Here is a 576716-nt window from a genome sequence, read left to right as displayed (position 1 = left end):
CGAGCGGGACCTCCCAAATCTGTGAAAAGTCTGTGGTCAGGAGACATCCTCATAGAGACCTCTAATGCTAAACATTCAGAGCGACATTTGAGCATTAAACTCTTTGAAGAACTACCAGTAACTGTGACACTCCACAGGTCACTGAATTCCTCCAAAGGAATGATCTCAGTCTGGGATTTACTAGATGTGTCTGAAGAGGAGATGCTAGAGGAATTTAAAGAACAAGGTGTTATTCAAGTGAAGAGGATCTCCACCAGAAAAGATGACAATCTGACCCCTACACGAAATCTGATATTGACATTTAACACCCCGCATCATCCAACATCCATTAAGACCAGATATCTGGTATGTAATATCAGACCATATATTCCAAACCTGCTACAGTTTTTCCGATGTCAGAAGCATGGACATTCCCAGACAGCTTGCTGGGGAACCCCTACTTGTGCAAAGTGCAGTTCAGTAGAACATGATTGCGAAGCCTGTACTGCCCCTCAACCAATATGCCCAAACTGTAAAAAGGACCACCCCTATGCTAAAACATATGAATGCTGGAGAAACGAAGAACTTATTCAGAAATATAAAACAAACAATAATGTTTCCTATCAAGAGGCAAAGTGGATCCACCACCAACCCATCCAAACAGACCTACGTACGCCCAAATTATAAAAAAATATCAGTCAGCAGCAATGTAAACTGAATTATCAGTACCTCCAAAAGAGTCTTTTTCAAATTATGTCAAAACCCTGTACAGTGCAACCCAAACTCAAGGAGTCAATACACCAATATCCATACCATGCGAAAAAATACTTTGTCCTGACCAAGAATGCAAAGAAAAACCAATCAAAACTCTGACATCAAGAAGAAATGGATATTAATGAAAAATTCTGCAGAAGATGTTGTCCTAGAAATTTTTGTCGAGGAAGACATGGACACATGTAAGCCTTACTTTCAAAAAAAAGATAAAAACAAGAACAAAAATCAGAGAACTTCAACAACATGAAGACATTCTGAAAGCCTAACAAGAACCAGATAATGAATAAAATAATTCAGTGGAATTGTCGTGGTTTCCGTGCCAATATTGATTATGTTTATGATCTTACCTCTAAATATATGCCAATATGTCTGTGCCTTCCAGAGATATTTAAAACTTCAAGATACACCAAAACTGTCTCAGTATAATATCTTTAGGAAAGACAGAACCCATCAAAACTGCACATGGTGGTGTAGCTGTTTTAGTCAACCCACACGTTCCTGCCAAGCATGTTTTACTAAACTCTCCTCTTGAAGCAGCAGCACCAGTCCGTGTAGCTGCTGATATCCACATTACAGTTTGCTCTTTGTACATTCCACCTAGCTATAGCTTCCATCAAAATAATCTCATAGCTCAACTCCCTACACCTTTCCTCATTCTAGAAGATTTAAATGGTCATCACACACTGTGGGGCAACAACAACAACATTGACCAAAGAGGAAAACAAATTGAAAAATGTTTAAACAATACCAACCTTCTCCTTCTAAATGATGGGTCACCTACATATGTTCACCTTCCTTCTGGAACTAATACTGCAATAGATTTGTCTATCTGTTCAGCAGCCCTATATCCTTCTCTAAAGTGGTGAATAAATAATGGTCCACTTCATAGTAATTTTCCCATACTAATTGAATTACTGAATAAGCCCTCTTATTATCCTACTAAAATTCTGCAGTGGCTCACTGATAAAGCAAATTGGTAGATGTATAAAAAACTAGCTAAATTTGACACAAAATAATCAAAGAATCCCCACCTGATGAAGCAGTTTAATATGTTACAAAAACAATATTACATGCAGCAGAAAAAAAACAATACCAAAATCCTCTTCAAAATTGCTGATACACCCAAAAATCTGGTGGAGTAATGAATGCTGGGCAGCTAAAAAAAGAACAAAATAAAGCGTGGAATTCCTTTTGTCACATTCCACTACGGAAAATCTTATCCAGTATAAACATGCAAGAGCAAGGTATGTTAGAGACTGTAATAAAAAGGCAACTTGGATCCACTTTACTTCAACCATCAACCAAGACACCCCTACAAATAAAATTTGGCAGATAATCAGAAAAATGAGTGGTAAACACCAGACAATTCCCATTCCTATCATGGACTGGGGGGAACAGAATATTTCTGATCCTGCCCTAATTGCCAACATCTTAGGGGAAACTTTTGCCAAAGCATCAGCAACAGAAAGTTACACACCAGCCTTCAGAAGATTTAAAACAAATACAGAAAAACAAAAATTAAACTTTTTGTCTAAAGCGAATGAACAATACAACCTACCATTTGCTCTCCACAAACTGCATAGAGCTCTATCAACATGTAGATGCAATGCTGTAGGACTACATAATATTCACTACTTGATGATACAGGAACTAAGTACTGAATCATTTCTGTCACTTGTTGATCTGTTTGATAGACTTTACCTAGAAGATACATTTCCTAAACAATGGCACCATGCTACAGTCCTTGCCTTCCTTAAACCAGGAAAAGACCTGACAAACCGTACTAGCTATAGACCCATTGCCTTGACCAGTTGTCTCTGCAAAATTCTTGAAAAGATGATAAACCGTCAACTGATATGGTCATCACACACACCTAGAAAACTTTAATCTCCTACATTCTGCACAATATGGTATCCAAAAAAACCGATCAACACTAGATATACTAGTAAAACTTGAGAACTCCATCGAAACACATTCCTTAGATCGGAACATATGTCATGGTGTGTTTTGATATAAGTAAAGCTTATGATTCCACGTGGAAGTATGGAATACTCCACGAATTATACCACCATGGACTTCAGGGTCATCTTCCGATTTTCATTCAGAACTTCCTGTACAAACGCACATTTCAGGTTTGTTTTAAGACTTCATTATCCCAGGGCTGACAGGGCCTAGCCGGGTGGGTAAAGTACCTGCTGGCAACCCAAAGGTTGAGGGTTCGAATCCCTCCTCGGGCTTGGATCAGAGTAGTGCAAACCCTTTGGAGGTGCATTATGGTCACAAAAGCTGATGCGCCAACAACTAACAAAAAAAAAAAAAAAAAAATCCCAGGTGTTCTTACAAGGAGTCCCCCAAGGCTCTGTACTCAGTTCTACACTTTTCATAATTGCAATAAACACCATTGCCAAACAGATTCCAAACACTATTGATATAGCACTGTCTGTAGATGACCTTAGCATTTCGTGTCATGCAAAAACATGAATACTGTTGAGAGACAGTTACATGTAGCAATAAATAAGATCAGTTCATGGACACAAACTGATGGATTTCAACTTGTCCACATAAAACTTTGTGCATCCATTTTTGCCACCAACATAAACTTCACCCACCCACATCGGAACTACAACCGAATGGCCAACCAATAGCAGTTCACCCCATCATACGGTTCTTAGGAATCACATTAGAGCATAAACTTACCTTTTTAGAGCATATTAAAAAAACTAAGAACATCCTGTCAACAAAAGCTAAATATCATCCGGGTTCTCTCAGCAACTAAGTGGAGAGCTGATCGAGTTACCACGTTGCGATTATATAGAGCCTTAATAAGATCAAAGCTTGACTATGGACACCAGTGTATAGCTCAGCTAGTGTCCTTCGCTGGCTTGACCCTATCCATCATAGTGCAATACGCATTGCCATAGGAGCATACTGCACGTCTCCAATACACAGCCTGTATGCTGAAGCACATGAACTCTCAATCAGGAGACAACTTATATTACGCTATGCATATAAAATTAGATCTATGCCTGAACACTCAAACTGGGAGATACTTTTCACCCACCAGCACAGCATGTTATACCGAAACTGCCCTTCTGCTAACCGACGATTAGGTATGCAAATAAAATACCTTTCAGATGAACTTAATTTGTCTTTTAATAATGTTGCAAATACACTTCCAATTTCCTGTGCTCCTTGGGACTTTACTTCACCTTCATCCGATTTATCCCTACATCAATGAGATAAATCTACATTGCATAAAGAAAATTTCTTACAACTGTATCATGCAGTAGCGGATAACCGCCCCAACTTCGTCGTAGTGCATACGGATAGACAAAGAATGAGGCCCATGTTGGAATTGCCACAGTTTTTCCGTACATGACATTGGCCTATGAATTGCCATAAGAGTTCAGTATATTTTCTGCCGAACTAATGGCTATTCAGATTGCACTGAAGCATATAGAGTCCTCCGATACTGAAATTAGTATAATTTTTACAGACTATAAGTGGAATGGCACTTATGGAACCTTTTATTTTTGAACTTGGGAAAAGCATACACCTGTGCTGGGTCCCTGGACATACGGGAATTCCAAGAAATGAATTAGCTAACAATGCTGCAAAATCAGCCGTCTTACCACCCAGTGACAATTGGAAAGTACCATATCAAGACTACAAATCAGTAATCCAGAGAAAATGCATGTACCAGTGGCAATTATCATGGAAAAATCAATGTATCAATAAACTTCGGAGTATCAAACAAAACTTGAGCAATGGCTTTCAAGTTTCAACTCAATTCAACAATAGGAGGTAATATTAGCACTCCTACAAATAGGTCACACAAATATCACTCATAGTTATCTATTAAGAGGGGAGACCCCCCCCGAGTGTCATCACTGCAATGCAGTGCTTTTGAGTAAACCATATCCTTGATGAATGTCTAAAAATATACAGTAGAACGCCAGAATCTTTTCACTCCAGCCACAACAGAAGACCCTCTTACACTTATTTCACTTTTAGACAATAGAGAATTTTTATCTTTCTAAAAATGATTAATGTATACCACCTCCTTTATTTAGTTAAAAACCTATTTGTTGGTACTATTTTTTGCAATTATCTCTATCTGACAGGAAATAAAACTTAATACTTACCATATGTATGGCGCACTATGGCCATAGTTGCTGATGCACCTAATAAATCCCTACAACAACAACTTAGTATTGCTTGGTAACATAGAGGGACAGCATTGCTCCATGTGATGTGGGCGGCCTCGACCCCCGCTTACTTTGGTTCACACCTGGGTGGTTACCCACCGTGTGCTTGTGCAATGAGGTTGTACCCAGGATTACTATCAGTCCCACCATCGTGAAGGTGCAAGCAGAGGATTTGGCTGTTGCAGACCATCTGGACTTTGCCGAAATTGGGTCCACTTGACTTGAATGTCCCCGAATATCAGTTCCATTAGTGTTTTAGACTCCCAGGTAGCAAGTACAGTTTGTCTGGCATATCTGAGAGAATGTCTGTGACAACCTCAAGGACCACTTGGCAGGTTGAAATGGTGTCTAATGGTTGGCAGCAATTTGCCTTCCAATGTAGCCAGGTATCCATTGGCATTTATGGAACCTTTTATAAACTGCAGGTGACCTACTCTGCGATACGAAATGCATCCCCATATCATCATTTGGCTGGTAGGGAATTTCACCCATACAGTCTGGATGGTATTCTTCAAACAATTCGCCATGACTACGGCGAATCGTTTGTCTCCTGTCAGTGCCATGCAGGTTGAATTTCTTCTCATCCGAGAAAATAACTGACTTCAACTGCTCAGGGGTCCATTTGACATGCTCCTTACACCAAATTAATCTGACCCTTTTCATTTTTTGTGTGAGGAGGATCTTCTTCTTCTTAGGATGACAGGCTACAAGTCCATTTTTGAAGACGCGTCTTACGACAGTTACTGCACTTGCTACCACTCCTGTTTGTTCTTCCCATTCTCTTTTCAGCTCAGATGAAGAAGCTTTATGGTTTTAAGGCATAAGTGCTTCAAAACGCAGTCGTGTTTTGGCGTAGAAGCTCATTTGCATCTGGTTCCTTTTTCCTTATCAGCAGAACCAGTATTCTTCAGTTTGGAAAGAAATCTACTCACTGTCGACTGATTACAAGACGCTCTATAAGCAATATGACGGGAAGAACATCCTTCCTCACTTAAAGCAACAATAGCACTCTTTCTTCATGGCGTCAACTGCACGTAACTCGCCATCCTGACACATGCAAGGAATGACTGCAACTCTTGCAGATCGGGCTTATATAGCTGAAAATAATAGCTGGTGCAATATTATGTCATCACCTACGCGTGTCAATCTTATTTGATGCAATCTCTAAGAAATATTACCATATACTTATGTTATTCGGACAACAATTACAATTTTAAGGGGTGATGCACTTTCTTTGAACACCAGTGTATATTGCCATGGCATGTACTTTATTTTGGAAATAGAGGACACTATGTCGTTGTCTTGTCGGGCAATTCTGGTGGTCGACACTTGAAAATGGCACTATAATTGTTCAATTAACAGGTGTACCTCACTTTAAGGCTCTTCATTTTAGAGTGCTTAGCTAATATTGCACTTTGCAATTATATTCATGTTTATTTTTTTTTTGGCGCCTGCTTTGCTCTTAAGGGGGTTTTTGGAAATGACGTGCACATCAGCTGGCTCCAAATAGAATCAAGCGAGTCGACCGTGCTATTTTGTTACCTGCACTCAGTCTGTTTACAGCATTTGTGCACTTCGTGTCTCAGTGTCGTATTCTGACAATTTTCAAACTTTTTACTTGTGTTATTGTTATTATTAATTACAGTACAATGGCCCCCTAAGTCTAGTGCTAGTGAAAAGAAGAGTCACAAGCCTCTTGTGACTCTTCTTTTTTGGAAGGTATGTCGAATGGCAAGATAGGCAGTAAGCTAGGTTTGGCACACCAAACAGTTAGCACAGTTGTAAACTCAAAGGAGAAGTCCTTGAAAGAAATTAAAAGTGCTAGTCCAGTGAACACGAAAGTGATTAGAAAGCAAGACAGCCTTATTGCTGATATGGAGAAAGTTTTAGTGGTCTGGATAGAAGATCAAATCAGCCACAACGTTCCTTTAAGCCAAGGCCTAATTCAGAGCAAGGCTCTAACTCTCTTCAATTATATGAAGGCTGAGAGAGCAGGACAGCTGCAGAAGAGAGGTTTGAAGCTAGCAGAGGCTGCTTCATGAGGTTTAAGGAAAAAAGCCATCTCCAGAACATAAAAAGTGCAAGGTGATGCAGCTAGTGCTAATGTAGAAGCTGCAGAAAGCTATCCAGGTGAGCTAGTTAGGGTAATTCATGAAGGTGGCTACACTCAGCACATTCTCAATGTCGACAAAACAACCTTATATTGGAAGAAGATGCCGCCTGGCTTTGAAGCTGCAAAGGATAGGCTGACTGTCCTGTTAGGGGCTAATGCAGCTGGTTACTGCAAGTTGAGACTTATGTTAAAGCTAGCCTGCCTGTGTATTTTAAATTGAACAACAAAGCCTGGATGACAGCAGATCTGTTTATTATGTGGTTTACTGTGTATTTTAAGCCCACTGTCAAGGCCTACTGCTTAGTAAAAAAAATTCCTTTCAAGATATTACTGATTAGTGACAATGTATCTGGTCACTCCAGAGCTCTGATGGAGATGCACAAGGAGATTAATGTTGTTTTCCTGCCTGCTAACACAACATCTATTCTGCAGCCCATGGATCAAGAAGTAATTGCTGCTTTCAAGTCCTATTATTTAAGACGGACATTTGTTAAGGCTATAATTACCTTAGATAGTGATACCTCTGATGAGCCTAGGAAAAATAAATTGAAATCCTTCTGGAAAGGATTTGCCATTCTAGATGCCATTAAGAACATTCATGATTTGTGGGAAGAGGTCAAAATATCAACATTAAAAGGAGTTTGGAAGAAGTTGATACCCACCCACATCAGTGGAGGAAGTGACTGCAAATGTGGTGGAAATGGCAAGAGAACTTGAAGTAGAAGTGGAGCCTGAAGATGTGGCTGAATTGCTGGCATCCCATGATCAGCCTTGCTTTTGGTAGATGAGTAAAGAAGGTTACTTCCTGAGATGGAATCTACTCCTGACAAAGATCCAGTGAGAATGGCTGAAATGACAACGAAGGATTTAGAACAGTACATTGGCTTATTTGATACAGTAGTTGGCAGGTTTTGGGAGGATTGATGCCAAATTTGAAAGAAGTTCTACAAAATTTGAAAGAAGGTAAACTTATTTGCTGTCTTATTTTAAGAAAGTGCTACAGTCACCCCAACCTTCAACAGCAAGTAGCTCTACCATTCAAAGCCATCAACATCAAGGCAAGACTCTCCACCAACAAAGAGAATAAGATTTGTTGAAGGCTCAGATGATGAGGTTCCACTATCTCCTTCAGCCTTCTTTCCATAATTACTTCTTCTAAACTGTTCATTCAGCAGTCGCAATAAGAAAAGAACGAAAATATTTTAAGGTTAGCATTTTATTTTTATTTATTATTTTTACTTTTGCATCATTTTTTTAGGGCTAGCACTATTGCACACTTATTAATTGATAGTTTAAATATGCTTTTAGACTTTTATATGCACTGGCAAGTGAAAAAAAGGCTGTGATTCGCTTTATGGCTGTGGTCTGGAACTTAAACCGTGGTATTAGTGAGGTATGCCTGTATGACAATATAATTACAGGTAGTTCTCGACTTTACGAGTTAATTCGTTCCTAGCGTGCACTCGTAAAGCTGGAATTTATTTCCCATAGACATGAGGTTAAAAATAGGGGTTACGTTATCAACAATGAAATTAGTTAGCTAATTAGTTTGTTTAAACAATGATTGATTTATCGAAAGAAATGAAAATGAAGCCTGTAAAATCAAGCAAATTATAATAATAGACAAATTATTTATGACTTACAAATGTTAAAGAATGTTTATTCTTCATCATCATCGACTAAATGCACACTCGTTGATCATTCATTATTGGCTCGGCACTCTTTGGTTTGATACACAAGGAGTCGTCGTCTTCAGAAATGTTTCAAGAGACGTTTGTTTCCAAGATAATCTTCTCTTTTCATTATAAATTTCACATTGCATGCATAAGCATTTTTTAACACAAATTGCAACTAACACAATTCGTGTGGAGTAACAAGTTTACGAAACTTAAAAAAAAGGAATGAAGAGAAGAATCTGAAAATTTATTTATGTTTTTTATACGATTGAAGATTTCAGTAAAGGGGAAACACATTTTACCATAATAACATAAAAAAACCACACAATTCCAGCTATCAGTATTTTCGCAAATGCAAGAAGATCGATTTTACTACCTGTTTATAATTGTTTGCAGTAACAGAAAAGCCCAATAAACCTTTCTGGAAAGTGCAAATTGTTTTGATTGTTCTGGACATCATGACCATAAGGTCATGATGTCCAGAAATGTGCTTTAGAAAAATATCACAAAGGCATTTAAAATTGTTTCTTATAACCGAACATATGATAACAATGAAAGTGCATTTTAATGATTTGAATTGGTAACTAATACAATTTACAAATCACACTCATGGCCTTTTATATGGCTTTAAAGGACACACTCGTGACCTTAAAAATGATATTTTAGAGAGATAAATAGCTTAGTTATATAGCGAAAATTTCAACTTCCGAGATCTTGAAATGAATTACCAAAAAACGTGTTATTGGGTTCACATTACGATATTTTAACGATATGACAGCGTCTCTGGAACTGATTAATATTGTAAAGCGGGGTACACTGTATTGTATAGTTACATACGTGGTTTGGAATGCAGTATTTATGAATGTTTAACATTCATTTTTTGCAATTAAGGTTCATATTTTCGATTTTGTTGATACTTTAGTAAAAAAAAAACTTGTAAAGCGAGAACCGCCTGTATATACAAAGGGTACTAGGAAAGTTTTGCAATATGACGCAACAATGAATCACAGGAAGCTGCTTGTTGCTGCATGTTGAGACATGTTCATACGTGGATAGTAGCCGCCGCGCCAAGTTGATGGGCTCAGTTATTCATTAGTAGTGAGAGTGTAAAGTGCTTGCGATGGCATCGTGGTCACGAAATGAGATAAGGACAGTTTTGCGGTATAATTTCGTGCGTGGTTTAACCATAGACCAGTGCTTAGAAGAAATGACTCTTGCACTAGATGATGATTGTCCACATCGTACAACGATATTCAGGTGGTATAGAGAATTCCAAAGGGGAAATTTCACTCTGGAGGATTCTGAGAGGCCGGGAAGGCCACGAACGTCAGTTACGGAGGAAAACGTTACTGCTGTGAGGAAAATGCTTGACGAAAACAGGCGAGTGACCTACCAACAGATAGAGGATACTTTGGGCCTAAATGCACCAGCAATTCGTTCGATTCTGCAAGATCATTTGCACGTGAAGAAACTTTGTTCTCTCTGGGTGCCGTATCAACTGACTGAAGAGCAGATGACACGACGTGTGACTTGGTGCCGGGAGATGTTAAAAAAGTTTGATAAGGGACAATCTCGTTATGTGAACATCGTGACAGGTGACGAGACTTGGCTGTACTATTACGATCTGCCGACCAAGGCTCAAAACAAAGTTTGGGTCTTTGATGATGACGACACACCCGTAATTGTCAGAAAATCCCGATCTTTTTTTTTTTTTTTTTTTTTTTTTTCGGTAGTTGTTGGCATAATCCCGATCTGTAAAGAAGAAAATGATAGCTGTATTTTTCAAATCGAGTGGAATTGTGGAACGTGTCGTTTTGGACACGCAGAAGACAGTCACAGCTAAGTGGTATACTGAACAATGCCTGCCTAAAGTCATTGGATCTATGAAGAACCTGCAGCCAAAGTCAAGAATGGACACCTGGTACCTCCATCACGATAATGCTGCAGCTCACAGTGCCAAAGCCTGCACCGAATATTTGACCACGACAGGACTGAAACTTCTCGAGCACCCTCCCTACAGTCCAGACCTTGCTCCCTGCGACTTTGCACTGTTCCCGCATGTGAAAATGAAGCCAAAAGGGAGGCGGTTTTCCAGTGACGAGGACCTTCTACGGGCTTGGGACAACGAGTGTGCTTTACTCCCTAGTGAAACTTGGCAGAACTGGTTTAAAGATTGGTTTCGGAGGATGGAGAGGTGTATTGAATGTAGAGGAAATTACTTTGAAAAAATTAAATAAACAAAGCTGTATTGCAAAACTTTCCTAGTACCCTTTGTATATTTTGTGTAATAATAATATTGACTTATTTCCTTATACATGTATTATTATTATTTTTCTTCTCTTCTCTTCTCTTCTTTTTCACTTTTTACTTACTTCTCTTATCTCTACAACTTTATTTACTTACTTTATATATATATATATAGTTCCCCATATTTTATTATATCCAGTCTGATGTAATGTTTTAATTGTTGGTTCACCGGCATTAATCAGTTATGTTAAATTTTACTTTACAGAATATTATTCTACATTTATATACCTTTACTTCATGTCTTGAACTGGTATTTTCAAATTTTTTTTAATCACATACACACAAGCACTATTCCTCAACTCATTTGACAGAAAAATTGAATAAAGTAATATAAATTAGAGATATAAATATAAAAGCATGTTACCAGGATGGGACTTTATTAATTAAATAAACTAAACTATTATTAAACTATAATAGTTTAATTATACTATAATGAACATTAAACTATAATTTATATTTTTGACCTATAAATTACTCACGTCTCTAATTTAGTAATAAAATATTTTTGAAAATTCTGTTATAGTTACAAGTTTAGCATTCTTTTCTAAAAAATCAATGTGCAAGGCAGTAGTTGAAATATTATTCGGAAGTGTGCTGAGTAGGTCAATTTGTAAATTTACATTGCAGTTTTCTAGCTACCCATTTTTATAAATGTAGCTGTTGCCTCTGGAAAGATCCTTAATAACTCTTCTCTAAGAATATCCTTTTCAGAATAGATAATCCTAAGAATATTGTTAATTTTGTGTTTTTCCATTTGCATGGGAAAATACAAAAAGAAGATAATTGTAGATTTTAAATGAAAATCTAATGGGAGCATTCAGTGGAATATTTAATGACATAAATAAATGAATAAACTCCACAAACCAAGGTAAGCTCTAGTGTTGTGGATAACTGAATCGCTGAGTTTTTAAAATTTTTATTTTGTCCATTATTTCTTATCCAGATGCTTGCAGTCAATTTTTTTCTTTTGCTCAGAACAATATTTGAAAATTATTTACTGTACTATTGCTATTTAAGCTGTATCATTGGATAAATTTCAAATAAATAAAAATAATTTTGTACTAAATTTTTATTATCTGTTAAGATTTATATATCAAAGTAACTTTCTTCAGATTTTTCAAACCATGCCATGGCTCCTTATTATAGAATCAAATGTGAGGTATCTTATCTTTATTTTAGTATATAGAAATCAAAATCTTATAATTCTTGATTTAAGGATATTTTGTGATTAGTTCTGAATTCTTCTGAGAATAAAGTGGAAAAATTATAACCTAAATAGAAATCTTATAATTTTTTTTTTTTCTTTTTTTTTTTTTTTCAGCACTCTTCATCCCATGGTTTAACTCCAGTCACTACTTCTAGTGGCGGAGTAATTGCAGAACTACTACAAAATCCTCATCTGCTTCAGCAACACAAAGACTATGTGGCAGCAGCTGTAGCTGTTGCAGCTTCTAACAATCAGTTACCTAGTCAAATAATGCGACCGTCAACTCCAGCTTCTGGAATGCATCCAGACATTGCTTCTCGACTTGGCAACCCAACTCCACCCCATACACCCACGCCTCCAGTTACATCTACAACTCATACAATTCAGCCTCCTGAGATTCATGCTACTCATGTCTCTACTGGACTACACTTGCGGCATCCAACTCAACCACCTTTAATTGTTCCACCACCTCCATCTCTGGGTATTCATCCTTCAGAACTGAATGCATATGTTCATCAACAAATGATGTATGCTGCAGCGCATCCCCATTATGCTGCTATTCACCCCGAACTTCGTGCTCAACAGGAAGCTCAGGCTAGAGCAGCTGCCATGAGCATAGCTCCACGATTTGCTTATCCTCCCATGCCACCAACTACTGCACCCCCTGGAGGCTTCCGTCAACCATTAGAACCCCGGTTACCCCATCCTCAGTGTGCCGATTCAAAAGTTGATATTAAGCCTGTGATAGATTCATCCAAGGCAGTTCATGAACATAGAGGCCAGGAAGAAAAATCTTCTCAAGCCATGATGAAAAGTATTCGTGTAAAGCAAGAGGTAGAAGTGGAAACAAAAACTGTTCTTTCAGATATAAAAAGATCAGAGGAACATGAATCGCGATCATTACTTCATGATAATAAACAAATTTCTACATCTTCTGTTCCACCTCAAGTAAGTAGCTTGAGGCCACCACCCATGCCATATCCTGCTTCCATTAGGCAACTTGGCCCACATATTTCAGTATCTCCCCATGAGCGAATTACAGATTCACCAGTTGTTGCTAACTTATATACACAGGGACAACTAAGGGCTCCTCTTCATCATCATCATGTAGAAACAGACGATCACAAAACCGATGTTTCTACTCGTTCCCAGCTAAGTCATACCGTTAAAACTGAGTCAATAGACAGAGACGTTAAACCCCCTGTAGCCCATCAAAATCTCCCAACGACTGTACCGTATCATGGTCTTGAGCCACGTAATCATTCCACTAGGCAGCCAGTAATGGGAATACCTCCTGTAGGTTCACCTGCTCCTGGTTATCTTGAAGGACGTTCCATTAGTCAACCAGCACATTCTCCTGGTGCTTTGGCATTAAAAAAAGATGCAGCATCCTCATCTCTTTGTACATCTATTTCTCAATCACATTCACTTCCCAGTGAACCACGAACTACCCCAGATCTTTCCAAAAAACTTGTTCATACAAGGACATTAGTACATCAAAGCGCTGCACCATCTCCTGGACCTATTGGTATAAATGCTGCACATTCTCCATTACCTTGGCCTGCAGGCATCCAACCTCATAGTCCTCATCCTTCAGCACCACCATCACACTCCATTGTACCACCATCAAATGAACCATCAGTACGAAGAGGAAGCATGCATCTGATTCCCCAAATGGGATCTGAAGCACCTATCCACGCACCACCACCAGCACATGCCATGTCCCAGCCTGGAACTGTGCCTCGGACACAGCCTCAGACACCACCCCATGCCAGTCAAGTCCCACCTCAGGGAGATTCTTTTCTACTACAGGTGAATTATTTTTTGTTATATAAAGCTAGAACAGGCCCATTCCATTGAATGGAGTGAACTTAATACTTTTGTGTTAAACATGTATAATGAATTTCTATATAAATCAGAATCTTAAGTTTTGAAATCTTTCATATTTACCTTCTAAAATTATTTTGATATGATATATATACAGAGTATAATGTAATCTGTAGTATTGTGCAGTATCCTTGCACGCATGTGAAAAACAAATGTTTTTCACACACATGTGCGTGCAAGTGAATCCTTACTTCAATCCCATTTCAAACCTGTAGGATGAGCTGGAATGTTAGTTTTAGCCTAGTGCAACATGCCTGCAATCAGTAACTGAATTGACCACTGCATTAAAAGAGGGGTACTCCCTGCTTTAATGCAGTGGACAATTCAGTTATGCCACATCAGTGCACACTGAACCAATTTTTTATACAGAAAGGTGGTAACAAAATACTGCCTTTCTGTTTAAAAAATTGGTTTAGGGTGTACTGATGAGGATACAGGGTGTAATTAAGGCCAGTGTTTGGTTGATGCAATTATTAAATATTCATCATCATCATCCAGTAATTCAGTCTTGTGACTGGTCACTTCCTCTGATGAGCTGTTGCTACTTTTGTCTTTTCCAGTTTGTTCAGTCTTCTCTTGCTTGCTCATCATTTGATTTCTTGGGATATGCTTACTTTCCAAGGTAGTTTCCTGTTGCTTTCCCTGCTGGTAGTAGCTTCCTCTAACTGAAGCTACATTTGCTGTTTCAATTAGAGGAATATTGTATTCATACAATTAAAATATAGAGGAATAATTAAAGAATATAGAGGAATATTTTATTCATACAATTAAATATTGTATGAATAAAATACTACTTGATACTGCTTTGAAGTATCCAGTTATGTTTGTCAGTATAAGTTATATGCAATACATACTTTAAAATATTAAATGTTCACAACTAAACTTTTTTTAAAATTTTATTTTCATTTTGTAATACAAAGGAATGTGTTGTCCTGTATTCTGTGCACTGCTTGTTTGATCCTGATATAAACAAATAATTTTTATTTTTATTTTTATTTAATTTTAATTTTTGGATAATCTGACTGAGATAATGCTGAATAAAATTGAATTAGATTTTCATTGTAAATATTGTCTTCAGTGCATCATTAGATTGAATATCTATCAACTCTAATTGTAAATTCTCATCAACATCGTTGACGGGTACATGAAACGGATTTTGTAAAAGTTCAAACACCTTTGAATTATTTTTAAAATCAGAAAATCTAGCTGCAAAATTTTTCTGCAACAAACTAACATTTTGAACAAAATTTTCAGTGGAAAAATTACAACTAGGCATATTTTTAGATAAATTATTGCAACATGGAAAATGTGAAAAATTATTCCGAAGTAGTTGACTTTTAAATAACTCCAGTTTTGTTTCAAATGCTTTGACATTATAATAGAATTCATTGACAAGTTTGTCTCGTTTTTGTAGTTTCATATTAAGAAAATTCAAGTGTTCACATATATCTGTTACAAAGGCAAGGTTCCACAACCATTTGAGATCTGTCAGTTCTGGAACAGATTTCAATTTTTTGTTCATAAATAGATCTATTTCAATCCTAAGTTCAAAAAAATCACCTCAACATGTTACCGCGACTCAACCATCGTACTTCAGTGTGGTACAACAAATCACCATATTCCGCCTAATTGTTTCAAGAAAATTTTTTAATTGCCGACGTTTCAGATCAGTCTTGCGAATAAAATTTACTGTTGATATTACAGTTGACATGACTGAATCTATGCCCAAAAATTTTCTGCACAAAGACCAAAGACTGCTGGTGAATTATACAATGAAATTTCATTGGTTTTTTAATATTTTTACTCCCAAGATATTTATGAAGCTGACCCAATGAACCCAATTTTAGTACTGACCATATTTTTAGTGCCATCTGTCATAACCACTGATAGCAAATCCCAATTCAATTTGAGGCCATCAATTGCTTCTGACACACTCTAAAATATATTTTCATCTGTTGTTGTATCTTTCAAGCTTTTAATCATCTAGCTCTTCAGTTACTGCAAAATTTTGATTTACACCTCAGATAGAAATTAGTAATTGAACTGTATGACTTGTATCTTCACTCTCATCAATTGCTATTGAAAAATATGTGAATTCACAAACTTTTTCTACGAGTTGATTTTGAACGTCAGCTCCTAAATCTTTCATTCTTCTCATTACAGTTGATGAAGATAAACTTACAGATGCAAAATTCTTTACTTTCTCAGGACATACTTCTTCTTCTGCAATTGCCAAACAAATTCGCTTTACAAATTCTCCATCCCTAAAGGCCCTTCCTTCTTTGACAATGATTTGGGAGGCTTTAAAACTAGCTCTAACTGCAGATAAATTTCTATGAGTAAAACTTCTGATCTTCTGTTGTTGACGTTAAAAAGTTTGGGTTAATTCTTGGAGTTTGTTCTGCCGTAAAGCTCCTTGAAATTTATTGTAATTTGAGGCATGTTTTGTGGTGTTGTGAAGTTTCACATTATATTCCTTGAACACTGACAAGGCTTCATTGCAAATAAGACACGTGCAAGTATCGTTGAGCAGTCCAAAAAAAGCAATTAATTGGCCACTGCTCATTAAAAACGTGACACTCAGCATCAACTTTTCTTTTTTTTTTTTATATCAAATTCGACATGATTTTTATGGGGTCGTTGGAATAAAAAAAATACTCGTGAATATTGATGTAAGCACTGACATGTCTTAAAATTTTATGAAATATATTAACAGAAAGGTTATTATTATATTCATATCAGTCGTATATCACATGGAATTAATAATATAGTTTATTAGGCTGTTTGCCTAATAAACTACATTACTATAATTTAATACTATATTATTAATTATAATATAGTTTAATAAGGTGAAGTTTCGGGTATCTTACCGATATCCATCATCAGACCACATAGACCACATCATGGTCATCAGACCCTGATGTGGTCTGATAAAGGGCTACAAATTTGGATATTTTAGGATATTACAGTTACAGTTACCAATAATACAATTGCAATTACCAATATTACAATTTACAAATTATGATTCTAAAGTATTGAGTTTTGAATTGCTGTTACAATGGAAAACAGGAAATGTAAGGAGATTTATGTAAGGAGAACAAAGAGATTAAATTCATACCTGCCGACAGCCTCCTCTTGCTGATGCTACCAGAAACTTTATGTGCATACAGGCTACCAGCAATTAATTTATAGCAAAGGGATTTAACTCCATTAACCAATAGGATAGTGTCATATTTTTATCCTGGATTTGGGGTTCTTATATGGTAGAAGCCAGGGGTAACCTTTGCTCCCATACACTGAACATTAGGGTTCATGTGCAGGCTGGTTCAGGATCTTACTGATACCAATCATCAGACCGTGCTGCTGGTGCCAGATTTTATCCTGGATCTAGGATTCTCGTGTAGTGGAAGCCTACGGTGACCTTTGCTCCCATACTTTGAACATAAGGGTTGGTGTGCAGGCTGGCAAGGGATTAGGAAATCCCTAATTACTATCTCTAATGCCTATTGCTATTTAATGACAGGGTCAAGATTAACCTATTATTTTAACTATGTTTCAAAGAATAGCTTTGAGTGGAAATAACAGAATTAATATCTAACAAGACTAAGCTATTCATCCCTGGACTAATATTAAAATAATCTGTAAAATGTGTTTTTCATAAAATTTATTGTGTTCTAATGTAAACATTAATTTTTACAGTCTAATTGAAATATCCGTGAGCTGGATAAAATTCTTTTGCAGGCTAGATCCAGCCTGTGGGCTGTAGTTTGATGGCCCCTGGCCTAATCCATGGTTTCTGGGCAAATTGAGATAGAACTAGCTAATTCATGGTTTCTGTGCAAGTTGAGATAGAACTAGCTAATCCATGGTTTCTGTGCAAGTTGAGATAGAACTAGCTCAGAACGCTAAGTAATCTGAGAGAAGATTGATTGGAGGATAATAATCTATGTGACTAACCACTTTTGCTGCAATTTCTGTTTCAAAATGTAGCATTCTTGTTCATGCAACTGTTTTATTTCAGTCTTGTTATTATTTCAATATCAGTTTTGATTCTAGAGTCCAACGTTCCTATTGAGTTATTTTGAGAGTTATTATAATAGCTCTTGTGAGTTATTTTATTTATGTGTAAGTAGATCTTGCCATTTTGCATTTTAAAAGAATTAGTGTAGGTGATTTAGTGCTAAGAGTGAAACATAACTGTTGGAGTAGATTAATGAATGTGTAGATTATGAAATAAATAAGGGCATTCAAGTAGTGAGGGTAGCAAGTGGGTCAGCTGTCTTCAGTCTGGAACACTGCCACGAGTTACAGAAAAGAGAAATTGGAGGGAAAAGATTGGTTCCAGAGGACAGCAATTCATTTACCGAATAAGTGGTACAGGAAGTTGCATAAAACATATGAAAATTATCTAATAACTTCAAGAAATTGCGGATCTCTCTTTCTCTCTCTCTCTCTCGCGCGCACACGCACACACACACACACACACTTGGAGTGCTTAGATTTTCACTATTTTCCATTTCAATTTGCCTGCACACCATAGTGATAGCCATCTTTATTTAGAAATAACAATACTAGAAACCAAAACCTTCATTTCTTGTTCAACATAAATGAAATACTAACATTTTGTATTGGTGTTGAGCATCAGATGATTCAGTATTTATAATAGTGCTTTTCTTCTCAGAAACTGTTAAGCTATATATCGTATCTCTAAATAAATTATCAAGAACACCTATTATGAGAATAAAATGAAAAAAGCAATCCGCAAGTGCAAAAATGAATTTTTAAGTTGGAGGACAATAGTCATTCATGTAACTGATGGTGTTACAAAATCGCTGCAACTACTGACATGTTAAAGCTGTCTTATAATTTAGTTTCCAGATATGCTGATAAATGGGTAAATCTAAGGCAGTATCATCTAGGAAAGAGTGTATTAAGAATGTTATTTACAACATTCTCCAAAGTTAATTATTTGTTACCACATTATTGTAGGTAGTTTGTGTGTTAGCTTATTTTTTGAAATTTTTTATTTAAGTTACCCAAGGGTCTCTGTTGCCAGTAGCATTAACAATTTTTGGCCATGTTTCCACTTTACTTTTAAAAATAGCTTTTTGCATATTCTTTTTTCAGTTTTTTTCTATAAAGCTTCAAGTCTATTAACTTCATTTTGTGACCATGTTTCTTTACTTCTGTTGTGGTTCCCATGTGCTAATGGACAGACATATAATTAGCTAGCAAGCATTAAATTCCTATTCCACCAGTAGGGGGAGTGAATAGGTTGCTTTTTTTATTTCCCCCTGGTCAAAATGCAGGCCACTTTAATAAGCAAATTTTTTACATTAGCAACAAACTGCTAGGGCTTTAAGTTATCATATATATGTGTGAACATTATTGTCTGTAAGTTCCATAAGGATTAGTAGAGTTGAATTTGCCTAGTTAATTTCTTTATTGAGTACTTAGTTAAATCATGTGGATATGACTGATAAAATGGAACCAGCATGGAGATTTTAAAATCTCCATGCTGGTTCGGATGTGTGTATACTGGCTGGACCACATCAGATCTGTGATCTGATGTGGTCCAGCCAGTATACACACATCCGAAGAACAAAAAGGGGTGATGAAGAAGCAATGGTAACAACTATACTGTTCTCAAAGATTAGAAAAAGTGAAAAGGTATATCAGGTGTATTGATGAGAGAGCGTCTGTGTTGAGATATAAGTTATGTGAGGGCATGACCATGAGAATCTGTGATAACAATGTTCCAAGAAGGTGATTTAGAGTTTAAATCTCCACAAATTATGAATCTGGTAGCAGAAAATAAACTAATAACATGTTCCAAATATTGAAGAAGTGGTTCTAGATACCATGATAGAGAATAATAAATTGAAATGATGCAAACATTTCAAAGTGGTCTGTATCAGAACACAAGTGTCATGTTGAACACATTCCCAAAATAACAGTCATATAGGTCTTTATTTAAGATAATAAAAGCATGAGATCATTATGATTAGGCTGTATAACCCTAGATGTAGTGTAATATCCAGTCACTATACCTTGTGAATAGCACTGTTGAACAAAGATCCTATCAACAGATTCTTCTTATATGATATGTAAGATTCCATCAGCTACTACATATAGTTTCATCTGTGATGAAACAAGTTGCCCTCGCAGGTAGTTGAGGCAGACAGTTTGATGAATTCAAAGGTCAACTGGGATAGTTATCTGTGTGAGGAGGGAAGCACAATTTGTATTTTCTTTATCTGCTTGGGTTTTTTATTTTTTTATTTTTTTGGCAACATTTTGATACTACAGTTTAATTTCAATAGAAGTAGAGGACTGTATAAGCTTGAACAGGTTGTAATTACTGATAAGATTCTAAGTTAGATTGCTGGGTGGCTGCTGGACAAAAGACAGAGGGTTGTGATTAATGAATATTCTTCCAATTGGTATAACGTCAGGAGTGAAGTCCCTCAAGGATCAGTTCTTGGACCTGTGTCGTTTCTCATTTTCATAAATGACGTCGATGAAGGGATAGAAGGCATGATGTTAAAATTTTCAGATGACATAAAGATTGGCAGAGCTGTTAATGATCAGTGCCAAGCAGCACTCCTTCAGGATGACTTGAACAGTCTTCAGAGAAGTGGCAGCTATGTTGTAATGCTGCTAAATGCATGCAAATGTTGCTACTTGGGGAATAAAAAAAAAAGAAAAAGTAAACTGCAGCCATTATCAATCCACTGCAGGATGGAAGCCTCCTCAAAAATTCATGTTGAGGGAAATGGACCATAATCTAATACGCTGGTCCAGTGCAGGTTGGCAGATTAACCATATTTAGCAGTCAAGGGCTTGAACCCCAGTCTACTCAAAGAGCATGTGCTTTTGCACTCCCGCTCCTTCAGAACTTGGGGAATAGCAACCCATAAATAAATTATACACTTGGTGGAGTTGAATTAAAAACAGTGGAGGAGGAAATGGATCTGGGAAAAGGGAGTTACAATATGGGCAGATTTGAAGTTTTCTGAACAGTGTAAACAGGAAGCCAGGAAAGCCCATGGTGTCTTATCGATGATTTATTGAAGGTTACCCCGTAGAGATAGGAATGTCATAGTCCCACTGTATAAGGCAATTGTAAGACCATATTTGGAATGCTGTATTCAAGTATGGAAACCTCATCTCAAAAAAAAAAAAACACCGAGCTTCTTGAAAGGGTAGAAAGACAGGCAACTTTAATGGTGAGATCGGCAGAAGGACAATCATATGAGGAAAGACTCCAATTTATGTGGGCTATAGAGCTTGGCAACCGAGCACCTCAGCGGTGACCTGATTGAGGTTTATAAGGCTCTGAGAGGGATTAGTAAAATAAATGAAGGTGAAATTCTCACTGTTCTAAAGAATTCCAGACCTAGGGGTCATAAATTCAAATTGCAGGGCTTGAGGTTTAGATTAGATTGTGGGAAGTTTTCTTTTAACCAGTGAGTCATTGATAGCTGGAACAAGTTATGTTTGTTATTTTGGTTTTTATGAGCATTAGCAACTAAGGCCATACTGTTCCAGGATATGCGGTGGTCATTCCCTGACCTTTCCGCATCCTCCGTATTTGGTGGTGATCAAGAAGCATGTGCTATGCACTGCTGCTCCTTCCCACCTGGCTACGGAGGCGCCCTGGAACAAGTTGCCCTCGCAGGTAGTTGAGGCAGACAGTTTGATGAATTCAAAGGTCAACTGGGATAGTTATCTGTGTGAGGAGGGAAGCACAATTTGTATTTTCTTTATCTGCTTGGGTTTTTTATTTTTTTATTTTTTTGCCAGTGTAGCAAAAGACTGTCTTTCTTGCACTATATGGCAAATACTATTACTATTATGATTCAGGTGTATAAACCATAGCTTGTAAAAGTTGGTACTATTTTCAATGCTCTTTTATATTCAGGACATGAATATCTTTGAATAAAACAAGTAACAGCATGAATACAAAACATTATGTTGTATTCATGCTTTTTCCTGTTTGCATTTGAATGTGAGGGCTATTCCATATTTGAGCAGTCTGTAAACAGGTGCCCCGTTCCAGTTATGGCCACAGGAAGGAGAGTGTAGTTACCCCACAAAATTGAGGGAATTTTTTGGGGTGTGACCAAACCCAAAGCACAAAAAATGTGTAGTAATTATAGCAAAATGGTTTGCACCTGTGTGTAGTCCATCCTAAATATATCCTGATAATGATATATAATCTCATTGAGAAGCCAAGAAACCAATTTACTGATTGTTTGGCATGAGAAGACATACTAAAACTAAATGCCACCTCATGTCTAAATTCCTCACAAGAGATATTAGTCTTGGAATTTTTGTAAAAGAGATCTTCAAGAGTGTAATATTTTGTTAAGCTTTTATCTGTATTATAAATAAACATTTTCAGAAGTACAGTGGATTCCGGTTATTTGGGCCACCGGTTAATCGGGGCAGCTGTTTATTTGGGGCAAATCTTAAGAAACAGAAACCAATCGAGAAAATAGCCAGTTTACTTCACTTAAGTGTAGCACTCTTGTTCACAGTGTAATCATGCAGTTATTTTATTCTAATCCCATTATTATTTTGCTCTCAGTTTTGATTGTAGAGTCCAAAGTTCTTGTTCACTATGTAATCATACAGTTATTTTATTTATGTATAGACATTGCCATGTTGCTTAGTTGAGGAATTAGTATTTTAGATTTTAGAGCTGAGATTGAAACAACTATTAAAGTGGGTTAATTAATGGATAGACTATTGCTCGCTATTTATTAAGCTCTCAAAAACCTGCACAAAAAACCTAGTCAGTTGCCACTCCAATATCAATACCTCCTAGCACTCCACCACCACCGAAATAAAGTGGGAAAGAAAAGCCACAAAAACCTAAAGTGCCACTGACAACACAAGATAAAATGAATGTGGAAGACAAGGAGGTATCTGACAATTCAGTTTTGGAACTCTTTGCGGAAGAAGAAGAAATGGATACAGGTCAACGCCCAGTCTTTCCAAAGAGAGAAAAATCCAGGACTGAGAAAATAAAGCCCTCAGCCCTTCAGAATCCACCAGACAGACCACCAAAATCTAAATAATGGCTATACAAAAATTTTTACAGTGTAATCACCATGTATTCCGTCAGAATTGTGATAACATCAAGGCCCTCCTCCTCCTCTTCTGTAAGCATGAGCCAACATGTTTTTGCTTACAGGAGACTTTTTAAAGGCAAAGGAGGACCGTCACTTGTGTAACTGCTCTATTATGCATAAAGACAGAGCCGGGATTGGACCTGCTCATGGAGGAGTCACCATCCTTGTGGGCAACCATACCACTTACGTTTTCCTTAGAGGCTGTAGCAGTTCTTATTACAGTAGGGTTCTGCCTAACTGTTTGTTCCATATATTTGCCGCCTAGGAATAACATATCCTAGGATGCCCTTGATGATCTCATTAAACAACTGCTACCCCCTTTTTTTTACTATTAGGGGATTTTAATGGACACAATACTCTGGGGTAGCTCTAAGGAGAGGTCAGATTATCAAGCATATGCTTGAAGACAATGATTTGATTCTCCTAAATGTGGGTTCTAACACCTTCTTCCACATGTCTACTTGTACATTTACTGCGATAGATCTATCTATATGCTCCTTGTCACTCCTTCCTCTTTGTATATGGGAAGTGGATGATAACATTTACGGTAGCGATCACTTCCCCATGTTATCCACCCTTTCTCATGGGAGACAATGCCACCCATCTAGGATACCATGGTGGAAACTTGATTATGCTGATTGGATTGCCTTCAGACATCTGGCAACGTTTAATACCACCACAGTCAACCAGAAGCCAATTAGTGTAGCAGTTATGTATATCACAGAAAGAATCGTCCAAGCAGTGGCAATTGCAATTCTTAAGACTTCAACACGGTTCCCACAATTTCTAAAACCATGGTGGAATGGAGATTGCACAGCAGTACGAAAGGCTCAAAACAAAGCATGGGGTATATTTTGCCATTACCCCACCACAAATAACCTAATAACCTTCAAACGTGCATGAGCCAATGCACGTTATGTTAGACGTGGTGAGGGGAATGAAGGGATCCTCTTACAAAGAGAGACTTAGGTTCTGCAAAGTGCAACGGCTGGAGACTAGGCACCTGCAAGGTAATCTGATTGAGGTGTATAAGGCCTTGAATGGGTTGAGCATGCTGAATTCTGATGGGATCCTTCCACTTGCTCAGATTACAAACCTAAGGGGGCATAAATTCAAATTGAGGAAAGACAGTTGTAGAATAGATGTACGGAAATTTGCCTTTAGCCAGCAGGTGGTTAATTGCTGGAACAAACTTCCATTTGTAGTTGTGGAAGTTGATAGCTTAAATAAATTCAAGGAGGAACTGGACAAACATTTAAAGAGAATGGTTGTGTGATTTTTTTTTTTTTTTTTTTTTTGGCTGATGCTACATAAGCTCATATACTTGCTTTCTTGCATCACATGCCTCTATTACTATTACATCAGAGTCAGAAGGAATCTTGGATCTGCTTCACTTCTATTCCCAGAAAACGTCACCAAAAGTCAGCTGGGATAAAGTCCGGAAAATGAAGGGCAGATACATGTTGTATGGTACATTGATCCTAGAACATAATGAATGCGCAATTGCAGATCCAACCGCAATTGCGAACACTCTAGGGGAGGCAGTTGCCAAAGTGTCTGCCAAAACATCATACACCCCTGAGTTCCTGGCCCTGAAACAAAAACTGAAAGGTTGCTGTTGAAGTTATCTTCAAAAAACTGTGAGGCCTACAACCAACCATTTACAGAACTTGAACTGAAAGTGGCACTATCTCAGTCCAAAGCGGGTGCCTTTGGGCCAGATGATATCCATTATGAGATGGTTAAACATCCTTCATCCCATTCTGTGGATCAGCTGCTCTTTCTTTACAACAGAATCTATCTTGAAGACCAATGTCCGGACTCCTGGCATAAGGCAATCGTTCTTTCCTGAGCCAGGAAAGGATCCAAAAATTCCAAACAACTATCGTCCTATTGCTCTGACAAGCTACCTGTGCAAGATCCTGGAAAGGATGGTAAATGCATGGCTCACGTGGTATTTAGAAGCAAATGATCTTCTTTCCAAAGTACAATGTTGTCGCTTCCGAAGGAACAAGTCAACACCCGACCATCTAATAAGATTGGAAACATCCATTTGAGATGCTTTCCTGAAACGTGAGCACTAGGTGTCAATTTTCTTTGATATATATATGGAAAAAGTATATGATACGGCTTGGAGATCTGGAATTTTGAAGGATATCTATAATCTTGGCTTTAGGGGTAATCTAGCACTCTTTATTAAAAACTTTTTATTAAACCGCTCATTCCAAGTTCGTGTTGGGTCCGTTCGCTCTCTCTCGCTCTTTTTGCCAAGAAGAGGGAGTCCCACAAGGGTCAGTTTTGAGTGTTATGCTTTTTGGTATCAAAGTTAATTTTATTGCTGAACAACTTCCTTGAACTGTAAACAGTGCCCTCTTCGTCGATGACTTTACCATCTTTCCACAGTCATGTAATATGAGGGTTATTGAAAGGCAATTGCAACACGCAGTTGACCACATCATCTCTTGGGCAGTGGCTAATAGTTTCAGATTCTCTTCTCAGTAGACTGTCTGGGTACTTTTGTCGCAAATGGAACCTTCACCCGGAACCTGAAATCAAGCTCAGACAAAATATCATTCCAGTAGCACCGCAGACAAAATTCTTGGGGCTCATATTTGATAATAAGTTGACATTTCTACCACATATCCGTCAGCTGCAGACAAAGTGCACAAGAGGATTGAATCTCCTACAAGCCATTTTGTCCAATAATTGGGGAGCAGAATGGTTGCACCTTACTGTGCCTATATCGTGCACTTGTCCCTTCTAAATTAGTTTATGGGTGCCAAGTATACCCATCAACAAGAAACAGTGCACTACGATGGCTAGACCCAGTCCATTATCAAGCCATCTGCGTTGCTACTGGAGCTTTTAGAACATTCCCAGTCCAGAGTTTATACGTCGAAGCAGGCAAACCGCCACTGTCCCTGCAACGAAAGCAATTGTCACTAACATATACTTTTAAACTGAAATCCCTTCCAGACAACCCTATGTGGACATCCATTTTCGAACCACTATGAGAAAATCTCTATAACACCCATTAGACTGCCAACCGTTCCTTTGGTATTCGCATCCAAGAGCTGCTCAGAGAACTTCACATTAAGGTAGACAGTGTTGCCCAGTCACCAAGGCAACATTTTCCACCACGGTATGTCCACTCTTCACCATGCAAGTTTTCCCTTAATATCAGGGGGAAGGCAAGCACTTCACTATCTGTCTACCTGCAACTCTATGCTGCTCATCAATCTACCATTCTGACTTCCTGTCTGTCTTTATTGATGGCTCGAAATCAGAGTCATCTGTAGGATCCCCTGCTGTCTTCCCAGATCGCACAGTCTCAGAAAATTCCTCTGGAGGGCAGTATATATACAGCAGAGTTGTATGCTACAGAGCTAGCCTTGGACCACATTAAAAGTAATAATTATCAAAGGTGTATGGTTTATACTGATTCATTAAGCACATTACAGGCCTTATCCATAATCAGATATAATTCCAATCCAGTCCTGTCCAGAGTTCGGCAGAAGTTGTTTACCCTTTGTGAATCTACATTTGATATTCGCTTCTACTGGATCCCAAGCCACATCGGTATCAGAGGATTTGATCTGGCAGACACTGCAGCCAGATCTGCACAATCCCACCAGTCACAGCCCACTAGTCCGATATACAGACTACGGGCAAGTGATAAGAAATGCATTGCACACCCAGTGGGAACAATTATGGCACGGACAGTCCACAAACAAATTGTATCAAATTGAGCCTGTAATCCAAAGATGGCAGTCTAGTCTGTGCAAGAGTCATAGAGAGGAAGTTGTTCTAGCTCACTTCCACATAGTACATAGTCATCTGACGCACTCTTTTCTGCTGAGGACTGATGACCCTCCTATGTGTGAGTACTGTGATATCATTTTAACTATTAGACACATTTTAACTGAATGTCCATGTTTTAGACATGAACGACGTATATCTTTTACTGGTTTTAACCATCTGACTGAGCCCTATACACTCAGTCAGATACTCTCTGACAATGACCATGTGTAAGCTGTTTTTAACTATTTAAAACTGATAAAGTTATTTGCATCATTTTAACATATACTTTTATTTCATTTTATATATCATTTATACCGTGTTGACTGCTCTTATACATATTTTTTTACAATTTTTTTTTTTGACATAGTGACCAATATTCCCGGGTAGCTGTAACATTTTAACCTTTGTTTCTGTATTTTTAATATGCCTACTCATTTATCGTGGTTGGCACATTATAACCTAGATTGCTGTTGTGGCACTAAACCCAAAACCAAACCAAACCAATGAATGGATAGAAGTAAATAGAGGTATTGGGGGAATGGGTATTGGGAACTCATGAATGTGGTCCAGGGGTTATAGAAAAAAAGAAACTGGAGGGGGAAAGGTGAGCTCAACAAAGTCGTTTTTTCTAGGGCATGCTTGGTTTTGATACGACCAGAATTAAATAATTCTGAAGACGGAAACAATGATAAAGCTGACAGTATTAGGGTCTGCTAAAAACAAAAGACACTGGAAAATTTTTCACTGAGAGGTTTTTATTGAATTTTCTTCACTCATGCTAATGATGTGTATATAAACTGTTTGAATAATCACAACTGAATAAAATCATTATATCTTCACTGATGGATAGATTCAGTTGAAAGATCCTTTATCTCATTCAATAGTCACATTTTTCTAAATCTTAGCTATTTTGAATGTGGTCTTTAATAATAATAGTATTTAATATTATAGTATTGAACAGAACTTAGTGGCCTCCTAAGTTTCCTCCTTAACTTAAATACTATTTCTATATTTTTACTGTAATAAAATGCAATACAGATATTATTTTAGAGAAATAATAACAATCTAAATACTGCAACCTGCATAAAATGAAATGTGTCTTTCATTTCTTAAAGGAATATGGATAATTCTCTGATGTTTCATAGTACTTCTTGTACAACTTCTTCATTAACTGTATTGCTGTCTTTATTAAAGGGAATGTGTGTAAAGTTGAATGAATTTGCATAAAGGTGAATTCCAAGGTATTAAATATCTACAGTTAGAAAATTTCTTCATTGCATAAAAGTTAGCATATGAGTGATTTTAAATTCTGTTGATTCATATCAAGCAAAGTAATATTTTAATGACCATGAAATTTATGTATTAAATTAATGTACTCTGAGTTATTAATATCTTCTCTGATAATTTTTATTTTATTACCTTTCCTCTTTCACTCTTGACATTCTCCAGATTCAGCCAGTATTGTTTTTTAAGAATGTCATTGAAATTTTAATCCTCTTAACACTTTTCTAAATATGCATTCAGTATATGTCCACTTTATTATAACAGCTACTTTCCATATTACAGAGGTACCCTGTGATGTGGCAAGGATTACTTGCCTTAAAAAATGATCAGGCAGCTGTGCAAATGCATTTTGTTTCTGGCAATCCTCGTATTGCCCGAGCATCTTTACCACCAATGACAGAAGGTGGTACTCCTCCTGTTAGGATAGCTCAAAGAATGAGGTTAGAACAGACACAATTAGAAGGTGTGGCAAGGAAGATGCAGGTGAGTCCTAAGGAAATTATACACATAAATATTCATATATATAGCAATTTAAGATATATATTTAGCTTCAACTCTAAAATATTATTATAAATAATAGTACAACTTTCATATTAAAAATTAAAATATGAATTAATTTTTATTTATATAATTTATAATAATAAACTTAGGGGGGAAAAGTGACATAACTTGTAGTATAGTAAAATTTTACAAGCTGTTGCTGTCTCCTACAGCTAGCCCTCTAGCTGGCACATCCTTAAAAGTCACACTGACTGGCACATCTGATTCCTCCACGATACCGTGGAAATGTTTGGAATAAAGTAATTTAAAATCGGACACTTCTTAATGTTTTCATTATCTTGACACTATAGTGGATATAAGAAAAAAATAATGTATAATTTTTAATTAGCAGTTTAATTAATTAACTTTTTTTATAAATTTATAAACCATTAAACTAGGATTAAAAATCATCACAACAGCTATTGGATATATTCATAAGCATATAAATGCACAGAGATATCCTGTGAAATATCTTTTAAGCCTATAAGGCAAAATATATTTTTAAAAGTTTTAAAATGAAAGCCTTATAATAAGTTTTTCATTATACACTTTGTTCTAAAAAAAAATTCTAAAAATTTACAGAATTTGAGAGTCAGATTTGCTCTTGCTATTTTTCTAAACTTCATTGAATTTCTGCAGTCAAGCACATAATATATGCGAATCAGATCTAAAATTTATCAGATCTTTTAATCAGATCTAAAATTAAAGTTGACAATTAAATGAAATCAATAATTTTGTATGCTGATGTGATTATAAATTTTATAATCTATAAAAATAAAACTATGCTTTATTTTTTAGTGTAACAATGATTTTTTAGGACAGTAATGATGTCCATATGCAGAATTAAGAGCAACGTATTCGGAAATTTCAAATCATATTAGTGGCTCATTAGTGATTGCTGTATTTGCATGCCAAGCTGTGCTAGCTGAACACAATCACTAAAAGATTGGCAAGAAGACATAAAAATTAAAATAAGAATTCAGCTTATTCATGATCAGCTAAGCAGAATGTCAAGTCCACTCACAACAGTAAAAAAAAACATTCAACCAGAAAATTATAATCCAACTAACAACACACTTCAAACACATGGATTTATTTTTGGTTTGTTTCATATCTAAAACCAAAACCAAAAATAAATTAATGTTAGACATCTACGTCCTCCCTCTAGGAGGACGTAGATGTCTAACATTAATTTACCAGTGTTCCTACTAGTGACATTAATTTTTATTAAAAATTCTGGTGTTAAGCGTGAATTCACGCTTACTCGGGACTCGAATAAAATCCAATTTAACATCTATCGAAAACCTACAAACACCGGTATGCTTCTACATTATAACAGATATCACCTGTTCGATATCACCCTACAAAAGATCGATTATCTTTAATCAATTTCTAAATGCCTATAAATATTCAACGACAGAATCTGCTTTGGGCTCAGAAATACAAATATTAACCAGCAGATTCTTAAACAGGGGTTATCCCCTTGCTACAATAAACAATTAACCACCAACTCTTAAAACTACCTAGAAACCGTCTGTCTGATCAACGATCGCCAGTATGGATTCCATCAGTGTCGATCCGCTGGTGATATTCTGGCTTATGTTACCCATTTATGGACAAATTCAGTGAAACACAAGCAGTTGCTCTTGACATCTCAAAGGCTTTCGATTGTGTTTGGCATAAAGGTCTTCTAAACAAGCTTCCATCTTATGATTTGCCAACTGTTTTTAGTAATTGGTTATCCAGTTTTTTTCTCTCTGATTGCCCACTGAGGATGATGGTAGATGGCTCTCTGTCTTCTAACTTCTCCACTAATGCTGGTGTCCCCCAAGGTTCAATTCTTTCCCCCACTCTTTTCCTCTTGTATATTAATGACCTTCTTCCATTGACTGGAAATCCTATCCATAGTTTTGCCGATGATAGCATATTGCATTCCACTTTCCATTTTGAGAAACCTTGCCCAGCTCAATCATCTTCAACTTCTCGAATATCTGCTACCAATTCCTTAAATGTCGATCCCCAGGTAAATCTCCAGTGGGGCCATAGACAACTTAGTTGATTTCAATCCTTCTAAAATTCAGTCTTGTCTTATCTCACAAAAAGGATTCATCTGCCACTCCAATTTCTTGGCAAGTTGATATATCTCTTTTGGGGATTACCCTGACTTCTAATCTCTCTTGGCACAAGCACATTACAAATATTGCTTCCTCTGCATCTTAAAAACTTGGTTTTCTCTTTCGCTCTTGGCATTACTTTTCTTCCAAACAGCTGTTCACTCTGTACAAATCCCAAATCCACCCTACTATGGAATATTGTTCTCACATCTGGGGTGGTGCCCCCAAAACCTCTCTCAGGCTTCTAGATTCCATTCAGAAGAGGGCAGTTAGGTTAATTAATGACTCATCTCTAACAGTCTCTCCACTCGCTGTCTCATAGACGTACTGTTTCTGCTGCATGCCTTTTCTACAGATACTTTCATGGGCACTGTTCTTCTGAATTGGCTTTTGTAATTCCCCCCCTCTCTCTCTTTCAAAGCAGTCCGAACACGTCCCACCACCAGCCAACATCCATTTACTCTTCAACTTCAAACTCACAGAACTAACTTTTCATCGTCCTCATTTATTCATTCAACTGCCCTTTTCTGGAACAACCTTCCTTCGTACGTATTTCCTGAAAAGTACAGTCTACAGAAGTTCAAGTCTAATATCAACAAATATCTTCTTCTCAACCTCCAACCCAAGCATGGTACCAAGTACTATAGGTTCTAATACCTCTCATGTTTGAGGTTTTCATTTAAAAAAAAAAAAAAAACCGAATTAGAGTACAAACTAGGGATAGGATGAAAAAATACTACATCAACCAACAATAGTAATATTAAAAAATACTTTATTTCTGTCCCATATGTTGAACAGTAGCATAAACAGCTTAACAGATTCCCTAAAGATTCTGAATTTAAAATTGTGGCCAGACCAATGTCGAAACTATACACCATACTGAAAAATCACTCATTCCTTTCCTCGTTCGCAACACAAATAAATGACCTGGTATACAACATTTCTTGCGGAGATTGCAACTCGTTGTGCCAAGGTTCTACGCGTTTTCCTCTGAATTTTCGTGTAAATCAACATGCGGCCTCAATTTGTGCTTCGTCAGCAGCTTCCAAATTAGTCTTTCGCATTGTTAACGAAAAACATACTTTTTTATTTAACGAGGCCAAAATACTTAGTGTCCAACGTAATTATATGCGACTATTAATTGCAAAAACCGTAGAAATTAAATTACACGAGAATTCTGTTAATATTCGATGGCCATATCTGATCTTTGATTTGTGGGCGCATACGCAAAGACAAATAATCCCTATTTAAGTTTCATGCTCACCCCTAACCGGTAATTTTCATTCCTGTGATTACGACATATGGTTGAAAAGCATTGTCAGCTTCAGGAAGGAAAATCATTTTGTAATTTTTTCATTAAATTCTTTTAATTAATTTTCTTATTTTTAATTGCATTAAATTGTTTTTTAATTGTGTTAAATTTATTTTTAATTATTTGTTACTCTAATGTAAGATTTTCGATTTTTTTCATTTTAATTTCTGGAGAGTATCATACGGAAGTGGTCTTTGTTCTATATTGAGGTTAACTTCTCTTATCATTTTACAAGTTTGGGGTTTTCATTAAAAAAAAAAAAAAAAAAAAAAAAAAAACTTCCAATTCACCTCTAGGTATTAATCGATCCTCACGCATGTTAATCCTTTGAGCAGTACTCATGTAAATCATGTTTTTCGTGCATGGACTCTGGGCTCTGTGGACTAAGTGGTTGTGCCAGAGTATGAAAGGACTTTTAACTTAATTTTAATTTAATACTCTGGTAAGTCCATGCATGGAAAGCATTATACAGGATGAGTCAGAATTATGTATAAATACTTTAAATAGCCATATTTTGTAGAAAAAATTTTTTTAGTACTGTACATGCTGCTACCTCTTATTTGTGTTTCCAACTTACTGTAAACAGTTTATGATAGATGGCAGTATGAAATTAGCTTTTGAAAATTGGAGTAGAAGATCACACCTCTCTATCTCAGTAGTTGACATTTGTTAAAAACTGAATCAACTAATACAGAAATAGATGTAGAGGATATTGTTGCAAAGGGTTGGCATAGATACATGCATTTTGAATCAGTCAGATTTTCAAAAATGAAACTGTTTATAACAGAAATATATTTTTACTAAATTTACAGTACAGATTCAAAATTTTTTTTTAATATTTTTATATGTGTTTTTTTTTTATATTCATAGCATACTTTCATTAATATTTTGTGTTTAATAAACTTTTGTAACAGCAGAAAAGCAAAAATTGTGGCTGGAATAATGCTAAGGACTATCTCAGTATGGCACGTGCATTTCTTTATTTAAAGAAATGTATTCATCAGATCTATGATTCTCTCCAGTAGAAATGGTTTCTACATTCATCCCATTATAAAGGTCTTTTTTACATATTAAGTGTTCCACAGTATGGGAGTGTGTCAGAAGCCTTTCTAAACTCTAAGTAAATTATATTCTTGCATCAAGTTTCTTTGCAACTACCTCATGATATCCTGCCAGATTATTCAGACAAATAAAAGCATATTGTGACTCTTATTATAATATTACTAAAAAGGTAACTCTTCATTGCATCCTTAATCATAGATTCCATAATTTTCCTCAGAAGTCAGACTTGGGGGAATGTAGTTGCCAAAGTCACTCCTTTGTGTATAAGAGATACATGTCCATTTTTTCCCAATCTTCTTTAATTTCAGTTGAGTCTAAGGATGCCATCAGTATTACCGATAAGGGTTTAGTAACTTCTTTAATTGCTTATTTTGCTGTACCAAGATAGATAACCAGCAGCATGCTCATGTGCTTTCTTCACCTTTAAACTTGCTAATCACAGATTCATTTAATGCGGAACTGTCAGTAGGTGCCTCCGTAGCCAGGGGGGAAGGAGCAGCAGTGCGTAGCACACGCTTCTTGATTAGACCAGGGTTTGAGCCCGTCACCACCAAATACGGAGGATGCGGAAAGGTCAGGGAATGACCACCGCATATCCCGGAGCAATATGGCCTTAGTTGCTAATGCTCCTAAAAACCAAATAACAACATAACAATAACAGCGGAACTGTCAGTCTTCTCCCCTTGAAAATATATTCTTCTGTGTGTATATAGATACAAAAATCCTGATCAATTCATCAGCCCTCTGCTTGGGGGTCATCTGTACTGAACCTGCTGCTCATGTGCATTGGGATTATGGTTGTTTTCCTTCTAGTGTTGATACACAAAAAGAATTGTTTACTATCTTCCTTGTAGCTCTTTGCCAAATCTTTTTCTAATCTTCTTTAGCCTGTCACAACTCTTGACTAATCTTATTACAAACCTATATCACATGTAATATCACAAGCATTCAAACATACGGTGTAAATTCCATATTTAACAGAATTTCTTGCTAATCTGAAAGATCGAAATTTTTTATTTTCTGATACCACTTTTATCAAATCATCCCTTTATAAAGGTCTTTTTTACATATTAATTGTTCCCCAGTATGGGAGTGTGTCAGAATCCTTTCTAAAATCTAAGTAAATTCGAAAATCTTTTATTTTCTGATACCACTTTTATCAAATCTCTGAGCTAGACGTCATACCAGAGTAAAAACAGAACTTTTAATGTAGTTTTAATTTAATGTTCTGGAAACTCCACACATGAAAATGTACAGGGTGAGTCAGAATTATATATAAACACTTTAATATAGCCGTATTTTATAAACAGAATAAACAGTTAGATTTTTGGGACCCATCTTTCATACATAATTGTTCTTTGAATATGAACTATATTGTTCCATAAACAATTCTTGTATTCTCAAAGCACTGGATTGATAACAAACATGCTGTATCTTAGATTAGTCACATTTGTGAAGTCACTTCAAGAACTTCTCAGTTAGTGTCATTTGTTTTGTGTTCTTTTACGATTGATCACCATATTTGCAAGACCAGGCATTTCAACACCATTTTCATATTTATAGCAGACTATTCTTCAAGAGGGAAAGCCTACTTAAGAAACAGTCCATCTGAGTATGTGTCTGTAATTGGCTATAGACAGTATGGCAGGTGCATATATTGCACGAATACTGCAATGTGTGCACACAACATAGTGGTAGAAAATGAAACTACACCTTTATGTAAATTTTAATAATTGAAATAAAGGGATATGTAGTTATGAGTGTGAGAAAATCAGTTATACTCATCTGGTACTTAGATTCATTAAATTCTGATTCATAGTGAGAAATATAATTTGATTAGTGTAGTGCATAAATTACAAAACTTATTTTTAAGTGTTTAAATCCTGGAATAAGAGTTTATCCTTTGATATTTTAGCAACACACACTTAAGAGTTTATATGTTTTTACAGATGGTGGATGAACACTGTATGTTGTTGGCATTGCCTTGTGGCCGAGATCACATGGATGTGTTACAACAATCAAATAACCTTAGAAATGGATTTATCAACTACCTCCAAATGAAACAAGCTGCTGGTATTGTTAATGCAGCAGCCCCTGGATCACAGCAAGTAAGTTGATTAAATATTACATGTTCATAGCAAGTTTAATTCTTTGTAAATGTGAAGTGAATAAAGTTTTAATTTTATTGTTTGCATAAAAGTCAAAAATGAAGCTTAGGTATACCTGGTAGTGTATTGCAAGATTAAATTACAATGCATGAGAGATCCTTTTACATGCGAAATTATTGATTAGGATAATTAAGTGTTGTAATCATATATTTATACACTTTTATACTTATAAGTTTGTCAAGTGGAAATCTGCTGTACGCCAATGGAAACAGTGAAAGGAGCGAAGGTGGAATTGATTTTCTGGTCCATAAAGATATAAAAAACAACATTTTGGAATTCAAAAGTACATCACCAAGGGTGTCAAGACAGGATTTCTAAGAGGTACAAGTTAAAGGTTATAATTATTTATGCACCAATGTTGAGCCATGATGATGAAGAGGTTCAAGAAATGCACACTGAAATTGAGAATCTTCTAGATGAGCAGAAAACCCACTACACTATCATTATGAGGGACTTCAATGCTAATTTTGGAAAGAGACAAAACAGCACAGAAAGGGGAACTATAGGAAATTTTGGAATTGTTGAAAGACTTGAATTGAATTTGCAGAATCTTGAGGAATGTCGGTAATGAACACTTTTTTTCAAGAAAAGAGTGAACAGCAAGTGGACATGGAAGAGCCCAAATGGATTAACAACTAATGAAATCAACTTCTTCCTCATTAACAGAAGATATATCGTGAACGATGTTACCGTCCTAAACAAGGTAAATGTTGGAAGTGATCACAGAATGGTAAGATGCACACTTTATATAGATGTAAGAAAAGAAAGGAAAAATCTGACTCGAATAAACAATACAAAGGTCTTTGAGATAACAGAAGAGGAGAAAAGGCAGTATGTACTAGAACTTAAGATATTGGGAATCAGACTGTTAGATCAGAAGAGAAACACATGGATTAGGCAGCAAACACAAGTAAAAGACATTCTTATCAAAACTAAAGAACTAAAATAGTCTTCGGCAGTACACATAGCTCGAAGACATGTTGACAGATTAACCAAGAAAATAACAGAATGGTAACAAAGAGGAGGAGCTAGAAGAAAACTTGGAAGACAACGACAGAGATGGACAGATGAAATTCAAGAGTTTGTGGGTAGTAAATGGATGGCCATTGCACAAAACAAAAGGAACTGGAAAGTTTCTGGAGAAGCCTTCATCCCGCAGTGGATTGAAAATGGCTGATGATGATGAATCATATATTGTAATGCATATTTTCCAGTGCAGTCCATTTAATGTGTATTTTATTTTTGCAAATGAGAAGTATGAAGTTCATACCAAAAGTAATGAGTATGTTTATATAAAAGTGAATTTACATGAAATGAAAAGGGGCAATAAGTATTTCGCACACCTGTCACTTTTCTATGTAATTATCAGAATGATCCATGTAAAATTATAAATACATTTTTGACAATTCGATAATTGTAGATTTCTTAAAATACCATTTATAATTGACTTAATATGATAGCATAGCTTAATTTATTATGGTACTCACCTTTTTTTATAATCTGCAATTGATGTTTGAATAGGGTGGATGATAATTTTAATTTAAATTAGGAGTAGATGATAATTTTAAATACATTTTTATTAAATATTCTGGGATGGAAACATACATTAGAGGAGTTTACAAGAAGGTGGTACAAGAACATTATTGCATTTTGTAATATGACATGCATTCAAAACACACTATCAGTAATTCAGTACTCTTACCTTACTATTTCTCTGTAGTCACACAAGATTTGTGTAAACTTCAAGAATCATATCGATTTCAAAATCCCTCTTTGGGATTTGAAATCTATACCATTTCCACACACTCTACAATCAGCTGCAACATCTTCATAATGCTTCAGTCCTGTATAGTTCTTCATTGGTATTACATAACTCCAAAAGAGAAAGCTTAAATTGCATCAAGAAAAGTAGAAGTGTGTGCCTCATGCCAACATCCACTGAAAAAGTTGTTGTTCAACATGACAGTATTAGTTGCACAGTGCTCACTTGACAGTAATGGACACACTGCCCACCCCCAAGTATTATCACTGTTTTTACTGTTGAGGTGATTATAATAGAGGCATGCATTATGAAGATGATGAGATGGTCAAAGAGGCAGTGGTGTGTGTGTAGATTATGAAATAGGGAAACTTTCCCACAAAGGAATTTTGGAAGCTCTTGCAGCATTGGATTTATGTAGATTCTTCTGGTGTAACAAGGTACTTATTTCCAATGTCCTTGTTTTTAAAATAAACCTGTTATTTTTGATACAGCCCTTGTATATTAAGAATTATATTATTCTCAGCTGCAGGAATGTAAAATAAGAAAAATTGATAAACCCTTTGGAGGAAAATTTCAGCATTTGATAAAACATAGGGTGTTTCAAATAGTTCATCCTTAAAAAAAAATTAGCAGAGGATGGGGTAGATAGCTATTTGAAAGAAGGGCACAACTGTAATAACTTTAATTAATATTAATGACTCTCCCCAAAATGTTTCTTTGAAATTCTCAAATAAAATTATAGCATAAAGATATCTGCAGTGTTCAGTATTCCAAGTTGTAACCATATTTACTTAAAATTAGAATGAGACTACCTCTCCCAAAAATTGTTCTTGTTTAACCTTTCGGCAAGCATATTCAGTTTTGAATATGCTTGCCGAAAGGATGTCAAGATTTTTACCACAACAGTTAAACATCTATACAGTTGAACCCCCCCAAATCTGGCAATCCATTATCTGACACAAGCTATTTTCTGGCTGTGTTGTTTCGGCATAACAGAAAATGGGCAAGTCTGGATGACCACCTGAAAATCAGCAAATTTAGTTCTCAGATTGACCATTCAGTATTATGCAGGGTTGCGATTTGACCTCAGCCATAAGGAAGAGAAGTATGTTTAAACACACTTTACAGTATGCCAGTGATATTGAGATATCTGCTAGGCCATAGAAGTATTGTGCTGCTACTCATGAACAAAATTAATGACTCGGTAGTGACAAGTGATGATTTATTGTATTTATGATTTTTTTTATTCTTTCTGAGTTTTGTACCTGAAGCATTAGATTGAGGTAATGATTCACTAAATGTTTACAATTTAGAATATTTTTAGCTCTAAGCTTTTTGTAAACATCGACACAGCAAATTTCATATTTGCAAATGCTGCCTAAGTGGAAAATTAAGTAGCCCAAAAGACTGGTTTTTCAAGGCATACACAAGTCATAATCAATTGCAGAAAAGGTTGTACAGCAATGCCCCGCATAGCACTAATAATTGGTACCAAAACTATTCTGTGTTATGTGAAACCATGCTGATTAAGTATACTTATAATGGGTTTTAATTGAATGCGTACCAGAGAAACAGTCTATAAACAAATTATAATAAACCTATAAACAATTTGTGCTTGATAGCCAATTAAAAGGATTCGAAAAAAAATATATACTGCAAAAATTTAATTAATGAAAAGGTAACAGCATGAGAGATGAGAAAAAAGCGTTATTGTTTATTTAGGTATTTCTATGAAGTCTGGTGAAGTCGTCTCTTCTTTTTCTCGGCATACAAGTCTTTGTAGCATCGAATCCCACCTTGTAAAATTTGCCATATCTTGATGCTATGTTCAACGTTTAGATCTCCATTCATAATCGCCTCGCAGGCCATGTAAATCTCCCGAAAATCTTTCTCCAATTCTTCTGTTGAAAATTCTTTGGCAGTTGTTCGAACTTGCGATTCACAACCAGTGGGATCATTTGCCAAATGGGGCAAAACATGTTTATACAGAAGGCATGTCGTGACAGTGATTTCTAGCCAAGATGCGGATATATTTTCAATCATATTTAAAGGGGTAAAAAATAAATTGTGAAATGAAAAGTTTGAAAAGCTATCACGTCTCGTCATAATGGAATTAAGAATACCGAACACTGTTGCATGTTGCCACTGACTGCCTGAGGGGAGCTATTGGCATATATGCACATGTGAGACAATATAGTTGGCACCACAGCATATATGTACGTTTAACTAGACTACGACAACACAGCATATATGTAGAGTATGTGTCTAGGCAATTGAATGAGTTTTAATGTGTATAGGAAAACCGTGTTATAGTGAAACCCATGGTGTTTGAAGCTGTGCTAAGCGAGGTATTGCTGTATTGCCAAAGGTGCTCAAACATTCGGACTTCAGTGAAGTGATGTATAACTTTTTGCTTTTTCCCCTTCCAAAATATACTGTACTGTGCAAAGTATAATTTTTGAGGGAAAATAATTTATTTTATTTTATTTTTTACAGTATTATTCAGTATTCACTGTACTATTTCATGTACTGTATGTTATCTTTCTCTTGAAAAAAGGCTACACATATAGTACTCTGCAGTAAGTTGCAATGCAGAAATTCAGTATTTGTTCATGGGTTCTTTTTTATAACGATAATATGCACCCCCCCCCCCCCAAATAATAATAATAATTGAAAATTTCCAAGATCCAACAAGTTACAAAATTGCTGGATTTGGGAGTTTTGAGTTTTGACTGTAGTTTAGCTGTTTTTGTTTGTTTGCATAATGCTAATAGATTTGTTAGATAGTTTTGAACTTAAAAGTGCATGCAACATTGGACTTGATGTATCATGGGCCGTAGTCACTCATGCACCATAAAAATCAAATCAAAGCGTGCAATGTATCAAGAACTCCCCCCCCACCCACACACACACCTTAAATGCACTGTAAATCTAAAATATAATTTTCATATCGGTAACAACTGTCAAAAAAAGCTGATAACACAAGTGATTTTTGCATAACGTTTAAAAGCTTATAATTTGGTTTGGTTTGATATTATATGCAATTAGATATTTGTAATTGATTTTTTTTTTTTTTTGCATAACAAACTATAAATATGAAATAGTCATAATTAACAGTAATTTTTATAAAATATGTTTGTAATGGTACCAAAAAAGTTTCATAACCTTCTTTTTTTCCATTTACAAGACTTCATTTGCTCCCTTATGGAAATTATCGTTGAAAATCATCGTAGAATAGGTTTTCAACATTTTTGAATAATCACTCTGCTCTCAATTTGTCCTGCTGCTGCTACACTTCCCTTATTCTTGTTTCAAAAATTATAAATGTAAAATGTGAAATACATGATGAGAAGTTCAGTTTTGAAAGACCTTGTTTAAAGTAACATTCTGTCCACTAAAACAACTCAAAAATAAACTGATGAAGCAAAAAAATTGACAAAGTGGGGGGGGGGGGGTATATACTTTGAAGTCTTCTCATTTCTCCAAGGGAAATAAGCCTTCCATCAAGAATCGTTGATATAAAATAATAATGGAAAAAAAAAACAAAAAACAAAAGGTAAAATGTTTCTCTCAGCGTTTTCCTTGTTTGGTTAGCCATGCTGTAAGCACAAGAAACACAGATTTGATGCTTGCCACATGGCTTGTAGAACAAGGTAAGAGGTTTTTTTAAAAATATGAATGGTAAAAAACACTCAGGAATTATACTCCACATATTCAGAGGGAAGTGGGAGTTGCCTCAGTTTTTCAGCATATTGTTGCATGTTTACTTGTATTTAAGACGCCTCCGTAGCCGGGTGGGCAGGAGCAGCAGTGCGTAGCACACGCTTCTTGATTAGACCGTAGACCGGGGTTCGAGCCTGTGACCACCACATACGGAGGATGCAGAAAGGTTAGGGAATGATCACCGCATATCCCGGAGCAATATGGCCTTAGTTGCTAATGCTCCTAAAAACCAAATAACAAACAACAAACTTGTATTTAAATACAAGTAAACATGCAACAATATGCTAAATGTTAAAAAAAAAAATTAATTATAAGAAATACATGCCTAACAAATGGAACATGAGGTCTGAAATAAAACAATATTGTGTGCGATATAGAAGGAAGCATTTTATTATGGTTATGACAGCATAAAATAATTGTCACCATCAAAGACAACAACATTTTTTTACTATGATAATTCTCACATTAAAAAAATAGGACTGTGTGTGTGTTCTTGTGCATGTAATAAACATATATACAAAGTCGGTATACCCTGGGGATTGAGAAGTGCTAGATTTCAAAGTTTTCCAGAATTTTGAGAGGCACAAGGGGTATTCCACATTTGAATTGTTTATTCCAATATGAAACAACACTGTAACCTGAAGTCTTCTCCATAAGTAGTTCACCCAGAAGTAGTTGCGATAGAAGGTTGACATAAACATTGTGTATTATGCATTTTCAACATAGTCACCAGAAAAATGACACATTTTGCCACCTCTCAGTATGCTTCCACAGGCTAGTTTTGTAGAAGTCCTCCAACTGTCCTTCGAACCATGACTTGGCAGCAAAAATCACCTCATTGTCAGCAGCAAAGTGTTTTCTACAAAGAAAGAGGAAGAAATCCAAGAGTGAAAGGTCAGGAGCATAAGCAAGGTGTGGCAATTTTTAAAAACCACATTTGTGTGCACACCTCACTACAACATCCGAGGAATGCACAAGGGCATTATCGTGGAGCAGGTGTGCACCTTTAAACAGCTTTCTCTATCTTTTTTCTTTTATAGTGGCACATAGCATTATGAGGAGGTTGGAATAATATTTCACTTTCACAATACAGAAGAACCTTTGATGGTAATCTGTTAGTATTGCACCGTGTTGATCCCAAAAAAACTGACAGCATTACCTTGCCAGCACTTTTTCCTTTTGGGGGGTGGGGGGGGTGATTCTGCATGTTTCCATTGTTTTGACATTTGTTTAGTTTTGGGATCATAGTGATTGATACAAGTTTCATCAGCCCCGGGTGCCAAGCGATTGTGACTGAGCGATTTCTCTGTGCTTTCACTGTGATTTTCTAAAAGGCGAATTATAGTTATCTTTTATGTTTCTCTCCTTAATATATCCTTTTATTTAATATATCCGATTGCAATGCTACCATTCCTCCTCATGGGGCACCTCCGTAGCCAGGTGGGCAGAAGCAGCAGTGTGTAGTACACGTTTCTTGATCAGACCGGGGTTCGAGACTGTGACTACCAAATACGGAGGATGCGGAAAGGTCAGGGAATGACCACTGCATATCCCCGGAGCAATATGGCCTTAGTTGCTATTGCTCCTAAAAACCAAATAACAATAACAAACCATTCCTCGTTGCCCAAATTGTAAAGATAATCACCCAGCTTTCTCCAAAGTATGCGAACTATGGAAGCAAGGGGAAAAAAATACAGAAATATAAAGTGGAGAACAAAGTCACTTATTCATTGGCGAGACGAGAAATAATCAGAATGGAGCCAAAGCATACATATGCCATTGCTGCTAAACAGGTCCAGTCAGTAAGTATTCAAACAAATGTTACAGTTCCTCCTAATACATCTATCGCCAATTTGGCACGATACATCGGGTGTATCCACCTACAACCCAGGCTTTCAGCAAATTAAAGAATCTTCAGAGCAGCATAAGATCAATTTCTCTACTAGAGTTTCACACCCATAGAAACCAGCCATTCACATTAACAGAAATTTTAGGGGTGCTCAATAAAACATCCAGTAGTGCTGCTAGTCCAGATGGGATCTACTACGTTATGATAAGCCAACTAAACAACAGAACAAAAAGAACATTGTTAAAATATTACAATTGAATATTTCTAGAAAATACTTATCCAAACTTCTGGCGTCACTCAATTATACTATTCTTCCCAAAGCCAGGAAAGGATCGCAGCTTTCCACATAACTACAGTCCGATTTCACTGACCAGCTGTTTAGGCAAAGTCCTGGAAAAAATGGTTCACAGGTGGCTAACGTGGTTCCTGGAAACTAACAACTTGCTAAATAGCAATCAGTACAGGTTTTGAAAGAACTGTTCCACATTAGATGTAATGATAAAAGCAGAAGCAAACATACAAAATGCCTTCATAAGGGGACAACATCTGGTCATGATCAATCTCGATATTGAGAAAGCCTTTGATACCACCTGGCGATATGGTGTACTTCAAGATCTTCATTCTTTGGCTTGAGAGGTCATTTACCCGACTTTATACAAAACTTCCTGTGCCACAGAACATTTCAGGTTAGATACATGAACAATTTATCCAAATCATTTGAACAAGAGGCGGGTGTACCTCAGGGGTCCATTCTTAGTTCGGCATTATTTGCAATAAAGAATTACAAACATGACACAGGATGCACCAAATACAATAGAATCGTACATGTTTGCTGATGGCCTCATTATTTCTTGCCAATCCCAAACCATGAACACCAGTAAAAGACAACTTCAAATTTCCATCGCTAAAATAGAATAACGGGCATTGCAGAATGGCTATTGCCTATCAGAAAAGAAATCTAGTGCAATTCATTTTTGTAAAAAAATGCAAACTCTACCCAGATCCAGAAATATTTTTAAAAAACAGCCTGATTCCTGTCACTAACAATTTTCATATGTTGGGGTTATATTTAGATAATTAAACTCAATTTTGCTTCCCATATTGCTTTCCTTCGAACTATATGTCTTAAAAAACTGAACATCCTAAGAGCAGTTTCTGCTGTGTCCTGGGATGCTGACAGACGCTCTCTCCTTCATCTCTATAGGGTTTTAATAAGATTACACTTAGATTATGGAACACCTGCCTATGACTCTTCTAGGAAACACTTGCTATTACGTCTGAACACCATACAGCATAGTGCCCTTAGGATAGCTGTAGGAGCCTTCAGAACGTCTCCAGTCCACAGCCTGTATATTAGGCAAATGAACCCCCTTTGCACCTCAGGAGAAAATCCTTATTGTGTAATTATGCAGCAAATATTAAAAGTATTCTATTCCGTCCCACCCTAGCTGGCAGTACCTGTTTGAACCTCTACATGCCATACTATATCACAATAAATCTAATGAAAACTGGCCCGCAGAGCTTCGACTTCAAGAGCTAATGCTCAGTGGGGACATCAACTTTCATAATATATTCCAAGAATTTGATATACTTGACCTTCCCTGGACTGAATTCTCACCTCTCTGCGACAATTTCTTTTTAAGATGGGGGAAAATCCTCCCTGGCAAACATCAACTTTCAGCAGCTACATAAAGTACATTCCTTGGAAAATTCAGAGAAAGTACAAATATATACTGATGGATCCAAAACAGATGCAGCCATAGATGCTGCAGCAGTTTCTTCCACCTTCTCAGTAGCTAGGTTGCTTCCTACTGAATGCAGTATCTATACTGCAGAATTATTTGCTATAAAACTAGTTCTAGATTACATAAACAACCACCACATCAAGCAATCTTTGATATATACTGACTCTCTAAGTACAGTCAATAACCTCGTATAGCACGATAGTTGTGTTCCTAGAAACCCTCGTGCAATACAAATAACAGACCCTATGGGAAAAATAGGGTTAGGTACCAATCACCCAAGATTGAACACACATTTGTAACCAAAATATTGCCAAACACAATAAATAATCGTAATAAAATACTTACGTATTTTTTACAACTATTACGTAATAAAATATTGCTAATGCTTTTGCTTCTATAGTAAGCAAACTTGTTCTTTGTTTGATTTTCTATCCAAAGAGATGACAGCCGTTCCATCTCTTCCAATTTTTTGTGACTTGATCTAGTGGATTTTATTACCTTCGAGTTGTTCGTGCTATGAAAGTTGTTTTTATTTTCTCTGCATTCTTTCTAATTCTCAGCGTTGCCTCATTTTGGCCTGTAGCACGTGCAATATCACATGGTCTTTCATTTCGCTCAAAGTGTTTCACAATTTCATATTTTTTCTCTATCGACAGAGGCGGACAAGCCATAAGCCTTACCAGGGGAAACCCTGGTGGGCCGGAGGCCAGCATGATTTTGGCCATAAACGCTAGTATGAGGCTGCTACAAATTTTCCCGGGTAAGAATTTTTGACCCAGTCCGCCTCTATCGATATTGCTTTTCTTTTTCTCTCTGAATCTGTAGTGTCTTCACCAGGTTGCTTCCTTTTCACACCTTTTAAGTATTTTACTCATTTTTAGGGAATAAAGCACAATTACAAAATGAGGTGGCACGCTTGATACACATAAACAAAGCTGCGTGCGTGTAGCAAATGAATAAACAATACACCATTGACACCTCACTAGCTCACATTTTACTAAAGCACATTTCTGGGGGTTACTACCATAAAACAATAAAAACAATTTCCAGTTGCATCCAATCTGTTATAAACGGGTAGTAAACTCTATCTAATTGCATTTGCGATTAAAAAAAAAAAAAAACCAATAGCTGGAATTGTGTGGGTTTTTATGTTATTATGGTGAAATGTGTTTCCCCTTCATTGATATAAAAAAAAAAAAAACATAAATACAATTTCAGAATATTCTTTTCATTCCTATGATGTTGCATTCAGTTGGGATGATTCTGTGTTCGACTGCCATTTCTTGTAAACACAAAGGCGAATCATGCATAAGCGAATTCGGTTCGTGTTATACACTATAATGTTCCCCTATTTATAAATCGTGTAGTGTAAACACGTGTTATTTGAGGACTGACTGTACAATCACTGCCATTCAATCTATCTTTTCCGCCTCTAATCCCATTCTTAAATTATTTTGCTGTCAAACAGCCAACCAGAAGGTTACATTTTCTACTGGGTCCCTGGTCATTTTGGCATCCCAGGAAATGAACGTGCAGATCAGGCTACTAAACATCCCAACTCTGGACCCTCCAGTCAACTAAAAGTGCCCTATACCCACTAAAAATCCATCATTAAAACAGCATGCAGGAAACAATGGTCTTACCTTTGGAAAATTCAAATCAATAATAAATTGCTGCAGATAAAAAGAGAGCCACAGTTGTGGACATCTAGTTTCAGGAGAAGCAGGCGACAAGAAGTGATTCTGGCAAGGCTCCGCATCAGTCATTTCATCCAACTTACCTGTATTTTAGGGGGGCTTAGAGGGGAACAGGTATCCTGTGTGTTATCAGACACTCAGCCTAAAACACTGATAGATCCAATGTCTCTCTATTACAGAAGATTTAGGAGAAGTCCAGTTGGCCTGCCTTCCTAAAATCCACTCATGCACACCTTCTCGATGGTAAGCCCTGTTACGTCACTTAGGTGGTAACGAATGTGTACAGTGGTTCTCTTCAAGACGCCTGGTCAGCGTGAAGAGGAAAAGACCAAACCCTCCAGCATATGACAGCATGACGAAACAAATGGCCCTCAGTCCCCAGCAGCTTTCACTCTCCCTCTTACGGCAGCGAGAGGATCAGAGTGGAAGCAGAGGGTGCTAAGAATCTCTGGGTACGACCAGGCTGCCATGCACGGAAACTGAACCTGGCCTGTTATAACATAAGATCACTCATCGGTGAAGACAGGATATTAGAGCTGGAAAAGGAATTAGAAAATGTTAATTGGAATATCATTGGTTTGGCTGAAACAAGAAGAAGAAATGAATCACTTATAAGTTTATCAAGTGGAAATCTGCTGTACACCAATGGAAACAGTGAAAGGAGTGAAGGTGGAGTTGGGTTTCTGGTTCATAAAGATTTTAAAAACAACATTTTGGAATTCAAAAGTGTGTCAAGGGTGTCAAGACTAATACTCAAGATTTCTAAGAGGTACAAGCTAAAGATTATAATGATTTATGCATCAACATCGAGCCATGATGATGAAGAGGTTGAAGAAATGTACACCGAAATTGAGAGTCTTCTAGATGAGCAGAAAACCCACTACACTATTATTATGGGAGACTTCAATGCTAAGGTTGGAAAAAGACAAAACAGCACAGAAAGGGGAACTATAGGAAATTTTGGAATTGGTGAAAGACTTGTGGAATTTGCAGAATCTCAAGGACTGTCAGTAATGAACACTTGTTTCAAGAAAAGGGTGAACAGAAAGTTGACATGGAAAAGTCCGAACGGATTAACTACTAATGAAATCGACTTCATCCTCACTAACAGAAGATATATTGTGAATGATGTTACCGTCCTGAATAAGGTAAATGTTGGAAGTGATCACAGAATGGTAAGAGGTACACTTGATATAGATGTAGGAAAGGAAAGGAAAAAACTGACTCGAGTAAATAATACAAAGGTCTTTGAGATAACAGAAGAAGAGAAAAAGCAGTATGTACTGGAACTTAAGAATCTGCAGAACCAGACTAACTTGGTTCTGCAGATTGCTCAGGACAAGATATCGATGAGGAATATTACACTTTTTGAAAGTGATAAAGCCTAAGAAACCTATAGGGAAAAAGAAATCCAAAGAAGAAAAAATTAGTCAAGAAACAGTTGTCATAATGAACTGAAGACGACAAATGAAAAGCAAGAAAAACACTGACAGGGAGAAAATTGAGTATACTGAGTTATGCAAAGCCATTAGAAAGAGACTCAGAGAGGACATAAGAAGATTCAACACAAGAAAAGTAGAACAAGCATTAAGGGAAAACAACGGATTTAAATCAGCAGCTACGAGCAGTAATACAGAAAGACAAATGATACTGAAACTGAAGAATAGCGATGCTGTACTTATAAACAGCAGAGAAGGCATAATTCAAATAGCAGAAGACTACTATAGAGAATTATACAAGGAGCATGGGAATGATGCCAGCAGTGGGGAAGATGGATTGCAAAGTAGCAACACATACAACATACCCGATATTCTTCCTGATGAGGTAGAACATGCATTGAAGAAAATGAAGAATCAGAAAGCCCCGAGGGAAGATGAAGTTACTGTAGAGTTGTTAAAATTGGGAGGAAGAGACATAACACAAAAACTGGCAAGGCTCTTCACAAAGTGCATTAGAAAAGGTGTGATGCCTAAGCAGTGGAATAATGCAAATATCTAAAAGTTGTTCACAAGGGTCATTACTAACAGATTAGAAAGAATACTTGATGAGAATCAACCGAAAGAGCAAGCTGGCTTTAGGACAGGATTCTCATCTATGGATCACCTTCACGTAATATCACAGCTAATGGAGAAAGCAAATGAATATAAAACACCATTATGCCTGGCATTTGTGGATTATGAAAAGGCATTTGACTCCATACAGCATAAGGCGATGTTTTGGGCACTGGAAAGACAAGGCATTGATACCCCATATATTATGATTTTGAAGAAAATATATGAGTGTGCTACCTCCTTTATTAGACTAGACAAAGACAGGAGGAAATTTAAAATTGAAAAAGGAGTTCAACAAGGAGACACAATATCTCCGAAGCTGTTTACTGCTGCTCTTGAGGAAGCTTTCAGAAGATTAGACTGGTCGCAGAAAGGAGTCAGTGTGAATGGAGAGTACCTAAACCATTTACGATTTGCAGATGACATTGTGGTCATAAGCCACGATCCCAAAGAATTAGAGGAAAATCTTAATCAGTTATGCACAGCTAGTAAGGATTTTGGACTAAAGATGAATATGGCTAAAACAAAAGTAATGATGAACAAGTATGCCACAGAAAGGGAAATAATGATTGAAGGAGCAGTAATTGAAAAGGTGGAGTCGTATACTTATTTGGGACAAGTTATTAGCTGTAATAATGATAAATGGCTGGAAGTCAAGAGAAGAATAAATTTTGGATGGATAGCATTCAGGAAATATAGTCACATACTGAAGAGCAATATCCCAGTTTGTCTGAAACGTAAAATAATGAACCAATGTATGCTCTCCACCATGACTTATGGTAGTGAAACTTGGGCACTCACCAAAAGAATGGAAGAGAAGCTGAGAACTACACAGCGAAGAATGGAACGAATCATATTGGGAATCAGACTGTTAGATAAGGAGAGAAACACATGGATTAGGCAGCAAACTCAAGTAAAGTACATTCTTATCAAAACTAAAGAATTAAATGGTCTTGGGCAGGACACATAGCTCGAAGACATGATGACAGATGGACTAAGAAAATAACAGAATGGTATCCAAGAGAAGCTAGAAGAAAACCTGGAAGACAAAGGCGGAGATGGATAGATGAAATTCACGAGTTTGTGGGTAGTAAATGGATGGCCAGTGCTCAAAACAGAAGGAACTGGAAAGTTGCTGGAGAGGCTTTCATCCTGCAGTGGATTGAAAATGGCTGATGATGATGATGATACCTGTATTTGCTTATGGGAGAGAACTCTCCTCGGTGTTTCTTTTGTCAGTCTCCGCTAACAAATTTCTCATAAAACACATTCTCATCGAATGTCTCCAACATTCAACAATCAGAAAATCAAGTTTTAGCTCTCTATCCAACTTACAGGAACCGTTAACCTTGTTACATGTTCTTGGCAATGAAGCAAATTTTGAGGAACTGTTCAATTATTTGAAACACAAATCTGTATAATAGACTGTGATCGTAATGACAAGCAAATCATGAACTGGCCCAAGAGGCCCTTGTACCAAAAAAACCTAAATACAACAACAACACCTCCAGATAAAAATCCTACTTCAACAACCAGTAGAACAAACAAGAAACTCTGAAGCAGATGAAAGTCATATTCTTAGTACTAATGTCATTGATACTGATGAAAATATATATCAAAATGATATAATTCTGGAAACTCATTCTGAGGATGAGATGGAACATTGGAAGAACATTCCAGAAAAAAGGAGGATAAAGTCAACAGGCACATGCAAGGCTCTTCTCGTAAACAGACAGATATACTTGGTAAGCCAAAACAATTCATTGGAATTGTCATGGACTTTGCGCTAACCTAGATGACATCTGTGACCTATTAGGTGAAGAAAAGTCAGTTTTCTTCGTTTCAAGAAACAAATCTGACCAATCCAATATAGTAATAGAGGCATGTGATGCAAGAAAGCAAGCGTATGAGCTTATGTAGCATCAGCCAAAAAAAAAAAAAAATTCACACAACCATTCCCTCTAAAGGTTTGTCCCGTTCCTCCTTGAATTTATTTATTTGATGAAGGTAAAGAAAGCCCACACGAGAAGCACGCAAAAATTCGGTAAATTTCCCAGTAAAAGTACTTTACCGTAACAGCATTTGTATTGTTGCTCGCTCAGTAAACATACAGTGGGTGCTATCGGTCAGGAGTAGAAATTGAATCCCATGGGAGATTGAAACCCTCCCGAAGAGGAGGGGTAGCCTGACCTTTTTTCTTTAGAATGACTGGTGTACTAGTGGATAAATTGTTTATTAACCTTTGCCCATACAAGAAGTACAGCAAACTTCAAAAAAGTTTACCGGTGAAACTACGTCACAAAACATTTTTTACGACGCCTGAACTACCAATATGACTCTGTTCGTGATTCTAAAAAAAAAAGAGGTCAGGTTACCCCCTCCACTTCGGGAGGCTTTCAAGCTCCTGTGAGATTGAACTTCTACTCCAGACCGATAATACCCACCGTCTGTTTACCGACTGAGCAACGATACAAATGCCGTTACGGCAAAGTACTTTTACCGATAAATTTCATCGAACTTTTGCATGCTTCTCATGTGCACTTTCTTTACCTTAGCCATTTATTTAAGCTATCAACTTCCACAATGACAGTTGGAAGTTTGTTCCAGCAATTAACCACCCACTGGCTAAAGGCAAATTTTCGCACATCTATTCTACAACTGTCTTTTCTCAATTTGAATTTATGCCCCCTTAGGTTTGTAATCTGAGCAAGCAGAAGAATCCCATCAGAATTCAGTGTGCTCAACCCATTCAAGGCCTTATACACCTCAGTTAGATCACATTGCAGGTGCCTAGTCTCCAGCTGCTGCAATTTGCAGAACTTAATCCACTCTTGGTAAGGGGATCCCTTCATTCCCCTCACCAGTCTTGTTGCCCTTCTCTGTACACACTCAAGCAAATCTACATCCTTCCTAAAATGAGACTGCCAGACCTGTACGCAGTACTCAAGGCGTGGTCTGACCATTGCCTTATACAATGGGATAACACCTCCTTTTCCCTGCTAGCAAAATTCCTGTATATTATTGACAAAACCCCATGACCTGCCCTGGCAGCCTGTCTGCATTGCTCAGAAAATTTCATATCTGAGTGCACAATCACTCCCAGGTCTTTTTCATTTTCTACCACCCTAAGTGTAGTACCACACAGTTGGTGTGGTTCTCTGGGGTTACTTCTACCCATATGCAGTACTCTGCATTTGTCAATGTTAAACTTCAGTTGCTACTTTTCAGCCCATCTGTCCAAATTTTCTGGATCCCATTGCAGTAGCACACTGCCATTACTGTCATTAACAACTCCTCATGTGTGAATGTAGATGCAAAATACTCATTCAGTTTGTTCGCTATCTGAGCAGGATCATCAACTGCCGAACCGAAATATCTGTCAATTAAACAATACATTCTATACTGCAATAAGGCCTCTAAGGTTGGGATTATTCATACCACAAATTTAAACAGATATGCCAGCCGTTTAAAACTGATTTAATAATAAAATAAAATAATACAAAAGGCTGTAAAATAATATTTACAAAAATTGATTATTTACAAAAAACTAGTTTAAAACAAAAAAAAATAAAATAAGTAAATACGTTTGTCTATATGTTAAAATGCATTAAAAATATAAATTTAAAAGCGATAAAAACACTATTGAAGCTTTCAGAGGTGTCTGCCTCCTTCCTCAGCAATAATGAAACTTAAGTGACACATCCTTAAATACCAGGTATTTACTTATTTTATTTTATTTTTGTTTTAAACTAGTTTTTTGTAAATAATCAGTTTTTGGAAATATTATTTTACAGCCTTTTGTATTATTTTGTTTTATTACTAAATCAGTTTTAAACATTTAGCATATCTGTTTAAATTTGTGGAATATGTTGTATACAGAAAAGACAGGAACTAGTTTAGACTACATGTGAATTCTGCAACATGTTCTAGACCTGTCCCAGTAACATTGGAGGCAGTTGTCATCCGTGTTTTTCAAGGCTTAGCAGTGACAATAGTTTCTCTGTATCTTTTGCCCAATCATGATTATACTATTGCTGAACTTGATTTAGTCAACCAATTACCTGGCTTTTTTTTATTATTATTATAATGGGTGACTGAAATAGACACCACCCACTACAGGGTTCAACACATATAGACAAAAGAGGACAGTTAATAGAAAAATTTTATAAATTTAACTTAACATTGCTAAAAAGTGGTGCTCACAAATTCATGCATATGTCATCTCGCTCTAGTGTGGCAATTGACCTTTAAATATGTTCTCCAACTTTATTTTCTCTCACAAAATGGAAATTGCACTCCTCCACATTGATCACTTCCTGTTAATTCTGTAAACTCTGGACAAACTCTCTACCCCTCAAACTGACATATGAACAGCTTGGAAATTTGACAAAGAAAATTGGATAAAATGTCAAAAAATGGCACATTTAGATATATCCATTATCTCCTCATCACACAAAGTTGATTCTGCAGTAGATTGTCACACAACAGATAATGGCAGCAGCAGAATCCACCATGCTTAATTTGTTCACTAAAGTCTGGCCTGTTCTGAAGTATGGTGAAATGGAGCTTGTAGTAATGCAAGAAAAGACAAGAATAATTATTGGAATGTATTTCAAAAACATCCAACCACTATTAAACTCATACATTTCAAGAAAGCGAGGGCTACAGCTCATTACATATGATGAATAAGTAAAAGAGAAGCATGGGCTTATTATGTTATAAATATACTATAAACAGATCCACAGATAAATCCTCAATCTGGAGCAAAATTAAAAGAATCAGTGGCAAATACCCTCCCAGGCGCCTCCGTAGCCAGGTGGGAAGGAGCAGCAGTGCGCAGCACACGCTTCTTGATTAGACCGGGGTTCGAGCCCGTCACCACCAAATAGGGGGGGATGCGGGAAGGTCAGGGAATGACCACCGCATATCCCGGAGCAATATGGCCTTAGTTGCTAATGCTCCTAAAATCCAAATAACAACAAAATAACAACAAATACCCTCCCATATGCACTCTGATACTGCAGATGAACAGAACAGAAACTTTGAGCTTCACGACATTGCTGAAGCTCTAGGTGCATCATTTGAATCACTTTCAGCTGTGACTGCATATGAACTGGTCATTCAACTGCATAAAACCTGGACAGTAAAGACCAAACTGAATTTTAATACTTCCTGCCAACTTCCATATAATCATCCTCTTATCTTTGCTGAACTGCATAAGGTGCTTACGCAATCAATACATAGTGCTGTAGGCCCTGATGGAATTTATTATTCCATGATTGTATATCTAAGTGTGGACTCCCTAACTGCACTTTTGCACCTTCAAACAGAATTTTTTCGGAGAACCATTAACCTACGAGCTAGTGACATTCTTATGTGTTGTGTGTGCCATTCTTATGTGTTAACCTTTCTGAAGCCAGATAAAGATCACACTGGCCCAAAAAATTATTGCTCTGTTGCCCTAAGTAGTTGTTTAGGGAAAACATTGGAAAATATATTCAGCACCAGACTAACTTGGTTCCTAGAGATGGAAAATATATTAATTCCAAATCAGTATGGCTTCCAAAAGAGTGGGTCAACACTTGATCTCATGATCAGAACTGAGGCAAATATTCAAGATGCCTTCCTCAGGAATGAACACTTAGTCATGATATATCTGGACATTGAAAAAGTTTTGATACAATGTGGTGATATAGGATCCTTCAAGATCTACACGAATCTAGCGTTTAAGGTAACCTCCCAAGCCTTATCTGTAACTTTTTAACTAATAGATCAATTTCAGGTACGTTTCCAGCCTGCCCTCATTCTACCTAAACAGAATTGAAATGTATTAGAAATGATCTTGAAAAATGTAGATCTCTGTACATGCTTGCAAAAAGGTTAATCAATGAAATATACATTGTATTTAAATTTTTTTTAAATATCCAGGAGGAAATAAGTGAAGTACCAGACATCGTATCTGGGTAGCTTGTTACCAGAGCCTGGACAGGTTTCTGGTCCTAGATATACTACAATCTTGAAACACAAGATAAAACAAAAATAAAATTGAAATAGTTTAGATATGAAATTATTTTTATTACTCGACAAATCATACATACATAATTCAATTTCCAAAGCAGGGCCTGTGCAATCTGCTTACAAATTAAATAGTATTTAAAGATTCGTCATCTGGGATTACAACTGGTGTAGAAGCACTGATTGTGGATGTTGAAGTTTGATTATATGGTGCAAATTCACTTGAAATTTTCCATTTCATCTTTATAAGCATTTTCTACAGTTTTGTTTCATGTATTTGGCTTTTGTTTAATAAAAACTTCATGTATTTTGTGCATCCATGTAACATGTTGCAAGCATCGGGGGCATTTTCCATAAAAAAAATCATTGATGTGCTACCTACACTTAAATGCATGAAGAATACTTTGTTCTAAACATTGGATTAAGGTGTAATTGAGAAATAAAGGGCAAATATATTGTCTTTGTTGAGAAGTTTTGCAGTTGCAAGGTAGTCTCGCAGACTAACAGTGAGCACTTGCTGCACAAAGTCCTTTTTGAACCATTCAGTGAAAACAGTGGTCATCCAAGTTCATTTATTAGCTTGGATGACTTATGAACCACAGGAAATACTTCAATCCCCTTAAATGGCTTAGGTAATTTGCACTTGAGGTGCCAATTGCCCATTATTGGAAAAAGTAAGATCCTCTAGGGCATTTAAGGGGAATTAACTGTTGGAATGGCAAGCCTCTCCTTTGTATGTATTTCCAGAATAAAGATGTTTAATCTTCAAGTCACAGGTACTTAATAACCTAACTTTGAACTATTCAGTGTGGTTTGAGAGTGTTTCATTACATTATTTAATATATGTTTCATCTGGTTCAATCTGTGATATGGATTTGTTCTGAGTTTTATCTTTAATCTAATTTTGCAAATTGATATAAATATGCTTCTAAAGCTTTATGGTCAGCAAAGGCCTTCTTCTCAGAAAATTTTAAGCAAACAAACATTGTTTGAATCTGTTGAACCACCCAGAAAGTTGAGTGAAAATTTTCACTTCAATCTTGCCTGATCCATGTTAGAGCAGTCTTTGCATGTTATAAAGTTTTTCACTTGTCCATTTATTTTGGTAGATCAGTGTAAAATCTAAGCAACTGTTCTTCCATTTCTTAAGATCATAAATTGTAGATATCATATCCCAAACTTTTCACTCATTCTAAATATTTTACAATATCTTTTTTCTAATTTCATACGTAACTCTACTTTCTTCTTTATATTCAGCAAAACATTTCTTTTTTTGGAATTCCTATTAGCTAGGGGCCTTTTAGACATGGCTAATTAAAAAAAAAAAAAAAATTACACTAATAAAGGTAACTTTGAACTAACAATATGAGCTCAAACAAAGCAGTGAGCCATGAAACTACTAACTGCATTCACTTAATTAGCCACTCACATAAATTGACCAATTTCAAAATACAGGAGATTCAAAATTAATTCAGCCCAAAATGAAAGAGCTAGTTTCTCTCATTTTGGTAACCACATGCAGTTTTGTTGCAGTGGAAACACTAGTAAGAGCAACCACTCTGTAAACAGTGTGGTCACACCTACACAAACTCATCCATACCAATTTGTTTGTGAGAAAGCCAATATGACATATTCTTGTTTGATGTGTGTTTATAGTCAAACAATACTTTTGTTCAAAATAGTATGTGAATGCCAAAGCCAAATTTTGAGAAAAATATTGTGTTCACCAGTACCAAATAAATTAACAATTTCACCTGTTTTCAGAAACAGGCAGAGTCTGTGATTAAAAAAAAAAAAAAAAAAAAAAAAAACCTGGGCACCCTTCATTGCTAAGCAAATAAAAATACAAAGATGTTAATCAGTATTTATTGCTGTTGGCCAAAAAATAACTGTGAAGGCTCACATTGCAGTCGGTATGTTTTATTCAATTTCACAAAGGGCTGTTAAAAATAAAACTGGCATCCCTATCGTATTCATATAGTACATGAATTTAAAGTAAAGAAATATCAATGTATCAGTGGCTTCATACCTTTTTTTTTTAATTTGAATGAAATTGGCATTTTGTATTGTGTTTTCTTTAGTAATGAAACTTGGTTCCACTAAGTGGTTACATCATTAGTCAAAACATAAAATAATGAAGATCATAATTTTTTATGAAATGCCCTTAAAGCTTCAATAAATTAGGTTTGATGTGCCATTTCACTTTACTGGGTGATTGGACAACTCTTCTTTGAGAATATGGTTGACAGAAATGTACACTAGGATTCAATACACCAGTTTATTATGCTACTTGACAATGATGAAAGTTGTTGGCTTCAGCAAGATGGCATGACTTGTCACACACCCTGTGAAACAGTGACAATGCTGAGTGCTTTTGTCAATCATCTTATTTGTAAAAATCTGTGACTCCCAAGATCACCAAATTATTATTTGTGAGGCTTGTTGAAAGGCAAAATACATGAACAACATTTGTACATTGGAGGAATTGAAAGCAGTACAGTATACAAAATGAATTTGTGAACACAGATGGTCACAGATTACAAAAGGGGTCATTGAATAATGATGAAAGGAGCTTGTGCATATATTCTAAAAAAAAAAAAGTTTACATTTTAAACATTTATAATATCTGTGCAATTAATTATTATCATTGTAGTTATTATAATTACTTGATTGCATAATTGCATAAATTTTTGTTACTGATGTTTGGGATGCATGAATTTTGAATTACTCTTAGTATTCAAGAATATCTGGAATTCAGGTCTTCTTGGATTTCTTGACTCCACATAAAAGGTCTTATAACTACATAAAAAATACACACATAACACAAACAACATATTATGATGAGGTACATGTAGCTGTTTGTTTATTTCATTAAATCACAAAGTACATATTACATTTCAATGTTTATTGAAATCTGGGAGGAAATAATTAAATTTTAATTATTGTGTACCAGTAACATAAATCGAGATATTCCAATAGGGTGGAAATATATGTATGCAGATGATCCTGCTGTTTCCTCTTAATCATTGAGCATGGCTACCGTTTAAAGACAACTGCAATGGCTATCAATTAATTGAGAGGAAAACTTTAGCAGTACACTTCTGTAAATTTGCCTCTCTTCATCAGAACTTGTCTTAAAACTGAAAGACACAGAAATAGCCATGAAAAATGCCATAAGACTATGGTTTAGTTTTATACACCAAACAAAATTTTCATAAACATATTATCCACCTGCGAACTGCATTCCTCCAGAAATTAAATATCCGTCTTGCAGCATCCTCAACGTCTTGGGGTGCTGACAAGCAGTCATTGCTGAATTTATATCATGCTCCAATCCAGACACGATTAGATTATGGAACTATAGTATATGCTTCAGCTGAGAGCATCATCTTACGATCTCTAAACACCATCCAAGTAGGCACCTAGTGCTCTTCTGTCTGCACTAGGTGCCTACAGAACCTTGCCAGTTCACGACTTGCACATAAAAGTGCATACCCCCCCCCCCACTTTATTTTGGAAGACAAAGCCTACTCTGCCAATATGCTGCAAAAATAAGAAGCCTTCCATCCCACCCTTGTTGAGTATATCTCAACCATCATCTTTGGCTTGCACTGTATGAAGTTAAGCTTAAGGAACCTAGGCTTGCTGGGATATATATCTTCAAGAAATAGTACATAAGTGGAAAATTGATCTCAACAAAATTGAGGAAAATACAAATATTCCTTTCCCTCTATGTGATAGACGTGAGCTAGACATTGATCTGTATTTTGCTCAGTGGTCAAAAAAGACTATTCTGCCAATTAATCATTCAATAGCTAATACTAATCATTCTTCAGAACACTCGGGAAAATTCATAATCTGTATTCCCATCACATGTAGTCTCAAAATCCCTTCCAGTTGAGTACAGCATACTTTCTGCAGTATTATATGCTATCCAGTTTGCATTAAATGATGTCAGTAATCTTCATTTTCTGCACTAATATATTTTTATTCACTCAGCCACACAGGGTAAACATCCTTTTACAGGAAAGTGGCATTCTAATCCATTTCTGTCAAAAAAATCAATCACTCTGAAATAACTGGTTGCTGTATCCCAGGACACTCCAGAATAGCAGATAACAACAAAGCTGATGATGTATCGTACTCCACATCACAACTACCAATCAAAACAACAATAGTCCCTTACACTAACTTTAGACCAATTATTAGAAGATCAGGCATGGAGAAACCAAACCAACAATAAATTTCATGAAATAAAACCTAATCCCCAAAATGGACTACATTATTAGAAAAAAAATCACTGAAAAGAAGTTATGCTTGCTAGACTGCATATTGGTGACACACATCATATGCATTATCATCTCTTAGCTAATGAAAATCTCCCTCTTTGTGCTCAACTCCAATTACAACTTTCAGTAAAGCACATTCTTTTGGTATGTCCTCAGCTCAGAAATTCCAGATTAGTTTGCTTCTGGAATTTCCTCTGCAGATTTAGAACTGTTTTTATTTCATTTAGTAAATCCGCTTTGATAAACAAATCTAACAAAACATGAGTTACATTAAGAAACTTATAAAGACACATCTTGGCCTTTGATGCCGTTGTTTCATAAAACCCTCAAGCAACAGCAACAAAAAGTTGAGCAAATATTACATTACAAGGTATATATAATGAAATGAAAAGAACTACTTTTATAAAATTAATTGGTAGCAAGTTAATTAATTACTTACTTTTCTCTTCTGTTAATCAAAGAAAATGGAAAAGTTCAATTAATATAAGGGGAAAAAAACTGAACATTCCTAAAATGTAACACACTGCATACATAACCTAATTTGTTTTTAATCCTTGTTTTTTTTCTTACATAGTCACAGATGTTTGGCTGTGATAAAATGAAGATCTAATTTGTCATTCCTTGCCTATCGGTATACAGTACTCAGCTTTCATTTTATCTGTTCTCAGGTTTGATGGATTGTTTTGTCTGTTTACATAAATTGTTCTACAGCGAGGATATAATTATTATAAGTGCATATATATGGAATGACCCATGTTCATTCTTTCTTTTCTCATTTTAATTCCTACTTTTGATGCATATCATTGTGTATTCATGGCAGCTTTGTGTCATTTGTACTATATCTGTGCCTTTTTTCTAAAGAGGTAATGGTATTGTGGAAAGATTTCCCTCTCAGCATAGCTACATCTTGAACATTAAAAGTTAAATGCAAATGACTGGGAATAAACAAAAATCTGCTTATTCCCATATTACCTGAGAAATATGAAATGGTATATAATTCATCTGTTTTCCAGTAATTGGAAGTTCAATGTTTATATAACTATATGAAATTATAGCCTGGGAATTGTTTTAAAACTCATATTTGTTATATTTTCACTTTCCTTATGTCTTACGTTTTTAATAAAAATAATCCTTCTGCATTATTATTAGTTTCTTTGATAATTTGTTATTAATGTTGTCATCAAATAAGAAATCCAATCAGTATTGTGCAGATTTTACTAGTGACAACATTTATTTTCCCATCAGATATAGAACAGCTTTCCAGTTACAAATCTGGGAGTTTGCAACTATCACTGCTGTCTTCATTTAGCAATTTTTCTGCTTCTTTATCCATAGGTAGCTTTTTTACCCCAGGATTTCATAGTATGTGAAGTTGAAGGATTTTTATCACAATATGTGAAACGAAAGGTGTTTTTGGAGAATAACAGAAACCTCGAGAATTCAGTGTAAAGGATGTCTTACATTGAATTTCTGATTAAAACATAGCGTCTGTGATGTGACGTGGAGACTACGGCTTTAAACTTGGGTTGAATATTTAATCCATTTTTTTAATAAATGCATTAAAATATAATTTAAAGAAATACATATATATCACCTTTTTTTTTTCTTTTTTTTTTTATTACTATGATTTGAAACAGCAACAATGCACAAAAGGAGAAGTAACCTTCTGCATGATCAAAAAATGGGTCTGCCTTGCACTTGAGTGTTATTTGATGTTCTTCGAGGTGTAGCAATAAAGTTCCCGGTTAGTGCAATAAAAAATAGCTCAAAAATGGTTTTATTTTTGCTAATGCTCCTAAAAACCAAATAACAAACAAACAAACAAACTTGTACATAGAACACAGAATTGACTTTCCCACTTTTGGGTAAATTCCTTGTGAATCACACCCTGTTTATCAAAAAGTATGATCAGCATTGTCTTGATCCTGGACTTCTGTAAACAAAATGTTTTGGGCCTTGGTGATGATTTGAAGTCCACTGAATGCTCTGATGTTTTTTTTCTCTGGGTTGTACTGAAACACCAAACACTCATCTCCAGTGACAATACAGTCAAAGAAATTAGGATTGTCTTGACAACTCTGAATGGAGTCTTTAATGATGACACTGCATTGCTTCTTTTCATCCATGAAGCTGCTGTGCGGCACAACTTTTGCACAGACCTTCCTTTTCCTACCATCTCCTTATTCATTTCCTCCGTTATCATTCTGAGGGTCAAATTATGGTCTCTCGCTACAATTTCCCAGGCTTTCCCAACTCTGTCCTCATTTAAAGAGGTTGATGGATGCACACTTCTTAGGTTTTTGCAAATATCCTCACATACATCTTTGAATTATACCATTCAAACACATTGGTATGACTTAACATTTCATACATTTCTGCTACATATTTTTCCCAGTTTAAAGCAAAATTTGATATTCGTTCATTGCTCCATTGAAAAGTCATGACAGAATATTAATGGTACTAACAGAATTGGTTGTTACTTGCAACCTGTCAGACTAGTGGACAATCTCTACCACTATCCGTTGGAGGACATTTGAACTACGGCATAACCCTCACAGTAACAGTACAGGAACGTTATTGTCACACCTTGTATATTGATGCATGCTAGCTTCTTTGATTGTGAGAAGAAAAAAGAAATATTCAGTGAATTGCTTCTTTATTGCTATTCAAATAGAGAAGAAACGGTGTTTCTGTTTTACAGTGAGTTGTCACAATTGAAGAAATATGGTTGCAGTGTTTTGAACATGAATTAAAATGGCAGCCTGCAGAATGGTGCCTGGTTATTATTTGCAACCTGACAATCTCTGTATCACCAGCTGTTGAAGGAATTTTGAACTACAGCATAGCTGCAACAGTGCCAGTCCAGAAACTTTATTGTCACACCTTGTATACTGATGCACACTAACTTTGATTGTGAGAAGAAAAAAGGAATCTTCAGTGAATTGCATCTTTATTGCTATCCAGATCGAGAACAGAGGGTATTTCTTTTATGCAGTGAGTTGTTGCAATTGAAGAAATATGGTTGCAGTGTTTTGAACATGAATTAAAGTGACAATCTGCAGAATGGTGCCATCTTTTATCACCCAAACTAGAAAGTTCAGCAGGAGCCAAGAAAAATGGAACAATTAGTTATTTCTGCTTACAGTTCCTCAGGTATTCTTTACATTTGTTAAATTCCACAAAGTTATACAGATAATAGAGAATATTATGTTTAATTCTGAAGGAGATTTTTGAGACCTTCATTGCAAAAGAAGTGACCAAACCTGTTAAAGCATGATCCATTAATTCTGCATGGTAGTGCATTCTGTCACAAAGCATGTATGATGATCAAGTTTTTGCCATCAGACATAAGATTTTATCCCATCCTGCCTACAGGCTACTAGAATTAGTTTCAGATTTAGATTTGTTTCCACAGTTAAAGGAGCTGTTGCGAGAGCGGGCAAACTACATAAGTAATTACTATGAAAAGATCGCTTGACAGTATTAACCATCTTCTCCCAACAATGGTAAATTGACAACATAACCGCCATTTTTCAGGTATTCATAAACAATACACATTCACAGGTATTCATAAATAACAGTTTATGAATACCTGTGAATGAATGACCTGTGAAAAAGTTATTGACCAGCCTTCCTATAATGTCATGTCCATGATGGCAGTAGTTTTTTAAATTTTATTTTTTAATATCATCCCATCTTTAGAAGTTCATAATGACAATAGATAGATAAATATTTGAATATATGAATAATGCTGCAATGGTGTTATTTTGACAATATAAAAGTACAATATTGTTGCCCTTTGTTCACATATTTTTCACAACATAAAGTGATAGTTTAAAAATTAGGAAAATTGACTGAACTTCATAAGAAGCAAGACAGCATCATAATGTAAAACCTTTTCAAATTACACTTCTTTGAAATATGAAACAGTGCTAATAGCTACAATAGCATTAACCCCAGCAATGTATATACAGTCAGTCCTCGAATAGCACGATAGTTGTGTTCCTAGAAACCTTCGTGCAATGCAAAATCATGCAATATAAACAACAGGCCCTGTGGGAAAATAGGGTTAGGTGCCGACCACCCAAGATTGAACACACATTTGTAACCAAAACATTACCAAACAATAAATAATCGTAATAAAATACTTGCATATTTTATTACGACTATTACATAATAAAATATTGCTAATGCTTTTGCTTCTATCGTAAGCAAACTTGTTTTTTGTTTGATTTTCTATCCAAACAGATGACAGCCGTTCCATCTTTTCCAATTCTTTGTGTCTTAATCTAATGGATTTTAATTACACTTTGAGTTGTTCCTGCTATGAAAGTTGTTTTTATTTTCTCTGCATTCTTTGTAATTCTCGGCATTGCCTCATTTAGGTCTGTAGCACGTGCAATATCACATGGTCTTTCATTTCGCTCAAAGCGTTTCACAATTTCATATTTTTTCTCTATTGACAGAGGCGGACTGGCCATAAGTCTTACCGGGGAAACCCCGGTCGGCTAGAGGCCGATCTGATTTTGGCCATAAATGCTAGTATGAGGCCACTATAAATTTTCCCGGGTAAGAATTTTTGATCCAGTCCGCCTCTGTTTATCGATATTGCTTTTCTTTTTCTCTCTGAATCTGTAGTGTCTTCACCAGGACGCTTCCTTTTCACACCTTTTAAGTATTTTACTCATTTTTAGGGAATAAAGCACAATTACAAATGAGGAGGCACGCTTGATACATATAAACAAAGCTGCACGGTGTAGCAACCGAATAAACAACACTGTAAAGGCAGAGATACACTATTAACACCTCACGTTTTACTAAATCACATTTCTAGGGGTTACTACCATAAAACAATAAAAAAATTTCCAGTTGCGTTTCTGCTAGTGGAATCTGTTATAAACTGGTAGTAAACTCGATCTAATTGCATTTGTGATTATACCGATATCTGGATTTGTGTTAGTTTTTATGTTATTATGGTGAAATGTGTTTCCCCTTCACTGATATAAAAAACATAAATACATTTTCAGAATCTTCTCTTCATTCCTATCGTGTTGCATTCGGTTGGGGTGATTCTGCGTTCGACTGCCATTTCTTGTAAACACAAAGGTGAATCGTGCATAAGCGAATTCGGTTCGTGTTATATAAGATATTGTTCCCCTATTTATAAATTGTGTATGATCAAATTCGTGTAGTGTAAACACGTGTTATACGAGGACTGACTGTAATCACTGCAAGTAAAAATATTTTACTTGTGATAACTAACAACATTAAGAAGATAACCATAACTCGAAAATGTTAACAGAATTGGAGTTTGTTTTTGCATGGTAAATTTTTAATCTCATCTTCACACAATGTAATATTCATTTTTGGTTTTAAAAAATTATAATTAATGCAATCAATATATATATATATATATATAAGTGCAGTTTTTCCACTCTGGTAGCTTACATTAGACTTAATTAATTTTTCTCATAAATATTGCTAATGCATAATACATCTTGTAACATTGTCTTGTGTATATATTTCTGTAGCTAATATTAAATTCGCCATTCATACATATTGGGGGTTTTTTTTAACTTTAATATTAGTATATCTTTATATTTTAATGAAACCATAGCTTATGTGTTTTGACTAATGACAAAGTTTAACATATAATTTAGGAAAGTAAATTCTTTCATTTTTTTCCCGAGTAATAGAATTTTTCTAAATACATTGTGGTTTTAATCATCATGAATTCTAATCAGTTTTATTCTTTTTTTTTTTTTTTTGTTTTTTGTAGCCTGCTTATGTGATTCACATCTTTCCTTCGTGCAGTTTTTCAAATGACAACTTGGCTCGTATTGCTCCAGACCTACTGCATAGTGTCAGTGACATTGCACACCTGCTAATCGTCATAGCAACAGTGTAATTACTTCAGCATTCCAGAGAAAGTGTTGGACAGTATATAGGAAAAAATTCCCACATGTTGTTCATATATATATATATATATATATATATATATATATATAGTATGAACACACACATATATATATATTTTTTTTTTTATTTTTTTTTTTTTATTTTTTTATTTTTTTTTTTTTTTTGCATGACTGACCAGACTTCTATCTTTTGCCATCCTCCAGACTACTAATCAAGGCCAGTAAATTGGTAAATTGACATAAAATTGTTGACATCTCAACCGCAAGAATTATTTCAAAAAAAAACTTGGAGATGTATGGGTGAAAAACATTTGTTTAGCAAAGGACATTTCTGTTGCCTGGAGGATCCGTGGCTACCATTATTTCAAGACAGGGTCAAGTATCAGTTGATGTCATGTTTGTGCATAGTTTTGCTTCGATGTGCAACATTTCCACTGCCATTTTAATTGTGAACCACTTCTCTTTAAGTTGGCTCTGCAGTTGAACTTTCGTGTTGGAAAATATGGTTATACCATAATGACTTTTAGCTGTGTGACAGACACATCCCAGCAGAGTTTTAAAATCTTCTAGCTTGTTGCACCATTTAGCATGTAATATCATCTTTCAAAGATGAACAGACTTATGAAGTTCTGAAATCTAAAGCTGAATATGTTGCTAGTTTAAAATGTCTCCCATAATGTTCAGCAAAAAAAAAAAAAAAAAAACTTTGTAAAGAAAAAATACTTCCATTTGAGTAGAGATTTTAACAAAACTTTCTCCCACATATTAAAAAAAAATTCTGTAAATTATCATAAATTTTAGGAAATACATAGTGTTTGCAGCCCATTTTATGTAAACTAGTAAATTAGGTTAGCCTGCTCATAACATCCATTTATGTGAAACAGTACAGACATAGAACAGCTCTGAAAGAAGCTATCTGTTCAGAAGTCTTTAGATTTTAACAAGTTATGAAAGTGAATGATGTACTTTTATTTAATGGTTGCACAAGACATGCTGCTCGTTTGTATTCTGTATGTGTGTGTGTGTGTGTGTGTGTGTGTGTGTGTGTGTGCGCGCGCGCGCGCGCATGTGTGTGAGTGCATGCGCCTGTGTATACTGTGTGTGTGTGTGTGTGTGTGTGTGTACATTCATTTGGTAGTGAGTGAAAGAATGATCTTGTTGCAGCTTCCGTTGTTGGGAAGGTATTTCTAAATAGCCATGTTACAGTAAGGAAACAAATTCAGATATAACTATGTTGGGATATGTCATACTGATTGTGTGGCCATTGAGTTGTACAAATTCAGCTAAGACAGCCAAGTTGCTGTTTTTGTATTTACCTCATTAGCCAGACATACAGTATTTTGTTGCACCATTGTATTACTTTAAGGGGCAGTTTGGCCTCAAGTTTATGTACAGAATCATTAGTCACAGTGTTTTTAGTGGTGCAAAAGCCAAGTTGTAAAGTTTCATTACTTATCTCACTCCTCATGTTTACTCATCAGACTGTGTGTTGGTCTGTGTAACTCTGATTTCATCTTGTTTGATCATGTATTTTGCAGATCAGTCACGTGAGTGTATATTTTGTAAATATGTGTATGGTATTTAGTAACTGTACATTCTTCAGTGAGAACAATGTTTTTCTGTAGATTGTTAGAAATCAGAACCGACTGATGCCCATGACATTATTGTCAAAGTATAAAATGTACATTGATTAGTGAGCCCAATTGTAAGAAATGTGGAGTGACTAAGAAACATGTTGTTCTTCACTGCTTTGCAGTCCGAGCTTACATTTGGGTAACTCACCTCTTGTTAAGTGCAGGCACTACTGGAACAGAGAGTGAAGGAAAGAAAACATGCCCAGTATTTTATTTTATTTTATTTTATTAATTTTTTTTTTATTTTTCATTTTTAATCTGTACAGGCACATCTCAATATACCAAGTCATCTACTGGCTATTGTAATTTACGTGTTTTCATTGCAACTGTTTCTCCATTTGCTCAAAGCCATCATTGCAAAGAGTAACAGCAGATATTTTCACTTCTTTCATTGTGATTTCCACCAAGTTCAGCTGCTCTATTTTTGATGTGAAAAATTTCAAGTGTCTATATTTTGTGTGTTTGCAGCCCAGTAAATTGTACATATTCTGAATAGGGCTGCTCTGGAATTAAAATTGTTTCTGTTCTCTGCTGCCACACTCAGAGCAGTGAGTTAAGTTATTCGTAAAGTCAATAAAACATTACCACAAATGAATGGTTGTTTATTATTAGCATATTTTAAAGACAAAATTGTGGAAGTAAAATCACAACCCATTTCTTGTGTGCCATAACTTATTATTCAAATATATAACTCATTTATATCAGATTCTTGTTTAAAATTTTAAGAATAATATCAGTGATTTAAAAGAAATTATTTTTTTTTCGATGAAATATTACTACAATTATTAGCATTAGCATTAGCATTAGTAGAGGCATTTGACGCAAGAAAGCAAGCTTATGCAGCATCAGCCAAAAAAAAAAAAAAGTAACATAAATAAATAAAAAATAACCACTTCCACTTCACCCCTCTGTTCGTTCGAAATACCTGTCCAGCTGAGCCTTAAACTTATTTAGGCTATCAACTTCCACGACAAGGGATGGAAGTCTGTTCCACCTACCAACCACCCGCTGGCTAAAGGCAAATTTCCGCACATCTATCCTACATCTGTCTTTCCTCAATTTGAATTTATGCCCTCTCAGGTGATTATTCTGAGCAAGAGGAAGAATCCCATCAGCATTGAGCATGCTCAAACCATTCAAGACTTTGTACACCTCTATAAGATCACCATTTATTTATATATTATATTTATATTTGGCTGCAAGTTGGAGATTGACTGGATAAAACTCCTTCAAAAATTTTTCTTTAATCTGGGACACACTGAAAGAAAGGTTTTAGCACTAAAGAGAGTTGATATAAATCCATAAAGTGAGTTTAACTTCTATCAGCAAACACAGCATATAAACTTAACAGATGCAATGAATTGGAAACAATAATTATAGAAGTTAAAGTATAACTAATACAGTGCAATTTATTACCTCGATTATTCACAATCACTGTGTGAAATATTTTATTCTCATTTATTTCAACATCATTGGATTCATATAGTTTTATATTTTTATGTACTATACAGATTATTTTAGAAAAATAATGGTTATTTTTAGAAAAATACGTGATTTTAAATAAACTAGTTTATTTCAGCCGTCAAATAACTTTTATATACTGTATGGAAAACTAAGATCTAGACCTGTAATATACAATAGTGTGATTACTAGTTATATATTTTACAGTTGGATTATTTTTATACTGATTGTCCTTCTATGGTACCTTAGCATCTTAGGCTGCATTGTGTTAGTCTGTTGTTTGCACAATTGTTCGCAGGCCGATATGCATATTATATGGGCTGAAAAGCTTGTAATCCACATTAGATTGGCTAATGTGGATTACGAGTCCCAAGATTACAAGCCAATCTCATGTCCCTCCACATGAGATTGGCTAATTGCAGCTCTAGTTGAGGAGACCTCTGAGAATTCCCCCCATCTTCAAATGGAATTTGAACCTTGACCTCTCCAAATGAGTGACAAATAACAAAACCACTCTACCATCACTAAGGACATTATACACTAAAATACAAATTAGCCGAATTTTATGAATGCATATGGATATGCCTTTTGCAAATTTCATACACCTAGATCTTATTTCATAAAAAATATCACAAAATTGGCACAGCAGTGGCCTAACTCAGATTTAACTGATCTATTGCATATGATGTAATTAGCAGTGAGACCGAGTTAAAAAATTGTAGCAATCATAACTGGTAGAGGGAACAAAACTTCTATTAATTTTTCCTCTGTGCTTTATATTTTTTCAGTAGTTATGCTAATAATAATATTTAACTAAAATTCAATTTCTTTTAAAATTATTTAAACTTGCTAAATACAATCAAATAAAATTTAATTGATATGTTGATTAAAATCTTAAAATGTCAAGCAAATTGGAAGTCATACCTTAAACAGATCTAGAAACTTATTAGGAAGTTGTTAGACTGGGCTTTCTCTGGTCATCATTATTCTGTCAGGATAAGACTCTTGACTATCAGTGTTACCTGAGATGCTATGTGCATTGCCTCGGCTACCGGGTGGGTTTGGTAATTAACACACTTTAATGAATGATGTTCCAGAAAATGCGTCTACCTGGGTGATTGTCTACTGGTACTGTAATTGGACATTTGACCTCGTATGTCCTAAAATTCCTCTCAACGTCATGTTAAGCAGAATCTGCAATTTGGATCATACATTGTGACTAACTCACTCCAAGATCCCCTTATATATTATAGTCAGATCTTGAAATACCACAAATAAATATTATGGTTCCTTTACTTGGATCTTTTACTAAGGATAACATGTAGCAAGAGAATAGGTCAGAGGCAAAGATACTTAAACAAAACATAATTTATTCGCTAGAGATAAACGGTAGAATATGCACTTAAGACTAATGGTACAGGTTTGAAAATATATTAAGTGTTCTTTGTGTAGTCCTCCTTTGAAATTGCTCGTACTCTAGGATTCATTTCCCATCTTACAAGATTATAGGTGTATATGTATATACAAGTACTGTACCGCATCAATGTTATAACAATCTGAGTTTGAGGAATCGCATTAATACAAATGGATCTACCTTTTATGTTACACTCTAATTAAAGTATTGTATCATGCAATATTACATCAGTAAATGTTCCTAACAAGGAAGGATGCTTCTGTACTGTGAAATTAGGGTAAGAAAGTGATGGACTTATCAGCTAGGAAATCTATGGATAAGTAATACTTCAGGGAAAACAGCAGGATTGACTTCATTTTTTTTATGGAAGATTCTTGTCATGAGCATGATTCTTAAATCTTGAGAGTGTGGAGTTGATTAAGGAAGAGGCAATCAATCAGGGAAAAAGGGTTCCGCTAAGTCTCTGTTAGTCTTCAACCAGTCAACAGCAGCTGTCCTTTGTTCTTGCCTGAATATATATAGGTCCCCCTCCCTATGCCTTCACCATGCTCTCATTGGCTAGGATGCTCATTTAGTGGGTGAACTAATTCCCAGGGACTGATATTTGAGGATAAAATACAACCAAAAAGGAACTTCACCGATGAGAATATGAATCTCATCTAGGCGGGGTAAAAGTACCAAATCCCAGCTGGGGGGGACCACTGGTCTTGGAAGTCCTATTTCATGCAAAAGGAACTGCTTGATGCAATCAACTTGCTGCCATGAGATTCAGATTACACCTTGAAGTTTGTTGTTTTGGAGTTACATTACTCATTCTTCTCCGAAGAAGACTAATTTCTCTTTGTCTTTCACCTATTCTATCTCCCAAGCTGATCAACAGCTGGTAGAATAACGTCAACTCACTGTGTTGTGACCCACTTAACAAAGATGGGACAGGGTTACAGATCCTGTCCTTCGCCTAGTGAACATCTTCAGTCACGGTATTGAGTTTCTCACTACATATTCAGTATGGTAGTGGAAAAAATATCGGGGAACAATAGCCTTCTAAGGCAAATGTAAGGTGAAAATACAGCCATTTTCACACTCCTCATCACCATCCCCAGAATTTTGGGCAGGGTCAAAAGTTGCAATCTCCAAAATTCTGTGCATCTACACTGGGTTCCAAAGGTTCTGCAAAGGGTAGCTTGATGGGGATAACCAAAAACATACCTCCTCTTACAATATTGAATTAACCTTAACTAGCAATAGGTAGTAATCCTAAAAAAACATAACTTGCAAACTCTACACTATTTTTACGTTTTTTTTTTTTTTTATTTGTTTCATTCCCAAGTTGTCGGAAAATTACAGGGCATATTTATATCACCGCCAGACCATACTGGCAAAAGAATGATATCAAATAATCTTCTAATTAATATCTTACATAACAACCTAATCTTTGTTGATCTACATACATTTACCTTTCAATCTTGGAAAATTTTTACAGTGTTCAAAAAAACATTCAATTCACGATCTTAGGGTGTAAAATTAAAACAAAAAGTTCAATTGTCCAGGTAATGTGTCTTCTCTTTTTATCACATTTAAGGAGTAGCACTGTTTCTGTTGTGAAAGTGTTAGGAGTAAGATCCTTGGTGTTCATTATGTATCTGGAAACTGTCACAAGATGATTCCTTTCTCTCCCCCCCCCCCTTTTTTTTAATGTGAGTGTAGGGTAACAACACGGTTCATTATCTTGGTAAGGTTCCATCTCCAATGCACCGAAGAAGCAATCTCCTATTGGTCTGGAGGATTCTACAAGAAGGCATAGAGTGGAAGAAGTATTGAAGGTCACGTCAGAATTTTGGATCCTTCGAAGGGATGGGATTCCTTCTCTCTCTCTCTCTCTTCATTCTTCCTTTTTTTTATGAAACAAAAGATATTATTATTTATGTATTATTATTATTTTTTTTAACAAAAGGAGAGGGGATACTTTTTTTCATTTCTCACTCTCTCTCTTTCTCTCTCTATCTCAAGTATAAATCTCTTGATCCCTTTCCTTTTCTTCCAATTATAAACATGATAGAAATTTATTTTTGGAAACATGTCATACATGAAGATATAAATTAATCCTAGTAGCGTTACTGAGAGGTGAATAATAGGTATTGATCAAGGTGAATCCTTCACCAATAAGTTGATGAAACCAGACTGTCCAAGGTGTTTGTCCCAGTGCAAAATTTGATTTTTGAGAAATCTGAAAAGTTTGGGTGGCCAATTTGTAACACCAGGTCTAGGCAAAATTCTCTATCCTTACATTCTGTAATACTTCTGGCAACTAGACACAGTTCTCATTATGGCATTTAATATCTGTCTTGAATTGGATAGTGTAGGCAGTTGGTTCCTTTGTTAGTTTAATTGACCTAGTGGCCACTAATATACCTTTAGATGTATATGGAAACAGTTCTAGTAAGGCATGTCGAAAACACTTGAAAGGTGAGGGTAGTAGTGTACTGCACGCAAAATATCCTACTGGTGTGATGTCCTCAATAACCAGAGGGCAACACCAAATCCCTTCCATAGATAAGAAAATTAGAGGATTCTTGTGTGCAACTGTGGGGCGCAGCATGGCATGCAGCGAAGCCAGGGGAACCACGACATCCCAATATGATGGATCATCATTGACTACATGCGACAATTGTTGCTAATATACAATTCAAATGTTCCACTTTTGCATTGCATTGAGTGAAAAGCAGACTTGTGAAGTTGATGGATATTAACTTTTTCACACCTGTTTCATCACCGAAGACAAAGTTAGTACCTTGATCTGAGAGTGCATATTTATGGATCCCATGTCTTGAGATTACATTGTTGGGGAAAGCTGTGGCAACTTCGTCGGCTCGTTGCATCTGGAGTGGATTACTTCGGCTCAACGTGTAAAATTATCCACTGCCATTAATAGATACTTATGACCTCTCACAGTCATTGGAGGCCCTAATATGTCCAGGGATACTCTTACTCAATGAGAATTTTCTGCAGGAACCCTCATCAGCGCCGCTTTGCCTTAGAATTATATCCTTTCTGCTTTATACATGATGGGCAAGATTCGATGTAGTTCTTGACATCACTATACATACCTCTCCAGAAGAAGTTTTTTCTAAGTTTTTGCAAAGTTTTCTGAAGTGCCATATGTCTTCCACTAAGAATGTTATCATGGGATGCCTTCAAAATCTCTGCTTTCAGGCCATCCGCTACTACAAACTACTCAAATGGCTCTTCATGTGTAGCTCCTGAGTCAGATAAAGTAAAATGATATAATATTCCATCTATGTTCAAATAAAATGAATTTGGGATCTCTCCAGTTCAATTAATTTCTTCAAGTTAGGATATTCTCTTTGTAGGGATTTAATCAAAATTTTGGTTTGCTGTTGTGGCAAAACTAATGTTTCCAAAGTCACAGTGGTTGATATGGGAGTGACTACTTTTGTAGTTTTTGATTTCTTTGGCTTTTTCTGTTTTTTGTCTTCATCTAACAGCAGTCTGGAAAGAAATTCTGTATTTGAATGGAACCTGCCAGAGCTGTATAGAACCTTAGTGTCAAATTCTTGTAGCAACATGCTCCAATGTGCTAAACAATGACGGATTTTTAAAATTGAGCAAGTAATTCAATGGCTGGTGACCCATTATTAGTGTGAAATTTGTAGAAACGAAGAAAGGTCTGAATTGTAAAACTGCGAATACTATTGCAAGAGGTGATACTATACATTCTCGCTGATTTCTTTAAAAGTCTAGAAGCATAAAGCGACAATCTGTCTTAAATTATCACCTACTTCCTGTTTGAGAACACCTGGGCCAGCATAACTACTTGCATCTATACTCACAAAGAATGGCTTTTTAAAATCTGGAGAAATCAACAGAGGTTATCAAAGCAGTTTTCAATTTATCAGAGGCTTGCTGGGTGGAACTGTCCCAAACAAAAAGATGTCTCCTTTTTAGTAAGCTGCATCAAAGGGCAAGCTATTTCAGAAAAATCTGGGATAAACTTTCTGTAAAATCCTGACATCCTAAGGAACAACCGGACCTGTTTGTCCATCCTTGGACGCCATCTTGTTAGTAGATGGTGTTGTAGACTTGTTAGTAGTAAATACTTCAATTGCTGTTTCAGAAATTCACATTTTTTTGGCTTCACTTTTATATCATTTTAAAAGATCTTCACTTTTAGATCATATTTTATGTTTTCAAAATCACGAGAAGCGACTCTGACATCATCCAAATATGCAAAGATGGAGTCTTTTAAAATCCTGTAGCACCAAAGATAGTGTGAACAAATGAGCTTCGAGCTTTTTTCAATCCAAATGGCATATTTTTGTATAGAAAGAGTGAATCACCTCTAGTAAATGTGGTCTTGTGTGTGTCAGCAGGATGTACTTATGGGAGCCATTCTCCAAGTCCAGTGAACTAAAATAGTGTGCATTGCCTAACATCCAAAATCTCAGATGTGTGGGATTGGATAGTTGTCTACAATTGGTTTTTGCAATCAATTTCCTGAAGTCTATATATAAACAATAAGTTCTGTCTTTCTTTTTCACTGACACAATTGGTGTTCATTACGCACAATTGCTCGGCTTGATGCCTGTCTCTAAAAGGTCATGTACTGCTTCTCAACCTCTCCCTTCAAGGAACCCTATAGGCTCTTTGCTTAACAGGAACATTGTCAGTAAACCTAATTCTGTGACAAAAGAACTTCGAGTTACCAAGCTGCGCTGGTGATTTGGCAAACACATCATCTTTATATTCACACAACAAGACAGTTACGTCGATGATCACCTGTTAGATGATCAAGTTCAAAGTCTTATAGACACAGGGGCGATTCCTTTTTCATCCCTTTTCTCACCTGAAAAGCTAACTCAATTGTTATTAAGTCTGAATGCTAGCAATACCCATGCCTTTGGAAGATGGAGTGGCTCGGTCATCAAATTCACAATAAGCACTGACACTTTCCCTATCTTAGCTACTGAGCATCTCACTGCCAAATCATCCCGACTCAAGTTAGAGTTGGGTTCTACTATTACTAGTTGCTCAGTGGGAACAGCAAGCTGGTCACAAAATACCATTACCACCCTCTGTGGATGCTGGTAGCAAATGCAGGTAAGTTTAGTTACAGTGGGTTTGGATCCCAAAAACTTCACAAATACCGTCCTCTCTTAAATCCTCAACAGAACTAAATGCAATATTTCCTTTGCCTAAGTCTAGTGAGAAAAAACTTTCTTAACACATTTAGTCCCAAAATTATACCAACTCTTAAACTTTCCAGAAGCCACAAACATTTTTGGGGAAAGTTTTGCTATCTAACTTAAGGTTCACTGTGATCTCAGTGTGTATGGGAACGACATTGCCTGAAATGCCAGTCACTGTTAGGTCTGGAGACCTTGGATTCAGTGATCTGTCGTGCTTAATTTTGTTAAACAAGTCCGTGCTCATTAAGGTGTCAGTAGCCCCAGTGTCTATAAGATCTGTCCTGAACATTTTGAATGAAACCTGCTATCAGGTAGTTTGGTATCATTCTCTAAAATACATACCCCATGGGCATTCAGTTCACCAATCCTTTTACCTTGTTGAAAACCCCTTCTATCTTGTTCAAAAACCCCTTCTATCTTGTTCAAAAACCATTCTTTGTCAGAAGTATCTATTCCTGACATGCCTATAATTCCCATTGTCTGCATGATTTATTTACCTGCCGAAAACTGATTTAGGCTATGTTTGTCTTTAATCAAACTCATTCCTAGCTGCTCCCCTTCTTGACCTAATGTAAGAGTTCATATTATCCCTATCTTGATTACGTGTTCTATCTGCATTTCTATTCCTGATCACAGCGAAATTGTAACCTTGCTTGTTAGCCTAAGACGCCCTAATTTTTGGTAGTGCCATGTGCTCTGCGGTTCCTACCTGGGTAAGTGAATGATGGCGGCATCGGTTGATAGTCACGCATTTTGCCGCCAACGTAGTGCCCTTCTCCCTCCCTGCTAGCATTCACAGAATTCCCACGAATATGCTGTCTGAAATGACATCTGTTGATGTGGTCCATGACCTTTACTCCCAAGGTCACGTCTAGCAACGTGCTTATTGCTCCATCCGACTGTGAGTGAGGTGTCATGAGTGAATCCTTGCAATCGCGAAAATTGGAAAGCTGTCGTATTGTATTTTCGGTCTGATATTGAAACTGATGATTGAGCACAGCAATTTGCATTTCTAAATTATTTAGGGTCTTGTTGTTTACTGTTAATGTATCTAACAATTGTTGTAGGTCTTGTATTTGGTCTTGCATAGGCTGTAGGATATGTTTTAAACTGTCTTTCCTGTTGATCCCAAACTTCATCCCTTGATGTTTGACCACTGACTACATTAATTGTATTAACTGATCATTAATTTCTTCCCTTCTAGCAATTTCGAGCCCTTCCGAAAAAGTTTTGCGAAAGCACCATTCTTCTGATCTTGCCTGAAACTCCTCTAAGAAAGTGCGCTAGCATCACTTGATGGCCAAATTATTTACGTGCACTGTAACTAACTATAGATTCTGTCGGTCCTTGGATTGAGGTTGCAAATTGGTGGAGACAAGTAACAATCGGTTCCCTCTTCTCAAATTGAGCTAAAAAGGCATTCTTAAAAGTCCTGTAATTCCTTTCTGCTCATAGCTCCGGGGAGTTCGCCAGGAAGTCATTTGTGGCTCCAAAAATTTTCTCTTTAACCCCTGCAACATATTCTTTATCTCCCCAAAATAAGAGTTCACCAACACTTTCCAAGATCTCAAACACAACTGCACATTTGGGCCCTCACTGTCTTTGCTGGCCCTGAGTGCCAAGAGTTTTCCAAGTGATATAGTGTGCTTCTCAATTATATTTAGTTTATTACATTTATAGTGATCCTTATTTTTCAGTACTTAATAAGTATGTTTGCTAAAAGGACCTCGTAAACTATCAGAAAGGAAAGTCACCTTTTTTGTTCTGAAACTAACTAACCCTACTCACACTAACCCTACTCGCACTAACCCTACTAATTTATAGCCACTGTTTGGTCACTTGGTGGCACCAGTCTTGCTCCTCCTGGCAGGGCCAGAAACCTGGGAGTTAGAAGCTACATTGCAGGGCTAAAAAGAGCAAAACATTAGTAGTAAAATTACTACTTCCCAAGGGACTTTATAAAAGATCCCACTAAATCAACCTGCTGAAGAATCAAAAAAAGATACTGCCAAAAGACAAAGGTTAGACAGTTCCAAACCATCACCAACACCCTTATTCCTAATTATTCGCTCCACTGGAGAGGAGACAGGAAAGAAATCCCTATTTTTTGTCCAAAAAAAAGTCAACTCCGATCTGGGGATTTATTAGTTGAAATGTCCAGTAACAGACATTCAGAAAAGTTACTGAATGTATCGAACTTTGCAGGTATACTAGTACGGGTCACCCCATAACACCTTAAACTCTTTGTGGGAATAATCTCCAAATGGGATCTCTTACACATTACTGAAGAGGAAATGAGCAACGAACTCTAAAATCAAAGTGACAAATGTGAGACAGATTTCTATTCCGAGAGACAGAAATATACCAACCAAAACCCCAATTCTCACGTTTAATACACCAAAAGTCCCACCAACTGTAAAAGCAGAATATTTGAACTGTCAAGTAAAAGCATACGTCTCAAATCCCTTGTGCTGTTTCAAATGTCAAAAATATGGACACTCGCAGACTGCATGTAGAAATACACTGACATGTGCAAAATGTGAATCCAAAGAACATCAGATTGAAGACTGCCAAGCTCCAACTCCAAAGTGTCCAAATTGTAAAGGAGGACATACTGTCTACTCCAGAACATGTGAAAGATGGAAAAAAATTAAAAAATACAAAACACACTACAATATTACATACCAAGAAGCAAGAAAAATGGTCCAGCCAACTATAGCCAGTAGACCAACATATGCACACAAGTAACAACTAGATTTAAATTAGTTGAATGTCAAACTGAAATCTCAGTTTCCTCCAGATGAATCTCTCACCACGTCAAACACTTACTCCAAGCAAAACAAGATGAACATGAGAAACGGTAAAAACACACCAACTTAATCCCCTCAGATTCTCCGACCTTACAACAGTGTAAGAGTAATGAAGGACCACATAATCACAAAGCTACTTCCGAATTTATGGAATTTGAGTAAAGAGAAAAGTTAGATGAAGTATTGGAAATCCATGCCAAAGAAGAAGGTATGGATACTGGAAAATCAGTCTTTTCCAAAAAAGATAGATTAAAGACTGAAAAATAAAAATCAACCACCCAACAAAAACATCTCAAGGGGCTGAGCAAATATAAATAATGGATAAAATTATTCAGTGGAACTGCCACAGATTACTCAATAATTTTTATGATGTCCAGTATCTGATCACACAGTACTCACCGATCTGTATGTCTCCAGGAAATGTACCTTAAGCAGCAAGATACTCTCAATATCAGGAACTATTCAATGCATAGAAGAGACTGAATAACCGAAGGTATAACCCATGGAGGAGTTGCTATTTTAGTAAATGACAGAATACCAACACAAAAAGTGTATGTAAATAGCCGATTAGAGGTGGTTGCAATTCGTATAGAAGCAGGATCTCTATTAACCATATGTTCAGTATATATTCCACCAAGATTCATCTTGGTGGAATATATACTGAACTATATATCTAAATGATGGTGGAATATCACCAATATTCCACCATCATTTAGACAAGACTTCAGTTATAGCTCGGACACAGCATGGTTTTGTTAAGGGGAAGTCTTGCCTGACCAATTTGATTGGATACTATGATGCAGTCACAAAGGAACTGGATGCAGGGAATAACTTTGATATTATATACTTGGATCTTAGAAAGGCTTTTGATACTGTTGCACATGGAAGACTGCTGCACAAATTGGAGCAGTGTAACATTGGAGGCAAATTGCTGCTGTGGGTAAAGGGGTGGCTGAGAGGGAGAAGACAGAGAGTGATAATCAATGGACACTGCTCGTCGTGGACTAATGTTATTAGTGGGGTCCCTCAGGGCTCAGTGTTGGGTCCATTATTGTTTTCTGTATTCATAAATGATATTGATGATGGTATATCAAGCTTAATGTCAAAGTTTGCAGACGATACAAAGGTAGGCAGGGTTGTCAAGGACACTACTGACACTATGCTGCTGCAACAGATGTGAGAGGTGGCAAATGAAGTTTAACATTGACAAATGTAAAGTACTACACATGGGAAACAGCAACCCCAGAGCAACGTATCAACTCTGTGGTACTACACTGACACTGGTAGAGAATGAAAGGGACCTGGGGGTGGTTGTGCAGGCAGATATGAAGTTCTCTGAGCAGTGCAGATGGGCTGCAAGAGTAGCTCATGGTGTATTGTCAATGATATATAGGAATTTTTCTAGCAGGGATAAGGAGGTGATTATTCCCTTGTATAAGGCAATGGTCAGGCCACACCTAGAGTACTGTATACAGGCCTGGAGGCCTCATTTCAAGAAGGATGTAGAGCTGCTGGAACGAGTACAGAGAAGGGCAACAAGATTAGTGAATGGAACAAAGGGGTGCTCTTACGAAGAAAGGCTTAAGATTTGCAAATTACAGTGTCTGGAGACTAGGCACCAGCGAGGTGATCTGATAGAGGTGTATAAAGCATTGAATGGTTTGAGCATGCTCAATGGTGATGGGATTCTTCCTCTCGCTCAGAATAATCACCTGAGAGGGCATAAATTCAAATTGAGGAAAGACAGATGTAGGATAGACGTGCGGAAATTTGCCTTTAGCCAGCGAGTGGTTGGTTGGTGGAAGTTGATAGCCTAAATAAGTTTAAGGCTCAGCTGGACAGGTATTTTGAACGAACAGAGGGGTGAAGTGGGAGTGGTTTTTTTTTTTTTTTGGCTGATGCTGCATAAGCTTGCTTCTTGCATCAAATGCCTCTACTAATGCTAATGCTAAAGAGAAGACGTCTCTTATAAAGACTTAGATGCATTATTACAACTACCTTCTCCTATCTGTTTGATGGGAGATATGAATGGTCACAGTACCCTGTGGGGATGTTCAGACTACAATAGAAGAGGATGCATCATTGAACAACTACGGGATATCCTCAACCTCTTGCTTCTCAACAGGGGCAACCACATTTACTTCCCCTTTCCAACTCGGGCCACTACAGCAATAGACCTCACAATAGGTATGCCTACACTTTACACAAAATTTAATTGGGAAGTATTTGAGGACCCTCTTGGTATTGATCGTTACCCAGTGATTTCTACTGGTCGGTGATTATCAAGATCATACCAGCAGGGCTTCGGCTAGAAAATAGATAAAGCTAATTGGGAAGAAAAATGACAGTTAAAGAAATAGGCCATCAGCAATACTAGTCTGCAATGGAATTAGACTGACCCTACCGCTATAGCAAATACATTAGTAGAAACTTTTGCAAAAATATCAGCAAAAGCCTCTTACCCTCCAGAATTTCTGATAAAAAAAGAAAAAGCAGAAAAAATAAGATCAATTTTCAATCAAAGGGAAATTATTCCTACAATCAACCTTTTACAAAAAATGAACTGCACAAAGTTTTGTCCCTAGCCAGACCGAGTGCAGTCGGACCAGACGATATACATTACGATATGATCAAGCAAGTTAACAAGAGTGAATTAGAAAATCTATTGAAACTGTATAGCAGGATATGGCAAGAAAATGTATTTCCAAACACATGGTGCAATAGTACTAACCTTCCCTAAACCTGACAAAGACCTAAAAATCCACGCAACTATTGATCGATAGCTCTTGCCAGTTGTCTAGGAAAATTATTGGAAAAATTCATAAATAAGAGATTGGTATGGTATTTAGAGGAAAATAGTCTACAAAAACATGCAACGTGGTTTTAGACATCACAGGTCTAATACCACCTGGTTAGGATAGAAGCCAACATCAGACAGGCATTCGTAAGATCACAACATATGGTAACCATATTTTTTGACCTCGAAAAAGCATATGATACCACATGGAGATATGGAATCCTATGAGACACGATGCTGGACTCAGGTAGTCTGCCTATGCTTATCCAGAATTTCCTTATGAACAAACCTTCCAAGTCAAAATGCAAACATCTTTCTCCAAAATCTACCAACAAGGAGGCATCCCACAGGGATCAGTCTTAAGTAAAACTTTGTTTACCATAAAGATTAATTCAATCAAAAACCAACTCCCTCCTTCAGTGTCACATGCACTCTATGTCAACGACTTTAGTATCTGTAGTCAGTCCCAGAACATGAGAACAATTGAGAGGCAGTTACAATGCGCAATCAACAATATAAGAAAGTGGGCACTAGATAACAGATTCAGACTGTCAACACGAAAAACAATATGTGTACATTTCTGCCGCAGAAGAAATCTCCATCCTGATCCAGAATTAAGACTAGAAGGCCAGAATATACCAACGCAGCCGAAAACAAAATTTCTTGGGCTAATCTTAAATAAGAAACTCACAGTTGTGGAACATATTTGGCAACTACAAAAAAGCTGTACAATACTTAACATACTTAAAATCTCATCAACAGCATGGGGAGAAGACAGATATTCTTTACTAAACCTATACAAAGCATTAATTAGATCAAAGTTGGACTACGAAGCCGCAGTGTATGATTCAGCACGGAAAACAACTCTGAAATGGCTGGATCCAGTTCTTCACAATGCACTATGTATAGCCACTGGTGCCTATCGCACCTCTTCCACATACAGTCTCTATGCTGAACCCATCCCTAACACTCAGGGGACAACTGGCATTGCATTATGCATTTAAAATAAAATCTATGCCCAGACATCCAGCTTGGGAGACACTCTTTGATCCACAATGCAGAAATATTTATAAGGATCGTCAACAGGAAAATCAATCCCTGGGGATCAGAATGCAAGAATTTTTAGCAGTGCATAACCTTAAAATTTACATGGTAGAACACGTGCGAGTTCACTCCGCTCCAGTGGCGTATTCAGGCCGGGAACACATCAGAACAACGCTACGGTACTTTTTTCTAAATGCCATAACAGAAAATCGTTAAATTTATACACCTAATATTATGAAACAATGGCATATGATATCAAAGGGGAGGGAGAAATATCTATTTTACCCATTGCTACTGAAAAGGCCCCGAGTGCCAAGCGATAGTGACAAGCGATTTTCTTCCAGTGATTATAGAGTGATCTCCAAAGTGATATAGTTTCTTTATTTTCCAGTGCGGCTGTTATTTCATTTACTTGAAGTGGTTCTGTGCTTTAAAAGTCAAAAGTAAGAACCCAGAAAGGCAATCCACCTTTCTTTTCTTATTCTTTATATATATCACTAACCAAATCCACTAACTTAAACAACCGCTTGGTCACTGGTGGCACCGCTCCTGCCTCCACGTGGCGGGGCCGGTAACCTGGGGGAAAAACCAACCCTCGGGGCAAAAAGGAGCAAAGATGGAAATAAGTGAATTTCCACGTTTAGAGCCGAAGTGCTCTCAACATGAACACGACAATGACACCAACAATGACTTCTCTCTTTCAAAGAGACAAAAAAAGGACACTAGGAAACAGGAATCTCCAGCTTTCCTCATAATACACTCTTTGTCATCCCAACCTGTCAGCAAGCTCTCACCTTTCATCATCCAGAGATGCCTAGAAAACGCTGCAGGTTCACCAAAAATGGTTAAACGTCTCCAATCAGGAGATCTACTAGTAGAGACATCGTACTCAAGACATTCTGAATTACTACTGCAACTTACTACTTTAAGCGGAATACCAATTCAGGTTACCCCACACAACACACTAAATTCTTCCAAAGGAGTGATCTCCGAATGGGATCTATTATATGTTTCTGAGGAAGAAATTGTCCAGGAGCTAAAAGATCAAAATGTGTCTCATGCAAAACGTATCATGATCAGAAAAGATGGCAACTTAACTCCCACGCGAAACATAATCTTGACTTTCAGTACTCCAAATCTACCGGGTTCTGTCAAAGCAGGTTACTTGAATTGCCGCATTAGGCCATATATCCCAAATCCGCTCAGATGCTTTAAATGCCAAAAGTTCGGCCATTTTCAGACAGCATGCCGTGGAGATGCTATATGTCCAAACTGCAGCTGCAAGAATCACACGCAAGCAGAATGCAAAGCTCCAACACCACAGTGTCCTAATTGTAGTGGCAAACATCCAGCCTACTCCAAAGAATGTGAACTATGGAAGATAGGAAAAAAAATACAAAAATATAAAATTGAAAATAAAGTCTCTTACCAAGAAGCGAAAAAACAGATCAACTTAAGTATGCCAAAACGCACTTATGCTTCAACGACTCTCAGACAAGAATCAGTGGCATGTCAGACGGAAGTATCCATCTCTCCAAAAATATCAATATCAGACTGGGCACGATCAGTACTCTTGATCCAACATCCATCTAAACCAAATTCAATAGACCAAAGCAATAACACGCCACTCACAATTCCAACGCAGAGACTTCCGCATCATCAGGCAGCAGAAAATTTGCAAAGATCTTATTCGGCTGAGAAGAAAGTATCAGGTTCAACAAACATGGATACAGATGATTCTATCGGTCAAGAAGAACTGCTTGAAATACACGCAGAAGATGATATGGACGATAGCAATGAATCGGGACGTCCCACCTTTCCCCGAAAAGAAAAACCAAAACCGGACCGTCATAAACAATCAACTTATAAAAAGCAGTCAGATACATCCACGAACAAAACAAAATAATGGAACACATCATTCAATGGAATTGTAGAGGCTTTCGCAGCAACATAGATGATATCAATGAACTAATTCAGTGCTTCAATCCTGTAGCTATGTGCCTACAGGAAACCAACTTGACACCCCAAATTTCCACTACAGTCAAAAATTACACCATCTACAGACAAGATAGATCTGACACTAATAGTGCTCATGGAGGAGTAGCCATCCTGTTGGACTCAAGAGTTCCTTCCAGATGCATTCCATTGCAAACCTCTTTAGAAGCTGTTGCCGCACGCATAGTAATTGGAATTACCGTTACATTGGTCTCAATTTATCTTCCACCTAATCGTCCATATTCTATTCAGGAAATCGAAGGTCTTGTGTTGCAACTACCAGTTCCCTTCTGTCTACTAGGTGACTTTAATGCTCACCACCCATTATGGGGTTCATCCAGCTTAGACAGGCGTGGAAAACTTGTTGAAACGTTAATAGATAGACAGGATCTAACGTTGTTAAACACTGGCGCTCCTACCTATGTTCATTTTCCTACCGGATCAACCTCTGCAATAGACCTTTCCATCTGCTCTCCAGTGCTCTATCCAAGTATCCAGTGGGCAACTATTAACGACCCTCACAACAGCGATCATTTTCCAATAATATGCATAGTTCAAACTTCCTGTTCATTACCAACAGACAATCCAGTAAAATGGAAATTTCCAAAGGCTGACTGGATAAAATATAGCACGCTTGTCTCGTTCGACAACCATATCATACAGTGCTCTTCTATCAACCAAGTTACTGAACATATTACAAACCAAATTCTAACAGCTGCAACCGCTGCAATTCCACAATACCAAGTCAGGAAAAGGCGAAAATTAAATTATTGGTGGAACGAAGAGTGTAACAATGCAAAAAAAGAGAAAAACAAAGCTTGGAATCAATTCCACAAACATCCAACCACTTCCAATCTTATTAATTATAAGCGACTTAGAGCAAGAGCCCGTTATATCAGACGGAAAGCAAAAAAAGAATCTTGGATTAAATTCGCTTCCTCAGTTAATAAAAATACAGACATCAGACTGATCTGGAATAAGATAAAATTGTTAAATGGCAAAATTCCTCCAACATCTACTCCACTAATTAACTGGAATGGACAGGAACTCTCTACTCCTGCAGAAATCTCAAATGCACTAGGATCTGTATTTTCCCAGTCGTCCTCCTCAACTTCTTATGACCAATCGTTCCAAAAAATTAAAGGTGTAACTGAAAAATCCAAACTGAATTTCACTGACAGATGTGCACTAAAATATAATCAACCATTTACCATGGTTGAACTTCAGCATGCTCTTACCAACACAAGGAATAGCGCTGCTGGCCCTGATGGGATATTTTATATAATGCTTAAAAATTTAAATACAAAGTCACAGTCATCACTGCTGTTCTTCCTCAATCGAATATTCACTGAACATACATACCCAAGCTCCTGGCGTCATTCCTACATTCTGGCAATCCCAAAACCTGGTAAAGACTATTCTGTTCCTCAAAACTACAGACCAATTTCACTTACCAGCTGTCTGAGCAAAACCCTCGAAAAAATGATTCACAGCCGCCTGACTTGGTATCTTGAGTCCCAAAAGTTAATCAATAACAATCAATTTGGATTCAGAAAAAATCGATCATCATTGGACCTTATGATTAAAGCCGAAGCAAATATCAGAAATGCATTCATCAAAAAGGAGCATCTCATTATGGTCTGTCTGGATATTGAGAAAGCTTTTGACACCACATGGCGTTTTGGCATTTTAAAGGATCTACATTCTCTTGGCCTGAGAGGAAATTTGCCATATTTCATCCAAAAGTTTTTAGAACAAAGATCCTTTCAAGTTCGTTACCGGGGAACTCTCTCTAAAAAGTTTGTTCAGGAAGAAGGAATCCCTCAAGGGTCCGTTCTCAGCGCCACTCTATTCGCAATTAGAATTAATCACTTAACTGAAATTATTCCGAAAACAGTGGACTCATATCTTTATGCCGATGATCTAACAATCTCCTGCCACTCTCAAAACATGAACTACATTGAGAGACAATTGCAGATATCAATAAATCAGATCCAGATTTGGATGACACAAAACGGTTACAGACTATCCAGCCAGAAATCTACTGCCATTCATTTCTGCACCATGCGTAAAATGCATCCTGATCCTGAACTCCGATTAGATAACCATCTTATTCCAATTGCAAATAGTATTCGTCTGCTTGGCTTAATTTTTGACAGTAAGTTAAACTATCATAAACACATTGAACATCTCCGGACAGACTGCCAAAAGAAAATGAACATACTCAGAGCCTTATCAGCAACAACCTGGGGAGCAGATCGTTACACCTTGCTACACTTATATAGATCCATAATTAGATCTCGTCTGGACTATGGCGCACCTGTCTTCGATTCTGCTAGGGAAAGTACATTATCTCGTCTGAACCCTATTCAACATTCAGCTCTAAGAATAGCTTTAGGTGCGTTCAGAACATCACCAGTGCAAAGTCTTTATGTGGAAGCCTACGAAGCTCCTCTAAACATCAGAAGAAAGATGTTATTACTGAACTACGCAACCAAGGTCCAAAGCCAATCTACCCATCCCAATTGGTCAATATTTAATGATCCGCCACTCAAGACCTTTTATAGAAACAAACCACAAGCAATTAGGCCTGCAGGTATTAGGTTAATGGAACTAGCAGAAAACTGGAACATACAACTCAAAGTCCACCAAGAACCTATAGATTACGTTCCTCCATGGTCTGTCATCATGCCGTGTTGTGATAATTATTTCCAGCAATGGGGGAAAGACTCTTTAACGAGTACTAACATCCAGCAACTCCACATTGCACATCTACAATGTTATCCCGACTTCACGAAAATATATACTGACGGTTCAAAGTCCGAGAATGGATCAGGTGCAGCAGTGGTATTCCATGACACTATCACTTCAGTGTCACTTCCAACAGAATGCAGTAGTTACACCACTGAATTATATGCCATAAAGCTTGCTCTGGAAATCATTTTCCATCTCTCAATCGAAAAGAGCATAATCTACACAGACTCGCAAAGTGCCCTATTAGCAATGCAAAAGATTTCCCCATCTAGTCATCCATTACTACAGCAAATCAGATCAGAGTTGATTCGTCTCCGAGATCATCGGCAAAGCATTGTCTTCTGCTGGATCCCAGGCCATACTGGAATACCAGGAAACGAAATTGCAGATGATGCTGCCAAGCATCCATCCAGCACATCCGCAATGAATTTTCTGATCCCGCTCAGTGACTACAAAATCCATATACGAAATATATGTAAGGAACGATGGACACTACAGTGGCAAACGCAGATGCATAACAAACTCCTTGAAATTAAACCTGTACCCCAATTATGGGCCTCCAATTTTCGCACAAACAGACAAGAAGAGGTTGTCCTGGCCAGAGCCCGAATAGGCCACACCCATTTGACCCATCTATTTCTGTTATCAGGTAATGACCCTCCACAGTGTTCACATTGCCACAGGCCACTCACAATAAAACACATACTCCTGGAATGCTCCTTGCATAACAACTCCCGTCTAATTTCATTCACTTCTCTGTCAAACTTACAAGAATTGTCACTTCGTCATATGATAGGCGAAAATTCAAACCTTACAGAATTTTTTTCCTTTCTTAAACGAATAGGTTTATATAACCGTTTCTAGCTGCTTCCATAGAAGCCAATAAAGTTAGTACTAACTACTATGATAGGTGCAATATGGCCTAAGTAGCCTTTGCACCAGAAAAATCCAAGCACAACAACAACAACAGCTACTGAAAATATATATTAATAGTAATCTTTAATATTAATAGATTTCTTTAAAAATTTATTTAAAGAAATTAAATTTCACAATGAATCTTGAAGGTTTATTACTAAAGTGCAATGTGTTAGATAAAGAGATCCAACGAATGAGATATACTGTGATGCATGCAAACGCTGCATTTTTATTTGCCATGAGTGAATGCTAGAACTGGTTCTATGAACCTTGAGTCTGAAGTCTGATTCAGTTACTGTAGAGTCGATGTGGCGTTATCATATAGGCTTTTGGAGAACGAGAGTTCCAGTACTATTCTTTTTAGCAATACACCTCTGCACCCCCACCATGGGATTTGCATATCCCAGTATGCAATTTCTCCTTTCAGAAATGGACTAAAAATTCAATGCCTGCAACAATCTTTCAACAGTTACATGCAGTGCACAGACTTCAATCTTCTTACCATATTCCAATATACACAGATGGTGCAGCAGCATTCTCCCAGATATTACATTAATGCAACAACTTCCGAAAGAGTGCAGTGTATACACAGCAGAATTATACGCACAAAAAATAGTCTTAACTCATATACAAAATATATGCTACAAAAGAAGTGTAATATATACAGATTCCTTCAGTTCATTACAAGCCATGCAGAGCAGAGGTACACCGAATCCACTGACACATACAACAAATACTGACTGCACCATAAATGAACAGGAGATACATTTTTATTGGATCCCAGGACATACAGGGGTTTACTGGAAATGAAGCAGTAGACAGATCAGATTGGACGTGTACTGCAGGCAGGAGAAGAGATCTCAGTCACATATTTCGATTACAAGCCCTTGATGCAGCGTATTTGTCTGAAGTGATGGCAACAAACTTGGAATTTACAAACTAAAAACAAACTGTACCAAATAAAGCAGAAAATTGAACATTGGGTTTCTAGCACACAAAAGTCAAGAAAAGAAGAAACCATACTGGCGAGACTAAGAATCGGGCATACCTATTTTATGCATTCTTTCTTATTGCGAGCAGAAGAACCACCACAAAATACCAGACATATGATAGTATACAGACAGAAGGAATACCCCATATTTCGCAACAGTTTGCAAAATCGCTACTCCCATATTTAACTACAAACTGTTGCTAAATATGGGTTATTCCGTGAGAAGTCAGTATTGTATTGATGTGAAAGAGAAATGCCTCTTTTCTCTGTAAATTCTCGGTAAACACGAGAACCAATATTACTCCAACACTGTTAATCTCTCTTTACTATTTCTAGTAGCTCCCTAGAAGCTAATTCTCTGTTAACACGAGAACCAATAATGCTCCAACACTGTTAATCTCTCTTTACTATTTCTAATAGCTCCCTCAATCGTTTTATGTTGTGATTTGTTATTATTTAACTTTTCCTTCAGCGCAACATCACAGCGAAAATGTCACAATTTTCCTTCATGAAAAAAAATTACATCCTGGTCATGGAACCAGTGTTAGACTGGGCTTTTTCTTGTCAGTTTTCTGCAGGGATAAGCTTCTTGACTATCAGTGTTACCTGAAATGCTATGTGCATTGCCTCGGCTACTGGGTGGGTGGGTTTGGTAATTCACACTTTAGTGAATGATGTTCCAGAAAATGCATCTACCTGGGTGATTGTCTAGTGGTACTGTAATTTGACATTCAACCTCGTGTGTCCTAAAATTCCTCTTAACGTTGTGATAAGTGGAATCTGCAACTTGGGTCATGCATTGTGAACAACTCACTTCAAGATCCCCTTATATATTATAGTCAGATCTTGGAATGCCACAAATAAATATTATCGTTCCTTTACTATGGATCTTTTACTAAGGATAACGTGTAGCAAGAGAATAGGCCCAAGGCAAAGATACTTAAACAAAATATTATTTATTCATAAATAAATTCTTTATTGCTAATAAGTACAGGACATGTACTAGAGACAATAATACTCAACACGGCGACATGGCCAGGAGTTTTACATTATAAATGAAATTAATTGGCATTATAAATGAAATTAATTGGCAAAAAGGATAAAAATTACCGTTACATGGAAATTAAGAGTTACAAACATGTAAATTGTAATAATGAAAAATGAGGACTAAACGTCATAGGGAGGAATTTATCCCAGTTCCACAGATGGAATCCACTCGAGGAGCATGTGACGGTATTTGTAGTCGGTAGCTAATTTCTGAAGGTCGACTCCAAGACGGAGCAGTGCCTGAATTTTGGGGAGTGCCTGGGCAGGTAGGAACCGACTACACAGTTTCAACCGGTTGTATTTGAGGATTAGTGTGGGCTCTGACCTCAAGGATGGCGTAGGATTGTGCCACTGACAGAAATCCCAGATGTTTGGGGCGTTTATTACTCCTGTGTACATTTTTACTGAAGTCATTAAACGCCTGCTGTCAATTAACCTCGGGATCCTGGGTACATTTAGCTGCTCAGCCATATCAGTTGTTCTCAATTGAGGGGGTCGGCGATGCTTATTTGTGGCCCATTTCCGGGTCCAGTATTCACACGAGAACACCGGTTTTTGAAGTGAAGGCGACGCAGATGCCCAAATTTCAGCAGCATATAAAATAGCCGGATAAACAGTGGCTTCAAGATATCTGGTAGTGGTTGCGGCATCGTTGGAATGAAGTAAGTGTTGTTTCGCGCTCCAGCGTAGGGTGTTAAAACGCTTCCGGAGGTATTCTGTGTGATCATTAAATTTCAGCTTCGGATCAAAATAGACCCCGAGATCTTTATGGCAGGTAACCACTGGAATTAGAGTACCTAAAACTGAAGGTTGAATTATTGTTGGTTGCTGTTTCAATGAGTAAGTCATTATTGCAGATTTTGACGGGTTAAGGTTTAATCCAAACATCTTCAAGTAAGTTGAAAGAGTGGTCAAGTTCTCTGTGATGGAAGACGTAATTTCCATTGGGTTTGCAGACGGTGGGATTAAGGTAAGAAACTTTATATCGTCGGCATATATTAGAGCATCATCACGATGACTCATGAATCAGAATCACTGAGACGAGAAGGCCAGACAGGACACCACCTTGAGGGACTCCTGCATTAATTTTTCTTGTAAAGTGGGTTTTCTTCAAAGTGAGGTGGACACTTCTATTTTTCAATAAGGCGGTGAGGAAAGCTAGTAGGTCTCCATTAATCCTGAAGAAGAATTGCAGGAGTCTGAGAAGGGCTGTGACGTCTAGGCTGTCAAAAGCAGCTTCAATGTCAGCGTACACTATAGCTAATTCAGATTTAGTTTCGAAGGCTTGAAGAATTGATGTCTGTGCGGCCATGAGGTTTGTTATGGTGAATCTATTTTCAACTGCGAAATGGAACTGTTTCGGCTTCTGTGGCATCAACTGTTTGTTTAATGCCGGAAGGAGTACCTTTTCTAGAAGTTTGAGGAGGGTGGAAGAAGTTGAGATTGGTCTGAAATCTTTTAGGCTTGTTGGTGCTTTAACCTTAGGCAGTGGCCTCACAGAGTATTCATTCCACTGAGCAGGGAAAACTCGTGTGGAAAGAATAGAGTTGTAGATTGAGAGTAATGCATCTAGAATATAGGGGCTAAGGCATTTAATTATGAAATGAGGTATCTTATCACGGCCTACGGTACTAGATGGTCGCAGGGAGTTAATAGCATATATCAGTTGCTGTCTTGTGATGGAAATTATGGAAAGGTCATCAGTAGGAGCAAATTGGAAGTTTGGGAGAGGAATTTCAGCAGAGGCGGAATTGGTATTGAATCTTGAAATGTAGTCCATCCAGTTATCTAGATCAAGATTTGAATTAATGCGACTGTGTCTTGATGAATATGGCGCTTTTCCTTTAGACAAGGTAGCATCAGTGTATCTCTTTAATGCTGATGCCTTGAGTCTGTTGAACATAGCTCTTGCTCTGGAGTATAGGATTCGATCTTGGGTTGTGCCAGAGATTTTCCACTGCCTGTGAAGATACTGTTTGTTGTGGAAACTGCACGCTAGATCTTTGGTCCACCAAGTTCTAGTTCTTGGAGAAATGTGTACGGTTTTAGCTGACGCGTAGAGGGTGACTGTATTTATCCATCTAGTGATTAGATCAACTGCGAGGATTGGGTCACATCCATCAAGCACATGCCATGGAATAGACTGCGCTGCCTCGAGGCACTTTTTTGGATCCAGAAAATTCGGAGAGAATATGATTTTCTTTTCAACAGTATTATGGCAATTGAAGTTGGGCATAGGCAGAACAAGAAGTAATGCAATTGGGTCGTGATCTGAATTGAAGGACGTTTCTGGTGGAATGTCAACTCTGCAAATTCCAGAACATAGAATCAAGTCAAGGCGATTGGTGCCTCTCGTTGGCTCCTCATTGATAATCGTCAACTTTAATGGAGAGAGATTGTTCATTAGTCGTTGAAAGAGAGGGCTCAGGTGGGGTGGAAGATTAAAATCGCCGCACAGTATGTGCGTAGCTGAAGGGTTAACTTACTCATTATCCAGCCGGTAGCATCGTCAACTGTTGCAGTATCTGGAGCTGGGGGTATGTAGATTGCCGTTAAATCGATTAAACAGGCATTAAGCTTCACAGTCACGATTATTGCTTCATAAAATAAGGAGTCGCTAGATGTGACGTGCACAAATTTCAGGTTGGAATCTTTGACGAAGATGGCAACACCGCCACCTCTAGATTGAGATCTTGACGTGAAGAACGATGAAAATCCAGCGGCCGGAGCATAGGCTATTGACTCCTGGTCAGGTTGAAGCCATGTTTCTGATAGACAGATTGCATCCATGCTGTTGGACAACAAAAGTTGTTCGAGGGTTTCAAGCTTATTTCGGAGATTCCGGACATTTTGGTAGAAAATTCTCAGGGTGAGTTGAAAGGGAATTTTTATAAGTGCTGATCTATTTGTAGATTGTTTTGAACACCTCAACAGATTAGGCTTTGTGGAAATTATCCTGTTAATTGAAAGTGATTGAAAAGCAGGGTTTTGTGGTGTCATATCGGTATGTTTATAAGCAGTAGCTGGGGCAAGAAAGTGATTGGAGCTGGACATGTGGTGCAGTGGTTTTCGACTGTCGAGAGACACTAGTGTAGTTTCACAATTTGTTAGTCATGCAGGGGGGAGCTGTGTCGTCTTTCGGTTTTGCTCATAAGATGAAGTGGAAATGGATGGTTTTGGGTCTTTCGGTTCATAAAAAGGTCTGATTAAAGTGCCAAGTGACTACTCGAGTAATTTTGCGTTTTCTTCAGTAAATTTGCAGATACTTTGGTATGCAGTTCTTTACTCATTGCAGCCTCAATTTCCTCAGCAGTTGTCAGTGGCCCCAGTCGGGAAATAAAAAGACTTCTGTGCTGGGAGGTGGAAGGCATGCTCATCGATTTCAGAATAGAGGACGTGGAGGTACCAATCCTAACCTGACACTTTTCCTTGATATTGGCAGGGTGGCTCTTAATTTGAAAGGGTGTCCTGGGGAAATGAGGGTTTTGATTAGCTGTTAATTGAGATGAAATAGAACGGGTAGCAGCGATTTTTGCCCAAGATTGTTTGTTCATGACAGGTGAGCAATGGCTGCTTTCAGACAGCAGCACAGATGGTGAAACTGATGTCAATTTTGGAGGTAGGATGCTAATTTGGTGGGCTTCCACTTGTGGATCGCACCTCTGTTCAGCTGCTTGACACGAATTCATGACCGGGACTTCGCTGCTTGCTACATTAGGGAATTGAGGTTCCTCCGAAAGGTGATTGTCTCCCTGAGTATTTGGGCAACATTCCAATTCGGCGGGATTGTGGGAGGTCAAAATATCTTTCTCTGCGGATTGGGCGGTGATTTGAGTATTGGTTCTGTTAGCTGGTTCATTTTGTTTGGAAAACTTATGAATTTTGAAACATCCGGTTTTGATTTGCATATTGGTATACAGATCATTAAGAGCAGACATCAGGTTATCTATTAGCACAGGTATGAAATTTCTTTGCAACTCATCTGCTACAGACTTGCTTATTGACTCGTTCTGGATTTCTGGCCTTGGGTTGTCCTTTATGGACAGTGCGGCCGTTGACACTGTTCCTGGCAAAGAGATATCGGTTTGTATTAATGCATTATTATTGCTCCGGGCCTGAGAAACAGTTAATTTGTCATTGGTGCACGACGGTTGCAACAAGCATTGCGACGAAAAACTTATCTCACCCCTGATACACCCCGGCGTTTTGCAACTGATTAACTTGGGTGCTTCGTTATGACAGTTATTGAGGGTATCCGCAGGGGGGATCGGTTTATCGGTATTACGATTCTTTGAAATTACATCAGATGGAACATCTCGCGACAAAAGTTGTATACTGACCATGTTATTCATATCAGAATTTTCATTCATGTTGTTATGTTCAGATGGTCTGCTCTTGACTGCATCTACCCCTTTTGATTTAAGTTCCATTCCATGCATATTGCAAAATGAAGCATGGTTGTTCCTTGACGTGCGCATCAATTATAGATCGTGGTAACTTGTTCGCCGAGTTTTTTGTTCCGTTCTTCTTTTTCAGAACTCATTATGAGTTCTTGTTGAGTTGTTAATATCGTGCGGATTTGCTGTTTTAAAAAGGTCCTGGTTGGTAATGACCGTATCTAGTCTGATTTTTAACTCATCTATATGGGATTTCAAGTCATGATGATTTGTGTTGCTTCGATTTATTGACGAGTTTTGCTCTGAACAAATTTGATTAATTAACTGTAGAGTGTCTGTACAATTGGTGTCTTGTAGAGTGAATTTGGATCCAAGGGTTTTTATCTCTGAATTCTCAAAAGAGACTTCATCATCTGATAATTCATCAATAATCTTAGAGAGCGCTTCTTTTCGGTTTTTATCAGATATTTTCCCGGTTCAGTTTATCTCTGTTGCAGTACAGCCAGCACAAATCCATTCATTTTTTTTTTTGCTTCATTTTCTTAAATGTCCTATGCGCCACTGAGGCACATTTGAGACAATATTCCATTCACTACTAAATTAACAAAGATGTACAATATACTAAGTACACAATAACTTCTCTCTCATATTAAACTAGAGGTAAACGGCAGAATATGCACTTAAAACTAATGGCACAGGTTTAAAAGTATGTTAGTGTTCTTCGTGATTTGAAATTGCTTGTACTATAGAATCCACTTTTCATCTTACAAGAGTATAGGTGTATATACAGGGTGATTCACTACCAGTGCGACAAACTTGCAGGAGGTGTTTAGGGCACAAAGACGAATCAGAATCACATAGCATTGCAGGGTCCGAAATGCCTTCGTCATGCAGTAGAGGACGTTGAACGGGAAGTCACGTCATCTGCGATCCTGCTGGAAGTCAGCATTTGCGAACCATTTCTGTTGAAGAAACCAAGTAGCAAAATCCTCAGGAGTGGATAATCCGCAGGCTCCAATGATTGGATGTGTTGCAGATGGTATGAACGCATTTGGTTTGTTGACAGTATCCTCCATACAGTGGATTGGTAAATACCCAATCGTTGGTCTATCGCTCGAGTACTCATACTCGGATTGCCTTCTGCAAGACGTAGGACATTCTCATCATTGTCTGGTGTCCTCGTCATTTGCTCTCGATTCATGGTACCTCTCGTGAAACAATCAGTCTCACGTAACCTTCTGTGCACACGTGCGAAAATCGTATGATGAGGAGCATGCCTGTGCGGGAAACGTTCCTGGTACAAGCACAGAGTGGCGTGCCATTACAGTCTGCAGCTCCATACGCGAGGTGCATGTCAGCCAGTTCAACGTTTGAATACTCATCCATCCTACTGCCTTGGGAACTGGTTTGCAAATGCTGACTTACAGTGGGATCGCTGTTCGTGGGACCTCCTGTTCAACGTCCTCTACCGCATGACGAAGGCATTTCGGACCCTGCAATGCTATGTGATTCTGATTCGTCTTTGTGCCCCTACACCTCCTGCAAGTTTGTCACACTGGTAGTGAATCACCCTGTACACGTTTACTGGTGTGCACAATGTAAGGACCAATGCTATTTCTAAAGGTACTCTTTACATAAGGTACTCTTTTACTAATGAGACTGGATTAAATCTCAGCAGCGATTCTGGATGTCAGCTAATCTGGCAAGAGATTGGCACACGGTATCACCCAGGAAACATCACTGAAAGGAATCGATATGGTGGTCGAGGTGTTCTTGTCTGGGGAGGCCTTATCTTGGATGGACATACACAGCTCCAGATACTGGAAGGTGGTACTGTAACCAGTGCAGACTACTGTACTGAGGTAATCCTTACCCATGTGATTCTGTTCAGAGGTGTCATTGGCCCAGAGTTCGTGTTTATGGATGATAATGCCACACCCCATCACACTGCAACTGTTGAGTGAAGGCATTGTTCGTATGGATTGGCCTGCCCATTCTGCTGATCTAAATCTCATGGAACACCTAGTGGCACGTCCACACTCACCAGAAAATGTTCACCAGCTGAAGATGGCACCGACAGAGGAATGGATGATGTTATGTTACCGCAAGGACTTATCAGCAACATTTTTCTAAGTATGGATAGGCAGTGCAAAGTCTGCATCGACATTTGGGATGGCCAAATCTCCTACTGAGGACCACCTTTTCCCTTTGTTTCATCTTTGGCAGTGATGCATCTGTATCATGGCAACCAGTGCTATCTTTCCATTTTTGAATAAAGCCCCTCTGTACACGGGGTTCCTTTCATATGCTTTTCCCATATCCAGGTGATACTTCGGGGAAACAGCAGGATCGGCTTCTTTAGTCCGTCGGAAAGGTTCTTTTCATGAGCATGATTCTTAAATCTTGGGCCAGGCGAAGAGTGGGCAGTTGATTAAGGAAGAGGCTGTCAATCAGGGAAAAAGAGTTCCCTTAAGTCTCTCTGTTAGTCTTCAACCAGTCAACAGCAAGTGTCCTTTGTTCTCGCCTGAAAATATATAGGTCCACCTCCCTACACCTTCACCATGCTCTCATTGGGTAGGACGCTCATTTAGTGGGGGAACTAATTCCCCGGGACTGATATTTGGGGACAAAATATAACCAAAAAGGAACTTCATCGATGAGAATATGAATCTCGTATCTAGGCGGGGTAAAAGTACCAAATATCCCAGCAGGTGACCACTGGGCTCAGAACTGTCATTTTGTGCAAAACGAACTGCTTCACGCAATAGGCTTGCTGCCATGAGATTCAGATTACACCTTGAAATTTGTTTGGAGTTACATTACTCATTCTTCTCCGAAGAAGACTATCTAATTTCTCTTTGTGTTGCACCTATTCTATCTCCCAAACTGATCAATAGCTGATAGAATAACTGCAACTCGCTGCGTTGTGACCCAATTAACAAAGATGGAACAGGGTCACAGATCCTGTCCTTAACCTAGTGAACATCGTCAGACATGGTGTTAAGTTTCGCACTACATATGTAATACGGTAGTTGAAAAGGTATGGGGAAGCAAAAGCCTTCTAAGACAAACGTAAGGTGAAAATATAGCCATTTTCCCAAAGTAAAATGTCACACAGATGTAGAAACTTATTGGGAAGAAAGAGAGAATCAAAGAATGAAAAAAGAATTTGTTTGACTTTTAAAGTAAAATGATTACAATTGATAAATTCACACACAAAAAAATCCTTGGCAGCTATGAAACAAAACACATAGCATAACTAAAAGATTAGCTTTCAATATCGTTTGGCCATGCTATTTCAATAATCACATCTCTAGAGTCCATGTTAAGAGATCAAATTGAACATTATATAAAATATAATGCGCAATTTCAGCCTTCTTTTTCTTTTTCATAGCTTGTCACATGTGGGTTACCAAACTGTTTTGGGTCCTTCAAAAACAAAAACGGTAATATTATGTATTATTGGAAAAGGATAATCTGAAGTTTAGAATGCTATTCCAAAAAATGATAAAAATAAATCATTCTAATTTACTTTTACAACATACAATTACAGAATGATGAAATGGTTAAAAAAATGGGGTTCATACATTCATGACCTGAGGAATTTAAATTTTTTGAAAGTATTTCTTCTCTCAACTGATGATAAGAAGCATGTTTACAAACAATAATCCCTTACAAATTGTTTGTAAACATAAAAATGGAGGACATATATTCAAATTTTACTATACATAATAAAATATTTTCTACCTGTTGCTTCAACTAAAGGAAATGGCTCCAAGTTAAAATGATCAAATTGAGCGCTCGGTAATTCTGATTGCATTCTAACAATTGTTTATTGTTTTCTCCTAATCTCTTATTTTCTATAGGACCACAGTTAGTCATGCTAGCCATAGTTCTGCTATTTTTTTTTTACTTTTCAGGATCATACCCTCAGACTTGTCATGGGATTCCTGTACGTTTATAGAACTGTGAAGAGAAATTGGTTTCTCAGTTGTCATAGAAAGTATGGTGCAAGAAAAGTTACTTGTTAAGTTTTATCTATATTTTTACTTGAAAATTTTAGTTATCTATTAATTAGAAATCTAAGTATGAGAAATGACTTAAGAGAACTAGGTATGGGAACAATGAATTGTATTTGTTCCTAAATTTATATTCATGATTTCTTTTCCCCTCTGTAAAGAGGGGAAAAGAAATCATGAAACTAAAAACACTGTAAATCAAAAAACGCAATTTTAGCGACTTCACCAGGTCAACGGGGTGTACAAGATAGAAAAACTATAAAAAAATATAAACAAGGGATATTTATTGTAAATAAAGACATAGTCATATTAAAAATTACAATTTTTATTATTATAATCACATTTGATATTACAGAAATAGCAAATCAATGAGATGTTTGTAGTTGTTTTGATTTAGCAATAATTGAAATGTTAGGTTTAATAGCAGAAGTTCGCAATCTTAAAAAGTCTTGCAAATGTTCATCTGTCATTCTTGATCGATGTTTGGATTTTATATATTTCATTTTTGAATATGTTTGTTCACGTAGGTTAAGTGCTACCAAAAATAGAAATTATTCTTCTTGCTAATTTTTTTAATTCTAGAAATTCATTTTCTGTGAAAGTTTTATAAAAGTTAATTAATGTTTCATTTTTCAATAATGTTTTCGGGTTATCGTTACTTTGAAGATCTATGATTTCTAATTGTAGATCTTTATCTATTTGTGAAACATTTACATCAAATGGATTCTGAAATAATGTAAATAATTTTCTATTGTTTTCAAAATCAACAAATCGATCAACAAATGCTTCCATCAATAATTCAACATTTGGGACAAAATTGTCGGAAGAAAAATCACAATTGGGCATATCATTATATAAACTTTCACAACATAAAAAATGGGAAAAATTATTTTGTTCAATTTGATTTTTAAATAATTCTAAATTTGATTGAAATGCTTTAATATTGTAGAACAAGTATTGACATCTTGATTCGCTAAAATTAAAATTAAAAGTTCAAAGTTAAATAAAATTAAAAACAATATGTATTTATACAAATAGCGCTAATAAATTGTTGAGCATGATAATCGGTGCAGCGGCCCGACGACTACGGTCTGAATGAGAATAGCTGACCAGGAGAAAGATTAATACGCGTACTCGTCTTTACATTGCAAACTGCAAAGAACGCATTGCATACAATTCTTTCACTAATACTTACGCGATTAATATTTAGATTAGTGTTTAGCAATTGTTTTAACAGTCGCTTATTTTAACTTTACTATTTCCCTTTTTGACAACTTGTGTTCGCCGGAAATACTCGAGGCTATAAACTTATAGCCTTGGGCACTCGCACTGTTGGGATTTCCGACATTGGAAGAAACACTGCTGCCAAGTGGAAGCGCACAGAGTTGCAACAATGTTACAAAATTATATTTGGAGGCATTTACATTATATTTTGATTAAAAATATCCTTATATACGATAAGGAAAAAGATTTCTATAGAATAAATTTCACGAGACGGATGAAATAGTCTTTCGGGTCGGATGAAATCATCTGGCGAGCCGGATTCGGCCCGCGGGCCGTTGGTTGGGGACCCCTGGTTTAGACAATGAAATGTGATATCTTATAGCATAGTCCATCCAATTTTTGTTAACATCACATAGTTGGCTGTTGAATCAGGCAGTTGTTCAATATAATATAGAGTTGTATCTAGGGTGGGTTTTTTTGCACGAAAATTATTGTCCCTGGATTTCATTCTCGCTTTTCTTCATATTTAGATGCATCTGTTTCCATCATAATATGTTAATCTACATATCATCCATAATTTTATATTCCAACAAATCATCGAGTTGTTAGAAAACATTTTTGAATACGTTGCTGTAAATCTTTGGGACTTCAGTTTGTCTGAAATCAGTTAATAAATTGTTCTGCATTATCTTGTAGATTCAGGACTTTCAGTAACCTGAAGTCAGGGTTTCCCCAAGACTTAGTAAATGTTGAATTTGGACTTTCATTCCACGTTAGTGCTGTATTACAAACACACTTTTGATGTTGAGGATTTTTTAATATTTCGAGAACATCTATGTGCATGTCTTATATTTTTTTTCCAAAATTGAAGTCAAACTTTTGCCTATGTTCTCTTAAAAATTCTAGACCTCTTTGATCCATAGGCTGGATCAAGGATGTTATATTCAGTGGTAAAAACAGCATTTTTCTCCCCTTCTTTGATTCCCCTCGACATGGGCACCTGTACATGGTGAAGGGATCTCCCATTGATGCTGCTGGCCTTCTAGATTAGCATCACTGGGATCTAACGCCCATACCTTGGTGCTAGGGTTGTGTCATTGGATTCCAGAGTTACATCATTGGAATCTGACGTGTGCAGCCGCGACCCGTGGAAACTCGGAAAGGGGAATCTTGGTGGTTGAGGGGGCCAAGCCTCAATACACCACTTCTGCCCCTGCTTCGACAAGACGGGAGGTCCCAGACCGGCCCGACTGGAATCAATCGGCAGGTGGTTCTTACTGCCAGGGTTAACTGCGTTCCAATAAGTGTCCTTCCCTTTGGTCCTGGGACCGGATCAAGGCCTATTGGAAACGTGAGTATGGTGCTCCTAAGGGAACTTGGCATTCCATTCGTGTACGCAGTACCTGCTAATTCACAAGTGGGCATCCCCTTGTAGGGCTTTATGGTGAGCGAGATACTTAGGGCATCTGAAGTTTTTTATGAGTAATATAAATCCTATTTCTTCAGGGGGCCCCAACAAGGCCACTACCTAATCGATCAGATGAGAATGGCACCAATTCTGTCAAAGAGCCAGAGCTGAAGATAAAACACCATCTGTGTCACCACTTTTCCTCATTCTCCATTCCACTGGAGAGCAGTCAATTGAGGAGATGTCACCCTTCTTCTTCCAGAAAGGATTAGAAGGGTTGGCAGGATCACTTAAATCTGTAAAAGGACTGCGTTCTGGCGACCTTTTACTCAAAGCTTCAAGCACAAATCATGTGGAAAAAATCCTGAAAGCTACATCCATAGAGGGAATACCGATCAGCATAACACCCCACAAAACTCTGAAATCTTCACGAGGTGTCATATCAGAGTGGGACCTTCTTCATATCTCTGAAGAAGAGATCTGCTCTGAATTTAAAGAACAAGGCGTGACGGCTGTCAAGAGAATATCGATGCGAAAGGATGGGAATCTCGTCCCTACCTGAGTTCTCATCCTAAAGTTTAACACCCCACGGCCTCCAAGTTTCATCAAGGCAGGATACTTAAACTGGCCAGTGAGGATTTACATTCCAAACCCACAAGTGTTTTAAATGTCAGAAATACAGACATCAAACAGCTTGTCGTGATAACGCTGCCTGGGCTCGATGTGTTACGAAAGACCCCAAGAGCAAGGTATGTTCAGCTTCCAAACCAATCTGCGTAAATTGCCTAGGAGAGCAACCTACCTACTCCAGAGCATGCCAGCGGTTGTAGGATAAAAAAATAAATTCAAAAATTAAAAACAGCTGAATATCTCCTATCCAGAGGCTGTAAATGCATCCAAACAATAAATAGCAGGAAGCCTTCATATGCTCAGAAGGTTTCTGCGAAGTCTGCTATCTGTACACAAACCGAAATGAATATACCACCATTCACTCTGATTGCAGGTGATTTATTGAGTTCACAAAAGCCCACCCAGTGGCATATTACCCATTAAGGCAATGAGGCACGTGCCTAGGGGCCCCAGGCTTTGGGTGCCCCCAAGCCAAGACATTTTCCTATAGTGTTCTAAAATAGATTAATGTTTTCAGTAAACATCATAAAAATCTTGATTAATTTAAGCGAAAATTTAAGCAAAACATTCAAAAGTACAAAATTTCATTTATTTGCCACCTAACTTTTATTTATTTTTTATTCTTTTTTTTATTATTTTTGGGGGGGGGGGAGGGGTCCAAATATAATTTGTCTAGGGGCCCCCCAACTGTCCTTAATCCGCACTGAGCCCACCCGTATAAAAAAATCACAAAAGCCCACCCTAAAAAAGGCGTCCATACTTGCCCAGTCAAGTGCACCTCCTAGTTCACCACTACCAAAATCAAGTGGTAAAGAAAAGTCAAAAAGATCGGAAGAGCCACCAGCAATACTAGAAACAACGGATGTACAGGATAAGGTGGTACAGAATGAATCAGACTTGGAAATCTTTGCGGAGGAAGAAATGGACATGGGAGGCGTCCATACTTCCCCAGAAAAGATAAATCTAAGACTGACAAAAGTAAGCTCTCAGCACCTTGGAAACTGTCCAGTGGACCCACCAAGCCAAAATAATGGCTAAATTCCTACAATGGAATTGTGGATTCCCCCGAAATACTGATGACATCAAGGCCCTCCTGCAGAAACACGAGCCAGTGCTTTTGTTTGCAGGAGACTTACTTAAAGGCAAATGATAACCCCACAATTCATAATGTCACAGTTTTTCGTAAGGATCGAATTATAGATGGTCCTGCTCATGAAGGAGTAGCTATCCTTATGGGCAACCAGACCCCAGTTCAGTCTGTGCTACTTACAACCAGCATAGAAGCTGTTGCAATTCACCTTACAGTGTTTTTTTTGTTAACCATTTGCTCTATATATTTTCCACCTGGGACTGACATCTCCCAGCAAGACTTGATGATTCTCGTAACACAGTTACCTCCCACTTTCTTACTTCTCAGGGATTTTAGTTGACATAACACCCTGTGGGGGTAGTGCTAAAAACAATGGAAGGGGACGAGTTATAGAGCATATGGTAAATGACAGTGACCTCTCCTTTCTAAATGTGGGAACAAACACTTTCTTCCACATGTCTACCCGTACGTTTTCTGCCATTGATCTTTCTATCTGCTCCCCTTCTCTACTCCCTTTAGTCATTTGGGAAGTGGAGGAGAACCCATATGGAAGTGATCACTTTCCTGTGATAACCTGCTTAGACAGCAGCAAAAAGTGTATTCCTTTTAGGTTAGCATGGTGGAAGAATGATCAGGCAAATTTTGACCTCAATACAGATAGTCAGGAGCCTATTAAAGAGGCAGTTAAGTACATCACAGAAAACATCGTCCAAGCAGCTACCAATGCCATTCCGAAAACATCCACCCTGTTTCCACCTTTTCCCAAACCATGGTGGAATTCCCAATGCACAGCACAAAAAAAAAAGGCTCAAAACAAAGCCTGGGAGATATTCCGACGATATCCTACCACGGCCAATCTAATAGCTTTTAAACCGGATCGAGCCAAAGCATGTTACAGTTTGCCATCAGAGCCAAAGGGAATCATGGATCCGTTTTATATTATCTTTTTACCAGTCCACCAGCACTAAGGTGGTGTGGGAAAAAATCCTGAAAATGAACATTTCTCCCGTCATCGATCCTAGAATATAATGGATGCACCATTCCAGAGCCAACTGCAATAGCCAATGCTCTTGGGGTAACATTTTCAAACATCTCTGTGACATCTTCCTGTTTTTCATAGTTTCTGGTCCTGAAACATGAAATCGAAAAACAGGCACTTAATTTCACATCCGAGGGTCTTTATCCCTACAACAGGCCATTTACTAAACAGGAACTGAAATGAGCTCTTATCGTTTCTAAGGCAAGTGCTGTTGGACCAGATGGCATCCATTATGAAATGATTAAGCATGTTTCACCGAAAGCTATGGATCACCTGCTCTTTCTGTATAACAGAATCTTTATTTGAAGAGCAGTTTCCGGATGCTTGGCGCAAGTCAATCGTTCTTGCCTTTGCCAATCCAGGAAATATCCCTACTAATTACCGTCCCATCACTCTGACTAGCTGTCTGCAAAATCCTGGAGAAAATGGTTAATTTTCGTTTGAAATCGTATTTAGAATCAATCGACCTTCTCTGTAGCATCCATTGCTACAGAGAAATTGGTCAACTCTTGATCACTTAATTAGATTGGAAACATCCGTCCGGGATGCTTTCCTAAATTGAGAACATTTGGTGTCAATATTCTTTGACATGGAGAAAGCGTATGACACAACTTGTAGATTCGGTATCTTAAAAGATTTGCATAGCCTCGGTCTTAGAGGGCAACTCTCTATTTTTATTAGAAACTTTTTTAGCTAACTAGTCTTTCCAAGTTCGTGTGGAATCCTCACTTTCTCGTTTCTTTTGCCAAGAAGAGAGAGTACCACAAGGATCAGTTTTAAGTGTCACGATTTTCGCCATCAAAATAAATTCCATCTCAGAACAAGTTTCTCCAATTGTAATCAGTGCCCTCTATGTCGATGACTTCAGCATATTTTGTCGGTCAGGCAACATGAGAGTTATTGAAAGAACAACTGCAACAAGCCATTGTTTGCCTTAATTCTTGGGCACTTGCTAATGGATTCAGGTTCTCGCCGCAAAAGACTGTTTGCGTACACTTTTGTGGGAAGTGTAATCTTCATCCCAAACCTGAATTAAGGTTCGGAAAAAACGCTATTCCAGTAGTGTCAGACACAAAATTCTTGGGACTCGTGACCTTTTCAGAACACATTCGTCAACTCAGTACAAAGTGCACGAGAGGACTAAATATTTTTCGTTCTGTCCTCTACGCGTTGGGGAATAGACCGGTACAACTTACTACATATCTATTATGCACTTGTACAATCCAAATTAGATTACGGCTCCCAGGTATATGCTTCGGCCAGAGACTGTGTCCTTCGATGGCTGACCCTGTCCACCATCAGGCTCTCCGTTTCGCTACTGGAGCATTTCAAACATCTCCTTTCCAGAGCTTATACGTCGAAGAAAATGAACTGTCACTCTCCCTTCGACGTAAGCAGTTGTCTTTAAAGTATGCTGTTAAACTAAAAAAAAAATCCCTGCCAGACCATCCTACGTGGAGATTCGTTTTTGAGCGATTGGGAAAATTTGTACAATGCCTGTCAGACTGCCAACCGACCTTTTGGTATTCATGTCCAAGAGCTACTCAGAGAGTTTGACATCACAGTAGACAAGGTTGCACAAACACCAAAGCAAACTCTTCCACCCTGGCATACTCTTTTTCCATTATGCGACTTTTCCCTTAAAAATTGGGTAAAATCTGAGACTCGATCATCTGTCTACCTGCAGCTCTATTCCACACACCAAGCTGAACACTCCGACTTCCTGCCAGTTTACACAGACTGGTTCGAATTCGGAATCGTGTGTAGGATCTGCAGCTTTCCAGACGCTATTATAACTCAGCAGATTCTTTCTGAGTTTAGCATATGCACTGCAGAACTGCGTGCTATAGAGTTAGCCTTGAATCAGATTAGAATTAGTCAATACCAAAGGTCAATAATATATTCCGATTTTTTGAATATATTACGGGCTTTATTATCTTTGAGACACAACTCCCATCCAGTTCTCTGTCGGGTTCAGCAGAAGATACATTCTCTTTATGTACACAAGTTTGATATTCCCTTCTGCTGAATTCCTAGCCACATTGGAATTAGTGGAAACGAATTGGCAGATACGGCAGCTAAATCAGCAACTCCCACTGATAATCTGTGCGTGTCAGTCTCCTATATAGACTACAGGCAAATAATACACAAGATATACTCCCAATGGCAAGAACTATGGCATATAGAGAGAGAGAGAGAACAAATAAATCATACCAGATAAAGCCTGTAATAGAAACATGGTAGTCCAATCTGCGCAGGAATCGTACTGAGGAAGTTGTTGTTGTTTCTTGACTTCGCATAGAACAGAGTCATCAAACATTTTCGTTGCTGCTGAGGGCAGATTACCCTTCTGTGAGGGCGCCTCCGTAGCCAGGTGGGAAGGAGCAGCAGTGCGTAGCACATGCTTCTTGATTAGACCGGGGTTCGAGCCCGTCACCACCAAATACGGAGTATGCGGAAAGGTCAAGGAATGACCACCGCATATCCCGGAGCAATATGGCCTTAGTTGCCAATGCTCCTAAAAAAAAAAAAAAAACCAACCCTTCTGTGTGGGAGTATTGTGACACCATTTTATCTATAAAGCATATTTTAATCCACTGCGTTAATTTTACCCGTATTCGCAATATATATTTTACCGCTTATATTCATCAGACTGGGCATTATACACTCAGTCAGATTTTATCAGACAACGACCATGTGTCAGCAGTTTTAATTTTTACAAGCCATTAACGTCTATTTGGCAGACTGCTTTTATCACATCGAATTTTAAAGCAAATGCCTTTATAGATTCTTTTTGTTTCTTAATATCTGACACTGTCTGTTGGCCAATAACAAATTCTTCAGCAATTTTTTTTCCAGGAACACCATTTTCAATTTGTTTTATCACTTTGAGCTTGTTAATGATAAGTAATGTGTTTTCTTTTTATTCCACTCTTCAATTCTTTAGAACCATAATTATATAAAATATTAACTTATGTACATACAGGGTGTTTCAGTTAAACGTTTCAGAACTTCTAAGAGGGGTAGGGTACATCCTGACAACTCGAAATCATATAGCAATGTGGGGTCGGAAATGCTTTCCTGAAGCGGTGTTGTACACAGAAGCACCATAAAGAAAAGAGACCGTAAGTGAGAAATCGTTTTAATAATACATGAAAAGAAGCAAAAGGCACATGGATTAAAGTAAGTGTTCGAAGTTTCTTCCACGGGCTACAATGCACGCCTCACATCTCCGACGCATGGACATCCGAACATTCTGGAATACTCCAGGCGAATTTCGAATTTCTTCGGCAGCTACTGCGATTCTTGCAACCAGCTCCTCAGCATTATCAACAGGGGTGTCATAAACTAGCGATTTCATATGACCCCAGAAATAAAAATCAAGACATGATAGGTCGGGTGACCGAGCAGGCCAACGCACGGGACCACCACGTCCGATCCACTGTTGACCAAATGTGACATCCAGGTAGTTACGAACATCTCCGCTATAATGGGCAGGGGCTCCATCGTGTTGGAACCACATTGTCTGTTGCGTCGATGCAGAAATCTGTTCATCTCTCAAAAGTTGTGGCAATACTTGCTGCAGAAAGATCAAGTAGATAGGTCCGGTTAGACGACACGGCAACAGGTAAGGTCCGATGAGGTGATCTCCCATAATACCGGCCCATACATTGACCGAAAATCGAATCTGTGCTGCACGACGTCGTATTGCATGCGGGTTCTCGACCGCCCAGATATGGTCGTTATGCGTGTTGAAAATTCCTTCCCTTTTGAAGGAATTTTCACGGTCAAATGAAATCGCTAGTTCATGACACCCCTGTTGACAATGCTGAGGAGCTGGTTGCAAGAATCGCTGTAGCTGCCGAAGAAATTCGAAATTCGCCTGGAATATTCCAGAATGTTCAGATGTCCATGCGTCGGAGATGTGAGGCGTGCATTGTAGCCCGTGGAAGAAACTTCGAACACTAACTTTAATCCATGTACCTTTTGCTTCTTTTCATGTATTATTAAAACGATTTCTCACTTACGGTCTCTTTTCTTTATGGTGCTTCTGTGTACAACACCGCTTCAGGAAAGCATTTCCGACCCCACATTGCTATATGATTTCGAGTTGTCAGGATGTACCCTACCCCTCTTAGAAGTTCTGAAACGTTTAACTGAAACACCCTGTATATGCGTATAGAGGTACGTAAATGAAGCGATAATGAAGCAATTACATCAGTCCGACTGAGTCAACAACGATACTGTACTAAAAAACATAGAGACAATGTAATGTACGTGTATTTTCCATCTCTCTCTCTCTCTCTCTCTCTCTCTCTCTCTCTCTCTCTCTCTCTCTCTCTCTCTCTCTCTCTGCAGTCAGAGTGACCCATCTGCCTTCCTAAATCCAACGTGTTCTTCCAAGTACTCAACTGTGAACAGAATTTTTCATATTTCTATCCAGATTAGCAAGGGTTTACCATATCTCTTATTATAATGATATTATTATTATATAGTACATATGGCTATATAAAGTAAGTGCTTCAGAATTAGGAATTGAATCGACATTAAAAATGAAATCTGCAATTTGTAGATTTCATTTTTTTTTTTTTTTTTTTCATTTTTGTTTCCTACAAATTGCAGCTTGAAAGAGCACTTTTAGATCTGCATTCATTACCGGAAATTCAAAATTACTGTAAAATTTAAGTACTTTGCGGTCTGGTCATATGTACATATTTTTTACTGTTTAAGTGTGTAATCATGTTCAGGTCCTTTCAAGGTAGTAAGGACAACAAAAGGTTATTAGTCAGTTAGTCTGGCTGAGTTAGTCAGTCTCAGGCAAGGGTAGCATAGTTTTTTTCTTCCAGAAACTGTTTTTCATCCAGCAAACAGAAAATCGACTACAGAACACATGCAATTTACAGACATTATGCATGAAGCATTATGGTGTTAGTCGCTGATGCTCCTAAACCACTAATACAGCAACGATAAAGATTTAACTTAATTTGATTTGAATTTTATGGCCCATGGGCAACTTAGGCCATATTGCGCAAAGTCAAAATATATATATATATATACAGGGTGATTCACTACCAGTGCGACAAACTTGCAGGAGGTGTAGGGGGCACAAAGACGAATCGGAATCACATAGCATTGCAGGGTCCGCTATGCCTTCGTCATGCGGGAGGTCACGTGAACAAAGAAAAAGAACAGAAACAGCAACTCGTTAGTGTAACAGAAATCATTTTAATGACGAGTTTTACATTGGCAAAAAGCCATGCTACAGAAGGTGTTTTAAAGTTCGACCAGAAGCAGTCACACAGGCTTCAAAGCGCCGCCGCATGGAATCCCTAACGTTCTGGAAGATTCCTGGCGTGTCTCGAATCTCCCCGGCAGCTACAGAGATGCGAGCGATGAGGTCTTCAACTGAATCAACGGGGGTCTCATACAGCAATGTCTTCATTTGACCCCAGCAGAAGAAGTCCAGGCATGATAGGTCCGGCGATCTAGCAGGCCAATGAACCGGACCACCACGACCTATCCAATGCTGTCCAAATGTAATGTTTATGTGTTGGCGGACGTCATTGGTGTAATGTGGGGGAGCCACATCATGCTGGAACCACATTGAGCAGCGCAACGACTGAAGAACATGTGCTTCTTCAATACGTGCAGGATTCAAATTCCATATGTACAGAACACCAAGTATTTGGGTTTAACTTTAGATGATCGTCTCAGGTTTCATGTACATGTCACTAAAATCAATGAAAAAATCAAAAAGTTCGTAGCTGCAGTTGTTAGAATTTCCCGCAAGGAATGGGGTTTATCCAAAAAAACTCTGGTATTGTACTACAAGACGATATTTCTTCCCATTGTTGATTATGGTGCTGGTATTTGGTTTGCGGCTGCTACCAAGGTTACAACTAAAGCCAAGCTTCTGTCCCTGCAACGTACAATGTTGCTTACAGTTATACGCGCTCCAAGGACAGTGTCGACAAATGCCTTACAGGTTATTGCAGGTACCATCCCCTTGTTGTTGTTGTTGTTTGGCTTTTAGGAGCATCAGCAACTAAGGCCATATTGCTCCAGGATATGCGGCGGTCATTCCTTAACCTTTCCGCATCCTCCGTATTTGGTGGTGACGGGCTCGAACCCCGGTCTAATCAAGAAGCGTGTGCTACGCACTGCTGCTCCTTCCCACCTGGCTACGGAGGCGCCTCCATCCCCTTGGATTTACACATTATTTTCCGAGGTATTGTATATAACTTAAAGAAGGGAAGGGCGTTACAAATATTGAATATCACGTCTAATCCAAATAACAACATAAAGGAGGAAAAACGTAGAATTTGGGACGAGCTTGTGAATTGCTGGCAGCAACGATGGGATTTGAGTGAGTATGGAACCATTACAAGAGGCTTCATTCCAGCCGTAAGCTTTGCAATGGACAGGAGGGTGTCGTCTTGGTTTGCTCCCACCATGACCACGAGTTACTTAAACACTGGACATGGCTTAAGGGCCAAACTATTTGAAAGAGGATTAGAACCTGACCCCTACTGTTCGTGCGGTGAGGTGGAATCTTGGAGACATGTCATCCTTGAATGCGGACTGTATACTTCAGACAGGCAGGAATTACTAAATAGGTTGCCAAACCTGACGGAGAATAATTTACCTCTATTGGTTCAGAGGTGGGACATCTTTGCTTTGCTTCAGGAATTCTCGGCCAAAGTTTTTAAAAGAAGACAGGAGTTAAGAAATCTATTGCAGGATACCAATTAAGGAAGTGCTGCACATTTGACGACGGAACACTTCGTGTAATGTCTTCTTTATAGGATGTTTCTTGTTTACAGCGAGATGATCTTCTACTCCTGGACACCCAATTGCAGGCTTGCATTTGTGGATGGACTCTAATGTGGAGATAATGTTAATGTTTCTACGTGTTAAGTTAATGTCATTCTAAGTGTATGTATTTGCTTTTAACATGTAAATAATTGTATAATGTTGCTTTTGTTCATCAAGTGTACATTGTTCTTAGTTGGAATTTTTTTTTTTTTTTTTTTTTTTTTCGCTGGCCTCCAAGTTTGGGCAGCCTTGGGGGCGGGATTGCTGGCACCTACCAGTATAGCACTACTTCCGGTAGGTGCAGGATTTGTGCATTACAGCACACATAGAGAATGGTAGATCCAGGTGTTAGTTAATCCCTGGTGGCGAAATGGCCTGACATAATGCTCTTTTTTTCAGGCCTGTTTTGCAGACGTTCTGAGCTTTCTTACGTGTAAAAGGTGGAGATGGGCTTGTGTCTAGGAGCCACCCTTCATATCAGGACACACACAATCAATGTACAGAAAGACTACAGTATATATAAGAGCATGTATATAAAATCTGTATATAAATATTGTATATAAATTGATTAATATTGTATATAAATTGATTAAGATCTTGAGAATGTATATACAGTTGTGTGTTAATAAATAAAAAATAAAAATAATAATACGTGCAGGATTTGTGCATTACAGCACACATAGAGAATGGTTGATCCAGGTGTTAGTTAATCCCTGGTGGCGAAATGGCCTAACATAATGCTCTTTTTTTTTCAGGCCTGTTTTGCAGACGTTCTGAGCTTTCTCAGGAGTAAAAGGTGGAGATGGGCTTGTGTCTAGGAGCCACCCTTCATATCAGGACACACAATCAATGTACAGAAATACTACAGTATATATAAGAGCATGTATATAAATATTGTATATAAATTGATTAATATTGTATATAAATTGATTAATATATCTTGAGAATGTATATACAGTTGTGTTAATAAATAAAAAAAAAAAAAAAAAAAAAACACGTTCGAGCAGCTATTTTCACATTGGGACCAGGCGCCTGCCAACAACTACTAAGGAAAGAGTGACAGAATTAGTAAGGTTTTCCCTAAGAACAGTCGACAACAACTTCCATGTGTTCAAATAAAATTAAAATTTTATTTGAACACATGGAACATGCACCAGGTGGGTATAAAATAAGTTTCTCTATTCAGGAGACCCTAGTGTTAAAACGGTTATGTATGTATGTATGTATGTATGTATTTAACTGTCGAAGGGTGGCACCCGGACATACATCCATCTCCACCAATTGAACACAAATTTAATGCATGAACTCTGAACACGAATTTAATGCATGGAAAGAATTGGTTTGTACTACTGGAAATAGTGAGCCATGGGGATTGTTGTTTAAGTTAACTAGAAACAAGTTCAATGTTAATAATTTAATTAATACTGTGTATTCAAATGATACTGAGTCTACTGATTGGTATTCTACAATTGCTACTATTACTAGCACTTTATTTTTGAATGACAATTGTGGGGAAGACAGTGTACAGCAGCAACAAATTAGACAGGGGAATGAACAATAGGTGGAGATGGATGTATGTCCGGGTGCCACCCTTCGACAGTTAAATACATACGTACATACAATACGTTCGAGCAGCTATTTTCACATTGGGACCAGGCGCCTGCCAACAACTACTAAGGAAAGAGTGACAGAATTAGTAAGGTTTTCCCTAAGAACAGTCGACTGGGATGCCTTCGACTTCTCCATCAATAGAGACTTTCCAACACATGACCCTCTCCAATATGAAGAAGCAACACCAGAAGAATACAGTGAAGTAATACAAACAGCAATTACCAGAGCTTCGTATAGAGCAACAAGGAAGAAAATCCCATGCAACAGACCTTGTGCATGGTGGAACACGGAACTTATGACACTAAGGAGGGAAGTCCACCGCGCACAAAAGCAGTATCAGAACCGACGAAACTGGCCAGCAGCAGACGTCGAAAGGCTATACAGGGAATAGTTGAATAAAAAGAATACATACACCAAGGCAATAGCAACTAGAAAGCGAGAAACCTGGGCTACATTCGTCCTAGAATCTGGAAATTCAAACCCCTGGGGGTTACTGTATAAAATCACACGGGGAAAAACCTTCACAACAGATATCTCTGGCACTGTCCAGGCTGATCAAAATGAAACCACCAACTGGACTGACTCTGTCAGTGCCATCATAAATAAGCTCTTCCCGGACGACAACCCTCAGAATGACTTGCCGGAACACAAAAGTATCCGGAAGAAGAATGCCGAATATATAACACAGACCCAAGCTGAACCCTTCGCCGGTCTGGAATTGAATCAAGTCCTCAAAAAAGTAAATACAAAAAAGTGCCTGGGACTGGATTTAATTGAATATGCCTTCATCATTAGATTTCACAAATTAAAGCCAGAACATCTTCTTTTATTGTACAATAAATGCCTCCAAAAATCAAAGTTCCCCCAGCCCTGGAAGGTTGCACTTCTCCGCCTAATACCAAAACCAAATAAACCAATAACAAATCCTCGTTTATACAGATCAACTGTCCTGTTGGCAAACCTGGGCAGGACCTTGGAAAGACTAATGGCCATCCGAATCACGAACCAAAGGTATGATTTCACCAGCCCAATATGGATTCACCCAGGGCAGATCATGTGAAGATGCCCTCTCTGATTTGATCCTGCATCCGGAAACTTCGCAATCCAAATATGAACTCGCTCTGTTTATTGACTTAGAGGGGGCCTTCGATAATGTATGGTGGGAAAGTGCACTGGAACGTCTTCGCACAGCAGAATGTCCAAACAATCTTTACTGGCTGTTCAGAAGCTACTTCTCACAACGTACAATAGTAGTTAAGTCAAAATATCGCCAAGTCCTTAAACCCATCCACCGTGGGTGTCCCCCAGTGCTCTGTCCTGGGGCCCTTGGTGTGGAACATGGTGCTTCAGAGCTGGCTCAGTAATAGTTTTGAAAAAACAAAAATCATAGCATTCGCCGACGACCTCACCATCGTGGTCGCTGGTCATTCCAGAGCAGCCCTCGAATCCACAGCACAGCGAGTACTCAACCATCTCTCTACCTGGACAACAATCAACAAATTGCAAATCAACCCTGCCAAAACTAAGATGATGGTGTTTAAAAACCGACTCGACTTACGAAGGCCTCCTCAGGTCAAAATAAAAGGAACCCAGCTAACCTTCGTAGAACAGACAAAAGTCCTGGGAGTAGTAATAGACAACCGCCTGTCTTTCTTCCCCCATCTACAGCATCTGAGTTCCAAGACCAAAAGGTTCTCCGCCGCAATTACACGGATTTCAAGAAGTGAGTGGGGACTATCAAAACGAACCCTTCTTCTTTATTATAAAGCTGTCTTTCTCCCAATAGTAACCTATGCTGCCGGGGTCTGGTTTCACAGAGTTTCCATCATTAAGATGATAAGAAAAGCTAAACTCTATACAAAGAGCTATGTTACTGGCGACCCATCGAATCTGCCGTACAGTCTCTACAGCAGTTCTCCAAGTTATAGCAGGCACCCTCCCTCTCGACCTTTACACAATCTACAAGGGACTCTGCTATCGAATTAAAAAAGGTATTCCGGCAACGATCCTGGATATAGAACTCTCACTAACTACGGATATAAAGCAGGAGAAATCTCGATGTCTCAATAAACTCTTCAATGTATGGCAGACCAGATGGGATTCTTCTACTGTAGGGGTTGTAACTCGGAGTTTTCTTCCGGAGGTAACCTTTGCAACCACTAAAAATAACGCCCGATGGTTCTCCCTCAGCCTCGAATCTTCCTTTCTCATTACCGGACACGGTTCTCTAAATGAGAAACTGCATACACTGGGACTCATCGACACTCCCTACTGCTTTTGCGGACAAAGTGAAAGTTGGAAACACTTGCTTCTGGAGTGTGTACATTACAACGACATCAGAAACCGTCTCCAGAATAAGATCCAGGACTTCTCACCAGCAGATCTGCATCAACTGATATGTACCCAAAACAACCTCGAAGCCTTCCAGACCTTTGCAGCTGATGTATTTGCCTGGAGGAGGACACTGATCGCCAATCACCGACGTGGAAATGCCGATCATTAACAATTCCACTGCCAACTGAAAGTCACCCCTTCTACTGACTATTTTTTTATTATTTTTTATTTTTTCTAACCTCTGTTCTGCATTGTTTCCGGGTTCTGCTCTGGAACTAGGAGCAGCTTTGGCTCACCTTTTCTTCTTTCTCACTCTGTGCAGGATAGATAACCACTCTCCCATTTTTTTTTTTTTTTTTCATTCTCTCTCTGCTGGCACCAGATTTACATCTTTCTCTTCACTGTAGCCAGGGTGTGGGATTAAAATTACTTATTTATTCTTTAATTATTTTTATTATTATTATTTTATTATTATTATTTTTTATTTATTTATTTATTATTATTATTTTTTTTTCCCCTCTAACCTGCGTTCTGCACTGGTTTCGGGTCCTGGAACTAGGAGCAGCCTTGGCTCACCTTTTCTTCTTTTCTCCCTCTGTGCAGGATAGATAACCACTCTCACTTTTTTTTTTTTTTTTTTTTACTCTCTCTCTGCTGGCACCCCGACTTACATCTTCCTCTTCACTGTGGGATTAAAATTATTTAATTATTCTGTAATTATTATTATTATTTTTTTTTCATTTACTTAGCTTCATTTTTTTTTTTTTTTTATTACTCGCGCTCTGTTCTGACATTGGAGATGTGGTCTATCATTGGTGCCATACAGCTCTCCCTTTTTTTTTTTTTTTTTTTTCATCACAGGGAATTTATTTTATTTTATTTATTTATTTTATTTTTATCATTATTATTTATTTATTTATTTATTTAATATATTTTCTTTTTCACCACGGGGAATTATTATAATTATTTATTTGTTTATCATTATTATTTTATTTTATTTTATTTATTTATTATTTTTTTTTATTTTGCACCACGGGAAATATATTTTGTTTTTATTTAATTTTTATTTATTATTTTTTATTTTATTTATTTATTTTTTTCCCCTCTCTGGAGTGGGCCCCCAGAGAAATCTGGCCCACCTTTTGGCAACATCAGGTGGTTCAGAGTCTCGCATCGAGACAGTACGTGCTCCATTGGGACTGGCCCACCTTCCCGTGGTGTGGACGAGTACCCAGAATCATCTGTATGGTGACTGATGCTTCTGGGTAGCCAAGAGGCCAGAACAGAACAACAGAACACACACACAATACACACACAAACCGACGTCACACACATCTGGCCTATTTGTAGTGATACTATCCTTCACAGAGATACGAGGCGGAGTTGAACTCACGTTCTAGGAGCCGCCCTTTACAAAAACACATGTCCACAATACGTTCGAGCAGGTAGGTGCAGGATTTGTGCCCTACAGCACACATAGAGAATGGTTGATCCAGGTGTTGGTTAATCCCTGGTGGCGAAATGGCCTGACATAACACTCTTTTTTCAGGCCTGTTTTGCAGACGTTCTGAGCTTTCAAAGGAGTAAAAGGTGGAGATGGGCTTATGTCTAGGAGCCGGTATCGTCCAGTGTGGCTCATGTGTAGTGAATGTGCTCCTGCTTTTTGAGATATTTAATGCGTTCATTGACAACCCTCTTATGTGTAAATATGTTTTCCTAGAAGTTAAAGTTGTGGTGAGTTCATAGGTGATTTTTTGGTTGTTGGGACCGTGGGGTTGTGGAATTATTTGCATGAGATTATATTACAAACTGAGTAATTGATTTCATAGTCGTACATTGCATTGCATAGTGCTTCTACATATATCACTGAAATCTCCCATAGAGATACCATTATCCCATAGACTTTGTATGGATGATAATGGCGACTTGAAATATTCCATTTTTTGAAATTAGTCATGGAGACGGAAAACATTTACTAGCGCCATCGCAGTATTTTGACTTAATATCGTTTGTTCATTAGTTTACTTAAGCCTTCTGTTAGATAACATTGTGGGCTTGTTTGGGCTATCATTTTTCAATCTTAAAGTTGATATTTCTCCTCATCTATTGGTCCTTGGGACCCCGTTATTGGTAGGTGAGGATCTTATAAAAATACTTAATTTCAAGAATTTTTCTGGCGCCCTCAGGCTATTAGGGACTGAGATCTAGACACTGCTTTTCGAAGATTTCAGAACTTCCCTTCCACTTTCCATCCAGCTGGATAAGTGAAATACATATTAAACATAGACATATTGATATAACTCTGTCTTTAGGGTACTAGTGAGTATCCTATTAGGATTGAGAAGACAAGTTTAGAACAAGAGGATAGACAATAGCGTGTGGTTTTTTTTTTTTTTTTTTTGCCTACACTTATCTGACATGGATACTGACTTGGACCATGACCAAGTTAGGATACTGACACAAGATAATGACATTGAGAATTCTTCTGGATCAGAGTCTACGGATTCATCTAAGAAAAAAAAGGGGTACAGGGGGAAGAAAACTCCCAAAACTCCTAGAATTACTCAAGCTCGAGGAGATAAAAACATTGTGGTGGAGGAGAGTCCCTCTGTTTCGTTGGCTTCTGAGCCGCCGATGGTCATTGTCGATAGTAACTTGATTCCAACAGAATCTTCTGAAGATCTTTCTCTAACAGAGGGATTGGACCTGGGTGGGTCTTTGAATGCTTCAATTGTATATGCGACGGTTGCCAAAATCAGGAAAGCTCTGGGAGAGTTTCTATCAAAGGATTCTAGCAAGATAACTAAGTCTGCCTCTAACCGCATTCATAGTCTATGGGCGGATCTAGAGGCAGTTACCACCGCAATCTTAATTGACAATGAACGACTTAAGACCAAAGCATCTGAATTGGAAATCAGAGCAGGTCTTTTGGACAAGATGACACAGATCCAACGTGATCTACATCCTCATAAGACTTTTACGGAAGTTGTTCGTGGTGGTACAAAGCGAAATAGACAGACTCCTGAAATAACAGAGATTCCACTGCTAACGTCTTCAGTGGAGGTGGCAGCTTCTTCGGGCAGACCAATTGCTGGTGAAGATAGGATGGATTCCGGAAGTGGGATCTCTGATTCCGAAAACATACTAATACTTAGGCCCTCAGCAGAATCTTCCCTGGCGTCTAGCCAGGATATCAGGAAGGCAGTTACTGAAGTGATTAAAAAAGATCACAAGGACATGAAAATCAAGGGTGTACGTCTTTTGAGAAATAAAGGTGTGTTGTTAGAGACAACAAATCCTGATGATGCCAAGAAGATCTCAAGTGCTTCTGCATTAAAAAAAGCAGGATTATCAATAGAAAAACCCAGATTGTCCGATCCTACAATTTTGATCTACGGTGTCCCGAAGGAATATTCAAAGGAGGATATTTTGGAGGATTTAATTAATAAAAATTTAAAAGACTTTGGTTTTAGCCAGGAGGAAGTTAAGAATGAAATTACATTCAGATTTAACTCTGGCACCGGAACCAGAGTGACCAATTGGGTTATTGGTTTTAGCCCACGCCTTATGGGACACGTGATTCAGAGTGACAAAATTTATCTAGGTTTTACGTCACATAAATTTCGTAAGTTTACACTTGTAAGCAAATGCTTCAGATGTCTGGGATATGGTCACAGTGCGCAGTTCTGTTCCCATAAAGCTGTATCTTGTGGCCACTGCGGGGGTGGAGGCCATGTTTTTTCTGACTGTATTCACAAGGAGGAACCACCTCAGTGTGTAAATTGTAAACGTAGAGGTAGGGATTGTAATCACTCGGTCAGGGATAATAAATGCCCTGAGTATCTTAAAGCTGTTGAATTGACAGACCGAAGAACCAGACATGAATAATACAACGGTAATTGATTCAACAAGTGTTAACCTGCAATACGGCGAAATAAAAATTCTTCAAATTAATGGGCAAAGATCTCGTGCAGCGGCGGACGAGATTAGGAAAGCTGCTGATGATCTGGGGTTTGATATTGTATGCTTGCAAGAACCGTATTACTCTTCTCAGGTAGGAGGGGGTTCAGCGTATAAAGTTATAGGATATCCAATTTCGGCAAGGATTATTGCCTCAAGTGACGATCGACCCAAGGCCGCCATAATTATCTTTAACAGTGAACTAGTAATAACAACTATCTCAAGTGAATGTTCTGCTACTACAGTTTGTATCCTGGTTTCCTCCAGGGATCAGTCGTTTTATCTGGTTTCCCAGTATTTTCCTCCCTCAGAAGATATTCAGCCAGCCTTACACAGACTTGACAGGGTATGTAGCAGATTTTCAGATAAAAACTTACTAATTACAGCAGATTTCAACGCTAAATCTACACTTTGGAACAGCGGCTTTTCTGATGCTCGAGGCGAGCAGTTGGTTGATCTGATCTTGGATCATAATCTCTGTGTAAAGAACTTGCCAAATAAACCATATACTTTCTCGACGACAAATGGTGAATCTAATATAGATGCTACTTTAACCTACATTAATCTGGTGGATAGAGTGCAAAATTGGGACGTCAATCCGTATCTAATTAATAGTGACCATCGAGCAATCACCTTCTCGATTTTATCGGAGGATAGGCAAGTGAATATAACAATAAGGGATTTAAGGCGTTTTCGGATGGACAGGGTGAACTGGACCAAGTTTCGTGAATATCTGAATACAGTTTTTAATGGAGATGACAAAGTAATCATTAACACCTTAACAGCAAAAGAATATGTTTTTCGGGTTCAATATCATTTATATCAAGCGATGGCCTACTCGACGAAAAGAAAACAGACAGGAAGAACTTCTGTCCCATGGTGGTCTTCGGCACTAGCTGAATTGAGACAACAAACTCAACAAGCACGAAAAACATACCAAAGGAATAGGCATCTATCGGACGCAGACACTCAGGCTTTGAAAAATGATTACAGAGACTTGAGGAAGAGGTACCATAAAGCAATTGCTGATAGCAGGCAAAATTGTTGGCAACGTCTGGTGAAGGAAACAGGAAATGCTGACCCTTGGGGTATAATCTATAAGCTTTCAAGAAATAAACTTTTGTGTGGTGAAATTTACAACACGATAATTAGAGAGAATCAAGAAACTTCGGACTGGGAATCTGTCGAAGGGATAGTGAGTAGCCTATTTCCGGAAGATTTGCCGTTTATGGACAGCCCTGATCAAGCGGAAATTAGACGCATTAATCGTGAATATAAGGGGACAACCGAAACTGCCATTTTTAATATGCTTGAGCTAGGTGCTGCAGTAGCTAAATTGAACCAAAAAAAATGTCCTGGCATTGACCTCATTGAGAATCAAGTAATTGAAAAATTTTATGAATTCCTCCCTCAGATTTTATTAAACTTATTTAATATATGCTTGCTAGAAGGGCTTTTCCCTCTCGAATGGAAGCTTGCGCTCTTAAAAATCTTACATAAACCGGGAAAGCCGAAAACAAACCCCAGAGCATACAGGCCAATCTCTTTATTGGCAAATCTTGGCAAATTATTTGAAAGGATGATTGCCCCAAGGATTTTTAAATTATTTACAGAACATAAACTCTCCTCTGATTGCCAGTTTGGATTCAAAAAAGGACGTTCCACTGAGGACGCAATCTCAACCCTGCTGACTTACATTCAGGAGGCAAACAGCAAATATGTTCTTGCTGTTTTTATTGACTTTGAGGGCGCTTTCGATTCCCTTTGGTGGGAGAGTGCTCTCAGGTCACTGCAACTGGCAAAGTGTGATGACTACCTGTTCAGAGTCCTCAGATCTTACTTTAAGGATCGAAAAATTAGAGTATGTGCAAAGCATTTATCATACACGACTACCGTTTCAAGAGGATTCCCTCAGGGTTCAGTCTTGGGACCTCTCTTTTGGAATGCAGTGCTAGACCAGTGGCTCACGAAGGATAGCGATGAGTTCATCAAAGTTGCATATGCAGATGACTTGGTGGTGGCGGTGCAGGGAGGATCAAGACAAATTCTCGAACAAAAAATTCAGTCAGTTTTGAATAATTTAGTGGCATGGGCGGGTTTGAATAAACTAAAGATTTCTGTCACCAAGACCAATTTCATGGTGTTTAAACACCACTTCGATTATGGAAGGCCGCCAAAGGTAACCCTATATGGTACTCAAATTCCATATGTACAGAACACCAAGTATTTGGGTTTAACTTTAGATGATCGTCTCAGGTTTCATGTACATGTCACTAAAATCAATGAAAAAATCAAAAAGTTCGTAGCTGCAGTTGTTAGAATTTCCCGCAAGGAATGGGGTTTATCCAAAAAAACTCTGGTATTGTACTACAAGACGATATTTCTTCCCATTGTTGATTATGGTGCTGGTATTTGGTTTGCGGCTGCTACCAAGGTTACAACTAAAGCCAAGCTTCTGTCCCTGCAACGTACAATGTTGCTTACAGTTATACGCGCTCCAAGGACAGTGTCGACAAATGCCTTACAGGTTATTGCAGGTACCATCCCCTTGGATTTACACATTATTTTCCGAGGTATTGTATATAACTTAAAGAAGGGAAGGGCGTTACAAATATTGAATATCACGTCTAATCCAAATAACAACATAAAGGAGGAAAAACGTAGAATTTGGGGCGAGCTTGTGAATTGCTGGCAGCAACGATGGGATTTGAGTGAGTATGGAACCATTACAACAGGCTTCATTCCAGCCGTAAGCTTTGCAATGGACAGGAGGGTGTCGTCTTGGTTTGCTCCCACCATGACCACGAGTTACTTAATCACTGGACATGGCTTAAGGGCCAAACTATTTGAAAGAGGATTAGAACCTGACCCCTACTGTTCGTGCGGTGAGGTGGAATCTTGGAGACATGTCATCCTTGAATGCGGACTGTATACTTCAGACAGGCAGGAATTACTAAATAGGTTGCCAAACCTGACGGAGAATAATTTACCTCTCTTGGTTCAGAGGTGGGACATCTTTGCTTTGCTTCAGGAATTCTCGGCCAAAGTTTTTAAAAGAAGACAGGAGTTAAGAAATCTATTGCAGGATACCAATTAAGGAAGTGCTGCACATTTGACGACGGAACACTTCGTGTAATGTCTTCTTTATAGGATGTTTCTTGTTTACAGCGAGATGATCTTCTACTCCTGGACACCCAATTGCAGGCTTGCATTTGTGGATGGACTCTAATGTGGAGATAATGTTAATGTTTCTACGTGTTAAGTTAATGTCATTCTAAGTGTATGTATTTGCTTTTAACCTGTAAATAATTGTATAATGTTGCTTTTGCTCATCAAGTGTACATTGTTCTTAGTTGGAATTTTTTTTTTTTTTTTTTTTTCGCTGGCCTCCAAGTTTGGGCAGCCTTGGGGGCGGGATTGCTGGCACCTACCAGTATAGCACTACTTCCGGTAGGTGCAGGATTTGTGCATTACAGCACACATAGAGAATGGTGGATCCAGGTGTTAGTTAATCCCTGGTGGCGAAATGGCCTGACATAATGCTCTTTTTTTCAGGCCTGTTTTGCAGACGTTCTGAGCTTTCTTACGTGTAAAAGGTGGAGATGGGCTTGTGTCTAGGAGCCACCCTTCATATCAGGACACACACAATCAATGTACAGAAAGACTACAGTATATATAAGAGCATGTATATAAAATATGTATATAAATATTGTATATAAATTGATTAATATTGTATATAAATTGATTAAGATCTTGAGAATGTATATACAGTTGTGTGTTAATAAATAAAAATAAAAATAAAATATGTCTAGGAGCCACCCTTCATATCAGGACACACACAATCAATGTACAGAAAAACTACAGTATATATAAGAGTATGTATATAAAATCTGTATATAAATTGATTAATATATCTTGAGAATGTATATAGAGTTGTGTGTTAATAAATAAAAAAAAATTACGTTCGAGCAGGACTTGCTGTAGAAAGATCAAGTATGCCGTACCGTCCAGACGAGAGGGCAGAAGGTACGGTCCAATGAGGTGGTCTCCAACAATGCCGGCCCAAACATTGACAGAGAAACGGCGTTGAGTTGCACGTGTTTGCGTACCATGGGGGGGGGTTCTCCAAAGCCCACAAATGTGCGTTGTGTTGATTGAAGGTTCCCTCTCTTGTGAAACTTGCCTCATCCGTAAACAATACGGACGCAGCAAATGCGCTGTCTGCCGCACTCTGTTGAAGAAACCAAGTAGCAAAAGTCTTCCGGAGTGGATAATCCGCAGGCTGCAATGATTGGACGAGTTGCAGATGATATGAACTCATTTGGTTTGTTGACAGTATCCTCCATACAGTGGATTGGGAAATACCCATTCGTTGGCCTATCGCTCGAGTACTCGTACTCGGATTGCCTTCTGTAAGACGTAGGACATTCTCATCATTGTCTGGCGTCCTCGTCGTTCGCTCTCGATTCGTGGTACCTCTCGTGAAACAACCAGTCTCACGTAACCTTCTCATCATACGATTAAAATCGTATGATGAGGAGCACGCCTGTGCGGGAAACGTTTCTGGTACAAGCGCAGAGCGGCACGCCCAATACAGTCCGCAGCTCCATACACGAGATGCTTGTTTGTTTGTTTGTTATTTGATTTTTTGGAGCATTAGCAACTAAGGCCATATTGCTCCGGGATATGCGGTGGTCATTCCCTGACCTTTCCGCATCCTCCGTATTTGGTGGTGACGGGCTCGAACCCCGGTCTAATCAAGAAGCGTGTGCTACGCATTACTGCTCCTTTCCACCTGGCTATGGAGACGCCACACGAGATGCATGTCGGCCAGTTCAACGTTTGAATACTCATCCATCCTACTGCCTCGGGAACCGGTTCGCAAATGCCGATACAGTATCATCCGAGTAGATATGGCTCTATAGAGGGGCGGAATGTAGTGTTGACAAACACTACATTCCTCCCTTCTGTCAGAACCTTAGGCGGATTGGACTTAATAGGCCGAACGTATATATTTATTTTTTTTATTGACTGGTGTTTGTCGTTGAGCCGCACACTTTTATCCATTGAATGTGGACGTGGTGTAGCAAAGACCTTAGATTTTAAAATTTTTAATCAGCAAATAATAAAAGAATCTGTAGAGAGAAAAGCAAGAAAGCTTAAACTTAAGTATAAATAGAAACTCTATAGCTATAAACTAAATGGACATTTGTGCAAGAATACATGAGCCAAGACTACATGCAGACCTATGTGCGTTTAACAGTAAAAATAGTCCTTTGTCATACCCATCGCATGAAAATGACATATATTGCACATATTTTCAATGTCCATACTAGGCGGTCCTGCAAATCAACCTAATAGGGCCTCACACTTCCTAAGCCCAATTTGCCCTCTTTTGCAGAATGGGAGGGGGGGGGGAGTTTTTCCAGCCTTGCCAACAGTGCAGCAAGCAAAACATTTTTTGCATCTGCATTTCTAATCAAGAAAGAATACAGCCAAACCTGAAAACTGTTGATATCCTGTTTCTGCACAGCGACTGAATAAAAACATTTTTTTAAATTCATTACATTATGAATATATACATATTTTTTGTTTTCAATTTAATTTTTTTATGTACCGTATATAAAAAAAAAAACAAAAAAAAAAACAGTATATTAATATTATTGATTGATTGCTTTTACTATTCCATTACTGATGTGTAGAAAATTTAATACGTCATTTACACTTTTGGTTAAAATTCAGATACAGTCAGGAAGAAGGCAGTGGTTGGCAGATGCCACTCACTGCTTCCCCCCCGCCCCCTGTCTTCCTAGTTTGATATGAGTAGGGTGTTTATTCTCCGACTTGCCGCTGTTTTAAAATTATTATTATTATTATTATTAATAGCCATATGGTGCAAGAAAGCCTGAGGCTTATGCTGCACCAGCCACACAAAAAAAATTCCCAAGTTACTCTGGGAGAGAGAGAGAGAGAGAGAGAGAGAGAGGAATCACCAAGAAAGAGAAGAATGATGATATCCAACTCAGAACCCTGGGTGTGCCAAGCCCATACTCACCAAATGTGAGCCCCTGGGGTTAATAGGGAACTTGTTTTCCATTTTTAAAACTGCGGGATGGGGGTGGGATAAACACCCTACCTAAGCTAAGTACCCCTCCCTGCCTCGACGACACAAAACAATCAGAAACAAAATTTTATTTATTTATTTTTTGCAGTTGTGGGTACAATAAATGTAGGTCGGGTTCGGGTACAGTTCCAGTTATTGCGGGTACGATTACAGTGAAACCGCACAGAACTCTAAACTAGGGTACGGCCGAATGCATATACTGTATTGTATATATGAGTTATTCCGAATATGTATTCGGAATAACTGAATTTATAACTTATTTTAAAAATATAGCAATCGCTATTAGCAATTATTATAAAAACTTGTCGCTTTTATATAAAAGTAACATCTTATGGATAATAATTTAACAGTAATTGTAATTATAATTTAATTATATTTAAGAAATAAAGGAGCATTTATGATATTGATCATAGGAGTCAAATATCCTAATTATGTTTCTGAATGCAGTGTAATGCATATTTACTCACTCAGTTTTCGAAAATATCCATCTGAAGTGAAATTAGGTTATAGTATACCGCGCCAATTCTTTACCAAACTGTAACTCACTACTGTACTTCTTCCGCATTCACGATTTCAGTCGTTGCTTTGCTAGCCATATTTCACTTCTCATTTATTTATTTACAACACGTGACCTCCCAGCGTACAAACGCGCAATCTCTGTTCGAATAACTGTGGGTATAGTCACAGGTTGGAGTTACTTTTCTCAGCTCAAAGGCTGCTGGGAAAATTGGCTTTTTCGCTTAACTAAAGGGTTACCGCTATCACAGTTCCTGAACGTGTTACGAATAGTGTAGAGTAGTAATGTATCTTACTTCTCTGTGATGAATAGGTAGTTTAACTGTCCAGTAGCAGACAAAGTAGTAAAAAATATGTGGTAACATTATGAACAAAGTCGCGTATTATAGCGGTTGCGATAGCATTGTCCGTCTCAAGTTTTTATTCTGGAGATATTTTTACTCAGTGTTATTGAGGTTATACATCAGTGTACCAAATTGGTTTCAGATATATTTCTCTTTTTAATTTGCAAATCACAGAATTTGTTTTTTATTTGCGCTTAACAAGCTCGATTTTATACGTATAGAACAAATTAGACAAAAATACAGAAAAAATATAATTTTAATATTTATTCTTTGGTTTATTAGTGCAATAGCCTTCTTTAGTTAAATTGTAAAAATTTCTGTATCGTTTATTGCGCTGTACTGCATTCCTATCATGACAAAAATTCGTAGTGCGAGCGTTTTAAAACTGCTTATGTATCGCGAATGGCTGATAACTGGTTCTCCTTACAAGTTTAGTCTAAGGATGCTTCGTAAACTTGTGTGTGATGTAAGTTATACTGTTACCTAAGCAACAAATAGTAGTAGTAGTGGCATGTGATGCAAGGAAGCAAGTGTATGTGCTTATGCAGCATCAGCCAAAAAAAAAAAAAAAAAAAAAGAAAAAAAGAATTATTAACTAAATAAATTTTTACCATGATATAGCTTCCAAAGGGGACGTTAATTTTCCCAACTGGAATTTGGGGATTTAAAATACAGTATACAGCCATTTTTATTATTATTTATGTTAACAGCCTGGCAGAGAAAACCCAGCAAAGACTTCTTTACTTATGTAAACACTAAAAGGAAGAGAATGAATTGCATTCATCCACTATATATATGAGTTAAACAACGTAGTAGTAGTAGTAGTAATGGCACATGATGCAAGAAAGCAAGTGTAGGAGCTTATGCAGCATCAGCCAAAAAAAAAAAAAAAAATCATCACGCCATTCCCTCCAAATGCCTGTCCAGTTCCTCCTTAAATTTATTTAACCTATCAACTTCCACAACGACAGATGGAAGTTTGTTCCAGCAATTAACCACCCGCTGGCTAAAGGCAAATTTCCGCACATCTATTCTACATCTGTCCTTTCTTAATTTGAACTTATGTCCCCGTAGGTTCGTAATCTGAACAAGTGGAAGGATCCCATCAGAATTCAGCGTGCTCAACCCATTCAAGGCCTTATAGACCTCAATCAGATCACCGCGCAGGTGCCTAGTCTCCAGCCACTGCAATTTGCAGAACTTAAGCCTCTCTTGGTAAGAGAATCCCTTCATTCCCCTCACCAATCGTGTTGCTCTTCTCTGTACACGCTCAAGCAAATCTACATCCTTCCTAAAATGAGGCCTCCAGACCTGTACGCAGTACTCAAGGCGTGGCCTGACCATTGCCTTATACAGAGGGACAATCACCTCCTTTTCCCTGCTAGCAAAATTCCTATATATCATTGACAAAACCCCATGACCTGCCCTAGCAGCCTGTCTGCATTGCTCAGAAAACTTCATATCTGACTGCACAATTACTCCCAGGTCTTTTTCATTTTCTACCACCTTAAGTGTAGTACCACACAGTTGGTACGTTTCTCTGGGGTTACTTCTACCCATATGCAGTACTTTGCATTTGTCAAGGTTGAACTTCAGTTGCCACTTCTTAGCCCATCTGCCCAAATTATCTAGATCCTGTTGCAGTAGCACACTGCCATTACTGTCATTAACAACCCTGCCAACCTTTGTGTCATCTGCAAACTTCGACATTAAGCCTGATATACCTTCATCAATATCATTGATAAATACACAAAACAACAGTGGACCCAACACCGAACCCTGTGGGACTCCACTAATAACATTAGTCCATGAAGAGCAGCACCCATTGATTACCACCCTCTGTCTTCTCCCACTTAACCATCCTTTTATCCATTGTAGCAACTTACCCTTAATACCATTCTGCTCCAATTTGTACAGTAGTCTTCCATGCGCAACAGTGTCAAAAGCTTTCCTGAAATCCAAGTATATGATATCAAAATTATTTTTCGCATCCAGTTCCTTTGTGACCACATCATAATAACCAATCAAATTTGTCAGACAAGACTTTCCCTTAACAAACCCATGCTGTGTTTGAATTATTGCTGCAGTCTTGTCTAGATGATCCTGCAATGCATCTTTAACCAGTGACTCCATTATTTTACCCGGAACAGAAGTTAAACTAACTGGTCTGTAATTACTCGTGTCACCCTTCGATCCACCTTTGTGAATTGGGGACACATTTGCACATCTCCAGTCCGTGGGAACCTCCCCTGAGTCCAAGGATGCTCTCATAATTATGGCTAAGGGTTTGCTTAGTTGCTTTGCCGCCTCCTTTAAAATAACTGGATAGATCCCATCCACCCCAGGTGCCTTTCTTATGTTTAACTTCAACAATTTCTCCTCCACTTTGCTCTCAGTTATTACAAAATCATTAAGCACACTGCTACAATTTGATAACCTTCTTCCATTTTCAAACTGTAATAATTCCTCACGTGTGAATGTAGATGCAAAATACTCATTCAGTTTGTTTGCTATCTGAGCAGGATCATCAACGTTTTTAATTGTTCATCAACAGTTAAAAATGGTTTTACTATTGAACCTGCCCAGGTAGCAGACAAACTGAACTGGTCTTTTGCATCTTTATTCACACCTGGAGAATTTTTTAGGGGTGGGGATGCAAAAAATTGTATTAAATCCTAACAGAGCCAAATGATTTTGCGATAACTGAGAGGAAAGTGAAAGAGAAATTTGTTGTAACTAAATGTAAAAAAGGCATATGGTGTGGATGGGGTTTATTCAATTATATTAAGGAAGAAAGCAAAGGAGGCAAGTAAATCTTTAGCCATAATTATGAGAACATCCTTGAATTTAGGGGAGGTCCCAAAGGACTGGAGATGTGCAAATGTATCCTCAGTTGAGAAAGGAGGATCAAAGGAGGGGATGAGTAATTACAATGACATATTAGCTTTACTTCTGTTCCAGGGAAAATAATAGAGTCACTGGCTAAAGAAGTAATGCAGGACCATCTAGACAGGAATGCAGGTATACTGCAGTCATAGTATGGATTTGTTAAGGGGCAGTCTTGTCTGCCAATCTGATTGGACACTATGAAACAGTAACAAAGGAACCGGATGTAAAAAAGTGATATTATATAATTAGATATCATAAAAGATTTTGATACTATTGCACATAAATGGCTGCTGTGCAAATTGGAGCAATGTGGCATTAAGTGCTTAGGTACTGCTATGGATAAAGGGATGGTTCAGTGAGAGAAGACAGCTATCAATGGGCACTGCCCTTCTTGGCCTAATGTTATTAGTGGAGTCCCACAGGGTTCAGTACTAGCCCATTGTTTTTTATATTTATAAATGATATTGATGAAGGCATATCAAGCTAAATGTCTAAGTTTGCAGATGATATGAAGGTTGTCAGGGTAGTTAATGATATGCTACAGTTTATGCTACTGCAACAAGATCTAGAAAAATTAAGTAGATGGGCTGAGAAGTGGCAGTTGAAATTTGACTTATGGGTAGTAGTAATCCCAGATTAATATACAAACTATATGGTACTATACTCATGGTAGTGGAAAATGAAATTGACCTTGGAAAAATTGCACAGTCAGATATGAAATTTTCTGAGCAGTGCAGACAGGTTGCCAGAATAGCCCATTTGGTTTTGTCTATGATATATAGGAATTTTGCTAGTAGGGATAAGGAGGTGATTATCCCATTGTATAAGGCAATGGTTAGGCTATATCTTGAGTATTGCATACAGGTCTGGAAGCCTCATTTTAGGAATTATGTGGATGTGGGTGTAGAGAAGAGCAATGAGATTATTGAGAACAAAAATGTGCTCTTACCAAGAAAGGCTTCAATTCTGCAGTTTCAGCATCTGGAGACTCTCAAGGTGCTCAAGGCTTTGAATGGATTGAGTAAGCTAAATGACAATGGCATCCTTCCTCTTGCTCAGACAACACAAAATGAGAGAACATAATTTTAATTGAGGAAGGATGGTTGCAGGATGTGTTAATTTGACTTCAACCAGCAGGTAGTTGATTGTTGAACAAAGTTAGATCTGGTGTTGTTGAAGTGAGTAGTTTGATTAAATTTAGCAAAGAACCAGACAAACTGTTAGAGAGGTTGAACAGGTGGTATGTAATGTGTTTTTTTGGCTAATGCCGTATAAACTCACTTTCTTCAATCATTTTCCACTGCTAATATTGAATGAAAATAAATGATGGAAACTGATAATAATAATAATAAAGTTTTTATCGTATTATCCACAGGTTTTATAAGGAATAAATATCTGTTTTATCTACAGCTTTTATCAGGGAAAGTACCTGTTTTATCTACAGGTACTTTCCCTGAATCTAAGGATACTTACATTATTATGACCAAAGGTTTAGCACTACCTCTTTTGCAGCTTGTTTTAATACAATTGGATAGATTCCATCAGCACTGGTGCTTGTGGAAGTTGATAGCCTAAATAAATTTAAGGCTGAGCTGGACAGGTATTTTGAACGAACGGAGGGGTGAAATGGGAACGGTTTTTTTGGCTGATGCTGCATAAGCTTGCTTTCTTGCATCATATGCCTCTACTAATGCCTAATGCTTTGTTCACTTTTACTGTAACAGTTTCTCTACATCTTACTTTTTGGTATTATGATATAATTTAACTCTAAGTCAGTATTTGATAGATTTCTGGCAACCACATCTCTAAAAACTTCATGTAGATGCAAAATATTAATTCAGTTTATTGGCAACTATAAAGGATCATCAGTAATCATGCTATTCATATCCAGCGTGCCATGTGAATCTTCTCTTTCCTTCTACTGTTAATATATGTAAAGAATTTTTTGTTGGTTTTTTTACAATCTTAGCCAAGGACAACTTGTAATCCGTCTTAGTCCACCTAACGTTCTGAGTAACTTGTTTACCTACTAGTTTTTACTTATTGTAGGACCATGTGTTCCATTGATGATCTATAATTATCCTGTGCATTTTTATTTCTACTGTGCTCATCAGTTCATCTTGCATCTGTTTTGGTTTAAATCTTTGAACAGTATCCTTTAATTGGTATAAAACTCAGTGGCCTCTAAAGTTACCTCTTTGAATACTTCCCATTTGGTTTTTATATTTTTTAAAAACATCAGTTGGTTCTAGTGATGTTAAAAAAATGTAAAAGTGATCAATATGCAATGATCACTACCACCTAAAGGTTCCTTAAACTGAAGATTCAAAATACATGATGAATCAATGCTGATTACCAGATCAAGAACATTGTTTTCCCTTTTTGCTTCGCTAACATATTGGTGTTGAAAGCAGTCATTCAAAAAATTGGGAAATGCTTTTCAAATGGATGAGCTGCCAACTCACAAGTTCAAATTGATATCTGTAAAGTTAAAATCCCCAATGATGAGACATTTTAATTTACTGGTTCACTCTGTTTGTTTATATAACTGTTCATTATACTCATCACAATCATTTGGTTCATAACAATGCAACTCTCTGTTTTGTTTTCCCATTGTTTGTGTCACACCAGACTGGCCCTGTATTACACTGGCAATCTGCATGTACTGCTCCCCCCCCAAATTTTGTTTGTTCTTTCCGTACACATATTTACCATATTCAAATTTAGCATTTTCAATATCAGAGTGATAATCATAGTTCTATTATTATGCTCACATTTTATGACTTAACCAATACTTCAAACTTACAGTAATAAAAATATAATGTAATAAAAATTACATTATATTTTACTGGCTGATAATTTAAATTGAACTGCATACTTCTGTTAATTTTGATTTTTTTAAAGTCTTCCCTGTATTATGTTTCAAATTAATAAATTTATTTGTGTTTATATTTTCAGAAGAATTCAACATTCACAAAGATATGGGAAATTGAATCAAAACAGCCAGTTTTTTGTGAAGAGTGAGTACTCTGTTTACTTAATTTAACAGATATGAAATGTATTAGTTATATTTAGTAAGCGAACAGCTCAGTTATCAGAAAAACTAGATTATCTAAGGTAATTTAATGCCATACCAATACAATTAAGTACTAACTGCCCCACTCAAAATATTTTTTGCATGTATAAAGAAAGTAGCAGTCTTGCTATTGATATTTGCTAATTTTTTATTGCCTGCCCTCACACAAATTGTGGAATATATTTTTATCAGATTTAAAGAGGTTATACCACTATTGAAAACCTTTCATGTGTAGCCATACAACTTAAAAACACTTTTAAAAATGTATGGCCATTTAACTAAATTGGTAACATTTTTTTCATTACTTTTAATGAATATTCTCTTATGTACCATTGGTGTTGATGTAGTATATTTGCAGTGCAGTCAGAGGTCTGTTGTGGGGTCCTTCTGTTAAATCTCTGTTGCAAACAGAGATGAAATATTAGCATTAGTTGAGGCATATGCTGCAAGAAAGCAAGCTCATACATCATTAGCCAAAAAAAAAAAAACCTTCCCATTTCACCCATCCAGTCACGTGTAGTTCAGCCTTAAATTTATTTAAGCTATCAACTTCTACACCAACAGATGGAAGTTTTTTCCAGCAATCAGCTGTGCACTGCCTAAAGGCAAACTTCTGCACATCTATTCTACAACTATCTTTCCTCAATTTGAATCTATGCTCCTTCGGGTTCTTAATCTGAGCAAGCGGAAGTATCCCATCATCATTGAGCCTTCTCAAACCATTCAAGGCCTTGTACATCTCAATCATCACCTTGCAGGTGCCTAGTCTCCAGATGCTGCAACTTGAAGAATTTAAGCCTCTCTTGGTAAGAGAACCCCTTTGTTCCTCTCACCCTGCACTCATTCTAGCGGCGAAGGTAAATAAAGCCAACACGAGAACGACGAGAAAAGTCGGATAACTTATGCGGAAAATTAGTTTCCCGATACGGCACTCTAGCGCTGCTCGCTCGGTAAACAGATGGTAGGTGTTATCGGTCTGGAGCAAAGTCGAGAGCGATAAATTGATTGACAGGTAGGCATGGCAAACGATGTGCTGATTGGTGTGTGTGCGAACACAACACATGATAACATCGGTTTAGTAGCACTCAGAAGCACTAATGGTAACTTACCCTAATCACATATGCCCTAATGAACGCTTTCCATAATGGTGAAAAAAGATCAGGTTACCTCCACTTGAATCCCTCCTGAAGTGGAGAGGTAACCTAACCTTCTTTCTTTAGAATCACAGTCATATTTAGAAATACATTCATAAAAAAATAAATTTTTTTATGACTGTTTTTATTTTCTTCAATAATATGCCCTAATGGTGAAAAAAGGTCAGGTTATGAATAATATGCCCTAATGGTAAAAAATAGGTCAGGTTATGAAATATAAAGAAATCTTTTCCTTTTTTCGTAACCAAACCTAAATCAACAATAATAAATAAATAAATTTTCTGTTTATACTCCGGGACAACCAAACGGTCAGAGGAGTTCACAAGATAAACAGAATACAAGAAACAGTACCATATTCAGCAGTTAATGGGCTTGAATCCTGGTCACTCAAGGCATGTGTACTTATGCACCCGCGTGCCTGACCACTAGGCTACGGCGGCCTATATAGTAAAAACACTCATGAACTCCAAAAATCTGCTTTTAATAATGAGAAAAAAACATAATGAAGAACATAAAAATGAACGGAAAGAAATTTTTATTTAGATTTTATCAAAAAATGAACCAACGTTTTATTTTCCTTACAAATTTCTCCCATCTTTAAAAGATTCATTACTGCTATTACCTGTTTATCGTTCATCACAAAACTGTTATGCACCATTCTTTACTCATAAATACACCACAATGCCAACCAATGACTACACAGTAGCTTGTCGTCTGTCGTGCCCACCACCAATCATTTCATCGTTTGCCATGCCTACCTGTCAATCAATATATCCTTCTCGATTTCAGCTCCAGACCGATAACACCTACTGTCTGTTTACCGAGCAAGCAGCGCTAGAGTCTGCTGTTGGGAAACTAATTTTCCGTATAAGTTATCCGACATTTCTCGTCGTTCTTGTGTTGGCTTTCTTTACCTTAGCCATTCTAGCAACTCCACATCCTTCCTAAAACGAGGCCTCCAGACCTGTACGCAGTACTCAAGTTGTGGCCTGAACATTGCTTTATACAAAGATATAATCACCTCCTTGTCTCTGCTAGAAAAATTCCTATATATCATTGACAAAACAACATGACCTGCTCTGGCAGTCAGTCTGCACTGCCAGACACTGTCATATTCAACTGCACAATTACCCCTAGGTCTTTTTTATTCTTAACCTCCCTGAGTGTAGTACCATACAGTTTGTACATTTCTCTTGGGTTACTGCTACCCATATGCAGTTGCATTTGTCAATACTAAACTACAGTTGTACTTCTCAGCATACCTGCCAAACATTTCTAGATCCTGTTACACTAGCATACTGACTTTACTATCATTAACAACCATGCTAACCTTTGTATGATTTTTGCAAACTTGGACATTAAGCCTGATATACCTTCATCGATATCATTAATAAATACACAAAACAACAATGGGACTGGCAACGAACCCTGGGGGGGGGGCTCCACTAATAATGTTAGTCCATGTAGAGCAGTGTCCATTTATTACCACCCTCTGTCATCTTGAACTCAAACATCAGTTTATCCATTGCAGAAACTTGCCCTTAATGCCACACTGCTCCAATTTGTACAGCAGTCTTCTATGTGCAACAGTATCAAAAGCTTTTATTAAATCCAAGTATATGATATCAAAAAATATTTGACCACATCGTAGTATCCAATCAAATTGTTCAGACAAGACTTCCCCTTAACAAACCCATGCTGCGGCTGAACTATTACTGCAGTTTTGTTTAGGTGATCCTGCATCAATTCTTTAATTATTTTCCCCAGAACAGAAGTTAAACTAACAGATCTATAATTATTTGCTTCACCCTTTGAACCTCCTTTGTGAATTGGGGATACACTTGCACATTTCCAGTCCATTGGGATCTACCCTGAATCTAAAGATGCTCGTATGATAATGGCTAAGGGTTTGCTTACTTCCTTTGCCGCCTCCTTCAATCTAACTGGATAGATTCCATCTGCCCCAGGTGCCTTTTTTATGTTAAACTTCAACAATTTCTCCTCCACTTTGCTCTCCGTTAATACCAAATCATTTAGCTCCCTTTTAGAGTTTAGTAAACTTCTGTCCTCCCCTTCCTTACAGAATTACTCATGTGTGAATGTAGATGCAAAATACTCATTCAGTTTGTCAGCTATCTAATGAGGATCATCAACAGTCGAACTACCAACATCAAGTGGACTGATCTGATTCACCCCCTTCCTTCTAGAGTTTACATAAGTAAAGAAGCCTTTGTTGTTTTTCTTTGCATCCTTTGCCAAGGATTTCTCGTAATCAGCCTTTGCTTGCCTAACCTCCTTTGTGTTTTAAATACAAACTAGCTGATATCTGCCCTAGGCTTCCACGTAAAATGGATAATTTATATCCATCCCATGCATTTTTCTTCTCTGCCACGAGCTTCATTAGTTCATCAGACATCCATTTAGGTCTTAATCTTAAACAGTATTTGTTGAACAGTCTAAATCTTGAACTGAAAAGCCTGGTAGCTTCCAAGATTAAATCCTTCAAGGCTTCTCATTTAGAATTTGCTCTTTTTAACATCATCAGTTGATCTCACTGTATAGAATTTAAAAACCGTCTGAGATCACTGAGATCACCTTTACGAAAAAAAACCCCTCCCCTTTACCCTTGATGGTAGTTGCATCTTTAAGTAAATCCCACATCAGTAGACTGTCACCTAGTGGTTCCTTTATATGCAAATTCCTAATGCATGCTTCGTCACTGCTGATAATCAGATCAATAGTATTACCTCTTCTGGTTTCCCCTCTAACATGTTGCTGTAGAAAATAGTGCTCCAATAAATCTACAAAAGTCTTGCTAGTGCATGTGAGTGACCAACCCACAAGTTCCAGTCAATATCTGGGAAGTTAAAATCCCCCATTACAAGACATTCTGATTTACTGGCTCACTCTATTTCTCTGCACAATTGTTCGTTGTATTCACCAGAGTCATTAGGCCTATAACACATTCCTACTCTCATTTTCCCTTTCCCAGTGTTTATGTCATACCAAAATGACTCAGTATTGCACTGCCATCCATGTTAACTGGATACACTTCTTTAGATTTTGTGTTTCTTAACTAACAGCATAACCCCTCCACCCTTCCTACCCTGTCGATCCTTTCTGTACACATTGTACTCCTCAAATTCCAATTCTGCACCGCTTATATCTGTGTGACACCATGTCTCTGATATTCCAAGAATATCTGCCTTTAATGTCTTGATCAGCACTTCAAATTCATCAAATTTATTTACTATACTTCTAGCATTGGTGTACATTCAAGTATACATGCACATTTTTACTCTTAGTTATCCTAACACAGCCCATGTATATATTTGTTCTAAGATGACTCCCAGAAACGTGCTCTCTAGGCTGCTGCTCATTACAATAGAAGGAGTGCAAGAATCACTTTTGCCTCTGCATGCGGCTACACTTAATATTTTAGTCTGTGAATCCCCCCAAGCTAGCAGTTTTCCGATCCACCTAACACTGCCTTGATAACATCAGCAAATATATTCTTGCACCCTTTCTATTTAAGTGTATCTCATCTCTGTAGAAGCAGTCTCTCCTGTTAGCAAGCACAGACCACGCTGAAAACAATTCTACCTCATGCACCTTGCACAGTCTCTTCAGGACCACATTAATTGACAAGGTTCTCATCATATTCTCCCCCCTATCGCGTCTGGGCAGAATTGCAGACACTTTCAAATTCAACCCTAGCTTGCAAATTTTTTTCAAAGTTGTCCTGTACTGTTAATTAAATCTGCAGATCTTTTAAGTTCATCAGGGCTGACGTGTACAACGATATCACCTTTTGTGCCCTTAAAAGATATCTGCTCTACAACATCATCAACTTTTGACCCTGGCAGAGACATACCTCGATCCTATTCCACCTATCCTTTTTTGCATAATATATTTCCTGTCTCTCTCACAGTAGAGTCACCAACAATAACTAGTTCCTGTGAGACCAGCACATTGTCTTGGAGATTGCTGCTGTGTTGCATGATGCATAGGAGAATTTAATTTTTAACTTATAACTTATAAAGATTTAACTTATAACAGATGCACATTTCACTTATAGAACATTTTAGCATTAGCATTAGAAAAGGCACATGATGCAAGAAAGCAAGCTTATATAGAATCAGCCAAAAAAAAAAAAAAACCCCCCTTATTTCAACCATTGACTAGCTCCAAATGTTTGTCAAGTTCTGCCTTGACTCTATTTAAGCTATCAACTTCTACAACAACAGATCGAAGTTTGTTCCAGCAATCAACCACCTGCTGGCTAAAGGCAAACTTTCGCACATCTAACCTACAACCGTCATTCCTCAATTTGAATTTATGCCCTCTCAGGTGATTATTCGGAGCAAGGGGAAGAATTCCATCAGCATTGAGCATGCTCAAACCATTCAAGGTTTTATACACATCAATCAGATCACCTCGCAGGTGCCTAGTCTCCAGACACTGTAATTTGCAAAACTTAAGCCTTTCTTCGTAAGAGCAACCCTTTGTTCCATTCACTAATCTTGTTGCCCTTCTCTGTACTCGTTCCAGCAGCTCTACTTCCTTCTTAAAATGAGGCATCCAGACCTGTATACAGTACTCAAGGTGTGGCGTAACCATTGCCTTATACAAGGGGATAATCACCTCCTTATCCCTGCTAGAAAAATTCCTGTATATCATTGACAGGACACCGTGAGCTACTCTTGCAGACCATCTGCACTGCTCAGAAAACTTCATATCTGCCTGCACAATTACCCCCAGATCCTTTTCATTCTCTACCACTGTCAGTGTAGTACCACAGAGTTGATACATTACTCTGGGGTTACTTCTTCCCATATGTAGTACTTTACATTTGCCAATGTTAAACTTCATTTTCCACCTCTCAGTACATCTGCTCAACTTTTCTAGATCCTGTTGCAGCAGTGTACTGCCATTAGTGTTATTAACAACCCTTCCAACCTTTTTATCATCTGGAAACTTGGACATTAAGCCTGATATACCATCATCAATATCATTTATAAATACAGAAAACAACAATGGACCCAACACTGAACCCTGAGGGACTCCACTAATAACATTAGTCCACGAAGAGCAGTGTCCATTGATTACCACTCTGTCTTCTCCCACTCAACCATAATTTTATCCATAGCAGCAGTTTGCCTCCACTGCCACACTGCTCCAATTTGTGCAGCAGTTTTCCATGTGCTGCAGTATAAAAGGCCTTTCTAAGATCCAAATATATGATATCAAAATTATTCTTTGCATCCAGTTCCTTTGTGACCACATCATATTATCCAATCAAATTAGTCAGACAAGACTTCCCTTTAACAAACCCATGCTGTGTCTGAGGTATAACTGAAGTCTTGTCTAGATGATCTTTCAATGCTGCTTTAACCAGTGCCTCCATTTATTTCCCTGTAACTGAAGTTAAACTAACAGGTCTCTAATTACCTGTGTCTCCCTTTGATCCTCCTTTGTGGTTTGGGAGTCACATTTGCACATCTGCAGTCCATGCGTACCTCCCCTGAGTCCAGGGAAGCTTTCGTAATTATGGCTAAGAGTTTGCTTACTTCCTTTGCTGCCTCCTTTAATATAACTGGATAGATTCCATCCACCCCAGGTGCCTTTCTTATGTTTACCTTCAACAATTTCTTCTCCACTTTACTCTCACTTATTACAAGATTATCTAGCTTACTGCCAGAGTTTAATACACCTCTGGCATTCCCCTCTCCCTGAATAACTCCTCATGTGTGAATGTAGATGCAAAATACTCATTCAGTTCCTTAGCTACCAGAGCAGGATCATAACAGTTGAACCATCAATATCAAGTGGACCAATCTGCTTCATCCACTTCCTTCTAGAATTTACATAAGTAAAGAACTCTTTGATGTTTTTCTTTTCATCCTTTGATAAAGATTTCTCGTAATCTGCCTTTGCCTGCCTAACCTTTGTGATTTGGTTACTGACCAGCTTATATCTATCATAGGCTTCTGTGTCACCTGTTATTTTATATGTATCCGATGCATTTTTCTTCTCTGTCACTTGTCTAATTAGTTCATCTGACATCCATTTAGGCCTAAATCTTGAACAATATTTCTTAGTTCATATGAAAAGCCTTCCTAGGATTTTGGAAGCTACTATGGTTCTTGAGGTTGTCACAGACATTCTCTCAGATATGCCAGACAAGCTGTACTTTCTACCTGGGAGTCTAAAACGCTGATGGAACGGATATTCGGGTGACACTCAAGTCAAGTGTACCCAATTTCGGCGAGGTCTGGACGGTCTATGACAGCCAAATCCTCTGCTTGCACCTTCATGATGGTGGGACTGTTAGTAATCCTGGGTATAACCTCCATACACAAGTACATGGTGGGTGACCACCCAGGTGTGAACCAATGTAAGCAGGTGTTGAGATGTGGCACCCACACCACATGGAGGAATGCCGCCCTCTATGTTACCAGGCAGTATTAGGTGATAGATGACTCTCATCAACTGGTGCAATACCACCACTTTGCTTATTGTAGGCTTGAAGTGGTGGAACCCATGTTTAGTCTCTAGAGCTAAGTTACGGTCAACCCTTCCCATGGTGACTTTTGAGGTTATGATGAACATTGTGACGAGATCCAATATTCCTTACATTTTGAGGGTATAGCTCTAAAACGGTGTTTGCAGGGCGGCCGCTAGTTAGTACACTGGACCGAACCTATTGGTAACTGTCTAGAAGGCTTCCGGATCGGCTAGTGTATAATCTTGCTACCTCTACTCTGCCAAATAATGACTGGTGGGAGTCTGAATAGTGTGTATGCGGGGGGCATTGTCGAGGCTGCTTTATTTCAAGGATCTGGGTATATTCTTACCATGTGTACGCCATATCCAAAAATTTCATTACTTCATACAGCATGTCCCACCCACCTTTTTTTTTGGCGCCTCCGTAGCCACGTGGGCAGAAGCATTATTGCGTAACATACGCTTCTTGATTAGACCGGGGTTCGAGCCCGTGACCACCAAATACGGTGGATGCGGAAAGGTTAGGGAATGACCACCGCATATCCCCAGAGCAATATGGCCTTAGTTGCTAATGCTCCTAAAAACACAACAACAGCACAACAACAACCACTTTTTTTTACTATTCAATACACCACGAATTGTCAAACTAATAGAGTAAGCTTATCTGTGAAAAGATCTAAACCTCGCAAACACTTCCTAATTCATTTCACAAATATATACGTGGTCTCAGTTCTAATCTCAATGATGTCCATTTCCACTTGCAGTCTGCCAAACCCCATATACTTTTTCTGACAGAATCTCAGTTATCGGTTGATTCAACTACTGCTCATCTCAGTTGCCCAAATTATTCGCTGTATGATTCCTTTCACCTCAAAGGTGGTACTTGTGCATATGTCTGTTCTGATATTCCATGTCATAGACTTGGTAATTTGGAATCTCCTCTTTTCGATCTTCTCTGGCTTAAAATCTGTCTACCTCATTGTGTCAAATTCATCTATTGTCTCTACTGTTCTCCCAACTTCACTAATCACTTGGAGCTCTTTGACTTCCTCTCTTTGCAACTTGACTTTCTCCAGTCCAACTTTCTTAACAGTGAGGTAATTTTCCTTGGTGATTTTAATGTTTACAACTCCAGCTGGCTTCCGTTTTCTAGTCACACCGACCCAGCTGGTCGAGATGCTGAGGTCTTTGCAATTACTAATGACCTTGCACAGATTTTTCATTTACCTGCAAGAATACAGGACAATCCTAACCATACAGCCAACACACTTGGTCTTTTTCTCACAAACAACCCTTCTAAGTACACTGTCGAAGTGAGTGGTCCTTTAGGCAGCTCAGATCACAAATTGGTGATTGTCTCTTCTCCAATGGAGTCTTTATCTCATGGCTATTCCCAACCTCGTATTTTTTGTCATTACAAGAATGCAAAATGGAATGACCTGCGAGATTTCTTTTCTTCTTTTCCTTGGTCGGATTACTGTTTCAAAACTTCTGATATCAACGTTTGCTCAGATCGTGTCAGTGAAATTATTCTTGCAGGAATGGAATCCTTTATCCCACACTCCACTTTAAAATCCTGTCCTTTATCTAAACCTTGGTTTTCCAATAAATGTGTTAGGGCTGTTCAAGAGACGAACGTTGCATATTGTAATCTGCTTGTTTCTAATTCTTCAGTGTCATTTTCTGCCTACACCAAAGCTTGCAACAATTATAAAGCAGTTATTAATCAGTCCAAACTAGAGTTTGAACAGGCTAAGAGTAGAAAAGGTGCTTCTTGCCCTAATGGTAGCTGAGCATTCTGGTCTCTTTTAGCCGCAACCTTTGCCCATCTCTGCTCCCACCTCTGTCCAAACCAGATGGTTCTGTTGTCACTTCAGCCAAGGATAAAGCTGACCTGCTAGCATCCCATTTTTCTTCCAAATCATGTATTAATGATCTTGGTAAAACACCTCCACCATTCCCAATGCTCTCCATTCAATGCCTCCTGTGGTCTTCCGTCAAAAGGGTATCAGAAGGATTTTGACGAATCTTGATGCTAAGAAAGCTTCAGGTCCCGATGGTATTTCTCCACTTGTTCTCAAAACCTGTGCTCCTGAACTTACTCCTATTCTTTGCCGGCTTTTTTCACTTTCTTATTCCAAAGGTGTTTTTCCTTCTGTTTGGAAATTTGCTTATATCCTGCCAGTTCCTAAAAAGGGTGACAAATCCCTCCCATCCAGTTATCGTCCCATTGCAATTACTTTTACTCTTTCTAAAGTAATGGAGAAATCAATTAACCACCAATTCTTAAACTACCTAAAAACCTTCCGTCTGCAATTTATAGAACTGAGGATGCTGCAATTTATACAACTGAGGTCACTCTCGGTAAGTGCTCCCTTATTTTGTTATTCATTTGTGCATCTCACTAATCTCAATGTGCTTCTTTACACTCATGCTAACAGATCCATATCCTAAAATGAAACTTCCCGACATATATGGCACATAGGTCTGGAAGTTTGTGCTGATATGTAGGTTAACCATTGCCTTATACATTGGAATAATTATTTTCTTATCTTTACTGGCAAAATTGTTGTATATCGTGGACTAAACCCCATGAATTGTCCCATTGGGGATTCAAATTTATAGCTAATTTTGCATATGACTGCAAAATTACCCCAGGTCTTTTTTATTCTCTGCAACCTTCAGTAGGCGCCTCCATAGCCAGGTGGGAAGGAGCAGCAGTGCATAGTACACGCTTCTTGATTAGACCGGGGTTCGAGCCCGTCACCACCAAATACGGAGGATGCGGAAAGGTCAGGAAATGACCACCGCACATCCCGGAGCAATATGGCCTTAGTTGCTAATGCTCCTAGAAACCAAAAAAACAAAAACAACAAGCAACCTTCAGTATAGCAAACAGTTGGTATGTTATCTTTTGTTCTCTCTTAGTGCCCTTAATTGCATCTTTCAAGTTAATTTAATTATTAGCATGCATTACAATATGACAGTGAACTTAATTAAAATGAGAGATGCATCATTTATTTGATTTCCTTTTACCAATCATTATATGTGCAAAAAATATGATAAATATGATTCAAGAGTAGTTTTTAATATACTGTACGGTAACGTTTGACCAATATAGTTATGGAAGGGTGTTACATGGTTGTTTTCCATTAATATTATTATTATGTTTAATACCACTCATATACCATATAAAATTAATAATATAGTTTATTAAGCAATTACCTAATCTACTATACATTAAAGTGATGTTTCAAGCATCTTGCTTATACCCATCATCAGACCATGCTATTGGGGGACAAAACAATAGAAAGGGTTACAAATTTGATTCTATTACAATAACAGTTACATTATTACAATTACAAAATTATTAATTAAATGTGAATTTTAAGTCTAAAGTATTAAGTTTAAATTACCATTACAATAGAAAACAGATATATTAACATAAGTAAATCCAGATATATTAACATAATTAACATAAAGCAGATATAAAAAAGAAAACAGATATATTAACATAATTAACATAAAGCTTAAAATTCTTACCTGCTGACAGACTCCTACTTGCTGATGCTGACAGAAACCTGATGTGCATTCAGGCAAGAGGTGCTGCCTGGATACATATCTGTTTTTGCTTTCACCCTTGTTTCCCTATGCTTCTCACCAAATCATCCATGCACTATAAATGATCTTGAAGACCCTTGTTACACAGTTACTGACCCCCCCCCCCCGGCGCCTCCGTAGCCAGGTGGGAAGGAGCAGCAGTGCGCAGCACACGCTTCTTGTTTAGACCGGGGTTCGAGCCCGTCACCACCAAATACGGAGGATGCGGAAAGGTCAAGGAATCACCACCGCATATCCCGGAGCAATATGGCCTTAGTTGCTAATGCTCCTAAAAAAAAAAAACCAACCAACCAAACAAACAAACCTGACCCCTCCCTTCCTCCTTTCAGGAGATTTTAATGTACATTATTCAGTGTGGAGATCACTTTAGACAGATAAATGTGGACAGTTAATTGAATCTCTCCTTGAAGGCATAACTGTTTATTACTAAATACTGGTCTCACACTTGTACAAACCTCTCCATAAAATTGACCGTAGCAATTGACTTATCTATCTGCTTGCCCTCACTGTTTTCAAGCAGTGAGTGGTTGGTATTAGACAACTCACTTTAATAGATACCACTACCCAGTATTTTGAAAATTTCAAACAGAATCAACTGGAAATTTTGTCAGTTCTTTCTTAAGTATTGTTTAAAATTTCAGTTCCCAGAAAATGGAGTTCATCCAATGTGTGCCTTTATTTTCACTGGTACCAGTAAAATAAATGGTAGTTTGTTACTGTCTCAGGCCAAAAATTCCAACAAATTTTTGGTCTATGTCAATTACTATTTAAGTAGTTTCTAAGTACCTTTTTTGCAAAAACTTATTTGTTCTTGTTGGTTCACTTTTATATTAAAACTCTTAATACATTGTCTGTTATTGAGATGACAGGGGATGGGGTGAGTGTAAACTAAAACTAATAAATGTTTTAAATTATTTTAATTTTTAAATTTTTTTATCATGAATTTAGCTTCATCAATAATTTAAGAATGCTGAAGATTTAACCTCTTTATTCTTTAATTAATGTTGAAAATTCTGTTGTCTGTACTGTGCCTGCTAACTAATATATAAATATATATTTTTTTAATAGTGGAAAATTATATTTTGACAATTACAGAACTTGTTTCACTATGTAAGTAATGTTTTTACTTGTGTAGTAATATATGTATATATATATATATATATATATATTTTTTTTTTTTTTTTTTGCAATTAAATATTCATTCATACTCCATAATTTGGTTTACATTAATTGGATTCTAAGAAAGTTAAGTTGTAACATTTCTTAAAAAGAAAGAGAATTTAATTAGCTATTTGAATATAGAAAATATCTCTTTTTTTTAAAACAGATATTGAAATGATAAATGGAATAGTATATACAATAGCAGGACTATTCCATAATTTTTTTTTTTTTATCTCAGGCAGATTTCTTATTTCTGGATATTTTTGTTCTTTACTTCCATCCCTGCAGATGGAAGTAAAGAACAAAAAGTTAATTTTCTCCCATTTGTCAACACCCTATAATGGGAATAAAAGAGAAGACAATGTCTAGAAGCTCTTGAAGCTAATTCAAGTGGTAGTGAAGCTCAAAGAAGCTCATATCTATCAAAAATTGGTGGGTTTAAGGAAGTTAGATCATTGTATTAGCATCTCAACTTTGCAGAGTTTGGCGTTGTAACACCAAACTCTGCAAAGAACAACAATATCAATACAAATGCCCAAAAGGGAAAAAAAAAATTATTTATTTTACTGAAAGTGACTCAGTAGCACATATAGCTCAAAGGAAAGCATAACAGCAATTCAGATAGTATTGTATTAGTAGTTCTGCCAGCAAAGAAATGAAGGATTCATCTGTTTGGACCTGTGTTGATGGAAAAAGCAAAGGTCTACCATGATGAAATTAAAAGTGAAGACAACTGTGATTGTTCTACTGAATGGTTGTAGAAATTCAAAACATGTCACTGCTTTGATATTTTAGATTGCCAGGGGGAAAACTTTCTGCCAGCCATGAAGCTGTAGAGAAATTTTTGCAAGGATTTCTTGAAATGGTGTAAATAATAATCTTAGTTTAGAGCTAAAATATAATGTTGATGAAACAGGTGTATTTTAACATTGTTTAGAAACTCAAGTATCCCTGTGTCATACTTTAATTTCTAATGATGAAAATCAGCATCAGATTTGGAGTCCAGAGTATTAACCTCTTTAACTTTAACCTCTTTAACTAACAGATTAACACGTGATGCAGGCACCCACAAGTTGTACTGAATGGTTGTAGAATTTAAAACATGTCACTGCTTTGATATCTTAGATTGCCTGGGTAAAAATTTCTGCCAGTCATGAAGCTGTAGAGAAATTTTTGCAAGGATTTCTTGAAATGGTGTAAATAATAATAATTAAAATAAATAATAATAATAATAATAAATAATAATTAATTAATTATTAAAAATAATAATTTAGAATTTAAAACATGTCACTGCTTTGATATCTTAGATTGCCTGGGTAAAAATTTCTGCCAGTCATGAAGCTGTAGAGAAATTTTTGCAAGGATTTCTTGAAATGGTGTAAATAATAATCTTAGTTTAGAGCTAATCTATAATGTTGATGAAACAGGTGTATTTTAACATTGTTTAGAAACTCAAGTATCCCTGTGTCATACTTTAATTTCTAATGATGAAAATCAGCATCAGATTTGGAGTCCAGAGTATTAACCTCTTTAACTTTAACCTCTTTAACTAACAGATTAACACGTGATGCAGGCACCCACAAGTTGTACTGAATGGTTGTAGAATTTAAAACATGTCACTGCTTTGATATCTTAGATTGCCTGGGTAAAAATTTCTGCCAGTCATGAAGCTGTAGAGAAATTTTTGCAAGGATTTCTTGAAATGGTGTAAATAATAATAATTAAAATAAATAATAATAATAATAATAAATAATAATTAATTAATTATTAAAAATAATAATTTAGAATTTAAAACATGTCACTGCTTTGATATCTTAGATTGCCTGGGTAAAAATTTCTGCCAGTCATGAAGCTGTAGAGAAATTTTTGCAAGGATTTCTTGAAATGGTGTAAATAATAATCTTAGTTTAGAGCTAATCTATAATGTTGATGAAACAGGTGTATTTTGACATTGTTTAGAAACTGAAGTATCCCTGTGTCATACTTTAATTTCTAATGATGAAAATCAGCATCAGATGTGGAGTCCAGATGTGGCGGGGGGGGGGGGAGATTACCACATGATGCAGACACCCACAAGCTTCTTGTGATTGGGAAGAATGTAAACTCCCCCACTATGCCTTTAAAGGTATTAAAATTGCCCATATAATTGTAAACTTTTCCATATGTTGCGTGATCCATGCAAACAAACCTGCATGGATCATTAGTGTAATCATCATTTTATAATGGAAGCTAGGCCCTTCCAGAACATTGGATTATCAGGTGATGTAAAAATCTTGGTTTTTGCTTGAAAACTGTGCAGCTCATCCACCAGCAGAAACTATTTCAGTTTCCAATGTTGTTGTTACATATTTGCTACAAAATCTTTGATATTCATCTCGTGGATCAGGGAATAATGAGAAATTTTAAGTTCGGTGTTGGCACGATATTTTTCCAGAAAAGATGTCCACTAGTGAGGATTGTGTTGTTACATTAATACCAAAATTCCATAGAAAACCATTCAAAATAATAAGATAGGAGTTATGACAGTTGTATCCTATGCTATATTTTATTGTTGCACATATTTTAATTCTGTTGCAGCATATAATCAGCATGATTGTACTGTACAGGTATATTATGTTTGTACATGTGTACAGTGAATATTTTGAAATTTTTGAAATTAACCCATTAGCTGTTGCCCCATTGTATTCTGTACAATAAAAACAGAAAAACATAAATATGTAAATATCTATAAGAATTACATTGGTGTGAATTTTAGTAGTCCTATGCTATTGTACTCATTTCCAATCTGCATGATTAATTGTTTTTAAATGAAAAAGTATAGCCATAAAAAAAAAAATTCTTTGTGATACCATTTTCATCAAAAAACCACCATTGCTATCTTAATTTTCCATAGAGTTTTAAAATTTTTTTTTTTTTAGGTCTACTTTGCTACCCCAAGATTTGGCCATGGATAATCAAGATTATTATTATTTTTTTTTTTATAGTAAGACTCTTGTTTCTAATGTTTTTTTTTTTATCTTGTTATGCAATATAATATCAGAATTAAGAATAAAATTTAAAATTTTCCTATTTTAAAATATTTCTTGTCTCCTACCTCCCAAAACAAGTGATTGCTGTATAAAATTCACTACATGCCGATGAATTCGCTGCACCAGCTAAATATTAACCCCTTCTACTGTCTAGAGTTAATACAAGGGGGGGGGGGGAGGTATCAAAAAGTTCGTACGTTGACCTAGATCATAAATTGGGTTCGAAGATGCTGTTTTTAATATAAGTTGTATACATATTCAATAACTGATATGTGAAATTTCATTCCTATAGGTGATCGTACACCAGAGGTGGAGCCCGGAATCTGAGGAAGGACACCGTGGGGTTGAAAAAGTGGAGTATCGAGCAGTGATCAAGTTTCTGCATTTGCAGAGCAAGAAAGCTCAGGAAATTGACGAAGAAATGAAAGCTGTGTATGGGCAGAATTGTCCAACCTATGACACCGTAAAAAAGTGGAAATGGGAGTTCCAGTGTAGTCGTACAAGTGTCTTTGACGAGCCAAGAGAAGGAAGACCATCAACATCCACTGACAGTGAGATGTTTGCAGAGGTTGAGCAGCTGGTGCCGAGTGACAGATGTGACAATTCATTTCATCACAAATGCAGTGGGAATTAGTTATGGATCTGCCCACAGCATTTTACATGACCATCTGCATATGTCTAAGGTTTCTGCACGATGGGTTTCAAGATTGCTGACACCTTTGCAGAAGCAATGTTGAATGCAATGTTCTCACCAACTGTTGGATTTGTGTGAAGCTTCGAATTACTGCACCACTATTCTCCTGACATAGTACCGTCAGACCTTTTGTTTCGAGAAATAAAGAAACCATTGTGGGGACGCCACTTTGAGTCATCTCAGGAAGTTATCAATGAAGCTGAATCATGGTTTCGGGCAAAAAAAGTGTGGACTTCTATTATCAAAGCATTAAACAACTGATCCGTATATGGGAGAAATGTGTTACTATACATGGAGAGTACATAGAAAAGAATTAAAGTTCCTGTGAAGTTTCATCTTTATAAGGCTATTATTTATAGGTAAGGGTATGAACTTTTGATACCCCTCATATAAGAAAGTAAAATTATGTACCTTTGGTGTTGAAAGTTTACTTATTTTTCAGTTTTAAAAAATATAGAGATTGCTATTTTGATTTATTACATTTTTCTTTATGATTTTAACAACTGAAACACAAGGCATTTTTCACACCTCGTGGTTAATACTCTTGGAACATCCTCTGAAGCCTTAAGGCCCCTTCTATTAGAGAAAAGGCTTTCTGCATTTCTTTGGTAGTCAGTATAGGGGAGTCAAATCTGTTGGGCTTTCTTCAGTAGAATTCACGTCATCTTCTCATAGCTCATCAAACTGGTCGAATTCTCATTGCTTAATATTTGGAAGGAAATTCACAATAGCATTCTCATCCATGTCTTTAAAAGTAGCTTCTTTTGGATGAGTAGTAATTTAATTTCCAAAAATGAAAACATCATCTGGTAGCCTCCTAGCAGTGCATGCAAGCTGGCTACTACTTTTTTTTTTTCCAGACATTGTTCATACTAGGGCTTACAATACTGGTCAAAATCTTAACACCGGTATTTCGGTATTTTTAATTTACGAAACTGGATACCGGTATTCCAAAAACAAACGTTTTTCTCAATAAATTTTGATGACAGTTAGGTGCAATAAAGTAAGGAAAAAAAAAAAGTACTGTAATTACTTGAATTCAAGTTTTAAATAAATATTTATTGCAATAATAAATATTCTGAAAAAAATCATTAAAATGCAGTTATTCTAAAAACAAAAAAATACATATTGTTACTGCAAAGTTTAGTTATGTTTAAGCATCCACACTACCTGTCTGAATAAAGTGAGCTCTTAAGCAACATAAGCAATCAGTAGTATGTGTTTAAAATGGATCTAATTTTGGTACATACAGTATTAGATTAGCAGCAGAAAATGGTCTTTTGGATTCTATTCTGGTACTGAGATAATCGGCATCTCTGTAGCCAGGTGGGTAGGAGCAGCAGTGCATAGCACACGCTTCTTGATTAGACCGGGGTTTGAGCCCATGACCACCAAATATGGAGGATGTGGAAAGGTCAGGGAATGACCACCACATATCCCTGGAGCAATATGGCCTTGGTTGCTAATGCTCCTAAAAACCAAATAACAAACAAACAAACAACTGAGATAATTGTAGACAATCTCAGTCCATATTTTCTGGGCTTTGAACTTTTTTAGCAAAAATAGTTAAAAAGTATTTCATTAATTTCCGACTCAAGTTCATCTTTTAAAATCTCATTGGAGTCAGACAATTTCTTATTTCGGAAAGAATTTGCAGAACACTGATGTTCTGTTCCATGTTGGTCTTCCATGGTTGAATTATGTTCATCATTTTCTGAAGGAGAAAGATGTTTTATTCAGCGAAGTATAATTTTCACCATAGTATCTTTACTGAGTCTGGGAGAGAGCAAAGAGTGGGGATAAGGAATAAAGAAGAGAGCAAAGATTGCAGTTAAAGATTTCTTCTCATATATAAATGCAAAGAACAGAAGGACAAATCAGATTGGACCCTTATGTAATGAACGTGGGACAGTATTAGATAATATAACTGAAGTTGCAGGTGAACTCAACTTTGCATTGATATTTACATTAAAAAAAAAAAAATCCTTTTGTGTCAATGAGATATTATGGAAGTGAGGTTGAAAAAAATGTAATTAATGATGTTGAAATTTCAAATGATTATTTAATGAGAAAACTTTCGCACCTATAGGTGAGTAAGACTCCTGTGGTTGATGGCATATATGCACCCTATAATCTTAAAGGAGGCGGCAAGTGAGTGCATTGAAACATTAAGGCTAGTTAGGAGAGCATCACTGGACTCAGCAGATTCCATTGGATTGGTGTAAATCGGAACATAAAGGTGGTTCTATGAGTGTAACAGGAAATTACCAACCAGCCAGTCTAACTTCAGTAGTACGGAAAATCATGGAGGCAATGATCAAGGGTGGAATTCAGGATCATTTAGATGAAAATGGAATTCAGGATCGTTTAGATGGAAATGGAATTCTGTAGGATACACAGCATGGTTTTGTAAAGGGAAAATCATGTTTGACAAATCTGGATAACCTTTTTGACAGGTCACTCGTGAGCTGGATTTAGGGAATAATTTCGACATTGTTTATTTGGATTTCAGCAAAGCATTTGACTCAGTCTCACTTGAGTGGTTACTTTATAAGTTGGAGCAGGCTGGAATCATAGGGAAAATCCTTAGATGGATAGCACGATGGCTTGAGGGCACCAGATAGGGTGTTGTGATAAATGATTATCCTCAAATTGGGTTAATGTAAGAAGCGGGGTTCCCCAAGGATCAGTATTGGGACCACTGCTGTTTCTTCATAGTGACATCTATGAAGAGATGGGGGGGCGTGAGGTATAAACTTGCAGATGATGTAAAGACCAATAGAATACTTAATGATTGCCGCCAAGCAGAGCTTCTTCAGAGTGACCTAGATAGACTTCCTGATGGTCAGACAAGTGGCAGCTATGCTTTAATTCAGCAAAATGCAAGGTCAACCTGGGCAATAGCAACCCTAAAATAACTTATACACTTGGTGGAGCCGAACTAAAAAGTCAGTAGGGGAGGAATGGGACTTGGGAGTTATGATAAGGTCAGACATGAAGTTGTCCGAGAATTGTGGACAGGTTGCAATGTTGCATGGTGTCCTATCGATGATTTATCGAACATTTGCTAGTAGAGATAACGTCATAATCACATAAAGGTGATTTTATAGCCTTTTATGTGATTAAATTATAAGCAATTATTTTTTTAAAATTAGTACTGAAAAACCAACATTTTTTTGTATCAATACCGGTATTTTAATACCGTCAAAAAATGACCGGGATCCCGGTATTGTAAGCCCTAGTTCACGCACTTAGACAATACTTTAGTCACGGCCCCACTGATAATGTCAGTTGCATTTTTAATGTTAAAATTACTTCAGAATAGTATTATTCATAGTTTATTTTCTTCATCTGTTTCTTTAATTTAATTTAGAAAATTTTCTGCGTTTATGATCAGCATTAAAAGTTACTATACAGTAATTCCTCCCCAACTGCAGATTTGAGAACATGTTTTTTTTTTTTTTTCTTTTTTGGTCAAAATCCTAAACCTGAGAAGTATTAGAATATATAGTACTTGGTACTCTCTATAGGTTAGAGGTTAAGAAGACAGAAGGTACTGGTTGACATTAAATTTAAGTTTTTGTAGATTGTAATTTTCAGCAAATATACATGAAGGAAGGTTGTTCCAGAAAACAGAAGTAGCAGAGATAAATGAGTAAAAAGAAAAGTTAGCTCTGTGAGTATGGAGTTGAACGACGAATGTATATTGACCAGTTTGAGGCATGTGTTCAGACTGGTTTGGAAGAGAGAGAGCAGTGGAATTATGGATGCCAGTTTAAAAGCACAGTGCTCATGAAAGTATCTTTAGAAAAGGGCATGCAGCAGATACTGAATGTCTACAAGGCAGAGAATGGTCATAAGAGATGGGCAATAATTATTATGACTGGCTCCTTCTGAATGGAGTCTAGGTGCTTGAAAAATATTGTTGCTGTTGGCTTTTATACACATCAGCAACTTAGGCTATATTGTGCCATTGTGCATTATAATTGTAGAAGTGTGTGAAACAGGACTGAGTTCACATGCTGATTTGCATGTTGTATGGGCTATAAAAGTTGGAATAACTTTCACAGGAAAATCCTGTGCGAGTTATTCTGTTAATTATAGATGGAATCAAAACTAGATATACTTTAATGAGAAACAAATTGAAACCACTCTAACACTGATAAGGGAGAAAAATTTTTGTGGTAGGAGGTTATTCCTCCAGCCATAGATGGGAATTGAACCCAGATCCCTCCAAATGAGTGACAAGTACTGAAATCAGACCGTCATGGAGAACACCCCAGATATGGAAACAATTTTCCACGATATGATGGATTTTAAATTTGTGAATATTAATGGTTAGAAGAAAAGTAATGCTGAGAGCAATGTTCTCTGCAAGCTGCACATCTGTATGGCAGATGTGCAGCTTTCAGTGGTTTTAGAAGTGCCATGCACTAAAGATTTTGAGCACACACTACATTCTCAAATTCAGCAGAACATGACTGCACCTGGTTCTCAGCCTCTTGAGGTCTCCTGAAATTTTTGTTGCTGGAATACAAATTATGATTTATATCTGTTAGAAACCATATGTGCAGGAAAATTTGGAAGAACCACACCACAGACAATTCATAAAAATTATTTTTTGGGCAAAATGTACCTCTTAACCCTCACCAGTAAGAGATCACATTGTCTTACTGTCATTTAAGGATGAATGGAAGGCATATAAAGATTATTTTCCAAATATTCACTCTGTAATTTATTAAAATTGGAATGGTTTTTATAAAGTTAATTTTATTTTTGTAAAATCAGTTTAATGTAATAATTATTACCTGATGTTAAATTGTTTATTTTCCAATTCATGTGTAAAAATCACATGCAGTAATAATCATTAATTTTTTTGTATGGAGACCAGCTGTGCAACAGTATAAGGTAAGCGAAAAGTGATATTCATTCTGCTTACCGAGGAAAAATTAGATGGAACTGAGAGTGAAAAAGGAAACTGTTTTTGATGCAGAGGAAGTGATATTCGTGATGTACTTATGCCAAAAGTGACAAAGTTTGGTAATAGAGAAATATGTGATTTTGTCCAGAAATTTGAGTGTCATTGCAGATTAGCATGGGAGTGGTAGACTCTTTTGCAAGAAATGAGAGAGGATGTAACATGAGTTTTAGGAGGATTGAATTTCACTAAGTTTTCTTTGCTCCATTGGAGAATTACTTGGAGGTTGATATTTAAGAAATTGGTGGTGGATATTTGACAGGTTGAAGCGGTTTAGTTTCAACTTTAGGAATGTTTTGCTGTTTTTTTCTTAATTAAAATATTAAATTGGGTTCAATAAATAGTATTAATAGTCCTAGTCATGTTCATTAGCTTATTTTAAAATTTAGCTACAGATTTTTTGTAAATTACAATTTAATATTCTTAGAGCCTTTGTATTGGTGATTTGGCGTGAATATACCTCATGACGTCTACAAAGGAATTGTAGTGTTTTAATTGTGGTAAATAGGTAGCTTGATAGTTCTAATAACAAGACTTGGCATATATATAAAATACCATAGCTTTCTTGCATAAAAATATTATTGTTACATAACCTGTGAATAGAATAGTGTTATCATTGCATTTAGGTGTCTATTAGTTAAGCATAGTATTCTCAAATTAAATTGAATTTAAACAGAAATCTTGCCTCAGACTAGGGCAGCAAAGCGAAGGGCTCACAGTAGTTTGAGTGCTGTGACTCAAGGGAGATTCACATCTATGACTGGTGGAATGAGAAATACAGGTGACCTCCGCTTAACGCTGATAATTCGTTCCATAAAAACAGAGTGCAAAGCGAGCGCCGCATTCCTATAAGGTAACATATGTATTTGTGAGTTGCGGTCGGTGCCATAGGATATTTCCTAATCAATAATAAACGGTAGTGAAAAGATGCACAAATGTCGGTCAGAATATTTACTATTCAAATATTTGTACATATGAAATATTCTGCATACATACGTATATAATTATGTGATAGCTACTTACGTATCAAAATTAAATTTAAAATTCCAATTAAAATCATGAATTTAATTGATCTAAATTGATTTAATTTAATTAATGAATTTAATCGTGAAAAATGTGTCGATTTTGGGTAGAACTTGGGCCCTCTTCCAAATAAACTAAAAGGGGTATTTTAAAAGGGGTATTAATTTTAAATCCCTGCAGCATTACCACCCTACAATAAAGTCAACCGATCCTTCGCCGCTTTGAAACCTGGCATGTTTTTTTCTTCTTTCAATATGAAACTTCTTTTAGGCATTTATTTCCACAAAAGTCCTGCTTCATCTATGTTAAAAACTTGTTGAGAAGTATAACACATAATATCCCTCTTCAATAATTTTAACAAGTTCTTTTTTGAAAGTTTCGGCGCCTTCTGCACTTGCAGCTTCTCCCTGGATTTTAAATCTATTCAACCAGCCCTTACTAGTTTTAAATGGTTCCACATTTTTTTTTTTTTTTCTTTTGATGAGTTTTCTTCAGATCATCATATTGGCTAATCTCTCTCTCTCTCTCTCTCTCTCTCTCTTTTTTTTTTTTTTTTTTAATAATATTTAACTTAACTGAATTCTGCATTGGATATTATCTTCAATAAAATTAGTTAATAAAGTCTTTCCATTTCAATCCTAATAGCTGGCCTAGCCCTGATTGCTTTCAGTGGAACAGCTATCTTTCCCGCTGCTAAAATTAATTCTTTTTATATTTTTTTATAATTGTTCTTACAGTTAAACAAGTCTTAAATTATGGCAGACATCCGCTTGTCTTTGACCGGAATCGATTCGCTTCAAAATGTCTAATTTAATTTTCAAATTCAGTCTTTTTCTTACATTTATAGTCTTCGTACTGTGCTGAGACGTTGTTGCTTTTTCATTCTTATCGGCCATTATTAACTCTTCGAAAATGTAACTGCGTTGGTTGCATTAATTAAGATACAATGTTCAAGTAAACTGTCCGTTTTGCACGATGTCTAATACGGAACTGAGTGTTATTTGTTTGTTATTGTTATTTGGTTTTTTAGGAGCATTAGCAACTAATGCCATATTGCTCCGGGATATGCGGTGGTCATTCCCTGACCTTTCCGCATCCTCCGTATTTGGTGGTGACGGTCTCGAACCCCGGTCTAATCAAGAAGCGTGTGCTATGCACTGCTACTCCTTCCCACCTGGCCGGTACTGAGTGATGACTAGACTTTGGATAAATGCATATAACGCAAATGTTACAAGCAATATATTTGATCATTTTATGAAATGTTGATTTCGGAACTACGTAACAAGTCACTGTACCGCAATTAAATTAGCATGCAAGGAAATTTCACTGAGCGTGGGAAACGTTTTATTTCTGTTTTGCTATTCATTTTCAAGCTATCGACTCCATCAAATGAAACAATTTCGTTAAATATGTCAAAAATGCAATCTGTAAAAGAGCGTTATAGTGATCTGTGACAGCGTTATGTCAGATATGGGTTATAATATAAGAACAGCGCTATAGTGAATCAGCGTAAAGCGAACCACATTATAACGGGGGCCTGCTGTATATTGCAGCAAAGTGAAGGGCTCAAAGTAGTTTGAGTGCTGTGGCTCAAGGGAGAACTGAAAGCTGTGGTTCTCCTACGAATCATGGATTTACAAAATGCGCTATTTGTTTGGCGTTTGCAGACTATCTGGAATGAGACATGATACAGCTAAGGAGGGATGCCTTTGTGTACTTTTATTGCAAAGAGAGATTTGGCATGAACTCAGTGTTCATGATGGACATTTATGAGAGCTTTTAGAATGGAGGTGGATGCTCTTGAAGCAGCTAACTTGGGGGTCCATCAACCTCTTAGCTGCCCACCTTGATGCCAGAGCTTATACTTGCACATTAGGCAACAAAGCAGCAATTCCCAAAGCAGAACGCACTGGTTCCATAGGAGGTAGTTATTGTCAGAGGCTCTGTTGTTAGGGAAATATATTGTGCAAAAAAGAATAGGTGGAATAGGACCAGGGTATATCCGCCGGAGGCAAAAATAGATGATGTTGTAGATATCCTCTATTAAGGCATGAAAAGTTATATTGTTGTACATGTTGGCACTAATGATATTAAGACTAAGAGATCTGAGGACTTACTTAATAGGCACTGCAATGCTGAGAAAAGGTTGCAAGTTGGGGTTAAATTTGAAAGTGTCTACAATTCTGCCCAGACATGATAAGAGGAAGTACTTGATGGAAGTCCTGTGAAACAATTCAGCCCTGCAGAGACTGTGTAGGGCTCATGAGATAGAATTTTTCTCACCATGGTCTTTGCTTGGTAACAGGAGAGATTGTTTTTACAGGGATCTGATACGCTTAAATAGAAGGGGTAAGTGGTTTTTTTTTTTTTTTGGTCTAACAGCACCAGGAGTTTCTCCTATCTCTGCACTGTGTACTCTGTGAAGGTCAGAGATTTTACTAAATAGTGTAAGTGTGTTGTTTTGTTGTGTAATGTCTTGTTTTTCTGTTTCTCTGACCTTTTAGCTGTTGACTAAAATCCCCCCCCCATTGCCCACACTTCTCCTGAGGAGGTAGGTCAGACATAGAGGGATCACAGTAGAAGTTCATACTTTGGCAGGCCCTGCCACCTAGTTTCCTAAGATTTCAGTGGCTAGGGCCTATATATATATATATAAAAAAAAATTAAGTGCTGGAAATTAGGTTACGGTCAGACTGGAGTCTCTCCCAACTCTGCATAATAAACTGTGTGACACAGTACAAACTCTGTAAAGGCCAGAGAATAGTGAAGTTTTAGTATAGTCTGTATAGTGTAGTGTTGAGTTGTGCTGGTCTGTTGTTCCTCTGGCCATTTAACTGCAGGGCCCCCTGATGCGAGGATTGACTTGCCCCATTATATAGCTTATGATGCTGATGTGCCATAAAACCACTAAACAATCAATCAGTCAATCAAGCCCCTAGTGGGACCCCACATTGCCTGTCCATTACCCCGTGGAGGTAGGCTGGTTGTAGTAGGGAATAAAGAAGTCTCTGGCTGGGGTGAACCCTGGACAGCTCTGGGGGGTCCTCCCTGAGCTTGCCAGGGAGGACCTCAGAGTAAAAAAAAACACGCTGGAAACTTTTGTTGGAAAGGGAGGGTGGGAATATAGTTCAGGTGTTGGAAAAAAGGGGATGAAGGTAAAAGGAGGTGGATGATAGGAAGACTTTCCACCTAGAAGTAGGAGTTTAAGGGACAAAGGGGTGCCCTAATGGGGGAGCCCACCTTCCATGGGGGTACTGTCAAAAACAGAAAAAGGTTGTGGTGGTAGAGTTCACCAGGCAAGATGTGTAGGTGGGAGGTGGGGAAGGGAAATAGGTAATAAAGGGGGAGTAAAGTCATAGGGCATGCTGTGAATGGACAACACTTCTCTGTTTGAAATCCCATACCAGCCAGGCCAGCTGCAGCTGGTCCTATGCCATGCTTCAAAGGAGGGTAGGCACAATGTCAGCATTTTTTTTGAAATATTTAGTGGCAGACTGGAAAAAAGCACAATTTGCACTCATACATTTGCCTTCTTACATTCATTATCAATGAATGTAAGAAGGCATTCATTACAATCACTTTTTTTTTTGTAATACTACTACTTGCAAACATTCAATAAGTCGCCGCATAGTTTCTCAGGAGACCTAGCATTCACCCACATCTATACTACTTAACCTGCAGAATGGTGCACTTTTTTTTTTATATACAAATTCAGGGTGCAGTTTAGATGGTCTTTTGTGCTCATCATTCTCACACACCAATTTAACTCAGTATAGTGTACAATCACATTTTTTTTTTTTTTTTTTCTGGATGTGTGAATATCTATTCAGTTACCTATTTTGGGTGTGTGAATAGGTATTCACACACCCAGACATACCCATTTACAGTCAAATATCTTTTACCGTTTTCACACATGCATACAGATATGAACTCTCAATCACATCTGAAACATGGACGCAATCGAGAGTGCCAATCAAGGCATAGACTGTCATGTATGCACATTATTCTTATAACTACTTGTGCGAGCCTTTTCCCACAGCAAAGACCACTAGGGCTCAGCTGTAGCCATTTCACACACTTGGATATTCACCTATGCATAGAATGGAGAGGCACATAAGGGGGTGGAGGAGTTTCACCTTTCCATCAGAGGTGCACACAGACACAAGCTCTCAATCACATCCAGCAACACAGACATGACAGAGAGTTCCAACCAAGGTTAGACTGACATTTTCCACCAAACGTGCACAGACACAATCTCTCAATCAGGCACGGCAATGTGGATGTGATAGAGCTACAACCAGGGTTAGATTGACATTTTCCACCAAATATGCATACAGACACAAGCTCTCAGCCATGTCCAGCAAAGTGGATGCAATGGAGAGCTCCTACCAGAGTTGACTGACATTCAGACATGGTGTCTTTACCTGATTATACTTGCAATATGCCCTTAGCCAAGACCATGAGAGCTCAGCCACAACAGGACAATCACACACATATAGCCAGAACACATACATTGACACAGATTATACCTACTTATACTCCAACTTTATCCATTCATTCAGTAACATATACTCATCCATAACAAATATAGGTATACATAAAATATAAAGGGACATAAATATAATACACATAAACATACATGCTACTAATAACATCAAAAATATTTCACATACATTCTGACTGTGTGGGAAATGCGTTCCGACAGGCCATTCTCATTTGGGGTTTTCTACTTAGGTAGGTATACAATCAGGTTGGTATTCTTGTCTAAGTGCAGGCGGTCACATCTGTGTTGGCATAGCATGGTTGCTTCACAGGTCTGAAAAATGTTCTGAGCAAACTCAGAGAAGACCATGTAATGCACTTCAGAGTTGAGTAACTGCTCATCTCTGCAATTTATTGGTCCAGTCTGGGAGATAAGTCTACATTTTTGGGGTTGGTAATTGGAGCAGTCATAAAGGACATGGACTCAACCCTCCACATTTCTTGGCATTTAGCCAAGAAATATTTTTTGATTAAACTGTGCACACTATCAAGCATCTCTCGTGTTGTGGATTTATACTTCATAACAGGGTTGTCATTATTGCAAAAACCTGCTCACTCACTGATGAGTAAGCCAACAAGCTTCGAAACTGTGCCATCTGGGTGGTGGTATCCGCCAAGAATAAGTAACATTACTCTTCTCCACTGGTGAAGCGTTACTTATTCCAGGCAGTGCCATACCTCGGCCACTTGTTGTGAAGGTATTCACAATATGAGATATAATTAAATGATGCATTCAATACTACCTTGGTAGTAGAAATGATGTATGTGCAGTAACCATGCATAAACCAACTCTTTCAATTCCTAAGATGTTAGTTGGGATTTGCTTCTTCAGGCATAATAGAGGCCTCTTCTAATTACTTCTAAGTCTAATGGCAGTATACCTGTCAGTACCTGTAAAGCAGGTATACTGACAGTGCAGCATGCTCTTGTGGTTGATAGTTAAAAGTATAATCCTCTGTGTGGACTTTAGCTTCTTTTTTTTTTCTGTCTGGAGTAACTCTGTGGTACCATGCTTGTGCCATAGGTAATAACTAGGAAGAATACATGTAGACAGAGCCGGCCCAAGGGCTTCATGCATCCTAGGCAAGACTTAAAATTTGCCCCTCAGTTGTACTCTGTTCATAATATCATAAATAATGTCATAAAGCCATCAAGGATTATGCTGTAAATCAATCTGTTTTTTAAATATATTCTTAATATTTGATAAAATATTTAGGTAATGTTTATTTCTTTATTTAGAAATAATTATTACCTTATTTAATTTAAATAATTATTTTTTTTTATCCACTAAAATAAATTACATTTTGTTGGAATGCACCCCTAGGACCTTTGCATCCTAGGCAACCGCCTAGGTTCGCCTATTGGACTGGCCGGCTCTGCTTGCAGATAAGTGCAAATGTCCTCCTTTTTAGTTCCCAGTCAGGACAGCTGATCCTATCAATCATACCATCACAGTTCCTAACTTTTTTAGTTATGTTTACAAGATATGGGTAGAAGGTTAACTTATTATCAAATATTATTTGATAATGAGCTTATATGCTGTTTTAATCTGGACATCTGTTCAAGTTACCTTCTAAAGAATTGATTTAGTTTTCCGGCTGGATATTGTTAGTGTGTGTATGTGTACCTGCCCACTGCCTGGGCAAGTATATACTGGGGGTATTGATTGCTAAATTGGCACGCCGTTCCAAAACAGCCTTGTTATTGGCCTTAACAAGCAAGACAAGGTCATCTGTCTGTTGGGCCTGTGTCCAGCACCAGGTTCCAGGAGCAGGGACTCAGCACTCAACCCTGGATTTAATCTCGTGTCAATTTTATAGTGATGCAGTGGTATTGACCGATACCACTCTGTCTCTGAGGTAATCTTAGCATTAGCATTAGTAGAGGCATATGATGCAAGAAAGCAAGCTTATGCAGCATCAGCCAAAAAAAAAAAAAAACACGCTCCCATTTCACCCCTCCGTTTGTTCCAGGTACCTGTCCAGGTCAGACTTAAATTTATTTAGGCTATCAACTTCCACAACAAAGGATGGAAGTCTGTTCCACCAACCAACCACTCGCTGGCTAAAGGCAAACTTCCGCACATCTTGTATTATCTTACAGATTTTGTGGTATTCCAGCATATTGCAATTTGCAAAGTATGCTGGGCCACATAGGACATCAAAGTCTACTGATATGGCAAGCACGTAAGTTTTTTTCTGCTGTAGTTACTGTTTTGACTATGTAATTCATTGTTTCCTCAGTGGAGTTTCCCTGTTTAAATCCACATTGTCTGTCTGATTGTAAGTTAGCATTCGAGTAGTGAGTTTCCAGCACTAATAACAGCTGTTACAATACCTTATTGAAAACTGCTATACAAACTGGAGCAATGTGGCATTAAGGGCAAAATTCTACTATGGATAAAGGGATGGTTAAGTAGAAGAAAAAAAGAGAGCAGTTATCAATGGGCACTGCTCTTCGTGGACTAATGTTATTAGTGGAATGCCCCAGGGTTCAGTGCTGGGTCCATTGTTGATTTCAATGTTTTTCAGTGATATTGATGAAGGTATATCAGACTTAATGTCTAAACTTTCAAATGATACAAAGGTTATAAGGATGGTTAACAACAGTCATCAAGATGAGCTATTGCAACAAGATCTAGGAAAATTTGGTTGATGGAGCTGAGAAATGGCAGTTGAAGTTTAATGTTGACAAATGCAAGGTACTGCACATGGGTAGCAGTAACCCAGAATAACTAATCAACTGTGAGATATACACTCAGAATAGTAGAGAATGAAAAAGACTGGGAGTAATTCAGTCAGGCATGAAATTCTCTGACAGTGCAGACATGTTGCCAGGACAGCTCATAGGGTTTTGTTATTGATATACAGAAACTTTGCTAGAAAGGATGAAGAGGTGATTATCCCATTGTATAAGGGCATGGTTAGACTGAATCTTGTGTACTGTATACAGGTCTGGAGGCCTCACTTTAGGAAGGATATAGATCTGCTGGAATGAATGCAGAGAAGAGCAGCCAGATTGGTGAATGGAACAAAAGGGTGCTCTTACCTAGAAAAGGCTTCAGTTCTGCCAATTGCAGCATCTCGAGACCAGGCACCTACGGGGAGATCTGATTGAAGTGTTTAAATCCTTGAATGGATTGAATAAGCTGAATGTTAATGGTATTCTTCCACTTGCAGAGACTACTCACATGAGGGGAAAAAAATTAATGTTGAGGAAGTTGAGGTTGCAGGATGGGTTTGTACCAGCAGGTGGTTAATTGTTGGAACAGGCTTCCATCTGTTGAATAAATTAAAGGGAGACCTAGACAAATTCTTGGAGGGTACTGATGGGTGAACTGTTTTTTTTATTTTTTTTGGCTGATACTATATAAACTTGCTTTCTTGCATCGTTTGCTATGACTACTACAACAACACAGCAAAAATGTACTGGTTCCTGATATTATGTGGTTTTGATAGTGCCTTCCACATACATACTATTGAAACTCCTTCTGGTCATTAGCAACTGGCCTGCAGGAACCATTTTAAAGTTATACCCTTGAAATGTAAGAAATATTGTATTTTGCCCTGATGGTACTGTATCCTTAAAACACGTTACTCATACCGCATGATAGAAAAGATGGCTGGTGGGGTGTTGGAACTTTGCTCCGGAGACTAAACATGGTTTTCACCATTTCAAGTCAGCAATAAGCAAAGTAGTGGAACACATTAGGTGCTGAGAGTCATCTACTACCTAGTATTGCGTAGTGACATGGATGGTCAACCAGTTCCCTGTGTGATGTGGGTGCCACACCTTGACTCCTGCTTATGTTGGTTCAAACCTGGATGGTCACCTCCTCCAGTATACTCTAGTGCAGTATTTCTGGCTTTGCATATACTCTGGGGTTACTGACAGTCCCACCAAGCAGACATTATATTTGTATATTAAAATTTTGCATTCTGAACATTTTCTGCCTTTAGCTATATGCAATTCAATCCAGTCTTTTTAAACAAAAGATCATAACAATTATTGCTCCTGTCTCAATAGATTGTGAGAAAAGATTCTGTGGGTAGTGCAGAGGGAAAAGATTTGTTTATGCCTCCTCCCCCCACCCACCACGGTGGTTCCTAAATTTTTGTTGCCTGAGTCAAACTTCGAGTTAAAAGATATTATTTTTGCAAAACTTGGAGTGATCACCATTGAACTCAGTGGAGTAATTTTTAATCTTCTGAAACACTGGAAGATGGTCATGGCACACCAAAGTGCTGGAATGCAGTTTAGGAACCACTGCAGTTTATCCGCAGCCGACCGGGCTAGCCGGGTGGGTAAAGTGCCTGCCTGGCAACCCAAAGGTCGCGGGTTCGATTCCCGTCTCAGGCTTGGATCAAAGTACTGCAAAAAAAAACCTTGGGAGGTGCATTATGGCCACAGAAGCCTATGCGCCAACAACTACCAAAAAAAAAAAAAAAAAAAGTTTATCCGCTCAGTGATGCACTTGTTAGTATATTCACTTTTGTGTGGGTATGTTTTTGGCTAACATTTACATTTTTCCTGGACGTAATTTGGACTTGTTTTTGTAAAGCTTTGGAATTACTATATTTTGTAGTATCAAATGAATGTGTGATTTGTAAGAGGATAGGCAATGTTTTGTGTGTGTATATATCATTCCTGCGTTTTTTTCCTTATTGTATTTTTTTTTTTTTTTTTATGAAAACCCCAAACACGAGAGATACTAGAACCCATAGTACTTAGTACAATGCTTTGGTTGGAGGTTGAGAAGACAAAGAAGATATTTCTTGACATTAGACTTGAATTTCTGTAGACTGTAATATGAAGGAAGGTTGTTCCAGAAAACAGCAGTTGAATGAATAAATGAGGAAGATGAAAAGTTGGTTCTGTGAGTTTGAAGTTGGACAGTAAATGGATGGTGGCTGGTGGTGGTGGTGGCACGTGTTCGGACTGTTTTGAAAGAGAGAGCTGGAATTATAGAAGCCAATTCAGAAGAACAGTGCCCATGGAAGTATCTGTAGAAAAGGCATGCAGCAGAAACAGTAAATCTATGAGACAAAGACTGGAGAGACTCTGTTAGAGATGAGTCATTAATTAACCTAACTGCCCTCTTCTGAATGGAATCTAGAAGCCTGAGAGAGGTTTTGGGGGCACCAGGGCACAACCCCAGATGTGAGAACAATATTTCATGGTAGGGTGGATTTGCGATTTGTACAGAGTGAACAGCTGTTTGGAAGAAAAGTAATGCTGAGAGCGAAAGAGAAAACCAAGTTTTTTAGATGCAGAGGAAGCAATATTTGTCCTGTGCTTGTGCCAAGAGAGATTAGAAGTCAGGGTAATCCCTAAAAGAGATATATCATTTTGCCTAGAAATTGGAGGGTCACCAAAGACAACATAGGAGCAAAAGAATCCTTTTTGCAAGATATCAAAACTTAGTTGATTTAAATCCTTTTAGAAGGATTTAAATCAACTAAGTTGTCTTTGCCCCACTGGAGAATTACCTATAGATCCGCATTTAAGGAATTGGTAGTGGATATTCAAGAAATTGAAGCTGATTGAGCAGGGTAAGGTTTTTCAAAATGGAATGTGGAATGCAATCTGCTATCATCGGCAAAACTATGGATAGGATTTCCAGTCAATGGAAGAAAGTCATTAATATATAAGAGGAAAAGATTGGGGGGGGGGGGGGGGGGTAAAGAACTGAACCTTGGAGGACACCAGCAAAGTTAGACGACAGAGAGCCATTTACCATCACCCTCAGTGAGCGATCAGAGAAAAGTGGATAACCAATTACAAAAAACAGTAGGCAAACCATAAGATGGAAGCTTGTTTAGAAGACCTTTATGCCAAACACGATCAAAAGCCTTTGAGATGTCAAGATCAACTACTTGTGTTTCACCAAACTTTTCCGTTGAATTTGTCCATAAATGAGTAACATAAGCCAGAATATCACCAGTGGATCGACACTGACGGAATCCATACTGGCGATCTTGATCAGATGGAAGATTTCTAGGTAGTTTAAGAGTTGACGGTTAATTGATTTTTCCATTACTTAGGAAGTGTAGAAGTAATTTCAATGGGACGATAATTGGATGGGAGAGACTTGTCACCCTTTTTAGAAACTGGCTGGATATGAGCAAATTTCCAAGCAGAAGGAAAAACACCTTTCAAATAAAAAAGTGAGAAAAGGCAGTAAAGAACAGGAGGAATTCAGGAGCACAGGTTTTGAGAACAAGTGGAGAAATACCATCAGGACCTGGAACTTTCTTGGCATCGAGATTTGTCATAATCCTTCTGACATCCTTTTGATGGAAGACTACAGAAGGCATTGAATGGAGCGTGTTGGGAATGGTGGGAGTATGTTTTACCAAGATCATTAATACATGAGTTGGAAGTAAAATGGGATGCTAGCAGGTCAGCTTTATTCTTGGCTTTATTCTCGTTTTGACAGAGGTGGGAGCAGAGATAGACAAAAGTTGCAGCCAATAGCTTTGGAAAGAGACCAGAATGCTTGGCTACCATTAGGGCAAGAAGCAAATTTTCTACTCTTAGCCTGTTCAAAATCTAGTTTGGACTGATTAATGACTGCATTCCAATAGTTGCGAGCTTTGGTGTAGGCAGAAAATGAAACTGAAGAATTGGAAACAAGCCAATTACGATATGCAACATTCTTCTCTTGAACAGCCTTAGCACATTTATTGAAAAACCAAGGTTTAAATAAAGGACGAGATTTTAAAGTGGAAAAAAAGGATTCCATTCCTACAAGAGTAATTTCACTGACATGATCAGCCAAACGTTGACATCAGAAATTTTGAAACAGTAGTCCGACTGAGGAAAAGAAGAAAAGAAATCTTGCAGGTCATCCCATTTTGCATTCTTGTAATGACAAACAATACAAGGTTGGGAATAGCCATGAGATAAAGACTCCATTGGAGAAGAGACAATCACTAATTTGTGATCTGAGGTGCCTAAAGGACCACTCACTTCGACCGTGTACTTAGAAGGGTTGTTTGTGAGAAAAAGACCAAGTGTGTTGGCTGTATGGTTAGGATTGTCTGGTATTCTTGTAGGTAAATGAACAATCTGTGCAAGTCATTATAAATTGCAAAAGCCTCAGCATCTCGACCAGCTGGGTCAGTATGACTGGAAAATGGAAGCCAGGTGGAGTTGTGAACATTAAAATCACCAAGGAAAATTACCTCACTTTAGGAATGTTGGACTGGAGAAAGTCAAGTTGCAAAGAGAGGAAGTCAAAGAGCTCCAAGTGATTAGTGGAGTTGTTAGAACAGTAGAGACAGCAGATGAATTTGGCAGTACAAGGTAGAGAGATTTTAAGCCAGAGAAGATCGAAGAGAGGAGATTCAAAATTATCAATTCTCTTACAGGGAATATCGGAACTGACATACGTACAAGTACCACCTTTGAGGCGAAAGAAATCATACAGTGAATAATTTGGGTAACTGAGATGAGCAGTATTTGAATTAACTGATAACTGAGATTCTGTCAGAAAAAGTACATGGGGTTTGACAGACTGCAAGTGGAAATGGATATCGTTGAAATTAGAATTGAGACCACGTATATTTGTGAAATGAACTAGGAAATGTTTGGGAGTTTTAGATCTTTTCGCAGGTAAGCTTACTCTATTAGTTTGACAATTCACAGTGTATTTTTTTTTTTTTTTTTTTGGTAGTTGTTGGCGCATCGGCTTCTGTGGCCATAGTGCACCTCCCAAAGTTTTTGCAGTACTTTGATCCAAGCCCGAGGCGGGATTCGAACCCACGACCTTGGGGTTGCCAGGCAGGCACTTTACCCACCTGGCTAGCCCGGTCAGCCACAGTGTATTGAATAGTAAGAAAAAGTGGGGGGACATGCTGTATGAAGTAATGAAATTTTTGGATATGGGTAAACATGGTAAGAATATATCCAGATTCCTTAAGATAACGTGGCCTCGACAATGCCCCCTGCATTCACACTACTCGGACTCCCTCCAGTCACTATCTGGCAGAGTAGAGGTAGCAAGATTATACACTAGCTGATCCGGAAGCCTCTTAAAGAATTACCAATAGGTTCGGTTCGGTTCGGTCTGGTCCGGTGTACTAACTTGCAGCCGGCCTGCAAACACCTTTGAAAGCTGTACCCTCAAAATGTAAGGAAGATTGAATCTTGCCGTGATGTTCATCCTAACCTCAAAAAGGTCATCTGTTGTACCGCATGATGGAAGAGATGGGGAAGAGTTAACCTGAACTGAGCTCTGGAGACTAAACATGGGTTCCACCACTTCAAGCCTCCAATAAGCAAAGTGGTGGTATTGCACTGGTTGATGAGAATCATATACTACCTAATATTGTCTGGTAACACAGGGGGGCAGCATTACTCCATGTGGTGTGGACACTACACCTCGACCCCTGCTTACGTTAGTTCATACCTTGGTGGTCACCCACAGTGTGCTCGTTCATGGAGGTTATACCCAGGATTACTAACAATCCCACCATTGTGAAGGTGCAAGCAGAGGATTTGGCTGTCACAGACCATCCGGACTTCGCTGAAATTGGGTCTACTTGACTTGTTTGTCACCGAATATCAGTTCCATCAGTGTTTTAGACTCACAGATAGCCAGTACAGCTTGTCTGGCATATCTGAGAGAATGTCTGTGACATCCTCAAGGACCACGTCAACTTTATTATTGTTTCTATGCTGTATAAATGGAAAATTAAATTGACTGTGTTTTTTATATATTTTATTGGAATATATTTTTCCCCCCCTAATCCCTTATTTGTTTATGGAATCTTAGTTTGTCAACTGTAGTATTTTTCAGGAATGTATCCCCTGAAGTTCGCAAGGTATAACTTTAATTCCTTGATCCATAGGTTGAATAATAGAGATTGTGTTGGGAAGTAGGAATATTGTTTTAATATTTTACAAAAGATCTATACTGTTAGGTGGATAATTTGGAGCATTATCAAGATTAACTAATTTTAAAATTGGTCAATCTTGATAATGCTCCAAATTATTTTTCCAATTCAAGATTATTTCTTGTAAAATATTCTTTTGTTTCTTTATTGAGATTATTGTATTGTTTCTTTGTTTCTATAGCATTTTTTTTATTATTGGATATTAATACTTTGTTAAATTAAATTTTGGTTTGTGTTATTTTATTCATTATGGCATTATTCATTACTGTGTTCAAAGACTATTTAAAAATACATAGGTTATGTTAGTGGATTCTGATATTGCATAACACTGCATTTTTCTTTTCTGCCCATGCAACAAATTAAGTTTTTTGTTGCTTATCATTTTTGGAAAGCTTATGCAGTACTGTAGTCTTGTGTGGGAAACATTTTCAAATGCAATTAAAGCATTCATTGAACAGAATGTTGAGATATTCTAAGTTCACAAGTTGCTCTTGTTGACTTTCCTGGACTGTGCTGCATTGTAACTCAGAAAGCTTCAGCATTTTCTATAGAACAAAGCTGGCAGTTTGAGGTCATATTTGCTAATTTATGCAGCCTTCTTCTTCCAAATGTTGCCAGGATGAACAAAGTATCCTGTTTTTTTGCAGGTGCCCAAAGTGGAAGGCACGTTTATCTCAGAATCTAGCCTTTTCTTGATTCTGAGATACAACCTCCCTTCCACTTTGCTTACTGATGGGTGTATGTGGGATTCATGAGCATGTAAAGTGCTTTGTCTTTTGCTACTCTTAAATTTTGTGTGTGAACTATACTTGATGATACAAATGTATCAACATTTCATGCACCATCCTATGATTTGGTTACAATTGTTTCAGTAACTGATGTGTATATTTTGTTTTAGATTTGGCAGAAATGGTTTACCTAGTGAGCTATACAGGATTCCGCCTCGTCTCAAAAGAAAAACTAAGGATGCTATTGTATATAGTGGCCCTGTAGTAAGTGCCATTAAGATACTGAATTTTAATATTTAATCAGTTATCATCGTGGGATAATTGTGGTGGCAATCTTTAAAATTATGTTAATTAGGTTATTATAAAATATTGGTGTAAATACACCATAATGAACTCATATGAAGAACTACATAAGTAGTGTAAAGGCATCAATTTAATTGTATTAAATTGATGCCTTTACACTACTTACCAAGGTAGTCACAATATCATATTGTGACTACCTTGGGAATTACCATGTATTGCACTACCTCGAATAAGTAACGCTTCACTAATAGAGAAGATTATTGTTACTTATTCTCAGTGGATACCACCACCACCCAGATGGTACCGTTATTGGCTTATCCTCGGTGGGTGGGCAGGCACCCTGGTGTTGCAGTCATGCCAACCCAGTTGTGTAGTTATTTCCACAATATGAGCATTTATATTTTATTTAAGTATTATCTTGCACACTTTTTGGCATTTTTCATATTGTGGAAATAACTTCACAACTGGGTTTGCATGATTGCAAAACCAGAGTACCTGCCCGCCCATCCACCGAGGAAAGGCAAATAAGTCTTGAAACGGTGCCATCTGGGTGGTGGTGTCCACTAAGAAAAGTAACAGTAGTCTTCTCTATTAGTGAACCGTTATTTATTCGAGTTAGTGTATTACGTGGTAACTCGTGAAGGTAGTCACAATATGAGATACAATTAAATCAATGCCTTTACACTGCTTATGTAGTTTTTCATTAAGAGTTCACTATGGTGTATTTACACCGATATTTTATAGTGTATTTTAAACCCATAATATATTGTCTTGAGCATTTAAATTTTACTTAAATATTACTTTGCACGCCTTTTGGCATCTCTCATATTTTGGAAATAACTTCACAGCTGGGTTGGCATGATTGCAAACCAGGGTACTTGCCCACCCCCTGAGGATAGGCCAGTAAGCTTTGATTAATTGGATTAAATGATATGAAGAAGCAAACTTATTCTGCATCAGCAAAAAACAAAACAAAAAAAAAAAAAACTTTCAGTTTATCGTAATTTGCCCATTACTACAAAGTAACAATCTAGTTCCAGCTTGGACTTGAATACTGGTGCAGATACTTACATTCGTTTTGCTACTAGAACAACTACAGCTATAGACTTAACAATTTACTCTCCAAAATGGTATCCACTCATTCACTGGTCAACTCTGGACAATCTGCTAAACAGTGACCATTATCCAATAATTTGTGAAATCCACACAACTAGAATCCCTCAGGCAAATAATACCTGCTTAAAATGGAAAATTTCCAAGGCTGACTGGAAGTTGTTTGCTTCTAATATTTCATTTGATGATGAAATTATCAAACATGAATCCATCAATGATGCCACACAACACATCACAACTCATATTCTAAATGCCGCAACCAAGGCCATACCAAACTCCGTACTGGTTCTTTTAAGTGAGGCAATCTGTGTTGGAGTGATGCATGCCAGCTTGCCAAAAAAAGAGAAAAACCGGGCATGGAATCTGTTTGTAAACACCCAACAATGGAGAACCTTATAAATTTCAAAGAACTTAAGGCAAAAGCACAATTTGTAAGGAAAAAGGCTAAAAAAGATTCTTGGATTCAGTTTGCTTCTACTATAATGAAGAATACCAATAGCAGAATAATCTGGAATAAAATAAAAAAACAATGTTAGATTTCTGCCAGCATCCTTTACAATACTGAGATGGAATGGGCAAGACTTATCATATCCATTTGAAATAGCTAATTCTCTGGCAGAAAATTTAGCACAAATTTCAGATATATCTGCATGCAAACCATCCTTTCAGCAACATAAAACAAGGGCTGAGCAATGCAAATTAAATTTCAGCACAAGAATATCACTCCCATATAATCAATCCTTTGCAATTTTGGAGCTACAGGATGCTCTAAACAAATAAAAAAAATGGGCATCAAGTCCTGATGGAATTTATTATCTCATGTTGTAACACCCAGACAAAAAGGCATTAAATTTCCTATTGCTGTTTCTGAATCGAATCTTCTCCCAAAGCTACTATCCTCGCTCGTGGTGTCATTCAACAGTGCTAGCTTTTCCTCAACCTGGAAAAGATCAGACGAATCCATGCAACTATAGACCATTATCTCTTACCTTCTGCTTGGGAAAGACATTTCAAAAGATGATACACAATAGACATGTATGGTATGTAAAGTCCCAAGACTTTACATACCATACATGTCTCTCAATATGGCTTCTGCAAAAACCGATCCACGTTAGACCTAATGGAGAAAGCTGAGTGTAATATATGGAAAGCATTTATCTGAAAAGAACATCTTGTCATGGTGTGCCTAGATATTGAAAAAGCATTTGGCACCACCTCGTGCTATGGCATTCTGCAAGACTTGTATGCCATAGGACTCAGAGGTCGACTCGCAATGATCATAGAAAGTTACCTTAAAAATAGAACCTTTCAACGTAATGGTTATCGTCTATCTGCAACCAAAACCCATCTACATCCAGAACCCAAATTCATCATCATCATCATCAGCATCAGCCATTTTCAATCCACTGCAGGATGAAGGCCTCTCCAGCAACTTTCCAGTTCCTTCTGTTTTGAGCACTGGCCATCCATTTACCACCTACAAACTCATTAATTTCATCTATCCATCTCTGCCTTTGTCTTCCACGTTTTCTTCTAGCTCCTCTTGGGTACCATTCTGTTATTTTCTTAGTCCATCTGTCATCATGTCTTCGAGCTATGTGTCCTGCCCAAGACCATTTAATTCTTTAGTTTTGATAAGAATGTCCTTTACTTGAGTTTGCTGCCTAATCCATGTGTTTCTCTTCTTATCTAACAGTCTGATTCCCAATATAATTCGTTCCATTCTTCGCTGTGTAGTTCTCAGCTTCTCTTCCATTCTTTTGGTGAGTGCCCAAGTTTCACTACCATAAGTCATGGTGAGGAGTATACATTGGTTCATTATTTTACGTTTCAGACAAACTGGGATATTGCTCTTCATTATGTGACTATATTTCCTGAATGCTATCCATCAAAAATTTATTCTTCTCTTGACTTCCAGCCATTTATCATTATTACAGCTAATAACTTGTCCCAGATAAGTATATGACTCCACCTTTTCAATTACTGCTCCTTCAGTCATTATTTCCCTTTCTGTGGCATACTTGTTCATCATTACTTTTGTTTTAGCCATATTCATCTTTAGTCCAAAATCCTTACTAGCTGTGCATAACTGATTAAGATTTTCCTCTAATTCTTTGGGATCATGGCTTATGACCACAATGTCATCTGCAAATCGTAAATGATTTAGGTACTCTCCGTTTACATTGACTCCTTTCTGCGACCAGTCTAATCTTCTGAAAGCTTCCTCAAGGGGAGCAGTAAACAGCTTCGGAGATATTGTGTCTCCTTGTCGAACTCCTTTCTCAATTTTAAATTTCCTACTATCTTTGTCTAGTCTAATAAAGGAGGTAGCACACTCATATATTTTCTTCAAAATCATAATATATGGGGTATCAATGCCTTGTCTTTCCAGTGCCCGAAACATTGCCTTATGCTGTATGGAGTCAAATGCCTTTTCATAATCTACAAATGCCAGGCATAATGGCGTTTTATATTCATTTGCTTTCTCCATTAGCTGTGATATTACGTGAAGGTGATCCATAGTTGAGAATCCTGTCCTAAAGCCAGCTTGCTCTTTCGGTTGATTCTCGTCAAGTATTCTTTCTAATCTGTTAGTAATGACTCTTGTGAACAACATGTAGATGTGGGATAACAAGCTAATTGGTCTATAATTTCCAATTTCTGATTTATCTCCTTTCTTATGCAGCAAAACTATGATTGCATTATTCCACTGCTTGGGCGTCACACCTTTTCTAATGCACTTTGTGAAGAGCCTTGCCAGTTTTTGTGTTATGTCTCTTCCTCCCAATTTTAACAATTCTACAGTAACTTCATCTTCCCCCGGGGCTTTCTGATTCTTCATTTTCTTAAATGCATGTTTTACCTCATCAGGAAGAATATCGGGTATGTCGTATGTGTTGTTACTTTGCAATCCATCTTCCCCACTGCTGGCATCATTCCCCTGCTCCTTGTATAATTCTGTATAGTAGTCTTCTGCTATTTGAATTATGCCTTCTCTGCTGTTTATAAGTACACCATCGCTGTTCTTCAGTTTCAGTATCATTTGTCTTTCTGTATTACTGCTCATGGCTGCTGATTTAAATCCTTTTTTTCCCTTAATGCTTGTTCTAATTTTCTTGTTTTAAATCTTCTTATGTCCTCTCTGAGTCTCTTTCTAATGGCTTTGCATAACTCAGTATACTCAATTTTCTCCCTGTCAGTGTTTTTCTTGCTTTTCATTTGTCGTCTTCGGTTCATCATGACAAGTGTTTCTTGACTAATTTTTTTTTCTTCTTTCGATTTCTTTTTCCCTATAGGTTTCTTGGGTTTTATCACTTTCAGAAAGTTGTAATATTCCTCATCGATATCTTGGTCCTGAGCAGTCTGCAGAAGCTCAAACTTGTTCTTATGTTCCAGTACATATTGCTTTTTCTCCTCTTCTGTTATCTCAAAGACCTTTGTATTATTTACTCTAGTCAGTTTTTTCCTTTCCTTTCCTACATCTATATCAAGTATACATCTTACCATTCTGTGATCACTTCCAACATTTACCTTATTCAGACGGTAACATCATTCACAATATATCTTCTGTTAGTGAGGATGAAGTCGATTTCATTAGTAGTTAATCCATTTGGACTCTTCCATGTCCACTTTCTGTTCACCCTTTTCTTGAAAAAAGTGTTCATTACTGACAGTCTGTGAGATTCTGCAAATTCCACAAGTCTTTCGCCTCTTTCATTTCTTTCACCAATTCCAAAATTTCCTATAGTTCCCCTTTCTGTGCTGTTTTGTCTTTTTCCAACCTTAGCATCGAAGTCTCCCATAATAATAGTGTAGTGGGTTTTCTGCTCATCTAGAAGACTCTGAATTTCGGTGTACATTTCTTCAACCTCTTCATCATCATGGCTCGATGTTGGTGCATAAATCATTATACTCTTTAGCTTGTATCTCTTAGAAATCTTGCGTATTAGTCTTGACACTCTTGGTGATGTACTTTTGAATTCCAAAATGTTGTTTTTAAAATCTTTATGGACCAGAAACCCAACTCCAACTTCACTCCTTTCACTGTTTCCATTGGTGTACACAGATTTCCACTTGATAAACTTATAAGTGATTCATTTCTTCCCAAATTATTATTGGGAAATCAGCCGATATCAATCACCAGCAGTATCTGATTCTTGGGCATGGTGTTTGACACCAAACTGACAAGCTGTGCCAGATATGCCAGACAAGCTGTACTTGCTACCAGGGAGTTGGTGTTTGGTTTTTAGGAGCATTAGCAACTAAGGCCATATTGCTCCAGGATATGCGGTGGTCATTCCTTAACCTTTCCGCATCCTCCGTATTTGGTGGTGACGGGCTCGAACCCCGGTCTAATCAAGAAGCATGTGCTACGCACTGCTGCTCCTTCCCACCTGGCTACGGAGGCGCCTACCAGGGAGTCTAAAACGCTGATGGAACTGATATTCTCGTCAGGTGACACTCAAGTCAAGTGGACCCAATTTCGGCGAAGCTGTGACAGATATGCCAGACAAGCTGTACTTGCTACCTGGGAGTCTAAAACGCTGCTGGAACTGATATTCGGGTGACACTCAAGTCAAGTGGACTAATTTTGACGAAGTCTAGACGGTCTGTGACAGCCAATCCTCTGCTTGCACCTTCACGATGGTGGTACTGTTAGTAATCCTGGGTATAACCTCCATGAACGAGCACACTGTGGGTGACCACCCAGGTGTGAAACAACGTAAGTAGGGGTCGAGATTTGGCCCCCACACCACATGGAGGAACGCCGCCCCTCTATGTTACCAGGCAGAACTAGGTGGTAGATGACTCTCATCAACTGGTGAAATACCACCACTTTGCTTATTGGAGGCTTGAAGTGGTGGAACCCATGTTTAGTCTCTAGAGCTAAGTTCTGGCCAACCCTTCCCTATCTCTTCCATCATGCAGTATGATTGATGACTTTTGAGGTTATGATGAACGTCGTGGCGAGATACAATATTCCTTACATTTCGAGGGTACAGCTCTAAAACGGTGTTCGCTGGCCAGCCGTTAGTTTGTACACTGGACTGAACCTATTGGTAACTCTCTAGGAGGCTTCCATATCAACTAGTGTATAATCTTGCTACCTCTACTCTGCCAGATAGTGACTGGAGGGAGTCCGAGTAGTGTGTATGCGGGGAGCATTGTCGAGGCCATGTTATGTCAAGGATCTGGGTATATTCTTACCATGTGTACGCCATATCCAAAAATTTCATTACTTCATACAGCATGTCCCACCCACTTTTTCTTACTATTGAATACACAAGAATTGTCAAACTAGTAGAGCAAGCTTATCTGCGAAAAGATCAAAACCTCCCAAGCACTTCCTAATTCATTTCACAAATATACGTGGCTCAATTCTAATCTCAACGATGTCCATTTCCACTTGCAGTCTGCCAAACCCCATGTACTTTTTCTGACAGAATCTCATTTATCGGTTGATTCAACTACTGCTCATCTCAGATGCCCAAATTATTCGCTGTATGATTCCTTCCGCCTCAAAGGTGGTACTTGTGCATATGTCCGTTATGATATTCCCTGTCAGAGACTTGGCAACTTGGAATCTCCTCTCTTTGATCTTCTCTGGCTTCAAATCTCTCTACCTCATCGTGTCAAATTCATCTGTTGTCTCTACCGTTCTCCCATCTCCAATAATCACTTGGAGCTCTTTTACTTCCTCTCTTTGCAACTTGACTTTCTCCAGTCCAACTTTCCTAACAGTGAGGTAATTTTCCCTGGCGGTTTTAATGTTCACAACTCCAGCTGGCTTCCGTTTTCTAGTCACACCGACCCAGCAGGTCGAGATGCTGAGGCCTTTGCAATTACTAATGACCTAGCACAGATTGTTCATTTACCTACAAGAATACCGTACAATCCTAATCGTACAGCCAATACGCTTGATCTTTTTTTCACAAACAACCCTTCTAAGTACATGGTCAAAGTGAGAGGTCCTTTAGACACTTCAGATCACAACTTGGTGATTGTCTCTTCTCCAATGGAATCTTTATCTCGTGGCTATTCCCAACCTCGTTTTGTTTGGCATTACAAGAATGCAAAATGGGATGACCTGCAAGACTTCTTTTCTTCTTTTCCATTGTCGGATCACTGTTTCAAAACTTCTGATGTCAACGTTTGGCTGATCATGTCAGTGAAATTACTCTTGTAGGAATGGAATCCTTTTTTTCCACACTCCACTTTAAAATCTCGTCCTTTATCTAAACCTTGGTTTTCCAATAAATGTGCTAAGGCTGTTCAAGAGAAGAATGTTGCATATCATAATTGGTTTGTTTCTAATTCTTCAGTTTCATTTTCTGCCTACACTAAGCCAAAGCTCGCAACAATTGTAAAGCAGTTATTAATCAGTCCAAAGTAGATTTTGAACAGGCTAAGAGTAGAAAACTTGCTTCTTGCAACCTGATGGTTCTGTTGTCACTTCAGCCAAGAATAAAGCTGACCTGCTAGCATCCCATTTTACTTCCAACTCATGTATTAATGATCTTGGTAAAACATACTGCCACCATTCCCAACACACTCCATTCAATGCCTTCTGTAGTCTTCCATCAAAAGGATGTCAGAAGGATTATGACAAAGCTCGATGCCAAGAAAGCTCCAGGTCCTGATGGTATTTCTCCACTTGTGCTCAAAACCTGTGCTCCTGAACTTACTCCTATTCTTTCCAAAGGTGTTTTTCCTTCTGCTTGGAAATTTGCTCATATCCGGCCATTTCCTACAAAAGGTTACAAATTCCTACCATCCAATTATCGTCCCATTGCAATTACTTCTACTCTTTCTAAAGTAATGGAGAAATTAATTAACTGCCAACTCTTAAACTACCTAGAAACCTTTTATCTGATCAACGATAGCCAGTATGGATTCCGTCAGTGTCGATCCACAGGTGATATTCTGGCTTATGTTACCCATTTATGAACTAATTCAATGGAAAGGTTCGGTGAAACACAAGTAGTTGTTCTTGACATCTCAAAGGCTTTTGGTCGTGTTTGGCATAAAGATCTTCTAAACAAGCTTCCATCTTATGGTTTGCCAACTGTTTTTAGTAATTGGTTATCCAGTTTTCTCTCTGATCGCTCACTGAGGGTGATGGTAGATGGCACTCTGTCTTCTAACTTCTCCACTAATGCCGGTGTCCCCCAAGGTTCAGTTCTTTCCCCCACTCCTTTCCTCTAGTATATTAATGACCTTCTTCCATTGACTGGAAATCCTATCCATAGTTTTGCCGATGATAGCACACTGCATTCCACTTTCCATTTTGAGAAACCTTGTCCTGCTCAATTAGCTTCAACTTCTCGAAAATTTGCTACCAATTCCTTAAATTCCGATCTTCAGGTATTTCTCCAGTGGGGTAAAGACAACTTAGTTGATTTCAAACCTTCTAAAACTCAGTCTTGTCTTATATCTCGCAAAAAGGTTTCTTCTGCTCCTATGCTTATCTTTAATGACACTCCGATTTCTATGCAAAATGATATATCTCTTTTGGGGATTACCCTGACTTCTAATCTCTCTTAGCACAAGCACATTACAAATATTGCTTCCTCTGCCTCTAAAAAACTTGGTTTTGTCTTTCGCTCTGGGTGTTTCTTTTCTTCCAAACAGCTGCTCACTCTGTAAAAATCGCAAATCCGCCCTGCCATGGAATATTGTTCCTACATCTGGGCTGGTGCCCCCCAAAACCTATCTCAGGCATCTTGATTCCATTCAGAAGGGATCACTTAGGTTAATTAATGATTCATCTCTAAGAGAGTTTCTCCACTTGCTGGAACAACCTTCCTTCATACGTATTTCCTGAAAATTACAATCTACAAAAGTTAGCATTAGCATTAGTAGAGGCATTTGATGCAAGAAAGCAAGCTTATGCAGCATCAGCCGAAAAAAAAAAAAAAAATAAATAAATAAAAAAATAACCACTTCCACTTCACCCCTCCGTTCGAAATACCTGTCCAGCTCAGCCTTAAACTTATTTAGGCTATCAACTTCCACGACAAGGTGATGGAAGTCTGTTCCACCAACCAACCAACCAACCACCCGCTGGCTAAAGGCAAATTTCCTCACGTCTATCCTACATCTGTCTTTCCTCAATTTGAATTTATGCCCTCTCAGGTGATTATTCTGAGCAAGAGGAAGAATCACATCAGCATTGAGCATGCTCAAACCATTCAAGGCTTTATACACTTCTATCAGATCACCTCGCTGGCGCCTAGTCTCCAGACACTGTAATTTGCAAAACTTAAGCCTTTCTTCATAAGCGCACCCCTTTGTTCCATTCACCAATCTTGTAGCCCTTCTCTGTACTCATTCCAGCCTCTCTACATCCTTCTTGAAATGAGGCCTCCAGACCTGAATACAGTACTCTAGGTGTGGCCTGACCATTGCCTTATACAAGTGCATAATCACCACCTTATCCCTGCTAGAAAAATTCCTATATATCATCGACAATACACCATGAGCTACTCTTGCAGCCCGTCTGCACTGCTCAGAAAACTTCATATCTGCCTGCACAACCACCCCCATGTCCCTTTCATTCTCTACCACTGTCAGTGTAGTACCACAGAGTTGATATGTTGCTCTGGGGTTGCTGTTTCCTATATGTAGTACTATACATTTGTGAATGTTAAACTTCATTTACCACCTCTCAGCCCATCTGCTCAACCTTTTCAGATCCTGTTGCAGTAGTATAGTGTCAGTAGTGTCCTTGACAACCCTGCCAACCTTCGTATCTTCTGCAAACTTGGACATTAAGCTTGATATACCATCATCAATATCATTAATAAATACAGAAAACAATAATGGATCCAATACTGAACCCTGAGGGACTCCACTAATAACATTAGTCCACGATGAGCAGTGTCCATTGATTACCACTCTCTGTCTTCTCCCCCTCAACCACCCCTTTATCCGTAGTAGCAATTTTCCTCCAATGCCACACTACTCCAATTTGTGCAGCAGTCTTCCATGTGCAACAGTATCAAAAGCCTTTTTAAGATCCAAGTATATAATATCAAAGTTATTCCCTGCATCCAGTTCTTTTGTGACTGCATCATAGTATCCAATCAAATTGGTCAGGCAAGACTTCCCTTTAACAAAACCATGCTGTGTCTGAACTATAACTGAAGTCTTATCTAGATGATCCTGCAGTGCTTCTTTAACCAGTGCCTCCATTAATTTTCTGGGAACAGAAGTTAAACTAACAGGTCTATAATTACTTGTGTTCCCCCTTTGATCCACCTTTGTGAATTGGGGTCACATTTGCACATCTCCAGTCCATGGGTACTTCCCCTGAGTCCAAGAAAGCTCTCATGATTATGGCTAAGGGTGTGCTTACTTCCTCTGCTGCCTCCTTTAATATAACTGGATAGATCCCATCCACCCCAGGTGCCTTTTTTGTATTTGTCTTCAACAATTTCTCCTCCACCTTACTCTCAGTTATTACAAGATTCTCTAGCTTACTGCCAGAGTTGAATACACCTCTGGCATTCCCCTCGCTGAATAATTCCTCGTGTGAATGTTGATGCAAAATATTCATTTAGTTTATTAGCTACCTGAGCAGGATCATCAACAGTTGACGCATCGATATCAATTGGACCAATCTGATCCATCCCCTTCCTTCTAGAGTTTACATAAGTAAAGAACGCTTTGCTGTTTTTCTTTGCATCCCTTGCCAAAGATTTCTCGTAATCTGCCTTCGCCTGCCTGTAACCTCCTTTATTCAACTTGTATCTATCATAGGCTTCTGTATCACGTGTTAATTTGTATGTATCCCGTGCATTTTTCTTCTCTGTCATATATCTCATTAGTTCATCTGACATCCACTTAGGCCTAAACCTTGAACAATATTTCTTAGTTGGTATGTAAAGCCTAGTAGTTCCAAGATAAGTTCTTTGAATGCTTCCCATTTTGAATTTGCTGTTGGTAACATCATCAGTTGGTCCCACTGTATAGAATTTAAATACTGTCTCAGTCCATCGTAGTCGCCTTTACGAAAACAATAACCCTTCCCTTTACCCCTAATGGTAGTTACCTCTTTGAGTAAATCCCACTTCAGCACACTGTGATCACTGCCACCTAATGGTTCATTTATCTGCAGATTCTTAATACATGAAGAATCACTACTGATAATCAAATCTAGAGTATTACTCCCTCTAGTTGCCTCCCGAACATGCTGATGTAGAAAACAATCATCCAATAAATCCACAAAAGAGTTGCTAGTGTGTGAGTGACCAGCCCCAAAATTCCAGTCAATATCTGGGAAATTAAAATCCCCCATCATAAGACTCTCTGATTTACTGGCCCACTCTATTTCCCTGTACAATTTCTTATTATAGTCATCAGAGTCATTAGGCCTATAGCACACTCCTACTCTCAATTTTGATCTCCCAATGCTTATGTCACACCGCACTGACTTGACACTGCACTGTCTAGCAATGTCGACTGACTTCACTTCCTTGGATTTTATGTATTTCTTAACTAATAGCATAACCCCTCCTCCCTTCCTATCCTGTCTATCTCTTCTGTAGACATTGTACTCCCCAAATTCCAGTTCTGCATTCCTTATATCTGTGTGACACCATGTCTCTGAAATCCCCACAATATCTGCCTTTGCTTAATACAGAGACCATTGCTTAATACAGAGGGATAATCACCTCTTTTCCCTTAACAAGACTTTCCCTTAACAAACCCATGCTGTGTCTGAATTATTGCTGCAGCCTTGTCTAGATGATCCTGCAATGCATCTTTAACCAGTGACTCCCTTATTTTACCCGGAACAGAAGTTAAACTAACTGGTCTGTAATTACTCGTGTCACCCTTCGATCCCCCTTTGTGAATTGGGGATACATTTGCACATCTCCAGTCCGTGGGAACCTCCCCTGAGTCCAAGGATGCTCTCATAATTATGGCTAAGGGTTTGCTTAGTTGTTTTGCCACCTCCTTTAATATAAGTGGATAGATCCCATCCACCCCAGGTGCTTTTCTTATGTTTAACATCAACAATTTCTCCTCCACTTTACTCTCAGTTATTACAAAATCATTAAGTATCCTGCTACAATTTGATAACATTCTGCCATTTTCAAACCTTAATAATTCCTCATGTGTCAATGTAGATATAAAATACTCATTCAGTTTGTTTGCTATCTGAGCAGGATCATCAACAGTTGAACCATCGATGTCAAGTGGACCAATCAGATTCATCCTCTTTCTTTTAGAGTTTATATAAGTAAAGAAATCCTTGCTGTTTTTATTAGCATCTTTTGCCAAGGATTTCTCGTAATCTGCCTTCGCCTGCCTAACCTCCTTTGTGACCTGATTACAGACTAGCTTATATTTGCCATAGGCTTCTGAGTCATCATATAGTATATAGTGCACTCAGGATTGCTCTTGGGGCATTCAGGACTTCACCAGTCCAAAGTCTATATGTAGAAGCCATTGAACCTCCACTCCACCTTCATAGAAAGATGCTCCTGAATTATGTGGTTAAAATAAATAGCCTTCCATCTCATCCTATCTGGTCACACCTCTATGATCCTCAATGGGTAAACCTTTTTAGAAATAAACCTCATGAAAACAAACCTACAGGAATCTGCCTACAAGCACTAATTCAGCAGTTGAATATGCATTTGACCAATTCTCATCAAGACAGAGAAATTGTGCAACCTCCATCGAAAGTGTGTATACCTTCATGTGACGATTACTTCCAATGTTGGGGGGGGGGAAACACTTCCTGAACAATTAAACCGTTCAGAAACTTCATGCAACCCACTTCTCAGCAAATGCACAAATTATGCAAATTTATACTGACGGCTCCAAAAGTGACATAGCTGTGGGAGCTGCTGTGGTTCTACCAACATTGACAGTCTCTGTCTCATTACCACAGGAATGCAGTGTTTTCACTGCAGAACTCCATGCAATTAAGATGGATTTGCCCTTTCTTGCTAATGACTTCACTCTGAAAACTATTATCTACACAGACTCTTTGAGTGCAGTGACAGCCATCCGTGGCAGTTCTCACTCTCCATATCCATTTGTAAATCAAATATCGAAACTTCATAACAATAGGTAGACTGTAACCTTTTATTGGATTCCAGGACACAACGGAATACCAGGAAATGAGTGTGCAGATAAAGCAGCAAGAAATCCCACTGAAAATGACCAAATCCAGATTCCTTACACAGACTATAAACTGATCATATGCCAAGTATGCAATGAAAAATGGACAGAAAGTTGGAATAATCAGTTAAATAACAAGTTACAACAAATAAAACAGAATCTGCTGCTATGGAACTCTAGCTTCTGCTCAAACAGACATGAAGAGGTTGTGCTTACTAGAGCACATGTTGGTCATATCCACCTTACGCATCTCTATCTATTGCAAGGAAATAATTCACCACTGTGCTTGCACTGTGATTCACCTCTAACCGTAAAGCATATTCTTATAGAGTGCAATCAATATCAGTATGCCAGAACCACATCATTCCAATCCCTGTCTAACTTAAATGAGTCTCTTAAACTTAGACATATTATTGGGGATAACCTAAATTTATCTGAGTTTTTCCACTATTTAAAGCAGATTAATATATATGTATGCTCTTATAAACTCTTTTTATTAATCTGTACATGGAGACATGGGAACAGGTGCATTTTGGCTAAAGTAGCCCTTGCACCAAAAATATCAACGACAACGACAACAACGTCCAACTTGGACTTTGCCAGTTCTTCTACCACAGCTACTTTGGGAGCAATTTGTTCTAGTTATCAACACTGTGTGAAGGTTACCTTTTGTGAGATCTAACCTATTGCTTTTCCCAAAATTTTATATTTATATCCTCTTGTTTTAGTTTCGCATAATGGTGATGAGCCTAATCAAATGAATAGTAATTGAGAGATTCCAGTTATTGAAATATTGTTTTATGTATATTGTGTAAGGAAGGGCATTTTACAAGTTAGGCAGGTAAATAAAAATAGAACATTAGACTGTGTAGACAAAGAAAGCATTTATTTGTGAATTAAAGTTACATATAAAGTAGTAATTGTGGTTGGGGGAATGACCTGGTTTGACATCACTCTGTGTTCATAAGTAGGACAGTAGTCTCTTTTTCAGAATTTCTTCAGCACTAAGTCATAACTTAAGTCTTTTTAAGCCTCAGAAGAGGGAAGCAAGAAGACAGTTCCTGAAATCTCTCCCATCCCCATTTACTATATATTTAACAGTTTTAATCCACAAGTAAATGCATTCATTAAAAATAATCATTAAATTCATTCAGAATTCAAATGATAAACTTCAGCCGGTCTAGTTTAGTAGGATATAAAATTTGTGTCAGTATATCTCAGTGATGTTAATCTTTTTTTTTGGCCAGGGGCCCAAAACAGACAAATTTCTGAAAGTTACAGGTTGCATAGGGGCAAAGGTGGTGATATTACAGAACATTTATCACTTTTTTAATGGCCAAAAAGTGATATTGTATGTGTTGGTACTAAATATACTAAGTATTAGCGGTCTGAGGCTTTACAAGTATTAGGCGATGTTGAGAAAAAGTTATGAGTAACAGCAGAATTTAAAAATGTATGGACTGCCACAACATGTTGGGAGGAAGTTTTTGATGAGAGTTTTCTCAGTCAGTTTGGTCCTGGAGAGATTATACTAAGCTCATGGGGTAGAATTTTTTTTTCAGCAATGCCATTATTTCTTAACAGAAGGGACTTTTTTGACAGAGAGAGGATATGTTTGAACAGAAGAGATGAAAAGATATTTGTTGGTGTTTTTGAGGTAGTGTTAGGTGTTAGAAAACTGTTAGTTTTGGGTGGGATATATGCAGGTTAATAGTTTAATGATAGTCATAAGCAGAGGTGGAATTGATCCTTGCATTGCTTCTATTGTATATAGTAGCCTCAAAAGCAGGTGGTGGTTACAAGCCTTGTTGAGATTCAAATGGAACTAGCAATTGCAAGAGCTGTCTAGGAGTTACTAAAAACATGGACAGGCAAGTATTACTTGATATACATTAATATTCACTAATATGCAAATATACACTAAAGTTAGGATTACAGTATATAAATTTTGAGTTTGAAGTTAAGTCATCAAACTGTGAATCAGCCAACATTGTAGGTATAGCAGAAACATGGTGTCACTCTGATATTAGGAGTGCAGAATTTGAATATGGCAATTATAATGTGTACAGAAAGAACACGTGTGTTACTGTCTAGACAGTTTCTTAGAATCTGCTGGCGACGTCATCTGTGTTGTAGCATCTCTGCATAGCCAGTTGTGTGTTTAGCATTTTGTTTTATTGTTTGCCTTGCGACTTAGTAACCCATTAGGAAAAATCAACTCTCTCCAATAATTGGAGAGAGCTGGAAAAATCTCTCCAATAATTTATTGAAATTCAATAAATTATTGGAGAGAATGGTTAGGTAATATGGAAATCGATTTTTTTTTTTTTTTTTATGCTGATGTCATATAAGCTTGCTTTCGTGGATCATTTGCTATCACTAATGTCCTGTCATGGAGTACTCACGAGTTGGCAGCTTACTCTAGTTGGGTTTAACAAGATCTCTCGGTTCTGTTCTGTCCCAACTAATAGATAAAGTGAATGTCAGGTGAATGGATAAGCTTAGTGTCGGAAAAGAAAACTGCACATGAGATGTTTGCAAACCATCACAGTGATACAGATTATTTCTACAGTAACTATTAACTTCGACTTTTACTTGTTCTTCTATTTTACATATACAATTTTTGTATTTATATCCTAAGTATATCCATTATGACTTGGCTGACAGCATTCCATAAAATGGCAAGACAGCCAACTGAGACAATAAGTATAAACTAGTCTGTAATCAGCTTGCAGTAGTTGGGGGTTAGGCAAACTAAGACAGTTTTTGAGAGGTCTCTAGTTATAAAAGCAAATAAATGTAACAAGGAATGTTAGGATTTGAAGGAATGGGGTGAATTGCATTGGTCCACTACATTTTGAATCTGTTTACATTTTAAGAAAATTTTAGCGATGGGTTTAGCAGAAGTGTATCAAATACTAACCGGGAGTTAAAATGATTTTATAATAACAAAAAGTAAAGTGGGAGAGAAATTGCTGAAGCTAAAAGTGAACAAAGCACTGAGGCTGATGGAATCTATCTGATTATATTAAAAGAAAATGTTCAATGTTCATCTTTATATCGGCGCCTCCGTAGCCAGGTGGGAAGGAGCAGCAGTGCGAACACACGCTTCTTGATTAGACTGGGGTTTGAGCCCATCACTACCAAATGTGGAGGATGCGGAAAGGTCAGGGAATGACCACCGCATATCCCGGAGCAATATGGCCTTAGTTGCTAATGCTCCTAAAAAAAAACCAAACCAAACCAAAATCATCTTTATATTCTGGCACAACCACCAGTTCAGAGACATTTACAATAAACCATGAACTCTATTGTTAATCATATTTAGCAGTCACACAGGTTGAATCCATGGCCCACTCAAAGAGCATGTACTACTGCACCCTCACTCCTGACCATTCGGCTATGCAGGCTTGCCGAAGAGGTAGTTTAACCTTTAGCCATAATACTGACAGCATCTTTAGATTCAGGAGACTTCCTTAGAGATTGGAGATGTGTAAATGTATCTCTTATTCACAAGGGTAGCTTAAAGGGTGAAGTGGGTAATTGCAAACCTGTAAGTTTGACGTCTATGCCAGTGAAAATGAAGGAGTTAATGGTTGCAGAAGTAATGGAAGTTCAACTTATTATGAGTGGAGCGATAAGGCAGTAACAAAATGGATTTGTTAAAGGTAGATCATTCTTGACCAATCTCATTAACTCATTAACATTAGTAGAGGCATATGATGCAAGAAAGCAAGCTTATTTAGCATCAGCGAAAAAAAAAAAAAAAAGATCTTTCCGTTTCGCCCATCCATTCAGTCCAAAAGTTTTTTCCTAATCCAGCCATTAATTTATTTAAGCTGTCAACTTCCACAACGACAGATGGAAGTTTGTTCCAGCAGTTAACCACCTGCTGGCTAAAGGAAAATTTCCGAACATCTATTCTACAACTGTCTTACCTCGATTTAAATTTATGCCCCCTCAGGTGCAGAATCTGAGCAAGAGGAAGAATCCCACCAGCATTGAGCTTGCTCAAACTATTCAAGGCCTTATACACCTCAATCAGATCATCTCGCAGGTGATCTGATTGAGCCTACCTAGTCTCCAGAGGCTGCAATTTGCAGAACTTAAGCCTATCTTTTTAACAGCAGCTCTTTGTTCCACTCACTAATCTCATTCCCCTTCTCTGTACTTGTTCTAGCAACTCTACATTCTTCCTAAAATGAGGCTTCCAGACCTGTACGCAATACTCAGTGTCGCCTGACCATTGCCTTATACAAGAGGATAATCACCTCCCTATCCCTGCTAGCAAAATTCCTGTATATCATTGACAAGGCTCCATGATCTACTCTTGCAACCTGTCTGCACTGCTCAGAAAACTACATATCTGACTGCACAATTACCCCTGGGGAACTCCACTAATAACATTAGTCCATGAAGAGCAGTGTCCATTGATTACCACTCTGTCCTCTCCCACTCAACCATCCTTTTTTCCATTGTAGCAACTTGCTCTTAATGCTATACTGCTCCAACTTGTACAGTAGTTTTCCACATTAAACAGTACAGAAGCTTTCCTAAAATCCAAGTATATGAAAAAAAAATTATTTTTTGCATCTAGTTCCTTTGTGACCACATCATAGTATCCGAACAGATTGGTCAGGCAAGATTTCCCCTTAACAAACCCATGCTGTGTCTGAACTATAACTGCAGCCCCCCTTGTCTAGAGTGTAGAGTGTGTTTAGTCTCAAATGGCACCAGGAGTTCCCCCCATATCCACGTAGTATACACTGTTGGTGTGAAACAGAACACTGGGCCCCGGGTGCCAAGCGTTTCTGTGACCAATTGATCTGTGACTTCCTAGAGTGATTTTTCCAGAGCAACTGTTATTTGTTATTTGGTTTTTAGGGGCATTAGCAACTAAGGCCATATTGCTCCGTGGATATGCAGTGGTCATTCCCTGACCTTTCCGCATCCTCCGTATTTGGTGGTGACGGGCTCGAACCCTGGTCTAATCAAGAAGCGTGTGCTGCGCACTGCTGCTCCTTCCCACCCGGCTACGGAGGCGCCTCTAGAGCAACTGAGTTTTTCCTTGTTTTACTTTGTTTTACAAGTCCTTCTGTTTATTAGCTCTACTTTTTAAAAGTATAAAATGAGGGCTAGGAAAAGGAAAGTACCTTTTTCTTTACTATTTATTAGTAAAATTATTAGTTTACTGACACTGCTTGGTCACAAGCGGCACTGCTCCTGCCTCCCTATGGCGGGGCTGGTAACCTGGGTGGAAAAGTTAATCCCCCAGGGCAAAAAGGAGCCAACATGGATAAAGAAAATTATCCAGCACTAGAGCCTCAGAGCTCAAATACCACAGATTGGTATAAAATGCAGGCTACTACATTTGGTTAAAAGTAACCCCAGTATAACATCATTTGGGTAGCACCAAACCCGAGGTAGTTGATAAGGGAAAAAAATGTAGGGATAATTGTACAGTTTGGCATGAAATTCTCTGAGCAGTGTAAACTGGCTGCTAGAACACCTTGAAGTTCTATCAGTGATATACAGGAACTTTGCCAGCAGGGTCAAAGAGGTGATCATCTCTTTGGCAGTGGTTAGGCCACATCTGGAATTCTGTATACAAGTTTGGAAACCCTCATTTTAGGAAGAACACAGATCTGTTAGAAAGGGTGCAGAAACAAGCAAAAAAGATTAGTTGGGCTCACTAAAGTACGCTCTTACCAAGAAAGACTGGGTGTCTATAAATATAAGACTTTCAAAGGGTTAAGAACACTAAATGCTCGTGGTCTTTTTATTCTCTCTCTCTCTCTCTCTCTCTCTCTCTCTCTCTCTCACTCACTCACTCACTCACTCACTCACTCACTCACTCACACACACACACAAGAAATATAAATTGTGAAAGGATGGTTGCAGAATAGATATGGAAATTCAAATTTAATGAAAGAATAATTGATTGTTGGAATAAACGTCCATTTAGTGTATATGAAAGTGGATAGTTTGAATAAATTTTAATATTTGGAGAAATGTTGCAATACTAATTCAACCTGTTTGATTAACATGCCATCAATCAAAATAGTTCTGAATGGGGTTTTATTCTAATCTATATAACTAAATTTTACACTGAAATTTGTGTAGTATAAATGTTATTAAAATAATAAGCATGCCTTTATCAACATATACCTTACTTATTGAAATACAGATTATAATTTTTTTGTCAATTTATCATTAAAAAAAAATGTATTGTTTTGTAGTCAAGAATGTCCTCTCAGCCTGAAACGTATCGTGGATTTTTCCTCTTGCTTTCTTCTGATAATTGGTTATGTTCATATGATAACTTCAGTGGAGACCTTCTGCAGGAAGTATATTTAGGACCACCTAGGCAGCACAATTTTCAACATTGTGATTGGGGAATGTATGGAGAACAAATCGTTTTAACTTCTGTCCTTAATCAGGGAAATCTTGCTGCTCAGGTAAATTTTGTGTTGTTTTTGATTATCATTTCTCTTTTCTCCCAAGGAAGTTAGTAGGTAGAATTTTATAATTCAGTTGTCCAGCCTAGTTGTAATATGCTACAGATCATGGGTTGGCAGCTACCGGCCAGGTCCAGCCCATAATGACCTGCCAAATAATTGTTATTTAGCCTTGTTTTATTGTTTCATATTTAAACCCTACAGCAGAAGTGCTGCACCTGAGAGGTTCCTCCCAAAAATACTGATATCACGGTTGAAGATTAAAATCTAAAACCTTTTCTACCTTCCTAAACACATACACACTTTTGCTTCAGTGTAGTTTTTGAAATATTCTTATGGGTCTTGATGAGAATCTCTTAGGTGCTGAGTTGTGAGAATGCTGAACCACAATTCTCACAACTATTTTTACTCAGTATTGGCATAGAACCCAACAGTTGCTGACAATACCAAGTATTGAATTATATGTTCAATTCTACTTCAAGTTTAATTTCTGTTACTCTCCCTCTATTTTTATAAATATTTAAACATTACACAAGTGTTTTTGAAGAATTTATTGTTTTTGCAGAATAAATGAAAAAAATTGACAATTCAGGCCCAAAGATTTGGTGCAGACCTGTTTATCAGAACATTGTGTTTGAAAAAAAGAAGTAGAAAGAAGAAACTTGAGAATTGAGAAGATAAATATAGATAAATTTCAGTGCATACCCCCCCCCCAGGCCATGTATTTTCCAGGACAGGTCACTCTTCCTTGTTAGTGTGCTTTCATTAATGATTGAATAATTAGTATTAGTAGTGGTAAATGTTGCAAGAAAGCAACTTTATACAGTATCAGCCACTTCTCAGCCAATATACCTAACTTTTCTAAATCCTGTGACATCTGTAAACTTGAACATTAAGCCTGATATACCTTCATCAATATGATTAATAAATACACAAAACAACAGTGGGCCCAACACCGAACCCTGGGGGGACTCCACTAGTAACATTTGTCCGTGTAGATCAGTGTCATTTATTACCACGCTCTGCCATCTCCCACTAAACCATCCCTTTATCCATTGCAGCAACTTGCCCTTAATGCCATACCGCTCAAATTTGTACAGCAGTCTTCCATGTGTAACAGTATCAAAAGCTTTCCTGAAATCCAGATATATGATATCAAAATTGTTTTTTGCATCCAGTTCCTTTGTTGACCACATTGCAGTATCCAATCATATTGATCAGACAAGACTTCCCCTTAACAAACCCATACTGTGTCTGAACTATTATTGCAGTCTTGTCTAGGTGATCCTGCATCACTTCTGTAACCAGTGACTCCATTATTTTCCCAAGAACAGAAGTTAAACTAACAGGTCTATAATTATTTCCTTCACCCATTGAACTCCCCTTTGTGAATTAGGGATACATTTGCATATTTCCAGTCCATGGGGACCTCCCCTGAATCTAAGGATACTCTCATAATTATAGCCAAGGGTTTGCTTACTTCCCTTGTTGCCTCCTTCAATATAACTGGATAGATTCCATCTGCCCCAGGTGCCTTTTTTATGTTTAGCTTCAAAAATTTCTCCTCCACTTTTCTCTCCATTATTACAAAATCATTTAGCTCCCTGTTAGAGTTTAGTAAACTTATGTCCTCCCCTTCCTTACAGAATTCCTCATGTGTGAATGTAGATGGAAAATACTCATTCAGTTTGTCAGCTATCTGAGCAAGATCATCAACAGTTGAATCACCAACATCAAGTGGACCAATTTGACTCATCCCCTTGCTTTTAGAGTTTACATAAGTAAAGAGTATTTCTTGTTTTTCTTTGCATCCTTTGCCAAGGATTTCTCATAATCAGCCTTCACTTGACTAACCTCTATTGTGACTTGATTTCAGACTAGTTTATATCTGCCATAGGCTTCTGTGTCACCTGCTAATTATATATGCATCCCACACATTTTTCTTCTCTGCCATGAGCCTCATTAGTTCATCTGACATCAATTTAGACTAATAAATCTTGAACAGTATTTCTTGGTATGAAAAGCCTAGTAGCTTATAAAATTAATCCCCCGAAGCCCTCGATTTTAGAATTTACTGTTTTAACATCATCAGTTGATCCCACTGTAGTCACCTTTACAAAAACTCTTCCCTTTACCCTTGATGGTAGTACATTTTTAAGTAAATCCCACTTCAGTAGACTGAGATCACTGTCACCAAGTGGTTCCTTTATTTGAAAATTCATAATGCGTGCTTCGTCACTGCTGATAATCAGATCAAGAGTATTACCCTCTCTGGTTGCCCCTCAAACATGTTGCTATAGAAAACAGTCCTCCAACAAATCTACAAAAGTCTTGCTAGCATGTGAGTGACCAACCCACAAGTTGCAGTCAATATCTGGAAAGTTAAAATCCCCCATTACAAGACATTGATTTACTGGCCACTCTATTTCTCTGCACAATTGTTCATTGTACTCATTCGAGTCATTAGGCCTATAACACACTCCTACTCTTATTTTTGCTTTCGCAGTGCCTATGTCACACCAAACTGACTCGACACTGCACTGTCCAGCGATTTCGACTAGCTTAACTTCCTTGGATTTTATGTGTTTCTTAACTAATAGCATAACCCCTCCTCCCTTCCTATCCTGTCTATCCTTCCTATACACATTGTACTCCCCAAATTCCAGTTCTGCATTCCTTATATCAGTATGACACCACATCTCTGATATCCCAATAATATCTGCCTTTGATGTTTTGGGCAATACCTCAAATTCATCAAATTTATTTACTATACTTCTATCATTGGTGTACATGCAAGTATACATGCACCATTTTTATTCTTAGTTACCCTAACACAGCTCATGTATTTTTTTGTTCCATGATGACTCCCAGCAGCTCTTGAAGTCCTTAGCAACTTGCTCTCTAGGCTACTGTCATTACAATAGAAGCAGTGCAAGAATCACTTTCACCCCTGCCTGTGGCTACCATTAATCTTTTATTCTGTGAATCCCCCCAAACTAGCAATTTTCCCACCCAACTAACGTTGCCTCAATAGCATCACTGAATATTCTTGCAACCTTTATATTTAAGTATATCCCATCCCTGTAGAAGCAGTCTCTCCTGTTAGCAAGCACAGACCATGCTGAAAAAAATTCTGCCTCGTGAGCCTTGCACAATCTCTCCAGGGCCGAACAAATTGACCAGGCTGTCATCATATACTCCCTCCTATCGTATCTGGGCAGAATTGAACTTTCAAATTTAACCCTAACTCGCGACTTTTTTTTTTTTTCAGCATTGACCTATACTTGTTAAGTAAATCTGTGGATCTCTTACTCTTAAGGTTATTAGTGCCACCGTGTACAACAATATCACCTTTTGTGCCCTTAAAAGATGATATCTGCTCTACAATGTCATCATCTTTTGCCCTTGGGAGATATACCTGGTCCTGTTCCACCTATCATTTTTGCATAATATATTCCCTGTCTCCCTGACAATAGAGTTACCAACAATAACTAGTTCCTGTGGGACCAGTGCATTCTGCTTTGGAGATTGCCACTGTGTTGCCTGATGCACAGGAGTTGAGTTGGGCAGCTGAGAGCTTTATGGGCCTTCTTATTTATTTCTTTGAGGGCATCTGCCCTACACCTCAAACTTTCTCATCAGAACGCTGAGTTGGTGCCTAATTCCCTCACAGTCTCTGCACCTAGCGCACACACAAAGAGATCCTCCTTGGCTAGATCATGTCCTGTTCTAGACAGGTCCGCAAACATTTCGTATTTCGCAAATTTTTGTAGACTGTGATGCATTGGAGAATCACCCCCCACTTCGATTCTTCCCCGAGCCACAGCACTCTGGCTAATCTGTGAACGTTGCTTAATACTTCTTAATACTTAATTATTTTTTTTATTATGCAACGCCACTTATACAGAGTGTCTCAAAAATATTGGTACAAACATTTTAGGGGAGGTAGGTAACATCTAAAGGAATGTGAATCCCATAGGAACCCATAACTGGAAACGTCACTGTAAGTCAGTAGATGGCACGGTAGTCGCCATACGAAGAGCATGCATCGATATACGAACTGTGAGCTGGCAGACAATCACCTAGTGTATGGATTAGCAGAGGGCAATGGACGAGCCTGCTCAACGAATTTATGGAGAATGCTTCCCAGACAGACATATACCAGACCACCGTTTGTTTGCGCGTGTGAATCAAAATTTGTGCGATTATGGGACATTTAGAGGTAACAGGAGTAGTGCGGGCAGACCACGTTCAACGTGAACTTCCGCCATGGAAGAAAGTGTGTTGAATGCTGTCCAGAATAATCCTACTACCACCACATGTGCCGTTGCCTCTGCCTTAGGAGTGTCTCGTTGCAATGTACAGTGTTTGTTTGTTTGTTTGTTTTTTTGGTTTTTAGGAGCATTAGCAACAAGGCCATATTGCTCCAGGATATGCATCCTCCGTATTTGGTGGTGACGGGCTCGAACCCCGGTCTAATCAAGAAGTGTGTGCTAGGCACTGCTGCTTCTTCCCACCTGGCCACGGAGGCGCCAATGTACAGCGTGTCTGGCACAATGATTCCTTACATCCATTTCATCTCCAAAGGGTTCAGTTACTGTTCCCCCAAGACCATCCTGCACGTGTTGCTTTTGTGCAGTGGTTTCTCCAAGAAAATGTTCAAGACTTGAATTTTCCAGCCTATGTTTTGTTCATGGATGAAGCTTATTTCACTCGGGAAGGCTTATTAAATCAGCACAATGCTCATATGTGGGCTCACGACAACCCATGTGGCACAACATCGCTTTGCAATAAATGTTTGGGCAGGTATGGTCGGTGACTGCTTAGTCGGCCCATACCTGTTACCATCCCGCATGAACTCCGCTAAATATCAGATCTTTCTTGAACAAGGTCTACCAGAGTTACTTGACGATGTTCCAGCAAATGTGAGACGCGACATTTGGTTTCAACATGATGGGGTGCCTACCCATTATGGAAGGTGTGTTTGTGACCATTTGAACAGACATTTTTGGCGTCGATGGATTGGCCATGGTGGACCCGTTGCCTGGCCTCCACGCTCACCTGATTTATCGAGCCTTGATTTCTTTCTGTGGGGGGCCCTCAAATCTATCGTGTATGAATTCCGCCTGCGGAGACGGAAATGGATCTCGTGGTGAGACTCTTCTGTGCTACTGTCAAAGAAACACCAGGTGTGTTCAACCGTGTCTGCCAATCCATGCTGCGTCGGTGTCACGCATGTATTGCGTCTCATGGTGGAACCTTCAAGCATCTGTTGTAACATCATGAAATGCATCCATCTCGTACTCTTATTGTTAATATTATGTCAAATAAATGTTTGTCACTAATTACTGTCTTGTGTCATTTCTACTACTACTTTTCCGTGACATTTCCGGTTATGGGTTCCTATGCGATTCACATTCCTTTAGATGTTAGCTACCTCCCCTAAACATTTGTACCAATATTTTTGAGATATTTTTGATGTTAGTGGTTTGCATTAAAAATGTTGTGTTGAAAGGGGTTTGAGAGTCAAAAAAAGGTTGGGAACTGCTGCTCTGGAGTGATGAATCATGATATATGAAGTCTGTCACAAAATTTATGAGATTAATTTTATAGAAAAATGTATTGTAAAAAAATTTTCTTCCGCTGAAGCTGTTCTCCTTGAAAGTAGCTTCCTTGGGAAGCTATACATTACCTCCAGCACTCATTCCATCCTTGCAAGTTGGCTTTCGTGAGGTCTGTTAGTGCATTGTGTAGTCTTTTTTTCTTTTTCCAAATATCAAGAATCACCTGAATATGGTGACAGATCCATGGAATATGGTGGCTGTGGAAGCACTGGAATGTTTTTGGAGGTCAAAATTCTGTAACAGACATAACATAGTGGTAGGTCACATTGTCACGATGTAAAATCGAGTTTTTGGCCCCTTCAGGTTGAATACACAGAATCCTTTTCCATGGCTGTTTGGGAACTCTTGGTAGAAAGTTTGGTTGACAATTTTATCTTGTGGCAAGAACCCTTTGTGCTTCACTCCATGCTGATCAAAAAAGCAGATGAATATCAATTTCATTCTGGATTTGCCCATTCGTTCTTCTCTGGACATGGTGAATTTGAGATGTGCCATTCTTTTGGGACACCAAAAGCTATTCAGTGATAATGTAGTTTATATCTTCATTGTGCGTAATAGTTCTGTATTCTTTTATTTTAATAACTAAAATGTTAGTGGAGTCTGTTTTATTAGTGAGAAACAAATGATTTTTAATTTATGTTTGTAGAAAAGGTTAAATTTTTTAACTATCACTGAAGCAGAGAACAATTTTATTCCAAATTTCTAAATGCCTTAAGTTTGGTCACCGTGATATGTTAAGGAGGTTACATATTCAAAGTTGGCCATTGCAAATTATTAGCACTCATGAAGAGAACCTTCTCAGAAAATGGAGTATGCTGTTGGTATCACAAATGAACCAGAAAACAAGGCTGATGATATCAAGAGCAAAAAATTGGATTCAGAATGATTGATGGTAGGTAGGTCATATAGATGTTTGCACTTTGCCCTATTGAAGAGTTCATATTATATGAAGAAGTGCACTCTGCCTGCATTATTATTACAGGATAGCTGCAGGTAAAGGTATAATGCTGTTTGTTATATTTTCATGTCATACTCTTGGTCTTTTTTGATCCCTCTAACCAGTGATATGGACAGTTTATTTGCACCCCATTGCAGATCATGCATGTCCAATAATATTGTAAATCTGCTCTGATGGAGATCAATATATGGAGACTGTGAATTTAATAATTGAACAATACAAAAATGGATTAAATGAAAACAATGCTGAACAAGGCAAAAATTTATATTAAATTTTTATAAGATTTTTTGAAGAAAATGTTTTAGAAAGTTGGAAAATACTGTATGTACATTTCATTAAAAGTGCCCACCACTTTTCTAAAAGTCTGAAGTTGCACCGAAGTCTGACCTTAAAGGATTAGCTGCTGTCATTAAAGTATCAATATTTATAAGTTAGAGTATCCAAAAGAGATTAGGAAGTTGCTGAGAAATATGCAGATGTTGTGTTAATCTTAAAAATGAATATTTGTGGAAAATTAGAAAAAAATTAAAATCATAATGTACAAAGAACTGTTATTTTAAATTTAATATAAAGTATAGTATATACATTGGTCTGATTAAGAAATTTAACTTAATATTACAGCATTTCTTTGTATAGGGTAGGTATCTATATGAATATGTTCACCCAACTGGCAAATCTATGATAATAGTAACCTCCCCCCCCCACGTTCCCACAAATGCTGAATAATTGGGTTTTTACTATATTTTGACTTTAATCATCAGATCACTCTTCAGATCAGAGTGCAGTAATATTGTTGAAAGGTGACCTGACATGATAATAGGAAATGGTCCTAATAAAGTGGCCAGCCAGTGTATTTGTTTAATCTGATTTACCTGAATAAGACTTTTGTTGATATTTTTCACTCTTTTTTATTAAATGATAAATAGATTCACATTTTATAGCTAGGAACAAAAACAAGAACTAGAGTCTTAGTTACCTTAGCGGTATTTACTGTATTGCCACTGGACTTTGTAGCACTCTTGGAGATTGACAGGGAGGTAAGGGAACAAAAAACCTTTACTAAGATTGTAATAATAAATGTTAATAATCCTTTACTACTAAGATTGTAATTTACAGTTATTATTATCAAATAATTTTAAAAAATCGATGACAAAAGGAAATAAATTATGGAAATTCAGTCATGATACTGTCTTAATTTGTTGGTTTAACATGTTTGCTGCCTTTACACGTAATGCATAAAATTACACTAGGAGTGATGTGCCACACTGCGCATCTGTGTTCAAAATGCACCCAAACACTGTGTGCCGTAATGCATATATGCAATCATTCTCAATGGTTTCAACTAACGAGTGCTGTAAACTTATTGGCACACTGATTGAATTCTCATTGAGTCAGTATTGGCACAGTGATTGAATGCTTTGCAGTAATGCTTAGCTTTTGTTTATACACTTGGCACACAGTTTTATTTGTGTTTTGCATGTATTGATGTTAGTAAATGTACATGAATAAACTTTTTATAAAATATAAAGATTTGTTCTGATTTATAGTTTAACACAAAAGTAGGTGTTCACTTTTAGCAGTGAATTCCAAACTTTTAATTTTCAACCATTATGTATAAATTTTCTGAATTCTGGTAATGCTGATTTTTTTTTTTAACATACCAAAAATTACAGCACATTGAACGAATTCTCTCACATTTAGGTGGCAGCAAATGTGTTGAACAGAAAGAATATTATGATAACTAGCAAACATATGCTGAATAGCATAAGTTTGCTAGTTATCATATTTAAATATATATTTGCTAGTTTATCATATCATTTTTAACTCACCAGTGGGTTAAAAACATTTTAACCCACTGGTGAGTTAAAAAACATTTTTAAATGGCAGGTTACCTGACAGGTGACCTCCTCTTTGAAGAGGACCTTCGAAAATAATATTCCTACATTAGCAGGAATCAATGATTAAAATTAATTAATTGGAATTATTTTGATTAATTAGAATTGAATAATTATTAAACATTGATTAATTATAATTAATCAATAATTTAAAATCTGAAAATTTTTTGCCTTCCTAAATATAGTAAAACTTCCACTGCAGTACTTTCTGAAGTGATTTTCAGTCAAGATCTTGTGCATAAATTGCACATGAGAACTTGTCAGGTAACTCACTACCATCTTTACAACTGTACTGTTTGGCTTTTTGCTTGATGAGCAATGTGGTACCAGTCAAATGCTGATGCTGTGTATGTTTGTTTATGGGTAGTAGTCTTCAGTAGTAGTCTTCTCTACTAGAGAAGCGTTATTCATTTGAAGTAGTGCAATACCGCTATCTCGTGAAGACAACCACAATATAAGATACAATTAAAACGATGCCTTCTGCACTACTTCTGTAGTTCAAATTTATGGGTTAACTATGGTATATTTACACTGATATTATATAGTTAAGATCCAAATATATAATATCAAAGTTATTCCCTGCATCCAGTTCCTTTGTGACCACATCATGGTATCCAATCAAATTGGTCAGACAAGACTTTCCCTTAACAAAACCATGCTGTGTCTGAGCTATAACTGAAGTCTTGTCTAGATGATCTTGCAGTGCTTCTTTAACCAGTGCCTCCATTAATTTTCCTGAAACAGAAGTTAAACTAATAAGTCTATGATTACTTGTGTCACCCTTTGATCCCCCTTTGTGAATTGGGGTCACATTTGCACATCTCCAGTCCATGGGTACCCCCCCCCCCCCGAGTCCAAGGAAGCTCTCATAATTATGGCTAAGGGTTTGCTTACTTCCTTTGCTGCCTCCTTTAATATAGATCCCATCCACCACAGGTGACTTTTTTATGTCTATCTTGAACAATTTATCATCAACTTTTCTCTCACTTATTACAAAATCATCTAGCTCACTGTCTGAGTTTAATTCACCTCTGCCATTACCCTCCCTGAATAACTCCTCATGTGTGAATGTAGATGCAAAATACTCATTTAGTTTGTTAGCCACCTGAGCAGGATCAACAACAGTTGAACCATCAGTATCCAGTGGACCAATCTGATTCATCCCTTTCCTTTTAGAGTTTACATAGGTAAAGAACTCTCTGCTGTTTTTGTTTTTGCATCCTTTGCCAAAGATTTCTCATAATCTGCTTTTGCTTGCCTAATTTCCTTTGTGACTTAGTTACAGACCAGCTTATATCTATTATAGGCTTCCATGTCACCCATTAATTTTTATGAATCCAATGCATTTTTCTTTTCTTCCACATGTCTCATTAGTTCATTCATCTGACATCTTAGGCCTAAATCTTGAACAATAGTATAAATTGTTTAAGTATAATCTGTTTATATTATACAGAGGCATTATTTATAACATTAAAAAAAATATATAGATAACCTTTATAAGAGTTAGTTCAAATTTGGAGAACAGTATTAAAATAGAGAAAAAGAGAATAATGAATGAATTGTATACCATGTGGCACGTTAGATGGAATAACAGTAGTAGTAGTAGTAGTAGTAGTAGTGGCATGTGATGCAAGAAAGCAAGTGTATGAGTTCATGCAGCATCAGCCAAAATAAAAAAAATAAAAAAAATCACACCATTCCCTCCAAATGCCTATCCAGTTCCTCCTTAAATTTATTTAACCTATCAACTACCACAATGACAGATGGAAGTTTATTCCAGCAATTAACTACCTGCTGGCTAAAGGCAAATTTCCACACATCTGTTCTACATCTGTCTTTTCTTAATTTGAATTTATGCCCCCTTAGGTTCGTAATCTGAACAAGTGGAAGGATCCCATCAGAATTCAGCGTACTCAACCCATTCAAGGCCTTGTACACCTCAATCAAATCATCCCGCAGGTGCCTAGTCTCCAGCCACTGCAATTTGCAGAACTTAAGCCTCTCTCTCTCTTGGTAAGAGGATCCCTTCATTCCCCTCACCAATCTTGTTGCCCTTCTCTGTACATGCTCAAGCAAATCTACATCCTTCCTAAAATGAGGTCTCCAGACCTGTACGCAGTACTCAAGGCATGGCCTGACCATTGCCTTATACAGAGGGACAATCACCTCCTTTTTCCCTGCTTGCAAAATTCCTATATATCATTGACAAAACCCCATGACCTGCCCTGGCAGCCTGTCTGCATTGCTCAGAAAATTTCATATCTGACTGCACAATTACTCCCAGATCTTTTTCATTTTCTACCACCTTAAGTGCAGTACCACACAGTTGGTACGTTTCTCTGGGGTTACTTCTACCCATATGCAGTGCTTTGCATTTGTCAAGGTTAAACTTCACTTGCCACTTCTTAGCCCATCTGCCCAAATTATCTAGATCCTGTTGCAGTAGCACACTGCCATTACTGTCATTAACAACCCTGCCAACCTTTGTGTTATCTGCAAACTTCGACACTAAGCCTGATATACTTTCATCAATATTATTGATAAATATACAAAACAACAGAGGACCCAACACCGAACCCTGTGGGACTCCACTAATAACATTAGTCCACGAAGAGTAGCACCCATTTATTACCACCCTCTGTCTTTTCCCACTCAACCATCCTTTTATCCATTGTAGCAACTTACCCTTAATACCATTCTACTCCAATTTGTACAATAGTCTTCCATGCACAATAGTGTCAAAAGCTTTCCTGAAATCCAAATATATGATATCAAAATTATTTTTTTGCATCCAGTTCCACATCATAATATCCTATCAAATTTGTCAGGCAAGACTTTCCCTCAACAAACCCATGCTGTGTCTGAATTATTGCTGCAGTCTTGTCTAGATGATCCTGCAATGCATCTTTAACCAGTGACTCCATTATTTTACCCGGAACAGATGTTACACTAACTGGTCTGTAATTACTCATCACCCTTCAATTCCCCTTTGTGAATTGGGGATACATTTGCACATCTCCAGTCCTTGGGGACCTCCCCCTGAGTCCAAGGATGCTCTCATAATTATGGCTAAGGGTTTGCTTAGTTGCTTTGCTGCCTCCTTTAATATAACTGGACAGATTCCATCCACCCCAGGTACCTTTCTTATGTTTAACTTCAACAACTTCTCCTCCACTTTGCTCTCAGTTATTACAAAATCATTAAGCACCCTGCTACAATTTGATAACCTTCTGCCATTTTCAAACCTTAACAACTTCTCATGTGTGAATGTAGATGCAAAATACTCATTCAGTTTGTTTGCTATCTGAGCAGGATCATCAACAGTCGAACCATCGATATCAATTGGACCAATCAGATTCATCCCCTTCCTTTTAGAGTTTATATAAGTAAAATAATCCTTCCTGTTTTTCTTAGCATCTTTTGCCAAAGATTTCTCATAATCTTCCTTCACCTGCCTAACCAGTCACTAGTCACTACAACTGGCGTAGTGACTAGGAAATTTATTTCTAATGTACAACAAATGTTACGATACAGTAGGACGGAATGGTTCTTTCCTACAATGTTTACTTCCTATATACTAATAGGGCATGGTTCTTTGAGATCTAAATTATTCCAGTCGGGATTAAAATAAAGTAATTTGTGTTTTTGGGATGGAGGAAGATTGGAATCATATATTACTGCATTGTCATTTGCATGAAGATTTTAGATTAGAATTATTCTGTTCTGTGTTCACAACTGGTGGACGACTTAATGATCTTGTATTTGACAGTGTTAAATTTAGTGCTTTTCAAAGATATTGCAATGAGGTTTTTTTTTTTTTTATATCCCATGGTTTGGTTTTTTTTTTTTTTTTTTTTTTTTTTTTTTTTGCCGCTACTCAGGATTCGGCACCTTGTGTACAGGATTGCCGGCATCCACTGGTATGGCATACCCCACCAGTGGAGCTGGGATATTGCACATGCAAGTGGACCGAGGTCAGGTTCCACATGCTGATGGACAGGCACCAGGTAACATACACTTGTTTATGTACGGCCTGTATTTCTTCAGAGAGATATTAGGAGATAAGCATGCAGTGGTATGCTTATTAGTGGGAGCCATAGACAGGGAAACATACTCAATGTCCAAAGTACTAAACTTGATATTAATTTTTTCACAACCTTCCAATATTCTCAAATTTTGAGTTTTCCCATTTTTTTCCCCTTGATGTTGTTCATTTGGCTAATCCTATTATTTTGAATCTGATATCATTGACTAATCCTAGGCACTCTCCTGGAATCACCTGATGTTTAGGAATTCCTTGTATGTATATCAGTTATGTGCCTGTCAGTGCTAACAGCAGGTGTTGAATTATAGACTGTAATCTTCTTGAATAACATACTCATTACAAAGCATCAACTATATGATTTTTTCCAAGATTTTTCCTGTTAACTATCTCCACCCAATTGTAGTAGTTCATTCATTCAGGGTCAAATTAAGTGAGCCCATTCTGTCATTGTACTTGCATATCCTTTAAGTCAGTAATGCATAACGTTTTTATAAGAAGTTAAACAATAAAATAAATACACTATTATTCAAATGAGTATTTTTTTTTTTTTTTTATATAAACCCCAAACACGAGAGGTATTAGAATCTATAGTACTTAGTACCGTGCTTGGGTTGGAAGTTGAGAAGACGAAAGAAGATATTTCTTGAAATCGGACTTGAACTTCTCTAGACTGTAATTTTCAGGATATATGTATGAAGGAAGGTTGTTCCAGAAAACGGCAGTTGAATGAATAAACGAGGAAGTTGAAAAGTTGGTTCTGTGAGTTTGGAGTTGGACAGTAAATGGATGTTGGCTGGTGGCGGCACGTGTTCGGACTGTTTTGAAAGAGAGCGGGAATTATAGAAGCCAATTCAGAAGAACAGTGTCCATGGAAGTATCTGTAGAAGAGGCATGCAGCAGAAACAGTACGTCTGTGAGACAGCGAGTGGAGAGACTTTGTTGAGAATCATTAATTAACCTAACTTCCCTCTTCGGAATGGAATCGAGAAGCCTGAGAGAGAGGTTTTGGGGACACTACCCAGATGTGGGAACAATATTCCATGGCAGGGCGGATTTGCGACTTATACAGAATAAGCAATTGTTTGGAAGAAAAGTAACGCTGAGAGCGAAAGAGAAAACCAAGTTTTTTAGATGCAGAGGAAGCAATATTTGTAATGTGCTTGTGCCAAGAGAGATTAGAAGTCAGGGTAATCCCCAAAAGAGATATATCATTTTGCCTAGAAATCGGAGTATCACTAAAGATAAGTATAGGAGCAGAAGAATCCTTTTTGCGAGATATAAGACAAGACTGAGTTTTAGAAGGGTTGAAATCAATTAAGTTGTCTTTGCCCCACTGGAGTATTACCTGAAGATCGGCATTTAAGAAATTGGTAGCAGATTTTCGAGAAGTTGAAGCTGATTGAGCAGGACAAAGTTTCTCAAAATGGAAAGTGGAATGCAATGTGCTATCATCGGTAAAACTATGGATAGGACAGTCAATGGAAGAAGGTCATTAATATACAAGAGGAAAAGAGTGGGGGAAAGAACTGAACCTTGGGGGACACTGGCATTAGTGGAGAAGTTAGAAGACAGAGAGCCATCTACCATTACCCTCAGTGAGCGATCAGAGAGAAAACTGGATAACCAATTACTAGTCTCCAGCTGCTGCAATTTGCAGAACTTAAGCCTTTCTTGGTAAGAGGATCCCTTCATTCACTTCACCAATCTTGTTGCCCTTCTCTGTACACACTCAAGCAACTCTGCATCCTTCCTAAAATGAGGCCTTCAGACCTGTACGGAGTACTCAAGGCGTGGCCTGACCATTGCCTTATACAAAGGGATAATCACCTTTTCTCTATTACCAAAATTCCTGTAATATCATTGACAATACCCCATGACCTGCTGTGGCAGCCTCTTTGCACTGCTCTGAAAATTTCATATCTGACTGCACAATTACTTCCAGGTTGTTTTCAATTTCTACCACCCTAATTGTACTACCGCAGAGTTGGTATATTTCTTGGGAGTTACTTCTACCCATATCTAATATAAATCTCTCTACATCATTCTGTCAAATTCATCTCTTGTCTCTACTGTTTTCCCAACTCCACAAATCATTTGGAGCTCTTTGATTTCCTCTTGTTGCAACTTTACTTTCTCCAGTCCAACTTTCCTAACAGTGAGGTAATTTTCCTTGGTGATTTTAATGTTCACAACTCCAACTAGCTTCCATTTTCTAGTCACACCAACCCAGCTCGCCAAGATGCTGAGAATTTTGCAATTACTAATGACTGTGCACAGATTGTTCATTTACCTATAAGAATACTAGACAATCTTAACCATACAGTCAGCATTCTTGATCTTTTTCTCACAACCCTTCTAAGTACATGGTCAAGGTGAGTGGTCTTCTAGACACCTCAGATCACAAATTGGTGATGGTTTCTTCTCCAATGGAGCCTTTATCTCATGGCTATTCCCAACATCGTGTTGTTTGGCATTACAAGAATGCAAAATTGGATGACCTGCGAGATTTCTTTACATCATTTCCTTGGTTGGATTACTGTTTCAAAACTTCTGATGTCAACGCTTCCTCAGATCGTGTCAGTGAAATTATTCTTGTAGGAATGGAATATTTTATTCCATGGTCCATGTTAAAATCTCACCCTTTATCTAAATCTTGGTTTTCCAATAAATGTGCTAAGGCTGTTCAAGAGAAGAATGTTACATATCACAGTTGATTTGTTTCCAATTCTTCAGTTTCATTTTCTGCCTACACGAAAGCTCGCAACAATTGTAAAGCAGTTATTAATCAGTCTAAACTGAAACATGCTTCTTGCCCTAATGGTATCCGAGCATTCTGATCTCTTGCCAAAGCTATTGGCCTTAACTTTTGCCCATCTCTGCTTCCACCTCTGTCCAAACCAGATGGTTCTGTTGTCACTTCAGCCAAGGATAAAGCTGACCTGCTAGCATCCCATTTTTCTTCCAACTCATGTATTAATGATCTTGGTAAAACACCTCCCACCATTTCCAACACGCTCCAATCAGTGCCTGCTGTGGTCTTCCGTCAAAATGAAGCTCCAGGTCCTGATGGTATTTCTCCACTTGGTCTCAAAACCTGTGCTCCTGAACTTACTCATGTCCTTTGCCGACTTTTTTCACTTTCTTATTTCAAAGTTGTTTTTCCTTCTACTTGGAAATTTGCTCACATCCAGCCAGTTCCTAAAAAGGGGTGACAAATCCCTCCCATCCATTAATTGAGACAAATCCCTCCCATCCATTAATTGAGAAATCAATTAATCGCCAACTCTTAAACTACCTATAAACCATCTGTCTGATCAACAATCGCAAGTATGGATTCCATCAGTATCGATCTACCGGTGATATTCTGGCTTATGTTATGCATTTATGGACAAATTCAATGGAAGAGTTCAGTGAAACTCAAGCAGTTGCTCTTGACATCTCAAAGGCTTTCGATCGTGTTTGGCATAAAGGTCTTCTAAACAAGCTTCCATCTTATGGTTTGCCAACTGTCTTTTGTGATTGATTATCCAGTTTTCTCTCTCTCTCTCTCTCTCTCTCTCTCTCTCTCTCTCTCTTGCCGGCCGGGCTAGCCGAGTGGGTAAAGTACCTGCCCGGCAACGCAAAGGTCGCGGGTTCGATTCCCGCCTCGGGCTTGGATCAAAGTACTGCAAAAACCTTGGGAGGTGCAATATGGCCACAGAAGCCGATGCGCCAACAATTACCAAATCAAAAAAAAAAAAATCTCTCTCTCTCTCTCTCACTGCTCACTGAGGGTGATGGTAGATGGCTCTCTGTCTTCTAACTTCTCCACTAATGCTGGTGTCCCCCCAAGTTTCGGTTCTTTCACCCACTATTTTCCTCTTGTTTATTAATGACCTGCTTCCATTGACCGGAAATCCTGTTCATAGTTTTGTTGATGATAGCACATTGCATTCCACTTTCAAGTTTGAGAAACCTCTCCCTGCTCAATCAGCTTCAACTTCTTGAATATCTGCTACCAATTCCTTAAATGCCAATCTCCAGGTAATTCTCCTGTGGGGCAAAGACAACTTAGTTGATTTCAATCCTTCTAAAACTCAGTCCTGTCTTATATCTCGCAAAAAAGGATTGTTCGGCTCCTATGCTTATCTTTGGTGACACTCCGATTTCTAGGCAAGATGATATATCTCTTTTGGGGATTACCCCGACTTCTAATCTCTCTTGACACAAGCACATTAGAAATATTGCTTCCTCTGCATCTAAAAAACTTGGTTTTCTCTTTCACTTTTGGCGTTTCTTTTCTTCCAAACAGCTGTTCACTCTGTACAAATCACAAATCTGCTCTACATTGGAATATTAAAATAAATAAATAAATAAATTTTCAGTTTATACTCCGGGATGACCAAATGGTCATAGGAGTTTACAAGATGCACAGAATACAAGAAACAGCACTGTATTCAGCAGTCACGGGCTTGTTCCCACATCTGGGGCGGTACCCTCAAAACCTCTCTCAGGCTTCTAGATTCCATTCAGAAGAGGGCAGTTAGGTTAATTAATGACTCACCTCTAACAGAGTCTCTCCACTGTCTGTCTCATAGACGTACTGTTCCTGCTGCATGCCTTTCCTACAGATATTTCCATGGGCACTGTTCTTCTGAATTGACTTCTATAATTCCCGCTGTCTCTTTCAAAACAGCCTGAACACGTGCCACGACCAGCCAACATCCATTTACTGTCCAACTTCAAACTCACAGGACCAACTTTTTATCTTACCTCATTTATTCATTCAACTGCCGTTTTCTGGAACAACCTTCCTTCAAGAAGTTCAAGTCTAATGTCAACAAATATCATCTTTTGTCTTCTCAACCTCCAACCCAAGCACGGTATTAAGTACTATAGGTTCTAATACCTCTCGTGTGTGGGGGTTTCAAAAAAAAAAAAATTGCAGTACTTTGCATTTGTCAGTATTATATACTTCAGTTGGCACTTCTCAGCTCATTTGTTAAAATTTTTTAGATCCTGTTGCAGTAGCACACTGCCATTACTGTCATTAACAACCCTGCCAACCTTTGGATCTTCTGCAAACTTCGATATTAAGTCTGATATACCTGATTTATCATTGATAAATATACAAAACAAGTGGGTCCAACACTGAACCCTGGGGGATTCTACTAATAACATTAGCCCACAAGCACAGCATCCATTGATTATCACTCTCTGTCTTCTCCCACTCAACCATCCTTTTATCCATTGTAGCAACTTACCATTAATACCATACTGCTCCAATTTATACAATAGTCTTCCATGTGCAACAGTGTCAAAAGCTTTCCCGAAATTCAAGTATATGATATCAAAATTATTTTTTGCTCCCAGTTCATTTGTAATCATATCATATCAGATTTTTCAGTATCCAATCAGATTTTTCAGACAAGACTTTCCCTTAACAACCCATGCTGTGTCTCTATTATTACCACAGTTTTGTGTAGATGATCCTGCAATGCATGTTTAACCAGTGACTCCATTATTTTCCCCAGAACAGAATTTAAACTAACTGGTCTGTAATTACTCGTGTCACCCTTAGATCCCCCTTTATGAATTGTAGTTGCATTTGCACATCTCCAGTCTGTGGGGACCCCCTGATTCCAAGGATGTTCTCATAATTATGGCTAAGGGTTTGCTTCCAATTTTTCCTTTGCTCTCAGTTATTACAAAATCATTAAACGCCTTGTTACATTTTGATAAGCTTCCAGCATTTTCCTCCCTTAATAACTCCTCATTTGGGAATGTAGATGCAAAGTACTAGTTCAGTTTATAAGCTATCTGAGCAAGATCATAAGCAGTTGAACCAAGTTATTAAGTGGACCAGTCTGATTCCTCACCTTCTAGAATTTATGTAAATAAAGAAACTTTTGCTGTTTTTTTCTTAATATCCTTTGCCAAATATTTCTCGCAATCTGCATTCGCTTGCCCAATCTCCTTTGTGAATTGATTAAACTAACTTATATCTGCCATAAGCTTCTGTGTCACCTGATAATTTATATGCATCCCATGCATTTTTCTTCTCTGCCACGAGACTACTAGGTCCTTGAGGTTGTCACAGACATTCTCTCAGATATGCCAGACAAGCTGTACTTGTTACCTGGGAGTCTAAAACGCTGATGGAACTGATATTTGGGTGACACTCAAGTCAAGTGGACCCAATTTCGGCGAAGTCCACACATCCAGATCCTCTGCTTGCACCTTCATGATGGTGGAACTATTAATAACCTCCATGCACAAGTACATGGTGGGTGACCACACAGGTGTGAACCAAAGTAAGCAGGGGTTGAGGTGTGGCGCCCACACCATATGGAGGAATGCCGCCCCTCTATGTTACTAGGCGGTAGATGACTCTCATCAACCGGTGCAATACCACCACTTTGCTTATTGGAGGCTTGAAGTGGCGGAACCCATGTTTAGTCTCTAGAGCTAAGTTCCGGTCAGCCCTTCCCTATCTCTTCCATCATGCAGTATGATTGATGACTTTTGAGGTTATGATGAACAGCGTGGCGAGATCCATTATTCCTTACATTTTGAGGTACAGCTCTAAAACGGTGTTCGCAGGCCGGCCGCTAGTCAGTACACCAGAATGAACCTATTGGTAACTCTCTAGGAGGCTTCTGGATCAGCTAGTGTATAATCTTGCTACCTGTACTCTGCTAGATAGTGACTGGAGGGAGTCCGAGTAGTGCGTATGTGGGGAGCATTGTCGAGGCCATGTTATGTCAAGGATCTGGGTATATTATTACCAAGTGTATGCCATATCCAAAAATTTCATTACTTCTTACAGCATGTCCCACCCACTTTTTCTTACTATTGAATACACCATGAATTGTCAAACTAATAGATCAAGCTTATCTACGAAAAGAACTAAACCTCCCAAGCACTTTCTAATTCATTTCACAAATATACGTGGTCTCAATTCTAATCTCAACGATGTCCATTTCCACTTGCAGTCTGCCAAACCCCATGTACTTTTTCTGACAGAATCTCAGTTATTGGTTGATTCAACTACTGCTCATTTTAGATGCCCAAATTATTTGCTGTATGATTCCTTTCGCCTCAAAGGTGGTACTTGTGTATATGTCTGTTCTGATATTCCCTGACAGAGACTTGGCAAATTGGAATCTCCTCTCTTTGATCTTCTCTGGCTCCAAATCTCTCTACCTCATTGTGTGAAATTCATCTGTTGTCTCTACCGTTCTCCCAACTCCACTAATCACTTGGCGCTCTTTGACTTCCTATCTTTGCAACTTGACTTTCTCCAGTCCAACTTTCCTAACAGTGAGGTAATTTTCCTTGGTGATTTTAATATTCACAACTCCAACCGGCTTCCGTTTTCTAGTCACACCGACCCCGCAGGTCGAGATGCTGAGGCTTTTGCAATTACTAATGAAATTGCACAGATTGTTCATTTACCTACAAGAATACCGGATAATCCTAATCATACAGCCAATATGCTTGATCTTTTTCTCACAAACAACCCTTCTAAGTACATGGTTGAAGTGAGTAGTCCTTTAGGCACTTCAGATCACAACTTGGTGATTGTCTCTTCTCCAATGTAATCTTTATCTCATGGCTATTCTCAACCTCGTGTTGTTTGACATTACAAGAATGCAAAATGGGATGACCTGCGAGACTTCTTTTCTTCTTTTCCTTGGTTGGATTACTGTTTCAAAACTTCTGATGTCAACGTTTGCTCAGATCGTGTCAGTGAAATTATTCTTGCAGTAATGGAATCCTTTATCCCACACTACACTTTAAAATCTTGTCCTTTATCTAAATCTTGGTTTTCCAATAAATGTGCTATCGTATAGCATATTTATTGGATAAATGTGCTATACAATAGCACATTTATCCAACCAATAAATGTGCTATTGTATAGCACATTTGTTGGTTTTCCAATAAATATATGCAATATTTATTGGAAATATGCAATATTTCCAATAAATATTGCATATCGTAATTGGCTTATTTCTAATTCTTCAGTTTCATTTTCTGCCTACACCAAAGCTCGCAACAATTGTAAAGCAGTTATTAATCAGTCCAAACTAGAGTTTGAACATGCTAAGAGTAGAAAACTTGCTTCTTGCCCTAATGATAGCCGAGCATTCTAGTCTCTTGCCAAAGCTATTGGCCGCAACTTTTGCGCATCTCTGCTCCCACCTCTGTCCAAACCAGATGGTTCTGTTGTCACTTCAGCCAAGAATAAAGCTGACTTTCTAGCATTCCATTTTTCTTCCAACTCATGTATTAATGATCTTGGTAAAACACCTTCCACCATTCCCAACACGCTCCATTCAATGCCCCCTGTGGTCTTCCGTCAAAAGGATGTCAGAGGATTTTGGCGAATCTTGATGCTAAGAAAGCCCCAGGTCCCGATGGTATTTCTCCACTTGTGCTCAAAACCTGTGCTCCTGAACTTACTCCTATTCTTTGCCGCCTTTTTTCATTTCCTTATTCCAAAGGTGATTTTCCTTCTGCTTACTCTTAAACTGCCTAGAAACCTTTTATCTGATGAACGATTGTGCCAGTATGGATTCCGTCACTGTCGATCCACTGGTGATATTCTGGCTTATGTTACCCATTTATGGGCTAATTCAATGGAAAGGTTCGGTGAAACACAAATAGTTGCTCTTGACATCTCAAAGGCTTTTGATTGTGTTTGGCATAAAGGTCTTCTAAACAAGCTTCCATCTTATGGTTTGTGAACTGTTTGTGAACTATTTTTAGTAATTGGTTATCCAGTTTTCTCTCTGATCGTGCACTGAGGGTAATGGTAGATGGCTCTCTGTCTTTTAACTTCTCCACTAATGCCGGTGTCCCCCAAGGTTCAGTTCTTTCCCCCACTCTTTTCCTCTTGTATATTAATGACCTTCTTCCATTGACTGGAAATCCTATCCATTGTTTTGCCGATGAAAGCACATTGCATAAGTGCCTCCGTAGCCAGGTGGGAAGAAGCAGCAGTACGTAGCACATGCTTCTTGATTAGACCGGGGTTCGAGCCCGTCACCACCAAATATGGAGGATGCGGAAAGGTCAGGGAATGACCACTGCATACCCCGGAGCATTATGGCCTTAGTTGCTAATGCTCCTAAAAAACCAAACAACAACAGCCGATGATAGCACATTGCATTCCACTTTCTATTTTGAGAAACCTTGTCCTGCTCATCTTTAACTTCCCGAAAATCTGCTACCAATTCCTTAAATGCCAATCTTCAGGTAATTCTCCAGTGGGGCAAAGACAACTTAGTTGATTTCAACCCTTCTAAAACTCAGTCTTGTCTTATATCTCGCAAAAAGGATTCTTCTGCTCCTATACTTATCTTTAGTGGCACTCCGATTTCTAGGCAAAATGATATATCTCTTTTGGAGATTACCCTGACTTCTAATCTCTCTTGGCACAAGCACATTACAAATATTGTTTCTTCTGCATCTAAAAAACTTGGTTTTCTCTTTCACTTTCGGCTTTACTTTTCTTCCAAACAGCTGCTTACTCTGTATAAATCGCAAATCCGCCCTGCCATGGAATATTGTTCCCACATCTGGTGTGTTGCCCCCAAAACCTCTCTCAGGCTGCTTGATTCCATTCAGAAGAGAGCAGTTAGGTTAATTAATGATTCATCTCTAACAGAGTCTCTCCACTCGCTGTCTCATAGATGTACTGTTTCTGCTGCATGCCTCTTCTACAGATACTTCCATGGACACTGTTCTTCTGAATTGGCTTCTATAATTCCAGCTCTCTCTTTCAAAACAGTCCTAACACATCCCACCACCAGCCAACATCCATTTACTGTCCAACTTCAAACTCACAGAACCAACTTTTCATCTTCCTCGTTTATTCACTCAACTGCCGTTTTCTGGAACAACCTTCCTTCATATGTATTTCCTAAAAATTACAGTCTACAGAAGTTCAAGTCCAATTTCAAGAAATATCTACTTTCGTCTTCTCAACCTCCAACCCAAGCACGGTACTAAGTACTATAGATTCTAATACCTCTCGTGTTTGGGGTTTACATAAAAAAAAACAAAAAAAAACAGTCAAGTATATTTGGTTGTGGGGCTGCATAAAAATTTCACTGGACATGATTTGTGCATTACTTCCTTTAGTCCTTATTTCCCTTTTGCATTACTTTCCTTCCTATTAAAAATTTCTTAATTAATGAACTCATGATATTATGATACATAATTGCATTAAATCTTTGTGGAAGAATTTAAGATATTTTATTACTAGCGACTTCCTACAGTTATAGGTTAGCAGAGTAGTTACAGTAGTGGACTACTTTTAGCTAGTGAAAAGTCTCACATTTGCCAAAACCTTTGCACGAATAAAGATAATAGTAATTCTTTTCTCTTTTATGAATATTCAGACACTGATTTGAAAATTTAACTGTTTTAACAGTTGTTATTAAATATCAAGTTTAAAGCATTCCATCCCTTTTTTTTTTTTCCTCTGATAGGTATTTGGTAAGGAATGTAACAATGTAAATGTATCTGAAGGGCTTCTTATCATAGGTACTGGAAACTCTTCCACTGGATCTGTCCGCTTGTATAATTTCCCTGAATTATTAAATGAGGTTAGTATCATGCCACTTTCTTTTTATAGAGAAGAAATAGAGATAGAGTTTTTTTCTTGTATGATTAAGCACTACAGTCAGTTTATTTTGTGCACTTAACATAATTTAAAGCAAATTTCATTGGTCTTAGTCCAGTTAATGAAGGAATTTTTACACCTGTGTATGTCTTTTGAACTGCTCTATATGTGTAATTCTATAGTTTCCTCCTGATACCATGATGAAAATAAAATTATGAGGGAATTTATCTTCAGCAACCAGAGCTCTTTGAGTGTCTCAAACAAGCTCAAGTGTTTCTTCATTATAGCTGGGCTGATTTACCCATTGCTTCATCTGACTGCTTCCTGCAGTCATTAACTCTTCAAAGGACATCTATACCCACAGTAAGTATTGTCTGTCATTTGTCTACTTAGCACAGTAAGTATCTAATTTTGCCTTGCTACCACTTTGACCCCAAGCAGATGTGAAAGGTCTTTGAGATTCTGCCAAATTTCAGCAATTTTGTGCTCTTTTTCTGCTCCATCCACACAACTGAAACTCCCAATATCTTTCAAAAAGTGTTTTGATTTCTGTTATCATATAAAGAGGAAAAGTGGAGGATCAAGTATGAAATGCTACTACACCTATCTGTTTCTTTGCATGCAAATTAAAAACTGCATGCTCCTTACAAAAAATTATTTTTTGAAAAAACAAATTATTATATATTCCACTTTCAGTTTTGCATCTACTAACAAAATTTAAAGGAAATTCATCAAGTGAAAGCTGCATTCTAGATTGCAAAAACTATTGAGCACAGTGTGGTGTTTTGTGAAGTGGAAAGCACCACATTATGCACTGGATAAAAAAGTTCACATTACATAGAATTATGTATGCTGTACTATTCTCTGTGACAGCAATATAATTTTGAAAATTATATTACTGTAGCACCTTTGCTGGATGTGTATTTGGCCTTGTAGCAAAATTTAAAGAAAAACTTCTATTGGAAGCTGCTTTATAGACTTCCCAAAACTAGTGTTACATTGAAACCTTTACAACTACTTTAATTTGTCGGCAAAGAAAAAAGTGTGCTGCATGCTTCACGACAAATTGCTTTTTTGGATTAAAAAAAAATACAGTGAAACTTCCCTTTAACGGACAGCCATGGGGAACAAAAATTTGTCCGTTAGAGAGAAGTGTCCGCTAACAAGAAGTCTGAGGGAGAAAAAAAAAAAAAAAAAAAAGAATAAACGTTTAATGTAAAATTAAATTAAAATATATACAGATTTTGAACAATATTTTTGTAAATAATATACAATTACATACACAAGAGATAAGGAAAAATCGTTAAACGTTTAATGTAAAATTAAATTAAATTATATACAGATTTTGCACAATATTTTTGTAAATAATATACATACAATTGTGCCATGCATAGTATGACTTTATCTTAAGAAAAATACATACAGTAATCACTTATTTTCTTCTGCACCTTCTTTCGGCTGATAATTTTGTTTTCAACATTTGTTTGGAGTGAAGAAACCATCGAAAGTCCTTCAGTATCTTCTTCAGTGGCGAAAAACATTTTTAAATGACTGATTTGTATGAGCGGGTTCTTCTATTTTCATCGGTGGTTTGTCGTTAATATGTTCTTTGACAGAATGACCTCCTTCCATTTCTTCATCCTCATGAGGAACTTCTTGAAAAATATCGATGATAATGTCGTTGATATCTAGAGCACCATTTTCTGTAGTGAGGTTCGAGTCTATATCTTTGTAGCCAGGGTCACTTGTAGCTGAAGTATCATACATTATCAATAGATGTTGAAGTTCTTGTTCTTCTTGGTGCTCCACATTGCTGTTCACAACTTCAATTTTTGCGTTTGAGAAGCCAGACTTTACAAAACAGTTTACGACAGTTTGTTTTCTAATTGAATTTGCTGAAGACGAAATCCATTGAATCGCATCTAGGATGCTGATTTTCTTTGCAAGGTCACTCGCACATATTACATCGTTCATGTTTGCAATGAGATGTCTTAAAACACGTTTTCTGTAGTGAAGTTTAAAATTTTTTATTATCCCTTGATCCAAGGGCTGACACTCTGCAGATGTGTTTTGTGGCAGAAAAACGATTTGAATGATACAATTCAATGTGTGGGTGAGATGCAGCATTATCCATGAAAAGAATAATTTTTCTGTTTTGACAAATCATGTTTTGGTTAAAGTGACTTATCCATTCGCTCATGATATCTCGTGTCATCCACGCTTTTTTATTAGACTTCCAGTCAACATTCAAAAGATTCAACTTTATGCCCTTGAAACAATGAGGATTTTGTGGTTTTCCTATAACAAGAGGTTGTTCAAAGTCTCCCAGCATATTTGTACACAATAGTACAGTCAAGTGTTCCTTAGAAATTTTTCCGCACTGGCACATTTCGTTTTTTAGACTCATTGTTTTTTCAGGAAGAGCTTTAAAAAACAACCCTGTTTCATCACAGTTGTAAATATCCTTAGCTTCAAAATCACGACATAAATCTTCCAACTTGACGGTCCACTCTGTTACAACCCCAGTATCAACAGATCCACCTTCACCACTTACGGTTTTCCAAGAAATTTTATGCCGAGTTTTGAACTTGTCTAGCCATCCCACAGAAGCTTTGAACTCATTTACTCCCATAGATTTCGCAACCTCCAAAGCCTTTTCCCTAATAACAGGCCCATTAATGGGAATTTTTTTAGCACATGCACGACAAAACCACTCATATGTAACATTGTCAATTTGAAGTCCAACAGTTTTCGGGAATGATTTTTGAACCCGATTATTTCCGTGTTGCCAAAATTGTTTGAGCAGTTCATTTTTTTCCTTTAGGATGTCGCTTACCTGCGTCTTCCCGATTTTGAATTTTGCAGCGAGATGGCGAACACTATTTTTTTGCCGATCGTGTGCATTAATTAGTTCGACTTTATCTTTTAAAGTTAAATGTTTACGAGAAGACATTGTGCACTTCACACGACACCGAACAAAACTGAAAACTGAAACTCAAAAGACGAAAGGCCAACCAAATTGCCACCCCCCCCTGCACACACCAAATTCATCAGAAGTTTTACACGTGCCTTAAAATTCTTGAAAAAAGGGTTTGGAACCGCGACGTAAACCTTGATAAAATTCAGAGAATTGGAAATAGAAAATAAACACACGATTGAGGCAATACGTGGAAGAAACATTCCTAGAAAAAGGGCTGTGAGCTCGCCCGCTGTCCTTTATGGGGAGATCAAATTAAGTGCTAATCTAAACGAAACAGTGCAGATTGCCTGTCCGCATCCGTTACAGAGAATGTCCGCTAGACAGAAGGAAAACGTTAAAACCAATGGAGGTGAGTTGGGGAATTTGAAAATGTCCGTTAAAGAGAGGTGTCCGTCAAGAGAAGTTTCACTGTATATACTTTCCTTCTTTAATATGTTTTGTATCTAGTAACAGAATTTCATTGAAATATATCTGTTGATAGTTGCTTTTTAAAATTACAGTCATGGTGAAATGAAATATAATATAGGTTGTTTTTTCTGTGTAATTAATGCAGCTACAATTATGATATTTTAGCATTGATTCGTCACTGATTATTTTATTCTAGTCAATTAGGTATCTAATTGACTAGAATTAAATAATTAGTGAAAATTTTCTATAAACACTGGAGTTATTTAAAAATTGTGGTCTAAAGACTCCACATGCTGTGGAATCAGTAATTGTCATGTGTTAGTTGATGGGTTAAAATGCCAGGCTAGTCATATGTGATCTGTCATTTATGCCAGAAAAAAAAACTATATCTGAAATAATTAGTATTTTAGTATTGCAAGCTAGGTATGTAATTGACCAGAATAAAATAATCAATGAAAATTTCCATAAACCGTGTTGTTATTGAATGTTAAAAATTGGAGTCTGTAAAGACCCTACATGTTGTGGAACCAGTAATTGTCATGCATTAGCTGGTGGGTTGAAATACCAGACTAGTCATATGAATCTGCCATTATGTCAAAAAGCTATATCTGAAATGTGATTTTTTTGTAAGATTGTAACTCTTGCAAAAAAATCAAACAGTAAGACAGCAAACTTATAGTCTTCTCAATTTATATCTGTAAGGTTGTCAAAATCCTTCTCCTTATCTAATTTTACCTCTCCCTGGGCCTCCCTCAAAAGCCTGCCTGAACCCAGTCCATGCTCATCCTCTAAATATGCAGGTGTTTGCATTCAAAACCTATATGCAATCCTATAAAATGCATGCATAGTAAACATTAACTGCCTCTCCACCAGCTAATTAGGCCACAAATTTAAAACTTCCCTGTCTTTACTGGAAAGTTATACAAGACAATAATGAAATTAAGGAACACATTCTCAGACTGGAGAACAGGCTGATATCTTCTGGATACTACTGTAACAGAAGCTGTACACCTAAAAAACTTCAGCCTAGCAACCAGCTATACATTCTTAGCCCCAGTTCTTGGAAGTTGTATGAACTTAGCAAGCTTCACTGCCTCTCCAATGAAAAGTAATCCATCCTATATCAGTGCATATGATGGCACTATCAACCAATCATTTTCTCTTGCCCCACAAATTCTTGCTGACTTGCCTTTCTCCATGTTTTCAACAATCACATCCTAATATCAGTAATGAACATACCAATTTAAGACACCCAAAAGTTGTAGCTTCTTCCCAGAACCTCAACCTTCATACACTCCCCAGCCTAACATTCCATGACGTTTTCCTCAACATCCTACCTCAAGAGTGCATCCAAAGTACCTCCCACTTCTCTCAAACCTGAACAGCTTCCTACAGATTCTTCCTAAATAAGCACAACAAACCATGCATCTGTGAATTATTATACCTACTTGATTTAAAAAGTGATTTGCATGATTTACATTTGTGTTTTTATATGTGATTAGATTTACATTATATATATATATCTCCAAAGTAAGTAAATAAATAAATTTAATAAATAAATTTAATCAAAAACTAAATTTAATAAATAAATAAACTATTCCAGATCCGCTTAATGCCATCTATATAAGATTAAACATTACATCCGTCTGTATATTATTTAATATCGTCTAAGTATAATATCTGTTAAAGATGTTAGTAATAGTGGTAGAGGCTAATGTTGTAATTTACACAAGGTTATAGTGCAAACTGAGAAAAACCAGTACGACGTAACGGCCCAAGAAACATAAAATCTTATGTACGCGTCAATTATATTATATTATATAACCAGGATCCAATTTCAATACATTTATGTACAATTTCAATTATAAAATACAATTATATTATATTTAATAACCATAGGATCCTTTACTATAATAAGGTATGGGAAGTTATGCTCCCGGTTTTATCCAAAGTAACTTTAAGCTTCGCCTTTTTCTATACTTTTTACTGTAATAACCCTACTTTTCATACCTCATGAACTATTAGAGCAATTTGAGGGGGATTGAGGTACTATAGCTATACTTTACCCTGCTTCCGTTTGCCTTCTTTTAGCTTATGCTATTTTTTTTACCGATATGATATATAATTTACCACATATGTATATGTTTAACAGTGGATGGATCTCTTTCTATATAATTCTATAATGCTATGTATTACTCTTTTGTAACGCTAGCTATTATTATTTTGTAAATTAGCTATCCATCGGGCTAATAGTCATCTAGCCAGCTAACAACTAAATTGTGATATACTTTGGTGGTTTGCAACCTAATTATATTAAATTTAAGCTAACATATACTACTTTAACATCATTTGGAATTGCTATCATATACTACCTAACTATTCATTTGGATACAGTTATGCTGGACGACGACAACAGAAACGGATAGCTCGTTAATAATGGTTGATACATTGAGAGGGTTAGCCCACGAAAAAAGTCCCTTTCAATGTATCTATTTATTTTTAATTAACATAATTTAAATTTTAATATGATTTTTTATATGTAAGGTTTACCTTACTTTGTATTGCATGTATATATTTTTTTCCAGGATACCATTGGCACGTACATAAGATTTTGTTTCTTGGGCCGTTACATCGTACTGGTTTTTCTCGGTTTGCACTATAACCTACAATCTTGTGTAAATTACATTAGCCTCTACCACTATTACTAACATCTTTAACAGATATATACAGGGTGCTTCACTACCAGCGCGACAAACTTGCAGGAGGTGTAGGGGACACAAAGACAAATCGGAATCACATAGCATTGCAGGGTCCGAAATGCCGAAATGGACGTTGAACGGGAGGTCGCGTGAACAGCGATCCCAATGGAAGTCAGCATTTGCGAACCGTTTCTGTTGAAGAAACCAAGTAGGAAAAGTCCTCCGGAGTGAATAATCTGCAGGCTCTAATGATTGGACGCGTTGCAGATGATATGAACTCATTTGGTTTGTTGACAGTAACCTCCATACAGTGGATTGGGAAATACCCAATCATTGGTCTATCGTTCGAGTACTCGTACTCGGATTGCCTTCTGCAAGACGTAGGACATTCTTCTCATTGTCTAGCATCCTCGTCGTTCGCTCTCGATTCATGGTACCTCTCGTGAAACAACCAGTCTCACGTAACCTTCTGTGCACACGTGCGAAAATCGTATGATGAGGAGCACGCCTGTGAGGGAAACGTTCCTGGTACAAGCACAGAGCGGCACACCCGTTACAGTCCGCAGCTCCATACGCGAGGTGCATGTCGGCCAGTTCAACGTTTGAATACTCGTCCATCCTACTGCCTCGGGAACCTGTTCGCAAATGCTGACTTCCAGTGGGATCACTGTTCCACATTATAGCAAAATTCCATATTATAGCAAAATTAGCTTTATCTTTATGGTTGTGAAGCTGTCACCATTTATTTATGTTAAGTATTGTAGAATAAATTAAAAAATATTGTTTTTACTCTAGTTATTTGAAACCCCCCCCCCATACATGCTTCCTCAATTATGGCCATAAACACTATAGTCAGTCCTCGTATAACACGTGTTTACATTACACGAATTCGATCATACACAATTTATAAATAGGGGAACGATATCTTATATAACACGAACCGAATTCGCTTATGCATGATTCACCTTTGTGTTTACAAGAAATGGCAGTCGAACGCGGAATCACCCCAACCGAATGCAACGCGATAGGAATGAAGAGAAGATTCCGAAAATGTATTTATGTGTTTTATATCAGTGAACGGGAAGCACATTTCACCATAATAACGTAAAAACCAACACAATTCCAGCAATCGGTATAATCGCAAATGCAATTAGATCGAGTTTACTACCAGTTTATAACAGATTCCACTAGTAGAAACGCAACTGGAAATTGTTTTATGGTAGCCACCCCTAGAAATGTGCTTTAGTAAAATGTGAGGTGTTAACAGTGGCCTTTACGGTGTTGTTTATTCGGTTGCTACACGCTGCGCACGCGTGTAGCAACTGAATAAACAACAGTTTATGTGTATTAAGCGTGCCTCCTCGTTTTAATTGTGCTTTGTTCTCTAAAAATGAGTAAAATACTTAAAAAATATGCGTCCTGGTGAAGATACTGCAGATTCAGAGAGAAAAAGAAAAGCAATATCGATAAACAGAGGCGGACTGGGTCAAAAATTCTCACCTGGGAAAATTTGTAGTAGCCTCATACTAGTGTTTATGGCCAAAATCACATTGGGCTCAGGCCCACCAGGGTTTCCCCGGTAAGGCTTATGGCCAGTCCGCCACTGTCGATAGCGAAAAAATATGAAACTGTCAAAACGCTTTGAACGAAATGAAAGACCATGTGATATTGCACGTGCTACAGACCTAAGGCGCCTCCGTAGCCAGGTGGGAAGGAGCAGCAGTGCGTAGCACACGCTTCTTGATTAGACCGGGGTTCGAGCCCGTCACCACCAAATACGGAGGATGTGGAAAGGTTAGAGAATGACCACCGCATATTCCCCGAGCAATATGGCCTTAGTTGCTAATGCTCCTAACAAACAAATAACACAAAAAAAAAAAATAGCTACAGACCTAAATGAGGCAACGCCGAGAATTACAAAGAATGCGGAGAAAATAAAAACAACTTTCATAGCAGGAACAACTCAAAGTGTAATTAAAATTCAATAGATTAAGACACAAAGAATTGGAAGAGATGGAACGGCTGTCATCTGTTTGGATAGAAAATCAAACAAAAAACAAGTTTGCTTATGATAGAAGTAAAAGCAGTAGCAATATTTTATTACGTAATAGTCGTAATAAAATACGTAAGTATTTTATTACGATTATTTATTGTGTTTGGTAATGTTTTGGTTAAAAATGTGTGTTCAATCTTGGGTGGTCGGCACCTAACCCCATTTTTCCCATAGGGCCTGTTGTTTATATTGCATGATTTTGCATTGCACGAGGGTTTCTAGGAACACAACTATCGTGCTATACGAGGACTGACTGTATTATGAGGCCGCTACAAGTTTTTCCCAGTAAGAATTTTTGACCCGGTCTGCCTCTGGCTTGCACATTAGTAAAAATGTCATGGTATTCAGTATTAGCAGGAGGAAATTATCCACTGATCAGCCTACTGTTCAAAAATATACAGATTTAATTAATCGAAATCTTTATTGCACTGCAATAATACGACCCTTCGTGGTCTAAAGCCAGTGGTTTTACATCGAAAACTGAAATGAGACTTCTGGGTTCACATCGAGATCTGAGTCTCTAGGGTTCTGATGTAATTTGTCAAAATATTACATAAATTACAGAGATGAATTAGATTACTACAAAGAATAAAGTAAGATAAAATTATAGGAAATTTAGAAAAGGTAACCACATATGACACTTTCCAGCTGGACTTCCGATATTAACACAGTAGCATAAACCTTCTGTCCTACAATGTTATGCTGCAATATTATCTTTTCTGTATATTTTGTTATATAGAAATTGATGGAGATCTGCATCCAGATTTTGGACAGTCTGAAGCATTCTGGTGAGAAAGAAGCGGTCAGTTAGGTCATTTATCGACAGAGGAAAATTTTACTGGAGAACAACTCTAAATATGGATGACACAGATTGAAATTATCATGCGTTATCTATAGAAATGATGTCCAAAAAAAGCAAAAAAAAAAAAAAAGAAAAAAAGCAGATAGCATTGGGAGACAAAAGATCAAAAAAGAGACTCGCGATAGAATCGTGATTCTCTTTTGAATTTGTGAGTTTCATGGAATCATGGAACTCACAAATTGCCTGTTTTTGTTTTTAGTTCATCAAATCAACTAATCATGCAGCTTTTAAACATATAAGTAGTTTATCTTTATAGATGGACCCTGCATTATTCAAAAAAATGTTTTTTTTTTTTGTTTTTTTTTCATGAATTTATACCTTCTGTAAAGAAATTAAAGAAAATAATCTATAAGCTTATCTGAAAAGGCTATTCTCTTTCTGGATACTACTCCTTCATGTCCGAATTGTGAGGAATTTAAAGAAGGGGACATAAAGGCCATATTTTCACTACGAAATGTAATATCTTTGATCCATATATGAATTGAGGGGTTCTAGAATGTCTAAAGAGAAGACATAAGCATTTTTGAGTTTAATTTTGGAAAAAACCAAAGAGACAAATATAGGTATTAAAGAATCATTAAAAGTTATCAACATCAAAGACATGTTTACCTGAACTACACAAAGATAATGAAGAACATAGTTTATTAACTGATTTCAGGCAAATTAAAGGTTCCAAAGATTTACAGCAAGAAGACAAAGCAATGGATTCAACAATGTTTTCCAAGAAATCGGAAACAATTTCTTGTAAAATGAAGTTATAAAAGATGTAGAAATCATGCACACTGTGATGGAAATGGATGTATCTAAATATGAAGAAGAAAAAGAGACTAAACCAAATCTAGAGCCAAAAATTTCTCATGCAGAAGCAAAAAATACCCTAGCTACAGTTTGATATCTTATTGAAAAACAGTTTGCTTTGTCAACAATGTACAGGTAGTTCTCGACTTTACGAGTTAATTTGTTCCTAGTATGTGCTTGTAAAGTGAAAACTCATAAAGTGGGAATTTATTTTCCATGAACATAATGTTAAAAACTGGGGTTACATGCTCAAAAATCAAATTTGACCATAGTAATGTTAAATAAAGATCAACAAAACAATAGTTTATTCTTAAACAATGATTTATATATCCAAAGAAATGAAAATATGTCCTTTAAAATCAAGCAAATTATAATAACAAAATTGTTTATGTTAATTTTTAACTTCCTTCAAATATTTTTCTTTATCCTTTAAAATTGTACACATAGTTGAAGTGCTTAGGTAATATTTCAACAAAGATCTTTAACAGTCATTCCGGCCACATGGTTGTTTATAATCTCATATTTTGTTTCCAATGTTATTTCTCTTCTCTGTTTCTTTTTATTATCATCACTCTCCTTAGTATTACTTCATTTTAGAATACTAAATTGGCATATTTTGGTAAAACGTAACACTCTCTATATTTAATAACTGTGACGTGATGTGAAACTATCATGATGATTTTTGAAATTTATGCATAAAAATTGATTAAAAACAACATTTAACTTCTTGGAGGACTTAAAGACATAACTAATGTTATGTCTTTAAGTAAATTTCACATCGGCACATTGATCACTGCCACCTAGAGGGTCTTTTACCTGCAGATTCTTAATGTATGAAGAATCGCTGTTGATAATCAGATAGAGTATTGCTTCCTCTTGTTGCCTCTCTAACACGTTGCTGTAGAAACAGTCATCTAGTAAATCCACAAAAGTCTTGTTAGTGTGTGAATGACCAACCCACAAGTTCTAGTCATTATCTGGAAAGTTCAAATCCCCATTATAAGACATTCTGATTTACTGATCCTTCTATTTCACTGTTTGTTATACTCATCAGTCATTTGGCCTATTACACACTTCTGTGCAGATATGAAGTTTTCCCAGTTTATGCCACACCAAACTGACTCAGAATTGCACTAGCCACCCATGTCAACTGGATGCACTGCCTTAGATTTAGTATGCTTGTTAACTAAGAGCATAACTCCCCATCTTGTCTGTCCTTTTTTCGTATACATTGTACTCCCCCATATCCCCATTATTGTACTCTCTGATATCCTCACAACTTCTGCATTTGATGATTTAATCAATACTTCAAATTCATCAAATTTATTTACTATGCTCCTGGCATTAATGTACATGCAAGTATACATTTGCCTGTTCTTATCTTTAGTTACCCTAACTGCCCATGTATCTACTTGTTCCATGATGACCCACAGAAGGGCTTAAAATCCCCAATACCTTACTTTTCAGTATGGTATTTTAAGTAGAATAGAAAATAGAAGTAGTGCAAGAATCACTTTCACTTTTGCTTGCAGCTCTTATTAATCTATCAATCTGTGTGATTCCCACAAGTTATCAGTTCTCTGACCCACCTTACACCGCCTCAATAGCATCAATGAATATTATTCTGGCACTCATTCTATTTAAGTGTATGTTATCTCTGGAAAAACAGTTTCACTTGTTATCATGCACAGACCACTTTGAGAAAAATTCTATCCCATGAACCTTGCACAGTCTCTCAGGAACCAAATTGATTGACAAGGCTCTTGTCAATCAATCGTGTCTAAGCAGGATTGCAGTTGCAGACACTTTCAAATTTAATCCTAACTTGCAACTTTTTCTCAACATTGCCTTGTACTTATTAAATAAGTCTTCAGATCTCCTGTTCTTAATATCATTAGTTGAAATGTGTGTGCATCATTATCACCTTTTGTTTCATTAAACAATAATATCTACTCTATAATGTCATCTAATTTTTCCCCTGGCAGACATACGCTAGTTTCATTACACCTATCCTTTTTGCATATATGCATTGATGGTACATCAACTCTAGTGCTCTTTGATGCTTATGTATAAAGACAGTCAACATGTTAAAGGGTACAGTCAGTCCACATATAACACGTGTTTACACTACACAAATTTGATCATATACGATTTATAAATAGGGGAACGATATCGTATATAAAAAAAAGTAAAGTGCAGCCATTATCAACCCACTGCAGGATGGACGCCTCCTCAACAATTCATACTGAGGGAAATGGACCATAATCTGCCACGCTGGTCCAGTGCAGGTTGGCAGATCAACCGTATTCAGCAGTCAGGGGCTTGAACCCCGATCTACTCAAAGAGCATGTGCTACTGCACTCCCGCTCCTGCCCACTCGGCTACAACATGAACCGAATTCGCTTATGCACGATTCGCCTTTGCGTTTGCAAGAAATGGCAGTCAAATGCGGAATCACCCCAACTGAACGCAACACGATAGCAATGAAGAGAAGATTCTGAAAATGTATTTATGTTTTTTATATCAGTGAAGGGGAAATGCTTTTCGCCATAATAATGTAAAAACCCACACAATTACAGCTATCGGTATTATCGCAAATGCAATTAGATCGAGTTTACTATCAGTTTATAACAGATTCCACTAGCAGAAACACAGCTGGAAATAGTTTTTATTGTTTTATGGTAGTAACCCCCAGAAATGTGTTTTAGTAAAATGTGAGCTACTGAGGTGTTAGTGTGTCTCTGCCTTTACAGTGTTGTTTATTCAGTTGCTACACACGTGCAGCTTTATTTATGTGTATCAAGCATGCGTCCTCATTTTGTAATTGTGCTTTATTCCCTAAAAATGAGTAAAATACTTAAAAGGTGTGAAAAGGAAGCATCCTGGTGAAGACACTAAAGATTCAGAGAGAAAAAGAAAAGCAATATTGCTAAACAGAGCTGAACTGGGTCAAAAATTCTTACCTAGGAAAATTTGTAGTGGCCTCATACTAGCGTTTATGGCCAAAATCACACAGGCCTCCATCCTCTTCTGGCCTCCGGCCCCACAGGGTTTCCCTGGTTAGGCTTATGGCCAGTCCGCCTCTGTTGATAGAGAAAAAATATGAAATTTTGAAACACTTTGAGCAAAATCAAGACCATGTGATACTGCATGTGCTACTGGCCTAAATGAGGCAACACCAAAAATTAGAAAGAATGCAGAGAAAATAAAAACAACTTTCATAGCAGGAACAATTCAAAGTGTAATTAAAATCCATTAGATCAAGACACAATGAATTGAAAGAGATGGAATGGCTGTCATCTGTTTGGATAGAAAATCAAACAAAAAAAATCAAGTTTGCTTACAATAGAAGCAAAAGAATTAGCAATATTTTATTACGTAATAGTCATAAAAAATACATAAGTATTTTATTACGATTATTTATTGTGTTTGGTAATGTTTTGGTTACAAATGTGTGTTCAATCTTGGGTGGTCGGCACCTAACCCAATTTTTCCCATAGGGCCTGTTATTTATATTGCACGAGGATTTCTAGGAATACAACTATAGTGCTATAAGAGGACTGACTATACGTGGAAAATTTTCAAAAAAAGAAAACAAATATTGCTCTCTTATTCAGTAAAATATAAATTGATGTGTATAGTGCTGTAGAAACTGTCCTTTATGTATTTGTAAAACTTTCATGTGAAAGAAGTATAAATTTCATAGACACTTTGGAATTCAGCATTTATATGGAGCATTTTTTATTAATTGAAAGATGTTGGTGTGAAATATGCTATTTGTTAGAAGGAAAAGTAAATATTTTAGTTTTTGAATGTAATCCTGTCAATTTTGAACTAGTTTTTAACTGCGATTGTGCCAAAGTATTCTGTTGTTTTAATAAAATTTTATCTTGTAGGAAAGGGGAATGGCATAGGTGAATAGAAAAATCAGTTTGACAGAAATGATCAAAAATAATCACCGATTGACCCAATTTATCATAATTGCTAAAATAACAAAAATCCAGTTAATAGAATAATATTAAATTCAATTACACAGACAATGAAATAACTCATTTCAAGAACAGCTACAGGATTTTTTATTTACATTTTGATAGATAACTTTAAAAAAAAAAAAAAATTTAGTCTGTGTGCATTATGTCTTGTATCTGTTGTCGGCTGTAATAAAACAGTTACAATGAAATTATAATATTTTCTGGCCTTGAGCTTCCAGAATATAAACATACATTTATTTATTACCCTTGGTTTGGATATTAAATCTTTCTTATCTATATTGGTTTTCCTTAATCATAAAGCTAATGGAAGATCTGCATAGGGGTATATATCCTATTCAGTAAATTTTAATCCCGACAAATTTCAGATGTATTAAGTTAATTTATATCACAGATACCGCAATCACATAACCTTTACATTTTTCTAAAGGTTATCCTGAAATATTCAGTGAGCATTCAATTTATATATTGGAAAAATACAGGACCATGCTGAGGAAATGTCGCGAGCTAGGCCATAATGTCTATGTGTCTGCAATTCTACCCAGACACGATAGGAGGGATTATATGTTAAGAGCTTTGTGGATTAACTCAAGACTTGAAGGAATCTGTAAGGCTTTAGGGGGTAAATTTCTATCAGCATGGCCCACACTTGTAGGTAGAAGGGATTTGTTTTGTAGAGACGAGATACACTTAAACAAAGGTGGTGCAAAAGTTTTTGCCAGTATTATTGAGGATACCTTAAAGGTTCAGGGAAACTGCTAGTTAGGGGGGATGTGGGTAATACTGACACGCGTTTATCTGATAATATTGGTCAATGTAACTCTTGCACATACCTTAAAAGTTCTTATCTGTTACCCCAACTGGACGTATTATCTAGATGTTCTGGGGGCAAAGACGTTTCACGTGAGCGGTCAGGGAAGAGAGCCTAAAAAACTTCAAGGGTTGTGTTAGGGTTGTTAAATATACAAGAACAGTAAATCTTAATTGTTTATACAGTAACATTAGAAGTGTCGTCAATAAAATGAGCGAATTCGAACTGCTGGTTAAAACAAGTAACGCGGACATAATAGGGCTTACAGAGACGTGGTGCCACCTGGAAATTGGGGATGATGAGTTTCAGTACGGCTTGTATAATGTATTTAGGAAGGATAGGTTAGATAGAAGGGGTGGTGGGGTAATGCTTCTTATCAGAAGCAGCCTGAGTGCGACGATAGCTTTCCCGGATTCAGACATTTCACATGCTAGTATAGAGTCTGTATGGTGTGAGATAGTTGGAAACAAAGGTATAATGCGAGTAGGAGTAATCTACAGACCAGGTGATTGTGACGATTATGACAAAAGCCTTTACATGCAAATGGAATGGGCAAGTAAGCGTCAATGTCTTATTATGGGTGATTTCAATTTGCCTCTAATTGATTGGAGTAAATGGGAAGGAAACTCGACATGGGGAACAAAATTTTTAAATCAACTAGATGACTGTTATTTGTATCAACATGTCAGGGAAAGTACTAGAGAAAAGAATATCCTAGACCTCATCATCACACATGAATCAGATGACATAACAGGGCTGACAGTAGAGAAACCAGTAGTAGGAAGTGATCACGGAGTTCTACGGTGGATGATGACTAGAGAGGTAGCAGTGGTTAAAGGCAAAGGAATGGGTTTTAATTTCAGAAAAGGAAATTACAATGCCTTAAGGTACTACATGGCCTCTATTAACTGGGTAGATATCGTGCATAAAATGAATACAATTGAACTGTGGTAAGCTTTTAAAACATTAATCACAGATGCCTTGAATGCGTATATGCCATTAAAAAAATACTCCACGAGAAGGGTTCCAAGTTGGATGAATAGTGAAGTTGCCACATTACTTGAGCAGAAAAAGTGGCATGGAAAGGTTACAGAGCAATAAAAAGTACTGAAGCCTATAACAGTTACAAGGTTATCTGTAATAGAGCCACAGAAAAGGTTCGACAGGCAAAGGCAGTTTATGAGAAATCACTAGCAAACAGAGCAAAGGGGGGGGGGGGGAATAAAGAATTCTTCACATATATAAATGCCAAGAAGAGCAGGACAAACCAGATCGGACCTTTACGTAAGGGAAATGGGATAGTAATAAATACACCAGCTGCCGTTGCAGATGAACTCAACAGTTATTTTGCATCGATATTTACAAATGAAAAGCCTTTTGTGGCAATGGCTTTGCCAATTGTGGGAGCGAAGTTAAAAAATATGTAATTAATGATATTGAAATTTCACAAGACTATTTAATGAAAAAACTTTCGAGCCTACAGACCAGTAAGGCTCCTGGAGTTGATGGAATATACCCTATAATCTTAAGAGAGGTGGCAAGCGAGTGCATTGAACCATTGAGGCTAATTATGCGAGCATCATTAGACTCTGGGGAGATTCCCTTGGATTGGAAATGTGCAAATGTATCTCCCATACATAAGGGTGGCTCTAAAAGTGAAGTTGGAAATTATTGACCTGTCAGTCTGACTTCAGTAGTAGGGAAAATCATGGAGCAATGATCAAGGGTGGAATTCAGGATCATTTGGATCGAATTGAAATTCTCAAGGATACTCAGCATGGTTTTGTAAAGGGAAAATCATGTTTAACAAATCTGGCTCGCTATTTCGAAAGGGTCACTCACGAGCTGGATTTAGGGAATAATTTCGACATTGTTTATTTAGATTTCAGCAAAGCTTTTGACTCAGTCCCACATGAGCGGTTGCTTTATAAGCTGGAACAGGTTGGAATCACTGGGAAAATCGTTAGATGGATAGAAGGATGGCTTCAGGGCAGGAGGCAGAGGGTTGTGATAAATGGCTATTCCTCAGATTGGGTTGATGTAAGAAGTGGGGTTCCCCAAGGATCAGTATTAGGACCACTGTTGTTTTTAATTTTCATAAACGACATTGATGAAGGGATAGAGGGCGTGATGTCTAAATTTGCAGATGATGTTAAAATTGGTAGAGTAGTTAATGATCACTGTCAAGCTGAGTTTCTTCAGAGAGACCTAGATAGACTTCAGGAATGGTCAGAAAAATGGCAGCTGTGCTTTAATCCAACAAAGTATAAGGTATTACACCTGGGAAATAGTAATCCCAAAATAACGTATTCACTTGGTGGAGTTCAACTAAACCCAGTACTGGAGAAAAGGGACTTGGGTGTTAAGATACGGTCAGACATGAAATTCTCTGATCATTGTAAACAGGTTGCAAGAAAGGCCCATGGTGTCCTATCGATGATCTATCGAACTTTTGCAAGTAGAGATAGGGACGTGATAATCCCATTATATAAGGCTTATGTTAGACCACACTTGGAATACTGTGTTCAAGTATGGAGACTGCACCTAAAGAAAGAAAGACATCGAGCTTCTTGAAAGGGTGCAAAGAAGGGTAACTCGCCTGGTGAGATCGGCAAAAGGGTGTCCTTATGAAGAAAGACTTCGAATATGTGGGTTGCAGAGTTTGGAAACTAGACACCTTAGAGGAGATTTGATTGAGGTGTTTAAGGCTCTGAGAGGCATCAGTAAAATGAATGAGGACAAAATTTTCAAGATTATAAATGATGCTAGAACTAGGGGACATTAATTCAAGTTACGGGGGGAAATGTTTAGATTGGACTGCAGGAAGTTTTATTTTAGCCAGCGAGTTATAAATTACTGGAATAAGTTGCCTTCATGGGTGGTAGAGGCCGACAGTTTGGGGAAATTCAAAGGTCATTTGGATAGTACTTTCGGGTAAGGGAAGCGCATAGGATGATAGGTTTAATTTCCTTTTTATTTATATATTTTTTTTTTATTTATTGATTATTATGAATTAGTTATTTATTTTATTTATCCATTTATTTATTTTTTGTTTTTATCAATGTTTTGTTCGGATTTTTTATTTTTTATTTTTTGGCTGGTCCAGCATAAGCCGTGGGCTTTCTTGCACCATGTGACCGTTACTAATACTAATACTATATTAAATATATTAATACATACTAATATATATTTTATGCAGAAATATTTTGTAAGCAAAGATCCTAACTCCCCTCCCCCTTTCTATATGCCAATAACCTCTTCAACTGTAGATTTGCAATTTGTAGTCATCTTGGGGAATGTAGCCCACCTTCCAAAAAGCAAGGTTCTACTACAGTAAAACCCTCTTATTTGACAAGATTGGGATCAATAGTTGGTCAGTTCATTGAAAAAGTCGGTTAAGGCAGGGAATCATAAAAATGTATATGTATGTAATACGTATACATACCTTAAAATTTTTATTTTTACTTAAAACTCACATGTACATTCATTTACATATAATTTTAATTTGTGTAGATGATGAAATGTGATGCTTGCAGCCTAGTTCCTCCACTTTTGTTTTTTTAAATGAACATTACAGGCAGTTCTCGCTTTACGAGTTCCCGGGTTTACAAGTTGTTATTTTCAAGTATCAAGGTATCAAAAAAATTGAAAATATGGACATTAATTGCAATAAATAAATGCTAAGCATACATAAATACAGCATTTCAAACCATATGCTTAGCTATACAATCAGTACTACTGTGCATGCGTTTGTTTGTTCAGGCAGACAAGAGTCTCACTGATTCTCATAAACATAAAGCAGTTTTTTTTTTGTTTTTTTTTATTTATTTATTTAAATTAGTCAATATTGTACCGTATTCTAAAACGAAATAATACTACGGAGAGTGATGTTAATAAAAAGAAACAGCAAAGAGGAATACTATTTGGAAAAAAAAAAGAGATCATAAGCAAAATGTGGTCGGAACGACTGTTAAAGATCTTTGTCGAAATATTACCTAAGCACTTCAACTGCATGTACAGTTTTAAAGGATAAAGAAAAATATTTGAAGGAAGTTAAAAATTAACATAAACAATTTTGTTATTATAATTTTCTTGATTTTAAAGGCCATGTTTTCATTTCTTTGGATATATAAATCATTGTTTAAGCATAAACAATTGTTTTGTTGATCTTTATTTAACATTACTATGGTCAAATTTCATTTTTGAGAATGTAACCACCAGTAGTATAACTACCCTTTTTTGGGCCCCAGAGGCAAAGAACATGTTCAGACCCCTACTTAATTAATGAAAATTGCAAAAAGAGGAGACAGGGCCCCTAAAGGGCCTGGGCCTTGCCTGCCTACATGGTAGCTACGCCACTGGTAACACCTGTTTTTAACATTGTCTATGGAAAATAAATTCCCACTTTACGAGTTTTTGCTTTACAAGCGTGCGCTAGGAACAGATTAACTCATAAAGTCGAGAACTACCTGTACATTGTTGACAAATCAAACTGTTTTTCAATATGATATCGGCGCCTCCATAGCCAGGTGGGAAGGAGCAGCAGTGCGTAGCACATGCTTCTTGATTAGACTGGGGTTCAAGCCCGTCACCACCAAATATGGAGGATGCGGAAAGGTCAGGAATGACCACCGCATATTCACGGAGCAATATGGCCTTAGTTGCTAATGCTCCTAAAAACCAAATAACAAACAAACAATATGATATCAAACTGTAGTTATGGTATTTTTTGGCTTCTGCATGAGAAATTTTTGCCTCTAGGTTTGGTTCAGTCTCTTTTTCTTCTTAATATTTAGATTCATCCATTTCGATCACAGTATGCATGATTTCTACAGCTTTTATAACTTTATTTTCCAAGAAATTGTTGATGATTTCTTGGAAAACATTGTTGAATCCATTGCTGTGTCTTCTTTCTGTAAATCTTTGGAACCTTAAATTTGCCTGAAATCAGTTAATAAACTATATTCTTCATTATCTTTGTGTAATTCAGATAGTATACTTTTGTTGTAAACGTGTCTTTGACGTTGATAACTTTTAATGATTCTTTAATACCTATATTTCTGTCTTTGGTTTTTTCCAAAATTAAACTCAAAAATTTTTGCTTATGTCTTCTCTTTAGACATTCTAGAACCCTCAATTGACATATGGATCAATGATATTACAGTCAGTAGTAAAAATATAGCCTTTATGTCCCCTTCTTTAAGTTCCTCACAATTGGGACATGGAGTAGTAGTATCCAGAAAGAGAATAGGCTTTTTAGATAAGATAGATTATTTTCTTTAATTTCTTTACAGACGGATAAATTCATGAAAAAAAAAAAAAAACTTTTTTTGAATAATGCAGGGTCCATCTATGCTGATTTTTATGAATGGTAGTAAACTGTTAAAGATAAACAATTAATATGTTTAAAAGCTGCATGATTAGTTGATTTATTAAAATAAAAACAAAAATATGCAATTTGTGAGTTCCGGTTGCTTTGCTGCAGGAGGCTGTCATGATTCTCTTTTTTTTTATCTTTTGTCTCCTGATGCTATTTGCTTTTTTTTTTGGACATCATTTCTTTGGTAACGTATGGTAATTTCAACCTGTGTCATCCATATTGTAGAGTTGTTCTCCAGTAAATTTTTCCTCTGTCAATAATGACCTAGCCGACTGCTTCATTCTTACCAGAATGCTTCAGACTGTTCAGAACCTGGATGCAGATCTCCATCATTTTCTATATAACAAAATATACAGAAAAGATATTACATTGTAAGACAAGATTTATGCTACTGTGTTAAAACTGGAAGTCCAGTTGGAAAGTGTCATGTGCAGTTACCTTTTCTAAATTTCCTATAATTTTATCTTACTTTATTCTTTGTAGTAATCTAATTCATCTCTGTAATTTATATAATATTTTGACAAATTATGGAAGGTTGATTCAGCCTTTTGATAACGATTTTGACAGTCCTTTAAGACTACAAAATTCTGTGCCACCACGACTGGTTTTGTTCTGTTTGTTTTCCCTGCTCATGGGTTATTGTACGGCATTGCAATTTCCATTGAAGTAAAGCGCACTGCAAAACTGCCAAGTAGATCTTGTCCCCATTCCTGCTGGCAGACTTTCCACAAACCTTCAACAGTTCTGCTGCGGCATTTTCCAAGAGCTTTTTACAAAAGTCCGAATGCACAAAAATCCATGGTTGCGGCATCAGGTGATTTAATAGGTATATCTTCAAATGGGTTCGAACGAATACCTGTCGCCGCTTCCATTCTTCTCAAAAAAGCACGAGTGGAACATGATGTGTGGCTGGATGCCTTATCCTGGTGCACCCAGACATTTTCAGCGTCAGAACCGTACAATATGGGTATTTCACGTTCAAACAATGGCTGTAGAACTTGTCTACAGCTTGGCTGGTAATACACTGAGTTGATTTTCATGTTTTTAGCGACTTTATGCAACTCAAATTTGCTGTTATAACAAAAACCGGCTACAACCATAAAACCTCATGCAAAACTTTCCTTGCACTGATGTGCCCAGCTTGGAAAGGCCTTGTCACCCTGTGGATGGTAATAAATTGCCTGAATTTTGTTGCAGTTGGAGAGGTATACTCACGCTTCATCCAATGTTGCTATGATTTTTTAGCATTGACTCGCCGCTCTGCAATGTGCCTTACTCCTAGGTGGTGTACGCAGGCCTTGTGCTTCTTCTCCAGTTCCAAATTTTCTTCTCCAGTTGGAAATTATGCAACAAACAGTTGACTGAGAGGTTCCCACACGTGACACTATAGTTTTTTGGTTTTTGGAGTTTCACTGACAACAAGCGACTGCACTTTTCGTACTATATCCCTCGTTTGATTTGGAGCAGGTTGCAGTTTCTTCAGTGTTTTCCACCTACTTGCAGCAGCTTCATGGAATTTTCCTTTGCCATTCAAAACCTTATGGATACTAAACTTTGATACACTAAAATTTTTCGACTTGCACTTATCAATAATTTTCGCATAATTGTACCCTTCTTCGTAAAGTGCGGTTATGTAACCTTCCAACCATGCGTCCAATTTCCGAGGCATGTCGACATTAAAACAACTTCTACAACTGATGCACCTGTTCATAAAGTTTGGGACTGTGCCTGTGGGTGAAAAAAAATTTACATTGCTGCTGTATGTCACAAGCAGGATTACTGTCAAAATCGTTATCAAAAGGCTGAATCACCCCTCCATACATCAGATGCCTAGAGACTTGGATCTCGATGTGAACCCTGAAGTCTTATTTCAGTCTTCGATGTAAAACTCCTGGCTGTTGACCATGAAGGATCGTATTATTGCAGTGCAATAAAGATTTTAATTTCTTAAATCTGTATATTTTTGAACAGTAGGCTATAAGTGGATAATTTCTCCCTGCTAATATTGAATACCATGACATGTTTTGTAATGTGCAAGCCAGAGGCGGACTGGGTCCCAAAAATTCTTACTGGGAAAAACTTGGAGAGGCCTCATACTAGTGTTTATGGCCATATTGTGAGGAAGTGTGTGTGGAGGTTGGGTTTACAAATAACTAGAGTAATTATCGTTGATTAATTTTTTAATGAATTTTAAATGTAAATCACAATTAATTATGTTATTAGAAAACAATATTTTTTCATTTATTCTACAATACTTAAATAAATGGTGACAGCTTCACAACCATAAAGATAAAGTTAATTTTTATATGATATATATATATATATATATAATGTAAATCTAATTCACAAATAATGAACACAAATATAAATCATGCAAATCACTTTTTAAATCAAGTAGGCATAATAATTCACAGATAGGTAGATACATTATATTTATAAAATAGAAAAGAAAATATGTTCTGTTACTTTAGTTTAAAAATTTACATCAAAAATATATCTTAGTGATTTATCTTTTATCACAGTTTCAGAAATTATATCTTTGTTTTTGATTTTCATTAGTGTTTTTTACAGAATTCATGAGAATAAAACTTTCCAGCTTGGTCTGCGTCAATGAATAATGTAACATTGATATAATACTGTATTTAAATTTGCTGTTGCAACAGAATAAAAATTTATTAAACTACAACAATACTTTTAAAGATATAAAGATACGTACATATATTTATTTCAATGTGTGCACTACATATCACACTAACTTTACTTATCAACTACAAAATTAAACTAAATTTTACAGTTTTCGCGTCTAGGCTGATATAGATTATCTGATCTATGGATGATCCATTTAATATGAATTAAGAGCTTAAGGAATTAACATTCCACAATTCAGCGTTGTCCATAAAACTTATAGAACGCCTCCCCCACACACTATACCGAGAAGTTGTTCTTGTCACACACACACACAGTCACACTACCTTGTATGAATATCATAGTAGCCACAAAGACAACCTGGTGGTGCGTCTGTTGCTTTTATCAAACAAACCCTAACAGCATTGATGCGACTACTATACAGGAAAACAAAACATTTCCAACTACTTGACTCATATATTATTGTGGAGTGGATAAGAAAGATCCACATTTTTCTTATGATTTGTGCGCATTTAGTTTTAATATTTAGTCAAAAAATAGAATGTGTCAGAGTGTAATATTGAAAATCACATCGGCTTACAGCCTCTGGCCCACCTGGGTTTCCCCGGTAAATCTTATGGCCAGTCTGCCTCTGGTAAGCCATCCATCACTTGCTGTAAAACTTTCTGCACTATCAGTATTTTGATGTAAGACTAATGCATTTTTTTTGATACTACTTTTTATGATTCTACTGATTGGAATTCCTTATCATTTTCTTGAATAAACCACAGACAAAATGCATTGTCTACTTTCTCTAATTTTGGCCTCTTTAAAGTGAAACAAGAATTAGACTACCATTGTGAAACAAACAAAGTGCAAAATCCTTCTCGGTTTTTATCACTTTTTTCTAATCTTTAACAGTTATCTCACCTATGCTTAATTCAGTAGCAATTTCTTAGACCTAAATTGAGTCTTTTTTTGAGCATCCAACATAGTTTTTACAGAAACCACAACCAAAAATTTATATTTCATTAATATGTGTAATAGGTAATTAAATTATGTACTATAATTTGGTCCTTGAGGTTGTCACAGACATTCTCTCAGATATGCCAGACAAGCTGTAATTGCTACCTGGGAGTCTAAAACACTGATGGAACTGATATTCAGGTGACACTCATGTCAAGTGGACCCAATTTTGGCAAAGTCTGGATGGTCTGTGACAGCCAAATCCTCTGCTTGCACCTTCATGATGGTGGGACTGTTAGTAACCCTGAGTATAAACCCCCATGCACAACCACTCTGTGGGTGATCACACAGGTGTGAACCAACTTTATCAGGGGTCAAGGTGTGGAGCCCACACCACATGGGGGTATGCCGCCCCTCTGTGTTACAAGGCAATACTAGGTGGTAGATTACTCTCATCAACCAGTGCAATACAACCACTTTGCTTATTGGAGGCTTGAAGGGGTGGAACCCATGTTTAGTCTCCAGAGCTAAGTTCCTATCATTGCTTCCCATCTCTTCCATCATGCAGCATCACTGATGACTTTTGAGGTTATGATAGACATCATGGCAAGATACAATCTTCCTTACATTTTGACGGTACAGCTCTAAAACAGTGTTCGCAGGCTGGCCGCTAGTTAGTATACCAGACCGAACCTATTGGTAACTCTTTAGGAGGCTTCTAGATCATCTAATATATAATCTTGCTACCTGTACTCTGCCAAATAGTGACTGGATGGAGTCCAGATAGTGTGTAAGTTGGGGCATCGTTGAGGCCACATTATGTCACATATTGTATAACGTTATACAATATGTCACCCCCCACACACACACCTTTTCCTACTATTGACTACAGCATGAATTGTCAAACTAATGAGTAAGCTTATCTGCAAAAAGATCTAAACCTCCCAAACACTTCCTAGTTCATTTCACAAATATACGTGATCTCAGTTCTAATCTCAACGATGTCCATTTCCACTTGCAATCTGCCAAACCCCATGTACTTTTTCTGACAGAATTTCAGTTATCGGCTGATTCAACTACTGCTTATCTCACTTGTCCAAATTATTTACTGTATGATTCCTTTCGCCTCAAAGGTGGTGCTTGTGCTTATTTCCGTTCCAATATTCCCTGTCAGAGACTTGATAATTTGGAATCTCCTCTTTTTGATCTTCTCTGGCTTAAAATCTCTCTACCTCACTCTGTCAAATTCATCTGTTGTCTCTACCATTCTCTCAACTCCACTAATCACTTGGAGTTCATTGATGTCCTCTCTTTGCAACTTGACTTTCTCCAGTCTAACTTTCCTAACAGTGAAGTAATCTTCCTTTGGTGATTTTAATGTTCACAACTCTAGCTGGCTTCCATTTTCTAGTCACACCAACCCAGCTCGCCAAGATGCTGAGACTTTTGCAATTACTAATGACTGTGCACAGATTGTTCATTTACCTATAAGAATACCGGACAATCCTAAGCATACAGCCAACACGCTTGATCTTTTTTTCACAAACAACCCATCTAAGTACATGTTTGAAGTACATGGTCCTTTAGGCACCTCAAGATCAGAAACTGGTGATTTCTTCTCCAATGGAGCCTTTATCTCATGGCTATTCCCAACCACATATTGTTTGGCATTACAAGAATGCAAAATGGGATGACCTGCAAGATTTCTTTTCTTCTTTTCCTTGGTCAGATTACTGTTTCAAAACTTCTGTTGTCAACGTTTGCTCAAATTGTGTCAGTGAAATTATTCTTGTAGGAATGAAATCCTTTATACCACACTCTACTTTAAAATCTCACCCTTTATCTAAACCTTGGTTTTCCAATAAATGTGCTAATACTGTTCAAGAGAAGAATGTTGCATATCGTAATTGGCTTGTTTCCAATTGTTCAGTTTCATTTTCTGCCTACACAAACGCTCGCAACAATTGTAAAGCAGTTATTAATCAGTCCAAACTAGATTTTGAACAGGCTAAGAGTAGAAAATTTGTTTCTTGCCTTAACAGTAGCCATGCATTCTGGTCTCTTGCCAAAGCTATTTGCCGTAACTTTTGCCCACCTCTGTCAAAACCTGATGGTTCTGCTGTCACTGCAGCCAAGGATAAAGCTGACTTGCTAGCATCCCATTTTTCTTCCAACTCATGTATTAATGATCTTGGTAAAACACCTCCCACCATTCCCAACATGCTCCATTCAATGCCTGCTGTGGTCCTCTGTCAAAAGGATGTCAGAAGGATTTTGATGAATCTTGATGCTAGGAAAGCTCCAGGTCCTGATGGTATTTCTCCACTTGTTCTCAAAACCTGTGCTCCTGAACTTACTCCTGTTCTTTGCCACCATTTTTCACTTCTTATTTCCAAAGGTGTTTTACCTTCTACTTGGAAATTTGCTCATATCCAGCCAGTTCTTAAAAATGGTGACAAATCCCTCCCATCTAATTATTGTCCCATTGCAATTACTTCTACTCTTTCTAAAGTAATGGAGAGATCAATTAACCGTCAACTCTTAAACTATCTAGAAACCTTCTGTCTGATCAATGATCACCAGTATGGATTCCGTCAGTGTCGATCCACTGGTGAAATTCCTGCTTATGTTATACATTTATTGACAAATTCAATGGAAAAGTTCGGTGAAACAGAAGCAGTTGCTCTTGACATCTCAAAGGCTTTCGATCGTGTTTGGCATAAAGGTCTTCTAAACAAGCTTCCATCTTATGGTTTGCCAACTGTTTTTTGTAATTGGTTATCCAGCTTTCTCTCTCTCTCTAATCACTCACTGAGCGTAATGGTACATGGCTCTCTGTCTTCTAACTTTTCCACTAATTCTTGTATCTCCCAAGGTTCAGTTCTTTCCCCCACTCTTTTCTTCATGTATATTAATGACCTTCTTTCATTGACAGGAAATCCTATCCATAGTATTGCCGATGATAGCACACTGCATTCCACTTTCCATTTTGAGAAACCTTGTCCTGCTCAATCAGCTTCAACTTCTCGAATATCTGTTACCAATTCCTTAAATGCTAATCTCCGTGTAATTCTCGAGTGGGATGGAGACAACTTAGTTGATTTCAATTCTTCTAAAACTCAGTATTGTCTTATATCTTGGAAAAAGGATTGTTCTGCTGCTGTGCTTATCTTTGGTGACATCTGATTTCTAGGCAAGATGATATATCTCTTTTGGGGATTACCCTGACTTCTAATCTGTCTTGGCATAAGGACATTACAAATATTGGTTCCTCTGCATCTAAAAAACTTGGTTTTCTCTTTTGCTCTCACCATTACTTTTCTTCCAAACAGCTGTTCACTCTGTACAAATTGCAAATTCGCCCTACCATGGAATATTGTTTCCGCATCTGGGGCAGTGTCCCCAAAACCTCTCACAGGCTTCGATTCCATTCAGAAGACGGCAGTTAGGTTAATTAATGACTTATCTCTAATAGAGTCCACTCGCTGTCTCATAGACGTACTGTTTCTGCTGCATGCTTCTTCTACAGATACTTCCATAGGCACTGTTCTTCTGAATTGGCTTCTATAATTCCCGCTCTCTCTCTCTCTCTTTAAAAACAGTCCGAACACGTGCCACCACCAGACAACATCCATTTACTGTCCAACTTCAAACCCACAGGACCAACTTTTCATCTCCCTAGTTTATTCATTCAACTGCCGTTCTATGGAACAACCGTTCTTCATACTGTATTTCCTGAAAATTACAGTCTCCAGAAGTTCATGTCCATTGTCAACAAAAATCTTCTTTCGTCTTCTCAACCTCCAACCCAAGCACGATACTAAGTACTATAGCTTCTAATACCCCTCGTGTTTGGGGTTTTCATAAAAAAAAATTATTACAATAACAAATAATTTTGCATGTGCAAACATGGTTAAGAACAAACACAACTGAACTGATGGGTGCAATGCTCTTCCGTTGAGTTGCATACTGGACTAGTGCCCATGGCAGTGTGCTGTATGCATTAGATGGTGGGAGGGAGTGTGCTGTATGCCTTAAATATGGTTGGGGAAAGCATTTCTTAATCCAGAAAGTCTATTAAGCTTAAGATCAGTTAAGAGGATTTCTACATAGATGCAACTGTTAGAAGAAAAGTGCTTTATGATTACCAGTAATCTCTTGAATGATTTAGGTTGTCACACTTTCATTAAAAAAGAAAGAAGGAGGTAATATATGTTTGAAAAGCTCATTGAACAGATTATCTTTAGTATTAGTAATGTGATGCAAGGAAACAAAGCTTATACAGCTCCAGTCAAAAAAAAATAATAATAATTTCCTACTTCATTCCAATAATTTGGCAAAACTTTCTTTAAATTTATTCAAACTACCCATTTCCGTAACACTAAGTTTATTCCAGTGATCAATTATTCTTTAGCTGAATGCAAATTTCTATACATCTGTTCCCCCAGCCTTTAATATCCTTTTATGTCCCTCCCCTGCCCAACTAATCTCGTTGAACTTCACTGCTCCCTTTGCAACAGATTTATGCCTTTCCTAAAATGAAATTTCCAAACCTTTATTCAGCAATTTGAATTATTCCATTGTATAAGTCAATGATTAAGCCTAACCATTGAGTTATGGTTACAGCAGGAAGAAAAAAATGGTGCTGCAAGGCCACTCACTGGCCTTTTCTTCTATGGTCCTAGTAAAGAGTAGGAAACCAAGTGAATAACACAAGGTGCCTGTACCCCCCACTCCACTTTAGTTTATGCTTATTGTAGGACTCATCCAACAGTTTATAATCCTATATATTTTTCTTCTGTCACCAAGCTCATCAGTTATCTGACATCTATTTTTCTTGAAATTCTGAAGTATCTCTTGAACAATATTTACAATATAAAATGCTTAGTTACTTCAATGAGATTACTTCTCTGAACACTTCCCATTTGTTATTTACACCCTTCATCAACAGTTGGTCCCACTGAAACTGAAAAAGTCTGAGCCCATTATAATCACTTTTGCAAAAAAACATACCTGACTCTTGGCAGTTATTATTTTAGCATTAGCATTAGTAGAGGCATTTGATGCAAGAAAGCAAGCTTATGCAGCATCAGCCAAAAAAAAAAAAAAAAAAAAACCCACTTCCACTTCACCCCTCTGTTCGTTCAGAATACCTGTCCAGCTGAGCCTTAAACCTATTTAGGCTATCAACCTCCACGACAAGGGATGGAAGTCTGTTCCACCAACCAACCACCCGCTGGCTAAAGGCAAATTTCCGCACGTCTATCCTACATCTGTCTTTCCTCAATTTGAATTTATGCCCTCTTAGGTGATTATTCTGAGCTAGAGGAAGAATCCCATCAGCATTGAGCATGCTCAAACCATTCAAGGCTTTATACACCTCTATCAGAGCACCTCGCTGGTGCCTAGTCTCCAGACACTGTAATTTGCAAAACTTAAGCCTTTCTTCGTAAGAGCACCCCTTTGTTCCATTCACTAATCTTGTTGCCCTTCTCTGTACTCGTTCCAGCAGCTCTACATCCTTCTTGAAATGAATCCTCCAGACCTGTATACAGTACTCTAGGTGTGGCCTGACCATTGCCTTATACAAGGGAATAATCACCTCCTTATCCCTGCTGGAAAAATTCCTGTATATCATTGACAATACTCCATGAGCTACTCTTGCAGCCCATCTGCACTGCTCAGAGAACTTCATATCTGCCTGCACAACCACCCCCAAGTCCCTTTCATTCTCTACCACTGTCAGTGTAGTACCACAGAGTTGATACGTTGCTCTGGGGTTGCTGTTTCCCATGTGTAGTATTTTACATTTGTCAATGTTAAACTTCATTTGCCACCTCTCAGCCCATCTGCTCAACCTTTCCAGATCCTGTTGCAGCAGCATAGTGTCAGTAGTGTCCTTGACAACCCTGCCTACCTTTGTATCGTCTATAAACTTGGACATTAAACTTGATATACCATCATCAATATCATTTATAAATACAGAAAACAATAATGGACCCAACGCTGAGCCCTGAGGGACTCCACTAATAACATCAGTCCACGATGAGCAGTGTCCATTGATTACCACTCTCTGTCTTCTCCCCCTCAACCACCCCTTTATCCATAGCAGCAATTTGCCTCCAATGTCACACTGCTCCAATTTGTGTAGCAGTCTTCCATGTGCAACAGTATCAAAAGCCTTTCTAAGATCCAAGTATATAATATCAAAGCTATTCCCTGCATCCAGTTCTTTTGTGACTGCATCATAGTATCCAATCAAATTGGTCAGGCAAGACTTCCCCTTAACAAAACCATGCTGTGTCCGAGCTATAACTGAAGTCTTGTCTAAATGATCCTGCAGTGCTTCTTTAACCAGTGCCTCCATTAATTTTCCTGGAACAGAAGTTAAGCTCACAGGTCTATAATTACTTGTGTCAGCCTTTGATCCTCCTTTGTGAATTGGGGTCACATTTGCACATCTCCAGTCTATGGGTACCTCCCCTGAGTCCAAGGAAGCTCTCATAATTATGGCTAAGGGTTTGCTTACTTCCTTTGCTGCCTCCTTTAATATAACTGGATAGATCCTATCCATCCCGGGTGCCTTTCTTGTGTTTATCTTCAACAACCTCTCCTCTACCTTACTCTCAGTTATTTCAAGATTCTGTAGCTTACTGCTAGAGTTGAATACATCTCTGGCATTCCCCTCGCTGAATAACTCCTCATGTGTGAATGTCGATGCAAAATATTCATTTAGTTTGTTAGCTACCTGAGCAGGATCATCAACACTTGACCCATCAATATCAAGTGGACCAATCTGATTCATCCCCTTCCTTCTAGAATTTACATAAGTAAAGAACTCTTTGCTGTTTTTCTTTGCATCCCTTGCCAAGGATTTCTCGTAATCTGCCTTTGCCTGCCTAACCTCCTTTGTAACTTGGTTACAGATCAACTTATATCTATCATAGGCTTCTGTGTCATGTGTTAATTTGTAAGTATCCCATGCATTTTTCTTCTCTGCCATATGCCTCATTAGTTCATCTGACATCCATTTTGGCCTAAACCTTGAACAATATTTCTTAGTTGGTATGTAAAGCCTAGTAGCTTCCAAGATAAGTTCTTTGAATGCTTCCCATTTTGAATTTGCTGTTGGTAACATCATCAGTTGGTCCCACTGTATAGAATTTAAATACTGTCTCAGTCCATCGTAGTCGCTTTACAGAAGCAATAACCCTTCCCTTTACCCCTAATGGTAGTTACCTCTTTGAGTAAATCCCACTTCAGCACACTGTGATCACTGCCACTTAGTGGTTCATTTATCTGCAGATTCTTAATGCATGAAGAATCACTGCTGATAATCAAATCAAGAGTATTACTCCCTCTAGTTGCCTCCCGAACATGCTGATGTAGAAAACAATCATCCAATAAATCCACAAAAGAGTTGCTAGTGTGTGAGTGACCAGCCCCCAAATTCCAGTCAATATCTGGGAAATTAAAATCTCCCATTATAAGACTCTGATTTACTGGCCCACTCTATTTCCCTGTACAGTTTCTTATTATACTCATCAGAGTCATTAGGCCTATAGCACACTACTACTCTCAATTTTGATCTCCCAATGCTTATGTCACACCAAACTGATTCAACACTGCACTGTCCAGCGATGTTGACTGGCTTCACTTCCTTGATTTATGTTTCTTCACTAATAGCATAACCCCTCCCCACTTCCTATCCTGTCTGTCCTTTCTGTAGAAGTTGTACTCCCCAAATTCCAGTTCTGCATCCCTTATATCTGTGTGACACCACGTCTCTGATATCCCAACAATATCTGCCTTTGATGTTTTGAGCAATACCTCAAATTCATCAAATTTATTTACTAAACTCCTACCATTGGTGTACACGCAAGTATACCTGCACCTGTTTCTATTCTTAGCTACCCTAACACAACCCATGTGTTTACTTGTACTGCAATGGCTCCCAGCAGTCTCTGAAATATCATGCATCTTGTTTTTCAGGCTTCTGCTCATTCTAATAGATGCAGTGCAAGAATCTCTTTCACCTCTGCCAGTGGCTACTGTCAATCTATTGGTCTTTGTCTCCCCCCCAAGCTAGCAGTTTTCCGACCCACCTAACACTGCCTCGATAGCATCAGCAAATATTCTTGCACCCTTTCTATTTAAGTGTATCCCATCCCTGTAGAAGCAATCTCTCCTGTTAACAAGTACAGTCCAGGCTGAAAAAAATTCTACCCCTTGAGCTTTGCACAATCTTTCCAGGGCCGAATTGATCGACAAGGCTCTCATCCTATACTCCCTCCTATCGTGTTTATTTGAATATATCCCACATCAGTACATTATGAGGGCTGCCATCTTTGCAAATGTACCTCTGCTTCAAGGTTCTTAATACATGATGAATCACTGCTGATAACCAGATCAAGAATATTGTCTTGTCATGTTGCCTCTCTAAAATGAGAAGGCAATATGAGAAGCCTTGGTGTGGAAAGTAGTTATCCAGCAAATCCAGCAAAATTTTCTACTACTGCCAATCCATAAGTTCCAACTGTTATCTAGAAAGTTAAAATCCATCATAACAAGGCATTCTGATTCACTGACCTACTCTGTTTGTCTATTTGTTCATTATACTCTTCATACCAGACCAACTCAATATTACACTGGCCTATATTTATTGGTTGTATTGTTTTACAATTTATGTGCTTCTTAACCAAAAGCATAACTTCCCCCTTTCTGTCATATTTGTCCTTTCTGTACACATTATAATCACTATAATCAAATTCTGCACTCCCAATATCAGAGTGATATCATGTTGTCACTCTGTTGGAGATGCAGAATTTGAATGAAGCAAGTAAATGCATGCTTGACCATGTTTTAGTAACTCTCATGTAACTATCAGTGAGTATAATGTACCCCTCTTGCTTTTCAGGATACTACATGTCACATTAGAAGCAACACAAGAATCAATTACACTTCTGTCATTAAACTGTTAGACTATGTAATTTCCCCCCTCCCCAATCCACCTAACACTCTTGATAGAGATGGGGTACATTTATATAGGTGGTCTACACATATGTGGGCTTTTACCTACATAAAGTTTATAATCAATTTTTTACTAATAATCTAATAATCATATGTTTCACACGTTTTCTCTTAATACCTATTAATTATCTTTATTGTTACTTTTACTTATATTAATTTTATTCTTTAATTTTAATCTAAACAAAGTTTTCCATTATCTTAATTTTAATCTCTGTTTTTAATTTTTAATCTTGAATTTAATCTAGTCAGACAAAGTTCTTGAAAGTATTTAGAGTTAATACTAAGGTAAACCAAGTACTTGTAATCTTTTGCTACATTATCACAAAAAAGCCAAAATACCAAACTGACCAACTATTTCTTATGTATGGTTACAATTATATATGGTTGACCATCCAGAATTGCTGTTATTTAATTTGCTAAAATTAAGTGGGATTAACTATGAATTACTGATTGTCTGACACACAGGTGAAGTGCTTTTATTTCATGAATTCTGTTTAAAAAAAAAAAAAGTGCCCCATACCACCTTAACCACAGCAATGCTTAAGTGAATTTGTATTTTGTATTGTATGTTTTGTAGGGCATGTGTTATAAGGTAAAGTTAAATGAAGTCTGTTATGATTTGGATGGTGCAAAAGTTGGATCATTCCCTGGAGGTTTACCGATTAACTGCAGAATTAAAGGTAAACTTTTGAATTTTTTTTATTTTATGTATTTCTTTTTTTTATAAAATTCAACTTAAAACGTATATTCACATTAGAGTTGATGTGGCAGATGTAAATCATTGTTTTGCTTTGGAAATATACCATTCTTCATGGTAGTATTTTTGTTACTCGGTTTTCACCAAACTAGGTTGAGAGACAAACTAGTTTTTATGTATCCATTTGTTAAATTATTTTTATGGTAATTGCTTACTGAAATTACTGCAAAAGCAAGTACTTCAAATATTATGTGATTAAAATTTTATGTTCCATTTTATTATTCTTCTTCAATGTTTTATAGACCTCAATCAGGTCCCTCTCTAAAGTGCCTGGTTATCAATCTCTGTAGCCAAATATTTGAAATCTTTTGTTATACCATGCGGTTATCCTTTTGCAGATCTCATCAAGCAGGTTGCCTGTCTTTGGACCCTTTCAATCTTAGTCTTTTTTTCAGGCATGGTCTCCGTATTTGGACACAGTATTTGGTCCTTTCGTCCTCGAGGTTGTCGGATATGCCAGACAAGCTGTGCTTGCTACCTGGGAGTCTAAAACGCTGATGGAACTGATATTCAGATGACACTCAAGTCAAGTTGACCCAATTTCGGTGAAGTCTGGACAGCCTGTGACAGCCAGATCCTCTAATTGCACCTTCACGATGGTGGGACTGTTAATAATCCTGGGTATAACCCCCATGCACAAGCACACTGTGAATGACCACCCAAGTGTGAATCAGCACAAGCAGGGGTCGAGGTGTGTAGCCCACACCACATGGAGGAATGCCGCACTTCTGTGTTACCAGGCAATATTAGGTGGAAATGACTCATCAACCGGTGCAATACCACCACTTTGCTTATTGGAGGCTTGAAGTGGTGGAACCCATGTTTAGTCTCTAGAGCAAAGTTCCTATCATTGCTTCCCCATCTCTTCCATCATGCAGTGTGACTGATGACTTTTGAGGTTATGATGGGCATCATGATGAGATCCAATCTTCCTTACATTTTGATGGTACAGCCCTAAAACGGTGTTCGCAGGCCGGCCGCTAGTTAGTACACCAGACCGAACCTATTGTTAACTCTTTAGGAGGCTTCCAGATCAGCTAGTGTATAATCTTGCTACCTCAGTAACCCCAGAGAAATGTACTGCTGTGTGGTTCTACTCTCAGGGTAGCAGACAATGAAAATGACTTGGGGGTAATTTTGAAGTCAGATATGAAGTTTTCTGAGCAGTGCAGACAGATTGCCCAAGCAGGTCATGGGGTCTTGTCAGTTGATATACAGGAATTTTTGTATCTCTGAACCAGAGCACAGAGAAGGGCAACAAGATTGGTGAGGAAACAAAGGGTAAGAAATGCTTAATTTCGGCAAATTGTGGCTCTGGAGAGTAGACAGCTCTGGGGTGATCTGATTAGAATTAGTAGAGGCATATGATGCAAGAAAGCAAGCTTATACAGCATCAACCAAAAAAGAAAGGAAAAAAAAAAAAAAAACTTCCCACTTCATCCATTCATTTGCTCCAAAAGTGTCTACTTTTTCCTTGAATTTATTTAAGCTGTCAACTTCCACAATGACAGATTGAAGTATGTTCCAGCAATCAACTACCCACTGGCTGAAATCAAATTTCTGCACATTTGTTCGAAAACTGTCTTGACTTAATTTCAGTTTATGCTCCCTCAGGTTTGTAATCTGAGCAAGAGGAAGATTCCATCAGCATTGAGCCTGCTCAATCCATTCAAGACCTTATATTCCTGAATCAGATCACCTCGCAGGTTCCTGGTCTCCAGACACTGCAATATGCACAACTTAAGCCTTTCTTCATCTTCGTAAAAGCACACCTTTGTCCCCCCTCGCTAGTCTTATTGCCCTTCTCTGTACTCGTTCTAGCAACTCTACATCCTTCCTAAAATAAGCCTTCCAGACCTCATTTTAGAATGATGATATTCAGCTCAGGACCCTTGGTATGCCAAGCCCATACTCACCAAATGCACAAAGCATAATATGATATGAACTTAAAATATAATATGATAAAATATTGATGCCTTTATACCATGGTTGCAGTTTTTCTTTTATGAGCCATCTATAGTGTATCTACACTGATATTGATAGTATATTTTTTGCTCATATCGTATTATGCCTTATGCATTTATATTTTAGTATAGTATTATTTTGTACACCTTTTGGCATCTCTCATATTGTGGAATTAACTTCACAACTGGGTTGACTTGATTGCAACACCAGGGTACCTGTACACTCACTGAAGATAGGCCAACAAGTCTTGAAACAGTGCTATCTGGGTGGTCGTGCCCACTGAGAATAAGTAACAGTAGTCTTCTCTATTAGTGAATCATTACTTATTCGAGGTAGTGCAATACACGGTAACTTGTTGTGAAAGTAGTCACAATATGAGATACAGTCAGTCCTTGTATAACACGTGTTGCACTACACCAATTCAATCACACACGATTTATAAATAGGGGAATGATGTCACATATAAAATGAACCGATTTCACTTATGCATGATTCGGCTTTGTGGTTATAAGAAATGGCAGTGGATTGCGGCAGAATCACAACAGCTGAATGCAACACACTGCTTTGTTTTACTCAGTTGCTACACGTGCGCTACTTTGTTTATGTGTATCAAATGTGCCTCCTCATTTTTGTTCTTTTTATACTGTACTTTTGATTTATTCCCAAAAAATGAGTAAAATACAGGAAAACTGTGTGAAAAGGAAGTGTGATGGTGAAGATACTGGAGATTCAGAGAAAAAAAGAAAAGCTGCTAAGGTAAAGAAAGCGAACATGAGAACCATGACAGACTAAGGGCCACTTGCTGGACAAACTAGTTTGCTGCTACCACAGTTTCTCCCTGCATTCATTTCCAGTAAACAGATGGTGCGTATTATCAGTAGTTGCAGTGGAAGTCGAGAATGATATATTCATTGATGTGTCGGCATGACAGACGAAGTTAGGAAACCTTATCTTCTAACTTAATGTTTAAGGTTAAGTTAGGAAATAACATAACCTAACCGCTGAGAACAATTAGAAAGAATGCAGAGAAAATAGTGTAAGAAAAGACATTAGATCAAGATACAAAGAATTGGAAGAGATGGAATGTCTGTTATCTCTTTGGATAGAACATCAAACAAAGAAGAGATCAAGAACAAGTTTTCTTACGGTAAAAGCAAAAGTATTAGCAATATTTTATTATGTAAAAATCATAATAAAATACTTACGTATTTTATTGTAATTATTTATTACATTTGGTAATGTTTTGGTTAGAAATGTATGTTCAACCTTGGGTGGTCGGCACCTAACCCTATTTTGCCCATAAGGCCTGTTATTTATATTGCATGATTTTGCATTGCATGAGGGTTTCTATGAACACAACTATTGTGTTATACGAGGACTGACTGTACAATTAAATTGATGCCTTTACACTACGGTTGTAGTTTTTCTTTTATGAGCTATCTATGATGTATCTACACGAATATTTTATATTATATTTTAAGCTCATACTGTATTATGCTTTGTGCATTTATATTTTAATATAGTATTATTTTGTACACCTTTTGACATCTCTCATATTGTGGAATTAACTTCACAACTGGGTTGGCATGATTGCAACACCAGGGTACTTGCCCACTCACTGACAATAGGCCAACAAGCCTTGAAATGGTGCCATCTGGGTGGTCGTGCTCACCAAGAATAAGTAACAAGAGTCTTTTCTATTAGTGAAGCATTACTTATTCGAGGTAGTGCAATACATGCTAACTCATTGTGAAGGTAGTCACAATATGAGATACAATTAAATCGATGCCTTTGCACTATGATTGTAGTTTTTCTTATTTGAGCTATCTATGGTGTATCTACACCAATATTTTATAATATATACCTAAGTGTATCTCTGCATATAACAATTGTTGTTGTGGAACAACATAACAAATGTACCCAGATTCTCCATAGCCAACAATATTGAATTTAAACTACATTTAATCTACAATTTTATTTATTTATTTATTTTATTTTTTTCCAATAAAAATTGTGCAAAGAAAAGAAATAATTGCTGGATTTCTATTTGTCTGACTTTAACCAAATTTGGGCCGGGTTTGACAAATCTTTTTGTATAAACCAAGTATTAAATTTCATGAAAATCCATCCATTGGGATTTGAGGTGTTACATTTGAACAGAGAGGCAGGCAGGCAGACAGACTGACTGATTGATGGAATGACATGGTGAATACCATAGGTGGCACTTATGCATGTATGCTAATGCACCTAACAACTGTCTGAGAATGCTGTAGTCACTTTTACAAAGACTAAAGACTACCATTGATGGTAGTTACATGTTTAAGTAAATCCCACATCAATACACTGTGATCACTGCTGCCTAGTGAGTCTATCTGTATATTCTTAATGCATGAGGAATCTCTGCTCTTAATCAGATCAAGAGTATTGACTTCTCTTGTTACCTCTCTAACATGCTGCTGCTGTAGAAACAGTCATTCAGTAAATCCACAAATTTTTGCTAGTGTGGGTGTGACCAACCCACAAGTTCCAGTCAGTATCTGAAAGGGTAAAATCCTCCATTATTATACATTCTGATTTACTGGCCCACTCTATTTCTCTGTGTTGTTTGTTATTCTCATTCCTGTCATTAGGCCAATAACACATTCCTACTCTCATTTTTATTTTCTCAATGCTTTCCCAAGCTCATTCAACATTGCACTGGCCACCCACGTCAACTGGATGGAATGACTTAGATTTTATATGCTTCTTAACTAAGAGCACAAGATTTCCCCCCCCCCTTATGTGCAATCTGTTCTTTCTGTACACATTATCGCTCTTATTCCACTTCTTTCATATATTCTTTTATTTATTTAAGTCTCCCCATATTCAACTTCTGCATCCCTTATGTGTGACTTATTCTTAGTGTGAATGACAAAATAGCATAGTCCATACGTATGTTTTCTTGTTAGTTGTAGTTTATGTTTTGGAGACCAATAAACTGACATTATTCCTATAGTGCTCTACAAATGTAGCTTTTTTCAGAGACATAAAATGTATGGAATATGCAGTACATATTGTATACCCCTCGACGTGGGCACCTGTACGTGGTGAGGGGACCTCCCAGTGACGCTGCTGGACTTCCAGACTAGCATCAGTGGGATCCAACGCCCACAGCCCAGGTTCCAGGCTTACATCAATGGAATCCGGCGTGTTTGCCGTGCGCTGCGACCCGTGGAAATTCGGAAAGGGGGATCCTGGTGGTTGAGGGGCCCAGCTTCAATACACCACTTTGGCCCCTGCTTCGACAAGACGGGTGGTCCTGGAAGGCCCGGCTAGGATCAATCGGCTAGTAGGCTCGCCTGCGAGGGTCAACTGTGTCATTGCCACGCCCCTACCCTCATGGTCCGAGGGACAGGATTCAGGCTGGCGGCGGTGCGGGTATAGTGTCTGGGTAGCCCTGGCGTCCCACTCCCGAGCGCATTTATTGCATGCCGGGTAGTGGGCGTCCGGACCACGAAACAACAGCATGTTCGGCCGTAAAACCCACCTGTATTAACTGTGAAGGCGAACACCCGGCCTACTCACGAGCATGCCAGAGGTGGAAAGAAGAAAAAGAAATTCAACGGCTGAAGGCAGAGCTAAATATATCATACCAGGAGGCAAGGAAATCGGTCAAACCCCTGAATATCAAGAAACCTACCTACGCCCAGAAGGTAGCAGGGAGATGTTCCGTCGGAACTCAGACGGACATGACCATTCCTCCAAAGGAGTCTTTCACTCCCATTGTGCGTTACCTTTTAAGTTCTCAAAAACCTGCGCAGAAGGACCAATCAGCTGCCACTCCTATATCGGTACCTCCTAATGCTCCACAAGTTCCAAAGGTAACTACGAAAGAAAAGAATAAAAAAGGGGAAGCCCCCCCTAGTACCCAAGAAAAGATGGATATCGAGCAGAAGGAGGTACCCGAAGATTCAGTCTTGGAACTCTTTGCGGAGGAAGAAATGGACACGGGACAGCGTCCATTCTTCCCCAAAAAAGATAAATCCAAGACTGATAAAAGTAAGCCCTCAGCACCACGGAAGCCGCCTGATGGACCCACCAAGCCAAAATAATGGCTAAATTACTACAATGGAATTGTCGTGGATTCCGGCGAAATATTGATGACATCAAGGCCCTCCTGCAAAAGCACGAGCCAGTTTGCTTTTGCTTGCAGGAGACATATCTAAAGGCAAATGATGATCCCACCATGCACAACATCGCAGTTTTTCGAAAGGATAGAATTGCGGATGGCTCTGTACATGGGGGAGTGGCTATCATTGTGGATAACCAGACCCCAGTGCAGCCCTTGCTAATTACAACCAGCATAGAGGCTGTTGCAATTCGCCTTTCAGTGGGATTTTTATTAACTGTGTGCTCCATTTATTTGCCACCTGGGACTGACATCACCCAGGCAGACCTTGATGATCTTCTAACGCAGCTGCCTCCCCCTTTCTTACTTCTCGGGGATTTTAACGGACATAACACCCTGTGGGGTAGTGCTAACATCAACGGAAGGGGAAGAGTCATAGAGCGTATGCTCAATGACCTTTCCCTTCTAAATACTGGAACAAACACCTTCTTCCACATGCCTACCCGTACTTTTTTTGCCATTGATCTCTCTATCTGCTCCCCTTCTCTACTCCCTTCACTCACTTGGGAAGTGGAGGAGAATCCATACAGAAGCGATCACTTCCCCGTGATAACCTTGTTACACAGTGGGAGACCATGTCTTCCTTTTAGGTTACCACGGTGGAAGATAGATTAGGCTGACTGGACTGCCTTCCAACATCAGGCAAATTTTGATCTTAGCACAGTCAGTCAAGAGCCTATCAATGATGCAGTTAAGTACATCACAGAAAATATTGTCCAAGCAGCTGCGAATGCTGTTCCAAAAACATCTGCCCGGTTTCCACCATTTCCTAAACCTTGGTGGAATTCACAATGCACAGCAGCAAAAAAGGCTCAAAACAAAGCGTGGGGGATATTCCGCCGATATCTTACCACGATCAACCTTATAGCCTTTAAACGTGTATGAGCCAAAGCACGATATATCCGCCGTCAGAGTCAAAAGGAATTATGGATCCGTTTTACATCATCTATTAACCAGTCTACCAACTCTAAGGTAGTCTGGGACAAAATCCGGAAAATGAAGGGAAAATATACATCACACCCTTCTTCAATCCTAGATTATAATGGATGCGCTATTGCAGATCCAACTGCAATAGCTAATTCTCTTGGGGAAACATTCTCTAACATCTCTGCAACATCTTCGTATTCCCCAGAGTTCCTGGTCCTGAAATATAAAATCGAAAAACAGGCACTTAGCTTTAAATCTAAAAGCATTTATCCCTATAACGGGGATTTCACTATTCAGGAACTGGAAAGAGCCTTCGCTCTTTCCAAAGCAAATGCCGTTGGGCCAGATGGCATCCATTATGAAATGATTAAACATCTATCACCAAAATCTATGGATTGTCTGCTCCTTCTGTTAACAGAATCTTTACTGAAGGGCAGTTTCCGGACTCCTGGCGAAAGGCAATCGTTCTTGCCTTCCCTAAGCCAGGAAAGGATCCAAAAGTCACCACCAACTATCGTCCTATTGCTCTGACTAGCTGTCTGTGCAAAATCCTGGAGAGAATGGTTAATTCTTGCTTAATATGGTATCTCGAGTCAAATGACCTTCTCTCCAACATCCAGTGCAGCTTCCGAAGGAACCGGTCCACTTTGGACCATCTCATTAGATTGGAAGCATCCATCCGGGATGCTTTCCTAAAACGCGAACACTTGGTGTCAGTGTTCTTTGACATGGAGAAAGCGTATGACACAACTTGGAGATTTGGCATTTTAAAAGATTTACATAGCCTAGGCCTTAGAGGGCATCTCCCCCTTTTTATTCAAAATTTTTTAGCCAATCGATCGTTCCAAGTTCGTGTGGGATCATCACTCTCTCGCTCCTTTAGCCAAGAGGAGGGAGTACCACAAGGATCAGTATTAAGTGTCACGCTTTTTGCCATCAAAATAAATTCCATCACAGAACAACTTCCTCCGACAGTAAACAGTGCCCTGTATGTTGATGACTAGCATTTTTTGTCAGTCATGCAACATGAGGGTTATTGAAAGACAACTGCAGAAAGCCATTGATAGTCTGAATTCCTGGGCACTTGCTAATGGCTTCAGGTTCTCGCCGGAGAAGACCGTTTGCGTACACTTTTGTCGCAAGCGTAATCTTCATCCTGAACCTGAATTAAGGCTCGGACAAAATGCTATTCCAGTAGCAGCGAACACAAAATTCTTGGGACTCATATTCGATAAAAAACTGACCTTCTTGGATCATATTCGTCAACTCCGCACAAAGTGCACACGCGGGCTTAATATTCTCCGCTCGCTCTCCTCTACATCTTGGGGAGCAGACAGATGCACCCTTCTTCGGCTTTACCGTGCACTTGTGCGATCCAAAGTAGATTATGGGTCCCAGGTATATTCCTCAGCCAGAGACAGTGTCCTGCGATGGCTGGACCCCGTCCATCATCAGGCCCTACGTATTGCTACTGGAGCATATCGCACATCTCCTGTCCAGAGCTTATACGTCGAAGCAAACGAACCACCGTTATCGCTTCGACGTAAGCAGTTGTCTTTAAATTATGCTTTAAAACTGAAATCCCTGCCAGACCATCCTACGTGGCCATTCGTTTTTGAGCCACGATGGGAAAATTTATACAATACTCGAAAGACTGCCAATCGTCCTTTTGGCATTCGTTTCCAAGAGCTACTCAAAGAACTTAATATCAAGGTAGACAAGGTTGCCCAAACATCAAAGCAACCCTTTCCACCCTGGCATGCTCGTGTCCCGGCATGCGACTTGTCGCTTAGAAACTGGGGAAAGTCGGACACTCCATCATGTGTCTACCTGCAGCTTCATTCAGCACACCGAACTGAATATTCCGACTTCGCGCCAGTCTACACAGACGGTTCGAAGTCAGAATCATATGTGGGATCTGCTGCTGTCTTTACAGACAGCACTATATCAGAGCAGATTCCCTCTGAATGCAGCATATTTACTGCAGAGCTGCACGCTGTAGAGTTAGCCTTGGATCACATAAGGAATGCCAATTCCAACGGTTCATTTTATATTCCGACTCTCTTAGCATGTTACAGGCTTTAATATCTGTGAGATATAATCCTCATCCAGTTCTGTCTAGCATTCAGCAGAAAATTCACGTTCTCCATGAACGCGAATATGATATCCGCTTCTGCTGGATTCCCAGCCACATTGGGATTAGGGGAAATGATTTGGCTGACGCCGCAGCCAAATCAGCAATTCCCAATAATAACCGCTGCCTGTTAGTCCCCTATACAGACTACAGGCTAATAGTACATCAAAAGATACATTCCCAATGGCAGGATTCGTGGAATAGACAGACTGCGAATAAATTATATCGTATAAAGCCTGTAATTGAACCGTGGCAGTCTAGTCTGCGCAGGAATCGTAAGGAGGAAGTTGTTCTTGCCCGGACCCGCATAGGATACAGTCATTTGACTCATTCGTTTTTGCTGAGGGCTGATGACCCTCCTATGTGTGTGTGTCCTGTGGCATAGTTTCAACTATCAGACACCTTTTAATTGACTGTCCAGATTTTAGCAATATCCGTTTTACCGCTTTTAACCATCTGACTGAGCCCTATACACTCAGTCAGATTTTATCTGACAATGACAATGTGTCTGCTGTTTTTAGCTTCTTTAAATCGATAAAGGTTTTTACACGTATTTAAAATTTATACGTTATTGTTATTTCTTTTATTGATAAGCTTTTATTATATATCTGGACATGGTGACCTAATTATTTAGGTCACTGAAAGGATAAATGTTTAAATTTTTATATATTACCTGGTCTTGGCGCATTATAGCCTTAGATGCTAATGCGCCAATAAAATCTAAACAAACCAAACATATTGTTATAATACATTAAAAATAATTTCCCTCTTGAAAATATATAGTGGCCAATATGTGACAATTTACTAGTGGATGAAAGTTGCTCTGTTGATATTTTTTATATTATTATGAATTATTACTCCAGTCTGATACTTCATGTATGATTAATCCACCATTATCAATGAGTCACTAATCCTATTCATGAATAGCAATTCGACAATTCTGTGGTGTAAGAGATTTTTCTGTTGTAGGAATGCTATAAAAACATGGGGGTGAGGTAAAATCTACACTCCACAATCATCTCTAATGCTGTGCTTTTTTTTTTTTTTTTTGGCTGGTGCACCATAAGCCTCACTCTTCCTTGCACCATATGGCTAATGATAATAATAATAATAATTAAGTCTGCTAATTTTTGGATGATTTTTATGGAATCACCCATTTTGCTAAAATAGGTGAATCCAGCTGGAACCAAAGTGAGAAGTGAAACTGAAACTTAATACTCCTGTAGGCCAGTGTTGTCCAAACTGTTTTGGCTAGCCAAGTGTCTTTCATGTATTTTTAGGATGTTGGAAGACACCAACCAAAAAAAAAAGGGGAAAAAAAAAATATATGAAACATTTACTAAAAATGAGCTCATTTTTGTATACACTTTCACTGCTTCTTACATTATTTTCTGTTTGATATAGTCAATTGCATAGTCATCTGTAATTAGCTGTATAGCAGAGTAAGTGCAACTTTCCACACAAATACATTAAACTTTGGAGAAATGAAATTCATTAAATGAATTTAAACTGAAGGTTTATTAACAGTTGTCCTATGTACACCTAATTCTGTTTTTGCACGAACTTTTTTTACATGCATTTGGTTTAACACGAATTCAAAATAAATATTTCATTCTCTTTTTATGCGAGTCATTTTGATTTAACACGATTTCTATGAATTTTTTTTTTGCCTAAATTCTAAGAAATTTTATTTTTATTTGTGGCATATTAGTATCATTTCTATATTACACGCATCAATAGATTGGATAACAGCTAGTGTTTGCGTTTTGAAACGCGTGCTTTTGCTTACCAATGTTTACGTCTAGGTATCTATGAATCATCAACGTTTTTATTAATTTTGTGCACATCTACGGTATTCGTGCATTGTATCTTCAGCAGACATGTAGTAGTAAGCTCTATTTCAAAGTGAAAGAATCTTTAGTGAAATTTGTGCACATATAAATTTATTAAATTTGCCGATAGTCAATAAATTGTAAGTTTACAAAATTTTCATACCTTTTTTTATTAATTATAACTGAGATATTTTTCGGTAGCCCTTATATAATGTCGAATAATTCGCCTATTACCAAAATGAAAAGGAAAGCGATTTCTTTGGAACTTAAAATTCAAATTTTAGATCGTCTTGCAACTGGACAAGGGGCTACGTCTGTAGGAAGGCATTTTGGTGTACATGAAGCTACCGTAAGAACTATTAAGAAAAATGAAGGTGCAATTAGGAAGTCGGTATGTTCTGGAACAAAAGTAAGTGTTAATTCATCATCATATACAAGAGATATTGTCAAGGAAAAAATGGAAAAGGCCCTGGTAATGTGGATAGAAGATCAGTCACAAAAAAGAGTACCAGTAAATGGAAATGCCATCAAGCAAACAGCACTAAGAATTTACAGACAGATTAAAGAAAAGGAGCCAAGCACTTCATCTCAGTTAAACAGAAAGTATGAATTTTCTGCGAGTACAGGTTGGATGACAGGGTTTCTTAAAAGGAATGCTCTTCATAATATAAAAATTAAAGGTGAAACTGCATCTGCAGATGAATCGGCTGCTAAAGTATTCCCGCAGGAACTTGCAAAAATTATTGAAGATGGAGGATACACTCCTGATCAAGTGTGGAATGCAGATGAAACTGGTTTCTTCTGGAAACGAATGCCGAACAGAACGTATGTAGCCAAATCGCAGAAAACTGCTGGTTTTAAGGTAGCTAAGGATCGTGTGACCTTATTATTTTCCTCCAACGCTTCAGGAGATCGTATGTTGAAACCACTGCTGGTAAATCGAGCCCTAAACCCACGTTCAATGAAAGGTGTAGATATCAATAAATTGCCTGTTCACTGGATGGCAAACAAGAAGGCCTGGGTGACCACTACTATTTTTACAGAATGGTTCAACAAATGTTTCGTCCCAGAAGTCAGACGTTATTTGAATTTGAAAGGTCTCGAATTTAAAGTTCTTCTGATTCTTGACAATGCACCCGGCCATCCTGTCTTGGAACACCCAAATGTACAAATTTTATTTCTGCCACCTAATACTACATCTTTGATACAACCGCTAGACCAAGGTATAATTGCGACAATTAAAACATACTACGTAAAACGAACATTCCAACACGTTTTGGACAAATTGAATGATGAAACACTAACAGTCATTGATGTGTGGAAGAAATTCTCAATTATGGATTGTATCAATCAAGTTGGATTAGCGTTAACTGAATTAAAACCAGCAACTTTAAATGCGTGTTGGAAAGCGGTTTGGCCACAATGTGTAAAAAGCAAAGATCCCATCATCCCTAATACGACCGAATTTCCCAACATCATTACAATGGCACACAAAATTGGTGGAGAAGGATTCGATGATCTATCGTTTGAAGATATTGATGAATTGTTAACCGACAAAGCCCTAAGCGAAGATGAAATATTAGAGGTTGTCCTTGGGACTCCTTATCCCACAGAACGTAGTGATAATGAAGAAAATGATCCTGTTCTAAATGCAGATTTAATAAAAGAAGGTCTGGAACTGGCTAGAAAATTAGGTAATCATTTTGTCAAACATGAACCTAATGAGGAACGCGCTGGGAAGTTTCAACGCGAACTGAAGTTGTTGACAGCCTCTTACAGAGAATTATATAACGGACTAACCAAAACACGAACACAACGATTAATAACTGAATTCGTTCGTAAAACCGGTGAAACATCAGCACCAGAGGAGATTCGTGCTGATTTTGCTGAAGAGATCACAGAAAGAATTTCATTAATAGAGGAAGAAGACGATGTCCACAACATTTCTAGTGATGGCAGTGATATTCCAGTCGTACGCAAACGTATGCGCCGTTTATTATCAGAAAGTGGAAAATGAATAAAATCTTGTTATATGTAAAACAGATTTTTTTTGTTCATGAAGAATTTTTTTTCATTTCATATGCATACAAATTTATTTTCGTACATTTTAATTACATATTATTACATGTGTATTTTGTTGAAATAAAATAATAAGCTTAAAACGAATATTTTATGTGTTTTTTTTTTAATTATTTTTACTGATTTTTTTAGATCCGGAACCAATCTTCTTTTCTTCCATAAATACAATGTCTTTTTTTACACGAATTTTTTTTACACGTATTTTTCAGGAACGTATCTATCGTGTAAAAACAGAATTAGGTGTAATTAACTGTAATTATTGCTTTTGCAAATTTATAGGCAGAATTTTGAAGTAGTTTGAGTTTTATTATTTTCTGTAACACAGCATTATTTTAATAGGACAGCAAGGGAAAGAGAAGAAATTTCAATGCTTAAAACATTTCATTTATTTCAAACTGATTCATTTCCAATGCTTACATCCTAGAATTTCCTCCACACCTATGTTTTCAGAAAAGCAGAAATAACACACCAGTGCATTATTGCAAGATCTAATCTAAACACCTCATTCACTGATTTATAATAATATTGTTATAAACATCAGAAAATAAAAATGGCTTTATAAACTTTTATTATTTTTATTTTGCTACCTCTTATAGTGCCACCACCTGTGCTTTTCGAAGTAAATTGTTCAGATTATATAATTCATTTTGGAGGACATCCTTGGCATTATGTTTTTACCCCACCAAAACAGGAAGGAGTTTTTGTTGTAAGTACTGCTTTTCAGAATAATTAATATGGTTACTTCAGGAAAACTACTTCTTTTAGCCTATGTGCAGTTCACCTTGGTTGCTAATGTAAAAACATTTCCCTTATTTGAATTTCAGCAAGGCATTTGATTCAGTCCCTCACGAGAGGTTATTGTATAAGCTGGTACATGTTGGGATTACTGGAAAAATTCTAAGAAGGATACTGGGTGGCTGAAGGGCATAAGGCAGAGGATTATGATTAATAGATATTCTTTAGATTGGTGTAAAGTCAGAAGTAAGATCCCTCCCCCAGGATTGGTTCTTCAATAACTGTTGTTTCTGATTTTCATAAACAACATCGATAATGGGCTAGAAGGCTTGGTGTCAAAATTTGCAGACTATGTAAAGATTAGTAGAATAGTTTATGATCAGAACCAAACAGTGCTCCATCAGGATGACTTGGAACAGGCTGCAAGAATGATCTGAAAATTGGCAGCTATATTTTAAAGCAGCAAAATGCAAGATCTTACACTTGGGGAATAGCATCCCCAAAATAAATTATACACTTGATGCGGTTGAATTAAAAACAGTAGTGGAAGAAAAGGATCTGGGAATTATAATATGGGCAGATATGAAGTTTTATGAGCAGTATAAACAGGCAGCCAGGAAAGCCCATGGTGTCTTATCAATGAGGTCATAGTCCCACTGTATAAGGTAATTGTAAGACCACATTTGGAATACTGTGTTCGAGTATGGAGACCTCATCTGGAAAAGACGTTGAGCTTCTTGAAAGAATTCAAAGACAAGCAACTCACATGGTGAAATTGGCAAAAGGGTATATTTGAGGAAAGACACTGAATACACAGTGCTCTAATTAAATAACAAGACTTTGTGCACTCTGCATTTAGTATTAATGTAAGAGGCCAAAATAGTGATGATTAGATCTGCTAGAGTGTGCTCTTTCCAACGAGTGCAAGTTGAAACTTGTCCAGTCAGTAGTATGTGATTTGTGATGGAATTTAAGAGTAATAGTAGTTTTGTGCATGGCGTCCGAAAATTGGAAATAGAACAAAGAGCAGTTATCTAATTTTATTATAAATTGGGCAAAAGCACTACGGAAACTTTTGATGATTTAAAAAAAAAATTATGCTGATGAATGTTTGTCTCGACCAAGAGTGTTTGAATGGCTTTCTTGTTTTCGTAAAGGACGTGAGTTGTTAGATGATCCCTGACGTGGATGACCGATCTCTGTTCGAACACCGGAGATTGTCACAAAAGTTAGAAAAATTGTGACTGAAGACAGATCAATTTCAACGAGGTTGCTTGCTGAGATGATCAGTAGCAATAAGGAATCTGTACGAGAAATTCTAAAAGAATATCTGTGTAACAGAAAAATTTGTTCCCGTTTTGTACTGCATTCATTGAGTTTCAAGCAATGAGAAAAGAGAATTGAGTGTTGCATCGATTTGATGGCATGTGTTGACAATGACCCAACATTTTTGAGTAGAATCGTTACTGGTGATGAGAGTTGGGTATTTCAGTATGATCCGAAGACAAAACATCAGAGTTCAGAATGGCATTCGTCATCCTCTCCCCGTCAGAAAAAAGTGTGATTAGAAAAATCATGAGTGAAAACCATGTTGATCGTCTTCTTCAATATCAAAGGCATTATCCATCGAGAATTTATGCCTCAAGGGACAAGAGTCACGAAAAATTTCTGTGAGAAGGTGTTGAAGAGGTTGTGGGATCAAATTTGTCAGGTGAGACGCGAAATGTTCAACTCCAAAAATTGGTTGTTGTTGTTGCATGACAATGCACCTGCACATTATTTAGTTGGCACACTGTGGGCTGCAGAGCTTAGCAACTAGGCACCTCAGAGATGACCTGATTGAGGTTTATAAGGCTCTAAGAGGGGTTAGTAAAATGATTGAAGGTAGAATTATTATTGTTATAGAGAATTCCAGAAGTCTAGGGCATAAATTGAAATTTCAGAGGAAGAGGTTTAGACTAGATTATAAGAAGTTTTTGTTTAATCAGTGAGTTGATGATTGCTAGAACAGGTTGCCTTGAAAGTAGCCGAGGCTGACAGTTTAATAAATTCAAAGGTCAGCTGGATGGTTACCTGTGTGAGAGGGCAAATAGTTTGTATATTTTTATCTACTTTTTTTTCTGTTTTTTTTTTTTCGTCCAGTTCAACAAAAGCCGGTGGCTTCCTTGCACTACATGACCGTTACTATTATTATTAAAGAGCATAACAAGGTATGTTATAAATGAGAAAGACATTTCACTATGTACAAAATACTTACCATACACTGCACTGTTGACCTGGGAGTTTTTTTCAGTAGTATAAATATAAAAGACTGAAAATAAAATCCAGTGTACCGTCTTGCATCTGTACCTAAGTAAATTCACTATAAAGACAAATGTGGTTATGTCTCCAAGACTATTGTAAGGAAAAATATTTTTTGCCCCTCTCCTCTCCCTTTCAGTTGTGTGTTTCTTCCTTCCTGCTCTTTCCTTGTTATTTTGTTCATGACTATCCATTGTTCATTTCATTATGCTGTCACTTATTCTGTCATTGCAGTTACCTTAATGAACATTATTTAATTGATTAATTAATTTGTGTCAGTTCTGTTTATTGTAATTTGATTTTAAAACTTATTGTACATATTTGCATTTTGTTTTTGTTTATTTAAAGTATAGAGGGTGGTTACCGAAGCATATGTTATATTTTTGAGTTTATTCAATATTTTCCATTCTGTGTGCAGTTCACATAGGGACATCTGTTAACATTTTGCTGGACAGCAGCCAATGTCAAGTTCCCTGTCTTTTCACTTATTGTGGATGTGACACTCTTTGGTGTTAGTGAGTGTGTATTTCATTGGACAAGGAGTCTTGAATTTGCACTGCTAGAGGTAAATCTCTATAGTTTATTTTTATTTAATTGTTAGGGTAACTTGGTATTCAGGTAGCAGAATTGCACTTGTCAGTTATAATCCTAATTGTTACATTGATATGCTGTATTAATTTTGTGACCTATTTTTAGTGGTTTTTTTTTTTTTTTTTTTTTTTTAGTAGTCTAGTAGATAACTACATTTGTGTTTTAGTACAGATAAATTTTATTGTTTTCATTTGGCAGCATGCATAAGCTTTTTAATCACACAGTTCACTGTTTATTTGATTCAAATAATGCAAATTAGAAAGAAGTAAATTCTTCATAGGTACCTTCAGCAGTAACAAAATTCAAATGCAAAATGTCTTTCTTCTCCTAAAAAAATAGAAAACAAGGAAGAGTGTGCTGTGCAAGGTCTAGGTAAATAATTTTTATCTATTTGCTGCTAATTAGAAAAAATGGGACTTGTATTATCTAAAATGGGCAGGGAGGGATGATAATTGTATATAGTATTCACATGAACATAATACAACCACTCACCGACTTACGTAAATTCGAGTTTACATAAATTTTTGCCGGCTGGTGCAAACTTAAAAAAAACAAACATGGAAAATATTTTGCATCCCATAGAAAATAAATGAAGGATCCGACTAGGATGGCAAAAATATGTAGATGGTGTAACTCCATAAGCCTTAAAAAAAGTACATAGAACATTCATTGTGTTTATATTGTAATTCATCTCTGTGTTAATATGAAATGCTGAATATGCTCCACATGATGCTCCTGTCCTTGCACACCCATACGATCATAGTCATCCAATCATCTGCTGTCTTCAGCAGTTGTCCGGTAGTTGGCCCCTCTTGGACGGCGTTGATAAAGAATTAGTCGAATGAATGCTTACTTTACTACTGTTTCAGATTGGAGACCTGTGGTTGTGTCATCAGTGTTCTTTTTAACACTGTGTCAGTCTGCGTGTGCACACAGCACAGTGGTATCATCACCACCATCCTCCCCACACTGGGTAGAAAAGGCCCGGGTTTGAATCCCATGAATGACGCAAGGAACTTTTATGGGCTTTTTCTTCACTCCGGGGCTGAGTTTGTCAGTCTCAGGCATAGATAGCAAGGTTTTCCCCCCCAGAAACTGGGGTTTTTGTCCAGAAAAACAGGCAAATTGACCAGAGAACACATGCAATTTACAGACACATATACACATGGGTATATTAATTAACTTTCTGGGTGATCCTAATGTAATAGGTTTATTTTCTAAACCTCATGTCAGTCGTCAGCAGTGTTCTTTTTATTCTACTTATTACAATAATGAAGGGAAAGTGACCAAAGGAAGGTGCAATTGGCAGCAGTGCTAGGAAACAAAACAAAATTGATTTAGAAATGAAGATGGAAAGGATTAAGAAGTACAAAGCAGGACAAAGTTTTTCATCTATTGCACAGGAATTAGGCCTCGCTGCTTCAACAGTGCATGTATAAAAAACCATGTTAAAGGATCAACGCATTTAAGATCAACAGTAATTACAAAACAGCGTTCAGGTGCTATATCAGAGATGAAAAAGCTATTAATAATACGGATGGAAAATCAGATCCAGAAACAAGTGCCCCCCCTGAGTCTAATGGCCATTCAAGCAAAAGCAAGAAGTATTTATGAAGATATTAAGATATTAGGCCTTGACCAACACTCTGCCAATGCCATTATGCCATCTATCTTGCACTTCTCGTGTGTCATTTTTGATTATAAGGTGTTTGTACTTGCACATGTCTTAATATTTTTATTGTACATTTCGAAGCACACTTTTAAAATTTTTCCTGCGTGTGAGATAAAAAAAAAAGAATGATTCTATTTCCCTAATGCATTAGGGCTTAAAGCCTCAAGCTGCAAAAGAGATTAGACTATGTGTATTTTAATGCAATTGCATCATTTATACACAACTAAATATAGATTAGCAAATTTGCAATAGCGGCATTGTTTAAGTTACATCTCATATTGTGAATACCCTCACAACGAGTTGCCATGACATTGCACTACTTCAATTAAGTAACGCTTCACCCGAAGGAGAAGACTGTTGTTACTTGTTCTCAGTGGATGCCGTCTGGGTGAGTGGATCTCACCCAGACGGCACCGTTTCAGGGCTATTTTGTATATGTGTGGGATAATAACTCAACTATCCACTTGTCCCTATTAGACTTAGAAAAGCAAAAAGGTAATGGGAAAATAATAGTAGGAGTGGAAGAGGAAAAGAAACGGTGTAGAAGAATGAAAGGGCAGTAACTCCTTCAACTCACACCACTCATAAACTTCTCGAATAGGCAACGCTTCCCCAGTGGAGAAGACTGTTGTTACCTATTCTTGGAAACTCCGGACATCAGGCTCCCCCCAGTGCCGTTTCAGGGCTATTTGGCCCTTCTAATGCGGGGAGTGACTCTGGTTGTTTCAGTTTACAAGAAAAAGGATTAACTCCATTACTGAGGCAGAAATATCAATTGGTCTTGAAAACAATAGAGGCGAGAGAAAAGGTTTTGAAAGGGTTTTCTATTAGAAACGTAATGATCAAACCTGTGCAAATTGGTAACATACGCAAAGTGGTTACTATTGACAGGTTTCTGGTAGAAATGTCTAATAATCCTGTCGAGAGTTTTTTTTAACAAGTTTGGTAAGGTTGTTAAGATTCACAGGAAAGAATATGAGGAATGGCCATGCGTAGAAACAGGTACGGTGCAAATTCATATTGACATGAAAACGCCTGTGCCAAACATCATCAATTTGATGGGTCATAGGTTATTAATAAATTACCCAGGAGTTCAGAAAGTTTGCTTGAGGTGTGGAAGTAAAGACCATTTGGGAGCAGAATGCCAAAAATCACGTTGTTTTAATTGTAATGGCACTGGTCATATTACGGCCAACTGCCTTAATAATTGTAAAAAATGCAGAGCTTCCACGCATAAATTCATTCAATGCCCGGAACGCACGTTTGCCAAAAGAGTTGCTGGTGGGGGAGGACAGCAGAAAGCGAGTGAGACGCCAGAAGATATGCCTAACGCTGAGAGCGCGGAAACTATAGTAGCGCAGAGGGGTGAGACGCAGATTAAAGAAATCACACCAACGTTTACAATAGCGTACGATATGTCGGTAACACAATCAGAACACGCAGAACTAACCGAGGATATGGAAGCGGAAAATGCAGTACAAAATGTACATAAGCGGGGGGAGAAGGAAGAAATAAGCGGTAAAACTAAAAGAGCAAAAGGGGGAACAGAGGAAATTCAAGAAGAGACCGAAACAAAACAAATAGAGGGGGAAGAGGTATCAATTTTGTCAGGCGGTAAGAAAGGTTGCAAAACACTTTTGGGGTCTGATTCGGATTCAGATGGCATACAAACGAGGGAATATGAAGGAATAGAATGGTTAAATGTAGTAGGAAACACAAAAGAATACAGGGAATATAGGTGAAGCTTGGCGGAAATTGTTAAAACTCGAGGAGAACCGAATTTTCTTTGGAATGAAAACGAGGAGGGTCAAGTAGTTAATATTCAGTTCAATTGGGGCGATTTCATTATTTTCAATATTAAAAACAAGAATGTTGGAGATCTCACTGTGTTGCTCACCAGTAACAAGACAAGTTAAAGTTAAATGCCGAACATAGAAATATCTTAGCAGAAGTTCTAGTAAAGTTCTGCTCATAATGTCTGGAATAACATTTATGTCGTTAAATATACATGGTCTGAGAGCGATTAACAAACAAAGGATGATATGGCAAATTATGATGAACATGGGAGTGAAGATTTGGTTTCTACAAGAAACCCACTTCACAAGTTTAGCAGACACCCAGCAGTTTCAAAACAGATACCAGTTGTTAGGATTTTGGAGTTTTGGGACAAATCGATTCACAGGGGTGGGAATAGTAGTGGTTCCTCCAATTTTAGGGACTGTACGACTGGCGGGTAGGGATACAGAAGGTCGGGTTGTGGCAGTGGATTGGAGTTATGGGGGGCACACAATTAGACTAATCTGTGTCTATAGTCTAAATTCCACTTTAGAAAGGAAAACTCTGTTTCAGGGGCTGGGCAACTATATGAGTGGAGTGCAGTGGGTTCTAATGGCAGGGGACTGGAACTGCGTTCCTGACCCCATTATGGACAAAATTCTGGCGGGTACCCCGCATCATGGTACGGGGGCGGGGGGGGGGGGGTTCATGAATTAATCGTGATTTGTACTAAATTGGACTTGGTAGATGTCTGGAGGGAAAAAAATCCGAGGAAACGAGCGGCCACGAGAATAGCCAATAATATAGGAACTAGGATAGATCGCATTTATGCAACAAGTCAGTTGAAGGATAAGATAACAATGATACGGCATGTGAAATTTGTGGGAGGTTGACAAGTTTCAGATCACATGGCAGTAATGTGGAAGGGAGATTTTTTTTTATGAACGTTAGTCTGGGTAAAGGCTATTGGAAGCTCAACAGCAGTTCTGGAGAGAGAGGACTGGGACTATACAACAGTTATTAAAAAGATAGTAGAGCAAGGTGGAAATGAGTGGGAAATGTTGGCGAAAATTAAAGAAAGTGCTAAATCATTTTATTACTCCAAAATTAAGGAAAGAAATGAACAACGCAGAAATAGACTGAAAGATCTCTTACAAGAAAAAAGAATTTACCAACGGTGCGGGGATGAAAGGGCAACAGTGGAAGTACTACAAGCGATTGTTGACGGTATAATATTGGAAGAAGAGACAGAAAAGGTGTGAAAAATACAGCTGAAATTTAGGGAGGCTGATAGTCCTTCAGCTGCGTTTTACCAAAGAAGACTAAGGCTAAATAATTTAGCCAAAACGGTTCAGGAAATTAAAGACGATGACAACACACGTTCAACAACGCTAACTATTATAAATAGTTTTGTAAATTACTATGAAAAAGAGCTTGCTTTGCAGAAAAAAGAGAGGGACAACTCCATTTGGACGATTGGACAATTCACACCCGAGCAAAAAGCATTACAGGACAGGGAAATAATTATGCGAGATCTAACTGTGGCTCTAAAATCATGTAAATTATGACGCGTGCTGGGACCGGATGGTTTGGGGGTTGAATTTTATAAGAAATTTTGGAACTTGTTAGTGCCTATTCTTCTGGCCGTCTTTAACAAATTTTTTCAGGAGGGGGTTGTACCTGAAGGCTTTTTAAATGTCTATACTACTTTCATTCCGAAGCATGGACGGGATTTAACGAAAATTACTAACTGGAGACCTATAACGTTGGCTAATTGTGACAAAATATTTGCAAAGATTTTGATAACTAAGTTAAAACGCGACGTAACCCAGGTAGTTAGAAGCACACAGTGCTACGGTATACCGGGGAGGCAGATAGAATATAACCTTTGGCTATTAAAAGATATATATTAGAATATCGGAAAAGAAAGAGTTACAATTTAGCGTTAGTGGCAATCGGCCTAGAAAAGGCTTTCGATAGAATCGACCACGATTACCTTTTCTCTATAATTAAAGATACAAACATAGGATCTCAGTTGTTTACAGTCCTGAGAAATCTATATACACGTAGTAGCACACGACTTTTGATAAATGGAGAAATTTTGAAAAACATTAAAATTGATAGGGGAGTAAAACAAGGATGTCCACTTAGTCCTTTGTTATTTACGTTAGCACTGGAACCACTACTGGGAAGAATAGACAGAACTGAGGCCATTCAGGGGATATTGTTGCCAAAGCTGGCAGAGCGGTGTAAATGTATAGTGTGTGGATGATGTTACCGCCACTCTCACTACGAGTTATGCGGTGGAAGAATTTATGTAATTCGTTACTTCTTTTGGTAAGAAGTTGCGGTTAAACATAAACGAAGACAAGACTAGGATCAAATTGCTAGGGGAATGAGTACATCGGCCTTTACCACAACGAGAAGTGGAGTTGGATAAATCGATCCAAATATTGGGAGTTCCGTTTAGAGAGAGAGTCCCATGCTACCCATAGTAGGGCTCACCATTAAAATACGGGAAAGTTTAAAAGAGTGGGAAGTGGGACAATTTTCTTTTGAGAACAAATCCATTATTGTTAGAACCGTAATTCTTCCTAAAATCTTATACACAGTGTTTATAACAGGAATCACAGCTAGGACAATGAGACGATTTTACTTTCCAACATTTCAGTTTCTATGGGGAGGAAAATGGCAAGAGATAGCGCAGAAATTTTTATTTTTACCGTGGGAAGATGGGGAAATAAGTATTCCAAAAATTAATTTGAGGTGTAGCTGTAAGAGACTGCTGGATGTGGCTAATATGGTGCAATCTAACCATTTAGTAGCGGTACTGATAAAATATTTTATGGGATTTAATACAGCCTTAATTAAAGGTGGAAATTATCTAGGGCCAAAAGCAGAGACAATTGCTATATATTACAAAAAAATTCGGGATATGTGCACGCAGTTAAGGGAGAAAGATATAGATCCTTTTAAGGGTGGTTTAAAACGACTCTACTGGGCACTGTTTAACTCAGAAAATCCGGAAAAGCCAAATTTAGGAAACCATAATGTGCAATTGTTTTGTTTTTTAAAAATCTAAAAATTGGCGGAAACTACCCATCGCGTATTGATTTTTCGTGGAGGGTTGGTTACGGAAATATACCAGTGAACGATATTATGTATAGATTTAGTCATACAGGCAACAGATTATGCGAATTTTGTACCGAAATTGAAACAGTGTACCATTTATTTTATTACTGTCGATTCGGGCAGGAAGTTTGGAAAAGAATTTGTAGATTTTTGAGGATAAGACAGTTCACACTAGAGGAGGTAATTTACTTGAAATTCGATCATCCCTTGGGCAAGAAAAAAATGTTCACGATATTTTTAATTATAGAGACAAAATATCATGTGTGGAAGCTTCGAAAACGGAAAAGGTTTGGAACCTTTAGGGGATATCTTTGGGACTTGAAACAAACAATGTCTGCTTCCATGCAAAGGTTTTTACAGTTGGAAAAATGGCATTTAGGGTCTGATAAGTTTCCGAAAAGGTGGGGAGAGCCACCTCTTCTGTGCGGTTTGGTTGGAGATGAGGTTCACCTTAAGTACTGGTTTTAGTTATTTGGAGAAAAAAAAAAACACCTGTGTTTTTTTTTTTTCGTTTACCACAAAATTCAGTTTTCTTGATAAAAATGTAGATCTCTTAGGCTCTCATCAAAACAGTTCCATGATATAGGTTTAAATTTTATAACTCATTTGTTTGGTTTAATAGACCTGGTCCAATGGGTTATTTTTCACATTAAATTCACAAATAGCTTTGAAATGATCATCTGAATTAAGATTTTTCATGATTTAGGTTTGGATTTTATAATTCATTTGTTTGATTTAATAGATCTGGTCCAATGGGTTTTTTTTCACATTAAATTCAAAATAGCCCTGAAATGGCACCAGGGGGAGCTTGATGATGTCCGGAGTTTCCAAGAATACGTAACAACAGCCTTCTCCACTGGGGAAGCATTGCCTATTCGAGGAGTTTGAGTTTTTGAGTGGTGTGAGTTGAAGGAGTTACTGTCCATTTCATTCTTCTACACCGTTTCTTTTCCTCTTCCACTCCTACTATTACTTTCCCTCTACCTTTTTGCTTTTCTAAGTCTAATAGGGGCAAGTGGATAGTCGAGTTATTATTCCACACAAATACAAAATAGCCTTAAAACGGTGCTGTCTGGGTGGTTGTATCCACTGAGAATAAGTAACAACAGTCTTTATTCGAAGTAGTGCAATGTCGTGGCAACTCGTCGTGAAGGTATTCACAATATGAGATAGGTGGAACAGGACCAGGGTATGTCTGCCAGGAAAAAAGGTTGATGACGTTGTAGAGCAGATATCATCTTTTAAGGGCACAAAAGGTGATATAGTTGTACACGTTGGCACTAATGATATTAAGAGTAGGAGACCAGCGGAATTACTTAACAAGTACAGGTCACTGTTGAAAAAAAGCCGTGAATTAGGGTTGAATTTGAAAGTGTCTGCAATTCTGCCCAGACACGATAGGAGAGAATATAGGATGAGAGCCCTGTCGATCAATTCGGCCCTGGAAAGATTCTGCAAGGCTCAAGGGGTAGAATTTTTTTCAGCCTAGTCTGTACTTGTTAACAGGAGAGACTGCTTCTACAGGGATGGGATACACTTAAATAGAAAGGGTGCAAGAATGTTTGCTGATGCTATCGAGGCAGTGTTAGGTGGGTCGGAAAACTGCTAGATTGGAGGGATACAAGGACTAATAGATTAATAGTAGCCACTGGCAGAGGTGAAAGTGATTCTTGCACTGCTTCTATTGGAATTAGCAGCAGCTTGGAAAATAAGATGCAGGATATTTCAGAGACTGCTGGGAGTCATTGGGATACAAGTAAACACATGGGTTGTGTTAGGGTAGCTAAGAAAAAGAACAGGTGCATGTGTACTTGTGTGGACACCAATGCTAGGAGTTTGGTAAATAAATTTCATGAATTTGAGGTATTGCTAAAACCATCAAAGGCGGATATTGTTGGGATATCAGAGACGTGGTGTCACACAGATAAAAGTAATGCAGAACTGGAATTTGGGGAGTACAACAGAAAGGATAGACAGGATAGGAAGGGAGGAGGAGTTATGCTATTAGTTAAGAAACACATAAAATCCAAGGAGTGAAGCCAGTCAACATCGCTGGACAGTGCAGTATCGAGTCAGTTTGGTGTGACATAAGCATTGGGAGATCAGAATTGAGAGTAGGAGTGTGCTATAGGCCTAATGACTCTGATGAGTATAATAAGAAACTGTACAGGGAAATAGAGTGGGCCAGTAAATCAGAGAGTCTTATAATGGGAGATATTAATTTCCCAGATATTGACTGGAATTTGGGGGCTGGTCACTCACACACTAGCAGGGCTTTTGTGGATTTATTGGATGATTGTTTTCTACATCAGCATGTTCGGGAGGCAACTAGAGGGAGTAATACTCTTGATTTGATTATCAGCAGTGATTCTTCATGCATTAAGAATCTGCAAATAAATGAACCACTAGGTGGCAGTGATCACAGTGTGCTGAAGTGGGATTTACTCAAAGAGGTAACTACCATTAGGGGTAAAGGGAAGGGTTATTGCTTTCGTAAAGGCGACTACGATGGACTGAGACAGTATTTAAATTCTATACAGTGGGACCAACTGATGATGTTACCAACAGCAAACTCAAAATGGGAAGCATTCAAAGAAATTACCTTGGAAGCTACTAGGCCTTACATACCAACTAAGAAATATTGTTCAAGGTTCAGGTCAAAATGGATGTCAGATGAACTAATGAGGCATATGGCAGAGAAGAAAAATGCATGGGATACTTACAAATTAACACATGACACAGAAGCCTATGATAGATATAAGTTGATCTGTAACCAAATTACAAAGGAGGTTAGGCAGGCAAAGGCAGATTATGAGAAATCTTTGCCAAGGGATGCAAAGAAAAACAGCAAGGAGTTCTTTACTTATGTAAACTCTAGAAGGAAGGGGATGAATCAGATTGGTCCACTTGTTATCGATGGTTCAACTGTTCATGATCCTGCTCAGGTAGCTAACAAACTAAATGAATATTTTGCATCGACATTCACACATGAGGAGTTATTCAGCGAGGGGAATGCCAGAGGTGTATTCAACTCTGGCAGTAAGCTAGAGAATCTTGTAATAACTGAGAGTAAAGTGGAGGAGAAATTGTTGAAGATAAACACAAGAAAGGCACCTGGGGTGAATGGAATCTATCCAGTTATATTAAAGGAGGCAGCAAAGGAAGTAAGCAAACCGTTAGCCATAATTATGAGAGCTTCCTTGGACTCAGGGGAAGTACCCACAGATTGGAGATGTGCAAATGTAACCCCAATTCACAAAGGAGGATCAAAGGCTGACACAAGTAATTATAGACCTGCGAGTTTAACTTCTGTTCCAGGAAAATTAATGGAAGCACTGCAGAATCATCTTGACAAGAATTCAGTTATAGCTCAGACACAGCATGGTTTTGTTAAGGGAAGGTCTTGCCTGACCAATTTGATTGGATACTATGATGTAGTCACAAAAGAATTGGATCCAGGGAATAACTTTGATATCATATATTTGGATCTTAGAAAGGCTTTTGATACTGTTGCACATGGAAGACTGCTGCACAAATTGGAGCAGTGTGGCATTGGTGGCAAATTGTTGCTATGGATAAAGGGATGGTTGAGTGACAGAAGACAGAGAGTGGTAATTAATGGACACTACTCATCGTGGACTAATGTTATTAGTGGAGTCCCTCAGGGTTCAGTGTTGGGTCCATTGTTGTTTTCTGTATTTATAAATAATATTGATGATGGTATATCAAGCTTAATGTCCAAGTTTGCAGACGATACAAAGGTTGGCAGGGTTGTTAAGGACGCTACTGACGCTATGCTGCTGCAACAGGATCTGGAACGTTGAGCAGATGGGCTGAGAGGTGGTTTTTGACAAATGTAAAGTACTACATATGGGAAACAGCAACACCAGAGCAACATATCAACTCTGTGGTACTACAGTGATAGTGGTAGAGTATAAAAAGGACCTGAGGGTAATTGTGCAGGCAGATATGAAGTTCTCTGAGCAGTGCAGACAGGCTGCAAGAGTAGCTCATGGTGTCTTATCAATGATATACAGAAATTTTTCTAGCAGGGATAGGGAGGTGATTATTCCCTTGTATAAGGCAATGGTCAGGCTTCACCTTGAGTACTATATACATGTTTGGAGTCCTCATTTCAAGAACGATGTAGAGCTGCTGGAATGAGTACAGAGAAGGGCAACAAGGTTAGTGAACGGAACGAAGGGTTGCTCTTACGAAGAAAGGCTTAAGTTTTGCAAATTACAGTGTCTGGAGTCTAGGCACCGGCGAGGTGATCTGATAGAGGTGTACAAAGTTTTGAATGGTTTGAGCATGCTCAATGCTGATGGTATACTGCCTCTTGCTCAGAATAATCACCTGAGAGGGCATAAATTCAAATTGAGGAAATACAGATGTAGGATTGATGTGCGGAAATTTGCCTTTAGCCAGCGGGTAGTTGGTTCGTGGAACAGACTTCCATCCCTTGTTGTGGAAGTTGATAGCCTAAATAAATTTAATGCTCAGCTGGACAGGTATTTCGAACGAACGGAGGGGTGAAGTGAAAGGGTTTTTTTTTTTTTTTTTTTTGGCTGATGCTGCATAAGCTTGCTTTCTTGCATCATATGCCTCTGCTAATGCTAACTTAAACGATGCTGCTATTGCAAATGTGCTAATCTATATTTAGCTGTGTATAAATGATGAAAGGCACTAAAATACACAGTCTTATTCTATTTCCATATTCGTCAAACATTTCTTTTTTGCTTCAATCAAATTCAGGGCACATAGTTGTAAGTGCTGCATAAGGATTAAGGGAAATTCCGACTTATGTAAAATTTGACTTGCATAAAGTTACGTAGAACACAACCCTTACATAAGTCAGGGAGCGACTGTACTCAGGGTGATAACTGTAGGAAAAAGGCAATAAACAGTTACTACCACAAGCTATTCTCCAGTAGCAGTATTTTACATATATTGTTCTTGTTCTTATTTTTATTTTATTTTATTAAAAATAATAAACACACAAGGCATAATAGGCTGTGGATTGCTAATTCACTATAAGAAATCAATGATTTCACCATATTTTAATGTACTTGTAAAAAAACTTCAGAAGTAGTGTAAATGGCATTGATTTAATTGTATCTCATATTGTGACTACCTTCACACTGAGTTACCATGTATTGCACTACCTCAAATAAGTAACGCTTCACCAATGGAGAAGCCTATTGTTACTTATTCTCGGGGGGGGGGGGGGGGTACCACCACCCAGATGGCACCATTTCAAGGCTTGTTGGTCTATCGTCATTGGGCAGGTAGGTAGGTACCCGAGTGTTGCAATCATGTCCATGATATGAAAGATGCCAGTTAGTGTGCATAGTAATAATACTAAAAAGAATAAATGCACAAGGCTACAGATTGATAATTAACCACTGTCTGGGTGGTAGTATCCCCCAAGAATAAGTAACAATAGTCTTCTCCATTGGTTAAGCGTTACTTATTTGAGGTAGTGCAATACATGGTAACTTGTTGTGAAGGTAATCACAATATGAGATACAATTAAATTGATGCCATTTACACTACTTCTGTAGTTTTTTACTACTATGGAAAAATATGGTGATATATTACTGATGTTCTTATAGTGAATTTTATTTTATTATATTTCTCTACAATCACTGAAAATATAATTTTTAATATTAGTTATTGAATCAGTTAAAATGGTCCATGGCTTGTATCAAACTTGTGATATGCTGGCCACTCCCATACAATAACAACTCCGGCTCTACCTCTAACAACATCAAATTCTAAATAAAAGCAAAAAAAAAAAAAAAACCACTGGAAAACACCCTTAACACATTAAAAAGTTTAGTGAGGGAGTTTTTTTTTTTTTTTTTTTTATGAAACCCCCAAAAAAAACTATGGATTGAAGATACAGAAGATGAAAGAAGATATTTGTTGATATTAGACTTGAACTTCTGTAGATTGTAATTTTCAGGAAATACATATGAAGGAAGGTTGCTCCAAAAAATGGAAGTTGAATGAATAAATGGGGAAGATGAAAAGTTGGTTCTGTGAGTTTGAAGTTGTACGGTAAAAGGATGTTGACTGGTTGCAGCATGTGTTCTGACTGCTGTTGAAGAGGGAGGGAGAGAGAGAGAGGGGGAGAGAGAGAGAGAGAGAGAGAGAGAGAGAGAGAGAGAGAGAGAGAGAGAGAGAGAGCAGGAATTATAGAAGCCAATTCAGAAGAACAGTGCCTATGGAAGTATATATAGAAAAGGCATGCAGCAGAAACAAAATGTCTGTAAGACAGAGGGTGGAGAGACTGTTAGAGATAAGTCATTAATTAACCTAACTTTCCTCTTTTGAATCGAATCTAGAACCCTGAGAGAGGTTTTGGGGGCACTGCCCTGATGTGGGAACAATATTCTATGGCAGAGCAGATTTGCAATTTGTTCAGAGTGAGCAACTGTCTGGTAGAAAAATAATGTAAAGAGTGTAAGAGAAAACCTAGGTTTTTAGATGCAGAGGAAGTAATATTTGTGATGTGTTTATTCCAAGACAGATTTGAAATCAGGATGATTCCTAATAGAGATATGTGATGTCTAGAAATTGGAGTAGCATTGAAGATAAGCATAGGATCAGAAGAAACCTTTTTGCGAGATATGAGACAGAACTGAGTTTTAGAAGGATTGAAATCAACTAAGTTATCTTTGCCCCACTGTAGAATTGCTTGGAGATCAACATTTAAGGAATTGGATATTCTAGAAGTTGAAGCTGTTTGTGCAGGTAGGGTTTCTCAAACTGGAAACTGGAATGCAATGTCATCATCAGCAAAACTATGGATAGCATTTCCAGTCAATGGAAAAAGGTCATTAATATACAAGAGGAAAAGAGTGGGAGAAAGAACCGAACCTCAGGGAACACTATCATTAGTGGAGAAGTTAGAAGATGGAAAGCCATTTACCCTCACCCACAGTGAAAGAGAAAACTGGATACCCACTTACAAAAAACAGTTGGCAAACCATAAGATGGAAGCTGGTTTAGAAGGCCTTTATACCAAATGCGATCAAATTCCTTTGAAATGTCAAGGGCAACTGCTTGAGTTTTGCCAAACTTTTCCATTGAATTTGTCCATAGATGGGTAGCATAAGCCAGAATATCACCTGTGGATCGACACTGAAGGAATCCATTGTGGCGATCATTGAGCAGATGGAAGGTTACTACATGATAACCAACTTTGCTCTTACTAGAGTAACCAACTCAACTCTGCATATGCACGAGCGGATTGTGTTTTTCAGTGCTGTGTATAGACTCTCAGATAGCAAGCATAGACTGTCACCCAAATAGACTCCCAGGTAGCAAGCATAGCTTGACATATCTGAAAGAATGTTTGCGACAGCTCATCAACCAGTACTAGAAAATGCTGTTTTACAATTCATTGTGGAGAAAGATATGCACCCAAACCATTGGGTGTTCTTTCCAAACTCTAGCCTCTAAACCCTTCAGACTCTACTACAGTCATTTCCGACAAAGCTGAATAATGGCTAAATTCTAATAGTGAAATTGTCATTGAAGTATCTACATTCACACATGAGGAATTTTAAGGCAAGGGGATGTCGGAAGTTTATCAAATTGAAATTGTTTAAGCTAAACAAAAAAGGCTCTTAGCAGTGCCGTAACCAGGTTTTGAAGTGAGGGGAAGTAAAGGGATAAAATAGGTTTTATCCCTTTGTAAAACCTATAAAATAGGTTTTATAGTTTTCATTCCACTATTCCAGTTAAGAAAATTATGGAAAATTACTTTTTTGTATATGAGAGCCTGTAAGCCATTAGCTTTTGGTGAATAAAAGCCTTTAAATCAGTAATCTTACTTATTAGTTACTACTAGTGCAGTGAAGGATGCAAATACAATATAATCTTAAATAATGTAAACTTACATCAGCATTGGCAATTTCCTATTAATTTAAACTTTTTTGCATCAAAGTTTCATTTATGCAAAGTAATCAAATTAAAGGATGTAGCTATATAAATGATATTTGAAAAGTAATATGTCTTGTAACTCTTCTCTTCATTAGCAGAAAGCCATCCACTACCTTAAACCAATGCCATGTGTACACGTAATTTAAAAGACTGAATACAAAATATATAAATTGTTGACTCAAGTAATAAATTGAGCTTAAATCAATTATCTGGCTTATCATAATTTGAATTATAACTACAGCTGTTCTTAGGCAGCACAACAGCATTATTTACAAGTTTACAACAGCCTCTTTCAACTAGGTTTCATTCTTGCAAAGTGGTCTATTATAGTGTCATGATCAGTGTCATTAGCTATGAATCTTTCAATGAACAACAGAGCAAGTCCTGACAACCTTTCTTCTGTCATAGGTGGTTCTCAAATATGACTTAACAAATTTAAGTCTGCTAAAAGAACGTTCGGCTGAAGCACTGCTAATGGGCAGTGTCATGTAAATTTTATACATTGTTGAAAGATTTGGGTAGATAATGCACAAATCATTTGCAATTAAAAACTTCAGTACATTGTTTGTCAGTTCATTGTCACTTGAATTTGCTGCTCAACATTTCTCTACAAAGATTTTTAAATGACACAAATTCTTGCACGAGTTCATCTTTACAGTCAATGTTTTGTGTGTATTCATCTGCCAAAAATTCAGTTGTGCATAAATTATCATCTTCTTGCAAAATATTTGGGGTCAAGACCTTTAAACTTTGTAGCTATATCTTTAAACTTTTCAAATCTACTCTTAGTACTGTTTATAATGGAAGCTAGTGATACCAAAAAAATTTTCACAAACAAATTTCCTTCTGCCATTACTTGGGCCTTCATCTTGAGCAAGTTCTTCATGATACCTCTTTTTCTTGCTCATTCTTTGCTGTTTATATGTGCTTGTTATAGTAGATTTCTGAGCAAGAGCAGTTGCTTCTTCCTCCAGCTATTTTAGTTTATTATCATAATTGCTTCTAAATTCTATCAGATACACTTCAAAACCTTGAATAAAGCTTGCAGCAGTGACCATATCTATTGTACTCCTCTGTAAATAGGATGAAAACTGAAAAGCTTTATTTAATAATTGTCTTTAGAATGCAATCAGAACAAACATTCATGTGTGTGCAGGGTTGTCAAAATCCTTTTTTTCTAGATGCCCATCTAGTGTCAGAAAGCTGTTTAAGGGTCAGTGAAAAACTTTTCAGGCTCTTACGTTGCTCTTTTTTAAGAACTGTTAATCTTGGCAAACTACTTGAAAAGTAAGTATAAATATTCTCCAGAGTTACAAAAAATAGTTTGGTTTGAATGTCACAGTTAACTGAATCAATTAAAACCAAGTTTAAATTATGCACACAGCAATGCAAAAACAGTGCAGAAGGTGCAACTTCTTTAACCCTTTTCTGGATCCCTAATAGTTCATCTGACATTGTGCTAGCACCATCATATGACTGACCATAGCACATTTCTATAGGAATATCTAGAATGTCTGATAAAGCAGAGCAAAGAAATTTGTAAAAACATTCTGCATTTGCGCTTGACAACTCTAAAAACCAAAGAAATCTCTTTACAATATCACTGTTCTCTGTCACATGACAGTAGCTGCAGGCAGAGGTGAAAGTTATTCTTGCAATGCTTCTATTGTAATGAGCAGCAGCCTAGAGAGCAAATTGCTGCGGAATTCAAGAGCTGCTGGGAGTCATCATGGAACTAGTAAATACAGGGGCTGTGTTAGGGTAACTAAGAGTAAGAACAGGTGCATGTGTACTTGCATGTACACCAATGCTAGGAGTAATTAAATTTGATGAATTTGAAGTGCTGATCAAGGCAACAAAGGCAGATATTGTTGGGATATCAGAGACATGGTGTCACAAAGATATAAGCAGTGCAGAATTGGAATTTGGGGAATACAATATATACAGAAAGGATACGAAGGGAGGAAGGGTATGCTATAAGTTAAGAAACATGTAAAATCTAAGGAAGTGCATCCAGTTGACATGGGTGGAGAGTGCAATGTTGAGTCAGTTTGGTGTGACATAAACACTGAGAATGGGAAAATGAGAGTAGGAGTGTGTTATAGGCCTAATGATTCTGATGAGTACAACAAACAATTTGCAGAGAAATAGAGTGGGCCAGTAAATCAGAATATCTTGTAATGGAGGATTTTAGCTTTCTGGATATTGACTAGATCTTGTGGGTTGGTCACTCTCATGCTAGCAAGACTTATGTGGATTTATTGGAGGATTGTTTTCTATAGCAATATGTTCAAGGGGCAACCAGAGGGAGTAATACTCTTAATCTGATTATTGGCAATGATTATTCATGCATTAAGAATTTGCAGATAAAGTAACACTAGGTGACAGTGATCACTGTGTACTGATGTGGGATTTACTCAAAGATGTAACTACCATCAAGGGTAAAGGGAAGGGTTTTTGTTTTTGTAAAGGTGACTACAGTGGTCTCAGATAGTTTTTAAATTCTATACAGTGGGATCAATTTATGTTAAAAACAGTCAAGGAATTAATCTTGGAAGCTACTAGGCTTTTCATACCAACTAAGAAAACTGTTCAAGATTTAGACCTAAATGGATGTCAAATGAACTAATGAGGCTCGTGGCAGACAAGAAAAATGCGTGAGATGCATATGAATTATCAGGTGACACGGATGCCTATGGCAGATATAACTTTGTCTGTAATCAAGTCACAAAGGAGGTTAGGCAAGCGAAGGCTGATTATGAGAAATCTGTTGCAAAGGATGCAAAGAAAAACAACAAAGACTTCTTTACTTTTGTAAAGAAGGCTTTTCATTTGATGTTGGTGGTTCGACGGTAGATGATCCTACTCAGATAGCTAACAAATTGAATGAGTAATTTGCATCTACATTCACAGGTGAGAAATTCTGTAAGGAAGGGGAGGACAGAAGTTTACTAAACTCTAACAGGGAGCTAAGTTATTTTGTAATAACAGAGCAAAGTTGGGGAAAAATTGTTGAAGTTACACATAAAGGAAATTACGATGCCTTAAGGTACTACATGGCCTCTATTAACTGGGTGGATATCGCGCTGAGAATGAATACAATTGAACTGTGGTACGCTTTTAAAACATTAATCACAGATGCCTTGAATGCGTATATACCATTAAAAAAATATTCCACGAGAAGGGTTCCAAGTTGGATGAATAGTGAAGTTGCCACATTACTTGAGCAGAAAAAGGTGGCATGGAAAGGTTACAGAGCAATAAAAAGTACTGAAGCCTATAACAGCTACAAGGTGATCAGTAATAGAGCCACAGAAAAGGTTCGACAGGCAAAGGCAGTTTGAGAAATCACTAGCAAACAGAGCAAAGAGGGGGGATAAAGAATTCTTCGCATATATAAATGCCAAGAAGAGCAGGACAAACCAGATCGGACCTTTACGTAAGGGAAAGGGGATAGTAATAAATACACCAGCTGCCGTTGCAGATGAACTCAACAGTTATTTTGCATCGATATTTACAAATGAAAAGCCTTTTGTGGCAATGGGAAATTATGGGAGCGAAGTTAAAAAATATGTAATTAATGATATTGAAATTTCGCAAGATTATTTAATGAAAAAACTTCCGAGCCTACAGACCAGTAAGGCTCCTGGAGTTGATGGAATATACCCTATAATCTTAAGAGAGAGGTGGCAAGCGAGTGCATTGAACCATTGAGGCTAATTATGCGAGCATCACTAGACTCTGGGGAGATTCCCTTGGATTGGAAATGTGCAAATATATCTCCCATACATAAGGGTGGCTCTAAAAGTGAAGTTGGAAATTATCGACCTGTCAGTCTGACTTCAGTAATAGGGAAAATCATGGAGGCAATGATCAAGGGTGGAATTCAGGATCATTTGGATCGAATTGAAATTCTCAAGGATACTCAGCATGGTTTTGTAAAGGGAAAATCATGTTTAACAAATCTGGCTCGCTATTTCGAAAGGGTCACTCACGAGCTGGATTTAGGGAATAATTTCGACATTGTTTATTTAGATTTCAGCAAAGCTTTTGACTCAGTCCCACATGAGCGGTTGCTTTATAAGCTGGAACAGGTTGGAATCACTGGGAAAATCGTTAGATGGATAGAAGGATGGCTTCAGGGCAGGAGGCAGAGGGTTGTGATAAATGGCTATTCCTCAGATTGGGTTGATGTAAGAAGTGGGGTTCCCCAAGGATCAGTATTAGGACCACTGTTGTTTTTAATTTTCATAAACGACATTGATGAAGGGATAGAGGGCGTGATGTCTAAATTTGCAGATGATGTTAAAATTGGTAGAGTAGTTAATGATCACTGTCAAGCTGAGTTTCTTCAGAGACACCTAGATAGACTTCAAGAATGGTCAGAAAAATGGCAGCTGTGCTTTAATCCAACAAAGTGTAAGGTATTACACCTGGGAAACAGTAATCCCAAAAAAACTTATTCACTTGGTGGAGTTCAACTAAACCCAGTACTGGAGGAAAGAGACTTGGGTGTTACGATACGGTCAGACATGAAATTCTCTTATCATTGTAAACAGGTTGCAAGGAAGGCCCATGGTGTCCTATCGATGATCTATCGAACTTTTGCAAGTAGAGATAGGGACGTGATAATCCCATTATATAAGGCTTATGTTAGACCACACTTGGAATACTGTGTTCAAGTATGGAGACCGCACCTAAAGAAAGACATCGAGCTTCTTGAAAGGGTGCAAAGAAGGGTAACTCACCTGGTGAGATCGGCAAAAGGGCGTCCTTATGAAGAAAGACTTCGAATATGTGGGTTGCAGAGTTTGGAAACTAGACACCTTAGAGGAGATTTGATTGAGGTGTTTAAGGCTCTGAGAGGCATCAGTAAAATGAATGAGGACAAAATTTTCAAGATTATAAATGATGCTAGAACTAGGGGACATAAATTCAAGTTACGGGGGGAAATGTTTAGATTGGACTGCAGGAAGTTTTATTTTAGCCAGCGAGTTATAAATTACTGGAATAAGTTGCCTTCATGGGTGGTAGAGGCCGACAGTTTGGGGAAATTCAAAGGTCATCTGGATAGTACTTTCGGGTAAGGGAAGCGCATAGGATGATAGGTTTAATTTCCTTTTTATTTATATTTATTTTTTTTTATTTATTGATTATTATTAATTAGTTATTTATTTTATTTATCTATTTATTTATTTTTTGTTTTTATCATTGTTTTTTTCGGATTTTTTTTTTTTTTTTTGGCTGGTGCAGCATAAGCCATAGGCTTTCTTGCACCATGCGGCCGTTACTAATACTAATACTAATAAAAAAGGCATTGAGGGGGGGGCAGATAATTTATCCAGTTATATTGAAGGAGGCAGCGAGGGGAGTAAGCAAGCCCTTATCCATAATTATGAGTGCATCCTTAGATTCAGGGGAGATCCTCATGGACTGGAGATGGGAAAATGTATCCCCATTTCACAGGAAAGGAAAGGAAAAAACTGACTTGAGTAAATAATACAAAGGTCTTTGAGATAACAGAAGAGGAGAAAAAGCAATATGTACTGGAACTTAAGAACAAGTTTGAGCTTCTGCAGACTGCTCAGAACCAAGATATTGACAAGGAATATTACAACTTTCTGAAAGTGATCAAGCCCAAGAAACCTATAAGGAAAAAGAAATTCAAAGAAGAAAAAATTAGTCAAGAAACACTTGGTATGATGAACCAAAGGGGAAAAATGAAGAGCAAGATAAACACTGACAAGGAAAAAATTGAGTGTACTGAGTTATGCAAAGCCATTAGAAAGAGACTCAGAGAGGACATAAGAAGATTAAACACAAGAAAAGTAGAACAAGCATTAAAGGAAAACAAAGAATTTAAATCAGCAGCCATGAGCAGTAATACAGAAAGACAAGTGGTACTGAAACTGAAGAATAGCGATGATGTACTTATAAACAGAAGAAAAGGCATAATTCAAATAGCAGAAGACTACTATAGAGAATTATACAAGGAGCGAGGGAATGATGCCAGCAGGGGGGAAGATGGATTGCAAAGTAGCAACACATACCGCATACCCGATATTCTTCCTGATGAGGTAGAACATGCATTGAAGAAAATGAGAATCAGAAAGCCCCAGGGGAAGATGAAGTTACTGTAGAGTTGTTAAAATTGGGAGGAAGACACATAACACAAAAACTGGCAAGGCTCTTCATAAAGTGCATTAGAAAAGGTGTGACGCCTAAGCAGTGGAATAATGCAATCATAGTTTTGCTGCATAAGAAAGGAGATAAATCAGAAATTGGAAATTATAGACCAATTAGCTTGTTATCCCACATCTACAAGTTGTTCATTACTAACAGATTAGAAAGAATACTTGATGAGAATCAACCGAAAGAGCAAGCTGGCTTTAGGACAGGATTCTCAACTATGGATCACCTTCACGTAATATCACAGCTAATGGAGAAAGCAAATGAATATAAAACACCATTATGTCTGACATTTGTGGATTATGAAAAGGCATTTGACTCCACAGCATAAGGCAATGTTTCTGGCACTGGAAAGACAAGGCAGAGATATCCCACATATTATGATTTTGAAGAAAATATATGAGAGTGCTACCTCCTTTATTAGACTAGACAAAGACAGTAGGAAATTTAAAATCAAGAAAGGAGTTCGACAAGGAGACACAATATCTCCGAAGCTATTTACTGCTGCCCTTGAGGAAGCTTTCAGAAGATTATACTGGTCGCAGAAAGGAGTCAGTATGAACGGAGAGTACCTAAACCATTTACGATTTGCAGATGACATTGTGGTTATAAGCCATGATCCAAAAGAATTAGAGGAAAATCTTAATCAGTTATGCACTGTTAGTAAGGATTTTGGACTAAAGATGAATATGGCTAAAACAAAAGTAATGATGAACAAGTATGCCACCGAAAGGGAAATAATGATTGATTGAAGGAGCAGTAATTGAAAAGGTGGAATCGTATACTTATCTGGGACAAGTTATTAGCTGTAATAGTGATAAATGGCTGGAAGTCAAGAGAAGAATAAATTTTGGATGGATAGCATTCAGGAAATATAGTCACATACTGAAGAGCAATATCCCAGTTTGTCTGAAACGTAAAATAATGAACCAATGTATACTCCTCACCATGACTTATGGTAGTGAAACTTGGGCACTCACCAAAAGAATGGAAGAGAAGCTGAGAACTACACAGCGAAGAATGGAATGAATCGTATTGGGAATCAGACTGTTAGATAAGAAGAGAAACACATGGATCAGGCAACAAACTCAAGTAAAGGACATTCTTATCAAAACTAAAGAATTAAATGGGCTTGGGCAGGACACATAGCTCGAAGACATGATGACAGATGGACTAAGAAAATAACAGAATGGTACCCAAGAGGAGCTAGAAGAAAACCTGGAAGACAAAGGCAGAGATGGATAGATGAAATTCATGAGTTTGTGGGTAGTAAATGGAGCGGCCTTCATCCTGCAGTGGATTGAAAATGGCTGATGATGATGATGATGATGATCCCCATTTCATAACGGGGGTTCAAAGGGTGACACAAATAATTATAGACTTGCTGGTTTAACTTCTGCTCCAGGGAAAATAATGGAGTCACTGGTTAAAGAAGTGATTCAGAATCAGCTAAACAAGACTGCAGTAATAGTTCAGACACAGCATGGGTTTGTTAAGGGGAAGCCTTGTTTGACCAATTTGATTGGATACAACAGTGGGGTCACAAAGGAACTGGATGCAAAAAATAATTTTGATATTCTATACTTGGATTTCAGGAAAGCTTTTGATATTGTTGCACATGGAAGACTGCTGTAGAAATTGGTGTGGTATGGTATTAAGGACAAGTTGCTGCAATGGATAAAAGGATGGATAAAGGGATGGTTGAGTGGGAGATGACAGAGGGTAGTAATAAATGGACACTGCTGTACGTGGACTAATGTTATTAGTGGAGTCCCCCAGGGTTTGATGCTGTGCCCATTGTTGTTTTGTGTATTTATCAATGATATCGATGAAGGTATATCAGGCTTAATGTCCAAGTTTGCAGATGATACAAAGATTGGTAGGATTAATAACAGTAAAGACAGTATGCTACTGTAACAGGATCTAGAAAAGCTAGGTAGATGGGCTGAGAAGTGGCAAATTTAGAATTGACAAATGCAAAATACTGCATATCGGTAGCAGTACTCAAGAGAAATGTACCAACTGTGTGGTACTACACTCAGGGAGCTGGAGAATGAAAACAACCTGGGAGTAATTGTGCAGAGAAATGTACCAACTATGGGTAGTGGAGAATGACCTGAGGGAAATTGTGCAACTTAGGGTGGCACCTCTTTAGCCAGGTGGGAAGGAGCAGCAGTGCGTAGCACACGCTTCTTGATTAGACTGTGGTTCGAGCCCGTCACCACCAAATACGGAGGATGCGGAAAGGTCAGGGAATGACCACCACATATTCCCGGAGCAATATGGCCTTAGTTGCTAATGCTCCTAAAAACCAAATAACAAAAAATAACAACAGCAACTCAGGGTAGTGGAGAATGAGAGAGACCTGGGGGTAATTGTGCAGTCAGATATGAAGTTCTCTGAGCAGTGCAGATGTGCAGCTAGAGCAGGTCATGGAGTTTTGTCAATGATATACAGGAATTTTTCTATCAGAGACAAGCAGGTGATTGTCCCTTTGTATAAGGTAGTGGTTAGGCCACACCTTGAGTACTGCTCACAGGTCTGGAGGCCTCATTTTAGGAAGGATGTAGAGTTGCTAGAATGAGTACAAAGAAGAGCAACTGATTGGTGAGATTTCTCCTACCAAGAGACAGTCCAAGACGGTCCAAGAGAGACAGTCACAAGTTCTGCAAATTGCAGCATCTGGAGACTAGACACCTGCTAGGTGATCTGATTGAGGTGTATAAGGCCTTGAATGGTTTGAGTAGGCTCAATTTTGATGGGATACTTCCACTTTCTGAGATTTTAAGAACCTGAGGAGGCATAGATTCAAATTGAGGAAAGACAGTTTTGAAATAGATGTGCGGAAGTTTGCCTTTAGCCAGTGGGTAGTTGATTGCTGGAACCGACTTCCATCTGTTGTTGTGGAAGTTGATAGATCGTGGATATAGCTTAGCTTAGCTTAATTTTTCAGCACTCACCTCATAGTAATCCGCTTAGTGTGTATAGACATGTGGAAGAGGTGTTATAAATAGTTCAAAGATTTGTGTTAAATTGACTGATGATATTTTAAGGAGTCCTTATGTGCTGTGATGTAATGACTGTGACTATGAGGTGAGTGCTGAAAAATTAAGCTAAGCTATATCCACGATCTAGTCATTACATCACAGCACATAAGGACTCCTTAAAATATCATCAAGGAAGTTGATAGATTAAATAAATTTAAGGCTGAACTAAACTAACATTTGGAGTGACCAGATGGGTGAAATGGGAAGGTTTTTTTATTTTGCTGATACTGTATATAAGCTTGCTTACTTGCATCATATGCCTGAACTAATGCTAATGACAAAGAAAACTGATCTACTATACCAATATCTATTGTGGAATCCACAGTTAATGCATAGTATTTGGCATGTTTTATTTCAGAACTTATCTTTGACTTGATAGAGTCAAAGATAAGGTTTTGATAGAGTAAGTAAGTATGTTTTAGGACAGGGCGGCTCCTAGAACATTAGTTCAACTCCACCTTGTTTCTCAAATAAATAAAATCCATTTAACATTCAGAGAAGCACACCTATGCTGTAATGAAATCTTCACATTTAGCAGTAACAATGACATAGTTATCAGCAACCAGTACTTAATTCCCAATATAGAGGACAAAATTATGATGTAGTACTATTTAACAGAAAATTTTAAAGTTAATTTAAAAAAAAAAAAAAAAAAGTTGTAACATCAGCTTCTTTAAATTTAACATTATTGACATTGTTATTTACAACTTTACCAAAATTTACTAGTAGATACAATAGATATATGAATACTAACAAAATGAGTGCTGAATTCAAAGCTAACTTTGACTTCAACAGTGTATCTAACCTTTGCACAAATTTTGAATACATAGCCATCAATTGCACAATCATAAAGGCCTACGTCCTTTATATACTTAACTCGGCAGCAGAATTGAGTGCACGGGTACAAATAGTAAAACAAAATCATGAAATATACAGTTGTTTACTAGAGGTAAAAGTCACTTAAAGCTTATGATACAATGTAATTTTATTACACCTCGTTACTTATACCAGTGTCATTTATGTTGACCAGAGAAGCACACCTACACTGGAAAGTGTTCCTGACAAAAGTCTTCAAAGACCAATAAGAGCCGGCATCCTGAATGAGGAGATATTCATTGCCCAGAGCAAAACTGTTTGGTGATGATCTGTTTATTGAGAATTTTAATTCCTTCCTAAAGTCACCATACAAAGGACATTGATATAATGCATGCTCCCAGCTTTTGCTTTCTCTACAGTTACATAAGTCTGTTCTGGAAAGTGAACTGAAAAAGTTTCTGGTTCACAGATCCATATCCTGTTATGATGTAAGACAAGTAGATGTCAAGAGAAAACTAACAATTTTGCTTCTTATTAATAAGAAAGGAAACCTCCTGAATAAATGTTCTTGTCATCATCCCAGCTGTAGTAGTATCCCAGTGGATCTGCCAAATGTTCACACATTCATTCCAGCAACGAGATTGTTCTTTTTTAACATCCATCTGTAAATTTAGCGTTATGCCCAAAAAGTTATTAGGTATTCTCTTTTTGATATGGTAACAAAGACCCCCGTAAGCCAGAAAAAGATCTAGAGGCATATGGCCAGCTGCAACTTGGAGAACCACCGTAGAAACAGTTCTACACATGCTCAACATAGATAACAGCATAGTTATCTATGTTGAGAATGTGTAGAACTTCAGCATAGTTCTCCGAAGCGAGGGAAGCCTTTTCTGTATCTGAACAATTCCCACCCTATGAAACCATGCACTAGATACTTAAGTTACTATAGGGAGAAAGACTGAATTATAATAGAGTTGCAAAGTTTTCCTTGAAAGTCCCCAGTCGGTGCACGATACTCTCATCAAAGCTCCAGAAAATCTCCTGATTTTTATCATTAAGTTTGTGACATGTGGAAGAAAAGAAAGATTACTGTCAATGATGACACCCAGAAGCTTAGTCTGAGTTACCAATGGAAGTTAGATGTTATTTATTTTCACTAATGGCAGTATGATAATGTTCAGCTTCCCTCCAAAAATCATCATATTAGATTTTGTAGCACTAATCTTAAGTTTGTTCTCTACCGTCCAATCAAAAAGATTGGCTAGGACAATATTAGCTTTTGATTCAAGTGCCAAATGAGGATTTCCCGGAATAAGAATTGTTAGGTCATCAGAATATGCGATAATTTTTACATCCTCAAATGGTCTTGAAATCCACTGATGCAATACAAGGTTCCATATTTGAGGACCTAATATACAGCCCTGAGGACAATCATGACATACTTTCCTTTGTACTTGATTTAACAAAGATAGCTCGATCCGTAAAGTAACTTCTAAATAGAAGCAATAACTGTCTAGAGGAGCCAGCAAGTCTAAGCTGATCGAGGAGCCCTCCCACCAAAGGGAGTCAAACGTTCCCTCGAAATCATTGAAGATAGCTAGAGTATACTTTTTTTTTTTTTTCTTTTTTTTTTTTTTTTTTTATGAAAACCCCAAACATGAAAGGTATTAGAACCTCTATAGTACTTAGTACCGTGCTTCAGTTGGAGAAGGTTGAGAAGACAAAAGAATATATTTGTTGACATTAGACTTGAACTTCTGTAAACTGTAATTTTCAGGAAATACGTATGAAGGAAGGCTGTTCCAGAAAACGGCAGTTGAATGAATAAATGAGAAAGATAAAAAGTTGGTCCTGTGAGTTTGAAGTTGGACAGTAAATGGATGTTGGCTGGTCGTGGAACGTGTTCAGACTGTTTTGAAAGAGAGAGCGGGAATTATAGAAGTCAATTTAGAAGAACTGTGCCCATGGAAGTATCTGTAGGAAAGTCATGCAGCAGAAACAGTACGTCTATGAGACAGAGAGTGGAGAGACTCTATTAGAGATGAGTCATTAATTAAACTAACTGCCCTCTTCTGAATGGAATCTAGAAGCCTGAGAGAGGTTTCGGGGGCACTGCCCCAGATGTGGGAATAATATTCCAATGTAGGGCAGATTTGTGATTTGTACAGAGTGAATAGCTATTTGGAAGAAAAGTAACGCCGAAAATGAAAGAGAAAACCAAGTTTTTTAGATGCAGAGGAAGCAATATTTGTAATGTGCTTGTGCCAAGAGAGATTAAAAGAGAGGGTAATCCCCAAAAGAGATATCATTTTGCCTAGAAATTGAAGTGATTGAAGAAATTGAAGTCACCAAAGATAAGCATAGGAGCAGAAGAATCCTTTTTGCGAGATATAAGACAAGACTGAATTTTAGGATTGAAATCAACTAAGTTGTCTTTGCCCCACTGGAGAATTACTCGGAGATCGGCATTTAAAGAATTGGTAGTGGATATTCGAGAATTTGAAGCTGATTGAGCAGGGCAAGGTTTCTCAAAATGGAAAGTGGAAGGTAATGTGCTATCATCGGCAAAACTATGGATAGGATTTCCAGTCAATGGAAGAAGGTCATTAATATACAAGAGGAAAAGAGTGGGGGAAAGAACTGAACCTTGGGGGACACCGGCATTAGTGGCGAAGTTAAGAGCCATCTACCATCACCCTCAGAGAGAAAACTGGATAACCAATTACAAAAAAGCAGTTGGCAAACCATAAGACGGAAGCTCGTTTAGAAGACCTTTATGCCAAACACGATCGAAAGCCTTTGAGATGTCAAGAGCAACTGCTTGTGTTTTAATCGATTTCTCGGTGCCTCCGTAGCCAGGTGGGCAGGAGCAGCAGTGCTAGCACACGCTTCTTGATTAGACCGGGGTTCAAGCCCATGACCACGAAATATGGAGGATGTGGAAAGTTCAGGGAATGACCACCGCATATCCCAGGAGCAATATGGCCTTAGTTGCTAATGCTCCTAAAAATCAAATAACAAACAAACAAACAATTGATTTCTCCATTACTTTGGAAAGAGTAGAAGTAATTGCAATGGGATGATAATTGGATGGGAGGGATTTGTCACCCTTTTTAGGAACTGGCTGGATATGAGCAAATTTTCAAGTAGAAGGAAAAACACCTTTGGAATAAGAAAATTTAAAAAATCGGCAAAGAACAGGAGTAAGTTCAGGAGCACAGGTTTTGAGAACAAGTGGAGAAATACCATCAGGACTTGGAGCTTTCTTAGCATCAAGATTTGTCAAAATCCTTCTGACATCCTTTTGGTGGAAGACCTCAGGAGGCATTGAATGGAGCGTGTTGGGAATGGTGGGAGGTGTTTTACAAAGATCATTAATACACGAGTTGGAAACAAAATGGGATGCTGGCAGGTGAGCTTTATCCTTGGCTGATATGACAACAGAATTATCTAGTTCTGACAGAGGTAGGAACAGAGATAGGCAAAAGTTGCAGCCAATAGCTTTGGCAAGAGACCAAAATGCTTGGCTACAATTAGGGCAAGAAGCAAGTTTTATACTCTTAGCCTGTTCAAAATCTAGTTTGGACTGATTAATAACTGCTTTACAATTGTTGCAAGATTTGGTGTAGGCTGAAAATGAAACTGAAGAATTGGAAACAAGCCAATAATGATGTGGAACATTCTTCTCTTGAACAGCCTTATCACATTTGTTAGAAAACCAATGTTTAGATAAAGTGAGATTTTAAAGTGGAATGTGGAATAAAGGATTCCATTCCTACAAGAATAATTTCACTGACACGATCTGAGCAAACGTTGACATCAGAAGTTTCGAAACAGTAATCCGACAAAGGAAAAGAAGAAAAGAAATTTTGCAGGTCATCCCATTTTGCATTCTTGTAATGCCAAACAATATGTGGTTGGGAATAGCCATGAGATAAAGGCTCCATTGGAGAAGAAACAATCACCAATTTCTGATCTTGAGGTGCCTAAAGGACCATGTACTTCAAACATGTACTTAGAAGGGTTGTTTGTGAGAAAAAGATCAAGCGTGTTGGCTATATACTTAGGATTGTCCGTTATTCTTGTAGGTAAATGAACAATCTGTGCAAGATCATTAGTAATTGGAAAAGCCTCGGAAAAGCAACCGACCAGCCGGGTTGGTGTGACTAGAAAACGGAAACTAGCTGGAGTTGTGAACATTAAAATCACGAAGGAAAATTACCTCACTGTTACGAAAGTTGGACTGGAGAAAGTCCAGTTGCAAAGAGAGGAAGTCAAAGAGCTCCAAGTGATTAGTGCATTTGGGAGAACAGTAGAGACCACATGATTTTGACAGAATGAGGTAGAGAAATTTTAAGCCAGAGAAGATCAGAAAGAGGAGATTCCAAATTACCAAGTCTCTGACAGAGAATATCGGAATGGACATATGCATAAGTACCACCTTTGAGGTGAAAAGAATCATACCAGCGTATAATTTGGGCAACTGAGATGAGCGGTAGTTGGATCAACCGATAACTGAGATTCTGTCAGAAAAAGTACTGGGTTGTGGCAGACTGCAAGTGGAAATGGACATCGTTGAGATTAGAATTGAGTTCACGTATATTTGTGAAATGAACTAGGAAGTTCATTTCACAAATATTTGGAGTTGATCGATGGAACAGGACTAAGGTATGTCTGCCAGGGGCAAAGGTTGATGATTGTAGAGCAGATTTCATCTTTTAAGGGCACAAAAGGTGATATTGTTGTACATGTTTGCACTAATAATATTAAGAGTATGAGACTGGCAGAATTACTTAACAAGTACAGGTCACTGTTGAATAAAAACCGTGAATTGGGGTTGAATTTGAAAGTGTCTGCAATTGTGACCAGACACTATAAGAGGGAGTATATGATGAGAGCATTGTCGATCAGTTCGGCCTTGGAAAGATTGTGTAAGGCTGAAGGGGTAGAATTTTTTTCAGCCTGGTCTGTGCTTCTTAACAGGAGAGACTGCTTCTACAGGGATGGAAGACACTTAAATAGAAAAGATGCAAGAATATTTGCTAATGCTATCGAGGTAGTGTTATGTGGGTCACAAAACTGCTAGTTTGGGGGGATACATGGACTAATAGATTAACAGTAGCCACTGGCAGAGGTGAAAGTGATTCTTGCACTGTTTCTATTGGAATGAGCAGCCGCCTGGAAACAATGAGCAGCCGCCTGTCAGGGTATTTCAGAGACTGCTGGAAGTCATTGTGGTACAAGTAAACACATGGGTTGTGTTAAGGTGGCTAGGAATAGGTGCATGTATACTTCTATACATACACCAATGCTAGGAGCTTGGTAAATAAATTTAATGAATTTGAGATGTTGGTCAAAACATCAAAGGCAGATATTGTTGGGATATCAGAGACGTTGTGTCACATAGATATAAGGAATGCTGAACTGAAATTTTGATAGAACAATGTATACAGGAAGGATAGACAGGATAGGAAGTTAGGAGGGGTATATGCTATTAGTTAAGAAACACATAAAATCCAAGGAAGTGCAGCCAGTCGACATCGCTGGAAAGTGCAGTGTCGAGTCAGTTTGGTGTGACATAAGCATTGGGAGATCAAAATTGAGAGTAGGAGTGTGCTATAGGCCTAATGACTCTGATGAGTATGATAAGAAACTGTACAGGGAAATAGAGTGGGCTAGTAAATCAGAGAGAGAGTCTTATAATGGGGGATTTTAATTTCCCAAATATTGACTGGAATTTGTAGGTTGGTCACTCACACAACTTGCAAGGCTTTTGTGGATTTATTGGATGATTCTTTTCTACATCAGAATGTTCTGGAGGCAACTAGAGGGAGTAATAATCTTGATCTGATTATCAGTAGTGATTCTTCATGCATTAATAATCTGCAGATAAAGGAACCACTAGGTGGCAGTGATCACAGAGTGCTGAGGTGGGATTTACTCCAAGAGGTAACTACCATCTAGAGGTAATGGAAAGGGTTTTTGCTTTCGTACAGGTGACTGTGGTGGTCTGAGACAGTATTTAAATTCTATACGGTGGGACCAACTGATGATGTTACCAACAGCAAATTCAAAATGGGAGGCATTCAAAGAATTAATCTTGGAAGCTACTAGGCTTTGCATACCAACTGAGAAATACTGTTCAAGGTTTAGGCCTAAATGGATGTCAGATGAACTAATGAGTCATGTGGCAGAGAAGAAACATGGGATACATATAAATTAATGGGCAACATGGAAGCCTATGATAGATATAAGCTGGTCTGTAACCAAGTCACAAAGGAGATTAGGCAGGCAAAGGCAGAATATGAGAAATCTTTGGCAAAGGATGCAAAGAAAAACAGGAAAGAGTTCTTTACCTATGTAAACTCTAGAAGGAAAGGGATGAATCAGATTGGTCCACTGGATATTGATGGTTCAACTGTTGATGATCCTGCTCAGGTGGCTAACAAACTAAATGAGTATTTTGCATCTACATTCACCCATGAGGAGTTATTCAGGGAGGGGAAAGCCAGAGGTGAATTAAACTCTAGCAGTGAGCTAGATGATTTTGTAATAACTGAGAGCAAAGTGGAGGAGAAATTCTTGAAGATAAATATATAAACGGCATTCATGGTGGATGGAATCTATCCAGTTATATTAAAGGAGGCAGCAAAGGAAGTAAGCTAACTCTTAGCCATAATTATTAGAGCTTCCTTGGACTCAAGGGAGGTAATGGTTAAAAAAGCACTGCAGGATCATCTAGACAAGACTTCAGTTATAGCTCGGACACAGCATGGTTTTGTTAAAGGGATACTATGATGTGGTCACAAAGGAACTGGATGTAGGGAATAACTTTGATAATATATTTTTGGATCTTAGAAAGGCGCTTTTGATACTGTTGCGTATGGAAGACTGCTGAACAAATTGGAGCAGTTTGGCATTGGAAGCAAATTGCTGCTATGAATAAAGGGATGGTTGAGTTGGAGAAGACAAAGAGTGGTAATCAATGGACACTGCTCTTCGTGGAGTAATGTTATTAGTGGAGTCCCTCGAAGTTCAGTGTTGGGTCTGTTGTTGTTTTCTGTATTTATAAATGATATTGATGATGGTATCAGGCTTATTTTCCAAGTTTTCAGGCGATATGAAGGTTGGCAGGGTTATTAAGGACACTAATGATAGTACACTGCTGCATCAGGATCTAGAAAAGTTGAGCAGGTGGGCTGAGAGGTGGAAAGGTTTAACATTGACAAATGTAAAGTACTACATATGGGAAGCAGTAACCCCAGAGTAACATTTCAACTCTGTGGTACTACACTGACAGTGATAGAGAATAAAAAGGACCTGGGGGGGGGGGGTAATTGTGCAGGCAGATATGAAGTTTTCAGAGCAGTACAGATGGTCTGTAAGGGTTGCTCATGGTGTCTTTTCAATGATATATGCAAGAATTTTTCTAGCAGTGATGAGGAGGTGATTATTCCCTTGTATAAGGCAATGGTCAGGCCATATCTTGTGTACTGTATACAGGTCTGGAGGTCTCATTTTAGTAAGGATGTAGAGCTGTTGGAATGAGTATAGAGAAGGGCAACAGGATAAGTGAATAGAATGAAGTGTTGATCTTACGAAGTAAGGCTTAAGTTTTGCAGATTACAGTGTCTGGAGACTAGGCACCTGTGAGGTGATCTGATTGAGGTGTATAAAGCCTTGAATGGTTTGAGCATACTCAATGCTCTGATGAGATTCTTCCACTTGCTCAGAATAATCACCTGAGAGGTCATAATTGAGGAAAGAGAGTTGTAGGATAATTCTGCAGAATTTTTTTTTTTTAGCCAGCTGGTAGTTGATTGGTAGAACAGACTTCCATCTTTTGTTGTGGAAGTTGATAGCCTAAATAAATTAAGGTTGAGCTGGACAGGTATTTGGAATGAACGGAGGGGTGAAATGGGAGTGGTTTTTTTTTTTTTTTTTTTTTTTGCTGATGCTGCATAAGTTTGGTTTTTTGCATCGTATGCCTCTCATCGTATTACCTCTCCAGGTAATGCTAAAGTGTTTGTGAAGTTTAGATATTTTTGCAGATGAGCTTACTCTATTAGTTTGACAATTCATGGTGTATTCAATTGTAAGAAAATGTGGGGGCGACATGCTGTATGAAGTAATGAAATTTTTGGATATGGCATAGACATGGTAAGAATATACCCAGATCCTTGACATAACGTGGCCTCGACAATGCTTCACTACTCGCACTCCCTCCAGTCACCATCTGGAAGCCTCCTAAAGAGTTACCAATAGGTTCGGTACGGTGTATACTAACTAGTGGCCAGCCTGTGAACATTGTTTTAGAGCTGTACCCTCGAAATGTAAGGAAGATTGGATATCGCTATGATGTTCATCAGTCATATTGCATGATGGAAGAGATAGGGAAGGGTTGACCGGAACTTAGCTCTGGAGACTAAACATGGATTGCACCACTTCAAGACTCTAATAAGCAAAGTGGTGGTATTGCACCGGTTCATGAGAGTCATTTACTACCTAATATTACAGAGGGGCAGCATTTCTGCCTAGTAACACAGAGGGGCAGCATTTCTCCATATGGTGTGGGTGCCAAATTGACCCCTTCTTACGTTGGTTCACACCTGGGTGGTCAGCACCGTGTGCTTGTGCATGGAGGTTATACTCAGGATTACTAACTCTCCCACCATTGTGAAGGTGCAAACAGAGGATTTGGCTGTCACAGACCAACCTGAGTTCACTTGAGTTGAATATCACCCGAATATCAGTTCCATCAGCATTTTAGACTCCCAGATAGTAAGTACAGCTTATCTGGCATATCTGAGAGAATGCCTGTGACAACCTCTAGGACCCTCTGGGTGGGTCCTTGAAGATACTTAGTGGATGAATTTGCGATCTTATAGACAAAATCTTCCAAAGCATTCTCAGCAGATTGTCCATGACAAAATCCATACTTATAAGGAGAACGAAGATTATTATCATCCAAAATACTATCAAGATGAAGTGACATAAGTCTCTTCAGCAACTTTTCAAAGTTAGGCAATAGAGCAATTGATCCAAATGATTGAGGATCAGATGCACGCTAATTTGCTTTAGGGATGAGTTTAACTAGAGCCATTTTCCAGCAAGAAGGAAAAAGGCCCTCCAGAAAACATTTATTCATTAATTGCAAAATAATTACAGGTTTTAATTTAGCCATACAGATAATGAAGACGTTTTCAATTTGATCTGGGCCAGGACAATTTTTCATGTTAATTTTCTTGAGAATTGAGAAAAGTTCAGATTCAGTAAAAAGATCAGTTACGAATCAGAAACACATACAGTCAGTCCTCGTATAACACGTGTTTACACTACACGAATTCAATCATACATGATTTATAAATAGGAGAACGATATCGTATATAACACGAACTGAATTCGCTTATGCATGATTCGCCTTTGTGTTTAGAAGAAATGGCAGTTGAACGCGGAATCACCCCCAACTGAACGCAACACGATAGCAATGAAGAGAAGTTTCCGAAAATGTATTTATGTTTTTTTTATATATCAGTGAAGGGGAAACCCACACAATTCCAGCTATCGGTATTATTGCAAATGCAATTAGATCAAGTTTACTGCCAGTTTATAACAGATTACACTAGCCGAAACGCAACTGGAAATTGTTTTTATTGTTTTATGGTAGTAATCCCCAGAAATGTGCTTTAGTAAAATGTGAGGTGTTAATCGTGTAACTCCCGCCTTTACGGTGTTTTGTTATTCAGTTGCTAAACGCGCGCAGCTTTGTTTATGTGTATCAAGCATGCCTCCTCATTTTGTAATTGTTCTTTATTCCCTAAAAATGAGTAAACTACTTAAAAGGTGTGAAAAGGAAGCATCCTGGTGAAGACACTGCAGATTCAGAGAGAAAAAGAAAAGCAATATTGATAAACAGAGGCGGACTGGGTCAAAAATTCTTACCCGGGAAAATTTGTAGTGGCCTTATACTATAGTTTATGGCCAAAATCATGCTGGGCTCCGGCCCATCGGAGTTTCCCTGGTAAGGCTTATGGCCAGTCCGCCTCTGTCGATAGAGAAAAAATATGAAACTGCAAAACGCTTAGAGCGAAATGAAAGACCATGTGATATTGCACGTGCTACAGGCCTAAATGAGGCAATGCCGAGAATTAGAAAGATGCATAAAAACAACTTTCATAGCAGGAACAACTCAAAGTGTAATTAAAATCCATTAGATTAAGACACAAAGAATTGGAAGAGATGGAATGGCTGTCATCTGTTTCGATAGAAAATCAAACAAAAAACAAGTTTACTTACGATAGAAGCAAAAGCATTAGCAATATTTCATTACGTAATAGTCGTAATAAAACACTTACGTATTTTATTACGATAATTTATTGTGTTTGGTAATGTTTTGGCAAAAATGTGTGTTCAATCTTGGGTGGTCAGTACCTAACCCTATTTTTCCCATAGGGACTGTTATTTATATTGCACGATTTTGCATTGCACGAGGGTTTCTAGGAACACAACTATCGTGCTATACGAGGACTGACTGTATTGAGTTAGCATGGTGAATTCTTTTATGAGTTTCAAGATCCTCAAACAAAACGTCATCTAGAAAGAGATTGTTTAATGTAACATTTGCTTTTTCTGTCCAGGATGATGTTTCCACTGAGTTTTCTGTTACCATTCCAAAGATTTCAGATGAAAAGACTGTTTCTAGAGATCTTGTAGACCCCACAGATCAACATTTCCACTTTGCTGAACTAATTCAATCCAACTATTTCTTTTACAAATTGCAATTTCTTTAACATAACGCCTTCTTATATCTCTAAATTCAGAATAATACCTTTCAACCTTGTTGTGTGGTGCTGATCTATGTAGTAGTAGTAGTAGTAGTAGTAGCAGCAGCATGTGATGCAAGAAAGCAAATGTATGATCTTATGCAGTATCAGCCTAAAAAAATCACACCATTCCCTCCAAATGCCTGTCCAGTTCCTCCTTAAATTTATTCAGCCTATCAACTTCCACAACGACAGATGAAGTTTGTTCCAGCAATTAACCACCCGCTGACTAAAGGCAAATTTCCGCACATCTAATCTACATCTGTCCTTTCTTAATTTGAATTTATGCCCCTTCGGTTCGTAATCTGAACAAGTGGAAGGATCCCATCAGAATTCAGCGTTCTGAACCCATTCAAGGCCTTATATACCTCAATCAGATCACCGTGCAGGTGCCTAGTCTCCAGCCACTGAATTTGCAGAACTTAAGCCTCTCTTGATAAGAGGATCCCTTCATTCCCCCCACCAATCTTGTTGCCCTTCTCTGTACACGCTCAAGTAAATCTACATCCTTCCGAAAATGAGGCCTCCAGACCTGTATGCAGTACTCAAGGCGTGGCCTGACCATTGCCTTATACAGAGGGATAATCACCTCCTTTTCCCTGCTAGCAAAATTCCTATATATCATTGACAAAACCCCATGACCTGCCGTGGCAGCCTGTCTGCATTGCTCAGAAAACTTCATATCTGCCTGCACAATTACTCCCAGGTCTTTTTCATTTTCTACCACCTTAAGTGTAGTACCACACAGTTGGTACGTTTCTCTGGGGTTACTTCTACCAAAATGCAGTACTTTGCATTTGTCAAGGTTAAACTTCAGTTGCCACTTCTTAGCCCATCTGCCGAAATTATCTAGATCCTGTTGCAGTAGCACACTGCCATTACTGTCATTAACAACCCTGCCAACCTTTGTATCATCTGCAAACTTCGACACTAAGCCTGATATACCTTCATCAATATCATTGATCAATATACAAAACAACAGTGGACCCAACACCGATCCCTGTGGGACTCCACTAATAACATTAGTCCAAGAAGAGCAGCACCCATTGATTACCACCCTCTGTCTTCTCCCACTTAACCATCCTTTTATCCATTGTAGCAACTTACCCTTAATACCATTCTGCTCCAATTTGTACAATAGTCTTCCATGCGCAACAGTGTCAAAAGCTTTCCTGAAATCCAAATATATGATATCAAAATTATTTTTTGCATCCAGTTCCTTTCTAACCACATCATAATATCCTATCAAATTTGTCAGACAAGACTTTCCCTTAACAAACCCATGCTGTGTCTGAATTATTGCTGCAGTCTTGTCTAGATGATCCTGCAATGCATCTTTAACCAGCGACTCCATTATTTTCTCCGGAACAGAAGTTAAACTAACTGGTCTGTAATTACCCGTGTCACGCTTCGATCCCCCTTTGTGAATTGGGGATACATTTGCACATCTCCAGTCCGTGGGAACTTCCCCTGAGTCCAAGGATGCTCTCATAATTATGGCTAAGGGTTTGCTTAGTTGCTTTGCCGCCTCCTTTAATATAACTGGATAGATCCCATCCACCCCAGGTGCTTTTCTTACGTTTAACTTCAACAGTTTCTCTTCCACTTTGCTCTCAGTTATTACAAAATCATTAAGTATCCTGCTACAATTTGATAACCTGCCATTTTCAAACCTTAATAATTCCTCACGTGTGAATGTAGATGCAAAATACTCATTCAGTTTATTTGCTATCTGAGCAGGATCATCAACAGTCAAACCATCGATGTCAAGTGGACCAATCAGATTCATCCCCTTCCTTTTAGAGTTTATATAAGTAAAGAAATCCTTGCTGTTTTTCTTAGCATCTTTTGCCAAGGATTTCTCGTAATCTGCCTTTGCCTGCCTAACCTCCTTTGTAACTTGGTTACAGATCAACTTGTAGCTATCATAGGCTTCTGTGTCACTTGTTAATTTGTATGCATCCCATGCATTTTTCTTCTCTGTTACGAGTCTCATTAGTTCATTTGACAACCATTTAGGCCTAAACTTTGAACAATATTTCTTAATAGGTATGAAACTTTTAGTAGCATCCACGATTAATTCCTTGAATGCTTCCCACTTAGAATTTACTGTTGGTAACATCGTCAGTTGATCCCACTGTACAGAATTTAAAAACTGTCGGAGACCACTGTACTCGCCTTTACGAAAGCAAAAACCCTTTCCTTTACCCTTGATGGTAATTAAATCTTTAAGTAAATCCCACGTCAGTACACTGTGATCACTGCCACCTAGTGGTTCTTTTATCTGCAAATTCCTAATACATGAATGATCACTGCTGATAACCAGATCAAGAGTATTACTTTCTTTGGTTGCCTCTCGAACATGCTGCTGCAGAAAACAATCATCCAATAAATCCACAAATGTCTGACTAGTGTGTGAGTGCCCAGCCCACAAGTTCCAGTCAATATCTGGGAAGTTGAAATTAGCATTAGCATTAGTAGAGGCATATGATGCAAGAAAGCAAGCTTATTCAGCATCAGCCAAAAAAAAACAAAAAAACACACCACTCCCATTTCACCCCTCCGTTCGCTCGAAATACCTATCCAGTTGAGCCTTAAATTTTTTTAGGCTATCAACTTCAACAACAAGTGATGGAAGTCGGTTCCACCAACCAACCACCCGCTGGCCGAAGGCAAATTTCCACACATCTATCTGACATCCGTCCTTCCTCAATTTGAATTTATGCCCTCTGAGCTGATTATTCTGAGCAAGATGAAGAATCCCATTGGCATTGAGCATGCTCAAACCATTCAAAGCCTTATACACCTCTATCAGATCACCTCGCCGGTGCCTAGTCTCCAGACTCTGTAATTTGCAAAACTTAAGCCTTTCTTCGTAAGAGCAACCCTTTGTTCCATTCACTAATCTTGTTGCCCTTCTCTGTACCCGTTCCAGCAGCTCTACATCCTTCTTGAAATGAGGCCTCCAGACCTGTATAACGTACTCAAGATGTGGCCTAACCATTGCCTTATACAAGGGAATAATCACCTCCTTATCCCTGCTAGGAAAATTCCTGTATATCATTGACAAGACACCATGAGCTACTCTTGCAGCTCGTCTTCACTGCTCAGAGAACTTCATATGTGCCTGCACAATTACCCCCAGGTCCTTTTCATTCTCCACCACTGTCAGTGTAGTACAGAGTTGATATGTTGCTCTGGTGTTGCTGTTTCCCATATGTAGTACTTTACATTTGTCAATGTTAAACTTCATTTGCCACCTCTCAGCCCATCTGTTCAACCTTTCCAGATCCTGTTGCAGCAGCATAGCGTCAGTGGTGTCCTTAACAACCCTGCCAACCTTTGTATCATCTGCAAACTTGGACATTAAACTTGATATCCCATCATCAATATCATTCATAAACACCGAAAACAACAACAGTCCCAACACTGAACCCTGAGGAACTCCACTAATAACATTAGTCCACGTTGAGCAGTGTCCATTGATTGCCACTCTCTGTCTTCTCCCACTCAACCATCCCTTTATCCATAGCAGCAATTTGCCTCCAATGCCACACTGCTCCAATTTGTGCAGCAGTCTTCCATGTGCAACAGTATCAAATGCCTTTCTAAGGTCCAAGTATATAATATCAAGGTTATTCCCTGCATCCAGTTCTTTTGTGACTGCATCATAGTATCCAATCAAATTGGTTAGGCAAGACTTCCCCTTAACAAAACCATGCTGTGTCCGAGCTATAACTGAAGTCTTGTCTAGATGATCCTGCAGTGCTTCTTTAACCAGTGCCTCCATTAATTTTCCTCGAACAGAAGTTAAACTCACAGGTCTATAATTACTTGTGTCAGCCTTTGATCCTCCTTTGTGAATTGTGGTCACATTTGCACATCTCCAGTCTGTGGGTACCTCCCCTGAGTCCAAGGAAGCTCTCATAATTATGGCTAAGGGTTTGCTTACTTCCTTTGCTGCCTCCTTTAATATAACTGGATAGATCCCATCCACCCCAGGTGCCTTTCTTGTGTTTATCTTCAACAATTTCTCCTCCACTTTACTCTCAGTTATTACAAGATTCTCTAGCTTACTGCGAGAGTTTAATACACCTCTGGCATTGCCTTCACTGAATAGCTCCTCATGTGTGAATGTCGATGCAAAATATTCATTTAGTTTGTTAGCTTTTGGGAAGTTTAGTTTGTTTAGCTTTTATTTCCTCTATAGTAAATCCACAATCAACGAAATTCTTCATATATAAATTCTCGAATTTTTCATCTTTCCCAAGATCCCTCAGAATGTCATACAGTAAAATTGAAGGGTTACCCTTATGTGGAACTCCAGAGGATAATCCTGCAGAACTTGGACTTTGAATCTGAAATAGACTGAGCATCAGATTTAGAAGCTATCTCAATCAACACCCCATGATTATGGACTAATCTAAGTGATTTAACCTTTACACTTTTAAAATCTGATTGCAGGGGTTTTGGTCACTAAATTTTTTACTTCAACTCTGGACTTACAATCACAAGAATCAGAAGCTCTAAGTATTATTATATTATTCTTACTTGAAATTGGTTTTTAACAACATGAGCGAAAGATCTTTGCTGAGTTATCAATTTATCTGTATCTTTTGGTAACTCATCTGATATGTGATCTTGCTCACTAAATTCCAAATTAGATTCTATTTGTCCCTGTGGTGATACAAAGGGAGAAATCGATAAAATTTTTTCCAACAATTGGGCACGCTTATTTACTTCCTCATTAATTGATCTAAGCCTCTCACTCACTATTAGTAATGCAGTAGCCACTATTTCCAAATTTGACCATTTGTATATTATAATACCTGCATCATATGCCTGAACTAAAACTAATGACAAAGAGAACTGATCTATTATACTAATATCTATCGGGGAATCCACAATTACTCCATAGTATTTGGCATGTTTTATTTCGGAACTTATCTTGGACTTGATAGAGTCAAAGATAAGTGTTGCTTGAGTTCACATTTTCCTCTGGCACCCTTTAGCGTTTTTCTCTTATGTCAGTTTGCACTGAAATGCCGTCCATTTAAATCTTTTGAGAAATCTTTAAAGTCGCCAGTATGGCCTGACAGGCATGGGCCAAGCTCAAGTAAAGCTCTTATCAACTCAGGCCATACGGCCTTCTCACAGAAGAGATGTGGATCATTATGATACTTTACTTCTATATTAATGACGGACTTAAAGACTTGTAAATGCAATGCTCACATTGTGATGATTATGACCATTATTCTGTAGAACATCTGCTTTGGGCAGCTCAGCTGCATTGATGTGGTCAGAGTATTCACTTTAGGCTGGTGCTCATGCTTAGGCAGGTTAAGGGCAAGGCGCTCATGAGTTTGGTGAGACTCAGGGCTCTTGTTGCACAAGTTGTCACCACTTCATCCATTAACAGTGTCTGACTCATTCGGTGGTTACCGAAATTCCTGCACATTGGTGGGCTGCATTCCAAAGTTAACATGGTTCAGAGTCGTGTTACCCTGGCTCAGAGTACTTAAAGAAGTGCAAAAAAAAGTGTCCAATCTTTGATATTTCTTCCTTTCTTTTTCCCATGCTTCACTCTCTTTTACTTTTTTCTTCTCCCTGATAACTTGCATTTTTTTTTCCAGTAACTATATTTACTGTACCCGTGCTATTGTCACTACTTTTATTCTTTATTGTAGTCTTTTGTTAATTTAATTAGTTGGTCTTCTTCATCTTGGGTTTTTTTTTTTTTTTTTTTTTAAGCACAGGCTTGGTAGTGAAACTGCTACAATCTGGAAAAGACAAAAGCAAAATATGAGCCTTGCCCATAAGTTACCGTCTCTTTTTTAATTCCATTTTTGTTATTATATACATATATATAATTTATAAGCAAAAATTTGGATGATAAAAATCCCAGTTGCATTTAGATATAAAACTTTTTTTGAAAAATTTCTATTTTATGCTACTTTTTCTATCTTACAGCTCTTGATAAATTTCATTATCTATAAATAAATGCCAATAAAAATAAATAAATACTAAAATTATGTCAGATTTGTCTAATATTTAGAGCTGCCTCCATAGCCAGGTGGGAAGGAGCAGCAGTGCGTAGCACACGCTTCTTGATTAGACCGGGGTTCGAGCCCGTCACCACCAAATGCACAGGATGCGGAAAGGTCGGGGAATGACCACCGTATATCACGGAGCAATATGGCCTTAGTTGCTAATGTTCCTAAAAACCAAAGAACAACGTCTAATATTTAGAGGATAATCAATAAGAGGCAGGGGCCTGCCAGTGCCAAGCAATTGAATTTTACGGTATCAGTGTGAATTGAATAACGAATCATACAAGTGAAAAAAAAATTGGGCTTATAAAATTGACAGACTGAAACTAAGGGTTTGTAATATTTCAGTATCTTCTATAAGCTTTCTAGTATAAATGTAAACTAAAAATGATTTAAAATATAATGCATACCTCAGAGTTTTCAATATAATAAAAACAGGCCTAGCGCTTGCATCTCCACTTTTCAGTGTTCAGTGTCCAACTGTTTTAAATTCACAGCTCACCACTATCGCTAAATACTACCAGTTGCTCCCTGGCCTGGCATATTTGCAAATAAAAAAAATTGCAACTGAAGGTACGTTTCAAGGATTTACTAACCAATAAGAAACATAACTTTTATTTAAATGACATTATTTTTAAAAACATTTGTACCAGAATATGTTATTTTATTGCAAAATTTTCCAATTATGGGCTTTTATCATGAAATAATTTGCTAAGCATAAACTGAAAAAATTATCATATGTCATTATTGAAATATCTTCAGATGTTAAGGATAAAAAATGAATTCATTGGGAACGTGGGAAGAAGGCACCAAATAGAACAAAATTTATTAATGCTCCCCCCATGGCTCTTGGGGTGGATGGGATCTATCCAGTTATATTATGGGAGGCAGCAAAAGGGATAAGCAAACCTTTGGCCATGATAATGGAGCATCTTTGTATTCAGGGGTGGTGACTGGAGATGTCTGAATGTATCCCCAATTCACAAAGGGGGTTCAGAAGGTGACAAGTAATTATAGACCTGTTAGTTTGACTTTTGTGCTAGGGAAAATAATGGAGTTACTAGCTAAAGAAGTAATGTAGACCTTCTAGACAGCAATCCAGTTATGCTACAGTCACAGTTGACATGGATTTGTTAAGAGGCAATCTTGTCTGACAAACCTGATGGATACTGTGATGCAGTAACAAAGGAACTGGATTCAAAAAGTAATTTTTATATCATATACTTGGATTCATTAATTGGAGGCCTCATTTTAGTAAGGATGTAGATGTGCTGGAATGGGTGCAGAGAAGGGCAATGAGATTGGAGAGGGAAACAAAAGGGTTGCTTACTAAGAAAGGCTTCAGCTCTGCAAATTGCAGCATCTTCAATTTGCAGAGACTAGGCAACTGTGAGGTAATCTGTTTGAGGTGTTTAAGGCTTTGAATGAATTGAGCAAGCTCAGTGCTAATGGCATTCCATCTCTTACTCAAACTACACACGTGAGGAGGCACAAATTCAACTTTAGGAAGTATGTTTTCAGGATTGATATGCAAAAGTTTGCCTTCAGCTAGCGGGTGGTTGATTGTTGGAACAAATTTCCATTTGTTATGGAAGTGAGTAGTTTGAATAAATTCAAGGAAGAACTAGACAGATTATTGGAGGGAATGGATGGGTGTTGGGGGAATTTTTTTTTTTTTAGTTGCTGTATAAGCCTTCATCATTTGCCACTTCTACTACTTATAGTCATACTAAATGATGTGAACATCAAGGCCTTCCTGTGTAAGTAAAGTAATTTACATTTACTTATGAAAGATATAATTAAAGGCTAATGAGGGGTCTTTTTTTGTGAAATTATATATTTATCCATAGAAACAGAGTTGGGGATGGATTTCAGAAGAGTCTCCATCTTTGTGGGTAACCATATCTTTTCAAACAACTTCATTTACCACCAATATAGAAGCCAGTTATAGTTTGTTTTACAGTGAGATTTTTCTTAATGATCTCTTTATGCCACCTGGGAATGACGTCCCCCACATAGATCTTGATGAGCACATTAAACAGCTACCTTCTTTTGTTTTACTGCTATGGGATTTCAACAAAGATAATACTCATTGGTGTAGTCAGTGGTGCATTATACCTTCATGGGAATCAAGGCAAAATAATATTTGGGGGCCCCCAAATATTATTTTGGGACCCAAGGCAAAATGGAATTTGGGGCCCCCATCTAAAGAAAAAACTAATAAAGAATATTTTTAATATCATTTTATTGTGACAACAAAACAAACAAATTATATGACATAAGAACTAAATATAACTAAATATTGTTATTGTTGTTGTTATTTGGTTTTTAGGAGCATTAGCAACTAAGGCCATATTGCTCCGTGAATATGCAGTGGTCATTCCTGACCTTTCTGCATCCTTCGTATTTGGTGGTGACGGGCTCGAACCCCGGTCTAATCAAGAAGCGTGTGCTACGCACTGCTGCTCCTTCCCACCTGGCTACGGAGGCGCCTTAACTAAATATAAAATTTCATCAAAATTGGTAAAACCATTTTTGAAAAAAACGTAATTTTCAAATTAATTTTCAAGTAAAGTTCATTGACCTTGATGGGTAGAAAGTTCAGTTTCCAATAAAAATCACTTAAAAATATTAGTAAAAACAGCAATTGGCAGTGAGTTTTTTAAACAGTGATTTTGGGGGCCCCTCTGATTGGTCCCCTAGGCAGATGTCTTTTTTTGCCTATAGGTAATGTGCCACTGGGTGTAGTGCAGACATCATTTGGATGGATCAGATTATAGAGTGTATGTTAAAAAACACAACCTTTCCTTCTAAATGATGTTGGCTGCAACACCTTTCCCATTAATCTGCCAAGACCTGAAAGGAGTTAACATGACTCGGGAAGAATGATATCCATCACTTGACCTTACAGCTCAACTTCTTCAAGGACAGACCAAGCCGATTTTGACATAACCCATCCCAAGAGATAAAGAACAGTAGGATCCAAAAAGGAATCACCACTGTTCCTAATAATACATTCACAAACAAGTCAACAGATAGGTGCACTTTCTTTATTTTTTATTCAGAAATGTCTCGAGAATGCTGCTGGATCACTTAAAATGGTGAAAAGACTCAGTGCTGGAGATTTATTTATAGAGACTATGAACTGTTAGACACTCTGAAGCCCTACTCAGAACATCAAACTTTGCAGGTATTCCTGTCACAGTTACTCCACATGCCACCCTGAATACCTCTAAAGGCATCCTCCCATCTGAATAGGACTTAATAAATGTTTCCCAAGAGGAATTAGTCCAAGAGCTACAAGAACAAAAGGCTGTACAGGCAAAGAATCACTGGGTCACTTAAGTGATCCATCCTTTAATTAATTAAAACAAGAAAGATAATCAATCAGAAAATTAAAATTAAGGAAGACTGTGAACTTGTTCCTACATGCAATGTTATACTGATTTTTTTCTATACCAACCCTTCCAGCTACAGTTAAGGCTGGATACCTGAACTGCTATGTCTGACTATTTATCCCTAATCTTCTCAGGTGCTTCAAGTGCCAAAAATTTGGCCATGCTCAAACAGTGTAGAGGGGATTCAGTGTGCCCGAACTGTGGATCCAAGGAACACACACAGACTGACTGCACAGCACAAACCAGTATGTCCAAATTGTAAAGGTACTTGAGAGGTTTTGCAGGCTTTCAGGTTTACTCAAAAGTCTCTGCAAAACCTGGAAAACAGGAAAGAAAATACAAAAGTATAAAACAGAACACAAAGTGACTTACCAAGAAGCAAGGAAACAAGTTTTATTCACTGTACCCAAATATGCAGCTGCAATGCAAAAATACTTATTGGAAGGAACTCAAACTGAAGTATCCATACCACAAGCCAATTCCATTTCCAACTGGGCTTGGGCTGTTCTGGCAGGTCTTTTTTTTTTTTTTTTTTTATGAGAACCCTAAACACAAAAGGTATCAAAACCTATAGTACTTAGTACCGTTCATGGGTTGAAGGAGAAGTACTATAGGTTTTGATACCTATAGTACTTAGTACCGTGCATGGGTTGAAGGAGAAGTATGGGGAGGGGGGGATGCCGGAAACTTTGCTCTAGAGACTAAACATGGGTTTCACTACTTCAAGCCTCCAATAAGCAAAGTGGCTGCAGCAGTCCTTAAAAGAACATGTCAAAGTACCACTAACCGCTACTCTTTCCCATTCACATACTGAGATACTGAAAAACCCCAACTTGCGAAAGACTTTAACTGCAGACATGGCCCCGGGCGCCAAGCGATTATGACTAAGCAATTTCTCTGTGCTTAAAGTGCGATTTTCCAAAAAGTGATTCATAGTTCTTTTACATTCCTATCCTTAAAAAATGTATTTATTTAATAACAGCTCATGTTACAAAAGTACTCATACAGAGCAAGAAAGGAAAGCCACCTTTCTTTATTTCCTATATTTTATTTTATTTTATTTTATTTCCGCCACGGGGAGGCAGGAGCACCAGGCACTGCTCCTGCCTCCCTGTGGCGGCGCGAGAAACCTTGGCACAACAGTTAATCTGCCAAGGGCCAAAAGGAGCAATTATGGAACACAATGGGTTTCCTCCTCCTCTAGAGCTGACAAGCTCTCAGCAGACATAGAAACTGAACATGACATGTCTCAACCCAAGAGGTTTAAGACCAGCTCCTCAGCAATAGATTTTCCTGCATTTCTCATAATGCACTCTCTTACAGATCAGCCTCTCACCAAATTGTCTCCATTTCTTATCGAGAAACACCTCGAAAGTCTTGCAGGATCTTCTAAAACAGGCAAACGACTGCAATCAGGGGACCTACTAGTAAAAACAATCAGCAGGAAACATTCGGAGCATCTACTGAAAGTTACAAATTTTTCTGGAATTTCAGTAAAAGTTTCTTCCCATGGAACCCTCAGAAACCTATTAAATCTCTGAGGAGGAGATAAGTCAAGAGCTTCAGCAGCAAAATGTAATTCCATTGAAAAGAATCATGATTAAAAAGGACAATCCACTCACACCAACAAGAAATATTATACTCACTTTTAATACCCCAAACCTACCTTCGTCCATAAAAGCAGGTTATCTTCTTTCCCACATTTGACCCTTCATACCTAATCCATTGAGTTGTTATAAGTGCCAAAAATATGACCACTCTCAAACGGCATGCAGACGAAACCCAGGGAGGACCCACAGTTGAGCTGTTGGTCCTCCGATCACACTCAAAGTGATTGTTTGGCAACAGAGATGACCTGTCCTAACTGTAAAGGCAACCGTCCTGCTTATTCTAGGATATGCAACAAATCGAAAACCGAAAAGAAAATTGTGAAATATACGATTGAAAATAAAGTACGCTTCAAGAAGCAAGGAAATTAATTGCTCCCAGTATTTCTAAATGTACATACTCCAGTGTGGCGCAAAAATATCAATCAGTGGCCACCCAAACTGATGTTACAGTCCCTTCCAACACTTCAATCTCTGACTGGGCTCGGACTGTTCTGTCTCTCTCAGCAACAGTTCAGTATCCCCAAGCAGTTGAACCAGGGAGTTGCCGCCCGTGGAGGTGTGACCATCTTAGTTAGCTCAAAGATCCCAACCAAGCAAATTGTTCTACAAACCGAAATTGAAGTTGTTGCTGTACGTTTGATAGCCCGGATTGCGTTAACACTAGTATCAGTCTATCTCCCACCAAGACATACCTTCTCTTACCAAGTTCTTGAAAACCTGCTAATACAGTTACCTTCACCTGTCTGTCTCTTGGAGGATTTCAATAGCCACCACCTCTTATGGGGATTGACTAAATTTAGAGAGACATGGTCGACTAATTGAAACCTTTCTGGATAAGCAGAACCTTACCGTTCTTAATACTGGTCTACATACAAACTCACATACAAACCTACTGGACAAACTTCTGCAATCGATCTCTCGATATGCTCCCCGATTCTGTTTCCAATCATGGAATGGTCTGTTATGGACAATCCCATGGGTAGTGACCATTTTCCGATTATTTGTGATCTGCTCACTGCACAACCACCATTAGCCCAACCTCAGGAAATGGACATTCTCTCAAGCCAACTGGGTCAAATTTTAGTCACCTGTCACCCTGGATGAGAAATTTATACGAACACAGTCGATAGATGAAGCCACAGATTATATCACGTCACATCTATTATCTGCAGCTAAATGCTCAATTCCGCTGTTGAATCCCCCACCCCTGTTGTTGGTGGAATAATGAATGCATGAAAGCAAAGAAATTAAAAAATAAAACATGGAATTTATTTCATAAATCTCCAACCACAGTTAATCTTATTAACTTCAAGAAGCTAAGGGCAAAATCATGTCTTATTCAAAGGGAGGTCAAGAAGAATTCCTGGATGCGGTTTGCATCTACCGTAAATAAAAACACTAACTCCAGGTTAATATGAAAGAAAATTTAGCCAGATTTCCGGTAAATTTCCAACTGCCCCGTCACCGATTCTTTCATGGAATGGGCAAGAACTCTCTACTCCTAAGGACATAGGAGTAGAGAAATAGGAAATGCTTTAGGCAAAACCTTTGTCCAAGTTTCAGTGGCATCAACTTATTCTTCGGATTTCCAGAAAATAAAGACCAAGACTGAACAGCGAACCATCAACTTTCGAACCTCAGTATTCCTTCATTATAACCAGCCTCTTCAGTATCCTGAATTTCTGCACACCATTAAATCAACACACAACAGTGCCGCTGAGCCAGATGGAATATATTATATCATGTTATAACACCTTGGTGACAAAAATTTACAAATACTACTTGTGTTCTATAACCGAATATTTTTGGAAAACATTTATCCCAGCTCTTGGCATCATGCCACAGTTCTTGCCTTTTTGAAACCTGGAAAAGATCCTACCAGTTACAGACCTATTTTGCTATCCAGTTGCCTCGGTAAATTACTTTAAAAATGATTCATAATCGTTTTGTTTGGATCATCAAAACACAACTAATTAGTAATAATCAGCATGGCTTTCGATAGAACAGGTCCTCCTTAAATCTCATGGTCAAAGCTGAGTCTGCAATTCGTAATGCCTTTGTAAAAAATGAACATCTTGTTATGGTTTTCATAGACATAGAGAAGGCATTTGATGCTACCTGGCATCATGGCATTCTCAGTGACCTCCATGCTCTTGGTCTACGAGGCAACCTTCCTATATTCATCAGAAACTTTCTCCAAAATCGTTCGTTCCAAGTTCGATACCACAACTCGCTTTGTACAACATTTTTACAGGAAGGAGTGCCACAAGGGTCTATACTGAGTGCAACCCTTTATGCCCTTAGAATTAATTCCATCACAAAAGAACTTCCAAATACTGTTCAGAATATACGCCAAATAACTTCCTTATATACTTCAGAATAACTTCCAAATACTGTTCAGAATATATCTTTACTCCGATGATCTCTATCTCTTGCCATTCTCAGAAAATGAGATCTATCGAACGGCAACTGCAGATATCCCTGAATAAAGTCCAAAGGTGAGCAGGGTTAAATGGCTATCATCTATCACAGCAGAAAACTGTTGCAATCCACTTTTGTAATCAACAGAAAATGCATACAGATCCTGAACTTCAGATGTCAGACTTTACATTCCAGTGACTAACAACATCAGATTCTTGGGATTAATCATTGACAGGAAATTAAATTTCCTTGAGCATGTTAAATTTGTGTGTAATTCCTGCCTCAAAAAGCTGAACATACTGACAGCTTTATCTGCCTTGGGGAGCAGATAGTACATCTTTGTTGCCCTTATATAGATCATTGATCAGATCCCGTTTGGATTATGGTGCTCCACTCTATGATTCTGCCCGTAAGAGTATATTATGATGGCTGGATGCTATACAGCATAGTGCATTGCGGATTGCACTTGGTGCTTTCAGGATATCTCCTACTCATAGTTTATATATTGAAGCTAATGAGTCCCCTCTTTACCTCTGCAGAAAAACACTGCTTCTTAAGTATGCAGCCTGAATACAAAGTTGTTGACAGCATCCTATTAAGCCGTACCTCTTTAATTCACCACTGCAAAATCTTTATGTAAATAAACCCACTAAAATAAGACCAGCAGGTTTATGCCTTATTGAATTAACACAGAGTTGAAATGTTCCTTTGTCAACATGCAATGAGTAATGAGTTACTCTCAACTACTGTGGACTCCCTCCTCTGCAACTAACCTGTGATACTTATTTTCACAAGTAGGGAAAGAATCACCTACCGATAATCAATGTGAAATAACTCCATGCAAGCCATATTCAAAAGTATGTTGATTTTTTGCCAATATAAACTGATGGTTCCAAATCACATTCAACCATTGGAGCAGCTGCAGTATTTCCTTCTATAATCATTTCGACTGCTCTTCCACCTGAGTATAGCAGCTTCTCAGCAGAACTCCATGCAATAAAATTAGTCTTAGAAAACCAGAATCACTACCCTTCTGTAAAATATGTAGTATACACACGGACTCAATCAGCTCAATTATAGCAATGCAAAATTCCTCCTACGAAGTTCACCCTGTGTTAAATGAAATCAGAAATCTCCTGTTGCAAGTTGAAGAATTTCATCAATCAGTGACCCTTTGTTGGATCCCAGCATATTTCAGCATAAAGGGGAATGAACTCACTGAAATATCCAACTTTTGATTTAACCTCCATCCATGTTCCAGCCTCTGACTACAATCACATCATACAAACAGCATGTCTCATGCAGTGGAAAGATCTATGGCACACACCCAAACCAATAATAAACTCTACCAATTGAAACAGGATCAAAAGCATTGGCACTCTAGTACCAAAACCGAAAAGAAGTGGTACTTGCATGGGCATGAATAGGACTTACTTATCTGACTCACCCCCATCTACTCACAGGAGAGAATCCTCCTGTGTCCACACTGTTCAGCACATTTATCAGTGAAACATATCCTAATTGACTGCCCACAATATCAACATCACAGAAATCCATTCTGTCTTCCCTGACAAATCTGCGAGAACCGATGACATTAAAGCATATTATAAGTGATGAAGCAAATATCAATGAATTTTTCTCTTTTCTGAAAAAAAAATTTGGAATGTATCATAAATTCTGAAAGATCTTCGTAATAAAAATGAAGTAATTACAACTGAATTTTGTTTTTAGCATTTCACTATGAATAGGTGCACTATAGCCCCAGAAGCTTATGTGCCATTAAACCTCCATAACACACACACACTCACACAACTGCAGAGGCACCTCCGTAGCCAGGTGGGAAGGAGCAGCAGTGCCTAGCACATGCTTCTTGATTAGACCGGGGTTCGAGCCCGTCACCACCAAATATGGAGGATGCGGAAAGGTCAAGGAATGACCACCGCATATCCCGGAGCAATATGGCCTTGGTTGCTAATGCTCCTAAAAACCAACCAACCAACCAACCAAACAAACAACAACTGCAGACATGGAAATTGATGACATTACCAACAATGATGAAACTATCTTAGAAATTCATGCTGAGGAAGATATGGATTCTCCACGACCCATATTCCCAAGAAAAGATAAACTAAAGTTGGAATGCTATAAACAGATTGACTCTATAAAGCAGTCAGACACTTTCTACTACTAAAGCTAAATAACAGATTAGTTGATGCAATGGAACTGTAGAAGTTTACATACGTAGACTTGTACAGTTCCATTGAGAATATTCATGATTTTATAAATCAGTATCATCCAGCAGGCATCTGTCTACAAGAAACAAATCTCTCTCTCCCTCCACAAGTGGCCCTTTCAGTTAGAAACTGTACACTGTGCATGATAGGATCACTACCCATAGTTCACATGGTGGCATACTGGTTGACACTAAAATCCCCTCCAGACATATTCCACTATAAAGCTCTTTAGAAGTAGTTATAGTACGACTTGCTTTTGAAATAACTCTTACTCTTGTGTCAAAATTAGGATTTCTTCCCAAGAATTCCTGGGAAAAAATTTTTATCTTTTCCAGGAATTCTCGGGAAGGAATCGGCAATTTTAACTTTAAAATTCCTGTTTCCAGGGAAAAGTAAAGACATTTCCCAAGAAATTGAGATTTTTTTGTTTTTGTAATATACAAACTGCTACATAGTTTATTTTAAAATGCTTAATTTTTATTTAAATATAGTTGCAAATAACCATTTCATTTTTTTATATAATTTTACGATCTATTGTATTCTTGTCTAATCAGAAAAATACCACGCTTTTGCCACAAGAATGGCGATAGTTCCCGGGTAAAATAATTGTATACTCTCCAAGTTCATAAAAATTCCAGTCCCTTCTATGTGGGTCAGTGCACGTGCAACATGAAGTCACAGTTAAGTGTTAAAATATTAAACTGCTTAAAACCAGTGCAACTCGCAGTTGAAGCATTAAGTAATCATAACGCAAATCTACTAACAGAAGTGAAGGAATTTTTAGATTCCACTTTTGTAATTTGGAAAAACAAAATTGTATTTTAAGTAATAAGCTTTTAAAGGAAATTAAACAGCAGCTTATTAAATGTACAGATAAAGTCTTAGTGTCTCTTATTAGATATTTAAGCAATCCAAATAAATTAAATGAGGTTTATGATGATTTTTTTGCTATGGCAAATAAAACTTAAATTCTACAGTCTGCGAAATTGATAATGGAACAAATTTTCAAAGAAAAGTGTACTTCAATAGAAGAATCTGAAACAGAAAACAATATGAACAAAGAAATGGAAAATTCGGAACTTGGGGAATTAGAAGCAGATCTAAAAACGGACTTATGAAGCAACATTTACACTGCATATACCGAATCTAAAAATTTTATTAGATACACTGCTAACAATTAGACCTACTTCAACCCAAAATGAAAGAAACCTCTGAAAAACATCATACATATCACAAAACAAACCTGTCATATCTTTCACACCATCTTTATAGATTGGGGAGATGATAGCATAGGAGTGTTGTCCCAGAGTCTAATATTGATCTTACTAACATCCCCAATGGAATGATGCACTCACATGCAGTCTGTTTTAACATAAGAGGATGTATACCATCGACTCCTGAAGTGGATGGTACACATCCTTCATTAAGCTTCAGTAATTTTTCCCATAATACTCTTTACCAAGATTGATATGTCACTTAATTTATAGCAGTCTGATTATAGTATCACCAGTCCTTCATGGTTCAAATGGTCTTTCAACTGTAAAATTCATGCTGAAGAACACATGTTGTGTGAGGTATAAAGAAGATACTTTATGCTGCTGAAAAGTGTGAAATGTGCACATCCGCTTGATGTCTGTTAAGAAATATAACATTCCAAATTGGGTTCTGCCTATACAAAAAAATTCCATATTTGCTATTGGAACTCTTATAAAATTGTAGATTGGAGAAAGAAATTGTTTTAATAGAGAATATATAGTTAACTGTCTTTGGTTACTTGTAACTGTCTGCTCCATGTTTCTTTCACCAGGTATATACTCTTGCAAGTAACAGTCTGGTTGAAAATGGCTTTATTGATTTTCCGAACAACAGCACTGAGCCAGACAGTATAGCATTCCATCCAGATGATTCAGGGAGATTAATATATAATGCTGCTCATGCTGTAAGGTAAGAGATTTACTTTCATTGAAAATAAAGTAGATTTCTTTTCTCAGACTTTTTTCTGTAGAAAAGTTATTTCAATTCTGTTGTTTTAAAACATAAAAACATTTATTAATGACATCAGTTTTTTAAAACAATGAGTTGAACAGTATTAGTTTCCTCTAACATTAATACTACACTGTGAAAAGTGAATGCTGAACTTTCTCTTTTAGATATGTGTTATTTGAACACCCTCCCCAGTAATTTAAGTTTTTCATCCAGAAAAAATCATAGAAGTGATGCAGTTTATAGATATAATATGCCTGATAGCCATGGGCACTGGCAGGATATTTTGAAAGGTGGTACAAAAAAAAAAAAATAAATAAATAAATATACAGTAGAACATTGATTATCCGAACCACCGCTTCCCCCCCCCCCAAATTACAGTATCTACTTTTAGTGCATTGGTTGTTATAATGAAATATTACTTCTGCTGCTTGATGCATTTATTTCTGATTATTTATTTGAAGATATATACAGTATAGCATAGAAATAGTCTTAATTTGTCATCACAAAAAAACTACTGTGTGAACCCAGAGCTTTAAAACTACTGTGTGAACCCAGGATAGTCTCCCTTGACCTTGTTACATCATTGTCTGTTGTCCGTTGTGAGTATATGAGTATTGTGGGGGTGGTTATCTTTCACTCAGTCTGCTGCGAGTCACTGCAGTGAGGTTATTTCAGGCATTTTGTTTCTAATCACTCAACATTCAAGATTTTGTTCATGGCTTTTTCAAAGTGAAATACTGTGTCATTTTGATTTTTAATTTTAATACTGCTGCCCCTTTGTGTTAATAATGGCATCTACAGGAAAATAAACTGCAACGTGTTGTCAATAGAAGACAAGGTAACAATTATTAATAGACTGGAAAAGGGCAAAACCGGTGTATCTCTTGCTAAGGTTTTTAACATTGGTAAAGCAACCATATCTGAAATAAAGAGCAGAAAAAAATGAAATTTTGAAGTTTACTTCAAAGTTAGACAATGAACATGGCTCTGAAAAAAGGAAAACTATGAAAAAAGCTAGTGATGAGAAATTAGAAGATGCTGTTTATTTATGGTTTCTACAAAATATATCAAGGCAAACCTATTTCTGGACCTCTGTTATGCAAAAAAGCGTTACAATTGAATCAAAATTTTAAAAGCCCATCTGAATTTAAAATCAGTACAGGATGGCTGAAATATTTCAAGTCTCACCAATGTATAAGTGAGCTTAAAATTCAAGGAGAAGCGTTATAAGGTTTTTTTAAACCTTATAAAGCTTCTTCCTTTCCTGGAAGCAGAAGCTTTTAAAGTATTTTCTGAAAATGGCGGAGGAAGAAGGCTTTCCAAGGATGACGTTTACAATGCAGATGAAACTGGTCTTAATTAGAAGTCACTCCCTCATAAATCACTTGCATCATGATGCAAAATGGCTGCTCCTCATTTCAAAGCTAACAAATAGCACGTTACAGTTATGGTGTGAAAATGCAAGTGGGCAGCATGTTTTACCAATTGTTGGTGATTGGAAAATCCAAGATGCTTTAAAGGTGTAAAGTGCCTACCAGTACAATATAAAGGACAGAAAATGCTTGGATGAATTCCAACAATTTTTTGAATTAGTTTAGCCAAGATTTTATTCCAAGTGTGAAGAGGAATCGAGAAAATGAGGGTAAAGCTGGTAAAGTTTTGTTTATTATCATAATGCACCATCCCACCCTCCTCTTGAGAAAATAAATAATAATATAAGTTAAAATTTAATAATAATATAAGTTTTTATTTAAAGATAATGACAGAAATTAATGGGGTCAAATTCTGTTTTTCAAGAGTTATTTTAATTTTGTTCCTGTTTTAATAAATTATTTGAATTAATATTTGTTTTTTTGTAGAATTTGTATTGTTTGAATATTTCAGTAAATTAATGAGAATATTAAAAATTGTTTATTACTTTGACATCCAAAGGTGGTGCACTTGCACCACCTTGTACCATGCTGATAGCTTTTGTAGCTTTGACATCAAAACGACTACTATTACAGTAGTAGATAACAACTGTAATAGTAGTTGATAACATTGATAACTTGAACAGGACAAAAACACTTTGAATTATTGAAAATTCTACTCAATTTAATTGATTTAATTTAAATTGAATTTTACTGCTTTCAATTTAAATTAAGTTACTAATATAAGCAACTGCAAAAATACAATAGGCTTAACTGTTACACCATTTCACCACTTAATTTTAACTGAACTTTAAAAATACTTGCTTTATGACTATAGAACTGTATTATGCTGTATTAAAAAATGTAAATAAACTTCTCTCACTTATTTAATATATTTAGTAAGAAGTTTATCGGACACCTGTAATGCAAACCCATGTCACTTTCAGCAAATACATTATTAGGGCTAAATCTTTTAAAATTTCAGATTTTTTTTTTTTTTTTTTTTTTTAATGAAAACCCCAAACACGAAAGGTATCAAAACCTATAGTACTTAGTACCGTGCATGGGTTAAAGGAGAAGTATGGGGGGGGGGGGAGCCGGAAACTTTGCTCTAGAGACTAAACATGGGTTTCACCACTTCAAGCCTCCAATAAGCAAAGTGGTGGTATTTCACCGGTTGATGAAAGTCATCTACCACCTAATTTTTAAAACCATTCATTACAGACTGATGGCTAGTAAAATGGAAATTTGCTAGCAATCCACATTGAGGAAAGACAGTTGTAGGATAGATGTGCGGAAGTTTGCCTTTAGCCAATGGGTGGTTGATTACTGGAACGAACTTTCATCTGTTATTGTAGAAGTTGATAGCTACGTACAAGTTAGTGCAAACGCATCATATCAAATAAATAAATAAATAAATTTTCTGTTTATACTCCGGCACGACAACCAAGCCAGTCGAGTTTACAATAAATCATCAATACAAATATTTATCGTATTTAGTAGTCACGAGCTTGAACCCCGGTCCACTCAAGGAACGCGTGCTATGCACTCTCGCTCCTGACCACTGGGCTATGTCATTAGTACACGGCTAAACTCTGAATTAGCAAATTTTTGCAAAGGTGGCATCATTTAAGTTATATCTCATACTGTGAATACCTTCACAATGAGATGTCATGATATTGCACTACTTTGAATAAGTAACGCTTCACCAAAGGAGAAGACTGTTGTTACTTATTCTCAGCGGATACCACTACCCAGATGGCGCCGTTTCAGGGCTATATGGCCCTTCTTCAGTGGGTGGGTAGGTACCCTAGTGATGTAATGATGGCAAAACAGTTATGAAGTATAACTCCACAATATGAGAGATGCCTGAGTTGTATACAATAGTTGATAGCTTAAGTAGATTCAATAGAAAGTTGATAGCTTAAATAGATTCAAGGCAGAACTAGACAAACATATGGAGCAAGTGGTGAAATGAGAAGTTTTTTTTTTTTTTTTTGGCTGATGCTGTATAAGCTTGCTTTCTTGCATTATATTATTATTATTGGCCAATATGGTGTAAGGAAGCCTGAGGCTTATGCTGCACCAACCAAAAAAAATTCCCAAGTTACCCAGAGAGAGAGAGAGAGAGAGAGAGAGAGAGAGAGAGAGAGAGAGAGAGAGAAGTAGAAAGGAATCACCAAGAAAGAGAAGAATGATGATATCCAGCTCAGGACCTTGGGTGTGCCAAGCCCATATGCACCAGATGTGAGCCACTGGGGTGACCAGAAGTGAGCTTCTTTGCTAATGCTAAAATGCTAATTCCTTAAATCCTTCATGATTATCTTTAGCAAATTGTTCAGCACTTTCAGAAAGAGATGTCTAACTTAGGGAGTGTTCTTTTCTTGACACTTAGAGAACCACTTTAATATGTATTGGTCTATATTTGGATAACACGTACTGCTTCAAATTTGAATTCTTATTTGTTATATAAATTTAAAGCATACTAGGAGTAATCCAAATTCAGTAACAATTACAGACCCCTTCCTGTCTCCTTTTCTGTGGTTTGAAAGGCTTTAATTTCATCTGCTCTTGATAGCAATTAGGTTTCTCTTTAGTACACAGTGCTGAAACTTTCACTAAGTATATGTACATCTATTCTGAAAACTAAATACAGGCATACCTTGCTAATATGGCGGGTTAGGTTCCGGACCACTGTCAAAAAGCAAATCACAGCCCATTTTTTCACTTGCCAGCGCATATAAAAGCCTAAAAACATATTTACACTATCATTTAATAAGTGCACGATAGCACTAGGCCTAAAAAAACGATGCAAAAGTAAAATAATAAATTTTAAAAAAAAAATGCGACAGTACTATATTGCTAACCTTAATATATTTTCGTCCTTTGCTTATGATGACTGACGAATGAACATTTTAGAAGAAGTAATTATGGAAGGAAGGCTGAAGGAGATAGTGGAGCTTCATCATCTGAGCCTTCAATGAATCTTATTCTCTTTGCTGGTGGAGAGTCTTGCCTTGATGTTGATGGCTGTTGAATGGTAGGGCTACTTGCTGTTGAAGGCTGTTGGACGGTAGGGCTACTTGCTGTTGAAGGCTGTTGGTTGGTAGGGCTATTTACTGTTGAAGGTTGGAGTGGCTGTGGCACTTTCTTAAAATAAGACAGCAAATAAGTTTGTCTCATTGACTGGCACTTCCTTTTGCGAAGAATTTCTCTGTACTATGTTATACCGTTTGATAGTATTTTACTCACTGTAGAACTTCTTTCAAATTTGCATCAATCCTCTCCAAGTCTGCCACTACTGTATCAAGTAAGCCAATGTAGTGTTGTAAATCCCTCATTGTCATTTCAGTAATGCTCACTAGATCTTTGTCATGAGTAGATTCCATCTCAAGAAGTAACCTTCTTTGTTCATCTACCAAAAGCAAGTCCTCATTTGTTAAAGGCTGATCATGAGATGCCAGCAATTCAGCCACATCTTCAGGCTCCGCTTCCAGTTCAAGTTCTCTTGCCATTTCCACCACATTTGCAGTCACTTCCTCCACTGAAGTCTCGAACCCTTCAAAGTCATCCGTGTGGATGGGAATCAACTTCTTCAGACTCGTTTTAATGTGGATATTTTGACCTCTTCCCAGGAATCACGAATGTTCTTAATGGCATCTAGAATGGTAAATCCTTTCCAGAAGGCTTTCAATTTATTTTGCCTAGGCCCATCAGAGGTATCACTATCTAAGGCACCTATAGCCTTAACAAATGTCCATCTTAAATAATAGGACTTGAAAGCAGCAATTACTCCTTGATCCATGGGCTGTAGAATAGACGTTGTGTTAGCAGGCAGGAAAACAACATTAATCAATCTCCTTGTACATCTCCATCAGAGCTCTTGGGTGACCAGGTATTTTTCGTCACTAATTGTCACTAATCAGTAATATCTTGAAAGGAATTTTTTTTACTAAACAGTAAGCCTTGACAGTGCACATAAAATATTCAGTAAACCACGTAGTAAACAGATCCGCTGTCATCCAGGCTTTGTTGTATGATTTATAATACACGGGCAGGCTAGCTTTAGCATAAGTCTTGAGCGCCCTAGGATTTTCAGAATCGTAGATGAGCATTGGCTTCAACTTGTAGTCACCAGCTGCATTAGCCCCTAACAAGTGAGTCAGCCTATCCTTTACAGCTTTGAACCCAGGCATTGACTTCTCCTCTCTAGCTATGCAAGTCCTAGAGAGCACCTTCTTTTAATATAGGGCCGTTTTGTCAACGTTGAAAATCTGCTGCTTAGTGTAACCACCTTCATCAATTATTGGATGATTGTTTTCTGCAGCAGCATGTTCGAGAGGCAACCAGAGGAGGGTAATACTCTTGATCTGATTATCAGCAGGGATTATTCATGCATTAAAACTCTGCAAACAAAGAAACCACTTGGTGCCAGTGATCACAGTGTACTGATGTGGGATTTAGTTAAAGATGTAACTACCATCAGGGATAAAGGGTTTTTGTAAAGGAGACTACAGTGGTCTCACACAGATTTTAAATTCTGTACAGTGTGATAATCTGATAACATTACCAACAGCAAATTCTAAATACATTCAAGCATTCAAGGAATTAATCTTGGAAGCTACTAGGCTATTCATACCAACTAAGAAATACTGTTCAAGGTTTAGGCCTAAATGGATGTCAGATGAGCTAATGAGACTTGTGGCAGAGAAGAAAATGCATGGGATGCATACAAATTATCAGGTGACACAGAAGTTTAATGTAGATATGAGCTAGTCTGTAATCAAGTCACAAATGAGGTTAGGAAAGCGAAGGCAGACTACAAGAAATCTTTGGCAAAGGATGCAAAGAAAAACTGTAGAAGGAAGGGAAACTGTAGAAATGAGACTTGTGGCAGAGAAGAAAATGCATGGGATGCATACAAATTATCAGGTGACACAGAAGTTTAATGTAGATATGAGCTAGTCTGTAATCAAGTCACAAATGAGGTTAGGAAAGCGAAGGCAGACTACAAGAAATCTTTGGCAAAGGATGCAAAGAAAAACTGTAGAAGGAAGGGGATGAATCAGATTGGTCCACTTCATATTGATGGTTTGATTGTTGATGATCCTGCTCAGGATGAGTATAGTACAAACAAAATGAGTTTTTGCATCTACATTCACACATGGGGAGTTATTTAGCATTAGCATTAGTAGAGGCATATGATGCAAGAAAGCAAGCTTATGCAGCATCAGCGAAAAAAAAAAAACCCTCCATTCGTTCGAAATACCTGTCCAGCTGAGCCTTAAATTTATTTAGGCTATCATCTTCCACAACAAGGGATGGAAGTCTGTTCCACAAACCAGCTACCCGCTGGCTAAAGGCAAATTTCTGCACATCTATCCAACATCTGTCTTTCCTCAATTTGAATTTATGCCCTCTCAGGTGATTATTCTGAGCAAGAGGCAGTATCCCATCAGCATTGAGCATGCTCAAACCATTTAAGGCTTTGTACACCTTTATCAGATCACCTCGCCGGTGCCTAGTCTCCAGACACTGTAATTTGCAAAACTTAAACCTTTCTTCATCAGAGCATCCCTTCGTTCCGTTCACTAATCTTGTTGCCTTCTCTGTACTCGTTCCAACAGCTCAACATCCTTCTTGAAATGAGGCCTCCAGACCTGTATACAGTACTCTAGGTGCGGCCCCACCATTGCCTTATACAAGGGAATAATCACCTCCCTGTCCCTGCTAGAAACATTCCTGTATATCATTGATAAGACACCATAAGCTACTCTTGCAGCCCGTCTGCACTGCTCAGAGAACTTCATATCTGCCTTTAACAATTACCCCCAGGTCCTTTTCATTCTCTACCACTGTCAGTGTAGTACCACAGAGTTGATACGTTGCTCTGGGGTTGCTGTTTCCCATATGTAGTACTTTACATTTGTCAATGTTAAACTTCATTTGCCACCTCTCAGCCCATCTGCTCAACCTTTTCAGATCCTGTTGCAGCAGCATAGCGTCAGTAGCGTCCTTAACAACCCTGCCAACCTTTGTATTGTCTGCAGACTTGGACATTAAGCTTGATATACCATCATCAATATTATTTATAAATACAGAAAACAACAATGGACCCAACACTGAACCCTGATGGACTCCACTAATAACATTAGTCCACGATGGGCAGTGTCCATTAATTACCACTCTGTCTTCTGCCACTCAAACATCCCTTTATCCATAGCAACAATTTGCCACCAATGCCACATTGCTCCAATTTGTGCAGCAGTCTTCCATGTGCAACAGTATCAAAAGCCTTTCTAAGATCCAAATATACAATATCAAAGTTATTCGCTGCATCCAATTCTTTTGTGACTACATCATAGTATCCAATCAAATTGGTCAGGCAAGACCTTCCCTTAACAAAACCATGCTGTGTCTGAGCTATAACTGAATTCTTGTCAAGATGATCCTGTAGTCCTTCTTTAACCAGTGCTTCCATTAATTTTCCTGGAACAGAAGTTAAACTCACAGGTCTATAATTACTTGTGTCAGCCTTTGATCCTCCCTTGTGAATTGGGGTTACATTTGCACATGAAAACTACTCCAGTCTGGGTACCTCCCCTGAGTCCAAGGCAGCTCTCATAATTATGGGTAACGGACTGCTTACTTCCTTTGCTGCCTCCTTTAATATAACTGGATAGATCTCATCCCCCTCAACAATTTCTCCTCCACTTTACTCTCAATTATTACAAGATCATCTAGCTCACTGCCAGTGTTTACTCCATCTATGGCATTCCCCTTCCTGATTAACTCCTCATGTGTGAATGTAGATGCAAAATATTGATTTAGTTTGTTAGCTACCTGAGCAGGATCATGAATAGTCGCACCATCGATATCAAGTGGACCAATCTGATTCATCCCCTTCCTTCTAGAGTTTACATAAGTAAAGAACTCCTTGCTGTTTTTGTTTGCATCCCTTGCCAAAGATTTCTCATCATTAGCATTAGTAGAGGCATTTGATGCAAGAAAGCAAGTTTATGCAGCATCAGCCAAAAAAAAAAAAAAAAAAACACCACTTCCACTTCACCCCTTTGTTCATTCAAAATATCTGTCCAGCTGAGCCTTAAACTTATTTAGGCTATCAACTTCCACGACAAGGGATGGAAGTCTGTTCCACCAACCAACCACCCGCTGGCTAAAGGCAAATTTCCGCACGTCTATCCTACATCTGTCTTTCCTCAATTTGAATTTATGCCCTCTCAGGTGATTATTCTGAGCAAGAGGAAGAATCCCATCAGCATTGAGCATGCTCAAACCATTCAAGGCTTTATACACCTCTATCAGATCACCTCGCTGGTGCCTAGTCTCCAGACACTGTAATTTGCAAAACTTAAACCTTTCTTCATCAGAGCATCCCTTTGTTCCATTCACTAATCTTGTTGCCCTTCTCTGTACTCGTTCCAGCAGCTCTACATCCTTCTTGAAATGAGGCCTCCAGACCTGTATACAGTACTCTAGGTGTGTTCTGACCACTGCCTTATACAAGGGAATAATCACCTCCTTATCCCAGCTAGAAAAATTCCTATATATCATTGACAATACACCATGAGCTACTCTTGCAGCCCGTCTGCACTGCTCAGAGAACTTCATATTTGCCTGCACAACCACCCCCAGGTCCCTTTCATTCTCTACCACTGTCAGTGTAGTACAACAGAGTTGATACGTTGCTCTGGGGTTGCTGATTCCCATGTGTAGTACTTTACATTTGTCAATGTTAAACTTCATTTGCCACCTCTCAGCTCATATGCTCAACCTTTCCAGATCCTGTTGCAGCAGCATAGTGTCAGTAGTGTCCTTGACAACCCTGCCTACCTTTGTATCGTCTGCAAACTTCAACATTAAGCTTGATATACCCTCATCAATATCATTTATGAATACAGAAAACAATGGAACCAACACTGAGCCCTGAGGGACGCCACTAATAACATTAGTCCACGACGAGCAGTGTCCATTGATTACCACTCTCTGTCTTCTCCCCCTCAGCCACCCCTTTATCCACAGCAGCAATTTGCCTCCAATGCCACACTGCTCCAATTTGTGCAGCAGTCTTCCATGTGCAACAGTATCAACAGCCTTTCTAAGATCCAAGTATATAATATCAAAGTTATTCCCTGCATCCAGTTCCTTTGTGACTGCATCATAGTATCCAATCAAATTGGTCAGGCAAGACTTCCCCTTAACAAAACCATGCTGTGTCCGAGCTATAGCTGAAGTCTTGTCTAAATGATCCTGCAGTGCTTCTTTAACTAGTGCCTCCATTAATTTTCCTGGAACAGATGTTAAACTCACAGGTCTATAATTACTTGTGTCAGCCTTTGCTCCTCCTTTGTGAATTGGGGTGACATTTGCACTTCTCCAGTCTGTGGGTACCTCCCCTCAGTCCAAGGAAGCTCTCATAATTATGGATAAGGGTTTGCTTACTTCCTTTGCTGCCTCCTTTAATATAACTGGATAGATCCCATCCACCCCGGGTGCCTTTCTTGTGTTTATCTTCAACAATTTCTCCTCCTCTTTACTCTCAGTTATTACAAGATTCTCTAGCTTACTGCTAGAGTTGAATACACCTCTGGCTTTCCCCTCGCTAAATAACTCCTTGTGTGTGAATGTCGATGCAAAATATTCTTTAGTTTGTTAGCTACCTGAGCAGGATCATCAACAGTTGACCCATCGATATCAAGTGGACCAATCTGATTCATCCCCTTCCTTCTAGAGTTTACATAAGTAAAGAACTCTTTGCTGTTTTTCTTTGCATCCCTTGCCAAAGATTTTTCGTAATCTGCCTTCGCCTGCCTAACCTCCTTTGTAACTTGGTTACAGATCAACTTATATCTATCATAGGCTTCTGTGTCACATGTTAATTTATATGTATCCCATGCATTTTTCTTCTCTGCCATATGTCTCATTAGTTCATCTGACATCCATTTAGGCCTGAACCTTGAACAATATTTCTTAGTTGGTATGTAAAGCCTAGTAGCTTCCAAGATAAGTTCTTTGAATGCTTCCCATTTTGAGTTTGCTGTTGGTAACATCATCAGTTGGTCCCACTGTATAGAACTTAAATACTGTGTCAGACCATTGTAGTCGCCTTTATGAAAGCAATAACCCTTCCCTTTACCCCTGATGGTAGTTACCTCCTTGAGGAAATCCCACTTCAGCACACTGTGATCACTGCCACCTAGTGGTTCCTGTATCTGCAGATTCTTAATGCATGAAGAATCACTACTGATAATCAAATCAAGAGTATTGCTCCCTCTAATTGCCTCCCAAACATGCTGATTTAGAAAACAATCATCCAATAAATCCACAAAAGCCTTGCTAGTGTGTGAGTGACCAACCCACAAATTCCAGTCAATATCTGGGAAATTAAAATCCTCCATTATAAGACTCTCTGGTTTACTGGCCCACTCTATTTCCCTGTACAGTTTCTTATTATACTCATCAGAGTCATTAAGCCTATAGCACACTCCCACTCTCAATTTTGATCTCCCAATGCTTATCTCACACCAAACTGACTCGACACTGCACTGTCCAGCGATGTCGACTGGCTTCACTTCCTTAGATTTTATGTGTTTCTTAGCTAATAGCATAACCCCTCCTATCCTGTCTGTCCTTTCTGTAGATGTTGTACTCCCCAAATTCCAGTTCTGCATTCCTTATATCTGTGTGACACCACGTCTCTGATAACCCAACAACATCCGCCTTTGATGCTTTTAGCAATACATCAAATTCATCAAATTTATTTACCAAACTCCTAGCATTGGTGTACACACAAGTATACATGCACCTGTTCTTTTTCTTAGCTACCCTAACACAACCCATGTGTTTACTTGTACCCCAATGACTCCCAGCAGTCTTTGAAATATCCTGCATCTTATTTTCCAAGCTGCTGCTCATTCCAATAGAAGCAGTGCAAGAATCACTTTCACCTCTGCCAGTGGCTACTGTTAATCTTTTAGTCCTTGTATCTCCCCCAGTCTAGCAGTTTTCCGATCCACCTAACACTGCCTCGATAGCATCAGCAAACATTCTTGCATCCTTTCTATTTAAGTGTATCCCATCCCTGTAGAAGCAGTCTCTCCTGTTAACAAGTACAGAACAGGCTGAAAAAAATTCTACCCCTTCAGCCTTGCACAATCTTTCCAGGGCCAAATCGATCGACAGGGCTCTCATCATATACTCCCTCCTATCGTGTCTGGGCAGAATTGCAGACACTTTCAAATTCAACCCTAATTCACGGCTTTTTTTCAACAGTCACCTGTACTTGTTAAGTAATTCCGACGATCTTATACTCTTAATATCATTAGTGCCAACGTGTACAGCTATATCACCTTTTGTGCCCTTAAAAGATGGTATCCGCTCTACAACTTCATCAACCTTTGCCCCTGGCAGACATACCTTGGTCCTTCCACCTATCCTTTTTACAAAGCATGGGTCCCGTTTCCCTGACAATAGTCACCAACAACTACTAATTCGTTTGGGACCAACGCATTCTGCCTTGGGGGGTTGCCGCTGTGTTGCGTGATGCCCAAGTGCAAGCTCTGGCGTTGGTGTGGGCAGCTGAGAGCTTGATGGGGCCCCTCACTTTTAATCCTTCGAGGGCATCCACCCTGTCCTTCAAGCTCTCATATAGGCCCATAACAACGCTGAATTGTCGCCTGATTTCCTTACACTCCTTGCATCGCGCACATACAAAGACATCCCCCATGGCAGTATCATGTCCCGTACCTGACTGCTCCACAAACATCAAGCAAATAGTGCATTTTAAAAGGCTGTGATTCAGAGGGCAACTGTCCCCCCTCAGTTCTCCCCTGAGCCACAGCACTCCCATTAGCTTGAGCCTTTTGCTTTGCTGCTCTGGTCTGAAATCTGATTTCGATTTAATTTCAATAAAATTTCAAGTTCAGTACAAATTTAAAACCCTAAACTTGTATCCCAACACAGTTATAATGCTATATTTATGTTTCAATATCGAGTGTTAACTACGAAATCCCTTTATATAACTTCCGTATCAAGTTAAGTATTAATTATTTATTTTTGATAATTATTTATGTTACGTAATCTAAGTCGTTATGTGTATATAGTTAAAAGTACAATTTAATTGACAATGAAGTTCAACAAGATTAATAGATTTACTGATTATTTGACAATATTATATTATGTACTATACTATACTAAGCTTATGCTGTCTAGTTCGAGATATTTTGTTTCGCGTAACAATGGCGGCAAATTACGAACAGTAAATCTATGGACACTTAAGTAATCGATTAACTTCCAAATCTCGCTGTCTCAATTCAGAATAAACTAAGGATCCTGACTAGCTACTTACAGAAAATAATTTGATATAATAATTGGTTAATAAATAGGCTAAATATGATTAAAAAAAAAGCCTCTCGTTCAACAGAGCTGCAACTTGTAACACGTGGATTTGATATCCCTTTACCGATACTAAGTAATACCTACAAATCTCTATCTAAGTTAAACTTTAAACTAAGTATTGTAAATAGGAATATAAAGCTACTCTAAAAAATAAGTTAATATGCCAATTTAAGCTAATAAAACAGAAAATAAATCCGAAAAAACTTCTCTGTTCCAGGAGCAGCAATAAGCTACAATGCTACAATAAGCTATCCATGAGCAATTTGTCCTTTAGGGAGGGGAATGCCAAAAGTTTATCAAACTCTAAAAAGGAGCTAAAGGATTTTGTAATACCTGAGAGCAAAGTGGAGAAGAAATTTTTGAAGTTAAACATAAGAAAGACACCTGTGGTGGATGGGATCTATCCAGTTATATTAAAGGAGGCAGCAAAAGAAGTAAGCATACCTTTAGCCATAATTATGAGAGTGTCCTTGGATTCAGGGGAGGTCCCCACAGACTGGAGATGTGCAAATGTATCCCCTGTTCACAAAGCAGGGTTTAACAGGTGACACAAGTAATTACAGACCTGTTATTTTAACTTCTGTTCCAAGGGAAATAAATGGAGTCACTGGTTAAAGAACATTGCAGAATCATCTAGACAAGACTCTGAAGTTATAGTTCAGACACAGTATGGGTTTGTTATGGGGAAGCCTTATCTGTCTAATTTGATTAGATACTATGATGTGTTCACAAAGGAACTGGATGCAAAAAATAATTTTGATATCATATACTTGGATTTCAGGAAAGCTTCTGATACTGTTGCATATGGAAGACTGCTGTACAAATTGGAATAGTATGGCATTAAGGGCAAGTTGCTGCTATGGATAAAAGGATGGTTCAGTGGGAGAATTTAGAGAGTGGTAATTAATGGACACTGCTCTTTATGGACTAATATATTTAGTGGACACCCCCAGAGTTTGGCGTTGGGCCCATTGTTGTTTCTATATTTATCAACGATATTGATAAAGGTATATCAGTGGTATATTTAGTGGACACCCCCAGAGTTTGGCGTTGGGCCCATTGTTGTTTCTATATTTATCAACGATATTAATAAAGGTATATCAGGCTCAACGTCCAAATCTGAAGACATTATGAAGGTTGACCGCATTTTTAATTACAGTAGTGACAGCATGCTACTACAACAAGATCTAGAAAAGTTGGGCAGATGGGCTAAGAGGTGCCAATTGCAGTTTAACATTGACAAATGTAAAGTACTGCATATGGTAAGCAGTAGATGGGGTACTACACTCAGAGTAGTAGAGAATGAAAAGGAATTGAAGGTAATTGTGAAGTCAGATAGGAAGTTTTCTGAGCAGTGCAGGCTGCCAAAGCAGCTCATGGGGTCTTGTCAGTGATATACAGGAATTTTGCTACCAGGGATAAGGAGGTGATTATCCCCTTGTCATGCCGCACGTTGACTACTGCATACAGGTCTGGAGGCCTCATTTTAGGAAGGATGTAAAGCTACTGGAATGAGTACAGAGAAAGGCAATGAGATTGTTGAGGGGAACAAAGGGTTGCTCTTACCAAGAATGACCTAAGTTCTGCAAATTGCAATGTCTGGAAAGTAGGCACCTGAAAGGTGATCTGATCGAGGTGTATAAGGCCTTAAATGGTTTGAGCAAGCTCAATGCTGATTGGATTCTTCCAGTTGCTCAGATCATGCACAATTAGGGGCATAAATTCAAGTTCAGGAAAGACAGTTGTACAATAGATGTGCAGAAATTTGCCTTTATCCAGCTGGTGGTTGATTACTGGAACAAACTTCCATCGGTCGTTGTGGAAGTTGATAGCTTAAATAAATTAAAGGAAGAATTGGGCAAACTTTTGGAGTGAATGAATTGGTGAAATGGGAATGTGTTTTTTTTTTTTTTTTTGCTGATGCTCTATAAGCTGGCTTTCTTGCATCATATGCTTCTACTAATGCTAATATCTCATATTCATATACTGAAATCATTACTCGTAGATATGATGAGGAATATTATGTACATTTTGTTATATCAGTTGTCTTTAAATCTTCCACTTCCATTTTGTAAGTTAATTACTATAGAAGACTAAACAAGAAAGAATATTCTAAGATAGTCATCGGCATAATTGCAAAGGGTAATAGAGAGTCTAAAATATTCTGTTCATTTGTTAAGTGAGAATGTACTTTATTGTGTCCTGTAACTACATGGTGCACAAGATCCCATTGAAAAATGATGTTCTTACAAATTATGAAGTAACAAAAATTCCATCACTTAGCGGTGCATTGTTTTCAAATTTGAAATTTTTTGTGGACAAGTTTACAGTACTTGATATTAGTATTAGTAGTGACAAATGATGCAAGAAAGCAAGCTTATACAGCATCAGCCAGGAAAAAAAGAAAAACAGAACTTCCCATATCACCTATCCATTCCCTCAAAAGTTTGTCTAGTTCTTGTATTTATTCAAACTACTCACTTACACAACACTAGATGGAAATTTGCTCTAACAGTCAACTACCTGCTGGATGGAGGCAAATTTCTGCACATTTATCCTGCAACCATCCTTCCTCAATTTGAATTCATTCCCCTCTTTTGTGTAGTCTGAGCAAGAGGACGGATGCTGTGTGTTGAGTTTGCTCACTCAGATCTCTTTGCAGGTGTATAGTCTCCAGATGCTGCATTTTGCAGAATAGAAGCCTTTCCTCATAAGAGTAGCCATTCTCTCTCCTCACCAATCTCATTGCCCTTCTCTGTACCTATTCAAACAGATCCACATCGTGTCTAAAATGATGCCTTCAGAACTGTACTCAAGATGTGACCTAACATCTTGCCTTATACAACAGAGTAGTCATCTCCTTGTTCCTGACAGAAAAAATCTTGTATATCATTGACATAAACACTATGAGCTGTCTTAGCTCATAGTGTTTATGAGCCTACCTTATTAAAGATAAAGAAATAGATGAAGCAATAGGTGTTTTTCAGCATCAGTATTAGTTTCAGTGGGAGAACCTACCAGATGTTATTATGAAAGAAGAAAGAATTGATATGCAAGTCCTTTGGTTGAAGAAATGACAAGTGCACAAGGAAGCTAGAATATAACAAATTATACTAAATCATTCCTAGCATTTTAACAATTCCTTATAGCAGTGCTGTGTATGAGAGGATATTTGCCTAATTGAGAAAAGCAAAACTGAGTTCAGATCTTTTCTTTCTAGTGAATCATGGAAATGCTCTTGACAGCCAAATCTTTAGACAGCAGGGCCACTGTTTTGAGCAATGGTCTTTGGCTTAGTATTTTTTTACGATTGCAAAGTCTGCCAGTGTATCTTTCTTGAAGAAATAATAATCTAACAGATAATACAAACAGAAATCCTGTGAAGCTAATTTTAGAAAGCATACTGTATTGGTAACTGGTAAACAGTCCTATGGCTATATCTTAATATAAAATGTGTATGTTACATTGAAATTTTAACTAATGCAGCACGGACTTTTAAAAAATCTGGGTTTTTTTTGAAAAAACTTTTTTTTTTAAATCTGTTTTGGTGAATAGATTCATTTTCCTTCTGCTTACAGTTATCTTACTTCAGCTTTTCAAAAATCAAAAGTTGGCAGTTACATCAGTAACATTAAAGATAAAAGACAAATGAAACAGCAGATACTTTAAACTATTTCTTATGTTAGTTTCAGTATATAAATTTACCAAAGTTATGAAGAAAGAAAGAAAGAATTGACGTTCAGTGATTCTTGGTTGGGGAACAGATAAGTGCACAAAGAAACTTGAAATATATCATAATATTCCAAGTCATGCTTATAATTTTAAAATTTCCTCATAGTAATACTGAGTGGAGGAGGAGTATTCAGCCAGGTGTTGGGGGAAAAAAAGTTCAGATCTGTTTTTGTGAGGCTTTGGAAGTGCCCTTAATAGACACTTCTAAACAGCAGTGCCATTGTTATAAACAAACCTTGGGCTGAACCTTTCTGAAGAGGCAAAATCCGCAGTAGTATCTTTCTTGAAGCAGTCATAGCCAGTTAGTCTAACGGACAATCCAAACAAAAATCTACAAACGAAAAAATCCTAGATAATCTAATGTTTGAAAATATACTATACTGGTAAATAGTTCTGTGACTGTATTTCACTATAAAATGTGTATGTTTTAGCAAAATTTAATTTCAAGGCCAAAGTACCAAGTAAAAACAATCTCCTGCTTTTCTTTCAAATAAAAATTACGAAATCTACTGCTTTCTGAAAGTAAAAGGCTGGCAACTATGTGTTAAGATCGTAAATTAGTTATTATTCAAGTAGGATTAGCAAGTTTAATATTTTCATAAATGGAAATATAACCACTATTTCTCTCTCTTTCTTCCAAATTTAAATTTTTCATTTAATTATAATTTTTTATTTCAGAGTCTATAATCTGATAACTGAAAATGGACATATAGCACTCAGGGAATGTTTTATATTCTCAATGGCTGAGAAAGGAGGACAAGAGAAAGCAGTTATAAAAACTAACCATAATAGGAGAAGAAAATTCATAGTGCATCGTGATATGTGTGAGGTAACTGAAAGAAACTCTTAAAGTTTTTTAAATTATAAACTTAAAATTAAAAAAGATATTATATTCTGCTAAATATATTATATAATAGACATTTATTTGGTGTTCAAATAGAATATAATTAAGACAGATAATACATTTTATTTCTGAAGTAGTTCTATGTTATCAAACGTATTGTGGACACACACACAAGTAGTTGTGAACAGGGCTTTTAGATAGGCTTAGGTGACCATTAGCCTCAACCCTCCTGGCATCTTCCAACTTCTAGTAGGTGTCAGCTGGAATTTGTCTTTGTTCTTCCTGCAAAACAGCTGCCAGAGCTTGTTTGAAAGAAGGCTGTTTTCATTGCAGCCTAATCTAGCACTCCAGTTCTTCCCACTGGTTGTCATTGGAGTTGTAGTGAGCTCTGAGCTGATCACTCCAACTTTTCAGTGTCATTGCCCATAAGCCAGTCCTATATGATTCTTTGCTTTTTGACCTTGAGTGTTGTTATGCTGATATTGATTGAGCTGTTTTCTGCGCAACATTGGTAGCACGTAATTGTCCAAAATGGCCAAGTAGGTCATGACATCATGGTTTTAGGCACTACCACCAACAGAACAACTCCAATGAGAAATGTCTTCTAGACAATTCCTGACTCCAAACACATTCGTTGGAACGAAACATTGTGCATTAAGATTAGTTAGTTCATATCTTCTGCAGCTGTTCTGAAATCCATGAATGTTGGAAGTGACAAACACCATTTTGCAGCAGTGACCATTGCAACATCTCAGATGTCCTATGATTAAACCCAAAGCTGTTGAGTTCCTTACAAATGGTTCAAGTAATGATGAAAATTCCATGTCAAGAATAGCCTCCTGGTTTTGCTCCACAATATTTACCACAGATGATACAGAATTCATGAATAACCCTCTTTTATGGTACATTCTATATATATATATATATATATATATATATATATATATATATATATATATTTATTTATTTATTTATTATTATTATTATTATTATTTTTTGAGTTTTCAAGGCCACCTGAACCTTTTCTTTGTTGAAATCTCAACTACAGCCTTCCATCTTTGAATAAAATCTGGCACAGTGCATTTTGGGAGACGATGAGTAACAATTGCATGCACAGAAACATTATTGATGTGCATCCAACAATAAACTCATATTGAAAGTCTTACCAAATGAGTTGCCCATCTTTGGACCCTTTCAAGAAGATCAATGTCTTTTTTAAAATGTCTCCATACTTTGACTCAGTATTCCAAATGTATCCTTACAATTGCTTCATACAGTGGGACTATGCCCTCCCTATCTCTACACGATATTGTTTGATAAATCATCAATAGGACACCATGCACTGCTCAGAAAACTTCATATCTGCCCGTATAATAATATCATATCTCCCAGATCCATTTATATTATGTATACGAGAGGGTATCAGGAAGTTCATACCCTGACATAGATAAAACATCAGTAGGAAGATGCCGTTTTTAATATAAGTTCTCTATATATTCAATAAATAACATGAAATTTCATTCCCGTAGGTGATCGTGCATCAGAGGTGAGGTGGAGCCCGGAAGAGGTGAGGTGAAGAAAGACACCATGGTTGACAAAGTGGAGTATCGAGCAGTGATCAAGTTCCTGAATTTGCAGTACAAGAAAGCTCAGGAAATTGATGAAGAAATGAAAGCTGTGTATTTGCAGAATTGTCCATCCTATGGCACTGTAAAAAAAGTGGAAACGGGAGTTCCAGTGTGGTTGTACAAGTGTCTTTGATGAGCCAAGAGAAGGAAGGCCATCAACATCCACTGACAGTGAGATGATTGCAAAGGTTGAGTGCTGGTGCTGAGTGACAGACATGTGACAATTTGTTTCATCACAAATGCAGTGGGAATTAGTTATGGGTCTGCCCACAGCATTTTACATGACCATCTGCACATGTCTAAGGCCTCTGCACGATGGGTTCCAAGATTGCTGATGCCTTTGCAGAAGCAATGTCGAATGCAGTGTTCTTGCCAACTGTCGAATTTGTGTAATGCAGATGTTGAGACCTTTTTTTTTTTTGATCGGTTGGTGATGAATGCTGGGTGTACCATTATGATCTGGAGACTAAAGACATGTCAAAGGAGTGGAACCACACCTCCTCCCAAAAAGGCAAAGACCATTCCATTTGCAAAGAAGGAGATGTTGTCCATGTTTTCGGACAGAAAAGGGGTTATCCTGACAGATTATCTACCTCGTGGTTTCACACTTACCAGAGAATACTACAGAAATCTTTTGAAAAATTTACGCGAAGAAATTTTAAGTTAAATTTTCTTGAATAATTTTAAGAAATTTATTCAAAGAAAGTGAAAAAGCATGGAATGTTAAACAAAGGTATCCATCTGTCAGACAATGCCCTGGCTCACATGGCCATTGCCACCACCAACTTTGTTACCCAGTGCAGCTTCAAACTATTGCAGCACCTACCCTATTCTCCTGACCTAGCACCATCAGACTTCTTGCTTCAAGAAATGAAGAAACCATTGTGTGGACACTGCTTTGATTCATCTCAGGAAGTTATCAATGAAGGGGAATCGTGGTTTCAGGCAAAAAGTGCAGACTTCTATGATCAAGGCATTAAACAAAACAACGGATCCATAGGTGGGAGAAATGCATTAATATACATGGAAAGTACATAGAAAAGGATTAAAGTTTCTGTGAAGTTTCACCTTTCTAGGGCTATTATTTCTAGGTAAGGTACAAACTTTTTTGTACTACGTATGAGGAGAAATATGTAGAAAATTTTATTCATTCTGCTCAAAATTTAAAAAATAAACTGTATAATATAAAATATAAGCATGAAAGTATTAGGCACTTCCATTTTTCAAAATTAATGTGCACATTTATGCTTAATATTTATATGTGTTTATATATATATATATAGATAAGGTAGACAGATATTAAATACTATTAATCATTTATGTTTTCATCTTGATAAAACTGTTAAGCTTGGAAAATTTCAAAATCACGCTTGCACACCTTTCTCTGCTTAGAATTTTGCTTTTGTACATTGCTTGAAGAAGTCTACAGATCATAATGAACTCCAACAAAAATTTAAAAAACACGTTAGCATAGCTTATCACAATGTTCTGTAGTTTTTGATTAAAAAAACTGAAAAATTGTAGTACCTATTCATTTCCAAAAACTCTACACAAAAATAATTACAAGAAGAACTGCAGGGAACAAACACTACTGGGAGTTCTCATGTGTTTTCAGCTGGTTATTCTTCAACGGCTGTGAAATGTTCTACTCAAGACAGAAGATGGTATTCTTACAAAGTTACAGAGTGTAATTCGTGTATGATTATGACCTTGAACTAGAACAGCAGTCATTTAACATGCAATCAAAATAGAATTATGAAATGCGTGAAACACCTTTGAGGTGCTGTGTGCTTACTAAGTACAAAAAGTTACAAAAGTAGCCACCCAGCACCTGTCAGGTTCTTTTGTGCTATTACTCTGTGAAAAACAAAAATATTACTTCAAAATCAACTTGGATGAAACTAGATCTCTATTTAGGAAGGTAGAGAAAGTTTCAGAAATTAATCTTGAACAAACAGTTAATGCAAGAAACATTTTCTAAGGCACCTGGCAGGTTCTTTACACCTGCTGCCAGCTTTATGTACTGCTGCTGCACAGCAGACCCATGAGATTTATATTGGTGTGTCTGACCTAATGTACAGGGTATGTCTGGTGCAGTACACAAGTGTCTGAATATTTTTGGTCATATGGTGTACATTGGTATAGTCATTCAAGCATGTGGAAAACTTTTTTTGCTGCACTAATTATTGAACTGCCTTTAAAATTTACAGTAAGTAGTTCAGATTCAAGTAGTTCAGAAGCAAGGAAGAAAATATTAAAATACAATAAACCTTGTTAATTACAACCTTATTTTTCAAAATTTGGTGTAATTCAAATTTTTTTAAAATATTTTTAGATCTAAAATAGAAATTGAATGCAAAAATTACTTTGTTAATTTGAAAACCTCAGTTATTCATAATGTGAAAATAGTTTTAGCTTCATGCTCAAATGACCAAATAGTTTTGTTTGATATAATTCATTAGCACTAGCAGAGACATACGATGCAAGGAAGCAAGCTTATGCAGCATCAGCCGAAGGGAAAAAAAAAAAAAAAAAACTCTCCCATTTCATCCCTCCATTCGTACCAAATGCCTGTACAGCTCGGCCTTAAATTTATTTAGGCTATCAACTTCCACAAAAAAAAAAAAAAAAATGGAAGTCTGTTCCACCAATTAACTACCCACTAGCTAAAGGCAAATTTCTGCACATCTATTTTATAACTGTCTTTCCTCAATTTGAATCTGTGCCCCCCTCAGGTTCTTAATCTGAGAAAGTGAAAGAATACCCATCAGCACTCAGCTTGGAAAAGCCATTCAAGGCCTTAACACCTCAATCAGATCACCTTGCAGGTGCCTACTATCCAGGCGCTGCAATTTTCAGAACTTAAGCCTTTCTTGGTAAGAGCACCCCTTTGTTCCCATCACCAATCCTGTTGCTCTCCTTTGTACTCTTTCTAGCAACTCTACATCCTTCCTAAAATAAGGCCTCCAGACCTGTACACAGTAATCAAGGTGTGGCCTAATAATTGCCTTGTATAATGGGATAATTACCTTCTTGTCCCTGCTAGCAAAATTCCTATATATCATTGACAAGACTCCATTACTTGCCCTGGCAGCCTGGCTGCACTGTCAGTGAAATTCATATTTGGCTGCAAAATTACCCCCAGGTCTTTTTCACTTTCCACTTCTATGAGTGTACTACCACACAGTTGGTACGTTTCTCTTTGGTTATTGCTACCCATATGCATTACTTTGCATTTGTCGATGTTAAACTTCAGTTGCCACTTCTCAGCCCATTTCCCCAACTTATCTAGATCCAGTTGGAGTAGCATACTGTCTTTTCTGTAGTTAGCAACCCTGCCAACCTTTGTATCATCTGCAAACTTGGACATTAAACCTGATATATCTTCATCAATATCATTGATAAATATACAAAAGAACAATGGGCCCAACACCGAACCCTAGGGAACTCGATTACTAACATTTGTCTACGAAGAGCAGTGTTCATTGATTACCACTCTCTGTTGTCTCCCACTCAATCATCCCTTTACCCATTGTAGCAACTTACCCAATTGCCTTATACAGAGGGACAATCACCTCCTTTTCTCTGCTAGCAAAATTCCTGTATAACATTGACAAAACCCGATGACCAGCTCTTGCAGCTTGTCTGCATTTCTCAGAAAACATCATATCTGACTGCACAATTATTCCCAGGTCAGTTTCATTTTCTACCACCCTAAATGTAGTACCACATAGTTGGTACGTTCCTCTGGGGTTACGTCTACCCATATTCACTACTTTGCATTTGTCAATGGTAAACTTCAGTTACCACTTCTCAGTCCATCTTCCAAACGTTTCTAGATCCTGTTGCAGTAGTACACTGCCATTACTGTCATTAACAACCCTTCCAACCTTTGTATCATCTGCAAGCTTCGACACTAAGCCTGATATACCTTCATCAATATCATTAATAAATATATAAAACAACAGTGGACCCAACACCGAACCATGTGGGACTCTACTAATAACATTAGTCCTCGAAGAGCAGCACCCATTTATTACCACCCTCTGTCTTCCCCCACTGAACCATCCTTTTGCTACAATTTGTACAGTAGTCTTCCTTATTCAACAGCGTCAAAAACTTTCCTGAATCCAAGTATATGATATGAAAATAATTTTTTGCATCCAGTTCCTTTGTAACCACATCATAATATCCAATCAAATTTGTCAGACATGACTTTCCTTAACAAACCCATGTTGTGTCTGAATTATTGCTGCAGTCTTGTCTAGATGATCCTGCAATGAATCTTTAACCAGTGACTCAATTATTTTACCTGGAACTAAAGTTAAACTAACTGGTCTGTAATTACATGTGTCATCCTTCAATCCCCTTTGTGAATTAGGGATACATTTGCATATCTCCAATCCGTGGGGACTTCCCCTGAGTCCAAGGATGCTCTCATAATTATGGCTAAGGGTTTGCTTAATTTGTTTGCCGCCTCGTTTAATATAACTGGATAGATCCCATCTACCATAGGTGCCTTTCTTATATTTAACTTCAACAATTTCTCCTCCACTTTGCTCTCAGTTATTACAAAATCATTAAGCACCCTGCTACAATTTGATAACCTTCTGCCATTTTCAATCTTTAATAACTCCTCATGTGTGAATGTAGATGCAAAATACTCATTCAGTTTGTTTGCTATCTGAGCAGGATCATCAACAGTAGAACCATCGATATCAAGTGGACCAATCTGATTCATCCCCTTCCTTTTAGAGTTTATATAAGTAAAGAAATCCTTGCTGTTTTTCTTAGTATCCTTTTCCAAAGATTTCTCGTAATCTGCCTTTGCCTGCCCAACCTCCTTTGTGACTTGATTACAGACTAGTTTATATCTGCCATAGGCTTCTGTGTCGCCTGATAATTTATATGCATCCCACGCATTTTTCTTCTCTACCACGAGTTTCAACCATTTGACAACCATTTAGGCCTAAACCTTGAACAATATTTCTTAACAGGTATGAAACATTTAGTAGCTTCCACGATTAGTTACATCTTTAAGTAATTCCCACATCAGTACATTGTGATCACTGTCACCCAGTTGTTCCTTTATCTGCAAATTCTTAATGCATGAATAATCATTGCTGATAATCAGATTAAGAGTATTACTCCCTCTGGTTGCCTCTTGAACATGTTTTAGAAAACAGTGATCCAATAAATCCACAAAGTCTTGCTTGTGTGCAGTTGACCAACCACAAGTTTCAATCGATATCTTATAAGTTAAAATCCCCCATTATAAGACATTCTGATTTACTGGCCCACTCTATTTCTCTGCACAATTGCTCATACTCATCAGATTCATTATGCCTATAACACACACATACTCTCATTTTCCCTTCCCCAGTGCTTATGTAACACCAAACAGACTGAACATTGCATTGTCCATCAACATCAATTGGATGCACTTCCTTAGATTTTATGTTTCTTAACTAACAGCATAACCCCTCCTCCCTTCCTGGCTTGTCTATCCTTTCTATTACCATTGTACTCCCCAAATTCCAATTCTGCACTGCTTATGTCTGTGTGACACTATGTCTCTGATATCCCAACAGTATCTGTCTTTGATGTCTTTACTAGCACTTCAAGTTCATCAAATTTATTAACTATACTCCTAGCATTGGTATACATGCACCTGTTTCTACTCTTAGTTACCCTAACACAGCCCATGTATTTATTTGTTCCACTATGACTCCTGGAAATCTCCATTGCTTTGCTTTCCAGGCTGCTGCTCATTCTAATAGAAGCAGTGCAAGAATCACTTTTGCCTCTGCCTGCGGCCACTGTTAACCTTTTAGTCTTTGTATTCCCCCCTTCCCAAACTAGCTGTTTTCCGACCCACTTAATACTGCCTTGATAGCATCAGCAAATATTCTTGCACCCTTTCTATTTAAGTGTACCCCATCCCTGTAGAAGCAGTCCCTAGTATCAACAAGCACAGATCAGGCTGAAAAAATTCTACCCTTTCACCTTGCACAATCTCTCCAGGTCCAAATTGATTGACAAGGTTCTCATCATATACTCCATCCTATCGTGTCTGGGCAGAATTGCAGACACTTTCACATTCAACCCTGACGCGACTTTTCTTTTAACATTGACCTGTATTTGTTGAGTAAATCTGCAGATCTCTTACTCTTAATGTAACTTAATCATAAAGTAACTAATAAAATTTTTTTTGAAAAGAAGGAAACCAAATGTTTTGAATCATTAGATTAGTTATAAATACTGTATTCTAGACTGTATAATATAGTGGCGCCTCCGTAGCCGGTTGGGAAGGAGCAGCAGTGCGTAGCACACGCTTCTTGATTAGACCGGGGTTCGAGCCCGTCACCACCAAATACGGAGGATGCGGAAAGGTCAGAGAATGACCACCGCATATCCCGAAGCAATATGGCCTTAGTTGCTAATGCTCCTAAAAAAAAAAAACCAAAAAAAAACTAGACTGTATAGCCATTTTCACTTTAAGTTTGTGCAAATTTGTCTTTAATAAAATAATGTTTACTGATTCAAAATCTGTTCCCAGTGGATAATGAATATTAGCATTAGTATTAGCATTGGCCACATAGTGCAAGAAAGCCTATGGATTATGCTGCACTAGCCAAAAAATAATAATAAATAATAAAATAATAATAAGAAGCAAATTTTAAAAAAATAATAATAAAAGAAAAGGAAATAGACAGCCTATTCATTTCCCCCCCTCCACCTGGAGGTAACTATCCAGCTGGCCTTTGAATTTCTCCAAACTGTCAGCCTATACTACCCATGTAGGTAACTTATTCCAGTAATTTATAACTCGCTGGCTAAAATTAAACTTCCAAAAATCCAGTCTAAACATCTGCCCCTGTTACTTGAAAATTTATATCCCCTAGTTCTAGAATCATTTATAACCATGATAATTTCATCCTCATTCATTTTACTTATGCCTCTGAGAGCCTTAAACACTTCAATCAAGTCTCTTCTAAGGAGCCTAGTTTCCAAGCTTTGCAACCCACATATTCAAAAGTCTTTCTTCATATGGACACCCTTTTCCCAATCTCACCACCCATCTTTGGACCCCTTTCAAGAAGCACTATATCTTTCTTTAGGTACAATCTCCATACTTGAACACAGTATTCCAAGTGTGGCTTAACAGTAGTCTTATATAATGGGATTACGATGTCTTTATCTGTACTAGCAAATGTTTGATAAATCATCGATAGGACACCATGGGCCTTCCTTGCTGCTTGTTTACACCTACACTACTTCATGTCTGACCGTATCGCAACACCCGAGTCTCTTTCCTCCACTACTGGCTTTAGTTCAACTCCACCACGTGTATAAGTTATTTTGGGATTACTGTTCCCCAGATGTAATACCTACACTTTGATGGATTAAAGCATAGCTGCCATTTTTCTGACCGTCCCTGTCTAGGTCACTCTGAAGAAGCTCTGCTTGGCAGTGATCATTAACTTCTCTACCAATCTTTACATCATCTGCAAATTTAGACATCACGCTCTCCACCCCTTCATCAATGTCATTTATGATAATCAAAAACAGCTCTGGTCATTGATCCTTGGGGAACCCCACTTCTTACATTAACGCAATCTGAGGAATAACCATTTATCACAACCCTATGCCCCCTGCCCTGAAGCCATCCTGCTATCTATCAATAATTTTAAAATCGTTAAGGCCAGGCAGTAGCTACTGGATGGCGGACCAACCGTCTGGAAGGAACTGAGATCCAATTATGAGCTTTTTAACTGTAACAACTTTAATATATGCTATTGGAGCTGGAATTACTGTGGCTGCTGTCACCAGATTTGCCTCCAATAGATCCTTGTTAAAGGATGTAGAGTGTACTCATTCCAATTACGAGGCCTCATTAGAGTTCCTTTATTGTTATATTTCATCACTACCTCCTCATGCCAGGATGGGTAATTTGTGCAGCTGCTGCCTTCCTTGGATGTGGAAGTCGTTTCTCAGGCTCCCTCTCTGGAACTGAACCCTGATTCCCCTTTACAACCATAGTAGGTGCATAACCTACCATCAATAGTTGATAAGCTAGACACTTGAAAGATGTGTTACTGGTACGAGACTGTGCAATCTTGTAATGACAATGTATCTGCATGAACCTGTAACATGCAAAATTTTCAGTATCCACTTCACAGTTAGCACAGTACTGTGCAGTCTAATGTATAAATCCCCCATTTTTATAATTAAAATTTGGTTACTCTAGTGTCACTGGATACAATACAATACAATTGGATGATGATAAATTTTTCCACTGGCTTGTAATTATATGAATACTGTGATACCAAAATAGTATGTTCTATTCATAAATTATTTATTTGACAAAAAAAAAAATCTATCTTTGCCTATTGGTTGATTCTGCATTGCCAGTGGACTGATTTTCACACCAAGTATATAAATGCTTATAGCAGGGCTACCAGAAGAGGTTTTGTTTGTGATTGTGTTATTAGGTTTGTTACACATTAAATGAAGATAGCAAGTATTGTTTTTTAAAAACAAACAATTACGTTAGTAGTGGGGACAGTGTCTTAACATAACCTCAGTTATGTTACAAAATTGCCAAAATCTGAAAGTAATTACATGGGGTATTTTCCTGCTTTGCCGCAAAAACTTCCTATTTTTCTCCTGCTTACAAATGTCTGAACTCCAACTTTTTGAAAGTCAGGAACTGGTAACTATGATAGTCCATACTATTCATCACAGAACAGTGGCATCCACCTTAGAGAGTTATAGGACCAAAATCCAATGGAAACTTCTCTGAATCGACTTCTGCTGACAGAAGATGCCCTTCACTTTATGATTCCAATAATTCCCAGGTAAGTGAATAAGATTTCCACTTATCACTTAGCCAAAAGGCACAAATTGCAACACATTCTCCAACACCCTTGAACATCTGACAACTCCCTCCTCATGCCTGCGGCGCCTCTGTAGCCAGGTGGGAAGGAGCAGCAGTGCGTAACACAAGCTTCTTGATTAGACCGGGGTTCGAGCCCGTCACCACCAAATACGGAGGATGTGGAAAGGTCAGGGAATGACCACCGCACATCCCGGAGCAATATGGCCTTAGTTGCTAATGCTCCTAAAAACCAAATAAACAAACAACAACCTCATGCCTGCTCCCTCACACATGAGGATGGACCTAAATATTGGCTATAGCAGATCACTTGTGAGATTTGTGAAGGTGTTTACAGAGTCAATAGACACTGTTCAAAAGATCCATAAACACTTGCATGACGTGCAACTATAAAAAGGTTAACATCTTGCATCCGTGCATAACCAAATTGAGTTGCTGTGAGTTGTGTACAAATAAAAATTTCAAAATAAACAAAATATATGTTGTGTTCTATAATAAACAAAATTTCATATAAAGCACAAGGCCCCGGGTGCCAAGCAATCATTAGTGTAACCAAGCGGATACAAATGAGTTCTATACTGTGTGCAAAGCGAATAGTTTTCTTTTGGTTTTAATTACAGTTTTTCATTATTTAGTTGTATTGCATAACTTTTTTGCACTACAAGAACTAGGCAGAGTTCCAGAAAGGCCACTCACCTTTCTGTTTCTTTAATAGTACTAACGAAACTAACACAGCTGCTTGGTTATCCTTGTGGCACTGCTCCTGCCTCCCCATGGTGGGGCCAGAAACCTGGAAAGAAAAGTTATCTTTCCAGGACTAAAAGGATCAAAATTGGACCTAAGGATCCTAACATGGTTACTCATGAAATAGAAGACTCTAACTCATGCAGTGCCAAAAGACAAAAAACTGACACTATTAAGAGAAGAGCTCCAATGCATCTTGTATTGCACTCTACTCAAGAACAGTCTCTAGGTAGTCTCTTGCCTTTTAATAGGATAGTCAAAAACAACCCGGCCTCTTAGATCAGGCGACTTGCTCATTGAGGTCTCAGACAAACGACAATCACAACAGCTCCAAAAACTCACATCTTTTGGGGAATTACCCATCACTGTTTCCCCTCATGCTACTCTAAACACCTCCAGGGGTGTGGTAGCTGAGTGGGACCTCATAAATCTCTCAGAAGAAGAGTTGAATTATGAATTAGAAGACCAAGGAATTGTGCACGTAAAGCACATATATACCAAACGGGACAATGCTTTAGTTCCAACTTGGAACATAATACTAACATTTGATAGCCTCCAACATCCATCAAAGAAGGGCATCTCAATTGCCAAATAAAACTGTACGTTCCTAACCCTAAATAGATCAATGTCAGACTGGGCTCAGTCAATCTTGGAAGCTGTTCCCTTATCTAGTAAACCATCTAAGACAAACAAGGCTGTTAAGAGGTTTAGCTAACTATGGTTCACTCGAGCACATTCGTTTGGACTGTAAAGCAGAGTAGCACAACTGAGTAGCTCAAATTGTAATGACCTACATACTTCCTACTCCAGAGATTGTCCCCTATGGAAAAAGGAAAAAAAAACATCAGAAGGTCAAAGCTGAACAAAACATCACATACCAAGAAGCCAAAAAATCGGTACAGGCTCAGTTTATCACCTACCCCACTTTGCTCAAGTGGTTCAAAAGTCAATTGCATTAATCAGTACTGTGCAAAGAGCAATGATGACTGGTTCTAAAACAGAGATAACTTTTCCCCCAAATAGATCAGTGTCAGATTTGGCTTAGTCAATCTTGGAAGCTATGCCCTTATCTAGTAAACCATCTAAGACAAACAAGGCTGTTAACACGCCAATCACTGTTCTGCATACTAATAATAACCCATACTCAGAAAGTGACAATTCCACTCAAACTGTGTCAATAGAAATGGAAGAAAACATTGACCATGAAGAACCAGTTCTTGACCTCTTCCCAGATGATGAGATGGAGACGGGAAGACCGTATTTCTTAAAAAGAAAATCTGCTCACCAGCCAACAGCCCTTTGGGCAGAAGCTAAGGACTGCACCACACCTAAATAATGGCCAGTTTCCTTCAATGGAATTGTAGAGGGTATCACAGCAAACTTGATATCATTCGGGATCTTCTTCTCCAGTATAACCCAGTTGCCTTTTGCCTTCAAGAAACTAACTTAACCACTTCTGTTACTACCTCACTTAAATATTATGTTATCTACAGAAAAGATTGAGTTTCTCATGTTAGCAATTTGGCTCATGGGGGGGTTGCACTTGTAGTTAGGTCCAATATCCCTTCCCAACCATTAATGCTATAAACAGATCGCTCGAACATCCTTTCGTTTTGCTCTTAACATTGTTTCCTTAATACATCCCCCTAACCAAGACATCTCTTACAGTGATCTTGAAACTCTTGTATCCCAGCTCCCTCCTCCCTTTTGCATCATGGGAGATTTTAATGCACATAATCCTTTATGGGGTGATAGGATACATGATAAACAGGGAAAAGTATTTAAAAAAGTTTCTGGGTAAGCTAAATCTGAAACTATTGAATACTGGATTGCCCACTCATTTTCACCTGCCTTCTTGGTCAAACTGAGAAATTGACCTCTCCATATGCTCACCAGTCCTCCTTCCGCTTTTTGACTGGTCTGTTCATGATAGTCTATTGGGTAGTGACCATTACCCAATAGTCTGTCATATAGAAGCAAATTTACCACCTTGCCATAATCAGACAGCTAAATGGAACTTTGCTAAAGCTGATTGAATAAAATATAGGCAGCTAGCAATCCTAGAAAAAACAATTGTTTCAAAGGTATCAATTAACACTGCTGTTACTTATTACTTATATAACGTTTGTTACTTATATAACAAACCAAATATTGCCGGCCACTGAAGCAACAACACCGAGAGTCTCCATAAGTCATAAAATAAGACCAAAACTGAATTTTCTGTGATCTATATACATTAGGCTTCAGGGGTAATATGCCAAAGTTTATACATAACTTTCTGAAGAAGCAGTCTTTCCAGGTCTGCATTGAATCCACCCTGTCTCATAACTTCATCCAAGAGGAAGGTGTTCCTCTTGGAAGTTCCACAGGGCTCAGTTTTAAGTGCCACTCTATTCATTATAAAAATCAACTCAATAACTAAGATTATTCCCACCACTCTATTTGCTACTTTATATGCAAATGATTTTAGTATATTTTGTCACTCCCAAAACATGAGAATGATTGAAAGGCAACTTCAAGGTGCTCTTAATAGGATTACACACTGGGTTACAGATAACGGTTTTTCATATCACCTTAAAAAAAACTGTCTCGGTACATTTCTGTAGAAGACTTAATCTCCACCTTGATCCAATTCTAAAGCTGGACAACCACAACATGCCTGTTGTGCCTATTATCTGATATCTTGGGTTAACTTTAGATAAAAAATTGGTGCCTCCGTAGCCAGGTGGGCAGGAGCAGCAGTGTGTAGCATCCGCTTCTTGATTAGACCGGGGTTCGAGCCCATGACCACCAAATACGGAGGATGCAGAAAGGTCAGGGAATAACTACCGCATTATCCCCGGAGCAATATGGCCTTAGTTGCTAATGCTCCTAAAAAAAAAAAACCAAATGACAGATAAAAAAATTGACCTTTCTTGACCATATCAAACAACTCAAAACCATCTGTTTTCAAGAAATTAAACATTTTGAGAGTATTATCAGCTGCATTATGGGGTGCTGACCACCATACACTCCATTTATATCATGCCATTTTAAGATCAAGGTTAGACTATGGATTGGTAGTTTACAACTCTGCTAGACCCAGCATCTTGAGGTTTTTGGACTCTATTCATTACAGTGGCCTATGCATTGCTCTTGGAGCCTATCACACATCTCATATGTGGTACGTTCCAAGAGCAATGCATGCTGAAGCTCACGATCCTCCACTCTCTACGAAGACAAATTTTACTGCTTAATTATACTGTCAAAATGAAAAGCTAACCGCTGCATCTAGCATGACAACATCTATTTACTCCAGATTGGGAGAACTTGTATGCCGTTTTTCCATCAATAAATCGACCTGCTTTCATATGTCTTTGCTCACTACTTGATAATTGGCAGCTAGACCTTTCTAAAATAGCCACCACTAGTTCCACTGCTCCTCCATATGCTTGCTGTCCTGCTAAATGTGATATGCCCCTTCAAGAATGGGGGAAAACTACTCTCCCTCCACAGAATTTAAATCAGCTTCATAAATCTCTAATTACGAAATATGAATCTTATACCTGGCTATACACAGACAGCTCCAAAACTGACTATTATGTCGATGCTGCTCTGTCGTTCTACCATCATCCATAATCTCTAGTTGGTTACCCTTAGAATGCAGTATCTTTACTGCTGAACTACTTGCCATACAAATGGCCCTAGAAACTATAAAATTGCACCAGTTTACTCATAGTATTATTTTTACCTACTTTCTCAGTGCCCTTCTCGCTTTAGCATTAGTTGAAAGCAAACTTATACAGCATCAGCCAAATAAAACCCTTCCCATTTCACCCATCCGGTCACTCCAAATGTTTGTCTAGTTCAGCCTTAAATTTATTTAAGCTATCAACTTCCACAACAGATAGAAGTCTGTTCCAGCAATCAACTACCCACTGGCTAAAGGCAAACTTCCACACATCTATTCTACAGCTGTGTTTCCTCAGTTTGAAACTATGCCCCCTCAGGTTCTTAATCTGAGCAAGCAGAAGTATCCCATCAGAACTGAGCCTGCTAAACCATTCAAAGCCTCATACACATCGGTATCTCCTCGCAGGTGCCTAGCCTCCAGATGCTGCAACTTTCAGAACTTAAGCCTTTCTTCGTATGCATACCCCTTTGTTCCTCTCACCAATCTTTACAGTAACCAAGGAAGCATCACAACTATATACTTGATAATATTCAAAACTTGCTGACTGATCTAGCCAAAAACACAAAAGTAGTAAAATTTTGTTGGGTTGCTAGCCATTTTGGCATATCTGGCAATGAGAGTGCTGACCCTGCAGATCTACTGTGGAACTGGTCGGTAGTTCTTTCAAAATCCCTTTCACTGACTATAAAAGTCTTGTAGTAAGGCAAAGTATGAATCACTGGCAAAACTAAGAAGGCAACAAGCTCCTTCGAATTAAACTGGATCTCCAGTCTTGGCCATCTAGTTTCCACTCGAACCGAAAGGAAGAAGTCACACTTGCAATTTGCAAGACTACGAATAGGACATACACACCTTACTCACTTTTATCTTCTTTCTTCCTCAGATCTGCCTTTTTGTCTGGACTTCTATGCCAAATCACAGTCCAGCATATTATAGTTGACTGCCCTCTCTATAATGCAGTACGGCAAATCACCTTTTATCAAACCATGCAGCCCAGATCACACCTACTTTGTAACAAATATTAGACAACAGATCTGATATTAATGCAGTTTCACTTTCCAAAAAAGGGATAAAATGCTATGACAGAATATAATGCTTAAATCTCACGTATTACGTATATCTCACGTTTAATAACGTGAGACATATGGATTACGTGATATTTCTGAAACCTGATATCTCCTACCATTGTTTGGCACATAATGGCCTTTAGTTGCCATTACAGCATGAAACCTACAACAAGATATGGAGCACAACATGTACCACTCAGCTGGTTTCTCTGCATCAGGAAAGTAGTCAGCCCAGCTCCCCCCACTCCCCAAAGTATCCGCTACATATAGATGATTCCTACTTGAAACCCAGATGGATACTAATGTGCTTTGTATCATTATAAAGTTTTTTGTTAAATTGTGATTTATTTTTTCAGTTAAATGTTAAATTTTTAATAGGTTTTAAATGTTTTTAAAGTTTAAGCGAACATTAACACCATCTAGTGCTCACACACTAATTTCATATCTATTAATTGTTGTGCTGATGTATTTTTTGAATCAGTTTTGTGTTAGGGGAGGAAAAAGTAAGAAACAATGCAAATACTTTAAAATTTTATTCTTCACATACACCATATTGGAGAATAAGAGCAAATAATATCTTTAGTAATGTTAGTTTTGTTATCCACAAAAAAAAAAAAAGTTCTGATTCCTAAGCCAAATTTTGGAGCAGTAATGAGGGTGAAATTTAAGCTGAAATGTGAAAGCTTTATCAAAAATTAACACAGGAGTGGATGCATGACTATAATAATTAATTATTATATAATAAACACCAAGAAATTAAACTACCCTTAAAGAAATTAAATACAGCCAAGAAATTAAACTGAAAATTTACTATAAAATAAATATACAGTGAAATGTGATGAAAATAAAATACAATGATTAAATTATAGTTACAATATGGTTAAAATATAGTTAAAAGCAATAAAATTATCTAAAATAAACTGGGTTAAAAGCGATAAAACAATGAAACCTGGAGCTTCGGAGACTGCCGTCTCCTTCAACAGCATACTACTAGTGCTAAGACACATCCTTAAGTAGCAGGTCCATGGCACTCATGCACGTGGTCATCAGACACATGATCTACATTCTCCATGCGCGTATCGGAAACGGAAGTGGCTCGGGAGCGTGTCAAACAGAAACGGTCATCCCTTCTGAGGACAACTGCCTCAAACAGGGGGTGTAAACGGATCCCCGTCTCTATTAATAGTATTGTGACTAGATGAACCGATTCGCAAGCTCTCGAGCCACTTGCGTTCCCAAAATCCATGGGCGCGGTCAGTAATGACCGCGTCTTCAGGGGAGATCCAATGCTGCTTTTCCCAGAAATACTCTGCCACAGCAGACCTCGCATAGTTAGCAGTCTTGATAGCGGTCGTGTGTTCCCCCAGACGGTCCTTTAAACTAAGACTACTAGTGTCTTAGCACTAGTAGTATGCTGTTGAAGAAGGAGACGGCAGTCTCCGAAAGCTCCAGGTTTCATTGTTGTATCGCTTTTAATCCAGTTTATTTTAGATAATTTTATTGCTTTTAACTATATTTTAACCATATTGTAACTATAATTTAATCATTGTATTTTATTTTCATCACATTTCACTGTATATTTATTTTATAGTAAATTTTCAGTTTAATTTCTTGGCTGGTGTTTATTATTATAGTATGGAAATTCCCAGCCCCATAGGCCTGTTTGAAGATATGGATGCATGACTCGTGTTTTGCACAAAATGGAGCCATAAAGAATTTTTTTTTACTGCTATATTTTTGCAGTTAAATAATAATGCATATAAAATGTGAATAGCATCTTTGAGGGAAAACTACAATTCATACTGATTTAATTTCAATATATTTAAAATTTCTAAGTTTTTTTGGTTTTTAGTATTCAAAATATGCCATGGTAACAGTTAAGGGAGTTAAGAAATTAAGTAAACAAGTATTGTTTGTCAGTTTATGAAATGTGTACTGTGTTAATTTAATGCAATTATTTCTGGCATTTATTCTTTGTTTGTGCTTCGACCAAAACTAGAGTTGCCGCCTCTCCACATTTGACACAGTCTTTGGATGTAAGCATACCCTGTTTGGTCTCTGGGTTTTATTGTAATTTCTACAAATCCTAAAATAGTAGAGAAAAATTAAATTTCCATTCCATTTTGAAGTGAATGTGACATTATTGTATATTATTATATGTTTTTTTTTTTTTAATGTGCATAACTTACAAAACTATTTAACCCAAGTGGTTGTAGTGAGGCATCTGAAAAGTGCCTTTCAAAATTAGCACTCCCATGTTACCCTAATCCAGCAGTTATGGTGCCCCTAATTGTTACAAAAATTGTGGTACTGCATCTGACAGGTGTGAACTTTCATTTTTATTTCTGGAAAAAGTTACGGTTTTTTTTTTTAAATTCTGCTTGGAGTTTACCAGTATTTTGTCTTTTCTTAATGGATTTTTATACTACTTACTGTATATTTTTTAATCAAAATAAATATTTAAGGAAAAAATGTGTTTTTTCACACCTTTTATTTTCAATAAAACAAAAAAATATTATGCTGAAAATTAAAAAAAAATTAGAAGTAAAATATAGTGTTAGTTTTTTCCATTTTTTTGGTTTTAAAAACCATTAAAAATGCATAACTTAAATATGTGCATGTGTATTTATTCTGCTTATTATATTTATAAATTGTTTTAAAGCCAATTAAAAATATATGATTTTAGAAACTTTTGTTTACTTCTATTTTTCCAAATTTTTTTAATTAAAAAATTTATTTTTTCAAATTTTGCTTGCTGTGAACCATGCAAAATTTTAATGTCATTAATTCCTACCCTGAGAGAATATAACCTTCAGTGTCTTGATTATTTAAAATAATAACAAAAAAAAAAAATGAATGAATCTTTTAAAAACACCTCATATAAGACTACATGTCAATAGAATACCCAGAAAAATTTTGAAAAAAAAAAAGAAAACACAACACAACAGAAAAATTTTGCCTACATGGTGAATTGTCTGGTGGTATTGCACTACTTTTAAACAAATTGCCTTGCAATTTAGATTTTAAACAATAATTTAATTTCTGGAATTAATTTGATAGACTGCTTTACAAAGTAAAGCAGTCTCAGTCTTCATTATCATCCCTTTTCTAATAGGAGGTTGGATTGCAGATGATATATTTGGGTATGTCACTGTCCATTTTATTTCATTGTCATCCCTTTTCTAATAGGAGGCACCATACAGAAGTAACAGTCTGTGACATGATTATTTGGTTTGCTTCATATCATGGGCACTGTGAAAGGCATAAAACATCCCTTTTGATTCATCCATGTATTGAGTTTTGATGAACAGGTAGTGCAGCACGTGTGTGGAGCTCAGTTCTTGTCTTGTTCACTATTTTACACCCAAAGTACAAGAAGTAGGCCTTTTTTACAGCTTGACTTAAGGGATGCTTTCTTGAAGTTAATGTGACTTCTCCACATACGTAAAAGAAGTCATCTAACCTATTCACACAGTTCTGGGACATGTTAATCTTACATGACACACAAATGGCGCCTCCATAGCCAGGTGGGCAGGAGCAACAGTGTGTAGCACACGCTTCTTGATTAGACCGGGGTTTGGGCCTGTGCCCACCAAATACAGAGGATGCGGAAAGGTCAGGGAATGACCACCACATATCCCCTGAGCAATATGGCCTTAGTTGCTAATGCTCCTAAAAAACAAATAACAAACAACATTACATGACACATACTGCGCAAAAAGTAGAAATCTCACGAAGAATAGCCGTGTCAAATCACCAAGTACTTAGCTGTATTCAAGGATTACTGCAACAGGGTTGAAGATGCATTTGAGGTGACAACTTACCATGTGATGCAGAGCAAGGCGACAGTTGCTGATCATGTGGTGATACTGAAACTGCAGTGTTTCCATGCGTTTTGCCAAGAGCTGTAGTTGATAATATAGAGCAGCGATTCCCAAAGTGGGTGCTACTGTCCCCTTGGTGGTGGGGGTGCTAGAAAACTTAAAGCAGTGCTGGAAGGCAAAGGGGTGGTAGGGGGGGCATTGGAAGGCAAGGGGATGCAAGGCTGCTCAAAAGGGGCAAAGAATACAAATCGATACCTCCTGTGCATAAAGTTATATGTGTGAAAAGCTGATTTTATAGTAGAGCTGTTTGAAGTTCAAATATTTTCCATTTTTCTGTTTCAAGAATTCTATTAACTTATTTAACTAATTTAATCACAACTAAATCAACATAAATTTATTTTGAAACAAAAAGCTTACCACTAAACTTGAAACAGCTCTACTGTAAAATCAGCTCTTCAGGCATATGACTTTATGTGTAAGAGGTATCGAAATAGTGCTTCTCGCATTCGATGTAACACGGTGAGAAAACACGCAAGTCGCAACCATGCGAGTCCAGAGTTTCGTTCTTTGGGACGATTAAGCAGGACTAAACACACATGATGCAACAAGCAATTGTGCACATTCTGTCAAGTCCAGTGCAGAATACAGGTAGTTCTCAACTTTATGAGTTAATTCGTTCCTAGCGTGCACTCATAAAGTGAAAACTCGTAAAGTGGGAATTTATTCCCATAGACATAATATTAAAAATAGGGGTTACGTTATCAACAAAGAAATTAGTTAGCTAATTAGTTTATGTTTAAACAATTATTGATTTATCCAAAGAAATGAAAACGTAGCCTGTAAAATCAAGCAAATTATAATAATAGAGAAATTATTTATGACTTACAAATGTTAAAGAATGTTTATTCTTCATCATTGACTAAATGCACACTCATTGATCACTCATTATTGGCTCGGCACTCCTTGGTTTGTTGCACAAGGAGTCGTCTACTTCAGAAATGCTTCAAAAGGCATTTATTTCCAAGATAATCTTCTCTTTTCTTTATAAATTTCAGTAGCATGCATAAGCATTTTTTAACGGAACACACAAATTGCAACTAACACAATTTGCGCAGAGTAACAAGTTTATGAAGCTTAAAAAAAAAAAGACTGAAGAGAACATTCTGAAAATTTATTGATGTTTTTTATACGATTGAAGATTTCAGTAAAGGGCAAATGCATTTCACCATAATAACATAAAAACCCACACAATTCCAGATATCGGTATTTTCACAAATGCAATAATATCGAGTTTACTACCCTTTTATAATTACTTGCAGTAACAAAAAAGCCTAATAAACTGGAAAGTGCTAATTGTTTTTATTGTTTTATGGTCATGACTTCAAGAAATGTGCTTTAAAAAATATCACAAAGCCGTTCAAAATTGGTTCTTAATACATATGATAACGATAAATTAATAATAATACATATACAGTAAACCCTCATTAAACCGGACTAATAGGGGCTGAGAGGTGTTAATGAAAGTCCGGATTATATGAAATACACTTTGTAATGTGGGTAAAGCTTATTTAAACAAAATAATTTATGTGGATAACAGTAAAAACATGTTTATTTTACATTAAAAATATGTATGTACATACTGTATTTACATTAAAAATACATAATGCCCATAATCACTTAGAACAAGATTGCACTGGTCCATCTTCACTTACATCACTTGCCACATTCACTGGTTTGAAAAAATATTTATCTCTTTTTGTGATTGCAGTTTATTTCCTTTGCTACCAATTTACATAGGTGTCTTAAGTGTTCATAATAGGCAGATATGTTTTCATTTGTTGATTGTTCAACGTACTGAATTACGAAGTTCAAGTGGTCTTTCACTTCGCTTACCTTAATTTTTGGCTGAGAGTTGTTGCTCACTTCATCTTCTTCCTCGTCTGAACTTTCTGCTGCTCCCATTACACTATCTGCAATCTCCTCTTTGGTCATGATGTGGTAGCCAGGATCATCTTCATCTTCTTCCATCCATTACTCTATCTCCTCTAAGGACACAGCTTTTTCCCCTCCTTGTTGTAGGGTCTCATGAAAGTCTTCTGTCCCACAACCACTGTTTCTGGATTAGTTTCTTCATCTAAGAGAAGTTTTTTCCATGAATTTGCCAAAGTTTTTGAATTGATTTCTTTTGCAGCACCAGCAAAGTTGTAAATCATAGATCTTACATTGTACAACTTTAAATTTTTCAATGTCTGTTGTCCTCTTCTGTCTTCTTCCCCATCTTGTGGCTCCTCGACTTCTAGGACTTCATTCAAAAACTTCTTTCTGTAGAGCTGCTTTGCCGTGTAGATCACCCCCGGTCCATAGGCTGGAAAACAGATGTCATATTTGGTGGCAGGAACATACACTTAATCTTCTTATCTCAATGACGAGTTTGTCAATGTCAGGGTGGATTGGTGCATTATCTAGCAAAACCAAGGCCTTTACTTCATCTTCTGGGATTTTCAAATCTTCGATTTGATGTCTTTTGATTTCTGGCACAGCTTTATTGTGAACCATTCCATTGTTATTTCCGCGGTAAACCATGCATTGCGGGAATTGTAGTAGAGTACCAGTAGATCGTCCATTACTAAAATGTTTTTTTAGGGCACGTGGTTTTTTGCTTTTCCCAACGATGACAGTTTTAACATATGGCTTCCGTCAGCATTTGCACACAGCAATGCTGAAACACATTCCTTGCTTATTTTTCTTCCAGGCTTCTTCGTGGTTTTCTCAGTCTTTGACGCGTGCATTTTCAGTCAGAGCTCTCCAAAACAGTCCTATCTCAACAAAGTTGTACACCTGGTTCAATTGATAACCCTCCTTTTGAATAAAATCATTCGGTTGTTTCCTGAAAGGCTCAACAGTTTCAAAATTAGCACTAAGAATTTCCCCACACATTTTCTGGTTTGAAATGTTATGCCGTTTTCTAAATATAAAAAGCCAACCTGAGCTCGCTTTAAATTGTTCAATTCCTAACTGTTTAGCCCAGTCTCCACCGCTGCTTGAATTTCTATTCCTCACAGCCAAACCAGACGAACGAAGTTGAGAAAACCATTTGTATACAGCATCATCTTGTGCTTTATCGGTAGGCATCTGCATTTGTTTAAGTTTACTTTTTTCTTTCTCCACGTTAAACTTGAGAACAAAATTACAAATTTTACTTTTTTTTCTTATTAATGTCTGACCCGGTTTGTTTTGCAGTGCCATACTCAAGACAGATGCTGGACACTGAAGCTCCTTTTTCAAGTTTTTCTATCACCGATAGTTTATCGTGAAGAGAAAGCATTTTATGCTTAAGCTTCTGTCCTACACTAGGCTTACTTAAAGACATTGCTTAATGGCACAGCACAAACGACAAAAGATAGAAGTGCATAACTGTGGAGCAAACGACAAACAACTGTCTGAACCGCAGCCGGGAACCAGGTTGTTTGTTCAGCGTGAGTCATCACGGTCCAATGACCTTGGACACAATACATATGACCTTTGAGCCCAATCATCGTTTGATTTTTACACTTTTAAATTTTTTTAGAGTTGTCCGGATTAACGAGGGTTTACTACTGTATCTATAATATATATTTTTTACAGATATAACCATGGCAGAGCCAAAGAAGAAATGTAGGCAGTATAGTATCAAATATTTAAAATATGGCTTCATTCCGTCACCTGCAAACAAGCTATTACCAATGTGTCTGATTTGCCAAAAAGTGTTTTCCAATAAATCCATGAAACCTTCAAGATTAGAAAGCACTTGAAAAAAATTCATGCTGACAAGACAAAAAATAAAGGTTTACCTTATTTTCAAGCACTTTGAGACCAATTTTGCAAGCAGCTGGCATCAAGTATGTTTTCAGACGCATCAGAGCAATAAAATGATGGGTTGCATGCCTCTTACAACATTTCATTACTGATTGCCAAATCTGGAAAGCCACATACTATTGGCGAAGAATTAATTCTACCAGCTGTTAGTGAAATTCGACGTACCATGTTGCACAAGCCAGCGACTGACATAATCGAGAAAATTCCTTTGAGCAATAATACAGTACAACGACGAATTGACGAAATGGGTAAGGATGTGGAATATTATGCAGTTTTTTGAGGACTACCCAATTTTCGTTACAACTGGATGAATCGACTCTACCAGGGAAATGAAGCCAGCCTTACTGTTAGCTTACGTTCAGTTTATAAAAGAAGAAAAATTAACTCGAGTTATTATTTGCCAGACATTTGTTAACAGATACTAAAGGAGAGTCGATATTTCTTGTTGTGGAAGGGTTTTTTAAAGAAAAGGAGATTCCTCTTATCAATATAATGACAGCTGCAACTGATGGAGCTCTGTCGATGGTGGCCTGCCATCGTGGATTCATTGCACACTTAAAAAAAAAAAGTTGGTGCCGAATGTAATGGCAGTGCATTGCATGATTCATTGACAACATTTAGTTGCAAAAAAACTTAGTGATCGCTTGCATCGCTCATTGCAATACGTCATTACAGCAATTAACAAAATCAGAAACAATTCTCTCAATGACATTATTCAGCCAGTTGTGCATACAAAATGATGAAGAATTTAATCGTTTGATACTCCACACTGAAGTTTGCTGGTTGTCGAAGGATGACTGTCTGAGTCACTTTTATAGTCTTTTTGACTATAAAAGTGACTCAGACAGTCAGACAATCATGACTGGTGAAATATATGCTCTGAAAGGGAGCATTAGTCCGAAAAAGTTTGGGAAACCCTGATATAGAAGAACTCGCTAACATGAAAAGTGTCTGAGTCACTTTTATAGTCTTTTTTGAGACAGTTTTAGAATTCTTTGAAAACAAAGATGCTTCTCTGCAAGACAACTTGAAAAAGTTTAAAAGTGACATAGCTTATATGTCAGATTTATATTTTAAGTTTAATGGAATGAATTTGCAGCAGCAAGGGGATGAACTGAATTTGATTAAAACAAAGACTGTTATATCTGCATTTGTTTCAAAGCTTGTTCTGTAAAAATGCAATTTGGGATGGGGAAAATTTTACCAGTTTCCGAGTCTTTCAGCACTCAAGGAAACAACAGAAATACATGATGATGACATTCAAGTCTACTGTCATCATTTGGAAGTGTTGCATAAGGACTTTTCTGAACAATTTGAAGATATTTTCGCCATGAAGATTCCAGATTGGGTTTTAGACCCATTTTCAAGTGTTGAGGAAACAGTAATGCAATTACAAGAAGAATTGATTGAATTAAAAACCAACGAAGAGTTGAAGATCAAATTTAAGAACAGGTACGGTACCACCATTTCTGGTTGCAGCAGCAAATTACAAATCTTTATCCTGGATTATGGACCATTGTGAAAAGGTTTCTAATTGTGTTTCCAGCATCATATTTAGTTGAATGTGGATTTAGTGCCATTATGGACCTTTTGACAAAAAAGAGAAACCGACTACAAATAGTGGAACTGGACAATTTAAGGATGCTGCTCACTAATATTGAGCCAGATGTGGAAAAATTTGTCTCATGGCATCAGGCCCATCCTGCACATTAATAATTTTTATATTAATAAATCAAGTACTTTTAGATAGTGTTGTACAATTATATTTTTGTTTATAAAATAAATGCTTAAATTTTAAATAGTTTTTTATTAAAATTTAATTTTCAGTGTATCATTTTTTTAACTGACTTTATGGAGGGGGGTGCTGGTGAAATATATGCTCTAAAAGGGAGCATTAGTCCAAAAAAGTTTGGGAAACCCTGATATAGAAGAACTCGCTAACATGAAACCCTAACTTTAATTTTAAAACAAGAGCCAATTGACAAATTTTAATGTGATTTTTCAGCATCATAAAATTAGTCAAATTGGGTGTTTTTGTAACATTTTGTGTTGACCAGTGTTATTTGTAGTTATACAGGTGTCTGGATATTAATAGTGGGCAATGTATATACAGTGTGATATATATATATATATATATATATTTTTTTTTTTTTTTTACTTCAAATAGGCCTCTGGGGTTGGGTATATTCATACTATGATTTTTAGCATTTCTCACCAACCATTGAAGTAAAAACGAAAAACAAAATCTTAAAAACTTTACATTTAAATTTACAATAAATTTATGGTAGATCTAACAAAACAAAAGAAGTGTGATTATACAAATAAAATGTTACTGATAATCAAATACTGAATTAAGATAGGATAAAACAAATGTAGTTTACAGTGGATGTACAAATAAAATGAAATAAAATACTGAATTAAAATACAATAAAATATACTAGATTAAAAGTGCTAAAATAACTGAAGCTTTCAAAGGCTTCTGCCTTCTTCCTCAACAGCGCACTTCTATTCTGCAGTGCCTCATTAAATACCAGCAGGTTCACAGTGCGTCTCACACAAATGTGTACTGTTCCCGTACATGTTGGAACCGGAAGCGGCTCAGGAGCGTTCCAGGCGAAAACGTTCATCCCCTCCAAGGATTACCACCTCAAAGAGGGGATGAATGCGTGTATCCCTGTCTCTATTTATATTATTCTCGATAGAACTAATTCATACGCTCTCGAGCCACTTGCAGTCCCAAAATCTATGTGCCTGATCAGTGATGACTGCTTTGTCCGGGAAGATATCATGTTGCTTCTCCCAAAAATGTTCAGCTATGGCGGATTTACCATAATCCGTATTTCTTATTGCGTTTGTGTGCTCCCCCAGACGATCTTTGAGGTGCTGTTTTGTTTCCCCCACATAACACTCCCCACTCCAGGCACTTGATGTTATATACAACCCCACTTATATTTTTGTGTGAGATGGGGTCTTTCACCTGTGACACGACCGTGTGCAGCTTCCGACCTGGGAGCTGTACACAGCGCATCTGGTAATTCCTTAGTATACGAGCTATACGCTTGGTTAAACCTGGATAGTAGGGAACGTATGCGGTGGCTATCGGCGTGAAGGACTCGCATCTCCTCTACCCTCCACTAATATATTTCTCTATGATCCTCTGGGGGTAGCCACACTTCAAAAGATCCGCCGTAACATGCTCATACTCTGTTTTCCTGTCCTCTGAGGTACTACAATGCGATTTTGCCCTATCTACTAGTACTCTTATCACACTGTTCCTGTGATGGTTGGCCTGAGCTGAGTTGTAATGTGAGTATTGGCCTTTGCACATAGGTTTTCTAAACACTTTTGTTTTCAAACACTGGCCTTCTCTACAGATCAACACATCCAGGAACGGCAAAACCCCTCCTTCTACCTCAGAGGTGAATTGTATGAACGGGGAGAAGCTGTTAAGAAAATTCGACGTCTCATCTTCACTCCTCTTCTGAATAATTGAAAACGTATCATCAACGTATCTTTTCCACGGACGCATAGGGAGAACCATATCATTGAATAATGTAGCCTCGAGCTCCTCCATAGCTAAATTAGCTATGATCGCACTGATGGGGGAGCCCATGGCTGCACCATTAGCCTGCTTGTACATGGTGTTACAGAACATAATTGTGGTGCTTGAAAGACATAACTCTATGCCCTTACATATATCCTTTAGGCTTAATTGTGTCCTGCTGTTCAATGTGGTGTCTCTCTGTAAGGCCATGTACGCACAACGTACCCCATGGTCAATTGGAATGCATGTAAACAGAGATGTCACGTCGAAGGATATCATAATTTCATTTTCTTCTATGCATTGTTCTCTTATAAATTGTACAAACTCCTTGCTGTCTCTGATACTATGCTCAGAAAGCCCTGCTAATGGTGACAGCAGTTTGGCCAGGAAACCAGATAGCACATACGTGGGGCTGCCTATAAACGAAACTATAGGTCTGAGTGGCACGCCCACTTTGTGTACTTTTGGCAAGCCATAAAATCTCGGTATCTGGCTTCCTGTTGCATGTAACGACCAATGCCGCTCCTTGGAAATCTAGTTAGACTTCATCCAGTTCTGCACTATTCTATTTTTTGAAGTGTGACTACCCCCAGAGGATCACAGAGAAATATATTAGTGGAGGGCAGTGGAGATGTGAGTCCTTCATGCCGATAGCCACCGCATACGTTCCCTACTATCCGGGTTTAACCTAGCATATAGCTCGTATACTAAGGAATTACCAGATGCGCTGTGTGCAGCTCCCAGGTCGGAAGCTGCACACGGTCGTGTCACAGGTGAAAGACCCCATCTCACACGAAAATATAAGTGGGGTCGTATATAACATCAAGTGCCTGGAGTGTGGGGGAAACAAAACAGCACCTCAAAGATCATCTGGGGAGCACACAAACGCAATAAGAAATGCAGATTATGGTAAATCCGCCGTAGCTGAACATTTTTGAGAGAAGCAACATCATATCTCCCCAGATGAAGCAGTCATCACTGATCGGGTGCATAGATTTTGGGACCACAAGTGGCTCGAGAGCCTACGAATTAGTTCTGTTGAGAATAATATAAATAGAGACGGGTGGCATGCATTCATCCCCTCTTTGAGGCGGTAATCCTTGGAGGGGATGAACATTTTCGCCTGGAACGCTCCTGAGTCGCTTCTGGTTCCAACATGTACAGGAACAGTACACGTTTCGTGAGATGCACCGTGAACCTGCTGGTATTTAATGAGGCACCGCAGAATAGAAGTGCACTGTTGGGGAAGAAGGCAGAAGCCTTTGAAAGCTTCAGTTATTTTAGCGCTTTTAATCTAGTATATTTTATTGTATTTTAATTCAGTATTTTATTATCATTTTATTTGTACATTCACTGTAAACTACATTTGTTTTATCCTATCTTAATTCAGTATTTTATTATCAGTAACATTTTATTTGTATAATCACACTTCTTTTTTTTTGTTTGATCTACTGTAAATTTATTGTAAATTTAAATATAAAGCTTTTTAAGATTTTGGTTTTCGTTTTTACCTCAATGGTTGGTGAGAAACACTAAAAATCATAGTGTATATATATATATATATTTTTTTTTTTTTTTTTTTATTTATTTTTTTTTATTTATTTTTTTTTATTTATTTTTTTTTTTAATAGCTATGGCTATTATATGATACAATGTGATTTGAAGCTCTTATAAAGTTGTCTTTGCATGTAACTTTTTCTTGATAAAATGTAATGCTGAATAATTAATTTTTTTAATTTGTTTTACAAGAAAAGCATTCTCTCTCATGATTATGAAGAGGAGTTAAATATTTATGGTGTTATGGGATTTGATCCTTCTGATGAAGAATGTCATGGCAGAATTAATCTTTATGACAATGAAACAGGAAAGAAGATAAAAAGTATAGATATGAGTATGAAACTTAACGAGGTAAACTATTTAAATATTTATCTCATTTATTCATTCATTTTTTATCACTATTCTCAAGTTTTGTATAATACGGGTAGAGTGAATTAGTGAATTCATAATTGTTTATAAGAAATAAAATCAATCCAATGCAAAAACGAATACCCAGCTTTTCATTTGCTGAGGAAATTGCTGATGTGATATGTTTTGTCTTTCAGGACCAGTAAACCAGATGAAAAAGTATACATTTCACTTTCTGGAAAGTTATAGAATGAGACCTATCAGTGAAATCAAACATAAAATTCTCTGAATTTGTCGTAGACAGAAAGTTAACTTTCCTAAACCACATTGTCTCCAACCAAAAGAAGGTTGAAAAATTAGTGGAGAGTGCCAGGAGAGAGAGGGGGGGAGAGGAATATCTTAGTTATATAAGTGGAAAACGATGCAAGAAAGCATACAGCATTAGCTAAAAGAAAAAACCACATTTCCTCTATCACTTGTCCTTTCCTCTAATATTTTATCTAGTTCTTTCTTGAATTTTTTTCAAATTATTACACATGTATACAGTGCCAAATGGAAGTTTGTTCAAAGAATCAACTACCCACTGGTTGAATACAAGCTTCCACATATCTGTGCAACAACCATAGTTCCTCAATTTGAATTTATGTCCCCTCTTGTATAGTCTAAGCAAGAAAAAGGATTCTGTCAACATTGAGCTTCTCTGTCCATTCAAAGCCTAAACACCACATTCAGATCTCTTTGCAGGGGCCTAATCTCCAGATGGTGCAGTTTGGCACTGAAGCTATTCCTGGTAAGAGCACCCTTTTGTTTTTCTCACTAACTTCATTGCTCTTCTCTCTACCCATTCCAACAGATACATATCCTTCCACGTGCAGCCTAAAATGAGGCTTTGAGTAGTACTTTATGCACTACTCAAGATATGGCCTAACCATTGCCTCACACAACAGGAAAATCACCTCCTTATCCCTGCTGGAAAAATTCCTATATATCATTGACAAAACTCCATGAGTTGTTCTGGCAACTTGTTCTCACTACTCAAAGATGACCAAATGTGTGTTGACACACTGCTCTGAGTGTGTCAACACACATTTGGAATGTTAATCTGGGATTACTGCTACCCATATATACCAATGAGTTAAAATATTATGACCACCTATCTAATGTGATGTTGGTCCTCCACGTGCAGCCAAAACAGCTCATACCCAGCGAGGCATTGATGGTACAAGATTTCTAAATGTGTCTTGTGGTATCTGGTACCAACACATAACCAGCAGATCCTTTAACTCCTGTAAAGTCCGTGGTTGAGACGCTGCAGATCGGAGTTGCTATTCCAACACAAACCATAGATGCTCGATGGGATTAATGTTGGGGGCGGGGGGATACCCTGGATAGCCAGGTGAGCAGGAGCAGCAGTGTGTAGCACATGCTTCTTGATTAGATTGGGGTTCGAGCCCGTGACCACCAAATATGGAGGATGCAGAAAGGTCAGGGAATGACCACCACATATCCCCAAAGCAATATGGCCTTAGTTGCTAATGCTCCTAAAAACCAAATAACAAACAAACCTTGTCGGGGAAATTTGGAGGCCAGGGCAATACCTGGAAGTCTTTCTCATGTTCCGCGAAGCAGTCATGAACAATCTGGGTGGTGTGACCTGGCGCATTATACTGCTGAAAGACGGCAATGCCAGAGGAGAAGACAGTTGCCATGAAAGGGTGTACCTGGTCAGCAATGATATTTAGGTAGGTGAGTTCCCTGCACATGGATGACTGGACCGAGGGTATCCCAGCAGAACATCGCCCAAAGCATGACACCGCCGCCACCGGCTTATTTTTGTCTTACAGTGCATCCAGGCACACTTCCCCTGGTAAACGACGCAAACGTACGCGGCCATCCACATGGTGCAACAGGAAATGTGATTCATTGGACCAGACGACCTTCTTCCAATCACTCAAGGTCCAGTTTCGATGCTCGCGTGAGTGAACCGTGGTTAGCATAGGTATTCAGAGCATCCTGCGGCTATGCAGCCCCATTTTCAGCAGGGTTCAATGTACTGTGTGTGTGTGTGTGTGTGTTGTGACACATTACTCCCATCACTATCATTCCAATTACTGGCAAGTTGTGCCACAGTTGCATTTCTGTTGCCACCTACCATGAGGGAGCTCGAGCATCAATGAACACATCACCAGCGGTTCGTGGGTTCCCCCTCCTCGGACCACTTTCGGTAGGTACTAAGCATGGCTGACCATGAGCATTCCACCAGCAATGCCATTTCGGATATTTTCTGACCCAGTTGTCTGACCATTACAATTTGGCTTTTGTCAAACTCGCTTAAGTCCGCTGCCTTTCCCATCTGAAGAACAAGAGTAACACTGATTAACGGAGCTCAGTATCAGGTGTTTTTATACCATGTCCTGACCCACCCACGCGCCGTAGTTCACCTGCAGTTGCTTAAATTTGCATAATGACTCGCTGGTCATAATGTTTTGGCTCATCAGCATATAGTACCTTACATTTGTCAATGTTAAACTTCAGTTTCCACTTCTCAGCCCATCTGACTTATTTTTTTATATATCTTGTTGCAGTAACATACCCTGATTACTGTCATGAACCCCCTGCCAACTTTTGTATCATATCAAATTTAGACATTAAGCCTTATATGTCTTCATCATCATTAATAAATTATACAAAACAACATGGGCCCAGCATTGATCCCTGCAGAACTCCACTAATAATAGTAGTCCAAGAAAAGTAGTGCCATTGATAAAAACTGTGTGTCTTCTCTCACTCAACCATCACTTTTTCCTTAACAGAAACTTGCCTTTAATACCACACTGCTCTCATTTGTACAGCAATTTTTTATGTGTAGCCTTGTGAAAAGCGTTTTTGTAATCTAATTATGCGATGACAAAATTATTTTTTGCCTCAACTTACTTTGGCACTGTGTCATTGTATGCAGTTAGATTGGTCAGACTATACAGCCCCTTAACAAATCCACTCTATGACTGCAGTATAAATGCATTCCTGTCTAGATAGTTGTGCCTTACTTCTTTAACCAGTGACGCCATTATTTTCCCTGGAACAGAAGTGAAGCTAAAAGGTATGTAATTATTCATGCAACTTTGATCCCCAGCTCCATGTGCCAAGTGATTTTGTGATGATTAGGTGCCTTTGCCAGTGAATTTGTGCTCTCTTTTGAAGAAATAAAATAATTTCCTTGTTTACAGTATTACACTAATACTCAATTAAATAATCTTCAGTAAAGAAATCACTTTAACTAGATCAGAAGGAAAAGTAACCTTTTTTCTTTTGTCCTTTTTGTTTTTATCACTAAGCCATTACTGCTTGGTCACAAGTTGGCACTGCTCCTGCCTCCACATGGTGGGGCCAATAACTTGAAGGGGACAAGCACTCCCTTCCTTGACGAAATAGAGTAAACACTTCCCAAATTCCAGAAATCCACTGTGTACACAGGTCCTCCGGGTCTGTCACAGCAAAATGTCAAAAGAAAAACTGACATAGACAGAATCCAAACTCCAGCATTTCTCATTATCCACTCAACTCAAGAACAGCTGATTGTAAAACACTCATCATTTCTAGAGCACAATAGTTAGCCCAATCCAGTTTGTCATTTAAGATTGGAAGACTTACCGGTTGAAGTTGTCACTGCTTTGACAGTCTGAGCAACTACAAAAACTAAAAATTGGGTGAAACCGCCGTAGGCTAGACGTGCGGAAATTTGCCTTTAGCCAGCGAGTGGTTGGTTGGTGGAACAGACTTCCATCCCTTGTCGTGGAAGTTGATAGCCTAAATAAGTTTAAGGCTCAGCTGGACAGGTATTTTGAACGAACGGAGGGGTGAAGTGGGAGTGGTTTTTTTTTTTTTTTTTTTTTTTGGATGATGCTGCATAAGCTTGCTTTCTTGCATCAAATGCCTCTACTAATGCTAATACTGTTTCACCATATGTTTTCCTGAACACATCAAGTGGTGTCATCACTGAATGGGATATCATCAATCTGTCAGATAAAGAGTTAAAGCAAGAACTGTAAGATCAAAGTATTATCAATGTAAGATGAATTATGACAAAGCAGAATGGTCTACTAGTTCCAGCTCAGAACTTAATCCTTACTTTTGACAATCCCAAACGACCAACAGTGATCAAAGTAGGTTATCTTAATTGCCATGTTAAAGCCTACATTTCAAACCCCTTACATTGCTACAAGTGCCAGAAGTTTGGGCACTCGCAGACAGTGTGCAGGGGAGCAACTGCCTGTGCCACGTGTGGATCCACTAATACTGATTAGGACAACTCAGTATTGTTGCACAGCTGCAATACTGAGTTGTTCTAACTGCAGAGAAGCACATCCAGCATATTCCATTTTAATTTATGATATAGACAGAAATTCCTCCAAGGAAGAAATACTTGATCTTTTTTATAAAAACTTTTAGCAAACAAGGTTTTTCTTTTGGTGATTTCACCAAGGAAGTTACCTTTCGTTTTAGTACTTCCTCAAAATCTAGACAAACTGTGAATTGGATTCTAGGCTTTTCCCCAAGAATATATAAACTTGCTATCTTCTTAGAATGCTTATACATTGGTCTTCTCATAGATGTAGTTGGTTGGTCTTCTCATGCCTTTCTCAGTGGTACCAAGTGTTTTTCATGTTTTGGTTATGGACACACCACTGCCTCCTGTTCTCGGGATGTTCCATCTTGCAGTCACTGTGCCTGTACTGCACGTCTTCGAGGACTGTCCCAATAAAGATCAGACTCCCCCCATTGTTGCAACTGTAAGCGTAAAAAGAAGAATCGTAAACATTCAGTCTGAGATGTTACCTGTAGTGAATACATATGAACTTTGGAAAATGTAAGGAATCGTACTCAATATGAATAATACATTCTTAAATTCAAATCATAATTATAGTTCTAAGTCATCCAATTCTTCTGTTAAAATTCTTCAGCTTAATGGTCAAAAATCAAAAACTGTTGCAGATGAACTTCAGCAAGTCTCCCTGGAGAAATCTATCAATATTTTGTTAATTCAAGAGCTCTATTATTTGCATGGCATGATTACTGGGTTTCCTACAACCAAAACAGTCTTATATGCTCCACATCAACATCCTTGTTCTGCTATTGTGCTTTTGAATGATGTTTTGGAGGTTACTTTGATTGTCTGTCTAAGTTCCCAATTTGTAACTTGTGCATATATCTATGGTCCATTTGAAGTATCTATTTCTTTTCAGTTTGTCCTCCTCAAGATGAATTGGATGAAATTCTTTCTTTTCTTGACCATGCTTTCAGAATCTTGTGCCCAGCAAATTTTACTGTAGCTGGTGATTTTAATGCCAAATCCGTGACTTGATTCTGTTCTCTTTCCAACCCTCTTGGTCATCTTCTTGAAGATTTTATCCTGTAGAACCGACTTAATATTCTTAACAAACCTGATCTACCTTCTACCTTTTCTTCTTCCATTGGTCAATCCAATATTGATTTAACGCTCTGTTCTTCCTCTATTTTAAACAAAATCTGTTCTTGGACAGTTTGTGTTGATTGGACTTTTGATCATCGCGCAATTTTCTTTCAGATTCAACCTGTTCCTTCCATTTCTTCCTAGTATACTTCCACCCCCCTCTCACTTTTCCTTGCAAAATGCCAATTGGCAGAAATTCTCTAATATTTTGATTTCTGAATTTTCTTGTTTTTCTGAAGTTTCTGAAAATATGCCTCCAAATGACTGCTACTCATGTTTACAATACTCTTCCTCAAAGTTGCTACTCACTCTACTAATAGGAAATCTAAAAAACGTTACCACTCCTTGGTGGAACAGAGAATTGACAATCTTGCATCATGAAGTTTTTCATGCCCGAAAAAATTATCAGCGGCATAGACATTCTTGGCCAGCTGATGATGTCAACTAAATCCATGCAATCTAGCATAGAAAAAAACATCAATATGTCAAACTCATTGCTAAATCCAAATTTGACACCTGGAAGAAATTTGTTCATCGTGTTGGTAATCAAAGTCCCTGGAACATTGTTTACAAAATTGCTAGAAACAGGCTACATGCACCTATTATCTATAACACTGAATCTCTTTCTTGGACAGACACTGTGAATTCAATTCTGGATGCTCTCTTCTTAGCTTATGATCCCCTTTTAGATTTGTCCTGTCATACAGATGTTCAATCACTTAATATTAATTATTTTCCTTCCTCAGTTGCTGTTCCTTTAACCCCCGTATACTTTCTATTAACAACTGACAAACTGATTTAAGGTTTTTTTTTTTTTTTTTTTTTTTATTAAGGTAAATAAAATGGTTATAAAAATAAAATAAAAACGTTAAAATACATAAGTAAAGAGCAATAAAATATAAAATATGAAATAAAATAGTAGCTTTTGGGACAAGTTGTCCTCCTTCAGCTAGTCAGTGAATGGTGTACTGCATGTATATATATGTTAAGTAAAATAACAGGAGTTGACTGGGCATGATCATGAATCACAAATCTGGTGCTGGTAATGCAAAAGAATTACGTATATGTGATGAATGTCAGTACTCTTCGCACTGCAGAATAGACTCCATAATGGGGGGTGCATATGTGCCCCCATCATGGTTCATAGTACTATTACAGTTGACTATGTGCAGTGCCTCAAGCCATGAGTGCTGGCGGTAATCAAGTGAATAGCCGATGATCTCAATGTAACATCAGGGATCAAGATTATGTTGTTCAACCCAATAATATTCAGAAACAGTGGAGTGCTTAAAGTTAGCAGTTCGGAGAGTCCCCCCTCATGTTCTGAAACACAATCTTTCAACCTCCTGGCAGTTTCATCTGCATAACGTTCCCCACAATCTGGACATGTAATGCGATAAACAGAACCGCTCCGTAGAAAAGCAAAAATGGACATTTTTACCTTAGAAATAATGAAACGTAATTTCCTACCAGGGTGTGTGTTTATCGCATTACGTATCCAGATTGATTTTTAATTATATTGATTTCAGACTCATTTGAATTACATCCATAATTTAATTAGAAATAAAACTGCTTTGAACTCAAAATGTTCTTAGCTAGTTTTCTATGCGAGAGACAATAGGTAATTGTAGCGAAACTGAACCTATCCTTTCATCTTTCACTACTTATCTACATGGGTGGTTGAGGCTTACAGTTTGGGGAAATTCAAAGGTCAGCTGAATAGTTACCTATGGGAAGAGGGAAATGCATATGTTTGTCTGTTTCCTTTTCTTTTATTATAAGCTTCCTTGCACCATATGGCCATTACTAGTGCTAATGCTAATCACAAACAACCTGGTGATTATGAATAAACCCAACCAGCCAACAACCTACAGCAGCCTGCATGGAGGGAGTAACATAGATATTACTCTTACAACAACAACATTATCCATGAAGATCACTGACTGGTCAGTCAATGAAAACTGGATAACGTTAGACCACAAAACAATTCACAACAGCAGAAAAACCCAGAGAGAACAGTCAATCAAGACGTCACTAGATATGCAATAAAAACTGTTAAATGTAACACATTTAAACAGGAGTAACCAAAAACTTTCATAAGAAAAACTACAGGCACTTCCTGCACAAACAGCTGAAGAAAAATTGGCCATAATACAACTGGCATTATTGCAGCATCCAATTTAGTGCTGAGGAAAAGGAAACCCAAATCTAAATGTCCGGTGGACATTAGAAAAAGAAACCCAAATCTAAATGTCCGGTGGAAATTAGAAAAAGAAACCCAAATCTAATGTCTGGTGGACATTAGAATTAACCATATTGGGAAAGAAGACACATGATGCAAGAAAAAAAATTCCAAAGAAGCTGTACTATTTAACCCCAGGGTCTCACACCCGGTGAGTATTGGCTCTTTCTCACCGTCTTTCTCGGGGTCTTCAGCTGGATATCATCATTTTTCTCTTCTTGGTGATTCCCTTCTACTCCTGTCTCTTGTTTTCTCTCTCTCTCTCTCTCTCTCTCTCTCTCTCTCTCTCTCTCTCTCTCTCTCTCTCTCTCTCTCTCTCTCTCTCTCTCACACACACACACACACACACACACAATAACTCAGAAATTTGTTTTTGGCTGGTGCAGCAAATGCCTCAGGCTTCCTTGCACCATATGGCTATCTAGGAGGTAGAAGCCCTGAGATATAAATATAAGGAAATCAGAAATAAATCTACATATGAAATATGAAAATCAAAAATGAGAATCATGGAGAAATCTAGTAAGAGCAGAATGTAATGCCAACCCTTGGGGCAATTATTTATAAAATTGTCTGCCAGAAACTGCCACACAAGGAGATATGACAAACACAATCATAGCCCCAGATGGAAGTTCCACCCACACTTTTGACATTAGCATCAATAAAGGCATATGATGCAAAAAAGCAAACTTATATAGCATCAACAAAAAAAAAAAAAAAAAAACCTTCTCATTTCACCCATCCACTTGCTCCAAAAGTTTGTCTAGTTCTGCCTTAAATCTATTTAAGCTATCAACTTCTACAATGACAGATGAAAGTTTGTTCCAGCAATCAACCACCCGCTGGCTAAAGGCAAACACTTCTATACTACACACATCTATCCTACAACTGTCTTTCCTCAATTTGAATTTATGCCCTCTCAGGCAATTATTCTGAGCAAGAGGAAGAATCCCATCAGCATTGAGCATGCTCAAACCATTCAAGGCCTTATACACTTCAATCAGATCACTTCACAGGTGCCTAGTCTCCAGACACTGTAATTTGCAAAATTTAAGCCTTTCTAAGTGCACCCCTTTGTTCCATTCACTAATCTTGTTGCCATTCTCTGTACTCATTCCAGCAGCTCTACATCCTTCTTAAAATGAGGCCTCCAGGCCTGTATACAGTACTCAAGGTGTGGCCTGACCATTGCCTTACACAAGGGAATAATCACTTCCTTATCCCTGCTAGAAAAATTCCTGCATATCATTGACAAGACTCCATGAGCTACTCTTGCAGACCATCTGCACTGCTCAGAAAACTTCATATCTGACTGCACAATTATCCCCTAGTCCTTTTCATTCTCTACCACCGTCAGTGTAGTACCACACAGTTGATACGTTACTCTGGGGATACTGCTTCCCATATGCAATACCTTTCATTTGTCAATGTTAAACTTTAGTTGTCACTTCTCAGCCCATCTGCTGAACTTTTCTAGATCCTGTTGCAGTAGCGTACTGTCATTGACAACCCTGCCAACTTTGTATCGTCTGCAAACTTAGACATTAAGCCTGATATACCATCATCAATATCATTAATAAATACAGAAAACAAAAATGGGCTCAACATTGAACCCTGGGGAACTCCACTAATAACATTAGTCCACGATTACTACTCTTTGTCTTCCCCCACTCAACCATCCCTTTAGCCATAGCAGCAATTTGCCTCCAATGCCACACTGCTCCAATTTGTGCAACTGTATCAAAAGCCTTTCTAAGATCCAAATATATGATATGAAAATTATTCTTTGCATCCAGTTCCTTTGTGACCACATCATTGTATCCAATAAAATTAGTCAGACCAGACTTCCCCCTAACAAATCCATGCTGTGTCCAACCTATAACTGAAGTCTTGTGTAGGTGACCCCGCAGTGCTTCTTTAACTAGTGCCTCCATTAATTTCCCTGGAACAGAAGTTAAACTAACAGGTCTGTAATTACTTGTGTTGTCCTTTGATCCTCTTTTGTGAATTGAGGTCACATTTGCACATCTCCAGTCTGTGGGTACCTCCCCCGAGTCCAAGGAAGCTGTCATTATGATGGCTAAGGGTTTGCTTACTTCCTTTGCTGCCTCCTTTAATATAACTGGGTAGATCCCATCCACCCCGGGTGCCTTTCTTATGTTTATCTTCAACAATTTGTCTTCCACTTTGCTCTCAGTTATTACACAATTATCTAGTTCATTGCCAGAGTTTAATACACCTCTGGCATTCCTTTCCCTAAATAACTCCTCATGTGTGAATGTAGGTGCAAAATACTCATTTAGTTTGTTAGCTACCTGAGCAGGATCATCAACAGTTGAACCATTGATATCAGTGGACCAATCTGATTCATTCTCTTCCTTCTAGAGTTTACATAAGTAAAGTACTATTTGCTGGTTTTCTTTGCATCCTTTGTCCTTGTGATCACTTGGAATCAGATTGTCTAACAACTCTTAGCAGCTGTTTACTGATGACCTCAACAGGAAATATACAGTAAAGAATCAGGGAGGAAAACCAAACGTACACTAATGACCAAGTAGAACCACCATTCAAATTGGATGAATTGAATGCAGTAACAAATAAGATAAAGGAAAAGAAGTGTCCAGGACATGATCTTTTAGAACCAGAAGTAGTCAGAAAAGGTGTTGAATACTTACCAAATACAGTTTTTGATTTTTACAACAAATGCCTCACAACTGGCTGCTTCCCCCCTTGCTTGGAAGCAGGCAATATTATATCTTCTGATTAAAGGACCTGACAAGCCTCCTTCTGTAGCCAAATCATATTGGCCAATTTGCCTACTGTCAGTGATGGAAAAATACTAGAATTGACTTTCACAGCAGGCTAAAACACGCAAACTAAAGATATCACCCAGCAAGATGAAGCCCATAGTCACGAAAGGTAAATTAAGTGACAACAGACCCCCTCCAACCATAAAAATTGAAAACAAACCTATAACACATACAAAACACTGGATATACCTTGGGCTCATTGTGGATAAAAACTTACGTTGTGTAAGTTTGTTGGCCTTATTAGGAGGGGAGGTCTGAGATTGGGGGCTGAGAAATAAGGAAGGCTTTATCAACCGTTTTTATAAAAGCATCTTTCTCCCCATGGTAACATATGGTGCCACAGAGTAGACAAAACACTAATCAGGAAAAGACTCCCTGAAAAAGTTGATTCTACTCACTATCACACGAGCGTGCAGAACCACTTCAACTTGTGCACTGCAAGTCATCATGGGTAACCTCCCACTGAATTTATGAGAAGTTGTTTATAGGAGATTATCTTACCACCTAAGGGAACAGCTAGCTGCAACAATCCTGAACATCACAATAAATCCAAGTGACAATATAAAACAAGTGCCTCAAAACCTCTACCAGCCATGGCAAAGCATTGGGATGTCGCTACACTGGGTAGGGTAACTTATAGATTTATTTCCAACATCAAGAGTCTAGACACAAGAAAATGTCCCTGCTTTGCTCCAGGATTGAATGTCATGTACTTGATTACAGGCCATGGACCCTTTAACCAAAAATTACACTCCTTTGGACTGGCAGATAGCCTACAGTGTACTTGTGGAGAAGATTAGACAAGGGAACATGTCTTACACTCCTATCCCAATTATGATCTCTCCAGGAATGTATTGATTTCCATTGAGGAGATGAACGCTACTTGTTCACTGAAAAGGACAAATACAACCACCTATCTTCTTACATCCAAGAAGTATTCACTCTAAGAAAAAACAACAGACTAAGACAAAATGTACAAACACAGCTATTCAGCAACCAGCAAGCCTACAACAGAACTGGTTGCTGGTTGCTGAATAGCTGTGGTTGTACAGCAACCAGCAAGCCTACAACAGAACTGATGAATACCCACTCCTTACCTGAATGATGGTAAATTCCAGCATAGGGGAACTTATGATAGCCAGGGAACGAACCACTGCACTAACCAACTGTTTTTTTTTTTTAATTAATTTGTTTATTTTTTATTTTATTTTATTTTTAAAATAAATTTTAAAATGCTTTTCTTTTCTTTCTTTCTTTCTTTCCTTTTTTTTTTTTTTTTGTGTGGGCCCTCTCTGGAAGGTCAGATGACCCTAGGGATGGCTTAGCCAGAGTAATGATTCCAGACTCCTTGGCCCAGTTCTCTGTGCCATGAATGGTAACTAGGGGCCTTTGGTGCTCCCCTCTTATCCTCTCCAGGCTAAGAGGACAGAAAAACAACAGAACCCAATGTTACATGACATTAACAACACATCACTCATGCTTTCTGGCATTTACAGTAAACTGTATCTCAAAAAAAGACAACTGATAGCAGAGTTGTGGGCAATTACTGGTGTCGCTTGACCCTCAATTCTATGTCCACTACACTTTGTGACTGATCAGGTACTTCCCTTCATGGTTACTCTCTTCCCAGGTGGTAAAGATGTATTCTAGCTGGATAATGCACCTTGCCACATTGCCAGTATTGTTTAGAAGTGGTGCACTGGATGCTGGAAGATGCTACTTTAGCTGGCAAATTTGCCAGGTATGGCTGTGTTCATAATACAGTTGACCCTTGAACAACACGGGGGTTAGGGGGTGCCGACCTCCCACCCAGTCGAAAATCCACGTATAACTTTTGACTCTCCAAAAATTTAACTACTAATAGCCTACTGTTGACCGGAAGCCTTCTAATGAGATAAACAGTCGATTAACCCATATTTTGTATGTTATATGTATTGTATACTGTATTCTTATAATAAAATAAGCTAGAGAAAAGAAAATGTTATTAAGAAAATTATAAGGAAGAGAAAATACATTTACAGTACTGTACTGTATTTATCGATACTGTAAGTTTACGTCATCTGTTTACAAGATGAATCGTCTGTCTGTCAGTATCTACATCAATATTGTTTTATATTATACAAAACACTGTAGATTATACATATTACTAACACTAGACATCAAAAATGAAAAGTTAACGTGAAAAAGAAATTCATATTTATTTACAGGTGTAACAGTTCATGCATTGATAACGAAGAAGCAGCAATATGATTGCTTTATGGTAGCCTAGCCTATACACTATGACACAAAAATGTCTCATACATTCTTGCCATACAGTTAGTTGATTTTCACATGAAGACATTCACACACATACACAACAGATAAGTTTATTAACTGTACGACATTATGATTATTTACTATTCATTAAGTGGATCATCATAAAGGTCTTCATCCTCGTCGTCTTCGTGTTGAGGAGGAAGAGGAGGGGTTGGTCTTGCTGTCTCAGGGGTGGTGGAAGGAGAGGCAGGCACACTCAGTGTAACTTCATGGAAATACATCGTAATGTCTGTCTGTCTGACTTTTTTGCTTTTTCATTTCTCTAAAAATGTTTCTATACGGTACCAATCCTTCTTCCACTATTTGCTTTAGTTTCAGTGCCTGTATCATAGAAGGGTCCATGTCATAAAAGAAGTCAAAAGTAGTCTTAAATAATCGGAACCCTTCTGCCAGATTGTCTAATGTCAATTTGTTTTCTGGCACTGCTTCTTCTACGGCTTCTTCCTCATCGTCTGGCACTGGTTCGGAAGCACTCATCTCCATCAAGTTGTCTTTCGTTAATTCCTCCGGTGTGGTGTCTATTAGCTCTTGAATTACTCCAAGATCCATATCTTGAAACCCTTCACCCCCCACCTTTTTTGCCATATCCACAATCTCTTTCATGATTTCCTTGATTGGCTCTGTCATAAATCCCGTGAAGTCATATGCAACATCTGGACACAGTTTTCTCCAGCAAGAATTTATTCTTTTGGGCTTGATGGCTTTCACGGCTTCTTCTATAACAACAATGGCATCTTCAATGGTGTAATCCTTCCAGACTTTCATAATATTCTCTCTATCGGGGTTCTCTTCCATAGCATTTACAACCCTTTCAATGGAGTACCATGTGTAATGAGCCTTAAAGGTCCTTATGACCCCCTGATCTAGAGGCTGAATTAGAGACATTGTGTTTGGGGACAAGTAGACCACTTCAACACCTTCTATGTTGAACTCATGGGGTTCTGGGTGGCCAGGGGCATTGTCCAATATCAAAAGAACTTTAAAAGGCAAGAAGTCAGGAAGTACCTTGCCTTACTGGCAAGGTACTTCCTGACTTCTGATGTTTCCTTCTGATACTTCCTGATGTTTCCATCGATGCTTTGTTCCAGAAGTCAGGAAGTACCTTGCCTTATTGGCAAGGTACTTCCTGACTTCTGGAACAAAGCATCGATGGGAACAATCCAGAAAAGGGTTCTCGTTGTCCAGGCCTTTTTGTTGTTCAACCAAAAGACTGGCTGGCAGCTGGTGTTTATCTTTGCCCTTCAAGGCTCGGGGGGTTAGCAGCTTTATAGATAAGGGCAGTCCTGATCATAAACCCAACTGCATTTGCACAAAACAGAGGGCGCCTCCGTAGCCAGGTGGGAAGGAGCAGCAGTGCGTAGCACACACTTCTTGATTAGACCGAGGTTCAAGCCCGTCACCACCAAAAATGGAGGATGCGGAAAGGTCAGGGAATGACCGCCGCATATCCCGGAGCAATATGGCCTTAGTTGCTAATGCTCCTAAAAACTAAATAACAAACAAACAAACAGCACAAAACAGTAGAGTTAGCCTATCCCTTTGTACCTTAAATCCTGGTGCTCGCTTCTCTTCCTTACTAATAAATGTCCTTTGTGGCATTTTTTTCCAGAATAGGACACTTTCGTCTGCATTAAAAACTGTTCAGGCAGATATCCTTTCTCCTCGGTGATTTTCTTAATGGCGTCTGGGAACTGTCTGCTGCCTCTTGGTCGACAGAAGCTGCTTCTCCTGATATCTTGACATTTTTTAAGCCAAACCTCTTTCTAAAATTATCAAACCATCCTTTGCTGGCATTAAATTCTCCAGCTTTAGATCCTTCACCTTCCTTTTGCTTTAAGTTGTCATATGATGACTTCGCTTGCTGACCGGGCTAGCCAGGTGGGTAATGTGCCTGCCTGGCAACCCAAAGGTCATGGGTTTGATTCCCACCTCGGGATTAGATCACAGTAAAATGCAAAAACCTTGGGAGGGTCATTATGGCGACAGAAGCTGATGTGCGAACAACTAACAAAAAAAAAAAAAAAAAATGACTTCACTTTTTCTCGAATTATATTAGAGTCTAAAGTATGCCTTTCTTATAGCAATCTTGCACCCACATAAAAGCAGCATTTTCAATACAAGATAAAAAGGTATTTCGCAAAAAGTGCAAGGTTTTCGCACCTGCTGGCTTAGCTGCAGCGACGGCTTCACAAATTTCCTTTTCTTTTTTTATGATGGTCCTTACGCTAGATTCATTTATCTTGAAATGGCGGGCAACTGCAGCTGCAGACTTCAATCTGTGGTACATATCAAGCAATTCAACTTTTTCTTGCAATGTCATGACTTTTCTCTGCTTCTTGGAAGCACTTCCAGCACCACTAGTGGCACTTCATATGGTCCCATGATGTTATTCAAGGTTTCCGGTATTGCACTATTTACATGATGAAAAATACGTGAGAACCACGTATTTTTTGAGAGATCAATTTTTACTGCAATACGCAATTTATCGGTGAGACGAACTACTGATGCAGAGATAATTAGCATCACATGTCGTTTTAAGCGGATACTCACAACATTTGAGCTCACCACAACAGCAACAGGAGGTGGCTACGAAATTATTGCAGTAGTATAAAAAATTATTATATTAGGGTCCCCCATAAAATGATTACATCTATCCATATATTTATTTGTCTGTAAATTGCATGTGTTCTCTGGTCGATTTGCCTGTTTTCTGGATGAAAAAAACCCAGTTTCTGGGGGGGTAACCTTGCTATTAACACCTGAGACCGACTAACTTAGCCATGGAGTGAAAAAGCCCACTAAAGTTCTTCGCGTCGTTGACGGGATTCGAACTAGGGCCTTTTCCACCACTATGCTACCCGTGCAGATATTACAGTAGTTCAGTAAGTACTACAGTTAATTTTATGCAGTTATGATTTAATACTGCGTCTTTACTTTTGTTTACATTTCTCTTGACTGCAAATGGCACCATGTACAGTCTGTAAGTGTTTGTGTGCGTTTTGATAAATTTTAACTTTTTATAATAGACTAACAGTAGGCTACCCATTTTTAAAATGGGATACAATTATTACGTTGTTAATTCATCTTATACTATTTACTTAATACAATTTTTTATACTTTTTGCTTTTTTCTTCTCTCGAGTTTATGCATACGTCGCCTCATGTGCAAACATCAAAAATTATGCTATTATATACAAAGATATATATCTTTGTGTGTGTGACGAACACACACAACTTGCAGACAAACCGCACAGCCTATATGTGTGTGTGTGTGTGTGTGTGTGTGTGTGTGTGTGTGTGTGTGTGTGTGTGTGTGTGTGTGTGTGTGTGTGTGTGTGTGTGTGTGTATATAGGCTATGCGGTTCGACTGCAAGTTTTTTCAAATTGTCGCAAATCTCCAAAAAATTTTTCAATATATTTATTGAAAAAAAATCTGCATATAAGTGGACCTGTGCAGTTCAAACCCGTGTTGTTCAAGGGTCAACTGTATTTTGATATCGATCTACTTGAAGATATAACTACTGTAAAGGGTAAAGGGAAGTGATTGTGCATTTGTAAAATTTTAAATTCATTTTAGTGGAACCAAGTAATGTTGCCAAATTCAAATTCTAAATGGGAAATTTTCAGGAAAGTAATCACAGAAGCAACTATGCTTTTTATACCAACTAGGAGATATTGTTCAAGGTTTAGACGTAAATGGATATCGGCCGACCAGGCTAGCCGAGTGGGTAAAGTACCTGCCCGGCAACCCAAAGGTCGCGGGTTCGATTCCCGCCTCGGGCTTGGATCAAAGTACTGCAAAAACTTTGGGAGGTGCAATATGGCCACAGAAGCCGATGCGCCAACAACTACCAAATCAAAAAAAAAAAAAAAAAAAAATGGATATCAGTTGAACTAATAGACTATTTATAGAGCAGTGCAGAAAAATTAATTGGATTATTAAAAATTATCAGGGGAAACAGAGGAGGGATTTGTCACCCTTTTTAGGAACTGGCTGGATATGAGAAAATTTTCAAGTAGAAGGAAAAACACCTTTGGAATAAGAAAGTGAAAAAAGGTGACAAAGAATAGGAGTAAGTTCAGGAGCACAGGTTTTGAGAACAAGTGGAGAAATACCATCGGGACCTGGAGCTTTCTTTGCATCAAGATTCGTCAAAATCCTTCTGACATCCTTTTGATGGAAGACCACAGGAGGTATTGAATGGAGCGTGTTGGGAATGGTGGGAGGTGTTTTACCAAGATCATTAATACATGAGGTGGAAGAAAAATGGGATGCTAGCAAGTCAGCTTCATCCTTGGCTGAAGTGACAACAGAACCATCTGGTTTGGACAGAGGTGGGAGCATAGATGGGCAAAAGTTGCAGCCAATAGCTTTGGCAAGAAACCAGAATGCTCAGCTACCATTAGGGCAAGAAGCAAGTTTTCTACTCTTAGCCTGTTCAAACTCTAGTTTGGACTGATTAATAACTGCTTTACAATTGTTGCAAGCTTTGGTGTAGGCAGAAAATGAAACTGAAGAATTAGAAACAAGCCAATTACGATATGCAGCATTCTTCTCTTGAACAGCCTTAGCACATTTATTGGAAAACCAAGGTTTAGATAAAGGACAAGATTTTAATGTGGAGTGTGGGATAAAGGATTCCATTCCTGCAAGAATAATTTCACTGACACGATCTGAGGAAACGTTGACATCAGAAGTTTTGAAACAGTAATCCGACCAAGGAAAAGAAGTCTTGCAGGTCATCCCATTTTGCATTCTTGTAATGCCAAACAATACGAGGTTGGAAATAGCCATGAGATAAAGGTAACATTGGAGAAGAGACAATCACCAAGTTGTGATCTGAAGTGCCTAAAGGACCTCTCACTTCGACCGTGTACTTAGAAGGGTTGTTTGTGAAAAAAAGATCAAGCGTATTGGCTGTATGATTAGGATTGTCTGGTATTCTTGTAGGTAGATGAACATTCTGTGCAAGGTCATTAGTAATTGCAAAAGCCTCAGCATCTCGACCAGCTGGGTCGGTGTGACTAGAAAACGGAAGCCAGCTGGAGTTGTGAACATTAAAATCACCAAGGAAAATTACCTCACTGTTAGGAAAGTTGGACTGGAGAAAGTCAAGTTGCAAAGAGAGGAAGTCAAAGAGCTCCAAGTAATTAGTGGAGTTGGGAGAACGGTAGAGACAACAGATGAATTTGACACAATGAGGTAGAGATATTTGAAGCCAGAGAAGATCAAAGAGAGGAGATTCCAAATTGCCAAGTCTCTGACAGGGAATATCAGAATGGACATATGCACGAGTACCACTTTTGAGGCGAAAGGAATCATACAGCGAATAATTTGGGCATCTGAGATCGAGCAGTATTTGAATCAACCGATAACTGAGATTCTGTCAGGAAAAGTCTGTCAGTCAGGCAGACAACAAATTACATTGGACTACAATGAAAAGAAAAGAAAAGTTTTATGTGTTTTTTCTGCAAATAAGAAATATGAGCTATATTTTTAGTGAAAATTTCAAAAGTTACTTGAAATTTGACCTATCATGCCAGAATTTTTTCAAATAAAAAATGAAAATTTTTGGTGGAGGTGCTTCTGGTTTATTTTGTATTTTTCACAAAATTTAAATATAGGTTATTTTTATGTAAAAATATGTAAAAACAGAAATATTAAAGGTGATATCCTGCTATTAAGTGAAGATGGCCACAGACAGGATTTCTTTTATACAGTTAAACGTGCATTTTTTGATTTCCTGAAGCAGCTGGTTTCAGTGACTGTTCCACTGGGTTTTTTTTCCGTTTTTTTTTTTTTTTTTTTTTTTTTTTTTTTTTAGCAACCACCAGCCATCCATCATATTGACATTCTAACCCCTTTGATACCTCCTTTCCATTTCTTTTACATCCTAATGCCATCTTTCCTGTGCTCTTCACATAAAATTCCTAAATTTTTTTGGAAAATAGTTGTGATTAGAGTGCAAGAAGTGTACCTTAACGTTTCTATTGCAGCTTAGTTTTCTTAACTTACCTGGGTGTTCATTGTTTCCTACATTTTCAAAGCCAGTCCAAGTATCTCTTTCAGTTTGATTCAAATACAGTCTAGTAGCAGCTTGTAAATTTGAGGTCAAACAAAAATTCCTTTGATTTTTTTCATGTATGTAAGCAATGGGAATTTAATGCAAACATACTTGAAAAAATCTTTATATGGGGCTTAGATGAACTGTTTCATTAAAGAAATACAGAGGAAATAAGAGTACTTTTTTTCAATCTACTAGTGACATCTTTAGTGTTCCTAGAAACTTAGTGTCTTGGTGGCCATTCTTTCCTTTTCTAATGTTCATTTCTTTCTCAAACCATTACACTCACATAAGAAAGCGAGGTATTTTTGTGTAACCAGGTTGTTGGCCAAGTAGCAGACTATTAGCTTTAAAATATCTACACACTAGCCAACCATGATTCTTGTACTGCATTTTTTCCAAAAGAAGCTTACCATTTTCATAGTTTTCTTTTAAGTGCGCTGAAGCTGGGCTTCAGGAATGGATGCGTGCTTGTTTCTATTATGAAAGGGCACCTCCGTAGCCAGGTGGGAAGGAGCGGCAGTGTGTAGCACACACTTCTTGATTAGACCGGGGTTCAAGCCTGTCACCACCAAATACGGAGGATGTGGAAAGGTCAGGGAATGATCAGCGCATATTCCCGGAGCAATATGGCCTTAGTTGCTAACGCTCCTAAAAAAAAAAAAAAAAAACCAAACTAAACCTATTATGAAGAACTCCTCTGAGGCTTTACTTTGATGAGTCAATAAATAGCCTCCACTCTATTGATTGGTGGAAAATTCCAAAATAGTTCATAATGTGGGAATGTGTTTCAATATATTATTGAGCCTTCTTCAGGAAATTGGGAAACCAGTTTTTTCATGATATTTATACAATGATAAGACTGTTCCTAGTGCCAGCAGATCCTTGGATTTTAGTCTTGATCCTAAAAGCTTGCAGACTCTTTGGGCAAATTTAGACCTCTCACAAGATTGTCAATTTCACTTAGTGTAAGCAGCAGTCATCCAGAGTTGAGAATTTCTTTGTCACAAAAGTTTGTCATCCACTAGATCACAAATGTTAGATTCAGGATCCGATGGCATATGTTCAACAGCAACTGGTGGAGATGGTGCCAGTAGTTCAGATCCATAGGTTACTGCTTTTACAGCTGATGTAATGTTCCTGGGGTAAACAGTGCTCTGCTTGTCCTTTGCATTGTAACCTGCTACATTTAAGGAATGAGTAGGAGACCGGCAGATTTACTTAACAAGTACAGATTACTGTTGAAAAAAAAGCCGTGAATTAGGGTTGAATTTGAAAGTGTCTGCAATTCTACCCAGACACGATAGGAGGGAGTATATGATGAGAGCCTTGTCGATCAATTCGGCCCTGGAGAGATTGTGCAAGGCTCAAGGGGTAGAATTTTTCTCAGCCTGGTCTGTGCTTGTTAACAGGAGAGACTGCTTCTACAGGGATGAGATACACTTAAATAGAAAGGGTGTGAGAATATTTGCTGATGCTATCAAGGTAGCGTCAGGTGGGTCGGAAAACTGCTAGCTTGGGGGGGATACACAGACTAATAGATTAACAGTAGCTACTGGCAGAGGTGGAAGTGATTCTTGCACTGCTTCTATTGGAATGAGAGGCAGCCTGGAAAACAAGATGTAGGGTATTTCAGAGACTACCGGGAATCATTGCAGTACAAGTAAACACATGGGTTGTGTTAGGGTAGCTAAGAATAGGAACAGGTGCATGTATACTTGCGTGTACACCAATGCCTGGAGTTTGGTAAATAAATTTGATGAATTTGAGGTGTTTGTCAAAACATCAAAGGCATATATTGTTGGGATATCTTAGACGTGATGTCACAGAGATATAAGGAATGCAGAACTAGAATTTGGGGATTACAATGTGTACAAGAAGGCAGGAGGGGTTATGCTATTAGTTAAGAAACACATAAAATCCAAGCAAGTGCAGCCAGTTGACATTGCTGGACAGTGCAGTGTTGAGTCAGTTTGGTTTGGCGTAAGCACTGGGAGATCAAAATTGAGAGTAGGAGTGTGTTATAGACTTAATGACTCTGATAAGGATAATAAAAAACTGTACAGGGAAATAGAGTTGGCCAGTAAATCAGAGTGTCTTATAATGGGGGATCTTAATTTCCCAGATATTGACTGGAATTTGTGGGTTGGTCACACTAGCAAGGCTTCTGTGGATTTATTGGATGATTGTTTTCTTTCATCAGCATATTCGGGAGGCAGCTGGAGGGAGTAATGCTCTTGATCTGATTATCAGTAGTGATTCTTCATGCATTAATAATCTGCAGATAGATGAACCACTAGGTGGCAGTGATCACAGTGTGCTCAGATGGGATTTAGTCAAAGAGATAACTACCATCAGGGGTAAAGGGAAGGGTTTTTGCTTTCGTAAAGGTGACTACGGAGGTCTGAGACAGTATTTAAATTCTATATGGTGGGACCAACTGATGATGTTACTAACAGCAAATTCAAAATGGGAAGCATTTAAAGAATTAATCTTGGAAGCTACTAGGCTTTACATACCAACTAAGAAATATTGTTCAAAGTTTAGGCCTAAATGGATGTCAGATGAACTAACGAGATGTTTGTTGTTGTTGTTTGTTATTTGGTTTTTAGGAGCAGAGGTGGAAGTGATTGCTTTGGAAGTGGAAGTGAGGTGGAAGTGACTGCACTTGCTTGGTTCATCTGACATCCATTTAGGCCTAAATGGATGTCAGATGAACTAACGAGATGTTTGTTGTTGTTGTTTGTTATTTGGTTTTTAGGAGCATTAGGAACTAAGGCCATATTGCTCCGGGGATATGCGGTGTTATTCCCTGACCTTTCCTCATCTTCCATATTTTCAAACTCCGGTCTAATCAAGAAGCATGTGCTATGCACTGCTGCTCCTACCCACCTGGTGCCGACCGGGCTAGCCGAGTGGGTAAAGTACCTGCCCGGCAACCCAAAGGTCGCGGGTTCGATTCCCGCCTCGGGCTTGGATCGAAGTACTGCAAAAACCTTGGGAGGTGCAATATGGCCACAGAAGCCGATACGCCAACAACTACCAAATCAATCAATCAACCTACCCACCTGGTAATGAGATGAGGCAGAGAAGAAAAATGCATGGGATACATATAAATTAATGTGTGACATGGAAGCCTATGATAGATATAAGCTAGTCTGTAAGCAAATCGCAAAGGAGATTGGGCCGCCAAAAGCAGATTATGAGAAATCTTTGGCAAAGGATGCAAAGCAAAACAACAAAGAGTTCTTTACCTATGTAAACTCTAGAAGGAAAGGGATGAATCAGATTGGTCCACTGGATATTGATGGTTCAACTGTTGATGATCCTGCTGAGGTGGCTAACAAACTAAATGAGTATTTTGCATCTACATTCACACATGAGGAGTTATTCAAGGAGGGGAATGCCAGAGATGAATTAAACTCTTTCAGTGAGCTAGATGATTTTTTAATAACTGAGAGGAAAGTGGAGGAGAAATTGTTGAAGATAAACATAAAAAAGAGGCACCCGTGGTGGATGGGATCTATCCAGTTATATTAAAGGAGGCAGCAAAGGAAGTAAGCAAACCCTTAGCCATAATTATGAGAGCTTCCTTTGACTCGTGGGGGGGAGGAGGTGCCCATGGACTGGAGATGTGCAAATGTGACCCCAATTCACAAAGGAGGATCAAAGGGTGACACAAGTAATTATAGACCTGTTAATTTAACTTCTGTTCCAGGGAAATTAATGGAGTCACTAGTTAAAGAAGCACTGCAAGATCATCTAGACAAGACTTCAGTTATAGCTCAGACACAGCATGGTTTTGTTAAGGGAAAGTCTTGTCTGACCAATTCGATTGGATACTATGATGTGGTCACAAACGAACTGGATGCAGAGAATAACTTTGATATCATATATTTGGATCTTAGAAAGGCTTTTTATACTGTTGCAAATGGAAGACTAATGCACAAATTGGAGCAGTGTGGTGTTGGAGGCAAAATGATGAATATGCTTACTGACAATAGCCTCTTCCTTCTAAATGTCGGAACTAACGCCTTCCACACATCTACCTGTAAGTTTTCTGCTATTGATCTTTCTCTTTGCTCTTCTTCTCCTCTCTTTCCTTGTGAGAGCTGTTCAATAAAGAATGATCATAATTTCCTTTTTTTTACATCATACCTTTATTAATCATCCATATTTTGGTGGTCCTTTTGAAACTAGTTTCCATTTAATGGAATGCACTTACTCCAACATTTCTGTCATTCTTCAAAAACATGATGGAAACCATTTCTTGACATGCATTTGAGAATATCCTGTAATGTCTTTACAAATTTTTCTGACAACTAGAAACATGTTCCTCGCAGCTCCTTATTTAACTTTTGAAATAAATAAAAAATTAGGGTGCAAGATCAGGGCTGTAGGGCAGATGAGGAACACATTTGATATTAATGTACTCAATGACAGTATGAGCAATGCAAAGTCTCACATTGTCATGATGCAGCATCCATCCACCTATGTGCAGTTGTGGTCATTTGCAACAAATATGACCCCAAAAAACTGTGCAGTATAGTTCTGTAGTAAGGTCCTGTAACAGTTGTATGACGTGGCACAACGCGCTAGTAAACTATTTCTTGAATGTCAAAAAAAAGAGATGACCAAAACCTTTCCTGCAGAAGCCACCACTTTTGCTTGTTTTTTTAGTGTTGGCAATGACAGAAACTTCCAGAGCTTTGTTGTTTACTCTCTAGGTAAAAATGAAGCCTTGTCTCATCTGCCATTATCACCTTGTGCGAACCTTATCTTTCTCTGTAACCATCCATTGCAGTTCCTGACAAACCATGCAAACTTGCTGTTGCTCAGGTGTAAGAAGCCTTGGGTCCCAGTGTGCACAAACATGTGTCATATGCAAATGGTATTGGAGAATGCAATGTGTGCTCCCTTCTGATATTCTCAACATTTCTGCCAGTTGCCTTACTGTTTATTGTTGATCCCTCATGATTACAGAAGCAGTGATTATGGTTTCTGTGTCGATAATAGTGGTTGGAACCACTATTATCGACCTAGGACCACCGTAATTGATTCATGTCCATCTTTTCTAAACCACTTGCAAGCTGTGCTATATAAAAGCATAGATCAATCGTTAAGGCTCTTTTAACATTTCATATGCTTCAGGTGATGTTCTCCTGAGACTGAAACAAAATTTGAGAGCAGCATACTGTTCCTCACATATCACATGCATTGTTACTTAGGCAAAACTGAGAAGGCATAAACTTGACCTACTGCGAAGTTCACACCATGTGCACAGTTCTTAAGTGATGCATCTGGTCTTAGATTTGGTCTTAAATTCCACAGCTCAGTTAGAAACCGCAAGCAGTACAAGCAGCAAGGTTGTTAATGATCACAAAATTGTGATCATTCTTCATTGAACAGTTCTCATATTTGGGAATAGAAAAGGACCCATATGAAAATGATCACTTCCCTGTGATAACCACCCTAATTAATGGGAGACCATGTCTTCCTTTTAGGTTACAGCAGAAGATTGATCAGGCTGACTGGAATGCTGTTTGACATCACTAAATTCAGTCAGGAGACTATCAATTGTGCAGTAATATACATCAAAAATATTCAAGCAGCTGCAACTGTCATTCTGAAAACATCTATCTGGTTTCCACCCTTTCCCAAACCATGGTGGAATGCAGACTGCACAACAGCAAAAGAGGCTCAAAACCAAGCTTTGGGGATATTTCAACAATATCCCACTGCAGCCAATCTAATAGCCTTCAAATGTGCATGAGCCAAAACATGCTACATTTGCCATCAGAGTCAAAAGAAGTCATGGATCTGTTTCATGTCATCTGTTACCCAGTCTATCAACACTAAGGTAATCTGGAATAAAATCCTAAAAATGAAGAGAACATATACATCTCATTCTTCATTGATCCTAGTGTATAATGGATACACTATTATATATATAATACACTATTATATATATGCTCTTGGGGAAACATTTTCAAAGATCTTTGTGATGTCATCCTGCTCCTGAAACATAAAACTAAAAAGCAGGTATTTAATTTCACACCAAAGTTCACCATCCAGGAGCCAAAAACAGCTATAACCCTTTCTAAGGCAAGTGCTGTTGTATCATATGGCATCCCTTATGGAATGATTAAGCATTTTTCTCAAAAATCTGTGGATCACCTTCTAGTTCTGTACAACGGAATCTTTATTAAATAGCAGTTTCTGGATGCCTAGTGTAAGGCAACTGTTCTTGCTTTTGCTAAGTCAGGAAAGGATCCTAAATTCCTACCAACTCTCGACCTATGAAAGAAAATGAACCTTCCCCATTGTTGCTTCAACTTAAACAGTTATCTCTCACGTATACTTTAAAATTTGATTCCCTGCCAGACCATCCTGTGTGGACATCCATTTTTGAGCCATGATGGGAAAATATGTACAATGCCAATTGTCCTTTCAGTATTAGTTTCCAAATGCTACTCCAAGATTTGGATATCATGGTAGACAAGGTTGTCCAAACACTAAGGCAAATCCTTCCATCTTGGCATACCCATTCCAGCATGTGACTTTCCCCTTAAGAACTGAATAAAGTCTGTTACTCTGTCATTTGTCTACCTGCATCTTTATTCAGCATACCAAGCTGAACACTCCAACTTCTTGCCAGTTTCACAGACTATGAAGTCAGGGCTGTTCACCTACTTTGTGGAGGATAGTGCACATAGTTTTTGTTTCCAAATGACACCAATAAATGAATGTGTTTATATACAATACTTAAACTTTTCTTTATGAATGCATTTTGCTGAGTTTGTTTTTTCACTTAATAAAAGTATTATTAGAATGTAGATAAAGAACTGATTATTTTTGTCTTTCAGCTCTGTGATTATACCCTTACTATGGATTTAGAAGCTTTGATTGTTATAAAAAGAAATGAAAATAGGCATTACAGTTGCTATGTATATAAATTAGAGAGACCAGATTTTCAGCATTCATCACAATCAGCAAAAAAGAAGAAAAAAAAATAATTTATTTTTACAAAATTATACTAGGACAAGATCTACTAGCAAGTAAGTCTACTGTTGTTTGGATTGATATCTAGGGCTTATGTCTGCAGTATATTATATCTTGTAATGTTAAATTGTTGCAGAACAAATAGGACTTTAATGTAGCATATTGCTGTAATACAACATGTTAGTATTCAGTGATGACAGGGATGGTGATATAGACATAATGCGTGATGAACATGTTAGTCCACCTCCATCTCACAATGATGCTCAACTATGTAAAATACTTCATTAAGTGATTATCAGTAGTGATTCTTCATGCATTAAGAATCTGCAGGTAAATGAACCACTAGGTGGCAGTGATCACAGTGTGCTGAAGTGGGATTTACTCAAAGAGGTAACTACCATTAGGGGTAAAGGGAAGGGTTATTGCTTTCGTAAAGACGACTATGATGGACTGAGACAGTATTTAAATTCTATACAGTGGGACCAACTGATGATGTTACCAACAGCAAATTCAAAATGGGAAGTTCAAAGAACTTATCTTGGAAGTTACTAGGCTTTACATACCAAATAAGAAATATTGTTCAAGGTTTAGGCCTAAGTCGATGTCAGATGAACTAATGAGACATATGGCAGAGAAGAAAAATGCATGGGATACATACAAATTAACGTGACACAGAAGCCTATGATAGATACAAGTTGATCTGTAACCAAGTTACAAAGGAGGTTAGGCAGGCGAAGGCACATTACGAGAAATCTTTGGCAAGGGATGCAAAGAAAAACAGCAAAGAGTTCTTTACTTATGTAAACTCTAGAAGGAAAGGGATGAATCAGATTGGTCCACTTGATATCGATGGGTCAACTGTTGATGATCCTGCTCAGGTAGCTAACAAACTAAATGAATATTTTGCATCGACATTCACACATGAGGAGTTATTCAGCGAGGGGAATGCCAGAGGTGTTTTCAACTCTGGCAGTAAGCTAGAGAATCTTGTAATAACTGAGAGTAAAGTGGAGGAGAAATTGCTGAAGATAAATACAAGAAAGGCACCTGGGGTGGATGGGATCTATCCAGTTATATTAAAGGAGGCAGCAAAGGAAGTAAGCAAACCCTTAGCCATAATTATGAGAGCTTCCTTGAACTCGGGGGAAGTACCCATGGACTGGAGATGTGCAAATGTGACCCCAATTCACAAAGAAGGATCAAAGGGCGACACAAGTAATTATAGACATGTTAGTTTAACTTCTGTTCCCGGAAAATTAATGGAGGCACTGGTTAAAGAAGCACTGCAGGATCATCTAGACAAGACTTCAGTTATAGCTCAGACGCAGCATGGTTTTGTTAAGGGGAAGTCTTGCCTGACCAATTTGATTGGATACTATGATGCAGTCACAAAAGAACTGGATGCAGGGAATAACGTTGATATTATATACTTGGATCTTAGAAAGGCTTTTGATACTTCTGCACAAATTGGAGCAGTGTGGCATTGGAGGCAAATTGCTGCTATGGATAAAGGGATGGTTGAGGGGGAGAAGACAGAGAGTGGTAATCAATGGACACTGCCAGTATTGGGTCCATTATTGTTTTCTGTATTTATAAATGATATTGATGATGGTATATCAAGCTTAATGTCCAAGTTTTCAGACGATACGAAGGTTGGCAGGGTTGTCAAAGACACTACTGACACTATACTACTGCAACAGGATCTGAAAAGGTTAAGCAGATGGGCTGAGAGGTGGCAAATGAAGTTTAACCTTGACAAATGTAAAATACTACACATGGGAAACAGCAACCCCAGAGCAATGTATCAACTCTGTGGTACTACACTGACAGTGGTAGAAATGAAAGGGACCTGGGGGTGGTTGTGCAGGCAGATATGAAGTTTTCTGAGCAGTGCAGACGGGCTGCAAGAGTAGCTCATGGTGTATTGTCAATGATATATAGGAATTTTTCTAGCAGGGATAAGGAGGTGATTATTCCCTTGTATAAGGCAGTGGTCAGGCCACATCTAGAGTACTGTATACAGGTCTGGAGGCCTCATTTCAAGAAGGATGTAAAGATGCTGGAACGAGTACAGAGAAGGGCAACAAGATTAGTGAATGGAACAAAGGGGTGCTCTTACGAAGAAAGGCTTAAGTTTTGCAAATTACAGTGTCTGGGGACTAGGCACCAGCAAGGTGATCTGATAGAGGTGTATAAAGCCTTGAATGGTTTGAGCATGCTCAATGCTGATGGGATTCTTCCTCTTGCTCAGAATAATCACCTGAGAGGGCATAAATTCAAATTGAGGAAAGAGAGATGTAGGATAAACGTGAGGAAATTTGCCTTTAGCCAGCGGGTGGTTGGTTGGTTGGTGGAACAGACTTCCATCCCTTGTCATGGAAGTTGATAGCCTAAATAAGTTTAAGGCTCAGCTGGACAGGTATTTCAAACGAACAGAGGGGTGAAGTGGAAGTGGTTATTTTTTATTTATTTATTTTTATTTTTTTTTTTTTGGCTGATGCTGCTTAAGCTTGCTTTCTTGCATCAAATGCCTCTACTAATGCTAATGCTAAAGTACTTCTCAGCCTATCAACTTCAACTCATAGGACATCTTTTTCATATTCAAATATAGTAGGAGTTGCTACTAAGATGGAAACAAGCACACTAAAATTAGTAACTATTTTGCTGTAAATGAAGATTTTCCGTCTTAGTAGCAATGAAGATTTCTGAAGATTTGTTAGTCAGTCTTAGTTCACATTTTATGTGGTGTAGCTAACAATGCTTCAAGTTGCTGATTTTTGGTGGCTTTTGAACTTTTGATTGATCATTAAAATTCACTAAGGCAAGATTGATGCAATTTTCTGTTTGCCACCTCCTTTAATATGACTGGATAGATCTCATCCACCCCAGGTGCCTTTCTTATATCTAACTTCAAATTCTCCTCCACTTTACTCTCAGTTATTACAAAATCATTTAACTCCCTGTTAGAGTTTGATAAACATCTGATTCTCTCCTCCTTGTGTGAATGTACATGCAAAATACTCATTTAGTTTGACAGCTATCTGAGAATGATCATCTACAGTTGAACCAACGATATCAAGTGGACCAATGTTAGTCATCCCCTTCCTTTTAGAGTTTATATAAGTAAAGAAATCCTTGCTGTTTTTCTTTGCATCCATTGCCAAAGATTTCTCATAATCTGCCTTCATTTGCCTAACCTCCTTTGTGACTTGATTACAGATTTGCTTATATATAGCATAGGCTTGTATGTCACCTGATAATTTATATGCATCTCATGTATTTTTCTTCTCTGTCACAAGTCTCATTAGTTCATCGGACATCCATTTGGGCCTAAACCTGGAGCAGTATTTCTTAGTTGGAACAAAAAACCTAGTAGGTTCCAAGATTACTTCCTTGAATGCTTTCCATTGTTGCTGTTGGTAACATCGTCAGTTGGTCCCACTGTATAGAACTTAAAAAAAATCTCTCAGACCACTGTAGTCACCTTTACAAAAGCAAAAACCTTTCTCTTTATCCCTGATCTTCCCTTGATCCCTGATGGTAGTTACATCTTTAAGTAAATCCCACATCAGTACACTGTGATCACTGCCACCTAGTGGTTCCTTTATCTGTAAATTCTTAATGCATGAATAATCACTGCTGATAATCAGATTAAGAGCGTTACTCCCTCTGGTTGCGCCTCTAACATGCTGCTGTAGAAAATAATCATCCAATAAATCCACAAAAGCCTTGCTGGGGTGCATGTGACCAACCTACAAGTTCCAGTCAATATCTAGGAAGTTAAAATATCCCATTATTAGATACTCTGATTTACTGTCTCACTGTATTTCTCTTTATAATTGCTCATTGTACCCATCAGAGTCATTAGGCCTATAAGAACCTCCTACCCTCGTTTTTGCTTTCCCAGTGCTTATGTCATACCAAACTGACTCAACATTCACTCTCCACCCATGTCAGCTGGATGCATTTCCTTAGGTTTTATGTTTCTTGTCTAACAGCATAACCCCTCCTCCCTCTCTATCCTGTCTATCCTTTCTGCACACATTGTACTTCTCAAATTCCAATTCTGCATTCCTTATATCTTTGTGACACCACGCCTCTGATGTCCCAACAATATCCACCTTTGATGTCTTGACCAGCACTTCACATTGATCAAATTTATTTACTATACTCCTAGCATTGGCGTACATGCACCTGTTCTTACTCTTAGTTACTCTAACACAGCCCATGTATTTACTTGTTTCATGACTCCCAGCAGTTCCTGAAATCCCTAGAATCTTGCTTTCCAGGCTGCTGTTCGTGTTGAGTTCAAGTTGCGGCATTGTCTGAATTTTTTGAGTTTGCCACTCCTAAAATTACAGTTTAAACCTTTGAGGTGTGTGTGTGTGTGTGTGTGTGTGTGTGTGTGTGTGTGTGTGTGTGTGTGTGTGTGTGTGTGTGTGTGTGTGTGTGTGTGTGTGTGTGTGTGTGTGTTTATATAGTAATATATGGAGAATTAGATTTTATGATTGTGTTTTTGATACTTGAGCCCAGCAAATATTAAAGCTCTAAAAGAAGCGAAAGAAACAGACTGGTTACAGTGTGGAAATAGTAATGGAAATGTAATTTAATAAAAAAATATTATTATATACACATAAAGTTAATAAAATTATTGCCAATTATTAGTATAAGGATACATTTAATACATCCAGTAATAATTAGCAGAATACTATCCATTTGTTATTCCCATCATGTTCTTAATTGCCCATGCAGCAGAGGTGCCTCCGTAGCCAGGTGGGAAGGAGCAGCAGTGCGTAGCACACGCTTCTTGATTAGACCGGGGTTCGAGCCCGTCACCACCAAATACGGAGGATGCGGAAAGGTCAGGGAATGACCACCGCATATCCCGGAGCAATATGGCCTTAGTTGCTAATGCTCCTAAAAACCAAATAAACAAACAAACAAACAAGCCCATGCAGCAACAAACACATAAATGAAATCTTATTGCTATCTGTCAGCATACATGGGACCTAAAGATAATTCAGTAGGCCATATTGTGAAAATGTAATGCATTCACAATAATTTAGTAGCTTACTTGTAGTATAACATCTAGCCCAACAGATAGAAACAGGATAATTATATACACAATTTGTGTGAAAGAGAGAGGGGGATGTTAGAAGAGAGTAAGTAATAAGCCGAGGCAAAATTAGTTGGAACAAAGGAAGAAATAAGATAGTAATGGTACCCTAATATTCCTGAAATACTCTAATAATTCATAGGGTATATAATTAGAATAAGAAAACATAAAGAGAAGAGCAAAGCATATGCCCCTGGTACTTGAATATACTGGGAGTGCAACTGCCCATCCCATGAAGTGGAGCCCTGGTGTTTCAGTAAGGAATAAAGCAATAATAGACTCAATCAGATATAACATAAACTAATGGAATACAGGGATAAGAACAGTCATAAAGGCAAAAGAGAAAGAAAAGCATCAAAGGAAGGAATTAATAAATAGCATTCAGTAGATATAATTTAAGTGCAGATTAATTTATAAATACTGGAAGAATGCACTGTGTCTATATATATTTTCCTTTTATATTTTATATTATTATTTTATATTTTTATAATTCTTTTCTGTTTTAGGCAAGGCTTTCTTTTGTTTTCAGAATAATTCCTAGGTTTAGGCTTTCTCTTTTTTGTTTCCCCCCTCTGTCTCACAATAGAATTCTGTTATATTTTTGGCTATGTTTTCCTCTTATTCTCATATAATTTCACCTATATACAGTACAGTCTCGATATAATATATCTCTTCACACCACAGTTTTGGATATACTGTATTAGTAAATCAGTAGGACTGAAGTAGTGATCACTAAAAGAAAAAATTGTACAAGTTGAAGAAAAGATAAAAATTATTGAAAGAGTTGAAACAAAATGCACATATTTCTCAAGTGTGGAATTACAGAAGGAATAATCCATGGTTAGATGAAAGAGGAAGAAAAATTTCATTAATTTGTAGACTCCTTAGAAGAGGAAGTAGGCCTCCAAAGAAAGAAAACCAGACTTTGTGAAAACAGTGATGCGGACCAATGCTTGTACAAGTGGTTTATACAGAAGCATAGTGAAGGAATAGTGATAAATGGGGTAATTTTGAAAGCACAAGAACTTAAATTTCATAAGCTACTTATGAAATGATGATACATTTAAAGATGATGACATATTTAAAGCTTCTGAAAAGGTAGTTCTGGAGATGAAAGACTTATCGTGGGATACTCCAGGTTAGTTTTGTAGGCAAATCTGCATTTAGCGACATTACAACAGCAGAAGCATTTCCTGGATTTATACGTAATGTGATTCAGAGGTCGAATTCACAGAACAGTTGTACAACTGTGACAAAACAGCACTGTATTATAAACTTTTTCCCAATGAATCACTGAATATGAAAAAGGCACCCAACAAAGCAGGCATGAAAAAAACTAACAAAGAGAGAAAATTGCTGTGTTATTGTGCACAAACAAGACTGGAAATCATAAGCTAAAGCCATTGTGCATGTAAAAGTCAAAATCCTGAGTGTTTTAAGCATATCAGCATGGAATCACCACCTGTGATTTATAAAAATAGCCGCAATGCTTGGATGATGAGTGATATTTTGGCTTTGTGGTTTGAAAGTAAGTTTGTACCATCAGTGAGATGCCACTTGCTTTTCATAGAACTTGAAAAAAAAAAGGCTCTGTTACTGTTAGATCACTGCCCAGCTCATCCTTTGGCTGATTTTCTGAAATCAAAAGATGGCAAGATTAGAGTTGTTTCTGCCAAGGAACACAGCTGCACTAATTCAACCCATGGATTACGACATTATTCAAGCCTTCAAAGCCTACTATTGTGGTGAGCTACTTGTTGGTGAACTCAGAAATTCAAATTTTAGAATTTCTGAAAATATTAACACTGGAAGATGTTGCATACAATATTGGATTAGTGTGGGAGAAACTTGAGTTTAATAGAAATTGAAATCTCCTGGAAAAATGTATTGGAAAAGACGAGATCATTAATAATAATTTTGAATTAGCAGCATTTTCAGAACAAGAAGCAACGGCTGCAATGACAAGAAGCAATGACATTAAACAGTTCTGTTAAGTTTAAATTTACTTTACATATTATCATTCTTCATTTATGTGCCTTTGCTTTATTTCTTGAACTGTTGGTTCAGCATCTTTTTCAATTATATATATATATAAAATATAGAAATTAATATGAAAATCCAATATGAAATATATTCTATATTTTACCTATTTTACTAATTGTACTTAAACTATACAAAAAAAAAAAAAAAAAAAAAATATATATATATATATATACATATATATATATATATATTTTTTTTTTTTTTTTTTTTGTATAGTTTTACAAAACCTGATTTACGTAACCTGCTTTCCTACGGTTTTAAATTTAGGCCTAACACCTCATGCAACACCAAAAAGATGTATAAACTTATATACCAGGACTTCATACACTTTTGTTTAAAACTATCCTATAAGTATAATATACCGTTAGAAGCTTTCCAAAAATGGATATCCCTCACTTATCAAGCAGTGCATAAACAGCTTGCTGCAATACATAGATACCCACCACCAGCCAAGACCTTTGATCTGGGCAAAGCTAAGCAACAATTAAAAAAATTGCAGGCCTTATTCATCATAACCACCATAGACAAAGCTGCTAACAATTACAGTTTTATATGCAAAAAATTCTATACCACCACAGTGCTAAACGAACTGAACCACAGTGCTACCTACATACCTGAGACCACAAATAGTACTACTATCAGGAAAAAATTATTAGCTATGCACAAAAAATTAAAATTTAACAACCCAAATACTAACTTTCCATTTGTCTACTGTATACCTAAATTCCACAAAACACCTATCAGCTTCAGATTTATTACATCGTGCAGGAATAGTTATGCCAAAACTCCACATAAAAAACTGGCCTATCTACTAAGTATCATCTTCAACAGCATTGATAACACCAGAGTTATCCGAAATAATAATCCGATTCTAGAATTTCTAAAGCACAATAAACATACCACTGAACATATCAGCACCTATGACTTTAAAAATCTCTTTACTAGCATTCCGCACGATAGTTTAAAACATGTACTCGACCACTATTTCACAGAATATAACAGCCTTCTACCATGCAAGCTGCAATATTGGAATGACCTGACAGACATGTGCATCTTCAAAAGTTACATCTACAATGGCACCAACATATTCAAACAAAAAACTGGAATTGCCATGGGAGCATGCAGTTCTAGCCTGGTGGCAAATCTATACCTTTCTCACTTTGAAGTTAATATTAATAAAGAAATAACCTTTTACAGATATATTGACGACCTAATCGTCTTCAACCATCCCAACTTTCTCACTGATTCTGGAGTTGTCTACCCATCGGAATTAGAAATAGTGGCTACCAACATAGATAACACCAAATCAGCCAATTACTTGGATATTGATATACAGTTCAACAATAACAAGTTAGAGACATTCGTTTACGACAAACGTAACACGTTTGGCTTTAACACCATTAGCCTCACAAACTGGCATTCTAATATATCTATAAGAATTCAAAAAAATTTAATATTGTCGCAAAGTATGAGATTAGTTAAAATATGCAATAGCGCTAGCTATATAATTAGCACTCTTACAGACTTTAAGCATAAATTATCAGTGAATGGATTCCCAAAACGCTTCATAAATATAAACCTACATACTACTATGTTGATAGCTATAAAAAAATATCACAATAATCTTGACCACCACCATATTATAACTACTGTTTTGAGAAAGTAAATCTTCTCCCACTGGATTTATCAGATTGACAGTTTATACAGAGCCTGTATATATGTACATAACTAGGCACTGCCTTAGTAGCATATTTAATACAGCTTACGCTCATTGAAAAAGTTGTACCTGTATTTGCTACTAAGGTAGGAATCAATTCTTAGCTTCCTTCTTGCCTCACTCTTCCTTCATTTTTCATGAGATCCTTTACTACTAGCATAACATACTGTTGGCCTTTGGGCTATCTTGGTTTAAATTATAATATTTAATTTTAACATCTAACCTTTTGCCAGTAAGAGGGCGCTGGCACCATATACTATACCTATATATTTTAACACGTACGCCACAACGTGGTATTTTCCCGCGTCTCGTATTTGTGGTAAGTTTGCCTTACACATTATACTACGCCGTAAGTAATCAGGAACTGGCCATTCCTTTCTTCTTCTTCTTCATCAGGCAAGAAGATATTTTATTCATACTTTCCAAATTTTGGATGTTTAATTCTATTACAATACCAGGTTCTCTTACTAAAAGGGACGGGAAGTTACGCTCCCGGTATTTTCCGACGTAATTTGGCCTTACTACTCTTCCTTCACTTTATCTATTTGCTATCTGTTTCTACTTTTCATACCTCAAGAACTATTAGAGCAATTCGAGGGGGATTGAGGTACTATTACTTTTCTATCACTTAATATCCGTTCTCCTTATTTAGCAACAGCTGACTATCTTATGTCATCCAGTAACTTGTTATATAGTAGTATTGGTTCCTTTCTATCACCATTTTTTGCTTTTTACTTTGATGTCGTCGTCTGGGCTATCGGTCGGGCTAAAGTCATCTAGCTTGTTAACCACCTTAATTCGTTCACCTCCCTAACTAATTATATGCTATCAACCACTATATTTAGTTTAATCTTAACTTAACTTAAATGTCACCTTACAGATATCCTTATGATATCCATGTATCATTGGTCAGGTATAACATGCAGATGACAACAGAAACTGATAGCTCGCCAAATGTAGGAGGACACATTGTAAGGGTTAGCCCTCGATAAAGTCCTTTGCAATGTGTCTGATCTATCTTTACTACAATTGGCTCGACTTAGTTATTTAGTATTTATCCTTATATATATATGTTTCATTTTTGCATATAACCATTATGTTTCCCTACCAGGTTATCACCATGGACCAGAGACAGCTATGACAGCTATCAAAGCACTTAGTTATCACCTGCTCTTTCACTAAACATTCATAGATATTAAGACTGATGTAATGTTTAATCTAGATATTGATGGCATTAATCAGCTCTTCCCTACCTTGTCAAGTTCTGAGTTTAGGTTTTCACTGACCGTATTACCATTAAATTTAATTATCTTACGTTTATAACTGTAACCTTTGGCCATATCCACTATATATATATATATATATACAGTGAAACTTCTCCTAATGGACACTTTTCTTTAACGGACATCTCTCTACAAAGGACATTTTCAAATTCCCCAACTCTCCTCTATTGGTTTTAACGTTCTTTCAGCTTCTGTCTAGCGGACATTCTCTGCAACGGACGTGGACAGGCAATCTGCACTGTTTCGTTTAGATTAGCACTTAATTTGATCTCCCAATAACGGACAGCGGGCGAGCTCACGGCCCCATTTTCTAGGAACGTTTCTTCCACGTATTGCCTCAATCATGTGTTTATCTTCTATTTCCAATTATCTGAATTTTATCAAGGTTTACGCTGCGGTTCTAAACCCTTTTTCAAGAATTTTAAGGCATGTGTAAAACTTCTGATGAATTTGGTGTGTGAAGGGGGGAAATTTTGTCGGCCTTTCGTCTTTTGAGTTTCAGTTTTCAGTTTTGTTCAGTGTTGTGTGAAGTGCACAATGTCTTCTCGTAAACATTTCACTTTAAAAGATAAAGTCGAACTCATTAATGCGTACGATCGGCAAAAAAAATAGCGTTCGCAATCTCGCTGCAAAATTCAAAATCGGGAAGACGCAGGTAAGCAACATCCTAAAGAAAAAAAATGAACTGCTCAAACAATTTTGGCAACACGGAAATGATCAGGTTCAAAATCATTCCCGTAAACTGTTGAACTTCAAATTGACAATGTTACGTATGAGTGGTTTTGTCGCGAACGTGCCAAAAAAAATTCCCATTAATGGGCCTATTATTAGGGAAAAGGCTTTGGAGGTTGCGAAATCTATGGGAGTAAATGAGTTCAAAGCTTCTGTGGGATGGCTAGACAAGTTCAAAACTCGGCATAAAATTTCTTGGAAAACCGTAAGTGGTGAAGGTGGATCTGTTGATGCTGGGGTTGTAACAGAGTGGACCATCAAATTGGAAGATTTATGTCGTGATTTTGAAGCTAAGGGTATTTAACTGTGACGAAACAGGGTTGTTTTTTAAAGCTCTTCCTGAAAAACAATGAGTCTAAAAAACGAAAAGTGCCAGGGTGGAAAAATTTCTAAGGAACGCTTGACTGTACTATTGTGTACAAATATGCTGGGAGACTTTGAACAACCTCTTGTTATAGGAAACCCACAAAATCCTCGTTATTTCAAGGGCATAAAGTTGAATCTTTTGAATGTTGACTGGAAGTCTAATAAAAAAGTGTGGATGACACAAGATATCATGAGCGAATGGATAAGTCACTTTAACCAAAACATGATTCGTCAAAACAGAAAAATTATTCTTTTCATGGATAATGCTGCATCTCACCCGCACATTGAATTGTCCAACATTCAAATCGTTTTTCTGCCACCAAACACATCTGCAGAGTGTCAGCCCTTGGGTCAAGGGATAATAAAAAATTTTAAACTTCACTACAGAAAACGTGTTTTAAGACATCTCATTGCAAACATGAACGACGTAACATGTGCGAGTGACCTTGCAAAGAAAATCAGCATCCTAGATGCGATTCAATGGATTTCCTCTTCAGTAAACGCAATTAGAAAACAAACTGTCGTGAACTGTTTTGTAAAGTCTGGCTTCTCAAACGCAAAAATTGAAGTTGTGAACAGCAATGTGGAGCACCAAGAAGAACAAGAACTTCAACATCTATTGATAATGTACGATACTTCCGCTACAAGTGACCCTGGCTACAAAGATATAGACTCAAACCTCACTACAGAAGATGGTGCTCTAGATATCAACGACATTATCATCGATATTTTTCAAGGAGTTCCTCATGAGGATGAAGAAATGGAAGGAGGTCATTCTGTCGAAGAACATATTAACGACGAACCACCGATGAAAATAGAAGAAGTGCTCATACAAATCAATCGTTTAAAAATGTTTTTCGCCGCTGAAGAAGATACTGAAGGACTTTCAATGGTTTCTTCACTCCAAACAAATGTTGAAAACAAAATTATCAGCCGGAAGAAGGTGCAGAAGAAAATAAGTGATTACTGTATGTATTTTTCTTAAGATGAAGTCATAATATGCATAGCACAATTGTATGTATATTATTTACAAAAATATTGTTCAAAATCTGTATATGTTTTAATTTAATTTTGCATTAAACGTTTAACGATTTTTTTTTTTTTTTTTTTTTTTTTTTTCTCCCTCAGACTTCTTGTTAGCGGACACTTCTCTCTAGCGGACACATTTTCGTTCCCCATGGCTGTCCATTAAAGGGAAGTTTCACTGTATATATATTTATTTATTTATTTTTGAATTTTTTTTCAAGTTTGCTTCAAATACATCTCAAATAAGGTGTCAACCAGTGCACAGTTTGTCTTGAAATCTTTCAAAATATGTTGCCACCTCTTATTCATGTTTTCTCTTAACAGTAGATACAGTTTTAATAGATAGCATCATGAAAATAACTTTCAAACTTGGAGGAGAAGATCACAATTGTTACACTTTAGTTTTCTGATTTAGTTTTGATGGATTTTAATATTTAAAAGCATTTATGTATGAAGTTTTCATTCTTATAAATCTTCAGAATTCCACAATCAAACTTGTTCCACAGAGTGGAGCAAGTTTGTTCATAGAATTCCCTTAGTGGAAAAATCACTGCTCTAAGGCCATTAAACTTTTCACGGACTCACTGCTGAAAGCATTAAATATAGTAAATACTGTTGTGTTTACGACTGATGTCTCAGAAAAGAGAAAGAAAATCTAAGAGTTCTCATTAAGGATTGTTTTTTTTTTTTTTAACTTTTTTTTTTTAATATGGCTTTAACTTTTATTGTATGTATTATCAAATTGTATTATTAAATAATTAAATACTTAATTATTTAGATAAAATTTCTATTTATGGTTAAATTTAAATCTTCACTTGTCTGTTGACTTTGATATAATTCTATATGCCTGAGAAGTAAGGGAAATGAAAGATGCCTTCCTGCAGGATCTACTGCCTGTAGGCATGCCCTACTTAGGAACATTGTGAGAATAAAAGGTGGATTTTTATTTATTTGTTTATTTTTTCTGGCTCATCTAAAAGCAATGTGGATGAGCCAGAAAACGTTAACAGATCTCCCAAGGATAACGTTTTTTTTACTCTTTGGTCTTATTAACCAAGCATACAGGACTAGGAAAGCCAGCAGACATGTAAATGCACCTTTAAAATGCCCAGATATACAGGACTAGGAAGGCCAGCAGACATGTAGTACCTATAAAATGGAATTTTAAATAGTTTTTACATAAATATTTTATTTAATACTAGTACATACATATATACATTATAAATTAAAACAGCAAACAGTCTTTAGTTAGGATTCTTAAGCTTTATGAATAAACAGACATACTGTTCACACAGCACTACATTAAGAACTGTAGGTATATAACTTCAGATTTAATACAGTCAAAGCTCTTTATAGGGACCTCCTTTTTAACACCTCTTTTTAATTGTCCCTGCCAATTTCTCATTAACCTAATGCTATTTTACAATCAGTATAAAAAACATTGGAAATAAAAGGATTTCACTATAACAACCATTAATTTTAACCTCTTAAACTGAATTTTTATTACAATATTCACATTTAAAAATGAGAGATTGTTTCAAACATATTGAAGAATAATGATCAATTGTGCAGAGAGAAATACAGTGGGCCACTAAATTAGAGTGTCTTATAATGGGTGATTTTAATTTCCGGGATATTGACTCGAATTTGTGGGTTGATTACTCACACACTAGCAAGGCTTTTGTGGATTTTTTGGATGATTGTTTTCTACAGCAGCATGTTCAGGAGGCAACTAGAGAGAGTAATACTCTTGATCTGATTATCAGTAGTGATTTTTCATGCATCAAGAACCTGCAGAAGGAACCACTAGGCGGCAGTGATCACACTGTGCTGAAGTGGGATTTACTCAAAGAAGTAACTATCATCAATGGTAAAGGGAAGGGTTTTTGTTTTCATAAAGGTGACTACAGTGGTCTGAGACAGTATTTAAATTCTGTACGGTGGAACCAACTGATGATGTTACCAACAGCAAATTCAAAATGGGAAGCATTCAAAGGATTAATCTTGGAAGCTACTAGGCTTTTCATACCAACAAAGCAATATTGTTCAAAGTTTAGGCCTAAATCGATGTCAGATGAACTAATTAGACATGTAACAGAGAAGAAAAATACATGGGATACATATAAATCAATATGTGACACAGAAGCCTATGATAGATATAAGCTGGTCTGTAACCAAATTACAAAGGAGGTTAGGCAGGCGAAGGTAGATTACGAGAAATGTTTGGCATAGGATGCAAAGAAAAACAGCAAAGAGTTCTTTACTTATGTAAACTTTAGAAGGAAGGGGATGAATCAGATTGATCCACTTGATATCGATGGTTCATCTGTTGATGATCCTACTCTGGTAGCTAACAAACTAAATGAATATTTTGCGTCGACATTCACACATGGGGAGTTATTCAGGGAGGGGAATGCCAGAGGTGTATTCAACTCTGGCAGTAAGCTAGATAATCTTGTAATAACTGACAGTAAAGTCGAGGAGAAATTGTTGAAGATAAACACAAGAAAGGCACCTGGGGTGGATGGAATCTATCCAGTTATATTAAAGGAGGCAGCAAAGGAAGTAAGAAACCCTTAGCCATAATTATGAGAGCTTCCCTTGGACTCGGGGGAGGTACATGGACTGAAGATGTGACCCAAATCCACAAAGAAGGATCAAAGGGAAACAGGTAATTACAGACCTGTTAGTTTAACTTCTGTTTCAGGGAAATTAATGGAGGTACTGGTTAAAGAAGCATTGCAGGATCATCTAGATAAGACTTCAGTTATAGCTCGGACACAGCATGGGTTTGTTAAGGGGAAGTCTTGTCTGACTAATTTGATTGGGTACTATGATGTAGTCACAAAGGAACTGGATGCAAAGAATAACTTTGATATCATATATTTGGACCTAAGAAAAGCCTTTGATACTGTTGCACATGGAAGACTGCTGCACAAATTCAAGCAGTGTTGGCATTGGAGGCAAATTACTGCTATGGATAAAGGGATGGTTGAGGGAAGAAGAGAGAGAGCGGTAATCAATAGACACTGCTCTTCTTCGTCACCACCAAATATGGAGGATGTGGAAAGGTCAGGGAATGACCACCGCATATCCCGGAGCAATATGGCCTTAGTTGCTAATGCTCCTAAAAACCAAAAAAACAAACAACTGCTCTTCTTGGACTAATGTTATTGGTGGAGTCCCCTCAGGTTTCAGTGTTGGGTCCATTGTTGTTTTCTGTATTTATAAATGATATTGATGATGATATATCAGGCTTAATGTCCAAGTTGCAGATGATACGAAGGTTGGCAGGGTTGTTAATGACACTAATGACAGTACGCTGCTGCAACAGGATTTAGAAAATTTGAGCAGATGAGCTGAGAGGTGGCAAATGACGTTTAACATCGACAAATGTAAAGTACTATATATGGGAAGCAGTAATCCCAGAGTAATGTATCAACTCTGTGGTACCACACTGACAGTGGTAGAGAATGAAAAAGGCCTGGGGACAATTGTGCAGGCAAATATGAAGTTTTCTGAGCAGTGCAGATGGTCTGCAAGAGTAGCTCATGGAGTCTTGTCAATGATATATAGGAATTGTTCTAGCAGGGATAAGGAGACGATTATCCCCTTGTATAAGGCAATGGTCAGGCCACACCTTGAGTACTGTATACAGGTCTGGAAGCCTCATTTAAGAAGGATGTAGATCTGTTGGAACAAGTACAGAGAAGGGCAACAAGATTAGTGAAGGGAACAAAGGGTTGCTCTTAAGAAGAAAGGCTTAAGTTTTGCAAATTACAGTGTCTGGAGGCTAGGCACCTGCGAGGTGATCTGATTGAGGTTTTTAAAGCCATGAATGGTTGAGCATGCTCATTGCTGATGGGATTCCTCCTCTTGCTCAGAATAATCGCCTGAGAGGGCATAAATTCAAATTGAGGAAAGACGGTTGTAGGATAGATGTGTGGAAGTTTGCCTTTAGCCAGTGGGTGGTTGATTGCTGGAACAAACTTCCATCTGTTGTTGTAGTTGATAGCTTAAATAGATTCAAGTCAGAAGTTTACAAAAATTTGGAGCAAGTGGATGGGTGAAATAAGGGAGTTTTTTTTTTTTTTTTTTTTTTTGGCTGATGCTATATAAGCTTGCTTTCTTGCATCATGTGCCTTTGCTAATGCTAAAAGTAATTAACAAGCTTGCAGCCTGACCATGAGAAATCATTTGTTAACATTTCCAGCACTCTTTTCTCACAGTCCAGTAAGGGAATGAATATTGGCTAGAAGTTAATTTCATTAGTTAGAAGTATATTTATTGGTATGACTCTAAGAAAGCGGATAACTTTGCCAATCACAGATAAAATTAGGATTTTTCAAGCTGTAAATAATGGTGTGCATTCTGACATCACCAAACAGTTTGCCATTCCTAGGAGTACTCTGTTCACTATTCTGAAAAATCAGAAAAGGATTGAAAGTTTAGAGAGATCTGCAGCATCATGTAGGATTCAAGCACAAAAGGCTTGTATCCAGATCTTGAAAAGATAATTTTGGAATGGCTGATGACAATGTGTGCAAAAAACGTTCCCATATATGGTAATCTTTTAAAAGCTAAGGCAAAATTGTTTGCACATTGAATGGAATTTGAAGAATTTAAAAGTTCAGATGACATGTTTCAGAAATTAAGACTCATCAAAAGTGCAGCCATGGGAACTGATGCTACATGGATGATGGAAGAAAAATATAAATCATTTTAAAAATGTTTTGCGACATATGACCACAATGACACCTTCAATGCTGATAAAACTGGACCCTTTTTAAATTGCTAATGGATAAAACACTTACATTTAAAGGCAAGAAATGTAGTGGAGGAAAAAAAGACCAAACAATGGATTACTGGTCTCCTAGCAACGAATATGTCTGGCACAGAGAAGAGTCCTCTTTTATTCATTGAGAAAGCCCAAAAGACTTGATGCTTTAACAGTTTGAAGAACTACATAGTAGTCTATGTATCTAGCAAACCAAAAGGCAATGACGACATCACAAATCTACAAAGAATTGATCAGAGACTTAGATCACAGGATGAGTGTTACTGCTATCCATATGCAGTACTTTGCATTTGTCAATGCTAAACTTCGGTTGCCACTTCTCAGCCCATCTGCCCAACTTTTATAGACCATGTTGCAGTAGCGTACTGTCGTTACTAACCCTGCCAACATTCGTATAATATGCAAAATTGGACATTAAGCCTGATATAATTTTCTTAATATCATTGATAAATATAGAAGACAACAATGGGCCAAAAACTGAACCCTGAGGACACCACTATTAGTCCACGAAGAGCAGTGACCATTGATTACTACTCTCTGTCTCCTCCAACTCAACCATCCATTTATCCATAGTAACAACTTGCCCTTAATGCCAAACTACTCCAATTTGTAGAACAGTCTTTCATATGCAACATTATCAAAAGCGTTCCTGAAATCCAATTATATGATATCAAACTTATTTTTTGCACCCAGTTCCTTTGTGACCACACAATAGTATTCAATGAAATTGGATACTATGGATGCTATTGGATACTAACAAACTTGTGTCATGTCTGAACTATAAGTGCATTCTTGTCTAGATCCTGGATTGCTTCTTTAACCAGTGGCTCCATTATTTTCCCCGGAACAGAAGTTAAACTAACAGGTCTATAATTACTCATTTTACCCTTTGATCCCCTTTGTTAATTGGGGTTATATTTGCAGATCTCCAATCTGTGGGGACCTTCTCTGAATCTAAGGATGCTCTCATAATTATGGCTAAGGATTTGCTTTCTTCCTTTGCTGCCTCCCTTAACATAACGGGATAGATCCCATCCATCCCATGTACCTTTCTTACGTTTAACTTCAACAGTTTCTCCCTCACTTTGCTCTCAGTTATTACAAAATCATTTAGCTCCCTGTTGGCGCCTCTGTAGCCAGGTGGGAAGGAGCAACAGTGCATTGCACACGCTTCTTGATTAGACCAGGGTTCGAGCCTGTCACCACCAAATACGGAGGATGCAGAAAGGTCAAGGGAATGACCACCGCATATTCCCAGAGCAATATGGCCTTAGTTGCTAATACTCCTAAAACAAAAAAAAACCCAGCTCCCTGTTAGAGTTAGATGAACTTCTGGCCTCCACTTCCCTACAGAATTCCTAAAGTGTGAATGTAAATGCAATATACTGATTCAGTTTGTCAGCTACCTGAGCAGGATCATCAACAGTTGAACCATTGATATCATGTGGACAAATCTGATTCATCCCCTTCTTTCTAGAGTTGATATAAGTAAAGAAGTCATTGCTGTTTTTGTTTGCATCTTTCCAACGTTTCTCATAATCTGCCTTCACTTGTCTAACTTCCTTTGTGACTTGATTACAGACTACTTTATATCTACTATAGGTTTCTGTGTCACCTAATAAATTATATGCATCCCATGCAATTTTCTTCTCTGCCGCGAGTCTCATTAGTTCATCTGACATCCATTTAGGCCTAAACCTTGAACAGTATATCCTAGTTGGTATGAAAAGCCTAGTAGCTTTCAATATTAATCCTTTGAATGCTTCCCATTTAGAATTTGCTATTGGTAATATGACCAGTTAGTCCCACTGTATAGAATTTAAAAACTGCCTGAGACCACCATAGTCACCTTAACAAAAACCTTCCCTTTACCCCTGATGGTAGTTGCATATTTAAGAAAATCCCAAAGAAGTACACTTTGATCACTGCCATCTAGTGGTTCCTTTATCTGCAGATTCTTAATACATTATAATCACTGCTGATAATCAGATCAAGAGTATTACTCCCTCTGGTTGCCTCTCGAACATGCTGCTGTAGAAAACAGTCATCCAATAAATCTACAAAAGTCTTGCTAGTGTGCAAGTGACCAATCCACAAGTTCCAGTCAATATCTGGAAAGATAAAATCCCCAACTATGAAACATTTTGATTTACCCTCCCGCTCTATTTCTCTGTACAGTTATTTGTTGTACTTATCAGAGTCATTTGGCCTATTTCACACCAAACTGACTCGACATATATCTGGTCACCCATTGCCAATTGGATGCAGTGCCTTAGATTTTGTGTTTCTTAACTAACAACATAACTCCCTCCTCCCTTTGTATCCTGCCTGTCCTATCTGTACATGCTGTACTCCCCAAATTTAAATTCTGCATTCATTCCTGACATCTCTGTGATGCCATGTCTCTGATAATAGTCTTTGATCCAACATATCTCTGATAAGTTGGATCAAAGAGATTTTCAATTGTTGGCAGAACATTTAAAAGAAACAAGTAACTTGATTAATTCAATACAGAGGAGAGATGAATGGATAGACCTATATGAGTGATGATCAGATAATGAGTTATCAGCACTGCTTTGTCTATTTAGGATTACTTTCACCAGAAGTTTGTGATTCAGAAGACCTTGAGGAGTTCATTAATTTCACTTCTTTGAAACTTCTTGTGGAGCCTGAGCTGGGTTTTGTTACAGGAATTGGCAACTAGTTGTTAATTCCTGTGACCTGAGTTGCATGAAGAATAAAATATTTTCTACCACAGTCGGAGATATTGCTGATCTCCTATACATGCTACAGTAGTCTCCATAATGCTACAAATGCTTTACAGCCCTTCACTAAATAACTTGTTGATTGCAACCATTCATTAAATAATGTGCTCATTTCATTAAATAATGTGCTCATTTTAAAAATTACTTATTTTAGGAAGAATTTTATATAAAATATTCATTTATTGATTATTTTTTACTATAATATATGAACATAAAATATCATTTAGATTCAGAACAGTATTATAAAAATATACTTTATGTATTTTTTTTCTCTTCAAATTCTAGGTGTGAAACTGCCCTCCTTGCTTAACCCTGTGATGCTCATTTCCTTAAGAAATAAAAATGTTTCAGCATTCTACCAAAATTTTCAATCTAAAAGATAGCAAATCCAAAGGTGTTGTTTCTCTTATGGTGATTTTAATTTTGTTGTGCACTTTGGAAAACAGTTTGAAACTTTCGGATGAAGTGCCTCAAGTAATATGTAAATATGAGCATTAAATTTATAGCAAAGAAGTATTATTAATAGCATTTTTTGATATATAATAGCTAAAAATTTAGTAAATATGTATGAGCAATAATTCTTTTATTCTCTCTAGAGTAGTTGTGTATTTTTTTATATTGAAGTTATAGTGACACTTTGCATGCATGCTTACATGTTGAGTATTTCTTTAGACATTTAATGGGGGTCGGTATATACAGTAATAATTGCCTTTGAATCTTATATTAATAATAATGAACTTGCAGTCAAACTGCTCTGTTATAACTTCATCACTTCAGAATTTTTTAAGAATAGCTTAATGGTCTTAAATACATCAGTGTACAAAATTTAAAGTGTAAATGAAAAAATGCAATTGAAATTCCACTTAGTTTGCAACACAGAGTGGGATTTCAGTTTAACATTTGTCTGGGTTGGGAAAGCAGAATTTCAATTTAACATTTTGAGTTTGAGGTAAGATTTTTGTACCTTAAATTGAGAAAAACTTTAATTGGGGATTTTGTAAATAAAACATAGTAACTGTCTACTTTGTTATATTAGGAAAAAAAATTATTTATTATCACCAAACTATGAATATACACTGTACAATAATTTAAATGCAGTTATAAGCCAACTTAATGACACATACTGTAATCACATCTCATTCTTCTGCAGTCCTTCCAAATAATCTGCTATTAACTGCAGAGGTGAAATTAAGTTTGTCTTTTCTGAAACATTTATTGTTTCACAGATCACTACCATGATGCTCATATCATGTAGTTCCCAAAGAACATTCGACTTCAATTCTGCCTTTCTTTCCGTGAGGGCTAATACTTTTCCACCAGATCTCTGCATCAAATCCTTTGAGAACATCAAGGGAAAACTTTGAAGTTATCCATGGTTTTCTGTGTCTTGCAGAGTCATATGGCATCATAAAACTATTGCTAAAACACCTTTTGGTTTTGCAAATTTTTTGATCACCAATGAATATTTTTTTCAGCTCCATTTGAATTTGTGGAAAGCAAGACCATGAGGCATTCCAGGGACATAGCAGTGGAGAAGAAAGGTGAGGCAGCCACTTGTCTTGAACTATGGAGAGCTCAGAATTTTCTTTTTTATCAAATATCTGCTATAAAATAAGGAAAGGGCCACAGAAATTAATCCTTTCCTCTCGGCATTGCACTCCTCCACTATATCTCTGCTTCTTTGCTGCTCTTACTACCATGGCAAGATTAATTTTTTATACTTAAAAACTTTTGCCCAGTAACAGAGTGTAAAATAGCATATTTTTATCTGCATTTAAAATATTTCTATGCTCATAACCCTTGCAGGAAATAAGGCAGGGATTATTTCTACTGTCTTGACTAACATATAGCTGCCACCTCTCTCTGGACGTATGATGGAGAATCCATCTTTTTTACTTGATTCAGCATTTCCCTGTCTCATCATCATAATACGTTTGGTGACAAAGAGTTTTTCCATCTTTTATTGAAAAATCGCAGTTTTTCTTCTTATCTTTTTGCAAAAAATAATAAAAATACAATAAGATTGGAACTTGTTTTAAATTTTGAGTTTCTGATTATTTTTGTTAACAAATTGGCTGTTAGGTGTGCTGTGGTAGTCTATGTTGATAATAGTGTTGTTAATGCTTGATAATGGTGTAGAACAGTGTTTCTCAATCTTTTTACTCTCGTGGCACATTTTCCAAAGAAGAAAAATTTCGCGGCACACCTACGTAGTCATAGAAGAAGAAGAAATTTCTAAATTAAATAAATAAAACGAAAAATAATATTAACAATTTTTTTATTTATACTTATATTATATTTGTGTTATGCAAACAATTATTACAACCAAAATAAAATATTCGGACAATGATGTTAAAATAAAAACGACGCTAGTTTTTTTTTTTAAGATTTCGCGGCACACTTGGAAAATTTTGCGGCACACTAATGTGATGCGGCACACCCTTTGAGAAACACTGGTGTAGAACAACACTTGATAATAGTGTTGTTCTCTCTTATTTCAAACACTTCATAGTGCTTGTGTAGTGCAAACCTAATTCACAATGTCTTTCAATAAGATACCAAAGAAATACAACTTACAATTTCAGAAGGCATTTTTTCATTCTTTTTTCTTTGAACTGAAATGTGCATAGAGGCACATATGCATGATTTTCCACGTATTCTGAAAAATGAAAACGGTAACACGTTTGCATACTGTATACAGATGTGATTTTTCAATTTCAAGCAGTAGGAAACATGATGTAATCAGCAAACAAATAAGAATAAAAACAGCATATAGTGCATAGAAAGAAATGTAAAATATAGATGTTGCAGTTCATAGTGGCAATGTCATACATGCTGTACGTTTATTTGCATCTTTTACATAGAACATAACAAAAAAACACATTTGCTGAAAGACAAACATAATGTTGTTAGGGAAATTACAAACAAGATGGAAGACAGCAGTGGCTCTGAAAAATGGGCCATTTTCAATTCAGTCAAGCAACTCAAATGAAACAGCTCAAAATGAATTGAATGAAATAATTGAATCAGTCAATCAAACAATTCAGTCATCCACAAAGTGATTCCAAGCTATATTGCATTGTGGTACTTTTGTAATAAAAAAATCGTTACATCAAAAGCAGCTTGTTCTTAGTGGCAGCATCGAAAGGAACCCGAATTGCCGTATTCACTAGACTCTACAACATTGAACTCTTCTTCTGAACAACCTGAAAGCATGTGGGATTCCTTCAAAAGACTGTCCGGCACTTAGTGTTGGCAATGCATGTGTTATATTAGGCATAAAAACTAGAGTAGCAAAGGTATTAAGAGAGGAGATGGAGCACCTGGTGGTAATAGGCTGTCCTTGTCATCTTATTAATTCATATACTGGAAACAGAGAGAGCTGAATGCCTTCCCATCAAAGTAGAGAATACTTTGCAGACATTAGCACTTCTTTCTAGATAGTAGATAAAAGGAAAGATAGAGTTAAAAAATTTTCAAATGATGTATGTCACTGAAGTAAAAAAGATTTCGAAGTATGTATGTATTGGCTATCTTTAGTGAAATATGTAGACTGGTAGACTTCAATGTGTATTTAACAAAAAAAAGGAAACTTCAGAACTGCTCTTTAGGTATCTTAGTGATGTTTTTGAACTGAAATGTCATGCTTAAAATGCACGTAAAACTTGGTATGTTTTTTTTTTTTTTTTTTTATTCTGGAATGTTGGTACTTAAAATATGGATGAAACTTTAAATCAATAAAAATAACACATTGCTTATATGGGACTTTCATTGGGACTACAAAAAAATTGTATACTTTAAATGAAGAAACCCATAATTTGAGGAACCTTAAATCAGAATACCACTGTAATTGATACTTGGCAGTGAAATTTGATTTGGAATTATGTTTTAGCACAGCAGTATCATGTACTAATTTATATGCAAAGCTTGTCTTTGTAAAGATTCAAATTAACACTTACTTACCTCGACATAAGTATCCAGCAGAAGAAGCTACAGACCTAAATTGGGGATGGGGAAGGGATATGATTTCCTGTGAGAAACAGTGTTCAAGAGTTCTGATAGTATTGAAGCCCAATCTTCCAAGAGCACAGTTCACAACTTAGAATTTTGGTGGGCAGTTGACAACCCAGAATTTGTCTCTCATACATGCTTAGTGGGATTCAGATCTTGATATCTCTGTGGACATTCCATTAGGAAATTATTCTCACTCTGAAGGAGGAGAGCATTATTGTCCATTAAAAGGAATGAGGGCCTGCTCCACCCCTAAAGAGTTTAATAATTCACTATGTAAAAAATTTTCAAAAAGGGTCTGGTTATCTGCATTTCTTGATGTTTCTTTATGAATTTGAGTATGACCTTGATTTTTGCATAGCATCAATAATGTCTTCATAATTGAAAGAAAAAATAAATATGCAATAAGACTGTTTTAGGTTTATTAACAATGTTTAACTTCTGTAGAGACTAGAATGTTAATCTTTTCTACAACAAGCTAAAGAAATCACAAAAAATAGAAACCCTCCTCAGATTCATCAATTTTTTTCCCCTTTTAATATAGTTATTTTAATATTTATTTTTTGTAGTCAATGTGACCATCCTGAAGATCCAGATATAGTTGCCCATTATAGCTTTATCCCATCTTCTTTGATACCTCTTGCCAGGTGGGCAGGAGCAGCAGTGCGTAGCACACGCTTCCTGATTAAACTGGGGTTTGAGCCTGTGAACACCAAATACGGAGGATGTGGAAAGGTCAGGGAATGACCACCGCATATCCCCAGAGCAATATGGCCTTAATTGCTAATGCTCCTAAACAACAACAACATAAATCTTGATACCTCTTCTCCATTGATTGTATATTTTGGTGGAATTCTTTCCCTAATATTGCACTTTTCACTAATATTGCCCAGATTTGTTGAAAAAAAAAAAAAAAGCATGTCATCTATTTTGGACATCAAGGCATATAGAAAAAACATCTGCTGAATGAATATCACTTTTTATTTTTAATTTTAATTTTAATTTTAGTAGTCACTTTTTATTTGATGATGAAAATTTTCACTTATCTTTAAGATTCATTCTTTTTTCTTTATTTTCAAAATCATTAAATAAATGTAGTATGCAATTAGCAAAAGCTTCCTTAATATAATCTACATCACTTAAATATTTACCAAGTTTAGTGATGCTTTTGGAAATTTCAAAACTAGCAGCAACCAAATAATTTTTATGGTCCAAAAATTTAGTAAAATTAATGGATTGCAAATTTTTTGCTTTAATCTGACACTAAATGTATTCCTTTTGTTCCATTTCACTTTTACATAAAGAGGAATTATGATTTATTTCATAGTGACATTTTACAGAGGATGTTCTGCAAACTACTATGCTTTCACGTAACACACACGGCATGGTTTTCTTTTGGAATTGTTCTGTTCTTGTCATTCTGCCAGATTTTAAACTGTTTGCCACAAGTATTTGTGTTGTCTTGTGTTTCTAGTTTCTTATGACATGCTATACTTGCAAGTGTAATAGTAAAAGTATAATTAATTATTAATAATATCAAAACGAAAATAAGCCATAAGTCAACAATATCTATTGAATAAAATTAATATTGATGAATGCTAAAAATTATTAGACACAAGTGCATTTTATTATTATGTCATCTGCTAAATTGAATTTTACATAATGAATTTCAAAAGAGTGAGATAAGATTGAGCTATTGAAATTTTAAACTCGCCTTGGCTGGCCATTATTACTGAAATAATAAGTTATTTAATATAAAAAACAGCACTTTAATAAAGGACAGGTTACAACAGGTTAGCTATTAACATCACTGCTTTATCAGCTGCTTTTTATGATACATGTGCTATTGTGCACAACACTAACTTGCCGACAAAACTATTGTGATGCTTTAGCAATATCATGTGAATGTTACCATATAAATCGCCAAACACACAATTGTATCGATATAAAATTTTTGTCATTCATTTGAAATATTTAAACTTTTATGTAGCATTGTTGTCTTTCCACAATTATTTTATTTCCACTCTAGAACTCTTATCTTCCTTATTTTCTGGTTGATGGCACTTACTGAACAATTACCATTATTTTAATAATCATTTTTTAATGTATGCATTCACACACTACTTTTTTATGAATAAAAAATTTGTCCAGTATTACATATTTTGCCATATGCCAAGTAAATTTTTGTACGTACTATAGTTTTGCCTCCTCTGGTATGGGACACCCATTGACATTTTGCTGTGTAGTGGTCAGTGACTGAAGTACAATCCATTTTGGAGTTCACAAGAATTATGACCCTTTGAGGAGGTACTGCTTGTGAGTTCCCAGTTATTTTCTATTTATTACAAGAGCAGCTCTCATTCTCGGGTGTGTGTGAGCATGTCCTTGAGCAGGGGGTCTCATATTTGCATGACTGAAGGTGAGTGTTGCTTTGTCTTTTCATTTCATTTCATTTTATTTTGAATATTAGGTGGTTTGGTACATACATTGGAGCAGAATCACACCTTGCCACATTCAGTCTTAACTGCAGAGTAGAAATTGGTTCTATCTGGTTTAATCTTTCATTTTTTTTTTTCATAAGTCCTAAGTGGTATCATTAATGAGCCATTCATCATTTTGCCTTGCATAGGCATGTACTTAATCATGCATTTTTATCACCCAATAGTATCTTGAAGCTCCCACAGTTGATGTGGGAGCTTCAAGATGCTATTGGATGCTATTTAAATTGCATCCAGCTATTTAAACTGATCACATTTGATCTTCTTTAACACATGCTTCACATTTTTATAGTCATCTTTAATGTGAACCTACTGACAGGAATTGTGCATATATATTTCCATTGTGAAGAAATGCAGATTCCATACTTAACTTGAACTGTCTATGAAAAAACACCACTCTTCTGGATTGTGACCAATACTAGTTTCTTCATAAAGATCAATCAAACCAAATCAATGAATTATTTTATAATACAATAGTGTAAAAGCATGCAAAGGGACATATTTCTCTGTATATGGAAGTCTTGTAGCTGGGATCCAGTACATTCCACTCTTTTTAACGTGATCTCAGCAGCTCTGCATCCTGTTTGGTTAGACCTCAAACCCCCGTACAAAGTCATCCAGTTCTTGATAATTAAGAAAATGTGTTTGCATTACTTGAATGAGTGTCTGATGTGTAATCCAAATTATCCTGTTCACTAGATTCATCATTCAGTTTTTAAGACAAAGAAGAGTCTTAAGACTCTTTTCCAGTTTTTAAGACTCTTCTTTGATGGCTGAATTGGGAATTTTAAAGATATCATTGTGTGGCATAGAGCAATATAGGATAGCATGTCGGGATACACTATAGCTTTTTTGCTCTGTAGACTTTTTAAAATTCAATATATCCACAATACAAAAGTAGCAGTCATCATGATGCTTTGTGGGGTTGTCTGCATATTAGAGGTATAGAAAAAGGCATACATTTACAACCACAAAACCATCCCTCTAATGCTCTTTTGCAACTATGTCACCCATAAGAATTCTAAAATAGGCTTCATATGCATTGCAAAACTGGTGCCACCAAGGATGTTATGCATCACCTGCTTTGTACTTATATAATATTACAAACAAAGCAGAACAAGTCTGGTATAATATTACAAACAAAGCAGAACAAGACAACTTACACCTTCGTTTGGTTGCCATAATTAACTGCTAAAAACAAAGAAAAGAAAACTTATTATACAAATACTACAGGCTGTTATATATCACAGTATTGGTATACACTTCTGTAGTAAATGTAAATGTTGCTAAAATATAAAACCTTAAATTTTTGCCAAAATATTGACACTAAATAAAAACTGAACTGGAAGCAACTTACACCTTCATTTGGTAGCTATAAGAAACTTCTAAAAACAAACAAAAGAAAACTTATTATACAAATACTACAAGCTGTTATATATCACAGTATTGGTAGGCACTTATATAATAAATGCAAATGTTGCTAAAACATAAAACCTTAAATTTTTACCAAAATATTGACACTAAAAAAAACTGAACATGTTTTAATTCAGCACAAAATACACATAAGAAAACATTTAAATTTGGAAAAAAGTTTACAAGCATAAACTTTTTTTTGTTACATAATATTCCCTCAGTGAGTTTTTAGTTATTGGTTTTTAGGTCACTCTATCTATATGAGGATGCATCAAGAGTTAGATTGTACGCAGTCTGAACTCATCTATGAATATTACTAGATCATTGTTCTTGATTACAATTGGCACATTCACGATACCAGTTAAAAATGTGCTCCTCTTTATGATAAGTTGAGAGGGCCAGAAACCATAGTGGTCTTGAATACGGATCTCTCTCTTTCTCAGCCTATGGAGTACAGTTTGTGGAAGATATTCTGTCTGAGACAGCTTCAGACCGAGAGGCGACTTGCTTGCTCTGCTCTCATCTGACAGGTAAGCCAAAATATTAGTTATTTGCTTGCATTGTGAACTGGTCAGCACAACTGAAGAGCTGTACAAGCCCTTTAGGATACTTCTGTCACCTGTAACTGTCAAATTCTACAATCAAATTTCACATTTGGACTGACATTCAGGACCTTTGCTGTATCTGCCTATGATTTATCCATTTCCATCGTGTTGATCACTCTCCACTGCAATGAATCAGCAGTCCATGGTGTTTATGGTCTTTGGTATCTATGTCATGGGACTATGAAATGTAAGTCACATTTTTCACTATACTCTTGTAGGTAATATTTTTTTCACTTTTATAGTCTATCTATCGAGTTGTGCATGGACATTAAGCATGTAGTGTCCTTGCACAACTGAACTGAACAATACACAGTCATCTGCTGTTTAAAACCTATTTAAAGCCATCCATATTGGCATATCAGAGTGATATACATGTACACATATGCATATCCTCATTTGCATTAGACATTTGCTTGATGCCTGTGTATAATTTTACTTCAATTTATAAAGGGTAAGTGTTCAAATTAAACCTAAACTTCCATATAATTAAACCTATACCACAACTTCTGTCCACCAGTATGCCCTGTGGTGATACTATTGAGACTGTTGTGAATATACAGAGCACTTTTTTAAGGACTATGTCAGGACATAGCTGACACACTGACAGTGAACGTCACATCACTTGCTGGCATTCATATTCAATCAGTTTGGCAGCAAGAGGCTGCTGAGAGGTGTGATAGTAATAGTAGTAGCATGTGATGCAAGAAAGCAAGTGTATGAGCTTATGCAGCATCAGCCAAAAAAAAAAAAAAAATCACACCATTCCTTCCAAATGCCAGTCCAGTTCTACCTTAAATTTATTTAACCTATCAACTTTCACAACGACAGATGGAAGTTTGTTCCAGCAATTAACCACCCGCTGGCTAAAGGCAAATTTCCACACATCTATTCCTGTCTTTTCTTAATTTGAATTTATGCCACCTTAGTTTCGTAATCTGAACAAGTGGAAGGATCCCATCAGAATTCAGCGTGCTCAACCCATTCAAGGCTTTATACACCTCAATCAGATCAGCACACAGGTGCCTAGTCTCCAGCCACTGCAATTTGCAGAACTTAAGCCTCTCTTGGTTAGAGGATCCCTTCATCCCCCCCCTCCTAAAATGAGGCCTCCAGACCTGTACGCAGTACTCAAGGCATGGCCTGACCATTGCCTTATACAGAGGGACAATCACCTCCTTTTCCCTGCTAGCAAAATTCCTATATATCATTGACAAAACCCCATGACCTGCCCTGGCAGCCTGTCTGCATTGCTCAGAAAACTTCATATCTGACTGCACAATTACTCCCAGGTCTTTTTCATTTTCCACCACCCTAATTGTAGTACCACACAGTTGGTAAGTTTCTTTGGGGTTACTTCTGCCCATATGCAGTACTTTGCATTTGTCAAGGTTAAACTTCACTTGCCACTTCTTAGCCCATCTGCCCAAATTATCTAGATCCTGTTGCAGTAGCACACTGTCATTACTGCCATTAACAACCCTGCCAACCTTTCTATCATCTGCAAACTTCGACACTAAGCCTGATATGCCTTCATCAATATCATTGATAAATATACAAAACAACAGAGGACCCAACACCGAACCCTGTGGGACTCCACTAATAACATTAGTCCATGAAGAGCAGCACCTATTGATTACAACCCTCTGTCTTCTCCCACTCAACCATCTTTAATTCATTTGCACATCTCCAGTCCGTGGGGACCTCCCCTGAGTCCAAGGATGCTCTCATAATTATGGCTAAGGGTTTGCTTAGTTGCTTTGCTGCCTCCTTTAATATAACTGGATAGATCCCATCCACCCCAGGTGCCTTTCTTATGTTTAACTTCAACAATTTCTCCTCCACTTTGCTCTTAGTTATTACAAAATCATTAAGCACCCTGCTACAATTTGATAACCTTCTGCCATTTTCAAACCTTAATAACTCCTGATGTGCAAAATACTCATTCAGTTTGTTTGCTATCTGAGCAGGATCATCAATAGTCGAACCATCGATATCAAGTGGACCAATCAGATTCATCCCCTTCCTTTTAGAGTTTATATAAGTAAAGAAATCCTTGCTGTTTTTCTTAGCATCTTTTGCCAAAGATTTCTCGTAATCTGCCTTCGCCTGCCTAACCTCCTTTGTGACCTGATTACAGACTAGCTTATATCTGCCATAAGCTTCTGAGTCGCGTGATAATTTATATGCATCCCATGCATTTTTCTTCTCTGTTACGAGTCTCATTAGTTCATTTGACAACCATTTAGGCCTAAACCTTGAACAATATTTCTTAATAGACTTGAATGCTTCCCACTTAGAATTCCTTGAATGCTTCCCACTTAGAATTTACTGTTGGTAACATCGTCAGTTGATCCCACTGTACAGAATTTAAAAACTGTCTGAGACCACTGTACTCACTTTTACGGAAGCAAAAACCCTTTCCTTTACTCCTGATGGTAATTATATCTTTAAGTAAATCCCACATCAGTACACTGTGATCACTGCTACCTAGTCGTTCCTTTATCTGCAAATTCTTAATACACGAATGATCACTGCTAATAACCAGATCAAGAGTATTACCCTCTCTGGTTGCCTCTCGAACATGCTGCTGCAGAAAACAATCATCCAATAAATCCACAAAAGTCTTACTGGTGTGCGAGTGACCAACTCACAAGTTCCAGTCAATATCTGGGAAGTTAAAATCCCCCATTATAAGAAATTCTGATTTACTAGCCCACTCTTATTTCTCTGTACAATTGTTCATTGTATTCATACGAGTCATTAGGCCTATAACACACTCCTACTCTTATTTTTGCTTTCACAGTGCTTATGTCACACCAAACTGACTGTGCAGGCTAATTTTCACATTAGTCACAGATAACTTCATGCTAGAGCAACAAGTGTTCTGTATGACTGGTATGCTGCATAATTCTCCTATAAGTGTCAGAAGAAATTTACGAGGAAATTTTCTGATATCTGTGTTCCACATAAGAATACAACTCAACACTTAGTATATATACTACAAAATGTATTATTGTCAGTAAATCAAAGTAAGACTGGCAAGTATTAAAGCCAAAATTGGACAAAACTGAGAACTCATCTGGCATATTTACTTTCTAATTCCCTTAACTGCCTCACACAAGAAATGGAAGATTGATTCTTGATACTGCTTGCTAGGACAAGTAGCAGCAAGTCAGTCTTCCATTGTCTGTCTTTGACAGAGTACTTGTAAGAATAGCAACAAATCTGTTAAAACTGTAAGCTTACAAACAAAGATAGTACAGTCTATTCCAGTTTTTTTTGACAATGTTGGATAGTTCCTTCAGTCAGTTTACAATGTAGAAATTGATCCACGGTTGATGTAGGTGTTTTTTTTTTTTTTTTTGTGGTATGATTTTATTTGAATGAATATGTTAACATTCAAAATGCTGGATGCAACATACTGGAACTGAAAAAAAAAAAACACAGCATCTTATGAACAACAAAGTTCTCCTTTATGCAAAAGTAGGTGCTTGGTGCACATTGAGTGAGAAGTGTGTTATCGGCCCTGTGTTCTTTACAGAGACAATTAACTCAGGGTGGTCTTCAGCTATTTCAACCATTTCTTAGGGAACTAACTGAAAAAGAGGAATTCTATGGGCATTTTTGGCTAGGTTCTTCTGCCACATATACCTCCAATCACTCAATGCAAAAACTTAGTTTTTTAGAAGTGTATGCTTGAAGAAAAATAATAAGTCATGGATAGCATGTGACCCAGAATCTTCAGAAGGTGTACGGAGCACTTCATAGCAGGAACCAGTTTCAGCATCCCTTTTAAGGATGGTAATAGTGATGCTTATTTATCAAAAAATTTGGATAAATTTTTGGTAAATAAGCATCACTATACTGCATTTCTGTAGTTATACTATTGCTTGCTGCCACCCTGGCACAGTGCTCAAAATATCTGTCTCTGTAAAAGTAAAATGTTACTAGGGCTGCCATACCATATCATACCATATCACTATTATTATAGATAAACAAATTGTTTTTTGTATTTCCTAGAAAATGGATTTTCTACACTGCCATTGGAACGCTGCCATTGTAACCTTTAGAGGCAAGTGTTAGTGTGCTTATTGTAGGAAATTTTTAAGGATAATTTTAAATGGGGAAATGGAATGTATGCAAGATGTGACAATAAAGTTTCGAGAATCTTCTTCTTCTTTAATGCTGCCGAATGGCGTTTGCGACTTCGTTTTGATATTGTTCTCTGTCTAGCGCTGCGTGTAGAATTTGTGCTGTTGTCATGTGAAGCCAGGTGTTGATGTTATCTAGCCATGCCATTTTCGGTCTGCCTGGGCGTTTCTTGCCTTCAATCTTTCCCTCCAGGATGAGTGGTAGTAGGTGATATTTTTGTTGGTTCCTAGCGATGTGACCTAGGTATTTGCATTTCCTGCTGATGATGGTTTTGAGCAGGTCCCGTTCCGTGTGCATGGCCTGCAGGACCCGTGCGTTGGTTATCTTGGTTATCACGGAATTTTCAGCATTCTTCGGTAGAGCCACATTTCGAAGGCCTGGAGCTTTTTTGTAGTGGCTGATGTTAGAGTCCAGGTTTCTACACCGTAGAGCAGTATTGGCCAGATGTAGCATTTCAATGTGCTACATTGCATGTCCTCAATGTCCTCATCGACAGAAGCATGATGTTCAAGCTTCTGTCGGTGAGGAGGGTTCTCCATTTGGTGAATGCCTGCCTGGCTTGTTCAATTCTGCTTTTGATTTCGGCCTCATGGTTCAGCTGGTCATCAATGAGTACTCCGAGATACTTGAAGCGGTGTATTTGCTCTAATTTTTCGTTGTTTAGTTTGATAGTGATATTGCTTGCAGTCCTGCTGACCTTCATCACCTTTGTTTTCTCTTTGTTGATTCGTAGCCCCCATGCTTGGCTTTCTATGTCCACTTCGTTCAAGATGGTCTGTAAATCTTGTTCTGAATCCGCTATTAGTGCTGTGTCATCGGCATATCTTAAGTTATTGATGTAGTGTCCGTTAACTTTTATGCCGATGTTCTTGTCAGCCAGTGTTCGAGAATAATTCATTTAAAAATTTTATTTTGAAAATTATACAGATCTGAGGCTATCGCCTTCAAAGTAGTCCCTTTCAGACTGTACACACATGCATTCCATCGTAGGATCCATTGATCGTAACATTTCTGGTACGCACTTTCTGGTATCTGTTTTAATACCCATATTACATTACTCTGAATTTCAGAAACTGACTGAAAATGCGTTCCTTTTGTGACTACTTTTAGTCGAGGAAATAAAAAGAAGTCAAAAGGAGACAAATCAGGCGAATATGGAGGGTGCTGCAACATTGTGATCGATTATGAAGTTAAAAACACTACAATGGCGGAATGTCCGGGAGCATTGTCATGATGCAAAATCCACGATGAAGCAATTTCAGATCGAACCCAATTGACTCGCTTGCGAAGCCTTTCCAAAACTTGAAGGTAAAATTGTCGATTGATAGTTTCATTAGGTGGAACAAACTCTTTGTGGATGATTTCTTTTCAATCAAAAAAGCAAATTAACATGGTTTTCACTTTTGACTTTGACATTCTCTCTTTTTTGGGTCTTGGCGAGGAAACTCCCTTCCATTGTTGTTTGGTGCCTCCGTAGCCAGGTGGGAAGGAGCAGCAGTGCGTAGCACACGCTTCTTGATTAGACCGGGGTTCGAGCCCGTTACCACCAAATATGGAGGATGCGGAAAGGCCAGGAAATGACCACCACATATCCCGGAGCAATATGGCCTTAGTTGCTAATGCTCCTAAAAACCAAATAACTATCTAACTAACTAACCTTCCATTGTTGACTCTGCCTTTTTGTTTCGGGGTCGTAAGCAAATACCCAGCTTTCATCCCCTGTAATCTTGCGAGAAAGCAAATCTAGAACATCTTCAGTGCTTTCCAACATCTGAGAATGTTGCAACCGAATTTCCTTCTGCTTGTGAGAGAGGTTTTTCGGTATCAGCTTTGCACACACAACTTTGCTCATCAGCAAATTTTCAGTCAAAATTAAGCTAACACGTTCCCAATTAATGTTTAGTTTTTCAGCAGTAATTTTTGTGGTTAATTGTTTATCGCTTTGAACAAGATCACGTACACGAACAATGTTTTCTTCATGTCGAGTCGTGGAAGGAAGCCCTGAACGCTCAGCATTTTTGATGGATTTGCATTCTTCTTGAAACTGTTTTGCCCAATTGAAAACGAGTGGTTTCGACATGGTATCATTTCCATAAACTCTGGTCAACTTTTCATAAATATCCGTTGACAATTCGCCACTTTACACCAAAAATTTTATCACAACTCTTTGCTGTAAATTGAGTTCCATTTTTCAAGTAATGCAGAACTGAAACACGTCTTTACATGAACCAACTTGTGCAATGACTGAAACGACTGATGATGTTTACCCTTTGCATGCAGGTAGAGGGGGTTTCAGGCTACACAGTGGGAGGACGTAATGGTTTACAGTGTGGCCACTTTGACGGAAACATGGGCGCCTCTGTAGCCAGATGGAAAGGAGCAGCAGTGCATAGCACATGCTTCTTGATTAGACCAGGGTTTGAGCCCATCACCACCAAATACGGAGGATGTGGAAAGATCAGGGAATGACCACTGCATGTCCTGGAGCAATATGGCCTTAGTTGCTAATGCTCCTAAAAACGAAATAACTAACTAACTAACGGAAACAAAATTATTCTCGAAACTTTATTATCACACCTCGTATATATGGTTATGTAACTTCTTTTATGTGATCTGATGTTCGTGATGTTTATATTTCTTTTTCTAGAAGCAGAATGATCTTTCTGAATTTCTGATATCATTAGAAATTGGATTTACTTTTATATATATTTTTCTAATTTATTTGTTGAGTGATGTTGGCATTGGGATATATGGCAGTTTAAAATTTTAGTGTGTGAATTATATTAGATCAAGAAGCTATTTATTAAAAAAAAAAAAGAAAAAGAAAAGAAGATAAAAAAAAGCAACTCAGGGTACATTAAAAGTAACTAATACTTAGGACTAAAATTAAGTTTAAAAAATTCTCTTAGCCCATTAGTTGTCACTATATTTTGAACACCAAAAACAGAAAATCTTAAATATTTAAATGTATATTAGAATTAGATCACTGTGAAAGCTAACAATTTCCATAGTTAGTTTTTAATTGGAAAACTATAGCAATAAAAAAAAAAATTTACATCATATTTAACTAATACATTTCTGTGTTAATTTTCCATAGTGTTTTGATATTTCTTTGTGTTTTTTTTATAACAAGACTATTTTTAATCATATTTTTGATCTTATTGTACAATATTATTGTATGAGTGTACAAGTAAGAATAAAATTTTTAACTTTGTCATATTAAACTATTTCTTGCTTTGTACCTATATTGGGATCCCTCGTGGGTAGCACAGATGGTAGGATTGCCATCCTCCCCACACCAGGTGGAAAAGACCCGAGTTTGAGTCCCGTTGATGATGAGAGAAATTTTTATGAGCCTTTTACACAACGTGGACGAGTTAGTCTCAGACGAGAGTAGTGTGGTTTTTTTCTCCTGGAAACTGGAGTTTTGCATCCATCGAAACAGAAAATCGACTTCAGAACACATGCAATTTACAGACAATATTCAAAGAGCAATATGGCCTTAGTTGCTGATGGTCCTAATACCCTATCACAACAACAACCTATGTTCGATTTGACTTTGGCATGTTTGCTAGAGGATTAAGTTATTTTATTTCACTTAAAAATCATAATACCCTACAGATAAAATATATTGATACATAAATTGGAACATCCATATTTGTTATCTTGTTCAAGTTAATAAACTTGATCACAAATAAAAATTTGATTATTTTTTATTTGTGTTACACAGTTAAACTTAAGATGATCAAGCATCTTGAAAGAGGTGCTTATGAACATTTGTATATCATCAAAAAGTCAACTGAGACAAGTCAGTCAGATGAGAGTTGTAGGTGTCCTTACCAAAATATTTGAGCCTGTCATCCTAGAAATGGCAAACTGTTGATAGAATATTGCATGATACCAAAGCCCTACTTAAAATGCAAATGGAATTTTATTAATTTACTGGATTGAAGAAAACCAGAAGCATCTGTATTAGTGATGGCAAACCAATGGCACATATGCCATGAGGGCATGCATAGGAAAATATACCAGTATGCAGCTGCTCATAAATCGTTTATATTATTAAAAATATATATTTTTTTTATTTAAAAACAAATTTATTTTATGGTTTTTCAGATTAATTTAGCAGTGATAAATATAATTGTGTACAAAATTATGTAGCAATGAACATTCTCGTTAGAAATTTTCAGGTGGTATTTTTATAATATCAATAAAAATAATTTATTAATTTTAGTCAGGTTTTTTTTTTTATTGGGTATGCAGATATTATTATAGTTTTGTTTCAGCTTATTTTTGGTGTACAGACCATTAATGGTTCACCATTGCTGATCTGTGCCATTAAAGCAAGCACTGAAAACTTATATTATTAACTAAAACAAAAATTTGCAAATATTGGTCTGATAAAATATTTGGCCATTAAAGGATTCTACTTTAAGCATTTGAAGGATACAGTCACTTTTTTCCCCTGAGCTCCTAAATTCAAGGTAAACTGGGGAAAAATAGCTTTTAAAGTTGCTGGACGGCACTTAGAACTTGTTTGGGCTGGGCAAGTTTTTGGTAAATTTTGCTGGTGTTTCCATCTATCTCTGTTTCATATTTGCATTTAAAAGCATAATTTTCATTGTGCTTGATTAAGTAGCTATGATTAGGTTTTGAATTGGATAGTTAGTTCAAAAGATACATTAAATGTTTCAATAACAACCCAAGTATGATGATTGGTGACCGAAATTTGTCTGTGATATCTTAAAATCAGTTTTTTATTTAAAGTTATTTGTTTGTTTGTTTATTTGGTTTTTAGGAGCATTAGCAACTAAGGCCATATTGCTCTGGGAATATGCGGTGTTCATTCCCTTGACCTTTCCGCATCCTCCGTATTTGGTGGTGATGGGCTCGAACCCCGGTCTAATCAAGAAGCGTGTGCTACGCACTGCTGCTCCTTCCCACCTGGCTACGGAGGCACCCATTTAAAATTATAGTATAAACTAAGGTGATAATTTTGCATAAAGCATGAGACCATGCATAAGATTCACCAGTGAACTAGTTAGTGCCATTGCACCATGTTTTGTTTGTAGTGAACTGCTGAAGTACATGATTGGCATCGTTTTAATTGTATCTTATATTGTGAATACCTTCATAACAAGTTGCCATGGGATTGCACTACCTTGAATAAGTAATGCTTCACCAATGGAGAAGACTAATGTTACTTATTCTTGGTAGATACCACTGCCCGGACAGCACCGTTTCTAAGCTTGTTGGCCTCTCCTCAGTGGGTGAGTAAGTACTCTGGTGTTGCAGTCATGACAATCCAGTTATGAAGTTTAAGTCCACGGTATGAGAGATGCCTGATGGTGTGCAATAGTATAAACTGAGGTGTTTATTTTGCATAAAGCACGAGACTACAGGTAAGATTCACTAGTGAATGGGTTAGTGCAATGTATTTGTACTGAACTGTTGAAGTATATAACTGACATCGTTTTAATTGTACTTCAGCAGTTCACTACGAACAAAACATGGTGCATGACACTAACTCGTTTTTCCCATCTGCTAGTGAATGAAGAGAAGAAATTGTACAACGACTCTATAGTTCTGAATGATCCTGTCTCTAGTAAACTGGAAATTAGCAAATCCTGTCTGCAAAGGGATGCATAAATAAAATTAAAATTAAAAAATAATGAAAAGAAGAAAAATAGTAATAATTTAAAAAGAGAGAAAAGAAGAAATAAATGAAGCCCAAGTAAATAAACCTAAACTTCAAATCAAGAGAATTTTCAAGTCAAATCGTAAAAGTAGTTTTCAAAATAGTCAATTCAGTAATCCACGTGTCTGTTAAAAACCTGTGTAGCAAATTCCTGTAGAGTTGAGAAAATATTTTGATTTGAAATCAGATGTCTTACATTTCCAGAAGAAAAATTATACCCTATACTACACTGTTCAGTGAAATTAACTGAACACAGAAAAATGTGGTGTAACTCGTGTAGCTTCCAATGAAGTGGAACAAAATTTGGTACGGTGGTGTACCATAGAATAACAATGAAATGAGGAGACAGCATGAAACTTCAAACAGGTATAAGGGACATTTATAGGGGTTGTATAAGAATTACCAAAAAGGTCAAATTACAAAAGTCGATACAAGATGCTCAAAAATATGGTCAGATGATATCAGATATCAGTACAGCGTATGGTCCTCTCCAATGGCTAAACAGGCCTGGCAGCGGTGAACCATGCTCAATATAAGGGTGTTTAAGGTTCTTCTGTGGCAAAAAATCTCATTCTTCCACCAGTGCAGACCTTAGCTCACCTAGTGACTAAGCAGTAGGCTGTCGGAGTGCAATATGATGCCCAGGGTCATCCCAAACATGTTCAATCTGGTGTTTTTGCTTGCCACAGCACTTGTGATATCTTCAGTTTCAAGATATTCCTCCACTTGAGTTCTATGTGCAGTAGTGCTGTCATGCATGAAAAGAAAATCTGAGCCAACTGCACCCCTAAAAGTTACACAAGGATTCGATGATCTGTTCTTAGTACCTCCGCACAGTTATGGTACCTCTATCAGAAACACAGAGAGGTGCGGTCGTTGATCATTATTCCGCCCCCACATGAGAACACCGTCTCCTTCTCTAATGTTGGAGGGATGGTACCACATTCCAGAGCCTTTCCGAGGGTAAAGCGAACGAGGATCTTGCTTCAAGTTAAAAGCTGAAAGTGGTGCCAAAAAGAAAGATTAAATAATTTTTAAATGAATGATTCATAAATAAATCTGTTACATATTTATAATAAATACTGCTTATGAGAATAAAAATCATTTTAAACAATTTTTATTTATTTATTTTTTTCATCCTTTTATTTTTATTAAAACATGTACCAGAAATGTATTTTAAATGTCATATTTTTTTAAATTATATTATTATTATTATTTTAATTTTTAGGGGAGGGTGCAATTTTTCATTCTTGCTTCAGGTACTAAAAACTTGGGATTCCTTTCTACTTCTTTTTCTCTCACAGGGTAACTCGGAATTTTTTTTTTTTTTTTTTTTTGGGCGGTGCAGCATAAGCCCCAGGCTTCCTTGCACCATATGGCTAATAATAATAATAACCCAATATCCAGAGGTCTATTATGGTCAAGTTTTCCACAAAATGTCATCATCTTAGTTTTAGATGGTGACACCCTTAATTTATTTTTCAGAGTCAAATCCAGTAAGTTACTGGGTACAAAGGTAACACATTGTTTCAGTTGGGACCTGGAGTTACCATGTATTAAGATGGAGAGATCATCAGCAAAGACGATGATTTATACTTTGGCCATGTCAGATGTAGAAGACAGCCAGTCACCAAGGGCGTGGTTCAACACCATGGGGACCAAGAATTGAACTTGGATGCACCCTCAAGATTAATTACAGTCTGGTATTTGGTTCAGATGAAGACAGCATTCAGCAAAGTAACTCTTGAACAGAAGTAGCTGATTTATTAAAATCAGTTTTTATTACAATAAGTGGTTTCACCGAAAAGAACTACTGCCTGACTGAGAAAATTTGCATAAATAGGCAGTCGCGGATTTGGCCAACGGAAAATTTCCCCAGTTGGACCTCTCCACCTCCTTCCCATAAGGCACAAAAAACAAGCCCTACTGATATATAATCACAAAAATGTTAAACTTCATAACTTTTTAAATTTAAATAAAATGCTGCTAAAAAGATATCAATTTATCACTGTATTCTTGTTCTGGGGAAAGATATAAATTTGTTACTTGTAGTAGTAATAATAATAAAAGAGGCATGCGATGCAAGAAATGCTCATGCATGCGATGTATGAGCTTATGTAGCCTCAGCAAAAAAAAAAGGAAAAAAAAAAAAAAAACCTTGTAACCATCAAACCATCCTTGTTTATAGGTGTTAGCATCAAGAAAAGTTACCTAGATATATCCACGATTGTAGAGGCATTTTGTTAGCGGGGATGAGGAGGTGATTATCTCTTGAATAAGGCAATTTAGAGCTGTTGGAACGGGTGCACAGAAGAGCAACAAGGTTAGTTAGGGGGAACAAAAGAGTTATCTCAAATAGCAGGGCCACCGCAAGTGTGTAGGCGAGGTGAGCGTTGCTTACGGGCGGTAGTTCAAGAGAGCCAAAATTTTTTTCGATATTCTTTTCTCATTGGTTAACGCTTATCAGTATTCAACATTTATGGCGGCAAATTTTATTTTGCTTACTGGCAGCACATAGGAACGCAGCGCTACTGCCAAAGAGAGAGAGAGAGAGAGAGAGAAAGTCCTGCACATTCCAGCGTCTGGAAACTAGGCATTTGAGAGAAGACCCGACTGAAGTGTTTAAAGTGGTTTTAAATTAATTGAGTAAACTAAGGCCGCCGTAGCCTAGCGGTCAGGCGCGCGGGTACATAAACACACGAGCCTTAAGTTACCGGGGTTTAAGACCGTGACTGCTGAATACGGTGCTGTTTCTTGTATTCTCTACCTTGTGAACTCCTCTGACCGTTTGGTCGTCCCGGAGTATAAACAAAAAATTTATTTTTTATTTAAATGCTTAAGATGTTTTATTAACGAGCATTAGGTTTCTTAAATTTCACTTTCAATTTCTGTATCGATTACTTATTACTACAATATGCAACAATCACTCGCTTCTTATTAACTTTACTATTCGTATAGTTTTTTTTGTTTTTTTTATGAAAACCCCAAACACGAGAGGTATTAGAACCTATAGTACTTAGTACCGTGCTTGTGTTGGAGGTTGAGAAGATATTTGTTGGAATTAGACTTTAACTTCTGTAGACTATAATTTTCAGGAAATACATATGAAGGAAGGTTGTTCCAGAAAACGGCAGTTGAATGAATAAACGAGGAAGATGAATTAGTTCTGTGAGTTTTAAGTTGGACAGTAAATATATGTCGGCTGGTGGCAGCACGTGTTCGGAGAGAGAGCGGGAATTGTAGAAGCCAATTCAGCAGAACAGTGCCCATGGAAGCATCTATAGCAGGGGTGGGCAACAGCCGGCCCGCGGGCCACATCTGACCCCCTCGGTAAATGCATAAATATAGAAAATCCATACCTGACTACACTCGCCGTAAACGTTCGGCTTAATTCGGTTCAATCGGGAATCGCGGCCAGTACAACAGTAACCAAGTGATTCTACGCAGCGTCAAAGAGTTATTTCCTAATTATTATTGTAGGGTCGATCGAACGAAGTTCCTTTGGGTTTGACTTCTTATTGAAAAAAGTAAGAATTTTTTCAATAAGAAGAGATATTTTATGTTTTATGCCTTTTCTAATTATTACAATTTTTAATTTAATATAATTTATAGCCCATAAAATGAGCCAATTAAAAAAAAAAGAAAAAGTGATGCCGAATGCCGCATTTTCAATGATAATTGGACATTCAGATATTTTTTTAAAAAATACATTAATAATTTGGTAATTCAAGTAATATAACATTTTTTAGGTTCTGATTTTTTTTTTTATTAAATCGTTCAATCTATTCCGGCCCGCATCATGATACGAAAATTTCATTCGGCCCGCTCACGAAAAAAGTTGCCCACCCCTGATCTATAGAAAAGGAATGCAGCAGAAACAGTACGTCTATGAGACAGCGAGTGGAGAGACTGTTATTAAAAGGAGTCATTAATGAACCTAACTGCCTTCTTCTGTATAGAATCTAGAAGCCTGAGAGAGGTTTTGGGGGCACTGCCCCAGATGTGGAAACAATATTCCATGGTAGGACGGATTTGCGATTGGTACAGAGTGAACACCTGTTTGGAAGAAAACCAAGTTTTTTTAGATGCAGAGGAAGCAATATTTGTAATGTGCTTGTGCCAAGAGAGATTAAAAGTCAGGGTAATCCCCAAAAGAGATATATCATCATGCCTAGAAATGAGAGTGTCACCAGAGATAAGCATGGGAGTAAAAAAATCCTTTTTGCGAGCTAGAAGATAAGACTGAGTTTTAGAAGGATTTAAATCAATTAAGTTGTCTTTGCCCCATTGGAGAATTACCTCGAGATCGGCATTTAAGGAATTGGTAGCGGATATTCGAGAAGTTGAAGCTGATTGAATAGGGCAAGGTTTCTCGAACTGGAAAGTGGAATGCAATGCGCTATGATTGGCAAAACTATGGATAACATTTCCAGTCAGTGGAAGAAGGTAATTAATATACAAGAGGGAAAGAACTGAACCTTGGGGGACACCAGCATTAGTGTTAGAAGACAGAGAGCCATCACCCTCAGTGAGCAGTAAGAGAGAGAGAGAGAGAGAAAAGTGGATAATCAATCACAAAACACAGTTGGCAAACCATAAGATGGAAGCTTGTTTAGAAGACTTTTATACCATAAACGCTCGAAAGCCTTTGAGATGTCAAGAGGCAACTGCTTGTGTTTCACCGAACGTTTCCATTGAATTTGTCCATAAATGGGTAACAAGTCAGAAGGTCACCAGTGGATAAACACTTACGGAATCCATACTAGCGATCGTTGATCAGACGGAAGGTTTCTAGCTAGTTTAAGAGTTGGCGGTTAATTGATTTCTCCATTACTTTAGAAAGAGTAGAAGTAATTGCAATGGGACGATAATTGTGTGGAAGGGATTTGTCACCCTTTTTAGGAACTGGCTGGATATGAGCAAATTTCCAAGCAGAAGGAAAAACACCTTTAGAATAAGTAAGTGAAAAAAGGTGGCAAAGAACCGGAATAAGTTCAGGAGCACAGGTTTTGAGAACAAGTGGAGAAATGCCATCAGGACCTGGAGCTTTCCGAGCATCAAGTTTCGTCAAAATCCTTCTGACGGAAGACAATAGGAAGCATTCAATGGACTATGGTGGGAGGTGTTTTACCTAGGGTTACCATCTTCTGCATTCATAAAAAGAGGATATTTGCACGTTTTGGTGCGAATAAAAGAGGACAAATATATTATGCAAATAATAAAATAAAGACAATGTAAACCACATTTACTGATGTTTAGGATTAGTACATTCATATTTGTCTTGAGAAATTATTTATTTCAATAGCTCTGCATTGCCTCTCAAATATGTGTAAAAATCAACGCATGACATTTGTTTGAAATTGTACTGCAAAAACAAAATACCTTTTACAGAATTGACATTTAACCTATTCCTTTCTTTCGTCCACTGACTTTGCATTAGAGAGAATACTCTCTCTACATTTGCATTGTGAGGAGGAATTGCAAAGAAAAACTGGGCAATTTTCAACGATTCTGAATGGAATTCAATATTTTTTGAATTACTAAAATATTTGGCCCACTTTTCATGTGTATGCATGTTTTTGAAGTCTTTATTATTCATTTGACCCTCAAAAAATTTCTTCAAATTGTTAAATTGGTCAAAACACTTAACATCATCAATTGTTACCCCTCTGTCAATCAAGTAGGAAATAGAACATTCTACATCGTTCCAGCTTGGCACTGCCTCCATTTTCATCCATATAAAACAGGAAATGGATTCCATATGGCGAGGCCACTTATCTAAATATTCCATGCAATTTCTATACAGATTTTTTGTATCACTAGAAAATTTTTCACATTCAAGTACAAGTCCTTCATGTTTTTTGTATAGCATTTCCTTTACTCTTAATGGCATGAAGTTGTGATCCATCCGTTTCGAGATAATTTCTTTCACTGAGACTAAGACATCTAGCACTTCTGCAGCTGAGTTACTTTCCCTTTCAATTCGTTGTATGTGTGTATGGAATACACTAATAAGTGATTGCATGAACCAAAGATGAATCTCACTAAATCCATTTTCAAAGAACCTTTTAATCACAATGGGAGGTTTTTCTTGGGACCGAAAATAACCCTGTAAAGCTGGAAACATATCTATGAGCCTTGTGATGCTTGTAAATAATGAAAGCCATCTCGTCTTGCTGTGAGAAAGGAGCTGTCTATATTCAATCTCAACAAACTCACAGTGTTCCTTAAGCTCTTCAGTCCGTACTGTATAATTATGAAAATACTGGTAAATTTTAAAAACAATGTTCTCTACATCAACTTCCCCAAGTTCTGCGGCATTCTGAAGACAATTGTTCAAAATATGTGCAGGGCAGCCCACTCCAATCAAAGTCTTCTTATGAAACAATTTCTTTAATTTTGCAAAGACATTATTCCCTTCTTCATTTCTTCTCAGTCCTCCAAACATTGTATTGCAATTGCCCCCAGTGAATGCAATACATTTTTCACACAAACCATTTTTTTCAAGAGTTTCTTTAACATTCGTATAAATGGTATCTGCAGTCTCGTTAGGCATCTTCTGTAATTCAATTAATTTTGTTTGTAATCCTCCTTCATTTACATCAAAATACTGAATAATTAATGGGAAGATTTTTTTCAGAACCATGATTACTTCCATCAGCTGAGACCCCACAGTATGCAATTTTATTTTCTTTTAAAGTTTTTTGCTATCTCAGAATCAAAAAAATACATTTTTTAACATGACAGTTGTGCAATCCATTGATTTGTAACTATTATGATGTTTAACAGTGTGAAAAGCAAAGGTACCCTCTGCAGCAGCCAGATCATATTCTAATTTACCGACAACTTTGACAAAAAAATCTGTAACCTTTCCCGGAGAGGCCTCACCTTGAACTGCTTTCTCGTGCTTCTCAGTTTCAATGTGATGCTTCAAATCACCAACTTCTTTATTGGCTACTGAAACATATGTCCCCATTCTGCAAACTTTACATTCAGCTTCCCATTCCTCTCGGCCAGATACAAAACATGGAAATTTGTTTTTCATCTCTTCTGTAAACATGCACTTCCTTTTAGGCATTTTAGGGAAAGTATAGTCTTTATAATATTAATTTTTATAATTGAAATAATAATAAATATTTTTTATTGTAAGTAGTGAAGCATAAATTTTATTAAGGTTATGTTATGTTTTACATTCACAACGAAACTAACCTAATTGCAGAAAAGTAACTACAGGTATAAAGATGGATAATAAATATTTTTGTTATTAAAGTGAAAAACAGTATTTTAAAAAAAGGTAAACTTTGGTATTAAATAAACTGGTGTCTGCCTCTTGATTGGATCGTTGATAAGTATACCAAATTTAGTGGACAGTACGCAACTTTCGATCAATTTGGCGTGCACACAACTAAAATCCACGTTTTCATATGCTGCAATCAATTTCTAGAGAAAACAGTCCCTCTAACTGTCAATATTTATTTGACATGCTGGAATTCCTTTAATTTTGTATATCTTTTTCTAGCACACCATCGGATCTACTCTCTAAACCAAAATATTGTATTGCTAGACTATATAAAATTTATATGTGCCTAAATTCTGAAGCAGGCGTGGGTTGGTAACAATCTCAATGCACTAAACTGAGCGTCGTCGGGGTCTTCCGCCTAATTGTCAACACGGAAATTCGAATTGAAGAATCGTCTCCTATTCCGAAAAAGATTCTGTATACCGTAACTCGGTAGTTTTCGCCGAGCTTGCATAAAAAAATGGCGTATAGTATAAAAATCCGGACATTTAAACAAATTTATAAAAATCCATCCGGACAAATCGGTTAAAAGGGGACGGATGGTAACCCTAGTTTTACCAAGATACACGAGTTGGAAGGAAAATGGGATGCTAGTAGGCCTGATTTATCCTTTGCCGAAGTGACAACAGAACCATCTGGTATAGACAGTGGTGGGAGCAGAGATGGGCAAACGTTACAGCCGATAACTTTGGCAAGAGACCAGAATGCTCGGCTACCATTAGGGCAAGAAGTAAGTTTTATACTCTTAGCCTGTTCAAAGTTTGGACTGATTAATAACTGCTTTACAGTTGTTGCGAGCTTTGTTGTAGGCAGAAAATGAAACTGAAGAAATAGAAACAAGCCAATTACGATATGCAACATTTTTCTCTTGAACAGCTTTAGCACATTTATTGGAAAACCAAGGTTTGAATTTTATGTTAGATAAAGGAGGAGATTTTAAAGTGGAGTGTGGGATAAAGGATTCCATTCCTAGAAGAATAATTTCACTGACGCGATCTATTCAGTTCACAATTTCCAGTTATTTTATTTGATTATTATTATTTCTTTTATTCTTTTTTTTGCGTTTGAATCTTTCCCCTAATATGAATTTCTGAGGAATTAGTTTAGATTATCTTCGCTTTGACTAAATTAATAATGTAATTTTATACATGTTATCCATTCCGTTAGAAAAAGCAAATCATATTGAGGTGTACTCTATCAGTTATAGTCATACAGATTCCTGCCGAACTTTAATAATAATTATAATTATATATACATACACGCTTTAACACACTTATTAATTTTTTGATTTTTAATTTCTGAATATTTAGTATTGTTAAGCGATAAAATATATCTAAACATGAAAATATATGTTCTTACAGAACCTCAAAAGTCACTTTATAAAATTTGACATTGAAATTTATCAGTTAGCTTGGCGTACAAAGGTGCACGTTTCATCAAAGCTCTGTACTGATATACCGTCAATGAAAAGTTTGTCCGTCATCGCTGATCTAAATTTTGATTTAACGATTTTCATACAGAAAAGGCTTAGATACGGTGAACCACAACATGGATCCAGTATGAGTGTCTTTTAAAAGTGAGCTTTTCTCGATAAGTACTAAAGAAAAGATATTTGATTGCTTCACTGTGATTTCAAAAAATTATATATTCGCAACTGAAGTACAGTATAACTTTTTTTCTTAAAAGTACATAGTAGTTTGCTTGAAAATATTCGAAATCTAACCGGCGGTGTCTTCAAAAGAAATTGAGTGACAACAACCATTTCATTCAACGTAAGGCAGGGAATCTTTCTTCCTCCATTCCCACCGCCGTTAACTGATTATTTATCAAGGCATATCAAATCGATTTAAATAATGTACAATCGGCCTTCCTTTGAAGAGGAAATTGAAGAGCAAAAATTTCCTTCAGTGGAAATGACTTATCCAAAATTACGTTCCATCTTTACGAAAGAAATGCCTTTATTTTAATTGCACTTGAAGTTCAATACGGGCCACTTGTGAAATAAGGCATTCATTCTAGGAACATTATTTTATATGTTGATTAGGATAGATATCCTTAATACGATATTATACAATTGTAATTATACTGAACTTTTAAGTTTCGAGAACGCTTTTAGCTTTTCATATCCGGTGAGTATGGGCCTGGCACACCAGGGTCCTTCTCTCTCTCTCTCTCGGGTAACTCAGAATTTTTTTTTTTTTTTTTTTTTTGTCTGGTGCAGCAAAAGACTCGGTCTTCCTTGCACCATATGGCTTATATAACATAAAACTAAAGTTCTGTAGAGTTCAATGAAGTTGCAATTTTAGTAATTAATTTATAAGGCGATAACTATATTTAATTTTTGTTTCTAATAAAAAAAAACTGTTTAATTTCATTTCATTGATTCATTTAATGATAAAAAAAAAATTTCATTTAATCGACTAAAAAAAAAAAAAAAAGGAACTCGCCTGAAATGTAACACACTGCATGCACTCAATTGTTAAAAACTGAAATAGGAATTATTTCACAAATTGCATAACGTGATTGAAGAACAGATGATAGGTATTGGGCGCCGACCGGGCTAGCCGGGTGGGTAAAGTGCCTGCCTAGCAACCCAGAAGTCGCGGGTTCGAATCCCGCCTCCGGCTTGCATCAGAGTACTGCAAAAATAATAATAATAAACATGTATGTTTATTTTTAAATAAAAAAAAAAAGTGTGCATTGAACTGGAATGGATTTAGAGATCAAAGCTATCATTACGAAATATTAACTGAGGGGGAATATTACGAAATATTAACTTAAATATTAACCCAGAAGTCGCGGGTTCGAATCCCGCCTCCGGCTTGCATCAGAGTACTGCAAAAATAATAATAACAAACATGTATGTTTATTTTTAAATAAAAAAAAAAGTGTGCATTGAACTGGAATGGATTTAGAGATCAAAGCTATCATTACGAAATATTAACTGAGGGGGATGTCAAAAAGTAAAAAATCTCTTTCCTTTATTTTATTTTATTTTTATTTTATGTTTATTTTTAAATTAAAAAAAAAGTGTGCATTGAACTGGAATGTTTCATTGGGGGATTTGGAGATCAAATCTATCATTATGAAATATTAACTGAGGGGGATGTCAAAAAGTATAAAATCTCTTTGCTTTATTTTATTTTTATTTTATGTTTATTTTTAAATTTAAAAAAAAGTGTGCATTGAACTGGAATGTTTCATTGGGGGATTTGGAGATCAAAGCTATCATTACGAAATATTAACTGAGGGGGATGTCAAAAAGTAAAAAATCTCTTTGCTTTATTTGCTAAGAATCCCAAGATTTTGCAGAATGAACATTGTAGATTCTTGCGAATTAATTTGCATTTGTATAGTAATAGAGGCACGTGATGCAAGAAAGCAAGCGTATCAGCCAAAAAAAATTCACACAACCGTTCCCTCTAAATGCTTGTCTAGTTCCTCCTTGAATTTATTTAAGTTATCAACTTCCACAACGACAGATGGAAGTTTGTTCCAGCAATTAACCACCCGCTGGCTAAAGGCAAATTTCCGCACATCTATTCTACATCTGTCTTTTCTTAATTTCAATTTATGCCCCCTTAGGTTCGTAATCTGAACAAGTGGAACGATCCCATGAGAATTCAGTTTGCTCAACCTATTCAAGGCCTTATACACCTCAATCAGATCACCGCGCAGGTGCCTAGTGTCCAGCCACTGCAATTTGCACAACTTAAGCCTCTCTTGGTAAGAGGATCCCTTCATTCCCCTCACCAATCTTGTTGCCCTTCTCTGTACACGCTTAAGCATATATACATCCTTCCTAAAATGAGGCCTCCAGACCTGTGCGCAGTACTCAAGGTGTGGCCTGACAATTGCCTTATACAAAGGGATAATCACCTCCTTTCCCTGCTAGCAAAATTCCTGTATATCATTGACAAAACCCGATGACCTGCTCTTGCAGCCTGTTTGCATTGCTTAGAAAACCATATCTGACTGCACAATTACGCCCAGGTCTTTTTCATTTTCTAGTACCACACAGTTGGTACGTTCCTCTGGGGTTACTTCTACTCATATGCAGTACTTTGCATTTGTCAATGTTAAACTTCAGTTGCCACTTCTCAGCCCATCTGCCCAAATTTTCTAGATCCTATTGCAGTAGCACACTACCATTACTGTCATTAACAACCCTGCCAACCTTTGTATTGCATTTTAAAGTAATTTCTTGATAAACATTTTAATGTAGAAACTTCATAATGAGAGCAGCTGCAGAAACTCGGACTATCCTACAGGTGTTCACAATCGCAGCTTTATGGAGTTCCATGTAAGTGTTTTCTGGGAGACCTAATGCTATTAGGATTTTTTGGTCCTTGAAGCTGTCACAGACATTCTCTCAAGTATGACAAGCGGGTCTTACTACCTAGAAATCTAAAACGCTACCGGAACTAATATTCAGGTGACACTTGTGTCAAGTTAACCGAATTTACGCGAATTTCAGTCGTTCCGCGACAATCAGATCCTCTGCTTGCACCTTCACGATGGTGGAACCGTGAGTAACTCTGGGTATAAACCACGTATGCAGTTTCTGAAATACAGCAACTAGTGTACTAGTTCACATCCAGGTGTGAACCAGCATAAGTAGGGGTTGAAGTGTATTGGCCACAATACAGAAATGCTGCTTCTCTGTGCTACCAGGCAAAATTAGGTGGTAGCAACTAATCATTAACTGGTGCAATACAGCCACTTGGCTTATTGGAGGCTTGAAGTGGCGAAACCAATGTTTAGTCTTCAGGGCCAAGGTTTTGCAACTTCTCCACCATGCAGTGTAATCGATATTTTGAAGTTATTATGGACGTTATGGCGAGATCCATAATTTTCCGTACATTTCCAGGGTATAGTTCTAAAACGGGATTCGCAAGCCAGCTGCTAGATGGCCCACCGAACCGAACATATTGATAACTCTAGGATCGCCGTTCTCCCCATGTCGGGTGGAAAAGACCTGTGTTCGAATCCCATCGATGAGGTGAAGTATTTTTATGGGCCTTTTCACAACGTGGTTGAGGTTAGAACGGTTTTCTTTTCCCTCAGAACACACGCAATTTACAGACAATATATGTGGAGCAATATGACCTTAGTCGCTGATGCTCTAAAACGCCCAAAAAGAAAAAATCTCCTGGAGGAATTCAGATCAGCTAGTGTGTAATCTCGCTGGCTCTATTCTGCCAGACAGTGATTGTGTCGCCTTTTACACGTTCTTATTCTACTGGTGTTTTTCCTTCTGTTTGGTTTGCCGCACAATAGCCTTAGATGCTGATGCACTATAAAACTCCTAATAACCAACCATCCTTCTGTTTGGAAATTTTCTCATATCAAGCCAGTTCCTAAAAACAGCGAAAAGTCCCTCCCATCCACTTATCGTCCCGTTGTGATCAATAATCGCCAGTTTGCATTCTGTCAGTGTTAATTCATTGGTGATATACTGGCTTTGTTATCCATCTGTGCCCTCGTGGTTAGCACAGTTGGTAGAATCGCAGTGCTTCCCACATCGGGTGGGAAAGAACTGAATTCGAGTCACGTTGATGACGAGGAATTTTTATGGGCATTTTTCACAACGTGGCTCAGTTAGTCTGTACCAGGTAGCATTGTTTGTTTTTTTTTCCTCCCGGAAAATCGGGTTTTTCATCCAGAAACAGAAAATTGACCACCGAACACGCAATTTACAGGAGTATACACGGAACAGTATGGTCTTAGTCGCCGATGCTCCTAAATGCTAACAACTTTATCCATCGATGGATAAATTCAATGAAAAAGTTTGAAAAATAAAAAGTCAAGCAGTTGCTGCTGACATTTCAAAGGCTTTTGGTCGCGTTTAGCATAGAGGTTTTCTAAATAAGCTTCCATCTTATTGTCTGCCAGTTTTTTTTTTTTTTGTAATTGTGTATATAGTGTCCCATCTGACTACTCACGCCGCATGATGGTAGATGGCTATCTGTCTTCTAAATTCTCTACCAGTTTTTATCAGTTCTATCTTCCACTTTTTCCCCTGTATAATAATGACTTTCCGTTGACCGGAAATCCTCTCCTTAGTTTTTCTGACAATAGCACATTGCATTCCACCTCCCAGTTTGAGAAATCTTGCCATACATAAACAACTTCGTCTCAAATATCCTAATAATTCGGCGCTTCCGTAGCCAGGTGGGAAGAAGCAGCAGTGCGTAGCACACGCTTCTTGATTAGACCGTGGTTCGAGCCCGTCACCAGCAAATACGGAGGATGCGGAAAGGTCAGGGAATGACCACCGCATATCCGGGAGCAATATGGCCTTAGTTGCTAATGCTCCTAAAAAAAAAACCAAACCTAATAATTCCTTAAATGCTGATTTCCAGGTAAATATCTAGTGGGACAAAGACAACATAGTTAATTCCATTCCTAAAATTCAGTCTTGCCTTATATTTCGCAAAATGCTCCAATGCTCATCTACAACACTCAGATTTCTAGACAAGATCACATATCTCTATCCGGGATTACCCCGACTTCGAATCTCTCTCTCTCTCTTGGTATAAGCACATCACAAATATTGCTTCCCATGCAACTAAAAAATTGGATTTCTCTTTCGCTCTCGGCTTTATTTTCTTTTAACAACTACTTACTCTGTTCAAATCCGTCCTAACATGTAATATTGTTCCTTCCTCTAGAGTGGTATCCCGAAAACCTCTCAGGCTTCTAGACTACATTCAAAAGAAACAGTTAGGTTAATTAATGAACCATCTCTTACAATAACCCTCTGCTCTGTCTCAAGGCATTCTATTTCTGCTGCCACACCTTTTCTAGAGTACTTCCAAGTGCAGTGTTCTGAATTGGCTTCTATAATTCCATCTCTCTTACAAATTAGTCCGAATGCGTGCCCCTTGCAGTCAGCAACCTTTTGCTGGCCAACTTCAAACTTACAAAACGAAATCTTCATCAGTTATTACTTCATCCTCTGTTTTCTGTAACAATCTCCCTTCACACGTACATCCTGAAAATTGCAATCTACTCAAATTTAAGTATAATGTCAGTATATTTTTCTTTCATCTCTTCTCTTCAAGACACCTGGTCAGCGTAAAGAGGAAAAGACCAAACCCTCCAGCACATGACAGTAAGGCAAAACAAATGGCCCTCAGTCCCCAGCGGCTTCCAATCTCCCTCTTACTGCAGCGAGAGGATCAGAGTGGAAGCAGAGGGTGCTAAGAATCTCTGGGTACGACCAGGCTGCCATGCAGGGAAACTGAACTTGGCCTGTTACAACGTAAGATCGCTCATCGGTAAAGACAGGATATTGGAATTAGAAAATGTGAATTTGAATATCATCGGTTTGGCTGAAACAAGAAGAAGAAATACATCATTTATAAGTTTATCAAGTGGAAATCTGCTGTACACCAATGGAAACAGTGAAAGGAGTGAAGGCAGAGTTGGCTTTTTTGGTCCATAAAGATATAAAAAAAACAACATTTTGGAATTCAAAAATACATCACCAAGGGTATGAAGACTACTACTAAGGATTTCTAATAGGTATGAGCTAAAGGTTATAATGATTTATGCACCAACATCGAGCCATGATGAAGAGGTTGAAGAAATGTACACAAAGATTGAGTCTTCTAGATGAACAGAAAACTCACTCCATTATCATTAAGGGGAACTTCAATGCTAAGGTTGGAAAGAGACAAAACAGCGCAGAAAGGGAACTATAGGAAATGGTGAAAAGAAAGGAATTTGCAGAATCTCGAGGAATGTCAGTAATGAACACTTTTCATGGACGAGCCCAAATGGATTAACAACTAATGAAATAGACTTCATCCTCGCTAACACAAGATATCTCGTGAATGATGTTACTGTCCTGAACAAGGTGAATGTTGGAAGTGATCACAGAATGGTAAGATGCACACTTCATATAGATGTAAGAAAAGAAAGGGAAAAAACTGGCTCGAGTAAATAATACGAAAGTCTTTGAGATAACAGCAGAGAAGAAAAAGCAGTATGTACTGGAACTTAAGAACAAGTTTGAGCTCCTGCAGACTGCTCAGGACCAAGATATCGATGAGGAATATTACAACTTTCTGAAAGTGATAAAGCCCAAGAAACCTAGGGTAAAAAGAAATCTAAAGAAGAAAAAATTAGTCAAGAAACACTTGTCATGATGAACCGAAAACAACAAAAGAAGAGCAAGAAAAACACTAACAAAGAGAAAATTTGAGTATACTGAGTTATGCAAAACCAATAGAAAGAGACTCAGAGAGGACATAAGAAGATTTCACACAAGAAAAGTAGAACAAGCATTAAGGGAAAAAAAGACTTAAATCAGCAGCCATGAACAGTAATACAGAAAGACATGATACTGAAACTGAAGAATAGCGATGGTGTACTTATAAATAACAGAGAAGGCATAATTCAAATAGCAGAAGACTACATTAGAGAATTATACAGGGTTGTTCAAAATGAAGTCCGGGGTTTCAAATAATTCCTGTACACACGTGAGCAGACATAGGAAGAAAGAAATATTTCCAGAATGCAAGTATAGTAATGAAGGTTTTTTACATACCTCATAAATGTTCAATATGAGAGCCTTTAGTGAAATCGCACATTGTTTATCAAGATTAAAACCCTTGTATTCTTCCGCACTACTGGTTTCGTTTTACAATCTTCGAGCCAAACACTGATAAAAAGGTGATATTTTTGTACACGTTGGCACAATGATCTTAAGAGTAGGAGATCTGCAGATTTACTTAAGTACATGTCGATGTTGAAAAGTCGTGAGTTAAGGTTAAATTTTAAAGTGTCTGCAGTTCTGCTCAAACACAATAGGAGGGAGTATATGATGAGCACTTTGTCAATCAATTCTGCCCTTGAGGGATTGTGCAAGGTTCATTGGGTAGAATTATTTTCAGCGTGGTCTCTGCTTGTTAACAGGAGAGAGTGCTTCTACAGGGATGGGATACACTTAAATAGAAAGTGTGCAAGAGTGTTTGCTGATGCTATCGAGGCAGCGTTAGGTGGGTCGAAAAACTGCTAGCTTCGGGGTTTCACAGACTAAAAGGTTCAAAGTAGCTGCAGTCAGAGGTGAGGGTGATTCTTGCACTACTATTAGAATGAACAGCGGCCTGGACCGAGGGGTGCTGGGGATTTCAGGGACTGATGGCAGTCATCATGAAACAAATAAATACATGGGATGTGTTAGGGTAACAAAGAATAAGAATAGGTGCAGTATAATTGCATGTACACCAATGCTAGGAAGTATAGTAAATAAGTAAACTAAAAAAAGGTAATTTTTTTAGTTTATGCTTAGCAAGTTATTGCTTGATAAAAGCCCATAATGTGAAAGTTTTGCAATAAAATAACATATTCTGGTACATTTTTTTTTTAAACTAATGTCTTTTAAATAAAAGTTATGTTTCTTATCTAATGGCTTACAGGCTCTCATATACAATAATTTTTCCGTAATTTTCTTAACTGGAATAGGGGAATTAAACTATTATTTTTAGGCCACCTGAATAATGAAATTCATCTGCCATGCTGTGTATCTTATGTCTGTTAATTGCGTGTTTTCTATGGTCGATTTGTCTGTTATGCTGGACGAAAAACCCAATTTCTGGGGGAAAACCTTGCTATTTACGCCCGAGACCGACTAACAGCCATGGAGTGAAAAAAGCCCATTAAAGTTCCTCGCGTCATCGATGAGATTCGAACCCGGGCCTTTTCCACCCGATGTGGGGAGGACGGTGACGATACCACTGTGCTACCCACTGAGACTGGAATAGGGGAATGAAAACTATAAAAAAATGACATTCAAACAAACAATTTTATCCGTATTTTATCCCTTTGTTCCCCCTCACTTCAAAACCTGGCTACGCCACTGACGCTTTCATAACATTTCACTAGCTACAGCTGCAGATAAATACATCACCGTGTGCACCTGTGATGTGTTTATCTGTTCTATACCTGCGGACTGTAGGACGCATGAGAATTTGGTGAAATGTTTTCAAGACAAAATGTGCATGTTATCTAGAAAATACAGTATTTCTTGATTAATTGACATATGGCCCAGCCTGTGTGTGTGTGCGTGCGCGCAGAGAGACATAGAATTCCTCTCGTCTGTTGATTGAAGCCAAGAAATGCTATGGGAATGAATAACTCATACAAGCTCTTCTTTATGATTCGTAAAAATGAGATCAAATTTTGTTTATATCTCCTTTTATGTCCCCTTTTGTTTATATATTTGATAACATTCTTATCACTGTTAGCATCATATATACTGTATATATATATATACCGGGTGGTTATAAAAGAAGTTTCCCCAATCAGGAGACCCTAACGTCAAAACGGTTACCGTAGTGCTGTGAAAATCGGTGTTGTGTCATTTAGGGTATGGAGAAGCGATTTGTAGAAGGAAAAAGAATTAGTTCACATTTCCGCCACTAGGGGGAAACGGCGCTGCACATGATTTTAAAATTAAAAAGTTGTCGTTTATTTCATGACACGCTGCTTACGCAAATGACGGTCTGTTAGATAAAAGCAGAAAGGCCAACGCCACCGCCAATAACCATTATGGCTCATTTAGTAAAACTGTTCTACCAGTATAATAGTAACGCTAATGAAGCACTACGTGAATATCGGAAACTTAAAGGTTTGCGTAAAGAACCTTTGGCGTCAGTGGGGATTGGAAAACTAATAAAGAAATTTGAAGCGACCGACTGAGGAGTTAGGTGTAATTCCGGGCAGGGGACGACGACGTATCGGAACGGAGGTAGTGAATGAAGTGGCGGTTGCAATGGCCAGAATGCGAAACACGACCAGTCAGTAGTGCCAGAGGTGTGTCAAGAGACTTAAACTACTCTACGTAAAGTGCTTCGAATAATTTTACTCTGATTCCCGTACAAGATTCATGTAGTGCAAGAACCAAAGTCTTGTGATCAGCAACAGCGAATATACTTTACTCTAGGCACATTTCACTCTTCAAGGGGCTGTAAAAGCACAAAACTGCCGAATATTCTCGTCCATCTGCTGTGCATGAAAGACCACTACAAAGTCCATACGTCACAGCAGTGGTTTTCAACCTTTTTTTTTAATAACGGCACCCTTAAGTAATTTATTTTATTTTGCGGCACACCTACTCAATTTTCTGCCTGTTAGATCCGATTCTCTCTCTGTATATATATATATATGTTATATGATATTTATTACAATAATATAATTATAAAAATTACATTTCATAATATCATAATACAGATTATATATATACAGTATATAATTTTATTCTTTATACAGAGGTACTAAATGAACATCAATTATAGATCACCACAAAATTATAACGATACTGTACACCTTTTTACAATGAAATAAACATATAAATTTAAAAAATAATAATAATTTAAGTAACTTAAACCCAAATTACGTGGCACCCCTGGAATGTTGTTGCGGCACTCCGATTGAAAACCACTGCGTTACAGTATAGTGTGGATTCACAGCAGAGTTTATAATCTGACCATTTTTCTTTGGCCTCCCTCCCTTAAGGTGTACGGTAACTAGTGCACGGCATTGCGCTCTTCTAAGAAATCACATTATTCCCGCTCTGCAAGAAAGGCAACACTTGGAGACCGTAGTGTTCATGCAAGATGGTGCCTCTCCGCACGTTGGTCGACAAGAGAAGGAACTGCTCCGTTCAACATTCGGAAATGATCGCATCATTTCTAGAGACTTTCTGCAGTTCTAGCCAGCCAGTTCAGCAGATCTCAATCCCTGTGATTTCTGGCTATGGAGATACCTGAAACACAGTTTACCGTGGCGGCATACGGATGATTGTCGATTTGAAAGCAAGCATTAAACAGCATGTAGCCAATGAGATGCTACGCGAAACTGTGTCGCAAGCAGTCCTTCATTATCAGAATGTCATCTCAAGTGAAGACACAGAACAATATCTGTAGATTTCTAAGTTCTGATATTAAAATCTAATCCTAAGTTAAGCATTCCATCTAATGTTTACTGTGCCAATTTATCCTCTGGTGCCGGAAATTTGAACTATATATATATTTTTTTTCTTCTACAAATCGCTTCCCCATACCCTAAATGACATACCCACCGATTTTCACAGCGCTATCTCTAACCGTTTTGACACTAGGGTCTCCTGAATAGGGAACTTATTTTATAACCACCCGGTATATGTATATACAAATGTATATATAACCTACATCACTTGTCTAATTCTGTGTTAAATTTATTCTCATTACAATACTAGGTAGAAGGTTATTCCAACAAGCACATCGTTGGAAAACAGATTTTCTCACATCCTTTTCCAATTTAAATTTGCTCCTTGTGTGTGTGTGTGTCCTCTCAGAAAGAGTAAAAACGTTATCATCATTTAGCTTCCTTAACTGTTTTGAAGCATGTAGTTCCCAATTTTTAAGACTCAAATTATTTTCCCGGAAAACACAATGAAATCTTCTGCTGACCCGGCAAGTACATGAAAATAAATATTGAATATCATTAAATGGTTTATTTATCTTAATAATTTCATTATTTTCATTTTCCAACCTAAAATATAAGATATCAATCTTATTCTTAGTCTTATACTTGTCGGTGTTTTGTAAGCAGTTATCGAGGGGCTGCTAGAACAATTTCGTAAAAACATTTTTCTCTCTCCATTCCTGCTGCCAAGGCCGGATTTATCGTGGTGCAGTGGTTTCCAGGGACCCAATATCGCGGAGAACCCGGGCTGAGGAGTATCGACAGGGGGGGGGGGGAAGCTACCATGAACCACCCGGAGAGTCCAATTGCCTTATGCCAAAGGCGTGTTTGCTCCGATGAGGCTGTTTGTGTCAGACTCGTGCTGGCTCCCGACGCCTTTGTTCGAACCGGCACAGTTACTCAATGGGATAAAGTTGTTTCCCGAGCTTTTAATTGCATTTCTTTCCGGGTAATTATAATCTATTTGTAATTATACCACAGAAATATATTGTGTTGTGATATATTTACGTCACGTCAAGTAAACTTGCGTGACGTGACGAAAGCATGCCGCTTTCTTTTAGAACAGTGCAGGTCACGAAATGAAAAACCTTCAAAACGGGAACGCCTGTTAATAGAATAGTTATTTTTAATAATCAAGTACGCAAATTATAAATAAATACATTTTCTGTTTATACTCCGGCACGACAACCAAGTCAGTAGTTTACAATAAATCGTCAATACAAATATTTATCGTATTTAGTAGTCACGGGCATGAAGTCACGTTCACTCAAGGAACGTGTGCTATGCACTCTCGCTCCTGACCACTGGGCTACGTCATATCGATGCGTATGTAGCGGAAGGGGGGGGGGAGCTTACTAGCGCGCTCCTTTCCATTCCTAGCCCAGGAACAATATAATATTTTTTGTATTTATATCCATCATTCTAAATTGCCCGCTATGTAGAGTTTCTGCACTATCACAGAAAACTAAGGTGGAGATGGACTATTGCCTTGGAGCCGCCACACACACACACACACACACTCTCTCTCTCTCTCTCTCTCTCTCTCTCTCTCTCTGTAAATTGCTAATATGTATATACGGTTTCAGATGTTCAAAAGAGAATTTTATATTAAAACGTGTAGATTAACATTGACAAATGAAATGAAGTTTAACATTGACAAATGTAAAGTACTACACATGGGAAACAGCAACCCCAGAGCAACGTATCAACTCTGTGGTACTACACTAACAGTGGTAGAGAATGAAAGGGACCTGGGGGTGGTTGTGCAGGCAGATATGAAGAAGTTCTCTGAGCAGTGCAGATGGGCTGCAAGAGTAGCTCATGGTGTATTGTCAATGATATATAGGAATTTTTCTAGCAGGGATAAGGAGGTGATTATTCCCTTGTATAAGGCAATGGTCAGGCCACACCTAGAGTACTGTATACAGGTCTGGAGGCCTCATTTCAAGAAGGATGTAGAGCTGCTGGAACGAGTACAGAGAAGGGCAACAAGATTAGTGAATGGAACAAAGGAGTGCTCTTACGAAGAAAGGCTTAAGTTTTGCAAATTACAGTGTCTGGAGACTAGGCACCAGCGAGGTGATCTGATAGAGGTGTATAAAGCCTTGAATGGTTTGAGCATGCTCAATGCTGATGGGACTCTTCCTCTAGCTCAGAATAATCACCTGAGAGGGCATAAATTCAAATTGAGGAAAGACAGACGTAGGATAGACGTGCGGAAATTTGCCTTTAGCCAGCGGGTGATTGGTTGGTGGAACAGACTTCCATCCCTTGTCGTGGAGGTTGATAGCCTAAATAAGTTTAAGGCTCAGCTGGACAGGTATTTTGAACGAACAGAGGGGTGAAGTGGAAGTGTTTTTTTTTTTTTTTTTTTTTTTGGCTGATGCTGCATAAGCTTGCTTTCTTGCATCAAATGCCTCTACTAATGCTAATTAGTGCAAAAGCATCATTTTAACGTAGCCATCTACCAAAGTAGTTAAATTAATTAATTAAATTGGTATCATTTTGGTTATATCTCATATTGTGAATGCCTTCACAACGAGTTGTCATGGTATTGCACTACCTCGAATAAATAACAGTTCACCAGTGGAGAAGACTACTGTTATTTATTCTCGGCGGATACCACCGCCCAGAGAGCACCGTTTCAAAGCTTGTTGGCTTCTCTTCGGTGGGTGTAGCTTTTGCACTAACCTACATGTTAGTCATTCTACCTCGTAGCATGAGGCCTTTGCCCTTAAATATTTTATATCTAAAACGTTAATATTTCAGTAATTAGGTGTTCCAAAATGCCTCTTGATGAATCACGAGAATCGTTTGTAGTTTCATTCTTCAAGTATCTATTTATTATTATTTATTTTTTTTTTATTGATATAGCAACGTATTTTTAACTTCAATTTCATCATGACGCATTATAGCCTTAGTGCCCCCCCCCCTCCCAAAAAAAAAAAAAACGAAACCAAACCAATATATTTATTATTATTATTTCTTTATTTTTTGTTGCTGTAGCATATATGCTTTGTTGTTGTTGTTATTGAAGGTTTCGGCGCAAGGGCTAAAGTGGCCATGTTGTGCCTTTCATTTTAATATAATAGTTTCAAGTTTGTAAGTTTTTAGAATTGAGAGAACATCCTTACCTTCTCTAGAAAGGCGAAAAATTCATCTAGGTTTGCTTAATTTCCCAAGATGTGTTTCACTGTTATAGGTTCCTGAAAACTTCTATGAGATAGGAATGATTCAACCCTTTCCTGCTGATAATAGGAGCAGTCAAATAAAATATGTTTTTCTGAGAGAACATTATGGCAGTGAGTACACTGTGGAGGGCCTTCATTTCTTAGAAGGTAAAGATGAGTTATATGAGAGTGTCCAATGCGTGCTCTTGCAAGGACCACTTCTTTTCTTAGTTTCCTGGTGCTAGAGGTTCAGAAGGATTGCTGGGTCTTAATTTCTATAATTTTATTGTTGCTATGTTCTTGCCATATATTTTTCCACTGGGAGTAGTATGTTTTCCGTATAATGGTTTTGTTGTCTTGCACAGGAATCTTCATTTGAATTCATTGGTTTGTTTTGCTGCCCGATCTACGTTTTCATTACCGAATATTCCGCAATGCGCTGGGATTCAGCAGAATACCGCTGTAATTTTGTTTGTCTTATAACTGGATCAGTTTAGATCTCATTTGTTTCAGCAGGGGATGGTAATTTCGTGTTTTATTCTGCATTGTGCACTGTTTTATTCTGCATTGAGTTGATAGAGCTTAAAGAATCGATACAGATGATATACTGTGCACTGGTTAGAGAATCTAGGTAGATGGCAAAAATTTCTGAACTCTGTTGGTAGAGAAGCAGAAACAATGAAAGCAGATAAGACTGCCGCACAACCTACTGTTTTGTCTGATTTTGAACCATCCGTGTATATCTGATTATATTCAGCATAAGGTTAGGTGTGGACAGCATGAAATTGTCTTATATTTAAGCTTGCCAGCAGGGCTGACTCTAGCGTTTGTGGCGCCCCATGCAAAACCTTGTAACGGCGCCTAATTCATAACGTATCTTAACACCATATGTAGTGCAGCGCAGCGCCTGTCGCAAGTGCCTCACTTTCGCACCCCTAGCGCCGGCTTGCCAGAGAATGCTTACCGCACTGATTGAAATAACTATCACTTTTAATCATACTTGTAGTTCACGGACAGTTATGGAAGATCACATCTTGATAGATATTTTCAGTATGTAGATTCCAGTCAGTGCCGGATTAAGGTGTGTGTGTGTGTGTGTGTGTGTGTGTGTGTGTGTGTGTGTGTGTGTGTGTGTGTGTGTGTGTGTGTGTGTGTGTGTGTACTGGTTCAGGGTGGTTCCCAGGCAAATGCCCATCATTTAAAACAGAAAATCTGTAAAGTGGGCCTGATAAATAAAAAGATAGCTAAGAAATAAGAAGACAAAACATATTTTTGAAAATAGAAGTAAAGTAAAAAAAAAAAAAAAAAAAAAATTAAGTTAAGTTAAGTTCATAATCTAAGCTAAGTTAAGTGTATAAACAAGAAATTTTGAATAGGAAAGAATAAAAGTAAATATAAGAGAGATGTTTGTGAATGTAGTATGTTGTTTATGTCAGGTCACTTTGCAATCAGAAAGCAGCTGAACTCTTCAACTGCAATCTGATGCCCATCCCTGGCACGTGGAGCCGGACCTGGTTCTATCTTTAAAAGCTGAAGCGCCAAAGCGCAATTAAACACTCAACAGAGAGTGCTAGACTGTTGAGTGCCAGCTGTCCAGCCTTGGGCCGCCCAAACCCAAGAACTGAACAACAACCGAACAAAAAAAAAAAAAAAACCCACTTAAGTGGTCCATGCCCAGGAGCCCCAGACCCGACCAAAAGCTTCCAGGTCTGAAGCTCCCAAGCCCTGATGCAATCAATGAAGATTCTGGTTGCAGACGGCCAATTCAATGTCCGGAGGTTTCGTATGATAGATCTTTTAGGGAACACAGCATTTGCATACTCTTGTAAGGCCTGAAAGTTGTTAACTCCTTGCACCAATGTATGTACGTTATCTTCATTAAAATTAGCTATCTGTTTTCCCAAAAGACACCGTTCAGCATTATAATAAGGACAAGAGAACAAATATGCTGCCAAGTCTCTGCCGCTCCACAAGAACACCATGGATCCGGCTCCAACCCTCGAGAATACAGTTTATCTCTGATCGACCCATGACCTGTTAGCAAAAAACTGGTATACATAGACGGACAGAACCACGACGACACCGGTTTAGTAATGGCAAAATCTGCCACAGGAATGATCTTCCTGGTTATCTCTCCCACCTCTGAAGAACTCCACCGTGCTCTCCATATTCCGACCAACCCAGTCCAAATTCGAAGTTTCTCCTCCTTACTGTAGCTGTAAGATTCAATGACATCCCTAGATATTGTGCAGGAATACCTTTCCGCATCGCATACATCATTCCTCTATAGACCACATATAAATCCTGAGGTAACAATGCAGCAATCACCTGAAGTGCCACCGTAGACACAGTCCGTGGTGCATACAAATAAGTCAGTATCATAGAACGTTGCAACGACGTTAACTTACGTTGGATTCTGGCCTTGAACACATCCGCAATCCATACACCGGCAGCATAAGCAATAATTGGTAAAAAGACCGTCTTGTAATATAAACTCATAGTTTTTTTACTAAGACCCCATTCTCTTCTTGAAATTCGTACAACTGAGTAAATAAACTTCTTTATTTTGTCATTCAAATGTGCAACATGTAAATGGAACCTCATCCTATCATCCAGTATCACCCCCAAGTACTTAATATTGGACACAAAAGGAATTTGCCTTCCGTTTAACACTACTCTAGGTGGGCGGTTATAATTAAAATGATTTTTTAAATACCATGAATTTAGTTTTTGTGAATGAAATTTTCAACTTGTTCAAGGCAGCCCAATCAGCAAGGTCCACCAAAACTTCCTGTATTCTATGCTCGAACACAATTCTAGATCCACCCGGGACCCCCACAATCAAATCATCCGCGTACGCCACACGGAAACAACTTATAGCTAGAGACTTCTGCAACCACTGATCTAGTAGGGCATTCCAAAAAATTGGACCCAGCACTGATCCCTGTGGACATCCTCGGCCTACATAATAGCTATACATTAGGTGCTTCGCACATACCTTTACGAATCTATCTCTAAAATATGAACGTATTACTCCATATAAATACCGGTCACAGCCAGACCTCCTCAAAACACTCAGAACACTCTCCCACCACACGGAGTCAAAAGCACCTTCAAAATCTACAAACACAACCAAAACATATTTCTCGGAAGAGGACTTCACATGATTAATTAATGTCAATATTGCCTCCTCGGTCGAATGACCCTTCTTGAAGCCAAACTGAAAATTCGACATAACATTACCAACAGTCAGGACGTCAACTATTCTAGGAAGCAATAACCTCTCGAACAGCTTACCGAGGTTTGATAAAAGCGAAATTGGCCTATAAGCTCGAGGATCGTCACGAGGCTTACCGGGCTTGTGCAGAATCTTGAGAAGAGCCACTTTCCACGATCTCGGGAACACTCGCTCCAACAAACATTTATTATACATTTTGAGCAATACATCTGGGCAGATCTCAAAAAACTTCAACACAATTTTATTTTCTAACAGATCCAACCGTGGACATTTTTTAGTGTTCAACCTCGCGGTGGCTATCCCCAGCTCAAACAACGAAAAAAAACTTATCTCCGATGAACCATCATACACCAGATTACTCAGACGTATTCTGGCCTGATCAACTGTATCCGACTCCAACTTACTCAGACGTATTCTGGCCTGATCAACTGTATCCGACTCCAACACATCCTCAGGAAAAAGTTCCCCAACTATCCGTTGAACAGTACTAAACCAATCATCAGTTTCCACCCCTTCGGTCACCACAGTATTGTAAATTTCACCTCGTACCAACTTATCTCGTGATATTCTGTAAATCAGACCCCAAGGGTCCGAATTTCCCACCTCCTTGACCAATTTCTGCCAGCATTCCTGCTTGGCTCGAGCAATTTCTTTGTGATACTGTCGTCTTAAAGATCGATAATTACCAGCGAGCAACTCCACATCCCGCCCAGACAGGTGTCTGCCTCGCTGTAACTCTCTTCTAGCCCTCATCACCCTAGACCTCAAAACAGTCAGTTCGACTGACCACCATGGTACCGGGACTACTTAGATTGTTTTCTTTTAGCACAATGCAACGTGGCTTGAAACAAATGGTACTCAACGTGAGCTACCAACTCTTCCGCATTCAAATTATTCAGGGATAATACAAATTCATCATTGTACACTGATTTCAAATAACTACCAAATTTATCCCATTTAACTCTTTCCATAGAAAATCTTCTCAAAGTACTAGTTCCAAAATCCCTCCGCATATTATCAGGAGCAACACAGAAGGGCCCTTTCCCGCCCCGGGGATCATCATCATTACTAATCTACACAAGTTGTAGAATGCGCTACCTGAGCAACAGCTCATCCGTGCTTAAATATTTAATCTATAATTTCATCCTTAATTGATATTGATCCTTTGCCGTCCCCCCCCCCCCATTTTCTAATTTTGTAATTCTTTCATATATTTTTTTTCTTTTCTCCCTCCTTTTCTTTTCTTTTTTTTTTTTTTTTTTTTTGTTGTTTTCTTCCTCTATTTTTTTTCTTCCCTCTTCTTTTTCCTTTCCTCTCCTTTTTCTTTTCCCCCCCCCTCTTTTTTTTTTTTTTTTTTTTTTCTTTCCTTTACAAACTGTAAACTCACATAAAACTTTAAACTTTCAACTCAGTAATTGCTAATATAAATAAAAACTCATCAGTGCAAAATCCCGTCCCGGGCATGTTGATCATCATATGTTAATGTATATATGGTGGCACCCGGGCAAGCGCCCATCTCCATCCAATATCATGCGTCAAAAAGAACCACCACTAATAGGCCAATAGTGCAATATGAACCCCAGGGGTCTCACATCTGATGCGTATGGGCTTGGCATATCCAGGGTCCTTAGTTGGATATCATCATTCTTCTTTTTCTTGGTGATTCCCTTCTACTTCTACAGGGTAACTCGGGAATTTTTTTTTTTTTTGGCTGGTGCAGCATAAGCCTCAGGCTTCCTTGCACCATCTAGCTAATAATAATAAATAATAAATGTGTGTACTAGTGTGTGTAAAATGGGCCTCATCGCCACCAGGAGGCATACACATAAGGGTGACTATCCCTGGTGCCCGTCCCTTGCCACCTGTAGCCAAACCTGGATCCGCTCTATCGGTATATGCTTAAAGGCAGGACCCTTGCCGTGGGCAAAAATTATTATATTATAGTAGAGTCTCCCGTAAATGATTACATATACCGGTTTATGTATTATGTCTGTAAATTGTGTTCTGTGGTCGATTTGCCTGTTTTGCTGGGGAAAAACGGACTAACTCAGCCACGGAGTGAAAAAAGCCCATTAAAGTTCCTCACGTCATCGACGGGATTCGAACCCGGGCTTTTTCCACCCGGTGTGGGGAGGATGGTTACGATACAACTGTGCTATCCACGCAGACGCTATCCTGCCTTTCAGCCATTCTTTAAGGGGCGCCAAATTTAAAAATCATGAATATATATATATATATATATATATATTTTTTTTTTTTTTTTTTTCCCTTAGTAAATGGGGCGCCGAAAAACCTTTCTGCTCGGGCGCGAAATTATCGGCCACTGATTACTATCTGAAGTGTCATGGAGTCTAATGCCCGCAGGTTTATTGAAATGCAGCTTATTTAAAGTGCCCATTTTCTTCATCATGTTAGTCTGTCTGCCCGTTTGCATGTATAATTCCTAATGGGCGGATTTTCATAAAATTTTATACTTGGCTATTTTAAGAAGATTTGTTGAGCCATTCGAAATTTAATTAAATTTGGACTATTTGAAATATGGCAATTATTATTATTATTATTATTTTATTATTTTTTTTTTTTTCCATATACAATAGTCCATCCATATACCACGCATCATAACCTTAGTTGCTTTGGCACTCAAAACACACCTAATCTATATACTGTATATTGTAGCTGAAGCATTGGATGTTATGTTTGTTGCTGTGCACTAATTGGAGGAACCGATGGACAATATTATTATTATTAGCTGTATAGTGCAAGGAAGCCTGTGGCTTATGCTGCACCAGCCAAAAAAAAAAAAAATTCTTGAATTACCCCGAGAGAGACAGAGAACGGAATCAACAAGAAAGAGAAGAATGATTATATATATGGCGATGCGCAGAAATTTAATGTTCTCGGTACGCACATAAAGGTCGTTGATTTTTGCTCTATACAGTATATACAGCCGTTTGCTAAAGCACTTGAAACGTAACGCAATGCGTACATTAAAAAATCTTCTTTTTTTTCCTTTTTTTTTTTTAAGTTTGCGCTATTTCCATATCACTGACCTCGAAAGATATGCTAACGTAAACCGTGTGAACGCTGTATCTGTGTTTAAAAAATTTAGATAACTTTATCTAACATCTGTTTAGGCTGATATAGAAAAGCCGTTTTAGCGGCCTTGAGAAAACAACACGTATCTGCCCATTGAAGCAGTTGTTTTTTGCACCACTTGTTGCAAAGATTCAGTTTTTAATATGCTTTCGCATACGCGTTTTTGAAATATATTTATATTGTATCAGTAAATAAATAGAAGAGATTCATTGTAAGGTTAAAATTGTCCTCGTGGGTAGCACAGTAGGTAGCTTTGCCGTCTTTCCCACACCCGGTGGAAAAGACCAGAGTTGGAGTTCCGTCCATGACGTGAGGCCTTTTTCACAACATGGCTGACATAGTCGGTCTCAGGCGAGGGCAGCATGGATTTTTCTCCCGGAAAACGGGCTTTTGGCTCAGCAAAGCAGAAAATCGACCACAGAAAACACAATACACAATCATCACACGAAGTAATATGGTCTTAGTTGCTAATACATCTAAAACCCTATTACAATAACTGCTAAAATTAACCCTTAACAGTATATTCTGGCAAGGTAGGGGACAGCCTTTCAAGTATGGTGGATTCATTGTGATGTGAGAGTCTGGTGTTACTCAGTATGTATTCTTTTTAATTTTTGTTTATTCGGTAGAGGAAAACAACGGAACAGAGATCTCGCCTCTGGTTATAATTACACTTTCGTTTATTTTTATTTATTTATTTTAATTTTTTGTTGTATTCTATTTTCCTGCGAAAAATAGAATACGGTACAACAAAATAATTAAAATAAATAAATAAAAATAAAACGAAATATTTTAATTTTTTGTTGTATTCTATTTTCCTGCGAAAAATAGAATACGGTACAACAAAATAATTAAAATAAATAAATAAAAATAAAACGAAACTGTAATTATAACCAGAGGCGAGATCTCTGTTCCGTTGTTTTCCTCTACTGCCCTTAATAGACCCTATCTACATTGGATGCAATCCTTGGCAGTGATGCTGTGTGCTGGCGCCTCCGTAGCCAGGTGGGCAGGATCAGCAGTGCGTAGCACACGCTTCTTGATTAGACCGGGGTTCGAGCCCGTGACCACCAAATACGGAGGGTGCGGAAAGGTCAGGGAATGACCACAACATATCCCGGAGCAATATGGCCTTAGTTGCTAATGCTCCTAAAAACCAAATAACAAACAAACAAACGATGCTGTGTGCTTGTTCAGCACCAAGGCAGCTAAGACTAAGGTGCGTCAGTATATCGTATGTTACTCCGTTGATTTGTCTGTTTGCCGGACGAAAAGCTGAGTTTCGGGAAGATAAAAACATACAGTCCTCTCCCGAGATGGACCAAATTGGCCACATTGTGAAAAAAGCAGCCCGTAAAAGTTCGATCTGATGACACAGGCCTTTTCTCACATCGTGTAGGATGGTGATCATAATCACGTGCTCACCGCGAAAGAAACTCAGAATCGGAAAAACAGCCGTATTTTTAGGACTTTTTCATGTAATGAGGAGGGACATTTTAGTGGTTAGAAAGTTTGACAGTTTTTCTTATAGTGGAAATTTTTCTTATGATTTTTGAAATTTTAAGATAGCTTTTGTATCAGTAGGATCACGACATCTAGTAGTTAAAAATGTCTTTCACACTGTCTGTACACCTTCGTCATGAAAGCGATCTTCTTTGCCTAGCCATATTATATAATAATAATAATAATAATATGATGCAGTGGGAATGTTTCTGTACTTTTATTAGTATTAGTACACCGATTGGACAGAAATCATGGAATACCTACCTAGTAACGGGTAGGCCCACCTTTCGCCCGGATACGGGCAGTCACACGGCGAGGCATTGAGTCCACTAGTTTACGAAAGTGTTCCTCAGGTATTTCCATCCATGCTTTCTGAACTAGTGGACCCAATGCCTCGCCGTGTGACTACCCTTATCCGGACGAAAGGTGGGTCTACCCGTTACTAGGTAGGTATCCCATGATTTCTGTCCAATCAGTGTACTAATACTAATAAAAGTACAGAAACATTCCCACTACATCATATTGTTATTATGCACCCACAGGACAATGCTCCCCATAAAGCCGTGATCCAAAGCTCGAACGGACCTTACCACAGCATCCCAAAGATGCTCCACAGGGTTCATGTCTGGTGAACGGGGAGGCCATTCCATGGTGATAAAATCAGCGGTATGCTCTTCGAACCACGTTGTAGTCATCACGGCTCTGTGGGGAGATGCATTGTCCTGTGGGTGCACGATGACCAGAATTCCTAAAATGTGCCAGTTGAACAAGCTATGCAACCGGTAATGCCCCAGACCATTACCGGGTGCATAGCTTCGAGCGGTTTCTGCCAGATATGCACCCTCCCGTCCCGATAAAATAACTGGAAACGAGCCGACCGGGCTAGCCGGCTGGGCAGCAGCGCGTAGCACACGCTTCTTGATTAGACCGGGGTTCGAGTCCGTCACCACCAAATACGGAGGATGCGGAAAGGTCAGGGAATGACCACCGCATATCCCACAGCAATATGGCCTTAGTTGCTAATGCTCCTAAAAAAAAAAAAAAAAAAAGTGCCTGCCTGGCAACCCAAAGGTCGCGGGTTCGATTCTCGCCTCGGGCTTGGATATCACGATGGTGCCGTACTATCCGGTTGGATCTCACGGCCACGATACACCAGGGAAGCAGGAAAAAACTGGTTCCTTCATGTACTGATCACATCATACGATTAAAAAAAAAAAAAAAAAAAAACTGGAAACGGGACTCATCGGACCAGAAGACCGTCTCCATTCATCCAAGGTCCAGTGCGAATGTTCGTTCGCCCAGTTGAGGCATAGAGTCCTGTGTCGTGGTGCTAGCAATGGGACTCTGGTGGGTCGGCGGCACCCATAACCAATTGTTACTAATAATCACCTGATGGTCTTGGTTGAGATGTATCTGGCACTTCCCTCGTTGAAATCGGCGGTGATTTGTGCCACCGTCGCTCTCCGGTTGGTTGAAAAAATGCGAGACAGACGTCGGCGGCCACGTTCATCCACCACCTTTCTCCGCCCCACGATGAGATGTTATTCCGGAAATGGCATATTCCCGATACTAGAAGAAGAACTCTTTATTATATACAGAAAGCACATTGCTGTATGCAACTCCCTTCACGGCTACAAACCAAGGGTTTACATAAAAGAAATCATACAACATAATAAACACAAAAAAAAAAAAAAAAAAAAAAAAAACCATTATGACTCCTGAAAGGTTTGAACACTGGGATGATGGATTCAAGGCAGTGATGAATAGGTCTCGGGGAGCAGGTTCTAATGTCCTCTGACGTGGTCCTGGGAAGGAAGTCGACTGAGTACTTTCTGCCTATATTCCTTGTCGACTGCGAATTTGTAGAGGTCGCCGTCCAAGGACTGTATGTTTTGCAGAATTTGCACGGGTAGGAACCGATCAGTTAGCTTTAACCGGTTTGGAATGGCCTGTAGGATTGGATTAGCCCTAAGACTTGGGACCGGGATCCTCCATCCGCAGTTAGCCCAGAAATCTGGTACTGAAATAATGCCGACCATCAATTTGATGGCAAAGACGAGTCTTCTTTCGTGAATGATGGCAGGGAGGCGTCTGACGTTGAGAGCTGCCGCCATCTGGGTGGTCCTTGGTGTAGGGAGAAGCCGAAATTTCCATATGGCCCACTTCAGTAGCCAGAATTCCCCCGCGAAAATCCGTCTGAGATTGGTCGTAGCAGTTTAAGTCCAGACTTCGGCGCCATAGAGTATGACCGGATAAACATATGTCTTAATATATCTGCACCCAACAGCAGCCTGGTCATGGACGTGCATTAGTTGTTGTTTAATCATCCGCCGGAGTCGACAGAACTTTATTTGCAAGTGGTCTATGTGCGGTAGAAAGGAGAGCTTTTGATCAAAAATAACGCCCAGATCTGTATGTTGTTGGACGGCAGAAATCGCACATCCTCTTAAAATGGGTTGTACTATTGTTGGGCTCCGTTTGAGAGAGAAAGTCAACTGTTTTGACTTCTCAGGATTGATTTGAAGTTCGAAACCGGAGAGGAAGGTTTCAAAATTCCGGATTTTCTGAATTATTAAGGTATTGAATGTGTTCAGCAGTGTTTCCAGGGCTGATGGGAGTAAACAGTTTTATGCCATCGGCAAAGGTGAGGATATCAGTTCGACCTAGCTCTCGAACTGTCAAAAATGGCATGAGAACAGCTGAGAACAAGATTCTGGACAGGACCCCGCCTTGTGGGACTCCAGCTGTAATAGTCCTGGTATAGCGCAGATCGCCATCGCGAACAATAATGGTCCTGTTCTCCAGCATTGTCTGAATAAAGCAGAGCATGTCTCCACCAATGAGGTAATACTCAGGTAGTAGCCTTGCCAACGCGTGAACGGATACGGAATCAAATGCTGCCTGGACGTCGATATACGTAACGGTAATTTCCGAACGGTGCTCATATGCCTTGAGGATCTTGACCGGGTAGCATAGTGGATCTGCGGTAGCTGTTGTGGCATAATTTGGATGGTTAATGTTCTTAGAAGAGATTTCTCAAAGAGCTTTAATAGGCATGATGTAGAGGAAATTGGACGGAAGTGACTGGGCTGAGAAGCAGAGCGTGTTTTCGGCAGCGGTCTTACTAGATAGACATGCCACATAAGAGGAAAAAAAATTTGATTAAGGATCTTGTTAAATAACGATAGGATAGGATCAACAACACATGTACTGAGGCATTTCAGCATAAACTGAGGAATTCCGTCGGCACCTGATGCGACCGTAGGTGCTAAGCTATTCATTGCATCGATCAGCTGGTATTTGGTGAGGTGAACTGAATTTAAGGGGTCTGTCGAAATCGGATTGATTGGAAATTCCATTGGTGTAGTGGATTCTGGCTGAGCAGCGAACCTAGTTATATGGTCGAGACAACTGCTCATATTGAGTGAGTCAATAGCGTCCTCTGATTGGATTCTATGGAAGGGCTTCCCTTTATTTATGGTATCCTCTAGGTGAAGTTTTATCGCCTCCCTTTTGTTCCGAATAAAAAGCGCCCTAGCTCTCGAATAGGCAGTTCTGTCCGAGGGTGAGCCAGAGTTTTTCCACTTTTTGTGCAAATTCTGTTTAACGTGAAAACTTTCAAAGACTTTTGGATTCCACCAGGCCTTTGAATGCCCTGTGGTGGTTAGTTTCTTCGTTGCAGCATAGAGAGAAACAGCGGCTATCCATCTTGTCATCAGGTCAATCCCGAGTTCGGGATCGCATTCCTCAAGGACATCCCATGGGATTGCTTGAGTCGCATAAACACACTTCAGGATTAAGGTATTTGGGCGCTGTAATTGTTTTGGTTGTGACTTTCCTTCTTCCAGAAGTGATGAGCATTTCTATTTGCACTGAGAGAATGATGGGGTTATGATCAGACTGTGTGTTGCTTGTAGGGTTTTGATTAGCCACACAATTTGCTGACACGAACGCAAGGTCTAATGTGCTTTCGCCCCTCGTGGGTGGTGTGCTGATCAGTTTGAGACCCAATATACCTAGACGCTGACTCAGTCGCCTCTTGAGGTTTCCCTGACTATTCGGGAGATTGAAACCCCACACACGACATGTTTCAGTGATGAATGGAGATAGTTAAGCAGCCAGTTGAGGAGTTCATCAACTACTTGTGCGTCTGGAACCGGTGGGATATACACTGCGACAATGTCGAGAGAATTGTTCTGACTGTTATTGTTTTTAGCGTAACTAGAACTGCCTCGAAAGAGTCAGACTGGCTCGATACTGCTAAATAGAGTGACCCATGCGTCGTGCAACCATTATCATCACTCTTTAAAAGTCGGTTAACTCACGACGTTTATCCATACTGACATCGAATTACCGTATACGTGATTGCAGTGTATCTATATACCTGCCAAGCGGTGGGTTCTTCCACTAGCAAGAGGAGTGACATTGTCGCGTTGCCCAGGAACCAATTATCCCATGAATGCTGTCCTTTCAGTGTAAGTAGCGAGTAGAAGGGAACAGACGTGTTTTTTAGTTGAGATTAACATCAGGTGTCTGGTAGACAAATGTTTTCTTTTAATTTGTTTAAATTTAATTTTTGAATCTTGTTTCAGTAATTTTGTAAAATTAAGTATAGCACAACTGACAGGTACCTAATACGGTAAACTTTACCAAATATCATTTTTATAGTCTTCAGTAAGAACACAATATATATATATATTTTTTTTTTGTTTTTTTTTTTAATTTAATCTTATTTTAACTTTTCAAAAGTATTTCAGATAACTTAAATTCTTTGTAGCGATTTCTGTTGCTTAATTTAAATTTGCTTCACTAGTAGATAAAGTTTTGGTAACAGTTTAATTTCTATAATACAACATATTGTTAATTTAAATTCTGTTATATATATTGTAAATTTAAATTTCGTTTTCTCTCTTAACGTAAAATTTTACCTAAACAATGGTTGTTACAAGGTCCACTTTCAGTACAAAGCCCAAGGGCATCATGGCACAGATGGAAATTCTTGCGGGGGGGTTTCGGTGTGAGTCATGAGTTCGTCGTTTGGATAGCCTCTGGCATATATTCTAAGGTCGGTCTAGTAGACAAACCAAGTTAAAATGACCATTATTTTCTTTGCACCCGGCGTAAGGAGTGTACCGATATCAAATTAAATTTGGTGCATTACTAGAAAGATATGAGTCTTGAAGATACCCTATAAACCAGTGTCACTGGAAGCTCATCAGGGACTTAAATATCTCGTGACCTGTCAATTAATGCACCTCCAATTCGGGTCCGAGAACAGAATAGCCAATTGCATACTGCTCTGGTTGAAGGATATTTAGCTTTACGCAGACAATCGATTGTTAGGGAACTGGGTTACATTTTTTGTAATAAAGAGGGGTTGACTAGAACCAGGCTGTGTTTTGGGGCGCTTCAAATGATAATGTTAAAACAGGCTTTCAGATTTAAGGGGGTAAACAGAGCATAATTATTCGTGTGGGGACTAACGATATCAAACGAAGACAACCTGACCATTTATTGGATAAATATAGGACACTAAAAAAATGCCGCGAGTTAGGTCAGAATGTCTGCATTTCTGCCCAAACACTATAGGCGAGATTATATGGCCTTGCGGATTAACTCGACTTGAGGGAATCTACACACCACTCAGGGGAGGGGGAGGTTAGTTAGTTAGTTATTTGGTTTTTAGGAATATTAGCAACTAAGGCCATATTGCTCCGGGGATATGCGGTGGTAATTCCCTGACCTTTCCGCATACTCCGTATTTGGTGGTGACGGGCTCGAACCCCGGTCTAATCAAGAAGCGTGTGTTATGCACTGCTGCTCCTTCCCACCTGGCTACGGAGGCGTCAAAGGAGGGGGAGGATTTTTTAGTAGCATGGCCTGCACTTGTAGGTATATATATATTTTATTATTTTTTTGTCATCTTAGTTAATTATTTTTATTCTTTTTTTTTTTTTCCCCTCTGGAGTGGGCCCCAGAGAAGGATTTTTTTTTTTTTTTTTTTTGTTGTCTCATATTCTGAGACCATAGGTGTCCCATCTACTGGAACTGGCTCACCTTCCCGTGGTGTGGACGAGTGGCCAGAACATAACAACAGAACACACACAGAATACACGCAAACCTACGTCACACACACATCTGGCCCATTTCTAGTGATACTATTCTTCACAGAGATACCTCTTATCTCTGTGAAGCAATGATTAAGAGTACAATCCAGGTACATTTAGATAGATATGGCATTCTAAAGGACACAGAATACGGTTTTTTTAAGGGAAAATAATGTTCAGACCTATTAAGCTGTTGACAGTTACTCATGAGCTGGATATAGGGAACAATTTGAACACAGCCTATTTGGATTTTAGAAAGGCATTTGACCTTTTAGCCTCTCATGAGAGACTAGTGTATAAGCTGAATAATGTAGGGATTACTGTAAAGATTCTAAGATGGATTGCAGCGTGGCTGTAGGGCAGAAGGTTATAATGAATGAGTGTTTTTTCAGGTTGGTGTAACGTCAGAAGTGTGACCTCAACAATGAAGTAGATGTGCTGAAATTGGTGGAACATGACATGAAAGTAGTAGCAGTAGTAATAGAGGCATGTGATGCAAGAAAGCAAGTCTATGAGCTTACGTACATCAACCAAAAAAAAAAAAAAAAAAAAAACAATTTCACACAACCATCCCCTCTAAAAATTTGTCCAGTTCCTCCTTGAATTTATTTAAGCTTTCAGCTTCCACAACGACAGATGGAAGTTTGTTCCAGCTATTAACCACTGGCTAAAGACAAATTTCAATACATCAATTCTACAACTGTCTTTCCTTAATTTGAATCCATGCCCCCTCAGTTTCTTAATAAGCAAGTGGAAGTATCCCTTCAGCATTGAGTCTGCTCAAACCATTCAAGACCTTATACACTTCAATCAGATCACCTCGCAAGTGCGTAGTCTCCAGTTGCTGCAACTTTCAGAACTTAAGCCTTTCTTCATTAGCGCACCCCTCTGTTCCTCTCACCAATCTTGTGGCCTTTCTCTGTACTCGTTCTAGCAACTCTACATCCTTCCTAAAATGAAGTCTCCAGACCTGTATACAGTACTCAAGGTGTGGCCTGATCATTGCCTTATACAAAGGAGCATAATCACCTCCTTATTTCTGCTAGCAAAATTCCTATATATCATTGACAAAACCCCATGACCTGCTCTAGCAACCCGTCTGCACTACTCAGAGAACTTCATATTTGACTGCATAATTTCCTCCCAGGTGTTTTTCATTCTCCATCTCCCTGAGTGTAGTGCCACAGAGTTGGTACATTTCTCTTGGGTTACTGCTACCCATATGCAGCATTTTGCATTTGTCAAACTTCAGTTGCCACTTCTCAGTCCATCTGCCCAAAATTTCTACATCCTGTTGCAGTAGCAGACTGACTTTACTGTCATTAACAACCCTGCCAACCTTTGTATCATCTGCAAACTTCGACATTAAGTCTGATATACCTTCATCAATATCAGTGATAAATATACAAAACAACAACGGGCTCAACACCGAACCCTGTGGGACTCCACTAATAACATTAGTACACGAAGAGCAGCGTCCATTGATTACCGCTCTCTGGCCTCTTCCACTGAGCCGCCCTTGTCCATTGTAGCGGCTTACCCTTAATACCAAACTGCTCCAATTTGTACAGCAATATATCATGTGCAACAGGATCAAAAGCTTTCCTGAAATCTAACAATATGATATCAAAGTTATTTTTTGCATCTAGTTCCTTTTCAACCACATCATAGTATCCATAAAATTTGTCAGACAAGACTTTCCCTTAACAAACCTATGCTGTGTCTAAATTATTACTCCAATCTTGTGTAGATGATCCTGTAATGCATCTTTAGCAAGTGACTCCATTATTTTATCCGGAACAGAAGTTAAACTAACTCGACTGGAATTATTCGTGTCTTCCTTAGATCCCCGTTTGTGAATTGATACATTTGCACTTCTCCAGTCCGTGGGGACTTCCCCTGAGTTCAAAGATGTTCTCATAATTATGGCTAAGGGTTTGCTTACTTCCTTTGCAGCTGCTATAATATAACTGGATAGATCCCATCCACCCCAGGTGCCTTTCTTATGTTGAACTTCAACAATTTCTCCAGCACTTTTCTCTCAGTTATTACAAAATCATTAAGCACCCTGTTACAGTTTGATAAACTTCTGGCAGTTCCCTAAAATAACTCCTGTAAATGTAGATATAAATACGCATTCAATTTGTCAGCTATCTGAGCAGGATGAACAGTCGAACCATCAATATCAAGTGGACCTATCTGATTCATCCCCTTCCTTTTAGAGTTTATAGAAATAAAGAAGTCCCTGCTGTTTTTCTTAGCATCCTTTGCCAAAGATTTCTCGTAATCTGCCTTCGCTTGCCTACTCTCCTTTCTGACTTGATTACAGACTAGCTTATATGTTGCATAGACTTCTGTGTCACCTAGTAATTTATATGCATCCCATTCATTGTTTTTCTCTGCCACGAGTCTGATTAGTTCATGTGACATCCAATTAGGCCTAAACCTTGAACAATACAACCCCATGGGCTCACATCTGGCGAGTATGGGCTTGGCACACCCAGTGTCCTGAACTGAATATCATCATTCTTCTCTTTCTTGGTGACTCTCTCTCTCTCTCTCTCTCTCTCTGTATAACTCAGGAATTTTTTTTTTGGCTGGTGCAGCAAAAGCGTCAGGCTTTTTTGCACCATATAGCTAATGATAATAATAATATTTCTTAATCGGTATGAAAAGCCTAGTAGCTTTCACAATTAATTCCTTGAGTGCTCCCCACTTGGAATTTACTGTTGGTAACATCATCAGTTGATCCCGCTATACAGAATTTAAAAACTGTCTGAGACCATTGTAGTCACCTTTACAGAAGCAAAAACCCTTCCCTTTACTCATAATGGTAGTTATATTTTAACTAAACTTTGAACAATATTTCTTCGGAACAATCGGTATGAAAAGCCTAGTAGCTTCTACAATTAATTCTTTGAATGCTCACCACTTAGAATTTGCTGATAGTAACATCAGTTGGTCCCATTGTGCAGAATTTAAAAACCGTCTGAGACCACTGTAGCCACCTTTACGGAAGCAAAAACACTTCCCTTTAACCCTGATGGTAATTATATCTTTAAGTAAATCCTACATCAGAACACTGTGCCACCAAGTGGTTCCTTTATCTGCAAATTCTTAATACACGAATGATCACTGCTAATAACCAGATCAAGAGTATTACCCTCTCTGGTTGCCTCTCGAACGCAGAAAACAATCATCCGATAAATCCACAAAAGTCTGACAAGTGTGTGAGTGACCAACCCACAAGTTCCAGTCAATATTTTGGAAGTTAAAATCCCCCATTATAAGACATTATGAGTTACTAGCCCACCCTATTTCTCGGTAAAATTGTTCATTGTAATCATTCGAGTCGCCTATAACACTGTCCTACTCTTGTTTTTGCTTTTACAGTGCTTATGTCACACCAAAATGAAACAGTGCACTGTTCTTCTATGTAAACTGGATGCACTTCTTTTGATTTTATGTTTTTCTTAATTAACAGCATGACACCTCTTCCCTTCCTATGCTGTCTATCCTTTCTGTACACATTGTACTCCCCAAATTCCAATTCTGTATTCCTAATATCAGTGTGACACCACGTCTCTGATATCCCAACAATATCCGCCTTTGATGTCTTGACCAACACTTTAAAATTCATCACTATACTTCTAGCATTGGTATACATGCACCTATTCCTATTCCTAGTTACACGATGACCTCCATCAGTTCCTGAAACCCCCAACACCCCTTGCTCCAGGTCGCTACTTATTCTAATAGAAGTTGTGCAAGAATAACCTCCACTTTTGCCTGCGGCTACTTTTAACCTTTTATTCTGTGAATCCCCCTCCCCCAAGCTAGCAATTTTCCGACCCACCTAACACTGCCTCGATAGCATCAGCAAATATTCTTGCACCCTTTCTATTTAAGTGTATCCCATCCCTGTAGAAGCAGTCTCTCCTGTTGACAAGCAAAGGCCGTTTCAGCCAAGCCGATGACATTCCAATTCACATTTTCGAATTCCTTTTCTAATGTCCTATCTTCATCGACGAGCAATCTTATGTTGTAACAGGTCAAGTTCAGTTTGCATGCATGGCAGCCTGGTTGTACCCGGAGATTCTTAGCACTCCCTGCTCCCACTCTGATGCTCTTGCTGCCATAAGAGAGATAGCAAAAACTGCTGGGGACTGAGGACCATTTGTTTTGTCGTGTTATGTGCTGGAGGGTTTTGCCTTTTCCTCTTCACGCTGACAAGGCATCTTGAAGAGGACCACTGTACACTTTTATTGTCACCAAAGTGACATAACAGGGCTTACCATCAAGGTGTGCATGAGTGGATTTTAGGGAGACAAGCCAACCGGACTTCTCCTAAATCTTCTAAAATAGAAAGATATTGGATCCATGTGTTTTAGACTGTGTCGAATGACACACAGAATGCCTGTCTCCATCTAAAATTCTAATGTCACATACAGACCCAACTGTTCTGACACCTTATTATTTTGCAGTGGACCTCTGTTAAATCCTGATTTTGATTTTTTTTTTTTTTTTTGGAATATTACATTCACAACCATACCACTCTCTCTTTGAAGGTATACATGCATATTTATAGTTGCACGACGTGGTTAGATGGTTTTTTTTTTTTTTTTGGTAGTTGTTGGCGCATAGGCTTCTGTGGCCATAATACACCTGCCAAGGTTTTGCAGTACTTTGATCCAAGCCCGAGGCGGGAATCGAACCCGCGACCTTTGGGTTGCCAGGCAGGCACTTTACCCACCCGGCTAGCCCGGTCGGCATGGTTACATGTGCGTGCAATTCAGTGCAAGAATGGGCATCTCACATTGTGAATCTTTTTTGCCACTGGGTTGTCATGTGTTCATATCAGGATGCTTACTTACCCACAGACTGAAACCCCAAGATTATTGTGGCACTGATCGCAATGTGGCCAGAAGACTGATGATCAACCGTCAACGTTTTTTGGTACTATGAATCCTGTGCACAACTTGTTGCCACATGAATGACAAACTAAAATTTTGTAGCATGTTATGTTCTGTTCACAACCCTGCAGATTTCTTCTTTCCATCTTTTGTGGGCAATTTTCTTGATGATGACTGATGGTTCCAGACCATCATGGTTTCAAGGGCATCCATGCGAATTCTAAAAAAAATGGCTCTTGGAAAGCCAAGACAGACTGGGATGAATATCACCTTGATAGCAAAAGCTAGAAACCTTTCAACTAGATTTCTATTTTTCAAATTTCTTTCACTTCTGCAATATAACTTCGTTGTATAATACTTAATTTTTCATGGATGTACGGAGTAAAATTCTATTAAACATACTGTTTTAACAAAAAAAAATCCAATGCAACAAGAAATTTTTTGTGAAATTTATTAATATCGCTGTGTACCCAGAATTGACGTCTTCAGCTGATAAGTACGCTGGCTGCTGGAGAGGGCTGTGGTGATTTAGAAGGGGTCAGCTGCTCAACCTTAAGAAAGAAGATATTAATGGATGACTGGACGGTGGCTTTTTTCTTTTCATTATAGATTTCTTTGTAGCAAGCAAGCATATCATTCACCACTCTGTCAACTTTTAAGACTCGTTTGCTGTCAGGATCCATCTTCTTAAACCTCGCCATTGCTGAAGCAATTTCAGAAAATACCATTGCCATATATCTGGTGATGAAGCGTCTCAGCTCCTCATTTGGTTCATCTTGAGCTTCGTCAGCATTTTCTTCTTTCACTATCGTTACCTGCAAGTCAATAAGTTCTTCGTTAGATAATTCCTTCTTTTCTTCCTCTATTAACTCATCCACATCTTTAGCACCAACCGCCGACTAAGTAGCTCTGCAACCTTTACAGTCTTATCCATAACCTCTTCATATGATTCTTTTTCTTTACCTGCCGCGGGCATATTTTCTTCCATGTGCCATTTAAACAACTGTTAGTAATTTCCGCCCAGGCCTAAGATGGCATGGTAAATATTGTAAGATTTCCAAGTCTCTTAAACGTAAAATTTGCGTGAGCAAAGGTTGTGCGTAAATAGTATGCTTTTAAATTCGAAATAACTCCGATCCGTAGGTTGTATGAGTGAAGTCGTGTTTGCCGGTAGAAATATGACTTTCACGTTCAAATTGAAATCATCTAGATGCGTAGTATGTCCAGGAGCATTTATGTAATAGAAGCAAAATCTTGAAAGGAACGTCGTCTTTACAATATATTTCAACCTCGGAAATGAAGCAGCATTTAAACCAATCCTCAAAGAGAGATATCGTTATGCATGGGAAATGCCCTTAAATGCACGAGGATTTCCAGAATGGTACACAAGCAGTGGTTTTAATCTGTAATCTCCCACTGCATTAGCCCCAAGCAAGAGTGTGGCCCTATCTTTTGCAGCCTTGAAACCTGGCATTGTATTTTCCTCTTTGGCAATGTCTGTTCGATCGGCATTGGTCGAGGCGTTCCTGTATCCTGATTTCTTCACTTTATTGAAAAATTATGATAGGAGCATTGTCAATGAGACCTAGAGTGAAGCTTCATGGTTATTTGGAAATACATACATTGGGAGAATCTGGATTCAGCCAGCAGTAGAATATAGTCAGTGCAACATCTAGCTTTGCACTGGACTGTGTTCTACTGCTGAACCACTTGGGATAAAAGTCAACACTTTATCCCTTTTTAAAGAACATAAAGTAACATGCTTATGTTCTTGCTCGATTACTTTGAACTCATATTCAAACTCTGATAGAAGAAATATGGAGGGAACCACATGATTCATTTAAAATAATGTGTACCAACAATAAATGCTGCTGGAGAAGGTACAAGCAGCAGTTTTACCTTTATCGACAGGGATTGCTTTCAAAAGTGGTGGTGTAACCATCTGTAAATGTGAATGAACATGATCATCTGTGGGATGAACTGTAATGGTGCTTGTCTGCACGTTCTTCTGTCACATCACTACAGAATTGAGACTAGTTATGTAAATGGTCCAATACCTCATGTTACTTTTGAGTCCACGGTCATGTTGAAGAAATTTGTGCTAAAGCCAAAGGCTGTAATAAAATGGCTAAGTAACGTATATAATACAAATGTTTAATTTAGATTTAAGGTGATAGACCCTGCTAGGATGAAGCATATGGAAACAACAGGAATCCCAGAATGTTGCAGAAAAAGAATGTGTGGCAAAACTGCATTTTGCAGGATTAAGGTGCTGTGGAAAATTGGGGTCTGGGTATGAAATCATGGCAATAAAAAAAAAAAAATTGGGGGGAAAAAAAAAACAACAACTTTATTTTCCACTCATACAACATAAAAGTAGGGGCGGTAATATGAAATGAAAAACCAGTTAAGAACAAGGTGATGGAACAAAACCAAACATACTTTCAGTAGTTATGAAGATATATTTTTCTATGAAAACCCCAAGAACGAAAGGTATTAGAACCTTTAGCACTATGCATGGGTTGAAGGTAAAGATACAAGAAAATACTTGACTTTATACTTCTGTAAACTGTAATTTTAGGAAATACATATGAAGGGAGGCCATTCCAGAAAACAAAAGTTGAAGGAATAAATGAGGAAGAAAAGTTGGTTCTGAGTTTCAAGATGGGCAGTAAAAGAATGCTGACTGACATGTTCAGAGGAGAGTAAGAATTATAGAACCAAATTAGGAAGAAAAGTGCCCATGGAAGTATTCTTTAAAAAGGCATGCAGCAGAAATAGAATGTCTAAGACAGTGGAGAGACTTTCAACTAAGTTATCTCTTCCCCATTGGTAGTGGATATTTCAAGAAGTTGAAGCTATGTGCAAGGAAAAGTTTCTCAAACCAGAAGTTGGAAATCAATGTGCTACCAACAGCAAAACTATGGATAAGATTTCCAGTCAATGGAAGGTCATTAATATAGAAGAGGGAGAGTGAGAGAAAGAAATGAATTTAAGGGAATACCAGCTCCCTAAGGTTTTTAGTGGAGAAGTTAGAAGAGTGCTGTCTACCCTCATGGTGATGTGGTCAGAAAAAACTGGATATCCAATTACAAAAAAAAAAAGTTGACAAACCATAAGATGGAAGCTTAGACCTTTATACCAAACATAAACCCTTTAAATGTCAAAAGCAACTGCTTGAGCTTTGCCAAACTTTTCCATTGATAGATAACATAAACCAATATATCACTAATGGGCTGACACTGATGGTATATGCACTGGTGATCATCAGTCAGATGGAAGGTTTCTAGATAGTCTACAGGTTGGAGTTTAATGGATTTCTCCATTACTTTAGAAAGAGTAGAAGTGCAATGTGACATTAATTGGATGGGAAAGTTTATCACCCTTTTTAGGAACTCACTGGATATGAGCAAATTTCCAAGCACAAGGGAAAACACCAGTGGAAAAATGAAAGGGTGAAAAAGGCACAGGAGAAATATCCCCAGGACCTGGCGCCGTATCATCAATATACAAAGAAGAAAAGTAGGATGCTAGCAGGTTAACTTTATTTTTAGCCAAGGTGACAATAGAACTGACCAGTTTTGACAGAGGATGGAATAGATGTGTAAAATTTGTGGCCAACAGCTTTTGCAACAGATCAGGATACTTGACTACCATTTGGAAAATAAACAAATTTTCCACTCAGCGTATTCAGTCTAGTTTAGATAGTTTACAACTGCTTTGAGCTGTGGTGTAGGAGGAAAATGAAGCAAGCCAATTCTGACGTACATACAACTTTATCTTGAATAGTCTTAGAACATTTATTTGAAAACTAAGGTTTAGATAAAGGACATTTAAGGTGGTATGGAATAAAGGATTTCATCCCTATAAGAATAATTCCACTGACAGTCTGAGCAAACATTGACATCAGATTTAAAACAGTAATCCAACCAAGAAAAAGGGCCAGGACACAGTATAAAAAAAACCTGATAGTGTTCTGTTAATGTGTTACTCTTGTTCTTCAGATGGGAAAGGCAGCAGACTCAAGCAAGTTTGACAAAGGCCAAATTGTAATGGCCAGAGTATATCTGAAAAGGCACGGCTGGTGGGATGCTCACGGTCAATACCTACCGAAAGTAGTCCAAGAGGAAACCCGCAAACCGCCGGAAAGGAATTAGACGACCATAGCTCATCAACAATGCTCGAGGCGAGTGCTCTCCTGGATAGTACGTGGCAACAGAAGGGCGAGCGTGGCACTAGCTGGTAATGGGAGTAATGTGTCACAACACAGTACACTGAACCCTGCTGAAAATTGGGCTGCATAGCTGCAGGCCACTCTGAATGCCCATGGTAACCACGGTCCACCGGCGACAGCACCTACAATGGGCACGTGTATATCGAAACTGGACCCCGAGTGATTGGAAGATCATTTCCTGTTGCATCATATGGACAGCCGGGTACATGTGTTGTTTACCTGGGGAAGTGATGGCACCATGGGATGAAAACAAGCCGGTGGCAGCAGTCTTGTGCTTTGGGCAATGTTCTGCTGGGATACCATGGGTCTAATCATCCATGTGCTGGGCATTCCAATGCCTACCACCTACCTAAACACCATTGCTGACCAATTACACCCATTCACAGAAACAGGCTTCCCCTTTGGTGGTGCCATCTTACAGCAGCAGGATAATATACCATGCTAGTCATGATGTATTCAGTAGTAAGAAAAGGTGGGAGGACATGTTTGAAGTAATGAAATTTTGGATGTGGTATACACACAGCAAGATACCTAGTTCCTCGCATACACACTACTCGGATCTCCCCACCATCACTATCTGGCAGAGTCGAGGGAACAAGATTACACACCAGCAGATCAGGAAGCCTCCTAGAGAATTACCAATAAGTTTGGTCTAGTGCATTAGAACAAACACTATTTAGAGGACAGAATACAGGGTAAAATATGTTATATACAACAGGGTAGCATGTCCATTTGTCACCAACTGGTAGTCCACATCTGGACTACTGGCGATTTTTGAGAATTTCTGTTTTAAGTTCTCTTAATTTGATGTAACATTAAAAAGAAACCCACAATTCACACCGCAACAGTTGCTCATTGACTTACAGCTGAGTTCCATTCCAATGACCACATTTCAAGTCAGACGCAAGCCCATTTTTTTTTTTTGTCTATAATGCATTTATTTTTTTCATTTGTTTATTTATTAAAGTATTCTTTTTATTTTACATTTCAGTTTTATATTTTATTAGTTGTCTTTACAAATACTAAAATTCATTTCTTTACAGCACAATTTCCAAACACCCATAGCCTAGGAGTGTCATTTTATCAGATATTTTGTTATATGCATTAGATAATTTGGAGAAGTCTTCTTGATAAGAATTAATATACTTTGTATTCATATTTTGTCTTAGTCTGTTGTATGGCTTCTAAGTGGCAGGATGTTTCTCCAATTTTTTTTTTTGTCCCTGTAGTTTTTGAATGTAGATACACAGAATTAACTGTCAGAAAAAGAAATGCATCTAACTTGAAATTAATTTGGGAAATTTCATGGGCTGCCTGGGCAGATGTTCCCTTTAATATCACTGTGCAGGTAGCTGAGGTAGTTGTATGGCAGTGTCACAACTGTGTAAAATATTTTACGATTTTTCTGGAAATGATTATCGTAAGTCCAGATTGTTATAAGTCGAGGAGAAACTATTTATTTGATGTTTCATTAATTTTACACCAAAGAGGGACTGGGATACGAATTACATTTTTACTAATACAGACCATAATGATTTGCATATTTCTGATATGCATTGCAAAGGACATTAATTGGTGACTTCTGGTCTATGTGGTACCAAAGAGTGAACCACTGAGATTTAAAAAGTAAACAAATCTGCACCACCACCCACTAGCAAGGCAGATTTGCGAAGGGTATAGTGGTGCAGTTGCTGCAGCACTGAGACCTTATTTTTAAGGCCTCTAAAAATGTGTAGTAGTCACAGATGACTTAAATCTAACAGTGCTTCTAGATTTACCCATGCATCTACAGGAGTCAGGAGCAATAACCATCAGGTTATTTTAAGGAGACTGGACTGAGTGGTACAGGGCACATAAAAAATTTAAAAAAAAAAAAAAAAAAAAAAAAAAAAAAATGTATTTAAACACAAAATTATGCATGCATTTCCCCCAGTAACTGGGTTGCACTAACTCTTCAGTATTATTATACAGTATTTGGGGAGAATTAATGCAGAAACTTAAATACAGACAGATTTAAAGCATATACTGTGTTAAGCAATGTGCACGGGGAAGAGAGGAGCCGTTCCTTGTGAGATGTGAAGTGCATTTTTTCCTGCATACACTGACTCTTTAAACTAAAGACAACCATTCATAGGGTTGCTTGTAAAGTCCACCCACTGGCTGATGAAAAGCCAGAAAGCTGATTTTTAAATCCATAGTGGATTCACCCATTGGGTGATTGCAATTTAAAAAGATATTAAAAACTCTGGTTGAACCACTGATAACATTATTCATCTTGAAGTTCGACATAAGATCAAATTTAATTGATCTTCAGAGAGAACAGAACATCACCCATAATCAGCCTAATGCAGTAATGCAATTTAAATATCTATGTACTTACATTTTTCTGTGTTAATATCTCCTCCACAATCCTATATAATAATGCCACCACACTGAATTCTTTGGGAGTAGTAATGTATATGTTACTTTAACACAGTCATTACCTGCTTGACACATACCTGTTGCAGAGTTTTTCACCCATCGGGATGAAAAAAATCATGCAACTTTTAAGAACCATTTTCTGCCAATTTACTAGAAGTAAAAAAAAAAAAAAAAAAACCTTTAAAAGCAGCCTGCATGATACTCAAGCTCAAAACTGTTGAACTCAGTGCATGAAGAACAGAGATCATGGGTGGAAGCTTATGTTAAAAACATTGGGAACTATCTGTACAGTTCATGGCTCAGTTTCCTCCCACCTCTGTATTACATGGCTATATACCAGCTTATTGCAATCAAAACTAGGAAAATGAAATCGTACAGTCTGTAGATCTACAACATTGTAACAATCAAATTAAGGCATTTTCCAGTGCTCCTAATTCTTTCTGCACTACGTATAAATTTGCATTTTCCAAGGTTGTTTCATATTCAAATAATCTATTCATTAACAAATTGTACAATATTTAAATACAAGCTGCCATCTCTTATTTGCATTTTCAGCTAATAGTTAATACAGCAGCAAGAAAATCAAAGGAAGAGATCACAATTGCCAGGCATTATCTGTTTCAAGTTTAAAAAAGCTGAAATTATCCAGAATTGAGATCTAGAAATTGATGGAACTGAATTAATGTGATGACTTGGAAGTAAGTGGATATAAAGGATATTACTACATTACAAATAATAACTGTTATTTTACAATTTTTTTTATTATTTAAAAAAAAAAATTTTTCTTCTCTAAATTTTGCTTTGATTTGAGTCTAATAGCAAGTTTCAATCTAATGTTGATCAGTAAGGTCCAAGTATGAAAATTAATATTTAAAAGTACTTTAGGTACAAAATTGGAGGATATAAACAGGTACACAGCATATACCCTCGGGAATTTTTTTAAAGTGAATAGCATATATCTTCTGGTTTTTGAAAGACTTGAAAAACAAATATTATTAAAATATTTACTGAAAATAAAAAATAAGTTTATTAGAATTGGATTATTAGGCAATACTTATAGTTTTATTATTGCATTTGAAGGAGTTAATGTACTGAATAAAATTTCTGAACGGAGAGTGGTGCCAGTGTCAGTTTTTTTTTTTTTTTGCACTAGTGCAGGGAAAAAAAAAAAAAAAAATATATATATATATATATATATATATATATATATATATATCACTATTTTTGTGGAACCCCCCCCCCCTTTTTTTTAACCCCAAGAGCACCGTTATGGGTAAGGCAGTTTATCCAATTTGCTTCTGTGGTTTAATCTACAACACAAGAAAAACAAAATTTAAGATATTTATTATAAGCAACTAAATCCCAGAAAGTTTTTTTTTTTTTTTTTTTAATAGTGCATCCCTCTGCATTATATAAAAAAGTAGCAGCTTTTATAGCTAGGAGTTATAAAAAAAAAAGAAAAAAAAAAGCAATTTGCATAAGTAGTTATTGCAGAAAAACTATCTTTCACATCATAAATAAAATCACCGTTCTTTAAAACTTCATCTTAATCTTAAATGATGTATTTATAAAATAGTGATTTTGTCATTAATATACAATTAAAACATCTGTACAGCATATTAAAACAGTTCTTCTTATGGCCTAAACTTTGAATTGTAACCAGTGCTTTCTGTAAGAGAATATTAACCTTAGTAATTTAAGAAATACTGAAGGAGGAGGAGCAAGAAAAGACTAATATAATTAATACAAAAGAAAAAAAAAAAATCCTATAAATAAAGTTATCAGATGTTTACAACCAATTAAATTTCCAGGTGGTAAAAAAAAAAAAACAGAACCATCCATTTCACCACAACCATGATATACATGCCAAAAAAAATAACACAATTAACTGACAAATTACAGAATTCAAAAAAGGAAGTGAGAGAAATTACAGAGTTCACAGTTTAAATTTACATTGCAAAGTGTAGTTAAATCTGATGCAAGTAACTGCTGAAGACTCATGTTCTCTCTTTCTCTTCCTTGAGGTTTCAGCTTGCATTCTTGCAAGCAACTATAGCTTCTTCTCCAACAGCTGCCAGTACAGTCACCTAAAAGAGAGAAGATGAAAAAAGGGCAATAAAAAAGAAAGCTTCAAAGTTTACCAAATGTCCAAATTATTTCTCTGTTTTTTTTTTGTTTTTTTTAGTATGCATAGACAAAAGATGGTTGAAACCTGCAGTACTTGAATAGATACCTGAGAACTGGAAGGCTGAAGAAACTTGCTAATATGTATGTGCCCTGAACTTTTATAGACTTTGTTTAGGAAATATGAAGTCTGTTACAAAGGAAGACAAAATATGAGCATGGAGTAAAAATTTTGTAAGTGGCTGGCTGTTGCACATGCTCTATCTGGTATAGAACTATTCAGTTTAATTCTAGTTTTATAAAAATATAGAATAAACAAACTGAAAGCTGCAGATTAATCACAGAAATATGAAAAAGAAACTCGCTGTGTAGTTTGAAAGAGCTTACTAATTAACTTAACAACTTTTTACAAGTAAATTCTAGTCTTGAACAGAAATTTGAATTAATTCAGAACTAATGTATAGGTTAGTGCAATGGCATCATTTTAATTATAGCTCATATTGTGAATACCTTCACAATGAGTTGTCATGGTATTGCACTTCCTCATATAAGTAACACTTCACCAGTGGAGAAGACTAATGTTACTTATTCTCGGCGGATACCACCACCCTGGCACCAGGTGTTTTGAAGTTGTGTTGCAATAGTGAAAACAATAATTAAAACGATGCCAATTCAGCTACTTTGGTAGATGGCTATAAATTAAACTGATGACATTGCGCTAACCTATATGTTAGTCATTCTACTACGTAGCACGAGGCTGTTGCCCAAAAATACTCTATATTAATTCAGAAATATGCATTTCCAAATTACTTTCAGTAATGCACAGGTAAAAGAGATGGCAGAGTTGGCATTCTCCTCTACTTCCCTCACTGCCCTCTTTAATATAACTGGATAGATCCCACCCACCCCAAGTGCCTTTCTTATGTTCAACTTCAACAATTTCTCCTGGACTTTGCTCTCAGTTAATACAAAATCATTTAGCTCCCTGCTAGAATTTGATAAGGTTGTGGCCTCCACTTCCATAAAACAATTCCTCATTTGTGAATGTAGATGTAAAATACTCATTCAGTTTGTCAACTACCTCAGCAGGATTATCAACAATCAAACCATCGATATCAAGTGGACCAATCTGATTCATCCCCTTCCTTCTAAAGTTTATAAGTAAATAAGTCTTTACTGTTCCTCTTTGCATCTTTTGCCAAAGATTTCTTATGTGCCTTTGCTTGCTAACCTGCTTTGTGTCTTGATTATAGACTAGCTTACATCTAACATAGTCTTCTGTGTCAACTGTTAATTTATACGTATCTCAATCATTTTTCTTCTCTGTCACAAGTCTCGTTAGTTCTTGTTTGTTATTTGGTTTTTAGGAGCATTAGCAACTAAGGCCATATTTCTCCGGGGATATGCAGTGGTCATTCCCTGACCTTCCTGCATCCTCCGTATCTGGTGGTCACGGGCTCGAACTCCGGTCTAATCAAGAAGCATGTGCTATGCACTGCTGCTCCTGCCCACCTGGTTATGGAGGCGCCTCGTTAGTTCTTCTGACATCCATTTAGGCTAAACCTTGAATAGCATTTTAGTTTGGACAAAAATGCCTAGTAGTTTCCAAGATTACTTCACATTTAGAATTTGCTGTTGGTAACGAGTCATCAGTTGTTCCCATTATATAAGTAAAAAAGTAAAGTTTAATCAGATCACTGTAGTCACCTTTACGAAAGCAAAAACTCCTTTTATCAGTGATGGTAGTTACTTTTGAGTAAATCACATGTCAGCAACACTGTGATCACTGCCACCAAGTAGTTCCTTTCTCTGCAGATTATTAATGCACAGATAATTACTGCTAATCATTAGATCAAGAGTATTACTCCCTCTGGTTGCCTCTTGAACATGCTGCTGTAGAAAACAATCATTCAATAAATCCACAACAGTCTGGCTCGTTTGTGAGTGACCAACCCACAAGTTCCAGTCCTATATCTGGAAGTTAAAATCCCTCATTATAAGAAATTCTGATTTACTGGCCCACTATTTCTCTGTACAATTGTTTGTTGTAATCATCAGAATCATTAGGCATACAACACACTTCTACTCCCATTTCCCCCTTCCCAGTGTTTATGTCACACCAAACTAACTCAACATTGCAATGTCTACCCACGTCAATTGGATGCACTTCCTTAGACTTTAAGTGTTTCTTTACTAACAGCATAACCCTTCCTGTACAATTGTAATCCCCAAATTCCAATTCTGCGCTGCTTATATCTGTGTGACACCATGTCTCTGATATCCCAACAATATCTCGATCAGCACTTCAAGAAAATTGTGTGCCAAGCTTAATGACTTAGTTTGTGATTTTAGCTTATCTAAACAGCAAGCAGAATTCCTTGGTTCTAGGCTACAACAGTGGAAGCTACTTGAGGCAGGAACTAAAAGTATTATTAAACATCACTGTCTTCAAAATATTTGAAGACAATATATGTTTCTATAAAATATTAGTGGTCCTTTGAACACAATCCTAATGAATGGCATATATTGAATGCTTCAGTTTTTCTGTACAATGGAAATGCATTTACATCAGTTTCTCTACTTTGTGCTGTTGGCTTGAAAGAAATATACGAAAGTACGTCAAAGTTCCTGTGTGCAATAAAGTACCACGATTTTGCTTGGAACGTCTGTGGTAATTTTAAGGTTATTAAATTACCTTAATACTTTCACTGTCTTTAACACCCAAGCACTTGTTATAACACATAGGAGAGGTTAATATAAGAGTACTGTAAAAGTAAAGGCACATGACATTAACTACCACTCAAATACTGGCACACAGCTTTATTTGCTTGTGTTGATGTTAGCTTATGTACATGAATAAACTTTTTATAAAACTAAGATTTGTTCTGATTTTCAACTCACCACAAGTGTTCACTTTTATCTACAAATTCCAAACTTTTACTTTCCAACCATTATTTATTAATTTTTGAAATACTGAGGATGTTGGAATGTTGTATTTCAAAAATTATAGCAACGTGCACTCTCTCATATATAGGTGGCAGAGAACATGTTAAAACCTGATCTGCATGGAGGCTTCACAAAATATTGTTTTCTATGTTTATGGGAAGTGTGCAGCAGTGATAAAAGAGAGAGGAATTTTTTACCAGGGAGAAGTAATATAAAATATGTTCCAATGGTTGAACCAAAAAAAAGAGAAAGTTCTTCCAACTTTGCATTTAAAGCTTCAATTAATGAAACATTTTGTTAAAGCTCTGGATAAAACAGGAATTTTAATTTAGACTCAAAGACAATCATCAAATTGACTAATTTGAAAAAGCTCAGGATATTAAACTAGCACTTGGCAAACAGGAAGATAATTATGAATCTCACAGGTGTGAACTTTACTGCAATATGATAAAGATATAGGCTGCTGAATGTCTTTGAAAATTCATTCTCATCTCAGTTTTCCCTCAAAATTTTGGGGCCAGAAGTGATGAGCAAGGGGAACACTTTCATCACAACATTCGTATCCATGATGGAAGATTACTTGTTAGTTCCTTAAAAGGGAAAGCAAAATGAACTATGAGAAAAACTCTGAGTGGCAAATATTTCCAAGAAAACAGAATTATGTTTGATTAAAGTCAAGACTCATTTTTAAGATGGTATATACATTATTGTATAACTGAAATTGGTCATTTAGAAATGTGAGAAAATTTTGGTATTTTTGGAACCAGCAGATCACTTTCCATTTGAATCAACTTTTGCTCTGGAGAGGATTTTTTTTTTTGTTTTGTTTGTAGTTGGCCAGTATAATTTGTCAAAGAAGGAAGTTTATTTCAACAATCAATCACTCTTTGGCTGAATGCAAATTTCCACATATCTATTCTGCAACCATTCCTTTTAATTTTAATTTATGCCATTTGTGTGCACCATCTGAAAAGGAATAAAGATACCATCAACACATACCTTACATAACCCTTTCAGTGTGTTATACGAATTTCAATTAGCTCACCATGCAGATGACCAGTTTCCAGATACTGCAATTTGCAGAATACCAGTCTTTTTTCTTGGCAAGAATGCTCTTTTATGCACCCTTTTACTAACATAATATATATACCCTTCCTATTTAAAATGACTTTTCCAAATCTGTATGCACTATTCACTAACTAATAACACACACAGCTTTGTCCCTGCCAGCAAAGTTCCAGTAGTTTAACGACAGAACAAACATCACGGGCTATCCTGGCAGCCTGTTTGTACTGCTCAAAGGGTTATGTTGAAAATTATCCCTAGGTCTTTTTCCCTTATATAAATTACTTTAAGTTCATTGCTACTGAAATTGGCATTCTATTGCAGGATTACTGCTACCCCCAAATGAAGTACCTTACATTTATCATTTTTCAGCCCATCTGCTGAGGTCTTGAAGTAACTCTAACTACCCTGCATATTCTGATAGCTCTTACTAACTACCCTGCCTACCTTTGTATTATCAGTGAACTTAGACATAAAAATGAAATTCCTATCAATATCATTAATAAATATATAAAAAAAGTAAGCAACCCTATGGCACTCCTTGAAGAGAAGTGGCCAATACCTATCTTCTATCGGTATTTAATCATCTCTTTATCCATAGTAGTAACTTACTCCTAACTAATAATAAAAGCTTTAATTAATAAAAGAATCTTTCATGTGGAACAATGTCAAAGACTTTACAGAAATTTAAGTATATGTCAAAATTATTCTTTGCATGGAGTTTCTTTGTGTCAACCTCATAGCAGCTAATCAGATTAGTCAAGCATGACTTTTTAATAAATTAAGTAAATTCATGCTGTGTTTATCTTATGGATTGATCTATCAAGAATATCTTGCATTACTTATTTAAGGGTTTTCCTACCTCCTTTGCTGCTTTCTTTTAATTGAATGGATTCCATCAACCCTCAAAGTGCTTTGTTCGCATTTAGTTGAAGCAATTTCTCTTTCAATTATCTAAAATATTTACTCTCAGTCAGTATTACAGAGACTATCTGCTAACTCCTGTCCCTCTCTAAAATCTTGCTCATGTGCAAATATAGATTCAAAATATTAATTCAGTCTGCCGGCTACCTGCACAAGATCATCAAAACTTAAGCTATTCATAAAAAGTAAACCAATGCAATTCATTCCAAACATAGTAATTCCTTGCTGCTCTTCTTTCTAGTCTCAGTCAAAGATTTTCCATAATCCGTCATAGTATGCCTAATCAAGTGTCCACTGAAAATTTACAAAATATCATCCCATGTAATTTGTTTGTTTGTTATTTGGAGCCTTAGTTGCTAATGCTTCAGGTATATGCGGTGGTCATTCCCTAACCTTTCCGCATCCTCCGTATTTGGTGGTCACGGGCTCGAACCCCACTCTAATCAAGAAGAGTGTGCTACGCACTGCTGCTCCTGCCCACCCGGCTACGAAGGCGCCCCACGTAATTTCTTCTTCTTTACCACTAAATTTATCAGTTCATGACAATGATCTGATGGTGTCCAGCAAGCAGGAGAAGAAAATGGGTTTATTCTGGCTAGAACTAAAGATCTAACAGGAAACAGAACAGCACAAAGAAAAACAGTGAATGCACAACTACAAAATAACATGACATAATGTATACACATGCTGATTGTACTTCCTTCTCCTTTTTACTTGCCATTATGGAAAGGCTTTTGTTCTTTTACAGAGTTATGCTTAAATCAGCTTTTCCAAAAAGGATACAAGACCAGTGGATTTAAATTCTTCTTGCAAGAAGTATAAATATTTTCTTTGTGAATAGTCCCCCCTCAATTTACAACATGCCCTATCAGCTTGATTGTTCTGGCTTTGAGATTTTCAGTTATATAAATTATTGTAAAGGCATGTGGCTTTTGAGTGAATGAATACGAGCAATTAAGAACATCACATAGTAGCTATTAACTATAATAATAATAATAATAATTTGTTAATATTTTTTCTTTTATTGGCTTGTTGAATTTAACTGGCTGGAGAGAGAGAGCCAATTGATTTCTGGAATGGAGCCTTGCATCTGCTAATCTATCAAATTGCTCGGTTTGTTTGGGTTTTAATGGCGCATCAGCAACTAGGGCTATAATGTGCCAAAACCACATCCCATACTGAATAACGGTAAAAATTGTAGTGATGTAGTTGCTTAGGTCAATATGTATAAAATATAAATATGTACAAGGTAAAAAAATTGCTCAGTGAGAAGGGAATAAATTTGAATTTTAAATGAAAGTAAAGAGGCTATCACTAATTTGGGAGTTGAGAGGGGAAAAAAAGGGAGCTTTCAGACTTACAGAATCTGAAAGCCAAAATGATAACTATATAAACAAATTATACTATCTGGATGAGCAGATGGTGACAGACAGACGGCTAAATTAAGGATGAAATAGGTCCTTGGCCATATTTAAATTCGAGGCCCCTTTAATATCTATATACAGTAAACCCCCGCTATTTGCGGTATCGCGGTTGCTGATTTAACATAAAATGAAACCTAAAAAAATGTGAATTTTAAAGTGCCGTGAACATTTTTCGCCATAAAAAAGCATGGGCGTGGCTAAAATTATCTTCCCCGGTCAAAACAGCGCTCAGTGGATGAGGGGAGAGGGGTGACAAAATCGCGAGTGTGGATGTTTCTCGCTAATCCTTGTTCAGTATGTGTTATGCGCTTGTCATGGAAGGTTTTGTCGTTTGCTTTTAATTTATATGCGTATAAATTGAATAAATTTATCCATTTATAAACTGATATGCTTACAAAAGTGATAAATCGACCGTTTTGCAGTGTAAAACACACTTTTTCGAGCGTGTTAACAGAAGGAAGTGACTTTATTGTGGACAAGTTCTTTCTAACCCGTATTCGTAGCCATAAAAATATGGCTACGAATAACAAAGGAAATATGAAAAGATCAAAGAAGATGATGACATTAGCGAATAAAATTGAGTTATTAGACAAAATTTCTAATAGTGAAAGTGTCTCCTCAGTGGCAAAACATTATAAAATCAATGAGTCAACGGTACAATCAATCAAGAAATCGGAAAGAAAAATCTGCCGTAGTTCCGTGAAAACGCGCTAATTGTTTCAAAAATTTGTTCTGTAACTCGTGATGTTAAATTAGAAAAAATGGAAAAAGCTTTAAATCTGTGGATAGAAGACCGAACTCAAAATAAAATTCTGTTAAGTTCACTCAACATTCGTGAAAAGGCAAAACTTTATCAACAATTTAGCGTAACTGGTGATAACACTGGCGGGATAAGTTTTAGCTAGCAAAGGCGCTGGTTTGAAAGATTTGTTTGAAATTTCTTAGAAATATTACATTTAATATTAAATTGTTTCTTATTTTCATTTCAATGTCATATGCTTGCATTTCACTATGTGCTGCCTATGTACATAGTCATATTATGAAGGTACATATAATACATACATAGACAAAATTTTAGACTAGTTTTTCTTATATATTTCATACTTTGGAACGGAACCCCTTTATTACTATGAGAGCCATAACTCAGTATTCGCAGCATTTCTCAGGAACGTAACCCCTGCTATTCGCGGGGGTTAATTGTATATATAAAAAAAAAACCACTTAGGTACGCTGCTCAAAATTTCAAACTGCTAATTGTTGCCAGCACCCGTTCAGTTCAGGCAGTTCACCTTGCACAACCACCATACCGGGCATTTTTATTAATTTTTGTACTAATGTTTTTTGACTAAATAAAGGCAACCTATGCCTGAAAGTTATCGATGTATGTTTATTTTATCTGTCTTCAATTTTAATAAACCGTTCTAAGTTTAAAGTGTAAAAATGGTTGAACAGTGTGTAAAAACTTGGAGAAAATGCAGAAGAAATGCTAATGAAACAAAGGAGAGATCTAAGAGACTAAACGAGACTACTACTATGAAGATAGACAGAAAACATTGAAGAAAGAGAAGCAAGATTGGAAATGAGAAGATGGGTGAAATGCGTAGAACTAATCATATAGAAGTACCAGATGAGAATAATCAAACAAGCTGTAATTAATGTGGAAGAGCATGACATAGGAAATATGTGTTACAACTGTGAGTATTGCAATGCAGAATATTGGGGACATGAGTTAAACACGTTGAATAAATATACTACTGTAAATGCTGTCATGATAGAAAGGTTTCACTTGACCTACTGTCTGAGACACCTACTCTATTATGAGAGCTGCTTACAGGGGATACACATGAAGCAAATAACTACAGAGAATATATATGAGAGTACAACTCAGCAATGGCATTCATATCAATGGGCACAGAGATTAAATCACTGCCTAGAAATGGTCCATATTGTTTTCGAATACACGGCCAGATTTACCATTTGTCTCACCACTATATCTAAACGAGACAAATAAGCCAGATCGTGGACAACTTTATATTTTCAATTCTGCCGAAGAAACAAAAAAGTGGCTATAAAAACAATCAAACCAAGGGTGTACAGCCGAAGTAATGCAACAATTGGACGAGATGCTGCGACAAGTTAACCCATTTGCTGAGTCATATAAACAAATGCATAAAATAACCCAGGCCAATCGAACAATGAATGTGTGCATGGCATTTATAGAAGACCCCAGACTTAGATAAAAGACAATATAATACACCTACATCCAAAACGGAGGTTCCTGCAATATTTGTTGAAGAAGACGGGGAACCACCTGCAAATAGAAACATATGCATATATCCCACAGGTGACTGCTATAGAATTATATCACCGCTAAACAAGAATGGTGAAGACTGAAGGCATATGTCGCACCAGGTACAACTAGTATATATACAGTAAACTTGAGAAATGCCACGAATACCGAAAACGCAAATATTGAGTTATGGCTCCCATAGTAATAAAGGGGTTCCGTTCCAAAGTATGAAATATATAAGAAAACCTAGTCTAAAATTTTGTCTATGTATGTATTATACGTATCTTCATAATGACTATGTACATAGACAGTACATAGTGAAATGCAAGCATATGGCATCGAAATGAAAATAAGAAACAATTTAATATTAAATGTAATATTTATTAGAAATTTCAAACAAATCTTTCAAACCAGCATCTTTGCTAGCTAAAAAGCTTATCCCGCCAGTGCTATCACCAGTTTCGCTAAAGTGTTGATAAACGAGTTTTGCCTTTTCAGGAATGATGAGTGAACTTAACGAAATTTTATTGAGTTCGGTCTTCTATCCACAGATTTAAAGCCTTTTCCATTTTTTATAATTTAACGTCACGAGTTACAGAGCAAATTTTTGAAGCAATTAGCGCGTTTCACGGACACTATGGCGGATTTTTTCTTCCGATTTTTTGATTGATCGTACCGTTGACTCATTGATTTTATAATGTTTTGCCACTGAGGAGACACTTTCACTATTAGAAATTTTGTCTAATAACTCCAATTTTATTCGCTAATGTCATCATCTTCTTTGATCTTTTCACATTTCCCTTGTTATTCGTAGCCATATGTTTATGGCTACGAATACGGGTTAGAAAGAACTTGTCCACAATAAAGTCACTTTCTTCCATTAACACACTCGAAAAAAGTCTGTTTTACACCGCAAAACGGTAGATTTATCACTTTTGTAAGCATATAAATTGATAAATTCATTCAATTTGATAAATTCATTCATATAAATTGATAAATTCATTCAATTTATAAGCATATAAATTAAAAGCAAACGACGAAACCTTCTATGACAAGCGCATAACACGTACTGAACAAGGATTAGCCAGAAACATCCACGCTCACGATTTTTTCACCCCTCTCCCCCCACCCACTGAGCGCTGTTTTGACCGTGAAAGATAATTTTAGCCACGCCCATGTTTTTTTATGGCAGAAAATGTTCATGGCGCTTTAAAATTCACATTTTTTTAGGTTTCATTTTATATTAAATCAGCGACCGCGAATAGCAGGGGTTTACTGTATATATTATGCACATACCTATAAATACAAATTCCCTGATAAAAATATAAACTGGAGACGTCAAAAATGTTTGTTTTTTGACTTGAAAAATAAAGTAATAAAAACAATTTTAATAGAAACTTTTAACTTATTATTATTCAATAAAAAGGTACAAGAATAAAATTTAAACAGCTAAAGTTAAGTTTAAGAATGCTTTTATATTACATGTTTACTTGGTTTATTACTATTAGAAATTTTTATCACTACTTTGGAAAATATTTACACCGAAAATGAGGCCCCCTCTTCGGGTGAGGCCCCTGGCCATGGCTAGTTTGGCCATAATGTCAATGCGTCCCTGGTGACAGATCTAGACCTGCCACAGAGGCCATAGTGGTTATGCTGCAGCTTGAGGGAAAGGTTCAGGTTCTAGTTAGTTAACAAAGGTAATATTGCTAAGGTAAACTTTAATTAGGTTGTCAGCTGCAAATGTAAACAAAGATGTTTGACAACAGTTGGTAGTCAATTCGGTTGAGTGAAAGAGGCAGGAAGAGCAAATGTAAACTGGCCACATAATTCTCCCAGATTATGATCTCTAGAAAATGATAGATGACGCTAATATAAATTTAAAAAGATCTACTTTTTAAAATGCAAATAGGTAAACCTGTATAATTTTTAGATGAAAATTGCAAATCTGTAATTGATTTTGCTCTACAGCTTTTTGCACAAAATGTAATCACTCTCATGACAAGCCCCGGGAGACTAGTCTCCCGGGGCTGTAATGTATAAGCTGATATTTTTTAAAATATTTTTTGCAGTTTGCTGCTAATTTCTTCCACCCCCCCATCAACAAAAGCTACAGACAGAAGACAGCATTCACAGCTGTCATGAATCCCTTTACGAATACTAATTTGTCACCATTGCCCCATCCTTTTTTTTTTTTTTTTTTTTAATATTTTGCCAAAACCTTTCATCCTGTTCTTCACTAACTGCACCACGGTTCTCTGGAAAATATTTAAGGTACTGCGCACTGAATGTACAGTCTTTTCATAGACTCTGAATTATAAATGCCTATGGAGTTTTCCACAAAACTTTTGTAAGCTAACAAATCCACCACTTCTTTCTGAGAGTTTTGAAAATATTTTTCAACATCTTGCTGACTTCTGGTGCATCAAAAACACCAACGTGGAGAACATCACTTACCTCAGGAAATTTTAAAATGACGTGCTAAAAACAACCTCCCTCTATATGGATTTAGCAAACCGTTTCCTTAGTCCCAGTATTATATGAGTGGTGGTAGAAGTACTTTGCTAGGCAAACAAATGGCACAATGATTACATTTTTTTGCTCCCAGATGCAAGCTGGGTCTACTCTGCCATAGTGCTGCTCTTGCACAGAAAACAAGGAAATCCGATGTAACCTGACTGTGTAAGCACGACAGCAACTTTATCACTTAACTATTAATTCCAGACTTGTTTCCTGAAACTCTGTACACTTTTACGTTTCCTTTAAGTGTACAGAACTCCTTTGACCTCTTCACCAGGAAGGATGTCAATGAGTAATCATAATTCTGATCGCACGTGACACCTAGTGCACCAATTAAACCATTTAAAGTATAGTACAAAATAAATCCCTTAGAGTAAAAATAAATAAATTCATTTTCTCTGTATTTACATAAAAAAAATATTTCAACCGACATTACATTTCTAGCACGTTTTGTCAATCGGTGGAAAACTTAAAATCAGTCATAGCCAATCATTGAGTGGCTATGACTCAACCCCCCTAATGACCACAAAACTATTCATATAGATGGAAGTATATTTCATACATTATTCTAGGTTCAGTTATGATTTCATGTCTCTCCCCCCCCACCCATATGTTTTTGCATTAATCAGCAAGAAAAAATGCAAATTGCCACCAAATTTTTCAACATATATTCTATTAGCTCCTGAATGGTTCTAAGTTCAATTCCAATTTCATAGTATCCCACCCTCTCCAGAAATATTACTATAAATTTGGAACAGAAGCATTGATCCATCCCAAAATTTCAATGCTTACTTAGAATATTTTAGGAACCTTGTGTTGATGGGTTGACTTATTTTGTTATAAATTATAAATACTTGCTAACATGCATGAAATGTAAAGCGCTGCATACATTAACTAACTTGTCTGGTATTGTGTTGAATGACTGCTATTGGCTCTCCCACCACCAAGTTTCATGACAGTCCCCTTAGAACCAGAGACAGGATGTTAGAGCCCCTCATATTCTCTCAGCCATGCTGGGAAAAGTAGCAATTATCCAATTTGTTCAGAAAACCATCACCATATAATGTATTTCCAGTTTCAGTAGCCCTGTCTGCATGGAGACAAGTTGAAGTTGCCCATAAAGAGACAAGCCCATTCAATCTGCCTAAAGAGGATTTTTTAAACTCCTCAGGCATTTGGCGTAACATACTTCAACTATGATCTTCCCTTTACTGCAAATCATTTCATACCACACTGATTCAACACTGCATTACCCCCAATTCGACTTGGGAACATTCTCACCACCTTCAGACAGCTTCCGATGAGAGGCACCACTCCCCCACCCATTAGTCCCTCCCTTCTCCCCTGAACACAATATTCACCAAAATGAAATTCTTCTCCTTGTATCTCTGAATGGCACTACGCCTCAGTAAGACTTTTGTTAAATCGTTAATACTATGGCAGTGGAAGAACGCATTAGTATTAATAATGATGCTCCACTTATCCTCTAGTTAACAGGTGAAAGGCCACTCACATACTGTACTCTGTGACATGCAACGTGCCTGATGGCCAATTTGTTATCTGGAGACAAAGAACAAAATTAAACAGAAATGTATGGAGAACAATCACTGTCAAAGGGACAAGTGTTTTTGAGTGGCTAACTGATTTTCTGAAGGAAGTGAAAGCATACAAGGAGATTTTCAATCCAGCCATCTTATGACAGCAAAAAAACTGATGAAAATGTTGAAGAAAAAAAAAAGTGTCCCAAATAACTTGACTCATGATCAACAACCGAGGTGAGAACAGGTTTGCAAGAATTGTTAGATGTCATCAGAGGTGAAGAAACATGGACATTTCAGTACGATCCAGAGATTAAAGGCAGATCAAACAGCAGAAGACAAGTTTTCCAAGACTGCAAAATACAAGGATGTCCACAAATCATGAAGAGGTATTGTCCATCAGGAATTTTATTTCAGCCTTCAAACTCTGAAGCATTTGAGGAAAAACACATGGAAAATTGTGAACAGTTATATCATGAAAACCTTGAGCTTCTGGCTTCTGCTATCTTTGATCAGAATTTCCACGAATACAAAAGCCACTACCAAACACACCATTCCTCTAACTTACAAAGGGTACTAGGAAAGTTTTGCAATATGACGCAACAATGAATCACAGGAAGCTGCTTGTTGCTGCATGTTGAGACATGTTCATACGTGCATAGTAGCCGCCACGCCAAGTCGATGGGCTCAGTTATTCATTAGTAGTGAGAGTGTAAAGTGCTTGCGATGGCATCGTGGTCACGAAATGAGATAAGGACAGTTTTGCGGTATAATTTCGTGCGTGGTTTAACCATAGACCAGTGCTTAGAAGAAATGACTCTTGCACTAGATGATGATTGTCCACATCGTACAACGATATTCAGGTGGTATAGAGAATTCCAAAGGGGAAATTTCACTCTGGAGGATTCTGAGAGGCCGGGAAGGCCACGAACGTCAGTTACGGAGGAAAACGTTACTGCTGTGAGGAAAATGCTTGACGAAAACAGGCGAGTGACCTACCAACAGATAGAGGATACTTTGGGCCTAAATGCACCAGCAATTCGTTCGATTCTGCAAGATCATTTGCACGTGAAGAAACTTTGTTCTCTCTGGGTGCCGCATCAACTGACTGAAGAGCAGATGACACGACGTGCGATTGGTGCCGGGAGATGTTAAAAAAGTTTGATAAGGGACAATCTCGGTATGTGAACAACATCGTGACAGGTGACGAGACTTGGCTGTACTATTACGATCTGCCGACCAAGGCTCAAAACAAAGTTTGGGTCTTTGATGATGACGACACACCCGTAATTGTCAGAAAATCCCGATCTGTAAAGAAGAAAATGATAGCTGTATTTTTCAAATCGAGTGGAATTGTGGAACGTGTCGTTTTGGACACGCAGAAGACAGTCACAGCTAAGTGGTATACTGAACAATGCCTGCCTAAAGTCATTGGTTCTATGAAGAACCTGCGGCCAAAGTCAAGAATGGATACCTGGTACCTCCATCACGATAATGCTGCAGCTCACCGCGCCAAAGCCTGCACCGAATATTTGACCACGACAGGACTGAAACTTCTCGAGCACCCTCTCTACAGTCCAGACCTTGCTCCCTGCGACTTTGCACTGTTCCCGCATGTGAAAATGAAGCTAAAAGGGAGGCGGTTTTCCAGTGATGAGGACCTTCTAAGTGATGAGGCTTGGGACAACGAGTGTGCTTTACTCCCTAGTGAAACTTGGCAGAACTGGTTTAAAGATTGGTTTCGGAGGATGGAGAGGTGTATTGAATGTAGAGGAAATTACTTTGAAAAAATTAAATAAACAAAGCTGTATTGCAAAACTTTCCTAGTACCCTTTGTACATACAAACGACTTGTACAAAGCTTCTCAAAATTAATATAAATACTGTATATAGAAAGCACACTTGTGAAGCAAAATCAGCTGCCGTGCACAGTGGACCCCCTGCTTTACAATATTAATCTGCTCCAGACCATCATATCACGAAAATATCGTGATGTGAACACAATGACCATATTTTGGTAATTTGTTCGAAGACCTTGGAGGTTGAAATTTCGCACAAAAATTTCTTTTAACAACTAAAGGATGCAAAAACAAAAGTTTTTGTATGCTTTAAGTGCCAGTAACACAATCACTAGAATCAGCTGTTTTATAGAATCAAATTTCAAAAAACCAATCCAAACCATTAAAATGAACTACACTTTTTCACCATTTATTGTCCTGGAAACTCTGGTTTTTCATCCAGCAAAGAGAAATCAACCACAGAACACATGCCATTTGCAGACAGTATAAATGGAGCAATATGGCTGATTCTCCTAAATACAACCTACTCCAACACTGTTTCATTGCTATGCTTGGTTATAAGAATCAATTTTGAATGCCTTCATATTTTTCTAAAGCACATTTCTGGAGGTCACTACCATAAAACAAACACAATTTGCAGTTTCCAGTTTATTGGGCTTTTCTGTTAGTGCAATCTATTTTAAACAGGTAGTAAACTCGATCATATTGCATTTGCAACAATACCGATTGCTGGAATTCTGTGGGTTTTTACGTTATTATGGTGAAATATATTTTCCCTTCACTGAAATCTTTAATCATATGAAAAACAAATTTTCAGAATCTTCTCTTCATTTCTATTTTATAAGCTTCTTAAACGTATTACCCCATATCTCACTTGCATGTGTTAGTTGCAATTTGTGCACGTAATCGATTGCTTAATTTTTTTTTACTGTTTTAAATTTTTTTACCATTTTACAACAAAACTCCCCCTGTTTATTTTTGTTCTTGTATATTGTTTATACACTACACAGTACTGTTTACAGGTATTAGATTAAATTACTTTTGAATAAATACCGTACTCTATCGTAAAATGCTATAAACAATACTGTACATATGGCCTGGTGAAGTTTTTTTGAGGTTATAATCTCAGTGAGTTGTACTGTATTGTACATGTATTTAGTATCTATAAGAACAAAGTTGGACTTGTGTACAAAACGCACTTATGTACATGAACCCCCCCCCCCAAATTTATGCAAGTTGAGGAGTGCCTGTACATGAGCATTATTCTGATGGCACATGCTTTACAACCACCAGAGCGTGTTAAACTATAAGGGGGGATAACCTGAAATTTATTTTGACCCTTTTCTTTGAGAATAAACTATTTTCTCATAAATGAAACAATCCAACACATGTGTTCAAGTGCAAGTAGGCTTAAGGAATCCAGGACTTTCCTTTCACATCATTAAGTAATTTTTCTGGCCATTAGAAAACTGTCACACAGTAGAATGAGATACTTACAATAACTGATATATCTTCTCTGAGGAATTCTTCTTTTATTTTTTGGCCCAAATCACCTTCAGGAATTCTAAGATCATCACGAGTCTCACCTTTGTCATTCATGAGAGTGACAAACCCATCATCACTTATATCTATAAGCTAAAAAAGTATAAAACAGATAACGGTGAATTTAGACATCACTATAAAACATTTAACTGAAGTAAAGTGTTTCATTATTGTTAAAATAACCATAAAATACATCACTATCAATCAAGGTTTGATATTTTAAATATATGCCTCATGGTTTTCATATATTAATTTTACACCTACTACACTTATATTTAGGTTTAAACACATGCACTAGTTTAAACTGAAGAAAATTTCACAACATTAAAGAAAACGGTCAACAATATAACAAAATCACTAGAAAAGAAATCATAATGACATCACAATTATGATCATCTGCCTAAATGACGTATGTACACATTTAACACAAACTGCACCGATTTCAAACGAACGTAGAGTGAGCAGTGCAATTTAGAATACACATGTTCATAATTCCTGTATTTTTTTAATCCTTTGCCTCTATGATTTCTATTACAAACAGGATTTAGCCTGAGGTTGTTCTTACTTCTAACTCAAATATAGGTCTTCAATCTGGAGTCTTAGTTCCACATTCTGGCAAATGAGCAGTTCCAATAATAGCACGACATTCTCCTAAAATCATGCGTATATACTTTCTGTTGAATTATCTTATAAAGTTCACTGGAAACTATATTTTACTCTGTATAGCTAAGCAATAATTATGATCATTCTGCTGCAAAGATACACTCAAAAATTAATTAGCCTTTTTAAACATTTTTCATCTACTTTTTTACTTATTGCAAGGCACCTCACAGGAACCTACATACACAATTCATGTTTTATTTCTTAAATAAAATGTATGAACTAATCAAATTATTTGAGAATAATGTAGATGTCTTTCTCTGGCTTTGTCTCAATAGAGATGCAATAAAAAATAAACCAATGAAACATCCATTTCACACTCTCAAAACTAAACATTTAGCACTGGAGGGAAACAGCTACCATACTTGTCAATTGCAATATATTCAGTTATATATTCAAAACTATATAAAAACTATCTCCTGATAATTTAAAGGCATCCCATGGATTTTTCTCCTCTGCTACTAGTCTCATTAGTTCATCTGACATTCATTTAGGCCTTGAACAGTATTTTTTAGTTGTGATTTGGTATGAAAAGCCTAGTACTTTCTATGGTTATTTCACTGATGCTTTCCATTTACAATTTGTTGTTGTTGTGGTGGTGTTTTCTGGTGCAAGAGTTACTTAGGCCATATTGCGCCTTCCAAATTAATTGAGTTACTTATGATAACTGCACGGTGGGCAGTTAGAAACGTTCATACATTTTTATTTGTTTTATATAGAAAAATACAATTTGTTATTGGTAAAATTAGTTGGTCCCCACTGCATAGAATTTAAAAACTGTCTGAGACCACTGTAGTCATCTTTCCAAAAACAAAAGCCCCTTTCATTGCCTTTGAGAGTACTCACACCTTTAAGCAAATTTCATGCTAATACAATGTGATCACTGTCACTCAGTGGTTCTTTTATCTGCAGATTCTTAATCCATGAAGAATCACTGCTGTTGCCTCTCTGAAATGTTGTAGAATGCCAGGCATTGCTGCACTAGTTTTAGGAGTGTGGTTAGGAGCAAGAATGCAGTAGCACACACTCTCTCACTGACGATTTATTGTAAACTCTACTGACCTGGTGGCCGTGTCGTGTCACAGTATAAACAAGAACCCCCCCCCCCCAAGAACCCCCAGGGTCAATGGAAAACATCATCTATCAACAGTTACATACGAGTAAAGTGTCTGCTAGATGGGTTTCCCAGATTTTAACCCCTTATCAGAAGGAAGAAAGGGCACTATATGCACAAGAAATGTCGACCCATCACTATGACCCTGAAACTAAATATGTCAAAACAATGGCAGAGCATACAGAATCAGCACCTCACAAAAAGGCAAAGGTGCAATCAAAGGGTTAAAGCTAATAGGCCTATTTTAATGTTTTTAATTCAATCACTGCTTGAGGTATCCTAAATGTATATACAATTAGGACAAAGTATATTCTTGTGTGTATATATTACATATATATATTTGTATTTAATTCACGTTTGTAAAGTTTATATTGTTTTTTTTTTTTTTTTTTAAATAAAATACAAAGTAAATTTAAAAAGGCTTGTTTTCTGGCTAATGAAAATTGTCTAAGAGTTCTGCGTAGGTAAAAAAGATCATTGCAATTTTTATTTCCTATTGGTTTTATTGCTAAATTTGATAACCTATTCTGAGCCAATGGATTTATAAAAAACCATTCTCCAGTGTCAATAATCAAAGGGAGTTAAAATAATTAATAAAGAAATAGTGAGTTGCATTGCACTAACTGGTTTTCTTGCATTTGACCACTCAGCTGTGGTAGCTGTTGAATTTATTTCTGTTAAAAGAACTCCACAGTACTCAATTGAAACGAAATAACTGTACAAATGTTGTGTTTCTGTTTTGCAATTCAGACCACCATAGCACACCTGACAGAAAAGTTGTTAACTGAAATAAGTAGAAACTTGCTAAATTAAAAAAAAAAAAATTTAGTTTTAATTATTTTTTGTGAAATGATAAAGATGGAAAACTGAGTTTGTGCATGTGTTATGGGGGTTTAATGGCGCACGAGCTGCTGAGGCTATAGTGCGCCTTGGAGAACTGAGTTTTTGCAAAAAGAAAAACTGTCCTCAACTATATTGATGGTTAAGAGAATGGTAAAAACAGTAAAAAAGGTAGTCTCCATTATAAATCCAAAGGGTTGGACAGGACTACGTATTACTGAAGTGTTACAAAAATTGACTATTCTATGTATATTGGTACCAAAAACAGTTACAATAAAGCCACATAGTCCTCTAGCCATCTTAGAGTGCAAAAAGAAGCTTTAAGCTTTTTTTTTTTTTTTGAACATTTATTGGTCAAATGCAAAGATGGGTTTCAAGAGTGGGGACTATTGCAAACTGACTGCACCCATCAACTGGGATAAAAATTACAGGTCAATATACAAATGTTCTGTGGGAAACATTTCGGCAAATCATTGTTCTAGTGGTAAAGTACAACAAGGAGGTAGATGGTAACACAAAAAAAAAAAAAAAAAAAAAAACTTTGGAAATCAAAAGAAGGACCTGTTGTCCAATTTGTCTTTTTTTTTTTTGGAATGGCAAAAGCAGCTGATTGTAGAAAATTTCTGCCATGAAGTGCATTCTTTTTTCTTCTCAATTGTAATGATGGATAAGATATGAATTCCACCATTCAATCCTGAACCAAGCATTAGTTCACTAAACGGAAGCACATCAAGTCACTGCTGTCCAAAAAAGTTCTGTTATGAAAGAGCAGAGAATAATGGTGGTTGCTGTTTTCTAGGATACTGGTGGAATAATCCTTATATATTGTGTTCCCATGGTCACTACAGTGAGAGAAAACTCATATGAAGAGATTCTGAAAAAAAAAAAAAAGTTTCTCTAGTGTTTCAGAAGAAACTTCCACATGGATAATTTTCTTTACCATATCATGCAAAAAATTTTTTTTACAAAAAAAAAAAAAAAAAATAGATGTTACCTCACATCCTCCATATGTGCCTGAATTTGCACCTAGTGACTTTTGGTTGTTTCCAATGATGGATGCTTTTTGTGGTAAAAGGCAGAACTTTTCCTGGTTGACAAGCAGCTGCTTCAGCCATTCACTAGTGGGCTAAACACACCTCTGCAGCAGCAGCCTTCACAGTGCGTAAGAAAAGGTGTGAAAAAAATGTGTTCTTTCTAGGAGATTATGTTGAAAAATGGTTTATGTTTCATTTCTGTAGCTTATGTATTTTATGAGAAATAAATTGAAGACCTTATACCTTGAAAGCACCTCATAAAATTTCATGAAAATCTGAACATAACTCCACTGTGAGTGGAGTTACGTGCAGAGAGATGGACATGGTAAAGACAATAAGTACTCAATGCAAATGCGAGTGCACCTAAAAAAAAATTAAGCCAGCTGTATCTTTGGAATGATTGCAACCAACAGCCATCATCAATGTCATTGCAGGAAGGTCCCATATCACATAGGGGGGGAAAAAAACCCACTCTGGCAACTATGATTAATGAATATGTTTGTATCCTTTGTAAGAGATCAATCAATTCAAGCTTGAGTATCAAAAGTCAGGATGCTTTTTCTTCTTCACAAGATGCCACAGCTTCATCCACACCCTCAAAGTTTGAAGGGGAGGGTGAAATTAAAAATTAGAAATTGACATGTTTTCAGTGACCTACTAGTTACTCTATGGAAAGTTGAGAGGGGGTAGTGAATTTTCTTCTTACTTTACAGTGATAAATAAATAATTTTTTTTTTTTTTTTTTTTTTTTTCCTGTTTATACTCCGGCACGACAACCAAGTCAGTAGAGTTTACAATAAATCGCCAATATAAATATTTATCGTATTTAGTAGTCATGGGCTTGAACCCCGGTCCACTGGGCTACATCTCTTAGTTAAACAAAAATAAGAAAATTCAAAATGATCTTTTTAGCACCATTAGCATATATATGATTATTCATGTAAGAAAACCAAAGGACTACGCAAGTATATATGGTCAAATCTCTCAAACCCAGCAAACCACTCATGACCAAGATTTCTTTTTTCCTATTTTTCAGCCAAAAAGTAAAGATCAAAAGCTTTCTAAACTTAGTATTAAATATAACTCACGAGTAATAAGTTTTTTTTTTGTACTTGCATTCACAGAAACTGAATTTATCACAGTGATACTTCATATCATCCTATTACTACACTGCAAATACAGTACCTACTGAAATTAGACAAAATGGCAATTACGAAAATTAGTACTTATTTGCACACAAACAGTCCAGCATGATTAAGTATTATGCACAACTCACTGCAGCCTGCTCCAGCACAGTGGTCCCCCCCCCAGACGCTGCAATCACAAGATTGCAGAAAAAGTTATATCAGATAATGCCACACCTGTGTTGCAAACAGGCATTGAAACCAATTCTGCAAGGAAAAAAAATCAATCGACATCTGTCAACTAAAAGCAAGTTTTTTTGTTTTTTTTTTTTTGCAAATACGAAGAACCTGATATTAATGAAAACCCAAAGTGAGAGTGACACATACGAAAAAAGTGCTGATTGTTGTTATTACTGAAATTAAGCTACTAAAGTATGTACCTGAAAATCAGATCGGCTGACATTTGGAACGTCAATGTTATGAGTAGATGGACACAAGTCTTCATATTTTTTATTTGTGAAAATATCCAGTCCCACAAGATGTACCTATAAAGAAATGAAACTTAAAATTACAGATAAAGTATATTCATCATAAAAGTCTATTAAAAACAAATTCCTGTGTTAACTTTGAGTTTCAAAATATCAATGTTAACATTACAAATTTGATTGTTGTAATCAGTTTGGTGAATTTCCCCCATTGACAGTAAGGTCTCTTACCTGGGACTTTCAAGTACTGGAGCACAGAACAAGTCTTTTTCATATTCTGCATAATTATAAGGCATTTTCATCCACCAAGAATTATATCTTATATACAGTAATATAAATACTATCGATAATAATTTGTTATTAGCAGTATTACAATGTACAGCAGTTTAATAATTGTTAATTGACAATAACAGGATAGAAATTATATTACAAGCCATACAAACTTCAAGTGATGAAGAATTAAATGGTATCTCTAGAAATTTGACTGTGCTATGGTCCAGTGGATTAGCAGTATTGAACAAGATTTGGTTTGGTTTAGTAGTCTTATGGAACAAACAACCATAGAGTGTAGGTTTATTACACTGTAGTGTAGGTTTATTATATCCACACAAATGCATGCTGAGAAAAACAAAGTTCATTTTTGAAAATAACAGAGATTGAAACTTAATCATGTAAATCATATAAGTATTGGATATGCTGCCCATTATGACCTCTTAAAATTCTGCTGCTTTGATAACAACAGCCTAAGATAACTTATGGGGGGGGGGAACCCTGCAAATGCAGTACTTTTTGAACATGGTACACCCATGAAAAAAAAAAAACCCTAACAATTTTAACTGACACAAATGAAAATAATTATACAAACAATTAAAATCAAAAATTAAATATAAAAATAAAATTTTTATAATATTTAATTTCTGTTACTGGAATTTTATTTGCATTTTGTTAGCATAATTGTATTTTTATCTTGAATTTGTATTTCATTTTTCTTATTAATAAAGTTGTGTATGCATAAATATTACAATAACATAAAACTGTTTATGACAATTTTTTCATTATACATCATTTTAATAATCCTAAAAATCATGGCAATCTATAAAAAAAAAAAAAAAAAACTGGCACACATGTACTGTACCTCAGACATTTTATCTGTCCCATCCTTCAAAGGTTGCCCACCCCTGCCTTAAACAATGGGACGATCACCTATATGTGAATGCTAGAAGAGTTCCTGTACATCCTTTGACAGAACCTCACAATCTGGTCTAGCAGCTTGTTTGCACTGCTCAGAGAATTTCATGCCAGACTGTACAATTACCAATAGATCTTTTTCATACTCCACTACCTTGAGTTTTGGTATTTTATTCTGGGATTATTGCTAACAAAAATGCAGTACCTTACATTTATCATTGTTAAACCTCAGTAGCCCTTTTACAGCTCATCTCCTTAGTTTATATATATCTGTTTAACGTAGCATATCCTAATTACTATCATTATCCACTATGCTCACCTTTGCATCATCAGCAGACGTTTTAAAAAGTAAAATGGAAATACATATTAAAAATAGCATGGTGCCCAACACTCATTGTGAAATCTACTCATTATTATCCCAAGAACAGCAGTGGCCATTTATAAGTGTTTCTTACCAATTAACTGACCTTTCATCCACAGTAGTAACTTGCTCCTAATGCCATGCTGCTTGAATTTATACAGCAATCATATGTGGTACAGTATCAAAGGCTTTATTGAAATCTAAGCGTATGATGTAAAAATTATTCTTTGCATCGTTTTGTAACAACTAATCAGATTAGTGAGGCAGCTTATTAAAAAAACAAAACAAAAAAAAAAAACAGTGATTGCTTTATGACTCCACTCCTATCATCTTGCATTACTTCATCGCCTACTAATCCATTATTTTTCTTGGCACAGAGATTAAACTTACAGGTGTTTAGTTACCTTCTTCCATGGCCATTCTTTAGTTACCTTCTTAAATGACCATTGTGAATAGGTAATAGATTTACACATCTCCAATCTGCAGGAACTTCTCCCAAATGAAAAGATGTTTGCATTATGATGGCTGAAGGTTCAAGGTTTCTTTTAATATAACTGGCTATATTCCATTAGCTTCAGGCATACGGTTCACTTTTAGTTGAGCCACATTGTAACTTCTCTCATATTGTGTAAATAAGCCACAATCCAGTTGTGACATATTTACACAATACAAGAAGTTACAGTAAAACTTTGGTTTGTCTAAAAAATTCAACTATGTAGTATTGATGCAACTTCACTAACCAATGTCACAGTTTTATATTACAGTAACCCCCTGCTATTCGCGGGGGGTTACATTCCTGAGAAATGCCATGAATACCGAAAAAGCAAATACTGAGTTCTGGCTCCCATAGTAATAAAAGGGTTTTGTTCCAAAGTATGAAATATATAAGAAAAACCAAGTCTAAAAGTTTGGTCTATGTATGTATTATTTGTACCTACATAGACACACATGAAAATAAGAAACAATTTAATATTAAATGTAATATTTATTAGAATTTTCAAACCAGCCTTTGCTAGCTAAAAAACTTATCCCGCCAGTACAAACGCCAGTTTGGTCTATGTATGTATTATTTGTACCTACATAGACACACATGAAAATAAGAAACAATTTAATATTAAATGTAATATTTATTAGAATTTTCAAACCAGCCTTTGCTAGCTAAAAAACTTATCCCGCCAGTACTATCACCAGTTTCGCTAAAGTGTTGATAAAGGTGTTTTGCCTCTTCACAAATGATGAGTGAACTTTTAACGGAATTTTATTTTGAGTTCGGTCTTCTATCCACAGATTCAAAGCCTTTTCCATTTTTTCTAATTTAACCTCATGAGTTGCAGAGCAAATTTTTTAAGCAATTAGGGTGTTTTCATGGACACTATGGTGGATTTTCCTTTTCTGATTTCGTGATTGATCATACCAGTGACTCATTGATGCCACGAGACGCTTTCACCATTAGAAATTTCCAAAGTTAAAGGCTGCAAGGAAAACATTTCCTTAGTCAGAAGAAACTGTAAAGAAACCAGAGATTCTGAAACATAAGTAAAAAACAAGCTTCCATCATGTTTTTGATAAATGGCAGAAAGAAATGGATATGTGCATTTCATCAAATGGGCACTATTTTGAAAAATTACCACCAAAATATGAATGATTAATAAAGGTATGTGGTGGAAAAAAAAAAAAAATATGTTCACTCTTTATTGAACAGGCCTTTTCTGCTGCTATCATTGTGGTAACCTTCCTCAGCCTTTGAAGCTTTCCCAAAAGATGGGAAATTATTATATCACAAATTTAATAACAAGATTTGCTACCTCTTTACTTTTCATTATAAAGATCATTGCTTATTCAACTTACCTCAACTGCCTCACTCCTGTGGGTTTTCCATGATTCTACTGATACCATCTTGCAGGGGGACTTATCAAATTTACTTTCTTCTTTTTTGTATTAGCAGTGGCAAATGATTTTAGCATCTTTATTTAAAGTGTTTGGCTTCCCAGATAAATATCTTAAATGTTTTACATGATGTATCTGTATTCCATATCATACCATATCTTCCCAATTAAGAGAACCCTGTTCCCTAAAGGAGTAAGGAAAAAAAACAAAAAAAAACCTCATGTGTACCAGGTTGTTTGTTTGTTATTTGGTTTTTAGGAGCATTAGCAACTAAGGCCACATTGCTCCGGGGATATGTGGTGGTCATTCCCTGACCTTTCTGCATCCTCCGTATTTGGTGGTCATGGGCTTGAACCCTGGTCTAATCAAGAAGAGTGTGCTACGCACTGCTTGTGTACCGGGTACGCACGAAAGATGTTTATGCAAAAATATCTTTTACGAAAATCAGAACCATTTTAAAACTGAACAGCTAGAACCGAAGTTATGAACAATGTAAAGTTTTATGCCCCGCGCCCGTTACTTATTCTACCGAATCAACGTCTGGAGAAGTTAGCAAAATCAAGTCGATAAGTTGAAAAGTATGATGTCTCAATCATCATTGCAACAATATAAATATTTGTATTGTTGCAATCCACATTTTCATTACATTCCATTGTTAGGCTATAGATTTGTTACATTCCCCTATAGATGTTTCTACATCAATAATACAGTAACTCCACTTCTTACGTACTTTCGATGATACAAACAAAACTTCCTAGTTTTCGCCGAGTGAGCTCCCCTATAATGAAATAACGATGGTTTCACATTTTGAAAGTGATTTCACATTGTGAAATCACTCGTGGCACTTTATTCTTCAATGGAATTGGAGAATGCGATAACAATCAAACCTGGAGGCAGGGTTTCTGCGTAAAAACAAAACGTGTGGTGCCGTATGCAAAGCGGGGGAGAAAAAAAAACTGCGATTGTAAAACGCACCCCGTTTTTAGAGGGGAAAAAAAGTGCATCTTAAAATTGAATAAATACGGTATATTTTTTATACTGGCTACACCCCCATGTAAATGACTAAATGGACAAATTAGTGCAACTGCATCATATTAGTACGTAGTGAACCACCGAAGTAGGTGGCAAGGCATCATTTTTGTTATATTTCATATTATGAAAACCTTCATAATGAGTTGCCTTGATAAGCAATGCTTCCTTAACGGAGAAGCCCTAATGTTACTTATTCTTGGTGAATATGACCACCATTTCAAGGCTTATTGACCTTTCTTCGGTGGCAGGTAGGTACCCTGGTATTGCAATAAATGACAATCCAGTTATGAAGTATAACTCCACAATATGAGAGATGCCAGATGGTAAGCCTTGAAGTGGTGCTGTCTGGGTGGTGATCTCTGCCAAGAACAGACACCACCACTTTTGTCTTCTCCATTGGTGAAGAGTTGCTTATTCAAGGTAGTACAATATCAGGGCAACTCGTGAAAACATTCACAATATGAGATATCTTAGTAATTTCCCTTGGAATTTAGTTTACTCACCTTTCAAAGTCTTTACCACTTCTATCAGGACATCCTGCAGATACCTGGCTTCTTAACACTGTTTAGAAACCAAGTAACCAGGTAATGTTTGAAAACTAGCAGCCTTCTGTGCCCTACACCAATCTCATTGCTCTTCTATGTACCCTTTCCAATAGTCCACATCTTTCCTAAAATGGGGTCTTCCAAGCCTGTATGCAATACTCAAGATGCAGCCTAACCAGTGTTTTATATAATGGAATAATCATCCCCCCTTCATCTCTACTGGCAAAGTTCCTATATTTGATTGACAAAACCCCATGAGCTGTTCTAGCAGCCTATCTACACTGTTCAGAAGAGTCATACAGCTCCTTGTGAGACCCCCATTCATAACATTAGTCCACGAAGAGGTGCCACTCATAAGAAACTTATCTTTTTTATAGGTCTCCTACCACTGAACTATCCCTTTATCCATTTTGATGGTGGTATCTGCACAAGCTTTTGATAGAGTTCCACTTGAATGAATTCAAGTGGAACTGTATCAAAAGCTTTACTGAAATCTAAGTAAACAATGTTAAAGTTGTTCAATTCTTTACTAACAATGTCATAGTAGCTAATTATGCTTAGACAGACCTTATTTGCTGGCGCCTCCGTAGCCAGGAGCAGCAGTGCGTAGCACACACTTCTTGATTAGACTGAGGTTCGAGCCCGTGCCCACCAAATATGGAGGATGCGGAAAGGTCAGGGAATGACCACCGCATATCCCCGGAGCAATATGTCCTTAGTTGCTAATGCTCCTAAAAACCAAATAATAATAATAACCTTATTTGCCCTTAAAACCATGCAGTTATTCCCTTATAATTCCATACCCATCTAGACAATCTTGTGTTGCATTCTTAATGAAGGTCTCCATAAACTTCCCTCGCACAAGAGTCAATCTTTGCTATCAAAATACCAATTACTGTAAAAAAAAAAAAAAAAAAAAAATTCTGGACATTTTTTTTTTTTTTTTTTCTGTAAAGAAAGTTATTTTGTTCAAGTATTTTTTAACACATTCAGTTCTGGAACTTTTTTGATCTTACCTCATGTGTAAAATTTAGATAAATAATTAAATAGCATTTATGTTTATTTTATCAAATTTCCATGTGATGGGTAACAAGATTGAAAATCTGACACAGGATTTTTTACAACTGTCAAAAATATTGATTACAATTATGCAGTTATTTATTTTTTTTTTTTTAAGATTAAGTCTGCACAAATGTCTGTCATTTTGTCAATAACTGTACTAATATTGATAGAATAGTAATTATAACCTTGGCATGTCCATGCTTTCCAGTTTTTGAAGTACTCATCTCCATGATTTTACAAGGGCGATTCTTTATCATCACAAAACCATTTTTACGAAGAGAAGAGCATTGCACTGGATACGTTGCTGAAGCCCCTGCATTTGCTTCTGAGTAGTCCTCCTCGCCTTCCATTGTTTTTTTTTTTTCTATCTGAAATAATGAATATCTCAGTAATCAGAGAAATATAACAAAAAAAGGAATTAAGATGAAATTATTACTGACATCATATGATAAAAAACAATATATTCAACAAATTCATGCATTACATAAAACAAATAACTTATTTTATAAATGTAGCCTGTGACAAACGTGTACATTGCCTGAGTATCATGGGCGCTGCCCATGATACTCGGGCAATGTATCACCCCCCCCCCCCCAAAAAAAAAACATCATACACAAGCTACAGCAGACTATTTATTGGGACCGGTTTAACCGGGACACTTCAAGACTCCAAATAAAAAAAAAAAAAAAAAAAAAACCTAGCCAAAAATCATAAAATTCAAGTAATAGCTATAATAGGTATAAACAGATGTTTTGCAAGTCGTAAATAAGCGACAAGCAGGCCGTTATAAAATCGTCATTGGGAGATTATTACCTTGCAACCACACTGCACCCGATGCTCATAAAAAAAAAAAAAAGAAAGAAAAAAAAAGTTTAATTTGTCTTACTGCATCGCTTTGATTGTTCTGTTTCACCGCACCACAAAGAGAAAAATTGATTCGTTGTCAGGAATAACGAAAAATTTTTTTGTTTAGAAATTGCAAAAATGATAGGTAAACGTAAACGAGTTGTGCTTTCAATTAAACAAAAACTCGAAATTATTCAAAAGTTTGAAAATGGTGCATCTGTTAAATCTCAAAAGAACCATTATAATGTTGGTGACCAAACAATGTGAGAAATTTTAAAAAATAAAGAGAAGCTATTGGACTTAAAATCGACATCGAAAAAAATAAAGGGAAGCATCGTATTGGACACGCAAGTAGTGTACGGCAAGTTTTTTTTTAATCCATCACTATATTTTTTTCGTAGGTTGCTGAACATTTTTGGATATCCCGTAGTAAGTCCCCGACTTACGTTAATGTTTTTCATTCAATTTTTTATTTTTAAGGATAGTAAAATTCAAAAACAGATGATAATAATAATAATAATAATAATAATAAGCGATCAATAATGACGATCACAGCACACACAAATTCCACAAGCGGGACATGGAGTAACAAGCTTAAAAACAGGAATGAAGAGAAGATTTTTAAAGGTTTTTTTTTTTTTTTTTATATGGCTGAAGATCAGTGAAGGGGACACACTTCACCATAATAACGTAAAATCCCACAGAATTCCAGCTATTGGTATTATTGCAAATGCAATAGGATTGAGTTTACTACCTGTTTATAATTGCTTGCACTAACAGAAAAGCCCAATAACCCGGAAAGTGCAAATTGTTTTAGTAAAATGTGAGCTAGGGTGATAATAGCGAGTTTGCCTTAACCCTGTGAAGTTCTTTACAGAAAATTTTATTTTGACTGTTATTATGGTGCCGATTAAGAGACAGCAGTACTAGTAAAACTATCAAAAAAAAAAAAAAAGGAAAGCAATCGATTCAGATCAGAAATTTAAAATAAGGATGTTTGAAAATGGTCAAACATGAACAAGTATCGTGCGGAATTTAGATTTGTCAGTGTCAACAGTGAACACAATAATAAAGGAGAAAGACAGACTACAAGAAGCGATCAGCACCCGTGAAGTCAACAACGATAACCAAAACTACAAAATACATATCAGTTTTTACTGTACAGTTTCTTCCTTTAAATGTTTTCTTTTCTTATGTACCACTCCACAACTTCACCACTGTCCCCAGATAAAGTTTTTAATTGAACTAATTAAAAATATATAGCAATTTTTCTATATACAGGAATAATCCTGTATAGTGCAGTTTACAAATTGAAAAAAAAAAAAAAAAAAAAAAAAATTAACTGCATTACGCACCAATACATTTGATATGTATGTATTATAATGCCAGCACATAGGCCAATGCTTTATGGATTCAAGGCCATGCTGACTTTTTTTTTTTTTTTAATGAGAACCCCAAACACGAGAGGTATTATAACCTATAGTACTTAGTACCGTGCTTGGGTTGGAGATTGAGAAGACGAAAGAAGATATTTGTTGACATTGGACTTGAACTTCTGTAGATTGTAATTTTCAGGAAATACGTATGAAGGAAGGTTGTTCCAGAAAACGGCAGTTGAATGAATAAATGAGGAAGATGAAAAGTTGGTTCTGTGGGATTGAAGTTGGACAGTAAACGGATGTTGGCTGGTGGCGGCACGTGTTCGAACTGTTTTGAAAGAGAGAGAGGGAATTATAGAAGCCAATTCAGAAGAACAGTGCCCATGGAAGTATCTGTAGAAGAGGCATGCAGCACAAACAGTGCGTCTATGAGACAGCGAGTGGAGAGACTCTGTTAGGGATGAATCATTAATTAACCTAACTGCCCTCTTCTGAATGGAATCAAGAAGCCTGAGAGAGGGTTTGGGGGCACCACCCCAGATCTGGGAACAATATTCCATGGCAGGGCGGATTTGCGATTTATACAGAGTGAGCAGCTGTTTGGGAGAAAAGTAACGCCGAGAGCGAAAGAGAAAACCAAGTTTTTTAGATGCAGAGGAAGCAATATTTGTAATGTGCTTGTGCCAAGAGAGATTAGAAGTCAGGGTAATCCCCAAAAGAGATATATCATTTTGCCTAGAAATCGGAGTGTCACTAAAGATAAGCATAGGAGCAGAAGAATCCTTTTTGCGAGATATAAGACAAGATTGAGTTTTAGAAGGGTTGAAATCAACTAAGTTGTCTTTGCCCCACTGGAGAATTACCTGAAGATCGGCATTTAAGGAATTGGCAGCAGATTTTCGAGAACTTGAAGCTGATTGAGCTGGACAAGGTTTCTCAAAATGGAAAGTTGAATGCAATGTGCTTTCATCGGCAAAACTATGGATAGGATTTCCAGTCAATGGAAGAAGTTCATTGATATACAAGAGGAAAAGAGTGGGGGAAAGAACTGAACCTTGGGGGACACCGGCATTAGTGGAGAAGTTAGAAGACAGAGCCATCTACCATCACCCTCAGTGAGCGATCAGAGAGAAAACTGGATAACCAATTACTAAAAACAGTTGGCAAACCATAAGATGGAAGCTTGTTTAGAAGACCTTTATGCCAAACACGATCAAAAGCCTTTGAGATGTCAAGAGCAACTACTTGTGTTTCACCGAACCTTTCCATTGAATTACAGCTAGGCCTCGCATAACGCGAGTTCGATTAACGCGATATTCAGTTAACGCTATTTGAAAAATGATAGCACTTTTCACTTTACACGATGCAAATTTCCAGTTACCGCGATCTTTTTTTTTTTTTTTTTTTATGCGATAGTTGAAAAAGATTTGAATCGCGCGTTAATCTTACCGCGAGTCGTGCGGTCAATAAACAAACGTTTGCCTGCTGCTCGCCTCGGTGTGTTCCATCAACCATCGGAAGACGTGTTTGTCTCCTACTAATAAAGTCAATGCAGACTTGCATTTAAAAATTCTAATTGTTAAATGAGCCAGATTAAAATGTTACCGCGAAGGAGATAACGGTAAAAGAATTAATGAAATCTTTCGTATCGCATAGAACCTCAAACTCAAAAGGTTTGATGTCCTCTGCGATATTTATTTCACCAGGGCCCAGAGAAGATTGTTGTTGGCTATCGGAAATTGATTGATGAAAAGAGAAAGTCAACACTGTTCAAATATTTCCGCAACAGTAATTTCTTCATTGTGTATTTTATGTCACAGGTTCCCAAAGTTTCTGGGTTCACGGCACCTTTTAATGTCTCAGTAATTTTTTCAAGGCACACACAGACCAAAAGAAATACCTAACAGTTTCGTTTAGTACTTAGGTTCAAACAACTTAATAAGAAATGCTGAAACTGTGAACTACCTCGAGCTAGTAGTTCGCGCGGTGTCCGACAGATGTCAAGTATCGCTGTGTTTCCCTCGAAAATTTAAAATATTCCGCAGCGCACAGTTTAAGAACTGCTGTTTTATACAACAAACATTTAATTCCATAATTATTTTCATTATCTATTACATTATATACAGTTAAAAAGTTATTTAAAAGGTATTTTTAAATTTCTTTATGGACATTCCAGAAGGTCAAGGACCAATTATAATTTTTCCTATTGGTTATGATATTCGATTAACGCGTTTCCGTCTTGCGCGATGCTCTCGCGGGACGAATTAATCGTGTTAATCGAGGCCCGCCTGTAGTCCATAAATGGGTAACATAAGCCAGAATATCACCAGCGGATCGACACTGACGGAATCCATACTGGCGATCGTTGATCAGACAGAAGGTTTCTAGGTAGTTTAAGAGTTGGCGGTTAATTGATTTCTCCATTACTTTAGAAAGAGTAGAAGTAATTGCAATGGGACGATAATTGGATGGGAGGGATTTGTCACCCTTTTTAGGAACTGGCTGGATATGAGCAAATTTCCAAGCAGAAGGAAAAACATCTTTGGAATAAGAAAGTGAAAAAAGGCGGCAAAGAATAGGAGTAAGTTCAGGAGCACAGGTTTTGAGAACAAGTGGAGAAATACCATCAGGACCTGGTGCTTTCTTAGCATCAAGATTCATCAAACTCCTTCTGATATCCTTTTGACGGAAGACCACAGGAGGCATTGAATGCAGCGTGTTAGGAATGGTGGGAGGTGTTTTACCAAGATCATTAATACATGAGCTCAAAGAAAAATGGGATGCTAGCAGGTCAGCTTTATCCTTGGCTGAAGTGACAACAGAACCATCTGGTTTGGACAAAGGTGGGAGCAGAGATGGGCAAAAGTTGCGGCCAACAGCTTTGGCAAGAGACCAGAATGCTCGGCTACCATTAGGGCAAGAAGCAAGTTTTCTACTCTTAGCCTGTTCAAACTCTAGTTTGGACTGATTAATAACTGCTTTACAATTGTTGCGAGCTTTGGTGTAGGCAGAAAATGAAACTGAAGAATTAGAAACAAGCCAATTACGATATGCAACGTTCTTCTCTTGGACAGCCTTAGCACATTTATTGGAAAACCAAGGTTTAGATATAGGACGAGATTTTAAAGTGGAGTGTGGGATAAAGGATTCCATTCCTGCAAGAATAATTTCACTGACACGATCTGAGCAAACGTTGACATCACAAGTTTTGAAACAGTAATCAGACCAAGGAAAAGAAGAAAAGAAGTCTCGCAGGGCATCCCATTTTGCATTCTTGTAATGCCAAACAATACGAGGTTGGGAATAGCCATGAGATAAAGGTTCCATTGGAGAAGAGGCAATCACCAAGTTGTGATCTGAAGTGCCTAAAGGACCTCTCACTTCAACCTTGTACTTAGAAGGGTTGTTTGGGAGAAAAAGATCAAGCGTATTGGCTGTATGATTAGGATTGTCCGGTATTCTTGTAGGTAAATGAACAATCTGTGCTAGGTCATTAGTAATTGCAAAAGCCTCAGCATATCGACCTGCTGGGTCGGTGTGACTAGAAAACGGAAGCCAGCTGGAGTTGTGAACGTTAAAATCACCAAGGAAAATTACTTCACTGTTAGGAAAGTTGGACTGGAGAAAGTCAAGTTGCAAAGAGAGGAAGTCAAAAAGCTCCAAGTGATTAGTGGAGTTTGGAGAACGTTAGAGACAACAGATGAATTTTACACAATGAGGTAGAGAGATTTTAAGCCAGAGAAAATCAAAGAGAGGAGATTCCAAATTGCCAAGTCTCTGACAGGGAATATCAGAACGGACATATGCACAAGTACCACCTTTGAGGCGAAAGGAATCATACAGCAAATAATTTGGACATCTGAGATGAGCAGTAGTTGAATCAACTGATAACTGCGATTCAGTCAGAAAAAGTACATGGGGTTTGGAAGACTGCAAGTGGAAATGGACATCGTTGAGATTAGAATTGAGACCACGTATATTTGTGAAATGAATTAGGAAGTCCTTGGGATGTTTAGATCTTTTTGCAGATAAGCTTGCTCTATTATTTTGACAATTCATGGTGTATTCAATAGTAAGAAAAAGTGGGTGGGACATGCTGTATGAAGTAATGAAATTTTTGGATATGGCGTACATGTGGTAAGAATATACCCAGATCCTTGACATAACGTGGCCTCGACAATGCTCCCCGCATACACACTACTCGGACTCCCTCCAGTCACTATCTGGCAGAGTAGAGGTAGCAAGATTATACACTAGCTGATCCGGAAGCTTCCTAGAGAGTTACCAATAGGTTCAGTCCGGTGTACTAACTAGCGGCCGGCCTGCGAACACCGTTTTAGAGCTGTACCCTCGAAATGTAAGGAATATTGGATCTCGCCACGACATTCATCATAACCTCAAAAATCATCAATCATACTGCATGATGGAAGAGATAGGGAAGGGTTGGCCAGAACTTAGCTCTAGAGACTAAACATGGGTTCCACCACTTCAAGCCTCCAATAAGCAAATTGGTGGTATTTCACCGGTTGATGAGAGTCATCTACCACCTAGTACTGCCTGGTAACATAGAGGGGCGGCGTTCCTCCATGTGGTGTGGGTGCCACACCTCGACCCCTGCTTACGTTGGTTCACACCTGGGTGGTCACCCACCATGTACTTGTGCATGAAGGTTATACCCAGGATTACTAACAGTCCCACCATCGTGAAGGTGCAAGCAGAGGATTTGGCTGTCATAGACCGTCCGGACTTCGCCGAAATTGGGTCCACTTTGACTTGAGTGTCACCCGAATATCAGTTCCATCAGCGTTTTAGACTCCCAGGTAGCAAGAACAGCTTGTCTGGCATATCTGAGAGAATGTCTGTGACAACCTCAAGGACCATAAGGTTGTCACAGACATTCACAGACTGTTGTCGCAACTCCCACTATATACGGACTCTGCTAGCATTCACACATTAGCAAACACTATTCCAAGCGGTGAGGTCATTCACTGTGCTGTACAAATATTTTCCGCTGTGTATTTTTATTAAAGATTATTTTTTAAAAATGTTACACCTTTATACGCAAATACGAGTGGAAAGAAGACATGTAATGCCATTGAGAGTTCTTCTAGATCCAAACATCAAATGAGGTATGAAAGTAAGGCAAGCGTTGCAAAATGACATTCGATGTTATAAAGAGATGTATGCAGATAAAAAGAAGAAAAGAACTGTGCAAACTAAGCTGATCAGTTATTTTTCAAAATAAAATATAGTACATACTTCACTTATATTCTTTTGGTATGTACATACTGCAATTGAAATCATTTGTACTGTACTTACTAGCATTTTTCATTTTTATCATTTTAATTTCTGTTTTTTTGCAAGAACTTCATGTGCATCAATTTATAGTAAACAAACACCTATATATTTTTGCAACTCGATCCATATAATCAAATTGTTGGAACGCATTACATTAAAACACATACTAATAATACCTCGATCAGTGTGGTTTCACATAGCGCGGTGTTTTTTTGGCACGAATTAACTGTTCTATGCGAGGTATTCCTGTATATAACTAATATATAAAAAAAATATATAACTATTTTTCTTCATTCTCCTGAGGATATTATGTGGTGGTTTTTGTAATTTTGGCATATCAAGGATATAGGAGCAAGGTTCTTTTTGGTCATTTCCGAGTTACGTAAAACTCAATTTACGTAAGAATTCCTGGAACGTACGTTGGGGACTTACTGTATTTTTGGATTAACCGGGAAATCGATTATTCAGGATTTTTATTTTACAATATATCCTGGAAAATCGAGAACCTACTGTATACAGCTGAATTGAGAGCACATAACATTAAGAAACACAAAAACTTGGTCTTGGTAACTATTTTGTATACCACATAATCACTCAACTTCACCCTATTTAGAGACTGCAGTCATACAACCTATTAAGAATGCTCAGGTACAACTATATCTAATTTTCCTGGAATAGTAAAATGGTGTCAATTAGCAATCTGAATTAAACAAATTTTATTCCGGTATGATTGATCATCAGCACACAGTATTCAAATGGTGAAGAACGAGCCAATCCAGTATTACAATCAATGAGCTAAAATTTCACTAGCAGTATCCACTAAGCATTCATGTGGAGTTATTCAGGTAGGGGCCTGCCATAGGTTTATCAAACTAATAGGGAGTTGTTTGTTATTTGTTTTTTTTTAGGAGCATTAGCAACTAAGGCCATATTGCTCCAGGGATATGCGGTGGACATTCCCCGACCTTTCCGCATCCTCCGTATTTGGTGGTCAAGGGCTTGAACCCTGGTCTAACCAAGAAGCGTGTGCTGCGCACTGCTGCTCCTCTCCACCTGGCTATGGAGGCACCAACAGAGAGTTAAATGATTTTGTATTAACTGAGAGCAAAGTGGAGGAGAAATTGTTGAAGTTAAATGCAAATAAGGCACCCGGGGTGGATGGGATCTATCAATTTATATTAAAGGAGACAGCAAAGGAAGTAAGCAGGCCCTTAGCCATAATTATGAGGGTATTCTTGGACTCGGGAGGTCCCCACGAAATGGAGATATGCAAATGTATCCCCAATTAACAAAGGGGGATCGAAAGGCGACAAGTAATTACAGACTTGTTAGTTTAGCTTCTGTTCCGGGAAAAATAATGGAGTCGCTGGTTAAAAAAACACTACAGGATCATCTGGACAAGACTGCAGTTATAGTTCAGACACAGCATGGGTTTGTTAAGAGGAAGTCTTGTCTGACCAATTTGATTGGATACTATGATGTAGTCACAAAGGAAGTGGATGCAAAAAATAATTTTTATATCATATACTTGGATTTTAGGAAAGCTTTTGATACTGTTGCACGTGGAAGACTACTGTACAGGTTGGTGCAGTATGGTATTAAGAGCAAGTTGCTACAATGGATAAAAGGATGGTTGAGTGTGAGAAGACAGAGGGGTAATCAACGGACACTGCTCTATATGGACTAAATGTCATTAGCGGAGTTCCCCAGGGGTCTGTGTTGAGCAATTTTATCAGGCTTCTTCTTCTTCTTCTTGGTCCTTAGCTGGCATCTGGGGGAGGCGGTTGGCCACGCAACCAGTATGCTGCTGTAGGTGCTGCAGGGTTTCGAACTTGCTCTGTGATGTTCTTCCATACTTTACGATCCATGGCGTCAGTCCTGGCTAAGGTCGAGACGTCGGCTCTTCAAGTCATTTTCCACTTGCTTGGCCCACGTTTTCCTAGGCACAGTCCGTTGGATGCTCCACTGGGTGGGTCGTTGTCTCCAAAGGAGTGTGGATGGTTTTCTGTTCGTGCCCATTCTACATACGTGGCCAAACCATCTAAGCCTTCGCTTCTGGATTTGGTCGGCAGTGGCTGGTTGCTGTTGGCATCTGGTGTGGATGGTATCATTAGTGATGCGGTCACGATGTGAGATGCCCAAAATCTGCTGCAGGCATTGCATTTGGAATACCTCAAGTTTGTTTAAATCTAGCTTGAGACAAATCCATGTGTTTTCTGATCCATAAAGGAAATTGGGCAGGATCAAAGTCCGGAAGAGTCGGATTTTAGTCTTTGAGGAAATGTTGGTCCTCTTCCACAGACACCATTTGAGTGAGGGGAACGCAGTGGCCGCCTGTCCAATTCTACTGTGGATTTCCATGGTGGATGCAACTTTCTTCTCCTGGACCAGCGACCCAAGGTGTTTAAAGTCCTGCACTTGCTCGATCTGGATGCCTTCGAGATAGATGGTGGCTTGCGACCCATCTGTTGTCAGGGCCTTTGTCTTATCGGCATTGATCTTCAAACCGTATGGCCGGGCAATGCGGGCAATGTCGTAGAGGATGTCCGTGGCTTCAGAGTCGTTACCAGCAAAGATAGCACTATCATCGGCAAACATCAGATCAGTCACATAGTGATCCTTGTCATATTGTATGCCCCATCTGTTTCTGAATGCTTGCCTCATAATGGCCTATTGTTGTTGTTGGATTTTTAGGAGCATTAGCAACTAAGGCCATATTGCTCCGGGGATATGCGGTGGTCATTCCCTGACCTTTCCGCATCCTCCGTATTTGGTGGATCACGGGCTCGAACCCCGGTCTAATCAAGAAGCGTGTGCTACGCACTGCTGCTCCTGTCCACCTGGCTACGAAGGCGCCTCTCATAATGACGTCGACCACGATGTTGAAAAGCAATGGGGAGGCTATATCCCCTTGGCGGACTCCAGTTTGGATGGTAAATTCTTCAGATAAATCGTTCTGGATGCGCACCTGGCTGGTTAAACCGTTGTATGCAGTTTGGAGGAGTGTGATGACTTTTTGAGGTACATGTTCGACCTCTAGTAGTTTCCATAAGGCAGGCCGATGGACACAGTCGAAAGCAGACTTAAAGTCAATGAAAACAATAACGGTTCGCTGTCCACACCGGATCCTCTCCTCCATCAGCTGACGGATGGCAAAGATTTGATCACAGCATCCTCGCCCGGGTCTAAATCCCGCCTGTTCTTCTCGACTGGTTTGCTCGCGATGTTTTTGCAGCCTTGACTGGATTATCTTCATAAAGACCTTTCCGATGATGGAAAGGAGGCTGATGCCACGGTAGTTCTTGCAATCCCAGTTATCACCTTTCTTGTGGATCGGTACGATAATGGCTTTCCTCCATGTTAGTGGAATTTGTTCAGTGCACCAGATGGTTTTGAGGAGTGAGTTTAGTCGGCGAAGCAGTACATCTCCCCCGGCTTTGATTGCTTCTGTGGTGACTTGGTCCACTCCTGGTGCCCTGCCATTCTTTAGGGATTGTATGGCTGCTTTCACTTCTACTGTAGGCTCAACATCGACCATGGAGACTTCAGGGGAATCGATCGATAGTGCGGCTTCTGGTGGTCCCTGAGGTGGGTCGTGATTATACAATGCTTTGAAGAATTCATTCCACCGTTGCAGGCGTTCGGACGGTGATCGCACGAAGGTCCCATCAGCATTCTTGACGTTGTCACTAGTCAATCTGGTCTTTCCACTCAGACATCTGAGGGTGCGGTACTCATTCTTGGATGCCGCCACTTCAAGATCGTCTGCCACTTGGTTCCAGTATGCTTCTCTTTCCGCTGTCATCCTCTGTCGGACTTCTCAGTTTAGCTGCCGGTACCGTTCAAAGTCGACCAACTTTGCCTGTTTCCGTTTGTCCACGAGGTCGAGGCACTCGTCTGATATCCATGGTTGCGTTCGATATCGGGCAGGTGGACATAGGAACTTGGCACATTCCAGGACGGCATCAGAGATCTGCTTTTCTTCTTCATTTATATCCTCGGGCACGGCTAGCATCTCGAAGTGGTTGGATAGGGCGATCTGATATGCTCCTTTGTTGGCAGCATTCATTAGCTGCCTCCAGTCCAGCTTGGCTGACCGAGATGACCTTTTTGCATGCTGTAATTTAAGCTGCACCTTAGCCCGGACGAGGTAGTGATCAGATCCGCAATCAGGTCCCCTCATGGCACGGACGTCCACGAGTGATATGCGAAATCGGGCGTTGATCAGAATGTAGTCCAGGATTGCCGAGTCCTTGCCAGATGGATTTCGCCATGTAAGTTGATGTTTTTGAGGGTGCTGGAAATGGCTGTTTCCGATGATCAGGTTGTTAGATGCGGCAAAGGACAACAAACGTAGTCCGTTGCCATTGATCTTCCCATGGCCAAACTTGCCCATTGCTGTTTCCCAACCAGATCTGTCCACGCCAATGTGGGCATTAAAGTCCCCTGCGAGGATGATCACTTCTGTCTGTGGAATTGAATCCAGCGTATGTTGGAGCTGGTTGTAGAAGTCATTCTTGGTCGGGTCCAGGCTAGTCTCAGTTGGTGCATAGGCGGAGATAATATGGTCTTCATGGTGCCCTTGACAGTAAGGACTGCCAAGAGGTCCGATATTGGTTGGAAAGCAATCGCACTACTGGTGGCCTGAACATAGACCATAAAGCCCACTCCTGCTTCTCGTTTCTCACTACCAGAGTAGAATAGCATAACCGCTTCATTAGGTGCTGGTGGTTGGATGATCATCGTTCCAGACCCGGTGAGCCTTACTTCGGATAATGCCGCGATTGATACCTTGCACCTAAGTAGTTCTTGGGCAATGATTTCCTTTTGTCCAACGTGGTGTCCCGTTCGAACATTCCATTCGCCAATGTTAATTGCCCTTTTCGGCGTAGTAAACTTATTGCTATGGCCAGTGGTCCACTTTACACCAGCAACCTGGGTCCCCAGTGCTGGCGCATCGGCTACCCCGGATGCGGTAACATTGTTGTAAGAGCTTGTTCCGAATTTCATGCGGTTTCTTGCCTAGTTTCCCTGTTCTGGTCATTTCGGCAGGATGACTACCCTCCTCCTTTCGCAGCCGGGCTTCTAACTTTTTTAGTGTTTTACTTACCATGCTGAACATTTTTTTGAGTGCTCTGCCCCTATCCCTGTTTTCTGTATTTATATACTGATGAAGGTATATCAGGCTTAATGTCCAAGTTTTCAGACAATATGAAAATTGGTAGGGTTGTTAATGACAGTAAGGACGGTATGTTACTACCATAGGATCTAAAGTTGAGTAGATGGGCTGAGAGGTGGCAACTGAAGTTTAACATTGATAAATGCAAAGTACTGCATATGGGTAGCAGTAACCCCAGAGTAACATACCAACTGTGCAGTACTACACTCAGGGTATTGGAGAATGAAAAAGACCCGGAGTAGTGTCAATGTTACATAGGAATTTTGCTAGCAAGGATAAGGAGGTGATTATCCCCTTGTATAAGGCAATGGTCAGGCCACACCTTGAGTACTGCATACAGATCCGGAAGCCTCATTTTAAGAAAAATGAGGAGCTACTAGAAAGAGTACAGAGAATGTCCCCAGAGTGGTGAAGGAAACTAAGGGTTGCTGTTACTAAGATAGGTTTAAGTTCTGCAAATTGCAACATCTGGAGACTAGGCACATGGAAGGTCATTTGATTGAGGTGCACAAAGCCTTGAGCAAGCTGAATGCTGATTGGATTCTTCCTCTTGATCAGATTCTACACCTAAGGGGGCATAAATTCAAATTGAGGAAAGAAGTTGAATAGATGTGTATAAATTTACCTTTAGCTAGCGGGTGGTTGATTGCTGGAACAAACTTCCATCTGTTGTTGTGGAAGTTGACAGCATAAATAAATTCAAGGCTGAACTAGACAAACATTTGGAATGCATGGATGTGTGAAATGGGAAGTTTTTTTTTTTTTTTTTTTTTGGGCTGATGCTATATAAGCTTGCTTTCTTGTGTCATATGCCTCTACTAATGTTAATGTAATGGATACAGAAAACATGAAAATTGAATATATATATATATATGGCACAACATGGGGGAAAAATCAGAAAATCATTTATACGTACCTAAAGGAACAGTGACAGTGGAAACACTCACCTTGGAATAAAATTCTAGGCAGTCCAGACCGTCAGTTGTGCTATAATGTGGTACATGTGTTCCTAAAAATTTCCGCGTTATGGCATTTCACGCATTAAAAATAACGGGGCTTATGGGAAAAACAGGGATAGGGGAAGAGCACACAAAATAAAAAAAATGTTCAGCATGGTAAGTAAAACACTAAAAAAAAAGTTAGAAGCCCGATAAAATTGCTAACATAGGTTTAAACATCTTAAAGTAAACATAGCACTTATATATACATACCAATTAATATTTCTGTTCACCGACTTTTTTTTTTTTTTCGATGGAAAAATTTAAAACTAAAAAAGATAAACAATCAATAACGATGAATATGGTATGCACAAATGAGATACAGAGTAACACGCTTACAAAGCTTATAAAATAGGAGTGAAGAGAAGATTTTGAAATTTTATTTATGTTTTTTTATATGATTGAAGATTTCACGAAAGGGGAAACACATTTCACCATAATAAAGTAAAAACCCACAGAATTTCAGCTGTCCGTATTATCGTAAATGCAATAAGATCAAATTTACTACCCATTTTGCACTAACAGAAAAGCCCAATAAAGCGAGGACTGCAAATTGTTTTATAGTAGTGACCTCCAGAAATGCACTCCTGTTCATGCTATTATGCAAATTGTTTTATAGTAGTGACCTCCAGAAATGCACTCCTGTTCATGCTATTATGCCTCATGAAATTTCTGTTCAAACTGTAGCTAACTTTGAAACACAGAAGTGCCAGCAGAACACGGACTTGATAGGGGAAAACAATGTCTTTAACTGAAGGGGGGAGGAGAATTAAAAAAAAAAAGAAATAAATAAATAAAAATCATTGAATAAAAATGAAGATGCATAAAGCGGAGGAACATTCACAGTTCATCAATTCAGGTGTTACAGTACAAATTTAATTTTTTAATAGCATATTGGAAACAAAAGCCACAAAATGTGCCAAATCAAGCAGAAGTAAGAACAGTTGTGCCCAATGGCTTCAGCAAGTCACCATAAAACCATGACTTCCATTTGAATATTCATACATTCATGGGTAAATAATGTACAGGTTCTATCAAAAGTCTTTTCCCATATGGAAAATGAAAATATATACCTAATTCATTTATTATTCACATTGATTGGCCACTAATATCTATGCACATACAAATTATTATACTAATGTTTTTTGGAATGGTTCTTAAGACAGAAACATTAATCTGAGATCATGCATTCCAAATGTTTTCTTTCAGCATTGCAGTATTCTTTGATTTTGGGATATAAACCACAGACTTTAGGTACCCACACCCAGAGGAAAAAGTAGAGGGCCCTTAGGGTATTTCATTCCTGACACGTGTAAACAGATATTACAAGCGTGATTTTGCAAATTTAAGAAAATTCTGCACATTTCCCATAAGTCCATACTTCTCACAGAAAATTTCAAGTAGAATAAGAAACAAAGGATTTCTTTATCAAAAGAGTAAATTTTGTATTGCTCATGCAGTAAGTATCAGGATGCACAGATTTAAAGCTGTAGTACAATCAATCTACAAGGGAAACAAAAATCATATATTAAACTGGCACTTTTATAAACATAAGGTTGAGAATGACTATGAGAAAGGTGATGCATAGGAAAGATTAAGCTGCAATTTAAGAAACCTAACAAAAAACTAAAAATCACATCAAGAGTGCAAAAAGGTGATTGGGATTGTTAAGTCAGTCTCAAACAATCTTTGTACAAACAAAAGTCTGCCACAGTTATGAATATTAAAAATCACAGAATATTTCTGTTAGTGGAGTCAACAAAAAATATTATTTTGCCAAAGATAAGCAAGATAATGTAACTAACAAAGAAGTCTGTAAAATCTTGTTGTTCAGATATACTGTATTAATCTTCTCTGGAGTGAGTTCTGTGGAATGAGTAAAACAGAAAAATTGAACTAAAATTTATAAAATTGAAAACCTTCTAAATAAATGCTTTTAAATATTAATTTGTTATTTTGATTTGGTTATCCAATGTTAGAGTGAAATTATTTCAAAAATCAAGCCAGAATAAAAGAGCAAAATCGCTAAAAAAAAAAAAAAAGCTTTATTTCTTTTCTTGACATGATACTATATTCCACCTCTATTTATCACTTGATTCAATTCAACCTAGTTGGGGTTTCTAAGCCTGTATGCAATATTCAGCATGGGGTCTATGCTTTTCTTAATGGAGTAATCACCTCTTTGTGAAACAATACTGACATATTTGTAAATCATCTTCTGTTTCTACTTATCTCTTCTGAATAATTTATCATTTTTCAATTATTTCCTAATTTAACACCTTTCTTAACTTTATTTCTCTAATAATTTTGTATACAATAAGAGCAAAGAGGGTTGGACAATGTATTATCTTGTCTGATACATTTTCTAATTGGTACTTTTTGATAATGTGTTTTCAGTTTCAATCAGCAATTGATTTTGCATATAAATTTCTTTCACTATTCTAATAAGGTTTTAAGATAATGCTTTTTCCAGATAGACAAAGAATAGGAACTGGTTCATTAAATTAAATTGCCTTTTCCATAATTTATTTTAATATAAATACCTCATCAGAACATGATCTTATTTTCTAATTCTTTGTTCAACTTGAAATTCCAAATTATTCACAAGATCTAAAAATATTTCTTGAATAAATGTCTAAGCGTACGAAACAGTTGGTTTATGCATGGTTACTGCATGTACATCATTTCTACTACCCAGGTAGTATGAATGTATTGTTTAATTATATCTCATATTGTGAATACCTTCACAATGAGTGGCAGAGGTATTGCACTGTTTTGAATAAGCAATGCTTCACACCAGTGGAGAAGACTAATGTTACTTATTCTCAGTGGATACCACCAGTAGCATAGGAATGCCTTGGCATTCAGGCAGGCGCCAAGGGTGCTGGTATCAGGGTGCCAATGACACAGGCCGTGTCAAGTTATTTCAACACCTGAGGCTAACTGATGAAATGGCGCCCCTAGATGTTGCATAAGAATGCGAGCAGAGGGCAGGATGAAAATTAATTTTTGACAAACATTTTCAGAGGGCAATTCAAGCCTCCATGCATCCTTAAATCTGAGTACATACTGCATAGTAACATAGATCTATTTGCTGTCCAGAACACAACTTTTAAGGGACCAATCAGGTGACTGTTTCATCGGCACATGCTCAAATGCACAGCAGCTCGCAATTCATGCACTCTGTGAGTTCTGCGATACTTGAATGTTTGAAGTTAACAAAAAAAGACCAATTAATTTTAGACATGCCACCAAAGAAAAAAAATGCAGATATCAGTACGGCGTAGAAAGACTGCATAAAGAGGAAATTTAAAAAAAATATATATATTCCGCTTGTTTACAAAAAACTGCCTTAAATTTTATTATTATTATTTATTTTATTTTTTTGAAACTGTATGAAATGTCAGAGACACTTGGATATTCAATTACTGCGACCACGTAAACAGAAATAGGGGAAATTTACGGCAAAGCATGGATATTCACTTCAGCGAAACAACAAATGACCCCTTGTTGGGGTAAAGGAAACCACTCTCTCTTAAATCTCTAACAGGTTGCTTACAGTAGAAGGTTGACCAGAGCCTACTGTATAAATGTGGAATACCCTTGATCTGCTTACTGGCTATGGATACATAGAAAGTAGTTGACCAGCTCGGCTTCACAGCATGTATCCAATTTTTTACATTTGCTATTTTTTTTTGTATTTTCATTTTAAGTTTATAAAACCCATTGTCGATTGTACTTTGATCCATGTGTTGTGTTCATATCCTCTGCATAATTATGCCACGGGGGCTCACATCTGGTGAGTATGGACTTGGCACAAGCAGGGTCCTGTGCTGGATATCATCATTCTTCTCTTTCTTGGTGATTCCCCCCCCCCCCCAGCATTGTAATTATTGTATGAAGAAGCAAATAATTAAACTTTAATAAAATAAACATGCAGTCAATACATGGAATATGAAAGGACTAATCTGTAGAGGAAGAACATCAAATTTTGCATAATTCCCAATTGTAATATATTAAAAAATTTTTTGAAGATTTTTGTATCTTTTATTTCTCTATACTTTTTTAAAATAATTTTTATATCATTTTCTATTTTTTCTTAACATTATGGTGATTAACATGCTAGTCAACTCTATCTTGCATACTTCTTTATCACAAGGCACTACCTTTTCTGTACTGTATCAAAACAATGCTGTTCAGGCATTCTCTTGACATCTTATCACCTTTAAAGTTTCTCCTTTTGACAGTCAGTCTTGCCTATGATACAGAATTGAAGGGTAATCTTTAATACATAGTTACCATGATTCTAGATGGTTTGAATAAATAAATGCTACTTCACGTGACATTGGAACTAAGTTTATTGAATGGCAGATGCTGCTCCTAAACTTTATAAAGCTAAAAGGGGGGATTACATTAGGATCCCAACAGGTCTGGGGTTCTAAACCCCAGACCTGTGGTCGTTGAGGTCTCTTTGAGTCTGTCACACACAGGTAGGTTAAATTGGGCTTGCTACCTGGGAGCCTAAAACACCAATGGAACTCATATTCAGGTGACACTAAAGTCAAGTGAACTGAATTCAGTGGAGTCTGGTCATTCTGTGACAACCAAATCCTCTGCTTGCATCCTCAAGCTGGTGGGGCTGTTAGTAACTCCCATGTGCAAGTTCTGAAATATGGCACCTAAAATACTGTAGGTGATGACACACAACATGGAGGATTGCTGTCCCTCTAGGTTACTAGACAAAACTAAGTGATAGATGACTCATCAACTGATGCAATAACACCACTTTGCTCACTGGAAGCTCGAAGTGGTAGAATCCATGTTTAGCCTCAGGAGCAAAGCTCCAGCAACCCCCCCCCCACATTATGTCAAGGAGCTGGGTATATTCTTGCCATATCCAAACAGTTCATTACCTAATACACTTCCTCCTTACCTTTACTTACTAGTGAATACATCATAAATAATCAAATTAATAGAACAAAACTTATCTGCAAAAAAGATTTAAACCTCACAAACAGTTTTTCATTTTACAAATATGCAGTCTCAGTTCCACATCTCAATAAATGTCCATTTCCACTTAGTCTCCCAAACTCCACATTTTTTTTTGACAGAATCCCAATTATTAGTTGATTCTTGACACTGCCCATCTCAGTTGTCCTAATTATTCACTGTATGATTCTTTTTGCTTCAAAGGTGGTATCTGTGCATATGTCCGCTTGGGTGGTAGAAAATTAACGACCTGGAAGTAATTGTGCAGTCAGACAGTTAAGAGCAGGTCATGGGGTTTTGTCAATGATATACAGGAATTTTGCTAGCAGGGAAAAGGAGGTGATTATCCCTTCATATAAGGCAATGGTCAGACCATGCCTTGAGTACTGGTATACAGGTCTGGAGGCCTCATTTTAGGAAGGATGTAGATTTGCTCGGGTGTGTACAGATAAGGACAACAAGATTGGTGAAGGGAATGAAGGGATCCTCTTACCAAGAGAGGCTTAGGTTCTGCAAATTGCAGCGGTTGGAGACTAGGCACCTGCGAGGTGATCTGATTGAGGTGTATAAGGCCTTGAATGGGTTGAGCACGCTGAATTCTGATGGGATTCTTCCACTTGCTCAGATTACAAACCTCAGGGGGCATAAATTCAAATTGAGGAGACAGTTATAGAATAGATGTGCGGAAATTTGCCTTTAGCCAGCAGGTGGTTAATTGCTGGAACAAACTTTTAGAGGGAATGGTTGTGTGAATTTTTTTATTTTTTGGCTGATGCCACATAAGCTCATATGCTTGCTTTCTTGCATCACATGCTTCTATTACTATTACTGATATTCCCTGTCAGACTTAGTAATCTCTCCTCTTTTCAATCTTCTCTGGCTTAAAATCTCTCTACCCCATTCTGTAAAATTCACCTGTTGTCTCTATCATTCTCCCAACTGCACTAATCACTTAGTACTCCGTGACTTCCTCTCTTTAAAACTTGACTTTCTCCAGTCAAACTTTCCTAAAGTGAGGTAATTTTCCTTGGTGATTTTAATATTCACAACTCCAGCTGGCTTCTGCTTTCTAGTCACAAGGACCTGGCTGGCTGAGATTTTTACAATTACTACTGACCTCACACAGAGTTTGTTTACCTATTATAATACCAGACATTTCCAACCCTTTGTTGTTTGGCATTACAAGAATGCAAATTGGGATAATCTGTAAGAATTTTTCTTCTTTTCATTGGTTGATTACTGTTTCAAATCTTGTAGGGATGAAATCCTTTATTCCACTCTCCACCTTAAAATCTCGTCCTTTATCTATACCTTGGCTTTCCAATAAATGTGCCAAGGCTCTTCAAGGTAAGAATGTTGAATATCACAATTGGCTTGCAACCAAAATCTCCAGGTTCATTTTCTGCCTACGCCAAAACTTGCAACAATTGTAAAGCAGCTATTAATCAATCTAAACTAGATTATGAACAGGCTGAAGAGTCGAAAACTTGCTTCTTGTCCAAACGGTAGATGGGCATTCTGATCTCTTACCAAAGCCATTTCTGCAACTTTTGCTCATCTCTATTCCCAACATCTATCAAAACCAGATGGTTTTACTGCCACCTCAGCTAAAGTTAACCTGCTAGCAATCCTACTTTTCTTCTAACTCATGTATTGATGATCTTGGTAAACCACCCCCTACCATTCCCAGCACATTTCATTTAATGCACCCTGTGGTCTTATATCAAAAGGATTTTGAACAGACTTGATTCCAAGAAAGCATCAAGTTTTGATAGTATTTCTCCACTTGTTCTCAAAACCTGTGCTTCTGAGCTTACATCTATTCTGTGTCACCCTTTTATACTTTCTTATTCTACTGGTGTTTTCCCTTCTGCTTGGAAATTTGCTCATATCTAGCCAGTTCCTAAAAGGGTGACAAAAACCCGACCATCCAATTATTGCCCCATTGCACTTACTTCTACTCTTTCCAAAGTAACGGACAAATCTAACTGCCAACTGATAAACTAGTTAGAAACCTTCCATCTGATCAATGATCACCAGTATGAATTCCATCAGCGTCAATTAGCAATATACTAATGTTACCCATCTATGAACAAATTCAATGGAAAAGTTTGGCAAAACTCAAGCAGTTGCTCTTGACATTTCAAAGAATTTTGATTGGTATCCTAAAGGTAACATATCATACTAAAAGTATCAATTGGTATCATAAAGAAATCCTAAAGAAGCTTCCATCTTTTGGTTTGCCAACTGTGTTTTGTAATTGAGTATCCAGATTTCTCACACTTTGCCAGATCTGCCTTAACCTTAACTGCAGGTAATGGGAGAAGGCTATCTTCTAACTTCTTCACTAATGCAGGTGTTCCCCAAGGTTCAGTTCTTTCTCTCGTATATTAATGACCTTCTCCCACTGACTGGAAATCCTATCTATAGTTTTGCTGATGACAGCACATTGCATTCAACTTTGCCCTGCACAAATAATTTCAACTTCTCAAATATCCACTATCAATTCCTTAAATACTGATCTCCAGGTAATTCTCCAGTGGAGCAAAGATAACTTAGCTGTATTCCAAACTAGCCTGAACACGTGCCACAACCAGTCAGCGACCTTTTACTGTCCAACTTCAAACTCACAGAACCAATTTTCCTTTGTACTCATTTTTCAATCCTTCTAAAACTCAATCTCCTCTTATATCTCACAAAAAGATTTTTTCTTCTGCTTCTATGCTTATGTTCAATTACACTCAGATTTCTAGACAGGATCATATATCTAATATTAGGGATTATATTAACTTCTATTCTGTTTTGGCATAAGCATATTACAAATTGCTCTGCATCTAAAAAACTGGTTTTTCTATTTCATTCTCAGCATTACTTTTCTTCCAAACAGCTGCTCACTCTGTCTAAAACCCCCATCAGGCTTCTAGATTTCATTCAAAGGAGGGCAGTTAGTTTAATTAATGACTCATCTCTAACAAAGTCTCTCCATTCTCTGTCTCACAGACATCTTGTTTCTGTTGCATGCCTTTTCTACAGATATTTCCATGGTCATTGTTCTTCTGAATTGGCTTTTGTAATTCCCCCCCCTCTCTCTTTCAAAACAGTTTGAACATGTGCCGCTACCAGCCGACATTCATTTACTGTCCGACTTCAAACTCACAGAACTAATTTTTCTTCCTCATTTATTCTTTCAACTTCTGTTTTCGGGAACAACCTCCTTTTGTCCATATTTCTTGAAAATTTCAATCTACAGAAATTCAAGTCTAATGTCAACAAATATCTTCTTTCATTGTCTCAACCCTCAACCCATGCATGGTACTAAATACAGTTCTAAAACCTCTTGTTCTTGGGATCCTCATTAAAAAAAAAAAAAAAAAAAGCACAGAATGTACTTATTCATTAGCAAACCGACCTGGTGCAGTAGCAGACTAAGTTGGCATTGTTAGGAGGAGGTAGATTCTAAACGGTCACTATCCAGTACCAGGCAAGATCAGTAGGATTTCTGTATGCCTGGCCACCTCCATTTCTCCAGGATTTTATCGGTCGGTGCAAATCTGGATGTGTGTGGGAAGAAAAAGTACCAAGGCAAGGTATCCTGCAGAGTACAGGACCAAAGATATAACATCATCTGAAACTGGGGAAAATGACAATTGGGATGAGTGAGGGGGGGGAGGTGAAGCTGCCAGTGTTTTTGGCAGATTCACCTCTCCCTAGGCATTCATGAACTCTCCTTAGAAGGGTTGTACATGTCTTACAAGACCTTGAAATTAAAGGTATGACCCTTGCAAATACCATGCTGTCCCACCACCAACATGAATGCAGGACTCAATGTCTACTTATAATTTCTTGGGAAATATACTTTTATGTTGTACAGTTTATCTTAATGGATTAACAAACTTTGGATAGTAAAGTGGAGGTTCCTATATTGTAGTAGTGGTATGTGATGCAAGAGAGCAAGTGTATGAGCTTATACAGCATCAGCCATAAAAAAAAAAAAAAAATTACAAAACAAATCCCACTAAATGTTTGTCCTGTTCCTCCTTAATTTATTTAAGTTATCAACTTCCACAACGACAGATGGAAGTTTGTTGCAGCAATCCGCTGGATAAAGGCAAATTTCCGCACATCTATTCTACATTTGTCTGTCCTTAATTTAAATCTATGCCCCTTAGGTTTGTAATCTGAACAAGTGGAAGAATTCCATCAGAATTCACCGTGCTCAACCCATTCAAGGCCTTATACACCTCGCAGGTGCCTAAGTCTCCAGCAGCTGCAATTTGCAGAACTTAAGCATCTCTTCGTAAGAGGATCCCTTCATTCCCATCACCAATCTTGTTGCCTTTCTCTGTACACATTCAAGCAAATCTACATCCTTCCTAAAATGAGGCCGCCAGACCTGTACACAGTACTCAAGGCGCGGCCTAGCCATTGCCTTATACAGAGGGACAATCACCTCCTTTTCCCTGCTAGCAAAATTCCTATATATTATTGACAAAACCCCATGACCTACCCTGGTAGCCTGTCTGCATTGCTCAGAAATTTTCTAGATCTTGTTGCAGTAGCATACTGCCATTAACAACCCTGCCAACCTTTTTATCATCTGGAAACTTCGACATTAAGCCTGATATACCTTCATCAATATCATTGATAAATATACAAAACAACAGTGGACCCAACACCGAACACTGTGGGACTCCACTAATAACAGCACCCATTGATTACCACCCTCTGTCTTCCCCCACTGAACCATCCTTTTATCCATTGTAGCAACTTACCCTTAATACCATTCTGCTCCAGTTTGTACAGTAGTGTTCCATGCGCAACAGTGTCAAAAGCTTTCCGAAATCCAAGTATATGATATCAAAATTATTTTTTGCATCAAGTTCCTTTGTAGCCACATCATAATAACCAATTAAATTTGTCAGACATGACTTTCCCTTAACAAACCCATGCTATGTCTGAATTATTACTGCAGTCTTGTCAAGATCACATTGTCGCCATGTCTGCCCACCTAGATGATCCTGCAATGCATCTTTAACCAGTGACTCCATTATTTTACCCGGAACAAAAGTTAAACTAACTGGTCTGTAATTACTCGTGTCACCCTTCGATCCCCCTTTGTGAATTGGGGATACATTTGCACATCTCCAGTCCGTGGGGACCTTTCCTGAGTCCAAGTATGCTCTCATAATTATGGCTAAGGGTTTGCTTAGTTCGTTTGCCACCTCTTTTAATATAACTGGATAGATCCCATCCACCCTAGGTGCCTTTCTTATGTTTAACTTCAACAATTTCTCCTCCACTTTGCTCTCAGTTATTTCAAAACCATTAAGCACCCTGCTACAATTTGATAACCTTCTGGCACTTTCAAACCTTAATAACTCATGTGTGAATGTAGATGCAAAATACTCATTCAATTTGTTTGCTATCTGAGCAGGATCATCAACAGGCGAACCATCGATATCAAGTGGACCAATCACATTAATTTCCTTCCTTTTAGAGTTTATATAAGTAAAGAAATCCTTGCTGTTTTTCTTAGCATCTTTTGCCAAAGATTTCTCGTAACCTGCCTTCGCCTGCCTAACCTGATTACAGACTAGCTTATATCTGCCATAGGCTTCTGAGTCACTTGATAATTTATATGCATCCCATGCATTTTCCTTCCCTGTCACGAGTCTCACTAGTTCATTTGATAACCATTTAGGCTTAAACCTTGAACAATATTCTTAATAGGTATGAAACTTTTAGTAGCTTCCACGATTAATTTCTTGAATGCTTTCCACTTAGAATTTGCTGTTGATAACATCATCAGTTGATACTCTCTCTGGTTGCCTCTCTAACATGTTGCTGCAAAAACAATCATCCGATACATCTACAAAAGTGTTACTAATGTGTGAGTGACCAATCCACAGGTTCCAGTCAATATCTGGAAGTTAAAATCCCCTATTATAAGACATTCTGATTTATTAGCCCACTATTTCTCTGTACAATTGTTCATTGTACTCATTCAAGTCATTAGGCCTATAACAACACCCCTACTCTTATTTGTGCTTTCGCAGTGCTTATGTCACACCTGTTCATCTAGGCGCCTCCGTAGCCAGGTGGTAAGGAGCAGCAGTGCATAGCACACGCTTCTTGATTAGACCGGGGTTCGAGCCCGTCACCACCAAATACGGAGGATGCGGAAAGGTCAGGGAATGACCACCGCATATCTCGGAGCAATATGGCCTTAGTTGCTAATGCTCCTAAAAACTAAAATAACAATAACCTGTTCATCTGTATCAACTGGATGCATTTCTTTTGATTTTGTTTTTCTTAATTAACAACATAACACCTCCTCCCTTCCTATCCTTTCTGTACACACTGTACTCCCCAAATTCCAATTCTGCATTCCTAATATCTGTGTGACACGATGTCTCTGATATCCCAACAATATCTGCCTTTGATGTCTTGACCAACACTTCAGATTCATTTTCTATACTTCTAGCATTGGTATACATGCACCTATTCTTATTTACTCTAACACATCCCATACACCTACTTGTTTCACAATGACTGTCATGAGTTAATTGTTGGTGACTCCTGCGTGGAAAAATGTGTCCTCTCTTGTAATGGGCATATTGAGGAAGGGTAAGCTTCCTGTGTGTAGGCTTTGTGTTGTGCCAGTTGCAAAGAAAAACAAATGTCAGAGGGAAATAAAAATGAAAGCTGAAAGACATGGTAATAAACACAGGGATGGCTAATTTGATCACCATATATCACAATATTCCACATGTTTCTGAACGGTATAACTTAATTAAAATTAAATCAACAGAAATCTGGCAATAATTATTTCCTTGTCCACTGATATGGATGCAATAACTCTATTCTAATGGATGTATTTTCAAGAAATTTTACATTTAGCTCTGGTAGTGAGACTTGTCAAGCCATCCAAAATTTCATTAAAATCTGACCCACAGAAATCTGGCAATTATCTCTTCATCTGTCACAACCCACATAACTTGATTGACTCTCAGTGGATAGACTTTCATAAAATTTTATATCTGGCTCTTTTAAAACGATCTGTTTAGCTCAAATTTGATTAAAATTGGGCTAATAGAAATCAATCAATTATTATTATAATTTTTTTTTCATACATATCATATAGGCTATCTGTATATTGTGTATAGTAAGTTGAAGCACTGGATATTATGATTGCTGCATACTGACTGGAGTAGGCTGTTAAAACGGAGGGGTGAAGTGGAAGTGTTTTTTTTTTTTTTTTTTAGCTGATGCTACATAAGCTTGCTTTCTTATATCATATGCCTCTACTAATGCTAACTGAATGGGCACCATCATGGTTATGCAGAAACTAAATGCCTTTGTTTGTGCAAAGTCATTGCCTTATGCATATGCATCAATAAAAGAACATGCTCCAAAAGGCCAGCATCACATTTTATGAAAAAATTAAGTATGTTTCCCCACTGAGATGATCACTAAACATGTATGGTCCAATTAATTGAATTCAACAACTCTGCAACATACATTTACCAAAAACAGACACTGGAAATTAGTTTCAGCTGTTGCACAAGGATTGTCACAGTCCATATTCATGCTCATTAAGAATTATTTACCCCCCCATCTCAAGTAAGTGTTGCTTCAGCAAATACAACAAATGATCAATTTCCTCCAGAAAAAGGGCATATATCAGCAAAAACTTGCAATTTAGGGACAATATGGCCAGGAAATCACTAGTATTCACAACAGCAGCTCTCACATCATTATAAAATCATACACGAGGCAAATGGCAGCATCTTTTCAGTAAAAGCAGTTTCCAACTCCATGTACTCTGTAGAATGTGCGGTCAGAATTGAGACATTTAGCAAGCTGGAGCTAGCAACAGCCTATATATGGTCTGAGGATGGGTTCCAGCAAGGTTCACAGAACCTTACCTTAATGATTTAGTTAATAGCTAAATTAACTATTTTAATATTCATGTGATATAAGAGTGGTCATTACAGAAACCGATATTCAATAACTAAAGTTATTCTTCTAGTGGTATAGCATGCAAGTAAATTGAAATAAAGAATAGTAAAAACCTATTTCGGTGCAGTTTGAAGTGCACTCATTGCACTTCAGGCTGCACTGAAGAAACTGATAATAGAAATCATTAATATTTTGAAGGAATACAGATGATTCTGAGGACATTGTGGTATTTCCTGTACCACTTGTTTGATAACTGAATTGTTCCCTTCATTATAATGTCAACTGCACACAGTAATAGAGTCAGCAATATTCAGTCACTGAAGAAGTGGTATACGGAGTTCTTCAAAACTTTAGAAATTATCTACATTCCTTCAAGAAATTAAACACATATCTCACTCCATAAAAGTTGAAGGGCTTAGATTTTCAAAGATATTCTCCAAATTAACTGGCCTGCATTCTATGTTATTGTTATTTGGTTTTTAGGCGCACTGGCAACTAAGGCCATGTTGCTCTGGGGCCATGAAACTCTGCCAAGGACGGTCCCAAGCCCGGCTGCGAAAGGAGGAGGGTGGTCATCATGCCGAAATGACCAGAACCGGGAAACTAGACAAGAAACCGCATGGAATTCGGAACAAGCTCTTTCAACAATGTTACCGCGCCCGGGGCAACCGATGCACCAGCACTGGGTGCTGGTGTGAATTGGACCACTGGCCACAGCAGTAAGCTTAACTAAGCCGAAAAGGGCAATTAAAATTGGCGAATGGAATGTTCGAACGGGACACCACGTTGGACAAAAGGAAATCATCACCAAAGAACTACTTAGGTGCAAGATATCAACCGCGGCATTATCCGAACTAAGGCTCACCGGGTCTGGAACAGTGATCATCCAACCACCAGCACCTAATGACGGTTATGCTATTCTACTCTGGTGGTGAGAAACGAGAAGCAGGAGTGGGCTTTATGGTCTATGTTCAGGCCACCAGTAGTGTGGTCGCTTTCCAACCAATATCGGACCACTTGGCAGTCCTAACTGTCAAGGGCACCATCAAGACCCATACCATCTCCGCCTATGCACCAACTGAGACTAGCCTGGACCTGACCAAGAATGATTTTTACAACCAGCTCCAACATACGCTGGATTCAATTCCACAGACAGAAGTGATCATCCTTGCAGGTGACTTTAACGCCCACATTGGCGTGGACAGATCTGGTTGGGAAACAACAATGGGCAAGTTTGACCATGGGAAGATCAACGATAACAGACTACGTCTGTTGTCCTCTGCTGTCCTAACAACTTGATCAATGGAAACAGCCATTTCCAGCACCCTCAAAAACATCAACTTACATGGCAAAATCCATCTGGCAAAGGACTCAGCAATCCTGACTACATTTTGATCAACGCCCGATTTCGCTCATCACTCATGGACGTCCGTGCCATGAGGGGACCTGATTGCGGATCTGATCACTACCTCATCCTGGCGAAGGTGCAGCTCAAACTACGACATGCAAAAAGGTCATCTTGGTCAGCCAAGCTGGACTGGAGGAAACTAATGAATGCTGCCAACAAACAGGCATATCATATCGCCCTATCCAACTGCTTTGAGACACTGGCCGTGTCCGAGGATATAAATGAAGAAGAAAAGCAGATCTCTGATGCCATCCTGTAATGTGCCAAGCTCCTATGCCCACCTGCCCGACGCCGAACACAACCATGGATATCAGATGAGTGCCTCAACCTCGTGGACAAACGGAAACAGGAAAATTTGGTCAACTTTGAACGGTACAGGCAGTTAAACCGAGAAGTCTGACAGAGGATGAAAGCGGAGAGAGAAGAATACTGGAACCAAGTGGCAGACGATCTTGAAGAGGCGGCATCCAAGCATGAGTACCGCACTCTCTACCGTACCCTCAGATGTCTGAGTGGAAAGACCAAATTCACAAGTGACAACATCAAGAACGCTGATGGGACCTTTGTGCGGTCACCGTCTGAACGCCTGCAACGGTGGAGTGAATTCTTTAAAGTATTGTATAATCACGACCCACCTCAGGGACCACCAGCAGCCGCACCACCGATCGACTCCCCCTGAGATCTCCATGGTCGATGTCGAGCCTACAGTAGAAGTGAAAGCAGCCATACAATCCCTAAAGAATGGCAGTGGACCAAGTCACCACAGAAGCAATCAAAGCCGGGAGAGATGTACTGCTTCGCCGACTACACTCACTCCTCAAAACCATCTGGTGCACTGAACAAATTCCGCTAATCTGGAGGAAAGCCATTATCGTGCCAATCCACAAGAAAGGTGATAATCGGGATAGCAAGAACTACAGTGGCATCAGTGTCCTTTCCATCATCGGAAAGGTTCTTATGAAGATCATTCAGTCAAGGCTGCAAAACCATCGCGAGCAAACCAGTCAAGAAGATGCAAGAAATGATGCAAGAAAACAAGCTTATAAAGCATCAGCAGGAAGGGGAGGGAAAAAAAAAAAAAAAAACACTTTTCCACATCACCTGTCCATCCTCTTCAATAGTTTGTCTAGTTCTCCCTTAAATTTAATCAAATTACCCACTTCCACAACAACATATGGAAGTTTGTTTCAACAATCAAGCACCTGCTGGCTGAAGGAAAACTTCCGCACATCTATCCCACCACCATCCTTCCTCAATTTGAATCTATGTTCCCATATGTATAGTCTAAAAACAGCGGTTCACAACCTTTTCTGACTGAAATCGAATAAGATTTCAGAATTTTTTAAATAAAAAATTCCGAGTACTACGTTTTTATAAGCGATATTGCATAATAATAGCTATTATCAAGTACCTATACATAACAAATGTTCTTTAAGAATTAAAAAAAAAAAAAAAAAAATTTGTATGGAAAACATTTATTTAACACGATATACAGTAAGATAGTAAACTAATTATACGGAATTGTGGTTTCTTTCGTTGGCGATTCTTTATTTTATATTTAATTTTATTATTTTTGTAGTTTACAAAAATATACCTATGTAAATTTAAGCAGACGCCATTACAGAATTTTTAGTGCGAACCCATGGAACACTTTCGCAGACTCACAGGGGTTCACAAACCACCAGTTGGGAAACACTGGTCTAAACAATAGGAAGAATGCTATCAGCATTGAGCTTGCTCAGTCCATTCAAAACCTTAAACACCTCAATCAAATTACGCCCAGTCTCCAAACACTACTTTACAAGAAAGTGTAAGAGCGCCGTTTTGTTTCCTTCACAATTTCAGTGATCTTCTCTGCACCTATTCCAGCAAATGTAGATCCTTCCTAAAATGAGGCTACCAGACCTGTATATGCAGTACTCAAGAAGTGGCCTAACCATTGCCTTATACAATGGGATAATCACATTCTTATCCCTGACAGCAAAGTTCCTGTATATCATTGACAAAACCTCATGAGCTGTCCTAGAAGGCTGTCTGCACTGCTCAGAGAACTCATACCTGACTGCACAATTACCCCCAGTTGTACATTAATCTGAGGTTACTGCTACCCATACGAAGTACCTTGCATTTGTCAATGCTAAATTTCAACTAACATGTCTCAAGACCGTCTTATTAATTTTTCTAGACCCTGTTACAGTAGCTTACCCTGATTACTGTCATTAAAATCTTTTCTTCATAAAGATTTATCAGGAAACCAACCTGTTAATTAAACTATTTCATCAAGTATTAATTTATTTCACAAGTATACTTTGAAAAGGTAATTTTAAATGTAAAAAAAAGAATAATGAAAGTATATGTTTATACTTTTTCTACACTGGCTCAGTAAGCTTTTTGTCACTTTCTGTATATGACCATTGAAGGGTTTGATGGTCTTAAGCTGAATAACCAGATTTTTAGGATAGCTTCATTGTCTTTAGCACACCTGGCAATTAATGTTCCACTGGAACAGTTCAGTGGAAGTGGCACTCAACTCAAAGATGCTTCCAGTTTTTCTAACTTTTTTTTACCTTAAAACTTGGTCACAATCATTATGTTTCTAATAAAAGTTCTGTCTGGGCATTGTACATTCCACAATTATATCAAATCATTCTTACTCGTGAAGCACACCCTAATTTTGTTGAAAATGTAAAAAGCCTATACAGGTTGCATGTTGATTTAAATGTAATATATTCAATGCTGTACTGAAATAAATATAAATTCAAGCACATAAGTGATAATTAATGTTCCACTTATCAGCTTCATGTTCACATTATTTTGAAAATATATAATAAAGTTGATATGGAACAAGTCTGCATATAAAGCTGATACGTGGACATGTTTCCTTTTGCTTTCATGGGCACAAAAATAGAACATTCCGGTCCTGCAATAAAATAACATGAAAGATATACTGATTTTTTAAAAATTATTATTATAGTCAAAAGTAAGAGAGCAAATGAAGTAGTTCCACCTACATTCAACATAAATATAGAATAAATGAGAATTATACACTCCTTGAATATTGGACCAAACCAGAGAGATAGCCAGCACATCACAGATAAAAACTCTCACTTCATACTCAAATGATTTTAACCTATTCTTTCTTCTTTGGTTTAATATTTATAAGTGCGCAGAATCCCAGTTCATGCAAATACATGGAAAAATGTATTAAATATTCCAAGCGTCCCCCTCCCATGTTTGGGTATACTTTATTGATTTGAATCTAAAAAGGAATTAAGTGAAATTTCCGAGTATTTCAATTTTAATGAGCAATCATTGCAATTTAAATTAACCCTTCTTTGATTTCACTTTTCCAGAGAGTTTCAGCACATGGACTTCTTATTCAGTCATAGGAATCAAAAGTATATACAAAAAAATCCAAGCAATGAAGCAAACTGTTTTAAAATTAACCGTTTTGCTTCAGTTTTTGTTTAGCAGATTTTGGAAATATCCATAAAATTTTCATTTACTTTAATTTTACTTTTTCTTTCGAAGTCATAGTTTTAATCTACAGATAGTTAAAAGATTTTCAATTTTTCCTTGTATACTTTCAATTTGTTGAAATATTTTGCATAAGCTAAGTTTGTATTCCATCTAAACCTAAAATTTTCTTTTCAACAGGAAAAAAAAAAAAAAAACCTGTAGCACTTCTTTAAATTTTAATTCATAAACATAACACAACATGCTGCCTCTAGGAATTCACCCGTGTGAAGAATGGGGTTTATATGCAGAGATTGCATCTCTGTACAAAGCTATTCAAATAATCATAACTTCAGAGGTTTACATCTGATATAAGTTATCATTTTAATTGTCCTTTAATACATATTTAAAGGCTTGTCCTACTGTTTTTGCAATACACAATATAGGAAACAGAGTTGAAATGATAATTTTTATTTTCTATCATAGTAGGTGTCAAATCCTTTCACCAATGGTGCACTACAAAGGGTACTAGGAAAGTTTTGCAATATGATGCAACAACGAATCACAGGAAGCTGCTTGTTGCTGCATGTTGAGACATGTTCATACGTGCATAGTAGCCGCCGCGCCAAGTCGATGGGCTCAGTTATTCATTAGTAGTGAGAGTGTAAAGTGCTTGCGATGGCATCGTGGTCACGAAATGAGATAAAGACAGTTTTGCGGTATAATTGCGTGCGTGGTTTAACCATAGACCAGTGCTTAGAAGAAATGACTCTTGCACTAGATGATGATTGTCCACATCGTACAACGATATTCAGGTGGTATAGAGAATTCCAAAGGGGAAATTTCACTCTGGAGGATTCTGAGAGGCTGGGAAAGCCACGAACGTCAGTTACGGAGGAAAACGTTACTGCTGTGAGGAAAATGCTTGACGAAAACAGGCGAGTGACCTACCAACACATAAAGGATACTTTGGGCCTAAATGCACCAGCAATTCGTTCGATTCTTCAAGATCATTTGCACGTGAAGAAACTTTGTTCTCTCTGGGTGCCGCATCAACTGACTGAAGAGCAGATGACACGTGTGACTTGGTGCTGGGAGATGTTAAAAAAGTTTGATAAGGGACAATCTCGGTATGTGAACAACATCGTGACAGGTGACGAGACTTGGCTGTACTATTACGATCTGCCGACCAAGGCTCAAAACAAAGTTTGGGTCTTTGATGATGACGACACACCCGTAATTGTCAGAAAATCCCGATCTGTAAAGAAGAAAATGATAGCTGTATTTTTCAAAATCGAGTGGAATTGTGGAACGTGTCGTTTTGGACACGCAGAAGACAGTCACAGCTAAGTGGTATACTGAACAATGCCTGCCTAAAGTCATTGGATCTATGAAGAACCTGCAGCCAAAGTCAAGAATGGACACCTGGTACCCCATCACGATAATGCTTCAGCTCACCGCGCCAAAGCCTGCACCGAATATTTGACCACGACAGGACTGAAACTTCTCGAGCACCCTCCCTACAGTCCAGACCTTGCTCCCTGCGACTTTGCACTGTTCCCGCATGTGAAAATGAAGCTAAAAGGTAGGCGGTTTTCCAGTGATGAGGACCTTCTACGGGCTTGGGACAACAAGTGCGTTTTACTCCCTAGTGAAACTTGGCAGATCTGGTTTAAAGATTGGTTTCGGAGGATGGAGAGGTGTATTGAATGTAGAGGAAATTACTTTGAAAAAATTAAATAACCAAGCTGTATTGCAAAACTTTCCTAGTACCCTTTGTATCTATGCATATGACTACATGTTTCTCATGTAGACCAAGAGTTTGCAGGTAATCATTCAAAATATCAAAAAAATTATCCTTTACATTGTGATTCTACAAAGTTCTTTGCAGAATAGAAATTGTTCTATGATTTTCTATTTCCAATAAACACAGAGAATGCTAATATTGTACTTCAGTTTTGCTTCTAATGTCTATGGACTTGTCCGCTTAGAGGGGAAATGCATTACATTTAATTTTAAAAAGAAAAAAAAACTTTCTGAATTCAGTTTTAACTGATAAAAATTATTTTTACAATGGCTTCACATGCTGGTTGAATTAACATCTCCAAATGCATGATTTAACTTGTTCTGCAATTATTTCTGCCATTTCAAACATTTTTGCAAAACTAGTGGCCCTTCTTTTTCTTCAGGAAAAAATCTTTTAAAATAATCTGGCATCTTATAAAAAAGATTGTGGTATGATAATTTTATAAGATGTGTATTTAAAAATGTGTAGAAATACTAGCAAATTTTGTGTGGGATGGAAAATGTCCATTGCCACACCAGAAAACCCCCATTTTTATGTAATTCTCCCAATATTGTCAAATTTTGATACCCTGTTTTGTGATCTTATCAGTCACTAATTCATGATTTACAAATTTTTCCAGATGTGCTTTTTGCTTTCCTATAAGAAATTTATGCATGTTGATTGGATCCAACACAAAAAAGCAATCCCCGACTTACGTAGCGTTCTGTGGAACGCAACCATTACGTAAGTTGGAATTTCCCCCATGCTTGTGCAGCACTCGCAACTGTGCTCGCTGAATTGACTGAATCAAAAAAGAATGTTCCACAAACATGTGAATAGAATTATTTATTCTATTTATTCAATTTTTTATCTCATGCATGGGAAAAATTACAAAAGTGTGCAATTTAAAAAAAAAATTTCAAAATTATAAAATGACAAAAATAGAGGAGACAGGCATAATGTCAATAAGCTTTATCTCTCGAGCACTATTGCCAGAATCGACATCTTCATCTCATAATTATGCCACTGCGGAGGTTGAGGGCTGTGGACATTTAGAAGGGGTCGGACGCTCAACCTTACTAAAGAACATATTAATGGATGACTAGACGGTGGCCTTTTTTCTTTTCATCGTAGATTTCTTTGTAGCAAGCAAGCATATCATTCACCCCTCTGTTATCTTTTAAGAATCGTTCACTGTCAGAATCCACCTCCTCAAACCTTGCCTTTCATGAAATTGCATTGGCAATTTCACGAGATGCCATTGCCATCTCTCTGGTGATGAAGCGTCTCATCATCACCACTCTGGCTCATCATTTGGTTCATCTTGAGCTTCTTCAGCATTTTCTTTTTTTTTTTTTCTGCTATCGCCGCCTGCAAGTCAATAAGTTCTTCGTTAGATAATTCCTTCTCTTCTTCCTCTATTAACTCCTCCACATCTTTGGCATCAACCTCCAACTGAAGTAGCTCTGCAACCTTTACAATCTTACCTGTAACCTCTTCATATGATTCGTCTTTTTAAAATCCTTCAGAGCCTTTTATGTGCCGTGGGCATATTTTCTTCCATGCGCCATTTAAACAACTTTTTAGTAATTTCCACCCAGGCCTTATTAATGTTTAAGATGGTATGGTAAATTGTAAGATTTCCAAAAGTCATTCTCACCGTCTACTGCAGACAATGCCTGAGCAAATGTTGTGTGTAAAGAGTATGCTTTTAAATTCAAAATAACACTCTGATCCATAGGTTGGATGAGTGAAGTTGTGTTTGGCGGTAGAAATATGACTCTCACGTTCGAATTGAAAGATCTAATAGAAGCAAAATCTTGAAAGGAATATTGTTGTCTTTACAATATTTTTCTACCTCGGGAATGAAGCAGCATTTCAATCAATCCTCAAAGAGAGAGAGAGAGATTATCATTCTCTCTGGTTTGATTGGAAATGCACGGGTAGGGTGGCTTTGCTTTATTGATGCCTTTAAATGCACGAGGATTTCCAGAATGGTACAAACGCAGTAGTTTTAATCTGTAATCTCTCGCTGCATTTGCCCCAAAGCAAGAGCGTGGCCCTATCTTTTGACACCCTGTATCCTGGCATTGTCTTTTCCTCTTTGGCAATGTATGTTCGATCAGACATTCCCCCCCCCCCAATACAGATCAGTCTCGTCAACGTTAATTTGCTGCATTGAATAGCCACCTTCATCAATAATTTTTTCTAACACATCACAAAATTTCTCTGCAGCTACAGAATCGGTACTGGCAACTTCACTGCAAACTTTAATGTTGTGGAAACCAGTGCAATGCTTGAACCTATTAAACCACCCATTGCTTGCCAAGAACTTGGTTGGGCTTCGCAGTACTTATCCTTAATATCTTTATAAATACTTGTTGCTTTTGCTTGAATGGTCATTAGACTCAGGGGCACTCGCTTCTGAATCTGATTTTCCATCCATATTATTAATAGCTGTTCCATCTTCGATATATCACCCGAACGCTGTTTTGTGATCACTTTTGATCTTAAGTGCATTGATCCTTTAAAATAGTATTCACTGTTGAAGCAGCGAAACCTAATTCCTGTGCAATAGACGACAAACTTTGTCCTACTTCATAGTTCTTAATCATTTTCATCTTCATTTCAAAATCAATTTTGTTTCATTTCCTGGCACTATCCGTTGGTCCCTTTCCCTTCGTCATTGTAATACGTAAATAGGAATGAAGAGAAGTTTCTGAAAATTTGTTTTTTATATGATTGAAGATTTCAGTAAATGGGAAGACATTTCACCATAATAGTATAAAAACCTGCACAATTCCAGTTATCGGGATTATTGCAAATGAAATAAGATTGAATTTACTGTCCATTTATGATTAGATGCACTAACAGAAAAGCCCAATAAACCGGCACGTGCAAATTGGTCATGACCTCTAAAAACATGCTTTAGAAAAATATCACAAATTCTTTGAAAATTGATTCTTATAACAGAATCATAACAACGATGACAGGGTAGTGTAATTTCCATTATAAATATGACCTTTTAGAGATTAATAGCTTAGTAATATAGCAAAATTTTCGATTTTCAAGGATTTGGAATGAATTAAAAAAAAAAAAGTGTTATTGGGTTCGCATTACGATATTTTCATGATACCTCCATTTATTCCTACGGGATGCAAAATAAGTTTCCACCGGCCGGCAAAAACTTACGTAAAGTCAAATTTCCATAAGTCAAGTATTACTTAAGTCGGGGAGTTCCCTTATACCACAAAAAGGAAAAACAAAATAGTATGCAAAAATATTAATGAAGAAACAGTCACCAATACTTGTTATTGTGAAGAGAGGAGGGAAAAAAAAAAAAAAAAAAAACACACAGCAGCACTGTGGACTATAAACCACACAATTTCTGAACATACTGCACGAAAATTATCAAATTTCTGCAACAGAACGCCAGTTAAATAAACTCAACAGCCAGACAGGTGAATTCCACAATTACAGTTCTCTACTAATTATTATAAATTTATGCATAAAAAATAACCAAACCCAGAAAGTTCGTGGCACCCCTATGAAAAATACCATCAACAATAACATGGCAAAATCACTTTCACTCTCTCCTTGCCCACCCCAATCAACATCTGAATACTACCTGGCTACTCAGAATACTTCACAGCAGCGACACTGACACTGCTTTAAATCCAAAATTATTTGTATACACATGTGAGAGAGCCAATGGCGTATTCCAACAAGTTAATGACATTGAAGGGACAGAATGTGGTCATTCAAACATCCTAACCGGGCTAACAAGGAATAGCACAATGTGCTCTTCCTGCAGTTGGATTCCACCAAGTTCCAGTGTAGCATGAAAGAGGAACTGGAAACAACCCCATGTACATACAGGAACACAGTCAATTTGGTGAAAGTGGATTACTGGTAGGGATAGTTTGTCTCTGGTTGTACAGACCACATTCCATGAGGAATGGAGCCTTGCCTGGACACAAGGTGGTAGATGACTTTCATCAACCGGTGAAATACCACCACTTTGCTTATTGGAGGCTTGAAGTGGTGAAACCCATGTTTAGTCTCTAGAGCAAAGTTGCCGGCACCCCCCTTCCCCCATACTTCTTCAACCCATGCACGGTACTAAGTACTATAGGTTTTGATACCTTTTGTGTTTGGGGTTTTCATAAAAAAAAAAAAAAAAAAACTAATGGCTTCTCTGTGCTGTTCAGAAAGAGTTCATTCTGATAATGACAACACTAAACCCAATGAGTCACAGCTAGTCAACATATTGGAAGATTAAGGCATCTTTCAGTTTTTTGGTAGTTTGAAACTCCCTGAGAACTAAATCCAATATACATCTAAGCTTTAGTCCTAAGACTGATGTCAGACATCCTCTCAGGTATAACAAGCTAGGCTTACTATCTGGGAGTCTAATGGAACTGATATTCAGGTGATACACACTAATCAAGTGGACCAAATTTCAGCAAAGTCCGGTTATTCTGCAAGAACCAAATCCTCTGCTTGCATCTCCACGATGGTAGAACTGTCAGTAACCCTTGTCAAAAATCCTGTAATGCAAGTCCTGAAATATGGCAACTAGTATACTGGGGTGACCACTCAGGTGCAGACCAACATAAGCAGGGGTCGAGGTGTGGTCTCCATATCACATGGAGGAATGCTGCCCATCTCTTTTACCAGGAAATATTACATGGTAGATTACTCATCAACCGGTGCAATACCACCACTTTTCTCACTGGAAGCTTCAAGTCAAGTGGAGGTCTATGTTTATTTTTAGCCATCCACCCAATTTTTTGGCATATAAACTAAAAAAAAATTCCAGATAACAGTTATGTTAACTCGGCAATGCCTCCAGAGCAAAGTTCAAACTACCCCATCTTTTCCATCATGCAGTATGACTAATGTCCTTTGAAGTTATGATGGACATCAGAGACATCCAATCTTCCTTATATTTCGAGGGTACAACTCTAAATATGTGATCTCAGTTCCAATCTCAATGATGTTCATTTCCACTTACAGTCTGCCAAGACCCACATACTTTTTCTAACAGAATTCCAATTATTAGTTAATTCTACCACTACTCATCTCAGTTATCCTAATTATTTGCTATATTTCCACATATGGGCCGATGCCACCAAAATCTCTCGCAGACTTCTAGACTAATTAATGACCCACCTCTCACAAAGTCTCACCACTCCGTCTCATGGATGTTCTATTTCTGCTGCATTCCTTTCCTATAGATAAGGTCATGGGCACTGTTCTTTTGAGTTGGCTTCAATAATTCCTGCTCTCTCTTCCAAACCAGTCTGAACACATGCAGCAGCCATTCAGCAACCTTTTACTGTCCAACTTCAAACTCACAAAACCAACTTTTCTTCTTCCTCATTTATTCTTTCAACTTCCCTTCATGTACTTTCTGAAAATTACAATTACAGAAATTCAAATCTAATGTCAACCTTCAACCCACACATGGTACTAAGGACTATAGGTTCTACTACCCCTCGTGCTTGGGATTTTTTTCGTCGCATGCACAGACTTCCTAGTTCATTTCACAAATATATGTGGTCACAGTTCTAATCTCAACGATGTCCATTTCCACTTGCAGTCTGCCAAATCCCATGTACCATTTTGGACAGAATCTCAGTTGCCCCAATTATTTGCTGTACGATTCCTTTTGCCTCAAAAGGTGGTACTGTGCATATGTCTGTTCCAATATTCTCTGTCAGAGACCTGGTAATCTAGAATCTCCTCTTTTCGATCTTCTCTGGCTTAAAATCTATCTACCTCATTGTGTCAAATTCATCTGTTATCTCTACCATTCTCCCAACTCCACTAATCACTTTGAGCTCTTTGACTTCCTCTCTTTTCAACTTGACTTTCTCCAGTCCAACTTTCCTAACAGTGAGGCAATTTTCCTTGGTGATTTTAATGTTCACAACTCCAGTTAGCTTCCGTTTTCTAGTCACACCGACCCAGCTGGTCAAGATGCTAAAGCTTTGGCAATTACTAATGACCTCACACAGATTGTTCATTTACCTACCAGAATACCAGACAATTCTAACCACACAACCGACACACCTGATCTTTTTCTCACAAACAACCCTTTAAGTACACGGTCGAAGTGAGTGGTGAGTGATTCGAAGTGAGCTCTTTGACTTCCTCTCTTTTCAACTTGACTTTCTCCAGTCCAACTTTCCTAACAGTGAGGCAATTTTCCTTGGTGATTTTAATGTTCACAACTCCAGTTAGCTTCCGTTTTCTAGTCACACCGACCCAGCTGGTCAAGATGCTAAAGCTTTGGCAATTACTAATGACCTCACACAGATTGTTCATTTACCTACCAGAATACCAGACAATTCTAACCATACAACCGACACACCTAATCTTTTTCTCACAAACAACCCTTTAAGTACACGGTCGAAGTGAGTGGTCCTTTTTTGCACCTCAGATTACAACTTGGTGATTGTCTCTTCTCCAATGGAGCCTTTATCTCATGACTATTCCCAAACTCGTGTTGTTTGGCATTACAAGGATGCACAAAATGGAATGATCTACGAGATTTCTTTTCTTTGGTTGGATTACTGTTTCAAAACTCCTGATGCCAACATTTGCTCAGATCATGCCAGCGAAATTATTCTTGTAGGAATGGAATCCTTTATTCCACACTCCACTTAAAAATCTCATCCTTCATCTAAACGTTGGTTTTCTAATAAATGTTCTAAGGCTGTTCAAGAGAAGAATGTTGCATATTGTAATTGGCTTGTTTCCACTTCTTCAGTTTCATTTTCGGCCTACACCAAATCTCGCAACAATTGTAAACCAGTTATTAATCAGTCCAAACTAGATTTTGAACAGGCTAAGAGTATAAAACTTATTTCTTGCCCTAATTGTAGCAAGCATTCTGGTCTTGGCTACAATTAGGGCAAGAAGCAAGTTATTCCAAAGCTATTGGCTGCAACTTTTGCCCATCTCTGCTCCCAGCTCTTTCAAAACCAGATGGTTCTGTTGTCACTTCAGCCAAGGACAAAGCTGACCTGCTAGCATCCCATTTTTCTTCCAACTCATGTATTAATGATCTTAGTAAAACACCTCCCACCATTCCCAACACGCTCCATTCAATGCCTCCTGTGGTCTTCCATCAAAAGGATGTCAGAAGGATTTTGACAAATCTCGATGCTAAGAAAGCTCAAAGTCCTGATGGTATTTCTCCACTTGTTCTCAAAACCTGTGCTCCTGAACTTACTTCTGTTCTTGCCACCTTTTTTCACTTTCTTATTCCAAAGGTGTTTTTCCTTCTGCTTGGAAATTTGCTCATATCTAGCCAGTTCCAAAAAAGGGTGACAAATTCCTCCCATCCAATTATTGTCCTATTGCAGTTACTTCTACTCTTTCTAAAGTAATGGAGAAATCGATTAACTGCCAACTAAACTACCTAGAAACCTTCCATCTGATCAATGATTGCCACTATGAATTCCGTCAGTGTTGATCCACTGGCAATATTCTGGATTATGTTACCCATTTATGGACAAATCCAATGGAAATGTTTGGTGAAAAACAAGCAGTTGCTCTAGACATCTCAAAGGCTCTCGATCGTATTTGGCATAAAGGTCTTCTAAACAAGCTTCCATCTTATGGTTTGCCAACTGTTTTTTATAATTGGGGGTGCCCCCCCAAGGTTCAGTTCTTTCCCCTACTCTTTTTCCTCTTGTATATTAATGACCTTCTTCCATTGGCTGGAAATCCTATCCATAGTTAAGCTGATAATAGCACATTGCATTCCACTTTCCAGTTTGGGAAGCTTGCCCTGCTGAATCAGCTTCAACTTCTCAAACATCCGCTACGAATTCCTTAAATGCCGATCTCCAGTGGGGCAAAGACAACTTAGTTTATTTCAATCCTTCTAAAACTCATGTTTGTCTTATATCTTGCAAAAAGGATTCCCTCACTTCTAATCTTTCTTGGCACAAGCACATTACAAATATTGCTTACTCTGCATCTAAAAAATTTGGCTTTCTCTTTCGCTCTCAGTGTTACTTTTCTTCCAAACAGCTGTTCACTCTGTACAAATTGGAAATCCGCTCTACCATGGAATATTGTTCCCACATCTGAGGCAGTGTCCTCAAAACCTCTCTCAGGCTTCTAGATTCCATTCAAAAGAGGACAATTAGGTTAATTAATGACTCATCTTTAACAATCTCTCCACTCGCTGTCTCATAGACATACTGTTTCTGCTGCATACCTTTTCTACAGATACTTCCACGGGCACCGTCCTTCTGAATTGGCTTCTACAATTCCCGCCCTCTCTTTCAAAACAGTCCGAACATGTGCCGCCACCACCACCAGCCAACATCTATTTACTGTCCGACTTCAAAACTTTTCATCTTCCTCGTTTATTCATTCAACTGAAATTTTCTGGAAGAACCTTCCTTCTTAAGTATTTCCTGCAAATTACAGTCTACCGAAGTTCAAGTGTAATATCAACAAAAATCTTCTTTCATTTTCTCAACCTCCAACCCAAGCACAGTACTAAGTACTATGGGTTCTAATACCTCTCGTGTTTGGGGTTTTCATAAAAAAAAAAAAAAAATAAATAAATAAAAAAAAAAAAAAAAAAAAGTGCAACTGAGACCTTTTGCAACATGAATAGGAAGTACTTTCATTCATATAACTTTGAATTTAAAACATCTTCTGTGTCCCCTCTCCTCAGAGAATTGGGGAATATTTTAATTTTATTATAAATCCGAACATTCTCTATGCCTCCCAAATTTGAGTTGCCAAATACAATATTAAAATTCTCTCCTCCCTTGAAATTGATTCCTAAGTGGATCTTTTTGAAATCCAACTTTGAGGAGGTAATCCCAAATACATTCCTGGCCAAATGCTTAAACTAAAGTCAAATTTATCACCCCCCCCCCCGTTACCTCTATAATTCAAGTCCTTGCTCTTTGGGAAGTCACTGGGTGACAAATTCTGCACAGATCACTAAATTCAATCCTTAAATAATTTCTCTGCCCAATAGACCCCATTGAAATGACACGCACTTTCCTCTTTACTTGATTCCAAGCACCAAGTCTTTAAAAAACACTGATCATCCTAAACTTCTCAAATCTGATCAGCATTATTTTAAGCTGACTTGTAAAAGAATTTCTCAAATGCATATGTAATTTAGTATATAGCGCCAACTTTCCTCAAAGCACCCTTATTTTTCATGTCTACTGTTAGAGATAGATCCATTAATTTTATTTTTCTCCACATGACATTCGACACTTTGTTTATCTCAGATATGATTCTCTGCTAGTATTATTAGTTAATCTACTATACCTAATGTTATTAGTGTTAATATGCAAGATGTAATTCCTCATGCTTTCTTGCCTATTTTGGGGTATGTCACTTTTTACTAGTTATGTCTAATCCAACCTGTTCTTACACTGTTACAGGATTGGCTTTCCTGTTCTCTGGACCTGAATCCCATCAAGCACACGAAAACTATAGAAAGATGCAGTGTAATTTGTCTGGAACACCCAGTAACACTAAACTGAAAACAGCACCAACACAGGAGTGGTAACTGATTCAGCAACAACTCATTAATATCTTAATTTTATCAATTGTGCAAAACTTCTCTGAAAGTTGTAAGAATCATAATAAAGTTGTATGTGCACAATAGCAACAAAAACCGTTCCTACAAGCTTAAAATACTTCGATTCTGAGGTGTCATGTTCCAATAAAGCCACAATTACTGTTCATCAATCGAGAGTTGCTCTAACACTTATTGATCAGTACTTGGAATCAGCTATACCATAAGGTACATAGAGCATCATTTTTTATACAAAAATTTGAACATGTTTGGATCTCTTAACTGTTTATACCAGTATACAAGCATTCATAGTAGTAGTAGAGGCATGTGATGCAAGTAAGTCAGCTTATGTAGCATCAACCAAAAAAAAAAAAAAAAAAACCATTCCACACATCCATTCCCTCTAAAAGTTTGTCCAGCTCTTCCTTGAATTGATTTAAGCTATCAACTTCCAGAACGGCAGATGGCAGTTTGTCCCAACAATCAACTACCCACTGGCTAAAGGCAACTTTCTGCACATCTATTCTACAACTGTCTTTTCTCTATTTGAATTTATGTCCCCTGAGGTTTGTAATCAGAGCAAGAGGAAGAATCCCATCAGAATTGAACAGGTTCAATTCTGATGGGAGCCCATTCAAGGCCTTATACATCTCAATCAGATCACCTTGCGGGCACCTTGTCTCCAAATGCTGCAATTTGCAGAACTTAAGCCTTTCTTTAAGTTATAAACATGAGATAAGAAGAAGAAAAAAAAAAATAATAATAATAAAAAATAAGTAAACCTTCGATATTTGCAGCATTTACTTATTGGGTTAAGGGTTGTGCTGGAGCAGTGGGGAAGGCCCATGCCAGCTGCTTGTTAAAAAAATTTAACAGGCTATTTTAAACAACGATGACTCTCAGCTGAAATTCTTGCGAGAGCTCCTTGTTAAATTTGCTGCACACACCTGGATACATTCTTGTAAATTGCCAAAAATATAAGACCAAAGCCATGCAGAAAAGAGGCAACTTGGGAGGTGGGGGAATTTCTTTCTGAAAGCAAGGCAGCTTTTGCAGACAATAATAATTAACATGTAATAACCACATTAAACAATAAAGAGCAAGGTTACAGCTCTGCTTTCCGAAAAACTTCCAAGAGTTGGAAAATAATTGGCTAAGTGCATCTCCACAGAAGGATGCTATTTTTAAGGGGATTAAGTTGCCCATCCTGTATGTATACTCACTGCCACTATATTGCAACAGTCCAGATACTTTTGGACCAGACTTTATACATGGCTATAAGCAGTTTGTCTGTTATTTGGTTTTTAGGAGCATTAGCAACTAAGGCCATATTGCTCCGGGATATGCGGTGGTCATTCCCTGACCTTTCCGCATCCTCCGTATTTGGTGGTGTTGGGCTAGAACCCCGGTCTAATCAAGAAGCGTGTGCTACGCACTGCTGCTCCTTCCCACCTGGCTACGGAGGTGCACGCTATAAGCAGTGCTTTTTTTGTAAGAAAGTAGGTGCCGGTACTCATTCTTTGCCATCAGGAAAAATTTTAAATTAAAAGGATATGAAAAGTAGTCTAAAATTTTTTTTTCCCGTGATGCTGTTACTTTAGTAGTAATGTTTTTAGAATAAGAGCAACAGATTAAGTATATTAACACAGTTTATTAAGCATAAATTTATTATTCAAGTATATAAAAAATATGTAAAATGTGAGTAAAATAAGTGAAAAATAATAACATAAGTAAAAATAATTTCATAATAAAAAGTTTTTGTAGAATATTCCAAACTTTTATTAAGTTCTCATTCGACACCCTAAGCCAGGGGTCACAACCTTTTTTGAGTGAAGAGCCATTTTTGATCTAATTAAAAAAAAAAAAAAAAAAAGAGAATCCAAAGAGCCACACCACAGCTCAAGCTGGGAGGAGGGGTGGGGTGGGGGGAGGCGAGAGTTTTTTTAAGAAATGGAATAGAGTGGGAAGGTGTTTATTAAAAAAAAATATATTTTGAAATATTATTTATTAACACTGAAAAAACATAACAAACATCCAATTAGGTACAAATTAATGTGACTTAAGGCCTCCGTAGCCGAGTGGTCAGGAGCGGGAGTGCAGTGGCACACGATCTTTCAGTAGACCGGGGTTCAAGCCCCTGACTGCTTAATACGGTCGATCTGCCAACCCGCAATGGACCAGCGTGGCAGATTACGGTCCATTTCCCTCAGCATGAATTGTCGAGGAGGCTTCCATCCTGCAGTGGGTTGATAATGGCCGCACTTTAGCTTTTTTTAACGTGACTTTTGCTGGTGAACTTCTTGAGCAAGTGTCTCTCAACATCATGCGAGTATGACATAATTAAACATGCTCGCATTGTTCACGCGACGGTTTCTGGATTTATTTTTTATATAGTTCATGTTCAAAAATATTTGCTCGCAGAAATACATCGAGCCAAAAACCGAGAGAAGACCAAACGCAAATATTTTTAGATTTATATATGGGTCCGGTAAGCTGCACCACGCATCGAACACAATTCAGCCTCCATTTTAAACTCATCTTTCGCCGTCCATTTGTGTAGAATTGCAAGGGCAGCCTTTTGCCTCTCCAAAGCCTCAATTTCAGTTTTAAGGCTAGTCTTGCCTCCACATGTCCTTGATTTTTAAGTCCTTTAACTCCATTTCAAATTGTGCTTCATGTGAGCTCTAAAGTTAAAGAATCGCAGTTGGGTTAAAAGAGCTGCATGCAGCTCGTGAGCCGCAGGTTGCCGACCCCTGTCCTATGCCGACTTCTTTTCTTCCTCTTTGTGTGTCAGTTGCTGAATGATGTTTCCGAAGCAGCCACGAATCAACATATTTTGCTGGATCAAAGCGGGTCAGTGGTGGGCATACAATTTTAAGAAACAGTAGTGAAGAAACTGTATTTGTCATCAAAGAAGCCCTGGTTGGGCCGGTGATCAGATTCATTTGTGAAAATCCTCGTTCACATTCACTCGATGAAATTGGTATCATACTCAGAGCATTCATTAAATTCTTCAATTCTTCTAAAACCTTCTTATCAATTAGGTATCCACGAATTGCTTCTCTTTCATTTAACTGTAATCTAATTGGCAATTTTCTAATATCACTTTCACCAAATGCCAACAATTCATGTTTGTTATTTGGTTTTCAGGAGCATTAGCAACTAAGGCCATATTGCTCCGGGGATATACGGTGGTCATTCCCTGACCTTTCCGCATCCTCCGTATATGGTAGTCACGGGCTCGAACCCCGGTCTAACCAAGAAGCATGTGCTACGCACTGCTGCTCCTGCCCATCTGACTATGGAGGCGCCACAATTCATGTTTAGAAGGATTAATACCTTCGTTGTCCTCATTTTCTATCTCTCGTCATCAGTATTGTCATTGGTTCTTAAATTTGAATTTTTTTCTTTTCTTTTGAAACTGTCCAAAATGTCGGTGTCATTCGGATATTCAGGTATTGTGCCATGTAAACAGAGATATTGAAAAATGTGGATAACGCACTTTCGCCAAACAACAGGTGATTTTTTGTCGGGGTAAAAGAAAATCACTTTTCTAATTCTCAAACGGAGACCTTACAGTTGATTCACAAAAGGTATCCAACCTACGGCCCGCAAGGAAAGTGAACTAAAACAGCATTTTAAATTTTGTTAATTATCAAAAAAATTCTCATTAAATGTTTTGTTCAGTAAATGTAATTGTGTATTGTACTTAATAAAAGTTTCGAATATTTTCAATTTTACTTTTACATACAAGGTATGGAAAATGTAACACACTAAAGAAATCTAACTTTGAATTTTTTTGAATTTGGCTCCTGTACGGGAAAAGGTTGGACACCACTGCAGTAATAGAAGATGGGTCCATTGGGAATACACCTTAATCTGCTCACTCTGGACTAGCGCGATTCCGCATGTGGGACAGGTGGTCGGACTGATTTTACCAGGTACCACTAAGTTGTAGAATGCTTTAGTTCTCTTAATTCGTGCAGCAGGACTATTTGCCTAAAGGCCAGAAATGCGAACAGTGCGTATTGAGTTAATTCTATCCTAATCCGTTTGCTATATGAAAATTTTCTTCGCTCAACGGAAACTAATTTAAATGTAACTTCGAAGGGGAATTCAAAATAATTCACTATAAAAGGACTTCATTAAACAGAGGCCCGACTGAGTAATTTAGAATTATAAAAATGGTTACAGTTTTATATAGAAAATATCTTAACAGACAGTAAAAAATGCAAATTTAGTTAAATAATTTTAAGCTTATTTGAACAGTAGAGAAAAATTTACGAAATATTACAAATTTCAAAGTGCACTGCATCCATATGTCACACATCACTGTTAATAAAGGTGCCGGTACGCTGTACCGTTGTGAACCGTCCCAAAAAAAGCACTGGCTATAAGTATATATATCATGAGATGGATCTTTAGGGCGTGACAAAAGTATAAAAAACTGTCACTAGTTCAATTGCACTACAGAAGAAGGAATGTGATGAGCACAAGGACATGTACTACAGCAGAGAAAAGCCTGTTATCCAGTTTGCACCTGGTTTTTTTGTAATATAATGGTATCAATTGCATTTAACATTATATAAATTGGGATCTACAGATTTTTATGGCAAAACAAACATCACCCCTCCCAATATTAATTTAATATCCATCTATATGCTGGAAGTGATCACAGAACGGCAAGATGCACACTTGATACAATTATAAAAGAAAGGAAAAAACTAACTCAAGTAAATAATACAAAGTTTGAGCTTCTGCAGACTTCCAGGACCAAGATATCGATGAGGAATACAACTTTCTGAAAGTGATAAAGACTGCGAAAGCTATAGGTAAAAAGAAATTCAAAGAAAAAAAACTTATTCAAGAAACACAACAAATGAAGAGCACGATAAACACTGACAAGGACAAAATTGAGTATACCAAATTATGCAAAGCCATTAGAAAGAGACGCAAAGAAGACATAAGATTTAACACAAGAAAAGTAGAACAAGAATTACGAGAAAACAAAGGACTTAAATTAGTCCTTTGTTTTCACACAGAAAGACAAATGATACTGAGTCTGAATAGTGATTGTGTACTATAAAGTATGATACAAGGAGCAAAGGAATGATGCCAGCAGTGGGAAAGATGGATCACAAATTTGCAACACATACGACATACCTGCTTTCCTTTCTGATGAGGTAGAACATGCATTGAAGAAAATGAAGAATCAAAAAGTCCCAGGTGAAGATGAAGTTACTGTAGAGTTGTTAAAATTGGGAGGAAGAGACATGACACAGAAACAACCGTGGGTACTCAGAGTGGCCTGTGGTTACGCAGCCTCATTTTCAGCAGGGTTCAATGTACCATGTGCTGAGAGACATTACTCCCGTCGCCAGCATTCCAATTATCGGTGAGTTGTGCCACAGTCGCCCTTCTGTTTTTTTTTTTTTTTTATGAAAACCCCAAACACGAAAGGTATCAAAACCTATAGTACATAGTACCGTGCATGGGTTGAAGGATAAGTATGGGGGGAGGGGGATGCCGGAAACTCTGCTCTAGAGACTAAACATGGGTTTCACCACTTCAAGCCTCCAATAAGCAAAGTGGTGGTATTTCACCAGTTGATGAAAGTCATCTACCACCTGGGAGCGCCTTCGCTCACCTCAAGCACCAATGAGCCATGGTTGTCTAACACCTCATCGGCGGGTCGTGGGTTCCCCCTCCTACCTTTGGTAAGTACTAACCACGGCTGACCATGAGCATCCTACCAGCCATGCTGTTTCGGATATGCTCTGACCCAGTCGTATGGCCATTACAATTTGACCTTTGTCAAACTCGCTTAAGTCGCCTTTCCCATCTGAAGAACAAAAGTAACACTGATTAACAGAGCTCAGTATCAGGTGTTTTTTATACAGTGTCCCGACTCACGCTGTAGTTCACCTGCATTTGCTTCGATTTGCATAACAACTCCCTGGTCATTATATTTTGGCTCATCGGTGTAGATACACCATAGTTTACCCGTAAACTAAACTATGTACGTAGTGTGAAGGCATTTTAAATTGTATCTCATACTGTGGCTACCTTCATGAGATACCAGATATTGCACTACTTCGAATAAGTAGCGCTTCTCTAGTAGAGAAAACTATTGTTATTTATTCTCAGTGGATACCACCACCCAGGCAGACACAGTTTTTAGGCTGTTGGCCTATCATCAGTGGGTGAGCAGGTACCCTGATAATGCAAACATGCCTCTATACTACGTACGTAGTTTAATCTATGGTGTATCTACACCGATATTATATACAGTCCATTCCGGTTATTTGGGACACATCGGGACTAGTGCATTTTGGCCCGATTAAGCGGCTGCCCCAATTATCCGAAGTGTCACGTAAATAGTTAAAATTACAATGTACCCCCCCATTTACAATTGGTTCACTGTACAATCAAATCACGTTATGATGAACCCAACATAGTAAAGTACCGTTCACTATACGATGTGCAGTAAGCGCTGGTCATTGTGATCACGTTTGTGATTTGAATTTTAATTCTATTAAACAGCAATTCTAATTATAGAAAATAGGAGGAATATTATCCACAGGCTATAAAAGTAAAGATATATTAAGTACAAATTTAGCCTTTATTACTTTACCAATTAAAAAATTAAATGATACATGAAAATCAGAATAATTAATACGTACATACGAACTAGTTGACAGTTCTTTTCACTGACATTTGTGGGTGGGGATTAAAATTTAAAACAGTAAAAAGATAAGCAATCAATAACAAAGAACACGGCACACACAAATTGCAAGTAACGCAATATATGCAAGTGAAAACGGAGTAACGAGTTATGAAGCTTTAAAAATAGGAATAAAGAGAAGATCTGAAAATAAATTTTTTTATATGAGTGAAGATTTCGTGGAAGTGTAAACACATTTCACTATAATAACCCACAGAATTCCAGCTGTCGGTATTATTGCAAATTCAGTAAGATCGAGTTTACTGTCCATTTATGATAGATTTCACTAACAGAAAAGCCCAACAAACAGGTGACTGCTAATTGTTTTATGGTTGTGACCTCCAGAATTTCGACTGAACCAAGTGGTTCAGTCGGAGACAATCGTAGGGTAATCTCCAGTGCTGCGGTCTCCTGCCCCAATTAAGCGAAGTAAACCCTGGCTATTTTCTCGATTGGTTTCTGATTTTAAGATTTGCCCCAAATAAACGGCCGCCCCGATTAACCGGTGGCCCAAATAACCGGAATCCACTGTAGTTGAAATAGAGTATAATATAGTTGTTTAGGTGTGGTTTCAGCATCACTGGCTCATTCTACTATTAGAGCACTGAATTCTACAACAAAGTTGCTTGTGGCTAGTAAGTTTTACTTGGCCATCTCGAAGTGCAGATGTCATGCAAAAATCATTACATATTTTGGATTCATTACACAGAAAGGAACCCAGATGGATTACCACAAAACTGAGAAACTGTTTAGAATGCATCTGATGCTATTAGAATGCAGCATGAATTACACCACATATGGAGGTGCATAATTTAGTGTTACATAAATGGCAATGCATACACTGGAAATCTGAATAAACTATTATTAATGGAATTTTTCTTTTCTTTTACATTTACTGCATTTAACTTTTACAAAGTACGGGTAAAGGACCTTTTTGAAAACCTTGTATACACGGTGCTTGAAATTCATAGGGTAATAGGGATCATGTTTTTTGAGTAAGTCAATATAAAAATATAGCTGCTTTGGTCTTAATTTAGTATGGGCAGTGGTTATTAATAAATAATCAAACAATCTTCATAACCCAGGTGTATTATAATAATTTAGGTTGATGTGAACATTTTAATATAAGAAGAGTTGAAGACCTCTCAAACCACCAGTAAAAAGGCATTTATTAATGTATCAAAGTGCTTTTTTTTTGTCCTACCAATAGCCAGGAAAAAAAAATTAAGCAACAAGAGCTTTTAAATGATGCATTAACATGTACTGTAATACAACTACTGGACGCCAGTAGATATATTAATTACACCTGGGATAGATGTTTTCTCCCTATCCACAACGTGGAAATTCTGAAAAATACACCCCCTCCCCAATAATATTGCCGAGAAATTTAAATTACAGGCCAACATACATGATCTGCACAAAACTTCAATAGCAAATACGTCTCTGTGCGCTCTTGAGTTTTAGTAAGTTTGATGCGTACTATAAGTTCGCTCCACCCTTGGAAATTTTCTGCGGACGCACCTGAATACTGCAATCTTATTATCGAAGCAAACAGTGCCTTCCACCAACACAGGTATAATAACGGCTTTTTTTTTTTTTTTTTTGGTCAAGCCATTCAATATGTTCTTACTATGCACATCTAGAATAAAAACTTTTTTCTTTTTCTGAATAAATAGTATGTTCACAAACTGAGGTCTGTCGTTTTGTATTGCAAAGCTCGTTGAACGATAGTAATTTGGAACAGTTTTAACGATCATAACCTGTTTCCTCGTTACTAAAATAAGGATATAAAACAGAATTAAAATAATGATACAAAAATGCAAGACACTATACTCTTAAGTTACATTTAACGTAAGATCGAAATTTTCTCAAATAAATTGCGAAAATAACTAAGAGATCTTTGTCAATCTTTTGTTTGCTCACACGTGGCAGCAGTAATGCCATGCAAGGTACAACCGCATATGCCTTGTATTACAAATTTGTTTTTTCACTTGTTAACAATAAATTACCTCTCTTAATAATTGACAATTACAATTTAAACATATCTGAAAAATTTATTATCTGTAGTAAGTTCAAAAAAGCATTGCTGATAATGTGAACAACACAAAATTTGCTCTGTGGATGATCTTTAATCGCAAAATATTTTGGAAATGGCAATTTTTAGCAACAGGGTTAAGTTCTTTTTTGGGGGGGGGGGATGGGATTGGGTTATATCACATTAAAAAAACTTCACGAAGTGGCAGAAAGACACATAATTGTAACATTACTTTATCGCAGATAACTACTGTATATACTTACATGTGACTTCAAGTGGCGAAAACTGGAAGTCAGCCGCGCACGCGCTAAACAGTCAACGTTGCAATGGTGTTTAGCGGGGTCCTAAAAATAATCTGCACCACTTCACCAGAATTGAAACTAAAAAATCAATTTGGTAATTGATGAACACAAAGTATATTTAATAACAAAAAATTAATAAAATTAATACAAATGTTCTGATTTTTATTAGACTCATGAATTCTATTTCTTTAAAAATATGTAATGTTTTTGGCTTTGTGGAGTGCGTATATGATGTCACCACGGAGATCATTGACCAATGAAAGTCCTCTGTTGTTGATAGCATGCAATTAAAATGCGACCAATGTAACTGATGTATACCGGCGTTCTATGTGTAGCGTGAATGTGTACAAGAAGGGAGGAGAGAACAAAGTGAAGACGGTAAACATCGGAGTTGGAGGAAGGAGGACGGAGGTTGGGATAGAACATCTGAAAGTTAAACACCACCTTCAATAGCAATGTCGGAAACACAGGAAGCAGAAGAGCCAAGTACTACAGTAAATAATGTTGCAACGAAGAAGATTCTTGGTGAGAGATAAAAGTAGTGTGTGTAGCTCGCGAGAAGTTGCTTTTCTTGAGTTATTTTTACTTGAAAGAATTTCTTGCTAAAAGGAAAAAAGGTTCATTTATTATTATGACTTGCTTTAAGGCAGTCATCGAAGATATTTAATGTAGTCATTTATTTTGGTGATTTTTGGCAATATTTGTTGACTTATTTATTGCTGAACACGCCTTTTTTTTTTTTTTTTCTTTTTTTAAAGCGTACTTCAAAAAGTAATACCGTTGCATTACTTAGGTTTTCGCAATAGTTTATAATCTGCGCATAGGAGGATTACAACATTATCTCAGCAGCAATATTACTTAGTTTTATATATGCCTGTATTCATCTCTTCTCACAGAAATAACCATATTAGCATGGTTCAGGCATATCGTATATCTTCTAGTTTGCAACGATACGTACTCGAAAGATATATTTTTTTTTTTTTCTTTAAAATCTTCAACTGGCAACATGCATAAGGCGTTAGTGTGCATAAGATAAAAAGTGTTTTTTTTTTTTTGTGTGTGTTTTTTTTCACTAATTGTGATTTTAATATAGTAGCAAGAGTAAAACTGCTGGATGAAAAACGTAATGGATGGTCATTACGTTGCGACTCTGCTGCATTTTTTAAAAATAAAATGCAACCCCCCCACACACACAACACAGTAAAAATGTGCCCGAGAAAAACTGGTAGTGTATGTTTTTAATACACGCACCCTAAATTTGATCTGCTTTTATATTTTTTTACAGAAGGCTATTGGATATTTGGCCCTAAGATAAGGCCTAGTGTTTGTATATAAAAATAAGATCGTATCGCATTACTTATAGTAATAAGCTGGAGTTTGACTTTTTATCGAAAAACAAACTATTGTATAGTAATGTAATGAGTGATACTTTGAGAGAAAATTTGGTTCGTATGCTAGTATTGTCAGTAAACTTTTAGTAAAGAATTGTGCATATTGGATTAAAGCATGTTGGGATCATGAAAACAAAGGATGGGAGAGGATGATCAAGCTCTTTATATGATTTATGAACAAAACAATACTTAAATAATTGCATGAAAGCCATCTTTTTGAAATCTCTTGTATATTATCAATAAAATAAAAACTGAAGCAGGTAACTCGCCCCCCCCCCACAATTGTGCCCGAAATGGAGTATTTGGTTAAACTTAGTGCTAGGAATATTGATCAAAAATCAATTTAAGTTTGTTAGTAATTGGAAGATTTAATACTTAGAGATATATAAACAATATGAAGGAATTTATTTATGCATGGATAATGCACACACATCATTTCTACTACCAGGGTAGTTTTAATATATCGTTTGATTATATCTCATATTGTGAATACCTTCACAACGAGTTGCCATGATATTGCTCTACCTCGAATATGTAACACTTCACCCATGAATAAGAATAATGTTACTTATTCTCTGCGGATACCACCACTCAGACAGCACAGTCTTGCAATGCAATGGCAACTCGTAAAGGTATTCACAATGAGATATAATCAAACTACCTCGGTAGTAGATGTGCATTGCCCATGCATAAATAAATTCCTTCATACTCTTAGGCATTTAGCCAGGAAATATCTTGATTGAAACAGAAACTTGTTATAAATGCAAAACTTTTTGCAAAGGAAGATTATAAGTGCTGTCTTTTTAATGGAAAAAAGATAGCACTTGATAGTCTTCAACAGGAGTCGCAAATTAGAGAAATAAGTGTTTATATTGTGTAAGTGACCAGAATTTAAGCAATAAATGCATTACTTTGTCATTGAATAGATGTTTTGTCTGATTTGTTAATTGGTTTTCTCCTCTTACATGCTGTTCTTGTTAAACACAGTATTGTTCCTGTTTCCTGAAAGGGGTGCAGCTATTAAAATTACATTTTCCATAAATGTAAAATATTCCCAATTTTTTCATATGAGATGATAATTAAATAACTAGTGTGTAATAATTTTCTTATTCCTTATGTTGAGAATTATAAAATAGTGAAGATACATCATTGGTAAGGGTCATGAAAGTTAGAAGTTGGAATTTTACTAATTGCTTATAACCAAGATTAGATAAATGATTTAAGTATATGGAGTAATTGACTTGATATTTTTTTTTTTTTTTTTTTCCTTTCTTTCTTTCTCCACTCATACCCAGGATGTAGCAATTTATTGCTGATGAGTATTAGTTTATTTATCTGAATGAATGGCAGTAGTACTTATTACAGTAATATTTATTTGTGGGACAACTTAACAGCTAGTGTTATAATCTGATAGAGCAGTGCCATGAAACATTTGCCCTTATGATTTTACTTTAAAAAAAAATTAAGTCAAGCTGTGTTTCACTTGATAACCATTTATTTACAAGTGAAACATTTGTTAAGTTAACTAACATAACTGCAGCTCAATTTTATTCAGTATATACTATAACAGCTTGACTTTAGTCACAAAATTTAAGATGTATTTCTAAGATTACAATAATTGTAAGCTATTGATCACCCCAACTTTAAGAAGAAATTGAGGCCCATAAATGATATTCCATTTAAGTGTTTGTTCCTGCTTCTGTTTATAAAAGTGTAACTTTTAGTGCATTCTAAGATAACTTTTGTCATGGGTTTTTAGTTTTAGAAGTTCAAGAATGTATAGAAAGTGATTAAAGTGCAGTACTTTATAATTTTCATGAGGGTGCCTGCAGGTTAATTTTTTTTTTGTTTTTTTTTTTTTTAGGAAACAGCAAATTGATTGATCAATTTGAAGCTTCAGCAATATGAAAACTGAAGCTAAAATTAGAATTACCAAGGAAAACCTACCTTTCTGTTAGGAAAGGTAGATGGGAGAAAGTAGTTTTTTGAAAGAAAGGAAGACTGGATTTGGAAGAATGATAGAGATTGCAGATGAATATACAATGGGGTAGGGAAAAGAGGAGTTTCCAAAGTAGTCTCTGGCAAGAAATATCAGAGCAGGCATGCACAAGTTCCACCTTCAAAGTGAAATGAATCATAGAGAATAATTGGGGCAACTGAGATGAGTAGTGTTTGAAAAAACTGATAATTGGGATTTTGTCAGAAAGTAATTGGGGGATTGGCAGATTAGGTTGAAATGGACATCATTAAGATTGGAACTGAGACTACATATAAGGTGCAACAATAAAGTTCCTGGATTGGTGTTGTTGCAGTCATGTTTGAGAATAAATGGAAGTGGTATGTGGTACAGATAGTGGTACAGAAATTTTCCAGCAGGCTGACAGATTGGAAGGAACAACCAGTTTTATTAATAGCATCAGCATTCCATGTCATATTTGTGCAATGGAGCTACAAACAAATCAGTTTGCTTTAAACTGGAAAAATCTACAAAAGTAATGTGAAATGTTAAGAACTGTTTATGGTGATACAACTTAGATACTAAATTATACCAATGTGTTTAAATGGTATAAGCGGTTCAAAGATTTACATCAGGATGTTTGCAATGACCCAACAAGTGGGTGTTCGTCAACTCCTTGAACTAAGAATGGAGTTGCAAATGTTTGGGCGAGAAATCATCATTTGACACCCCCCCCCCCCCAGAACAGTAAGTTGGATATGAATAAGGAGACCATTTGTCAACTTCGGCATGAAGATTTAGGGAAAAGGAAGGTCTGTGCAAATATTGTGTACAGCCTCGGATAAAGAGTAGAAGCAACAAAATGTCATCATATGAAGACTTCGTGTAGACTTGTCAAGACGGTCCTAATTTCCTTGACTGTGTTGTAACTGGAGATGAGTATTGTGTGTTTTTTAGTAGAACCCAAAGACGAAGCATCAGAGCATGCGGTAGACTTTAAAATCAACACCAAGGCCCAAAAAGTTTCACTTGCAGAAGTCCTGGATCAAGATGATACTGATAGTGGTGGTTTTTTTTTTTTTTTTGAAAAACGGTGTGATTCCCAAGAAATTTGTACATGGGGTGGGAGAGTCAATATTGCATTCTATGTACAGGTACTTCAAAGACTACTGAAGCATATTTCCCAGGTGAGGCCACAATTTTGAGAGAAAGGCAGCTGGTTCTTGTTGCCCAACAATGCTCCTACCCATTCTCCACTTGCTGTGAAGACATTTCTGATGAAACTTGGTAGTGTATAGATCAAACATCCACCCTACTCTCCATATGTGGTACCAGTTGTTGTTATTTGGTTTTTAGGAGCATTGGCAACTAAGGCCATATTGTTCCAAGGATATGCGGTGGTCATTCCATGACCTTTCTGCATCCATGTTTGGCGGTCACTGTCTCAAACCCCAATCTAATCAAGAAGCATGTGCTATGCACTGCCCACGTGGCTACGGAGGCGTGTGGCACCAGTGAACTTCTTCCTCTTTCCTAAGGTGAAAACTGCTCTCAAAGATTTCAAGATCTTGAGGAAATAAAGAAATGTAAATGCCAACCTAAACATTCTCTTTGGATGTCTTTTCCAACTCTTTCAGAAAATTAAAATGGTATAATAAGTAAATTCAGTCTTGTGATTACTTTGAATAAAAATAAACCCATTTTTGAGCTCCTTCACTTTGTTCTTTTTATTGCACCAATCCAGAAACTTTATTGCCACACCTCTTATTTGGAAATGATGAGAATTTTTGGGAGTTTATTTTTTTTTGTAGATAGCTTTCTTTTATTAGTTTGCCTATTCATGATGTATTGAGTAGAGAAAAGTAGAGGGGACAAGTATGAATTAATGAAATTTCTGGATGTGACATACACACAGCAAGAATATATCCAGTTGCTTGGTACAAATGTGACTTTGACAATGCCTCCTGAATGAATGTTGCTTGGACTCCCTCCAGTCACTAGCTGGGTTACGTGCTAGCTGCTTCCTAGGAGTTACCAGCTGGTTCATTCAAACGGTTATCTAGTGGCGGCTTGCAAAAACAGTTTTAGAACTTTACCCACTAAACGCAAAGAATATTAGATCTTGCTGTAATGTACATCATGCTGCCTGATGGAAGAGATGAGATTGCCTTTTTCTTTTCAATCTTCTAATAAGCAAAGATGGATGCTTCGTGAACTGCCTAGTATTATTGCCTGGTGATACAAAGTTCAGCAGCCCTCCATAATACACAGCTAAATCCTTTATTTTTTATTTCTGGACCTTTCACATTGGAGACAAATATTTGTAGAGTTACTAACAGTTCCACCATCATGAAGATGCAAGCAGAGCATTTGGTTGTTGCAGAATGATTGGATGTCACAAAAATTTGGCCACTTAGCCTGTAAGTGGAACTTAAATGTCAGTGTTTTAGACTCCAGTATTAAGCCTAGTGTTATATCTAGAAGGAAGGTCTGACTTTTCATAAAATGGATTATATCCAAAGGAATTTCAGTGGTTAAGAGAAAGGTGCACGAGTTTTGAGGTATTTCTCGGACTCCAGTTAGAATGACAACAGTGCATTATGGGGAAATATTTAAGGGATATATATTAAAGCCTTAAAATGCTTTCGTTCCACCATCATAGAGATCATATATCTCTATTGGGGATTACCCTGACATCTTTTGTGCATAAGCACATTACAAATATTGCTTCCTCTGTATCAAAATAACTGGGTTTTTTTTTTCTTTTGCTCTTGACATTACTCTTCATCTAAATAGCTGCTCACTCTGTACAAATTAAATCCATCCTCTCATGGAATATTGTTCTCATATCTGGAACAGTGCCTCTAAAACCCCTCTCAGGCTTCTAGATTCCATTGAAAAGAGGGCAATTAGATTAATTAATGACTTGTCTATTTCATAGGCATTCTGCTGCATGCCTTTTCAATAGCTATTTCCTTGGGCACTGTTCTTCTGTGGCTTCTATAATTCCTGCTCTCTCCCTCTTCGGCAGCAGTCAGAACATGTGACAACTAGTCAACATCCTTTTGCCGTCCAACTTCAAACTTACAGAACCAACTTTTCTTCTTTCTCATTTATTCAACTTCCATTTTCTGGAACAACCATCTTTCATACATATTTCCTGAAAGTTACATTCTACAGAAGTCTAATGTCAACAAATATCTTCTTTCATCTCCCCATGTTTGTGGTTTGCTTTAAAAAAAAAAAAAAAAAAAAAAAATCCAATGTGGTAAGATGGATGACAAACAATGCATATAGAAAATTTTACTTGGGGGAGGAAAAGTTATCAAACTACTAACTATCATAACTTTTTTTTTTTTTTTTTAATTTAAAGAGTTCAGTAATACTGAAAGAAACCACTTACGTTAGGAATAAAATAAATGATTGTGATTATGTACCATTTGTTTTATTTTTACCATGTCTATATGAAATACTAATATAGGAACTGTAGAGAAGTTGACACTAGTTGATGTCAGTTCATGTGAGTGAGTTGGAAGCAAAGGTATAATGAGTAGTGATAATCTAAATTCCAGAAAATTGTGAAGAGCATGATGAGTCTATGTGCAGATGGAATGGGCGAGCAAGCATGAATGTATTATAATGGCAGACTTTAATCAGCCCCAGATTGATTTTAATAAGTGGAAGGGAAACTTGCCATGGGGAAATTTTTTAAATAAAATAAATTATTTGTACCAGCATGCTAGAGAAAGTACTAGAATCAAAATATTCTTTATGTCATCATTACTAATGAATCAGATGATATCACAGGGCTTTAAAGTACAGGAAGTGATCATGCAGACATCAGTTGAAAGATCTGGCAGTAGTGAAGAGTAGCACAAGTTTTAACTTCAGAAGAGGCTACTTTGACAGTTTTAGGGCACTATATGGTATCTATTAATTGGGCAGATTGCTGAGTAATGGGAAATAAATTTTTGAATTATCTATATAATATAGGTGTAAAAACACCATAGACAACGTTTAAAGGAAAAAAAACTATGACAGTAGTGTAAAGCAGCACTACATTTCCCATTAGGCACAGTGCCTAGGGCCTACGATATTTTTAAATCAAGAAAAAAATTCACTCTTTTCATGACAAAAAAATGAGCTAAGAAAACATGCACAATCTTCTCTAGGAGCTTCAATTCAATACGCATACACTATTTAGTAACTGTCCTCCAGACTAGAAGAATCTAAGTGTAATGTTCACTCCATCAATTGAGGTGGTTTATCATTTATTATAGTTGAAACTTGTCTCGTTAATTGATGTGATTTGCAGTTAGTGCTAAATTAGTAGGGGGTAAAAACATTTACCCCCCCACTTAAGCACAACATTTTGGAATAAAAGTGCCTAGGGCTTAGGAACACCAAAAGGGCATTATTTCAATTGTATCTCATATTGTGCTCATCCTTCACAACGAGTTACCATGTATTGCACTATGTCGAATAAGTAATGCTTCACTAATAGAGAAGATTATTGTTACTAATTTTCAGAGGGTACCGTTTCAAAGCTTGTTGGCCTTTCAGCGGTGGGTGTGCAAGCACCCTAGTATTGCAAATACGACAACCTAGTTGTGAAGATAATCCCACAATGAGAGATGCCAAAAGGTGTACATGATAATGTTTAAGTAAGACTTGATGCAACAGGGCATAATATTTTTAAGCGTTAATTATCTATATAATATAGGTGTAAAAAGACCATGAAAAGCCAACAAGCCTTGAAACAGTACTGTCTGGGTGGTGGTGCCCGTTGAGAATAAGTAACAGTAGTCTTTTCTATTAGTGAAGCGTTACTTATTCGAGGTAGTGCAGTACGTGGTAACTCATTGGGAAGGATGAGCACAATGTGAGATACAGTTGAAATGATGCCCTTTACACTACTATCATAGTTTTTTCCTTAAAGAATTGTCTATGGTGGTTTTACACCTATCATCAGCCATTTTCAGTCCACTGCAGGATGAAGGCCTCTCTAGCAACTTTCCAGGTCCTTCTGTTTTGTGCAATGGCCATCTACTACCCACAAACTCATGAATTTCATCTATCCATTGCCGTTGTTGTCTTCTAGGGTTTCTCTTGGGTACCATTCTGTTATTTTCTTAGTCCATCTGTCATGTCTTCGAGCTATGTGTCCTGCCCAAGACCATTTTAGTTTTGATAAGAATGTCCTTTACTTGAGTTTGCTGCCTAATCTGTGTGTTTCTCTTCTTATATTTTTTTTTTTTATTTTATTAATAAAAAGATACACAACAGGTAACCATTAACAGTGTATATAACAGTCCGATTCCCATATAATTCATTCCATTCTTCACTGTGTAGTTCTCAGCTTCTCTTTCATTCTTTTGGTGAGTGCTCAAGTTTCATTTCAAAAAGTCATGGTGGGGAGTATACATTGGTTCATTATTTTGTTTCAGACAAATTGGAATATTGCTGCTCAGTATGTGACTATATTTCCTGAATGCTATCCATCCAAAATTTATTCTTCTCTTTACTTCCAGCCATTTATCATTATTACAGCTAATGACTTGTCCCAGATAAGTATGACTCCACCTTTTTTAAATTACTGCTTTAATCATATCCTTGGTGTTGGTGAAGACATCAAAGATGGATATTGTTGGGATAGCAGAGATGTGGTGTCACACAGATATAAGGAATGCAGAACTGGAATTTGGGGAGTACAATGGGTACAGAAAGGATAGGAAGGGAGGTGTTATGCTGTTAATTAAGAAAAACATAAAATCAAAAGAAGTGCATCCAGTTGATATAGATGAACAGTCCACTGTTGAGTCAGTTTGGTGTGACATAAGCAAAAATAAGAGTAGGGGTGTGTTATAGGCCTAATGAGTACAATGAACAAATTGTACAGAGAAATAGTGGGCTAGTAAATCAGAATGTCTTATAATGGAGGATTTTAACTTCCCAGATATTGACTGGAACTTGTGGGTTGGTCACTCGCACACTAGTAAGACTTTTGTGGATTTATTGGATGATTGTTTTTTTTGCAGCAGCATGTTCAAGAGGCAACCAGAGAGGGTAATACTCTTGATCTGGTTATCAGCAGTGATCATCCTTGTATTAAGAATTTGCAGATAAAGGAACCACTAGGTGGCAGTGGTCAGTGTACTGATGTGGGATTTACTTAAAGATCATCAGGGGTAAAGGAAAGGGTTTTTGCTTCCGTAAAGGTGAGTACAGTGGTCTCAGAAAGTTTTTTTTAAATTCTGTACAGTGGGATAAACTGACGATGTTACCAACAGTAAATTCTAAGTGGGAAGCATTCAAGGAATTGTGGATGCTACTAAAAGTTTCATACCTATTAAGAAATATTGTTCAAGGTTTAGGCCTAAATGGTTATCAAATGAACTAATGAGACTCGTGACAGAAGAAAAATGCATGGGATGCATATAAATTATCAAGCAACTCAGAAGCCTAAGGCAGATTACAAGAAATCTTTGGCAAAAGATGCTAAGAAAAACAGCAACGATTTGTTTACTTATATAACTCTAACAGGAAGGGGATGAATCTGATTGGTCCACTTGATATCGATGGTTCGACTGTTGATGATCCTGATCAGATAGCAAACAAACTGAATGAGTATTTTGCATCTACTTTCACACATGAGTTATTAAGGTTTGAAAATGGTAGCAGGGTGCTTAATGATTTTGTAATAACTGAGAGCAAAGTGGAGGAGCAATTGTTGAAGTCAAACAGACACCTGGGGTGGATGGATCTATCCAGTTATATTAAAGGAGGTGGCAAAGCAACTAAGCAAACCCTCAGCCATAATCATGAGAGCATCCTTGGACTCAGGGGAGGTCCCCATGGACTGGAGATGTGCAAATGTATCCCCAATTCAAAGGGGGATCGAAGGGTGACAAGAGTAATTACAGACCAGTTAGTTTAACTTCTGTTCCCGGTAAAATAATGACGTCACTGGTTAAAGATGCATTGTAGGATCATCTAGACAAGACTGCAGCAATAATTCAGACACAGCATGGGTTTGTTAAGGGAAAGTCTTGTCTGACAAATTTGATAGGATATTATGATGTGGTTACAAAGGAACTGGATGCAAAAAAATTTTTGATATCATATATTTGGATTTCAAGAAAGCTTTTGACACTGTTACTGATGGAAGACTATTATGCAAAATGGTATTAAGGGTAAGTTAATAAAATGATGGTTGAATGGGAGAAGACAGAGGGTGGTAATTAATGGGTGCTGCTCTTTGTGGACTAATGTTATTAGTGGAGTCCCACACAGTTTGGTATTGGGTCCTCTGTTTTGTATATTTATCAATGATATTGTTGAAGGTATATCAGGCTTAGTGTCGAAGTTTGCAGATGATACAAAGGTTGGCAGGGTTGTTAATGACAGTAATGGCAGTGTGCTACTGCAACAGGATCTAGATAATTTGGGCAGATGAGCTAAGAAGTGGCAACTGAAGTTTAACCTTGACAAATGGAAAGTACTGCATATGGGTAGAGGTTACCACAGAGAAATGTACCAACTGTGTGGTACTACACTTAAGGTGGTAGAAAATGAAAAAGACCTAGGGGTAATTGTGCAGTCAGATATGAAGTTTTCTGAGCAATGCAGACAGGCTGCTAGGGCAGGTCATGGGGTTTTGTCAATGATGTGTAGGAATTTTGCTAGCACGGAAGAGGTGATTGGCCCTCTGTATAAGGCAATGGTCAGGCCACACCTTGGGTACTGCGTACAGGCCTGGAGGCCTCATTTTAGGAAGGATGTAGATTTTCTTGAGTGTACAGAGAAGGACAACAAGATTGGTGTGGGGAATGAAGGAATCCTCTTACCAAGAGAGGCTTAAGTTGTGCAAATTGCAGTGGCTGGAGACTAGGCACCTGCACGGTGATCTGATTGAGGTGTATAAGGCCTTGAATGGGTTGAGCACACTGAATTCTGATGGGATCCTTCCACTTGTCAGTGTTTTTCTTTCTCTTCATTTGCCATCTTCGGTTCATCATGACAAGTTTCTTGACTGATTTTTTTTTTTTTTTTTTTCTTCTTCTTCTTCTTTGGATTTCTTTTTATTGATAGGTTTCTTGGGCTTCCATCACTTTCAGAAAGTTGTAATATTCCTCATCGATATCTTGGTCCTGAGCAGGCTGCAGAAGCTCAAACTTGTTAAGTTCCAGTACATACTGCTTTTTCTCCTCTTCTGTTATCTTAGACCTTTATATTATTTACTTGAGTCAGTTTTATCCTTTCTTTTCTTACATCTATATCAAGTAGGGTTTGCATAAAACCGACAAATTTCAAAACCAGGTTTAACCTAAGTTTAACTTCTGTTCCGGGTAAAATAATGGAATCGCTGGTTAAAGATTCTTTGCAGGATCATCTAGACAAGACTGCAGCAATAATTCAGACAAAGCATGGGTTTGTTAAGGGAAAGTCTTGTCTGACAAATTTGATAGGATATTATGATGTGGTTACAAAGGAACTGGATGCAAAAAATAATTTTGATATCATATATTTGGATTTCAGGAAAGCTTTTGACCCTGTTGCACATGGAAGACTATTGTACAAATTTGAGCAGAATGGTATTAAGGGTAAGTTGCTACAATGGATAAAATGATGGTTAAGTGGGAGAAGACAGAGGGTGGTAATCAATGGGTGCTGCTCTTCTTGGGCTAATGTTATTAGTGGTGTCCCACAGGGTTCGGTGTTAGGTTCACTGTTGTTTTGTATATTTATCAATGATATTGATGAAGGTATATCGGGCTTAATGTTGAAGTTTGCAGATGATGGCAAGGTTGTTAATGACAGTAATGGCAGTGTGCTACTGCAACAGGATCTAGATAATTTGGGCAGATGGGCTAAGAAGTGGCAACTGAAGTTTAACCTTTGACAAATGCAAAGTACTGCATATGGGTAGAAGTTACCACAGAGAAATGTACCAACTGTGTGGTACTACACTTAAGGTGGTAGAAAATGAAAAAGACCTGGGAGTAATTGTGCAGGCAGATATGAAGTTTTCTGAGCAATGCAGACAGGCTGCCAGGGCAGGTCATGGGGTCTTGTCAATGATATATAGGAATTTTCTAGCAGGGAAAAGGAGGTGATTATCCCTCTGTATAAGGCAATGGTCAGGCCACGCCTTGAGTACTGCATACAGGTCTGGAGGCCTCATTTTCGGAAGGATGTAGATTTACTTGAGCGTGTACAGAGAAGGGCAACAAGATTGGTGAGGGGAATGAAGAGAGGCTTAAGTTCTGCAAATTGCTGTAGCTGGAGACTAGGCACCTGCACAGTGATCTGATTGAGGTATATAAGGCCTTGAATGGGTTCAGCACGCTGAATTCTGATGGGATCCTTCCACTTGTTCAGATTACGAACCTAAGGGGGCATAAATTCAAATTAAGGAAAGACAGATGTAGAATAGGTGTGCGGAAATTTGCCTTTAGCCAGCGGGTGGTTAATTGCTGGAACAAACTTCCATCTGTCGTTGTGGAAGTTGATAGGTTGAATAAATTTAAGGAGGAACTGGACAGGCATTTGGAGCGAATGGTGTGGTTTCTTTTTTTTTTTTTTTGTTGGCTGATGCTGCATAAGCTCATACATTTGCTTTCTTGCATCACATGTCACTACTATTACTCTTAAAACCGATTTTTCTCAGACTTAGGGAAAATAATTAAAAGCTTAAGGCATTTATTTTATCTTGGGTAGATTGTACAAATCGTAATCAAATCTTTTAAACAAAATCTATCACCTTTTATAGTAAAAAAGTAATTATAGTAATTTATCGTATTTATTTCTCTGAAGGCTTGATTGTATAAACTCACTCTTGGCAATTGAATTAAAAGAAAGTCCATCTAAAGCAGCTAATTTTGAAATCTCTTCTTCCATAGATTTTTAACGATAAAGTTTTCTAATGTTCTTACCATTTTTACAAGAGGTTCACTGTTATCTTGTTTAATGTCAATATGATGCATTTTCTTTAAATGCAACATCAAAGATGATGTAGATCCTCCAGACGACTTCATTATCTTCTGACATTTCGAACATTGTGCTTCATCTTTGCTTTTTCAAGCAAAATAATTCCATACATTTGATTTCATCTTAGACATCAAGAGTAATAAATATTAATTAATAGGAATTTATATCACCCACAATTTTAAATAAAAATATTGAAGATAACAAAGGCACAATACTATGTATCACTCAGCAAGCACTGAATGGAGTCTCTAAACAAGGCAAGTTTCAAAATTTTCACGAAAAATTTATTTATTTACTCGCAATTTTTTTTTTCCCCAATTAAATCTATTGTATTTTCAAAATTACAAAAAGCTAAATTTGGTGAAGTTGCTTTTTTGGAGAACATTTGATTGCAAATTTAATAGGAATAAAGAAGCAAAAAAACTTTCTACGATTAAATTTGATGAAATATTCAGGGAATCTCTTTCTAGTGGGTAACCATCAATAAGGCACGTTCCATAACTTGCCTGGCGAACAATATAGATGGAACGGAGAAATTTTGAGCATTTTCTTTTACGCCATCGCTCCGACTCACTGAGTTGTAAATGAGTACACCTGCATCGTGTTATGATACAGGTGGGAAGATAAAAGGTACCCCTCCTAGATTGAGATCTGCCCATGAGATTCGTACCTTTAAAAAAACATGTTTAAAACATAAAGCAGTTGAACGATCCAAACGAACAAACAAAAGAAAATGCGCGTAACAAAAAACTATTCGAGGGCTAACTAAGAAAATATTCGAATCCAGTTTTAGAAGCTCGGTTTTAACAACTCTATATGAAAACAGATTAACTTGTTTTATAAAACCAGTTTGCAAGCCCTAATATCAAGTGTGCATCTTGCCATTCTGTGGTCACTTTCAACATTGTCCTTGTTCAGGACAGTAACAATATTCACGATATATCTTGTGTTAGTGAGGATGATGTCAATTTCATCAGTTGTTAATCCATTTGGGCTCTTCCACGTTCATTTTCTGTTCACCCTTTTCTTGAAAAAAAAGTGTTCGTTACTGACGTTCCTCGAGATTCTGCAAATTCCACAAGTCTTTCACCAATTCCAAAATTTCCAATAGTTCCCCTTTCTGCGCTGTTTTTTCTCTTTCTAACCTTAGCATTGAAGTCCCCCATAATGATAGTGTAGTGGGTTTTCTGCTCATCTAGAAGACTCAATTTCGGTGTAGATTTGCTTCAACCTCTTCATCATTGTGGCTCTATGTTGGTGCACAAATCATAACCTTTAGCTTATACCTCTTAGAAATACTGAGTAGTAGTCTTGACACCCTTGGTGATGTACTTTTGAATTCCAAAATGTTGCTTTTTATATCTTTATGGACCAGAAAGCCAACTGCACTTTCACTGTTTCCATTGGTGTACAGCAGATTTCCACGTGATAAACTTATAAGTGATTCATTTCTTCTTGTTTTAGCCAAACTGATGATATTCACATTTTCTAATTCCTTTTCCAGCTCTAATATTCTATCTTTACCAATGAGCAATCTTACGCTGTAACAGGCCAAGTTCAGTTTCTGTGCATGATAGCCTGGTCATACCCAGAGATTCTTAGCATCCTCTGCTTTCACTCTGATCCTCTTGCTGCCGTAAGAGGGGGAGTGAATGCCGCTGGGGACTGAGGGCCATTTGTTTTGTCTTACTGTCATGTGCTGGAGGGTTTGGTCTTTTCCTCTCCATACTGACCACTCTTCTTGAAGAGAACTGCTCTACACGTTCATTGCCACCTAAGTGATGTAACAGGGCTTGCCATCTAGAAGAAGGGGATTTTAGGGAGGCAGGCCAACTGGACTTCTAAATCTTCTGAAATAGAAAGATGTATTGGATCCATCAGTGTTTTAGCCTGTCTGATTACACACAGAATGCCTGTTCCCCTCTAAGCCCCTTACACCTATATTATATAGATAATTAACTCTTAAAAATATTATGCCATGTTGCATTGAGTCTTAATTTTTGAATTATGGAATACTTTTAAAGCAAAAACACAAATGGATGCATAGCATTAAGAAAATACTGCAGGTGGAGGATGCCAGAATGGATGGCTACAGAGAGAGAGAGTGAGGCAGAGCCATGCAAAATTAGTGCTTTTGTAATTACAGATGACTGTTCATTAGAAAATTTTTGTGCATAGGGACAAGTAAAGCTCCCGGAGTTTATGGCATATACCTAGTATTTTTGAGAGACTCCACCAGGGAGTGTATTGAACCATTGGGGTTAATTTTGGATCTGGGAGATTCCTTTGGATTGGAGAAGTGCTAGTATATAAAGGCAGTTTTAAGAGAAGTTGATGACTACAGATCAGTTATTATTATTGGCTTTATGGTGCAAGGAAGCCTGATGCTTATGCTGCACCAGCCAAAAAAAAAAAAGAGATCACCCTGAGATAGTCAGAAGTAGAGGAATCACCAAGAAAGAAGAATTGTGATGTACAGCTCAGGACCCTGTGTGTGCCAATCCCATACTCAGAAATGTGAGCCCCTGGGGGTAATTAGTCTGACTTAAGTGATAGGGTACATCTTAGAGGTAATGATTAAGAGTGCAATCCAGTGACATTTAGATAGATATGGCATTCTGAAGAACACAACATGGTTTTGTTAAGGGGAAATGATGTTTGACAGTTACTCATGAGCTGGATATAGGGAACAGTTTCAAAATAGTTTATTTGGATTTTAGCAAAGCATTTGACTTGCTCCCACGTGAAAAGTTACTGTATAAGCTGGAGCAGGTTGTAATTACTGGAAAGGTTCTAAGATGGATTGCTGCGTGGGTGTAGGGCAGAAGGTTGTGATTAATGGATATTTTTCAGATTGGTGTAATGTCAGGAATGGGTCCCCGAAGGATTGCTTCTTGACCAACTGTTTCTCATTTTTCATAAATGATATCAACAGAGGGGTAAAAGGTATGATGCCAAAATTTGTAGGTAAAGATTGGTAGAATCATTAATAATTAGTGCCAAACAGTCTTTCAGGATGAATTGAATAGACTTCAAAGTTGGTCAGAAGTGGCAGCTATGTTTTAATGTAGCTACTTGCAGGATAAGTGGGCAGTCTTACATTTGGGGAATAGCAGCCTCAAAATAAATTACCCACTTGGCGAAGTTAAATTAAACAGTAGAGGAAGAAAGGTACCTGGAAGTTATGAGACGGGCAGATATGAAGTTTTCCGAACAACATGAACTAGAGTCAGTTTTATCCTTTCTTTTCTTACATCTATATCAAGTATGCATCTTGCCATTCTGTGGTCACTTCCAACATTTACCTTGTTCAGGTAAATTCAGGACAGCCCATTGTGTCCTAGTGATGATTTATCGAATGCTATCCTATAGAGAGGTCATAATCCCACTGTACAAGGCAGTTGTAAGACCACATTTATAATACTGTGTTTCAGGTATGGAGACCTTGTGAAATAAGATATTGAGCTTGAAATGGTACAAAGATGGGCAACTTGAATGGTCAGATTGGCAAAAGGATGATCATATGAGGTAAGACTCAGATGATGTGGGCTATAGAGCTTGGCACCCAGTCACCTCAGAGGTGACATGATTTGAGAATTTAAGGCTCTGAGAGGGATTAGTAAAATGAATGAAGGCGGAACTATCGCTGTTATAAAGAATTCCAGAACTCTGGAGCCATATTCAAATTATGGGGGTTGAAGTTTGGATTATATTGCAGGAAGTTTTTTATTTTACCCAGTGAGTCATTGATTTATTGGAATAAGTTGCCCTTGCAGATAGTTGAGGCTGATTAGAATAAATTCAAAAGTCAGCTGGATAGTTACCTATATGAGGAGGAAATCATTTTTTTTTTTGGCCAGTGTAGCAAAAGCCTGTGGCTTCCTTTCAGTGTAAGGTGAATACCATAATGTGGCTTTTTATTCATTATTATAATTTTTTTATCTGAAACTTAAATGCATTTATTATTACTTCCATTTATGGCATATTGCTGAGAATTTGTTGATTGATATTTATATGTAATCATAAGTTTTTGTCTCAAGTTGTGCAAATCAGCAGATTCTGTAACCAGTTGGTTAAAAACTATTCAGAAAAACTGCTTTATCTGTGACATTGATATTCCAGAGGTTCACTGCATATAACATTTATTAGCCAAAATAATAAAAGAAAAAATATTCACATAACAGAATTAATATGTAGTTCTTTACCTACGGAGGGTAAGTTTCATATCACATTATCTAATATTAGCATATAGTTGTATATTAGGATCTGGTGGTTAATTGATGCTACTTAAGTTTTGTAATTTTTTTTAATTGTCATCAAGAAATTGCTAGCTACACATTAATAATACTTTAAAAATTAATTTAATGAATAATAAATAGGTTAACTTTGTTAACCTGAATATGAGGCCCAGTACTAGTCTCAGGATAGGATTTGAGGAATCCAGAGACAAATTTCATATTATATGTTTTGTGATATAGTGATATTACACTTCATAGTGTGTAATATCACTATATGATTCCTGCATTTCTGTGAAATTTACTTGTGGGTTTTGTTTTTCCCCTACATAAGTTTCTTTTTTAAACTTTATTCTGTGGTTTGTTATTAAGGGCAGCTTTGTGTGAAAATGTTTATATTACTATGACCTTCATGGGAGCTATTTTTGGTGTTTTTCATTTCCTGTGTTATCAGCTTTGTAAAACTATTGGCCTTGTGCAGTTAGGGAAAGCTTGAAAGCTTGGCACAGAGCTTCCCAAGTGCCATAATGCTATCTCAAACAAGTTTATAGCAATCATCAAAATAATTAATCACTGGAGCAACAATCAAACCATATAGAATTAATCTGTTCCAAAAACACCTCTGCAACTGCAGAGGTGTTTTTAATAGATTAGCATCTGGTTTTGAACCTGTAGCCTAGGTTGGTATTCTGAATAAGTATCCAACTGTTAGCTATAAAGTTGGCAACTTGGACTATTTTAATTTTCTGATTTATTTTTGTTATATTTCAGTTTAATACATCTTAATTTCTCTATAGAGAGGTACTTTAATTTATGATGTAGGATAACCTTTGCATAACTATTCACTTAACTTGTGCATCTAAATGTATGTTCTTTGGGCCAGAGTTCTCTGTAAGAGTTGTGATTCATCACTTCTCTCTCATTAGAAGATATCCATGTGCAAATTATGTTGGAGAAATTCTTAGCCCATTCTCCCGTCAATGGGCTTCTAAACGAGCAGAGGGAACAAAGTATTTCTTCCCCCTCAACCATGTGAGTTATTTAGTTTTAATCCCAAACAACATGCATATCTTTGTCCATGGGCACACCCTTGTATATTCATAAGTGTGTTTGGTTTACAATAAACCATAATGAATTGGTGCACAATGACCGTGTGTGTTGTACATGCACTATATATATATATATATATATATATATATATATATATATATATATATATATATATATATTGCCTGACTGGTTAAATTTTCATATTATTTTGTTGAATTTTGTGCCTGTGTATGGGGCACTGACTAAGAGTGAAAGACAATAGTCTGCACAAGCTGACAGAATGTAGACAACTTTTTATTTTCAGATTGAGCTAACAGCTCAATCTGAAGAGTAATTATAACTCGCTATCAGCTACCCTGCATTTGTGCCATGATCTGCCTATGGCTTTTTTTTTTTTTATGAAAACCCCAAACACGAAAGGTATCAAAACCTATAGTACTTAGTACCGTGCATGGGTTGAAGGAGAAGTATGGGGGGGGGGATGACGGAAACTTTGCTCTAGAGACAAAACATGGGTTTCACCACTTGCAATGCCAATGTGTTTCAGTTTATTGAGTAATCTCCTATGTAGGACTGAGTCAAACACTTTGCTGAAATTTAAGTAAAGTGTTAAAATTCATTTCTTATATCCAGGTCCACAAGTGACTCAAAATAACTAACCAGGTTTATTAAGCATCATTTCCCCCTTACAAAACCATGCTGCATTTCCTTCAGAATTCCATTTCTATCTAAATGATCCTGTACTACACATCACACTTCCATGATTTTTTGCTCTTACTGAAGTCAGACTGACTGCTTGGTCCCTTCACTCTTAGAACTGCCTTTTTTATATACTGGCAATACATCCCGAATCCATTGATGCCATCATAATTGCCTTAATGATTCAGTATACTTTCTTGCCTCTTCCCTCAAAATTACTCTGTACAGGCAACCCCCATACAACACAGTACTTCTACAACACTGTAGTTATATAATGCAGTTAGAGTATCGGTAAACCTCTCATAACGGTATTTTTGTGTGGAGGAGGGGAACCCTGCTATTAAGTTGGATGTAATTTTTCAACATTTCCACTCTTTTTGAATTCCTTGCTGTTGACTCGCTAGTCAAAAAAAAAAAAATTGAGAAATTCTTGTATTTTATTTTGTTGGGAAATCCCCGTTTTAAGTTCTGTGCTGTCGAACTTGTGGAAAAAATCTAGATTTCAGTTTTATTATTATTGGATAGCACACCAGGCCATCCAAACATCGAAATTATGTTCCTACCACCACAGTTGTTACTAGTTTAATACAACTTCTTTCATTCAGCCATTAGATCAAGGCATTATATCCACCTTTTAAAACTCATTACTTAAGAAAATCGTTACAATGGATTTTGGAAAATTTATTCTGAATCTATTGAAGTAATGGACACATGGAAAAATTTCTGAATTGTGGATTATCAGAATCATAGCTTTATCGCTGAAAGAAGTAAAACAGTCAGCGTTAAATGCTTGTGGAAAAATGTATTGGCCATGGTCAGTTCATTCAGGAAATATGGTCGAACTAGCAGAAAATGTAATGTGTGATAGTAGAACTGCCTATGTCAGTAGGGTGGTAAGTTTTTGATGCGACTACTGAAGCCCTCGTGGATAGCACAGTTGATAGAATTGCCCTCCTCCCCACAGAGTGGAAAAGACCAGAGTTCGAATCCTGTTGATAATGGAAGGAATATCTTTTTTACAACATGGCTTAGTTGCTCAGGTGAGGGTAGCATGGTTTTTTCTCCTGGAATTGCAGGTTTTTCATCCAGTAAAACAGAATAAACCTTGGGACACTCATTTATAGACAATATACACACAGAGTAACATGGCCTTAGTTGCCTATGATGGCTGAAGGTGTTCAAGAATTACTAGTAGAAAAAGAGGCTGGTGGATATGGAATTGGAATTAAAACCAAATCAATTCAGTGGATGATAGAGCAGATAAATTCTAATCTTCCAGATTTTACACTAAAAAGCATACAGGAAGGCATAGTTAACCAAGCAATTAGAATCTTATTTTTTTTGAATGCTCTTTCTTGAATGAAAGGAGTCCAAAGTTCAAAAATGCTTAGTTCCATAAAATGAAATTCACAAAGATTTGTAAAGCAAAAGCAAACAAACCCAGATTACTGAGTTTTCTCTTTTTTTAAAGAGAAAATAAGATTTATGAAATCTAGAATAATGTATTTTTATTAGCTTTTGGAACGTAACCTCCCCCTTTTTGTACTTTTTCTTAGTCCCTTATAACACGGTTTCGCACAACATGACATTTTATAGGAACCTAAATACCATATTATATTAGGGTTACCCATATATGCCATCATCTCCAAGGACCTTACTTGCATTTAGGCTCAAATTTTTCTAATGAATCTTCTGAAATTCAGTATTGCTAATTTTGTGCTTCACTCACACAGTTTCTCTTTGCCATAAAGTCTTCCTTCTGTAAATACTGATGCAAAGTCCTTGTTCAGTTAATCAGCTAGATTATCTAAGACTTCACTGTCCATTATACAAAGGTCTGATCTGATTTTGCTCTTTTCTATGTATTCATGTACATGAGACTTCTTTTCTCTGCTCTTAGCTACTGGTCTTGTACTTATCTTTTTTGTGGTACTGTTACAGATCAGCTAATAGCTGTTCTACGCTTTGGTACGTGTCATCGTAACTGTCTTGTGCTATATTTTCTTAATGGTATTTATGCATACGTGGCCTCTGACAAATTGTTAAAGGTTTATCGCAATTCGAATGCATTTGTGCTCTGTTTTTTTTCCCCACTTGATAGGTGCCAAGTAAAAACTTAACTTCCTCATTTATTTTGCAAATATGTTGTATCAGTTATCTCAATGATTATTTCAACCTAGGCTAAAGGGCCCCACTTTCTTTGTCTGACAATTTCAATTATTGGTTGCCACAACCATTGGTATTTTGGTTGTCCCAATTATTTTCTCCAGTATTTTTTTTGCTTCAAAGGTTGTACTTGTGCATTTGGCTGCTGTGTTATGATATTCCCTGCCAGAGACTTACTGATTTGGATCCCCTCTTTATGATTTTGTTTTTAAAATCTCATTCTGTCAAATTCACTTGTTGCTCCTGTTTTCTCAATTTCACTAATCAATTGTAACTCTTGACTTCCTTTCCTTGAAAGTCTGCTTCTGTAACAGTGAGGTAATTTTCCTTGGCAATTTTAAAGTTCAAAACACCATCTGGCTTCAGTTTTTTGTCACATGGGCCCAACACTAAGATGCTGAGGCTTGTTAATTATTAATGACATCACACAGTTTATTTATCTACCAGAATAGCATTTAATCCCAACCACACACTAGAGGTCTGCCCAGACCTTGCTGTCAGGGCCAAGTTTGACCCGGCAAGGCATAAGATGTTCACGCCTGGTTCAGGTAACGTGAACAATGTTCATGCTCATTTCGGGTACAAATAATTGTAATGAATTGTCATTTCCAAACATTTCAGACTATTTCCTACATTTGTTTTAAATATTATTATTTTTTTATTTTTTTTTTATATATATATTTAACTTTACAGTTTTTAGAAAAAATGTGTATTAGTTCTCTGACACTTAATTCACCAAAATTTCTACACTTAGCATTAGTAGAGACATATGATGCAAGCTTATGCAGCATTAGCAGGAAAAAAACCTCCCACTTCACCCCTCCATTTGTTCCAAATGCCCTGTCCAGCTCAGCCTTAAATTTATTTAGGCTATCAACTTCCACAACAAAGATGGAAGTCTGTTCCACCAATCATCTACCCACTGGCTAAAGGCAAATTGCTGTACATCTATTCTACAACTATCTTTCCTCAATTTGAAAGTGTGCCCCCTCATGTTCTTAATCTGAGCAAGAGGAAGAATCCCATCAGCATTCAGCTTGCTCAACCCATTCAAGGCCTTACACACCTCAATCAGATCACCTTGCAGATGCCTACTCTCCAGGCGGTGCAATTTGCAGAAGTTTCTTGGTAAGAGCACCCCTTATTCCCCTCGCCAATCTTGTTGCCCTTCTTTGTACTCGTTCTAGCAACTCCTCATTCTTCCTAAAAATGAGGCCTCCAGACGAGTACTCTAGGTGTGGCCTGACCATTGCCTTGTATAACAGGATAATTGCCTCCCTGTCCCTGCTAGCAAAATTCCTATACATCATTGACAAGGCTCCATGACTAGCCCTGACAGCTTGTCTCAAATAGTCAGTGAACTTCATATTTGACTGCACAATTACCCTGAGGTCTTTTTCATTTTCCACTTCCCTGAGTGTAGTTCCACACAAATTGGTACATTTCTCTTCAGTTATTGCTACCCATTTGCCCAACTTATCTAGATCCAGTTGGAGTAGCATACTGTCGCTAACAACCCTGCCAACCTTTGTATCATCTGCAAACTTGGACATTAAACCTGATATACATACATCATTGATAAATATACAAAACAACAATGGGCCTGACACCAAACTCCACTAATGGGACTGAACTAATAACATTTGTCCACAAAGAGCAGTGTCCATTGATTACCACTCTGTCTCCCACTCAACCATCCCTTTATCCACTGTAGCAACTTATCCTTAATGCCATACATCTCCAATTTGTACAGCAATCTTCCATGTGCAACAGTATCAAAAGCTTTCCTGAAATCCAAGTATATGATATCAAAATTATTTTTGGCATTCAGTTCCTTTGTGACCATTTCATAGTATCCAATCAAATTGGTCAGATAAGACTAACCGTTAACAAACTCATGCTGAGTCTTAACTATTACTGCAGTCTTGTCTAGATGATCCTGCAATGCTTCTTTAACAAGTAATTCCATTTATTTTCCCCAGAACACAAGTTAAACTAACAAGTCTATAGTTACTTCTCACCCTTTGATGAACCCCCCTTTTATGAATTGGCAATATTTGCACACCTCCAGTCCATGGGAAGCTCTCATAATTATGGCTAAGGGTTTGCTTACTTCCTTTGCTGCCTCCTTTAATATAACTGGATAGATACCATCTATCCTAAGTGCCTTTTTTATGTTTAACTTCAAAAATTTTTCCTCCACTTTGCTCTCAGTTATTACAAAATCACTTAGCTCCCTGTTAGAGTTTGATAAACTTCTAGCACACTCATGTGAATGTAGATGCAAAATACTCATTGTTTATTAGCTACTTTAGCAT

The 576716-nt window shown here is 37.6% G+C and overlaps 4 protein-coding genes across 6 annotated transcripts in view; 3 read left to right on the top strand and 1 right to left on the bottom strand.

Moving 5' to 3' along the window:
• spen (spen family transcriptional repressor split ends) overlaps positions 1-64659 on the top strand; it is a 575365-nt gene extending 510706 nt beyond the window's left edge. The window contains exons 17-20 of the mRNA XM_090382996.1: positions 12379-14076; positions 28659-28859; positions 35354-35512; positions 64483-64659. Coding sequence (XP_090239122.1) covers positions 12379-14076; positions 28659-28859; positions 35354-35512; positions 64483-64611 — 2187 coding nt within the window. The 3' untranslated portion in view covers positions 64612-64659. The remainder of the gene's footprint in view (positions 1-12378; positions 14077-28658; positions 28860-35353; positions 35513-64482) is intronic.
• Positions 64660-124554: 59895 nt separating this feature from the next.
• Positions 124555-385304, top strand: LOC150079223 (DDB1- and CUL4-associated factor 17-like). Its single transcript, XM_090382995.1, has 13 exons — positions 124555-124668; positions 130050-130111; positions 142518-142559; positions 166675-166768; positions 186298-186516; positions 194040-194135; positions 209517-209633; positions 242829-242931; positions 256710-256819; positions 312669-312805; positions 330085-330235; positions 359234-359392; positions 385155-385304. Exons 1-13 carry the CDS (start codon positions 124555-124557, stop codon positions 385302-385304), a joined length of 1554 nt encoding a protein of 517 aa, XP_090239121.1.
• Positions 385305-473069: 87765 nt separating this feature from the next.
• LOC150079222 (eukaryotic translation initiation factor 5A-1-like) lies at positions 473070-501339 on the bottom strand. The gene is made up of 4 exons (XM_090382228.1): positions 501160-501339; positions 494855-494959; positions 489598-489735; positions 473070-473558 (listed from the first exon to the last, which is right to left on the bottom strand). The coding sequence occupies exons 1-4, from the start codon at positions 501322-501324 to the stop codon at positions 473499-473501; spliced, it is 468 nt and encodes a 155-aa protein (XP_090238354.1). The 5' UTR covers positions 501325-501339; the 3' UTR covers positions 473070-473498.
• A 51833-nt stretch (positions 501340-553172) lies between these two features.
• LOC150079221 (uncharacterized) overlaps positions 553173-576716 on the top strand; it is a 229452-nt gene continuing 205908 nt past the window's right edge. For all 3 annotated transcript variants that reach the window (XM_090383647.1, XM_090383648.1, XM_090383649.1), the window contains exon 1: positions 553173-553435. In XM_090383647.1, coding sequence (XP_090239773.1) covers positions 553366-553435 — 70 coding nt within the window. In that variant the 5' untranslated portion in view covers positions 553173-553365. The remainder of the gene's footprint in view (positions 553436-576716) is intronic.

This window comes from Mastigoproctus giganteus, chromosome 10, assembly GCF_048544385.1.
Source record: "Mastigoproctus giganteus isolate SK-2022 chromosome 10, ASM4854438v1, whole genome shotgun sequence".
NCBI classification, from domain to species: Eukaryota; Metazoa; Arthropoda; class Arachnida; order Uropygi; family Thelyphonidae; genus Mastigoproctus; species Mastigoproctus giganteus.
The sequence above is the reverse complement of the archived record's forward strand: the minus strand, read 5'-3'. Positions and strand labels throughout refer to the sequence as shown.

Bases quoted from the DNA above. Each gene is read 5' to 3' on its own strand.
- LOC150079223 (XM_090382995.1), top strand. From the start codon at position 124,555: ATGACAAAAATTCGTAGTGCGAGCGTTTTAAAACTGCTTATGTATCGC. The intron at 256,820-312,668 runs GTAAGTACTGCT...TTCTTTCACCAG, and splicing joins AACAGGAAGGAGTTTTTGTT to GTATATACTCTTGCAAGTAA. The intron at 359,393-385,154 runs GTAAACTATTTA...TTTGTCTTTCAG, and splicing joins TGAGTATGAAACTTAACGAG to CTCTGTGATTATACCCTTAC.
- LOC150079222 (XM_090382228.1), bottom strand. From the start codon at position 501,324: ATGGAAGGCGAGGAGGACTACTCAGAAGCAAATGCAGGGGCTTCAGCA. The intron at 489,736-494,854 runs GTACATACTTTA...ATACTTTTTTAG, and splicing joins TCAGCCGATCTGATTTTCAG to CTTATAGATATAAGTGATGA. The intron at 473,559-489,597 runs GTAAGTATCTCA...TCTCTCTTTTAG, and splicing joins GAGAAGATATATCAGTTATT to GTGACTGTACTGGCAGCTGT.